This window comes from Taudactylus pleione, unplaced genomic scaffold, assembly GCF_031769625.1.
Source record: "Taudactylus pleione unplaced genomic scaffold, aTauple2 ptg000145l, whole genome shotgun sequence".
Taxonomy (NCBI): domain Eukaryota; kingdom Metazoa; phylum Chordata; class Amphibia; order Anura; family Myobatrachidae; genus Taudactylus; species Taudactylus pleione.
Window position 1 is genome coordinate 7,362,572 of NW_028284547.1, and position 454,929 is coordinate 7,817,500.

Sequence of the window (454,929 nt, forward strand, 5' to 3'; positions counted from 1 at the left end):
ATTCCAATTACATGAAATGTACTCATGGGTGCAAGGCATCATGACAACGGGTGCTCCATGGGGTTTTGAGCAGAATTTTGCAAATATTGGCTTGGAGCGGGTCATGAGGGGTGCGAGGTGTTGTTACTGGTGTTTTTAACACAGTAGTAAAGTAAAATTGTACCCTTCTCAATTTATTAGAGTGACCCAGATTGATGGCCCCTTTATATACACTAACCTGATGCACAGAGTAATATGTAAGATAATATGATGGAGCTGCCACCTAGATATCCCTATATATATATACTTATCTGATGCACAGAGTAATATGTAAGATACTAGGATGGAGCTGCCACCTAGATACCCCTTTATATATAATAACCTGGTGCACAGAGTAATATGTTAGATAATATGATGGAGCTGCCACCTAGATACCCCTTTATATATACTAACCTGATGCACAGAGTAATATATGAGATGCTATGATGGAGCTGTCACCTAGATACCCCTTTATATATACTAACCTTGTGCACAGAGTAATATGTAAGATAAAAAAGTGAAGAATTTGTCTCCTACATACCCCTTTATATATACTAAATAAATAGTAAAAAGTTAACTCACATCTTATGGGAGATGATTAAGTACAATAAATTAAAGCTATTGTTATGATTTTTATTTTAAAAATCAAACAAGAAATATTTTGAATTCTTTAATCCATACTAATAAAGAATAGTTAGTAATTTTACAAAATATAAGAATAAAGAGATATAGTTTACATGCTACTACAATATGATAGAGAGGATGTACGTATATTGATTGACTGATCAATAGATCAATCGATCTATAGATAGATATATCCCTAAGTACTGACAAGAGATATATTAACCACTGGGTTCCACAGTGATCAGATTTCGGCCTTGACAATTTGGGTGGGGGGTGTGACCTAAATGCTGGAGGCATCCCATCTGAAAAAAATATGAAAAAAGATTTTCTGAGCACGGAACAGGGGGGTTTTTATGTACAATTATGGGACAACTGAATTATTTCTGGCTTCTACCATTTATGTGCCAGAATATAAGTGCCCAACAATAATATTGCTTATTTATTACGAAATTATATTATTCATTTTTTACATTAGTTCATGGTTATCTCACATCAGTCACCCAGAGGAAAATGTGAAATCATACAATATACAGTATAATATCTGGATATTTGAAATGTTTCATTTGCAATTCAATATTTGTTACTATATAATGAAAAATATAGTATATAAAGCTTATTGTATTGTACCACTTTAAAAATAAAAATATTTTAACACTAACTAAATAACTATTGTTGAGGTGAAACTTTTTGAGTATTGACAACAAGACAACATCTACAAAATAATATCTATGTATGTATCAATATATTCTGATGTATAATGTAATTACCTTACTCTCAAAATGTTTCTGTTTGTCTCTTTATTAATCCTCCATCCATTCAGCTCTCCAACCAGCAACTAAACCAGCAACTTGTCCATCAGCTGTCAGTAGCCTGATACAACCCTATTATAGTCATTCCCCCATCTCTCTCCAGTAGTTCCCATGATGACTAGTCAGAATTCTTATACCTAGAGGTGACATGTAAATTAGGGTAAAGTAAGATTTTTATATATTTATATAACAAAGTAGCTTCTCCTGCCTAGCTCCTTGTCTTGTAAATGAGGTGTAAATATTCCTAAAGTAATTTAATACAATGGGAAATTCGAATTATACCTTGGCAGGGGTAACACCTTGTATTCTAATTAGATCATAGCAGCCTCTGGCATCCTGTTATGTCACCACAGGGACCTTTTGTTTAGGAGTCACCTATTGTCTGGGCAGAGTTTCAGCAGAAAGATCTGTTCTACGTATCAGCAGGAACCTCACAATTATTCTGTAAATAATAACATCAATAGATATATGTATAGTATAAGTCAAAAGTTTGCACAAACTTGAATATTTAAGACATTGTGATATAAACACTTGATATGACTTTGAAATAGACAAATCTCAGGTGCACAACTCCAATTTATTGATAATATATCAATGGAATAAAATTGTGCAATCAATAGAGGTTTTTAGCATAATCTTTTGGAGTTGTGCACCTGAGATTTGTCTGTTTCTGTGCCTGCAATTAGTCTCACCCGGTAGCACCTCCCATTATATATATATATATATATATATATATATATATATTCAGAGTGTGCAGTCCAGGTATCTTTCCCATATACTCCATTTAATGTGCTTTATTGCACTTCTGAGGGAAAGGAGATGCCCTCATTCTGGACTAGCACCCTTCCTTATTGGTTTAAAAACATGGAGTCTGGTAATGTATATTCAGACTGGTATTAGGCACAATTCTACGTAAGTACTACAAGTTATATACTGTAGTGCAACTTTGGTTCATTTTTGGGGCATGGATCCCCCCTGCATTGCTTTGGTTGATCTGTTTCAGGGCACCACATTATAACACATTTTTCTTTTATAACACATTTTAACCCTTCACTGTTTGTTTATTATACATGTACTTCACTTTTGTATTTTCATTCTTTATATGCAGCTGTGGCTGTTCTTAACTATCTCTTTTACACTGCACTTTTCTTACTATGGCGGTGCCCTGGGGAATATTTAGTAATTTTACAAAATATAAGAGTAAAGAGATATAGTTTACATGCTACTACAATATGATAGAGACAATGTAAGTATATTGATTGACTAATCAATAGATCGATCGATCTAAAGATAGATATTTCCCTAAGTACTGACAAGAGAAATATTAACCACTGGGTTCCAGAGTGATCAGATTCGGGCTTTGATACTTTGGGTGTGGGGGTGTGACCTAAATGCTGTAGGTGTCCCCTCAGAAAAAAATAAGAAAAAAGATTTGCTGAGAATGGAACAGGGGGTTGCTGTGTGCCCCTTATCCAGGAACAAGTCCAGGGAGGGTGCAATCAGTTAGTTTGTTATACCCCACATCCAAACAGACAGGGGCGACTACTGTACCTAGCAGCAACAGCCTTCCTGCAGCAAAGAACAAATCAGCATGTGCTGGGCTGGGGAGGTAAAAGGGAAGAGGGGTGGTGGCAGACCCAGAACTTTCTAGCAATCCCGATTATGTGTATTTACTCAATCCCCCCTCTCGGCACCCCTGTATATAGATACACTATACACAAAGGATACATTAGCACTGATAGAGAATGTTTAGCTATGTTACTCATAGGATCCCACAATTTGGGGGTACATTTAAGTAATTGTTTAGCAAAAGAGTTGTATGTAAAATTGTTGGACAACTGAATTATTTCTGGCTTCTACCATTTACGTGCCAGACTATAAGTGCCCAACATTATTTTTGCTTATTTATCACAAAATTATATTATTTATTTTTTATATTAGTTCATGTTTATCTAACATCAGTCACCCAGAGGAAAATGTGAAATCATAAAATATACACTGTAATATCTGGATATTTGAAATGTTTTATTTGCAATTCAATATTTGTTAATATATAATGAAAAAGATAGTATATGAAGCTTATAGTACTGTAACACTTTAAATATAAAAATATTTTAACACTAACTATATTACTATTGTTTAGGTGAAACTTTTAATATAATACAAAATATCTATGTAATACAAAATAATATCTATGTATGTATCAATATATTCTGATGTATAATGTAATTACTTTACTCTGGAAATTCTTCTGTCTGTCTCTTTCTTAATCCTCCATCCGTCCAGCTCTCCAGGGCATGCTGGTTCCTGTAGTGCCATTAGGAGGACTTAGGGGTGACTCCAAGGTTAGCTGGCTCTCATTTATATATATGTTTAGGTATGTGCCATTATCATGTGGCCTTACATTGGGCAAATATATACCCTTGATTGTATGTCATTTTTGGGGATGAGTTTGTAGTGCGTTGCTCCTTGGGTTAGTGTGGCAGGACTGCTTTGGGGTGGCACACTATAACTCTATTTAGCATTTTCTTAATACTTATTTTTACTAATACTACTTTATTTAGCATTTTAATTACACCCTTCACCAGTGTATCACTCCCTAACACATAGCTTTTGATTTATTAATATTATTATTATTATTATTATTATTATTATTATTATTATTATTATTAACACTTACTAACACTTTTAGTCTTTCACTGGTGTGCTACCCTGGGGTGTCTGGCCTTTACTGGCTTTTTGGGGTTCCATGCCCCAGACTTTGACCTTAGAATTAGATACCTCCAGTAACAGAGACGACGTGACGTGGCCTGGAGGCTTACACATATTTTTGCAAACATAAGCAACTAAGATCTCTGATTTATCTACCACCATGTAGTTTTTCATGTCTTAATGCTGATATCATTCTGAGTGCTGGGGGAAACCTTTTTTGTTTCTTACCTAGAGGTGACATGTAAATTAGGCTAAAATAACATATTTATATATTTATATATCAAAGTAGCATCTCGTGCCTAGCTCCTTGTATTGTAAATGAGGTGTAAATATTCCTAAAGTAATTTAATTCAATGGGAAATTCGAAATGCACCTTGGCAGGAGGTAACACCTTGCATTGTAATTAGATCACAGCAGCCTCTGGCCTCCTGTTATGTCACCACAGGGACCTTTTGTTTAGGAATCACCTATTATCTGGGAAGAGTTTTAGCAGAAAGATCTGTTCTATATATCAGCAGGAACCTCACAATTTATTTCTTTAAAAAAATAATATCAATAGATATATGTATAGTATAAGTCAAAAGTTTGAATAAACTTGAATATTGAAGACATTGTGATATACACAATTGATATAACTTTATTAGTTAAATAGTGAAGGTGTGTCTATGTAAAAATTTATTTCATTTTTTTTTTCAAATGCACCCCAACAAGTTGATTTTATTTAGAACATGAGTAAAATTTATAGGTGGAAAACGTTGAGCCACAATGATTTAATCCATTGGTTCCCAAACTGTGTGCTGCGTCACCCTGGGGTGCTTTAGGACACTTGCAGGGGTGCCTCAGGTTGGTGGTTCAGCACCAAATCAAATTATTGATGGTCAATGTAATTTAAATATGTGGACAAACAAAAGTGCAAACCTATCCACCACCAAATAATTGAAACTAAAGATGACAGATCAGCACAATTTACTTCACTTTACTACTTACTTAATTATTTTCTGAATTTCTATTGAACAAACTTTGGCTTAGGGGTGCCGTGAGAACAATGCTGATACTCTAGGGTGCCATGATTCAAAAAAGTTTGGGAACCACTAATTTAATCATTTATTTTGTTTGTTAAAGCCGAATGTCAATTAATAGTACTATAAAAGGGTTTTTTGGGTATTAAATTTGTATAACACCATATATTCTTGATGTAGACGTCCATAATATTTCAAGTACAGCTCACTTTAGCACAGATACTGTAGACAATCCATCATTATTTTAAAAGATTAAAGTTGGGCAATCTGAGAAATTGCAACAACTTTGAAAGTTTCATCAAGTTTCATCAAGTGAAGCTGCAAACTGCATAAAGCAATGTCATGGAACAAGTAGATATAGAGCAGGTTTCGGTTTACAGAGATCCAAACCCACCCAAATTTAACAGAACCGAGTCGGATCCAAGCAGGATTGGAGTTTCCCGCCTGACTTGGATCTCGAAACCGATTCAAAATGATAGAGTCTGAAATCTCGCGGTTCGCGAGCTATCGTCTCTATTATCAATGTAGTATATAAGGGACCACGCAACGGGTGCCATTTCACTCCTGCTGTGCAGACTGAACAGGGAGGGTGGGTAGTGTAGGGCTGGGAGAGGTGCTGGTGCTGTCTGCTGTTTCCTGGGCTGGTGACTGCTGATCAATTCTGGGCTGATGCTGTCACTGTGCTGTCTGTTGTGTCCACCTGGGCTGTTGCTGATCCATCTGGGCTGTCTGTGTTGTCTGCTGTGTCCTGGGCTGGTGTTTTTCATGTCTGCTGTGTCCATCTGGGCTGGTGCAGAAATGCAGATACATCTGAACTGGTGCTGTGTCCATCTGAGCCCAAGTTCTGGACTCAAAAAATAAAAATATATAGTAAAAAAAACTCAATCAAAGTGTCTTTTATATTTTTCTGTGTGTGTGCGTGCTTGTTAGGCTTAACCGCAGTACCGCACAAGATCCAGTAAGCAATGTAAGTTGCAAGCTAGTGCTGCCCAACTCCAGTCATGATCAATCTGTACTCTGGGCCCAGATTCTGGAGCATAAAAAAATTAAAATCAATTGTCTTTTTTTTATAATAATTGTCTGTGTGTCTGTGCATGTTAGGCTTAGACACACAAGATCTAGCAAGTTGGCAATGCAAGCTAGTGCTGCCTGACTCCAGTTGTGATCAATCTGTGCTCTGGGCCCAAGTTCTGGAGCATAAAAAAATTGAAATCAATTGTCTTTTTTTTATCTTTAACTTTAACTGTCTGTGTGTGTGCATGTATCCAGCCAGCAACTCAACATTCAACCTAGTGCTGCCCAAGTCCAGTCGTGATTAATCTGTGCTCTGGGCCCAAATTCTGGAGCAGAAAATAAATAAAAATATATTGTCTTTTTTTGTCAAATTTTTTTTGTGTGCATGTCAGCCACACCTGGCTTTCACTGTCATCGATGAAGGTGCGCAGGTGTGCTGTGCTCCTGTCTGTCAAGGGGCTGCTGCCCAAAATAAGAAATAAACAATTTTTATTGTGTGCATGTTAGCCACACCTGTCATTGGCGTAGCTACACAGGGGTGCTGTGCTACTGTTTGTCAAGGGGCTGCATGAATTTTGCAATGAAAACTTTTTGGGAAGTTTTTCGGTTACAAAAAGTTGTTTTTTTAATCTTAAACATAGCAGAAATATTATCCTAACAGCTTATAAAGTTTTATGCTCTAAAAAACTAAAGCCTATATTTATTTACAAAACTGTATAGAGTAGACATCCTAAATTCTAAAACTGCTCTATTCAAAAACGTAAACTAAAGTCAGGAGAGGCCTCAGAGAACATGTACTGAACTTCAAGGGATTTCTCCATCATGTTCTGCAGTGTGGAAAGGTTTCATTCACATGTTTTCTATAAAGCAGTTCAAAGTTACAGCCTTCAAAGTGTCTGGCTATAACACCCACCTTTGCCAGGAATTATAAAATATTATTACAAGCAAAGGGTTCATCTGTCCGGAATCTGTCTGGGAATTCATGGATCGTATTTGGCCTGAATGCACTAAGACATCCAGTGATTCTGTCACTGTGTTCTGTAGCTGACTTTATTCCTACCTGAATTGCAAACTGAAATACGGAATAGTAAGCACAGACAACATGGAGGCCTTTGTTATTCTGCTGCCAGCATCCCAAACAATACCTCCCAGACTACACCCACTGGGGAACCAGGTCTCCTGTACAGGCTGGGAAATTCTGTTACAGAACAGAAGGTTTGCAGAGGATTATTTAAGTCAATTGTTTATTTATTTTTGGAAAGCACGCTTTCTGGTCCCTGGGATGAAAAAAATCAACTCCCAGCAAGCAGGCATGGCGCTCAAGAAAGAATTCCCAAGAAAGACACAACGTAATACTTAAATCTTAAGTCTGAAATGTTGCATTTGCTGCTCTGTTCCGCTTGCTCACAATATCTCATATGGTTAAGTGGACAGTGGGAATAATGGCAGTTTGAAGGCCACTAACTTATGTTTTTTATGTCCCTGTATAGGTTGAGAAATGCCTTTAGAGAAGATTTGCAAAGCATTATTTAAGTCAATTGTTTATTTATTTTTGGAAAGCATGCTTCCTGGTCCCTTCTGGGATAAAAAAAATCAACTCCCAGCAGCAGCAGCCATGCTAATGGATTATTCTGTGGCAGGGACAGATGTAAATGTACTGTATCACATTTTTTTGTAAATGCCTCCTCTTCTCCCCTTCTCCCTCATAAATTTTCTTTGGAATCAAAAAACGAAATTAAATTTACTACCAATCAACCCTTCCTGTCCCTGCCCTACCTTCAACTACATACATTCTCCAACTCCCTCAGGCCTCTCTTGCATAATCAAAGTGTTTCCTGATGTGCCATGTTTGAAGATGAACTGCCATGTGTTTGTGCTGCCCACTGCTGAGCTTAGCTTAGTCAGCCAGCTATCTTGGTGCAAATTTTGGGCCTAAATTAGATGAACAAATCAATATTGTGAGCTGAAAGGTGGTCAAAATTGACTGGAAATGAGTGGAAATAAATGTTATTGAGGTTATTAATACTATAGGAACAAAAAAAGACAATTTTATGTGATTTTAGCTGTTTTTTTTATTTTTTAAGAAAAAATCCAGATACAAAACCAAAACACGAAAACAAAACATGGAGGTGAGGTTTTGGCAAAACCAATCCAGATCCAAAACCAGGAAAGATCCAAAACCAAAATCAAAACACAGGGATCGGCGCACATCTCTAGTAACAAGTTCCCATGAGAATCACCACAGCAGAAGCAGAAGATACATTTATTAGTTTCACCACCCTTAGAAATCACATATTCATGGCATCATAGATTATAGACCAAGCAAATGCTAAACTGATATCATTTTTCCACCAAAAGCCTGGGTTTGTTTAAGGATTTAGACCCAGTTTCCACTGCATCCTCATCCTGGGTTTTTCCCGCGTCGCCTTCATTTTAACTGAAAGATTGTAAGCCTAGCAAAATCTGTGGATGTCTTTAAAAATTACCTTTATTCAGATAATTTTTAATGACATTCACATTTAATTACATTTTTAATGAATCCTTTATTATTTATTATTTTTATTTCATTTGTATTATTTATTTAATTAAATTCTTACTATTATTATTTATTTTATTTACTATTTATTTAATTATTATATTTTATTTTATTTTATTACATTTTTAATGACAGCTTGTATTTAGGCATCTCCTTTGATCTCTTGGTGATTACATCGGCAGCCAGCACCCTGAAAGGACCAATCACCAGTTTATGCAATTAGCTGGGTCAGAAAACCAAGGTGAGAGCTGTTTCCACTGCAGTGTTACCAGTTTTACCTGCTAAAACCCTGCTCAATAGCGGAGAACAAATCCTGGGTCAGTAGACATAGCTATTACCCTGGATTTTTAGGCTGTGGAAAAGGGGTATGACATCAAGCTGCAGACAGATCTCATCTTTAACTATTCGAAGGGTTATAAATCAGATTTTAATTTCTGCAAACAAAGTATTACTGTAGGACAGCAATAAGAAGAGAAGAGCTTAGGCCAAGGTACACAGGCTGTGGTCATCAGACCAGCACATGAGTCCAAATTTAAGTTTCCAACTGCCGCACCATCCCACTGCCAATGGTGTAAGGGATATTAGCCATTTTCATTTCTGTAACAAATCACCACATTAACCAGTAACTTTAACTGATGACTTAAATGAAGAGCTAAGATCTGCTTTGACATTATCGACACTGTTTGGATTTGGAGTGCACTTTATGAAATTTTCACAAAAATATATTATTTAAATAAAAGAGGGTGGAACATTGCTACTACTGCCAGTGATAGTACTGGGAGGCTCCTGTTCCATACACTGATCTATGATTGACAACAGGCATAAAGATACTCGATATTACATCAGGTGATTGCAAAATATGAAGGACAGTTCAAGTGCAATTTAAACACTGTCCACTAATATAGTGTAAAATCAAAATAATGCAATTGATTAATCTTTTTTAAAAATATTTTGGTTTTTGGGGTGTTCCTGACCAGTCACCCTGTGTTTATACTGATTCTATTAAATATGTGATACTGGTCACCACACACTAATTAATCACAATAGACATACAGCGATTCAGAGGTGGACGGAATTGCACAGCCGCACGCAAGTGGCTGTACAATTCTGTCCTTTTAAAATGCAAATGCAGAAGGATGTTCCTTCAGCCAGGCTGCAGGAGATATAGCTTTATGCAGCCTGGCCAGGTCCTGGCAGCTTGTGTGGCCAGGAAGTCTGCATGCACCCATTCATTTAAATTACACTTTTTCAGCACCAGCTTATTCTTCTATTTATATCTATCTGCACTTAAGGGTCTTTAAATGGTTTTTTCTCTTTAGGCTCCCTTTATAGGGTAACCTCTGATCCCGCCTATACCTATTTATTTTATATACTGTTATTGGATACAGGGAATCAGTGGCTTAGTTGCACCATGTTACAATATAATGCAGAGTACTTATAATACAGAAGAAGGAAGGTACAGTATGGCAGCAATAGGAAGGTATGAGGAAAAGAATAAGGAGGGACAAGAGAGATCAGAGAGGAGACCTGTAGGGTGATACAGGGCAGCATGTAAGGTTCCTATAGAAATATCCAGAACACAAATCTCATAGGGCCGATTCAATTAGATGTGAGGTTTCTGAACTGTCATTGCAACAACATGTAATCTCTATCAATTACCCCATGACAGCCCCCTCACGGCCCAATCTCACCCTGGACTCTTAGATTTCTCTACCCAGGCCTGAGGGTCTGCAAACAAAAATCCATGAGTCCTGTATTACTGTGAGTGTGTAGTGTTCACTCTAGCTCCGGCAGCAGGCAGGGCACCGGAGCTAGAGAGGGCAACCTTGTGCGTGCACCAAAGGCACGAGCGCGTCTGAAAAGGGGGTGTGGTCATAAAAAGGGGGCATGTCTATAAGACGCATCCCCTTTTCGTTATACTTGGGGCATGCCCGGCACTTATGGACATGCCGGGCAGCCCCCAAGCGCTGCAGGGAGGGAGAATAAATGCCAGGCGAATGTGCCCGGCATCTATTCTCTGGCAGTGACCGGGTCACCGCACATTTCTCCACCCATGGGACACTGCGTCCCACGGGTGAAGACGGCACCGCAGGCTGTGAGGGCAGGGCGCTTTTTGCCCTCCTTCTGGAGGGCAGAGTGCTTTTTGCCCTCCAGAAGGAGGGCAGGGTGCTGCACCCTGGTAAAACAGCCTAACGGGAATGCTAAGTGTGAGCATATAGCTGCTCTTACTCGTGGAAGAGAGAGTAACATGGAATTGAATCAGCCACATAGCAGAACTCCCAGTACTGAGAGGAGCTGCTGGAAATCTTTACTGGATAAAATGTTCTTTCCTCATCTAGTCCCAACCCCTGCATGAGCAAAGCAGCTGTATATTATAGAGATCAGCTGCATCATCATCACTTGTACCAGCCCTAATGATTTTTTTATCACATTTTTATACCTATTTGTCACTTGCCTTACTATATTTTATATTTCACTGATATTTTATAATTTGGATATTCTTCCATTTATCAAAATACAATAAGTTATGTATTAAATCAGTGCACTACACCTAGAAAATTCTCTCTTGTTTATTGTATACTTTTGTGTTAGTTGTTATTAATAGCTCTGCCCAGTGCTCCTATTCCAGCCTGACACCCCTGTATCTATTTCTGTGCAGACCCAAGGCATGTGCGCTTGCAGAAGGGGGCGTGGCCTCATGCATTTGAAGGTACTTGCATGTTATACCCCCATTCACATTACACTGGGGTCTTGCCAAGGCAGCCCTCAGCCTCTCCGGGTACAGTGTGGATGACAAGACTATCACCACTGCTTGGTAACATCATCAGAGCAGCTCTGCTATTTGGTGTCATTATCTCAGATGCTGTCACCTGGTGCCCCCCCAAGTGATGCTACTGGCACCGCTTTATGCCAATATAGTAAAAAATTACATTTTAAAATAAATAATAATTTCAGACAAATTTTGCGTTTCATCATACACATTGTTTATTACATTACTGGTGCAGAGGATAAGATGTAGATATATTTCCTCTCCAGTCTTTTACAAGATTGATTTCTATAAAACACTTGACATATTCAGAAAATAAAAATGTCCTCATATGTAAATATATTGAAGTGATACAATTTAATTTTCTTAAGAAACACATTATACATTTAGGGCATTAAAATGTCTCCTTATGTGATTAATAAGTGATCTATTACTACTAAAACAGCATCAACATTCACAGCATTTATATGGTTTCTCTCCTGTGTGACTCCTCTGATGTATAACAAGATGTGACTTATGGGAAAAACACTTGCTGCATTCAGAGCATGTAAATGGTTTCTCTCCTGTGTGACTCCTCTGATGTCTAACAAGATTTGATGAATTGGAAAAACACTTGCTACATCTAGAACATGAAAATGGTTTCTCTCCTGTGTGACTCCTCTGATGTGAAACAAGATGTGACTTGCAGGAAAAACATTTGCTACATTCAGAACATTTAAAAGGTTTCTCTCCTGTGTGACTCCTCTGATGTTTAACAAGCTCTGAGTTTTGGGAAAAGCATTTGCTGCATTCAGAACATTTAAATGGTTTCTCTCCTGTGTGACTCCTCTGATGTCTAACAAGAGATGAGTTAAGGGAAAAACACTTACCACATTCAGAACATATAAATGGTTTCTCTCCTGTGTGACTCCTCTGATGTATAACTAGCTCTGATTTACAGGAAAAGCATTTGCTGCATTCAGAACATTTAAATGGTTTCTCTCCTGTGTGAATACTCTGATGTCTAACAAGAGATGAGTTAAGGGAAAAACACTTGCTGCATTCAGTACATTTAAATGGTTTCTCTCCTGTGTGACTCCTTTGATGTATAACTAGCTCTGATTTACAGGAAAAACATTTGCAGCATTCAGAACATGTAAATGTTTTCTCTCCAATGTGACTCCTCTGATGTATAACAAGATGTGACTTACGGGAAAAACACTTGCTGCATTCAGAACATGTAAATGGCTTCTCTCCTGTGTGACTCCTCTGATGTAGAACAAGATTTGGCTTTTGGGAAAAACATTGGCTGCATTCAGAACATGTAAATGGTTTCTCTCCTGTGTGAATCCTCTGATGTATAACAAGATCTGACTTTTTGGAAAAACATTTGCTGCACTTAGAACATGTAAATGGCTTCTCTCCTGTATGACTCCTCTGATGTATAACAATCTCTGACTTACGGGAAAAACACTTGCTGCATTCAGAACATGAAAATGGTTTCTCTCCTGTGTGAATCCTCTGATGTGTAACAAGAGATGATAAATGGGAAAAACATTGGCTGCATTCAGAACATGTATATGGTTTCTCTCCTGTGTGAATTCTCTGATGTGTAACAAGAGATGATATATACGGGAAAAACATTGGCTGCATTCAGAACATGTAAATGGTTTCTCTCCTGTGTGAATTCTCTGATGTGAGATAAGATGTGATTTATATGTAAAGCTTTTGTCACACTCAGAGCACAGATGCGTTTTCTCTCCTGTGAGACTCATCATGTATTAAATGAGAAACAAATTAGCTGAAAAAGGTTTCTCCTATCCAGAAAATGGGAATAGATTTTGGGAATCCTTTAGAGGTGTGAGAAGAAATAGCATCTTTAGTTGGCTTGATCAGAGAACAATGTCCCTTTATCAAATAGTCTTCATAGGGATCCTGCTCATTATTTGTCCTGCAAGAAAAAAAATATTTAAAAGCATAAATGTTATCCGAGTAAAGCGACTTTTACAGTAATAGTGTAATTTTATATACAGAACGTGATATATATTTAAATACACTAAAAAACATGACTTAGATATTTACTCTCTGCCTGCACTGACCATAGATGGGTAACACATGCTACTAATTCTGTTAGGTGATGCATCAGAATGAGGCTAATTTATAGTTGGGGAGGATGGGGCCACACATAAGGGGGCCCCCACACAGACACAAATATTGCCCTGACCCGGCCCACTCTGCACCATCCATGGATTGACTGGCTCCCAGCAAAATCGCACATAATTTTATACTACAAAGGCATCCCCCCTACTCACCTGCCAGTGCTGAGTCACCAATCTACTGGTTATACTGTTTTGGTTCAGGGGGTAAAGAAATCAGGACTATGCAGAATACCAATGATTGTTACCTGCATGAACCTATATATATATATATCAGAAAAGAGTGTGAAATACCAAGAATTGGATAAATACTACCTCTACTTGTGTGTCTTCTCATTACAAATGGACTATTTGGATTAAATGAAACAGCCTGTTATATGATTCCGACATGCAGACTCTATGCTCCTGCAAATTTTGAAACAGCTCTACCCAGTGACAGCACCTAGCATCAATTATATCTCATGTAATTTGATGCTGTCTATATTGTCACTTAGAAGGTGTTTATGTTGATCTTTCGTATAAAAGGCTGTATTTTTTCAATCATTAAACCAATTAGGAATAATACAGACACACCTTAACTAGGATAATGTTATTGCATTTTTAAAGATCACGGTAACAGGATGAAATCCTTGTGTCAGAACCAATAGTGTCAGAATTATTAAGCACCTATCATTATCTGACTCAAAAGAAACTATACACATGTGCCAATATGTTCTTAAATTGATAACTCCCTCACTCATTAAGAGTTATCCCTTTTAATAATAAGCATTCTTTTTCTTTGCTTGTTTGTCCTAATTACCTTATCCATTTAAAAATGATTAAATAAAAGGGACATTTTCACTATTAATTTCCTAAGACTATGAGAATATCCTAGACTTTCTCTCGTACACAATATGAATATATTGACTTTAGGGTCTACCACCAATCTAACAAATATTGATTTTAGTGACTATATACTATAGAAATTGTAGGTTCTAATACTTTCACATAATATAAATTGCTAACCCTTGCGGATGTCAATTTGTCTGTTTTTGCACAGAGTAATCTGTAAGATTCTATGGGCTCAATCCAAATACATGAGATACACTCACGGGTGCAAATCATCGTGACAATGTGTGCTCCATAGGGCTCTGAGAAAAATTAGGCAAATTTGGACTTGGAACAGGCTGTGAGGGGTGTGAGGTGTCATTGCTGGTGTTTTTAATACAGTGGCAACAGCAACTTGCACCCTTCACAATTAATTGGATTGACCCCTATAAAGGGCCTGTAGCTTAGATACCTCTTTATATATACTAACATGATGTACAGAGTAATATGTAAGATACTATGATGGAGCTGCTACCTATATACCCCTCTATATATACTAACCTGCTGTACAGAGTAATATGTAACATACAATGATGGAGCAGCCACCTGTTATATATACTAACCTGATGCACAGAGTAATATGTAAGATACTATGATGGAGCTGCCACCTAGATTCCCCTTTATATATACTAACCTGATGCACAGAGTAATATGTAAGATACCATGATGGAGCTGCTACCTATATACCCCTCTATATATACTAACCTGATGCACAGAGTGATATGTAAGATACTTTAAAGAATCTGGATCCTACATACCCCTTTATATATACCAAATAAAAAGGAAAGAGTGAGCTCACCTCCTATGGAAGATGGTTGAGAATAATTAAATCAAATATATATTTTTTTATTTTTAATTATACAAATAAAACAGGAAAAATGTTGAATACTTGTGTGCATACTGACAAAGAGTGATTAGTAATGTTACACCCATGGACACACCATACTGATAGAGAATAAATAGATATAGTTCACATGCTACAATAGTTCGGATAGAGAAGATGTAGATAGATAGATAGATAGATAGGCAGATCTATCTATATCACACACTGGGTCCCACAGTGATGAGAATTAGGACCTGATAATTTGGGTGGGGAGAGGTGATAATTGCTGGAAGCATCCCCTCAGAAAAAAATAGGAAAAAAGGTTTGCTGGGCAAAGAAAAATGGGGCTCTGTGTGCCCCTCAGCCAGGGCCAAATACTGGGAGGGTGCGATCAGTGTGTTTGCTATTCACCACCTTCACACAGACAGAGGTGACTGCTGTACTCAGCACCAGCCTCCCAAACCCCACTGCAGCAAAGCACTAAGCAGCATGTGCTGGGCTTGGGAGAGATGCTGCTAACAGGTAAAAGGGAGGACTGGTGGTGGCAGACCCAGACCCCTCTAACAAGCCTGAGTCCGGGTAAATAGTACTCAATACCCTGCTCCTCTTGGCACCCCTGTATATAGATACATTATACACAAATGATACAATAGCATTGATGGAGAATGTATAGCTATTTTACACATAGGATCCCACAATATGGGGCTACATTTAAGTAATTGATTAGCAAAAGGTTTGTATGTAAGATTATGGGACAACTGAATTATTTCTGCAGCTACATATCTGCCTTCTACCATTTATGTGACAGACTATAAGTGCCACCAATATTTTTGCTCATTTATTATGAAATTACATTATTAATTTTCATAATAGTTCATGTATATCTAATATCAGTCACCCAGAGGATAATGTGACATCATACAATATACAGTGTAATATCTGGATATTTGAAAGGTTTTATTTGCAATTCAATATTTGTTAATAGATATTGAATAAATATAGTATATAAAGCTTATAGTAATATACCACTTTAAATATAAAAATACTGTAACACTAAATATATAACAATTGTTTAGGTGAAACTTTTTAAGTATTGATAACAAGACAACATCTACAAAATAATATCTACAAATATCTGTGTATGTATCAATATATTCCTATATATAATGTAATTACCTTACTCTGGGGATTCTTCTGTCTGTCTCTTTCTTACTCCTCCATCCATCCAGCTCCAACCAGCAACTAAACCAGCAGCTCTTCCATCAGCTCTCAGTAGCCTGATACATCCTATATATAGTCATTCCTCCCCCATCTCTTTCCAGTAGATCCCAGGATGACCAGAAGGAATTCTTATACTGAGAGGTGACATGTAAATTAGGGTCTCATAACGTTAGTACATTTTCATTAAGCAAAGCAGCTTCTCCTACCTAGCTCCTTGTCTTGTAAATGAGGTGTAAATATTCCTAAGGTCACTTACTACAATGGGAAATGCTAATTACATCATAGCAGTGGTAGCACCTTGTATTCTAATTAGATCATAGCGGCCTCTGGCCTCCTGTTATGTCACCACAGGGACCTTTTGTTTAGGAGTCACCTATTATCTAAGCAGAGTTTCAGCAGATAGACCTGTTCTACATATCAACAGGAACCTCACAATGATTCTGTAAATAATAACATAAATAAATATGTATAGTATTTAAAAAGATTGCACAAACATGAATATTGAAGACATTATGATATAAATACTTAATATGAGTTTCTTAGACTTACAAAAATAATGAAGATATGTCTATGTACAATTTTCTTTTAAAAATAAATTAATTACAAAAAATGTGTTTTTTTTCAAATACACCGCAACAAGTAGTTTTTATTTGGAACATGAGTAGCGTAGTTCACATGCTACAATAGTACTGATAGAGACTATACAGATGTGGAAAAATAGATAGATAGATCCCTAAGTACTAACAATATATATATATATATATATATATATATATATATATATATATATATATATTACACACTGGGACCCACAATGATGATATTTGAGCCCTGATATTTTGAGGGGGTCCTGACCAAATTGCTGGATGCATCCCCTCATAAAAAATAGGTTGGGAAAGGAGTAGATGGGGTGCTGTGTGCCCCTCAGCCAGGGGCAATTCCAGGGGGGATGTGATCAGTATGTTTGCTATCCCCCACCCCCACACAGACAGAGATGACTGCTGTACTCAGCAGCAACCTTCCTGGCCTCACTGCAGCAAAGCACAAAGCAGCATGTGCTGGGCTGGGGAGAGAAGCTGTTGATAGGTAAAAGGGAGGAGGGGTGGTGGCAGACCCAGGCCCCTCTAACAAGCCTGAGTCCAGGTAATTAGTACTCAATCCCCCCCTTCCTCGGCACCCCTGTATATAGATACATTATACACAAATAATACATTAGTACTGATAGAGAATGTATAACTATGTTACACATAGGATCCCACAATTTTGGGGTACACATAAGTAACTATTCAGCACAAGGTTTGTATGTAAGATTATAGATTGTATGTAAGATTATAGATTGTATGTAAGATTATAGATTGTATGTAAGATTATAGATTGTATGTAAGATTATAGAACAACTGAATTATTTCTCCAGCTACATATCTGGCTTCTACCATTTATGTGACAGACTATAAGTGCTCACCAATATTTTTGCTCATTTATTATGAAGTTACACTTATTAATTTTCATAATAGTTCATGTATATCTAACATCAGTCACCCAGAGGATAATGTGACATCATACAATATACTGTGTAATATCTGGATATTTTAAAGGTTTTATTTGCAAATCAATATTTTTTAATATATAATGAAAAATATAGTATATAAAGCTTATAGTAATGTACCACTTTAAAAATATAAATATAGTTACACTAACTATATAACCATTGATAAGGTGAAACTTTTTAAGTATTGATAACAAGACAACATCTAAAAATATCTGTGTATGTATCAATATTTTCTGGTATATAATATAATTACCTAACTGTGGAGATTCTTCTGTCTGGCCCTGATTCAGAGCCGGTCGCTCTGACAGAGCGCTCGCTCTGAATCAGGGCCGGTCTTTTTTTTTTATACGGCCACCTGGCCGCTCACATAGCTGTGAGTGACCACCCACAGCTATAGCGAGCGGCCATGATGATGGTCGTGATGGTCAAGACCATCGCGACCATCGGGCCTGCGACGAGACCCTTGTGGTAGAGTCTCGTTGCCGCAAGCCCCAGAGAGATTTCGGCTCTAACAGAGCCGGAATCTCTCCACTAACATCACTTGTGATGTCAGTAGGGCTGGCCAAAAATGGTAGGCATTCTCATGGGAACACCTCCATTTGGGCAGCCACCCCCCTGGCCCATCCACCAAAGGGGGCATGCTGTCACTCAACTTCGACTGCACGCCCCCTTATGTGCGAGACCCAGAGCGATGTATTGCAGAGCGACGTATTGCCCGTCGCTATCCGGCTCTCATGCATGCGCATGACAGAGCTGGCTCCATCGTGCGCATGCGCTCTGGGCCACCATCGACCCAGTTGTGAGTGCTCAGTGCTTGTGACTGGGTCTGAATCAGGCCCTCTGTCTCTTCCTTACTCCTCCATCCATCCAGCTCTCCAACCAGCAACTAAACCAGCAGCTCTTCTAGCAGCTATCAGTAGCCTGATACAGCCGATTTACAGTCATTCCTCGCCCATCTCTCTGCAGCAGTTCCCAGGAAGACCAGAAGAAATTCTTACACTGAAAGTTGACACATAAACTCAGCATCTTCTCATGCCTAGCTCCTTGTCTTGTAAATGAGGTGTAATAAAGGTCACTTACTACAATGGAAAATGCTAATTACACCTTATTCTAATGAAATCATTGCAGCCTCTGGCCTCCTGTTATGTCACTACAGGGACCTTTTGTTTAGAAGCCACCTATTGTCTGAGCAGAGTTTCAGCAGACAGACCTGTTCTACATATCAGCAGGAACCTCAATGAGTTTCTGGAAATAATAACATCAATAGATATATGTATAAAATAAGTCAAAAGTTTGTACAATCTTGAATTTTGAAGACATTGTGATATAAACACCTAATATGAGTTTCTTAGACTTATATAAATAGGGAAGATATGACTATGTACAAATTTATTTAAAAAAAAAAATTAATTTAAAAAAGTTTTTTTTTTCAAATGCACCCCAACATGTAGTTTTTATTTGGAACATGAGTAACATTTAGAGGTGGAAAATGTTTAGCCACAATGATTTAATCATATCTTTTGTTTGTTAATGCCTAATGCCAAACAATTGTGCTATGAAAGGGTTTGGTGGGTCTTAAATTTGTATATGTCACCACACTTAGAAATCACATATTAATAGCAGCTTAGATTATAGGTTAAACAAATGCTAAACTGATACCCCCTTTTCCACTAAAATCCCAGGTCTGTCCTGTGATTTTTTAATCATCATTTTGCTGGGTCGTAACTGGCTTAAACCCTTTTTCCACTGCACCCACATCCTAGTTTTTCCCAGGTCGCCTCCATTTTCACTGAACCCAGGTAAGTCCAGCAAAACCTGTAGCTGTCAATAAAAATGGCCTTTAATCAGGCCATTTTTAATAACATCCACATTTATGATGATTATTATTATTATTATTATTATTATTATTAATTTATATTGTGCCACAAGTATTCTGCAGTGCCTTACAAAGTACAAAGACAAATAAGTAACCAGTGACTTACAATACAATACAATACAATACAAGACATGGATAATAAACATTGCTATATTTAATTACATTTCTAATAACATTCTTTATTGTATATAATTATTATTTATGTTTTTATTTAATTTAATTATTCTTCTTATTATTTATTATATTTACTATTTAATTATTATTATGTATTTCATTTAATGACAATTTTAATGACATCCTATATACAGGCATCTACTCTTGTGTCTGTGTGATTACATCAGCAGTAAGAACTCTGTAGCATTAGCCACCCACTAGAAAGGGGCCGGTGCTGTTTCTGGAATATACAGGGGAATTCTACTCATTTTTTCCCCTGTATTTCAAGAACTAGGACAGACTCAGAGCCCAGTGCTGGTTGTGATGAAAATTGGGGATCCCTATATCATTTATCCCCCGTATTTTGGCAACCAGGACTGGTTCTGATTAGCCTGGTGCTGGTTGTGTTGAATACAGGGGACCCCTATGTCATTTATCCTCTGTATTTTGCAACACCAGCATTGGGGGCACGCCATTTTTTTTTTACACTTTAAATTTTTTTTATACACAGATGCAGGCTTGAAGCCTGATTCTGCTGCTGATGCCAACTACCTCCCCCTGGGTCCTATTGCTTGCTGCCCATCCTGCCTAGGAAGCTAAGGGCCACACTGCTGTCTGATTTCTCCCCTGGTGTCAAGTGCAGCTAACACCTGCTACACATCCCGGGTCCTGGCCACAGCACATGCCAGCTTTCTTCCCCCTGCACCAAGCTTCTGCCCACAGAGGACAGCCATCTTTGTCAACCAAGTGAAGCCATACTGAGTACACCTGCTGAAGGCTTGAAGGCTCCTACTTTGGCTGCACAAGCAATTGAAACTTTTTATCTCTATAATGGTGGATTTGTGAGGTAATATTTAAAAAACTATAAAGTCTTCAATTACCTGAACCCCAGAAGGCCCTACCCTGGAACAATAGTTACCTAATAAAACAAAACCCAAGTCTAAATTCACCCCCTACCCTGAGTTATGCCTCCCCAATAATCCCCCATAGAGAAAGCAGAAAAGTGTTCCTAATTGAGTGTCAGAAAAAAGTGAGAGTTGGAAATTTAGATTACTCCCAAATCCCCACTTTTTTTGTTTTTACCCTGAAATTTGGCATACAGCATCAAGCAACAGTTCTACCCGCCCATGCCACATTTCAGCTCTGTACCTCCTATAGCTTTTGAGGTGTAGCCCTTAAACACTATGACCCTCCATCTGGAATTCTCTATGGAGATTTCAGTTTTCTTTGGATCAGCCTTATATATATATATATATATATATATATAACAAACGTCAATGGAGGTGGCACTCAGAGTCTTTTGATCAAGTGAACAACCCTATGCCAAGTTGAATTATTGCCTTAAAGCCAATGTTTCAGGGACCAAATCCCCTTCCAATAACACTACATCAATTTAATTATTTTTTTTTTGTTTTGTTTTGAAAATAATTTTTATTAGCAATTTTTCCTTAAGAATGCAGTTCTTTTAGTAATCAAAAGTTTGTAAATGTACATTGTCACAAGATACTGGGATAATATAGTGATAGAGTACAAAACGTTCTAAGTAAACAAATCATTATAATTGGTTGTTAAAACTGTTATGGCAGTTGAGTTGGTGATGTGATCTAATTATTAGCAATATTATAGACACAAATATTAATGAGAAGAAAAATGAAAACTAAAAAATATCCAAATGGATAAGAACATAACCAATATAATATCTAAAAAAAAATAAGGGGTTATTATGAAAGACAAGAGGGTAGAAAGGAGGGGGAACATGAAGCTTTCAATATGGTAAAGATTTAGTTAAATGCGGAATTTTAATAGTCAAGTGATAGTGCATAAAGCATATAGAACATATATATTTTTCATCAATTTAAAATTAATGTTTGAATATTAATGTTTGATGATTATTGTTTGATGATGCAGTGAAAAGCAGGCCAATTCTGCAGCAATGAAAGCATTCATGTCAAACTATCGGTAAGTGACTTAAGGCGAGCCCACTCAGTGGATCCAAAAACCTTGGCAATATCAATTTGAGTATTGGTATCTAATTTTTCTATGCTAATTTTCCATTTTCTATAAAAATTTTCTACCCCTTTATTAACATCTGGGAAAGTAGATTGTCTGTCATAATATAGGATCTATAGCACTTTTTGTTTCACTTCCATAAGGGTAGGTGCTGTTTTAACTGTCCAATGTATAAGTATGATCTTCTTCCCAATAGTCAATATAATTGTCAAAAGTGATAAAATTATTGATTTGTGGGAGCCTAGTTCCCAGTTTTGAAATGCTGAAAGTAAACAAGCCTGCGGGTCTAATTTTACTCTAAGGGAAAAACTACATTAATAATGTCGATAAGTTTATTTTGATTTTTCTATTTTACGGCATTCCCACATAAAGTGAATGAAGTTAGCAGAATGGAATCCACATTTTAAACATAGACCTGTCTCAGTTTATGTCATATGTCTTCTTTGAGCTGATGTTATATATGCTCTATGGATCGTACATAAGTGTACCTCTTGTAGATATGCTGAACTTAAGTGTCGGAAGGTTATTCCGGAATGTGAAGTTAATTTTGTGATATCTGTTATCTCTGGTATGTCTAACTGCCATTTTGCTAATAAGACCATCCATTGTGAGGAAGATGGTTTGGGTAAAAGATGATTGTATAAATATTTAGTCTTAAATGCATTTAATTTGAAGGAGGTTCAATAGGGAATCTAGGAAGTCAGGGTTTAGATTACTGGAATCGTAGTGTGTAACGGAAGATAAATAATGTCTCATTTATAGATACATGTAAAATTAATGGTTAGGGATATAAAATTTTTGATGGAGACTAGCAAATGAAACTAGAGAACCTCCTGGATCGAAAACTTTAAATGAGCAGTTTAGACCTTTATTTTTCCAGGTTAGGAAATTTATATTTATTAAAGATGGGGGAAAAGATGGATTGCCCCATAATGGGATGAATTTGGAGAATAAATTATTCCTATTGAGCTTTTTGTTGATGGCCAACCAAGCAACGTAAGTGTCTCTAAACATAATATGTGATAAGATATGTCCTGGAACCTCTGAGGATTTAGAATGTAAGAGGGAACTTGGAGAGTAGGGTTCAAATAGAGCTAATTCTAGGTTATTATCAGTATAGATACTTTTTTCCAATAGCCAGTCACTGATGTATCTGAAGAATACAGAGAGAGAATACGCTGCCAGATCCAGAGCACCTAATCCACCATTATTTTGTGAAGCTTTCAATTTTTGCATAGCCATTCGCGGCCTCTTACTCTGCCACAGAAATCTAGAAAAGGCTTTTTCAAGTTTTGAATTATCATCTTTAATCAAAGCTATGGGTAACATCTGTCTAAGATAGAAAATCTTTGGGAATGTTATACTTTTTATAACTGCCATTCTACCCATTAAAGATAGGGGAAGGGATTTCCAGTTATCAAACATTAACGTGATTTTGGAGATAACTGGTGTGAAATTAGCTTTGTAAAGTGCCGAAAGATCTGCAGTGACATTTACACCTAAATATGTGATTTGAGTGTTGGTTAATTGGAATGCGGAAATGACTGGGTTTTCGGGAGAACAGGAAAAATTCCCACTAATATTTAAAATTTCGGATTTAGCTATATTGATCTTGTAGCCTGAGGTAAGTCCAAATGATTTAATAATATTCATTACTACTGGAAGGGAGTGATAGAGGTCAGAGAGGAATAAAAGCATGTCATCAGCGAAAAGAGCGATCCTTAGATCAATCTTTCCTACTTTAATTCCTTGTATTGAAGATGATGAACGAATAGCTATGACAAGAGGTTCTATTGCTATGGCAAAGAGAAGAGGGGATAGGGGACATCCTTGCCATGTGCCCCTACATATCGGAAATGAGGGTGACAAAAAGCCATTACACAACATCTGAGAGTGGTAAGAGGAATTCAGAGAGCGTATCATATCAATGAAGGAGACAGGGAAGCCAAATCTTCGAAGTGTGTGATAAAGGTGGGGCCAGGATACAAATTCAAAGGCCTTTTCTGCATCCAATGTGGCTACAATGCATGGGGAGGAGTTATCTGTGTAGCTTACATGAGATATAGCTGATAGTACTCTCCTAACATTGACAACTGAATGTCTCACCCAAATAAACCCCGTCTGATCAGGGTGTACTAGAGTTGGGAGAATAATTTTTACTTGTTCCGCTAAAATTTTTGTTAAGAGTTTATAGTCAACATTTAGGAGAGATATTGGCCTATATGAAGATGCTAGGGTAGGGTCCTTGAGCAGTGTTTTAATAACCACTGAGTTAAAATATAACGGAATGGATTTTTGGTTAACAATATGATTAAAAAGGGAAACTATGGATTCTCCAATGTTGGGTGCTAACAATTTATAAAATTCACTAGATAGGCCATCTGGGCCTGGGGCTTTGCCAGGTTTTAGACATTAAATAGCTTTATTAACTTCGTCAAGTGTTATTGGAGCAGAGTAAAGAGCCTGCATCTCTTGAGAATTCTGGCCCTGATTCAGAGCTGGACGCTCGGACCAGAGCGCTCGCTCTGAATCAGGGCCCACCTCCATAATTATGGAGCGTCCTCCTGGACGCTCGTATAGCTGTGGGTCACCACCCACAGCATATACGAGTGTGCAGGATGATGGTCGCGATGGTCGTGACCATCGCGACCATCGCGACTGCGAGCCGAAGCCTGCAGTTGAGTTTCTCAACCGCAAGGCCCGGAGTGATTTTGGCTCTATCAGAGCCAAAATCACTCCCACTGACATCACTAGTGATGTCAGTGGGGCCGGCTTCTGATGGCAGGTGTTCCCTTGGGAACGCCCCCGTCTGGGAGGCACGCCCCCAGCACACCCACCAAATGGGATGTGCTGTCAATCAACATCGACAGCACGCCCCCTTTGATCAGACACAATGAGCGAAGGAAAGTCCTTCGCTCGTCGCATCTCGCGCTTGCGCACGACGGAGCTCCCTCCGTCGTGCGCATACGCAGTGCAGACCATCGACCCACTTGCGAGCGGACAGCCGCTCGCTAGTGGGTCTGAATCAGGCCCTCTGTGTACAAAGTTTTGTAGAAGTATTTCATAACTTCAGTGATCTGGCTATTGGAAGTGGTAAGAGAACCATCTTACTTCCTAAGAGGTTGAACAACCATTGGGGGTCTAGATCCAGCTAATAAGTTAGAAAGTAGTTTCCCCGTTTTGTTTCCAAATTTATGAAACTTATAATTAGTCATGAATAGGTATTTATCTCCTGAATTTGAAAGAAATTCATCAAAATGTGTTTTCGCTTCTACATTTTTTTTAGATAAGGCATTAGGAAGAGTTTTAAACTGTTGAAATGTATTTGTTAATTTTTGTTGTAAGTCTGAATAGGTGGCAGTATATTGTTTCTTTACCGCTGATATAAATGAGATTATGTCTCCTCTTAAGACTGACTTGGCTGTTTGCCAGAAACGGGGAGGATCAGTCTCTGCATTTGACTTATTATTAAGTTTATAGACCTCCCATGCTGCTAGTAATTTATTTTGGAAGTTGATGGATTGTGAAAGGTATGTAGGAAATCTCCAATATCTAATTGAACTCTTTTCAGTGTGCAATTGTAATTTAACCCAAACTAAAGCATGGTCTGATAACGAAATTGGTTCTATGTGCATATCGAGGACTTTAGTGAATAGATGAGTTGAAATAAGGGTATAGTCGATTCTGGAGAGAGTATTATACGCTGCCGAAAGACATGTGAAGTCTTTTTCCGTAGGATTAAGAGCTCTCCATATATCGACAAGTAAAAGGCGTTTGGAGAAAAGGGGAACCCCCAATTTCGGTAAAGTAAGTGTACCTTTCGGAGGTTGGGAACAATCTAAATATAATGAGGATATTAAATTAAAGTCTCTGCAAACAATTAGTGTTGCTGGATCATGAGGGATTAGTTTCGCCAATAAGGATCTGACATTTTTTTTTTAATAAACATTAGGGGCATATACATTGTACAAAGTGAGCTTAAGGCCTTGTATAATTGCTTCAAGAATTAGAAATCACCCATTAGGATCTGAATCCACCGAGAGAACCTCTACCTGCAAGTGTCTCCTCGCCAGTATGACCACTCCTCTAGATTTTGAATTATAAGAGGCATTAGCTACTAATTTCCACTGCATCATCTGAAGTTTTTTCATTTCTGTAGGCATTAAATGCGTCTCCTGAAATAAAGCTATGTCCAGTTTTTGTTTCATTAAATAAAGTAAGGTTTTTCGACACTTCATTGGGGTACCGATACCTCCAATATTCAAAGTACCTATTTTAAGTGTGTTCATTGATTGATTGAAAGAGCTATAGTCTGAAACTGCATACATTGTGTATTGGTCTAAAAAATGAGTATAAAATATGCATTGGGATCAGGAAAAAATATGAGGGGAGAGACAAGACATGACAACATGGGGCAAAGACATATACAGAAAAAACTAAAAAATTAAGAAGGAAATATGAGCAGAAAGCACACGTGGAATGTGCCAATTTGTTGTAAAATTACTTCAGGTTAACATACGGTCACATCATTTAAAGATACTACTATATCACGGCTATGAAAGAGCTCACAATTAATCACTGGCTGATATTAATAAACTTTATAATGCTTTTTTTTTTTTAATCTAACATTTAATTAATAAGCTGACTTTAAAGTTTCAGCTATGATGCTTAAAGAGAGCAAATCTTATTTAGGGGTAATGGATGTAAATATATATTTACATGAAGTAGTGACAACATACGGTATTCTATTACCCATGCCAATTACATATGAACTTAGCATAAACAATATGTACAGGCAAATGACCCGACATAAGAAAATTGTGTGCTTATAAATACATACACATATATTTATATACTGTACATATAGTTGTGTAAGATAGGAATTAGTGAAGACTGTTGAAGATTAAAGAATCATCGCTAGCATGCTAATTAACCTCTGTAATCATGCAAAAAAGGTCTACAAGCCAAAGCATTTCATGTTGGGAGTTTGGTATGATCTGAGAAATCCTGATCATCATTGTCGCGTTCATTGCATTCTTCATGCAGAAAAGCTGCTGCATCTTTCGGGTTGGTGAAATCTTTAAAGTCAGATCCATAAAAGAGGTGCAATCTGGCTGGATAAATGAGGGCAAATTTGCGCTTTTCTTTAATTAAGGTGGCACCTATGGGGTTAAATGCCTTCCTGGCTCTCGAGAGTTCCACTGAAAAATCTTGAAATAGATGCAGTCTATTATTTTCCCACATGATAGGTGTTTGTTTATGAGAGGCAGACCAGAAAACTGACTTATGTAAGTAGTTTAGGCACTTAAAAAGAACAACTCTCGGGCGTTCTTTCGGTGTGCTTGAGGATTGACCCAGACGGTGTACCTTCTCAATAATGAGGTCTTTGCATTCCTCTTCTATCCCTAATAACATGGGGAGTGTATTACGCATGAAGTAAGCCAATGCAGGGCCCTTAATTGCTTCAGGTAAGCCTACCAGTCTGACATTATTGTGACGGGAGCGGTTCTCTAAATCTCATCCTTGTTCCACAGTTGAAAGTTATCTTTTTCTAATTTATGAACAACTTGTTGTAGTTGAGAAATATCTTGAAAATTCGCCACTATATTCTCTTCAGCTGCAGAAACTCTATGAGTAAGGGTCTGCAGCTGCGCAGTGATATCAGACACTGCCTGGTGTAATAATGGGGTCATAGTAGCTTTTATAGTGTTGACTATGTCTCCATAGGTGACTGGAGAGTCGTGTTCCCGCTGTACCTTATTGTCTGCTGTGTCTTCACAGGCTTCAGTGAAAGCCTTCTTTGCTGCAGGAGTGGCCGAGGCTGAATCGGCATCCGGCACCATGTTGGAAAGAGCCCGGCGCTTCTCCTGTCTTGGGGGTTGAGGCGGCATCTTTTTCTGCTGTTGGGTCAGAATATATCAGTCCATGGATACCCTGGAGGGTGAGTGCTGCTAGGGATCCTATCTGGTGTAGCCTTAAAGCTGGTACAGCCGGTGATCATTGCAGAGCTCTCAACGGGACCTTCTCATTCTGCCATGCCGGAACCGGAAGTCATCAACTTAATTATAAATTACATTAACGGGATCACCAGATAGCTTCTCATAGGTCTTTGTATCAGATAATTGCCCAACAATTTCCCGATCATAATCATCCTAGTCCTGGACCACCACTGATCCACCCTTTTCTGCTGAACTAATAACTAGGTGGGGATTCTCACGAAGACTTTTCAATGCTTTCCTTTCAAGGACAGATAAGTTATCATGGGACCTTTTCCTTACGGTAGTGGTCACATCCGCCTGAGTCATCCTCAAGAATGTTTTAATACTTGCATTGGAAGTGGGGGGATCAAATGTAGATGTTTTTTTTAAGTACCTTTACATTTGGTATCATTGATTTGTCCAGGAAATATTCATGCAGTCTCAATTTGCGTCCAAATTTATAGTGGTCCACAGACCACTCCAATGGATCAAACCTAGCAGTGGGTACGAAGGAGAGCCCCTTGGAAAGTAATGATATTTCTGCCTCATCCAACATATGTGATGATAAATTAAAAACTATGTTGTAATTTTCCTCTGTCTTCCTCTTCTGCCCCCCACCCCCTCTCCTTGGGTGCGGCCTGTGCCTCTTGTGATAACTTGTGTTTCTCCTGTTTCCACCAGTGATCATGGTAAAAAAGCTGTGTTGGTTGTTCTGTGCTATCGGTGTCAGAGGATGATGCTGCAGTGCTAGAATCAATCATGTTGAACCTTTTATAAAATCTCAATCTCTGAGGTCTTCTCTTTCTATTGTCTGTCTGTTGGATGAAGCAGAAATATCATTACTTTCCACGGAGCTCTCCTTCGTACCCACTGCTAGGTTTGATCCATTGGAGAGGTCTGTGGACCACTATAAATTTGGGTGCAAATTGAGACTGCATGAATATTTCCTGAAATCAATGATACCAAATGTAAAGGTACTTAAAAAACCATCTACATTTGATCCCCCCACTTCCAATGCAAGTATTAAAACATTCTTGAGGATGACTCAGGCAGATGTGACCACTACCGTAAGGAAAAGGTCCCATGATAACTTATCTGTCCTTGAAAGGAAAGCATTGAAAAGTCTTTGTGAGAATCCCCACCTAGTTATAAGGTCAGCAGATAAGGGTGGAGCAGTGGTGGTCCAGGACTGGGCTGATTATGATTGGGAAATTGTTGGGCAATTATCTGATACAAAGACCTATGAGAAGCTATCTGGTGATCCTGTTAATTTAATTAACAATAAAATTGATGTAGTGTTATTGGCATTTCTGTCCCACCTTTCACTTCTTAACAGTTGATCACCTGATTTGCCCTATCATATATACTTTGCCCAAAATCCATTAGACGCTCACTAGACCACCAGGGAGACCGATTATTTCTGCTAGAGGATCATTGCTACAACTGATAGCAAGATTTGTTGATCAGATACTGCACCCCTTGTAAAACAAATCCCAAGTTATATTAAGGATACTAATGACTTTCTTGTTAAACTCAAAGAAATTGAACATTTTTGTGATGATGTTCTATTAGCCACAATGGACATGTGCTCATTGTATATGGTTATACCCCACAGTGAGGGGATTAACATCCTTCGTGAAGCATTATTGATACATCCGTATACCCATATTCCAGTCGAGTATGTCCTTAATCTAGCAGAGTTGGTATTAGAGAATAATTTTTTTGTATAACAAGGCATATTTTATGCAATGTTCAGGTACAGCAATAGGATCTAATTTAGCACCCTCATATGCGAACCTGTATATGGTGGCATATGAGGTGTGTCACATAATGCCAGTATTTGGATCTAACATTATCTTTCTTAAATGTTTCATAGATGATGTGTTCTTGCTTTGGAAGGGCAGTGTTGAAACCTTTCAGAAGATGGTTGAAGCTTTGAATGGACTCCCCCACCCTGTTAAGTTCACATATTCTGTAGATCCGGTGAGGATACATTTTTTGGATGTGACAGTCTTTAAATCTGGTGTTGAATTGATAACAATCTTGTATAGGAAAAAAACAGATAGAAATACTATTCTGCATGCACAGTTATCATCCTCTGGCTGTAAAGTACAGTCTCCCAATGTCACAATTCCTCAGAGTACTTTATAATAATTTAGACTCTATGCTCGCTGATGAACAATTGGAGGAGATGAGCCAAAGATTTCTAGACCGTGGGTATACTAAGATGGCTATTGAGAGGAGTATTAAAGAGGCAAAATTACTATACCAATCACAGGGAATAATTGGAACACTAGATGTTGGACTAAAACCATGCATGGTGTTCTCAACAAAATATAATGACCACTCAAAAGTGACTATGAAGCCATTAAACAACAGGTGGCCATTGTTAACTACAGATGGAGCATTGAAAATGAAAGCAACACCACCACCTATGGTGGCATTCAAAAGAAATTCCAGCCTTAAACAAATGCTGCTGAGACCAATACTTAACCCGGACAACAAAAACCAGGGTGTATTAGCTGTGGACACTGTATAACTTGTTGGAGTCAATTGCAGGGCACCTCTTTTCCTCAACCTCATACAGGAAAAGAAATCAGATTGCGATATCGTCTTCATTGTTTGATGGACTTTGTTATCTACATCTTGGTATGTCCATGTAGCCTCTATTATGTTGGACTGATAACACGTACATTTAGAGAGAGAATGGCAAACCACAGGGCCTCCATACAGGCAGCTTTACAAACACGGATGTCCGATAAACCTGTAGCTCGACATTTCCTTGAAAAAACCCATCAGATATCATGTCTTAAATGTAGGATTATAGATTGAGTACCACCATTGACACGTGATGGAGATCGTGTGAAGAAATTGCATCAAACTGAGAGTAGATGGATTAGCCATCTAGATACTGTTTCACCTAGGGGTCTTAATGAACTGAACCCTCTCTCGGTTTTCTTACCATGATTACATCTCTTCATGTTTTCTATATATTACTTCATGTTTGTTATATAAGGGCTTAGGAAGTTGAATGGTCTTTCAACTGTTGTTTATGCTCTATTATTATTTTATATTCTTTTCTGTGGTGATACATTTGGTTATGGGATAGTATAAAACTCTCTTTTCTCTTGATAATAAGGTAGATATACTGATTTCTTTTGTGATGTGTTATGGATATGAGGGTATATTATGGTGCCTTTTAGGACCTATATACTTGTAAGAGCAGCATCCACTTTTCATTGGTAAGTGGGGAATGTATTGTGACTATCCTAGTGCTCACTATACTCATTTCAGGTATATAATATGATTCATTATTGTCTTTGATATATGACAAAAATTTTAAAAAGATTGAAAAATGTATTATCTAGTACTTGTAATGTATGTATTTGTTAGTATTATGTGTTGTTTCATTATTAATTAATAATGTATTGTAGGTTATGTAGGGGTATTGTTATCATTATATATATATATATATATATATATATATATGTCACATGAGCTGGGTCCCGATATTTAATTACCATTCACACCCATTTACTTATTGTTTATTGCTTGTAATGTTATTTTTACAGCATATGTTCACATACAGGCCAGTGCCTCCAGTGTTCCCTGTCTATGTTGTCCCATTTAGCCCTCTTGTTTGTTGATACAGCTCTGGTCAGGGAGCGCATGCGCTGTGGCCTGCGTTCCACAAGTGGGGCGCATGGCAATTGCGAATGTGCGGTGAACGTAAATCATGTGGCATATATGCTGGCATAACGTGCCGGAGGCTTGTGTTTCAGGAGTGGGGCACTGGGGTCTGGCGCTGTCTGCGCCATGAGTGACGTACTTCCTATATGGAGGGAGCTGATACACACTGTGGGAACGATGGAGATGGATGGGAGAATGGCACCTGTTACTGGCGTCTGGTGTGAGTACACGTTTGTTTATTAAATGCAGCATGGAATATTTTTCTGGTTTTTCAGTGCACTGGTATTTGGAATTGTGGGATAGGTATAAATATGTGGGACCTGGCAGGCTACATTTGCTGTAGGTTGTGAAGAGAGGAGGCTGTGACTCTGTGTAAGCCAATACTGCATTAGGATGAAATTGGATTGCAAACCTTGATAATGGTCTTTGTTTAGACCGAAACGTTGGTATTTATTTACTTGCAACATGGATTAAACTTTCTTACTGTAGATGAAAAATATATGAGAAAATTCACTATTTCAAGTCTGGTGAGTGCACTTGTAACTGCGCTTTTCTATGTGTAGTTTGGATTTTATATATATATATATATATATATATATATACATAGGTGTTCAGCACTCTCTTACTAACTTTGCTGGGCCGGGGTGCTCACATTCAATAAATACCCCTCTTGGTGTGGCACTCCAGGCAAGGAATAAAGAGTTCTCAAACCTGCAGCATCAGGTGAATCTATGTTTCAATGCCATTATTTAGGTATTTTCATCAGGATTAAGTGAATACAATGAACAGCTTACCTTATATTTGTGTGTTACACCCAGTGAAAACATGCTGATTGTCAGAGAGGGACCTCCCTCTCAGATCAGACACAGCTTGATGATGTCATCACTGCAAGAATTGCAGTGATGACACAGTGCACTCATCACCATAGTGACAGCTATAACATAATGCAACATGTAGTAAAAACTACAATCTACTCTAATATCCACAGTATGAATACTAACAGGAGAATCTGACAATACAAACATAAACATAAACCTGATGTATATAATATAATAATAGCTAATCCTCTCATGTAAAGATCTATAATAAGATAATCAATTACTATCTAATCTATGAACAAAAGTTACTACATTATAACATATTATATGGCACAGTTATAATCTCACAACGTATAATCCAAAGAGTAAGTTCTGTGCAAAATAAACAATGTATATCATACTCTACCTTCGGATCCAACAAAGATATTTATGAATGAGCTCAAAGAGGTTCTTAATCATGCCAAAGAGAAGGGACAAATTACCAAAAAATTGCATGATGCTCTAATACCCTCACATCCTGTTGTGCCAGTATTTTATGCCACACCAAAGATTCATAAGACACTGATCAACCCGCCTGGCAGGCCAATTATAGCGGCATGAGGATCTATGTTACAACCCACAGCTGTTTATTTTGACTCTGTAATGCATCCATGTATCCACAACCATCCATTGTACCTTCTTGATACATCTACATTACTTACTTACTAATGCTGGGCATACACTATACAATTATCTGTCAGATATCTGTCCAATCCGGCTGGTTCAAAAGAAAACCTGGTAATGTATGGGTACAAATATAGTTTTAAACACTGGAAAATGGACAAAAAACAATTGTTCAAATTGGTTAAATTCATGTGTTTTAAAAAATTTGTCTGAATGACCATTTTTGTCTGTTTTCCAGTGTTTGTGAGCAAATGGTCTATTGTCATTTGCTCACATACATTACCAGATTTTAATTTCAACCAGCCAGATTGGACAGATATGTGACAGATAATTGTATAGTGTATGCCCAGCTTTAGAAGGTGATTATGTGGATCTTTCCATGAAAACGTTGTATTTTTTCAATCATTAAACCAATTAGGAATAATACAGACATACCTTAACCAGGATCATTTTATTGAATTTTCAAAGATCATGGTAACGGGATGAAATCCTTGAGTCAGAACTGATAGTGTCAGAAATTATGAAGCACCTATCATTATCTGACTCAAAAAGAACTATATACAAGCGCCAATATTTTTTTACATTAATAACTCCATCACTTATTAAGAATTATCCCTTTTAATGATAAGAGTGCTTCCTTGTTTGTTTATCCTAATTACCTTATCCATTTAAAAAAGAAAAACTAAAAGGGACATTTTCACAATTAATTTTCTATGGCTACGAGAGTGCCCAAAGAAAGAGTTTTCAGTTTTTATCTCATACATAATATAAATATACTGACTTTAGGGACTACCACCAATCTAACAAATAAAAAGTTTAGCGACTATATACGGCAGAAATTTTAGGTTCTAATAATATCACATAATCCTAACCATTAATAATTTGGGATGGTACTGCAGAGCATTTTAATGATTTTATGATATATTTAAGTCAGAATGAATATAACCTTTCTTTTACTTCTAATTTTAATAAGGATTCTATTGATTTTTTAGATTTAACATTATCCTCAAATAATAATGAAATTAATACTATGAATTTTATTAAAATTGTAGAGTCTAACAGTTATGTACATTATAGGAGTGGTCATGCGAAACATTGGAAAGATAATATACCATTTTCTCAATTTTGCAGAGTGAAATGTAACTGTAACAATGAGGATATTTGTATGAGTCAGCTAGATATTTATAAAAATAGATTTGTGGATAGAAGTTATCCTGATGAAATTACTAAGCAAGCTGTGGAAAAAACCCAGAACCTATAAAGAAAGACCCTACTTGAATATAATAGTAGAAACAAGTCTAACAAAGACCAGGTTCTCTTCATTACAGAATTTAATGACCAGGAGAAAAAAATTTAAAAAGTTATTCACAAACATTGGGGCCTCTTGAAGGATGATCCCATTCTTTCATGGGTTCTACCGGACAAACCTCAGGTGGTTTTCAGAAGGTCCTGCAACTTAAAAGATATTTTAGCACCTAGCTCCTTACCACTTATAAAGAAAGAGAATAAGGCATTTTTGGTACAAAAATATGAGGTTTCCACAAATGTGGACACTGTATTATTTGTAAATTTGCACATCCATCATCATGTACTTTTTCTAATATAGACAACACAAAGATTTTTAAAATTCAAGATTTTATGAATTGTAACACCACTTATGTTGTTTATCTTTTAGAGTGCGGATACGGACGAAAGTAAGTGGGCAAAACTAAGTGCCCACTGAAAATTTCCTTGCATGGATATGTTAGGAGTATTAGGAGCAAACTAGATAATAATGCGGTGCCTAGACATTTTTTGAATAGTCAGAATGCAGATCCCAGTAGCCTGAGGTTCTATGCAATTGAACATGTACAAATGGGGAATAGAGGTAGAGATCTGGATAATAAGTTATCCAGAAGGGAGATGTTTTGGATCTTTAACTTAAACACTTTAAACCCAAATGGTTTAAACGAACAATATGAAATTGCTCCATTTTTATAGCATCTGTATAATTGTGTATAGAGGTAGTTAGAAAGTATATATATATCTCTTTTAGGTTGATTATATGTATGGTTTTAGGTATAGTTTAGTTGTATTGTTGTAATTTTATTGTAACTGGATGTCACTTTAGCCCACTATATATATTTATACATGCCAATTATTGGATTTAAAATAATATGAGAATTACAGCCATTAAACGTGTAGTATAATCACACGCAAAGTGGCCGTCTCCATATTGTATATAGGACTCCTAGTAAATGGTGTTTATCCTTGATTTTTTTATCATATGGAATGATAGTTCCACATGATAATTGACCTTCTACACATGATTCTCAACTCAGTGGGGAAGATGCTGGACTCTCCCTAATTAAGGTAATTGGTACAATTTGCTCAGGCATATAAGGGGGATATAGGTGGCATCTAGACATCCTCCTGAAGAAGTCTGGCCATTTGGTGTCTTGATGAAATGCGTTGAGGTATCTCTGGTGTTGGTGGTCCATATCCTCTTGCTGTTGGTCCTAACCAGATAAGCTGATCATTCTGTTCTTAGATGTATGTAACTATTATTTTTTATTAAATGTGGTTTTAAATTTACTACTCATTGGTACCTTATTTCTTTTCTAACCTGCAAATCCATTTGAGTGACATGGCGAATATAAGGACAAAATCGTGAAAGTCCTCTGGTATGCCTATATGCACTTTATTCTTTTTGATTGCTGGATTGGTACCTGTTGCAAAGAATTGCACTGAACACTGTGCACTTTATTTGTGGTGAAGCACTTTATTTAGCATTTTTGTGGATGCTGCTTGCTTATTTGCACTTGTTTGAAATAGGGTGCAATAGATCATCAAGTGGCACATGCACTTTGGCTTGGAGACACTATATATATATATATATATATATATATATGTGTACATCACAGCATTAATTTTTTTTTTCTCTTTGTGTCTAAATATCATGCTATCCTGATTTGAGAGTTGCAGAAGGAGCTTGTTTTTGACTGGACATTATTTAAAGTCACCTTTTGAAGTATTTACACTAAATGGCGCTGACGTCTGACTATTATTGAACATATATATATATATATATATAGACAAATGAAAGATTAATCAGCGCCACCTGGATATAATCTATACACTAATGGAATAGACCTAATAAATAACACTATCCCCTTAGGTACTAGGTGTCAGCTATAAGCAAGAAATATGGGCATAGCAGTGGTATACTGCTATTGCATAGAAAGATTTTAAACAGTGAACTTGATAAACAGCGACAATAGTGCTAATAAAATAAAATAATGCTAGGTCTATAAAGTGTCAATGTCAATAAATAATGTGTATAAAATGTCTGTGCAAAATTAATTATCTTAAAAATACCTCCTAAACTTAGTTTAAAAGTGAATATACCATTCAAGGATCAAATATAGTTGATAGCACACTCAATAATGATCTTTAAAACATAATAGTGAAAAGTGACTGTGCAATAATAAATTGCTTATTAGATCTCCATTTATAAAATCATATATTATAAGAAGCAAATATTCAGTATAAAAAAGGGGGGGTACAAAATTATTGAACTAAAAAACACACATATAAAACACAAGGGATAAGGGACAAGGTTAATGGTAAATTCATGCATATAATCTCCTAAAGATTAATAGAGAAGTTTTAAAAAATCATTTTTAAAAAACAATAAATATGTTCTTTTTGCAAAGGGAAATTTGGAAAAAATAAGAATTAAGTGCCAAGTGCTTATCTTATTTAAAATTTCCCAGCAAGTTCATGTAGGGCAGGAGTGGAGCTTCCCAACGCATTTCGTCCTTCACTTAGACTTCTTCAAGGGTAGTGTAGCTTCATACAGGTTTTTGGAGCTATATATACCTCACTAATGAGGATTAATTGTTAGCAATCAGGCATCTCACTTCCTGTGGTTCGTTTACCCCAGTAATTACTAATTCATGTATATGCACATAAAAACTAAATTCTTGGACATAAATTCACATATAGTGACCATTAAATATTAGGTTTTAAGTTTGGCTAAAAAGCTTTATATTAAATAGCATTAGTTCTAGGACTTCTGCCCTTAGTTCATATAAAGCAATTCTCCATGAGACTACTTCCGCCCTCTCTTCAAATAAAGTCACTTCCGGATCTTGTTTCCTCTAGCATCTGTAATCCACGTGGTCCTCCAAAAGGTACTCCTACCGGTTCATCTACCAAATTCGTCTTCTCCCCGACTCCGTATACAGTGCTTCCGCCCGCTCTCAGTGTAACCAACCGCATCACATCACCAGACATTTCCGGAACTCTTCATTCGTCACTTCCGACAGTACACGCCTCTCTGGCCATAGCGAGATGTTGTCACTCTCCTGGTGGGCGCCATTTTCTAGGTTATCCACATCCTATCTCTCCTTATCATCTCCATAGCCATAACGGAATTGTGTCTCGTTCCTGGTGGGCGCCATTTTAGTGGTTATCTAAAAATAAAACTGAGATATATTTGCAACTGTGCATACTTTTTCTTTTTAAAATATATGTTGTTGGTAATTAAACATAACAGATCCCAATTCTTATATTATCTATCAAATTTAAAAAACAACAAGTATCACATATCTCCTCCAACACACGTAGTCAATATAAGAGGAATTATATAAAGGATCAAAAACTATATATTAATAATAAAGATAATGGGGATGCCTCAATTTAGAAGTGCCTTCACATCTTATATTAAGTTCATATAACTGGGTATCTTCAATATCTGTCTATAGGGTTATCTGTAACAGAGGAATGATTATTTGTAGATGTTCTGATTTTTAGTATTTTTTCTTTTTAATTATACGTAAATCATAAGTCATTATTTCTTAGTCCAAAAAATCTTTTTAGAAATAAATGTGTATATAATGTATATATACACTCTAATCCATAATTGCTATCAATTTTCGCACAAAGAATTTTTTTTTTTTTAAATTGTGAGACTTCTGGGCCTTCTAAACATAAGTAGCCATAAGTTCTTTTTTGGGGAGGTCCTGATGTTTCAATAATTTCTTCTTAATAAAAATGTCCTCACTTCTTTAATTCTCCTTGGTATAGAAGCCAAGCCATATCTCATAACCCAATATAGTTTACTACGGCACTTAGACTTCCTAGGAGGTCCCCCATCCAAGTACTATCCAAGCCCAACCACTCTTAGCTTCCAAGATCAGATGAGTTTGGGCATTGAGAAGTCAGTATGGCTGTAGACAACAGATGGATAAGGATGAAATAGGTGCTTGGACACAACCTTTAGAATTTTTTATTTATTTTTTATGATTTTTCTCCTTTTTCAAAAGGATAGCAATGCATTGATGAATCAATCCATCCATTATAGAAGAGGAGTAGGTCATTTCTTCTGATGTTCAGATGTTCTTGATAGTAAATTATTCTTTTTTTCCTTTTTTGGTGAATATGCCAATGTCTCCGTATACCTCCAAGAAGATTCAACTACAGCACCTGGACTTCCTAGGAGGTCTCCCATCCAAGTACTATCCAGGCCCAACCACACTTAGCTTCCAAGATCAGACGAGATTGGGTGTTAGGAGGAAGGTATGGCTGTAGATATCTAAATGGGTATACTCACCTAGGTCAGTCCATATATAATAATTCACGAATTCCAATGTTCATAGGAAGGGTGCTATTTCGTAACTATCGTTAAATCCATCTGGAACCATGGTTTTTAATTGAAATATCCAATACATCTCGCGTTGTGATAATTTATTAGCGAGGTCACCTCCTCTTTCTCCCATAGTCACTTGCTCTATATCCTTGAAGGTCAATTCCTCTGGGTCTGAATCATGATGTAGCATAAAATGTTTAGAGACCATATGTCCTTCTACCTTATTTTTAATATTTCTGATATGCTCTTGAATCCTTAGCTTCAAAAGTCTTTTAGTTTTACCGATATATTTGATACCGCAAGAACACTCTAACAGATAAATAACAGATGTTGTAGTACAGTTCATATATTGTTTAATTTTGTATTCTTTAGTGCCTGTAGAGTCAAAAAAGATCCTTCTTTGTGGGTGTACATATTTACATATGTTATATCTCCAACACTTATAGCACCCTACACATTTCGGCAAAGATCCTCTTCCCTGTGTCCCTTTAGTCCTAATCATACTAGGTGCTAATATCTCCTTTAGACTCCGAGCTTTTTTAAAACCAACAGGAGGTCTAGATGGAAGAATATCCTTCAGAACCGGATCCATCAATAATATACTCCAGTGTTTAGTAAGGACTCTCTTAATCTTTTTCTCGTGTCCATTGTACGTTGTAATAAAAGACATCACTTCATTCCTGGTACTCTTTTTATCCTTATAGTCCAGAAGTGTCGCCCTCTCCAGCCTTTGAGTTCTTTCAGCAGCTTCGCTTAATAATTTCTCTGGATATTCTTTGGATCTAAATCTCTCTGTGTATGACTTTATCTGTTCTTCACATGCTTCAACAGTGCTACAATTTCGTTTTATTCTAAGGAATTGGGATTAAGGTATATTGTCCCTCCATTTCTTCAGATGTCCACTCTTATAATGTAGGTAACTGTATAGTGTCCACACCTTTAATAAAATTCTTTGTAGTTTTTCCATTCTCTTCTTCTATTAAAATCAAATCCAGAAACTCAATGGAATGGTTGTCCATTTTAAGTGTAAATTTTTAATTCATATCATTAGAGGCAATATGGGTTAAAAATGACTTAAAAACATCTTCTGAACCCTCCCAGATTATTAAAATGTCATCAATGTATCTTTTATAAAATATGACATTATTCTCAAAAGGGTTGTTGTTATAGATAAAAAAAATTCCCTCTGTCCCATAAATAAATTCGCAAAACTAGGAGCGAAGGTTGTCCCCATTGCCGTACAACATATTTGTCGATTAAAATTATCTAAAAATTTTAAATAATTGTGATTTAAAATAAAATGCATAATATCACATAAAAATTCCCTATGTGGTAGGCTAATAGACAAATCTGTTTCAATAACATCCCTGCAGGCTTCAATCCCTTTCGTGTGCTCTATACACTTTGATAAGGATTGTACATCTATGGTTACCCATTTGTACGAATCTTTCCATCTAATTTTTTCTATTGTTTGTAGCACACTAGTAGTATCCTTTAAATAGGATTGAAGTTCAACCACATATTTGTGTAGGAACAGATCCACATATTCTGACATATGTGCTGTTAGAGAGTCAATTCCCGCTATTATGGGTCTGCCTGGTGGTTCAGTCAGGGATTTGTGTATTTTCGGTAAAAAATAGAATATGGGGGTAATGGGACTAGTTTGTAGGAGATATTGAAATTCCTCTTTATTCAGGACCCCATTACGTAGACCTGATACTAATAAAGGTCTCAATTCCTCAATATATTGTTCCAATGGGTCTTTATCTAGTAACATATAGGAAACTGGGTCCCCCAATAGTCTTTCTGCTTCTTTCAGATAGTATGTATGATCCATAATGACTATTCCCCCCCCCCTTTGTCAGCTGGTCTTAATATGATGTCTTGATTTGCTTCTAATTTCTTTAGTGCTTCTTTTTCTCTGTTGGACAAATTTTGTGCTTTAATCTGTAGAGGATCCTCTTTGCATAGATCCTTTTTAACTAAGTCATAAAATATGTTGATATGATTACCTTTGGATTCAAGTGAGTAAAATTTTGATTTAGGTTTAAGACCTGATTTTGATATATTCTCATTGTAGTTGTTAATTATCGCATCTTCTTTTCTTAAAAAATGTCTTTTTAGTGTAAGACTCCTTATAAATTTATTTAAGTCTATGAATGTTTGGAATTTGTTCATTTTGCTTGTTGGGGCAAACTTCAACCCTTTACTTAAAAGTGATATTTCTGGTTGTGTTAAATCATGTTTTGATATGTTAAAGATTCCTTTCTCTCTGGGGTTCATGGGAGGTATCTTCTTTTGAAGCTTCTCCCTCCTGCCGCCCCATTTTCCTCTTCTTCTCTTTCTCTCCTTTTTAATGGTGATGCCAATCTTGTTGTTTCTTTGAAGAACGTTTTCCTCGGATTTGAGGACATCAGGTCTGGGGATAAAATATGATCCGTGTCGCTATTGGAATCCAATCTCTGTAGGTTGGTGAACCTATTCCTGATGTATATAGGGCGAGGGGAGTCTAGTTCCCATTGTTTATTCTGGTAAAAGGATTTTTTCTTTTATGGTACTGTTCGCCACTGATTCATGTCTTTATTTACAGTTCTCGATTGTAGGTTAGTGGATTTCCTGAATCTATTCCAATTTTTAATTTTGTTAGATTCATAATCCTGTTTATCCCTGATAAATTTCCGTACCTTGCCTTCATGACTTCCTCTTCCACTCTATCAATTTTCAAGACCAAAACTTGATCATTGACTTTATAGTCTTCATTTTCTTTAAACTTTTCCATTTTAGACTCTTGTGTTTTAATTTCCTGTTCTAATATGGAGAGTGTAGTTTTTTTCTCTTGTATGATCAGTTTCATAAGCTCTAAAGCGCACTGATGTAATGTCTTATCCCATTTGCTCATAAATTCTGCGTTCTCTAACCCAAATGTAGGGTTTTTAAGGATTCTAAGACCCCCTAGGTATCCTATTTACGGAGATGTAGTGTTCCAACCCCTTTATGTTCCACCAAGCTTTAATTTCTTTTGTTGCCTATTTTTCCAAGTCCCAATACAAATTATCAATATTTTTAGTGGGGAGATTTTGTTCATTAAATATTTTCTGACAATAATCAGTCCTTTTATTCAAACGTTCGATATTCCTAGACATTTCTAGACAGAAATTGTATATATTCTGATTCTTACTGTATGATTTACCAGAGGCAGCTATAATCAAGTAAACCAAAAAACAATATAGACAAATGAAAGATTAATCAGTGCCACCTGGATATAATCTATACACTAATGGAATAGACCTAATAAATAACACTATCCCCTTAGGTACTAGGTGTCAGCTATAAGCAAGAAATATGGGCATAGCAGTGGTATACTGCTATTGCATAGAAAGATTTTAAACAGTGAACTTGATAAACAGCGACAATAGTGCTAATAAAATATGCATGAATTTACAATTAACCTTGTCCCTTATCCCTTGTGTTTTATATGTGTGTTTTTTAGTTCAATAAATTTTGTACCCCCCCACACCCTTTTTTATACTGAATATTTGCTTCTTATATAATAATTTTGATTTTATAAATGGAGATCTAATAAGCACTTTATTATTGCACAGTCACTTTTCACTATTATGATTTAAGGATCATTATTGAGTGTGCTATCAACTATATTTGATCCTTGAATGGCATATTCACTTTTAAACTAAGATTAGGAGGTATTTTTAAGATAATTAATTTTGCACAGACATTTTATACACATTATTTATTGACACTGACACTTTATAGACCTAGCAATTATTTTATTTTATTAGCACTATTGTCGCTGTTTATCAAGTTCACTGTTTAAAATAAATATATATATATATATATATATATACACATATATATATATATATATATATATAAATATAAAAGGTATATAGGTCTCAGCTCCATCATAGTATCTTACATATTACTCTTTATTTTAGGATTCTTATATATAAAGAGGTATATACAGTATGTGGCAGCTCCATCATAGTATAATATATATTACTCTGTGCATCAGGTTAAGATATGTATATATATATATATATATATATATATATAGGTGGCAGCTCCATCATGGTATATTACATGTGCATCAAGTTAGTATCTATAAAGGGGTATCTAAGATACAGGCCCTTTTTTGGGGTCAATCCAATTGATTGTAAAGGGTACGAGTTGCCATTGCCACTGCATTAAAAATGCCAGCAACGACACCTCACACCTCTGATGGCCTGTTCCAAGCCCAAAATTGCATAATTTTGCTCAGAACCCTATGGAGCACTTGTTGTCATGATGACTTACACCTATGACTACATGAAGCATGTAGGGATAAGGGGTTGGGGATTTCCTAAGCACTAGTGGTGAACACTCAAAATATGGTTTGGAGGTAGGTGTGTTCCAAAATATATTTGATTGTGAAATAAATGTATGTATAATAGTCTCTTTATGGAGGTGCACCCTTGAGAGTTATATTGAACTTGTACATGGAAGGAGAAAGAAAAGTACTCTTTTTTTTCGGGGTACTCAATCTACCTATTCAGTATAAAACTTAGCTTTCAATGGTATGCCACTAAAATAATAGTGATATAAATAATTTTACATATTATATCAACAAAACATCTGTACATAGACAACATAGAACAAAAAACAAACATTAACTCTGGCCGCAATTAGGTCCAGTTGATAAAAAGAAATGACTGACTTGATTCAAGGAGATCAATATTGTCTAATCTCTTCCTGATTATGGTAAATCAAACGTGGTAGTCATGACACCATTAGTCAGACAGGTGGCCAAAATTATTAAAACAAGATATTATATACATCAGGAAAAAGATTTTTCCTTTTGCTGATAGCGTTGGTGAGCACCAATTTACATCATAATCCTATTAATTCAGGTTTATACACTGTTATATGTCTGAGAGTTAAATCCAAAAATAGAGATATGTAAGCATTAAACCATTTTGTGCTAAATGTATATATATATATATATATATATATATATCTACATGCATATATCTATAGATAAATCTCAGGGTAACAGGTAAATTAAGAAGCAAAAAACGTGATAGTATCAAGATTTTGTAAAGTAGCTGCTCCTAACTATCTCTTTCACACTGCACTTTTCTTACTATGGCGGTGCCCTGGGGCAGCTTAGCTGGGCTGGTTTGGGGGTGTCCTGCACTCTGGATTTGAATCGTAGTATGGTAGGGACCTACCCTACAGAGGTTACCTGGATATGGTGGGTAGGCCCATAACCTTGGCAAAGATTATGCTAAAAACCTCTATTGATTGCACAATGTTATTGCATTTATATATTATTAATAATTTGGAGTTGTGCACCTGAGATTTGTCTGTTTTTGTGCCTGCAATTAGTATCACCAGGTAGCACCTCCCACTATATATATATATTCAGGGTGTGCAGTCCAGAAATCTTTCCCATATACTCCATTTAATGTGCTTTATTGCACACCTGAAGGAAAGGAGACACCCTCAGTCTGGATTAGCACCCCTACCTTATTGGTTTAAAAGCATGGAGTCTTCTAATGAATATGCGCATTAGTATTAGGCACAATTCTAGGTAAGACCTACAAGTTTTATATACTGTAGTGCAACTTTGGTTCATTTTTGGGGCATGGGTCCCCCTGGATTGCCTTTGTTGATCTGTTTGAGGGGCACCGCATTATAACACATTTTTCTTTTATAACACATTTTAACCCTTCACTGTTTGTTTATTATATATGTACCTCACTTTTTATTTTCATTCTCTATATGCAGCAGTAGCTGCTCCTAACTATCTCTTTCACACTGCACTTTTCTTACTATGGCGGTGCCCTGTGGCAGATTGGCTGGGCTGGTTTGGGGGTGTACTGCGCTCTGGATTTGAATTGTAGTATGGTAGGGACCTACTCTACAGAGGTTACCTGGATATGGTGGATAGGCCCATAACCTTGGCCAAGATTATGCTAAAAACCTCTATTGATTGCAAAATTTTATTGCATTTATATATTATTAATAATTTGGAGTTGGGCACCCAAGACTTGTCTGTTTTTGTGCATGCCAGTGACATGGCCTGCAGGACGAGTTCTGATCCTGACTAAGGAGGAAATTGACGAGGAGGGAGTTGATGTTGTGGTTTCCAGGCGCTTGGATACAACAGGACAATGGGATTTAGGTGTCCCTGGACTGCTTACGGTCTTAGCCAAAGTTTCTGAACTTGACAGTAACTTTTTATGAACGCGCTGCAGGTGCCGTATAAGGGAGGATGTTCCTAGGTGGTTAACATCCCAACCCCTACTTATTTCACCTTTACATATGGTACATATGGCAAGACAGTTGTTCTCCAGATTTGGATAGAAATATTGCCAGACCAAAGAGGTGGAATGTTTGGTCTTCTGCCCAGGCATGATCGTGATGGGCGTTTTCATCCCACAGACAACAACTGTCTCCCCCGGAGCCTGATTTAAACAAACCACATCACCATAAGATTCCTCCTTGCCAACTTCCTCCTCAGCGCTAGCTACACCAGTATCCTCATCCTGTTGTACTTCTACAGTGACATCTTCAATTTGCATATCAGCAAGTGGACTGTGGGTGCTCCTTTCAGCACTTGCAGGGGGCATGCAAATGGTGGAAAGAGCCACCTCTTCCCGTCCAGTCCTGGGAAGGTCAGGCATCGCAACCGCCACCACACTTGGACTCTCCTTGGGGATTTGTGATATCTTCTTAGAACGCACTGTTCTTCGCTGTGCTTTTGCCAGCTTAACTCATTTGATTCTTTTAGTGGGAGGAGGGCTTCCATCGTCATGTGAAGCTGAACCACTAGTCATGAACATAGGGAAAGACCTTAGCCGTTCCTTGCCACTCCGTGTCGTGAATGGCATATTGGCAAGTTTACATTTCTCTTCAGATGATTTAAATGTTTTTTTAAGGTAATTTTCCTGAACTTTGTCAGTTGGGATTACTATGACATTGGGCATCGGCCTTGGCAGACAATGTTGATAGCATGTTATCGTCTATGTCATGACTAGTGGCAGCAGCTTCAGCACTAGGAGGAAGTGGTTCTTGATCTTTCCCTATTATATTTTTATCGGAGAAAGTTTATGTTATACTGATATATACATGCGGCTAAGGTGCACACAAACACAGAAAACAATTTTTTATTTTTGTTGGAGACTAGTGCACTTTGTGGGTTACACCATCCTTTAAGAAATGAGCCAGCCTGCTCTTTACTTATGGGACACAGGTGCACGCTTGGTGCTTTTCCTTTGTTGATGCACGTGCAGCTACAGCCCACACAATTCACAAAGACAGAAAAAAGATGAAGAATTTTTTATTCTTTGTGGAGCGCACTTTGAGGGTTACACCACCCTTTAGCAGATAGACGCATGCTTGGTGCTGCTGCTTTGAGGATGCACGTACAGTGCAGACAATTCAGAAACACAGAAGAAAATATTTTATTTTTGTTGGAGTGCACTTTGGGGGTTACACCACCCTTTAACAGACAGATGCATGCCAGGCGCTGCTGCTTTGAGGATGCACGTACAGTGCAGACAATTCACAAACACAGAAGAAAATATTTTATTTTTGTTGGAGTGCACTTTGGGGGATACACCACCCTTTAACAGACAGATGCACACTTGTCGCTGCTGCTTTGAGGATGCAGGTGCAGCTACAGCCCACACAATTCACAAAGACAGAAAAAAAAGAATTTTTTTTTATTCTTTGTGGAGCGCACTTTGAGGGTTACACCACCCTTTAACAGACAGATACACGCTTGGCGCTGCTGCTTTGAGGATGCACGTACAGTGCAGACAATTCACAAACACAGAAGAAAATATTTTATTTTTGTTGGAGTGTACTTTGGGGGTTACACCACCCTTTAATAGACAGATGCACGCTTGGCGCTGCTGCTTTGAGGATGCACGTACAGTGCAGACAATTCACAAACACAGAAGAAAATATTTTATTTTTGTTGGAGTGCACTTTGTGGGTTACACCACCCTTTAATAGACAGACGCACGCTTGGCGCTGCTGCTTTGAGGATGCACGTACAGTGCAGACAATTCACAAACACAGAAGAAAATAATTTATTTTTGTTGGAGTGCACTTTGGAGGTTACACCACCCTTTAACAGACAGACGCACGCTTGTCGCTGCTGCTTTGAGGATGCAGATGCAGCTACAGCCCACACAATTCACCAAGACAGAAAAAAAAGGAGAATTTTAAATTTTTTGTGGAGCGCAATTTGAGGGTTACACCACCCTTTAACAGACAAGCCAGCCGGCCCTTTACTTATGGGACACAGGTGCATGCTTGGCGCTGCTCCTTTATTGATGCACGTGCAGCCACAGTGCACACAATTCACAAACACAAAAAATATTTTTTTATTTGGTTTGGAGTGCACTTTGGGGGTTACAGCACCCTTTAACAGTCAAGCCAGCCGGCCCTTTACCTATGACACAGGCGCACACTTGGCGTTACTTTGTTTATGCACGTGCAGCTACTGCGCACACAATTCACAAACACAAAAAATATATGTTTTTATTTATTTTGGAGTGCACTTTGGGGTTTACAGCACCCTTTAATGGTCAAGCCAGCTGGCCTTTTACCTATGACACAGGCGCACGCTTGGTGCTACTTTGTTAATGCACGTGCGGCTATTGTGCACACAATTCTCAAACACAAAAAAATATATATTTTTATCTTTTTTGGAGTGCACTTTGGGGGTTACAGCACCCTTTAATTGTCAAGCGAGCTGGCACTTTACCTATGACACAGGCGCACGATTGGCGCTACTTTGTTGATGCACATGCGGCTACTGCGCACACAATTCACAAACACAAAAAAATATATTTTTTTATTTTTTTTGGAGTGCACTTTGGGGGTTACAGCACCGTTTAATGGTCAAGCCAGCCGGCCGTTTACCTATGACACAGGCGCACACTTGGCGCTACTTTGTTGATGCACGTGAGGCTACTGCGCACACAATTCACAAACACAAAAATATATATTTTTTTATTTTTTTTGGAGTGTACTTTGAGGGTTACAGCACCCTTTAACGGACAAGCCAGCCGGCCCTTTACTTATGGCACACAAGCACACGCTTGGCGCTGCTCCTTTGTTGATGCACGTGCAGCCACAGTGCACACAATTCACAAACACAGAAAATGTTTTTTTATTTGGTTTGGAGTGCAGTTTTGGGGTTACAGCACCCTTTAACGGTCAAGCCAGCTGGCCCTTTACTTATGACACAGGCGCACGCTTGGCACTACTTTGTTGATGCACGTGCCACTACTGCGCACACAATTCACAAACACAGAAAAAATATTTATTTTTTTGCACTTGGGGGGAGCACCCCTGATGGACAGAGCACCCCCTGGACAACACTACAGCACCCCTTTAGGACTGGAACACTGCACAGGACTTTGGAGTCGATACAGCCCCTATGGACAACTGACTGCACAACACAGTCCAGCCAGCCCCTATGGACTTTGGAGGAGTGGACACAGGGCTGTTTGTGCTCACTCATTCAGAAAAAGGGGCCGGATATTTAAATAGAGTGCTCACTCTTTGCGGTCTGTTGACGCCTCTATGTCTGAGCGAGCGAACGAAATATGCGCTCGCTATTTTGAAAAGACGTCCCCTGGCCGTTCGCATCATACATCATCTCCGCTATTTATTAGATTAATCGATAACTTTGAAAGGCATCTGAACTGCTCGCAGTGCTTGTGGTTGGATTTTCCTACCGCAATCATGCGCACAGTTCAGGCTAAGAGACAACCAAGTGACGTGGTTGATGACGCTGCTTTGTTAATTATGCACACCCATTAAATGCCCATTTTGACCATTTGGCATGCCTGCATTCGGACCTTCACTCCCCATTTTCAAGCACCTTCCCCTGTTACCACCCACAAATGCCTCATCATGTCACTCAAATTAGCAGGTACTCGCTATTTTGCGAACACACGATTTACGACCGCACTGACTGGTTGGCACATGCACATTACGACCCATACGCATGCGCAGATGTGCAAACATCGCTCGGAAGTGAACGAGCGGCCGCTTATGAGCGGCTCTGAATCAGGCCCACAGCCCCTATGGACAACAGCAGCACAGCACAACACAGCCAGCCCCTATGGACTTTGGAGGAGTGGACACAGCCCCTATGGACAACAGCAGCACAGCCCAGCACAGCTCAACACTACTCTGTACTACACTACACTAGACTACACAGCCCAGCCAACCCTAACTCCCACCCTCCCTCTTCACTGTCCACAGCCGAGTGAGAAAATGGCGCCGATGCGGGTACCTTATATAGAATCCAAAACCCGCGAGACCCGGAAGGTGGGATGATGACGTTTTGCCTCAATTTCAGATCTGAGTCAGGCGGGAAAAGTCGAGCCTGACTCGGATCGGCCTCGGATCGGGGGAGCTCGGGGGGGTTTTGATTTCAGAAATCCGAACCCGCTCACCCCAAATAACAGGCTATTTTATTTAAACCAATATAGACCAATTTATAATTGTAAGACTCACATGTAGAGGTAGTATTTATCCGATTCTTGGTATTTCACACTCTCCTCAGTTATACACAGGTTCATGCAGGTAACAATCATTGGTATTCTGCATAGTCTTGATTTGTTTAACCCATGAACCAAAACAGTATAAACAGTAGATTGGTGACATAGCTGACTCACCACTGGCAGGTGAGTAGGGGGGATGCCTTTGTAGTTGATAATTATGTGCGATATTACTGGGAGCCAGTCATTCCATGGATGGTGCAGAGTGGGCTGGGTCAGGACAATATTTGTGTCTGTGTGGGGTCCCCCAATGTGTGGACCCATCCTCCCCTCCTATAATCCAGCCATGTCCTGGTGCATCAGTTGACAGTAGGTGTGACAGGATTGGTAGCATGTATTACCCATCTATGGTCAGTGCAGGGGGTGAGTAAATAGCTAAGTTATGGTTTTTTAGTATATTTAAAAATATATCATTTTCTGTATATAAAATTACACTTTAACTATAAAAGTCATTTTTCTCATATAACATTTATGATTTTAAATATAATCTATTTTTCTTGCAGGACAAATAAAGAGCAGGATCCCCATGAAGACTATTTGGTAAAGGGACATTGGCCCTCATTCAGACCCGCTCGCAAGTGCTGAGCACTCGCAAGTAGGTTGATGTTTAAGGACTGCGCATGCGCAGCGGCTGCACTGCGCGTGCACAAGCCCCGGAGCGAGAGAGAAATTCTCTCACTCTGGGGCTTGCTACAAACGGGGCGGCTGTCCAAGTTGATCGACAGCTCGCCCCATTTGGTAGGCGGGCCCGGGGGGGTGGCTGATCAAATGAAGGTGTTCTTTAAGGAACGCATGCCATTTGTGGGCGGCTGCACTAACATCAGCAGTGATCTCAGTGGGGAGCTTCCAGCTCAATCAGAGCAGGAAGCTCCCTTGGGCTTGCGGTTGTCGAGACACAAACTTAAGGTCTCGTCGCAAGCCCTGATGGCCGCGATGGTCTTGACCATCACAACCATCAACCTGGTTGGTCGCTAAAGCTGTGGGTGGTAACCCACAGCTTAGCTAGCGAGCAGGAGGCCGCACTGAAAAGTCAAGTGGCCGCCCTCATTCAGAGCGAGCGCTTGCTTCTTGCGACCGCCTCGGAATGAGTGCCATTGTTCTCTGATAAAGTCAACTAAAGACGCTATTTCTTCTTACACCTCTAAAGGATTTCCAAAATATTCTCATTTTCTGGATAAGAAAAACCTTTTACAGCTAATTTGTTTCTCATCTAATACATGATGAGTCTCACAGAAGAGAAACCGCATCTGTGCTCTGAGTGAGACAAAAGCTTTACACATAAATCAGATCTTATCTCACATCAGAGGAGTCACATAGGAGAGAAACCATATGAATGCTGTGAATGTCACAACTGTTTCGGATGTAAAACAACACATTAATCACATGAGGAGACACTCTAAGGTCCTGAATGTATAATCTGTTTCTTAAGTACTTTAAATAGTATCACTTCAATATATTTACAAATGAGGAAATTTGTAATTTCTGATTGTGACACATGCACCAGTGTAATGTAATAAAAATTGTGTATGGTGACACCCCCAAAAGTTTCTGAAATTTTAATTTGTTTTAAAATTATTTTTTCACTATAATGACATAGATCGGTGCCAGTGGCATCACTAGGGGGGTGCATAAGGTGATACCATCTGAGAGGGTGACACCAAAATAGTAGAGCTGCTCTGCTATTTTGGTATCACGCCATTAGATTTTACCAGTAAGCAGCGGTAATAGATGTGCGAATGCTTCTGTCATCCACACTGTACCCAGAGAGGCTGAGGGCTGCCTGGCCAGAACCTTATAGTAATGTGAATGGGGGTATAACATGCAATCATGTCCCCATAATGTCATAAAACTGGGAGTGTTACTCTGTGAGCATTAGGCCACGCCCCTTCTGCAAGCACACATGCCTTGGGCCTGCACAGTAATAGATATAGGGGTGTCAGGCTGGAATAGGTGCACTGGGCAGTGGTATTAATAACCAATTATACAATAGTATAAAACTAATTAGAGAGAGAATTTTATTTGCGTAGTGCACTGATTTAATATATAACTTATTTTATTTTCATAAAAGGAAGATTATCTAAAGAAAAAAATATCAGTGAAATATAAAATATAGTAAGGAAAGTGACAAATAGTTATAATAATGTGATAGAAAAATCATTGGGGCTGGTACAAGTGATGATGATACAGCTGATCTCTATAATATACAGCTGCTCTGCTCATACAGGTGCTGGGACTAGATGAGGAAAGAACATTTTACCCAGTTAAGATTTCCAGCAGTTCCTCTCAGTACAGGGAATTCTGCTATGTGGCTGATTCAATTACATGTTACTCTCTCTTCCACGAGTAACCACAGCTATATGCCACACTCACAGTAACACAGGACTCATGGATTTTTGTTTGCAGACCCTCAGGCCAGGGAAGAGAAATTCAAGAGTCCAGGGTGAGATTGGGCTGTGAGGGGGGTGTCATGGGGCAGCTGATAGAGATTACATGCTGTTGTAATGGCAGGTCACAAACCTCACATCTAATTGAATTGGCCCTATGAGATTTGTGTTCTGGATATTTCTACAGGAACCTTACATGCTGCCCTGTATCACCCTACAGGTCTCCTCTCTGATCTCTCTTATCCCTCCTTATTATTTCCCTCATACCTTTCTATTGCTGTCTTACTGTACCTTCCTTCTACTGTATTATGAATACTCTGCATTATATTGTAACATGCTGCAACTAAGCCTCTGGTTCCCTGTATCCCATAACAGTATGGATCAGCTGGACTGAATGCAAAATGGATCAGCTGGACTGAATGCAGTAGAAGTTGGGATGGTCCAAGAAAATAATATATATATATATCATACTTGCCTACCCTCCCGATTTGGTCGGGAGCCTCCCGAAAATTGGGTGCCACTCCTGACCTCCCGGGAAGGCAGGCAATTCTCCCGGCTGCCGCTCACCCTTCCTATCCCCCCACTATAACTCCTGCAGCCCCCGCAGCGGGGGGGGGCGGTGACGCGATTCGTGTCATTTTGGCCCCACCCCTGCTTCACAATGCCTATTTTATCGGCATTGTGTAGCGGGGGCGGGGCCAAACTGACGCGATCCTGTGACTCCGCCCCCGCCACACCCACAGGTGATGTCACCCGGCCGGCCACTCCCCCTGGTCTCGGCCACGCCCCCCCTGTCCTACCGATCTGGCTGCTCCCTCCCGGAAGGAGCAGCCAGAAAGTCGGCAGGTATGATATATATATATATATATATATATATATATATATATATACATACATACATACAGTATATATATATACATATATATATATATATATATATATATATATATATATGATATTGGTGGGGGGTATTTAAGCATGTTGTTTTATGTGTATGCTTGTCACTGAAATAGGGTAACATCCGATATGTAGGATTAAAGGATGTTTTATACTTACTATTGAAAAGTCTCCAGAGTGCCTTTCACATGTGGCTGTAATTTACAACCTTGGAGTGCACCAGAGTGTTTGCTGTACATTACATGGAGAGCTGGGTTTTCTGGATTTATATATGGGATACTCATTGCAGGAAGTTTCTGAGTGAGTGCTCTAACCAAGGCACAGCACACGGCAGTGGAGTGGAGCTGGTATGTGGATGTTTAACACTGTGTTATGTGACTGGGCATCTGTTGTTTTATTATAGGTGGGTTTTATACCTTACATAGGGGTGGGATGTTTGTATGAGTGGGGTATATTAGAAGCATAGGGGGCTTTGGCATCACATCTTGACAAGGATCCATGGATGCATTGAAACATCGATGGAATAAATTAGGGGTGAGCGGGTTCGGATTTCTGAAATCCGAACCCCCCCGAGCCCCCCCGATCCGAGGCAGATCCGAGTCAGGCTCGACTTTTCCCGCCTGACTCGGATCTGAAATCGAGGCAAAACGTCATCATCCCGCCTTCTGGGTCTTGCGGGTTTTGGATCCTATATAAGGTACCCGCGTCGGCGCCATTTTCTCACTCGGCTGTGGACAGTGAAGAGGGAGGGTGGGAGTTAGGGCTTGCTGGGCTGTGTAGTGTAGTGTAGTGCAGAGTAGTGTTGTGCTGTGATGTGCTGCGCTGTGCTGCTGTTCTCCATAGGGGCTGTGTCCACTCCAAAGTCCTGTGCAGTCTCCCATTCCTAAAGGGGTGCTGTAGTGTTGTCCAGGGGGTGCTCTGTCCATCAGGGGTGCTCCCCCCAAGTGCTAAAAAATTTATATTTTTTCTGTGTTTGTGAATTGTGTGCGCAGTAGCCGCACGTGCATCAACAAAGTAGTGCCAAGCGTGCGCCTGTGTCATAAGCAAAGGGCTGGCTGGCTTGACCGTTAAAGGGTGCTGTAACCCCCAAAGTACACTCCAGTCCAAACAAAAAATAAAATATTTTCTGTGTTTGTGAATTGTGTGCGCAGTAGCCGCACGTACATCAACAAAGTAGTGCCAAGCGTGCACCTGTGTCATAAGTAAAGGGCCAGCTGGCTTGACCGTTAAAGGGTGCTGTAACCCCCAAAGTACACTCCAAACCAAAAAAATATATATTTTCTGTGTTTGTGAATTGTGTGCGCAGTAGCCGCACGTGCATCAACAAAGTAGTGCCAAGCGTGCGCCTGTGTCATAAGTAAAGGGCCGGCTGGCTTGACCGTTAAAGGGTGCTGTAACTCCAAAAGTACACTCCAGTCCAAACCAAAAAAAAATATATTTTCTGTGTTTGTGAATTGTGTGCGCAGTAGCCGCACGTGCATCAACAAAGTAGTGCCAAGCGTGCGCCTGTGTCATAAGTAAAGGGCCGGCTGGCTTGACCATTAAAGTGTGCTGTAACCCCCAAAGTACACTCCAAACCAAATAACAGAATATTTTTTCTTTGTTTGTGAATTGTGTGCGCAGTAGCCGCACGTGCATCAGCAAAGTAGTGCCAAGCGTGCGCCTGTGTCATAAGTAAAGGGCTGGCTGGCTTGACCGTTAAAGGGTGCTGTAACCCCCAAAGTACACTCCAGTCCAAACCAAAAAAAAAATTATTTTCTGTGTTTGTGAATTGTGTGCGCAGTAGCCGCACGTGCATCAACAAAGTAGTGACAAGCGTGCGCCTATGTCATAAGTAAAGGGCTGGCTGGCTTGACCATTAAAGAGTGCTGTAACCCCCAATGTACACTGCAAACCAAATAACAAAATATTTTTTCTGTGTTTGTGAATTGTGTGCGCAGTAGCCGCACATGCATCAACAAAGTAGTGCCAAGCGTGCACCTGTGTCATAAGTAAAGGGCCGGCTGGCTAGACCGTTAATGGGTCCTGTAACCCCCAAAGTACACTCCAAACAAACAAAAAAATATTTTCTTTGTTTGTGAATTGTGTGCGCAGTAGCCGCACGTGCATCAAGAAAGGAGCAGCGCCAAGCATGCGCCTGTGTCCCATAAGTAAAGAGCAGGCTGGCTCATTTCTTAAAGGGTGGTGTAACCCACAAAGTGCACTACTCTCCAGCAAAAATAAAAAAATATTTTCTGTGTTTAGCCGCACGTATATATCAAATCGATATAACATAAATGGAGGACCAAACTTTCTCCGATAAAAATAAAATAGAGAAAGATCAAGAACCACTTCCTCCTAGTGCTGAAGCTGCTGCCACTAGTCATGAAATAGACGATAACATGCCATCAACGTCGTCTGCCAAGGCCGATGCCCAATGTCATAGTAGAGGGCACATATAATCCCAAATGACAAAGTTCAGGAAAATGACCTTGAAAAAAACAATTAAATCATCTGAAGAGAAACGTAAACTTGCCAATATGCCATTTATGACACGGAGTGGCAAGGAACGGCTAAGGTCGATCCCTAGTATGTTCATGACTAGTGGTTCAGCTTCACATGACGATGGAAGCCCTCCTCCCACTAAAAAAATCAAAAGAGTTAAGCTGTCAAAAGCACTAGTGAAGAACTGTGCTTTCTAAGAAGATATCACAAATCCCCAAGGAGAGTCCAAGTGTGGTGGTGGTTGCGATGCCTGACCTTCCCAGCACTGGACGGGAAGAGGTGGCTCTTTCCACCATTTGCACGCCCCCTGCAATAGTGTGCCAAAGACTGGAGCGCCAGCAAACACTCTTGAACCTGCCCCGCCATCACCAGAAGCAAGAGGTTGTGACGCGGTGTAACTCAACCCTCTATATGCTTCAGAGGATGGAGCAGCAGCAAAAGGCCATACAAGCCTATACATCCACCTATGACACAGGCAAAGGAGGGGGTATGCACCTGACTCAAGCGCAGTGGAGAATGATTTCCATGTTGTGCAAGGTTCTCCAGCCCTTCGAACTTGCCACACGTGAAGTCAGTTCAGACACTGCCAGCTTGAGTCAGGTCATTCCCCTCATCAGGCTTTTGCAGAAGCAGCTGGAGAAAGTGAAGGAGGAGCTAAGACAGAGCGATTCTGCTCGGCATGTGGGACTTGTGGATGAAGCCCTTCATTCGCTTTGCCAGGATTCCAGGGTGTTCAATCTGTTGAAATCAGACCACTACATTTTGGCCACCGTGCTCGATCCTAGGTTTAAAGCCTATGTGGTGTCTCTCTTTTCGGCCGACACAAGCCTGCAGAGGTGCAAAGACCTGCTGGTGAACACACTGTCAGCTGAAGCGGAATGTGACATGTCAACAGCTCCTTCTTCATTTTCTCCCGCAACTGGGGCTGCCAGGAAAAAACGTAGGTATCCTAAGCAACCCGCTGGTGGTGATGCAGGGCAGGCAGGACCAAGTTTGGACATCTGGTCCGGACTGAAGGACCTGGCAACAATTTCTGACATGTCTACTGTCTCTACATATGATAGTGTCACCATTGACAGAATGGTGGAGGATTACATCGGTGACAGCATCCAAGTAGGCTTGTCAGACAGTCCATACCTGTACTGGCAGGACAAAAGAGGCAATTTGGAGGCCCCTGTACAAACTGGCTCTATTTTACCTGAGTTGCACCCCCTCCAGTGTGTACTCCGAAAGAGTGTTTAGTGCAGCCGGGAACCTTGTCAGCAAAAGGCGTATGAGGTTGCTTCCACAAAATGTGGAGAAGATGATGTTCATCAAAATGAAATATCAACTCTTCCAGGGAGACCAGCCTCCAGAACGTACAGAGGGACCTGTGGTGGTGGATTCCAGTGGGGACGAGTTAATACTCTGTGAGGATGAGGATGTACACAACACTGAAGAGGGTGAGGAATCGGTGGATGAGGAGGATGAGGACGACATCTTGCCTCCGTAGAGCCAGTTTGTGCAGGGACAGATTAATTGCCAGCTTGTTTTGTGGGGGCCCAAACGAATCAATCATTTCAGCCACAGTTGTGTGGCAGACCCTGGCGCTGAAATGATTGCTTTGTTAAAGTGTGCATGTCCTGTTTATACAACATAAGGGTGGGTGGGAGGGCCCAAGGACAATTCCATCTTGCACCTCTTTTTTTTCTTTGCAGTATGTACAGTTTGGGGCCTAGTTTTTCAAACTACCATCCTGTCTGCCACTGCAGTGTCACTCCTAGATGGGTCACGTGTTTGTGCCGCCCACTCGTGTCGCTTAGCATAGTCATCCAGCTACCTCGGTGCAGCCTTTTGGACATAAAAACACTATTGTGAGGTGTGAGGTGTTCAGAATAGACTGGAAATTAGTGGAAATTAAGGTTATTGAGGTTAATAATAGCATAGGAGCAGAAAAACCAACACATTCTGTGATTTTAGCTGTTTTTATGCTTTTTTTAAAAAAAATACAGATCCAAAACACAAAACCCCGAACCCAAAACACGGAAGGGTGGTTTTGGCAAAACCAATCCAGATCCAAAACACGAAGAAAGATCCAGATCCAAAACCAAAACACAAAACACGAAAAGTGGCCGGTGCACACCCCTAGAATAAATATACCCTTTTGAAGTTGGAATAAACTTTTTTTGATACTTTCAAGTCTGGTGAGCGCATCCCTTACTCTTATGTATTTGTATGGATCCCTTGGCTACAAGGATTTGGACCATCACCCCAGCAGATGTTCATGTAAATGGAGTGAGTGTGGAACTGTAGGATTTTATGTATATATATGTATATATATAAATATATATATGTATAGCCAATAAAAACAACATGATTTAGGATTTATTTCAGTGTAATATCAGGAGGTATCACCAGGCTTGGCCACAGCTCATGCATATAAATCAGGAGATAAGGGTATGTCATTTCTAGGACACACTACTGATGCCCCTGATCCTGTAGCACAGGGTGGACAATCTTAAAGTTGCTATGAAGTTGTCCTGAAGGGTTCTATATGTCAGTACTGAGTGTTGTGCAAGTAGCAGGATGGTGACACTGTGCAATGTTCATCAAAACTGCTCACTCCCGCATATATCACAATCCATGATCTTTAAACTCATAGATGACTGTACCGGCAACTAGATCCCGGAAGTTCTGCAACTAAGTCCCAGGTCAGCACTTTAAGTGGGTCCCATGGTCAGCACCTACCTGCAGCTCTTATAGTTGCTCTCTCTGGCTCTAGGTACTGTGCAGCAGGACAGAGTTGAGTGCTGCTATGGGTGCCCGGCATTTGATCCTTCCATATCGCAGCACCAGCACAAACACTTTTCTGCACCACACATCCTCCATGTCATTCGGGAGGGTGTAAAGGATCTGGAGGTAAGCTGCCCCCCTACCCACACTACTGCAGATGCTGGTGCCTAGAGAAGGGCTCTTGGACACACTGCCCCTTGTCCTGACACCTGCTACTGCTCCTGTGATCAGAGGTGCAGTTGTCACTAGTATTGTGTAGGAGAGAAAACCAAGGTGCTGGTGCTGCCGTTATTGGGGTTGGAATCAGAGGTGCATGCACTGCAAGTATAGAGTGGGTATCGGAGGTGCAGGTGCTGCTGGTATTGGGGTGGGAATTGGAGGTGCAGGTGCCGCTGGTATTGGGGGGAGAATCTATGGTGCATGTACCACTGGTATTGAGGGGAAAACAAAGGTGCAGGTGCTGCCAGTACTGCACGGAATGCTGCTGTCTCTCTCCCTGCAGCCAGCACACAGCTCTTGCCTGGGGGAGTGGGAGCCAACATCACTAGCCCACCATCAATCCTAGCGGTTACTAGGCCAGGATACAGAGAGGCAGCAATAGCATTGGTACTGGCGGCACTACGAGGAGCTATAAGAGGTGAGTGTAACAAAAGTAGGCAGACACTGATGGCCAGTGTCTTCTCACTTATTGTTCAGTCAGGGGGAACTTTCCCCCTACACTAGAACAATTAGTTGGGAAAAATCAAACATATTTGATTTACCTAACTAGTTTGAAAAAAACATTTTGGACATTTTTGGTGTGTTGGAGCAAACAAATAATTATCGTTACTCCCACACACTAGACCATAGGTTCTCAAATGCAATCCTCAAGGCTTCCTAACAGTTCAGGTTTTGAGATATCCATGGTTGAGCATATTTGGCACATTCTGACAATGGATAGAAGCCTCAATACATTTTTGCAAGATAGACCAGACGTAGTTTTTCGGAAAGCCCCTGATATTAATAAAAAATTAGTCTGTAACCATCTTAAGAATGACAAGGGAACCACACAGAGTACTTTTGAAGGAAACAGCCTGAGAGGGTTTTTACCACTGCGGAAGGTGTGGGAATTGCACAAAATTAGGTTATATAAGCAAGAGACCAACCTTTAAGATAGTATCCAATCAGACCAAAAAAGAGTTCAAGATCAGAGGGGCCCTGTCCTGTGACAGTGATAACTTGATTCACCTTTTAGAATGTCCATGCTGACTGCAATACATAGGATGCACAACAAGAACCTTGACAACACGGATCTATGAACATTGTAGAAACATTTCTAAAGGATTTGAAAATCACAGTATCTCAGAAAAACTTTAAAACAACATATAACTCTAATGCGAAAGGTCTTAAATTTGTGGGCATAGACAACATCCACTACAACTGGAGAGAAGGCAATAGATAATAACAGAGAAAATAGATAATGTAGAAGCCGATGGATCTATGACTTACAAACACTACACCCTGAAGGTCTTAATATAGATCCTTAGACTGAGTATATAGCTTATCCTCCATATATTCTTATTATCATGATCACAAGAAGACTATAGGACAAAAGTCACTATAATTTTGTTTTCCCAGATTTTTTTATTTTTATTTTTATTCTTATTTCTATTTGTATCTTATTTTATTTTTTTTTGCATCCGCTGAATTTTTGTGTGTGTTTTCATATCCTGCATTTTATTTTATTTTATTCTATATACACCTTTTATTTTATTCCATTTAATTTTTTTTTCTATTTTCCTCTATCCCATTCTAATTTTCATATATTATCTTATTATAAAGGAACTGTACATCATTAAAAATCTTTAACAATAAGTGAGACTATCCAAAATGGCCACCATTACTGCTGCTAATAAGACAGGCCACAGTGTTCCAAACACATAGATTTCAGTATCTAAACAACCACACAAAACATGGCTGCGCCCACCGCTGCAGATGTGCAGTCAGAGATATGCACAGGACAGCACATGATCCCAGGCCATCTCCTGTGGACTTACATTGGAGGAGATATGTGAGTGCTATTACTGTTGGAGCCCATTCAACCCCTAGCACAAAATGGACACAGGCGCGCAATGCGCATGCACACACCACGGAACCCGGAAGTGTGGCTCATCACCACAATTTGGGGATAATTAGCAGATTACCCAGGTATATATACAAGGTAAGGACACAGCACGGATGATTTGCCCTTGAAAAAGTCCCAAGGAGGGATGAAACGCGTTGGTAAATTACCTAAATTTGCATACGTTTTTATGCTTTTGACAACCACCCTGTTATGTTCTGGGTTGCTTGTGGACCTGGGGTGGTAGCAGGAGCGATCACAGAAGCAGATTTGAAAATAAAACTAGGATTTTTAATAAGTGCTTGAGTAGACATATAATGTGGCAGTAAATAAAAGTTCAGGAAAATATAAATGTGCACAAGAGTTCTGTGGTGGGAGCAAAAGGGTTAATGTCCAGGTAGAAACAATTAGAGCTGTCCAGGTGTGCAGGTAGTGAAACTGAAAATAATCAAGCCAGGTTTGCAGGTAGTGAACTGAAGCGCAGGATGTCAGCAGGCTCAGGCACTCAGGTATGGGCAAGGGTGGTGGAGGTAGCGGGGTAGTCCAGTGGGAACTAGGAGCTGACAGGCAGACTGGCAGACAGCGAATTCACAGGAACAGGAAAGCACAGAGAACTCCCTCTCAGCTAGTCTGAGATACACGTTGCACTGGCATAGAAGGAAGGCACTGACCCTTCCTAAATACCCCATGCCGTGCTGTTACTGGCTGGAGGGAACATGTGACTCACCAGGATTTGCCAGCCACATCATATGGCCAGAAGGCAAGATGGCGGCACCCATGCCAAATGGAATGGAGACCCCGCCAGGCCTCACCAGCGCAGAGTGACAACAGGGCCGCACAACAATGCACGCAGCCAAAGCCCCCCACCAGACACCAGCTCCGCCACCAGACAGCCCGCGCCACTGACGACCTCACAGAATACACCCGCCTAGCGCCATGCTGAAATACCCTGGCCGTGACAGTACCCCCCTTTTGGGGTGGCCTCAGGACACTCACCAGGCTTCTCCAGATGGGCAGAATGGAATCTCCTGATGAGCGTGGGAGCATGGACATCACGAGCATTGGTCCAGCAACGTTCCTCTGGACCGTAACCTTTCCAGTCCAACAAATACTGAAGATGACCTCAGCACAGACGAGAGTCCAAGATATGGGTGACTTCAAACTCAACTCCTCTCTCCATCTGGACTTGAGGAGAAGCAGGTAGAGCATTATGGAACTTATTCAGGACAAGGGGCTTTAATAAGGAAACATGGAAGGAATTGGGAATTTTTAGGTATGGGGGTAACTGTAAATGGTAGGCCACTGGATTAATGACTTCTGTTATGGTGAAGGGACCGATGAAGCGGGGTGTGAATTTCATAGACGGAACTCTTAGACGAAGGTTCCGAGTAGACAACTAGACCTGGTTTCCTACTTGCATGCATGGAACTATTCTACGCTTCTTATCGGCCTGGGTCTTATAACGAGAGGATGCCTTCAACAAATCAGACCATACTTGAGTCCAGATGGCAGCAAAATTCCGCGAAAACATCGAAAACAGGCAGGCTTTGGAATTCGGGAACACGAGGATGAAGGCCATATACAACCTGAAATGGTGTTTGGTTAGTTGATGAGTGGTAGGAAGCATTATGTGCAAACTCAGCCCACGGCAGCAAGGCAGCCCAATTGTCCTGGGAAGATGACATAAAAATTCTTAAGAAAGTTTCTAGATCTTGACTAACTCTCTCGGTGGAACCGTTGCTTTGCGGATGGTAGGCCGTGGAAAAGTTTAACTTCACTTGAAGAACAGAACACAAAGCCCTCCAGAATTTTGCAGTAAACTGCACACCATGGTCAGAGACAATTTCAGCAGGAAGGCCATGTAGACGAATTATGTGTTGGACAAACAACTGTGCCAGGTCAGGGGCAGAAGGTAACTTCTTCAACGGAATATAGTGGACCATCTTAGAAAATTGGTCTATTACAACCCAGATAGTGTTGAAACCTTGAGAGACTGGCAGGTCTGTGACGAAATCCATGGAGAGATGCGTCCATGGACGTGATGGAGTAGGTAATGGAAGCAATTCCCCAGCTGGAGCTTGTCGTGATGATTTATGCTGGGCACAGGAGGAGCAGGAAGAGATAAACTCCATTATATCTGCCTTCATAGAAGGCAACCAATAGTGTCTTTTCAGGAACTCCAAGGTCTTCCGAGTGCCTGAGTGCCCTGCGAAGCGAGAGGAATGTGCCCAAGTGAGAAGCTGCTTCCTTAATTCCGGGGCCACAAATGATTTTCCGGTAGGAGGCTGAAGTTGTAATGCGGCGAAAACTCTTGATTCCAAGACAGGGGTATTGCTTTGATTTTCAGATTGATCATCACAGAGGAGAGATCTCGATAGGGCATCAGCCTTCTGATTAAGTGCTCCAGACCGGAAGGTCAGGGTGAACTGAAACCTGGCAAAGAATATTGCCCAGCGGGCCAAACGAGGACTCACACATTGGAGGTTTTTGAGAAATAGGAGATTTCTATGGTCCGTAAATACAGTAAATGGAAACTTGGCGCCTTCTAGCAAATATCTCTATTCCTTCAATGCCAACTTTACAGCTAGTAGTTCTTGCTCACCTATGGCGTAGTTCCTTTCGGCAGGAGAGAATTTTTTAGAAAAGAACCCATATGGATGGACTCGGTTGTCCTCATAACGTTGAGACAAGACTGTTCCCACAGCTTAAGATGATGCGTCTACTTCCAACAAAAAAGGCCTGTCCAGATCGGGTTGTCGAAGAACTGGTGCTGAGATAAAGGCCTGTTTTAGAAGATGAAAGGCAGACTCTGCCTCAGGTGACCATTGGGCAGGATTAGCACCTTTGCGGGTCAAGGCTGTAATGGGAGCCACCAGTGTAGAAAATCCCTTATGAAGCGTCTATAATAATTTGCGAAGCCCAACAATCTCTGGATGGCCTTCAGTGTCTGAGGTCGGGTCCAATCCAGAATTGCCTGTACCTTCTTGGGGTCCAATTCTAAACTGGAGCCAGATATTACATAGCCAAGAAAAGGTACACTGGGCACTCCAAAGATGCACTTCTCCAGTTTGCAGTAAAGGTGGTTCTCTCTCAAACGGGTCAAAACTTCTTTAACATGTTCTTGATGTTTAGCCACAGAGGGTGAAAAAATCAGTGTGTCATCCAGATAGACAACAACCGAAACATATAACAGATCCCGGAAAATCTCATTAACGAAACTTTGAAAGACAGCAGGGGCGTTACACAATCCAAAAGGCATTACTAAATACTCGAAATGTCCATCTCTGGTATTAAAAGCGGTCTTCCATTCATCGCCAGCTCGGATACGAATGAGGTTGAAAGCCCCTCTTAGATCTAATTTCGAAAAAATGACAGAGCCCTTGACCCTATCAAACAACTCAGTAATCAGGGGAAGAGGGTATCGATTCTTTACAGTAATGTCATTAAGGCCTCGATAATCGATACACGGTCTTAGACCACCATCCTTCTTGCCAACGAAGAAAAACCCAGCTCTGGCTGGTGAAGCAGAAGGGCGAATGAACCCCTTTGCCAGGTTGTCCCGGATGTATTCAGTCATGGCTTGAGTCTCAGGCAAGGACAGCGGATAGGTACGACCACGAGGTGGTATCTTATCAGGTATCAATTCAATTGGACAGTCCCATTCCCAATGAGGGGGTAAGATATTTGCTTGTTGTTCAGAGAAAACGTCGGCAAACATCTGATATTCCTTGGGAATGGCAGAAGAAACTAATGGAACTGTCTTTCTCACAGGTTGAATTTTTGGAAGACAGGATTTCTGACAGTCCATACCCCATGACAGAATCTGCATAGAACTCCAATCAATACTGGGATTATGTTGACGTAACCAGGGTAGACCAAGAACAATTTCTTGAGAGGCCTCTGATATTACCAGGAATTTTAAGGACTCAGAATGAAGTGCCCCAATTCGGACCAATACTGGTTGAGTCTCTTTGGTGACTATCCCGTTAGCTAGAGGGCGTCCGTCTATAGAGGTCAGAGAGATGGCATGGTTGAGAGACAAACAAGGAATCTGAAATTTATCTATGAAACTAGACGTTATGAAATTTCCGGCTGCTCCCGAGTCGAGTAGAGCAGTAGCAAAGACAGGTTTGGGTTTAATATCCAAGGCTAGGGTAATCGTGAAATCTTTAATTTTTGGAGACGGGTTCATAACTCCTAACTTGATGTCTCCAGGGTCAGTTAGGATTTGGCATTTCCCGGTTTACGGGGGCAGGAGATCAGCAGGTGACCGGACTCTCCGCAGTACAGACAGAGGTTCTTTTGCATTCTTCTCTGACGTTCTTCTTTAGAGAGGTGTGTATGATTCACCTGCATAGGCTCCTCTTCAGTAGGGGAAGGAATGGGACGGGTAGAAATGGAGGGGGTATAGGACCTTTGCCGGTCAGTTCTGTTTTTTTCAGCCTGACGTTCCCTGAAGCGTAGGTCAACTTTGATACACAACGAAATCATGTCGTTCAGATTAGTAGGAAGCTCTCGAGTGACTAGATCATCCTTTAGTCGGTCTGACAACCCATGCCAGAAGGTCGAGGTGAGGGCTTCCTCATTCCATTTGAGCTCTGATGCTAAAATTTTAAATTGCATGGCATATTGACTGCCAGGATGGACCCCTTGTCTCAGTGTCATGATGTTTGATGATGCTGATACAGTACGCCCAGGTTCATCGAAAAACCTCCTGAAGGATGACACAGCCTGCGTAATTATCCAGCAGCGGATCTGAGCGCTCCCAGAGTGGGGAAGCCCATTCCAAGGCCTGGCCGGATAACAGAGAGACTATATAAGCCACTTTAGTTCTTGCAGTTAGAAAGTTGTCAGGCTGCAGGGTAAAATGTTTGTCACACGGATTTAGGAATCCTCGGCAGAGTTTAGGATTGCCGTCAAATTTATTTGGTAAAGGAAGACGTAAGCGGGGAGATTATCTGCCTCCTGTATTCCCAGACACTGATGCGGATGTAGATGCTGGTACTTCAGGGGTAAAAAAGCAAGTTTGCAAACTATCCTGTCGCTTGGACATCTCTTGCAGAAATTTAGCCATCTGATGCTGCATGTTTTCCAGATTTTCTAAACGACCAGAAATGCACCTGAACAAACCCACTCCTGACTCCTGATCCATGGCCGGCTCCATGGGGCCAGTGCAAACTGTTATGTTCTGGGTTGCTTTTGGACCCGGGGTGGTAGCAGGAGCGATCACAGAAGCAGATTTGAAAATAAAACTAGGATTTTTAATAAGTGCTTGAGTAGACATATAATGTGGCAGTAAATAAAAGTCCAGGAAAATATAAATGTGCACAAGAGTTCTGTGGTGGGAGCAAAAGGGTTAATGTCCAGGTAGAAACAATTAGAGCTGTCCATGTGTGCAGGTAGTGAAACTGAAAATAATCAAGCCAGGTTTGCAGGTAGTGAACTGAAGCGCAGGATGTCAGTAGGCTCAGGCACTCAGGTATGGCCAAGGGTGGTGGAGGTAGCGGGGTAGTCCAGTGGGAACTAGGAGCTGACAGGCAGACTGGCAGACAGCGAATTCACAGGAACAGGAAAGCACAGAGAACTCCCTCTCAGCTAGGCTGAGATACACGTTGCACTGGCAAAGAAGGAAGGCACTGACCCTTCCTAAATACCCCATGCCGTGCTGTTACTGGCCGGAGGGAACATGTGACTCACCAGGATTGGCCAGCCACATCACATGGCAAGAAGGCAAGATGGCGGAGCCCATGCCAAACGGAACAGAGACGCCGCCAGGCCTCACCAGCGCATGGTGACAACAGGGCCGCACAACAACACGCGCAGCCAAAGCCCCCCGCCAGACACCAGCTCCACCACCAGACAGCCCGCGCCACAACGACCTCACAGGTAACACCCGCCTAGCGCCATGCTGAAATACCCTTGCCGTGACACACCCTGTTTGTGTGGTTTTGTGCATTTGTACTTATACTTAAAATAAACAAGTTGTTTTAAGCCATATCATCAGGCATAAGTGTTTATGCTACACCTATTGAGCCCCTCACTTACACATACTCAGCCTACCTAGATGCAGGGAGGAGATGGACCAGCAGATACCTTGATTGGGTAAGTACGTTTCACCTACCTGATACTGCAACACAGTGTCCTATAAGTACCCTGATACTGCGTTCCTTGTTATTGAGGTGGCATTAGCAGCGACGGAGGTGGCACCGACAGCATCCTGAATCGCATAAGGCTTTTATGTCATCATCTTCCTCATAAAACATCCAGCCTAAAGTTTTTGCCCACCTGATACAGTCAGATAGACTTCTATTACTAACTTCTCTTGGCACAAGACTGCATCCATTAACTGGTTGGCCATCTATACTCACCTCATTTATTCTAGTTACGATAAACAGACTCTTATAATGAGAGCATATTGAACATCCAGCCTCAAGTTTTTGCCCATCTGTAGTCACCCCCCTCACTGGTACAAGAAGGACATATACCAGACTACTTGAAGAATTGGAATATGAGCACACCATTACACTTATAGAGCTCATAATCGCACACAATCATATATAACCTTATCCACATAATAACCACACTTCCATATCTATTTACCATAAAGTGCTTTCCTCTTTTTGATTTGTATCTCTGCTGATATAATCACACAGAGAACTGAGGAGATGCCTGAATAAAGGATGTCATAAAAATGTTATTAAATTAAATAAATAATAATAATTAAAAATAAATAGTCAATATAATAAATAATAATAAGAATAATTAAAATAAATAAATAATAAAAAACATAAATAATAATTATATACAATAAAGAATGTCATTAAAAATGTCACTAAATGTGGATGTTATTAAAAATGGCCTGAAAAAATGACAATTTTAATGACATCCACAGGTTTAGCTGAAGTTACCCAGGTTGCAGAGGAAATGGAGGCGATCCGGGAAAAACCCAGGAAGAGGATTCAGTGACAAATGCTGATTTAAAAATCCAAGGACAGACCTGGACTTTTGGTGGAAAAGTATCAGTTTAGTATTTGTTTGGCCTATAATCTAATATGCTATTAATGTGTGAATTCTAAGTGTGGTGACACTAATAAATGTATCTTCTGTCTCTGCTTTGGTGATTCTCATGGGAACTTGTAACATGATAGCGCTTTATGGAGTTTGCCTCTGCACTTGATGAAACTTTCAAAGTTGTTGCAATTTTCCCAGATTGTCGTCAATATTCAAGTTTGTACAAACTTTTGACTTATACTATACATATATCTATTGAGGTCATTATTTTATAGAAACTCATTGTGAGGTTCCTGCTTATATATAAAAAGGTCTTTCCACTAAAACTCCCAGACAATAGGTGACTCTTAAACAAAAGGCCCTTGTGGTGACATAACAGGATCCCAGAGGCTGCTATGATCTAATTAGAATGCAAGGTGTTACCCCTGCCAAAAGTGTAATCAGTCTTTCCCATTGTAGTAAGTGACTTTAGGAATATTTACACCTCATTTACAAGACAATGAGATAGGCATGAGAAGCTGCTATGTTTATGTGTCACCTCTCAGTGTAAGAATTCCTTCTGGTCATCCTGGGAACTATGGAGAGAGATGAAGGAGAATGACTATAAATAGGCTGTATCAGGCTACTGATAGCTGTTGGAAGAGCTGCTGATTTAGTTGCTGGTTGGAGAGCTGGATGGAGGAGTAAGAAAGAGACAGACAGAAGAATCTCCAGAGTAAGGTACAGTAATTACATTATACATAAGAATATATTGATATATACACATATATTTGGAGATAGTATTATATAGATTTTGAATTGTTATCAATACTTAAAAAGTTTTACCTTAACAATGGTTATATAGAAAGTGTTAGTGTACAACCTGTAGCTATATGATTAGTAGAGACACATTTTGTCACCCATTAACAGGTTCTAAATTGGAAATTTGCCATTATGTGACATGTTCCAGTAATTTCGTGCCCTTGTAGCAAATATTATATTGGAAAGAAAGAATGCATGTTTAAGGAGTGCATGGCATTGCATAGAAGTGCAATCTGTAGTGCTCTAAACAAAGGCAGTAGTGATCAACCTATGGCAAAGCACTTCCTTGAAGCCAACCATACCTTATCCTCCTTAAGATATAGAATAATTGATTTTGTTCCCCCCAAAATACAGGGGTGGCAATAGATCAAGGGAGTTGTTGAGATGTGAAACAAAATGGATATACAGGCTAGGTACCATGGCACCGATCGGGTTAAATGAGCAACTGAATCTGCAATGCTTCCTATAATATGGTTTATTCAACACCAAGATGTCTAATGGTTTCTGTTCCCTTGCCTTCTCTATCCTTGTCTCTACTATACTGTATGCTGTCTATGTCGTCTATTTAAATATTATCCATCCAGATTCTCCTAACATGATCTCTGAATTTGTTTAATATGGAGGTAATCTGACTTCAGTTGTAACTACCATACAGATATAATCGTAACTTGCAGCTGTCATATATGGTAATAATTAGTAAGAGTATTTTCAGACTTGTAATGATGGATTATATCCACTAGATGGCACTGTTACCATTGGTTAACACCTATACTGCTCTAACATCCATTTTTTATATGTATTGTAACCCTTCCAGGCTTCCATACTTGTAGCCTTGTAGTTTTTATCATGGTGGGTGTCTCACTAATGATGTCACAGCTGCTGCAGTCCCAGAAAGGAAGCAGCTATATCCCCTTCAGCAGGCAGCAGATGCAGGACATCCTTTTTAGCCCTAAGGAGTGCCGGACGCAATTGCTCTGTATATATATATATATATATATATATATATATATATATATGAGGGGTATATAGGTGACCACTCCATCATAGTATCTTACATATTATTTTTGGCATCAGGTTAGTATATATCAAGGGGTATCTAGGTGACAGCTCCATCATAGTATCTTGCATATTGCTCTGTGCATCAGGTTAGTATATATAAAGAGGTATCTAGGTGGCAGCTCCATCTTAGTATATTACATATTATTTTGTGCATCAGGTTAGTATATATAAAGAGGTATCTAGGTGACAGCTCCATCTTAGTATCTTACATATTATTTTGTGCATCAGGTTAGTATATATAAAGGGGTATCTAGGTGACAGCTCAAACATATTATCTTACATATTACTCTGTACATCAGGTTAGTATATATAAAGGGGTATCTAGATGACAGCTCCATCATAGTATCTTACATATTACTCTGTGCATCAGGTTAGTATATATAAAGGGGTATCTAGGTGACCATTCCATCAGAGTATCTTACATATTACTCTGTGTGGAATGGGATTGAAAAGCTGGTGGCTGTTTAGCCGCAGGTTCAAATCCCAACAGCAGCTCCCCAACAGGATGAAGATACTGACAGAGGCAGGAAAGTACTGTAGCCTCCCTTAGTGGTGCCTAATCCTAACCTTCCCCTGAGGCTACCTTATCACCCCCCTTACTGCTCCCTAGTCCTAACCCTACCAGGGGGTGCCTAACTCTAACCTCTGCCTGGGGGTGCCTAACCCTAACTTTCCTCCCTAGGGATGCCTAACTCTAACCTCCCCCCAAATGAACCTAATGCTAACCCGCTAACTGCCCTAAACCTAACCCTCCCCCCACCCAGCTAAGAGGATGGGTGCACCGGAATTACATAGTTCTGGCCCATGTTGTCCTGTATTCCGGTGTTGGGATTATGATAGGCGTCAGTATTTCAATGTCTATCATGAAACCCTAGCTGACATTCTACTGTCAATACCACTCTGTGCATGAGGCTAACATACATAAAGAGGTATACACATTGCAGCTCCTTTAAAGTATCTTACATATTACTCTGTGCATCAAGTTACTATCTATAAAGGAGTATCTAGGTGGCAGCTCCATCATAGTATATTACATATTACTCTGTGTATCAGATTATTATATATAAAGGAGTATCTAGGTGGCAGCTCCATCATAGTATATTACATATTACTCTGTGTATCAGGTTAGTATATATAAAGGGGTATCTAGGTGGCTGAACTGTCATAGTATCTATCATATTACTCTGTACATCAGGTTTTTATGGGATGTAGTCGAAGGCGGCAGTCAAAATGTCATCTGCCAGCTTCCTGACAGTGAAAGCCCCACATGGGACTAATCATGAGCCCCACACTGAAATCCCGGCACCCGGCATACCAAGCATAGGTAAGCTGGGCATCGGGAGCTCATAGTCACGGGGGTGAGTTGGGTTAGGTTTAGGGGCTCCTGAGGGTCTTAGGGTTAGGCACCCACTGAGATGGCCAGGTTTAGGCTAGGGAAAGGGAGGGTTAGGGCCAGGCACCACCGGGGGGAGGTTAGGCTTAGTTAGTATATATAAAGAGTTATCTAGGTGGCAGATCCGTCATAGTATCTTACATATTACTCTGTGCATCAGATTTATATATATAAAGGAGTAATTGTGTTAAATACACCAGCAATGACACCTTGCACCCCTCACAGCTCACTCCAAGTCCAAATTTGCATAATTTTGCTCAGAGTACATCTCATGTATTTGGATTGAGTCCATAGAATTTTATAGATTACTCTGTGTGAAAACAGACAAATTGACATCCGCAATCGTTAGGAATTTAGATTATGTGATAGTATTAGAACCTACAATTTCTACAGAATAATAATCACTAAAATCAATATTTGTTAGATTGGTGGTAGACCCTACTGTCAGTATATTCATATTGTGTATGAGATAAAGACTCTTTTTGTAGGAAATTAATTGGGAAAATGTCCCTTTCATTTACATTTTTTTAAATGGATAAAGTAATTAAGACAGACAAACAGAGAAAACCACTCTTAAAATTAAAAAGGATAACTCTTATTGAGTGAGGGAGTTATTAATGTAAAAAAATATTGTAGCTTGAATATAGTTGCTTTTGAGTCAGATAATGATAGGTGCTTAACGATTCTGATACTATTGGTTCTGGCTCAAGGATTTCATCCTGTTACCGTGATCTTTGAAAATTCACTAAAATAATCCTGGTTAAGGTGAGTCTGTATTAATCCTAATTGGTTGAATAATTGAAAAAAATACAACCTTTTAAAGGAAAGATCACATAAACATCTTCTAAGCGAAAACATAGCATCAACCAAAATAGAAAAACATATATATATATATATATATATATATATATAGTGTTCGAAGTGTGCCGGTATGCAACGGTATGGCATACCGGCACTTCAAGCAATAAACCTTTTTTTTTCTAGTTGGAAGGGGCTGAGCATCCCAAGCTATATGCTCGGCCCCGCTACTGCCACAGCTGTCAGTCTCTGATGCAGAGCCACTAAAGCCAGCCAGAGGACCAGACTCCAGCATGATTGTGCCTCCAAACCCCCGCCCACCTGCATGTGCCGGGTGCCTGTTTCAGAAGGTCTCTGCAGCATCCATTACATGCTGCAAAGACAGTGTGCCTCTACAGCCACCCGTCCCCTCCTGGTTTCAGTGACAGAGGCTGCTCAGTGTGCTGCTGACTGCCAATCCCGAGTGTGTACCGGGAGCCGTACTCCGCCCCTGCCAGGTGGTCTCTGTAGCATCAAAGCTGCAGAGTCCAGCATTGTGCTTCCAGACCCCCTCTGGATGCCCACCCACTGCCACCCACCCATTCCATTCAGAGCTGTTATCAGGGGATCCGCAGCACATCACACTGATCCCACTTCCGTACTGCTTGTAGCACTTGAGTAGCATCCCCGGTCCCCCCTCTCATAGCAGGCTGGCTTCATTCAGACAAGTAAGGCAATCCCAGCAGTCAGCTCTACCTATTCCCCGCCCCAAACTCCGCCCAGATGTTCCTCCTCCCACCTGCTTAGTTCTCCTCCATTACTGTCCTGGGCCTGACATACTGCTGCACTGCCAGAGTAATTGTAATGCATGCTGCCCTTTCCTCCATAGGAGTGCCCCTCCCCAGCTACCTTCCCACTGACTCCCACTCCAAAAGTCTGCCTCTGAACCCCCTACAAAGTTGTGCCTCTGACTCTCTCCTCCAATAGTGTGCCTCTGCCCCCCTTCCCAAGTGTGCCTCTGGCCACTCCCTCCCCATGTGTGCCTCTAACCCCCCTTAACTTTCCCATCTCTGAACCTGACACCCCCTTCCCCCCAAATACACACCTGGCAGCTGCCAATTAGAATTAAAATGGACAAACAGAGGAAAAACCATGTAAAACACAGCAATCCTGAACATACTGATGGCAGGTAAGCACACTTTTTTTGTTAATAATTTATTTGGACTTTTTCTCATTTTTTTTAATAGCTTTCATTTTGTTATTTTTTTTCTATTTTATGTGTACTGGTATGTGTATCTGATGGAATGTGGAGAGGTCTGAGGGTCATGACGAAATATGTGTCAGTACTGTGGGGCTGATTCAGAGGTGGTCGCTGTTTTGATAGGTGATTGGAGGACTGTGCATGTGTTGGAGAAATAGTACGGATGTGCCTCCATACGGCAGAGACATCAGTCACAGTGCCCTGTAGGCCACAGTATTATTGACATGCTGCTGGCGTGTCAGCCCCATTTCCTGGTTGTGCCAAAGCCAACAGAGGCGACCTCGGATGCAGCGTCACTGGACCCAGAATTGCCTCCAATGTGTGCATTTTTCTTTTCATGCAAAGCCTGTGTGCAACCATAACCCTCATGACACATAGCCACGCCCCTCGTGATGTGCGGTTATACCCATTGTTTTGCGTGCACCTACGCTGCACACACACGCTTGACTTCCATACCCCCACTTCAAAATTCCCACTTCGACCACTGTAAATATATATATATATATATATATACATATGCTAAATAGCATGATATATAATTGATGCTTGTGTTGTGCTGTGCTCTAGGTATAGAGTCTGCATGTCTGAACCATGTAGCAGGCCATTTCATTTAAATCAACATGGTCCAATTATAACTTTAAGGGGTAAATTTACTAAGAATCGAGATGGTCCTGATTTGCAAAGAGATTAATCTTGCTGTACTGTACCTCGCCTGGGTGATTTATTCACTTTTTATTTCGCAAATTTACCAACAGGCGACTTGTTCCAAAATCATTTTGGCAATGGTGAATTAGGTCGATTTTTGGGGGGTAACTTGTAAGCAAGCTCAAGTGAGTTATCTCTCCCGATTTGCACATTTTGCAGATTACTCACCCTAGATTGCAGAGTTTTCTTTCTGCCTAACTGTCCCGAGCAAGCAGCCTGCACAAATCAGTGAGATATGTGTAAGCTGCTTGTGTCTTGTACCTGTAAAAAACGGGTTAAATTAAATTTAAAAAAATGATGTAGGGTCCCTCCCCAAACGCCTAACCAGCCCCGGACTTGTCAGCCAGGCCTGGTTCCAAAAATTATGGGGAACAAAACAAGTAGAGTTCCACCGTAATTTAGGAACCAGCACCTGGCTGCCTGACCAGTCCTGGTTTTAAATATAGGGGAAAAATGCGTAGGGGTACCCCTATATTTAAAAACAGCACCGGACCCAAACTGTCCGGGGTGTAATGCCACAGCCAGGAGACCCTATTACTGGGTCTCCAGGGCCAAAGCATTCTCACCCCAAGCTGGTCAGGCCAAGCTGGGGATCTCAGAGGAAATGAGGACCCCCACAAGAGGGTTTCCCCCCTCTTCTGAGCACCCCAGGCTTGGTCTGAAGCCCGGGACTCCTCCCCACACTCATGGAGTGGTGGGTATGGGGGTAATAAAGTGTATTTTACAGTGGATTTAGAGGTGCCAGCATGCCTGCCCTTTGGCACTTGTGAAACTACTAGTGAAAGCAGGCAACCGGCACCCATATTTCCACTTTAAAATAAATAGTTCAATAAAGACACAATGCACACTATTGATAGAACAAATTTAATACACACATACCTCAATCACACATACTTACCTGTTCTAGCCATTTTGTCCACTTGTTCAAAGGAGAAATCCATGTGTATGGACCTGCAAAAAGATCCTTTACTCACCTACATCCTGGCACTGCTCTCCGTCGCATCCAGGGTCTTGTGAAAACAACAAGGCAACTTACCCAAACCATGCTGAACAGATGTAAGTATATGTTGTTACATGTACTTACACCTCACAAAATTACATTTGACCAAAATCAGCTGTAATTGCTCCCGGGCCACTAGCCAATCAGTGGCCGCTTTACATGTAGCAGCCACTCATTGGCTGGTTCTACGTGAGTTCCAGTCAATGTGGTTAGGCTTTTGGGGGGGACCCTACGTCTTTTTTTAAAATAATTACCCCTATTTTAACTATTTACAATGATTTGTGTATGTTTCTGACCATCTCGCAGCTCATCTTGATTCTTGGTAAATTTGAGAGAAGTATATTTTAGGTGAAAAGTACATCCGAATTGGCACAATGGTGATTTAAGTCGATTTTGCTATCTCACCCGATTTGAATGAAATTGATCGAGACATCTCACCTGAGATGGGCAAAAGTAAATTTGAGAAATGGAAGCAAATAACTAAATCACCCGAGATTGTCACCTTGAGCAATCTCGATTGTTAGTAAATTTACTCATTAGACTCACATGTAGAGGTAGTATTTATCCTTTTCTTGGTATTTCACATTCTTCTCAGATATATATATAGGTTCATGCAGTTAACAATTATTGATATTCTGTATAGTATTGATTTGTTTAACACATGAACCAAAACAGTATAACCAGTAGATTGGTGACATAGCTGACTCACCACTGGCAGGAGAGTAGGGGGGATGCCTTCATAATTGACAATTCTATGCAATGCTGCAGGGAGACACTCAATCCAGGGATGGTGCAGAGTGGGCCGGGTCAGGGCAATATTTGTGTTTGTGTGGGGGCCCCCAATGTGTGGTCCCATCCTCCCCAACTATAATCCACCCCTGTCCTGGTGCATCAGCTGACACTAGTTGTGACAAAATCGGTAGCATGTGTTACCCATCTATGGTCAGTGCAGGGGGTGAGTAAATAGCTAAGTCATGTTTTTTAGTGTATTTAAATATATATCATGTTCTGTATATAAAATTACACTATTACTGTGAAAGTCGTTTTACTTGAGTAACATTCATGATTTTAAATATAATCTTTTTTTATTGCAGGACAAATAAAGAGCAGGACACCACAAAGACTATTAGAGGACATCGTGGTAAAGGAACATTGTTCTCTGATCAAGTCAACTAAAGATGCTATTTCGTCTTACACCTAAAGGATTCCCGAAATCTATTCTCATTTTCTGGATAGTAGAAACCTTTTACAGATAATTTGTTTCTCATCTAATGCATGATGAGTCTCACAGGAAAGAAACCGCATCTGTGCTCTGAGTGTGACAAAAGCTTTATGTATAAATCACATCTTATCTCACATCAGAGGAGTCACACAGGAGAGAAACCATTTACATGCTCAGAATGCAGCAAGTGTTTTTCCCGTAAGTCATATCTTGATATACATCAGAGGAGTCACACAGGAGAGAAGCCATTTACATGTTCTGAGTGCAGCAAGTGTTTTTCCAATTCATCAGATCTTGTTAAACATCAGAGGAGTCACACAGAAGAGAAACCATTTACATGTTCTGAAAGCAGCCAATGTTTTTCCCATAAGTCAGTGCTTGTTATACATCAGAGGAGTCACACAGGAGAGAAACCATTTACATGTGCTGAATGCAGCAAGTGTTTTTTCCGTAAGGCACATCTTGATATACATCAGAGGAGTCACACAGGAGAGAAGCCATTTACATGTTCTGAGTGTGGCAAGTGTTATTCCAATTCATCAGATCTTGTTAAACATCAGAGGAGTCACACAGGAGAGAAACCATTTACGTGTTCTGAATGTAGCAAGTGTTTTTCCAATTCATCAAGTTTTATTAAACATCAGAGGAGTCACACAGGAGAGAAACCATTTGCATGTTCTGAATGTAGCAAGTGTTTTTCCAATTCATCAAATCTTGTTACTCATCAGAGGAGTCACACAGGAGAGAAACCATTTACATGTTCTGAATGCAGCCAAAGTTTTTCCCATAAGTCAGTGCTTGTTATACATCAGAGGAGTCACACAGGAGAGAAACCATTTACATGTTCTGAATGCAGCAAGTGTTTTTCCCGTAAGTCACATCTTGATATACATCAGAGGAGTCACACAGGAGAGAAGCCATTTACATGTTCTGAGTGCAGCAAGTGTTTTGCCACTTCATCAATTCTTGTTACACATCAGAGGAGTCACATAGGAGAGAAACCATTTACATGTTCTGAGTGCAGCAAGTGTTTTTCCCAGCAATCACATCTTGTTAAACATCAGAGGAGTCACACAGGAGAGAAACCATATAAATGCTGTGAATGTCACAACTGTGTTAGTAGTAAAAGAACACTCATTAATCACATGAGGAAACACTGTAAGGCCCTGAATGTATAATGTGTTTTTTAAGTAAGTTAAATTGCATCAATTCAATATATTTACAAGTGAGGACATTTTTATTTTCTGAATGTGACAAGTGTTTTATATAAATCAATCCTGTTAAAGACTGGAGAGGAGAAATATCTACATCTTATCCTCTGCACCAGTGTAAAGTAATAAACAATGTGTATGGTGACACCCCAAAATTGTGTGAAATTATTATTTATTTGAAAATTAAATTTGTACTATAATGGCATAAAGCATTGCCAGTGGCATTACTAGGGGGGTGCACCACGTGACACCATCTGAGAGGGCGACACCAAAATTGTAGAGCTGCTCTACTATTTTATTATCATGCCCTCAGATGGTGTCACCATGCAGCAGTGATAGATGGGAGAATGCTTGTGTCATCCATACTGTACCCAGAGAGGCTGAGGGCTGCCTGGGCAAGACCCCAGTGTTATGTGAACAGGGTATAACATACAGTCATGCCCCCAAAATGTCATATACCTGGGAGCCTCACTTTATGAGCATGAGGCCAAACTTTCTTCTGCAAGTGCACATGCCTTGGGCCTGCACAGAAATAGATACAGGGGTGTAAGGCTGGAATAGGTGCACTGGACATTGCTATTAATAACAACTAATGCAACAGTATGCAACAAACAGGAGAGAGAATTTTCTTGGTGTAGTGCAGCATTTCTCAAACTGTGGGTCATGACCCCAGACTGGCTCATGCCCATCTCAGCAAGGGGTCACAACTCACCCAAGTTAAATATCCTGGACTGGTCCTAAGTCCTTGGCGCCCGCTGCTATGATGGTCCATAGCTGCATTTGCACAAGCAGTCCCCCGCTGGCTCCTCCTTCTGACCTTTACTGTGATTAACACACATGTGATGTCATGATATCTGAGCATCATGATGTCATGACATCCGAGCGTCATGACATCACCCCGTGTCAGTCACAGTAAAAGGAGCCACAGCGCAGCCTGCGTTACTTTAGTAGTAGGACAAGAGCTGGTTCTCTGCTGCCCCAGCTAGTGGCAGCTTTAAGTATTAAACAGCTAGAACATTTATTTTATAGTAAGTAAAATGGAGAACTACGGTCATATTTTAAAATAAGGTGATGTGTTTAAAATGTATACACATTACCCCATTGTCCACCTTCTCTTTATTTGTTTCATAACCAACATCTTTCTTATATATTTTTATGCCATAAAAATATCTAAGGAAGATAATGGGCAAGGATGGGAAATGTGCATACATTTTATACACATCACCCCCTTACCCCAATGCACATCATTTTATATATTTTGATGCCCATCATCTTTCTTATATATTTTTATGGTAAACAAGCATATAAGGAATATGATGTTCTTAAAAATATATGAGTATAAGGGCAGATTTATTATAGCAGCACAGATCGTACTGCTATAACTCTTCCTGCTTTGCCTCATTACCAAGGCAAAGTAGGAAGCACTAATGATGAGATGCAAGAACATCTCATCTGCCGGAGTGGGGGAGTGAATACTCCCTCCTCCAGTGATTCCTGCCTGAGCACACAGCACAGCAGCCTAGTGCTGATGCACTGTGTCTCACTCCCAGCTGGCTCCAATAGGCATGTGCAGGATCTTGAAAGCATCACGAGATCCCATGTGAAGAACCCGGAGCTGCCAGTCCCTGCTGCAAGGGACAATTCTGTCCCTGCTATGATGAATAGGGCAACCACTTCTTCCCCATATTGCCAGTTAATACATATACCCCATAATGATATAAAATAGGAGGGGGATTATGAAGCATAAACTGTATGTGCAATTACCCCTCCCCTCCTTGTCCATCATCCTTCTTATATATTTGTATGCCATTATATAAGAAAGATAATGGAGATAACTATGAACGTGGCATCTTTGTACACTGTGATACCCCATGAAGCAGGCATTGAGGCAGTGAGAACTATCCTTACGAATGGCACACATGTGGGGCCACCTATTGATTTTGTATGTGAATTAATTGAACTTGTACTCATGTCCAATCATTTTTGTTATGGTGATGAGTACTTTGTTCAGGTGTCTGGCATGGCGATGGGGTCTAACCTGGCCCCATCGTATACCAACCTGTACATGTATCTCTATGAACAGCAACATATCCTAGGTACCTTTGGTGACAAAATTATTTGTTATAAGAGATTTATTGATGACCTATTCCTGATTTGGAAGGGCAGAGAAGTCAAATTTCTTGACATTATTGCAATTCTCAATGCACTTGATAGCCCAATAAGATTCACTGCTTGTATAGAGAAAGAGGGCCTGATTCAGAGCCGGACGCTCTGACAGAGCGCTTGCTCTAAATCAGGGCCGGCCCTCTGTTTTTTTAGAGCAGCCGCCTGGCCGCTCGCATAGCTGTAGGTGACCACCCACAGCTTTAGTGAGAGGCCAGGAAGATGGTCATGATGGTCAAGACCATCACGACCATCAGGCTTGCGATGAGACCCTTGTGGTAGGATCTCGTTGTCACAAGCCTTAGAGTGCTTTCGGCTCTACCAGAGCCGAAAGCACTCCCACTGACATCACTTGTGATTGTGATAAGATTCACTGCTTGTATAGAGAAAGAGGGCCTGATTCAGAGCTGGACGCTCTGACAGAGCACTTGCTCTAAATCAGGGCTGGCCCTCTGTTTTTTTAGAGCGGCCTCCTGGCTGCTCGCATAGCTGTAGGTGACCACCCACAGCTTTAGTGAGAGGCCAGGAAGATGGTCATGATGGTCAAGACCATCACGACCATCGGGTTTGCGATGAGACCCTTGTGGTAGGATCTCGTTGTCACAAGCCTTAGAGTGCTTTCGGCTCTACCAGAGCCGAAAGCACTCCCACTGACATCACTTGTGATGTCAGTGGGGCCGGCCCCAGACGGTAGGCATTCCCATGGGAACACCTCCATCAGGCCAGCCACGCCCCCAGCCCACCCACCAAAGGGGACGTGCTGTCACTCAACATTGACAGCACGCCCCCTTTGGTATGAGACCAGGAGCGACGGCTTACCTGTCGCTATCTTGGTCTCGCGCATGCGCACGATGGAGCCCACTAGAAAGGGTCCCGTGCTAGTTCTGGGAAATACAGGGGGGGCCATATGCAGGACCAGCTCAGAGCCCTCTGCTGGTTGCGCTAAATACGGGGGACACCTACATCATTTGTCCCCCATATTTTGGCAACCAGGGCAGGTTTTGAATAGCCTGGTGCTGGTTGTGTTTAATACGGTGGACCCCTATATCATTTGTCCCCTGTATTTAGCACAACCAGTACTGGGGCTCCATAGCCCGGGGCTGGTTGGTTTTTGGGGAAGGGCCACACCATTTTTTTTTACACTGTTTTTATTCTTAAACACAGAAGCACAGACATGTCTCACTGACCCACCCGTGCTTCTGTGTTCTGTGTGCTTCTTTTTTTTAAACACAGATGCAGGTATCATGGATCTTCAAGATCCGACCCTTCATCTGTGTGCTGCTACCTCCCCTGGGTCCTAACACCTGCACTACCACTGCCCGCACAGCCGCTGTACCACCACTGCTAATGCCCATTACTGTCCCCAGTTCCTGGCCACAGCTAAAGCCCGCCAACCTCTACCCCCTCACCCCTGCATTCCGGCCTCAGCAAATGCCGGCTTCCTGCCCCCTGGTTCCGGACCCCGCTACCGTCCACAAATGGTGGCCATCTTGCTGCACCCAAGTGAAGCCACTATGACTACACCTGCTGGAGGCTCCTACTGCGGCTGCACAACAAGTTGAAAAGTCCTACCTACAATGGCGCATTTTTGAGGTAATAGCTTAAAGACTGTAACTTTCTAATTTGCCTGAACCCCTAAAGCATATACACTGGCACAATAGCTACCTAATAAAACAAACCCCAAATCTAAATTCCACCCCTACCCTGAGTTTTGCCTTGCCAAAAAAACTCCATAGACTACAGCAGAAAAGTGGTCCTAATTGAGACTGTCAGAAAAAAGTGACAGTTGAAGATTTAGATTACTCCCAAATCCTAATTTTTTATGTTTATGCCCTGAATTTGGCATGCAGCACCCAGTGACAATTCTACCTATACATACCAAATTTCAGATCCGTACCTCTAATAGCTTTTGAGGTGTAGCCCCTTAAACACCCTGCCCCCCCTCCAGAAATCTCTATGGAAAAATCCATTATTTTAGATGCAGCCTTAATATAAGGGCACAATTGTGCCCTTATAATATATATATATACATATGTATATATATATATATATATATATATATATATAGAAAATGTAGAGGGGCACTCGATATTCCAATATAATAATGCCGGGGTGCCTTCCTTAAAATGGTATAGAAATGCGATGTCTGTTAGAAAACAGCAACAGGCGGCACTCCACAGACTTTGTAAATAAAGAAAGGTGACTTTATTTGAATAAAGTCACCTTTCTTTATTTACAAAGTCCGTGGAGTGCCGCCTGTTGCTGTTTTCTAACAAACATCGCATTTCTATATATATATATATATATAAATATACATATATACAGAGCATATAGGGGGTCATTCAGACCTGGTCGCAAGCACTGCTGTGCTCGCAACTGGGTCGAAGTGTAACCCTGCACATGCACAGCGGCCGCACTGCGCGTGTGCAAGCCCCGGAGCAAGAGAGAAACTCTCTCGCTCCGGAGCTTGCTACAAAAGGGGTGGCTGTCGATGTTGATCGACAGCTTGCCCCTTTTGTAGACAGGCCGGGGGGGGTTTCCAAAATGGAGGCGTTCCTTAATGCCTACCATTTTGTGGGCAGCTGCACTGACATCATCAGTGATGTCAGTGGGGAGCTTCCTGCTCCATCAGAGCAGAAAGTTCCCTGGGGCTTTGCGAGTGCATAGACCCAACCTTAGGGTCTGATCGCAAGCCCTGATGGTCGCGATGGTGATCACCATCATGACCATTACCCTGGTCGCTAGCTAAGCTGTGGGTAGTAACCCACAGCTTAGCTTGCGACCAGGAGGCCACACCAAAAAAAAAACAGCACCCGCCCTCATTCAGAGAGCGATCACTTCTTGCGTCCGCCCCTGAATGAGGTCCTTAGTCCTACACTCTGGAGGTATAAGATTACTTAGCTGGTTGCCTGCATAAAGTTTATCACAGATATCCCTCTGGATGCGGCACTCCACGCTTGAAGAAACATACTGTACAGCGGGCTGGTATCAATGTTTCAATGCCTATATTGTTGGCATTTTCATCAGGACATAAAGACATTAACAACGCGTCTTACCTTAAGTACTCACACCAAGTGATCACACAGCTGCCTCACCAGAGCGGGACCGCTCACCCACCCGGCGGCGCACACTGCTGACATCATCATGCCCATGCGTGGGGTGTCAGCGTAACCAAGTGTACCATCACCATAGAAACATATAACACTGAACACAATACATATCTACAGATGGTGCTAGCAAGGGACATCTGCAACCAGATAAATAAAAGATATCATCATAATTAGGGCACAACATACAATGCAATCAGTATAGCTTTATGTGTCCTAAAATTTGTACCAATATGAACATGTGATGGCAACGATCGCAGGCTATGGCAATGGGTACATATATGTGGATATATTGTATTGTGTTCAGTGTTATATGTTTCTATGGTGATGGTACACTTGATTATGCTGATGCCCCATGCATGGGCATGATGACATCAGCGGTGTGCGCCCCCGGGTGGGTGAGTGATCCCACTCTGGTGAGACAGCTGTGTGATCACTTGGTGTGAGTACTTAAGGTAAGACACGTTGTTAATGTCTTTATGTCCTGATGAAAATGCCAACAATATAGGAATTTAAACATTTATACCAGCCCGGTGTACAGTGTGTTTCTTCATGCGTGCAGTGCCGCATCCAGGGGGATATCTGATATATATATATATATATATATATATACATATATTTGTATATATATTAGAGATGTGCGCCGACCCCCGTGTCTTGGTGTTGGATCTGGATCTCTCCTGGTTTTGGATCTGGATTTGTTTTGCCAAAACCTCACCTCCGTGTTTTGTTTTCATGTTTTTGATCTGAATTTTTTCTTAAAAAATCAAACAAACAGCTAAAATCACATAAAATGGGCATTTGTTTGTTCCTACACTATTAATAACCTCAATAACATTTATTTCCACTCATTTCCAGTCAATTTTGACCACCTCACAGCTTACAATATTGATTTTATTATCTAGTTAAAGGGCCAAAAGGTTGCATCCAGCTTGCTGGCTCAAAACTGATTGATGTAATAATTAATAGAGATGATGACTGTGCAAAGATGATGGTTTAGATACCCTTGAGGATTGAAGAATTGATAGTTGATACTAGTAGGTGCAGCCCCAGGCTGAATAATTAATAATAAAAAGAAATTCATTAGTGCAGCCCCTGGCTGTAAATTGATAATAAATTAATTAAAAAACAATTAATTGGTGCAGCCCCAGGCTGAATAATTAGTAATAATTTAATTTAAAAAGTAAAAAACAATTCATTGGGTGCAGACCCTGGCTGAATAAATAATAATAAAAAGAAATTAATTAGTGCAGCCCCGGGCTGTAAAATTGATAATAAATTAATTTAAAAACAAATCATTGGTTCCTAAACCAACCATAATATTAATTTAAAATGTCAGGCAGCAATGCCCCAACCAGCACATAATGGAAAGGGAAAAGGTGCAGGATGGAATAGTCCTTGGGCCCTCCCACCCACCCTTATGTTGTATATGAAACAGGACATTCACAGTTTAACAAACCAATCATTTCAGTGACAAGGACTGCCAATTGTGGCTGAAATAATTGGTTTGTTTGGACTCCCATAAAACAAGCTGCCAATGTGCATTGGACATGGAAATGAAATTGATCCCATACTCAAACTAGCTTTACATTACAAGTTCTCATCATCCTCGTCATCCCCATCAGTGTGTACATCCTCTTCTTCACACAATATTAATTCATCCCCACTGGAATCTACCATAGGCACCTCTGTAATTTTTTGATATAATTGTTGGTAGAGGTCTTCCTCGTGGAATTTGTAATTAATTTTAATGAACATCATCTTTTCCACATTTTGAGGAAGTAACCTCCTATGCTGATCACTGACAAGGTTGCCAGCTGCACTGAAAACTCTTTCGGAGTACACACTGGAGAGTGGGCAACTTAAGTAATGCAAAGTCAGTTTGTGTATGGGCCTCCAAATTGCTTCTTTTTCCGGCCAGTACTGAAAGGGACTGTCTGATATTCCTATTAGGATATTATCTCTGAAATAGTCCTCCACCATTCTGTGAATCGAGACCATATCACACATAGACACGGTAGAAGACATGTCACTAGTAGGCAGTTCTCTCAGGCCTGACCAGATGTCATTTTTTTTGGTGAATGATCTGCATTACAAGCAGGTATTCTGTAAGGAAAATGTAGTGTTTTCCTGGCAGCTGCAGAAACTGAAGGAGATGATGGCATTTCACATGTGGCTACAGTTGACAGTTTTTTTCCCAACAGCTCTTTGCATAGTTTTAGATTTTGATCTGTTGGAAAAAAACTCACAAGGTAGGATTTATACCTAGGATCCAGAATGGCAGCCAAAATATATTTTTCAGATTTCAATAGATTGACGACTCTTGGATCCTGGTGAAGTGAATCAAGGGCTTGATCCACCATTCTGACATACCTGCGCAATCGCTCTGTTTCAGTTCCTCCTTTAGTTTTTCCAGTTGTTTTTGCAAAAGTCTGATGAGGGGAATGACCTGAATCAAGCTGGCAGTGTCTGAACTAACTTCACATGTGGCAAGTTCAAAGGGTTTGAGAACCTTGCACAACACTGAAATTATTATCCACTGCACTTGAGTAAGGTGCATTCCCCCTCCACGGCCTATGTCATTGGCCATTGTATAGCCCTGGATCGCCTTTTGCTGTTCCTCCATCCACTGAAGCATATAGAGGGTAGAATTCCACTGAGTTACTACCTCTTGCTTCAACTGATGGCAGGGCAAATTTAACAGTACCTGCTGGTAATGCAATCTTCGACAAGCGTTTGCTGAATGTCTAAAATGTCTGGATATTTTGTGGGCCACGGAGAGCATCTCCTAGACACCCCTGTCATTTTTTTAAAAATGTTGCACCACCAAATATTTGTGTGAGCAAAACATGGGATGTGTTGGAATTCGCCCACATGTAATGCTCTTACAGTATTGGTGGCATTGTCCGAAATAACAAATCCTGAGGAGAGTCCAAGTGGGGTAAGCCATTTAGCAATGATTTCCCTGAGTTTTTCGAAGAGGTTCTCAGTGGTATGCCTCTTAGTAAAACCAGTTATACAAAGAGTAGCCTGCCTCTATATCAGCTGTCTTTTGGTAGATGTTGCTGCTGCTGTTGCTGTTGTAGGCAATACACCTACCCAGTGCGCTGTGACAGTCATGTAATCCTTAGTTTACTCTGTCCCACTTGTCCACATATCAGTGGTCAAGTTTACAGTGGGTACAACAGCATTTCTGAGGACAATTAATAAGGGTTTTTTTAATGTCCTTGTACAGACTTGGAATTGCTGTTCTAACAAAGTGGAATCTAGAAGGGATCTGGTATCAAGGACACAGGACCTCAATTAACTGTTGAAAATCCACTGCAGTAATGGTGGATACTGGATCCACATCTAATACCAGCATAGCTTTTATGGCATCAGTAATCCGCTGTGCAAATTGGTGATTGCTGTCATATTTGTTTGCCCTTGCAAACAATTGTTTGACAGTTAATTGTTTTTTGGAGTATACACTACAAGTAGTCTTCCTCCTGGTTCCCTTCTGGGATGAAGATCCACTCACAGCAACAGCAGCAGCACCTGGCGTAGTCATCATGGATCTTTCTGAGGAATCATGGATAGGAGAGGAGTCAATCATGCTTTGAATAACAACATTGGATGCAGCAGTACTAGTCCCGATGAGAAATGAGGATGTTGATGATAAAGGTGTTGGTGTTGTAGATCGAAGGTGCTTGGATCCCATAGAGAGGGAGCAGGAAGGTGACACTTGACTTGTTACGTTTTCAGATTTGAAACTTGGCGATATACACTTTGATATTTGATGAATGCGCTCCAAGTGATGTAACAAGGAGGAGGTTCCTAGGTGGTTTTGGGCTCTCCATCTACTCACTCTTTTTTGGCAATGGTTACATATGGCTTGACAACTGTTGTCCGGATTGGGGCTGAAATAATTCCACACATGAGAAGTGGATTTTTTTGTCTTTTGCCCTGGCATGATAACAATGGGCTTTGGCTTTTTCAATCAATGGGCAACAGCTGCTGCCTTACTTACACAAAGGACATCCTTGGCATATGGATAATTTGAGAATAGTAGTAAACTTAATTGAAGGGTGATTTCATTCAAATAACGTGACCAATAAACAATTTCTTGTGCATAATATTCTGGCAGAAAGTGTCTGATTAGACATTCTATACACCCTGAATTTAATGGTGTATAAGGATAATTACTCCCAGATGTTGATTTAAATCTAATAGTAAATAACAGAATGGTATGAATGAATATGGGCATGTCAATATGCTGATATACAAACGAACTGCGATATCTGATGAATGGGCATTTATGAGCTCATATAGGAATTCCCTATAGGAGTAATTATATAGTATGGTAACATCTTGTAATGTGTTAATACATAATGAGCCATGCTATTAGGTGGACTGACAATTAACTAATGAGCCTGTATAAGGGTTCTTTATGTGGACACATGATTATATTATATGCTAACATCCCTCAGAAACAACGTTTAACACACTTGATAATTAATTGACTTAATTTTGGAAATATTCACCATTGAATGTATTATATGTGACTTATGTGTGCCACTCTCATGAATTTGAATTGGATATTTAAACACATGTTCCTACTGAAGCAATTAGACACACAGTCACAAATAGTAACAGTCAATCTTTATTATAACACAGTAGGTCAGGACACACATGTCGCATTCTATTTTTTAATCTCATTTTCTTTCTTTATCACACATTAATTTTTAAACTATTTTCGCTGTTCCTCTTTCCTAATAGGGTATTAGCCTGTGACATTAATAAAAGTTACGTTTTAATTAAAGTGCACCACATATGACATTTCACCTCTGCTTCTCTTCTCCTGTCATGTGACAGCCCTCCATATTTTCTGCGGTCTTGAAGCAGTGTCATAAGCACCAATAGTGTAGCCAAGGTGCGGTTACAAAATTCAAACACGTGCAGTCATGCACACACAGAAACTAAATTGACAATAAATATTTTTCTTTTTCTTTGCCGGTCCAGAATTTGAGTCCAGAGCACCGATTGATGATGACTGGCGTCGGGCAGCACTAGGTTGCGTTGCTGTATCTTGTGTGGTAAGCCTAACACGGACACACACAGAAGATAAATTGACAATATATATATATTGTTTTTTTATGGTCCAGAAGAAGGGCACAGAGCACCGATTGATGATGACGGACTCGGGCAGCACTAGGTTGCGTTGCTGTATCTTGTGTGGTAAGCCTAACACGGACACACACAGAAGATAAATTGACAATAAATACATATATATATATATTTTTTGACGGTCCAGAATTTGGGCCCAGAGCACCGATTGATGATGACTGGAGTCGGGCAGCACTAGGTTGCATTGCTGTATCTTGTGCAGCTAAGCCTAACATGCACACATACACAAAAGATAAATTGACAATATATATATTGTTTTTTTATGGTCCAGGAGAAGGGCACAGAGCACCGATTGATGATGACGGACTCGGGCAGCACTAGGTTGTGTTGCTGTATCTTGTGAGGCTAAGCCTAACATGCACACACACAACGAAGATAAATTGACAATATATATATTTTTTTTGACAGTCCAGAATTTGGGCCCAGATGGACGCAGCACACAGCACAGCACCAGCACAGATGGATCAGCACCAGCCCAGATGGACACAGCAGACAGCACAGCAGCAGCCCAGATGGATCAGCAACAGCCCAGATGGACACAGCAGACATCACAGCACCAGCCCAGATGGTTCAGCACCAGCCCAGATGGTTCAGCACCAGCCCAGATGGACGCAGCAGAAAACACAGCACCAGCCCAGATGGGCACAGCAAACAGCACAGCAGCAGCCCAGATGGACACAGCAGACAGCACAGCACTAGCCCAGATGGATCAGCAACAGCCCAGATGGACACAGCAGACAGCACAGCAGTGACAGCACCAGATGGATCAGCAGTGCACCAGCCCAGGACACAGCAGACAGCACCAGCACCTCTCCCAGCCCTATACTACCCACCCTCCCTGTTCAGTCTCCACACCTGGAATGAAATGGCATCCACCGTGTGGTCCCTTATATACAACATAGATTATGAAGACGAAAGCACGGCTTGAGATCCGAGTCAGATGGGAAACCCCGACTCGGATCTGAAAAATTCGGGTGGGTTCGGATCATCTCTAATATATACTGTGTATATATATATATATATAAATTTATATATATATATATATATATTTCTTTTGTTTGTAATAAGGGATCTACCAATCTATATATCTATTTCCTTACATCTATATAGTCTCTATCAGTAATGTTGTAGCATGTGAACTGTATCTATTTACTCTCTATCAGTATGGTGGGTCCATGAGTATAAACTTACTAAATGTTCTTTATCAGTATGGATAAAAGTATTCAAAATGAGTCTTGTTTTTATTTGTATAATTAAAAATCATAACAATATATTTGATTTAAATTTTCTCAACCATCTCCCATAGGAGGTGAGCTCACTCTTTCCTTTTTCTTTAGTTTATATAAAAGGGTTCGAAGGAGGCAGATTCTTCATAGTATCTTACGTATTACTCTGTGCAACTGGTTAGTATATATATATAAAGGGGTACGAAGGATGCAGATTCTTCATAGTACCTTACATATTAGTCTGTGCAACAGGTTATTATATATATAAAGAGGTATCTAGGTGGCAGCTCCATCAAAGTATCTTACATATTACTCTGTGCATCAGGTTAGTATATATAAAGGGGTATCTAGGTGGAAGCTCTATCATAGTATCTTACATATTACTCTGTGCATCAGGTTAGTATATATAAAGGGGTATCTAGGTGACAGCTCCATCATAGTATCTTACATATTACTCTGTGCATCAGGTTAGTTTATATAAAGTGGTATCTAGGTGGCAACTCCATCATAGTACCTTACATATTACTCTGTGCATCAGGTTAGTATATATAAAGGGGTATCTAGGTGGCAGCTCTATCACAGTATCTTACATATATTACTCTGTGCATCAGGTTAGTATATATGAAGGGGTATCTAGGTGGCTGCTCCATCATAGTATCTTACATATTACTCTGTGCATCAGGTTAGTATATATAAAGTGGTACCTAGGTGACCTCTCCATCATAGTATCTTACATATTACTCTGTGCATCAGGTTAGCATATATAAAGGGGTATCTAGGTGGCAGCTCCATCATAGTATCTTACATATTACTCTGTGCATCAGGTTAGTATATATAAAGGGGTATCTAGGTGACAGCTCCATCATAGTATCTTACATATTACTCTGTGCATCAGGTTAGTATATATAAAGGGGTATCTAGGTGGCAGCTCTATCATAGTATCTTACATAAAACTATGTGCATCAGGTTAGTATATATGAAGGGGTATCTAGGTGGCAGCTCCATCATAGTATCTTACATATTACTGTGTGCATCAGGTTAGTATATATAAAGGGGTACCTAGGTGGCAGCTCCATCATAGTATCTTACATATTACTCTGTGCATCAGGTTAGTATATATAAAGGGGTATCTACTTGACAGCTCCATCATAGTATCTTACATATTACTCTGTGCATCAGGTTAGTATATATAAAGGGGTATCTAGGTGGCAGCTCCATCATAGTATCTTACGTATTACTCTGTGCATCAGGTTATTATATAAAAAAGGGGTATCTAGGTGGCAGCTCCATCATAGTATATTACATATTACTCTGTGCATCAGGTTAGTATATATAAAGGGGTATCTAGGTGGCAGCTCCATCATAGTATCTTACATATTACTCTGTGCATCAGGTTAGTATATATAAAGGGGTATCTAGGTGACAGCTCCATCATAGTATCTTACATATTACTCTGTGCATCAGGTTAGTATATATAAAGGGGTATCTAGGTGACAGCTCCATCATAGTATCTTACATATTACTCTGTGCATCAGGTTAGTATATATAAAGGGGTATCTAGGTGGCAGCTCTATCATAGTATCTTACATAAAACTATGTGCATCAGGTTAGTATATATGAAGGGGTATCTAGGTGGCAGCTCCATCATAGTATCTTACATATTACTCTGTGCATCAGGTTAGTATATATAAAGGGGTATCTAGGTGGCAGCTCCATCATAGTATCTTACATATTACTCTGTGCATCAGGTTAGTATATATAAAGGGGTATCTAGTTGACAGCTCCATCATAGTATCTTACATATTACTCTGTGCATCAGGTTAGTATATATAAAGGGGTATCTAGGTGGCAGCTCCATCATAGTATCTTACGTATTACTCTGTGCATCAGGTTATTATATAAAAAAGGGGTATCTAGGTGGCAGCTCCATCATAGTATATTACATATTACTCTGTGCATCAGGTTAGTATATATAAAGGGGTATCTAGGTGGCAGCTCCATCATAGTATCTTACATATTACTCTGTGCATCAGGTTAGTATATATAAAGGGGTATCTAGGTGACAGCTCCATCATCATATGTAACATATTACTCTGTGCATCAGGTTAGTATATATAAAGGGGTATCTAGGTGACAGCTCCATCTTCATATCTAACATATTACTATGTGCATCAGTTTAGTATATATAAAGGGGTATCTAGGTGGTAGCTCTATCATAGTATCTTACATATTACTCTGTGCATCAGGTTAGTATATTTAAAGGGGTATCTAGGTGGCAGCTCCATCATAGTATCTTACATATTACTCTGTGCATCAGGTTAGTAAATAAAAGGTGTACCTAGGTGTCAGCTCCATCATAGTATCTTACATATTACTCTGTGCATCAGGTTAGTATATATAAAGGGGTATCTAGGTGGCAGCTCCATCATAGTATCTTACATATTACTCTGTGCATCATTTTAGTATATATAAAGGGGTATCTAGGTGTCAGCTTCATCATAGTATCTTACATATTACTCTGTGCATCAGGTTAGTATTTATAAAGAGGTATCTATGTGACAGCTCCATCATAGTATCTTACATATTACTCTGTGCATCTGGTTAGTATATATATACATAAAGGGGTATTTTGGTGACAGCTCCATCATAGTATTATCTTACATATTACTCTGTGCATCAGGTTAGTATATATAAAGGGGTATCTAGGTGTCAGCTCCATCATAGTATCTTACATATTACTCTGTGCATCAGGTTAGTATATATAAAGGGGTATCTAGGTGTCAGCTCCATCATAGTATCTTACATATTACTCTGTGCATCAGGTTAGTATATATAAAGGGGTATCTAGGTGTCAGCTCCATCATACTATCTTATATATTACTTTGTACTATGTGTAAAGAATTTAACCGCACCAGTAGAAATGACCTTCTCCTTTAATTGTACCTGAATCTTATAAATAATTAGAGAGGTTGAAGAGGTGCTACCCACTAACAAAAGCAAATTTCAAAAAAGAGCAGAGGATAGTATCAGGGTGCCCTGGTCGTATCATTAAAATGTAACTTTTATTATTTTGATCTTTTTCTCCTGAACTGCCACGTGTAGTAGCGAGGGCGACTGCGTGCCTGTGGCAGAAGGGAGAAGTGGAGGAGGAAATAGTTTTGGGTTACAATCAGATGTGATGACGTCCGAAAACATCACTGGAAAAATTGTAGAATTTAATAACTATCCCTTAAACTGATGAATAGATCAATAAGATTATTGTAAATAAGTTTTATAACAGCAGCCGGCATTGCTATTAACCTTCCAGCCACAATTGTTACAGACGATCAGAACTTGTTACAAATATAACAACTGCAATAACAATTTTAAAACAATTCAATACTGCTATACAAAGGCATCTATATGGATATTATTTGTCTATTTATACACACTACCTTAACAGCACTGGTATAGAAGCTATTCTCAAAGTTCACTGAGGATAAGAGTATTCGGCAATTAGCAGCCAGCCATGACTGCTGTAGATAATAACAGGGGAATAGCTCCTTCTAATGCATGTACACTAAGAAACACTGCTACAGGAATGTACCTGCAAAAAACATAATTTTCTTTGTTTAAGATAACTGGTTAAACAATACCATCAGAGTAACAAGATTTATGTGCATTGAGCAAATAGTCTGTAATACTGGGTTTGGGATGCGCTTTGGGGTGGTGGTGGTGTTGTGGGATATAGGGGGTTGGATGATGGAGGGGGGAAGGTGTGAGGACAGAAAAAGGAGGGAGGGGGGAGAGAGAGAAAGAGAGATGGGGGTCCAGGTATGGATGGTGTTGCACCGTACAGTAGGGGTACATGATCCTACTATTGGATAGATATGGTAAGATTGGAGGGTACGTGCACTCCCTGGTTATGTGTGTGTGTATTGGTGGGGAGAGGGAGGAGGGAAAAAATGGGGGGAGGTTGGGGGGAGCAGATGGCTGTGTGTTGTGGTGGATGTGTTGTGGTAGAACAGAAATACTGGAGGCTGGATGGGTGGTGAAAGAAACAAAAATGTTTATTTGTATCTGTATGTGCACATAGAGGGTGGTAGTTGCTCAGTAGAAGGCACAGTGCTCCTGGAAGATAAATGTCTTTTAGATAGATCATGGCAGCACACATTGTCCAGTTGTTGGTGATTTGGGGTGACAGGGCATATCCACAGTTTGGGGAGTAGGGTTAACCCTTTTAGGGGGCTCCTTGACATGCGGTCCTGACTACTGCATGCTTCCCTGCTGGACCTATGGTCGACAAACTTCTGAACTGGGATGCCCTGTTGGAGGTGATCAGGGGTACTCCCACTTTGCGGCGTCCCACACTGGTGAGGAGAATGGGTGCTGACCTACCGGTAGGTGCCCAGGTCCATTGGTGTGGGATCAGTATGATGCCACGATGGGGGACGTGCACTGTTTCAGTGGCTCACATCCGTGGATGCAGTGCAGGTGAAACCTGTGCTGTGTGCGGTGGTGTGATGAGCGTGTGCAGCGCTGTCATTTGGCAGAGGCTGGGGCTGGTTTGAGTGGGGACCAGCATCCGGTTAAGCGCAGCTGCTGCCGTTCAGGTGCCCAGATTGGGGTGGATGTAGAAGCAGGTGGGTTCAAGATGGGTAGGTACCTGGGGGCGAATGCATTTTGGCACAGGTGCCTTCTTCAAGGAGGTGTGAGATGATCAATGCTTCTGAGGTGCGTATGTAGTGCACTTCTGGGGGTGGAGGTGTGGCCAGGTGACTCAAGGGGCCAATGGTGTGTTTGAGAGGTAATGCAGTTCAGTTGTGTGCAGGGATATGCTGAATGGTGATGCGGTGCAGGTGTGTGCAAGGACTAGCTGGAGTGATAAGTGTAATCAGATTAGGCCAATGGTGTGTTTGAATGGCAATGCAGTGCAGGTGTGTGCAGGGACTTGCTGAATGGTGATGAGGTGCAGGTGTGTGCACGGGCTAGTTGGAGTAATGAGTGTAATCAGATTGAACCAATGGTGTGTTTGAATGGTAATGTGGTGCAGGTGTGTGAAGGGACTTGCTGAATGGTGAATGGTGATGAGGTGCAGGTGTGTGCAGGGATTTGCTGAATGGTGATGAGGTTCAGGTGTGTGCAGGGACTTGCTGAATGGTGAATGGTGATGAGGTGCAGATGTGTGCAGGGACTGGCTGGAGTGATGAGTGCTTTTTTTTTTTTTGCGGTGCAGGTGTGTGCAAGGACTTGCTGAATGGTGATGAGGTGCAGGTGTGTGTCCTTGGGGTTACTTTGGTGTTTCTCCAGGAAATGTAGGGGAATGTTGTGGTTTTCTAATTTGTTTTTGATGCTTCTGAAGTGCTCTGCTAATCTTGTTTTAAGTGGCCTCGTGGTTCTGCCTACGTATTGTAGGTTGCATGTGTATCTTAATAGATAAACTACATGGCTGGTGTTGCAGGAAATGTTTTCCTGTATCTTGTATGTATTACCTGTTTTGGCGGAGGTGAAAGTGGTAGTAGGTTTTGTGTTTCTGTAATCTAGAGTGCGGTATTTGATGCATGTGCCGCAATGATAGAAGCCATTGTGGACGGGCTGCTTGATAAGGGTCATTTGTTTGAGGGTAGGTGGTGGGATGTGGTTTGAGACTAATTTGCTTTTGATGTCTGGAGCTTTTCTGTATATTATCATGGGGCATCGTGGGAGTGTGTCTGTGAGTGATTCGTCCTTTAGGAGCAGATTCCAGTGTTTCTGAATGATGTGTTTAATCAATCCTGCACTTTCTTTGTATTATGTGATGAATGGGATGGTGTCTTGCATGTGTTTTTCTGTGTTCTTGTTGTAAGTGAGTAGTGGTCCTCTTTCTTCATTCCCTATCATCTGTAATGTGTGTTGTAGTGAGTCGGTGTTGTTTTTTTTCTCTGTGAATTGTTGTTTGACTTTTTCTCCTTGTTCATAGTAATCGGTGATATTTGTACAGTTCCATCTTATGCTTTTAAATTGGACCACTGGTATGTTCTGGAGCCAATTGTGGTGGTGTCCACTGTCCGACATGTAGCTGTTTACTTCAACTTGTTTGTGATAGGTTTTGGTGTGGTTTTTGTGTTCTTTGATGAAGATGTGTAAGTCTAGGAAATTGTTGTTGGATTGGCTGTATTGGGATGTGAAGTGAAGATTCCTGTCATTGTTGTTGATGTGTGTAAGAAAATCTTTGAGGGTGTCTAGGGGTCCTTTCCAAATGCAGAATATGTCGTCTATGTACCTTGTCCAGATCACTAGATTTGCTCCCCAGTTATGCCCCGACCAGATGTTGGATTCCTCCCAACTGCTCATAAAAAGGTTGGCATAACTGGGTGCAAATCGAGTCTCCATGTTGGTCCCTGTCTTCTGTCAGTGATAGTCGCTGTCAAACCAGAAGTAGTTGTGTGTTAGTATATAGTTGATGCTATCCAAGATGAACTGTGTCTGTCGGGGTTTTAGTGTTGGGTCTTTGTCTAGGAAATGGTGTATACTGTTTAATTCTTGTGTGTGGTCGATGATGGTGTATAGTGATGTGATGTCGCTTGTTACAAGCCAGTGGTCATCACCCCAAGTGACTCCTTCCAGTATTTGGAGTATGTGTGTCGTGTCCTGTATGTAGGATGGTTGTTGTTTGATGTACGGTTGCAATAGATGGTCTATGTATTGTGACAGGTTTGCAGTCATGGAATTGATTCCAGATATGATGGGTCTACCTGGGGGGGTTTGTGATGTCTTTATGTATTTTGGGGAGGTAGTAGAAGACGGGGATGACGGGGTGTGGGTCGTGTATGAAATCGTGTTCATGTTTTGTGAGGATGCCGTCTTTGAGTCCTGTTCTGCATATGCTGTTTAGTTAATTGTGGAATGCCTGGGTTGGGTCTTTGTTTAATGTCTCATATGTTTGTTTATCTTGTAGAAGTCTTTGTGATTCCCTGATGTAGTCTGTTTTGTTGAGTAGCACTATGCCTCCACCCTTGTCTGCTGGTTTGATTATAAGGTTGTGGTTTTGTTGTGGTCTTTTGAGGGCTTTCTGTTCATTTATGGTTAGGTTTTTGATGTGGTTTTTCTTTGGCATTGGTATTTTATTGATATCGTCCATGACTAGTTTTTCGAATGCGTGTATAAGTGTCCTTTTAAGTGGCTGGAGTAGAACTTGGATGGTGGCTTCAATATGGTGTGTTTGTAGTTGTCCGGTACGGGTGGTGGTTTGGTGGCGGGGTGTGTCATGAAGTATTTTTTCAGTGTTAGGCGTCGTACGAATATGTGAACATCTAGGTAAATTTTGAATTTGTTGAGTGCCTTGTGTGGGGCAAATTTCAGTCCTTTCTTGAATAGTGATGTGTCCTCTTTGGAAAGTTGATGTTCGCTGAGGTTGAAAATCCCTGTAGTGGGTTTCCTCTACATCCTCATCTAATTGGTTTAGTTTTCTTTTTTGGCCCATTGGTGTTTGTGTTGGGTGTCGTGTTGTTGGTGGGCAGGTATGACTAAAAAATTGAGTGACCATGGTTCTTGGTTTGGGTGTTTTTCTTTGGTTATGTTGTCTGTGTATGTTGTGGTTGGTGGCCCTCTTGGTCTGATGGGTTGGGGATTGTGTGGTCGCCCCTGATGGTGGTGATCCACCCTTGTTCCAGTGAGTCTCGCTAGGTTTTCATATTGTGTGTCTTGGTCGTTATCTTCAATCTTGTATATGCTGAATGAGGTGTCGGGTACTGAACTTGTGTTGGATGCTGGTAGGGGGTCTGTGTCTTTGTAGAGTGTTCTGGGGTTTTGTGAACTTTGTGGATTTTGTTCATATACTGTTGGTATGTGAGTTTTAGTTTTCTGTATATTGGTGTGTCATTGGGAGATGTGTTGGATTCTATGTTCTGTGAAAGTGGGTGTGTCTGTGTCTTGTTAGTGTTGTTTATCCTGGGTTTGTGTGTTTGTTTCTTGGTTCGGGTTGCCTCTGTGTGTTCTCTGTGTGTCTTGGGTGCTGAGGCTGTGTTGGTGTTACCGCTTTTGTTGCACAGTATTTTGGATTTCTTCCATTCTATGATGTTTGCCTCTGTTTTGTGTAGTTTGTCTCTAATGATGGAAACGAGTTTCCTGAACTCTATTTCCTCTTTGTATGGTTCTAGAGATTGGTCGAGTTTGTGAATGTTTGTGTCAAGATGCTGTAGTTCTGTTTTATGTGTATCGATAATAATTTAGATACATTTTTTTGAGCACTCATGCAGGATGGAGTTCCATTGTTGCATGAAGGATATGTTGTCGTTGTTGTGGGAGGGTGATTTGTGTATGATGAGTCCTTTGGGAATTATGTTATGATCAAGGTACCATTGTAGGATGTGTGTGTACCACCAAATTTTTGTTTCTCTAGTGAATAACTTTTCCAGGTGTAGGTATGTGTGGCAGAAAGTGTTGCTGCTGTGTTGTAGGGATTCCCTCTGTTCTAGTTCTTGTATGAGGTGTTGTGCCCTATCTAATCTGGTGGCCCTGAAATCAAAAAGGCCCATGTGTTAAGTATCTAGTCATGATTGTGTTGGGTACACAATCGTGTATTGGTATGTTTGTGTAACTGGTGGTGTGTTTCCACTCACTGTTGATGTTGCAATCCTTGGTACTCTGATTAATAATAGTCAGTAATACTGGGTTTGGGATGCGCTTTGGGGTGGTGGTGGTGTTGTTGGATATAGGGGGTTGGATGATGGAGGGGGGAAGGTGTGAGGAGATAAAAAGGAGGGGGGAGAGAGAGAGAGAGAGAGAGAGAGAGAGAGAGAGAGAGGGGGTCCAGGTGTGGATGGTGCTGCACTGTACAGTAGGGGTACCTGATCCTACAATTGGATAAATATGGTAAGATTGGAGGGTACGTGCGCTCCTTGGTTGTGTGTGTGTGTCTTGGCGGGAAGAGGGAGGAGGGAAAAAAATGGGGGGAGGTTGGGGGGAGCAGATGGCTGTGTGTTGTGGTGGATGTGTTGTGGTAGAACAGAAATACTGGAGGCTGGATGGATGGTGGAAGAAACAAATACATTTATTTGTATCTGTATGTGCACATAGAGGGTGGTAGTTGCTCAGTAGAAGGCACAGTGCTCCTGGAAGATAAATGTCTTTTAGATAGTTCATGGCAGCACACATTGTCCAGTTGTTGGTGATTTGGGGTGACAGGGCATATCCACAGTTTGGGGAGTAGGGTCAACCCTTTTAGGGGGCTCCTTGACATGTGGTCCTGACTACTGCATGCTTCCCTGCTGGACCTATATTCGACATACTTCTGAACTGGGATGCCCTGTTTTTAGGTGATCAGGGGTGCTCCCACTTTGTGGCGTCCCGCACTGGTGAGGAGAATGGGTGCTGACCTACCGATAAGTGCCCAGGTCCGCTGGTGTGGGATCAGTTCTTCTCAAAGTCCAGTATGATGCCGTGGTGGGGGACATGCACTGTTTCAGTGGCTCACGTCCATAGATGCAGTGCAGGTGAAACCTGTGCTGCGTGCGGTGGTGTGATGAGCGTGTGCAACAATGTCATTTGGCAGAGGCTGGGGCTGGTGTGAGTGGGGACCAGTGTCCGGTTAAGCGCAGCTGCTACCATTCAGGTGCCCAGATTGGGGTGGATGTAGATGCAGGTGGGTTCAAGATGGGTAGGTATCTGGGGGTTCCCAACGCATTTTGGCACAGGTGCCTTCTTCAAGGTGGTGTGAGATGATCAATGCAGTACTTATGTAGTGCACTTCTGGGGGTGGAGGTGTGGTCAGGTGACTCAAGGGGCCAATGGTGTGTTTGAGTGGTAATGCAGTGCAGGTGTGTGCAGAAATTTGCTGAATGGTGATGTGGTGCAGGTGTATGCAAGGACTAGCTGGAGTGATAAGTGTAATCAGATTAGGCCAATGGTGTGTTTGAATGGCAATGCGGTGCAGGTGTGTGCAGGGATTTGCTGAATGGTGATGAGGTGCAGGTGTGTGCAGGGACTGGTTGGAGTAATGAGTGTAATCAGATTAAACCAATGGTGTGTTTGAATGGTCATGTGGTGCAGGAGTGTGCAGGGACTTGCTGAATGGTGAATGGTGATGAGGTGCAGGTGTGTGCAGGGACTGGCTGGAGTGATGAGTGGTTTTTTTTTGTTTGTTTGTTTATTATTTTGCGGTGCAGGTGTGTGCAGGGACTTGCTGAATGGTGATGAGGTGCAGGTGTGTGCAGGGGCTGATTGTGTGGTGGTTACTAATGTACAGGCTGGGGTTGGGTGTGTCTTGTATGTGTGATTGGGATGGGTTATAGTTGTGTGTTGTGAAGTATGATGGTTTTTGGTGTATGGTGTCATCCTATGGAGTTGCAGTGGAGCAATAACTTTAGTCTTATGTTGGGGTGGTGGTTGGTTCGGGTATGCATTATTTGAAGATGATTGACTGGATTTCATTACCTATGTTGAGACTGTGGGGTGTGAAAGTGTCCAGAGTGAATATCCATTTTAATTCTTCTTTATTGAGTCTTTTGGTTATGTCACCCCCTCTCCAGTTGTGAGTGATGGTCTTGATATCTAGGAATTCAATGTCCTTCGGGTTAGTTTGGTGTTTCTCCAGGAAATGTAGGGGAATGTTGTGGTTTTCTGATTTATTTCTGATGCTTCTGAGGTGCTCTGCTAATCTTGTTTTAAGTAGCCTCACGGTTCTGCCTACGTACTGTAGGTTGCATGTGCATCTTAATAGGTAAATTATGTGGCTGGTGTTGCAGAAAATGTGTTCCTTTATCTTGTATGTATTACCCGTTTTGGCAGAGGTGAAAGTGGTAGTAGGTTTTGTGTTTCTGTAATCTAGAGTGCAGTAATTGCTGCATGTGCCTCAATGATAGAAGCAATTGTGGTCGGGCTGCTTGGTAAGGGTCTTTTGTTTGAGGGTAGGTGGTGGGATGTGGTTTGAGACTAATTTGCTTTTGATGTCTAGAGCTTTTCTGTATATTATCATGGGGTGTCGTGGGAATGTGTCTGTGAGTGATTCGTCTTTTAGGAGCAGATTCCAGTGTTTCTGAATGAAGTGTTTAACCAGTCCTGCACTTTTGTTGTATTGTGTGATGAATGGGATGGTGTCTTGCATGTGTTTTTCTTTGTTCTTATTGTGAGTAGTGGTCCTCTTTCTTCATTCCCTATCTTCTGTAATGTATGTTGTAGTGAGTCGGTGTTGTATTTTTTCTCTGTGAATTGTTGTTTGAGTTTTTCTCCTTGTTTATAGTAATCAGTGATATTTGTATAGTTCCGTCTTATGCATTTAAATTGGCCCCCTGGGATGTTCTGGAACAAATCAGAAAACCACAACATTCCCCTACATTTCCTGGAGAAACACCAAAGTAACCCCAAGGACATTGAATTCCTAGGTATCCTAGGTATCAAGACCATCACTCACAACTGGAGAGGGCGTGACATAACCAAAAGACTCAATAAAGAAGAATTAAAATGGACATTCACTCTGGACACTTTCACACCCTGCGGTCTCAACATAGACAATGAGATCCAGTCAATCATCTCCAAATAATGCACACCCGAACCAACCACCACCCCAACATAAGACTAAAGTTATTGCTTCACTGCAACTCCATAGGAGGACACCATACACTAAAAACCATCATACTTCACAACACACAACTATAACCCATCCCAATCACACACACAAGACACACCCAACCCCAACCTGTACATTAGTAACCACCACGCAATCAGTCCCTGTACACACCTGAACCTCATCAGCATTCAGCAAGTTCCTGCACACACCTCCACTGCAAAATTAAAAAATAAAAAAATAATAAAAAACACTCATCACTCCAGCCAGTCCCTGCACACACCTGCACCTCATCACCATTCACCATTCAGCAAGTCCCTGCACACACCTGCACTGCATTACCATTCAAACACACCATTGGTTTAATCTGATTAAACTTATTACTCCAACAAAAAAAAAAACACTCATCACTACTGCCAGTCCCTGCACACACCTGCACCTCATCACCATTCACCATTCAGCAAGTCCCTGCACACACCTGCACTGCATTACCATTCAAACACCATTGGTTTAATCTGATTACACTCATTACTCCAACCAGCCCCTGCACACACCTGCTCCTCATCATCATTCAGCAAGTCCCTGCACACAGCTGTATCGCATTACCATTCAAACACACCATTGGTCTAATCTGATTACACTTATCACTCCAGCTAGTCCTTGCACACACCTGAACCGCATCACCATTCAGCTAATCCCTGCACATACCTGCACTGCATTACCTCTCAAACACACCATTGGCCCCTTGAGTCACCTGACCACACCCCCACCCCCTGAAGTTCACTACATAAGTACTTCAGAAGCATTGATCACCTCACACCACCTTGAAGAAGGCACCTGTGCCGAAACACGTTGGAGACCCCCAGATACCTACCCATCTTGAACCCACCTTGAACTCACATGCATCTACATCCGCCCCAATCTGGGCACCTGAATGGCAGCAGCTGCGCTTAACCAGACGCTGGTCCCCCTCTCACACCAGCCCCAGCCTCTGCCAAATGACAGCGCTGCATGTGCTCATCACACCACTGCACGCAGCACAGGTTTCACCTGCACTGCATCCACGGACGTGAGCCACTGAAACAGTGCATGTCCCCCACCGCAGCATCTGCTTTCCTCTCAATAATGGTGGTACATTTGCCCAAGGCTGGATTATAGGCAGGGCGACAGGGGCGATCGTCCAGGGGCCCCCACATCTAGGGGTCCCCCACACCCTGTCCTCTGCCACTACTACTTAGTCCGGCACTGCGGTGTTCCTCAGCAGGCAAGTCAGCTGCACAGCGCTGAGCACTTGGGCTCAGAGTGCTCCACTGCTCCGGCCAGTGGCAGGCAGGCAGGCAGGCTATGTGCGGGCGTGACGTCAGAGGTCACGCCGCGCAGCCCCACTCCAGCCCACCTGGCTTCAACCGCATCTGATCGGACCCTACCTGAAGCCCACGGAGGTGAGCAGACAGGAGGGTGACGAGTATGGTAAGTGAAATAAAGTTTTGGTTTTTTTTAAGTGTGGTGCTGCTGGGCTGGCTATGGGTGGCACACTTTTTTATTGTATATATATATTTATATAGAAACCAGCATGCACCCGGCACTCAGTCAATGTCAATAATGCTCTGGTGCCCTTCCAGAGGAGGGAAATGTAGTATGTAGAAAGCGGACGGCACTCGTGGAGACTCAATGCAAAAATGACGATGAAGCAACTGTGCTGAAGGTCAACGTTTCAGTGTATTATCACTTTTATCAAGACATACAGAGAACAAACAATATAACATACCTTAGATACTATTCACCCAGTGTGTCAGCATCTTGCGTCACGATCCCAATGGGAGTCCCCTGATGTCACATGCGGTGCCACGGCACTGACGTCACCGTTATCCCTGGGGGGGCGTGTCCGCATACAAGTGCACCCATCACCAAGACAACCTAAATAAACAACCTAAATAAACAATGAACATAGAATAGTGGCGCATGTACTGGCGGTCTAGAGACACGAACTGTCACAGATAAAATTGAGCTGTGTGCAAACACATAGTGTAAACCTGCTGGAAGCAGTATAAGTAGAAACCAACTGGGTAGTACATAAAAGTCTAGAAAAACACGAGTAGGAATTCATTTAATTAAGGCCTAGAGGTTTAAGAGTCTGCAGGATGTGTATCCATCTGGACTCATGCTGTAGAATGGTACGTCCCCTATCACCCCCTCTGTTATGGGGCGGAATCCAATCTATAATTTTGCAATGTAATGTTGCCAGCCCATGTTTGAAATCCCTAAAATGTTTGGCGACCGGTTGGTCCATTGGTCTGCCTTCCAAGGCTATTCTAATGCTAGAGCGATGGAGAGCCATACGCTCCTTCAACTGATGAGTAGTTTTGCCTACATAAAGGAGCCCGCATGGGCACCTTATGTAGTAGACCACATAACGGCTAGTGCAGGTGACTGCATGACGTATATAAAACTTTTTACCCGAATGAGGATGCAGGAATACATTGCCCGTTTCTAAATGGCTACAGGTAATGCATCCTGTACATCTATAGTTACCCGGTTTCCTAGTGAGGAAATGTGCAGGCATCGCATCAGTATGCTGTGAAACATCGTTGTGTACCACATAATCCTTAATATTACGGCCCCTTTTAAAGGCAGGTACAATTCTGGCATTTTTCAACATGTCCAATGAAGGGTCCTCAGTAACCAGGGGCCACATTTGTTTAGCTTTACACATAATATCACTGACCTGGGTGAAAACTCTTGTACCCAGATCATTTGATTTTTATCCACTGTTTTGGCAGTGGAATGAAGAGCTGCCATTCTGGACACTCTTAGCGCTTTCAATTTAGCATGCTTAAGGGCCCTAGGATTGTATCCTCTAGCGAGGAACTTCATGGACATCTTGTCAATTTGTAAGTTCACATCCTGAGGATCATTACAGATACGTATGATCCGTAGGAACTGAGAATATGGTAGACCCTTCTTAAGAGCTGGTGGATGAAAGCTCTCAGCCCGTAAGAAGGTGTTTCTGTCCGTGGCTTTGAAAAAAATAGAGGTATTAATTTGTAGATCCTCACCAATGTTGATAGCCACATCCAGAAAATTAATGGAGGTATAGTTATACTCAAAGGTGAATTTAACGGCTGCATCACAGGTATTGATGTCTGACATGGTGTCGACAAAATTCTCCACTGAACCCGTCCAAAAAATGAAAATATCATCTATGTACCGAAAGTAAGCCGCATTGGAGTCCTGTGTGGCAGAACCAGAGAAGAATAAATCCCTCTCTACCTCGCACATAAATAAATTCACGAAGCTGGGTGCCACACAGGACCCCATCGCACAGCCAGATCTCTGCACAAAAAACTTATTATCAAAGAAAAAATATTTCCTAGATAATGTAAGTTCTAGAAGAGTAAGAAAAAATGAAATATCTGGGCCTGTGTATGCTGGATTGTTGGTAAGAATACGTTTGATAGCCTCTAATCCACGTTGATGAGGTATACAAGTGTAAAGACTTACAACATCAATAACACACATCAATTGTTTGGACGGCAAAGGGGATAGCCGTTGTAAATGGAGAATAAAAGATGTAGTGTCCCGTAATATGGTGGTTTGAGCCTGCACAACAGGCTGTAATAAAAAGTCAAGATACTGGGATACTATATAGTATAGGGAGTCTCTAGCCGATATGATCGGCCTTCCCGGAGGGGTGGTAGCATTCTTGTGCAACTTGGGTATTGTGTAGAGGATCGGAATTTTGGGCCAGTCCTGTATCAGGGCATCATGCATTTTCTTCAAAATCACATTGTTGGATAATGCTACATGCAGAATGTCATCAAGTTATTTTTTGAATGCTGAAGTAGGATCACCGCTGAGCTGCTGGTACACCATAGAATCTGACAGCTGATTGTAAATTTCCTGTTTGTAATCCAGAGTATTAAGAACCATGAATGCACCACCCTTATCAGCTGGACGGATCACTAAGTCCTTATAGTCACTGAGGTTTTGTAATGCCTGCCTCTCTCTGCCAGAGAGGTTCGATATATTGGAAGTCATAGGATTAATCTTAACATTATCAGTGAGACCTTCAATGTGCTTCTCAATACAGTTGGTGAAATGTTTTATGGCAACATTGTTGGAAATAGGGTCAAATGTAGATTTCTTGACTACTGGACAAGCCGATTAAATAGAAGACTCAGAGGCCCCAAAGTGCTCCCGTAGTTTAATTTTTCTTGTAAATTTGTGTAGATTAATGATGTCTTTGAACTTATTCGGGGGATGCGATGGGACAAAGGATAATCCCTTGTTGAGGACCGAAATTTCATCCTCAGTCAAGGTCAGAGAAGATAGATTAAACACTACATTTTCTTTTTGTAGACTCTTTTTGATCGACCTCATCCACTGGTCTCCCCTTCGGGTTTTGGATCTGCCTGTATGTCGGTTCTGCCCTGAGTGCGTACCCCTAAAGGGGGTCTCTGTGTGGATTTGTTGCCAACCACCGAAGCACATTCTGTATCACTATCTCTAGACCGCCAGTATATGCTCCGCTATTCTATGTTCATTGTTTATTTAGGTTGTTTATTTAGGTTGTCTTGGTGATGGGTGCACTTGTATGCGGACACGCCCCCCCAGGGATAATGGTGACGTCAGTGCCGAGGCGCCGCATGTGACATCAGGGGACTCCCGTTGGGATCAAGCCGCACGATGCTGACACACAGGGTGAATAGTATTTAAGGTATGTTATATTGTTTGTTCTCTGTATGTCTTGATAAAAGTGATAATACACTGAAACATTGACCTTCAGCACAGTTGCTTCATCGTCATTTTTGCATTGAGTCTCCACGAGTGCCGTCCGCTTTCTACATACTACATTTCCCTCCTCTGGAAGGGCACTGGAGCATTATTGACATTGACTGAGTACCGGGTGCATGCTGGTTTCTGTATTTACCTCTGCACTTCATTGTGTTTAGGTGGTCCTACCAAGGCACCTGTCTCCTATTTATCAAGTACCCTATTTTTGTTTTCACATTAAGTCACGGTGGTTTTTATCCTATTACCTCATTATACATTGTTGTCTCCCACCCATCATATTTGGTGGAGGTTATGACGGAGGCACAGGATAACATTGATATAGCGGGACTATCTAACATCGTATTGCCTTTGGGAGAAGTACTTGGCTTCTCTGATGTAGAAGCAGAAAATATATTATTCAAGGATAATCTGGAAACTACGACCGGTGAGGAAACTGTTGAACATCTTACGGCACAACTGCTAAAGAAGCAGGAGGTGGATTATTATTTGCACGGTGTCACCCTTTTGGATTATTATAGGGATAAAAAAATCCCAAGAGGTTTCCGGATTAAAAATATTCCGACCATTGGATCATGGTTCTTAATTTTGAAGTCAACGGTGAGAACTGCTCATTAGCTGAAAGGTGGGAGGCTCGCCTCTCTCAGCCAATGAGCACTCAGTGGTGGGGTTTCCATAGTGAAATCCCACCACTAAGCACTCATTTGTCTAGTACTGTCCTTTTAGAACAGTACTAATGTAAGAGGGTCTGCATTGATCAGTTTTTGTTTTGCCAAGCCAAGGAATGCCTGATTTGGACCAAAGAGGACCAATCAATGCATAGGAGATGGTGACTATGGAAAAAAAATTTACAAGTACCCTATGGATAAACTACTGGAGTAGGGGACTGATAGCTACAGGGAAACATAGGTGAGAATGTGTACATGTGTGTATATGTGTGTGTGCATGTATATTTAATAAACTTTTACTTTGTATGGTATGTGTCCTGTATTTATTTTAATATTTTTTTGCTGTAGAACTACAGGTACCAGTGGGCCTGTAATGCCCTGCATGTTGGTACTTGTGGTTCTCCAAGTATAAGCATGTGGTGGAGGGTAGGCTTAGTGGAAGCTGTAATTACACAGCAAAATACAATATTGAACTTCTATTTTGTACACCACATTTTCACTATCAACCCGGCACCCACTTCCTAGGCTTGGAGTGCCCTGGAGAGGGGGACCTCTTTATTGGGGGGTCCCCAGCTCCCCAGGGATCCCCAGTCTGGGCTGACTAGTGGTCAGGGTTGATGATTTGGCTGGGGGGCCCAGTGAAAGGGCTCCCCTGGCTGTGGCATCAGCCACCCACTAGAAAAAGTCCACTGCTGTTTCTGAAAAATACATGGGATCCTACTAATTTTTTTCCCTGTATTTCCAGAACCAAGACTGGATTAGAGCCAAGTGCTGAATACTGGGGACCCCTATGTTGTTTGTCCCCTGTATTCTGGCAACCAGATCTGGTTTTGATTAGCCTGGTGCTGGTTGTGCTTAATACGGGGGACCCCTATGTCATTTGTCCTCCATATTTTGCACAATCAGCACTGGGTCACTAAAAGCCCAATGCTGGTTGCTCTTTTGGGAGGAGCATGCCATTTTGTTTTTGTTTTTTTACACACAGAGGCAGGTTTCACAAACCTGCATCTACTGTTGATGCTGGCTACTGCCCCAGGCCCGACATCCTGCTGCTCATCCCACCTTAGCTGCTAACAGCCACACCGCTGCCACAGCTGCCTGCTTTCTTCCCCCTGGGTCTTAGCCACTGATAAGGCCCGCTACCTCCCCCAGGGTCCTGGCAACAGCAAACTCTGACTATCTTCCCACTGTTCATGGCCCCCATGATCACGTGCAGAGCAGCTATCTTTGTGCACCTAAATGAAGCCACAGTGAGTACACATGCTGCAAAGTACTACTGAGGATGCACAACAAGTTAAAACTTCCTATCTCTACAAAGGCAGATTCTAGAGGTAAAAGTTTAAAACTGTAATGTTCTAATTTACCTGAACCCCAAAAGTGCTTATTTTGAACAACAGCTACCAAATAAAACAAACCCCAAGTTTAAATTATTTATACCTTCCCAAAATCCCCCATAGAGAACAGCAGAAAAGTTGTCCCAACTGAGAATGCCAGAGAAAACTGACAGATGTAGCTTGAGATTACTCCCTAATCTCTTTAGTTTTTTGCCCTGAAATTTGGGATGCAGCACCGAATGACAGTTCTACCCGCCCTTCCCAAATTTCAGCTCGGTACCTCTTATAGCTTTTGAGATGTAGCCATTTAAACACCTTTATCACCATGCCCCCCTCCAAAATATTCTATGGAGATTTCCATTTTTTTAGATTCAGCCTTAATATTAGGGCACAACTGTGCCATTATAATATATATATATATATATATATATATATATATATATATATATATATATATATATGTATTATTTGTATCGTGAATAATATTATGTGATCACGTCCTTTTCTTTTGATACCATGCCGCTGTTTCGATGCACGCAGACCTTATATTGACATTGCACTTTATAAATATATATACTGTATATATATATATATATATATATATATATATATATATATATATATATATGTAAGTAAAAAACAGAGAGAGGGCACTCAATGGGACTTATGCAGCAGATGTAAATAAATTAGGTCAAACCAGAAATGCTGTCAACGTTTCAGCAACTTAATGCTTTTATCAAGACATACCTATAATGAAAAACAGTGCAATATATAACAGATAACTCACCCATGTGCTGTCACCTCCACGATCCTGCCTTTTTCCCAATTTCTAAGGGTGGTGAGAATTTGCAGTGATCCTGATGATGTTAGATTTCAAATTCACAAAATGATGTTAAAATTCATGTCGAGGGGTTACCACCGCACCTCTCTTATCAAGGCTATAGACCGTGCACTGATGGTTAGCAGTAATGATGCACTGGTACCCATTTCACCAAAGAAATTAGAGAATGTAGAAGCCATTTTGGAATAAGAATCCATTTTGTATGCCATGTATGCATGGAGGGTGGGTGCACAGGACAGGATGGAGTTAATTTATTGTACAGACCCTGTTATATGTGCACAGAAAAGCATATGTACATATATGGAAAGGTATGCGATTCCAATGTTTAAACAGAGCTATAGTCTCACTGCAGATAATGAATACCAGATGTGTTAGATGGAACTTATAAATGTGGGCTGTTCTGTTAAAATAAAGCAGAGAGATGGAGATGCTTGTGGTGCATACAGTTGTGTCACGTGTCTTCTTCTCTACACACATGAACATATGTAGCCTTTAGCAAACAAGACTCAGAGGGTGACCAATAAGGGACTCATTCACTGGCCATAGCTAGTGAGCAGATTTGACAAGAACAACATAGTTTGGACACAAACGTATACGGAAGATAGCAAACCCCTTATGCAAATGGCTAAGGCTATGTGGCCAATAGTAGCCACTGATAAACAGATCCCATCAGTGATGGGATGCTCTATCCTGCCGTCCTTCAAATGGGGGAGAAACATTAGAGATACGGTGGTACATAATGACATTAGGCATTTTTCAATAGACCAGCCGATTCATTTCCTTACTCGCAAGCCAGGCAATTATAGATGCACAGGTTGCATGACGTGCAGCTTTTTAGAAACAGGTGACAAATTCACCCATCCTAGATCAGGCAAAGTTTTTCAAATTAAGCATCCACTGACTTGCTCGAGCAAATTTGTAATTTATTACATTAAGTGCCCTTGCAGTTTGCTATATATAGGGAAGACGACACGCCAGTTAAAAGAACATATGCGTTACATCATTCCAACATTAGGGCAGCACTGGATGGCAAGAGCTGTGACCAGCCGGTCGCACGCCACTTTCTACAGTTTAAACACAATTTGTCGAGCATTAGATATAAAATGATCGATTGGGTGCCCCCTAGTATTAGGGGTGGAGATAGAGGCCGCATTCTGTTACAGAAAGAGGCAAAATGGATCCATGCTTGTGGTGCATACAGTTGTGTCCCGTGTCTTCTTCTCTACACACATGATTATATGTAGCCTTTAGCAAACAAGACTCTGAGGGTGACCAATAAAGGACTAGTTCACTGGCCATAGCTAGTGAGAAGATTTCACAATATGGAGATTCCCACAGAGATCATGCTCTGGGGACAGAGTTGCCAGGACAATATCCCAGGTGAGTAAACAAAAATGTTCTGGTCTCCTGGTAGCTGTGTCCCCATTGCAGTTGATGTTCTGTCCTGCTGGAATCAATCCTTGGGTAATTATTGGTCACCCTAAAGGTGTTGTTATTTAAACATGTTATAATCTGCTGTTAGATATTCAGTGAATGATATGTAAATGTTTAAAGTCTTGTTTGTATGTTTGTTATGTAACAAACCTGTCCTAATTGTGTTTTTAGAGTAACTTTGATTTAGTCACTGATTTAACTTTAGAAGAGGGCCCAACACAGTGATTTGTTATGAAATAAAAGAATGCAATGAAATTCCATTAGATTTAGAAAGGTACATCAGAGAAGGATTGGATACATTTACAGAAATGCGTTTTCATGTATTAGTGTATGAAAGAACAGAAAGGGAGAGAGACCCTGTCAGGCAGTGTGTTCAGAAATAGGAGGAACGTTACATCCAGTCAATAGTGTTAATAACTGAGGCAGGAAAAGTCAGTGCGTGGATGTGCCTATAGATAAACATTTGATGATATTATTCTTGTGCTTGAGAATAATAATCACAGGGCCATTTGGTCTGATACTTGAGTCATAAGGGACGTTGACTCAGCTATACGAGGGACTGTTATAGCATTGGAAGATGGCGATAGTAAGCCGGTGCCTGAGAGTTATGACATTCAGGTGATAAAGAAGCTTTATGGGAATCATAAAGCAGGATATTTGATGAATGTTTAAAATGGCTGACACCCCAGATACTGACTTGTTTAAACATCACAAAATGAGATGTGAGTTTTGTAATAAATATAACCTAGATGACATACTGAAAGTTCTGATTGAGAAATGTAATAAACTTGAATAAGAGTATATAAATGACCCCCAGATGCCCACTTACTTAATTATCACTGCAGAGGAATGTTGTATTTTATATAACTAGTGTTTTGTTTGTTTTGTTTTTCTTTTCTTCTCAAAATGTATATTTCATTTGTATTGTGAAGGCATGCTGTGATAGAGGTGCTTTGCTGATGACAATGGAATGCAGGATGTCACAGAAAATGGGTGCCATGCTGTAACAGAATGTTTGCTTTTGAATGAAATGCGCCCATGTGTATGTGATAAAAGAGAGTCGAGTGAACTTGAGAAAGTAGAGTTGTGGGAACAATTGTATTGATCAGATGTGACGTGTGTAAATGATTGTGCGTAGTGAAGGTGTACTAGGGAATTGTGGAGAAGTTGTGCAGGAATTGAAAGGGTTAATGTGATAGTGTGAGTGAATTGCCATTTTTTCATTCGAAAAAGGATTGATGTTGAATGCATTAGTAACAAAATGCTTTGTTTGATATTTTCTATATTTTTTCTGTAACTTGTGAGATCAAAAGATTGCAGAGCCATATTGTAATTCTAAAAGAAACAGTAATTATTTTTGATTGCTGCAGAAGGGATTAATAGTAAAAGTGATGTAAAATTTCCCTAACAAAATGTTTTATCAGTTCATGATTTCTTTAAACTGTTGAATGATGTATGATTACAGATCTTAGAATATAGGTAGAATAGGGGCTGTTTAGATATGACTGGACTGAATTAATTAGAAGCAGCCCAGGAATGCATATTGCCAATACAGTTGCGCAGGTCAAGTAAGCTTTAAATGTAAAGAGAAGAAAATCAAATAATCCACTCCAGATGTTCCAAGTTCTGGAGTGTAAGGGAATGTGGTAATATACCCGTTATGGAAGAGAAATTATCCTCAGTTGTAGAATATCATGAGAAACTGTTAAAATAGACACAGATAAAGGGATTGATGGATTGATAAGTACTATCACCCTTGGAAATGTCAGGATGTTGAAACTAATTTTGTTTACAGGTATGCAACTAGAATTACACTGACAGTACTTAAAACATGCCAGACGTTTTTTTTGTATGCTTCTAACTGATTTGGTTAAGATACTCAGATCAATATTAAAGTTTAGGATTAAGTAAGATAAACAGAAACAATTTTTTTGGTTCAAAGCTCCAACCCAACCTAACCAAAAGGGTGTGTCTGGACCCCAAGGGGGGGGAAGGGAAAAAGTCATACAAAAAGTGCCTGTACTAAAGATATTTAAACAATTGAGAGGATTTTTAGGTCTTATTGTATATTGTATTGTACTTAAAAGGTGATAGACCGCAGGAATTTAAAAGTACTGTAACTTAGTTCTTGTGTTAGCTCTGCTATATTACAGCAATTAGTTAAGATTGAATCCAGATGTCACTTTGTTTCTCATGTATTTAAGAGGAGGGAGGAAATGTACTGTGGGGGATGATGCTGGCATATGAGAGAAGATCCAGCAACACAGCATATGCAAATTGGAAGGGTCTGAGCCTGCACATCCCTAATGCAAATACTATATGTAGTTCAGCTAGCAACCACAGGGGACTAGTAAGACATAGGAAGATGAAAATTATGATTACTTTTATTTATTTTTCATCTTTCTTTAATGATAATGATTGTTTTGAATTAATGAAATCTTTTTCGATAAGTTATGTTATTGTAAATTATAGATAGATTATACATAGTTTGTATTAGATTTTTTGTTTCCTGCTTTTCAAATGCCGGCAAATTTAGTTTTAAGTAAGGTCAAAAGCACATATCAGAGATCATACCCCAGAAGAGTTACTGCTCCAGCAAACCAAGTTGGCCAAACAAGCTACAGTAATATACCTACCTGATATTTTGATATTGGCGACCAGAAACAGCAGAAACATTGAACCAGATTTTGTTAAAAGTTGCAGTTACAGTTTCCTCAGAAGTATAACTTGGAAATGACTATGTGCATGACTTCGGGTGATGGATGGATGGTTGAGCACCGCCTCTGTCTGCCATGTGCACTATTCTCAGTCTGAGCCCAAATACTTCATGGAAGCACTCATGAGTTTAGAGATGCTATGGTAAAAATAGCCAAGAAGCACTGGATAGCCCCAGGCTTCAGTTAGGCTGCATAAGCCTACCCCTAATCGTTGCACAGCCCAGGAAAAGTGATCACAGTACTAGAAGAAGAAAGAAAGGAGTACCTCACAGATGTTATTCCTTACAGAAATGAAAGATTAATTTTATATAGTTGGTAAAGTGTTGGGTATGTTCTATGCTCAGACCTGTTGTCAAATTGACTATGGTCTTGCAAGGTAGCAAACACAATAGAAACAATAGAAACAATAGGAACAATACGAAAAAAGGAAAAAAAATGACAGAAGTAATTCATACATGTGAAGTACTTGAGGTAATAGAGAATGACAAAGGTAAACATTTTGTTAAAAACATTTTTAGAATGTATCTTGGAGAATCTGAGAATAAATAGGACCCAAAGCAATGATAGAGTGTAAAGACTGAATTATACAGTCAAATTGAACTATGAAAAGTTTGTTATAATGTTTATTTTTTAATATGGTTGTTAGTCAAGAACTTTCCCAGTATGAAACGTAGGATGATAGCTTATGGAATACTATTTAGTAAAACTGTTAGAACAAGATGTGCTTTCCTACAAGTGTTACAATATGAGCATAGTAACTTGATTCAATATGTGATGCATATATAATAGAAACTAACCACAGTCAACCACCAGGTGTTTTCTTATGTTCTAGATCCCAATTCAATTGCAGCACCTACAAACTGCAACCAGGTGATTGGGTCGTGATAAAGAAGCATCTAAGGAAAAGTCCTAGGACCCAGTTACAAGGTCCTTATCAAGTTCTCCTAACTACGCCGATGGCAGTAAAGGCGGCAAAAAAAAAAAAGAAAATTTGGATTCGCCTCACACTGCAAGATCATTACATAAGGGGAGTTGGAGTAATTTGAAGTTATGAATTGATATATGTTACTAGGCCCAAAACCAGACAAAGGCTTGTGAGGATGTGCTGTATACTATGGTTCATTCTTGTTATAGTTTTGTTTCTAGTTTTATCAATATCCAGACCTAGTATAAAGAATGGTCACATTATAGAAGCTTTAGCCAGACTATTTAATACTGTTATAGATGAAATATTTGATGTGTTTGAAATAATTACTAATGAATTGAAATTCCAGGTTTTGGGACAGTTTAGGCTGATCCTTGAGTATCTCACAGCTACACAGGGAAGTATGTGTAAAATAGTGAGACCTGTTTGCTGTAATTATATAGCTGATAATTTATCTGACCCAATATATGTACACTTAGAGAAAGTTAAGAAATTGAATGACCAGTTTAGGAAGATACATAATGATCGAGTATAATATTGATAGTAATGGATAGTTTACATGGTTGAATATGTCAAGTTGGTTCAAGGGAACAGAAGAATAGTTTTCAGGTATTTTCATGTTAATAGCTAAAGGATTGAAATTACTAGTCATCTACATGATTGTCAGGCTAGATATATGACTAATAAGGAAAATACTTACACTTGATTACTGTTCTAGGTTTAAAGCATCTAAAGAAATGTCAAAGACAACTATGATCCTGCTACACGGACATACCCAGAACTTTTGTGCAATTTGAAAGACAAGAGAACCATTGCTTTGCAGAGACTTATGTGAACAATGTATGGAAATATTTGCAGGCTTTTACAAGAATATGGATGAAAAGAAGATACAGGACTGTAGGAACTGAGGGACTCATCGCCTATGTGGACTTGAATGGGCACTGCCCCATGCAGCTACCTTGTTAGGAGGGATAACTTGTTGTGTGAAGTAGGGACCAGCTACATAGGGGGTGGGCCATGGCTAGGTAAGCTAGAAAGACAATAGTATGTAAAATTTGAATCGAAAGGGGGGAATATGTAGAAGCCATTTTGGAATAAGAATCCATTTTGTATGCCATGTATGCATGGAGGGTGGGTGCACAGGACAGGATGGAGTTAATTCATTCTACAGACCCTGTTATATGTGCACAGAAAAGCATATGTACATATATGGTAAGATATGCGATTCCAATGTTTAAACAGAGCTATAGTCTCATGCAGATAATGAATACCAGATGTGTTAGACGGAACTTATAAATGTGGGCTGTTCTGTTAAAATAAAGCAGAGAGATGGAGATGCTTGTGGTGCATACAGTTGTGTCCCATGTCTTCTTCTCTACACACATGAACATATGTAGCCTTTAGCAAACAAGACTCAGATGGTGACCAATAAGGGACTCATTCACTGGCCATAGCTAGTGAGCAGATTTGACAAGAACAACTTAGTTTGAACACAAATGTATACGGATGATAGCAAACCCCTTATGCAAATGGCTAAGGCTATGTGGCCAATAGTAGCCACTGATAAACAGATCCCATCAGTGATGGGATGCTCTATCCTGCCGTCCTTCAAATGGGGGAGAAACATTAGAGATAGGGTGGAACACAATGACAGTCATTTTTCAATAGACCAATCATTTCTTTACTCGCAAGCCAGGCAATTGTAGATGCATGGGTTGCACGACGTGCAGCTTTTTAGAAACAGATGACAAATTCACCCATCCTAGATCAGGCAAAGTTTTTCAAATTAAGCATCCACTGACTTGCTCGAGCAAATTTGTAATTTATTACATTAAGTGCCCTTGCAGTTTGCTATATATAGGGAAGACGACATGCCAGTTAAAATAATGTATGGCGTTACATCATTTCAACATTAGGGCAGCACTGGATGGCAAGAGCTGTGACCAGCCTGTCGCACACCACTTTCTACAGTTTAAACACAATTTGTCGAGCATTAGATATAAAATGATCGATTGGGTGCCCCCTAGTATTAGGGGTGGAGATAGAGGCCACATACTTTTACAGAAAGAGGCAAAATGGATCCATATTTTGCAGACTGTACAGCCTTTGGGTCTGAATAAAAATCTATCTCTGACATGTTTTTTGTAATTATGCTGTTTACTTTAAATGATGCTCTTACTGTATTTTACAAGTTTTGGCTATCTTCCATTATGCTTTAGCATGCGTGTAACATTGTATATATGCAGCTGGGGGATGACTATCTATAGACACTTCACCCCTGTGTACTGTCTGCTCTATATTGTTTATAGCTATGTTACAGCAGCACTATTGCAGTGATTGTTCATCGCATAGTTAATCCTGTGAGTCAGTTTCCCTTCTCTGTTGTCAGGTTGCTATGGTGATGGCACTGGGTGTTTTCTGACCATTCCCCCAGGCCCTCTCTGATGACGTCATCAGCTTGAGCCACAACTAGGGATCGTGGAGGTGACAGCACATGGGTGAGTTATCTGTTATATATTGCACTGTTTTTATTATAGGTATGTCTTGATAAAAGCATTAAGTTGCTGAAACTTTGACAGCATTTCTGGTTTGACCTAATTTATTTACATCTGCTGCATAAGTCCCATTGAGTGCCCTCTCTCTGTTTTTTACTTATTTAACCCATGGTTGACTGTGTCACCAGGGCTGTTGATATTTTATAGGAGAGTGCCGGACTATTATTCTTACATATATTTATATATGTACATATATTATATTTTATTGGACCATCTTCACTTCTTCACTTCTACTGCATTTGGCCACCCTCCCCCTGCACCATCACTGCTCCAGTCTAGCTGAACCATTTCAAATCTCCTCATTTGGCAGTGCACCCAGTGTCAATTATTTGTATGTTTATATATATATATATATATATATATCCCATGTCTTGGCACTCAACTGGACTGAAAAAAACCACAGCTCCACAAGGATTTGCACATAGGGGTTTGGGAAACCCTGTTTTCTCTTTAGGCTGCAGTTATAGGGTAACCTCTGGTCCTGCCTATACCTATTTATTTTATATGCTGTTATGGGATACAGGCAACCAGTGGCTTAGTTGCACCATTTTACAATATAATGCAGAGTACTCATAATACAGTAGAAGGAAGGTACAGTAAGACAGCAATAGGAAGGTATGAGGGAAAGAATAAGGAGGGATAAGAGAGATCAGAGAGGAAACCTGTAGGCTGATGCAAAGCAGCATGTAAAGGTTCCTGTTGAAATATCCAGAACACAAATCTCAAAGGGCCAATTTAATTAGATGTGAGGTTTGTGAACTACCATTATAAAAGCATGTAATCTCTATCAACTGCCCCACAACACCCCCCTCACAGCCCAATTTCACCCTGGACTCTTGGATTTATCTAAGCAGACCTGAGTGCATGCAAACAAAATCCATGAGTCCTGTGTTACTGTGAGTGTGGCATATACAGTCAGGTGCATAAATATTGGGACATTGACAGAATTTTCATATTTTGGCCTCTATTCACGACCACAATGGCTTTGAAATGAAACAAACAAGATGTGCTTTAACTGCAGACTTTCAGATTTAATTTGAGGGTAATTACATCCAAATCAGGTGAACGGTGTAGGAATTACAACGGTGTTACAACGGAATTACAACGGTGCCTTTCAAGGTGTCCATTATAACTGGATGAAACGCGTTGGGCCACGCCACTTTTTTGTATTAGCAACGAACTTGATATTAATACATGCATTTGTGCACATATTGGGACTTATACTACATGTCCATTTTTGCTATATTAGACTCTGGTGAGTCTTATGTTATTATTTTATAATAAAACCCTTTAATTATACTGAAGTACACAGTCTCCTTAAGTACCATCACCCCATTTCCACCATACTTCCTCTGAGCACCGGAACGAGGGATACCAGCAGGAACTGACTTCACCCTTGGTAAGTACATCCATCACTTACCTACCTGCATGATCGCGTATACCCTGTTCCTGATACTGTGCATATGCATTACATTTTGAGGTGGAGAGGAGATAGAAGAGGTTACGTGCAATACCGAACACCCATCCTACAGAATTAAGGAAAGCATCATATAAAGAACATCCATCCCACAGATTTGCATAAGACATTTTTCTTAAGACACTTTTATTTCAAGTCCCACGAGAGTTTATTTGGACATTGTGGATACGTTAGAAGACATTTCCCATTCAGGGATAGGAGTACTTTTAGAGACATTGCAATCAATTATAGAGCGCACTATTTAGAGATTATCACCACAAATTAGTTGCATTTAGAAACCCAGAGCGCACCACTAATATAATTATTAACTAATCTATGAATACATCTACTTTCTAATTGCAAAAGTTTAAGGCCACGATTGCCACCACGTATATCATTAGGTATATTATCTATCAGTCTGTAGCGTAGTGATGCTAAATTATGCTTAGCTATCACAAAGTGCCTAGCTATAGGCTGATCGCTAGCCCCACTGTTAATATCTGCTCTAATGGCCGATCTGTGGGCTGTCATACATTCCTTAAAGGACTGCTCCATCTTTCCTATGTATGAAAGTCCACAGAGACAAATGATCTTATAAACAATAAATTTAGAGGGGCAAGGTTAATCTATACCTAATATAGTATTTTTTGCCAGAATGAGGGTGATAAAATACGTCTCCTGTAATCCTAAAACTGCAGGTAGTGCAGGAGCACTTGTGGCAACTATTTTTACCCGCTAAAAAGTTTACTTTATGTTTATCTTTAGATTTATTGATGTTAGTTTTGACTAAGTAATCTCTGAGGTTACGACCCCTTTTGTAGCTTGCCATCAATTTAACCTGTTATAGTCCAAGATCATTATCAGTTTGTATCATGGGCCATAATTTTTTTGACACTCTGTTGGAGAAAGACAGATTGGTGCAGATGAGAGAACACAGACTACCATAGTTCAGAGACCACACAGCAGTAGGGATTGGGGAAGACAGATTATGTGTGAATGGGGAGTAAGACAGAGTGGTGCAGGTGGTGGGGGGAGACAGAGTTGCACGGTTGGGGGACCAGAGTAGTGCAGATGGAGGAAGAAAGAGTGCCACAGTTGAGAGAGAGACAGCAACGTGGCTGTGGAGAAAGCACGGATGCAGGGCGATGCGGCTTGGGAAAAACATTGGTGCGGATGAGGGAACACAGACTATCACAGTTGGGAGACCACAAAGCAGTAGGGATTGGGGAATATATAGCAGCATGGAAGCATATAGGGGAAGAAAGTGTACATGCATAGACAGAGTATGATATTTTTAAAAATAAGGGAGCTGAATGTGTATTCTAAATGAGATACATGTTTGCAGTGAGAAGGATGTTGGAAGCCAGTGAGATTGTTTTGGTGATCAAATGGGAAGATTGTGGGCACTAACTGGGATGTGGGAGCCACATAACTGCTCAAACCTCAGTTGCATAGACTGCATGTGTGTATTCCAATGAACACACAATTCTGTGAAATAGCAGCACCACCATTTTGTGAGTGACAGCAATCTCATTCTGTGAGAGTGCTGAATCTGCCATTAACCACAGGGTGTGATGGCATATCATATCTGTATTGCGCAAGGAACACACCCATTAAGGCATCAGTCTTAATGATTGTAATTTTGTTGCTTTTTGAAGTTTGAGTGGCAGTAGGCATGTGGGGTAAACATTGTATTTTTTCAATCATTAAACCAATTAAACCAATTAGGAATAATACAGACATACCTTAACCAGGGTCATTTTATTGAATTTTCAAAGATCACGGTAACAGGTTGAAATACTTGAGTCAGAACTAATAGTGTCAGAATTATGAAGCACCTATCATTATCTGACTCAAAAAGAACTATATACAAGCGCCAATATTTTTTACATTAATAACTCCCTCACTTATTAAGAGTTATTCCTTTTAATTATAAGAGTGCTTTCTTGTTTGTTTGTCCTAATTACCTTATCCATTTAAAAAATAAATAAATAAAAGGAACATTTTCACAATTAATTATCTACGAGCTATGATAGTGCCCAAAAAATAGTCTTCAGTTTTTATATCATACATAATATAATCATACTGACTTTAGGGTCTACCACCAATCTAAAAAATATTAATTTTAGCAACTATATATTACAGAATTTTAGGTTCTAATACTATCACATAATCTTAATTCCTAAACATTGTGGATTTCAATTTGTCTGTTTTTGCACAGAGTAATCTATAAGATTCTATGGACTCAATCCAATTGAGATATCTGACAGATAATTGTATAGTGTATGCCCAGCATTAGACGGTGATTATGTGGATCTTTCCATGAAAACTTATTATTTCAATCATTAATCAATTAGGAATAATACAGACATACCTTAACCAGGATAATTTTATTGAATTTTCAAAGATCATGGTAATTGGATGAAATCCTTGAGTCAGAACTGATAGTGTCAGAATTATCATAAAGAACTATATACAAGCGCCAATATTTTTTTTACCTTAATGACTCCCTCACTTATTAAGAGTTATCCCTTTTAATGATAAGAGTGCTTCCTTGTTTGTTTATCCTAATTACCTTATCCATTTAAAAAAACAACTAAAAGGGACATTTTCACAACTAATTTTCTATGGCTACGAGAGTGCCCAAAAAATAGTCTTCAGTTTTTATCTCATACATAATATAAATATACTGACTTTAGGGTCTACCATCAATCTAACAAATAAAAAGTTTAGTGACTATATACTGCAGAAATTTTAGGTTCTAATATTATCACATAATCTAAATTCCTAACCATTAATAATTTGGGATGGTACTGCAGAGCATTTTAATGATTTTATGATATATTTAAATCAGAATGCATATAACCTTTCTTTTACTTCTAATTTTAATAAGGACTCTATTGATTTTTTAGATTTAACATTTCCTCGAATAATAATGAAATTAATACTATGAATTTTGTTAAAACTGTAGATTCTAACAGTTATTATATTATAAAAGTGGTCATGCGAAACATTGGAAAGATAATATACCATTTTCTCAAATTTGCAGAGTTAAACGTAACTGTAACAATGAGGATATTTGTATGAGTCAGCTAGATATTTATAAAAATAGATATGTGGATAGAGGTTATCCTGATGAAATTACTAAGCAAGCTGTGGAAAAAACCCAGAACCTACCTAGAAAGAAAGACCCTACTTGAATATAATAGTAGAAACAAGTCTAACAAAGACCAGGTTCTCTTCATTACAGAATTTAATGACCAGGAGAAAAAATTTAAAAAAGTTATTCACAAACATTGGGGCCTCTTGAAGGATGATCCCATTCTTTCAGGGCTTCTACCGGACAAACCTCAGGTGGTTTTCAGAAGGGCCCGCAACTTAAAATATATATTAGCACCTAGCTCCTTACCACTTATAAAGAAAGAGAATAAGGGCATTTTTGGTACAAAAATACGAGGTTTCCACAAATGTGGACACTGTATTATTTGTAAATTTGCACATCCATCATCATGTACTTTTTCTAATATAGACAACATGAAGATTTTTAAAATTCAAGATTTTATGAATTGTAACACCACTTATGTTGTTTATCTTTTAGAGTGCGGATACGGATGAAAGTATGTGGGCAAAACTAAGTGCCCACTGAAAATTTGCATGCAAGAACATGTTAGGAGTATTAGGAGCAAACTAGATAATCATGCGGTGCCTAGACATTTTTTGAATAATCATAATGCGGATCCCAGTAGCCTGAGGTTCTATGCAATTGAACATGTACAAATGGGGAATAGAGGTGGAGATCTGAATAATAAGTTATCCAGAAGGGAGATGTTTTGGATCTTTAACTTAAACACTTTAAACCCAAATGGTTTAAACTAACAATATGAAATCACTCCATTTTTATAGCATCTGTATAATTGTGTATAGAGGTAGTTAGAAAGTAAATATATACATCTCTTTTAGGTTGATTATATGTATGGTTTTAGGTATAGTTTAGTTGTATTGTTGTAATTTTATTGTAACTGGATGTCACTTTAGCCCACTATATATATTTATACATACCAATTATTGGATTAAAAATAATATGAGAATTACAGCCATTAAACGTGTAGTGGAATCACATGCAAAATGGCCGTCTCCATATTGTAAATAGGACTCCTAATAAATGGTGTATATCCTTGTTTTTTTATCATGTGGAATGATAGTTCCACATGATAATTGACCTTCTACACATGATTCTCAACTCAGTGGGGAAGATGCTGGACTCTCCCTAATTAAGCTATAGGTTGCATCTAGACATCCTCCTGAAGAAGTCTGGCCATTTGGTGTCTTGATGAAATGCGTTGAGGTATCTCTGGTGTTGGTGGTCCATATCCTCTTGCTGTTGGTCCTAACCAGATATGCTGATCATTCTGTTCTTAGATGTATGTAACTATTATTTTTTATTAAATGTGGTTTTAAATTTACTACTCATTGGTACCTTATTTCTTTTCTTACCTGCAAATCCATTTGAGTGACATGGCGAATATAAGGACAAAATCGTGAAAGTCCTCTGGTATGCCTATATGCACTTTATTCTTTTTGATTGCTGGACTGGTACCTGTTGCAAAGAATAGCACTGAACACTGTGCACTTTATTTGTGGTGAAGCACTTTATTTTGCATTTTTGCACTTTTGTGGATGCTGCTTGCTTATTTGCACTTGTTTGAAATAGGGTGCAATAGATCATCAAGTGGCACATGCACTTTGGCTTGGAGACACTATATATATATATTTATATATATATATATATATATATATATGTACATCACAGCATTAATTTATTTTTTTTCTCTTTGTGTCTAAATATCACGCTATCCTGATTTGAGAGTTGCAGAAGGAGTTTGTTTTTGACTGGACATTATTTAAAGTCACCTTTTGAAGAATTTACACTAGATGGCGCTAACGTCTGACTATTATTGAACATATATATATATATATATATATATATATATATAAGGTATATAGGTCTCAGCTCCATCATAGTATCTTACATAATACTCTTTATTTTAGGATTCTTATATATAAAGAGGTACAGTAAATATGTGGCAGCTCCATCACAGTATAATACATATTACTCTGTGCATCAGGTTAGTATATGTAAATATATATATATATATATATATATGTGGCAGCTCCATCATAGTATCTTACATATTACTCTTTATTTTAGGATTCTTATATATAAAGAGGTATATACAGTATGTGGCAGCTCCATCATAGTATAATATATATATTACTCTGTGCATCAGGTTAGTATATGTATATATATATATATATATATATATATATATATATATAGGTGGCAGCTCCATCATGGTATATTATATGTGCATCATGTTAGTATATATAAAGGGGAATCTAAGATACAGGCCCTTTTTAGGGGTCAATCCAATTGATTGTGAAGGGTATGAGTTGCCATTGCCACTGCATTAAAAATGCCAGCAACGACACCTCGCACCCCTGATGGCCTGTTCCAAGCCCAAATTTGCATAATTTTGCTCAGAACCCTATGGAGCACTCGTCACGATGACTTACACCTATGACTACATGAAGCATGTAGGGAAAAGGGGTTGGGGATTTCCTAAGCACTGGTGGTGAACACTCAAAATATGGTTTGGAGGTAGTTGTGTTCCAAAATATAATTGATTGTGAAAGAAATATATGTATAATAGTCTCTTTTTGGAGGTGCACCCTTGAGAGTTATATTGAACTTGTACATGGAAGGAGAAAGAAAAGTACTCTCTTTTTGCGGGGCACTCAACCTACCTATTCAGTATAAAATTTAGCTTTAAATGGTATGCCACTAAAATAATAGTGATATAAATAATTTTACATATTATATCAACAAAACATCTGTACAAAGACAACATAGAACAAAAAACAAACATTAACTCTGGCCGCAATTAGGTCCAGTTGATAAAAAAAACTGACTGACTTGAATCAAGGAGATCAATATTGTCTAATCTCTTAGTTCCTGATTATGGTAAATCAAACGTGGTAGTCAGACAGGGGGCCAAAATGATTAAAACAAGATATTATATACGTCAGGAAAAAGATTTTTCCTTTTGCTGATAGCGTTGGTGAGCACCAATTTACATCATAATCCTATTAATTCAGGTTTATACACTGTTATATGTCTGAGAGTTAAATCCAAAAATAGATATGTAAGCATTAAACCATTTTGTGCTAAATGTATATATATATATATATATATATATATATATTATATATCTATATATCTTCATGCATATATCTATAGATAAAGCTCAGGGTAACAGGTAAATTAAGAAGCAAAAACATGATAATATCAAGATTTTGTAAAGTAGCTGCTCCTAACTATCTCTTTCACACTGCACTTTTCTTACTATGGCGGTGCCCTGGGGCAGCTTAGCTGGGCTGGTTTGGGGGTGTCCTGCGCTCTGGATTTGAATTGTAGTATGGTAGGGATCTACCCTACAGAGGTTACCTGGATATGGTGGGTAGGCCCATAACCTTGGCCAAGATTATGCTAAAAACCTCTATTGATTGCAAAATTTTATTGCATTTATATATTATTAATAATTTGGAGTTGTGCACCTAAGATTTGTCTGTTTTTGTGCCTGCAATTAGTCTCATCAGGTAGCACCTCCCACTATATATATATTCAGGGTGTGCAGTCCAGAAATCTTTCCCATATACTCCATTTAATGTGCTTCATTGCACACCTGAGGGAAAGGAGACACCCTCAGTCTGGATTAGCACCCCTACCTTATTGGATTAAAAGCATGGAGTCTTGTAATGAATATGCACATTAGTATTAGGCACAATTTTAGGTAAGTCCTACAAGTTTTATATACTGTAGTGCAACTTTGGTTCATTTTTGGGGCGTGGGTCCCCCTGGATTGCATTTGTTGATCTGTTTGAGGGCACCGCATTATAACACATTTTTATTTTATAACACATTTTAACCCTTCACTGTTTGTTTATTATATATGTACCTCACTTTTTATTTTCATTCTTTATATGCAGCAGTAGCTGCTCCTAACTATCTCTTTCACACTGCACTTTTCTTACTATGGCGGTGCCCTGGGGAAGCTTAGCTGGGCTGGTTTGGAGGTGTCCTGTGCTCTGGATTTGAATCTTAGTATGGTAGGGACCTAACCTACAGAGGTTACCTGGATATGGTGGGTAGGCCCATAACCTTGGCCAAGATTATGCTAAAAACCTCTATTGATTGCAAAATTTTATTGCATTTATATATTATTAATAATTTGGAGTTGTGCACCTAAGATTTGTCTGTTTTTGTGCATGCCAGTGACATGGCCTGCAGGACTACTTCCGATCCTGACTAAGGAGGAAATTGATGAGGAGGGAGATGATGGTGTGGTTTGCAGGCACTTGGATACAACAGGACAATGGGATTTAGGTGTCCCTGGATTGCTTACGGTCTTAGCCAAAGTTTCTGAACTTGACAGTAACTTTTTATGAATGCGCTGCAGGTGCCGTATAAGGGAGGATGTTCCTAGGTGGTTAACGTCCCTACCCCTACTTATTTCACCTTTACATATGGTACATATGGCAAGACAGTTGTTGTCCGGATTTGGATAGAAATATTGCCAGACCAAAGAGGTGGAATGTTTGGTCTTCTGCCCAGGCATGACCGTGATGGTCTTTTTCATCCCACAGACAACAACTGTCTCCCCTGGAGCCTGATTTAAACAAACCACATCACCATCAGAATCCTCCTCGCCAACTTCCTCCTCAGCGCTAGCTACACCAGTATCCTCATCCTGTTGTACTTCTACAGTGACATCTTCAATTTGCATATCAGCAAGTGGGCTGTGGGTGCTCCTTTCAGCACTTGCAGGGGGTGTGCAAATGGTGGAAAGAGCCACCTCTTCCTGTCCAGTGCTGGGAAGGTCAGGCATCGCAACCGCCACCACACTTGGACTCTCCTTGGGGATTTGTGATATCTTCTTAGAATGCACAGTTCTTCGCTGTGCTTTTGCCAGTTACACTCGTTTGATTTTTTTAGTGGGAGGAGGGCTTCCATCGTCATGTGAAGCTGAACCACTAGTCATGAACATAGGGAAAGACCTTAGCCGTTCCTTGCCACTCCATGTCGTTATTGGCATATTGGCAAGTTTACGTTTCTCTTCAGATGATTTAAATGTTTTTTTAAGGTAATTTTCTTGAACTTTGTCATTTGGGATTGTATGTGCCCTCTACTATCACATTGGGCATCGGCCTTGGCAGATGACATTGATGGCATGTTATCGTCTATGTCATGACTAGTGGCAGCAGCTTCAGCACTAGGAGGAAGTGGTTCTTGATCTTTCCCTATTATATTTTTATGTGAGAAAGTTTGGTTCTCCATTTATGTTATATTGATATATATGTGCGGCTAAGGAGCACACAAACACAGAAAATATTTTTTTATTTTCGTTGGAGACTAGTGCACTTTGTGGGTTACACCACCCTTTAAGAAAGAGCCAGCTGGCTCTTTACTTATGGGACACAGGCACACACTTGGCGCTGCTCCTTTGTTAATGCACGTGCAGCTACAGCCCACACAATTCACAAAGACAGAAAAAAAAGGAAGAATTTTTTATTCTTTGTGGAGCGCACTTTGAGGGTTACACCAACCTTTAACAGACAGACGCATGCTTGGCACTGCTGCTTTGAGGATGCACGTACAGTGCAGACAATTCACAAACAAAGAAAAAAATATTTTATTTTTGTTGGAGTGCACTTTGGGGGTTACACTACCCTTTAACAGACAGATGCACACTTGTCGCTGCTGCTTTAAGGATGCAGGTGCAGCTACAGCCCACACAATTCACAAAGACAGAAAAAAAATAATAATTTTTTATTCTTTGTGGAGCGCACTTTAAGGGTTACACCACCCTTTAACAGACAGATACACGCTTGGCACTGCTGCTTTGAGGATGCATGTACAGTGCAGACAATTCACCAACACAGAAGAAAATATTTTATTTTTGTTGGAGTGCACTTTAAGGGTTACACCACCCTTTATCAGACAGACGCACGCTTGGCGCTGCTGCTTTGAGGATGCACGTACAGTGCAGACAATTCGCAAACACAGAAGAAAATGTTTTATTTTTGTTGGAGTGCACTTTGAGGGTTACTCCACCCTTTAACAGACAGACGCACACTTGTCGCTGCTGCTCTGAGGATGCACGTACAGTGCAGACAATTCACAAACACAGAAGAAAATATTTTATTTTTGTTGGAGTGCACTTTGGGGGTTATACCACCCTTTAACAGAGATGCACGCTTGTCGCTGCTGCTTTAAGGATGCAGGTGCAGCTACAGCCCACACAATTCACAAAGACAGAAAAAAAATAATAATTTTTTATTCTTTATGGAGCGCACTTTAAGGGTTACACCACCCTTTAACAGACAGATACACACTTGGCACTGCTGCTTTGAGGATGCATGTACAGTGCAGACAATTCACCAACACAGAAGAAAATATTTTATTTTTGTTGGAGTGCACTTTGGGGGTTACACCACCCTTTATTAGACAGACGCACGCTTGGCGCTGCTGCTTTGAGGATGCACGTACAGTGCAGACAATTTACAAACACAGAAGAAAATGTTTTATTTTTGTTGGAGTGCACTTTGAGGGTTACTCCACCCTTTAACAGACAGACGCACGCTTGTCGCTGCTGCTCTGAGGATGCACGTACAGTGCAGACAATTCACAAACACAGAAGAAAATATTTTATTTTTGTTGGAGTGCACTTTGGGGGTTACACCACCCTTTAACAGAGATGCACGCTTGTCGCTGCTGCTTTAAGGATGCAGGTGCAGCTACAGCCCACACAATTCACAAAGACAGAAAAAAAATAATAATTTTTTATTCTTTATGGAGCGCACTTTAAGGGTTACACCACCCTTTAACAGACAGATACACACTTGGCACTGCTGCTTTGAGGATGCATGTACAGTGCAGACAATTCACCAACACAGAAGAAAATATTTTATTTTTGTTGGAGTGCACTTTGGGGGTTACACCACCCTTTAACAGACAGACGCATGCTTGTCGCTGCTGCTTTGAGGATGCAGGTGCAGCTACAGCCCACACAATTCACAAAAAAGAAAAAAAAAGAAGAATTTTTTATTCTTTGTGGAGCGCACTTTGAGGGTTACACCACCCTTTAACAGACAGACGCTCGCTTGGCGCTGCTGCTTTGAGGATGCACGTAGAGTGCAGACAATTCAGAAACACAGAAGAAAATATTTTATTTTTGTTGGAGTGCACTTTGGGGGTTACACCACCCTTTAACAGACAGATGCAAGCTTGTCGCTGCTGCTTTGAGGATGCAGGTGCAGCTACAGCCCACACAATTCACAAAGACAGAAAAAAAAGGAGAATTTAAAAAATTTTGTGGGGCGCACTTTGAGGGTTACACCACCCTTTAATGGACAAGCCAGCCGGCCCTTTACATATGGGACACAGGTGCATGCTTGGCGCTGCTCCTTTGTTGATGCACGTGCAGCCACAGTGCACACAATTCACAAACAGAAAATATTTTTTTATTTGATTTGGAGTGAACTTTGGGGGTTACAGCACCCTTTAAGGGTCAAGCCAGCTGGCCCTTTACCTATGACACAGGCACACGCTTGGCGCTACTTTGTTGATGCATGTGCAGTTACTGCGCGCACAATTCACAAACACAAAAAAATATATATATTTTTTTTTTGGAGTGCACTTTGGGGGTTACAGCAGCCTTTAACGTTAAGCCAGCTGGCCCTTTACCTATGACACAGGCGCATGCTTGGCGCTACTTTGTTGATGCACGTGCGGCTACTGCACATGCAATCCACAAACACAAAAAATATATTTTTTTTTATTTTTTTTGGAGTGCACTTTGGGGGTTACTACACCCTATAATGGTCAAGTCAGCCGGCCCTTTACCTATGACACAGGCGCACGCTTGGCGCTACTTTGTTGATGCACGTGCAGCTACTGCGCACACAATTCACAAACACAAAAAATATATTTTTTTATTTTTTTTGGAGTGCACTTTGGGGTTACAGCACCCTTTATTGGACAAGCCAGCCGGCCCTTTGCTTAAGGGATACAGGCGCACGCTTGGTGCTGCTCCTTTGTTGATGCACGTGTAGCCACAGTGCACACAATTCACAAACACAGAAAATATTTTTTTATTTGGTTTGGAGTGCACTTTGGGGGTTACAGCACCCTTTAGCGGTCAAGCCAGCCGGCCCTTTACTTATGACACAGGCGCATGCTTGGCACTACTTTGTTGATGCACGTGTGGCTACTGTGCACACAATTCACAAACACAGAAAAAATATTTCTTTTTTTTGCACTTGGGGGGAGCACCCCTGATGGACAGAGCACCCCCTGGACAACACTACAGCACCCCTTTAGGACTGGGACATTGCACAGGCCTATGGAGTGGACACAGCCCCTATGGACATCTGACTGCACAACACAGTCCTGCCAGCCCCTATGGACTTTGGAGGAGTGGACATGGCCTGATTCAGAGTTGGACACTATTTGCACTCGCTCGTTCAGAAAAAGGTGCCGGATATTTAAATAGAGCGCTCTCTCTTTGCGGTCTGTTGACGCCTCTATGTCTGAGCGACATAGAGTCTCGCTATTTTGTAAAGACGCCCCCTGGCCATTTGCATCATACATCATCTCCACTATTTATTAGATTTATTCGAGTACATTGAAAGGCGTCTGAACTGCTCGCAGTGCTTGTGGTTGGATTTTCCTACCGCAATCATGCGATCAGTTCAGGCTAAGAGACAACCAAGTGACGTGGTCGATGACGCTGCTTTGTTAATTATGCACACCCATTAAACGACCATTTTGACCATTTGGCACGCCTGCGTTCGGATCTCCACTCCCCATTTTCAAGCACCTTCCCCTGTTACCACCCACAAACGCCTCATCCTGTCACTCAAATTAGTAGGCACTTGCTATTTTGCGAACACACAATTTCCGACCGCACTGACTGGTTGGCACATGCGCATTACGACCCATACACATGCGCAGATGTGCGGACATCGCTCAGAGCGAACGAGTGGCCGCTTACGAGCGGCTCTGAATCAGGCCCACAGCCCTATGGACAACAGCAGCACAGCACAACACAGCCAGCCCCTATGGACTTTAGAGGAGTGGACACAGCCCCTATGGACAACAGCAGCACAGCGGAGCACAGCACAACACTACGCTACACTACACTACACAGCCCAGCCAGCCCTAACTCCCACCCTCCCTCTTCACTGTCCACAGCCAAGTGAGAAAATGGCACCAACGCGGGTACCTTAGATAGAATCCAAAACCCGCGAGACCCGGAAGGCGGGATGATGAAGTTTTGCCTCAATTTCAGATCCGAGTCAGGTGGGAAAAGTCGAGCCTGACTCGGATCAGCCTCGGATCGGGGGGGCTCGGGGGGGGTTCGGATTTCAGAAATCTGAACCCACTCACCCATAATAACAGGCTAGTTCATTTAAACCAATATAGTCCATTTATAGTTGTAAGACTCACATGTAGAGGTAGTATTTATCCGATTCTTGGTATTTCACACTCTCCTCAGATATATACAGGTTCATGCAGGTAACAATCATTGGTCTTCTGCATAGTCTTGATTTGTTTAGCCCATGAACCAAAACAGTATAAACAGTAGATTGGTGACATAGCTGACTCACCACTGGCAGGAGAGTAGGGAGATGCCTTTGTAGTTGATAATTACGTGTGATGTTGCTGGGAGCCAGCCATTCCAGGGATGGTGTAGAGTGGGCTGGGTCAGGACAATATTTGTGTCTCTGTGGGGTCCCCCAATGTGTGGACCCATCCTCCCCACCTATAATCCAGCCATGTCCTGGTGCATCAGCTGACAGTAGTTGTGACAGGATTGGTAGCATGTGTTACCCATCTATGGTCAGTGCAGGGGGTGAGTAAATAGCTAAGTTATGGTTTTTTAGTATATTTATAAATATATCATTTTCTGTATATAAAATTACACTATAACTATAAAAGTCATTTTACTCATATAACATTTATGATTTTAAATATAATCTATTTTTCTTGCAGGAGAAATAAAGAGCAGGATCCCCACGAAGACTATTTGGTAAAGGGACATTGGCCCTCATTCAGACCCGCTCGCAAGTGCTGAGCACTCGCAAGTGGGTTGATGTTTAAGGTCTGCGCATGCGCAAGCCCCGGAGCGAGAGAAATTCTCTCACTCCGGGGCTCGCTACAAACGTCCCAGCTGTCCTTGTTGATCGATGGCTCACCCCATTTGGTAGGTGGGCCCGAGGGGGTAGCTGACCAACTGGAGGTGTTCCTTAAGGAACGCATGCCATTTGTGGGCGGCTGCACTGACATCAGCAGTGATGTCAGTGGGGAGCTTCCAGCTCGATCAGAGCAGGAAGCTCCCTTGGGCTTGCGGTTGTCGAGACCCAACCTTAGGGTCTCGTCGCAAGCCCTGATGGCCGCGATGGTCTTGACCAACGCAACCATCAACCTGGTTGGTCACTAAAGCTGTGGGTGGTAACCCACAGCTTACCTAGCGAGCAGGAGGCACTGAAAAGTCAAGTGGCCGCCCTCATTCTGAGTGAGCGCTCACTTCTTGCGACCACCTCTGAATGAGGGCCATTGTTCTTTGATAAAGTCAACTAAAGATGCTATTTCTTCTTACACCTCTAAAGGATTCCCAAAATATTCTCATTTTCTGGATAAGAGAAACCTTTTACAGCTAATTTGTTTCTAATCTAATACTTGATGAGTCTCACAGAAGAGAAACCACATCTGTGCTCTGAGTGAGACAAAAGCTTTACATATAAATCAGATCTTATCTCACATCAGAGGATTCACACAGGAGAGAAACCATTTACATGTTCTGAATGCAGCCAATGTTTTTCCCATATCTCAAATCTTGCTAAACATCAGAGGATTCACACAGGAGAGAAGCCATTTACATGTTCTAAATGCAGCCAATGTTTTTCCCATATCTCAAATCTTGCTAAACATCAGAGGATTCACACAGGAGAGAAGCCATTTACATGTTCTAAATGCAGCCAATGTTTTTCCCAAAAGTCACAACTTGTTACACATCAGAGGAGTCACATAGGAGAGAAACCATATGAATGCTCTGAATGTCACAACTGTTTCGGATGTAAAAGAACATATTAATCACATGAGGAGACACTCTAAGGTCCTGAATGTATAATCTGTTTCTTAAGTAATTTAAATAGTATCACTTCAATATATTTACAAATGAGGAAATTTTTAATTTCTGATTGTGACATATGCACCAGTGTAATGTAATAAAAATTGTGTATGGTGAGACCCCCAAAAGTTTCTGAAATTTTAATTTGTTTTAAAATTATTTTTTCACTATAATGACATAGATCGGTGCCAGTGGCATCACTAGGGGGTGCATAAGGTGATACCATCTGAGAGGGTGACACCAAATTAGTAGAGCTGCTCTGCTATGTTGGTGTCACGCCCTTAGATTGTACCAGTAAGCAGCGATAATAGATGTGCGAATGCTTCTGTCATCCACACTGTACCCAGAGAGGCTGAGGGCTGCCTGGGCAGAACCTTATAGTAATGTGAATGGGGGTATAACATGCAATCATGTCCCCATAATGTCATAAAACTGGGAGTGTTACTCTGTGAGCATTAGGCCACGCCCCCTTCTGCAAGCGCACATGCCTTGTGCCTGCACAGTAATAGATACAGGGGTGTCAGGCTGGAATAGGAGCACTGGGCGGTGGTATTAATAACCAATTATACAATAGTATAAAACTAATTAGAGGGAGAATTTTATTTGCGTAGTGCACTGGTTTAATATATAACTTATTTTATTTTCATAAAAGGAAAATTATCTAAAGTAAAAAAATATCAGTGAAATATAAAATATAGTAAGGAAAGTGACAAATAGGTATAATAATGTGATATACAAATCATTGGGGCTGGTCTAAGTGATGATGATGCAGCTGATCTCTATAATATACAGCTGCTCTTCTCATACAGGGGCTGGGACTAAATGAGGAAAGAACATTTTATCCAGTAAAGATTTCCAGCAGCTCCTCTCAGTACTGGGATTTCTGCTATGTGGTCTATTCAATTACATGTGACTCTCTCTTCCACGAGTAAGCGCAGCTATATCCCGCACTCACAGTAACACAGGACTCATGGATTTATGTTTGCAGACCCTCAGGCCTGGGAAGAGAAAACCAAGATTCCATGGTTAGATTGGGCCACAAGGGGGGTGTCATGGGGCAGCTGATAGAGATTACATGCTATTGTAATGACAGGTTACAAACCTCACATCTAATTGAATTAGCCCTATGAGATTTGTGTAGTGGATATTTCTATAGGAACCTTACATCCTGCCCTGTTTCACCCTACAGGTCTCCTCTCTGATCTCTCTTATCCCTCCTTATTCTTTCCCTCATACCTTCCTATTGCTGTATTACTGTACCTTCCTTCTATTGTATTATCAGTACTCTGCATTATATTGTAACAAGGTGCAACTAAGCCACTGATTCCCTGTATCCCATAACAGTATATAAAATAAATAGGTATAGGCGAGGTCATAGGTTACCCTATAACTGCAGCCTAATGAGAAAACAGGGTTTCCCAGACCTTTATGTGCAGATAGATATAAAAAGAAGGATTCTCTGGTGCTGAACGAGGGTCATTTATATATATAGGTTGAGTCTCCCATAACCAAAATGCTTGGGACCAGGGGTATTTTGGATAACAGAATATTCCGCATTTTGGAATATGTGCATATCATAATGAAATATCTTGGGAATGGCTCCCCAATATACACACATAATGCATGTATATGTTATATACACCTTATACACACAGCCTGCAGGTAATTTTATACAATATTTGTAATAATTTGTGCTTTAGACAAAGTTTGTGTACATTGAACCATCAAAAATCAAAGGTTTCATTATCTCAGTCAAGCCCAAAAAAATCCGTATTTCGGAATATTCCGTATTTCGAATATTTGGATATAGGAGACTCAACCTGTACATACATATAATTGACACTGGGTACACTGCCAAATGAGGGGAGGAGAGTCAAAATGGATCAGCTGAACTGGAGCCATGATGGTGCAGGGGGAGGGTGGCCGAACACAGTAGAAGTTGGAATGGTCCAAGAAAATATAATATATATATACTCATACAGTATATATATATAAATATATATATATATATATATGATATTGGTGGGGGATATTTAAGTATGTTGTTTTATGTATATGCTCATTCTCCTCGACCCTGACAACGGGGTAACACCCGAAATGTAGGATTAAAGGACGTTTTTTACTTACTATTGAAAAGTCTCCAGAGTGCCTCTCACATGTGGCTGTAATTTACAACCTTGGAGTGCACCAGAGCATTTGCTGTACATTACATGGAGTGCTGGGTTTTCTGGATTTCTAGATGGGATACTCATTGCTGGAAGTTTCTGAATGAGTACTCTAACCAAGGCACAGCACGTGGCAGTGGAGTGGAGCTGGTATGTGGATGTTTAACATTGTGTTATGTGACTGGGCATCTGTTGTTTTATTGTAGTTGGGTTTTATACCTTACTTAGGGGTGGGATCTTTGTATGGTTGGGGTATATTAGAAGCATAGGTAGCCTTTGGCTTTACATCTTGACAAAGATCCATGGGTGCATTGAAACATCGATGTACTAAATACACACTTTTGAAGTTGGAATAAACACTTTTTGATACTTTTAAGTCTGGTGAGTGCATCCCTTACTCTTATGAATTTGTATGGATCCCTTAGCAACAAGGATTTAGAACAGCACCCCAGCAGATGTTCAGGGAAATGGAGTGAGTGTGGACCTGTAGGATTGTGTGTGTGTATATATATATATATATATATATATATATATATATATTATAATATATATTTATATTTTTATATATATATATATATATATATATATATATATATATGTATAGCCAATGAAAACAACATGATTTAGGATTTATCTCAGTGTAATATAAAGGGATATTGCCAGGTTTGGCCACAGCTCATTCATATAAATCAGGAGATAAGGATATGTAGTTTGTAGGACCCGCTACTGATGCCCCTGATCCTGTAGCACAGGGTGGACAATCTTAAAGTTTCTATGAAGTTGCCCTGGAGGGTTCTATATGTCAGTACTGAGTGTTGCACATGTACTGTAGCAGGATGGTGACACTGTGCAATGTTCATCAAAACTGCTCACTCCCGCATAGTCACAATCCATGATCTTAAAACTCATAGATGACTGCACTGGCAACTAGATCCCTGAAGTTCTGCAACTAAGTCCCAGGTCAGCACTTTAAGGGGGTCCCATGGTCAGCACCTACCTGCAGCTCTTATAGTTGCTCTCTCTGGCTCTAGGTACTGTGCAGCAGGACTGTAGGCAATGCTGCTATGTGTGCCTGGCATTTGATCCTTCCGTACCGCAGCACCAGCACAAACACTTTTCTGCACCACACATCCTCCATGTCATTCGGGAGGGTGTAGAAGACCAGGAGGTAAGCTGCCCCCCTGCCCACACTACTGCAGATGCTGGTGCGTAGAGAAGGGCTCTTGGACACACTGCCCCTAGTCTTGACACCTGCTGCTGCTCCTGTGATCAGAGGTGCAGATGTCATTAGTATTGTGTAGGAGAGAAAACCAAGGTGCTGGTGCTGCCGGTATTGGGGTTGGAATTAGAGGTGCATGCACCACCATTTTAGACTGGGTATCGGAGGTGCAGGTGCTGCCAGTATTGGGGTGGGAATTGGAGGTGCAGGTGCCGCTGGTATTGGGGGGAGAATCAAAGGTGCAGGTACTGCCAGTACTGCCTGGAATGCTGCTGTCTCTCTCCCTGCAGCTAGCACACAGCTCTTGCCTGGGGGAATGGGAGCCAACATCACTAGCCCTCTATCAATCCTAGTGGTTACTAGGCTAGGATACAGAGAGGCAGCAGTAGCATTGGTACTGGTGGCACTCTGAGGAGCTATAAGAGGTGAGTGTAACAAAAGTAGGCAGACACTGATGGCCAGTGTCTTCTCACTTATTGTTCAGTCGGGGGGGAACTTTCCCCCTACACTAGTTTAATTAGTTGGCAAAAATCAAACATATTTGATTTACCCAACTAGTTTGAAAAAACATTTTGGACATTTTTGGTGTGTGGGAGCAAACATATAATTATCGTTTACTCCCACCCACTAGACCAGAGGTTCTCAAATGCGATCCTCAAGGCTCCCTAACAGTTCAGAATTTGAGATATCCATGGTTGAGCACAGGTGGCACATTCTGACAATGGATAGAAGCCTCAATACATTTTTGCAAGATAGACCAGACGTAGTTTTTCGGAAAGCCCCTGATATTAGGAAAAAATTAGTCTGTACCTATCTTAAGAATGACAAGGGAACCACACAGAGTACTTTTGAAGGAAACAGCATGAGAGAGGGTTTTTACCACTGCGGAAGGTGAGGGAATTGCACAAAATTATATTATATAAGCATGAGACCAGCCTGTAAGATAGTATCCAATCAGACCAAAAAAGAGTTTAAGATCAGAGGGACCCTATCCTGTGACAGTGATAACTTGATTTACCTTTTAGAATGTCCATGCGGACTGCAATACACAGGACACACAACAAGAACCTTGAAAACACGGATCTATGAACATTGTAGAAACATTTTGAAAAGATTTGAAAATCACAGTGTCTCAGAAAACTTTAAAACCACATATAACTCTAATCTGAAAGGTCTTAAATTTGTGGGCATAGACAAAATCCACTACAACTGGAGAGGAGGCAATAGAACAGAGAAAATAGATAATGTAGTAAGCCGATGGATCTATGACCCGAAGGTCTTAATATAGATCCTTAGACTGAGTATTTAGCTTATCCTCCATGTACTCTCATTATCATGATCACAAGAAGACTATAGGACAAAAGTCACTATAATTTTGTTTTGCTAGATTTTTTTATTTTTATTCTTATTTTAATTTTATTTTATTTTATTTCAAATACACCTTTTATTTTATTTTATTCCATTTTATTTTTTTTATCTATTTTCCTCTATCCCATTCTAATTTTCATATATAATCTTATTTTAAAGGAACTGTACATTGTTAAAAATCTTTAACAATAAGTGACACTTCCACACTACAGTTCAACATATAAACCTATCCAAAATGGCCACCGTTACTGTTGCTAATAAGACAGGCCACATAGATTTTAGCATCTAAACAACCACACAAAACATGGCTGTGCCCACCGCTGCAGACGTGCAGTCAGTGATATGCACAGGACAGCGCATGATCCCAGGACATCTCCTGTGGACTTACATTGGAGGAGACATGTGAGTGCTGTTACTGTTGGAGCCCATTCAACCCCTAGCACAAGACAGATGCAGGCGCGCAATGCGCATGCGCACACCATGGAACCCGCAATTCAGGGATAATTAGCAGATTAGCCAGGTATATATACAAGGTAAGGACACAGCATGGATGATTTGCCCTTGAAAAAGTCCCAAGGAGGGATGAAATGCGTTGGTACATTACCTAAATTTGCATACGTTTTTATGCTTTTGACAACCACCCTGTTTGTGTGGTTTTGTGCATTTGTACTTATACTTAAAATAAACAAGATATATTAAGCCATATCATCAGCCATCAGTGTTTATGCTGCACCTAATGGGCCCCTCACTGACACATACTCAGCCTACCTAGACGCAGGGAGGAGATGGAGACCAGCAGATACCTTGATTGGTTAAGTACATTTCACCTACCTGATACTGCAACGTAGTGTCCTATAAGTACCCTGATATTGCGTTTCTTGTTATTGAGGTGGCGTTAGCTGCACCGGAGATGGCACCGACAGCATCCTGAATCGGCTTTATATCATCATCTTCCTCATACAACATCCAGCCTAAAGTTTTTGCCCACCTGATACAGTTAGATAGACTTCAATTGCTAACTTCTCTTGGCACAAGACTGCATCCATTAACTGGTTGGCCATCTATACTCACCTCATTTATTCTAGTTACAATAAACAGACTCTTATAATGAGAGCATATTGAACATCCAGCCTCAAGTTTTTGCCCACCTGTAGTCACCCCCCTCACGTGTACAAGAAGGACATATACTAGACTATTTGAAGAATTGGAATATGAGCACACCATTACACTTATAGAGCTCATAATCGCACACACTCATATATAAACTTATCCACATAATAACCACACTTCCATATCTATTTACCACAGAGTGCTTTCCTCTTTTTGATTTGTATCTCTGCTGATATAATCACACAGAGAACTGAAGAGATGCCTGATTAAAGGATGTCATAAAAATTTCATTAAATTAAATAAATAATAATAATTAAAAATAAATAGTCAATATAATAAATAATAATAAGAATAATTAAAATAAATAATAAAAAACATAAATAAAAATTATATACAATAAAGAATGTCATTAAAAAATTCAATAAATGTGGATGTTATTAAAAATGGCCTGTAAAAAGGACAATTTTAATGACATCCACAGGTTTAGTTGGAGTTACCCAGGTTTCAGAGGAAATGGAGGCGACCCGGGAAAAAACCAGGATGAGGATTCAGTGAAAACAGGGTCTAAGCCGGGTACAACCCAGCAAAATGCTGATTTAAAAATCCAAGGACAGACCTGGGCTTTTGGTGGAAAAGTATTAGTTTAGCATTTGTTTGGCCTATAATCTAATATGCTATTAATATGTGATTTCTAAGGGTGGTGACACTAATAAATGTATCTTCTGCCTCTGCTGTGGTGATTCTCATGGGAACTTGTAACATGATTGCGCTTTATGGAGTTTGTTGCTGCACTTGATGAAACTTTCAAAGTTGTTGCAATTTCCCAGATTGTCCGACCTTAATCTCTTAAAATAATTATGGATTGTCTATCTGTGCTAATGTGAGCTGTGCTGGACATACAGTATTATGGACTTCTACATCAATGTAATATTTACGAACATAAGATACAATTAAATCATTGTGGCCCAACATTTTCCACCTCTAAATTTTACTCATGTTCTAAATAAAAACTACTTGTTGGGGAGCATTTGAAAAAATGTGTACACAGACACACCTTCACTATTTATGTAAATCTAAGAATCTCATATTAAGTGTTTATATCATAATGTCATCAATATTCAAGTTTGTACAAACTTTTGACTTATACTATACATATATCTATTGAGGTCATTATTTATAGAAACTCATTGTGAGGTTCCTGCTTATATGTTGAAAAGATCTTTCTGCTAAAACTCTCAGACAATAGGTGATGCCTATACAAAAGATCCCTTTGGTGACATAACAGGATCCCAGAGGCTGCTATGATCTAATTAGAATGCAAGGTGTTACCCCTGCCAATGTGTAATTAGCATTTCCCATTGTAGTAAGTGACCTTAGGAATATTTACACCTCATTTACAAGACAAGGAGCTAGGCACGGGAAGCTGCTGTGTTTATGTGTCACCTCTCAGTGTAAGAATTCCTTCTGGTCATCCTGGGAACTATGGAGAGAGATGGGGGAGGAATGACTATAAATAGGATGTATCAGGCTACTGATAGCTGATGGAAGAGCTGCTGATTTAGTTGCTGGTTGGAGAGCTGGATGGATGGAGGAGTAAGAAAGAGACAGACAGAAGAATCTCCAGAGTAAGGTACAGTAATTACATTATACATAAGACTATATTGATATATACACAGATATTTGGAGATAGTATTATGTAGATGTTGCATTATCATCAATACTTAAAAAGTTTCACCTTAACACAAGTTATATAGTTAGGGTTAGTGTATAACCTGTTGCTATATGATTAGTAGAGACACATTTTGTCACCCATTAACAGGTTCTAAATTGAAAATTTGCCATTATGTGACATGTTCCAGTATTTTCGTGCCCTTGTAGCAAATATTATATTGGAAAGAAAGAATGCATGTTTAAGGAGCACATGGCATTGCAAAGAAGTGCAATATGTAGTGCTCTAAACAAAGGCAGTAGTGATCAACCTATGGCAAAGCACTTCCTTGAAGCCAACCATACCTTATCCTCCTTGAGATATAGAATAATTGATTTTGTTCCCCCCAAAATACAGGGGTGGCAATAGATCAAGGGAGTAGCTTAGATGTGAAACAAAGTGGATATACAGGCTGGGTACCATGGCACCGATTGGGTTAAATGAGCAACTGAATCTGCAATGCTTCCTATAATATGGTTTATTCAACACCAAGATGTCTAATGGTTTTTGTTCCCTTGCCTACTGTATCCTTGTCCTTCTCTACTATACTGTATATTATCTATGTCGTCTATTTAAATATTATCCATCCAGATTCTCCTAACATGATCTCTGAATTTGTTTAATATGGAGGTAATCTGACTTCAATTGTAGCTACCATACTGCTATAATAGTAACTTGTAGCTGTCATATATGGTAATTATAAGTAAGAGTATTTTCAGACTTGTAATGATGGATTATATCCACTAGATGGCACTGTTACCATTGGTTAGCACTATACTGCTCTAACATCCGTTTTTTATATGTATTGTAACCCTTCCAGGCTTCCATACTTGCAGCCTTGTAGTTTTTATGGTGGTGGGAGTCTCACTAATGATGTCACAGCTGCTGCATTCCCGGAAGGCAAGCAGCTATATCCCCTTCCGTAGATTGACCATGACGTCATCAGCCAGTGTTCAACATCATTCCCTACCATCCAAGTGGGCATAGAGGGGTAATATAACCATGTGGCGAGCGTAGCATGCCACCGTGCCCAAAGTGTGGCAAGCGAAGTGAGCCCGCAAGGGGTTAACTTTCTTATTTTGGTGGACTGCATGGGCAGGAAACTACACTTCCGCCCTCAGTGCATGTCACTTCCAGGTACAGAATCTGAAGTGGTAATAGTCGGGCTCCAGCATGCTGATCACAGGGTGAGAGTATAAGAAAGGTAAGATTGTCTCATTTTACTCTTATTGTATCCTGAGGAAAGAACTAACTTAAAGGTTCTGAAACATTGATAATAACTACACGAGTGCTGTGTCCTTTGTGAAGTCATCGTGAGTGCTGCCCACTGCTGCATATATTATCATTTCCTTCCCTGGGATAGGTAATTAAGGAAAGCACCTGATGCCGGACATCCTTTTTAGCCCTAAGGAGTGCCGGACACAATTGCTCTCTCTCTCTCTATATATATATATATATATATATATATACATAACTTTTGTCAGTACTAAGTGATCTATTTATCTATATATTTATTTATTTCTCTACAACAATATAGTATCTACCAGCAATGTTGAAGCGTGTGAACTATATTTATTTATTGGCTATATATACTGTATATATATATATATATATATATATATGAGGGGTATCTAGGTGACCACTCCATCATAGTATCTTACATATTATTTTTTGCATCAGGTTAGTATATATCAAGGGGTATCTAGGTGGCAGATCCATCATTGTATCTTACATTTTCATCTGCACATCAGTTAAGTATATATAAAGGGGCATCTAGGTGATAGCTCTATCATAGTATCCTACATATTACTATGTGCATCAGGTTAGTATATATAAAGAGGTATCTAGGTGACAGCTCCATCATAGTATCTTACATATTATTTTGTGCATCAGGCTAGTATATATAAAGGGGTATCTAGGTGACAGCTCCATCATAGTATCTTACATATTACTCTGTACATCAGGTTAGTATATATAAAGGGGTATCTAAATGACCATTCCATCAGAGTATCTTACATATTACTCTTTGTGGAATGGGATTGAAAAGCCGGTGGCTGTTTAGCCACAGGTTCAAATCCCAACAGCAGCTCCCCGACAGGATGAAGATACAGACAGAAGCAGGAAAGTACTGTAGCCTCCCTTAGTGGTGCCTAACCCTAACCTACCCCTGAGGCTACCTTATCACCCCCCTTACTGCTCCCTAGTCCTAACCCTCCCAGGGGGTGCCTAACTCTAACCTCTGCCTGGGAGTGCCTAACCCTAACTTTCCACCATAGGGATGCCTAACCCTAACCTCCCCCCAAATAAACCTAATGCTAAGTCGCTAACTGCCCTAAACCTAACCCTCCCCCCTCCCAGCTAAGAGGATGGGTGCACTGGAATTACATAGTACTGGCCCATGTCGTCCTGGATTCCGGTGTAGGGATTATGATAGGCGTCAGTATTTCAAAATCTATCATGAATACCTAGCCAACATTCTACTGTTGATACCACTCTGTGCATGAGGCTAGTATATATAAAGAGGTATACACGTTGCAGCTCCTTTATAGTATCTTACATATTACTCTGTGCATCAGGTTAGTATATATAAAGGAGTATCCAGGTGGCAGCTCCAATCATAGTGTCTAACATATTACTATGTTCATCAGGTAAGTATATATAAAGGAGTATCTAGGTGGCAGCTCCATCATAGTATATTACATATTACCCTGTGTATCAGGTTAGTATATATAAAGGGGTATCTAGGTGGCAGATCTGTCATAGTATCTAACATATTACTCTGTACATCAGGTTATTATGGGATGTAGTCTGGAAGGCGGCAGTCGAAATGTCATCTGCCAGCTTCCTGCCAGTGAAAGCCCCACATGGGACTAATCATTAGCCCCACACTGAAATCCCAGCACCCGGCATACCAAACAAAGGTAAGCTGGGCATCGGGAGCTCATAGTCACGGGGGTGAGTTGGGTTAGGTTTAGGGTCTCCTGAGGGTCTTAGGGTTAGACACCCACCGGGAGGGTTAGGTTTAGGCTAGGGGAAGGGAGGGTTAGGGCCAGGCACCACCGGGGGGAGGTTAGGTTTAGTTAGTATATATAAAGAGTTATCTAGGTGGCAGATCCATCATATTATCTTACATATTACTCTGTGCATCAGATTTGTATATATAAAGGGGTAATTGTGCTAAATACACCATCAATGACACCTCGCACCCCTCACGGCTCGATCCAAGCACAAATTTCCATAATTTTGCTCAGAGCCCTATGGGGCACCAGTTGTCACAATGACTTACACCCGCGAGTACATCTCATGTATATGGATTGAGCCCATAGAATTTTATAGATTACTCTGGGTAAATACAGACAAATTGACATCCGCAATCATTAGGAATTTAGATTATGTGATAGTATTAGAACCTACAATTTCTACAGTATATTGTCACTAAAATCAATATTTGTTAGATTGGTGGTAGACCCTAATGTTAGTATATTCATATTGTGTATGAGATAAAGACTCTTTTTGTAGAAGATTAATTGTGAAATTGTCCCTTTTATTTAAAAAAAATTTAAATGGATAAAGTAATTAGGACAGACAAACAGAGAAAACCACTCAAAATTAAAAAGGATAACTCTTATTGAGTGAGGGAGTTATTAATTTAAAAAAATATTGGCATTTGTATATAGTTCCTTTTGAGTTAGATAATGATAGGTGCTTAACAACTCTTATACTATTGGTTCTGACTCAAGGATTTCATCCTGTTACCGTGATCTTTGAAAATGCACTAAAATAATCCTGGTTAAGGTGTGTCTGTATTATTCCTAATTGGTTTAATAATTGAAAAAATACAACCTTTTAAAGGAAAGATCACATAAACACCTTATAAGCGAAAACATAGCATCAACCAAAAGAGAAGAATATACATATATTTATATATATATATATATATATATATATATACATATGATGTTTGTGTGGTGCTGTGCTGTAGGTATAGAGTATGCATGTCTGAACCATATAGCAGGCCATTTCATTTAAATCAACATGGTCCAATTATAACTTTAAGGGGTAAATTTACTAAGAATCGAGATGGTCCTGATTTGCAAAGAGATTAATCTTGCTGTACTGTACCTCACCTGGGTGATTTATTCACTTTTTATTTTGCAAATTAACCAACAGGCGATTTGTTCCAAGTTCATTTGGGCGATGGTGAATTAGGTTGATTTTTTGGGGGTAACTTGTAAGCAAGCTCGAGTGAGTTATCTCTCCCGATTTGCACATTTTGCAGATTACTCACCCTAGATTGCAGAGTTTTCTTTCTGCCTAACTGTCCTGAGCAAGCAGCCTGTACAAATCAGTGAGATATGTGTAAGCTGCTTGTGTCTTGTACCTGTAAAAAACAGGTTAAATTAAATTTAAAAAAATTATGTAGGGTCCCCCCCAAATGCCTAATCAGCCCGGGACTTGTCAGCCAGGCCTGGTTCCAAAAATTATGGGGAACAAAACAAGTAGAGTTCAACCGTAATTTAGGAACCAGCACCTGGCTGCTGGCCCAGTCCTGGTTTTAAATATATTGGAAAAAATGCGTAGGGGTGCCCCTATATTTAAAAACAGCACAGGACCCAAACTGTCCGGGGTGTAATGCCACAGCCAGAAGACCCTATTACTGGGTCTCCAGGGCCAAAGCATTCTCACCCCAAGCTGGTCAGGCCAAGCTGGGGATCTCAGGGGAGATGGGTACACCAAAAAGAGGGTTTCCTCCCTCTCCTGAGCACCCCAGGCTTGGTCTGATGCCCAGGACTCTTCCACGCACCCGTTTAGTGGTGGGTATGAGGGTAATAAAGTGTATTTTACAGTGGATTTACAGGTGCCAGCATGCCTGCCCTTTGGCACATTTGGAACTACTAGTGAAAGTAGGTGACCGACACCCATATTTCCACTTTAAAATAAATAGTTCAATAAAGACACAACACACACCATCGATAGAACAAGTTTAATACACACATACCTCAATCACACATACTTACCTGTTCTAGCCATTCGGTCCACTTGTTCAAAGGAGAAATCCATGTGTATGGACCTGCAAAAAAGATCCTATACTCACCTACATCCTGGCGCTGCTCTCCATCGCATCCAGGGTCTTGTGAAAACAACAAAGCAACTTACCCAAACCATGCTGAACAGATGTAAGTATATGTTGTTACATGTACTTACACCTCACAAAATGACATTTGACCAAAATCAGCTGTAATTGCTCCCGGGCCACTAGCCAATCAGTGGACGCTTTACATGTAGCAGCCGCTCATTGGCTGGTTCTACGTGGGTTACAGACAATGTGGTTAGGCTTTTGGGGGGACCCTATGTCTTTTTTTTAAATAATTACCCCTATTTTAACTATTTACAATGATTTGTGTATGTTTCTGACCATCTCGCAGCTCATCTTGATTCTTGGTAAATTTGAGAGATGTATATTTTAGGTGAAAAGTACTTCCGAATTGGCCCAATGGTGATTTAAGTCGATTTTGCTATCTCACCCGATTTGAATGAAATTGATCGAGACATCCCACCTGAGATGAGCAAAAGTAAATTTGAGAAATAGAAAAAAGGACTAAATCACCTGAGATTGTCATCTTGAGCAATCTCGATTGTAGTAAATTTACTCATTAGACTCACATGTAGAGGTAGTATTTATCCTTTTCTTGGTATTTCACATTCTCCTCAGGTATATATAGGTTCCTGCAGTTAACACTCATTGATATTCTGCATAGTCCTGATTTGTTTAACCCATGAAACAAAACAGAATAACCAGTAGATTGGTGACATAGCTGACTCACCACTGGCAGGAGAGTAAGGGGGATGCCTTCATAATTGAAAGTTCTGTGCAATGCTGCTGGAAGTCACTCAATCCAGGGATTGTGCAGAGTGGGCTGGGTCAGGGCAATATTTGTGTTTGTGTGGGGGCCCCCAATGTGTGGCCCCATCCTCCCCAACTATAATCTTGCCCAGTCCTGGTGCATCAGCTGACAGTAGGTGTGACAGTATCGGTAGCATGTTTTACCCATCTATGGTCAGTGCAGAGGTGCGTAAATAGCTAAGTCATGTTTTTTAGTGTATTTAAATATATCTCATGTTCTGCATATAAAATTACACTATTACTGTAAAAGTCATTTTACTTGAGTAACATTCATGATTTTAAATATAATTTTTTTTATTGCAGGACAAATAAAGAGCAGGACACCACGAAGACTATTAGAAGACATAGTGGTAAAGGTACATTGTTCTCTGATCAAGTCAACTAAAGATGCTATTTCTTCTTACACCTCTAAAGGATTCCCAAAATCTATTCTCATTTTCTGGATAGGAGAAACCTTTCACAGATAATTTGTTTCTCATCTAATACATGATGAGTCTCATAGGAGAGAAACCGAATCTGTGCTCTGAGTGTGACAAAAGCTTTATGTATAAGTCACATCTTGTTATACATCAGAGGAGTCACACAGGAGAGAAACCATTTACATGTTCTGAATGCAGCAAGTGTTTTTCCCGTAAGTCACATCTTGTTATACATCAGTGGATACACACAGGAGAGAAACCATTTACATGTTCTGAATGCAGCAAGTGTTTTTCCAATTCATCAAATCTTATTACACATCAGAGGAGTCACACAGGAGAGAAACCATTTACATGTTCTGAATGTAGCAAGTGTTTTTCCAATTCACAAGATCTTGTTACACATCAGAGGAGTCACACAGGAGAAAAACCATTTACATGTTCTGAATGTAGCAAGTGTTTTTCCAATTCATCAAATCTTATTAAACATCAGAGGAGTCACACAGGAGAGAAACCATTTACATGTTCTGAATGTCACAAGTGTTTTTCCGATTCATCAAGTCTTGTTTCTCATCAGAGGAGTCACACAGGAGAGAAACCATTTACATGCTCTGAATGCAGCCAATGTTTTTCCCATAAGTCAGTGCTTGTTAGACATCAGAGGAGTCACACAGGAGAGAAACCATTTACATGTTATGAATGCAGCAAGTGTTTTTCCTGTAAGTCACATCTTGTTATACATCAGAGGAGTCACAAAGGAGAGAAGCCACTTACATGTTCTGAATGCAGCAGGTGTTTTTCCAATTCATCAGATCTTGTTACACATCAGAGGATTCACACAGGAGAGAAACCATTTACATGTTATGAATGCAGCAAGTGTTTTTCCCGTAAGTCACATCTTGTTATACATCAGAGGAGTCACACAGGAGAAAAACCATTTACATGTTCTGAATGCAGCAAGTGTTTTTCCCGTAAGTCACATCTTGTTATACATCAGAGGAGTCACACAGGAGAGAAACCATTTACATGTTCTGAATGTAGCAAGTGTTTTTCCAAATCATCAAATCTTGTTTCTCATCAGAGGAGTCACACAGGAGAGAAACCATTTACATGCTCTGAATGCAGCCAATGTTTTTCCCATAAGTCAGATCTTGTTACACATCAGAGGAGTCACACACTAGAGAAACCATATAAATGCTGTGAATGTCACAACTGTTTTAGTAGTAAAAAACACTTATTAATCACATGAATAGACACTCTACAATCCTGAATGTTTAATGTGTTTTTTAAGTAAGTTAAATTGCATCAATTCAATATTTTTACAAGTGAGGACATTTTTAATTTCAGAATGTGACAAGTGTTTTATATAAATCAATCTTGTTAAAGACTGGATAGGAGAAATATCTACATCTTATCCTCTGCACCAGTGTAATGTAATAAACAATGTGTATGGTGACAACCCAAAATTGTGTGAAATTATTATTTATTTGAAAACTAAATTTTTACTATAATGGCATAAAACGGTGCCAGTGGCATCACGAGGGGGTGCACCAGGTGACACCATCTGAGAGGGTCGCACCAAAATTGTAGAGCTGCTCTGCTATTTTATTGTCACGTCCTCAGATGGTGACACCAAGCAGCGGTGATAGATGTGCAAATGCTCATGTCATCTATACTGTACCCAGAGAGGCTGAGGGCTGCCTGGGCAAGACCCCAGTGTTATGTGAACAGGGTATAACATGCAGTCATGCCCCCATAATGTCATATACCTGGGAGCCTCACTTTTTGAGCATGAGGCCAAACTTTCTTAAGCAAGCGCACATACCTTGGGCCTGCACAGAAATAGATACAGGGGTGTAAGGCTGGAATAGGTGCACTGGGCATTGCTATTAATAACAACTAATACAATAGTAAGCAACAAACAGAAGAGAGAATTTTCTTGGTGTAGTGCAGCATTTCTCAAACTGTGGGTCATGACCCCAGACTGGCTCACGCCCATCTCAGCAAGGGGTCGCAACTCACCCAAGTTAAATATCCTGAACTGGTCCTAAGTCCTAGGCGCCCACTGCTATGATGGTCCATAGTGGCATTTGCACAAGCAGTCCCCCGCTGGCTCCTCCATCTGACCTTTTCTGTGATTAACATGCATGTGACGTCACGATATTCGAGCATCATGATGTCACCCCATGTCAGTCACAGTAAAGGGAGCTGGTTCTCTGCTGCCCCAGCTAGTGGCAGCTTTAAGTATTAAAAAGCAAGAACATTTATTTTATAGTAAGTAAAATGGAGAAATATGGTCATATTTTAAACATAGTTCAAGTGAGCATTAACAATGGGTCCATTGGCACCAGAGTATTTGCTAAAGCGACAGACAAGAATACACTTCTGAGGGCCGATAGTCACCATCCACGTGCCTTAATTAAGGGACTCCTCAAGTCACAAATGATCCGAGTGGCACGTATCACAAGCGACCACGAAACCCTTGGGAATGAATTGGACATTGTGATTAACAAATTTCTATGTAGGGGTTACAAACTAAGTACCTTGCTTGAACAAAAGGAATCAGTTATGACGATGCCCAGGTCCCATCTGTTATCTCCCCAGGTGAGATTCAAAGAGGACATTATCCCGTGGGTCAGTAAATACAACACCTCTAGTCCTGTCCTACCAAGGGCGACGAGGGCCTTGTGGCCTATAGTTTCCACTGATAGTGATTTAAAATGTTTTAAAAATAAACGACCCATGGCATGTTTTTCTCGCGGAAGGAACATCAAAGATATGATTGTCCACACGGACATTACTAATTTTGCGAAGGTACCAGGAACCATTAATTTTCTATCTAAAGAGAATGGCTGTTACAAATGCCTGCGATGTACTACATGCCGTAGTATGATTACTGGCTCTACCTTCAAGCACCCTCATTCTGAACAACAGTATTCTATCAAGTATGTGCTAACTTGCACTTCTTCGTTTATTGTATACATTATCATCTGTCCCTGCGGTCAATATTATGTAGGGAAAACCATCAGGTCCCTTCGTGAGAGCAGAAAGTTCCCTGCGGCTTTGCGAGTGCCCAGACCCAACCTTAGGGTCTGATCGCAAGCCCTGATGGTCGCGATGGTGATCACCATCATGACCATTACCCTGGTCACTAGCTAAGCTGTGGGTAGTAACCCACAGCTTAGCTTGCGACCAGGAGGCCACACCCAAAAAAAACAGCACTCGCCCTCATTCAGAGAGCGATCACTTCTTGCATCTGCCCCTGAATGAGGTCCTTAGTCCTACACTCTGGAGGTATAAGATTACTTAGCTGGTTGGTACATATCCTGGTGGAGTGAATCAAGGGCTTGATCCACCATTCTGACATACCTGCGCAATCGCTCTGTTTCAGTTCCTCCTTTAGTTTTTCCAGTTGTTTTTGCAAAAGTCTGATGAGGGGAATGACCTGACTCAAGCTGGCAGTGTCTGAACTAACTTCACATGTGGCAAGTTCAAAGGGTTTGAGAACCTTGCACAACACTGAAATTATTATCCACTGCACTTGAGTAAGGTGCATTCCCCCTCCACGGCCTATGTCATTGGCCATTGTATAGCCCTGGATTGCCTTTTACTGTTTCTCCATCCACTGAAGCATATAGAGGGTAGAATTCCACTGAGTTACTACCTCTTGCTTCAACTGATGGCAGGGCAAATTTAACAGTACCTGCTGGTAATGCAATCTTCGACAAGCATTTGCTGAATGTCTGAAATGTCTGGATATTTTGTGGGCCACAGAGAGCATCTCCTGCACACCCGTTATTTTTTAAAAAATGTTGCACCACCAAATATTTGTATGAGCAAAACATGGGATGTGTTGGAATTCGCCCACATGTAATGCTCTCACAGTATTGGTGGCATTGTCCGAAATAACAAATCATGAGGAGAGTCCAAGTGGGGTAAGCCATTTAGCAATGATTTCCCTGAGTTTTTCGAAGAGGTTCTCAGTGGTATGCCTCTTAGTAAAACCAGTTATACAAACAGTAGCCTGCCTCTATATCAGCTGTCTTTTGGTAGATGTTGCTTCTGCTGTTGCTGTTGTAGGCAATACACCTACCCAGTGGGCTGTGACAGTCATGTAATCCTTAGTTTACTCTGTCCCACTTGTCCACATATCAGTGGTCAAGTTTACAGTGGGTACAACAGCATTTCTGAGGACGTTAATAAGGTTTTTTTTAATGTCCTTGTACAGACTTGGAATTGCTGTTCTAACAAAGTGGAATCTAGAAGGGATCTGGTAGCAAGGACACAGGACCTCAATTAACTGTTGAAAATCCACTGCAGTAATGGCGGATACTGGATGCACATCTAATACCAGCATAGCTTTTATGGCATCAGTAATCCGCTGTGCAAATGGGTGATTGCTGTCATATTTGTTTTCCCTTGCAAACAATTGTTTGACAGTTAATTGTTTTTTGGAGGATACACTACAAGTAGTCTTCCTCCTGTTTCCCTTCTTGGATGAAGATCCACTCACAGCAACAGCAGCAGCACCAGGCGTAGTCATCAAGGATCCTTCTGAGGAATCATGGATAGGCGAGGAGTCAATCATGCTTCGAATAACAACATTGGATGCAGCAGTACTAGTCCCGATGACGAATGAGGATGTTGATGATAAAGGTGTTGGTGTTGTAGATTGAAGGTGCTTGGATCCCATAGAGAGGGAGCAGGAAGGTGACACTGGACTTGTTACGTTTTCAGTTTTGAAACTTGGCGATATACACTTTGATATTTGATGAATGCGCTCCAAGTGATGTAACAAGGAGGAGGTTCCTAGGTGGTTTTGGTCCCTCCATCTACTCACTCTTTTTTGGCTATGGTTACATATGGCTTGACAACTGTTGTCCGGATTGGGGCTGAAATAATTCCACACATGAGAAGTGGATTTTTTTATCTTTTGCCCTGGCACGATAACAATGGGCTTTGGCTTTTTTAATCAATGGGCAACAGCTGTTGCCTTACTTACACAAAGGACATCCTTGGCATATGGATAATTTGAGAATAGTAGTAAACTTAATTGAAGGGTGATTTCATTCAAATAATGTGACTAATAAACTATTTCTTGTGCATAATATTCTGGCAGAAAGTGTCTGATTAGACATTCTATACACCCTGAATTTAATGGTGTATAAGGATAATTACTCCCAGATGTTGATTTAAATCTAATAGTAAATAACAGAATTGTATGAATGAATATGGGCATGTCATTATGCTGATATACAAATGAACTGCGCTATCTGATGAATGTGCATTTATGAGCCCATATAGGAGTTCCCTATAGGAGTAATTATATAGTATGGTAACATCTTGTAATGTGTTAATACATAATGAGCCAAGCTATTAGGTGGACTGACAATTAACTAATGAGCCTGTATAAGGGTTCTTTATGTGGACACATGATTATATTATATGCTAACATCCCTCAGAAACAACGTTTAACACACTTGATAATTAATTGACTTAATTTTGGAAATATTCACCATTGAATGTATTATATGTGACTTATGTGTGCCACTCTCATGAATTTGAATTGGATATTTAAACACATGTTCCTACTGAAGCAATTAGCCACACAGTCACAAATAGTAACAGTCAATCTTTATTATAACACAGTAGGTCAGGACACACATGTCGCATTCTATTTTTTAAACTCATTTTCTTTCTTTATCACACTTATTAATTTTTAAACTATTTTTGCTGTTCCTCTTTCCTAATAGGGTATTAGCCTGTGACATTGTTAAAAGTTACGTTTTAATTAAAGTGCACCACATATGACATTTCACCTCTGCTTCTCTTCTCCTGTCATGTGACAGCCCTCCATATTTTCTGTGGTCTTGAAGCAGTGTCATAAGCACCAATAGTGTAGCCAAGGTGCGGTTACAAAATTCAAACACGTGCAGTCATGCACACACAGAAACTAAATTGACAATAATTATTTTTATTTTTCTTTGCCGGTCCAGAATTTGAGTCCAGAGCACCGATTGATGATGACAGGAGTCTGACAGCACTAGGTTGCGTTGCTGTATCTTGTGTGGTAAGCCTAACACGGACACACACACAGAAGATAAATTGACAATAAATACATATATATATATATATTGTTTTTTTATGGTCCAGAAGTTGGGCATAGAGCACCGATTGATGACGACTGGACTCGGGCAGCACTAGGTTGTGTTGCTGTATCTTGTGAGGCTAAGCCTAACATGCACACACACAACGAAGATAAATTGACAATATATATATTTTTTTTGACAGTCCAGAATTTGGACCCAGATGGACGCAGCAGACAGCACAGCACCAGCCCAGATGGATCAGCACCAGCCCAGATGGAAACAGCAGACAGCACAGCAGCAGCCCAGATGGATCAGCACCAGCCCAGATGGACACAGCAGACATCACAGCACCAGCCCAGATGGTTCAGCACCAGTCCAGATGGACGCAGCAGAAAACACAGCACCTGCCCAGATGGACACAGCAGACAGCACAGCACTAGCCCAGATGGATCAGCAACAGCCCAGATGGACACAGCAGACAGCACAGCAGTGACAGCACCAGATGGATCAGCAGTGCTCTAGCCCAGGACACAGCAGACAGCACCAGCACCTCTCCCAGCCCTAAACTACCCACCCTCCCTGTTCAGTCTCCACACCTGGAATGAAATGGCATCCACCGTGTGGTCCCTTATATACAACATAGATTATGAAGATGAAAGCACTTCTTGAGATCCGAGTCAGATGGGAAACCCCGACTCGGATCTGAAAAATTCGGGTGGGTTCGGATCATCTCTAATATATACTGTGTGTATATATATATATATATATAAATATATATATATAAATATATATATATATATTTCTTTTGTTTGTAATAAGGGATCTACCTAGCTATCTATATATCTATTTCTCTACATCTATATAGTCTCTATCAGTAATGTTGTAGCATGTGAACTGTATCTATTTACTCTCTATCAGTATGGTGGGTCCATGAGTATAAACTTACTAAATGTTCTTTATCAGTATGGATAAAAGTATTCAAAATGAGTCTTGTTTTTATTTGTATAATTAAAAATCATAACAATATATTTGATTTAAATTTTCTCAACCATCTCCCATAGGAGGTGAGCTCACTCTTTCCTTTATCTTTAGTTTATATAAAAGGGTACGTAGGAGGCAGATTCTTCATAGTACCTTACATATTACTCTGTGCAACAGGTTAGTATATATATAAAGGGGTATCTAGGTGGCAGCTCCATCATAGTATCTTACATATTACTCTGTGAATCAGGTTAGTATATATAAAGTGGTATCTAGGTGGCAGCTCTATCATAGTATCTTACATATTACTCTGTGTATCAGGTTAGTATATATAAAGGGGTATCTAAGTGGCAGCTCCATCATAGTGTCTTACATATTACTCTGTGCATCAGGTTAGTATATTTAAAGGGGTATCTAGGTGACAGCTCCATCATAGTATCTTACATATTACTCTGTGCATCAGGTTATTATATATAAAGTGGTATCTAGGTGGCAGCTCCATCATAGTATCTTACATATTACTCTGTGCATCAGGTTAGTATATATAAAGGGGTATCTAGGTGGCTGCTCTATCATAGTATCTTACATATTACTCTGTGCATCAGGTTAGTATATATGAAGGGGTTCATAGGTGGCAGCTCCATCATAGTATCTTACATATTACTCTGTGCATCAGGTTAGTATATATGAAGGGGTATCTAGGTGGCAGCTCCTTCATACTATCTTACATATTACTCTGTGCATCAGGTTAGTATATATAAAGGGGTATCTATGTGACCTTTCCATCATAGTACCTTACATATTACTCTGTGCATCAGGTTAGTATATATAAAGGGGTATCTAGGTGGCAGCTCCATTATAGTATCTTACATATTACTCTGTGCATCAGGTTAGTATATATAAAGGGGTATCAAGGTGACAGCTCCATCATAGTATCTTACATATTACTCTGTGCATCAGGTTATTATATAAAAAAGGGGTATCTAGGTGGCAGCTCCATCATAGTATATTACATATTACTCTGTGCATCAGGTTAGTATATATAAAGGGGTATCTAGATGGTAGCTCCATCATAGTATCTTACATATTACTCTGTGCATCAGGTTAGTATATATAAAGGGGTATCTAGGTGGCAGCTCTATCATAGTATCTTACATATTACTCTGTGCATCAGGTTAGTATATATGAAGGGGTATCTAGGTGGCAGCTCCATCATAGTATCTTACATATTACTCTGTGCATCAGGTTAGTATATATAAAGGGGTATCTAGATGGCAGCTCCATCATAGTATCTTACATATTACTCTGTGCATCAGGTTAGTATATATAAAGGGGTATCTTGGTGGCAGCTCTATCATATTATCTTACATAATACTCTGTGCATCAGGTTAGTATATATAAAGGGGCATCTAGGTGACAGCTCCATCATAGTATCTTACATATTACTCTGTGCATCAGGTTATTATATAATAAAAGGGATATCTAGGTGGCAGCTCCATCATAGTATATCACATATTACTCTGTGCATCAGGTTAGTATATATAAAGGGGTATCTAGATGGCAGCTCCATCATAGTATCTTACATATTACTGTTTGCATCAGGTTAGTATATATAAAGGGGAATCTAGGTGACAGCTCCATCATCATATCTAACATATTACTCTGTGCATCAGGTTAGTATATTTAAAGTGGTATCTAGGTGGTAGCTCTATCATAGTGTCTTACATATTACTCTGTGCATCAGGTTAGTATATATAAAGGGGTATCTAGGTGGCAGCTCAATAGTATCTTACATATTACTCTGGGCATCATGTTAGTATATATAAAGGGGTATCTAGGTGTCAGCTCCATCATAGTATCTTACATATTACTCTGTGCATCAGGTTAGTATATATAAAGGTGTACATAGGTGTCAGCTCCATCATAGTATCTTACATATTACTCTGTGCATCAGGTTAGTATATATAAAGGGGTATCTAGGTGTCAGCTCCATCATAGTATCTTACATATTACTCTGTGCATCTGGTTAGTATATATAAAGGGGTATCTAGGTGGCAGCTCCATAGTATCTTACATATTACTCTGTGAATCAGGTTAGTATATATAAAGGGGTATCTAGGTGTCAGCTCCATCATAGTATCTTACATATTACTCTGTGCATCAGGTTAGTATATATAAAGGTGTACCTAGGTGTCAGCTCCATCATAGTATCTTACATATTACTCTGTGCATCAGGTTAGTATATATGAAGGGGTATCTATGTGTCAGCTCCATCATAGTATCTTACATATTACTCTGTGCATCAGGTTAGTATATATAAAGAGGTATCTAGGTGATATCTCCATCATAGTATCTTACATATTACTCTGTGCATCAGGTTAGTATATATATATAAAGGGGTATCTAAGTGACAGCTCCATCATAGTATCTTACATATTACTCTGTGCATCAGGTTAGTATATATAGAAAGAGGTATCTAGGTGTCAGCTCCATCATAGTATCTTACATATTACTCTGTACTATGTGTAAAGAATATAACCGCACCAGTAGAAATGACCTTCTCCTCTAATTGTACCTGAATCTTATAAATAATTAGAGATGTTGAAGAGGTGCTACGCACTAACAAAAGCAAATTTATAAAAAGAGCAGAGGATAGTATCAGGGTGCACTGGTCGTATCATTAAAATGTAACTTTTATTATTTTGATCTTTTTCTCCTGAACTGCCAGGTGTAGTTGCGAGGCCGACTGTGTGCCTGTGGCAGAATGGAGAAATGGAGGAGGATATAGTGTTGGGTAACAATCAGATGTGATGACGTCCGAAAACATCACTGGAAAAATTGTAGAATTTAATAACTATCCCTTAAACTGATGAATAGATCAATAAGATTATTGTAAATAAGTTTTATAACAGCAGCCACTGCAGCAGCAGTTGATCAATACTTGTTACAAATATAACAACTGCAATAACAATTTAAAAACAATTCAATACTGCTATACAAAGGCATCTATATGGATACTATTTGTCTATTTATATTTTATACACACTACCATAACAGCACTGGTATAGAAGCTATTCTCAAAGTTCACTGAGGATAAGAGTTTTCGGCAATCAGCAGCCAGCTGTGACTGCTGTAGATAAGAACAGGGGAATAGCTCCTTCTAATGCATGTACACTAAGGAACACTGCTACAGGAATGTACCTGCAAAAACATCATTTTCTTTGTTTAAGATAACTGGTTAAACAATACCATCAGAGTAACAAGATTTATGTGCATTGAGAAAATAGTCTGTAATACTGGGTTTGGGATGCGCTTCGGGGTGGTGGTGGTGGTGGTGTTGTGGGATATAAGGGATTGGATGATGGTGGGGGGAAGGTGTGAGGACAGAAAAAGGAGGGAGGGGGGAGAGAGAGAGAGAGAGAGAGATGGGGGTCCAGGTGTGGATGGTGCTGCACCGTACAGTAGGGGTACCTGATCCTACTATTGGATAGATATGGTAAGATTGGAGGGTATGTGTGCTCCCTGGTTGTGTGTGTGTGTGTATTGGTGGGAAGAGGGAGGAGGGAAAAAATGGGGGGAGGTTGGGGGGAGCAGATGGCTGTGTATTGTGGTGGATGTGTTGTGGTAGAACATAAATACTGGAGGCTGGATGGATGGTGGAAGAAACAAATATGTTTATTTGTATCTATGTGTGTGCACATAGAGGGTGGTAGTTGCTCAGTAGGAGGCACAGTGCTCCGGGAGGATAAATGTCTTAGAAGGTTTGTGGCAGCACACACTGCCCAGTTTTTGGTGATTTGGGGTGACAGGGCATATCCACAGTGTGGGGAGTAGGGTCAACCCTTTCAGGGGGCTCCTTGACATGCGGTCCTGACTATTGCATGCTTGGCCGAGAGACTTATGGCCGACAGACCTATGGCCGACAGACTTCTGAACTGGGATGCCCTGTTGGAGGTGATCAGGGGTACTCCCACTTTGCATCATCCCACACTGGTGAGGAGAATGGGTGCTGACCTACTGGTAGGTGTCCAGGTCCATTGGTGTGGGATCAGTTCTTCTAAAGTCCAGTATGATGCCACGTTGGGGGACGTGCACTGTTTCAGTGGCTCACGTCCGTGGGTGCAGTGCAGGTGAAACCTGTGGTGTGTGCGGTGGTGTGATGAGCATGTGCAGCGCTGTCATATGGAAGAGGCTGGGGCTGGTGTGAGTGGGGACCAGTGTCCAGTTAAGCGCAGCTGCTGCCATTCAGGTGCCCAGATTGGGGCGGATGTAGATGCAGGTGGGTTCAAGATGGGTATGTACCTGGGGGTTCCCAATGCATTATGGCACAGGTGCCTTCTTCAAGGATGTGTGAGATGATCAATGCTTCTGAGGTACTTACGTAGTGCACTTCTGGGGGTGGAGGTGTGGTCAGGTGACTCAAGGGGCCAATGGTGTGTTTGAGAGGTAATGCAGTGCAGGTGTGTGCAGGGACTTGCTGAATGGTGATGCAGTGCAGGCGTGTGCAAGGACTAGCTGGAGTGATAAGTGTAATCAGATTAGGCCAATGGTGTGTTTGAATGGTAATGTGGTGCAGGTGTGTGCAGGGACTTGCTGAATGGTGATGCAGTGCAGGCGTGTGCAAGGACTAGCTGGAGTGATAAGTGTAATCAGATTAGGCCAATGGTGTGTTTGAATGGTAATGTGGTGCAGGTGTGTGCAGGGACTTGCTGAATGGTGATGAGGTGCAGGTGTGTGCAGGGACTTGTTGGTGAATGGTGATGAGGTGCAGGTGTGTGTAGGGATTTGCTGAATGGTGATGAGGTGCAGGTGTGTGCAGGGACTCACGGTTCTGCCTACATACTGTAGGTTGAATGTGCATCTTAATAGGTAAACTACATGGCTGGTGTTGCAGGATATGTGTTCCTGTATCTTGTATGTATTACCTGTTTTGGCAAAGGTGAAAGTGGTAGTAGGTTTTGTGCTTCTGTAATCTAGAGTGCGGTAATTGCTGCATGTGCCGCAATGATAGAAGCCATTGCGGACGGGCTGCTTGGTAAGGGTCATTTGTTTGAGGGTAGGTGGTGGGATGTGGTTTGAGACTAATTTGCTTTTAATGTCTGGAGCTTTTCTGTATATTATCATGGGGCATCGTGGGAGTGTGTCTGTGAGTGATTCGTCTTTTAGGAGCAGATTCCAGTGTTTCTGAATGATGTGTTTAATCAGTCCTGCACTTTCGTTGTATTGTGTGATGAATGGGATGGTGTCTTGCATGTGTTTTTCTTTGTTCTTATAGTGAGTAGTGGTCCTCTTTCTTCATTCCCTATCATCTGTAATGTATGTTGTAGTGAGTCTGTGTTGTGTTTTTTTCTCTGTGAATTGTTGTTTGACTTTTTCTCCTTGTTCATAGTAATCGGTGATATTTGTACAGTTCCGTCTTATGCATTTAAATTGGACCACTGGTATGTTCTGGAGCCAATTGGGGTGGTGACCACTGTATGACAGAATGTAGCTGTTTACGTCAACTTGTTTGTGATAGGTTTTGGTGTGGTTCTTGTGTTCTTTGATGAGATGTGTAAGTTGAGGAAATTGTTGTTGGATTGGCTGTATTGGGATGTGGAGTTAAGATTCCTGTCATTGTTGTTGATGTGTGTAAGACAATCTTTGAGGGTGTCTAGGGGTACTTTCCAAATGCAGAATATGTCGTCTATGTACCTTGTCCAGAGGACTAGATTTGCTCCCCAGTTATGCCCCGACCAGATGTTGGATTCCTCCCAACTGCTCATAAAAAGGTTGGCATAACTGGGTGCAAATCGAGTCTCCATGTTGGTTCCCGTCTTCTGTCAGTGATAGTCGCCATCAAACCAGAAATAGTTGTGTGTTAGTATATAGTTGATGCTATCCAAGATGAACTGTGTCTGTCGGGGGTCTAGTGTTGGGTCTTTGTCTAGGAAATGGTGTATACTGTTTAATCCTTGTGTGTGGTCGATGATGGTGTATAGTGATGTGACGTCGCTTGTTACAAGCCAGTGGTCATCACCCCAAGTGACTCCTTCCTGTATTTGGAGTATGTGTGTCATGTCCTGTATGTAGGATGGTTGTTATTTGATGTACGGTTGCAATAGATGGTCTATGCATTGTGACAGGTTTGCAGTCATGGAATTGATTCCAGATATGATGGGTCTACCTGGGGGGTTTGTGATGTCTTTATGTATTTTGGGGAGGTAGTAGAAAACGGGGATGATGGGGTGTGGGTTGTGTATGAAATTGTGTTCATGTTTTGTGAGGATGCAGTCTTTGAGTCCTGTTCTGAGTATGCTGTTTAGTTGATTGTGGAATGCCTGGGTTGGGTCTTTGTTTAATGTTTCATATGTATGTTTATCTTGTAGAAGTCTCTGTGATTCCCTGATGTAGTCTGTTTGTTGAGTAGCACTGTGCCTCCACCCTTGTCTGCTGGTTTGATTATAAGGTTGTGGTTTTGTTGTGGTCTTTTGAGGGCTTTCTGTTCGTTTATGGTTAGGTTTTTGATGTGGTTTTTCTTTGGTGTAGGTATTCTATTGATATCGTCCATGACTAGTTTTTCGAATGTGTGTATAAGTATCCTTTTAAGTGGCTGGAGTAGAACTTGGATGGTGGCTTCAATATGGTGTGTTTGTAGTTGTCTGGTTCGGGTGGTGGTTTGGTGGCTGGGTGTGTCATGAAGTATTTTTTCAGTGTTAGGCGTCGTACGAATTTGTGAACATCTAGATAAATTTCGAATTTGTTGAGTGCCTTGTGTGGGGCAAATTTCAATCCTTTCTTGAATAGTGATGTGTCCTCTTTGGAAAGTTGATGCTCGCTGAGGTTGAAAATCCCTGTAGTGGGTGTCATTGTGGGTATTTGGGGTGTGTGATGTAATTTTCCCCTTTGTCCTCCTCTACATCCTTATCTAATTGGTTTAGTTTTCTTTTTTGGCTCATTGGTGTTTGTGTTGGGTGTCGTGTTGTTGATGGGCAGGTATGACTAAAAAATGAGTGACCATGGTTCTTGGTTTGGGTGTTTTTCTTTGGTTATGTTGTCTGCTGTCTGTGTTTGTTGTGGTTGGTGGCCCTCTTGGTCTGATAGGTTGGGGATTGTGTGGTCGCCCCTGATGGTGGTGATCCACCCTTATTCCAGTGAGTCTCGCTAGGTTTTCGTATTGTGTGTCTTGGTCATTATCTTCAATCTCATATATGCTGAATGAGGTGTCGGGTACTGAACTTGTGTCGGATGCTGATAGGGTGTCTGTGTCTTTGTTTGTAGAGTGTTCCGGGGTTTTGTGAACTTTGTGGATTTTGGACATATACTGTTGGAATGTGAGTTTTAGTTTTCTGTATATTGGTGTGTCATTGGGAGATGTGTTGGATTCTATGTTCTGTGAAAGTGGGTGTGTCTGTGTCTTGTTAGTGTTGTTTATCCTGGGTTTGTGTGTTTGTTTCTTGGTTCGGGTTGCCTCTGTGTGTTCTCTGTGTATCTTGGGTGCTGAGGCTGTGTTGGTGTTACCACTTTTGTTGCACAGTATTTTGGATTTCTTCCATTCTATGATGTTTGCCTCTGTTTTGTGTAGTTTGTCTTTAGTGATGGAAACGAGTTTCCTGAACTCTATTTCCTCTTTATATGGTTCTAGAGATTGGTCGAGTTTGTGAATGTTTGTGTTGAGATGCTATAGTTCTGTTTTATGTGTATCGATAATAAGTTAGATAAAAAATTTTGAGCACTCATGCATGATGGAGTTCCATTGTTGCTTGAAGGATATGTTGTCGTTGCTGTGGGAGGGTGATTTGTGTATGTTGAGTCCTTTGGGAATTATGTTATGATCAAGGTACCATTGTAGGATGTGTGTGTACCACCAAATTTTTGTTTCTCTAGTGAATAACTTTTTAAGGTGTAGGTACGTGTGGCAGAAAGTGTCGCTGCTGTGTTGTAGGGATTCCCTCTGTTCTAGTTCTTGTATGAGGTGTTGTGGACTATCTAATCTGGTGGCCCTGAAATCAAAAAGGCCCATGTGTTAAGTATCTAGTGATGATTGTGTTGGGTACACAATCGTGTATTGGTATGTTTGTGTATCTGGTGGTGTGTTTCCACTCACTGTCGATGTTGCAATTCTCGGTACTCTGATTAATAATAGTCAGTAATACTGGGTTTGGGATGCACTTCAGGGTGGTGGTGGTGTTGTTGGATATAGGGGGTTGGATGATGGAGGGGGGAAGGTGTGAGGAGATAAAAAGGAGGGAGGGGGGAGAGAGAGAGAGGGGGTCCAGGTGTGGATGGTGCTGCACCGTACAGTAGGGGTACCTGATCCTACTATTGGATAAATGTGGTAATATTGGAGGGTACGTGTGCTCCTTGGTTGTGTGTGTGTGTCTTGGTGGGGAGAGGGAGGAGGGAAAAAACCGGGGGGAGGTTGGGGGGAGCAGATGGATGTGTGTTGTGGTGGATGTGTTGTGGTAGAACAGAAATACTGGAGGCTGGATGGATGGTGGAAGAAAAAAATACATTTATTTGTATCTGTATGTGCACATAGAGGGTGGTAGTTGCTCAGTAGAAGGCACAATGCTCCTGGAAGATAAATGTCTCTTAGATAGTTCATGGCAGCACACACTGCCCAGTTGTTGGTGATTTGGGGTGACAGGGCATATCCACAGTTTGGGGAGTAGGGTCAACCCTTTTAGGGGGCTCCTTGACATGCGGTCCTGACTACTGCATGCTTCCCTGCTGGACCTATATTCAACAGACTTCTGAAATGGGATGCCCTGTTGGAGGTGATATGGGGTGCTCCCACTTTGTGGCGTCATGCACTGGTGAGGAGAATGGGTGCTGACCTACCGGTAGGTGCCCAGGTCCACTGGTGTGGGATCAGTTTTTCTCAAAGTCCAGTATGATGCCATGGTGGGGGACGTGCACTGTTTCAGTGGCTCATGTCCATAGATGCAGTGCAGGTGAAACCTGTGCTGCGTGCGGTGGTGTGATGAGCATGTGCAATGATGTTGTTTGGCAGAGGCTGGGGCTGGTGTGAGTGGGGACCAGTGTCCAGTTAAGAGCAGCTGCTGCCGTTCAGGTGCCCAGATTGGGGTGGATGTAGCTGCAGGTGGGTTCAAGATGGGTAGGTATCTGGGGGTTCCCAATGCATTTAGGCACAGGTGCCTTCTTCAAGGATGTGTGAGATGATCAATGCTTCTGAGGTACTTATGTAGTGCACTTCTGGGGGTGGAGGTGTGGTCAGGTGACTCAAGGGGCCAATGGTGTGTTTGAGAGGTAATGCAGTGCAGGTATGTGCAGGGACTTGCTGAATGGTGATGCAGTGCAGGTGTGTGCAAGGACTAGCTGGAGTGATAAGTGTAATCAGATTAGGCCAATGGTGTGTTTGAATGGTAATGTGGTGCAGGTGTGTGCAGGGACTTGCTGAATGGTGATGAGGTGCAGGTGTGTGCAGGGACTGGTTGGAGTAATGAGTGTAATCAGATTAAACCAATGGTGTGTTTGAATGGTCATATGGTGCAGGAGTGTGCAGGGACTTGCTGAATGGTGATGAGGTGCAGGTGTGTGCAGGGACTTGCTGAATGGTGAATGGTGATGAGGTGCAGGTGTGTGCAGGGACTGGTTGGAGTAATGAGTGTAATCAGATTAAACCAATGGTGTGTTTGAATGGTCATATGGTGCAGGAGTGTGCAGGGACTTGCTGAATGGTGATGAGGTGCAGGTGTGTGCAGGGACTTGCTGAATGGTGAATGGTGATGAGGTGCAGGTGTGTGCAGGGACTGGCTGGAGTGATGAGTGTTTTATTTTTTTGTTTGTTTTTTATTTTGCAGTGCAGGTGTGTGCAGGGGCTGATTGCGTGGTGGTTACTAATGTACAGGTTGATGTTGGGTGTGTCTTGTATGTGTGATTGGGATGGGTTATAGTTGTGTGTTGTGAAGTATGATGGTTTTTGGTGTATGGTGTCATCCTATGGAGTTCCAGTGGAGCAATAACTTCAGTCTTATGTTGGGGTGGGGGTTGGTTCGGGTATGCATTATTTGGAGATGATTGACTGGATCTCATTGTCTATGTTGAGACTGTGGGGTGTGAAAGTGTCCAGAGTGAATATCCATTTTAATTCTTCTTTATTGAGTCTTTTGGTTATGTCACCCTGTCTCCAGTTGTGAGTGATGGTCTTGATATCTAGGAATTCAATGTCCTTGGAGTTAGTTTTGTGTTTCTCCAGGAAATGTAGGGGAATGTTGTGGTTTTCTGATTTGGGCTGGCTGTGGGTGGCACACTATTTTATTATATATATTTATGTATGTATATATATATATATATATATATATATATATATTATACACTGTGTGTGCATGTGTATAAATATTTACTGTGGAGAGACCTGTATGTTTGTGTCCTGATGATGGTCCCTAGGTGGATTGAAAAGTCGACTCTAATGTTTTAATCAAGATAAGTAATAAAGATGTGATTTTATTCTACTACCTTACTTGGTGAGTGCCCTCCTTCTCCGTTAAACACTCTCTCTCTCTCTCTCTCTCTCTCTCTCTATATATATATATATATATAGAATGTGTGTGCATGTATGTGTATATATATATATATATATATATATTTATATATATATATAATCTTTGATCACTGATAGGGGCCCCCACAATTTTGTTGCCCAGGGGCCCCCACAGACTTTAATCCCATCCCAATATTGTCAGCACCAGCAACTCCATTTTCTCTCCCACCAAATACCAGTGGCACCTGCATGTCCAATCATGGGAGCAACAGCAGGTGTCAGGACAAGGCACAGTGTGTCCTGGAGCCCTTCTCCAGGCACAAGCATCTGCAATAATGTAGGCAGTGGGGCAGCTCACTTCCAGATCTTCTACAATATCCCAGGTGACATAGAGGATGTATGGAGAAGAAAGGTATGTGTGCTGGTGCTGCTGGTAGGAAAGTTCAATTACCAGGCACCCACAGCAGCATTGCCCCCTATCCTTCTGCACAGTGTTTAAATCCTGAGAGAGCAACTATAAGAGCTGCAGGTCGGTGCTGATTATGGGACCCTCTTAAAGTGCTGACCCGGGAGTTGCAGCACTCCAGGGACCTAGTTGCCGGTGCAGTCACCTATGAGAACATGAATTTTTGCAGGAGTAAGCAGGTTTTATGCACATTGCACAGTGTCACCATCCTGCTACATGTGCAACATTCAGTACTGACACATAGTACCCTGCAGGACAACTTCATAGCAACTTTATGCTTCTCCACCCTGTTCTGCAGGATCATGGGAATCAGTAGTGGGTCTTACAAACCCCATGTCTCTATCTCCTGATTTATATGCATGAGCTGGGGCCAAGCCTGGCTATACAACCCTGATATTACATAATAATATGATAAATCTTAAATCATGTTGTTTTTATTGGCTGTACATATATATATATATATATATATATATATACATATATATAAAATAACAAAACACAAATGCCACAGCAAGGGGAGCTTTTTTACCAGGCCCCCAAGCTGAAGCATCAACCCTGACTGCTAGTCAGCCCAGAATGAGGATCCCTGGGAAGCTTGGGACCCCCCTTAATATAGAAGTCCCCCTCTTCAGGGTACCAAAGGACTAGGCTCCCCTTCCCCACATGCTGGTACATGGAGAACCACAAGTACCAGCATGTGGGGCATTATGGGCCCACTGGTACCTGTAGTTCTACAGCATAATAAATAATAAAATAAGCACACGACACACACCATACAATGTAAAAGTTTATTGAACACACATGCACACACATGTACACATACTCACCTATGTATCCCTAGAAAGTTACAGTTTTTACAATATTACCTCAAGAATCTGCCATTGTAGAGAAAGGAAGTTTTAACTTGTTGTGCTGGGAGAGGTAGCTGGCATTAGAGGTGGCTGAGACCAAAGGGGGAAAAAGCAGGTGGAGATGGCAGCTGTTCCACCATTAGTGGTCAACGCAGGGTGAGTGGCATGGTGTAGGACCCTGGGGAGAAATCCTGCATCAGATGCAATCTTGTGAAGCCTGCATCTGTGTGTAAAATATTGTATCATAAAATAAAATGGCATGGTCCCACCACAAAAGAGCAACCAGCACGGGAATTTTAGTGACCCAGTGCTGGTTGTACAAAATACAGAGCACAAATGATGTAGGGGTCCTCTGTTTTAAGTACAACCAGCTCCAAGCTAAGCCGAACCAGTCCTGGTTGCCAGAATATGGGGAGCAAATGATGTAGGTATCCCCTGTATTCAGTGCAACCAGCACTGGGCTCTTATCCGGTCCTCGAAATACAGGGAAAAAATGAGTAGGGTCTACCTGTATTTTCCAGAACCAGCACTGTACTTTTTCTAGCAGGGAGCTGATGCCACAGCCAGGGGAGTCCTTTCACCGGGGCCCCCAAGCCTAGGCTGGGAATCTCTTGAGAGCTGGGGTCCCGCCCAAAAAAGGAGTCACCCTCTCCAGGGCACCCCAGGCTTAGGCTGATAGCCCAAGACTATCCCTAACACCCCTGGGGCAGTGGGTGCTGGGTTGATAGTGTACTGTGTTGTAAAAAAATTGTTTAGTATTATCTTTTGCAGTAGAACTACAGGTCCCAGCAAGCCTCCCCCACATGCTGGTACCTGGAGAACCACAAGTACCAGCAAGTTGGGCATTAATAGCCCGCTGGTACTTAAAGTACTTCTGTAAAATAAATATTTAAAATAAAACAACAGACACCATTTGTATTATTGTTTAATTATGCTTCACCTTCACCTGGGGGCGGCATCCTTAAAGCTGTTTTTCAAGACTGCCGCCTGCCCCAGGACTTCAAAGGCAACTTCACCTGGAAGGCGCTGCTTTTCATCGCTGCATTACCGTTGATGGACTAGCTTGACATTGCCTCATGCTGGCTTTTTATATGCCAGTTCAGGGGGCAGGGCTATGTTGTCATGAGCTGTGATTGGCTCGTGGTGGCCATCTTTAAATTTTAAAAATGGTACCAATGCGCCATTTTTGAAATGTGCATCATGGTTCTTAATTTTGAAGTCAACGGTGAGAACTGCTCATTAGCTGAAAGGTGGAAGGCTCGCCTCTCTCAGCCAATCAGCACTCAGTGGTGGGGTTTCCATAGTGAAATCCCACCACTAAGCTCTAATTCATCTAGTACTGTCCTTGTAGAACAGTACTAATGTAAGAGGGTCTGCATTGATCAATTTTTGTTTTGCCAAGCCAAGGAATGCCTGATTTGGACCAAAGAGGACCAATCAATGCATAGGAGATGGTGACTATGGATATTTTTTTACAAGTACCCTATGGATAAACTACTGGAAAAGGGGACCGATAGCTACAGGGAAACATAGGTGAGAATGTGTACATGTGTGTACATGTGTGTGTGCATGTATATTTAATAAACTTTTACTTTGTATGGTGTGTGTCCTGTATTTATTTTAAAAAAATTTTTGCTGTAGAACTACAGGTACCAGTGGGGCTGTAATGCCCTGCATGTTGGTACTTATGGTTCTCCAAGTATGAGCATGCGGCGGAGGGTAGGCTTACTGGAAGCTGTAATTACAAAGCAAAATACAATATTGAACTTCTATTTTGTACAACACATTTACACTATCAACCCAGCACCAACTTCGTAGGCTTGGAGTGCCTTGGAGAGGGGGACCTCTTTTTTAGGGGGGTCTCCAGCTCCCCAGGGATCCCCAGTCTGGGCTGACTAGTGGTCAGGGTTGATGATTTGGCTGGGGGGCCCAGTGAAAGGGCTCCCCTGGCTGTGGCATCAGCCACCCACTAGAAAAAGTCCACTGCTGTTTCTGAAAAAACATGGGATCCTACTAATTTTTTTCCCTGTATTTACAGAACCAAGACTGGATTAGAGCCAAATGCTGTTTGCTCTGAATACGGGGGACCCCTATGTTGTTTGGCCCCCGTATTCTGGCAACCAGATCTGGTTTTGATTAGCCTGGTGCTGGTTGTGCTTAATACGGTGGACCCCTATGTCATTTTTCCTCCATATTTTGCACAATCAGCACTGGGTCACTAAAAGCCCGGTGCAGGTTGCTCTTTTGGGAGGAGCATGTCATTTTGTTTTTGTTTTTTTACACACAGAGGCAGGTTTCACAAACCTGCATCTGCTGTTGATGCTAGCTCCCCCCCAGGCCCGACTTCCTGCTGCTCATCCCACCTTAGCTGCTAACAGCCACACCGCTGCCACAGCTGCCTGCTTTCTTCCCCCTGGGTCTTAGCCACTGCTAAGGCCCGCTACCTCCCCCAGGGTCCTGGCAACAGCAAACTCTGGCTATCTTCCCACTGTTCATGGCCCCCATGACCATGTGCAGAGCAGCTATCTTTGTGCACCCAAATGAAGCCACAGTGAGTACACCTGCTGTAAAGTACAACTGAGGCTCCGCAACAAGTTAAAACTTCCTATCTCTACAAAGGCAGATTCTAGAGGTAATAGTTTAAAACTGTAATGTTCTAATTTACCTGAACCCCAAAAGCACTTATTTTGAACAACAGCTACAAAATAAAACAAACCCCAAATTTAAGTTTGCCCCCTAACCTGAGTTATGCCTTCCCAAAATCCCCAATAGAGAACAGCAGAAAAGTTGTCCCAACTGAGAATGCCAGAGAAAACTGACAGATGGAGCTTGAGATTACTCCCTAATCTCTTTAGTTTTTTGCCCTGAAATTTGGGATGCAGCACCGAATGAAATTTCTACCCGCCCTTGCCAAATTTCAGCTCGGTACCTTTTATAGATTTTGATATGTAGCCATTTAAACACCTTTATCACCATGCCCCCCTCCAAAATTCTCTATGGATATTTCCATTTTTTTAGATTCAGCCTTAATATAAGGGCACAACTGTGCCATTATAATATATATATATATATATATTTATATATATATATATATATATATATATATATGTGCATTATTTGTATCATGAATAATATTATGTGATCATGTCCTTTTCTTTTGATACCATGCCGCTGTTTCGATGCGCGCAGTCCTTTTATTGACATTGCACTTTATAAATATATATACTGTATATATATATATATATATATATATATATGTAAGTAAAAAACAGAGAGAGGGCACTCAATGAGACTTATGCAGCAGATGTAAATAAATTAGGTCAAACCAGAAATGCTGTCAATGTTTTAGCAACTTAATGCTTTTATCAAGACATACCTTTAATAAAAAACAGTGCAATATATAACAGATAACTCACCCATGTGCTGTCACCTCCACGATCCTGCCTTTTTCCCAATTTCTAAGGTTGGTGAGAATTTGCAGTGATCCTGATGATGTTAGATTTCAAATTCACAAAATGATGTTATAATTCATGTCGAGGGGTTACCACCGCACCTCTCTTATCAAGGCTAGAGACCGTGCACTTATGGTTAGCCGTTATGATGCACTGGTACCCGTTTCACCAAAAACATTAGAGAATGTAGAAGCCATTTTGGAATAACAATCCATTTTGTATGCCATGTATGCATGGAGGGTGGGTGCACAGGACAGGATGGAGTTAATTCATTCTACAGACCCTGTTATATGTGCACAGTAAAGCATATGTACATATATGGAAAGGTATGCGATTCCAATGTTTAAACAGAGCTATAGTCTCACTGCAAATAATGAATACCAGATGTGTTAGACAGAACTTATAAATGTGGGCTGTTCTGTTAAAATAAAGCAGAGAGATGGAGATGCTTGTGGTGCATACAGTTGTGTCCCGTGTCTTCTTCTCTACACACATGATTATATGTAGCCTTTAGCAAACAAGACTCTGAGGGTGACCATTAAAGGACTAGTTCACTGGCCATAGCTAGTGAGGAGATTTCACTACATGGAGATTCCCACTGAGATCATGCTCTGGGGACAGAGTTGCCAGGACAATATCCCGGGTGAGTAAACACAAATGTTCTGGTCTCCTGGTAGCTGTGTCCCCATTGCAGTTGATGTTCTGTCCTGCTAGAATCAATCATTTGGCAATTATTGGTCACCCTAAAGGTGTTGTTATTTAAACATGTTCTAATCTGCTGTTATATATTCAGTGAATGATAGGTAAATGTTTAAAGTCTTGTTTGTATGTTTGTTATGTAACAAACCTGTCCTAATTGTGTTTTTAGAGTAACTTTGATTTAGTCACTGATTTAACTTTAGAAGAGGGCCCCACACAGTGATTTGTTATGAAATAAAAGAATGCCTTGAAATTCCATTAGATTTAGAAAGGTACATCAGAGAAGGATTGTTTTCATGTATTAGTGTATGAAAGAGCAGAAAGGGAGAGAGACCCTGTCAGGCAGTGTGTTCAGAAATAGGAGGAACGTTACATCCAGTCAATAGTGTTAATAACTGAGGCAGGAAAAGTCAGTGCGTGGATGTGCCTATAGATAAACATTTGATGATATTATTCTTGTGCATGAGAATAATAATCACAGGGCCATTTGGTCTGATACTTGAGTCATAAGGGACTTTGACTCAGCTATACGAGGGACTGTTGTAGCATTGGAAAATGGCGATAGTAAGCCGGTGCCTGAGAGTTATGACATTCAGGTGATAAAGAAGCTTTATGGGAATCATAAAGCAGGATATTTGATGAATGTTTAAAATGGCTGACACCCCAAATACTGACTTGTTTAAACATCACAAAATGAGATGTGATTTATGTAATAAATATAATCTAGATGACATACTGAAAGTTCTGATTGAGAAATGTAATAAACGAGAATAAGAGTATAGAAATGACCCCCAGATGCCCACTTACTTAATTATCACTGCAGAGGAATGTTGCGTTTTATATAACTAGTGTTTTGTTTGTTTTGTTTTTCTTTTCTTCTCAAAATGTATATTTCATTTGTATTGTGAAGGCATGCTGTGATAGAGGTGCTTTGCTGATGACAATGGAATGCAGGATGTCACAGAAAATGGGTGCCGTGCTGTAACTGAATGTTTGCTTGTGAATGAAATGGGCCCATGTGTATGTGATAAAAGAGAGAGTTGAGTGAACTTGAGAAAGTAGAGTTGTGTGGAACAATTGTGTTGATCAGATGTGACGTGTGTAAATGATTGTGTGTGGTGAAGGTGTACTAGGGAATTGTGGAGAAGTTGTGCAGGAATTGAAAGGGTTAATGTGATAGTGTGAGTGAATTGCCATTTTTTCATTGGAAAAAGGATTGATGTTGAATGCATTAGTAACAAAATGCTTTGTTTGATATTTTCTATATTTTTTCTGTAACTTGTGAGATTAAAAGATTGCAGAGCCATATTGTAATTCTAAAAGAAACAGTAATTATTTTTGATTGCTGCAGAATGGATTAATAGTAGAAGTGATGTAAAATTTCCCTAACAAAATGTTTTATCAGTTCATGATTTCTTTAAACTGTTGAATGATGTATGATTACAGATCTAAGAATATAGGTAGAATAGGGGCTGTTTAGATATGACTGGACTGAATTAATTAGAAGCAGCCCAGGAATGCATATTGCCAATACAGTTGCGCAGGTCAAGTAAGCTTTAAATGTAAAGAGAAGAAAATCAAATAATCCACTCCAGATGTTCCAAGTTCTGGAGTGTAAGGGAATGTGGTAATATACCCGTTATAGAAGAGAAATTATCCTCAGTTGTAGAATATCATGAGAAACTGTTAAAATAGACACAGATAAAGGGATTCACGGATTGATAGGTACTATCACCCTTGGAAATGTCAGGATGTTGAAACTAATTTTGCTTACAGGCATGCAACTAGAATTACACTGACACTACTTAAAACATGCCAGACGTTTTTTTTTGTATGCTTCTAACTGATTTGGTTAAGATACTCAGATCAATATTAAAGTTTAGGATTGAGTAAGATAAACAGAAACAATTTTTTTGGTTCAAAGCTCCAACCCAACCTAACCAAAAGGGTGTGTCTGTACCCCAAGGGGGGGAGGGAAAAAGACATACAAAAAGTGCCTGTACTAAAGATATTTAAACAATTGAGAGGATTTTTAGGTCTTATTGTATATTGTATTATTATTATTATTATTATTATCCTTTATTTATATGGCGCCACAAGGGTTCCGCAGCGCCTTACAAAGTACATAAACAAATGAGCACACAAGACAACAGTTATTAACAGTACAGACAATGCAGGACAAGTACACGATTTATAAACAATGCTGCATAACACCTAAATAAGCAGCAGGGTGTCAGTAAGCAATTTTAGGTGCCATTTTAAATGAAAGTAAAAGTAAGGCAAGAAGACGCACGTGAGGAAAGAGGGCCCTGCTCGCGAGAGCTTACATTCTGAGGGGAGGGTCAGACAAACAGGGGTGACACAGATGGGCTAGATAGTGAGGAAGGAGCATGGAGTAGTGGGTTAGGATGAGTGTAGGAAAGCATTGAGGAAGAAATGGGTCTTGAGGGCCCATTTGAAGATTAAGAGCCAGGAAGCCAAGTGATGGAGGAATTTTGCAGGAGCAGTGGTGTCAGAGGGGTAAATCCAGGGTTTGGTGATGGCAAGGAGAATCAAGGCATTGCAGATGAAGTGCTCATGAACGGGGACCAGTTTATTATAGACAAAACTGGCTGTCCAGAGGGAACAGGAGAGAGGGACAGAGTTAAGAGGTGAGAGAAGAATGAAATGATTAGGGTTGATGTAGTGTGGAGGTGATATTGATATAGAGCAGGGGGATAAGGAGTGTGGGGTTATGTGGCTGGCTTCTGAATGAGGAAGGATGACAGCAGGTGGTGGGTAAGGTGGAGGTTCAGTGTGGGGGGGAAAGGATAGGTAACTTTGAGAAAAGAGAGGGTGCAGGGTTTAGTGGTGGTGCAGCAGGACCATGGTGGAAAAAAAGTGAACAATACTGGAGTTGTGGGAGATGCAGTGGAGAGACTGATACGTGATGAAGAGAGACAGAGGAGGGAAAGGAGGGGGAGAATGTAGAGGGGACTATGGATGGAGAAAAGAGGTGAAAACTGGTGGTAGAGGAGAAAATAATGTAGCAGCTGAGTGAGGGAGGAGTAGAAGAAAAGAGACATCGTGTAGATGAGGCAGTTGGGGGGGGGGAAAGTCAGTGGTAGTAATGCGTGTGAGATGAGGGAGCAGTACAGGTCACAGATCAAAATCAGATAAAAGGAAGAACAGTGCTGGGAGATGTAAAGGCACAACTACAATAGTATATTATAACCAAAAAAGGAGTATAGAGCTGTTAAAGTAGCAAGATTTGAGAATTAGTATAAAGTATGAATATATATATATATATATATATTTAAAAAAAAAGGTATAGGTGTGAAACAATGGTAGACACTACAGTGGTATAAAGATAAACTGACAGTGGTATTGGAATGATTTAAACAATGCAGAGAAGAAACGCAAACATACAAGTATTAAATGTTCAGTAAGCAGGTAGTTGCTTGCAATGCTGAAGCAGGGTGTTGGCAAAAGGTGTGTCCAGGTTATAATGGAAGCTGGTTGCTGAGTAACAGGGTTTCCAGAAGCTCAGAAGATCTTTTGTTTTTTTCAAGTTATAGAGAGTTCTTTTAAAATGTCGTCCTCCTGTCTTCCTCCTGCTTAACTCCTGATTAACTCTTTAACTTATGCTGTACATGTAGTCCCACTTAGAAAAAAAAACACTTTGATATAAAACCTAGCAGCCTTGTTCAAGCCTAAAGCCTTGTGACCTACTGATTATATAGTTAAGCATAACATGTGAAGTCACTGATTACACCCACCCTCAATACCCTCACCCACACCAGATACAAGTCATAAAAGTCTAATTCAAACAAGCAGAGCCAAAACAGCATCCCATGAAGCTAGTAGATAAGATCTGACTATATAATTAAATGTAAAGTTATTCTGGAGTTTACAGATATTAATTAAAGACAGTATACCTAGCAAGTTAGAGAATTCCAGACAGCATTGGTTTTTCTATAACAGATGCCTGGTGCAAATATATGATTACCTAGCAAGTTAGAGAATTCCAGACAGCATTGGTTTTTCTATAATAGATGCATGGTGCAAATATATGATTACCTAGCAAGTTAGAGAATTCCAGACAGCATTGGTTTTTCTATAATAGATGCCTGGTGCAAATATATGATTACCTAGCAAGTTAGAGAATTCCAGACAGCATTGGTTTTTCTATAATAGATGCCTGGTGCAAATATATGATTACCTAGCAAGTTAGAGAATTCCAGACAGCATTGGTTTTTCTATAACAGATGCCTGGTGCAAATATATGATTACCTAGCAAGTTAGAGAATTCCAGACAGCATTGGTTTTTCTATAATAGATGCATGGTGCAAATATATGATTACCTAGCAAGTTAGAGAATTCCAGACAGCATTGGTTTTTCTATAATAGATGCCTGGTGCAAATATATGATTACCTAGCAAGTTAGAGAATTCCAGACAGCATTGGTTTTTCTATAATAGATGCCTGGTGCAAATATATGATTACCTAGCAAGTTAGAGCATTCCAGACAGCATTGGTTTTTCTATAATAGATGCCTGGTGCAAATATATGATTACCTAGCAAGTTAGAGCATTCCAGACAGCATTGGTTTTTCTATAATAGATGCCTGGTGCAAATATATGATTACCTAGCAAGTTAGAGCATTCCAGACAGCATTGGTTTTTCTATAATAGATGCCTGGTGCAAATATATGATTACCTAGCAAGTTAGAGAATTCCAGACAGCATTGGTTTTTCTATAATAGATGCCTGGTGCAAATATATGATTACCTAGCAAGTTAGAGAATTCCAGACAGCATTGGTTTTTCTATAATAGATGCCTGGTGCAAATATATGATTACCTAGCAAGTTAGAGAATTCCAGACAGCATTGGTTTTTCTATAATAGATGCCTGGTGCTAATATATGATTACCTAGCAAGTTAGAGAATTCCAGACAGCATTGGTTTTTCTATAATAGATGCCTGGTGCAAATATATGATTACCTAGCAAGTTAGAGCATTCCAGACAGCATTGGTTTTTCTATAATAGATGCCTGGTGCAAATATATGATTACCTAGCAAGTTAGAGCATTCCAGACAGCATTGGTTTTTCTATAATAGATGCCTGGTGCAAATATATGATTACCTAGCAAGTTAGAGAATTCCAGACAGCATTGGTTTTTCTATAATAGATGCCTGGTGCAAATATATGATTACCTAGCAAGTTAGAGAATTCCAGACAGCATTCGTTTTTCTATAATAGATGCCTGGTGCAAATATATGATTACCTGCAATGAAAGAATGGAAAAATCCATCAAATCATCATCCCTCACTGATCGCAGAGGATATAGCTAGTTGGAACTCCTGACTAACTCTTTAAGTTATGCTGTACATGTAGTCCCACTTAGAAAAAAACCCACTTTGATATAAAACCTAGCAGCCTTGTTGTTTTGTACTTAAAAGTTGATAGACAGCAGGAATTTAAAAGTACTGTAACTTAGTTCTTGTGTTAGCTCTGCTATATTACAGCAATTAGTTAAGATTGATTCCAGATGTCACTTTGTTTCTCATGTATTCAAGAGGAGGGAGAAGTACTGTGGGGGGATGATGCTGGCATATGAGAGAAGATCCAGCAGCACAGCATATGCAAATTGGAAGGGTCTGAGCCTGCACATCCCTAATGCAAATACTATATGTAGTTCAGCTAGCAACCACAGGGGACTAGTGAGACACAGGAAGATGACAATTATGATTACTTTTTTTTATTTTTCATCTTTCTTTAATGATAATGATTGTTTTGAATTAATGAAATCTTTTTCGATAAGTTATGTTATTGTAAATTATAGATAGATTATACATAGTTTGTATTAGATTTTTTGTTTGCTGCTTTTCAAATGCCGGCAAATTTAGTTTTAAGTAAGGTCAAAAGCACATATCAGAGAACATACCCCAGAAGAGTTACTGCTCCAGCAAACCAAGTTGGCCAAACAGGCTACAGTAATATACCTACCTGATATTTTGATATTGGTGACCAGAAACAGCAGAAACTTTGAACCTGATTTTGGTAAAAGTTGCAGTTACAGGTTCCTCAGAAGTATAACTTGGAAATGACTATGTGCATGACTTCGGGTGATCGATGGATGGTTGAGCACCATCTCTGTCTGCCACGTGCACTAATCTCAGTCTGAGCCCAAATACTTCATGGAAGCACTCATGAGTTTAGAGATGCTATGGTAAAAATAGCCAAGAAGCACTGGATAGCCCCAGGCTTCAGTTAGGCTGCATAAGAAAGAAAGGAGTACCTCACAGATGTTATTCCTTCCAGAAATGAAAGATTAATTTTATACAGTTGGTTAAGTGTTGGGTATGTTCTGTGCTCAGACCTATTGTCAAATTGACTATGGTCTTGCAAGGTAGCAAACACAATAGAAACAATAGAAACAATAGGAACAATAGGAAAAAAGGAAAATAAATGACAGAAGTAATTCGTACATGTAAAGTACTTGAGGTAATAGAGAGTGACAAAGGTACAAATTTCATTAAAAACATTTTTAGAATGTATCTTGGAGAATCTGAGAATAAATAGAACCCAAAGCAATGAGAGTGTAAAGACTGAATTATACCGTCAAATTGAACTATGAAAAGTTTGTTAGAATGTTTATTTTTTAATATGGTTGATAGTCAAGAACTTTCCCAGTGTTAAACGTAGGATGATAGCTTATGGAATACTATTTAGTAAAACTGTTAGAACAAGATGTGATTTCCTACAAGTGTTACAATATGAGCATAGTAACTTGATTCAATATGTGATGCATATATAATAGAAACTAACCAAAGTCAACCACCAGGTGTTTTCTTATGTTCTAGATCCCAATTCAATTGCAGCACCTACAAACTGCAACCAGGTGATTGGGTCGTGATAAAGAAGCATCTAAGGAAAAGTCCTAGGACCCAGTTACAAGGTCCTTATCAAGTTCTCCTAACTACTCCGATGGCTGTAAAGGTGGCAAAAAAAGAAAATTTGGATTCGCCTCACACTGCAAGATCATTACATAAGGGGAGTTGGAGTAATTTGAAGTTATGAATTTATATATGTTACTAGGCCCTAAGCCAGACAAAGGCTTGTGAGGATGTGCTGTATACTATGGTTCGTTCTTGTTATAGTTTTGTTTCTAGTTTTATCAATATCCAGACCTAGTATAAAGAATGGTCACATTATAGAAGCTTTAGCCAGACTATTTAATACTGTTATAGATGAAATATTTGATGTGTTTGAAATAATTACTAATGAATTGAAATTCCAGGTGAAGGTTTTGGGACAGTTTAGGCTGATCCTTGAGTATCTCACAGCTACACAGGGAAGTATGTGTAAAATAGTGAGACCTGTTTGCTGTAATTATATAGCTGATAATTTATCTGACCCAATATATGAACACTTAGAGAAAGTTAAGAAATTGAATGACCAGTTTAGGAAGATACATAATGATCCAGAGTATAATATTGATAGTAATGGATAGTTTACATGGTTGAATATGTCAAGTTGGTTCAAGGGAACAGAAGAATAGTTTTCAGGTATTTTCATGTTAATAGCTAAAGGATTGAAATTACTAGTCATCTACATGATTGTCAGGCTAGATATATGACTAATAAGGAAAATACTTACACTTGATTACTGTTCTAGGTTTAAAGCATCTAAAGAAATGTCAAAGACAACTATGATCCTGCTACATGGACATACCCAGAACTTTTGTGCAATTTGAAAGACAAGAGAACCATTGCTTTGCAGAGACTTATGTGAACAATGTATGGAAATAATTGCAGGCTTTTACAAGAATACGGATGAAAAGAAGATACAGGACTATAGGAACTGAGGGACTCATCGCCTATGTGGTCTTGAATGGGCACTGCCCCATGCAGCTACCTCGTTAGGAGGGATAACTTGTTGTGTGAAGTAGGGACCAGCTACATAGGGGGTGGGCCATGGCTAGGTAAGCAAGATAGACAATAGTATGTAAAATTTGAATCGAAAGGGGGGAATATGTAGAAGCCATTTTGGAATAAGAATCCATTTTGTATGCCATGTATGCATGGAGGGTGGGTGCACAGGTCAGGATGGAGTTAATTCATTGTACAGACGCTGTTATATGTGCACAGAAAAGCATATGTACATATATGGTAAGGTATGCGATTCCAATGTTTAAACAGAGCTATAGTCTCACTGCAGATAATGAATACCAGATGTGTTAGACGGAACTTATAAATGTGGGCTGTTCTGTTAAAATAAAGCAGGTAGATGGAGATGCTTGTGGTGCATACAGTTGTGTCCCGTGTCTTCTTCTCTACACACATGAACATATGTAGCCTTTAGAAAACAAGACTCAGAGGATGACCAATAAGGGACTCATTCACTGGCCATAGCTAGTGAGCAGATTTGACAAGATCAACTTAGTTTGAACACAAATGTATACGGATGATAGCAAACCCCTTATGCAAATGGCTAAGGCTATGTGGCCAATAGTAGTCACTGATAAACAGATCCCATCAGTGATGGGATGCTCTATCCTGCCGTCCTTCAAATGGGGGAGAAACATTAGAGATAGGGTGGTACATAATGACAGTCATTTTTCAATAGACCAATCACTTCCTTACTCGCAAGCCAGGCAATTGTAGATGCACGGGTTGCACGACGTGCAGCTTTTTAGAAACAGGTGACAAATTCACCCATCCTAGATCAGGCAAAGTTTTTCAAATTAAGCATCCACTGACTTGCTCGAGCAAATTTGTAATTTATTACATTAAGTGCCCTTGCAGTTTGCTATATATAGGGAAGACGACACGCCAGTTAAAATAACGTATGGCGTTACATCGTTCCAACATTAGGGCAGCACTGGATGGCAAGAGCTGTGACCAGCCTGTCGCACGCCACTTTCTACAGTTTAAACACAATTTGTCGAGCATTAGATATAAAATGATCGATTGGGTGCCCCCTAGTTTTAGGGGTGGAGATAGAGGCCACATTCTGTTACAGAAAGAGGCAAAATGGATCCATATTTTGCAGACTGTACAGCCTTTGGGTCTGAATGAAAATCTATCTCTGACATGTTTTTTGTAATTATGCTGTTTACTTTAAATGATGCTATTACTGTATTTTACAAGTTTTGGCTATCTTCCATTATGCTTTAGCATGCGTGTAACATTGTATATATGCAGCTGGGGGATGACTATCTATAGACACTTCACCCCTGTGTACTGTCTGCTCTATATTGTTTATAGCTATGTTACAGCAGCACTATTGCAGTGATTGTTCATCGCATAGTTAATCCTGTGAGTCAGTTTCCCTTCTCTGTTGTCAGGTTGCTATGGTGATGGCACTGGGTGTTTTCTGACCACGCCCCCAGGCCCTCTCAGATGACATCATCAGCTTGAGCCACAGCTAGGGATCGTGGAGGTGACAGCACATGGGTGAGTTATCTGTTATATATTGCACTGTTTTTTATTATAGGTATGTCTTGATAAAAGCATTAAGTTGCTGAAATGTTGACAGCATTTCTGGTTTTACCTAATTTATTTACATCTGCTGCATAAGTCCCATTGAGTGCCCTCTCTCTGTTTTTTACTTATTTAACCCATGGTTGATTGTGGCACCAGGGCTGTTGATATTTTATAGGAGAGTGCCGGACTATTATTCTTACATATATACATATATGTACATATATTATATTTTATTGGACCAGCTTCACTTCTTCACTTCTACTGCATTTGGCCACCCTCCCCCTGCACCATCACTGCTCCAGTCTAGCTGAACCATTTCAAATCTCCTCATTTGGCAGTGCACCCAGTGTCAATTATTTGTATGTTTATTTATATGTATATATATATATATATATATATATATATATATATATATATATTTATATATATTTATATATATATATATATCCCATGTCTTGGCACTCAACTGGACTTAAAAAAAACACAGCTCCACAAGGATTTGCACATAGTGGTTTGGGAAACCCTGTTTTCTCTTTAGGCTGCAGTTATAGGGTAACCTCTGGTCCTGCCTATACCTATTTATTTTATATGCTGTGGCTTAGTTGCACCATTTTACAATATAATGCAGAGTACTCATAATACAGTAGAAGGAAGGTACAGTAAGACAGCAATAGGAAGGTATGAGGAAAAGGAGGGATAAGAGAGATCAGAGAGGAGACCTGTAGGCTGATGCAAAGCAGCATGTAAAGGTTCCTGTTGAAATATCAAGAACACAAATCACATAGGGCCAATTTAATTAGATGTGAGGTTTGTGAACTACCATTACAAAAGCATGTAATCTCTATCAACTGCCCCACAACACCCCCCTCACAGCCCAATTTCACCCTGGACTCTTGGATTTATCTAAGCAGACCTGAGTGCATGCAAACAAAATCCATGAGTCTTGTGTTACTGTGAGTGTGGCACATACAGTCAGGTGCATAAATATTGGGACATTGACAGAATTTTCATATTTTGGCCTCTATTCACCACCACAATGGCTTTGAAATGAAACAAAAAATATGTGCTTTAACTGCAGACTTTCAGATTTAATTTGAGGGTAATTACATCCAAATCAGGTGAACGGTGTAGGAATTACAATGGACAGGTGAAGTCTATTCCCTCATTATTTCATTATCAATTAAGCAGGTAAAAGGTCTGGAGTTGATCCTAGGTGTGACATTTGCATTTGGAATCAGTTGCTGTCGACTCTTAATATGAGATCCAAAGAGCTGTCACTATCAGTGAAGCAAGCCATCATTAGGCTGAAAAATCAAAACAAACCCACCAGAGAGATAGCAAAAACATTAGGTGTGGCCAAATCAACTGTTTGGAACATTCTTAAAAAAGAAAGAACGCACCGGAGAGCTCAGCAACACTAAAAGACCCAAAAGACCACGGAAAACAACTGTGGTGGATGACAGAAGAATTATTTCCCTGGTGAAGAAAAACCCCTTCACAACAGTTGGCCAAATCAAGAACACTCTCCAGGAGGTAGAAGTATATGTGTCAAAGTCAACAATCAAGAGAAGACTTCACAAGAGTGAATATAGAGGTTTCACCACAAGATGTAAAAACAGGAAGACCAGATTAGAGTTTGCCAAACAACATCTAAAAAAGCCATTACAGTTCTGGAACAACATCCTATGGACAGATGAGACAAAGATCAACTTGTACCAGAGTGATGGGAAGAGAAGAGTATGGAGAAGGAAAGGAACTGCTCATGATCCAAAACATGCCACCTCATCAGTGAAGCATGCTGGTGGTAGTGTCATGGCATGGGCATGTATGGCTGCCAATGGAACTGGTTCCCTTGTATTTATTGATAATGTGACTGCTGACAAAAGCAGCAGAATGAATTCTGAAATGTTTCGGGCAATATTATATGCTCATATTCAGTCAAATGCTTCAGAACTCATTGGATGGCGCTTCACAGTGCAGATGGACAATGACCCAAAGCATACTGCAAAAGCAACCAAGGAGTTTTTTAAGGCTAAAAAGTGGAATGTTATGCAATGGCCAAGTCAATCCCCTGACCTGAATCTGATTGAGCATGCATTTCACTTGATGAAGACAAAACTGAAGGGAAAATGCCCCAAGAACAAACAGGAACTGAAGACATTTGCAGTAGAGGCCTGGCAGAGCATCACCAGGGATGAAACCCAGCATCTGGTGATGTCTATGCGTTCCAGACTTCAGGCTATAATTGCCTGCAATGGATTTGCAACAAAGTATTAAAAAGTGAAAGTTAGATTTAGGATTGTTTAGATTGTCCCATTACTTTTGACCCGTTAAAAAGTTTGAGGCACATATAGAAACCGTTGTAATTCCTACACCGTTCACCTGATTTGGATGTAATTACCCTCAAATTAAATCTGAAAGTCTGCAGTTAAAGCAGATCTTGTTTGTTTCATTTCAAAGCCATTGTGGTGGTGAATAGAGGCCAAAATAAGAAAATTCTGTCAATGTCCCAATATTTATGCACCTGACTGTAGCTGCGCTTACTCATGGAAGAGAGAGTCACATGTAATTGTATTGACCACAGAGTAGAAATCCCAGTGCTGAGAGGAGCTGCTTGAAATCTTTACTGGTTAAAATGTTCTTTCCTCAACTAGTCCCAGCCCCTGCATGAGCAGAGCAGCTGTATATTATAGAGATCAGCTGCATCATCATCACTTGTACCAGCCCCAATGATTTTTCTATCACATTTTTAAACCTATTTGTCACTTACCTTACTATATTTTATATTTCACTGATATTTTTTTATTTGGATAATCTTCCGTATATGAAAATTCAATAAGTTATATATTAAACCAGTGCAGTACACCAGGGGTTCTCAACCTATTTTGCTCTGGGACCCCATCTGACAAAACATTTTTTTACAGGACCCCAGAAAGTTATTGCCAAACAATGCACCTATATATTTATAAGTAGCAGACTTTTTTGAAGATATTGTAATTTTTCACACCAGGCATAATGAAATATGGAGAGAACATGACACTTTTCTGTTTTCTAATAATTATTTATTTTGAATGATCAGGCAATTATACATGAAGAAAAAACATCAAGGCTGTAAGATAAAGAGATCAATGCAGACAAAATAATTATAAAATAGCATGGTGTGTCTATGTGTAACAACATGACACTTTTCAAAAACTAGAACATATTTATATAATAATAAAAAAATATATGTTTTAGTTAATGAGATAGGTGAGCTTGTAGTGTTGAACACAAATCCTTGAAATAGGGCTTTTTGTGACTGAGATAAAGGCAGATGTCATCTTTAACAGCAAGACGGGATCTGTAAGTATTTTTCAGTAAAGTCAAAGCTGAAAATCCAGCTTCACAAAGGTAAGTAGACATGAAGGGCATCAGCACCTACAGAGCAGCAGATGAAAGCTCTGGGAATTCCTGTTGAACCGATATCCAGAAGTTTGCAAGTGGTTGTTCAGAGTATCTCAGCTTCAATGTCTCGTAGAAGAGGTCAATTAATTTTTCATCCAGTGAAAGTGGCAAACAAACACTTGCAGTTGCTTTAGCACTGAATGGATTCCTAATCCACCCTTCTGCTTTTCCATCCTTCTAAGGAAAGTACTGATGAAATTGCTGTTTAAGGCTCTCGAAATGGCTGATGTTTTGGAAGATCATTGTCATGCAAAAAGTCATCCAATAAAGGAAATGTTTCACAATTGCCACTTTCCACATGAGTGAACCACAAGGACAGCTCCTAGATCCAACTTTCAACCTGTCAGTGGATGAAAAAACTGTCATTTTTTATCCTTGGAGGGAGGTATTTAGTGCATTTAACCATAGAAAAATGTCTGCTAGGTAAGCTAGCATAGCAAGCCACTTGACATCTAAAACATTTTCAGCCAGCAGAGAATCTCTGTCTGAAAGAAAAATATGTACTTCATCCCTAAGCTCAAACAAATGGATGACCACCTTTCCCATGTGATAACCAGTGTACTTCGGTGTGATAACGTAACTGATGGTGCTCAGCTCCCATCTCCTCACACAAAACTCTAAACAGACTTGTTGAACTGCTCTTAGTGAAAATGACTGTGTGTACAGCTTCATCAAGAACTTGTTTTAGAGCAGGTGGCATTTTTGTTTTTTCAACTAGGGCTTGTTTATGTATAATGCAGTGAGTCCAGGCTGCTTCTGGTGCAACAGCTTGCACTCTGGTCACTAACCCGCTGTTGTTTCCAGTCATTGCCCGAACACGATCACTGCAAATTCCAATACAGTGCAGCCATTCCATACCAGAACTAGTGACAAAAGCATCCAAAAGTGAAAAAAAGTTGTTCCCTGTTGTTGTTGTTGTTGTTGTTGTTGTTGTTGGCTGGCAGAACAGAAATTCCTCATGTAGTTTTTCATCATTCTAAAATTTTATGTAGGTCAGCATCTGAGCAGCCCCCAACACATCTGTCATTTCATCAATCTGAATGGCAAAAAAAGCACTTTGCTTAATTTTGGTGGTAATTTGCTCTGTCACGTCTATTTCCATGCTGTGAATGTGCCCAGCAATAGTGTCATTAGAAAGGGGGATCAAATCAAGCTGAGTAGCAGCACTTTGCCCAAGCATAAGAGAAACCATTTCTTTGGCACAAAGTAGAAATTTTTTTTTTCCAAAGTTCTGTGATTTACCCATTTTGGCTATCCAGTATGAGGCCAAATGAGGCCTCAAATGATTTCTTATTGACTGTAGCTGCTGTTTTAAGTACAGTTTTTTGGCTGTGTAGTTCCCTTAATTTACTTTTAAAATAATCAAGCGGTTTGGTTTGCAGAGAACTGTGTTTAGTCTGTAGGTGTATGATCATTTTGGATGATTTTAAGCTCTATTTAGCAAGAACTTCACCACACACCACACACTGTGGACATTGTGCTTCCTCCAAGCCAGCCCAAGTAAAACCATATTCCAAATATTTTGGATCATATTTCTGGTTTCTTGCCTTTGTATTACTACTTGAATCATCACTGGCATCATATATTTTGCTGCTACTGGCAACTAACTCGCCACCATTGCTCTGCTTTCTCTTTTGAAGAAAATGGTCCATTCCACCCACTGATGTGCAACTGGCAAAGAAAAAACTGGATTTAATGCTCTTTATTTCACTGGCCTTTTTTTGTGTCACCTCATCCCCGCCCATCATCTTATAAGGAAGACGATGGGCATGGGGGGGATGACTTCACATCATATTCCTGATACATTTATATATATATATATATATATATATATATATATTAATATATATATATATTATGTTTCCTTATACAAGGGTGGGTTACTAAATAAGGTAACAACCTGTCATTGTATAAATTCATTCAACTCGTTCATATACGTATAATCAATAATATGGCTTTGGTACAGATTATTTTTCCACATAGTCCCCATACTTGTCTAAGCATTTGTTCCAATTGTACCAATGCTTGTATCCCGGTATAGAAGAAATCAGTGTAAAATGCCTAAAACCAGGACATGACGGCTTAAAGAACTTCACCATTGGTTGCAAAGTGCCTTCCACCCAGGTGCTTATTCAATGGTCCATAGAGATGGAAATCACTCGGTGTAAGGTCAGGGCTTTAGGGAGAATGGTCCAGTACTTCTCAACGGCAGCATTGCTCATCTTTAACATCTGTCCTGCCATTATAAAAGGTAGTGCACCAAACCCATACCTGTTTCTGTGACATGACGTTATCACGGTGCACAAGTTGGAGATGAGTTTCAGCTTCTGATGTGACTTTTAGAGAAATCAGAAATCTAATCACACTATGCACCTTAATGTTTGACCATGTTCCTTCAGCCCTGCCATCTTGCAACTAATGTTGGAACAGTATGATTGATATCAGGTGCAGTCTAATGGATATGAAGGGAAACAGTGGCCTACCTGCTCTGGCCTGGTGGTAAATTAGAATGAAATAGTGAACATTACACATGTAAGAGGTCTTGTTACCTAACTCATTGTACCATCCTTGTGTAGTTTTATGGCATACAAATATATAAGAAGGATAATGGGCAAGGGGGGGTTAGGCATAAAATGTATGTGTACATCACCCCCCATTGCCCATCATCTTCAATATATTTATTTATGTCCATTATATTTCTTACATAATGGCATACAAATATATAAGGAGGATGAACCACAAGGAAGGGGGGTAATATGCACATACAGTTTATGTCTCATAATCCCCCTCCTATTTTATGCCATTATGGGGTACATGCATTAACTGCCAATATGGGAAGAAGTGGTTGTCCTATCATCATAGCAGGGACAGCACTGTCCCTTGCAGCAGGGGCTGGCAGCTCCAGGGGCTGCACATGGGATCTCAGGATGCTTTCAAGATCCTGTGCATGCCCATTGGAGCCAGCCAGGAGTGAGACACAATGTATCAGTTCTAGGCTGATGCGCTGTGTACTCAGGATAGAAACACTGGAGGGGGGAGTTTTCATGCCCCCACTCCAGGAGATGAGATGTTCTTGCATCTCATCATTAGTGCTTCCTGATTAACATCGGTAATGAGGCAAAACAGGAAGAGTTATAGCAGTACGATCTGTGCTGCTATAATATATCTGCAATTATACTCCTTATATATTTTTAAGACCATCATATTTCTTATATGCTTGTATGCCATAAAAATATATAAGAAAGATGATGGGCATCAAAATTTTTAAAATTATAGGCATGGAGGTAAGGGGGTGATGTTTATAAAATGTATGCACATTACCCCTCCTTGCCCATCATCTTCCTTAGATATTTTTATGGAATAAAAATATGTAAGAAAGATGTTGGTCATTAAACAAATAAAGGGAAAATGGACAATGGGGGTAATATGTAGACATTTTATACACATCACCTTACTTAAAATTATGACCATAGTTCTCCATTTTATTTAATATAAAATAAATGTTCTTGTTTTTTAATACTTAAAGCTGCCACTAGCTGGGGCAGCAGAGAACCAGTTCTTGTCCTACTACTACAGTAACACAGACTGTACTAAGGCTCCTTTTACTGGGACTGAGATGGGGTGACATCATGACGCTCGGACATCATGACATTTGGATGTCGTGATGTCACATGCATGAAAATCACAGTGTAGGTTGGTAGGAGGAGCCAGCGGGGGACTTCTGGTGCAAACACTGCTGCGGATCATCATAGGAGTGGGTGCCAAGGACTCAGGACTGTTCCGGGGTATTAAACTTAGGAGAGTTGTGACCCCCTGCTTAGATGGTCCATGACCAACAGTTTGAGAAACGCTGCACTAAACCAAGAAAAATCTCTCTTGTTTGTTGTATACTATTGTATTAGTTGTTATTATTAGCACCACCAAGTCCGCCTATGCCAGCCTGACACACCTGTATCTTTTTCTGTGCTGGCCCAAGGCATGTGCACTTGCAGAAGGGGGTGTGACCTTATGCTCATAAAGTGACGCTCCCAGTTGTATGACATTATGGGGGCATGACAGTGTGTTATACCCCCATTCACATCACACTGGGGTCTTGCACAGCCTCTCTGGGAACAGAACACATAGGGGGAGGGGCCCTAGATTGCACACCCTAAGCAAAATGTGAGGTGGAACCTGCTAAGACTTGTAGTACTGCAAGCAGAAACAGACAAATGCAAGTGCACACTCTAACATGCTGAACCTAATAATAATAATACTGCTAAATTGCATAAGTGGATCTTGGCTTAATAATGGCCAAAATTATGGGGCTGCCCACCACGTCCAGGTGACCTCTATGAGGCAGGTCCCTAATACTCCTACGGAACAAATACAGGGCACGGGACCCCCCAGGCCAACCCAGCAGAACCAACCCATGGCATCACAATAGAATGAGATTTGAAGTGAGGGTTAAAGAATAATTAAGACAGCCTATGTGTTAAGTCCTACATAAGTAGAAGGTTATAAAAAATGGTGTATAAAGTGCTACAAATATAAAAAACAAAATAAATAAGTGAAATAAGTGACGCCATGAAGCAGTCCAGCCAGACCAGCCCAGAGAGCCCCACACCCCAATACCAGTCCCAAAACTAACATACAGCATATATATATATATATATATATATATATATATATATTAGGTCTTACCCTCAGTGTAACTCATTAGATGTGCAGTCTGGAGTGCAAGGACTCCTTGCTAATTAAAAACAAGCTATGGGGTGCTTTTGCTTTGTTGGCCTGGGGGGTCCTGTGCCTTGTATTTGTTCCATAGGAGGAGTGTTAGGGTCATGCCTGATAGAGGTCACCTGGAATTGGGGGGCAAGCACATAATTATGGCCATTATTATACCAAGAACCTCTTATGAAATTTAGCAGTATTATTATTCTTAGGTTCAGCAAGGTAGAGTGTGCATTTGCATTTGTCTGTTTCTGCTTGCAGCTCTCTGGGAACAGTGTGGATGACATGAGCATTCACACATCTATCATTGCTGCTTGGTGACACCATCTGAGGGCATGACAGCAAAACATCAGAGCAGCTCTGCTATTGTTGTGTCACCCCCTCAGATGGTGTCACCTGGCACACCCCCTAGTGATACCACTGGCACCGCTTTATGCCAATATAGTAAAAAATTATTTTTCAAATAAATAATAATTTCAGACAATTTTGGGGGTGTAACCATACACATTGTTTATTACATTACACTGGTGCAGAGGATAAGATGTAGATAATTCTCGTATCCAGTATTTAACAGGACTGATTGACACATTCAGAAAACAAATATGTCCTCACTTGTATATATGTTGTAGTGATGCAATTTAACTTACTTAAGAAATAAATTATACATTCAGGGCTTTGGAGTGTCTCCTCATGTGATTAATAAGTGATTTTTTACTACTAAAACAGAATCAACATTCACAACATTTACATGGTTTCTCTCCTATGTGACTCCTCTGATATATAACAAGTTTTCACTTTAGGGGAAAATATTTGCTGCATTCAGAGCATGTAAATGGTTTCTCTCCAGTGTGACTCCTCTGATGTTTAACAAGATCTGACGAATTGGAAAAACACTTGCTACATTCAGAACATGTAAATGGTTTCTCTCCTGTGTGACTCCACTGATGTATAACAAGATCTGACTTATGGGAAAAACACTTGCTGCATTCAGAACATGTAAATGTTTTATCTCCAGTGTGTCTCCTCTGATGTATAACAAGATGTGACTTACGGGAAAAACATTGGCTGCATTCAGAACATGTCATCAGTTTCTCTCCTGTGTGAATCCTCTGATGTAAAACAAGATGTTTCTTATGGGAAAAACATGCTGCATTCACAGCATGTAAATGGTTTCTCTCCTGTGTGACTCCTCTGATGTGTGATAAGCTGTGATTTATATGTAAAGCATTTGTCACACTCAGAGCACAGATTTGGTTTCTCTCCTGTGAGACTCATCATGTGTTCGATGAACAACAAATTAACTGTAAAAGGTTTCTCCTATTCAGAAAATGAGAATAGATGTTGGGAATCCTTTAGAGGTGTAAGAAGAAATAGTGTCTTTAGTTGGCTTGATCAGAGAACAATGTTCCTTTACCACTATGTTTTTTAATAGTCTTTGTGAGAATTGTGCTCTTTATTTGTCCTGCAAGAAAAAAAGATTATGTTTAAAATCATGAATGTTACTCAAATAAAACGACTTTTTTCAGTAATAGTGTAATAATATATGTAGAACATGATATATATTTAAATAAACTAAAAAACATGACATAGCTATTTACTAACACCCTGCACTGACCATAGATGGGTAACACATGCTACCGATACTGTCACACCTACTGTCAGATGATCTACCAGGACAGGGCTGGATTATTGGTTCGGAGGATGGAGCCACATATTGGGGGGCCCCACACAGACACAAATATTGACCTGACCCAGCCCACTCTGCACCATCCCAGGATTGACTGACTCCAAGAAGCATCGCACAGAATTTTCAATAACCAAGGCATCCCCCCTACTCTCCTGTCAGTGGTGAGTCAGCTATGTCACCAATCTACTGGTTATACTGTTTTGGTTAATGGGTTAAACAAATCAGGATTATGCAGAATACCAATGATTGTTACCTGCATGAACCTATATATAACAAAAAATATTCTGAAATACCAAAAATAAAATAAATACTACCTCTACATGTTAGTCTAAGAAGTAAATTTACTAACAATCGAGATTGCTCAAGGTGACAATCTCGGGTGATTTAGTCCTTTTTTTCCATCTCTCATATTTACTTTTGCCCATCTCAGGTGAGATGTCTCGATCGATTGTATTCAAATCGGGTGACATAGCAAAATCAACTTAAATCACCATTGGGCCAATTTGAAAGTACTTTTCACCTAAAATATATATCTCTCAAATTTACCAGGAATCAAGATGAGCTGTGAGATGGTCAGAAACATACACAAATCTTTGTGATTTGTATATGTTTCTGCCTGTAAATAGTTAAAGTAGGGCTATGTTTGATAAAAAATAGACTACACGTAAAGCGGCAGCTGATTGGCTAACTGCCCATAAGAATTTACAGCTGATTTTGGTCAATTGTCATTTCGTGAGGCATAAGTATATGTAACAACGTATACTTACCTCTGTTTGGCATGGTTTGCGTAAGTCACTTTGTTGCTTTAACAAGACCCTGGATCCTATGGAGAGCAGCGCCAGGATGTAGGTGAGTATAGGATCTTATTTGCAGGTCCATACACATGGATTTCTACTTTGGACAAGTAGACGTAATGGCTGGTATAAGTAAGTATGTGTGATTGAAGTATGTGTGTATTAAAATTGTACTATCAATGTTGTGTGTTGTGTCTTTATTTCACTATTTATTTTAAAGTGGAGATACAGGTGCTGGACACCTGTTTCACTTGTAGTTCCACAAGTGTCAAAAGGCAGGCATGCTGGCACTTGTAGTTCCACTGTAAAATACAATAGTTTCCTTCTATTTTACACTTCATTACCCCCCATACCCACCACTCCAGGGGTGCGGGAATAGCCCTGGGCTTCAGACAAAGCCTGGGGTGCTCAGGAGAGGGAAGACACCTTCTTGTGGGGGTCCCCATCACCCCTGAGATCCCTGGCTTTGCCTGACCAGCTTGGGGTGAGAATGCTTTTGCCCTGGAGAACCAGTACTAGGGTTTCTTGGCTGTGGCATTATACCCCGGATGGTTTGGGTCTGGTGCTTGATTTAAATATAGGGGTACCCCTATGCATTATTCCCCCTATATTTAAAACCAGGACTGGTTCCTAAATTACAGTGGAACCCTACTCATTTATTTCCCCAAAATTTTTGGAACCAGGCCTGGCTGACAAGTCCGGGGCTGGTTAGGCTTTTGGGGGGGACCCTTCGTCATTTTTTTAATTTAATTTAACCCAATCTTTACAGGTACAAGACACGCAGTTTATAAATATCGTTCTGATTTGTGCAAGCTGCTTGCTCAGGAGAGTTAGGCAGAGAGAAAACTCTGCAATCTCAGGTGTCTGCACCTGTAAAAATGACTGAAAATGGCCGCATTGGCCATTTTCCCATCATTTGCTCAAGCACCGTACAGAGAAAATGGCCGCGTGACCATTTTCTCGGTGACCTGTGTATGCACTATAGACTCTGGCCACACTCTAGTGCCCTCAGTCTATAAATGCGGCGCTGGCCGCACACCACTCAGTCCGCAGCTGGCAGCCAGACGGAGAGGATGGGGCCCATGTCGGAGACTGAACATGGGCCACATCCTCTCTAGAAATGCCCCTGATGCTGACTCTTTACTCACAGCACAGAACAAGCATCAATTATATCTCATGCTATTTAACATATATAAATATTTTTTTTTATCCTCTTTTGGTGTATGCTATCTGTGTTTTTGCTTAGAAGGTGTTTATGTGTGTCTTTCCTTTAAAAGGTTGTATTTTTTCAATTATTAATCCAATTAGGAATAATATAGACACGCTTGACCAGGATAATTTTATTGAATTGTCAAAGATCACAATAACAGGATGATATCCGTGAGTCAGAAACAATAGTGTCAGAATTATAAGCACCTATCATTATCTAACTCAACAGGAACTATATACTAGCGCCAATATTTTTTTACATTAATAACTCCCTCACTCAATAAGAGTTATCCTCTTTAATTTTGAGAGTGCTTTCCTCAGTTTGTTTGTCCTAATTACTTTATCCATTTAAAATTATTTAAATAAAAGTCACATTTTCACAATTAATTTTCTACGACTACGAGATTGCCCAAAAAGAGTCTTAGGGGCCTATTCATTAAACCTAAAAATTCTCTAGAGATAATTAGGTTTAGAACTCACATGGAGTTCCATCTAATTATAGGTGGAATTCATCATTACACCTCTCCATAAGTATCTATTCCGAAAAGCTGTCATTTTTGGGATGACAGCTTTTCGGGAAATACATACAATTCCCTGCCTACACAACCTTATCGCATCTGGAAACAGTGCTGCGCATGCGCTGTTACATCTGTAAAACCAGCGCATGCGCAGCACTGCCTACAGATGCGTTAAGTTTGTGTTCCCGCACCATTAATTCGGGTCTCGCGTGCATGAACACACTGTTTTTGCAAGAACTGTTGAATCAGTGTGTTTATATATCTCACCAAGGCCAAATAGGCCAGTTTTCAGTTGATTTTACTAACCTGCTGCACAGAGTAATATGCAAGATACTATGATGGAGCTGCCACCTAGATACCCCTTTATGTATACTAACCTGATGTACAGAGTAATATGTAAGATACTATGATGGAGCTGCCACCTAGATGCCACCTAGATACCCCTTTATATATACTAACCTGAAGTACAGAGTAATATGTAGGATACTATGATGGAGCTGCCACCTAGATACCCCTTTATATATACTAACCTACTGCACAGAGTAATATGTGAGATACTATGATGGAGCTGCCACCTTGATACCCCTTTATATTAGGGGTGAGCGGGTTCGGATTTCTGAAATCCAAACCCCCCTGAGCCCCCCGATCCGAGGCCGATCCGAGTCAGGCTCAACTTTTCCCGCCTGACTCGGATCTAAAATCGAGGCAAAACGTCATCATCCTACCTTCCAGGTCTCGCGGGTTTTGGATTCTATATAAGGTACCTGCGTTGGCGCCTTTTTCTCACTCGGCTGTGGACAGTGAAGAGGGAGGGTGGGAGTTAGGGCTGGCTGGGCTGTATAGTGTAGTGTTGTGCTGTGTTGTGCTGTGCTGCTGTTGTCCATAGGGGCTGTGTCCACTTCTCCAAAGTCCATAGGGGCTGGCTGTGCTGTGCTGCTGTTGTCCATAAGGGCTGTATCCACTCCTCCAAAGTCCATAGGGGCTGGCTGTGTTGTGCTGCTGTTGTCCATAGAGGCTGTGTCCACTCCTCCAAAGTCCATAGGGGCTGGCTGTGTTGTGCTGTGCTACTGTTGTCCATAGAGGCTGTGTCCACTCCTCCAAAGTCCATAGGGGCTGGCTGGACTGTGTTGTGCAGTCAGTTGTCCAGAGGGGCTGTGTCCACTCCAAAGTCCTGTGCAATGTCCCAGTCCTAAAGGGGTGCTGTAGTGTTGTCCAGGGGGTGCTCTGTCCATCAGGGGTGCTCCCCCCAAGTGCTCAAAAATAAATATTTTTTCTGTATTTGTGAATTGTGTGCACAGTAGCTGCACGTGCATCAACAAAGTTTTGCCAAGCGTGCGCCTGTGTCATAAGTAAAGGGCTGGCTGGCTTGACCGTTAAAGGGTGCTGTAACCCCCAAAGTGCACTCCAAACAGAAAAAATATATTTTCTGTGTTTGTGAATTGTGTGCACTGTGGCTGCACGTGCATCAACAAAGGAGCAGCGCCAAGCATGAGCCTGTGTTCCCATAAGTAAAGGGCCGGCTGGCTTGTCCGTTAAAGGGTGCTGTAACCCCCAAAGGGCACTCCAAACAAAATAAAAATATATTTTTTTTTGTGTCTGTGAATTGTGTGCGCAGTAGCAGCACGTGCATCAACAAAGTAGTGCCAAGCGTGCGCCTGTGTCATAAGTAAAGGGCCGGCTGGCTTGACCGTTAAAGGGTGCTGTAACCCCCAAAGTTCACTCCAAACCAAATAAAAAAATATTTTCTGTTTGTGAATTGTGTGCACTGTGGCTGCATGTGCATCAACAAAGGAGCAGCGCCAAGCGTGCGCCTGTGTCCCATAAGTAAAGGGCCGGCTGGCTTGTCCGTTAAAGGGTGCTGTAACCCCCAAAGTGCACTCCAACAAAAATAAAACATTTTCTTCAGTGTTTGTGAATTGTCTGCACTGTACGTGCATCCTCAAAGCAGCAGCGCCAAGCATGCATCTGTCTGTTAAAAGGTGGTGTAACCCCCAAAGTGCGCTCCACAAAGAATTAAAAAATTCTTTTTTTTTCTGTCTTTGTGAATTGTGTGGGCTGTAGCTGCACGTGCATCAACAAAGGAGCAGTGCCAAGCGTGCGCCTGTGTCCCATAAGTATAGAGCTGGCTGGCTCATTTCTTAAAGGGTGGTGTAACCCACAAAGTGCACTAGTCTCCAACAAAAACAAAAAATTATTTTCTGTGTTTGTGTGCGCCTTAGCCGCACGTATATATCAATATAACATAAATGGAGGACCAAACTTTCTCCGATAAAAATAAAATTGGTGAAAGATCAAGAACCTCTTCCTCCTAGTGTTGAAGCTGCTGCCACTAGTCATAACATAGACGATAACATGCCATCAACATCGTCTGCCAAGGCCGATGCCCTATGTCATAGTAGAGGGCACATACAATCCCAAATGACAAAGTTCAGGAAAATTACCTTGAAAAAAACATTTAAATCATCTGAGGAGAAACGTAAACTTGCCAATATGCCATTTACAACTCGGAGTGGCAAGGAACGGCTAAGGTCTTTCCCTATGTTCATGACTAGTGGTTCAGCTTCACATGACGATGGAATCCCTCCTCCCGCTAAAAAAATCTAACGAGTTAAGCTGGCAAAAGCACAGCGAAGAACTGTGCATTCTAAGAAGATATCACAAATCCCCAAGGAGAGTCCAAGTGTGGTGGCGGTTGCGATGCCTTACCTTCCCAGCACTGGACGGGAAGAGGTGGCTCTTTCCACCATTTGCATGCCCCCTGCAAGTGCTGAAAGGAGCACCCACAGTCCACTTGCTGATATGAAAATTGAAGATGTCACTTTTGAAGTACAACAGGATGAGGATACTGGTGTAGCTGGCACTGAGGAGGAAGTTGGCGAGGAGGATTCTGATGGTGATATGGTTTGTTTAAATCAGGCTCCGGGGGAGACAGTTGTTGTCCATGGGATGAAAAATTACATCACGGTCATGCCTGGGCAGAAGACCAAACATTCCACCTCTTTGGTCTGGCAATATTTCTATCTAAATCCGGACAACAACTGTCTTGCCATATGTACCATATTTAAAGGTGAAATAAGTAGGGGTAGGGATGTTAACCACCTAGGAACATCCTCCCTTATACGGTACCTGCAGCGTGTTCATAAAAAGTTACTGTCAAGTTCAGAAACTTTGGCTAAGACCGTAAGCAGTCCAGGGACACCTAAATCCTGTTGTCCTGTTGTATCCAAGCGCCTGCAAACCACACTGTCAACTCCCTCCTCATCAATTTCCTCCTTAGTCAGGATCGGAAGTAGTCCTGCAGGCCATGTCACTGACATGACTGACTCTCCTATCCGGGATTCCTTCGGAGGATCCTGCATTGCTATGCCTCCTGCTGCCACTGCTGCTGTTGCTGCTGCTGGGAGTCATTCATCATCCCAGAGAGGAAATAGGAACACCACTACTTTTACTAAACAATTCACCCTCCAACAGTCCTTAGCGAGGAGGATGAAGTACGACAGCAGTCATCCTGAAGCAAAACATATAACTGTCAGTGGCCAGCCCACTCTTCCACTCTGCCTCCAATTCACCCACGGGCTGCATCTTCAATAAGGTCATGTGGGATTTTTCCACACTCTTTGGCTGCCAACACTTGCGCCCCTCCACTCTTCCTGTGCTGAGTCCCAAGACACAGACATTCCAGCCTGATGGGTGGGCTCTCCATGCAGTCTGTGGATATCAAGTAGGTAAGTAGGCTGGGTGAATATACATGATATGTATATATATATATATATATATATATATACAGTATAAACATATATATATATATATATATATAAATATGTGTGTGTGTGTGTCCAACTTGTATATTAATGTATGAGCTGTCTGCTTAGATGCCAACCATCTGCAGCTCTAATACGCCCTGGTACAGTACAAGACGCACTGCTGAGTGGACATCGGCCACTCCATTAGACAGTAGAGCAATCCTATGGTTGCTCAAAATGTCTGATGGTATATGGCCACAGGTGTCAGTGGAACTGCGTCTTTATATATGGCCACTGATGACAGCCACTTCCCAGGAACACCTATCAGAGATGCATAGATTGCCATGCAATTCCAATCTGTGTAACCATTTGGACATATGCGCAGTGCATGCACAGATGTCCATTCACGTGTGAGACTAAAAGTGGGTATTGGGAGGGGGACGGGGAGCAGTAGGTAGGTGGTTTCCCTAGGGTGCCGAGAAGCCTTGCACCAGCCCTGCTCCTACATGCCCCTTTATATATACTAAAAAAAAGTGTGAGCTCACCTCCTATGGATGATGGTTGAGAAAATTTTAATCAAATATATTGTCATGATATTTAATTATACAAATAAAAACAAGAAAAATTTTGAATACTTTTATCCATACTGATAAAGAATATTTATTTAATATTATTTAATTTTACACATTAATGGACCCACCATACTGATAGAGAATAGATATATATAGGTCACATGCTACAACAGTACTGATAGAGACTATATAGATGTAGAGAAATGGATAGATAGAGATAGATAGATCCCTTAGTACTGACAATATATATATATATATATATATATATATACATATATATTACACACTAGGTCGCACAGTGACGAGATTTGTACCCTGATACTTTCAGTGGAAGGGAGCCTGACCAAATTGCTGGAGGAGTCACCTCATAAAAAAAGGATGGGAATGAAACAGAGCAGTGCTATGAGCCCCTCAGCCAGGGGGAAATCCAGGGCGATGTGATCAGTGTGTTTGCTGTCCCCCACCCCCACACAGACAGAGGTGACTGCTGTACTCAGCTGCACCCTTCCTGGCCTCACTGCAGCAAAGCACAAAGCAGCATGTTCTGGGCTGGGGAGAGATTCTTCTAAAAAGTAAAAAGGAGGAGGGGTGATGGCAGACCCAGGCTCATCTAACAAGCCTGAGTCCAGGCAATTAGTACTCAATCCCCCCATCCTCCTCAGCACCCCTGTATATAGATACATTATACACAAATGATACATTAGTTCTGATAGAGAATGTATAACTATGTTAAATGTACCTCCACATTGTGGGATCATATGTGTAAGTAACTGTTTAGCAAAATGTTTGTAAAATTATGGGACAACTAAATTATTTCTGCAGCTACATATCTGGCTTCTACCATTTATGTGACAGACTATAAGTGCCCACCAATATTTTGCTCATTTATTATGAAATTACATTATTAATATATATAATAGTTCATGTACTGTATATCTAACATCAGTCACCCAGAGGATAATGTCACATCATACAATATACAGTGTAATATCTGGATACTTGAAAGGTTTTATTTGCAAATCAATATTTGTTAATATATAATGACAAATATAGTATATAAAGCTTATAGTACTGTACCACTTTATATATAAAAATATTGTAACACTAAATATATAACCATTGTTAAGGTGAAGCTTTGTAAGTATTGATAAAAAAACAACATCTACAAAATACTATCTTCAAAAATCTGTGTATATAGCAATATATTCTTATCTATAATGTAATTACCTTACTCTGGGGATTCTTTCATCTGTCTCTTTCTTACTCCTCCATCCGTCCAGCTCTCCAACCAGCAACTAAACCAGCAGCTCTTCCATCAGCTCTCAGTAGCCTGATACATCCTATTTATAGTCATTCCCCCATCTCTCCCCATAGTTCCCAGGATGACCAGATGGAATTCTTACACTGAGAGGTGACATATAAACACAGCAGCTTCCCGTACCTAGCTCCTTGTCTTGTAAATGAGGTGTAAATATTCCTAAAGTCACTTACTACAATAGGAAATGCTAATTACACCTTAGAAGGGGTAACACCTTGTATTCTAAATAGATCATAGCAGCATCTGGCATCCTGTTATGTCACCAAAGGGACCTTTTGTTTAAGAGTCACCTATTGTCTGGGCAGACTTTCAGCAGAAAGTCCTTTTCTAAATATAAGCACGAACCTCACAATTAATAATAATGACATCAATAGATATATGTATAGTATAAATCAAAAGTTTGTACAAACTTGAATATTAAAGACAGTTTGATATAAACACTAAATATGAGTTTCTTATACTTACATAAATAGTGAAGGTGTATGTGCAGGCTCGGTTCTACTCGGTTGCGTTTGTTTTTTTTTACCGAATCTTATTGGCTATCCAAAACACGTGACAGCTGATACCCAATAAGATTCGGTAAAAAAAAACAAACGCAACCGAGTAGAACCGAGCCTGCACATCCCACTCTGTTTACACATTTCTGAAAAAAAAAACAATTAAAAACATTTTTTTTTCAAATGATCCCCAACAAGTAGTTTTTATTTAGAACTTGAGTAAAATTTAGAGGTGGAAAATGTTGAGCCACAATGATTTAATTGTATCTTTTGTTCATAAATATTTCATTGATGTAAAATTCCAAAATACTGTATGTCAAGTACAGCTCACATTAGCACAGATAGACAATCCATAATTATTTTAAGAAATTAAGGTCGTACAATCTGGGAAATTGCAAAAACTTTCAAAGTTTCATCAAGTGCAGCGGCAAACTCCATAAAGTGCTATCATGTTATAAGTTCCCATGAGAATCACCAAAGCAGAGGCATAAGATACATTTATTAGTGTCACCACCCTTCGAAATCACATATTAATAGCATATTAGATTATAGGCCAAACAAATGCTAAACTGATACTTTTCCACCAAAAGCCCAGGTCTGTCCTTGGAATGTGGATTTCATTAAAATTGTCCTTTATTTATGCCATTTTTAATGACATCCACATTTAGTGACATTTTTAATGACATTCTTTATTGTACATAATTATTATTTATGTATTTTATTATTTAATTATTTTAATTATTCTTCTTATTTATTATATTAACTAATTTTTTTATTATTATTTATTTCATTTAATAAAATTTTTATGACATCCTTCATTCAGTTGTCTTTTCTGGTCTCTGTGTTATTATATCAGCAGCCAGCACCCTGGAAGGACCAATCAGTGGCTTTTGCAAATCCATGTGTCAAAAAACCTGGGTAAGAGCTATTTCCACTGCAGTGTTACTGGCTTTACCTGCTAAAAAACCTGCTCAAAACCCATGAAAAAATCCTGTGTCAGGAGACTTTTTCATTTCACAAAGGTATAAACAATCTTTCATGTGATTATTATTTTAATAGAGGCACATAATCTATAATAAAAAATGTGTAAATATCCTTATACCCATATAAAGTAAAGAAAAACAAAATGTAACACAGAGTGCTGTAGGAAATTTGGTCTGATGTATGACCTGTTTTAGTCTGCTTCCTATCCCTAGCATTATGCTGGCCATACACCAGGATAATATCATTCCAACTAGCCATGAAAAGGAATGATAATCGTCTAGTACAGGGGTTCCCAAATACGGTCCTCAAGGTTCCCCAACATACTGGCAGCACCAGCACCTAGGTTTTCTCTCCCACACAATACTAGTGGCAACTGCACCTCTGATCATAGGAGCAGCAGCAGGTGTCAGGACAAGGGGTAGTGTGTCCTAGAGCCCTTCTCTAGGCACTGGCATTTTCAGTAGTGTGGACAGGGGGGCAGCTTACCTCCAGATCTTCTACACCCTCCTGAATTACAAGGAGGATGTGTGGTGCAGAAAAGTGTGTGTGCTGGTGCTGCGGGAGAGAAGAATCAAATACTGGGCACTCATAGCAGCATTGCCTGCAGTCCTGCTGCACAGTACCTAGAGCCTGAGAGAGCAATTATAAGAGCTGCAGGTGGGTGCTGACCATGGGACCCCATTAAGGTGCTGACCTGGGACTTAGCTGCAGAACTTCAGGGATCTAGTTGCCGGTGCAGTCATCTATGAGTTTTAAGATCATGGATTGTGACTATGCAGTAGTGTGCAGGATTGATGAGCATTGCACAGTCACCATCATGCTACATGCACAACACTCAGTACTGACATATAGTACCCTCCAGAGCAACTTCATACCAACTTTAAGATTGTCTACTCTGTGCTACAGGATCAGGGGCATCAGTAGTGTGTCCTACAAACTACATATCCTTATCTCCTGATTTATATGCATAAGCTGGGGCCAGGGCCGGATTAAGGTGTGTGGGGGCCCCAGGTCAACAAACTTGTGGGGGCCCCTATCGAGAGAGAGAGATGAATATATGCAGGGTATCTCCGTAGGAGCTGTGCAAGCCCCAAAGAAAAGGAATAGGCGGGCTTGCACAGCTCCTAAGTAGATGCCCTGCATATATATATATATATATATATATATCTAAATATATATATGTCTGAGTGTAGTACAAAACTGGCCGGCACTCCACAAAAACTTCAATAATTGCCCGGGTGCCATCCAATGGAAAAAATACCAAACATGTATACAAAATAACAGCGGCACTCACAGGACTTTGATAAAGAAGACTCACGACACAGCAGGTCAAAGTTCAACGTTTCAGTCTGGCGACTTTTATCAAGAACTGAGAACAAACAATACAGTGCATACCTTTATACCAAGTGACATCCCATAGTGATCCTGTGTAGCGCTGACCACGCCGATGATGACGTCATCAGGGCGGGACAAAGCGCTGACACACTGACGTGTATATATATATATATATATATATCTTAGCCCTGTACAAACATCTATATATATATATATATATATATATATATATTTTCACCAGATATAGTCATATATATAAAATACACATATATTTAAAATGTATGCAAGCTTGAGGCCAAGATGGCAGATCAAGTTCATTTGTCTGAGAATCAGTGTATGGACTGGCTAGATGGGAATGACCGTGAAGCGGTGGCCAGCTTAACAAATTATTGCAATATTTTGGAAAAAAACATTCCCTATGTTCAAAGGAGTTGCAGTTTAAAAAGCATGTGAGTGCCGAGTTTGTATGATATTTTTATGTAGATGGTGTGGTCACATACCAAGGGCACCCCAGATGGTCAAGTGCTGTGGATTGAGCCTGTCATTTATTTAAATTTTGTGGTCACACTTGCTAGGGCACCCTGTTTTTCAAATGTAAGACAAACTTTTTTCTTTTTCCAGGTGCTTATTAACTGATAGCCCTGGGTGCGGTCCTGTCTCTTTAAGGCAGGACCCAGTTTTATGTTTAAAAATGTATGCAAGCTTGAGGCCAAGATGGCAGATCAAGTTCATTTGTCTGAGAATCAGGGACTGGCTAGATGGGAATGACCGTGAAGCGGTGGCCAGCTTAACAAATTATTGCAATATTTTGGAACCAACATTCCCTATGTTCAAAGGAGTTGCAGTTTGAAAAGCATGTGAGTGCCGAGTTTGTATGATATATGTTATATATATATATATGTCAAAGAAATCCGGCACTCAGGTATATCCACAGCACAGTCAGGTGCCTTTCCTATAGTAAATGTATCCAAAGCAAAATGGATGGCACTCTGGCATAGATCAACCAAATAAAAACGCTAGTGACACAGCCCTTGTGGTCGACGTTTCGGAGTTCTACTCCTTTATCAAGACATACAAAATGACAATACAAACACAAACCTTATATTACTTCACCCCATGTTCACGTGTCTCTCTGGATTCAGCCCACATCGGAGACCGGATGACGTCACCAAGAGCGCCTAGCTCCGACGTCCCGACCGTCTCACAGGGGCGTGGTTACAAAAATGTGTGCCTTCACCATGACAACAGGTCAACCTTGTTATGGAATAAGTTAGGCTTCACGGAAGGCACAAAAGAAAGTCCTTTATTAAGCACTTTAATTTCATCTGGAGGATAAATTAAATACTAGATCCTCCGTTTGTTGACCTTTCTTGTACGTCCGCGCCCACTGGCCGCCCCTCCGGGTATAGGATCTGGTGGGGCTTCGTCCTGTCCCCCTGTCGCTACCCCTAAAGGGGGTTTCTGCGTGAGGGTATTCTGTGTTCCCTTTGCACATTCCGACTCACTGGGAAATATGCCTCCACTGGATGTGTCTGTATCTAGACCAAATCTCCTTGGTAATGTAATTTGGACCAAAAGACTATTCATTTATCAGTCCAGTAATTACTAAAAAAGTCAGAGAACTATGGCCCATTGTGTCAGGTGATGAGAAATTGCCAGCTTTGCGGAACACAACTCTATTACCAACTTTTAGACGAGGCAAGAATATAAAAAATATCGTAGTGCATAATGACATTTCTGCACACTGCGAGCCGAAAATAGAACATTTTCTTTCTAGTAAACCTGGCAACTTCAGGTGCATGGGCTGCATCACCTGTAGCAGTCTTGAGAAGGGTGATACATTTGTACATCCCCATACTGGAAAGAAATTCCGGATTAATTATGCTTTTACCTGTACAAGTCATTTTGTGATTTACTATATCAGATGCCCATGCGGCTTATTATACATTGGGAAAACCACAAGGCAATTAAAAGAAAGGATGGCTTTACATCGGTCCAGCATCAGGGCAGCCATCGATGGAAGAACTTCGGAATTACCAGTAGCTCGACACTTCAGGGATTCTAAGCATGGACTTTCTACCATCAGATATAAGATGATCGACTGGGTCCCCCCCAGTCCCAGAGGAGGAGACGGGTCGTAAATTGCTGCAACTTGAAACCAAAAGGATGCATATATTAAACACAATACATCCATATGGACTTAATGAAATGATGTCCTACAGCTGTTTTTTATGATTTTGGGTTATACCCTTGTCTTGTGCATTCCAGTTTAGCTTTAAATTAAGTGTAGTAGAGTTATATAGCTTTCTTGAGTTCTGCTGCTATTATGGGATTGATATTTTCCTCTATGTCCTATTATATCCATTGGGTCTATTGTGATTGGTTCCTTTACAATATTTCTATAGACATATTTAATGCTGCAGTATATGTATTTTCAATTTTTTTCTGATTATGACTTGTTATGCTTTCAATAGGATATCTGATTTGTAAGTTTGGATGTATTACATCCAGCATTTTTTTCAGTATGTTATCAAGCATTGGTCCGTTTACCCTGTTGTCATGGTGAAGGTACACATTTTTGTAACCACACCCCTGTGAGACGGTCGGGACGTCGGCGCTAGGCGCACTTGGTGACGTCAACCGGTCTCCAACGTGGGCTGAATCCAGAGAGATGCGTGAACACGGGGTGAAGTAATATACGGTTTGTGTTTGTATTGTCTTTTTGTATGTCTTGATAAAGGAGTAGAACTCCGAAACGTCGACCACAAGGGCTGTGTCGCTAGCGGTTTTATTTGGTTGATCTATGCCAGAGTGCCATCCATTTTGCTTTGGATATATATATATATATATATATATAGAGAGAGATAGATAGATAGATAGATAGATAGATAGATAAATACATTAATAGATGTGTATATATATATATATATATATATATATATATATATATATATATATATAAATGAAGTTATTTTTCTTTGGGTCCATGTTTACTGACTGGGAGACATGATTACTTAAGTTACTACTTGCCTCTCTAGCTATTTCTCACAGGGCAGGCAGCCAGGGACCAAACACAGTGAGATGATCTCACTGAGTGTGTCACACTCACTTGTGACTTGCAGCACAGCAGGTTGGCAGCGGCTGACTAGGCAGCCTTCGAGGAGCGACAATGAGTGAAAGGGTGCCTTGGGTGTCTCACTCACGTCGCAGCGCAGCAGCATCAGAGTTACACTAAGTCATTGTCTCGCGGGATGATGACATCATCTCGCAAGACTTCGACTGTGAAGAAGTTCCTCGGCAGCTGCTGTAAGAAACAGCTGAGCTGCTGAATAGAGCTGGCCGCCTACCCACCCGCCTGCCTGCCTAAGTAACCACTATAGCCGTCGCAGTGGGGAAAGTTTGCCAATGTGTGGGGGCCCTCTTTGTGTGGGGGCCCCAGGATGACTGCCCCTTTTGCCCCACCTATAATCCAGCCCTGGCTGGGGCCAAGCCTGGCGATACCCCCTGATATTACACTGAGATAAATCCTAATTTATGTTGTTTTTTTTGGCTATACATACATGTGTGTGTATATATATATATATATATATATATATATATACATGCAATCCTACAGGTCCACACTAAAAGGGATTCATGCAAATTCATAAGAGTAAGGGATGCACTTACCAGACTTGAAAGTATCAAAAAGTGTTTGTTCCAACTTCAAAAGGGTATATTTATTACATCAATGTGTCAATCCACCCACTTTGTCAAGATGTAAATCCGAAGGCCCCCTATGCATCTAATATACCCCACCCATACAATCATCCCACCCCTAATTAAGGTATAAGACCCACCTACAATAAAACAGCAGATGACCAGTCACATAACATAGTGTTAAACATCCACATACCAGCTCCAGCCCACTGCCATGTGCTGTGCCTTGGTTAGAGTACTCACTCAGAAACTTCCAGCAATGAGTATCCCATATATAAATCCAGAAAACCTGGCACTCCATGTAATGTACAGCAAATGCTCTGGTGCACTCCAAGGTTGTAAATTACCGCCACATGTAGAAAATTCAATTGCGAGGCACTCTGGAGACTTTTCAATAGTAAGTAAAAAACATCCTTTAATCCTACATTTCTGGTGTTACCCCATTGTCAGGGACAAGCAGAATAAGCATACACATAAAACAACATACTTAAATACCCCAAACCAATATCATATATATATATATTATATTTTCTTGGACCATCCCAACTGCTACTGCGTTTGGCCAGCCTCCCCTTGCACCATCATGGCTCCAGTCCAGCTGATCCATTTTGACTCTCCTCCCCTCATTCGGCAGTGTACAGAGTGTCAAACATCATCATTCCTGGACTTTTGTCCAGAAATGATGATGTTTGTGCATGCAAGATGACGTTTAGCCTCTTTCTGAGTTCCGTTTTTTTGGAGGGAAAAATCCGAACTCGGCATGCAAACTCAAACCTATCCGAGCCTGCATATCCCTAATATATATATATATATATATATATATATATATAAATGACCCTCTTTTTGCACCAGAGAATCCTTCTTTTTATATCTATTTGAAATTAAGGGTCTGGGAATCCCTGTTTTCTCTTTAGGCTGCAGTTATAGGGTAACCTCTGACCCCGCCTATACCTATTTATTTTATATACTGTTATGGGATACAGGGAACCAGTGGCTTAGTTGCACCATGTTACAATATAATGCAGAGTACTGATAATACAGTAGAAGGAAGGTACAGTAAGACAGCAATAGGAAGGTATGAGGGAAATAATAAGGAGGGATAAGAGAGATCAGAGAGGAGACCTGTAGGGTGATACAGGGCATCATGTAAGGTTCCTGTAGAAATATCCAGAACACAAATCTCATAGGGCCAATTCTATTAGATGTGAGGTTTCCGAACTGTCATTGCAACAACATGTAATCTCTATCAGCTGCCCCACGACACCCCCCTCACAGCCCAATCTCACCCTGGACTCTTGTATTTCTCTACACAGACCTGAGTGCATGCAAACAAAAATCCATGAGTCCTGTATTACTGTGAGTGAGGCATATAGCTGCGCTTACTCATGGAAGAGAGAGTAACATGTAATTGAATAGACCACATAGCAGAAATCCCAGTTCTGAAAGGAGCTGCTGGAAATCTTAACTGGATAAAATGTTCTTTCCTCATCTAGTCCCAGCACCTGTATGAGCAGAGCAGCTGTATATTATAGAGATCAGCTGCATCATCATCACTTGTACCAGCCCCAATGATTTTTCTATCACATTATTATACCTATTTGTCACTTTCCTTACTATATTTTATATTTCACTGATATGTCTTACTTTGCATAATCTTCCTTTTATGAAAATACAATAAGTTATAAAATAAACCAGTGCACTACACCAAGAAAATTCTCTCTTGTTTGTTGTAACTATTGTATTAGTTGTTTTTAATAGCTCTGCCCAGTGCTCCTATTCCAGCCTGACCCACCCACCTGCCTGCCTAAGTAACCGCTATAGCCGTCGCAGTGGGGAAAGTTTCTGTTTCTGTGCAGGCCCATGGCATGTGTGATTGCAGAAGGGGGCATGGCCTCATGCTCACAGAGCAAAACTCTCAGTTGTATGACATTTTGGGGGCATGACTGTGTGTTATGTCCCCATTCACATCACACTGGGGTCTTGCCCATGCAGCCCTCAGCCTCTCCGGGTACAGTGTGGATGACACGTTCATTCCCACATCTATTACCACTGCTTGGTGACACCATCTGAGGGCGTGATACCAAAATAACAGAGCAGCTCTGCAATTTTGGTTTCACTCTCTCAGATTGTGTCACCTGGTGTACCCCCATAGTAATCACTTTAAACAATTATACAGAAAAAATAATTTTAAAATAAATTATAATTATAGACAATTTTGGGGTGTTACCATACACAATTTTTATTATATTACAGTGGTGCATATGTCACATTCAGAAAATAAAAATTTCTGCACTTGTAAATAAATTGAAGTGATACAATTTTTCTTACTTAAGAAATACATTATTTATTCAGGGCCTTAGAGTGTCTCCTCAAGTGATTAATAAGTGTTCTTTTACTACTAAAACAGTTGTGACATTCAGAGCATTTATGTGGTTTCTCTCCTGTGTGACTCCTCTGATGTGTAACAAGATATGACTTACGGGAAAAACATTGGCTGCATTCAGAACATGTAAATGGTTTCTCTCCTGTGTGAATCCTCTGATGTATAACAAGCTCTGACTTCTGGGAAAATCATTTGCTGCATTCAGAACATGTAAATGGTTTCTCTCCTGTGTGACTCCTTTGATGTCTAACAAGATTTGACTTATGGGAGAAACAGTTGCTGCATTCAGAACATGTAAATGGTTTCTCTCCTGTGTGAATCCTCTGATGTATAACAAGATGTGACTTATACATAAAGCTTTTGTCACACTCAGAGCACAGATGCGGTTTCTCTCCTATGAGACTCATCATGTATTAGATGAGAAACAAATTGGCTGTAAAAGGTTTCTCCTATCCAGAAAATGAGAATAGATTTTGGGAATCCTTTAGAGGTGTAAGAAGAAATAAGGTCTTTAGTTGGCTTGATCAGAGAACAATGTCCCTTTACCACTATGTCTTTTAATAGTCTTTGTGAGAATTCTGCTCTATATTTGTCCTGCAAGAAAAAAAGATTGTGTTTAAAATCATAAATGTTACACAAGTAAAATGACATTTACGGTAATATTGTAATTTTATATACAGAACATTATATATATTTAAATACACTAGAAAACATGACTTAGCTATTTACTCACCCCCTGCACTGGCCATAGATGGGTAACACATGCTACAGATCCTGTCACACCTACTGTCAGCTGATGCACCAGGACAGGGCTGGATTATAGGTGGGGAGGATGGGGCCACACATTGGGGCCCCCAAACAGACACAAATATTGACTTTACCAGGCCCACTCTGCACAAGCCATGGATTGACTGGCTCCCAGAAGCATCACACAGAATTTCCAAATACAAAGGCATCCCCCATACTCACCTGCCAGTGGTAAGTCAGCTATATCACCAATCTACTGGTTATACTGTTTTGGTTCATGGGTTAATCAAGTCAGGACTATGCAGAATAAAATTGATAGTTAAATGCATGAATATATATATATCTAAGAAGAATGTGAAATACCAAGAATAGTATAAATACTACCTCTACATGTGAGTCTTACCATTGTAATTGGACGATACTGGTTTAAAATGAAACAGCCTGTTATATGAATCAGACATGCAGACTCTATACTCCTGAAAATTGTGAAACAGCGCCACCCAGTGTCAGCACCTAGCATCAATTATATCTCATGTAATTTGATGCTATATATATATTGTCGCTTAGAATGTGTTTATGTTGATCTTTCCTTTAATAGGTTGTATTTTTTCAATCATTAAACCAATTAAGAATAATACAGACACACCTTAACCAGGATAATGTTACTGCATTTTTAAAGATCACTGTAACAGTATGAAATCCTTGTTAGAACCAATAGTGTCAGAATTATTAAGCACCTATCATTATCTAACATAAAAGGAAATATGTACAAGAGTCAATATGTTCTTACATTAATAACAACCTCACTCATTAAGAGTTATCCCTATTAATTATAATAGTGCTTTTATTTGCTTGTTTGTCCTAATTGACTTATCAATTTAAAAAATAAATAATTAAAAGGGACATTTTCACTATTAATTTTCTACGACTACGAGAGTGCCCCAGACTTTCTCTCGTACACAATATGAATATACTGACTTTAGGGTCTGCTACCAATCTAACAAATACTGATTTTAGTGACTATATACTACAGAAATTGTAGCTACTAATACTATCACATAATATAAATTCCTAACCATTGCGGATGTCAGTTTGTCTGTTTTAGCACAGAGTAATCTGTAAAATTCTATGGGCTCAATCCAAATACATGAGATGTAGTCTTAGGTGTAAGTCATTGTGACAACAGGGGACCAATAGGGTTCTGAGCAAAATTATGCAAACTTGGGCTTGGAACAGGCTGTGAGGGGTGCGAGGTGTCATTACTGGCGTTCTTAATGAAGTGGCAATGGCAACTCATACCTTTCACAATCAATTGGATCGACCCTTAAAAAGGGCCTGTAGCTTAGTTACCCCTTCATATATACTAACCTGGTACACAGAGTAATATGTAAGATAATATGGGGGAGCTGTCACCTAGATACCCCTTTATATATACTAACCTGATACACAGAGTAATATGTAAGATATTATGATGGAGCTGTCACCTAGATACCCCTTTATAGATACTAACCTGACACACAGAGTAATATTTAATATACTATGATGGAGCTGGCACCTAGATACCCCTTTATATACACTAAACTGATGCACATAGTAAAATGTAATATACTATGCTGGAGCTGTCACCTAGATACCCCTTTATATATACTAACCTGATGTACAGAGTAATATGTAATATACTATGCTGGAGCTGTCACCTAGATACCCCATTATATATACTAACCTGATGCAGAGTAATATGTAAGATACTATATTGGAGCTGCCACCTAGATACCCCTTTATATATACTAACCTGGAACACTGAGTAATATGTAAGATACTATGTAGGAGCTGTCACCTAGATACCCGTTTATATATAGTAACCTGATGCACAGAGTAATATGTAAGATACTATGATGGAGCTGCCACCTAGATATCCCTTTATATACAATATACTAACCTGATGCACAGGGTAATATGTAATATACTATGATGGAGCTGCCACCTACACACCCCTTTATATATACTAACCTAATGCACAGAGTAATATGTAAGATACTATGATGGAGCTGCCACCTACACACCCCTTTATATATAGTAACCTGATGCACAGAGTAATATGTAAGATACTATGATGGAGCTGTCACCTAGACACCCCTTTATATATACTAACCTGATGCACAGAGTAATATGTAAGATTCTATGATGGAGCTGTCACCTAGATACCCCTTTATATATACTTATCTAAAGCATAGAGTACTAGGTAAGATACTATGATGGAGCTGTCACCTAGATTCCCCTTTATATATACTATCCTGATGCACAGAGTAATATGTAAGGTACTATGATGGAGCTCCCACTTAGATACATATTTATATTTACTATATAAAGATGTATATATAGATATATTATACACTGGGTCCCACAGTGATGAGATAATGGACCTAATAACTTCTGGGGGAGGGGAGATCTAATTGCTGGAGGCGTCCCCTCAGAAAAAAATAGAAAAAAGTTTGCTGGGCACAAAAAAGCGGGGTGCGGTAATCGCGTCAGCCAGGGGCAAATATTGGGAGGGTAGGATCAGTATGTTTGCTATTCACCACTTTCACATAACAGAGGTGACTGCTGTATTCAGTAGCTGCATCCTTCCTGGCCCCACTGTAGCAAAGCACAAAGCAGCATGTGCTGGGCTGGGGAGAGATGCTGCTGACAGGTATAAGGGTGGAGAGTAATAAGCCTGAGGGCCTGATTCAGAGCCAGATGCTCTGACCAGAGCACTCACTCCGAATCAGTGCCCTCCTACCTAAAAATGGAGCGGCCTCCTGGCCGCTCGCATAGCTGTGGGTGACCACCCACAGCATATGCGAGCGGCCAAAAAGATGGTCGCGATGGTCAAGACCATCGCGACCATCGGGCTTGCGATGGAGACCCTGCGGTAGGGTCTCGCTGCCGCAAGCCCTGGAGTGATTTTGTCTCTATCAGAGCCAAAATCACTCCAACTGATATCACTACTGATGTCAGTGTAGCCGGCTTCAGACGGTAGGCGTTCCCATGGGAATGCCTCCATCTGGCAGCCATGCCCCCGGCACGCCCACCAAAGGGGGCGTGCTGTCAATCGACATCGACAGCACGCCCCCTTTGGTGCGAGACCCGGAGCGACAGCTTGGCTGTCGCTTTCCAGGTCTCGCGCATGCACACGAGGGAGCTCCCTCCGTCGTGCGCATGCGCAGTGGTGTAACATCGACCCGCTTGCGAGCATCCTGCGCTCACGAGCGGGTCTAAATGATCCGCAGAGTCCAGGTAATTAGTACTCAATCCCCCCCTCCTCTCGGCACCCCTGTATATTGATACATTATACACAAATGATACATTAGTACTGATAGAGAATGTATAGCTATGTTACACATGTGATCCTACATTTTGGGGGTACAATTAAGTAATTGATTATCAAAAGGTTTGTATGTAAGATTATGGGATAACTGAATTATTTCTGCTGCTACATATCTGGCTTCTACCATTTATGTGACAGACTATAAGTGCTCACCAATATTTTTGCTAATTTATTATGAAATTACATTAATACTTTTCATAATAGTTAATTTACATCTAATATCAGTCACCTAGAGGATAATGTGACATCATACAATATACTGTGTAATATCTGGATATATGAAAGGTTTTATTTGCATTTCAATATTTATTAATAGATAATGAAAAATATAGTATATAAAGATTATAGTAATATACCTCTTTAAATATAAAAATAATGTAACACTAAATATATTTAACCATTGTTTAGGTGAAACTTTTTAAGTATTTATAACAAGACAACATCTACAAAATAATATCTATAAATATATGTATGTATCAATGTATTCTTATATATAATATAATCACCTTACTCTGGAGATTCTTCTGTCTGTCTCTTTCTTACTCCTCCATCCGTCCAGCTCCAACCAGCAACTAAACCTGCAGCTCTTCCATCAGCTCTCAGTAGCCTGATACATCCTATTTATAATCATTCCTCCCCCATCTCTCCCCAGTAGTTCCCAGGATGACCAGAAGGAATTCTTACACTGAGAGGTGATATGTAATTAGGGTCTCAAAACATTAGTACATTTTCATTCAGCAAAGCAGCTTCCCGTACCTAGCTCCTTGTCTTGTAAATGAGGTGTAAATATTCCTATGGTCACTTACTACAATGGGAAATGCTGAATACACTTTGGCCGGGGTAACACCTTGTATTCTAATTAGATCACAGCAGCCTCTGGCCTCCTGTTATGTCACCACAGGGACCTTTTGTTTAGGAGTCACTTATTGTCTGGACAGAGTTTCAGCAGAAATTCCTGTTCTACATATCAACAGGAACCTCACAATGATTCTGTAAATAATAACATCAATAGATATATGTATAGTGTAAGTCAAAAGTTTGCACAAACTTGAATATTGAAGACATTATGATATAAACACTTAATATGAGTTTCTTAGACTTACAGAAATAATGAAGATATGTCTATGTACACATTTCTTTTAATAAAATAAAATAATAAAAAAAAAAAATTTTTCAAATGCACCGCAACATGTAGTTTTTATTTAGAACATGAGTAAAATTGAGGTGGAAAATGTTGCACCACATTGATTTAATCATATATTTTGTTTTGTTAATGCCTAATGCCAAACAATACTGCTATGATAGGGTTTGGTGGGTCTTAAATTTGTATATGTCACCACACTTAGAAATCACATATTAATAGCATCTTAGATTATAGGTTAAACAAATGCTAAACTGATAACCCTTTTTCCACCAAAATCCCAGGTTTGTCCTGGGATTTTTTAATCATCATTTTGCTGGGTCGTAACCGGTTTAAACCCTTTTTCCACTGTACCCTCATTCTGAGTTTTTCCCGGGTTGCCTCCATTTCCACTGAACCCAGGTAAATCCAGCAAAACCTGTAGATGTCAATAAAAATGGCCTTTATTAAGGCCATTTTTAATAACATCCACATTTAATGACATTTTTAATGACATTCTTTATTGTATACAATTACTATTTATTTATTTTAGTTTTTCTTATTATTATTTATTATATTTACTATTTAATTATTATTATTTATTTTGTTTAATGAAATTTTTAATTACATCCTTTATTCAGGCATCTCCTTTTGTCTCTATGTGATTACATCAGCAGAAAGAACCCTGTAGCATCAGCCACCCGCTAGAAAGGGACCGGTGCTGGTTCTGGAATATACAGGGGAATTCTACAAATTTTTTCCCCTGTATTGCAAGAACCAGGACTGGCTCAGAGCCCAGTGCTGGTTGCGCTGAAAATGGGGGACCCCTATATCATTTGTCCCCTGTATTTTGGCAACCAGGACTGGTTCTTATTAGCCTGGTGCTGGTTGTGTTTAATACAGGGGACCCCTATGTCATTTATCCTCTGTGTTTTGCAACACCAGCAATGGGTCATTGGTTGCTCTTTTTTGGGGGGGGGCACGCCATTTATTTTTACACTTTCAAATTTTTTTGCACATAGATGCAGGCTTGAAACCTAATTCTGCCGCTGACACTGACTACCTCCCTCTGAGTCCTACTGCTTACCACCCATCCTGCCTAGGCAGCTAATAGCCACACTGCTGCCTGATTTCTCCCCTGGGTGTCAGGTGCAGCTAACACCCGCTACATCCCCCCGGGTACTGGCGACAGCTAGTGCTGGCTTTCTTCCCCATGCACCTGGCTTCTGCCCACAGAGGACATCCATCTTTGTCAACCAAGTGAAGCCACAGTGAGTACACCTGCTGAAGGCTTCTACTTAGGCTGCACATGGAATTTAAACTTTCAATCTCTATAATGGCGGATTTGTGAGGTAATATTTTAAAAACTTTTTCAATTATCTGAACCACAGAAGGCCCTACCCTGGAATAATAGCTACCTAATAAAACAAACCCCAAGTCTAAATTAACCCCCTACCCATAGTTATGCCTTCCCAATAATCCCCCATAGAGAACAGCAGAAAAGAGTTCCTAATTGAGAATGTCAGAAAAAACTGAGAGTTGGAAATTTAGATTACTCCCAAATCCCCATTTTTTATGTTTTTACCCGGAAATTTGGCATGCAGCACCGAGCAACAGTTCTACCCGCCCATGCCACATTTCAGCTTAGTACCTCATAGCTTTTGAGGTGTAGCCCTTAAACACCATGACCCTCCATCTGGAATTCTCTATGGAGATTTCAGTTTTCTACGAATCAGCCTTATAATATATATATATATATATATATATATATTTATTTTTATATATATATATATATATATATATAGAACAAATGTCAATGGAGGCAGCACTCAGAGACTTTTGATCAAGTGAACAACCCTATGCCAGGGTGATTTATCGCCTTAAAGCCAACGTTTTGGGGATGGAATGCCCTTCCTCAGGGGATTTGGTCCCCCGAAACATTGGCTTTAAGGCAATAAATCACCCTGGCATAGGGTTATTCACTTGATCTAAAGTCTCTGAGTGCCGCCTCCATTGACACTTGTTATATTATGAGGGCGCTGACCCTCTAGGAGGGCACCTGAGCAGGGCATTATTTTTGGACGTTGGAGTGCCGGGACTTGCAAAGATATAATATATATATATATATAAATATATTTATTAGGGATGAGCGGGTTTGGTTACTGAAATCCGAACCCCGCGGGCCCACCCGATCCGAGTCGGGTCCGAGGCAGGCTGGAGTTTTCCCGCATGACTCGGATCTGAAATTGAGGCAAAACATCATCATCCCGCCTTCTAGATCTCGTGGGTTTTGGATTCTATAAAAGGTCACTGCATCGGTGCCATTTTTCACTCTGGCTGTGGACAGTGAAGAGGGAGGGTGGGAGCTAGGGCTAGCTGGGCTGTGTTGTGCTGCTGTTGTCCATAGGGGTTGTGTCCACTCAGTCCATAGGGGCTGGCTGGGCTGTGTTGTGTTGCTGTTGTTCATAGGGGCTGGCTGGGCTGTGTTGTGCTGCTGTTGTTTATAGGGGCTGTCTGGGCTGTGTTGTGCAGTCAGTTGTCCATAGGGGCTGTGTTCACTCCAAAGTCTATAGGGGCTGGCTGGGCTGTTTTGTGCAGTGTCCCAAAAAGGCTGTAGTCCTAAAGGAGTGCTGTAGTTTTGTCCAGGGGGTGATCTGTCCATCAGGGGTGCTCCCCCAAAGTGTAAAAAAAACAATTATTTTTTTCTGTGCTTGTGAATTGTGGTCCTGATTCAGCCCCGCTCGCGAATGCTATGCGCTCGCAAGTGGGTCGATGGTGGCCCAGTGCGCATGCGCATGACGGTGCCGGCTCCGTCGTGCGCATGTGCAAGACCCAGATAGCGACGGGCAATCTGTCGCTCCGGGTCTCGTACCAAAGGGGGCTTGCTGTCGATGTTGAGTCACAGCACACCCCCTTTGGTGGGCGGGCAGGGGCATTGCTGCCCAGTCAGAGGCATTCCCATGAGAATGCCTACCATCTGGGGCCAGCCCCTCTGACATCACAAGTGATGTCAGTGGGAGTGCTTTCGGCTCTGTTAGAGCCAAATTCACTCTGGGGCTTGTGGCAATGAGACCCTACCACAAGGGTCTTGTCGCAAGCCCGATGGTTGCGATGGTTTTGACCATCACGACCATTTTCCTGGCCGCTCACTATAGCTGTGGTGGCCTGGAGGCCACTCTAAAAATCAAGAAGGCTGGCCCTGATTCAGAGTGAGCACTCTGTCAGAGCATCCGACTCTGAATCAGGGCCTGTGTGTGCAGTAACCGCATGTGCATCAACAAAGTAGCGCAAAGCGTGCACCTGTGTCATAAATCAAGGGCCGGCTGGCTTGTCCGTTAAAGGGTGCTGTAACCCCCAAAGTGCACTCCAAAAAACAAACAAATCTTCTTTTTTTCTGTGTTTGTGTGTGAAATGTGTGCACTGTAGCCGCACGTGCATCAACAAAGGAGCAGCGCCAAGCGTGCGCCTGTGTCATAAGTAAAGGGCTGGCTGGCTCATCTGTTAACGGGTGGTGTAACCCCCAAAGTGCGCTCCACAAAAAATAAACAATTCTTTTTTTCTGTGTTTGTGTGTGAATTGTGTGCGCAGTAGCCGCTCGTGCATCAACAAAGTAGCACCAAGCGTGCGCCTGTGTCATAAGTAAAGGGCTGGCTGGCTCATCTGTTAAAGGGTGGTGTAACCCCCAAAGTGCACTCCAAAAAACAAACAAATCTTCTTTTTTTCTGTGTTTGTGTGTGAAATGTGTGCACTGTAGCCGCACATGCATCAACAAAGGAGCAGCACCAAGCGTGCGCCTGTGTCATAAGTAAAGGGCTGGCTGGCTCGTCTGTTAACAGGTGGTGTAACCCCCAAAGTGCGCTCCACAAAAAATAAACAATTCTTCTTTTTTTCTGTGTTTGTGTGTGAAATGTGTGCGCAGTAGCCGCACGTGCATCAACAAAGGAGCAGCGCCAAGCGTGTGCCTGTGTCATAAATCAAGCACTGGCTGGCTTGTCTGTTAAAGGGTGCTGTAAGCCCCAAAGTGCATTCCAAAAAAAAGAAAAAACTATTATTTTTTTCTGTGTTTGTGTGTGAAATGTATGCGCAGTAGCCGCTCATGTATCAACAAAGAAGCAGCGCCAACCATGCACCTGTGTCATAAGTAAAGGGCCGGCTGGCTCATCTGTTAAAGGGTGGTGTAACCCCCAGAGTGCACTCCAATTTTTTTTTAAAAATCTTCTTTTTTGTGTTGTGAATTGTGTGCGCTGTAGCCGCACGTGCATAAACAAAGGATCAGCGCCAAGGGTGCACCTGTGTCATAAGTCAAGGGCTGGTTTGGACATCTGGTCTGAACTGAAGGACCTGCCAAAAATTTCTGACATGTCTACTGTCACTGCATATGATACTGTCACCATTGACAGAATGGTGGAAGATTACATCGGTGACAGCATCCAAGTAGGGATGTCAGACAGTTTGTACCTGTACTGGCAGGAAAAATAGACAATTTGGAGGCCCCTGTACAAACTGGCTATATTTTATCTAAGTTGCCCCCCCTCCAGTGTCTACTCCAAAAGAGTTTTTAGTGCAGCCGAGAACCTTGTCAGTGAAAGGCATAGGAGGTTGCTTCCACAAAATGTGGAGAAGATGATGTTCATCAAAATGAATTATCAATTCTTCCAGGGAGACCAGCCTCCAGAAAGTATAGAGGGACCTGTGGTGGTGGATTCCAGCGGGGACGAATTAATAATCTGTGAGGATGAGGATGTACACAACACTGAAGAGGGTGAGGAATCGGTGGATGAGGAGGATGAGGATGACTTTTTGCCTCCATAGAGCCAGTTTGTGCAGGGACAGATTAATTGCCAGCTTCATTTGTGGGGCCCAAACAAACCAATAATTTCAGCCACAGTTGTGTGGCAGACCCTGGTGCTGAAATGATTGGTTTGTTAAAGTGTGCATGTCCTGTTTATACAACATAAGGGTGGGTGGGAGGGCCCAAGGACAATTCCATCTTGCACTTCTTATTTTTCTTTGCAGTATGTACTGTTTGGGGCCTAGTTTTTCAAACTGCCATCCTGTCTGCCACTGCAGTGTCACTCCTAGATGGGCCACGTGTTTGTGCCGCTCACTCGTGTCGCTTAGCATATTCATCCAGCTACCTCGGTGCAACCTTTTGGCCTAAAAATAATATTGTGAGGAGTGAGGTGTTCAGAATAGACTGGAAATTAGTGGAAATTAATGTTATTGAGGTTAATAATAGCACAGGAAAGAAAAACCCACAAATTATATGATTTTAGCTGTTTTTATGCTTTTTTCCCAAAAAAATACATATCCAAAACACAAAACCCAGAACCCAAAACACAGAAGGGTGGTTTTGACAAAACCAATCCAGATCCAAAACACAAAGAAAGATCCAGATCCAAAACCAAAACACGAAAAGTGGCCGGTGCACACCCCAAATATATATATATATATATATATATATATATATATATATATAGCAGGTAATGAAGGCGGCAATCAAAAATGACTTGTAAATAAAGACAAAGGACCGCAAAAAGGGCCTGATTCAGAGCTGAACTCTCTGACCAGAGCGCTCACACTGAATCAGGGCCCTCCTACCTGTTATTGGAGCGGCCTCCTGGCCACTCGCATAGCTGTGGGTGACCACCCACAGCATATGCAAGCGGCCATGATGATGGTCGCGATGGTCTTGACCATCGCGACCATCGGGCTTGCGACGGAGACCCTGCGGTAGGGTCTCCCTGCCGCAAGCCCTGGAGTGATTTTGGCTCTATCAGAGCCAAAATCACTCCCACTGACATCACTAGTGATGTAATTGAGGCCGGCTTCAGACGGTAGGTGTTCCCATGGGAACGCCTCCGTCTGGCAGGCAAGCCTACAGCACACCCACCAGAGGGGGAGTGCTGTCAATCAACATCGACAGCACGCAACCCTTTGGTGCGAGACCCAGAGCGATGGTGAGCCCGTCGCTCGCCGGGTCTCATGCATGCGCACGACAGAGCTCCCTCCTTCGTGCACATGCGCAGTGGGGTACATTGACCCGTTTGCGAGCGTACTGCCGCTCGCGAGCGGGTCTGAATGACCCCCTAAGTTCAATCGACGTTTCAATGCCTATAGCATTTTCATCAGGATACATAAGATTAATACAGAGCCAGTCCTAGGCATAGGCATTCTAAGCAAATGCCTAGGGCATCTGGAATGCCTTGGGGCATTCCACGGCTCTGCATCTCCCCACATGCGCTGCAGCCGCGATCAGAGCTTTACAGCTCTGCAAAAGTGTTTGTGTGGGTTTTTTTTAAAGGAGGCGTGGCCACGCCACCCGCGATTTGTTTTTCAAACTGCCCGACTGTCTGCCTGCCAGGGCCTATTAGCCAGTGCTATGCTTCAGTGGCTGGCTCCTCCCCTGACACCAGCCACCAACGAGTTCCATTACAGACTGGCACCTCCTCTCCTGCCTGCCTCCCACTCCTCTCCTCCCAGTGGCCGGCATACCCCTTCTTTCTGTGGTCATGACTACCCCCATAATCTCCTGAACCAGGTAAGCTGTGTGTTGGTGTAGGATATCTGTGTAACATATGTATGGGTAGGGAAGGGGTTTGGTAAAGGGCCAACAACTTAACAAGCATATAACATGTGCTTGTTTTTTTTTTGTTACAGTAAATATGTGGGTTTTGGATTATAATGTGTGTGATCACGTGTGTGTATGTGTGTAGACATCTATGATTGTTACATGAGATATATATATATATATTATATATATATATATATATATATGCACTCATACATATATATATATATATATATATACACACATACACACGTGTGTATATGTGTATATATCCATATATATATATATGTTTGTATATTTATATATTTATAAAATTTCCTTATGGCAGGACTTAGAAAATCTAACATATCTATAGATATATAGAAATGTATGTGTGTATATATATATATATATATATATTTATTTAATATTCTCTCTTTCTATTTCATTCCTAAAATGTATAGCCTCAGTGTGCCCCGTGCCCAATCCCTGCACTGGCTGAAGAAAAAAAATAATATAAATCTATTATTATTACTACATTATATATATATATATATATATATATATATATATATATAATCTCCATACTGGCGGCACTCAGGAATGAAAACAGGCTCGCAAGGTGAGTTACCAATGTTTCAATGCTGTATTTGGAGGTGCATTTTCGTCAGGGTGCAAGACGAAAATGTACGACCAAATACAGCATTGAAACGTTGGTAACTCACCTTGTGAGCCTGTTTTCATTCCTGAGTGCCACCATTATGTATATGTTATGAGTCTCTGCACCTTGTGTACAGCATATCAGAAGGCACCGGTTTTAGGTACTTAATGCATTATTTGCACATGTTGAGGACTGCCGCTTCCAAGACATACTGTGATATATTATATTTTTTAAGAACGTCCTTGAAGAAATATATATATATATATATATATACATCTATAGATAGATAAATAGATATATATATATATATATATATATATATATAGATTAAAAATATAATATAAGACCGGCTTTAAGGAAAAAAAATATAAATAAATTGTATATATACATGTGTGTGTGTGTGTGTATATATATATATATATAGATACATACGCTAGGGGGCACCAGCCAAAATATTGCCTAAGGCACCAAATTGGCTAGGGCTGGCTCTGGATTAATACAATACAGTCTTACCTTTATACGAACTAACACCAGAGTGCACAGACGTCCGGATCCTGCCCAATGACATCAGAATAGTGAGACACCCTCCACCAAGAAACTAGAATAAAGGAAGCCTAACAGGGTCAGAAAGCATGTGGAGACATAGAGAATGTGCATACGATTAACTAATCAAAGCTTGTTGCTAGGATACCTAAATAAACAATGATCTATGGCCCTGATTCATAGCTGGACGCTCTGATAGAGCGCTCGCTCTGAACCAGGGCCGGCCTTCTGGTTATTTAGAACGGCCTCCTGGCCACTTGCATAGCTGTGGGTGACCACCCAAAGCTATAGCGAGCATCCAGGAAGATGGTCGCGATGGTCAAGACCATCATGACCATCGGGCTTGTGACAAGACCCTTGTGGTAGGGTCTCGTTGCCGCAAGCCCTAGAGAGATTTCGGCTCTAACAGAGCCGAAATCTCTCCCACTGACATCACTCGTGATGTCAGTGGGGCTGTCCCCAAATGGAGGCGTTCACATGGGAATGCCTCCATCTGGGCAGCCACCCCTCCAGCCCGCCCACCAAAGGGGGTGTGCTGTCACTCAACATCGACAGCATGCCCCCTTTGGTGCGAAACCCGGAGCGACGGCTTGCCCGTCGCTATTCAGGTCTCGCGCATGCACACGATGGAGCCGGCTCCGTCATGCGCATGCGCACTGGCCCACCATTGACCCGGTTGCGAGTGCACAGCTCTTGTGACCGGGTCTGAATTAGGCCCTATGTCTGAAATAGCCAGGTAGTCATCAGCAAACAGAAAATAATAAAGCCTCTATGCCAGAAATCTCTGTAAATACTAAAGCAGCAACAAATACTAATCAAACAGAAATACAGAGAATCATGTACAAAACAAAAATAAATATAAATAAAAACAAACATGAAATGAATGTCACCCGAAATATAAATATTCAAAATAACAAATATAAAGAAAAAAAAATAATAATAATAGTAATGTGAACCGCTAAAGCAGGGGTCTTCAAACTTGGCCCTCCAGCTGCTGTGGAACTACACATCCCAGCATGCACTTCCACCTTTTTTTATATAACAGCATGCTAAAACTATGGCAGTGCATGCTGGGATGTGTAGTTCCACAGCAGCTGGAGGGCCAAGTTTGAAGACCCCTGCGCTAAAGAATAGAAAAATGTTAGAAAATGTTAAATCATCAGATACACAATAATGGATGAAAATATAAAAGAAAATTAGATTAGCAAAGAATTTATATAGATTATAGTATATGCTCAGAAAAAACATCATTCGGCCCTGTCACCCTTGTTTAAACTGAACCCAGGTCCACCATTTGGTGTTATCTGGAGCTGGATCATTTGTGACCTGTAACACATAGGAGTGACACCATATATGCATTGTTTTATGCACCTTCTGGTACGCAGATTTATGTTTGTCCATTGTTGCTACTACCCTGTATGAAAACTACTACACTATATCACTTTCTATGGTCAAAAAATTTCGAGCCCTATTTTAAGGTTACTACAGAGAGCTTACCCCTGGGAAAACCCCTGAAGTGTTGCCATCGGAACATCAGTTGGACAGCAGATAATCTTATTTATATTTATATTTGGTACGCACATTACTTATTTTGAGCACAAAATTAACCAATTGCCGCACGGAATTTTGGAAAATTGCAGCCAAATGTTACTTCCAGGAAGTATTTTTCAGAAAGTATTTTTCACAACGTACTCTTTTACTAGAACATAAGGAACTCATGACATTTGTTCAATAGTAATATCTCATTTATATATATATATAGAGAGAGAGAGAGAGAGAGAGAGAGAGAGAGAGAGAGACAATACATAGGTGTTCGGCCCTCTCTTACTAATTTTGCTGGGCCGGGGTGCTCACAGTCAATAAATACCCCTCTTGGTGTGGCACTCCAGGCAAGGTATAATAAGTTCTCACACTAGCAGCATCAGGTGAATCAATGTTTCAATGCCATTATTTAGGCATTTTCTTCAGGATTAAGTGAATACAATGAACAAATTACCTTATATTTTTGTGTTACACCCAGTGAAAGCATGCTGACTGCCAGAGTGGGACCTGCCTCTCAGATCAGACACAGCTTGATGAGGTCATCACTGTAAGACTCGCAGTTATGACACAGTGTACTCATCACCATAGTGACAGCTATAATAGAATGCAACATGTAGTAAAAACTACAGACTACTCTAATATCCACAGTATGAATAGTAACAGGAGAATCTGACAATACAAACATACACATAAACCTGATGTATATAATATAATAATAGCTAATTCTCTAATTTAAAGATCTATAATAAGCTAATCAATTACTATCTAATCTATGAGCAAAAGTTACTACATTATAACATATTATATGGCACAGTTATAATCTCACAACGTATATTCCAAGGAGTAAGTTCTGTGCAACATAAACAATGTATATCATACTCTACCATCAGATCCAAGAAAGACATTTATGAATGAGCTCAAAGAGGTTCTTAACCATGCCAAAGAGAAGGGACAAATTACCGAAAAGTTGCATGATGCTCTAATACCCTCACATCCTGTGGTGCCGGGATTTTATGCCACACCAAAGATTCATAAGTGTTTGTGAGCAAATCGTCTATTGTCATTTGCTCACATACATTACCAGGTTTTAATTTCAACCAGCCAGATTGAACAGATATCTGACAGATAATTGTATAGTGTATGCCCAGCATTAGAAGGTGATTATGTGGATCTTTCCATGAAAACGTTGTATTTTTTCAATCATTAAACCAATTAGGAATAATACAGACACACCTTAACCAGGATCATTTTATTGAATTTTCAAAGATCATGGTAACGGGATGAAATCCTTGAGTCAGAACTGATAGTGTCAGAATTATGAAGCAGCTATCATTATCTGACTCAAAAAGAACTATATACAAGCGCCAATATTTTTTTACATTAATAACTACCTCACTTATTAAGAGTTATCTCTTTTAATTATAAGAGTGCTTTCTTGTTTGTTTATCTTAATTACCTTATCCATTTAAAAAAATAAATAAATAAAAGGAACATTTTCACAATTAATTTTCTACAGCTACGATAGTGCCCAAAAAAGAGTCTTCAGTTTTTATCTCATACATAATATAAATATACTAACTTTAGAGTCTACCACCAATCTAACAAATATTAATTTTAGTGACTATATACTGCAGAATTTTAGGTTCTAATATTATCCTATAATTCCTAACCATTGCGAATTTCAATTTTTCTGTTTTTGATTATAAGATTCTATGGGCTCAATCCAATTGAGATGTACTTACAGGTGCAAGTCATCATGACAATGGGCGCCCCGTAGGGCTTAAAGCAAAATTATACAAATTTGGGCTTACAGTTGGCTGTGAGTGGTGCAAGGTGTTGTTGCCGTTGTTTTTAATGCATTGCCAATGGCAAAACGTACCCTTCACAATCAATTCTATTGACCCCTATAATGGGCCTGTAGCTTAGTTACTCAATTATATATACGAACCTGATGCACAGAATAATATGTAAGATACAATGATAGAGCTGCCACGTAGATACGCCTTTAAATACATTACCCTATTGTACAAAGTAATATGTTAGATAGTATGATGGATCTGCCATCTATATACCTCTTTATATAAACTAGCCTGCTGCACACAGTAATATGTAATATTCTATGATGGAACTGCCACCTAGACACCTTTTTAGATATACTAACCTGATGCACAGAGTAATATTCAATATACTATGATGGAGCTGCCACCTAGATACCTCTTTATATATACTAACCTGATGTACAGAGTAATATGTAAGATAATATGATGGAGCTGTCATCTAGATATCCCTTTATATATACTAACCTGATGCGCATAGTAATATGTAAGATATTGTGATGAATCTGCCACTTAGATACCCCTTTATATATACTAACCTGATGCACAGAGTAATATGTAAGAAACTATGATGGAGCTGCCACCTAGATACCCCTTTTATATACTAACCTGATGTATAGAGTAATATGTAAGATACAATGATAGAGCCAACACCAAGATACCTCTTTATATATACTAACCTGATGCACAGAGTAATATGTAAGAAACTATGATGGAGCTGCCACCTAGATACCCCTTTATATATACTAACCTGGTGTATAGAGTAATATGTAAGATACAATGATAGAGCCAACACCAAGATACCTCTTTATATATATTACCCTTTTGTACAGAGCAATATGTAAGACAGTATGATGGATCTGCCATCTATACACCTCTTTATATAAACTAACCTGCTGCACACAGTAATATGTAATATACTATGATGGAGCTGCCACCTAGATACCCCTTTATATATACTAACTTGATGCACAGAGTAATATGTAATATACTATGATCGAGCTACCACCTAGATACCCTTTTAGATATACTAACCTGAAACACAGAGTAATATTTAATATACTATGTTGGAGCTGCCACCTTGATACCCCTTTATATATACTAACCTGATGCACAGAGTAATATGTAAGGTACTATGAAGAATCTGCCTCCTACTTACCCCTTTATATATACTAAAGAAATGGAAAGAGTGAGCTCACCTCATATGGGAGGTGGTTGAGAATTAAATCAATTATATTTGTAACCCCTAGTTACTAAATAATTAATATATCAATTAAGTGCCTCCACCTAAACTGTATATTTAATAAGGCCAGCCTTGGAATGCCCTTGTTAAAGTAATGGTGAAAGGTTAAATGTGTCGTTGACCTCTTATCATGAAACATGCAACTAGCAGTATAGTATATATTACACTTTGCAATATCTTCTTTTCCTCATCCACAGAATTCTAAAGTTGACCTCCTCTCGACACCTAAGGTAAGTACTACACCATGAATAATGGAAAACTGGTGCGCAATGTAGTCTGTGTGAGAATTAAGTTGTGCTACTGAGCTGCCAACCTAACTGCTACCTGAAACCCACTAAAATAAGCAATGTACAAAAAAAAGGAAAGTTTAGCGCTGGTAGACAACAAAAAACAATTTATTAAACACAGATTAACATACGTGCACACAAACATGTAATAATGAGCCTGATAATTATATTAAGGTACCAGCTGCTAAAAAGATAGGGGTGGTATGAAAGTTCCTTCAATACAACATATGTTAGTCCGAATGAAATTAGAAGATAAAAATGTAATGATCTCACCCAGTATGCACAAAATCAGCAAATCAGTCTTTGTCAAGATGGAATGTTCCAATAATTCACTATCTGTGCGGCACAGGAGATTATTAAAGATGCAGGTGAATAGAGTGTATAATTGGCCTGGAGTGGCCGTGGTGTCATTTCCAGTCTGGTCCAACCAGCTCACCTCAGCCTAAGACAGTTTCTATAAATATAGTCTCCGTTAGGGTCTCCTGAGACTGCTCCTGTCATGTGAGGTGCCGGCAATATTCCAATCGCCGCGGTGGAAGGGACCAATAGGGTTAACCACTGGTTCCACAGTCCCCCTCTGCAGTCAGCCTGGCTATCTCCGAATAGGGCTCCTGAGCACCAAGGAATATTCGGTGGAGCTTATAAAATGTCTCTACCAGTAAAGATACCTTGATGTGAAAGAAAACGCTCGACTAATTGTGAGTGGGGTACGCTGAATCAGTCAATATTGAGGTCACCATATCCCTAAAAGATACCTTTACACACTTTCCTTTGACCTCCCCTTATGTGAGTGAAGTACGAGATTTGGTTTTCAAAAGGCTGGGTGATGGTGCAGGCACATGACTAACTACAGGAGCTACAAAGAAACCTTTATATATACGCATAATCGGTGTTACACTGTGAGTGGGGTACGCACATGTTTAGTACCAATACACCAAACCACACTTCATATGGGACTTTATTTAATATATGTAGAAATTACAACACATTGGATTTTGTTTGTTTGTATTATTTCTTCTATGTAAACCGTATCGGGAGTGGAGCGATTCATCATCAATAGGAGGAGAAAAATTTCTTGGGGATACTGTTCACTTGAAAAAGGAACATGTTGTGTATTTATATAAATATATATATATATATATATATATATATATAATTGTATTTATTGATATACCAGCATAGCACCATTCTTGCAGGAACAGTCTCTCCTTTTACTTCATGTGCCCCAGTGCCTACTTCTGGGACCTTGTGGCTCAATTTGGGTTCCACCAGGTTCATGGCTACCTTCTGTATTAACCGTGTGTTCTTCGTCAACACACGTATCAATCAACTTAGCTATGTTTAAAGTGCTATTCACTAAGCCCAAATGACTTATCTAAAAAATTACTTCTTGGTGAAAGATGGAGAGCTATACTAAAGACCAAAACCCCATCCCTAGAATCATCAAAAATACAATCATAATAAATGAAAAATGAAAAAACAAATATTAAGCATTCACTATAGTAAAAGACACATATTTGCAAACCCAGAAACCTGAACCACAAATGCAACAGATAATTACCCAATTATCAATTCACCATTTTTCAGAGATCTAATAAGACCACTTCAACAATATAAATACAAATACAAGTCATCATTGAATTCAAAAATACTAGATGCATAAACGATATTCGCACAGTCTAGATAGAAAACCCCATCACAAAAAGCATTGATAATTTATGTTTTCATTCAACCCCTTTGGGGCAATAGTGTTCAGATTAAAAATCCATCATGCCTCTTTTTGCAACATAAACGTCTCTCAGACCCCACCCCTCTTAGGCATTGGACATGATCAATTAACATGCTTTTAAACATTGATGTCTGGTATTCCATCTGCATAAAGTCACGGGCCACTGGTTTATCACTTCTGCCATCTCTGATGGCCTGCCTGATGGACATTAGGTTATTGGCCATACGTTCACGAAAGCTTCTCACTGTCTTACCCACATAGTTGAGGCCACATGGGCACTTCAATATATAAATGTCAAAGGTGGATGTACATGTAAGCAAATGTTTAATACCAATTCTGACCCCTGTATGTGTGTGGGCAAACTCCTTGCCTGGGATCATACAACTACAGTTTGTACAACCTAAACATCGGAAATATCCTAATGTATTCCTTTGTAGCCATGTACCTTCCATCTTCTTATGAAAATTTTTAGTTGGTTTCAATATAAGCTGTTTTAAATTTGGACCCCTTCTGAAAATCACTATTAGATTCTTTGCCACACTATTTAATGCCACATCAGTGCCAACTATTGGCCAGTGTTTCTTCACTGCTTTGGCAAATCTTGTGACCCTGGTGTTATACTGGGTCCTCATTATTATCCTTCCACTATAGGTTTTCTCTTTCAATTTGTCTATTGATGGATATGGTGGGCTCTTCTCAAGCATCTATTAGTCACTTTCTTGTAGTAACCACGTGCCAAAAATCTTTGTACCGTGTCACTTATCTGTACCTCTGCCAATTCCTTCTTAGTGTTATTATTCAGGACTCTGATAAATTGTGACACAGGAAGATCTTCCTTTAAGGCCTTGGGGTGGTGACTCATCATATATAAGATAGTATTTCTATCTGTTGCTTTCTAAAATCATGTAGTCCCTAATTTCTTATGACATTTAATATAGAAACATCTAGAAATTCTATATTCTTTGATTGTATGTTACTAGTGAACCTGATTGGACTCTGAAGCATATTTAACTTCTTAACCATCTAATGAAAGAGGTCCTTAGTGCCATGCTAGTGGACCAATATGTCATCTATAAAGTGGAAGTAGTCCAGACTGCTGGGTCCATACTTTGTGTATATATGTTTGCGCTCATATTGTGTCATGTACAGGTTAGTGTACACAGATGCCAAATTTGAACCCATAATGGTCCCAGCATTATGAGCAAAGAAGGACTCGCCATATTGAAAATGAGTGTTCTCCAACACACAATAAATGATGTCACAAACAATATCAATTGGTGGACGCTCATAATTGGAGTTTAACAAAATTTCCCTTACAGCCTCTACTCCTTGTGTATGCGTATTACCATGTAGAGGGATGTGAAATCCAAGGTGGCGAACCATAAATCATAAATCACCTGTTTTGGACCGAAGTTGACAGACAATATAAGTATCATGATGTGTACATGAACTGTCCATATTTACCTTTGATGGCTGGATAAATTATACAGCGGTGGTGTTTTATACTGGGTGGTGAACATTAAATGAATACAGCAAGATAAATCAAATTTAAGGAGTAGTACCTTCATTCCATTGGGATACATTGATAGAAGTATTACGAATTGGTACTTCCATTGAAGAGCTCCCCTGCGATGACAAGTAAAAATATGTGCATAAGCTCAAGACTGTGTGTGTGTGTATATATATATATATATATATATATATATATATATATAAATATATATATATATATAAACTGGGCTAAAGTAGCCCAGAATAGGTCCATCACTTCCATTTGGAGATGGAACCAATTTCACCTTCTCGGACCCAGCCAACCCCGGTGCCACAGGGGGGCTCCATTTGATTGAACTTCTCCTTAGATTTTTTTTTACCAGTGGGCACCCGGCTCCCTCCCCACAATGCCAGTGACAGCAGAAAGCTGTAGTTCACACATGAGCTCCAGCCTCCAGGTCCCGCTGTGTGCAGTGCACTATGGGAGAGACATCATGATGTCTCTCCCATAGTTCAGATTGAGGAGCAGTGAGATGGACCAGATGGCAGTGGACATGGGAGCTGGGCTTAAGGTAAGTTTTTTTGTGTGTGAGCAGCTTCACAGTAGGGGACATTACTACAGGGGGCATTACTCAGGGGGCACTGCTACTGAGGGCATTACTCATGGGCACTACTACAGGGGGAATTATTTAGGGGGCGCTACTACTGGGTACATTACTCAGGGGGCACTACTATTGGGGGTATTACTCGGGGGACAATACTATTGGGGGCAGGGCCAGACTGGTCATCGGGCACTTCTGGAAAATGCCAGAAGGGCCGATGGGCAGATTGGTCCGATGCAGCTGAGTAGAGGCTTACCGCTGGCACTGCGGTGTCCATCCTGTTTTTTTACATTCACCACAGCTGCATCACTGCGTAATTACGTCATGTGAATCTGTGCAGCTGGAGGCTATTTAGCCAGCTCCTGTGAGCTGGCAACTTGCTACACTGCCCAGTGTTTTGTGTGGGTACATCATTATGCAGCATCATCATGACGTTATGAGATGCTGCCAATTTTGTGGATGTGCGGGGTGGGTCTCAGGGGTTATCAATGCCATTAGCTCCCCTCTGTCACTGTAATTGGTAGGCAGGGTTTCACAAACCTGTGTACCACACCACAAGGGAAAGGAAGCCATGGGCGCACCAGATGAGATCCAGTCTCCCACATCCCAGCAGCAGTGGCTGGAGCAGAAGGGCTGCTCAGGAAGCTTCCATGTGAGTGCTCGGTGCTGCAGAGTGTGGGGAAATGGAACAGCAGCAGGTTAGTGCTCCCATCCCAGTGTATACTCCTTCTCCAACCAAGTGTTCCCCACCATTACTGACCCCCAATCCCAGTGTCTCCAATCCTGCAAGCCCAGTGTCTCCCACCTTTCCTCCCAACCATCCCACTGCACCCATCTCACTTCCCCCACATAGGACTCCCAAGCCAGTCACAGTGACCCCCCTTTTTCAGCCTAGTGTTCCCACCTACTAACCTTATCTCTCTGCCCTTTCCCATCCTGCCCAGTCCCCCTATCCACAGTGACCCCCCCATCCAGCCCAGTGTTCCCCACTATCTCACTGACCCCTCACTGCAGTGACTCCCACCCTGCCAGCCCAGTGTCTCTCCGCTTTGCTCCCCAATCAGCCCACTGTCCCATCTAACTGCCCCTTAGCAAGAATACCCAGACAGTCCAGTCAGTGCCCCCCCTCATTCAGTTCAGTGTACCGCCTTTTCCAGCATAGTGTCCCCCTACCACCACCATCTCACTGCCACCTTTCCATCTAGCTCAGTGCCCTCCTATATACCACCCACAGACTCTCCCCATCACCCACTGCCTTTCACCCTCTACCAGGCATCACCCACTATCTCTCCCTGTCACACACTGCCTTTCACCATCATTCTCTGTTACCTACTGCCGCCCCTCTGTCACCCATTTCATGGTGTCACTCACTGCCTCTCCCTGGTGTCACCCATTGCCTCCCTCCATCACTTATTGCCACTCATCATTACCTTCTCCCTGTCAACCTTTGCCTCTCCCTTTATCAACCACTGCCTCTACCAGTTACCTTCTCCCTGTCACCCACTGCCTCACCACCTTCCACTAGCTTTTTCTGTCACCCACTGACTCACCCTTTGCCTGTAACCCTCTGCCTCTTCTCGGTGTCACACTCTCCCTGTCACCCTCTACCTGTCACCCTCTACCTGACATTGCCCACTGCCTCTCTCTCACTCCCTGTCACCCACTTCCTCTTCACATCATCCTCTGTCACCCACTGCGACTTCCCATCATCATCTGTCATTCTCTGTCTCTCCCCTTCATCCTCTGTCACCCACTGCCTCTCCTCTGTCTCTCCCCATCATCCTCTGTCACCCACTGCCTCTCCCTGTCGTCCTCTATGTCACCCACTGCCTCTCCCTGTCATCCTCTATGTCACCCACTGCCTCTTCCTGTTAGCCTATTCCTGTCCCCTGCATCTCCCAACAGTGGCGTAAATTCACCACAGACGCCCAGAGGCAAGTTATCATTTGGTGCCCCCCATCCTCCATATTTACAGCCCTTGGTGGGGTGAATATATTGTGGGCAATTGAGGAGGAGCCCCTACAGTGCTTGCACCCAGCACCTTCATTGTCTCCCATATTCCTCCTGCCCCTGTCTTATCACTCTGGCTGAGTGATAAAATATATGCTCTTTAAATATAACACCCCCCTAACATGACTAATAATATGAGTAATACAATACTGTATGTGCTCTTTAAATAAAACACACGCACACTGCCCAGCCTCCCCCCCACACTCATAGCCTAGGGCTTGACACTAGAAAATGGACTGTAATAGTTATTATTCCTGACATTGATTAAAAAGAAAATGTCGATCAGCTTTAGGTTATGGATTATTATACCATGAAGGGATAAATAAGACAGCAAAACTTTGGTCTATTACCATCTGCACTGCATCCCCATTGCAATGCAGCACCTGCATTGTTACAAAATGACATAGTTCTAGCATAATATGCACCCAGATCAGATCAAGACTTGCCCCACCTCTCTCCATTTCTCCTAAGTGTAACTGACATATAGAATTGGTTAAGAGCACCACAGCTCCACCAACACAGATCAATGTATTTGGGGGCATATGTATCAAAGATTGATGTGAAATGATAGTTTGGAGCTGATTGGTTGGTGATATATATTTCACAATTGTATCTCACATCAAGATTTGATACATATGCCCCTTAATATGAAAGAAAAATCTCCCACCATGTTCAAAAAAAAAGGACACAAGAAAAAGGCATTAACATACTAAAATATCTTGCTAATTGTTTCCTACATCTAGAAAAAGAGGGAGTACAGGGCAAATGGATCATCAAACCAGTGCCAAGCGACACCCAATGATCATCATAGAGGGAGCTGATCTTCACAAATAGCTGATTTTCACAAATGAGAACAGCCAACATTTAGCACCAGCCATAATGAAATTACATTACATTTCTGTACTATAATGTTTTTTACTACTAGTCTGCCACAGCCAGTGCCACATTTATATGCTGGGCAGGCTCTGGATTCTCTCCTCCCACCCACTCTCACCACAGTGATAGCTGCCGCTGGTTCCCATCCTCCACGGCACAGTGAGCACGTGATTGGCGCTCAGCTCAGCGGCACCTCTGTTTTAGAAGCAGGCCAGGTAGGGCATGGAATGGCTGGGTGACAATGGAGGAGGTGCCCCCATTGTCCTCTGTCACCCACTGCCTCTCCCCATCATCCTCTGTCACCCAGTTGCCTCTCCCAGTCAAACTCTTCCTGTCCCCTGCATCTCCCACTGCCTCCCCCAAGTGTCACCCACTACCACTTTCCTGTGTCAACTACTTCCACTCAACAGCATCACCCACTGCCTATCAAACACTGCCTCTCCCCCATGTCATCCGCTTAGTTTCACCCACTAGTGGCAGTAGGTGACATGAAGCGGGTGACACTGGAGAGAGGTGCGCAGTACCACCCACTACCTCTGCAGATGGTGATTATGTCTGCATTGTAGAACACTTAATAATTGGCCTACACTTCTGGGGAATGTTGATCACCCATGCATACTCAGCCTCCTCTTTTTTTAACTGGTTTTGTGATATTAGAGCAAGTCAGGATGAGTTTGATTTCCCTTCAAAGTCAAACCTCTGTGATCCACAGTGGGGTTTACAAAGATATCAGCCTGCCTTATCGGTGGCAGGTCTGCATTCAGAAGGTAGTTAAATCACTCTCTCCTGACAGGGCAGATGGTCCGGTGGTATTATATACAGGAATGCCCAAGACCCTGGGATTTTAGAACTTTGGATCACTCAGCTGGGTGCTTTATATTTCTCACTGATTTTCTGTGGTTCAAATCACTTAGGGGCCCAATTATGAATGATCACATTTGCAATGCAATCTGGGCATGACATTACTGCCCATGATCGCATTGCAAAATGTGACCATATTGGTGGAATGTATTTTATGGCACCTGCAGGGCCAAGGGTTCCAAAAGGAGCCCATCCCTGCGATGTGCCTGGAGTGCTGTCGGGGCTTCTGCGAACGTGCAGTCCGGCTGACTGCAAATGTGCGGCCACCATTGCCCATAGGCAACAGCGGCTAACACCATCTTCAGATGGCAATAGCTGCGGGGTCAAATCTCTGGAATGCATTGCATTCTGGCAGCATTGCATCCTCCATAGAAACTTACGGGGGGAGTGGCTGCCAGTGGAAATGGAGGGATCACAGCAGGTATCTGAGATATCTGCTGCAGTCCCTTCTTCATACATCTGGGGGAAACGTAATATTTTCAATTAACCCCTCAAACTGGTGTTTTTGCTGCAAATATGCAATGATAATTGGGCCCGTTTATAGTTACTGGCAGCTGTTACATGTTGGGGGTTTTCATATTTAAAAGAAAAAGAGGAAAATCCTGACCAGTTTATCTTGACTTTATTTTCTGTGCTTCATTCCAGCAGAATTCTACTGTTAGTATGAAGCAAGTATCAATCTCTCAACAAGGATATGCTAATGTTGTTATTGTTGTTGCAGATTTTTCTGTAATGCATCCAAGTGACAGCATACTTACACTGCTTCATCTGTAATTGTGGGGTAGGAGTTGTTTGGGCAGCAAGAGTCAAAGAAAAAGCAGCATTTGTTTTGTGCTATAAAATCTAGATGTGTACCAGATAACCTTGTAAACTTTTACTGAATATTGCTACCATGTACACCATATATGGGCCCAAAAGTGATAGCCCACATTTTACTACCACCAACATGTTTTTTGTGCATAAAGTTCACAGCAAGTGGGCCTGTGTGCTTCAAATGCCTGGGCTGATTTTGAGTCCCAGTCTAGCCCTGACTCAAGGGGTATTACTAGGGTCAATACTAATGGGGGCATTACTATTGGGGGCATTAGTCAGGCAGCACTACTATTGGGGTTTTTAATAAAGAAGGGCATTACTATTGGGGGCACTACTACTGGGGGCCTCTACTACAGGGGGCATTACTAGAAGGGGCACTACTATTTGGGGGCACTATTACACAGGGATAACTAATGGGAACATTGCATATGTGCACTTCATAAGGGACACCACTACTTGGGATACTGCATAAGGGGGGTTCTGCATAAGGGGCACCACTACTGTGGGCTCTGCATAAGGGGCACTAGCACTACTAGGGGTACTGCATAAGGGGCACCACTAATAAAGGCACTGCTTAAGGGGCTCTACCACTTCTGTGAGCTCTGCTTAAAGGGCTCTACCACTGTGGGCACTGCATAAAGGGCACTACCACAAATAGGGCACTGCATAAGGGGCACTACCACTACTGTGGGCTCTGCATGAAGGGCACTACCACTGTGGGCACTGCACAGGTGGCACTACCACTGTGGGAACTGCATAAGGGGCACTACCCCTACTGAGGGAGCTGCAAAAGCGGGGCTACTACAGTGGGCATTATGTGTAAGAGGCAACACTACAGTGGGCATTATATGTAAGGAGCTTTACTGCTGTGGGAATTGTATAAGGGGCAATACTACTGTGGGCATTGTATAAGGGGTACTACTATTGTGTCATTGTATAAGGGGCACTAATACTGTGGGCATTTTATATAAGGGGCACAAATTTGGGCATTGTATGAAAGGTGCACTGCTGTGTGTCATACATGAATAAGAGACAGTACTATGTGGTGTAATGTGCTACTGTGTGGCATCATTTGTATTGGGAATACTATTATGTGACCACACCCCTTTCTATTAAGACAAAGCACACTTTTCATTTATTGACATTGCACTGAGGGGGGTGGCGAGTTCCACCACTTCTTTACTAACACTTTAAGTTCTGCATTACTCAGGGGACATTACTATTGGGGGCACTACTCAGGGGACATTACTATTAGGGGCACTACTCAGGGGACATTACAATGGGCACTACTACTGGGGGGCAATACTCAGGTGGCAATACTGCTAGCGGTATTAAAATTGGGGGCACTACTATTGGGGTCACTATTACAAGGGGATTTCTAAAGGAGTATTGCATATGGGGCACTGCATAAGTGGCACCACTCCTGGGGGCTCTGCATAATGGGCACCACTACTGTTGGGTCTGCATAAGAGGCACTACCATTGATGGCACTGTATGTGTATTGTAATAGAAGCACTGGAGAAGTGTGGAATGGTTTCTATGTGTGTCCCAGGTTTTTGTCCTATGTGTTTTAGCCTCCAGGAGAAGTCTGTTTTACAAACAGGTTTGAGTGTTGGCTTTTGATAAAAGCTGTATTGGGACCTGGGGGTGTGGATGTGAGGAGAGGGACGGCTCCATCCACAGGCCACTCCAGGTCTTGGGCCTTTCAGCCTCATAGCAGGCTCAGCAGGGCTTGCACCTGGAAGTGGCTAATATATGCTGGGTTTCTTTGTGGCTTAGTGTCTCACACCTGTGGAAGTAGGCATGCAGGATAACATGTCCAGAGACACTGTATGATAACCCAGTAAGTACTGTGCATGTGCTGTTATTGATGGTGAGGGCAGTAGGCTCTACCATTCTGGTAGTGAGGGTACCTACTGTTTAGTTATTGCCCAGATGGGCTAGGACTTTTGTTTATGTTTTGTTATATTTTTCTGGCACAATAAAGTCTGGCTCTGACCAGCTTACACAAGAACCTCGGACTGGTGTACTGTTTTCCCCTCTGCTGCATGTGTAGAGAGGGAGTCTGTTTACCCCAGGAGAGGGACCCCTATCCCGACCATATCACATTTGGTGGAGAATGCGGGTAATGCGCACCAAAAATTGCAGCAAGAGGAAAAGCTATATGTTTAAAATTTAAAGTGACAGACACCAATTTGTTGTGTGGGGTATCAACTCATGTTCTGTGAAATCCATAAAGGTGGCATCAGCAGATGCTTAGAGAAGCCAGATTCAGCTTCCAACCCGCAACTAAAGACAACATGGAGGACATTGTTAATGTCTTGCTCCAAGCAACGGCCACTCAGCAGGAAACGAACAGACTTCAGCAGGAAGCTACCAGAGCTCAGCAGGAATCCACCAATCTGAAACTGTTGGCCTTGGAGACAGCCCAGAGGTAACAACAAGTCACACTCGAGGAAACCTGCCAGGCCTTAAAAGAGGTAGTACAACACCTAGTAGCCTGGTCTGGAGATGCTTCCACTGACCCTCCAACCTACACTCGCTCCATCTGTGCCAATCACTTTCTAAAGAAGATGACCACGGGTGATGATGTGGAGGCCTATCTCATGGCATTTGAGAGAATCGCAGAAAGGGACAGTTGACCCAGGGAACAGTGGGCAAGTCTTGCGGCACCCTTCCTGTCTGGAGTACCACAAAAGGCCTACTATGATCTGCACCTGGCTGATGCAAAGGACTATGTAAAGTTTAAACAGGAGATCCTAACTTGCTTGAGAGTCACCGTATTTGTTTGTGCCCAAAGAGTCCACTGCTGGGAGTTCCAAATGGAAAGGCCTCCACGCTCACAGATGCATGACCTCGTCTGTCTAACCACCAAATGGCTACAGCCCGAGACACTGACAGGACCACAGATCTTGGAAAGAGTCGTGATGGACTGGTATCTGTGATTGCTACCTGCATCTTTGCGCTAGTGGGTGAGCCATGCAGACCCTAAGTCTGCAGTCCAGTTAGTCGAACTGGTGGAGAGGTATGTGGCAGCTGAGGAGCTGATGAGTGTGCCCCACCAAGCCCTGATGGTGCATTGGCAAACTCCCATTGACACTGGTAAGACTGTTCCAGGGGAGAAGGGTGATGGGCGGTGGAATGTACGCAAGACTGGGGGTGTGGAACCTGGAGATGGGCCAGCCAGGTCAGGATGGTTCCTACCCCATAAAAGACTAGATATTAATGTGGTTCAATGTTTCCTGTGTGGTGGTTTTGGCCATATTGCGGCTAATTGTTCACTTACCTCTGAATCTATGCATTGTGATACTGCTCATGTCAACCGCAGGGTGTCTACCTTTGCACAGCCATCCTGTACTGATGATCGGCAGGCTGAGACAGATAAGCACATGTGTGTACTCACTGTAGAAGGCAACCAAGTAGAGGCTCTGCTAGATTCTGGTAGCCTGGTTACACTTATGAAAGCTGAACTGTTGAACTCCTTGAAGCATAAGGGGAAAACTGTTGGTGTGACCTGCATACATGGGGATACTTGGTATTATGTTACTGCTGAAGTGAACATCAAAACACCATGTGGTTCCGTGATAGTGTCTGTGGGTTTGGTACATGGCTTAATGTATGATGCAATATTGGGGAGAGACTTTGCTCACTTCTGGAAGTTGTGGGAAAGCCGATTTTGCACAGAGGTAAATCACCCTGACCCATTTGAGAAAGTTACTGATGTAGTAGCAAAGGAAGGTTCTTCAGAGTCTGAGATGTTCCCTTTTTCTAGTATGATTGGCGAACTAGAGAAAGGGGTTGTACTGCACAACTGGGTGTTGGTGAAGGGTATATAGGTAAGTGAATGTTTTTGATTATTTGTCCTGATGAAAATTCTAATAAGGAGTTGAAACATTGACCGTAATTCGCAAAGACTCCATGTCTTTATTTCTGTTTAACGCCTGAGTGCTGCCTATACCTTAGAGTACTTCTATTCTTCTATATATTTGGAGGAAGGCAACGGCACATTTTCAATTATTTAGGTACTAGTGTCGAGTATATGGACTCATATATATTTATGTTAGTGTATATATATATATATACACACTATGTATATATATATATATATATATATATACACATTATATACACTGTATGTGTATTTATATTTTATTGTATTAGACCATCCCAGTGATATACATTATATACACTAAACAACAATATGTAAGTCCAATTTGTGCCTGAAACCAGTGTGAAGCAGCTGAACTCCCAACGTTGTAAACCACACAAACACCTAAAAAATCAGGATAGTCAGAACAAAGAATAGCGATAAGTGCTCCTCTTGTCAGGGAATATATATAATAGAATGTCAAAATGTCACTTAGAAGGGTAGATGGTTTATCAAGGTGTGATAAACGGAGTTAAAGCCGGAACACATTGGTGTGATGACGACTGGACACACGTTTGAGTCTTTGAGAGTCTACCCGGGTATACCGTCTACACTTCGAATACCCTCACAGTGTGCCTCACTCAAAAAGGCCCCATACGGTACGCAGGAACCCCTGTATTTGGAAATTTTTATTGTCATTGTTTGTCTCTTTGCTTATCAATAAATTCTTTACTGTGTTGCACTATATGGAGCTTCTATTATTTCTTTGAGGTTTTCACCTTATATAAGAAGTGGCCAAAGTGCATCTGAACACCATGTGTCCAAAAGTGGAATTTGGAGGATTTAACATTCATGGCCTGGAGACTGTGGTAACGAGTAAACCGAAAGTGACATTTTGACATTCTATTATATATATTCCCTGACAAGAGAAGCGCTTATCTCTATTCATTGTTCTGACATTAAGTACATTGTATGTGTATATATATTTTACTTTAGTAGACCATCCCAGTATCAATTATATGTATGTAAATATAAATTACCCTCTTTCAGAACCAGAGAATCCTTCTTTTTATATCTATCTGCTCTGCTGTTTTCTCTTTAGACTGCAGTTATAGGGTAACCAGTGATCCCACCTATACCTATTTATTTTACATACTATAATCGGATACAGAGAACCAGTGGCTTAGTTGCACCATTATACAATATAATGCAGAGTACTGATAATACAGTAGAAGGAAGGTACAGTAAGACAGCAATAGGAAGGTATGAGGGAAAGAATAAGGAGGGATAAGAGAGATCAGAGAGGAGACCTGTAGGGTGAAACTGGGCAGCATGTAAGGTTCCTATAGAAATATCCAGAACACAAATCTCATAGGGCCAATTCTATTAGATGTGAGGTTTGTGAACTGCTATTACAACAACATGTAATCTCTATCAGCTGCCCCATGACACCCCCATCATAGCCCAATCTCACCCTGGACATTTGGATTTCTCTACGCAGGCCTGAGGGTCTGCAAACATAAATCCATGAGTCTTGTGTTACTGTGAGTGCAGCATATAGCTGCTCTTACTCATGGAAGAGAGAGTCACATGTAATTGAATAGGCCACATAGCAGAAATCCCAGTACTGAGAGGAGCTGCTGGAAATCTTTACTGGCTAAAATGTTCTTTCCTTATCTAGTCCCAGCACCTGCATGAGCAAAGCAGCTGTATATTATAGAGATCAGCTGCATCATCATCACTTGCACCAGCCCCAATGATTTTTCTATTACATTTTTATACCTATTTGTCACTTTCCTTACTATATTTTATATTTCACAATTTTTAATTTGGATACTCTTTTACGAAAATACAATAAGTTATATATTAAACCAGTGCAGTACACCATGAAAAGTCTCTCACTTGTTTATTGTATACGATTTTATTAGTTGATATTAATAGCTCTGCCCAGTGTGCTTATTCCAGTCTAACACCCCTGTATCTATTTCTGTGCAGGCCCATGGCATGTTCGCTTGCAGAAGGGGGCGTGGCCTCATGCTCACAGAGCAAAACTCTCAGTTGTATGACATTATGAGGGCATGACTGTGTGTTATGTCCCCATTCACATCACACTGGGGTCTTGCCCAGGCAGCCCTCAGCCTCTATGGGTACAGTGTGGAAGACATGAGCATTCACACATCTATTATCACTGCTTTGTGACACCATCGAAGGCCGTGACACCAAAATAGCAGAGCAGCACTGCTATTTTGGTGTCACCCTCTTAGATGGTATCATCTGGTGCACCCCCCTAGGGATGCCACTGGCACCGCTATATGCCAATATTAACAAGTTCTGACTTACGGGAAAAACATTTGCTGCATTAAGAACATGTAAGCGGTTTCTCTCCTGTGTGACTCCTCTGATGTATAACAAGCTCTGACTTATGGGAAAAACATTTGCTGCATTCAGAACATGTAAGTGGTTTCTCTACTGTGTGACTCCTCTGATGTATAACAAGCTCTGACTTACGGGAAAAACATTTGCTGCATTCAGAACATGTAAATGGTTTCTCTCCAGTGTGAATCCTTTGATGTACAACAAGCACTGACTTACGGGAAAAACATTTGCTGCATTCAGAACATGTAAATGGCTTCTCTCCTGTGTGAATCCTTTGATGTTTAACAAGCTTTGACTGACTGGAAAAACATTTGCTGCACTCAGAACATGTAAATGGCTTCTCTCCTGTGTGACTCCTCTGATGTGTAACAAGATCTGACTTTTGAGAAAAACACTTGCTGCACTCATAACATTTAAATGGTTTCTCTCCTGTGTGACTCCTCTGATGTACAATAAGAGATGACTTACGGGAAAAACACTTGCTGCATTCAGAACATGTAAATGGTTTCTCTCCTGTGTGAATCCTCTGATGTGTAACAAGAGATGATATATGGGAAAAACATTGGCTGCATTCAGAACATGTAAATGGTTTCTCTCCTGTGTGAATCCTCTGATGTGAGATAAGATGTGATTTATATGTAAAGCTTTTGTCACACTCAGAGCACAGATGCGTTTTCTCTCCTGTGAGACTCATCATGTATTAGATGAGAAACAAATTAGCTGGAAAAGATTTCTCCTATCCAGAAAATGAGAATAGATTTTGGGAATCCTTTAGAGGTGTAAGAAGAAATAGCGTCTTTAGTTGGCTTTAGGAGAGAACAATGTCCCTTTATCAAATAGTCTTCATAGGGATCCTGCTCCTTATTTGTTCTGCAAGAAAAAAATATATTTAAAAGCATAAATGTTATCCGAGTAAAATGACTTTTACAGAAATAGTGTAATTTTATATACAGAACATGATATATATTTAAATACACTAAAAAACATAACTTAGATATTTACTCACCGCCTGTACTGACCATAGATGGGTAACACATGCTACTAATTCTGTTAGGTGATGCATCAGAATGAGGCTATATTATAGTTGGGGAGGATGGGTCCACACATAGGGGGCCCCCACACAGACACAAATATTGCCCTGACCCAGCCCACACTGCATCTTCAATGGATTGACTGGCTCCCAGCAACATCGCCCAGAATTTGAAACTTAAAAGGCATCCCGCTACTCTCCTGCCAGTGCTAAGTCACCAATTTACTGGTTATACTGTTTTGGTTCAGGGGGTAAACAAATCAGGACTATGCAGAATACCAGTGATTGTTACCTGCATGAACCTTTATATATCTGAGAAGAATGTGAAATACCAAGAATCGGATAAATACTACCTCTACTTTTGAGTCTTATCATTATAAATGGACTATATTGGTTTAAATGAAATAGCCTGTTATATGATTCTGACATGCAGACTCTATGCTCCTGCAAATTGTGAAACAGCTCCACCCAGTGACAGCACCTAGCATCAATTATATCTCATGTAATTTGATGCTGTCTATATTGTCGCTTAGAAGGTGTTTATGTTGATCTTTCCTTTAATAGGTTGTATTTTTTCAATCATTAAACCAATTATAATAATAATATTACAGACACACCTTAACTAGGATAATGTTATTGCATTTTTAAAGATCACGGTAACAGGATAAAATTCTTGTGTCAGTACCAATAGTGTTAGAATTATTAAGCACCTATCATTATCTGACTCAAAAGAAACTATACACCAGTGCCAATATGTTCTTACATTAATAACTTATAAATAAGTAAGCATGAAGCTAGGACCAACAAGCGCTCACAAACAATCAACTAAATGATACTGTATACAATAAATATGCACGTTGCGGTATCCCACATCAATCAATGTAAACCATTGATGAAATGAATAGGATGTATAAACGAGAATCAATGGTCATAAATGGTATTTTAATGAGTTGCAGACAGATCAGTCCAACTACATGAATTATCTAATTGAATGTAATGGACTAAGCAAAATAAAATGGATTGCGCTGTATCCACATAGATTAGACAATAAAAAAGCTCCTAAAATAGATCACTATAATGTAGTCCACTATCTTAGTGAAACTGTTAATAGTCTGTATAATAGACGAGTGGTTGTAGTGTTGATTATGAACAAATCTTAGAGTAAAGAGATGGTCAATCTTGTGACTTCAAATAAATACTGTAGTGGTGTATTCCAATCGCTTGGCAAGTGGTTGTAGTAGGCAAAATTTATAGCAGAGTCTTGTAAAAATGATAGTGGACCATATACTTGAAAGTTAAAAGGTAAAGTTAATAGTGATGTGCTAATCCTGATGCACCATGGATGTACCGTGTCCTGTATATTGAGATGAATCAAATAGTATATTGCACAGTACAATGTCAGTCTTGAAGGGCATATGTTGTTAAGATGGTTGGATCTGAGGGGTAGGACTGAAGTAAACCCTGGCTCTGCAGTAGCCAAGACCCGCACAGACTATTTCTGGTTTGGGGGCCATTACATTCTACAGCAGCACGGCACAGCGATGGGTACCAAGTTCGCTCCTAGTTATGCCAACCTCTTTATGAGTGTTTGGGAGGAGGAGTCGGTCGGGAACAATGAAGTGACAGGAGCGAACTTGGTACTATGGAAGCGCTACATAGATGACATCATCTTCATCTGGGAAGGATCTGAAGACTCACTAATTAGCTTTTTGAAACATCTTAATACCAACACATACAACCTTGTCTTCATGGCTGATTACAGCAAAGAAAAGGTTAACTTCTTGGATCTGGAAATATTTATTAAAGATCAGAAGCTGGAGACCAAAACATACAGGAAGAAGGTGGATGTCAACAGTTTTATTTTGTGCAGCAGTGAACATTATCCCCCATGGTTCACGAGCACACCGAAATGCCAGTTTACCAGGCTGCGATGTAATTGCAGCAACAAGCAAGACTACATCTCTCAAGGCAATGTTTTAAAAAAACAACTTCTTCAAAACAATTACAACAAGACATCAGTGCAAGAAGCATTCCAGACAGTGCTAGATGGAGATAGAGAGAAACCTCTCAATTACAATACGGAAAAGGCTGATAACAAAGACATGTTTGACTTGTGTTTCATTACCAAATACAATTCCTCATCCAATTTTTTCAAACACACTTTACGCAAACATTGGAATATCCTTACAAAAGATAAAACACTGGCACCGATTCTACCGAATAGACCAATGGTTATATTCAAAAAGGCTCCGGATTTCAGGCAGAAACTGGTTCATAATCACCAACCACCACCAAGTTTCACCCAAAATACAATTTTTATGGAGAAGAATAAAGGCTTTTTCCATTGTGGAAGGTGCCTGAATTGCAGAACATGTCATTATCAGAATATGAAACCTACCCTGACCTTCAAGTCAAACAATACAGGTACCATTAACAAGATTCAAGACATGATCACTTGTGACACCAGGGGTCTAATATATCTTCTTACCTGTCCGTGCTGCAAACAATACATTGGGAAGACCACGAGAAGTCTTAAGCAAAGAATAGGGGAACATAGAAGGAACATCCTGAAAGGATTTGAAGATCACAGTGTGTCATTGCATTTTAAAACACAACATCTAAAGGATGCTTCCAAGTTATAATTCATAGGTATTAAAGTAGTAAAACCCAGCTGGAGAGGAGGAGACTACAATAAGAAATTAAGTAGGGAAGAGATCAAATGGATGATCAAGCTTAAGATGATATCCCCCCTAGGACTTAATATAGATCTAGAGATCCAGACTATTTTATGAATTTATGTAGGATCTTGGTACAAGCCATTCCCCCTCCCCCTCTAATATTCTGCTATGTTACATCATCTTGGTTAAACTAAAACCCAACAATTCACTACAGTTGATACCTTTAACTAAATATTGAATATTAAATTTATTATCAAAGGCACTTTACCCATTAAGTGAATAGATATAATACTTAATATACAACTCACCATATATGTGTATAAATTACCCCTATATTACACCATACAGACAGATTCTATGATGTTTTATGATACCCCTACAAGTCCAGTATATAGATTTCCTGATTCTTCATGTTAGCTGAGCTCATTTCTGTGTACTAGGACCAATAGATTCACTGCCAATAGCAGAACATGTTTGCACAAGAACTCATGTGTAAAAAAGAGAATTTTCCGTTATATACTTATATTTATTTACAATCTAATAACAAAGGACTTCTTGGGACTTCATATGTCCATAAGGATTCATTTGCCTTCCAGTGTCTGACCCAGTGTTCAATCCATCTGTTTGTGTCCCTCCACTGTAATTGACTGCACGCACAGCTTTAAACAAAATGTTTTCTATGCCTCCATGACAACCATCATCAGGAGGCTTGGCTACAAGATCCCTCCAATCAGGCGACTGGAGGAGTGGCTTGTAACTACACAAATACAGAGAGAAGACCACTGAACAACATCCTTGAAAAAGGCCGTCACTATCGGCCGAAACGCGTTGGAGACACGCACATTGACCGCCCACTGCACTTTTACTCCTGTGGAACTCTTGCGGAATTTGGAAGAAGGAAGGAACTTTACAACGCACGCACACTGCCACGAGCTGCCGGAGATAACTATTGAGGATCCCCGCCAGCGGCGCAGTACCCACGCTTCAGCCGGTAAGATCATCCTCCCCTCCATCTCTAGGTGACCAGTGTCCCGCCTGCCCTGCTGTCGTGGAGGCTTGCACCCTCGGCCGCGGCGGTGTCAGGTGCACCTGGTAACATCACCTACACAGGGGACATAGCGAGCCTAGGCACTCACCCTCCGGCAGCGGGCTTACCATCCCGGGGCGGGTGTTGGAGAGTGTTCCTCGCTCGTCTATCACAGGCTGACAAGCTGCGCTCCTGCCGGGTCACCTCCAGCACTGATCTGGACAGCAGTGAAGCAGTCTGTGCGGGCCTTGGCTACTGCAGAGCCAGGGTTTACTTCAGTCCTACCCCTCAGATCCAACCATCTTAACAACATATGCCCTTCAAGACTGACATTGTACTGTGCAATATACTATTTGATTCATCTCAATATACAGGACACGGTACATCCATGGTGCATCAGGATTAGCACATCACTATTAACTTTACCTTTTAACTTTCAAGTATATGGTCCACTATCATTTTTACAAGACTCTGCTATAAATTTTGCCTACTACAACCACTTGCCAAGCGATTGGAATACACCACTACAGTATTTATTTGAAGTCACAAGATTGACCATCTCTTTACTCTAAGATTTGTTCATAATCAACACTACGACCGCTCGTCTATTATACAGACTATTAAACAGTTTCACTAAGATAGTGGACTACATTATAGTGATCTATTTTAGGAGCTTTTTTATTGTCTAATCTATGTGGATACAGCGCAATCCATTTTATTTTGCTTAGTCCATTACATTCAATTAGATAATTCATGTAGTTGGACTGATCTGTCTGCAACTCATTAAAATACCATTTATGTTTTTATATGACCATTGATTCTCGTTTATACATCCTATTCATTTCATCAATGGTTTACATTGATTGATGTGGGGTACCGCAACATGCATATTTATTGTATACAGTATCATTTAGTTGATTATTTGTGAGCGCTTGTTGGTCCTAGCTTCATGCTTACTTATTTATATGTTGTTGATAGGGTTAAGTGGTGACCTGACCATTTAGCTGCTTCTATACATTTTTACCTAGTTCTGATAATTAGAGCGCACATACCCAATTTTTTGTAATTACATTAATAACTCCCTAACTCATTAAGAGTTATAACTTTTAAAATTAAGAGTTCTTTTTCTTTGCTTGTTTGTCCTAATTACCTTATCCATTTAAAAAAGAATTAAAATAAAAGGGACATTTTCACTATTAATTTCCTACAACTATGAGAATATCCCAGACTTTCTCTCATACACAATATGAATATATTGACTTTAGGGTCTACCACCAATCTAACAAATATTGATTTTAGCGACTATATAATACAGAAATTGTAGGTTCTAATACTATCACATAATATAAAGTCCTAACCGTTGGGGATGTCAATTTGTCTGTTTTTGCACAGAGTAATCTGTAAGATTCTATGGGCTCAATCCAAATACATGAGATATACTCATGAGTGCAAATCATCGTGACAACGTGTGCTCCATAGGGCTCTGAGCAAAATTAGGCAAATTTGGGCTTGTAACAGGCTTTGAGGGGTGCGAGGTGTCGTTGCTGGTGTTTTTAATACAGTGGCAACAGCAACTCGCACCTTTCACAATCAATTGGATTGACCCCTATAAAGGGCCTGTAGCTTAGATACCCCTTTATATATACTAACATGATGCACAGAGTAATATGTAACATACTATGATGGAGCTGTCACCTAGATACCTCTTTATATATACTAACCTGATGCACAGAGTAATATGTAAGATACTATGATGGAGCTGTCACCTAGATACCCCTTTATATATACTAACCTGATGCCCAGAGTAATATGTGAGATACTATGGGTGGAATTCAATTCTCTTTAGCCCCTATCGCGCCCGACGGAGCTATTCTATTCTTGCTCCTGTCAGGCGTGAACAGCTGCCAAGCGATACATTTCAGCTCGCAGCCCCTGACAAAATATATATAGATATAGTACACACTGGGTCCCACAGTGATGAGAATCAGGACCTGATAATTTGGGTGGGGAGAGGTGATAATTGCTGGTGGTATCCCTTCAGAAAAAAAATAGGAAACAAGGATTGCTGGGCAGGGAAAAATGGGGTGCTATGCACCCCTCAGCCAGGACCATATACTGGGAGGGTGCGATCAGTGTGTTTGCTATTCACCACCTTCACACAGACAGAGGTGACTGCTGTACTCAGCACCAGCAGTCTTCCCGGCCCCACTGCAAGAAAGCACAAAGCAGCATGTGCCGGGCTGGGGAGATAAGCTGTTGATAGGTAAAAGGGAGGGGGGTGGTGGCAGACCCAGGCCCCTCTAACAAGCCTGAGTCCAGGTAATAAGTACACAATTCCCCCCTTCCTCGGCACCCCTGTATATAGATAAATTATACACAAATAATACATTAGCACTGATAGAGAATGTATAACTATGTTACACAAAGGATCCCACAATTTGGGGCTACATGTAAGTAACTGTTCAGCACAAGTAAGATTATAGATTGTATGTAAGATTATAGATTGTATGTAAGATTATAGATTGTATGTAAGATTATAGATTGTATGTAAGATTATAGATTGTATGTAAGATTATAGAACAACTGAATTATTTCTCCAGCTACATATCTGGCTTCTACCAATTATGTTACAGATGATAAGTGCCCACCAAAATTTTTGCTCATTTATTATGAAGTTACACTTATTAATATTTATAATAGTTCATGTATATCTAATATCAGTCACCCAGAGGATAATGTGACATCATACAATATACAGTGTAATATCTGGATATTTTAAAGGTTTTATTTGCAAATCAATATTTTTTAATATATAATGAAAAATATAGTATATAAAGCTTATAGTACCGTACCATTTTAAAAATACAAATATAGTAACACTAACTATATAACCATTGGTAAGGTGAAACTTTTTAAGTTTTGATAACAAGACAACATCTACAAAATAATATCTACAAATATCTTTGTATGTATCAATATATTCCTATATATAATGTAATTACCTTACTCTGGAGATTCTACTGTCTGTCTCTTTCTTACTCCTCCATCCATCCAGCTCCAACCAGCAACTAAACCAGCAGCTCTTCCATCAGCTATCAGTAGCCTGATACAGCCTATTTATAGTCATTCCTCCCCCATCTCTCTCCATAGTTCCCAGGATGACCAGAAGAAATTCTTACACTGAAAGGTGACACATAAACTCAGCATCTTCTCGTGCCTAGCTCCTTGTCTTGTAAATGAGGTGTAATGAAGGTCACTTACTACAATGGAAAATGCTAATTACACATTAGGAGAGGGTAACACCTTGTATTCTAATGAAATCATTGCCTCCTGTTATGTCACTACAGGGACCTTTTGTTTAGAAGTCACCTATTGTCTGAGCAGAGTTTCAGCAGAAAGACCTGTTTTACATATCAGCAGGAACCTCAATGAGTTTCTGGAAATAATAACATCAATAGATATATGTATAAAATAAGTCAAAATTTTGTATAAACCTGAATTTTGAAGACATTGTGATATAAACACTTAATATGAGTTTCTTAGACTTACATAAATAGGGAAGATATGCCTATGTACAAATTTATTTTAAAAATAAATTTATTAAAAAAAACATTTATTTTCAAATGCACCCCAACAAGTAGTATTTATTTGGAACATGAGTAAAATTTAGAGGTGGAAAATGTTGAGCCACAATGATTTAATCAGATCTTTTGTTTGTTAATGCCTAATGCCAAACAATTGTGCTATGAAAGGGTTTGGTGGGTCTAAATTTGTATATGTTACCACGCTTAGAAATCACATAATAATAGCAGCTTAGATTATAGGTTAAACAAATGCTAAACTGATACCCCCTTTTCCACTAAAATCCCAGGTCTGTCCTGTGATTTTTTAATCATCATTTTGCTGGGTCGTAACTGGCTTAAACCCTTTTTCCACTGCACCCTCATCCTAGGTTTTCCCCGGGTCACCTCCATTTCTCCTGAACCCAGGTAAGTCCAGTAAAACCTGTAGATGTCAATAAAAATGGCCTTTAATCAGGCCATTTTTAATAACACCCACATTTATTATTATTATTATTATTATTATTATTATTATTATTATTATTATTATTATTATCATTTATTTATATGGTGCCACAAGTGTTCCACAATGCCTTACAAAGTACAAAGACAAAAAAGTAACCAGTGACTTGCAATACAATACAATACAGGACATGGATAATAAACATTGCTATATTTAATTACATTCTTTATTGTATATAATTATTATATAGGTTTTTATTTAATTTAATTATTGTTATTATTATTTATTATATTTACTATTTAATTATTATTATTTATTTAATTTAATGACATTTTTAATGACATCCTTTATTCAGGCATCTCCTCTTGTCTCTCTATGATTACATCAGCAGAAAGAACCCTGTAGCATTAGCCGCCTGCTAGAAAGGGGTTGATGCTGTTTCTGGAATATTCAGGGGAATTCTACTCATTTTTTTCCACTGTATTTCAAGAACTAGGACTCACTCAGAACCCAGTGCTGTTGCACTGAAAATTGGGGATCCCTATATCATTTGTCCCTTGTAGTTTGGTAACCAGGACTGGTTCTGATTAGCCTGGTGCTGGTTGTGTTTAATACAGGGGACCCCTATGTCATTTATCCTCTGTATTTTGCAACACCAGCACTGGGTCACTGGTTTGGGGGGCACGCCATTTTTTTTTACACTTTAACATTTATTTACACACAGATGCAGGCTTGAAGCCTGATTCTGCCGCTGATGCCAACTACCTCCCCCTGGGTCCTATTGCTTGCTGCCTATCTTGCCTAGGCAGCTAATGGCCACACTGCTGTCTGATGTCTCCCCTGGGTGTCAGGTGCAGCTAACACCCGCTACATCTCCCCGGGTCCCGGCCACAGCAAATGCCGGCTTTCTGCCCCCCGAACCCAGCTTCTGCCCACAAAGGACAGCTATCTTTGTCAACCAAGTGAAGCCATAGTGAGTACACCTGCTGAAGGCTAGAAGGCTCCTACTTAGGCTGCACAATCAATTGAAACTTTCTATCATTATAATGGTGGATTTGTGAGGTAATATTTAAAAAACTGTAACTTTTTCAATTACCTGAAGCCCAAAATGCCCTACTCTGGAAAAACAGTTATCTAATAAAACAAACCCCAAGTCTAAATTCACCCCCTACCCTGAGTTATGCCTACCCAATAATCCCCCATAGAGAAAAGCAGAAAAGTATTCCTAACTGAGAGTGTCAGAAAAAACTGATAGTCAGAAATTTAGGTTACTCCCAAATCCCCATTTTTTATGTTTTTAACCTGAAATTTGGCATGCAGCACCGAGCAACAGTTCTACGCACCCATGCCACATTTCAGCTCAGTATCTCCTATAGCTTTTGAGGTGTAGCCCTTAAACACCATGACCCTCCGTCTGGAATTCTCCATGGAAATTTCTGTTTCTTCGGTTCAGCCTTATAATATATATATATATATATATATATATATATACACACACATCGACAACAAGGTGCAGCACTCCTGGCTCTTGAATAATGACAATATCCCGGTATGTAATAGGCAACGTTTCAGTGCTCATTTAATTAAGCACTGTCATCAGGCTTAAAAATTACAAATAACTCACACCTTAAATACAATACATACCAACACCATGTGCATGCTGAATCAGGACACAGGGCTTTTCCCCGGAGTAGTCACGCACAATCATTTATTTATTTATTAACAGTTTCTTATATAGCGCAGCATATTCTGTTGCGCTTTACAATTGGAAACATTGATAGAAAAAAACAGGGTAATAACAGACAGACATAGAGGTAAGAGGGCCCTGCTTGCAAGCTTACAATCTATAGGGAAATAGGCATTGATACACAAGGATAGGTGCTATATATTGCAATTTGGTCCGGCCAGAATGCAGAGTTTCTTGGTGGGCTGCATGATCCAGTCACACAGGAATGTCGGCCAAATGTCAGGAGTATGTGAAAGAAAGACAATATGTGAGGTTATGTGTGGACTGTGAGAGGGGATATAATAAGACATGGAAGCTATGAAGGTTATGTGGTCAGTTCTGGAATCTGATAAGCTTGTCTGAAGAGGTGAGTTTTCAGGGAACGCTTGAAGGATTGAAAACTAGAGGTAAGTCTTATTGTGCATGGTAAGGCATTCCATAGAGTGGGTGCAGCCCGAAGAAAGTCCTGTAACCATAAATGGGAACAAGTAATGCCCAGGGATGAGAGATGCAGATCTTGTGCTGAGCGGAGAGGTCGGGTTGGGAGATATTTTGTGATGAGTGAAGAGATGTATGTTGGTGTAATTTGGTTAATGACCTTATGTGTAAGTACCAGAATTTTGTATTGAATACAGTAGAAATCCGGCAACCAATGGAGGGACTGACAGAGCAGGGCAGCAGACAATGAATGTTTGGCAAGGAAGATAAGCCTCGCAGCTGCATTCATAATGGATTGTAATGGCAATAGCCTGTTTTTGGGAAGACCAGTAAGGAGACTATTCCAATAGTCAATGCGGGAAATAATGAGTGCATGGATTAAAGTTTTTGTAGTGTCTTGTGTGAGATATGGTCGAATTTTGTATATGTTTTTTAGATGTATGTAACATGATTTTGAGACAGATTGAATGTGGGGAACAAAGGACAGTTCAGAATCAAGGATGACACCAAGGCAGCGAGCTTGTGGGGTGGGGTGGATTGTTGAGTTATCAACAGTGATAAAGATATCAGATTGGTAACTGTTATTGGCTGGTGGAAATATAATTAATTCTGTTTTAGAAATATTAAGTTTCAGGTAGCGAGATGACATCCAAGATGAAATGGCAGAAATACATTCAGTGACACGGACAAATACAGATGGTGATAAATCTGGAGAGGATAGGTAGATTTGAGTATCATCCACATACAGATGGTACTAAAATCCAAAAAAGCGGATTAGTTTGCCAAGAGAGGTGGTATAGATTGAGAATAGCAAAGGACCTTGCGGTACTCCAACTGATAGAGGTAGCGAAGAGGAGGCAGAATCAGAAAAACGAACAGAAAAAGAGCAATCATAGAGGTAGGAAGAGAACCAAGAAAGAGCTGTGTCCTTAAGACCTAGGGATTGTAATGTTTGTATGAGAAGAGAGTGGTCAACAGTGTCATAAGCAGCAGAGAGATCTAGAAGAATGAGTGAGTAATGACCTTTAGCCTTGGCAGTGACCAAATCATTTACTAACTTAGTCAGTGCTGTCTCTGTGGAGTGCTGGTAACGAAAGCCAGACTGAAGTGGGTCCAATAAGTTGTGGGTGTTAAGAAAGTGTGTGAGGTGGGTGTAGATAAGTCTCTCCAGTAGCTTGGAGGGGCATTGGAGTTGGGAGATAGGATGGTAATTTGGTAATTTGAGAGAGTGTTAGGGTCAGAATTTTGTTTTATCAGAATGGGAGTAATCACTGCACGCTTGAACAGTAATGGAAAGATGCCAGTAGAAAGAGAGAGATTACAGATTTTAGTTAGGGTTGGGATGAGCACAGGAGACAGAGCTTTACTAATTTGTGAGGGTATAGGATCTAGAGGAGAGACAATATGAGTAGGAGGATGAGAAGAGTGTAGATACTTCATCTTCATTTGTGGGGTCAAATGAAGAGAATGTGCCAGAGGGTTCAGGTAGGCAATTGAGTAGGTCACTAGCTGAGGAAGAGAATAACATTTCATTTCAGATATTATCAATATTGTCCTTGAAATAGGAAGCAATATCTTGTGCACAGATAGTAGCAGGTGGCTTGGGTGAGGGAGGGGTAAGAAGCAGTTTAAATGTATTAAAAAGTCGCTTGGGGTTAGAGGCTTGAGCAAAGATAAGAGATTGGAAATATGTGACGTCATCCCTAGAGATGTATCACATGTAATTATCCCATCACCATGACAACACATAAAACAATTATACACAAATCAGCATCACACATATGAACATTACTATAATGCCACTGATAATATGGTTGAAATACACTAATTATATGATTATATTAAATAGATAATCAAACTTATTTTAAACCAAAAGGCACAACCTATACAATTAGCTATTACAAATACTCATAGCAATATTCAAACAGCATGTATGTATAGCAATATAACATCTATTTCTGTAATATCATCTAAATTATAATTATAATACAAAATCACCAGGTATATATACACCACACCCACTTGAAGTATACAAATAAACAAATAAACTGAACATTGTTGTATATTAACCTATAAGGATTAACACAGTATATGCCCAAAACATGAACAAGTACTGTATATCATATAAAATAATGAAGACCTGTTTGTTCATTCAGGCCCTTGGGAACAAGGGTGCCTAATCTATGAATACATCTACTTTCTAATTGCAAAAGTTTAAGGCCACGATTGCCACCACGTATATCAGTAGGTATATGATCTATCAGTCTGTAGCGTAGTGATGCTAAATTATGCTTAGCTGTCACAAAGTGCCTAGCTATAGGCTGATCGCTAGACCCACTGTTAATATCTGCTCTAATGGCCGATCTGTGTGCTGTCATACATTCCTTAAAGGACTGCTCCATCTTCCCTATGTATGACAGTACACAGAGACAAATGATCTTATAAACAATAAATTTAGAGGGGCAAGTTAATCTATACCTAATATAGTATTTTTTGCCAGAATGAAGGTGATAAAATACGTCTCCTGTAATCCTAAAACTGCAGGTAGTGCAGGAGCACTTGTGGCAACTATTTTTACCCGCTCAAAAGTTTACTTTATGTTTATCTTTAGGTTTATTTATGTTAGTTTTGACTAAGTAATTTCTGAGGTTACGACCCCTTTTGTAGCTTGCCATCAATTTAACCTGTTATAGTCCAAGATCATTATCAGTCTGTATCATGGGCCATAATTTTTTTGACACTCTATTGGAGAAAGACAGATTGGTGTGGATGAGAGAACACAGACTACCATAGTTCGGAGACCACACAGCAGTAGGGATTGGGGAAGACAGATTGGTGTGGATGTGGAGGAAGACAGAGTGGTGCAGGTGGTGGGGGTAGACAGAGTTGCATGGTTGGGGCACCAGAGTAGTGCAGATGGAGGAAGAAAGAGTGCCACAGATGAGAGAAAGACAGCAACATGGCTGTGGAGAAGGCACAGATGCAGGGCGGTGCGGCTTGGGAAAAACATTGGTGCGGATGAGGGAACACAGACTATCACAGTTGGGAGACCACAAAGCAGTAGGGATTGGGGAATATATAGCAGCATGGAAGCATATAGGGGAAGAAAGTGTACATGCATAGACAGAGTATGATATTTTTAAAAATAAGGGAGCTGAATGTGTATTCTAAATGAGATAAATGTATGCAGTGATAAGGATGTCGGAAGCCAGTGAGATTGTTTTGGTGATCAAATGGGAAGATTGTGGGCACTGACTGGGATGTGGGAGCCACATAACTGCTCAAACCTCAGATGCATAGACTGCATGTGTGTATTCCAATGAACACACAATTCTGTGAATTAGCAGCACCACCATTTTGTGAGTGACAGCAATCTCATTCTGTGAGAGTGCTGAATCTGCCATTAACCACAGGGTGTGATGGCATATCATATCTGTATTGTGCAAGGAACACACCCATTAAGGCATCAGTCTTAATGATTGTAATTTTGTTGCTTTTTGAAGTTTGAGTGGCAGTAGGCATGTGGGGTAAACATTGTATTTTTTCAATCATTAAACCAATTAAACCAATTAGGAATAATACAGACATACCTTAACCAGAGTCATTTTATTGAATTTTCAAAGATCACGGTAACAGGTTGAAATTCTTGAGTCAGAACTAATAGTGTCAGAATTATGAAGCACCTATCATTATCTGACTCAAAAAGAACTATATACAAGCGCCAATATTTTTTACATTAATAACTCCCTCACTTATTAAGAGTTATCCCTTTTAATTATAAGAGTGCTTTCTTGTTTGTTTGTCTTAATTACCTTATCCATTTAAAAAATAAATAAATAAAAGGAACATTTTCACAATTAATTTTCTACGAGCTACGATAGTGCCCCAAAAATAGTCTTCAGTTTTTATCTCATACATAATATAAATATACTGACTTTAGGGTCTACCACCAATCTAACAAATATTAATTTTAGCAACTATATATTGCAGAATTTTAGGTTCTAATACTATCACATAATCTTAATTCCTAAGCATTGCGGATTTCAATTTGTCTGTTTTTGCACAGAGTAATCTATAAGATTCTATGGACTCAATCCAATTGAGATATCTGACAGATAATTGTATAGTGTATGCCCAGCATTAGACGGTGATTATATGGATCTTTCCATGAAAACTTATTTTTTCAATGATTAATCAATTAGGAATAATACAGACATACCTTAACCAGGATAAGTTTATTGAATTTTCAAAGATCATGGTAATTGGATGAAATCCTTGAGTCAGAACTGATAGTGTCAGAATTATCATAAAGAACTATATACAAGCGCCAATATTTATTACATTTATTACGTACAATATTACATTAATAACTCCCTCACTTATTAAGAGTTATCCCTTTTAATGATAAGAGTGCTTCCTTGTTTGTTTATCCTAATTACCTTATCCATTTAAAAAAACAACTAAAAGGGACATTTTCACAATTAATTTTCTATGGCTACGAGAGTGCCCCAAAAATAGTCTTCAGTTTTTATCTCATACATAATATAAATATACTGACTTTAGGGTCTACCACCAATCTAACAAATAAAAAGTTTAGTGACTAAATACTGCAGAAATTTTAGGTTCTAATATTATCACATAATCTAAATTCCTAACCATTAATAATTTGGGATGGTACTGCAGAGCATTTTAATGATTTTATGATATATTTAAGTCAGAATGCATATATCCTTTCTTTTACTTCTAATTTTAATAAGGACTCTATTGATTTTTTAGATTTAACATTTCCTCGAATAATAATGAAATTATTACTATGAATTTTGTTAAAACTGTAGATTCTAACAGTTATTTTATTATAAAAGTGGTCATGCGAAACATTGGAAAGATTATATACCATTTTCTCAATTTTGCAGAGTGAAACGTAACTGTAACAATGAGGATATTTGTATGAGTCAGCTAGATATTTATAAAAATAGATTTGGGGTTAGAGGTTATCCTGATGAAATTACTAAGCGAGCTGTGGAAAAACCCAGAACCTAGAAAGAAAGACCCTACTTGAATATAATAGTAGGAACGAGTCTAACAAAGACCAGGTTCTCTTCATTACAGAATTTAGTGACCAGGAGAAAAAAATGTAAAAAGTTATTCACAAACATTGGGGCCTCTTGAAGGATGATCCCATTCTTTCAGGGGTTCTACTGGATAAACCTCAGGTGGTTTTCAGAAGGACCCACAACTTAAAATATATATTAGCACCTAGCTCCTTACCACTTATAAAGAAAGAGAATAAAGGCATTTTTGGTACTAAAATATGAGGTTTCCGCAAATGTGGATACTGTATTATTTGTAAATTTGCACATCCATCATCATGTACATTTTGTAATATAGACAACACGAAGATTTTTAAAATTCAAGATTTTATGAATTGTAACACCACTTATGTTGTTTATCTTTTAGAGTGCGGATGCGTACGAAAGTATGTGGGCAAAACTAAGCGCCCACTGAAAATCTGCATGCAAGAACATGTTAGGAGTATCAGGAGCAAACTAGATAATCATGCGGTGCCTAGACATTTTTTGAATAATCATAATGCGGATCCCAGTAGCCTGAGGTTCTATGCAATTGAACATGTTCAAATGGGGAATAGAGGTGGAGATCTGGATAATAAGTTATCCAGAAGGGAGATGTTTTGGATCTATAACTTAAACACTTTAAACTAGGGATGTGCAGGCTCGGTTCTACTCGGTTCCGTTCGGTTCTTTTTACCGGATCTTATTGGGTTTCAGCTGTCACGAGTTTTGGATAGCCAATAAGATTCGGTAAAAAGAACCGAACGGAACCGAGTAGAACCGAGCCTGCACATGTTTAAACCCAAATGGTTTAAACGAACAAGATGAAATTGCTCCATTTTTATAGCATCTTTATAATTGTGTATAAAGGTAGTTAGAAAGTATATATATATATATATATATATATATATATATATATATATATATATATATTAGGTTGATTATATGTATGTTTTTAGGTATAGTTTAGTTGTATTGTTGTAATTTTATTGTAACTGTATGTCACTTTAGCCCACTATATATATTTATACATGCCAATTATTGGATTAAAAATAATATGAGAATTACAGCCATTAAACGTGTAGTATAATCACACGCAAAAATGGCCGTCTCCATATTGTATATAGGACTCCAAGTAAATGGTGTATATCCTTGTTTTTTTTATCATGTGGAATGATAGTTCCACATGATAATTGACCTTCTACACATGATTCTCAACTCAGTGGGAAAGATGCTGGACTCTCCCATAATTAAGGTAATTGGTACAATTTGCTCAGGCATATAAGGGGGCTATAGGTGGCATCTAGACATCCTCCTGAAGAAGTCTGGCCATTTGGTGTCTTGATGAAATGCGTTGAGGTATCTCTGGTGTTGGTGGTCCATATCCTCTTGTTGTTGGTCCTAACCAGATAAGCTGATCATTCTGTTCTTAGATGTATGTAACTATTATTTTTTATTAAATGTGGTTTTAAATTTACTACTCATTGGTACCTTATTTCTTTTCTTACCTGCAAATCCATTTGAGTGACATGGCGAATATAAGGACAAAATCGTGAAAGTCCTCTGGTATGCCTATATGCACTTTATTATTTTTGATTGCTGGATTGGTACCTGTTGCAAATAATTGCACTGAACACTGTGCACTTTATTTGTGGTGAAGCACTTTATTTTGCATTTTTGCACTTTTGTGGATGCTGCTTGCTTATTTGTACTTGTTTGAAATAGGGTGCAATAGATCATCAAGTGGCACATGCACTTTGGCTTGGAGATACTATATATATATATATATATATATATATATATGTGTGTGTACATCACAGCATTAATTTATGTTCTTTTCTCTTTGTGTCTAAATATCACGCTATCCTGATTTGAGAGTTGCAGAAGGAGCTTGTTTTTGACTGGACATTATTTAAAGTCACCGTTTGAAGAATTTACACTAGATGGCGCTGACGTCTCACTATTATTGAACATATATATATTATATATATATATATATATATATATATATATATATGGTATATAGGTCTCAGCTCCATCATAGTATCTTACATATTACTCTTTATTTTAGGATTCTTATATATAAAGAGGTATATACAGTATGTGGCAGCTCCATCATAATATAATATATATTACTCTGTGCATCAGGTTAGTGTATATATATATATATATATATATATATATATATATAGGTGGCAACTCCATCATGGTATATTACATGTGCATCATGATAGTATATATAAAGGGGTATCTAAGATACAGGCCCTTTTTAGGGGTCAATCCAATTGATTGTTAAGGGTATGAGTTGCCATTGCCACTGCATTAAAAATGCCAGCAAAGACACCTCACACCCCTGATGGCCTGTTCCATGCCCAAATTTGCATAATTTTGCTCAGAACCCTATGGAGCACTCGTTGACACGATGACTTACACCTATGACTACATGAAGCATGTAGGGAAAAGGGGTTGGGGATTTCCTAAGCACAAGTAGTGAACACTCAAAATATGGTTTGGAGGTCCAAAATATATTTGATTGTGAAAGAAATATATGTATAATAGTCTCTTTATGGAGGTGCACCCTTGAGAGTTATATTGAACTTGTACATGGAAGGAGAAAGAAAAGTACTCTCTTTTTGCGGGGCACTCAATCTACCTATTCAGTATAAAACTTAGCTTTAAATGGTATGCCACTAAAATAATAGTGATATAAATAATTTTACATATTATATCAACAAAACATCTGAACAAAGACAACATAGAACAAAAAACAAACATTAACTCTGGCCGCAATTAGGTCCAGTTGATAAAAAAAACTGACTGACTTGAATCAAGGAGATCAATATTGTCTAATCTCTTAGTTCCTGATTATGGTAAATCACACGTGGTAGTCATGACACCATTAGTCAGACAGGTGGCCAAAATTATTAAAACAAGATATTATATACGTCAGGAAAAAGATTTTTCCTTTTGCTGATAGCGTTGGTGAGCACCAATTATCATCATAATCCTATTAATTCAGGTTTATACACTGTTATATGTCTGAGAGTTAAATCCAAAAATAGAGATATGTAAGCATTAAACCATTTTGTGCTAAATGTATATATATATATACATATATATATGCATATATCTATAGATAAATGTCAGGGTAACAGGTAAATTAAGAAGCAAAAAACGTGATAGTATCAAGATTTTGTAAAGTAGCTGCTCCTAACTATCTCTTTCACACTGCACTTTTCTTACTATGGTGGTGCCCTGGGGCAGCTTAGCTGGGCTGGTTTGGGGGTGTCCTGTGCTCTGGATTTGAATCGTAGTATGGTAGGAACCTACCCTACAGAGGTTACCTGGATATGGTGGGTAGGTCCATAACCTTGGCCAAGATTATGCTAAAACCTCTATTGATTGCAACATTTTATTGCATTAATATATTATTACTAATTTGGAGTTGTGCACCTGAGATTTGTCTGTTTTTGTGCATGCCAGTCCTGCAGGGACTACTTCCAATCCTGACTAAGGAGGAAATTGATGAGGAGGGAGTTGACGGTGTGGTTTGCAGGCTCTTGGATACAACAGGAAAATTGGATTTAGGTGTCCCTGGACTGCTTACGGTCTAAGCCAAAGTTTCTGAACTTGACAGTAATTTTTTATGAACGCGCTGCAGGTGCCATATAAGGGAGGATGTTCCTAGGTGGTTAACATCCCTACCCCTACTTATTTCACCTTTACATATGGTACATATGGCAAGACAGTTGTTGTCCGGATTTGGATAGAAATATTGCCAGACCAAAGAGGTGGAATGTTTCGTCTTCTGCCCAGGCATGACCGTGATGGGCTTTTTCATCCCACAGACAACAACTGTCTCCCCCAGAGCCTGATTTAAACAAACCACATCACCATCAGAATCCTCCTCGCCAACTTCCTCCTCAGCGCTAGCTACACCAGTATCCTCATCCTGTTGTACTTCAACAGTGACATCTTCAAGTTGCATATCAGCAAGTGGACTGTGGGTGCTCCTTTCAGCACTTGCAGGGGGCATGCAAATGGTGGAAAGAGCCGCCTCTTCCCGTCCAGTGCTGGGAAGGTCAGGCATCGCAGCCGCCACCACACTTGGACTCTCCTTGGGGATTTGTGATATCTTCTTAGAATGCACAGTTCTTCGCTGTGCTTTTGACAGCTTAACTCGTTTGATTTTTTTAGCGGGAGGAGGGCTTCCATCGTCATGTGAAGCTGAATCACTATTCATGAACATAGGGAAAGGCCTTAGCTGTTCCTTGCCACTCCGTGTAATAAATGGCATATTGGCAAGTTTATGTTTCTCTTCAGATGATTTAAATGTTTTTTTAAGGTCATTTTCCTGAACTTTGTCATTTGGGATTGTATGTGCCCTCTACTATGACATTGGGCATCGGCCTTGGCAGACGACGTTGATGGCATGTTATCGCCTATGTCGTGACTAGTGGCAGCAGCTTCAGCACTAGGAGGAAGTGGTTCTTGATCTTTCCCTATTATATTTTTATCGGAGAAAGTTTGGTCCTCCATTTATGTTATATTGATATATACGTGCGGCTAAGGCGCACACAAACACAGAAAATATTTTTTTATTTTTGTTGGAGACTAGTGCACTTTGTGGGTTACACCACCCTTTAAGAAATGAGCCAGCCGGCACTTTACTTATGGGACACAGGTGCACGCTTGGCGCTGCTCCTTTGTTGATGCACGTGCAGCTACAGCCCACCCAATTCACAAAGACAGAAAAATAAAGAAGAATTTTTTATTCTTTGTGGAGCGCACTTTGAGGGTTACACCACCCTTTAATAGACAGACGCATGCTTGGCGCTGCTGCTTTGAGAATGCACGTACAGTGCGGACAATTCACAAACACAGAAGAAAATGTTTTATTTTTGTTGGAGTGCACTTTGAGGGTTACACCACCCTTTAACAGACAGATTCACACTTGGCGCTGCTGCTTTGAGGATGCACATACAGTGCAGACAATTCACAATCACAGAAGAAAATATTTTATTTTTTGTTGGAGTGCACTTTGGGGGTTACACCACCCTTTAACAGAAAGACGCACGCTTGTCTCTGCTGCTTTGAGGATGCAGGTGCAGCGACAGCCCACACAATTCACAAAGACAGAAAAAAAAGGAAAATTTTTAATTTTTTGTGGAGTGCACTTTACTTATGGGACAAAGGTGCATGCTTGGAGCTGCTACTTTGTTGATGCATGTGCAGCCACAGTGCACACAATTCACAAACACAGAAAATATTTTTTTATTTGGTTTGGAGTGCACTTTGGGGGTTACAGCTCCCTTTAATGGTCAAGCCAGCTGGCCCTTTACTTATGACACAGGCGCATTTGGCACTACTTTGTTGATGCACGTGTGGCTACTGCGCACACAATTCACAAACACAGAAAAAAAAATTTTTTTTGCACTTGGGGGGGAACACCCCTGATGGACAGAGCACCCCCTGGACAACACTATAGCACCCCTTTAGGACTGGGACACTGCACAGGACTTTGGAGTGGACACAGCCCCTATGGACAACTGACTGCACAACACAGTCCAGCCAGCCCCTATGGACTTTGGAGGAGTGGACACAGGGCCTGATTCAGAGCCGGATGCTATTTGTGCTCGCTCGTTCAGTAAAAGGGGCTGGACATTTAAATAGAGCACTCACTCTTTGCGGGCTGTTGACGCCTCTATGTCTGAGCGAGCAAACGAAATATGCGCTCACTATTTTTTATAGACGCCCCCTGGCCGTTCGCATCATACATCATCTCTGCTATTTATTAGATTAATCGAGTACATCGAAAGGCGTCTAAACTGCTCTCAGTGCTTGTGGTTGGATTTTCCTACCGCAATCATGTGAACAGTTCAGGCTAAGAGACAACCAAGTGACGTGGCCAATGACGCTGCTTTGTTAATTATGCACGCCCATTAAACGCCTGTTTTGACCATTTGGCATGCCTGCGTTCGGATCTCCACTCCCCGTTTTCAAGCACCTTCCCCTGTTACCACCCACAAACGCCTCATCCTTTCACTGAAATTAGCAGGCACTCGCTATTTTGCAAACACACGATTTCAGACCGCACTGACTGGTTGGCGCATGCGCATTATGACCCATATGCATGCGCAGATGTGTGAACATCACTTGGAGCGAACGAGCGTCCGCTTACGAGCAGCACAGCACATCACAGCCAGCCCTATGGACTTTGGAGGAGTGGACACAGCCCCTATGGACAACAGCAGCACAGTGCAGCACAACACAACACTACACTACACTACCCAGCCAGCCCTAACTCCCACTCTCCCTCTTCACTGTCCACAGCCGAATGAGAAAATGGTGCCGACGTGGGTACCTTATACAGAATCCAAAACCCGCGAGACCCGGAAGGCGGGAAGATGACGTTTTGCCTCAATTTCAGATCCGAGTCAGGCGGGAAAAGTCAAGCCTCGGTCTCGGATGGTGGGGGCACGGGGGGGTTCGGATTTCAGAAATCCGAACCCGCTTATCCCTTATAACTGGCTATTTCATTTAAACCAATATAGTCCATTTATAATTGTAAGACTCACATGTAGAGGTAGTATTTATCCGATTCTTGGTATTTCACACTCTCCTCAGATATATTCAGGTTCATGCAGGTAACAATCATTGGTATTCTGCATAATCCTGATTTGTTTAACCCATGAACCAAAACAGTTCAAACAGTAGATTGGTGACATAGCTGACTCACCACTGGCAGGAGAGTAGGGGAGGATGCCTTTGTAGTTGATAATTATGTGCGATGTTGCTGGGAGCCAGTCAATCCATGGATGGTGCAGAGTGGGCTGGGTCAGGGAAATATTTGTGTCTGTGTGGGGTCCCCCAATGTGTGGACCCATCCTCCCCACCTATAATCCAGCCATGTCCAGGTGCATCAGCTGACAGTAGGTGTGACAGGATTGGTAGCATGTGTTACCCATCTATGGTTAGTGCAGGGGTGAGTAAATAGCTAAGTTATGGTTTTTTAGTATATTTAAAAATTTATCATTTTCTGTATATAAAATTACACTATAACTATAAAAGTAATTTTACTCATATAACATTTATGATTTTAAATAAAATCTATTTTTCTTGCAGGACAAATAAAGAGCAGGATCCCCACGAAGACTATTTGGTAAAGGGACATTGGCCCTCATTCAGACCCACTCGCAAGTGCTGAGCACTCGCAAGTAGGTTGATGTTTAAGGTCTGCGCATGCGCAGCAGCTGCACTGCGCATGCGCAAGCCCCGGAGCGAGAGAGAAATTCTCTCACTCCGGGGCTCACTACAATTGGGGTGGCTGTCCATGTTGATCGACAGCTCCCCCCCTTTTGGTAGGCGGGCCCGGGGGGGTGGCTGACCAAATGGAGGTGTTCCTTAAGGAATGCATGCCATTTGTGGGCGGCTGCACTGACATCAGCAGTGATGTCATTGGGGAGCTTCCAGCTCGATCAGAGCAGGAAGCTCCCTTGGGCTTGCGGTTGCCGAGACCCAACCTTAGGGTCTCATCGCAAGCCCTGATGGCCACGATGGACTTGACCATCGCAACCATCAACATGGTTGGTCGCTAAAGCTGTGGGTGGTAACCCACAGCTTAGCTAGCGAGCAGGAGGCCGCACTGAAAAGTCAAGTGGCCACCCTCATTCAGAGCGAGCGCTCGCTTCTAGCGACCGCCTCGGAATGAGGACCATCGTTCTCTGATAAAGTCAACTAAATACGCTATTTCTTCTTACACCTCTAAAGAATTCCCAAAATATTCTAATTTTCTGGATAAGAGAAACCTTTTACAGATAATTTGTTTCTCATTTAATACATGATGAGTCTCACAGAAGAGAAACCACATATGTGCTCTGAGTGTGACAAAAGCTTTACATATAAATCAGATCTTATCTCACATCAGAGGATTCACACAGGAGAGTAGCCATTTACATGTTCTAAATGCAGCCAATGTTTTTCCCAAAAGTCACAACTTGTTACACATCATTGGAGTCAAACAGGAGAGAAACCATTTACATGTTCTGAATGCAACAAGTGTTTTTCCCAGAAGTCACAGCTTGTTATACATTAGAGTAGTCACATAGGAGAGAAACCATTTACATGTTCTGAATGCAGCAAATAATTTCCTGTAAGTCACATCTTATTATACATCAGAGGAGTCAAATAGGTGAGAAACCATATGAATGCTGTGAATGTCACAACTGTTTCGGATGTAAAAGAACACATTAATCACATGAGTAGACACTCTAAGGCCCTGAATGTATAATGTGTTTCTTAAGTAATTTAAATTGTATCACTTCAATATATTTACAAATGAGGAATTTTTTAATTTCTGATTGTGACATATGCACCAGTGTAATGTAATAAAAATTGTGTATGGTGACACCCCCAAAAGTTTCTGAAATTTAAATTTGTTTGAAAATTATTTTTTCACTATAATGACATAGATCGGTGCCAGTGGCATAACTAGGGGGGTGCATAAGGTGATACCATCTGAGAGGGTGACACCAAAATAGTAGAGCTGCTCTGCTATTTTGGTATCACGCCCTTAGATTGTACCAGTAAGCAGCGGTAATAGATGTGCGAATGCTTGTGTCATCCACACTGTACCAAGAGAGGCTGAGGGCTGCCTGGGCAGAACCTTATTGTAATATGAATGGGGGTATAACTTGCAATCATGTCCCCATAATGTCATAAAACTGGGAGTGTTACTCTGTGAGCATTAGGCCACGCCCCCTTCTGCAAGAGCACATGCCTTGGGCCTGCACAGGAATAGATACAGGGGTGTCAGGCTGGAATAGGAGCACTGGACGGTGATATTAATAACCAATTATACAATAGTATAAAACTAATTAGAGAGAGAATTTTATTTGCGTAGTGCACTGGTTTAATATATAACTTATTTTATTTTCATGAAAGGAAGATTTTCTAAAGTAAAAAATATCAGTGAAATATAAAATATAGTAAGGAAAGTGACAAATAGGTATAATAATGTGATAGAAAAATCATTGGGGCTGGTACAAGTGATGATGATACAGCTGATCTCTATAATATCCAGCTGCTCTGCTCATACAGGTGCTGGGACTAGATGAGGAAAGAACATTTTTTCCAGTAAAGATTTCCAGCAGCTCCTCTCAGTACTGGGATTTCTGCTATGTGGTCTATTCAATTACATGTGACTCTCTCTTCCACGAGTAACCACTGCTATATGCCATACTCACAGTAACACAGGACTCATGGATTTTTATTTGCAGACCCTCAGGCCTGGGAAGAGAAATTCAAGAGTCCAGGGTGATATTGGGCCATGAGGGGGGTATCATGGGGCAGCTGAAAGAGAGTACATGCTGTTGTAATGGCAGTTCACAAACCTCACGTCTAATTGAATTGGCCCTATGAGATTTGTGTTCTGGATATTTCTACGGGAACCTTTACGTGCTGCCCTGTATCACCCTACAGGTCTCCTCTCTGATCTCTCTTATCACTCCTTATCCTTATTCTTTCCCTCAAACCTTCCTGTTGCTGTATTACTGTACCTTCCTTCTACTGTATTATCAGTACTCTGCATTATATTGTAACATGCTGCAACTAAGCCACTGGTTCCCTGTATCCCATAACAGTATGGATCAGCTGGACTGAATGCAAAATGGATCAGCTGGACTGAATGCAGTAGAAGTTGGGATGGTCAGGGCCCACAAGGGCTGTCTCTTTAGCGTCTTTATTGGGTTGATTTATTGTCAGAGTGCCATCCATTTTTGCTTTGGATACATTTATCTTGGGAAAGGCACCTGACAGTGTTGTAGCTATACCTGAGTGCCGGATTTTCTCTGACTATATACCAGTCCTGGACTACAGATCAGTCAAAGGACATCAATCAGGGCACCAGAAGGATTTATTTGGATTATCTCTGTGTATATTGGGACTCTTTCTGCTTATATTTGGCTAGCAGATTTGTTTTAAGTAATGTCAACTGTGGGTGGAACGGAAGTAAGTGGATTTCATAATATTGATTTACCGATTGGAGATATACTAAGTTTTTCGGAGTCAGATGCTGATTCAATACTATTCAAGGATAATTTACAAGAAACTGCAGGTAAAGAAACTGAGGAACAGCTGTCTGTACAGTGGCTATGTTTGAGAAAATGAGAAATTGATTACCATTTGCATGGTGTGACACTATCAGACTATTTTAGGATCAAAAAGATCCCTAGAGGATTTTGAATAAAGAACATACCCACCATAGGACGACATAATCCTAAATTTTGTAGGAAATGGGCAGTCATTTTAAATAAATGCTCTTTTGACTTGATACTATTAATTGTGGAAGAATCCGCAAGAGAACTGTCTGTGGTAAGAGACAAAATTAAAACATTTGAGTCTTTGCACAAAGATACACTTAAAGCAGATATTCCAGGAGACTGGCTGAATAAATTGAGCTCACAGGCTGACAAATATAAAGCTGATTTAATTAAATTCAAAAAATCTAAATTACAAACAGTGGAACGTGATTACATGGAACATAATATTTACAGTTGGGTGAATAATCGGACCCAGGTCCCTGATAGATGACCGAGATACAGACAACCAAGAAGGTTTGGATTAGGTACAGATACATCCAGTGGAGGTATATTTTCCAGTGAGTCAGAATGTGCAAAGGGAATACAGAATACTCTCACTCAGAAACCCCCTTTAGGGGTAGCAACTGGGGGACAGGACGAAGTCCCGCCAGATCCTATACCCGGAGGGGCAGCCAGTGGGCGCGGATGTACAAGAAAGGTTTACAAATGGAGGATTTAGTATTCAATCTATCCTCTAAAAACTTGACCTTGGATGAAATTAAAGTGCTCAATAAAGGGCTTTCTTTTGTGCCTTCTGTAAAGCCTAACTTATTCCATAGTAAGGTTGATTTGTACAAACTTAATCGTCATCTGAGATTGAAGGAACACTTTGGTGAAGCTTCTAGTAATCTAGAAAAGCCTCTACCATTTACACGCAGTTCCACATTTGAACCTACATCCAAAAATGCAGCCATTAAATATTTTACCAGTAGAACTGATTGAATCCTGAATGACAATTTAACAACTGTGAATATGCCCATACCAAACCTATCTGCAAATGAAAATAAAGCTTTAAAAGATTTGAGGAATTATAAAGATGTGGTCATTCGTCCCGCTGACAAAGGCGGGGGGATTGTCGTTCTGGACATTGCTGCTTATAAACATGAAATGTACACTCAATTAAGTGATTCCAAGGTGTATGAACTACTTTCTCAGGATCCGACAGACATCTTTAAAAGGGAATTAGATAACATTCTTAATCAGGCACTAGAGCAGTTGATCATCTCTAGGTCAACTAAAGATGCGCTGACACAGGAATGGCCTAAAGACCCTCTATTATATACCATTCCAAAATTGCACAAAAATTCCCTTACCCCTCCTGGAAGGCCTATAATATCAGCCCATGATTCCCTGTACTATACAATATCGCAAAATTTGGATTATTTTTTGCAGCCAGTGGTACAAAGTCACTCTACCTTTTTAAAGGACACCACAGCATTTATCTTAAAACTACAGAATTTAACACCTGTGAAAGATCAACATCTGTTATGTACCATCGATGTGATAAGTCTGTATACCAGTATCCCCCACGATAGGGGGATTGAAGCAGTAAGGAGGTTATTGTCTAACAATCTGACATATCAGGGACCTGATTTACAGTTTTTTCTGCAGCTTCTGGGATTAACATTATCCCATAATAATTTTCTTTTCGATAACAAGTTTTATATTCAATGCTCTGGCTGCACAATGGGTTCCTGCGTAGCCCCAAGCTTTGATAATTGTTTTATGTTTCAAATTGAGAAAGATTTGTTTTTTTCAGATCCTGACATAGCAAAGAATATAATTACTTATTGTCGTTACGTAGATGACATATTTCTGGTCTGGGCCGGGGGTGAGGAAAGCTTTAAACAGATGATGTTAACTGTCAATCAAGGTGATCCTGCGATAAAATTCACCTATGACTACAGTTTCCGTTCAGTACACTATCTGGATGTGGCTGTAAGTATTGATGATAATAGATTTACAACATTAATATATTTTAAAAGCGCAGACAGGAATACGCTGCTACAAGCTGGAAGTGATCATCTGCCATCGCTGAAGCGAGGTGTCCCCTTTTCCCAGTTCCTAAGAATCTATCGTATTTGCAGCGATAGGCTTGATGCTATCAAACAAATTGATGAAATGTTGAAAAAATTCTTAACACGGGGATATAAGTATAAAACCTTAAAGCTTGCCAAAGAAAAAGTAATGAGATTATCGAGAGACGCTATATTGAAACAGAAACAGACAAAAAAAGTGGATCACCATGTTATTTGGACCCAAGACTATTCTTTTATCAGTCCAATAATTACTAAAAAAGTTAGAGAATTGTTGCCCATTGTGTCCGGTGATGAGAGACTGCCAGCATTACCTAATACGACTTTATTACCATAATTTAGATGAGGCAAGAACATAAAAAATATCATAGTGCACAATGACATTTCTGCACACTGTGAGCCCAAAATGGAGCATTTTCTTTCCCGTAAACCTGGCAATTTTAGATGCATGGGCTGCATTACCTGTAGTAGCCTAGAGAAGGGTGATATGTTTGTACATCCCCATACTGGAAAGAAATTCCAGATAAAGTATGCGTTAACCTGCACTAGCCGCTTTGTGATCTATTATATCAGATGCCCATGCGGTTTATTGTACATTGGGAAAACCACAAGGCAGTTAAAAGAAAGGATGACTTTACATCGGTCCAGTATTAGGGCAGCCATCAATGGAAAAACTTCTGAATTACCAATAGCTCGGCACTTTAGGGATTTCAAGCATGGACTTTCTACCATCAGATACAAGATGATCGATTGGGTCCCCCCCAGTCCCAGAGGAGGAGACAGGGGTCATAAATTGCTACAACTTGAGACAAAATGAATGCATATTTTAAACACCGTACATCCACACGGACTTACTGAAATTATGTCCTATAGCTGTTTCCTATAATTCCTTTGGTTATGCTTTAATTTAAGTCCAGTGATGTTTTATAGTTGTGCTAGAGTTTTGTTGCCATTATTTAACTTATTCTTTTCTAATTTACATTAATATTAGAGTATATAATACTTTCGGCTCCTCCATAATAGTGATATCTATTGCTACAGCATGCAAACTTTTGAAGTATTATTATAATATTTTCTCTGCTGTTCCGATTATGACCCGTTATGTCTCCATGAAGATATTTTGATTTGTAATGCATTATGTTTAATATTGTCCTTTTTTAGGCTGTTATTTACCTCTTGGTTCATCTACCTAGTTGTCATGGTGAAGGTAAACATGTTTTAATCACGCCCCGGAGAGATGGTTGGGACGTCAGTGCTATGCGCACTTGGTGACGTCATCCGGTCTCCGACGTGGGCTTAATTCAGAGAGATGCATGAACACGGGGTGAAGCAATATAAGGTTTGTGTTTGTATTGTCATTTGAGTATGTCTTGATAAAGGAGTAGGACTCCAAAACGTCACCCACAAGGGCTGTCTCTTTAGCGTCTTTATTGGGTTGATTTATTGTCAGAGTGCCATCCATTTTTGCTTTGGATACATTTATCTTGGGAAAGGCACCTGACAGTGTTGTAGCTATACCTGAGTGACGGATTTTCTCTGACTATATACCAGTCCTGGACTACAGATCAGTCAAAGGACATCAATCAGGGCACCAGCAGGATTTATTTGGATTATCTCTGTGTATATTGGGACTCTTTCTGCTTATATTTGGCTAGCAGATTTGTTTTAAGTAATGTCAACTGTGGGTGGAACGGAAGTAAGTGGATTTCATAATATTGATTTACCGATTGGAGATATACTAAGTTTTTCGGAGTCAGATGCTGATACAATACTATTCAAGGATAATTTACAAGAAACTGCAGGTAAAGAAACTGAGGAACAGCTGTCTGTACAGTGGCTACGTTTGAGAAAACGAGAAATTGATTACCATTTGCATGGTGTGACACTATCAGACTATTTTAGGATCAAAAAGATCCCTAGAGGATTTAGAATAAAGAACATACCCACCATAGGATGACATAATCCTAAATTTTGTAGGAAATGGGCAGTCATTTTAAATAAATGCTCTTTTGACTTGATACTATTAATTGTGGAAGAATCCGCAAGAGAACTGTCCGTGGTAAGAGACAAAATTAAAACATTTGAGTCTTTGCACAAAGATACACTTAAAGCAGATATTCCAGGAGACTGGCTGAATAAATTGAGCTCACAGGCTGACAAATATAAAGCTGATTTAATTAAATTCAAAAAATCTAAATTACAAACAGTGGAACGTGATTACATGGAACATAATATTTACAGTTGGGTGAATAATCGGACCCAACTGTAAATGGTGAAGGTAAACGTATAACTGAGTGGCGGATTTTCTCTGACTATATATATACAGTATATATATATATATATTTATATATATATATATATATATATATATATATTTATATATATATATATATATATATATATATATTAGGGGTGTGCACCGGCCACTTTTCGTGTTTTGTGTTTTGGTTTTGGATCTGGATTGGTTTTGCCAAAACCACCCTTCCGTGTTTAGGGTTCTGGGTTTTGTGTTTTGGATCTGTATTTTTTTTTTTAAAAAGCATAAAAACAGCTAAAATCACAGAATTTGTGGGTTTTTCTGCTCCTATGCTATTATTAACCTCAATAACCTTAATTTCCACTCATTTCCAGTCTATTCTGAACATCTCACACGTCACAATAGAGTTTTTATGTCCAAAAGGTTGCACCGAGGTAGCTGGATGACTATGCTAAGCGAAACGAGTGGGCGGCACAAACACGTGGTCCATCTAGGAGTGACACTGCAGTTGCAGACAGGATGGCAGTTTGAAAAACTAGGCCCCAAACAGTACATAATGCAAAGAAAAAAAAGAGGTGCAAGATGGAATTGTCCTTGGGCCCTCCCACTCACCCTTATGTTGTATAAACAGGACATGCACAATTTAACAATCAAATCATTTCAGCGCCAGGGTCTGCCACACGACTGTGGCTGAAATTATTGGTTTGTTTGGGCCCCCACAAAACAAGCTGGCAATTAATCTGTCCCTGCGCAAACTGGCTCTACGGAGGCAAGATGTCGTCCTCATCCTCCTCATCCACCGATTCCTCACCCTCTTCAGTGTTGTGTACATCCTCATCCTCACAGAGTATTAATTCATCCCCGCTGGAATCCACAACCACAGGTCCCTCTGTACCTTCTGGAGGCTGGTCTCCCTGGAAGAGTTGATAATTCATTTTTATGAACATCATCTTCTCCACATTTTGTGGAAGCAACCTCCTATGCCTTTCGCTAACAAGGTTCCCGGCTGCACTAAACACTCTTTCGCAGTACACACTGGAGGGGGGGCAACTCAGGTAAAATAGCGCCAATTTGTACAGGGGCCTCCAAATTGCCTCTTTTTCCTGCAGGACAGGTAGGGACTGTCTTACATGCCTACTTGGATGCTGTCACCAATGTAATCCTTTAACAGACAGACGCATGCTTGTCGCTGCTGCTTTGAGGATGCAGGTGCGGCTACAGCCCACACAATTCACAAAGACAGAAAAAAAAAGATTTTTTTTATTGTTTGTGGAGCGTACTTTGAGGGTTACACCACCCTTTAACAGACAGATGCACGCTTGTCGCTGCTGCTTTGAGGATGCAGGTGCGGCTACAACCCACACATTTCACAAAGACAGAAAAAAAAGAATTTTTTATTTTGTTTGGAGTGCACTTTGGGGGTTACAGCACCCGTTAAAGGATAAGCCAGCCGGCCCTTTACTTATGACACATGCGCATGCAGTCGCTGAATGGCAAAAGTGGCCAGAAATTTTTCGGGCCACCCAAAGCATTTCCTGCATGCCCCTGTCGCTTTACAGAAAATTCTGCACCACCAAGTTTATTGTGTGAGCAAAACATGGGACGTGCTGGAATTTTTTCCCAGATGTAATGCCCGCACAATATTGGTGGCATTGTCAGATATCACAAATCCTCAGGAGAGTCTAAGTGGGGTAAGCCACTGGGCGATGATTTCCCTCAGTTTCTCTAAGAGGTTGTCGGCGGTGTGCCTCTTACTGAAACCGGTGATACACAGCATAGCCTGCCTTGGAACGAGCTGGCGTTTCTGAGATACTGCTACTGGTGACACTGCTGTTGTTGCTACGTAAGGTGTTACATTTACCCAGTGGGCTGTCACAGTCATATAGTCCTTAGTCTGCCCCGTTCCACTTGTCCACATGTCCGTGGTTAAGTGGACATTGGGTACAACCGCATTTTTCAGGACACTGAGGACACTTTTTCTAACGTTTATGTACAGTCTCGTATCGCCTGCCTAGTGAAGTGGAATCTAGACAGGATTTGGCACCAGGGACACACTACCTCCATCAATTGTCTAAATCCCACTGCACTAATGGCGGATACCGGACACACGTCTAACACCAACATAGCAGTCAATGCCTCAGTTATACGTTTTGCTTGAGGATGACTGCTGTCGTACTTCATCCTCCTCGCTAAGGACTGTTGGAGGGTCAATTGTTTAGTAAAAGTAGTGGTGTTCCTACTTCCTCTCTGGGATGAAGAACAACTCCCAGCAGCAGCAACAGCACTAGGAGGAAGTGGTTCTTGATCTTTCCCTATTTTATTTTTATTGGAGAAAGTTTGGTCCTCCATTTATGTTATATTGATATATACGTGCGGCTAAGGCGCACACAAACACAGAAAATATTTTTTTATTTTTGTTGGAGACTAGTGCACTTTGTGGGTTACACCACCCTTTAAGAAATGAGCCAGTCGGCCCTTTACTTATGGGACACAGGCGCACGCTTGGCGCTGCTCCTTTGTTGATGCACATGCAGCCACAGTGCACACAATTCACAAACACAAAAAATATTTTTTTATTTTGTTTGGAGTGCCCTTTGGGGGTTACAGCACCCTTTAATGGACAAGACAGCCGGCCCTTTACCTATGACAGGCGCATGCTTGGCGCTACTTTGTTGATGCACGTGCAGCTAATGCGCACACAATTCACAAACACAAAAAAATATTTTATTTTATTTTGTTTGGAGTGCCCTTTGGGGCTTACAGCACCCTTTAATGGACAAGACAGCCGGCCTTTTACTTATGGGACAGATGCGCACGCTTGGCGCAGCTCCTTTGTTGATGCACATACAGCCACAGTGCACACAATTCACAAACACAGAAAATATATTTTTTTTTTGTTTGGAGTGTAGTTTGGGGGTTACAGCACCCTTTAATAGACAAGCCAGCTGGCCCTTTACTTATGGAACACAGGTGCACGCTTGGCGCTGCTCCTTTGTTGATGCACGTGCAGCCACAGTGCACACAATTCACAAACACAGAAAATATTTTTTTTATTTTGTTTGGAGTGCCCTTTGAGGGTTACAGCACCCTTTTACAGACAAGCCAGCTGACCCTTTACTTATGGGACACAGGCGCACGCTTGGCGCTGCTCTTTTGTTGATGCACATGCAGCCACCGTGCACACAATTCACAAACACAGAAAATATTTTTTTATTTTGTTTGTAGTGCACTTTGGGGGTTACAGCACCCTTTAACGGTCAAACCAGCCGGCCCTTTACCTATGATACAGGTGCACGCTTGGCACTACTTTGTTGATGCACGTGCGGCTACTGCGCACTCAATTCACAAAAACAAAAAAAAATATTTTTTTATTATGTTTGGAGTGCCCTTTGGGGGTTACAGCACCCTTTAAAGGACAAGCCAGCCAGCCCTTTACTTATGGGACACAGGCGCACGCTTGGCACTGCTCCTTTGTTGATGCACGTGCAGCCACAGTGCACACAATTCACAAACACATAAAATATTTTTTTATTTTGTTTGGAGTGCCCTTTGGGGGTTACAGCACCCTTTAACGGACAAGCCAGCCAGCCCTTTACTTATGGGACACAGGCGCACGCTTGGCGCTGCTCCTTTGTTGATGCACGTGCAGCCACAGTGCACACAATTCACAAACACAGAAAAAACATTTATTTTTTTGCACTTGGGGGGAGCACCCCTGATGGACAGAGCACCCCATTTACAACACTACAGCATCCCTTTAGGACTGGGACACAGCACAGTCCTAAAGGGGTGCAGCCCCTATGGACAACTGACTGCACAACACAGTCCAGCCAGCCCCTATGGACTTTGCAGGAGTGGACACAGCCCCTATGGACCACAGCAGCACAGAGCAGCACAGCACAACACTACACTATACTACACAGCCCAGCCAGCCATAACTCCCACCCTCCCTCTTCACTGTCCACAGCCGAGTGAGAAAATGGTGCAGACACAGGTACCTTATATAGGATCCAAAACCCACGAGACCCGGAAGACGGGATGATGACGTTTTGCCTCGATTTCAGATCCGAGTCAGGCGGGAAAAGTCGAGCCTGACTCGGATCGGCCTCGGATCGGGGGGGCTCGGGGGGGTTCAAATTTCTGAAATCCGAACCCGCTTACCCCTAATATATATGATATTGGTGGGGGGTATTTAAGTATGTTGTTTTATGTGTATGCTCATTCTACTTGTCACTGACAACGGGGTAACATCCGATATGTAGGATTAAAGTATGTTTTATACTTACTATTGAAAAGTCTCCAGAGTGCCTCTCACATGTGGCTGTAATTTACAACCTTGGAGTGCACCAGAGCGTTTGCTGTACATTACATGGAGTGCTGGGTTTTCTGGATTTATATATGGGATACTCATTGCTGGAAGTTTCTGAGTGAGTGCTCTAACCAAGGCACAGCATACGGCAGTGGAGTGGAGCTGGAATGTGGTTGTTTAACACTGTGTTATGTGACTGGGCATCTGTTGTTTTATTATAGGTGGGTTTTATACCTTAATTAGGGTGGGATGTTTGTATGGGTGGGGTATATTAGAAGCACAGGGGGGCTTTGGCTTCACATCTTGACAAGGATTCATGGATGCATTGAAACATCGATGGAATAAAAATACCCTTTTGAAGTTGGAATAAACTTTTTTTGATACTTTCAAGTCTGGTCTATCTCTTATGTATTTGTACGGATCCCTTGGCTACAAGGATTTGGACCATCACCCCAGCAGATGTTCATGTAAATGGAGTGAGTGTGGACCTGTAGGATTTTTTGTAAATATATATATATATATATATATGTGTAGCCAATATAAACAACATGATTTAGGATTTATCTCAGTGTAATATCAGGGGGTATTGCCAGGCTTGGCCACAGCTCATGCATATAAATCAGGAGATAAGGGTATGTCGTTTGTAGGACCCACTACTGATGCCCCTGATCCTATAGCACAGGGTGGACAATCTTAAAGTTGCTATGAAGTTGCCCTGGAGGGTTCTATATGTCAGTACTGAGTGTTCCACATGTACTGTAGCAGGACGGTGATACTGTGCAATGTTCATCAAAACTGCTCACTCCCGAATAGTCACAATCCATGATCTTAAAACTCATAGATGACTGCACCGGCAACTAGATCCCTGAAGTTCTGCAGCTAAGTCCCAGGTCAGCACTTTAAGGGGGTCCCATGGTCAGCACCTACCTGCAGCTCTTATAGTTGCTCTCTTTTCTGCACCACGCATCCTCCATGTCATTCGGGAGGGTGTAGAAGATCTGGAGGTAAGCTGCCCCCCTACCCACACTACTGCAGATGCTGGGGCCTAGAGATGGGCACTTGGACACACTGCCCCTTGTCCTGACACCTGCTACTGCTCCTGTGAACAGAGGTGCAGTTGCCACTAGTATTGTGTAGGAGAGAAAACCAAGGTGCCGGTGCTGCTGGTATTGGGGTTGGAATCAGAGGTGCATGCACCCCCAGTATAGAGTGGGTATCGGAGGTGCAGGTGCTGCTGGTATTGGGGTGGGAATTGGAGGTGCAGGTGCCGCTGGTATTGGGGGCAGAATCTATGCTGCATGCACCCCTGGTATTGAGGGGAAATCAAATGATGCAGGTGCTTCCTGTACTGCCTGGAATGCTGCTGTCTCTCTCCCTGCAGCCAGCACACAGATCTTGCCTGGGGGAATGGGAGCCAACATCACTAGCCCTCCATCAATCCTAGCGGTTCCCAGGCCAGGATACAGAGTGGCAGCAGTAGCACTGGTACTGACGGCACTACGAGGAGCTATAAGAGGTGAGTGTAACAAAAGTAGGCGGACACTGATGGCCAATGTCGTCTCACTTATTGTTCAGTTAGGGGGAACTTTCCCCCTACACTAGAACAATTAGTTGGGAAAAATCAAACATAGTTGATTTACCTAACTAGTTTGAAAAAAACATTTTGGACATTTTTGGTGTGTGGGAGCAAACAAATAATTATCGTTACTCCCACACACTAGACCAGCAGTTCTCAAATGCGATCCTCAAGGCTCCCTAACAGTTCAGGTTTTGAGATATCCATTGTTGAGCATATTTGGCACATTCTGACAATGGATAGAAGCCTCAATACATTTTTGCAAGATAGACCAGACATAGTTTTTCGGAAAGCCCCTGATATTAGGAAAAAATTAGTCTGTACCCATCTTAAGAAGGAAACAGCATGAGAGAGGATTTTTACCACTGCGGAAGGTGTGGGAATTGCACAAAATTAGGTTATATAAGCACGAGACAAACCTGTAAGATAGTATACAATCAGACCAAAATAGAGTTTAAGATCAGAGGGACCCTGTCCTGTGACAGTGATAACTTGATTCACCTTTTAGAATGTCCATGTGGACTGCAATACATAGGATGCACAACAACAACCTTGAAAACACGGATCTATGAACATTGTAGAAACATTTAGAAAGGATTTGAAAATCACAGTGTCTCAGAAAAACTTTTAAACCACATATATCTCTAATCCAAAAGGTCTTAAATTTGTGGGCATAGACAAAATCCACTACAACTGGAGAGGAGGCAATGAAACAGAGAAAATAGATAATGTAGAAAGCTGATGGATCTATGACTTACAAACACTACACCCTGAAGGTCTTAATATAGATCCTTTGACTGAGAATTTAGCTTATCCTCCATATACTCTCATTATCATGATCACAAGAAGACTATAGGACAAAAGTCACTACAATTTTGTTTTGCTAGATTTTTTTATTTTTATTTTTATTCTTATTTTATTATTATCTTATTTTATTTTTATTTGCATCCACTGAAGTTTCATTTGTGTTTTCATATCCTGCATTTTATTTTATTTTATTTCATATACACCTTTTATTTTATTTTATTTTAATTTATTTCTTATACCCCTTTTATTTTATTTTATTTTATTCAATTTTTTTTTATTTTTATCTATTTTCCTCTATCCCATTCTAATTTTCATATATAATCTTATTATAAAGGAACTGTACATCGTTAAAAATCTTTAACAATAAGTGAGACTTCCACACTACAGTTCAACATATAAACCTATCCAAAATGGCCACCATTACTGCTGCTAATAAGACCACAGTGTTTCAAACACATAGATTTCAGTATCTAAACAACCACACAAAACATGGCCGCACCCACCGCTGCAGACGTGCAGTCAGTGATGTGCACAGGACAGACCATTATCCCAGGACATCTCCTGTGGACTTACATTGGAGGAGACATGTGAGTGCTATTACTGTTGGAGCCCATTCAACCCCTAGCACAAGATGGACACAGGTGCGCAATGCGCATGCGCACACCAAAAAACTCGGAAGTGCGACTCATTACCACAATTTATGAATAATTAGCAGATTAATCAGGTATATATACAAGGTAAGGACACAGCATGGATGATTTGCCCTAGAAAAAGACCCAAGGAGTGATGAAACGCGTTGGGACATTACCTAAATTTGCATACGTTTTTATGTTTTTGACAACTACCCTGTTTGTGTGGTTTTGTGCATTTGTACTTATACTTAAAATAAACAAGTTGTTTTAAGCCATATCATCAGGCACCTATTGGGCCCCTCACTCACACGTACTCAGCCTACCTAGAAGCAGGGAGGAGATGGACCAGCAGATACCTTGATTGGGTAAGTACATTTCACCAACCTGATACTGCAACATAGTGTCCTATAAGTACCCTGATACTGCATTCCTTGTTATTGAGGTGGCGTTAGCTGCGACGGAGGTGGCACCGACAGCATCCTGAATCGCATAAGGCTTTTATGTCATCATCTTCCTCATAAAACATCCAGCCTAAAGTTTTTGCCCACCTGATACAGTCAGGTAGACTTCTATTACTAACTTCTCTTGGCACAAGACTGCATCCATTAACTGGTTGGCCATCTATACTCACCTCATTTATTTTAGTATGATAAACAGACTCTTATAAAGAGAGCATATTGAACATCCAGCCTCAAGTTTTTTCCCACCTGTAGTCACCCCCTTCACGTGTACAAGAAGGACATATAATTGACTATTTGAAGAATTGGAATATGAGCACACCATTACACTTATAGAGCTCATAAACACACACAATCATATATAATCTTATCCACATAATAACCACACTTCCATATCTATTTACCACAGAGCGCTTTCCTCTTTTTGATTTGTATCCCTGCTGATATAATCACACAGAGAACTGAGGAGATGCCTGAATAAAGGAAGTCATAAAAATGTCATTAAATTCAATAAATAACAATAATTAAAAATAAATAGTCAATATAATAAATAATAATAAGAATAATTAAATAAATAATAAAAAACATAAATAATAATTATATACAATGAAGAATGTCATTAAAAATGTCCTGAAAAAAGGACAATTTTAAAGACATCCACATGTTTAGCTGGAGTTACCCAGGTTTCAGAGGAAATGGAGGTGACCCGGGAAAAACCCAGGATGAGGATTCAGTGAAAACAGGGTCTAAGTCGGTTACGACCCAGCAAAATGCTGATTTAAAAATCCAAAGACAGACCTGGGCTTTTGGTGGAAAAGTATCAGTTTAGCATTTGTTTGTCCTATAATCTAATGCTATTAATATGTGATTTCTAAGGGTGGTGACACTAATAAATGTATCTTCTGCCTCTGTTCTGTTGATTCTCATGGGAACTTGTAACATGATAGCACTTTATGGAGTTTGCCGCTGCACTTGATGAAACTTTCAAAGTTGTTGCAATTTCCCAGATTGTCTGACCTTAATCTCTTAAATAATTATGGATTGTCTATCTGTGCTAATGTGAGCTGTGCTGGACATACAGTATTATGGACTTCTACATCAATGAAATATTTCCGAACAAAAGATACAATTAAATCATTGTGGCCCAACATTTTCCACCTCTAAATTTTACTCATGTTCTAAATAAAATCTACTTGTTGGGGAGCATTTGAAAAAATGTTAACATAGACACACCTTCACTATTTATGTAAGTCTAAGAATCTCATATTAAGTGTTTATATCATAATGTCGTTAATATTCAAGTTTATACAAACTTTTAACTTATAACTTTTGACTTATACTTTACATATATCTATTGAGGTCATTATTTATAGAAACTCATTGTGAGGTTCCTGCTTATATGTAGAAAAGGTCTCTCTGCTAAAACTCCCAGACAATAGGTGACACCTATACAAAAGGTCCCTTTGGTGACATAACAGGATGGGCCAGAGGCTGCAATGATCTAATTAGAATGCAAGGTGTTACCCCTGCCAATGTGTAATTAGCTTTTCACATTGTAGTAAGTGACCTTAGGAATATTTATACCTCATTTACAAGACAATGAGCTAGGTACGAGAAGCTGTTGTGTTTATGTGTCACCTCTCAGTGTAAGAATTCCTTCTGGTCATCCTGGGAACTATGGAGAGAGAGTGGAGAGGAATGACTATAAATAGGATGTATCAGGCTACTGATAGCTGTTGGAAGAGTTGCTGATTTAGTTTCTGGTAATATGGAGGTAATATGGAGGTAATCTGACTTCAATTGTAGCTACCATACTGATATTATAGTAACTAGTAGCTGTCATATATGGTAATTATAAGTAAGAGTATTTTCAGACTTGAAATGATGGATTATATCCACTAGATGGCACTGTTACCATTGGTTAGCACTATACTGCTCTAACATCCGTTTTTTATATGTATTGTAACCCTTCCAGGCTTCCATACTTGTAGCCTTGTAGTTTTTATGGTGGTGGGTCTCTCACTAATGATGTCACAGCTGCTGCATTCCCGGAAGGAAAGCAGCTATATCCCCTTCTGTAGATTCACCATGACGTCATCAGCCAGTATTCAACATCATTCCCTACCATCCAAGTGGGCATAGAGGGGGAATATAACCATGTGGCGAGCGTAGCATGCCACCATGCCCATAGCATGGGAAGCGAAGCAAGTCCGCAAGGGGTTAACTTTCTTTTTTTGGTGGACTGCATGGGCAGGAAACTACACTGCCGCACTCAGTGCACGTCACTTCCAGGTACAGAATCTGAAGTGGTAATAGTCGGGCTCCAGCATGCTGATCACATGGTGAGAGTATAAGAAAGGTAAGATTGTCTCATTTTACTCTTATTGTATCCTGAGGAAAGAACTAACTTAAAGGTTCTGAAACATTGATATTAACTACACGAGTGCTGTGTCCTTCGTGAAGTCAATGTGAGTGCTGCCCACTGCTGCATATATTATCATTTCCTTCCCTGGGATAGGTAATTAAGGAAAGCACCAGATGCAGGACATCCTTTTTAGCCCTAAGGAGTGCTGGACGCAATTGCTCTGTATATATATAACTTTTGTAAGTACTAAGTGATCTATCTATTTATCTATATATTTATCTATTTCTCTACAACAATATAGTATCTACCAGCAATGTTGAAGCATGTGAACTATATTTATTTATTATCTATATATACTGTATATATATACTGTGTATATATATATATATATATATATATATGAGGTGTATCTAGGTGACCACTCCATCATAGTATCTTACATTTTAATCTGTACATCAGTTTAGTATATATAAAGAGGTATCTAGGTGACAGCTCCATCATAGTATCTTACATATTACTCTGTGTGGAATGGGATTGAAAAGCCGGTGGCTGTTTAGCCGTAGGTTCAATTCCCAACAGCAGCTCCCCGACAGGATGAAGATACCGACAGAGGCAGGAAAGTACTGTAGCCTCCCTTAGTGGTGCCTAACCCTAACCTTCCCCTGAGGTAACCTTATCACCCCCCTTACTGCTCCCTAGTGCTAACCATCCCAAGGGGTGCCTAACTCTAACCTCTGCCTGGGGGTGCCTAACCCTAACTTTCCCCCCTAGGGATGCCTAACTCTAACCTCCCCCCAAATAAACCTAATGCTAACCCGCTAACTGCCCTAAACCTAACCCCCTCCTCGCCCAGCTAAGAGGATGGGTGCACCGGAATTACATAGTTCTGGCCCATGTTGTCCTGGATTCCGGTGTTGGGATTATGATAGGCGTCAGTATTTCGACGCCTATCATGAATCCCTAGCCGACATTCTGCTGTCGATACCACTCTGTGCATGAGGCTAGTATATATAAAGAGATATACATGTTGCATCTCCTTTATAGTATCTTACATATTACTTTGTGCATCAGGTTAGTATATATAAAGGAATATATAGGTGGCAGATCTATCATAGTATCTTTCATATTACTCTATACATCAGGTAAATACATAAAGGGGTATCTAGGTGGCAGCTCCTTCATAATATATTACATATTACTTTGTGTATCAGGTCAGTATATATAAAGGGATATCTAGGTGGCAGCTCCTTCATAATATATTACATATTACTCTGTGCATCAGGTTAGTATATATTAAGAGGTGCCTAGGTGACAGATCTGTCACAGTATCTTACATATTAATCTGTGCATCAGCTTTGTATATATAAAGAGGTAATTGCATTAAATACACCAGCAATGACACCTCGCAACCCTCACGGCTTGCTCCAAGCCTAAATTTGCATAATGTTCGTCAGAGCCCTATGTGGCGCCCGTTGTCATGATGACTTGCACCCGCAAGTACATCTCATGTATTTGGATTGAGTCCATAGAATTTTATAGATTACTCTGTGCAAAAACAGACAAATTGATATCCACAATCGTTAGGAATTTAGATTATGTGATAGTATTATAAACTACAATTTCTATAGTATATAGTCACTAAAATCAATATTTGTTAGATTGGTGGTAGACCGTACAGTCTGTGTACAAGATAAAGACTCTTTTTGTAGAAAATTAATTGTGAAAATGTCCCTTTTATTTACATTTTTTTTAAATGGATTAAGTAATTAGGACAGACAAACAGAGAAAAGCACTCTTAAAATTAAAAGGGATATCTCTTATTGAGTGAGGGAGTTATTATTGTAAAAAAATATTGGTGCTTGTATTTAGTTCCTTTTGAGTCAGATATTGATAGGTGCTTAATAATTCTGATACTATTGGTTCTGACTCAAGGATTTAATCTCGTTACTGTGATCTTTGAAAATTCAAAAAAATAATTCTGGTTAAGTGTGTCTGTATTATTCCTAATTGGGTTAATAATTTAAAAAATACAACCTTTTAAAGGAAAGATCACATAAACACCTTCTAAGTGAAAACATAGATAGCATCAACGAAAAGAGAAGAACATATATATATATATATATATATATATATATCCCGCACTCACATCCAAGTCAGAGACAACATCGGGGTGCATTCCAGCCAATCCAATCTTGTTCAGGTACAGTAGGCAGCAATATAGGTATCCAAAAGGACGCACTCACCAAAGAGACATAGTCATTCGATAATTTTTATTCCATGATAAAAGTAGGATAATAGCAGCAGGTTATGGCACCATATAGATAGCGATGTTTTGGTCACACCACTATCAAGCCAGCAGCCAGTCACAGCAACCATTAGATGCACATAAAATACAGCCTCAGTCCAAAGGACTGACTGACCTTACCCCTGGGGCACCATAAGTAGCAGCAACAATTACGATAGCGCGCGCTCCACTGTCACGTGTGCTCCAGCCCGTGGAACGCATTGGCCAGAAGTGAAATCACTTTCTATAAGTCACATAACATCACAGACCACAGCTTGTGCTCCAGTGTGTGGAACACACAGTGTGGACACGTGAGCACATTTTCTACAACAACATAGGCGAGCCACCTCTGAAAACATTTTTTTTTAATAAACACATAGTGCAATACTCAATAATTAGACAGGTGGGTCATGCTGTTAATTATATATATATATATATATATATATATATATATAAAATTGTTGTGCCACAATATGATGTCCCATTGGTTTACAAGCAATAAAGTACATATATATTAACAAATAAAGGAACAATACATTCCAAGTCATAAAAATACACATATTAATCCCTCTAATTTATAATTTTTCTATCCCAAATCCTATATCCTATTTTTTTTTATATTTTATCTATTTGTTGTATTATTTTCTTCATATTTACATACTTTTATTATATACTTTAACATTTTTTATAAAAATTTTTATATACTTATCATTTTTTTTTAAAAATCTTCAAAAGAAGGTCTTAGAGCAAAAACAGAAAACATTTAAAAAAAAAAAAAGAAGAAAAAAAGACTTATAGCAAACAGAGGAGGAGTTAGATGGGGAGTGATTAGTACTCATCCATACCCATATAAAGTGCCAACCGATATCTTCATACTAGTTTAACTTCAGCAATTTGAAACTATAAAAAGACCCATAGAGTATTATATTTGTTCAACCCCCTCGGGGAGATAGTGTCTAGTCTGAATATCCACCGGGCCTCCAGTCTTCATAGTATTAGTTCATGGTCACCACCTCTACTGAGGGGTGGAACCCAATCTATCAACCACCCTATGTCATGATGACTTTCACCCACGAGTACATCTCATGTATTTGGATTGAGCCCATAGAATCTTACAGATTACTCTGTGCAAAAGCAGACAAATTGACATCCGCAATCGTTAGGAATTTAGATTATGTGACATTATTAGAACCTACAATTTCTACAGTATATAGTCACTAAAATCAATATTTGTTAGATTGGTGGTATACCCTACTGTCAGTATATTCATATTGTGTATGAGATAAAGACTCTTTTTGTAGAAAATTAATTGTGAAAATGTCCCTTTTATTTAATTTTATTTTAAATGGATAAAGTAATTAGGACAGACAAGCAGAGAATAGCACTCTTAAAATTAAAAAGGATAACTATTATTGAGTGAGGGAGTTATTAATGTAAAAAAATATTGGCGCTTGTATATAGTTCCTTTTGAGTCAGATAATGATAGGTGCTTAATAATTCTTATACTATTGGTTCTAACTCAAGGATTTAATCCTGTTACCGTGATCTTTGAAAATTCAATAAAATAATCCTGGTTAAGTATGTCTGTATTATTCCTAATTGTTTTAATAATTGAAAAATTCAACCTTTTAAAGGAAAGATCACATAAACACATTCTAAGTGAAAATATAGACAGCCTCAGCCAAAAGAGAAGAATATATATTGTGGGTATAGAGTCTGCATGTCTGAACCATATAGCAGGCCATTTCATTTTAATCAACATGGTCCAATTATAACTTTAAGGGTAAATTTTCTAAGAATCGAGATGGTCCTGATTTGCAAAGAGATTAATCTCACTGTACTGTACCTCGCCTGCGCGATTTATTCACTTTTTATTTTGCAAATTTACAAACAGGTGATTTGTTCCAAATTGATTTGGACAATGGTGAATTAGGTCGATTTTTTCGGGGGTAACTTGTAAGCAAGCTCGAGTGAGTTATCTCTCCTGATTTGCATATTTAGCAGATTACTCACCCTAGATTGCAGAGTTTTCTTTCTGCCTAACTGTCCCGAGCAAGCAGCCTGCACAAATCAGTGAGATATGTGTAAGCTGCTTGTGTCTTGTACCTGTAAAAAATGGATTAAATTAAATAAAAATATGCCTAACCAGCCCCGGACTTGTCAGCCAGGCCTGGTTCCAAAAATTATGGGGAACAAAACAAGTAGAGTTCCACCGTAATTTAGGAACCAGCACCTGGCTGCCGGACCAGTCCTGGTTTTAAATATAGGGGAAAAAATGCTTAGGTGTACCCTTATATTTAAAAACAGCACCAGACCCAAACCATCCAGAGTGTAATGCCACAGCCAGGAGACCCTATTAGCGGGTCTCCAGGGCCAAATCATTCTCACCCCAAGCTGGTCAGGCCAAGCTGGGGATCTCAGGGGAGATGGGGACCCCCACAAGAGGGTTTCCCCCCTCTGCTGAGCACCCCAGGTTTGGTCTGAAGCCCGGGACTCCTCCCCACACTCATGGAGCGGTGGGTATGGGGGTAATAAAGTGTATTTTACAGTGGATTTACAGGTGTCAGCATGCCTGCCCTTTAGCACTTGTGGAACTACTAGTGAAAGCAGGCAACCGGCACCCATATTTCCACTTTAAAATAAATTTTTCAATAAAGACACAATGCACACTATTGATAGAACAAGTTTAATACACACATACCTCAATCACACATACTTACATGTTCTAGCCATTTTGTCCACTTGTTCAAAGGAGAAATCCATGTGTATGGACCTGCAAAAAGATCCTTTACTCACCTACATCCTGGCGCTGCTCTCCATCGCATCCAGGGTCTTGTGAAAACAACAAAGCGACTTACCCAAACCATGCTGAACAGATGTAAGTATATGTTGTTACATGTACTTACACCTCACAAAATGACATTTGACCAAAATCAACTGTAATTTCTCCCAGGCCACTAGCCAATCAGTGGCCGCTTTACATGTAGCTGCCGCTCATTGGCTGGTTCTACGTGAGTTCCAGTCAATGTGGTTAGGCTTTTGGGGGGACCCTATGTCTTTTTTAAAAAAAATTAGCCCTATTTTAATGATTTACAGGCAGAAACATACACAAATCACAATGATTTGTGTATGTTTCTGACCGTCTCACAGCTCATCTTGATTCTTGGTAAATTTGAGAGATATATATTTTAGGTGAAAAGTACACACAATTTGGCCCAATGGTGATTTAAGTCATTTTGCTATCTCACCTGATTTGAATGAAATCGATGGAGACATCTCACCTGAGATGGGCAAAAGCAAATTTGAGAGATGGAAAAAAAAGGACTAACTCACCCGAGATTGTCATATTGAGCAATCTCGATTGTTACTAAATTTACTCCTTAGACTCACATGTAGAGGTAGTACTTATCCTATTTTAGGTATTTCAAATTCTTTTCAATTATATATAGGTTCATGCAGTTAACAATCATTGGTATTCTGCATAGTCCTGATTTGTTTAACCCATTAACCAAAACAGTATAACCAGTAGATTGGTGGCATAGCTGACTCACCACTGGCAGGAGAGTAGGGTGATGCCTTCATAATAGAAAATTCTGTGTGATGCTTCTGGGAGTCAGTCAATCCAGGAAGGTGCAGAGTGGGCTGGGTCAGGGCAATATTTGTGTCTCTGTGGGGGCCCCCAATGTGTGGCCCCATCTTCCCCAACTATAATCTAGCCCTGTCCTGGTGCATCAGTTGACAGTAGGTGTGACAGGATCGGTAGCATGTGTTACCCATCTATGGTCAGTGCAGGGGGTGAGTAAATAGCTGTCATGATTTTTAGTGTATTTAAATATATATCATATTCTGTATATAAAATTACACTATTACTGTAAAAGTCGTTTTACTTGAGTAACATTCATGATTTTAAATATAATCTTTTTTTTTCTTGCAGGACAAATAAAGAGAATTCCCACAAAGACTATTAGAAGACATCGTGGTAAAGGGACATTGTTCTCTGATCAAGCCAACTAAAGACGCTATTTCTTCTTACACCTCTAAAGGATTCCCAACATCTATTCTCATTTTCTGGATAGGAGACAACTTTTACAGCTAATTTGTTTGTCATCTAATACATGATGAGTCTCATAGGAAAGACACCGCATCTGTGCTCTGAGTGTGACAAATGCTTTACATATAAATCACAGCTTATCACACATCAGAGGATTCACACAGGAGAGAAACCATTTAAATGTTCTGAATGCAGCAAGTTTTTTTCCTGTAACTCACATCCTGTTAGACATCAGAGGAGTCACACAGGAAAGAAACCATTTAGATGTTCTGAATGCAGCAAGTGTTTTTCCACTAAGTCACAGTTTGTTATACATCAGAGGATTCATACAGGAGAGAAAATATTTACATGATCTGAGTGCAGCAAGTGTTTTTCCTATATCTCAAATCTTGTTAAACATAAGAGGATTCACAGAGGAGAGAAACCATTTACATGTTCTAAATGCAGCCAATGGTTTTCCCAAAAGTCACAACTTGTTACACATCAGAGGAGTCACACAGGAGAGAAACCAGTAACATGTTCTGAATGCAGCAAATGTTTTTCCCAGAAGTCACAGCTTTTATACATCCTAGGGGTCACACAGGAGAGAAACCATTTACATGTTCTGAATGCAGCAAATGTTTTTCCCATAAGTCATAGCTTTTATATATCAGAGGAGTCACACAGGATATACTGTAAACCATATAAATGCTGTGAATGTCACAACTGTTTTAGTAGTAATAGAACACTTATTATTCACATGAGGAGACACTCTAAGGCCCTGAATATATAATGTGTTTCTTAAGTAATTTAAATTGTATCATTTCAACATATTTACAAATGAGGACATTTTTAATTTCTGAATGTGAGATATGCACCAGTGTAATGTAATAAATAATGTGTTTGGTGACACCCCCAAAATTTTCTGAAATTTTTATTTGTTTGAAAATTATTTTTTCACTATAATGGCATAAAGCGGTGCCAGTGGCATCACTAGGGGGGTGCACCAGATGATACCATCTGAGAGGGTGACACCAAAATAGCAGAGCTGCTCTGCTATTTTGGTGTCATGCCCTTAGATGGTGTCAGTAAGCAGCATTAATAGATTTGCGAATCCTTGTGTCATCCACACTGTACCCAGAGAGGCTGAGGGCTGCCTGGGCAGGGACCCCATTGTAATGTGAATGGGGGTATAACATGCAATCATGTCCCCATAATGTCATAAAACTGGGAGTGTTACTCTGTGAGAATTAGGCCACACCCCCTTTTGCAATAGCACATGCCATGGGCCTGCACAGTAATAGATACAGGGGTGTCTAGCTGGAATAGGTGCACTGGGCAGTGCTATTAATAACTAATACAATAGTATACAACTAATTAGAGAGACAATTTTATTTGTGTAGTGCACTGGTTTAATATATAACTTACTGAATTTTCATAAACGGAATATTATCCAAATTATATAATATCAGTGAAATATAAAATATGATAAGGAAAGTGACAAATAGGTATAATAATGTGATAGAACAATCATTGGGGCTGGTACTAGTGTTGATGATGTAGCTGATCTCTATAATATACAGCTGCTCTGCTCATACAGGGTCTGGGACTAGATGAGGAAAGAACATTTTATCCAGTAATGATTTCCAGCACTGGGATTTCTGCTATGTGGTCTATTCAATTACATGTGACTCTCTCTTCCATGAGTAACCGGGGCTATATGCCTCACTCACAGTAACACAGGACTCATGGATTTATGTTTGCAGACCCTCAGGCCTGTTTAGAGAAATCCAAAAGTCCAGGGTGAGATTGGGTTATGAGGGGGGTGTCGTGGGGCAGCTGATAGAGATTACATGCTGTTGTAATGAGAGTTCACAAACCTCACATCTAATAGAATTGGCCCTATGAGATTTGTGTTCTGGATATTTCTATAGGAACCTTACATGCTGCCCTGTATCACCCTACAGGTCTCCTCTCTGATCTCTCTTATCCCTCCTTATTATTTCTCTCATACCTTCCTATTGCTGTATTACTGTACCTTCCTTCTATTGTATTATCAGGACTCTGCATTATATTGTAACATGGTACAACTAACCACTGGTTCCCTGTATCCCATAACAGTATATAAAATAAATAGGTATAGGCGGGATCACCTTATAACTGCACCCTAAAGAGAAAACAGGGTTTGCCAGACCCTTAAGTGCAGATAGATATAAAAGGAAGGATTCTATTGTTCTGAAAGAGTGTTTTATATTTATATATGTATATAAAATAAAAAACAGCGGTGGTGCTGCACTCCTTGCGGCTTTGTGAAATAACAAACTCTTAGGGCAGCACGTAGTCCGGCAATGTTTCAGTGCCCTTTATTGCAGTACATTTGTCAGGCACTTTTCGGAGCCTGATGAAAGTGCCGCAATAAAGGGCACTGAAAAGTTGCCATACTATATGCCACCCTAAGAGTTTGTTATTTCACAAAGCCGCAAGAAGTGCTACACCACCACTGTTTTTTATTGGAAATTTCCTTCTGTGCTGTCACCTGGCGCCATTGATCTAAACAGGGAGAGCCGGACACGCTGGTCTATTTATATATATATATCTCCAAAGGATGGCACTCCCATCTGGGGTTGTTAAATTGCCACGGTGCTCAGCATCAGCATACAATCAGCTTTATATATCCCATGTCGCAGCGCTCATCTGGACTGAAATAAACAGATAAATAAATCCTTGTTGAGCAGTGTTTTTTTCAGTCCAGATGAGTGCTGAGACATGGGATATATATAAATATATATATATATATATTAGGGATGTGCAGGCTCGGATAGGTTCGAGTTTGCACGTGGAGTTCGGATTTTTCCCTCCAAAAAAACGGAACTCAGAACGAGGCAAAACGTCATCTTACATGGACGAACATCATCATTCCTGGACAAAAGACCAGGAATGATGATGTTCGTCCATGTAAGATGACGTTTTGCCTCGTTCTGAGTTCCGTTTTTTTTGAGGGAAAAATCCGAACTCCACGTGCAAACTCGAACCTATCCGAGCCTGCACATCCCTAATATATATACATATGTGTATATATATATATATATATATATATATTTATATAAACATTAAAATAATTGACACTGGGTACACTGCCAAATGTGGAGAGTTGAAATGGATCAGCGGGACTGGAGCAGTGATGGCGCAGGGGGAGTGTGGCCAAATGCAGTAGAAGTGAAGAAGTGAAGATGGTCCAATAAAATATAAGGGGTAGCAAGCATCAACAACAGATGCAGGCTCATGAAACCTGCATCTGTGTGTAAAATAACAAAAACAAGATGGTATGCTCCCCCTAAAATAGCAACCATCACCGGGCTTTTAGTGACCCAGTGCTGATTGTGCAAAATATGAAGGACAAACAACATAGGGGTCCCCCGTATTAAGCACAACCAGTACCAGGCTAATCAGAACCAGTTCTGGTTGCCAGAATATGGGGACAAACAATGTAGGGGTCCTCCGTATTCAGAGCAAACAGCACTTTGCTCTAAGCCAGCCCTGGTTCTGGAAATACAGGGAAAAAAATTAGTAGGGTTCCATGTATTTTCCAGAAACAGCAGTGGACTTTTTCTAGTGGGTGGCTGATGCCACAGCCAGGGGAGCCCATTCACTGGGGCCCCCAGCCGAAGCATCAACCCTGACTGGGGATCACTGGGGAGCTAGGTACCCCCCTAATAATGAGTTGCCCCTCTCCAGGGCACCCCGAGCCTAGGCTGATAGCCAGGGGCTATCCCCGGTACCCCTTGGAGGTGGGTGCTGGGTTGATAGTGTAAATGTGGTGTAAAAAATAAAAGTTCAATATTGTCTTTTGCTGTGTAATTACAGTTTCCAGTAAGCCTACCCTCCGTCGATACTTGGAGAACCACAATTACCAACATGCAGGGCATTACGGGCCCACTGGTGCCTGTAGTTCTACAGCAAAATAAATATTAAAATAAATACAGAAAACACACCGTACAAAGTAAAAGTTTATTAAATATACATGCACACACATGTACACATTCTTACCTATGTATCCCTGTAGCTATCGGTACCCTTCTGCATTGATCGATCCTCTTTGGTCCAATTGATGTATCCCTTGGCTTGGCAAAACAAAAATTGATCAATGCAGACCTTCTTACATTAGTACTGGCCTTCAAGGACAGTACTACACAAATGAGAACTTAGTGGTGGGATATCACTATGGAAACCCCACCGGTGAGAGCTCATTGGCTGAGAGAGGCAAGCCTTCCACCTCTCAGCTAATGAGCACTCACCGTTGACTTCAAAATTAAGAACCACGATGCATATTTCAAAAATGGTGCATTGGTACCAATTTTGAAATTTAAAAATGCCCACCGCCAGCCAATCACAGCTCGTGACAACATAGCCCTGCCCCCTGAACTGGCTTATATAAAACTAGCATGAGGCGATGTCAGGCTAGTCCGTCAACAGTAATGCAGCGATGAAGAGAAGCGCCTTCCAGGTGAAGTCACCTTTGAAGTCCTGGGACAGACCGCAGCCATGAAAAACAGCTTTAAGGCTGCTGCCCCCCAGGTGAAGGTGCAGCACAATTAAATAATAATACAAACGGTGTCTGTTATTTTTTTTAAATATTTATTTTACAGAAGTACTATAGGTACCAGCGGGCTATTAATGCCCCACATGCTGGTACTTGTAGTTCTCCAAGTACCAGCATGCAGGGGAGGCTTGCTGAGACCTGAAGTTGTACTGCAAAAAAAATATTAAACGTCTAGTTTTTTTACAACACAGTACACTATCAACCCAGCACCCACCACCCCAGGGAATGCTAGGGATAGCCTCGGGCTATCAGCCTAGGCCTGGGGTGCCCTGGAGAGTGTGACTGCTTTATTGGGGGGGGTCCCCAGCTCCCAAGGGATGCCCAGTCTAGGCTGGGGGCCCATTGGAAGGACTCCCCTGGCTGTGGCATCAGTTCCCTGCTAGAAAATGTACAGTGCTGGTTCTGGAAAATACAGGGAGACCCTACTCATTTATTTCCCCTGTGTTTCCAGGACCAGATCAGAGCCCAGTGCTGTTTGCGCTGAATACAGGGGACACCTACATCATTTGCTCCCCATATTCTGGCAACTAGGACTGGTTCTGATTAGCCTGGTGCTGGTTGTACTTAAAACAGTGGACCCCTACATCATTTGTACTCTGTATTTTACACAACCAGCACTGGGTCACTAAAAGTCTGGTGCAGGTTGCTCTTTTGGGGCGGGAGCACACCATTTTCTTTTTACGATACAATTTTTTACGCACAGATACAGGCTTCACAAGATTGCATCTGATGCAGGCTTCCTCCCCCAGGTCCAACAGCATGCCACTCACCCTGCCTCGACTGCTAATGGTGGCACAGCTGCCATCTCCACCTGCTTTCTCCCCCTTTTGGTCTCAGTAACCGCTAATGCTAGCTACCTCCCCCAGGGTCCTGGCCATAGCAAACTCTGGCTTACTTCACCCCAGTCACTGCCCCCGCTACCAGCTGCAGAGGACAGCCATCTTGATACACTCAAGTGAAGCAACAGTGAGTACTGCTCCTCAAGGCTCCTACTGAGGCTGCACAACAAGTTAATATTTCCTATATCTACAATGGTGGATTCTTGAGGTAATAGTTTAAAAACTGTAACTTTCTAGGGATATATAGTTGAATATGTATACATGTGTGTGCATGTATGTTTAATAAACTTTTACTTTGTATGGTATGTGTCCTGTGTCTTTTGGGACCATAATGCCCCACATGCTGGTACTTGTGGTTCTCCATGTACCAGCAAGTGGGGGAGGGGAGCCTAGTCCTTTGGTGCCCTGGAGAGGGGGACTTCTATATTAGGGGGGTCCCCAGCTCCCCAGGGATCCTAAATCTGGGCTGACTAGCAGTTAGGTTTGATGTTTCAGCTGGCGGGCCCGGAAAAAAAGCTCTCCTGGCTGTGGCGTCTGACTCCCACTAGAAAAAGTCTGGTGCTGGTTCTGGAAAATACAGGGGAACCCTACAAAAAATGTTCCCTGTATTTCCAGAACCAGGACCAGCTCAGAGCCCAGTGCTGGTTGCTCTGAAAACATGGGACCCCCTACGTCATTAGTCCCCCATATTCTGGCAACCAGGACTGGTTTTGACTAGCCTGGTGCCGGTTGTGCTTAATCGGGGGGACCCCTATGTCATTTGTCCTCCATATTTTGCATAATCAGCACTGGGTCACTAAAAGCCAGGTGCTGGTTGCTCTTTTGGGTGGGCATGCCATTTTGTTTTTGTTATTTTACACACAGATGCAGGTTTCACAAGCCTGCATCTGCTGCTGATGCTGGCTACCATCCCATGTCCGACTGCCCACCGCTCACCCCTCCTTAGCTGCTAATAGCCACACCACTGCCACCACCACCACCTGCTTTCTCCCCCATGGGTCTCAGCCACAGCTTAGGCCTGCTACCTCCAACAGGGTTCCAGCCACAGCAAACTCTATCTTCCTTCCCCCCGATCAAGGCTTCCATTACCACATGCAGAGAGCAGCCATCTAGGTGCACCCAAGTGAAGCCAAAATAAGTACACCTGCTGGAGGCTCCTACTGAGGCTGCGCAACAAGTTAAAACTTCCTATCTCTACAATGGTGAATTCTAGAGGTAATAGTTTAAAAAATGTAACTTTCTAATTTACCTGAACCCCAAAAGCACCTACCCTTGAACAAAAGCTACCTAATAAAGTAAACCCCAATTCTAAATTTGCCCCATAATCTGAGTAATACCTTCCCAAAATCCCGCATAGAGAACTACAGAAAAGTTGTCCTAACTGATCCAGAAAAAAACTGATAATTGGAAGTTTAGATTACTCTCAAATCTTTTAGTTTGTTGGCCTGAAATTTGGCATGCAGCACTGAACGACAGTTCTACCCGCCCATGCCAAATTTCAGCTCAGTACCTTATATCGTTTTTGAGGTGTAGCCCCTATAAACACCATGCCCCCCCCTCCAGAATTCTCTATGGAGATTAGCATTTGTTTAGATTCAGCCTTAATATAAGGGCACGATTGTGCCATTATAATACATATATATTTATATATATATATATATATATATATTCATGAATAATTTGTATTGGGAATACTATTATGTGACCACGTCCCTTTCTATTGAGACCACGCTGCTTTTCAATGTGCAGAAAAGCAAAAAAGTGGTCCTAACTGAGAATGTCAGAAAAAACTAACAGTTAGAAATTTACATTACTCCCCAAAAAAAATTGGCATGCAGTACCGAACAACAGTTCTACCCGCCCATGCCAAATTTCAGATTGGTACCTCCTATAGCTTTTGAGATGTAGCCATTTAAACACCATGCCTCCCCTCTGTAATTCTCTATAGAGATTCCCATTTTTTTCTAATTAGCCTGATGCAGTTGTGCTTAATACAGGGGACCGCTACATTGTTTGTCCTCCATATTTTAACAAGCAGGACTTGCGGTGAAAAGCCCGAGGCTGGTTGTGTTTGGGGGGGGATGTCCTTTTTTAATTTTTATTTTACACAAATTAAAATTTTAATACAGATGTATAGATGGATCTCACTGATTCATCCATGCATCTGTGTATTATTTTCTTAGATGCATGCCCAGCTCCAGTGAGCACCACTGATGCCCATGTGCACTGCTGCCACTGGTCCACAAATGCCACTACCTTGCACTCCTGCAGCCCCCTTCCACAGCTGTCTCACCCTGTGCATCCACAAAACACCTCCTGTGTGCCAGCCTTCCTTCACCTGCAGTATTGTACCATTTGGTTGCCCTTCTCCCATGCAGGTGGCCCAGTTTGCTCCTCCAAACCCTGATAGCTAATACATTTTAAAAAACCAGTGAAATTCCATAGTCAAAAAAAGTTACGGTTTCACATGTGAAGGTTTCTTCACATAAGGTTTCACATAAGGTTTCTTAGATATGATATGAAATTTCACAAAACCTATTGAATTTCTGACACTCAAACTTCAAAAAGCAATTAAATTATAATCATTAAGGCTGACACCTTAATGGACTTGTATCTTGCATAATAGATATATGGTATGCCATGAAACCATGTGGTTAACGGCAGATTAAGCACTCTCACAGAGTGAGATTTCTGTCACTCACAAAATGGTGGAGCTGCTAATTCATAGAATTGTGTGCTCATTGGAATACACACATGCAGTCTAAGCAACTGGGGTCTGAGCAAAACACAGAGCTGTGCAGATGGGATAACAAGTGGATGGGAAGAGAAGACAGAGCAGTGTGGATAGGGCAGACAGAAAGGTGTGGAGAGGGGAAGATTAAGCAGAACAGATGGAGGTGAGCCAAAGTGATGCAGATGGGTGGAAAACAGTGGAGTACATGGATGCAAGACAGAGTGGCATGCTTTGGGGCACAGAGCGACACGCTTTGGGGAACAGAGAGGTACAAAGTGTCAGGGATGCGGGAAGATAGAGCAGCATAGATGGGTAAAACAGATTGGTGTGGATGAGGAATACTGACTAGCACAATTGGAGTACACACAACAGTAGGGATTGAGGAAGACAGATTGGTGTGGATGGGTGGGAAGACAGAGTGGTGTTGGTGGGATAAGAAAGACAGAGTGGCACAGTTGGAGGTAACAGAGTGGTGCAGATGGAGGAAGAAAGAGTGGTAGAGATGAGTGGAAGACAGAGTGATGTGGCTGGGGGAAGGCAGTGGTGCAGATGGAAGGAATCACAGTTGCACTGAAGCAGGAAGACAGAGCAGTGTACATGGGGAAATACAAGTTGGTGTGGATGAAGGCATGCAGGCTAGCACAGTTGGGAGAACACAGATGTAGGGATTGGGGAAGTTAAAGCAGCATGGAGGTGAAGATAGTGTAAATGCATAGACAGAGTATGATAGTTTTGGCAAGTAGGGAGCTGAATGTGTATAATGAATGAGATGGATGTATTGAGTGAGAAGGATGTTGGAGCACAGTGGGACTATTGTGGTGACAGCATGGGAAGATTGTGGGGACTGTATGAGATGTGTGTGCTATATAACTGCTCAGACCCTAGTTACCTAGACTGCATATGTGTATTCCAATGAGCACACAATTCTGTGCATAAGCAGCTCCACCATTTTGTGAGTGACAGTAAACTCACTCTGTGAGAGTGCTGAATCTGCATTTAACCACATAGTGTCATGGCATACCATATCTATATTACGCAAGGTACATGTCCATTAAGGTGATACCCTTAATGATCGTAATTGAATTGCTTTTTGAAGTTTGAGTGTCAGAAATTCAATATTTGTACATATATATGGATATACATACAGCCAATAAAAACAACATGATTTAAGATTTATCATATTATTATGTAATATCAGGGTTGTATAGCCAGGCTTGGCCCCTGCTCATGCATATAAATCAGGAGATAGAGACATGGGGTTTGTAGGACCCACTACTGATTCCCATGATCCTGCAGCACAGGATGTAGAAACATAAAGTTGTTATGAAGTTGCCCTGGAGGGTACTATATGTCAGTACCGAGTGTTGTGCATGTAGCAGGATGTAGACATTGTGGAATGTGCATAAAACCTGCTTACTCCCGCAACAATCCATGATCTCATAGGTGACCGCACCGGCAACTAGGTCCCTGGAGTGCTGGAACTCCAGGTTAAGCACTTTAAGGGGGTCTCATTTTCATCACCTATCTGCAGCTCTTATAGTTGATCTCTCAAGATTTAAACACTGTGCAGAAGGATAGGGAGCAATGCTGCTGTGGGTGCCTGGTAATTGAACTTTCCCACCTGCAGCACCAGCACACATACCTTTCTTCTCCATACATCCTCTATGTTACCTGGGAGATTGTAGAAGATCTGGAAGTGAGCTGCTCCACTGCCCACACTATTGCAGATGCTTGTGCCTGGAGAAGGGCTCTAGGACACACTGTCCTTTGTCCTGACACCTGCTGCAGTACCCATGATTGGACATGCAGGTGCCACTGGTATTTGGTGGGAGAGAAAATGGAGGTGCTGGTGCTGCCAATATTGGGCTGGGAATCAGAGGTGCAGGTGCTGCTGTTATTGCAGTGAGAATCAGAGGCAAATGTACCACCAGTATTGAGGGGAAAGCCGAGGTGCAGGTGCTGCCAGTAATGCCCAAGATGCTGCTGTCTCTCTCCCTGCTCCTAGCACATAGCTCTTGTCTGGGGGGCTGGGAGCCCACAAGACTAGTCCTTCATTAGTCCTAGAGGTTCCGTGGCCAGAAAACAGAAAGGCATAAGTAGCAGAGATACTGGTAGCACTCCAAGGGGCTATCAGAGGTGAGTGTAACAAAAGTAGGCAGACACTGCAGGCCAGTGTCCCCTCACTTATTATTCAGTTGGGGGAACTTCCCTCTTCACTAGAACAATTTGTTGAGAAAAATCAAACATGTTTGATTAACCCAACTATTATGAACACCTGTTTTGGCCATTTTTTGGTGTGTGGGAGCAAACAAATATTTATTGTTTGATCCCACACACTAGACCATAAGTTCAAAAATGTGGTCATTAAGTCTCCCCAACAGTTCATGTTTTGAGATATCGATGGTTGAGCACAGGTGACTCAATCAGTACCTGCCAATTTGATACAACCACCTGTACTCAACCATGGATATATCTAAAACCTGAACTGTTGGGGAGCCTTACCACATTGATTACCATGTTTGGGAACCTCTCTACTAGATGATTATCATTCCATTTCATGGCTGGTTGGAACAATATTGTCCTGGTGTACGGCCAGCATAACACTGGAGGTATGAAGCAGACTAAAGCAGGCCATACATCAGACCAAATTTCCTCCAACACTGTGTGTTAGATCTGGTTTGCATTACTATATATGTGTATAAATATATATACACATTTTTGTGATACATTATGTGCCTCTATTAAAAAGATAAAGCACACAAGCACTTGTTTATACCTTTGTGATGTAAAAAAATCTCAAAAAAATTAAATGCTTTCCTCACAATAGCTAAGAATATCAATAAAGCTAAAAATCCAGTTGCTTCATCCTCTTTGTACTAATTATATATCTATTGTGATTGGTTAGTGTGTGGTGCCCAGTATCACATATTTAATGGTATTGGCACATATACAGGGTGCTGTGGGTGACAAAAACAAATCTGTTTAAAAAAAAATAATCAATTGTATTATTTTGATTTTACAATATATTGGGGGACAATGTTTGTTTTAACTGTCCTTCATATTTTCAATCACCTGTTGCAATATCGAGTATCTTTAAGCCTATTGTCAATCATAGATCAGTCTATGGAACAGGAGCATCGCAGTGCTATCACTGCCAGTAGTAGCAATGTTCAATCCTCTACTATTATAAAAATATATATTTTTGTGAATCTACTTGTTGGGGAGCATGTGAAAAAAACATTTCTTTTAAATAATATATTTTTAAAAGAAATGTGTGCATAGGTACACCATCACTATTTATGTAAGTCTAAGAAACTCATATTAAGTGTTTATATCACAATGTCTTCAATATTCAAGTTTGTACAAATATTTGACTTACTTTATAAATATATCTATTGATGTTATTATTTACAGAAACTCATTGAGGTTTGTGCTGATATGGAGAACAGGTATTTCTGCTGAAACTCTGACAATAGGTGACTCCTAAACAAAAGGTCTCTGTGGTCATATTACAGGATGCGAGAGGCTGCTATGATCTAATTAGAATACAAGGTGTTCCCCCTGCTAAGGTGTAATTAGCATTTCCCATTGTAGTAAGTGACCTTATGAATATTTTTACCTCATTTACAAGACAAGGAGCTAGGCATGGGAAGCTGCTGTGCTTATACTGTATGTTTCCTCTTAGTGTAAGAATTCTTTCTAGTCATCCTGGGAACTACTGGAAAGAGATAGGGGGAATGACTATAAATAGGATGTATCAGACTACTTACAGCTGATGGAAGAACTGCTGGATTAGTTGCTGGTTGATGCTGGACGGATGGAGGAGTAAGAAAGAGACAGACAGAAGAATCTCCAGAGTAAGGTAATTATATTATAGATTAGAATATATTGATATATGCACAGATATTTTTAGATATTATTTTGTAGATGTTGTCATGTTATCAATAAAACAGTTTCACCTTAACAATGGTTATAAAGTTAGTGTTACTATATTTTTATATTTAAAGTATACAGTACTATAAGCTGTATATAGTATATTTTAATTACCTATTAACAAATAATTGAATTACAAATAAACCTTTCAAATATCCAGATATTAAACTATATATTGTATGTTGTCACATTATCCTCTGGGTGACTGATATTAGAAATATATGAACTTTTATGAAAATTAATAATGTAATTTCATAATAAATGAGCAAAAATATTGGAGGGCATATAAATGGTAGAAGGCAGATATGTGCGTCAGATGACAGTAGGTGTGACAGGATCAGTACCATGTGTTACCCATCTATGGTCAGTGCAGGGGGTGAGTAAATAGCTGTCATGTTGTTTAGTGTATTTAAATATATATCATATTCTTTATATAAAATTACACTATTACTGTAAAAGTCATTTTACTTGTGTAACATTCATAATTTTAAATATAATCTTTTTTTCTTGCAGGACAAAGAAAGAGCAGAATTCCCACAAAGATTATTAGAAGACATAGTGGTAAAGGGACATTGTTCTCTGCTCAAGCCAACTAAAGACGCTATTTCTTCTTACACCTCTAAAGGATTCCAAAATCTATTCTCATTTTCTGGATAGGAGACAACATTTACAGCCAATTTGTTTCTCATCTAATACATGATGAGTCTCATAGGAAAGAAACCGCATCTGTGCTCTGAGTGTGACAAATGCTTTACATATAAATCACATCTTATCACACATCAGAGGATTCACACAAGAGAGAAACCATTTACATGTTCTGAATGCAGCAAGTGTTTTTCCCATAAGTCATATCTTGTTATACATCAGAGTATTCACACAGGAGAGAAACCATTTATGTGTTCTGAGTGCAGCAAATGTTTTTCCTGTAAGTCATATCTTGTTACACATCAGAGGAGTCACACAGGAGAGAAACCATATAAATGCTTTGAATGTTGCAACTGTTTTTGTAGTTAAAGAACACTTATTAATCACATAAAGAGACACTCTAAGGCCCTGAATGTACGAGGGTTGTTCAAAAAGTATGCCTAAATGCTCACAACTCAAATTTTATTATAGATACAGATTTGAACATTTGCAGTAAAATACTTTGAGGTCTTAGTAACAGAATGACTCTATTAAAAAAATTCACCATATTCCCTCAAACATTTTCTCCGCCTCTCAACCCAAGCTGTGAAGCCACTTTGGAAAAATTCCAGTGGTTGGTGTTTGACCCAGGAACGTATGGCATTATTAACTCCCTCTGTCTTCAAAATGTTGACCACGGAGACAGTATTTGAGAGGGTCAAACAGATGAATGTCAGAAGGGGCCAAATCATGACTCAATGGTAGATGTGGAATTGTTGCCCACACCATTTTGGCAATGGCCGCAGATATTGCCATCAAAGTGTGATGTCTGGCATTGTCGAGGTGTAAGATGACATTTGATAATGGAATTGTTGACCTTTTTTTGAGGATGGCTTCTTAAGTGTAATAATGTATCGATCACTGTTGATTGATTGGTTTGATTAAAAGTAATCAATGAGAATAACACAATGGCAATCCCAGAAGGATGTGGCCATGACTTTGTTTATGGATTGCTGTGATTTAATGTTTTTTGGCCTAGGTGGACTTGGGTGTTTCCATTTCTTTGATTGGGCCTTTGTTTCTGGATCATAAAGGAATACCCAGGTCTTATCTCCTGTAATGACATTTTCCAAAAACATCTCAGGGTTGGCTTCAAAGTTGGTCAAAATATTCATTGCACACTTCCACCCTCTGGGCCTTATGATCCCTGGTAAATTGCTTTGAAACCCATTTAGCACACACTTTATGATATCCCAAATCATTTATTAGTGTTTCTACAGTGCCATGGCTACATTCAGGTTCATCACTGATATCTCTGATGGTCACACGATGGTTTTTCTGAATCATGGCATTTACTTTGTGTCGGTTCTCTGCTGTCACTGCAGTTGATGGTCTGCCACCACGAGGTTTGTCGCACACGGATGATTCTCCTGATTGAAAATGCTTCAACCACCTTCTGACATTGCTATAGTCAATTGTACGCTCACCATACACTTTTTTCAGTCTTCTGTGGATTTCTGTAGCACTGCAGCCTTCTTTTTCCAGAAATTCAATGACTGCTCTTTGTTTCATCTTGGATTCCATGGTATTTCTTGGACTACCTAAACAAAAATACATATATAGTTTGCAGACATAATAAACTACAGACTGACAGTTTCAAATAAATGCTGCATATTATTTCAGAGTTATGAGCATTTAGGCATTACTTTTTGGACAACCCTCGTATAATGTGTTTCTTAAGTAAGTTAAATAGCATCACTTCAATATATTTACAAGTGAGGACATTTTATATATAAATCAATCTTGTTAAAAACTGGATAGGAGAATTATCTACATCTTATCCTCTGCACCAATGTAATGTAATAAACAATGTGTATGGGAAAAACCCCCAAAACTGTGTGAAATTATTATTTATTTGAAAATAAAATTTTTACTATAATGGCATAAAGCAGTGCCAGTGGCATCACTAGGGGGGTCACACCAAAATTGTAGAGCTGCACTGCTATTTTATTGTCATGTCCTCAGATGGTGTCACCAAGCAGCGGTGATGTACGAATGCATGTGTCATACACACTGTACCCAGAGAGGCTGTGGGCTGCCTGGGCAAAACCCCAGTGCAGGCTTGCTGACATTCTGGCAACCCCCTCCTGTAATAGGTGCACTAGGTGGTTCTATTAATTACAACTAATACAATAGTATACAACAAACGAGAGATCATTTTTTTTGGTGTATTGCAGCATTTCTCAAACTGTGGGTCATGACCCCAGAGTGTGCCGTGCCCATCTCAGCAAGGGGTCGCAGCTCACCCAAGTTAAATATCCAGGACCGGTCCTGAGTCCTTTTTGCCAGCTGCTATGATGATCCGCAGCAGCATTTGCACCAGCAGTCCCCCGCTGGCTCCTTCTTCCGACCTTTACTGTGATTAACACGCATGTGACATCAATACATCCGAGCGTCATGATGTCAAGACATCCAAGCATCATGATGTCACCCCATCTCAGTCACAGTAAAAGGAGCCTTAGTGCAGCCTGCGTTACTGTAGTAGTAGGACAAGAACTGGTTCTCTGCTGCCCCAGCTAGTGGCAGCTTTAAGTATTGAAAGCAAGAACATTTATTTTATAGTAAGAAAAATGGAGAACTATGGTCATAATTTAAAGTAAGGTAATGTGTATAAAATGTATACACATTACCCCCATTGTCCATTTTCCCCTTGTTTGTTTCATGACCAACATCTTTCTTATATATTTTTAAGCCATAAAAATATCTAAGGAAGATGATGGGCAAGGAGGGGTAATGTGTATACATTTTATACACATCACCCTCTTACCCTCATGCCCATCATTTTATATATTTTGATGCCCATCAGCTTTCATATATATTTTTATGGCATAAAAGCATATAAAGAATATGATGGTCTTAAAAATATATAAGGACATATTTATTATAGCGGCATGGATCATACTGCTATAACTCTTCCTGCTTTGCCTCATTACTGAGCCAAAGCAGGAAGCACTAACAATGAGATGCAAGGACATCTCATTTGCCGGAGTGGGGGAGTGAAAACTCCCCCCTCCAGTGATTCCTGCCTGAGTACACAGCACATCATCCTAGTGCTGATGCATTGTGTCTCCCGGCTGGCTCCAATGGGCATGCGCAGGCTCTTGAAAGCTTCAAGAGCTGGCAGCCCATGCTACAAGGGAAAGTGCAGTCCCTGCTATGGTGATAGGGCAACCACTTCTTCCCCATATTGCCAGGTAATACATGTACCACATAATGACATAAAATTGGAGGGGGATTATGAGGCATAAACTGTATGTGCATATTACCCCCCCTCGTTGTCCATCATCCTTATATATTTGTATGTAATATATTATATGTATTTTTATATAAGAAGGCAAATGGACATAAATGTATTGAAGATGATGGGCAATGGGGAGGTGATGTACACTTAGATTTTATGCCTCAACCCCCTTTGCCCATTATCCTTCTTATATATTTTATGCCATAAAACTACACAAGGGTGGTACAATAAGTTAGGTAACAAGACCTCTCACATGTGTAATATTCACTGTTTCATTCTAATTTAACACCAGTCCAGAGCAGGTAGGCCACTGTTTCCCTTCATATCCATTAGACTGCACCTGATATCAATCATACTGTTCCAACATTAGTCGCAAGATGGCGGGACTGGGGGAAACATGGTCAAACATTGAGGTGCATAGTGTGATCAGAGTTCTGCATTCAAAAGTCACATCAGAAGCTGAAACTTATCTCCAACTTGTGTACTGTGATAACGTCATGTCATAGAAACTCATCTCCAACTTGTGTACCATGATAACGTCATGTCATAGAAACTCATCTCCAACTTGTGTACCATGATAACGTCATGTCACAAAAACAGGTATGGGTTTGGTGCACCACCTTTTATAATGGCAGGACAGATGTTGAATCTGAGCAATGCTGCTATTGGGAAGTACTGGACCATTCTCCCTATAGAACTGACCTTGCGCTGTTAAAATCAATTTGTCGGATATGATCGCTTGCAATTATTATCTGATGATTTAGTCATCTATGGTCGGATGTTGAATTGCTTGGATGCTACCCTGCGACAGCACAATTCATATATGCACAAATATATTTATATCACTACAGAATTTGATCAGAGTGTGGGAGACAGGTCTGGTGTGTATGTTGGTGGGTGGTTGGATATGTATTGAGAAGACTCCGCATATTGAAACTAGTATGCCTGTAACAAATAATTGAAATGTACACAGAAACTAGCATGCTCAAAAGAAGTTATCTAAACGAAAATGAAGGGTTATTGTAAAAGAACCTGCAGGTCATTTGCAATTGTGCGCCTCTTTGTTCAGTACTAGCCTGGTCCATGGGAACTTGAATTTGGACTGTGAATAGGTAGAGGAAAACCATTGAATTAGTTAATTAGAATGTGGCTCCTACAAGCAGCTGTGGGTAATAGACTTCTATTTGCATCTTGGAACTAGTCCAGGCAATACTTGGATGTTAAAATGTGTCAGAAATATATTTATATATTTCTTCACAAATGCATTAAATTACATCATTCACGCATACAGCACAAGTTTGCGCCGTGCACGCGACCACGATCATATACACATATTTACATTAATAAAAGGTTCCTACACAATATGGTTTATGTTAGAAATAAAAGTTATAATATGAAATGCATGTATTTGATATCTAAGGCATAGAGCAATGTAAACATATCATGTTTAGTATCCAACTGATGCTCTGTTCCTTTGCAGGCTTCCGGTTCTGACAACAAGGAAGCCACATCATGTATTCCCGAAATATGGATCATCGAGAGAATTTGGTTATATTGGGAAATGTTGTATGCATTACTTTTATTTAGTTATGCAGAGGGAAGACTACACAAAGAAACAGCTCCAAGACCAAGCCATCCCCATAATGACACTATATGAACTGTCCAATGAGAAGATCAAGCTGGAACAAAATCCAATGAAACAGTGTTTGTCTTTCCCCATTGTGTTGATACATCTTGGAAGAGTATTTATGTTTGCGCAATGGACTAGGCCAGTAGTCATTACCTGCTTGATGACCACAGACATCTGGATTGATCGGCTAGGACCTGGTACCAGTGCGTTCCATACACCGAGTGATTTCCATCTCTTTGGACCATTAATGAAGCACCTGGGTGGAAGGCACTTTGCAACCAACGTTGAAGTTCTTTAAGCCATCATGTCCTGGTTTCAGGCAATTGCCTTGGTACCAGTGGAACAAATGCTTAGACAAGTATGGTGACTATGTGGAAAAATAATCTGTACCAAGGCCATACTATTGATTATATGTATATGAACGAGTTGAATTAAGTTATGCAATGAGAGGTTGTTACCTTATTTATTAAACCACCATCATATAAGGAAGCATAGAATAAATATATATATATATATATATATATATAAAATATCGGTAAGATGATGTGCAGTCAACCCCCCCATGTCCATCGTCTTCCTTATAAGAAAGAGCATTAAATCTAGTTTTTTCTTTGCCAGTTGCACATCAGTGAGTGAAATGGACCATTTTCTTCAAAAGAGTGGCAGAAAGTAAAGCAATGATGGCAAATTAGTTGCCAGTAGCAGCAAAAAATATACTGCCAATGATGATTCAAGTAGTAATAAAAAGGCAAGAAACCAGAAATATGATCCAAAATATTTGGAATATAGTTTTGCTTGGGCTGGCTCGGAGGAAGCACCACGTCCACAGTGTATGGTGTGTGGCGAAGTTCTTGCTAAAGAGAGCTTAAAACCATCCAAAATTATCATACACCTACAGACAAAACACAGTTCTCTGCAAACCAAACCAATGAATAAATATATAAAGAAAAGGACATAAAATATGGCAAACTGGATACTGAATAGAAGTATGCAGCTAGTAGCCCAATTATGTAGCATATGCAAAAGAGATGTAAAATGATGAATGAACATCATGGCCCTCCAAATCACGAAGCTATATCAAAAGGTATATGGAAATATGTATAAATACATATATATATATGAAAATAATCGCATATATGATGCAAGGATGAAAGCGAGAAAAAGGCTCTTGTCTGGGCACAACCTGGGTGAAGAATAAGTTCAAAGCACCTCCAGGGATGAAATGGTCTAACATACAACAAATGATGGAAAAATGTCTGGTTAGGACTATAGCTGTATAGTAGATGTTTTAAAAAGTAATATTGTTAATATATAATGAATGAAGCATATAGGGTTTGTTAACAGATTAACCTCCTGTTGGCTCCTCCTATTTTATATATATACATATATATATATATATATATATATATATATATATTCCACAGACAAAAAACCTTACGGTTTTACATGTCCCATTAAGGCTTCTTAGACATGATCTGAAATTTCACAAAACCTACTGAATTTGTGCCACTCAAACTAAAAAAACACACAATTCTGCAAATTAGCAGTGCCACCATTTTGTGAGTGACAGAAATCTCACTCTGTCAGAGTGCTGAATCTGCAGTTAACCACAGGGCATGATGGCATACCATATCTGTATTGCGCAAGGAACACTTCCTTCAAAGCCAATATTTTAAATTTTCCTCCACTACACTTCACACAATCAACCCAGCACCCACTGCCAAAGTGTGCCGGGGATAGCCCCAGGCTATTATCCTGGGCCTGGGGTGCCCTGGAGAGGGGGACCACTTTATTGGGGGAGTCCCCAGATCCCCAGGGAACCCCGGCCTGGGCTGACTAGTGATAAGGTGTGATACTTCGGCAGGGGGGCCTGGTGAAAGGGCTCCCCTGGCTGTGGCATCACCCCACCACTACATAGAGTCTGATGCTGGTTCTAGTAAATACAGGGGGAGAATACACATTTTTCCCCTGTATTTCGAGAACAAGGGCTGGCTCAGAGTCCAGTGCTGAATATGGGGTACCCCTACATCATTTGTCCCCCATATTTTGGCAACCAGGACTGGTTCTGAAACGCCTGGTGCTGGTTGTGCTTCATACGAGGGATCCCTACATCATTTTCCCCTGTACTTAGCACAACCAGTACTGGCTTTCCAAAGCCCAGAGCTGGTTGTTGTTTTTGGGGAGGGGGCCACGCCATTTTTTTTGTACACAGGTTTTTTTTTTCATTAAACACAGAAGCACAGACTGGTCTCACTGACCCTTCCATGCTTCTGTGTTTGGTTTTTTTAAACACAGATGCGGGTATTATGGATATTCCAGATCCGAGCCTGCATCTGTGTGCTGCTACCTCCCCCAGATCCTAATGCCTGCTACACCGCTGCCCACACTGCTGCCGCTAATGCCTGCTACCAACCCCGGTTCCCAGCTGCAGCTTTCACCCACTAACCCATTCCCCCTCTCCCCTGCATCCCAGCTGCAGCAAACACTGGCTTCCTTCACCCCGGCCCCCGCTACCACCCGCAAAAGGCAACCATCTTGCTGCACCCAAATGAAGCCATAGTGAATACACCTGCTGAAGGCTCCTACTGCTGGCTGCGCATGGAATTGATACTTCCTATCTGTATAATGGTGGATTTGTGAGGTAATAGTCTAAAAACTGTTAGTTTCTCAATTACCAGAACCCCAAAAGGCTCTATTCTGGAACAATAGCTACTTAATAAGACAAACCCCAAGCCTAAATTCGCCCCCTACCCTGAGTTATGCCTTCCCAAAAATCGCCCATAGAGAACAGCAGAAAAGTGGTCCTAATTGAGAATGTCAGAAAAAAGTGACAGTTGGAGATTTTTGATGTATTTGCCCTGAAATTTTGCAGACATCATCGAGCAACAGATTTACCCATCCGTGCCAAATTTCAGCCTGGTACCTCAACTAGCTTTTGAGGTGTAGCCCCTTAAATACCCTGACCCCCTTCGGAATTCTCTATGGAGATTTGGAGATTTCCATTTTTTTCTGTTCAGCCTTAATATAAGGGCACGACCTTGCCCTTATAATATATATATATATATATATATACACATATATATATATACACAGTACATCTGGAAAGTATTCACACCGCTTCACTTTTTCCACATTTTGTTATGTTGCAGCCTTATTCCAAAATGGAATAAATTCATTTTTGTCCTCAAAATTATGCACACAATTCCCCATAATGACAACTTGTACAAATTTTTTTTAGAGATTTTGGCATATTTAATGAAAAAAAAATGAAGAAATCACATGTACATAAGTATTCACAACCTTTGCTCAATACTTTTGTTGATGCACCTTTGGCAGCGATTACATTCTGAAGTCTTTTTGAATATGATGCTACAAGCTTGGGACACCTATCTTTGGGCAAGCTCAAGCTCCCATCATGCTGGATGGGAAGTATCGGTGCACAACCATTTTCAGATCTCTCCAAAGGTGTTCAATTGGATTCAAGTCTGGGCTCTGGCTGGGCCACTCAGGAACATTCACAGCGTTGTCATGAAGCCACTCCTTTGATATCTTGGCTGTGTGTTTAGGGTCGTTGTCCTGCTGAAAGATGAACCATTGCCCCAGTCTGAGTTCAAAAGCGCTCTGGAGCAGTTTTTCATCCAGGAAGTCTCTGTACATTGCTGAATTCATCTTTCCCTCAATCCTGACTACTCTCCCAGTTCCTGCCACTGAAAAACATCCCCACAGCATGATGCTGCCACCACCATGCTTCACTGTAGGGATGGTATTGGCCTGGTGATAAGCGGTGCCTGGTTTCCTCCAAACATAATGCCTGGCATTCATGCCAAAGAGTTCAATCTTTGTCTCATGGTCTGAGAGTCCTTCAGGGGCATTTTGGCAAACTCCAGGCAGGCTGCCATGTACTTTTTACTAAGGAGTGGCTACCGTCTGGCCATTCTACCATAGAGGCCTGATTGGTGGATTGCTGCAGAGATGGTAGTCCTTCTGGAAGGTTCTCCTCTCACCACAGAGGAATGCTGTAGCTCTGACAGAGTGACCATCGGGTTCTTGGTCACCTCCCTGACTAGGGCCCTTCTCCCCTGATTGCTCAGTTTAGACAGCCGGCCAACTGTAGGAAGAGTCCTGGTGGTTCTGAACTTCTTCCATTTATGGATGATGGAGGCCACTGTGCTCCTTGGGACCTTCAAAGCAGCAGATATTTTTCTGTACCCTTCCCAAGATTTGAGCCTCCGGACAATCCTGTCTCGGAGGTCTAAAGACAATTCCTTGGACTTCATGCTTGGTGTGTGCTCTGACATGCACTGTCAAGTGTGGCACTTAATATAGACAGGTGTATGCCTTTCAAAATCATGTCCAATCAACTGAATTTACCACAGCTGGACTCCAATAAAGCTGTAGGAACATCTCAAGGATGATCAGTGGAAACAGGATGCACCTGAGCTCAATTTTGAGCTTCATGGCAAAGGCTGTGAATGCTTATGTATATGTGATTTCTTACTCATTTCTTTTTTCTTTAAATATGCAAAACTGTCAAAAAGAATTTTTACACGTCGTCATTATGGGGTATTGTGTGTAGAATTTTGAGGACATAAATCAATTTATCCCATTTTGGAATAAGGCTTTAACATAACAAAATGTGGAAAAAGTGAACATTGTGAATACTTTCCAGAAGCACTGTATATATATATATATATATATATATATATATATAGGACATCACAGGAGAACGGCACTCTGCTGGTCTTATATAGGTAAAAATAACATTTTGGGCTTTTATTTGCCCTTTTTCAATATTAGCCACATACAAAAACACGCAGATTACCTTAAATCCACCCCATGTAACACTGGAGTCCAGCCGCTCGCGAACCCACCAGCTGCATGTCCATCACTTCCGGCTATGTAAAAACCAGAAGTGTATGACACGCACACTCTCATTGTTGCCACGGCGACTGGACAACAGAAAACAAGTGACATCCCACCACATCAACAATTAACACATACAAAACATCTGAAAAAAAGAACAACAATATAATCAATAATATACAAATTAACTAATAGGGCTAAATGCTCTAAATCAAAAGAAATATCTTTAAGAAAGAGAAACAGGGTCCTGCCAAGGTTAATGATGGTATGAGCAACACAAATGAATAGACAGCACTATCACGATGCTAGAGGCTAAATCACTGAAAAATTACATATAATGTACATTAGTCACCTAAAGATACCCAATAATGCTAGAATAACAGAAATTGAGAATAAAAAAACAAGTCAATACCATAAACACCCTAATGAGCACATTAGAAGGATGGTGAAAATGGAGGATAGTACATGCTAAACAAAAGCTGATACAAAAGACAAAACCACAAATATCAGTCAAACATGCTCCAAAGCAGTTGGTCGTTCAAGCCCTTAGGCTTAACAGTATCTAAAGTGAAGATCCATTTGGATTCTAATTTAAGTAACCTCTTGTGTCGGTTACCACCCCTTATGTCCTCTGGTTCATGATCTATAATAATGTGTCTTAAACAGGATAAACTATGACGAGCCTCATAGAAATGTTTAGCAACCAGCTGGTCAGCGGATTTGCCACTTAACGCTGCAATAATAGATGATCTATGTAAAGCTAAGCGTTCTCCAATATAACATAGGCCGCACGGGCATTTGATCATATAGACTACAAAATTGAGAGAAAATTTGCGACCTGTATGGGGATGGAAAAACATTTTATCTTTCATATGTCGGCAGGTGGGTGCAGCTGACACATATTTTACAGCCACCACTCTTCTTTTTTAGGAAAGGTGAGGCTATCTTATGTCCAGTGATGTCCGTATGGACAGTCCAGTCTCTAATAATTTTGCCTCTACTGTAACAGAACATAATACTCTTTTTTAGGAAACATCTAAGATCTTTATCCCTCTGGATTAGGGGCCACAATGTTTTTACAGAATTCTTGATAAGTTTGTGTGAAGAGTTGAATTTGTGAACCCAGTGTATTTCATCTTGTTCCACATCTTTAGCGGTTTTCTTTAGGGTCGCTGATCTAGGGATAGCATCCACTTTTTGTTTTGCTTTAACATGTATCTCCTCAGAATACCCTCGCTTTCTAAACTTGTTAAGCATTAGCTGCATATTTTTGTATAGTTTTCTCTGGTGTACTCGATATTCTTTTTACTCTAAGTAACTGTGAAAAAGGAAGTCCTGATTTGGCAGCTGGTGGATGAAAACTACTAGCCAGCAGTATCGTATTGCAGTCTGTTGTCTTCGAAAAGAGTGTAGTCAAAATTTTATTGGTATTAACTAGGGGTGAGCGGGTTCGGATTTCTGAAATCCGAACCCCCCCGAGCCCCCCCGATCCGAGTCCGATCCGAGTCAGGCTCGACTTTTCCCGCCTGACTCGGATCTGAAATCGAGGCAAAACGTCATCATCCCGCCTTCCGAGTCTCGCGGGTTTTGGATCCTATATAAGGTACCCGCGTCGGCGCCATTTTCTCACTCGGCTGTGGACAGTGAAGAGGGAGGGTGGGAGTTAGGGCTGTGTAGTGTAGTGTAGTGTAGTGTAGTGCTGCTGTTGTCCACTACTTCAAAGTCCATAGGGGCTGGCTGTGTTGTGCTGTGCTGCTGTTGTTAATAGGGGCTGTGTCCACTACTTCAAAGTCCATAGGGGCTGGCTGGACTGTGTTGTGCAGTCAGTTCTCCATAGGGGCTGTGTCCACTCCAAAGTCCTGTGCAGTGTCCCAGACCTAAAGGGGTGCTGTAGTGTTGTCCAGGGGGTGCTCTGTCCATCAGGGGTGCTCCCCCCAAGTGCTAAAAAAATAATATATTTTCTGTGTTTGTGAATTGTGTGCGCAGTAGCCGCACGTGCATCCACAAAGTAGTGCCAAGCGTGCGCCCGTGTCATAAGTAAAGGGCCAGCTGGCTTGACCATTAAAGGGTGCTGTAACCCCCGAAAGTACACTCCAGTCCAAACCAAAAAAAATTATTTTCTGTGTTTGTGAATTGTGTGCGCAGTAGCCGCACGTGCATCAACAAAGTAGTGCCAAGCGTGCGCCTGTGTCATAAGTAAAGGGCCGGCTGGCTTGACCGTTAAGGGTGCTGTAACCCCCAAAAGTACACTCCAGTCCAAACCAAAAAAAAAATTATTTTCTGTATTTGTGAATTGTGTGCGCAGTAGCCGCACGTGCATCAACAAAGTAGTGCCAAGCGTGCGCCTGTGTCATAAGTAAAGGGCCGGCTGGCTTGACCGTTAAGGGTGCTGTAACCCCCGAAAGTACACTCCAGTCCAAACCAAAAAAAAAATTATTTTCTGTGTTTGTGAATTGTGTGTGCAGTAGCCGCACGTGCATCAACAAAGTAGTGCCAAGCGTGCACCTGTGTCATAAGTAAAGGGCCGGCTGGCTTGACCGTTAAGGGTGCTGTAACCCCCGAAAGTACACTCCAGTCCAAACCAAAAAAAAAATTATTTTCTGTGTTTGTGAATTGTGTGTGCAGTAGCCGCACGTGCATCAACAAAGTAGTGCCAAGCGTGCACCTGTGTCATAAGTAAAGGGCCGGCTGGCTTGACCGTTAAGGGTGCTGTAACCCCCGAAAGTACACTCCAGTCCAAACCAAAAAAAAAATTATTTTCTGTGTTTGTGACTTGTGTGCACTGTGGCTGCACGTGCATTAACAAAGGAGCAGCGCCAAGCGTGCGCCTGTGTCCCATAAGTAAAGAGCCGGCTGGCTCATTTCTTAAAGGGTGGTGTAACCCACAAAGTGCACTACTCTCCAGCAAAAATAAAAAAATATTTTCTGTGTTTGTGTGCGCTTTAGCCGCACGTATATATATCAATATAACATAAATGGAGGACCAAACTTTCTCTGATAAAAATAAAATAGGGAAAGATCAAGAACCACTTCCTACTAGTGCTGTTGCTGCTGCTGGGAGTTGTTCATCATCCCAGAGAGGAAGTAGGAACATCACTACTTTTACTAAACAATTGACCCTCCAACAGTCCCTAGCGATGAGGATGAAGTACGACAGCAGTCATCCTGAAGCAAAACGTATAACTGAGGCCTTGACTGCTATGTTGGTGTTAGACGTGCGTCCGGTATCCGACATTAGTGCAGTGGGATTTAGACAATTGATGGAGGTAGTGTGTCCTCGGTTCCAAATCCCGTCTAGATTCCACCTGCATCCTCAAAGCAGCAGCGACAAGCGTGCATCTGTCTGTTAAAGGGTGGTGACACCCTCAAAGTGTGCTACACAAACAATTAAAATATTGTTCTTTTTTTTTCTGTCTTTGTGAAATGTGTGGGCTGTAGCCGCACCTGCATCCTTAAAGCAGCAGTGACAAGCGTGCGTCTGTCTGTTAAAGGGTGGTGACACCCTCAAAGTGTGCTACACAAACAATTAAAATATTGTTCTTTTTTTTCTGTCTTTGTGAATTGTGTGGGCTGTAGCCGCACTTGCATCCTCAAAGCAGCAGCGACAAGCATGCGTCTGTCTGTTAAAGGGTGTTGTAACTCTCAAAGTGCTCCAAAAAATCAAAAAATTTTTTTTAATGTGTTTGTGACTTGTGTGCGATGTAGCCACACTTGCATCCTCAAAGCAGCAGCGACAAGCGTGCGTCTGTCTGTTAAAGGGTGGTGACACCCTCAAAGTGTGCTACACAAACAATAAAAATATTCTTCTTCTTTTTTCTGTCTTTGTGAATTGTGTGGGCTGTAGCCGCACCTGCATCCTTAAAGCAGCAGCGACAAGCGTGCGTCTGTCTGTTAAAGGGTGGTGTAACTCACGAAGTGCTCCAAAAAATAAAAAACTATTTTTTTAATGTGTTTGTGACTTGTGTGCGATGTAGCCGCACTTGCATCCTCAAAGCAGCAGCGACAAGCGTGCGTCTGTCTGTTAAAGGGTGGTGACACCCTCAAAGTGTGCTACACAAACAATAAAAATATTCTTCTTTTTTCTGTCTTTGTGAATTGTGTGGGCTGTAGCCGCACCTGCATCCTTAAAGCAGCAGCGACAAGCGTGCGTCTGTCTGTTAAAGGGTGGTGACACCCTCAAAGTGTGCTACACAAACAATTAAAATATTGTTCTTTTTTCTGTCTTTGTGAATTGTGTGGGCTGTAGCCGCACCTGCATCCTTAAAGCAGCTGCGACAAGCGTGCGTCTGTCTGTTAAAGGGTGGTGACACCCTCAAAGTGTGCTACACAAACAATTAAAATACTGTTCTTTTTTTTTCGGTCTTTGTGAAATGTGTGGGCTGTAGCCGCACCTGCATCCTTAAAGCAGCAGCAACAAGCGTGCGTCTGTCTGTTAAAGGGTGGTGACACCCTCAAAGTGTTCTACACAAACAATTAAAATATTGTTCTTTTTTTTCGGTCTTTGTGAAATGTGTGGGCTGTAGCCGCACCTGCATCCTTAAAGCAGCAGCGACAAGCGTGCGTCTGTCTGTTAAAGGGTGGTGACACCCTCAAAGTGTGCTACACAAAGAATAAAAATATTCTTCTTCTTTTTTCTGTCTTTGTGAATTGTGTGGGCTGTAGCCGCACTTGCATCCTCAAAGCAGCAGCGACAAGCGTGCGTCTGTCTGTTAGAGGGTGGTGTAACCCTCAAAGTGTGCTCCACAAACAATAAAAATATTCTTTTTTTTTTTCTGTCTTTGTGAATTGTGTGGGCTGTAGCCGCACTTGAATCCTCAAAGCAGCAGCGACAAGCGTGCGTCTGTCTGTTAAAGGATTACATCGGTGACAGCATCCAAGTAGGCATGTCAGACAGTCCGTACCTGTACTGGCAGGAAAAAGAAGCAATTTGGAGGTCCCTGTACAAACTGGCTCTATTTTACCTGAGTTGCCCCCCCTCCAGTGTGTACTCCGAAAGAGTGTTTAGTGCAGCCGGGAACCTTGTTAGCGAAAGGCGTAGGAGGTTGCTTCCACAAAATGTGGAGAAGATGATGTTCATAAAATGAATGATCAACTCTTCCAGGGAGACCAGCCTCCAGAACGTACAGAGGGACCTGTGGTTCCAGCAGGGACGAATTAATACTCTGTGAGGATGAGGATGTACATAACACTGAAGAGGGTGAGGAATCTGTGGATGAGGAGGATGAGGACGACTTCTTGCCTCCATAGAGCCAGTTTGTGCAGGGACAGATTAATTGCCAGCTTGTTTTGTGGGGGCCCAAACGAACCAATCATTTCAGCCACAGTTGTGTGGCAGACCCTGGCGCTGAAATGTTTGCTTTGTTAAAGTGTGCATGTCCTGTTTATACAACATAAGGGTGGGTGGGAGGGCCCAAGGACAATTCCATCTTGCACCTCTTTTTTTTCTTTGCATTATGTACAGTTTGGGGCCTAGTTTTTCAATGCCATCCTGTCTGCCACTGCAGTTTCACGCCTAGATGGGTCACGTGTTTGTGCCGCCCACTCGTGTCGCTTAGCATAGTCATCCAGCTACCTCGGTGCAACCTTTTGGACATAAAAACACTATTGTGAGGTGTGAGGTATTCAGAATAGACTGGAAATGAGTGGAAATTAAGGTTATTGAGGTTAATAATAGCATAGGAGCAGAAAAACCTACAAATTCTGTGATTTTAGCTGTTTTTATGCTTTTTTTCAAAAAAATACAGATCCAAAACACAAAACCCAGAACCCAAAACACGGAAGGGTGGTTATGGCAAAACCAATCCAGATCCAAAACACGAAGAAAGATCCAGATCCAAAACCAAAACACAAAACACGAAAAGTGGCCGGTGCACACCCCTAGTATTAACAGTAATCTGTACATCCAAGATAAAGACCATTTCTAAACTGGCTGCATATGTGAATTTAATAGGACAATCCCATCCTGTAATTTCTGATATCATAGATTCAAAATCCTCAAATCTTCCTCTCTCTCTGCGTGTGATGCGCTTCCAATTTTTCCGTTGCCAGAAATTATGTCTAATTTTACTAATCAAAATATCCAAACAAAAACACACCATAAAACAGTTGACGTCAACAACTATATCCTGGCTAACAGCAATCACCACCCAAGCTGGATTAGAAGCATTCCCAAGGGACAGTTCACAAGACTCAGGCGTAATTGCACGAATATGAAGGACTATGTCACACAGGGAGAAAACCTCAAACAACATTTTGAATGGAAAAAGTATAACATGAGGGAGGTAGAAACAGCCTATAAACTATTGGAAGTCACTCCCAGGGACAAATTACTTCAAGATTCGGTTAAACAACTGAGTAATGATGGAGAAAAGATATATTTTATAACAAATTATAATGCAGCAGGCTGAAACATTAGGATCATTTTGCAAAAACATTGGCATATCCTGCAAATGGATAATAAATTGAGTAATATACTGCCCAATAAACCTGATATTGTGTTTCGAAAAGCACCGGATTTAAAGAAAAAATTGACTCACAATCATCTAAAAGATATGAAAGATCCCAAACAAAGCACAATGGAGGGATATACTGTGTCAGAAGGTTTCTTCTACTGCGGTAGATGTTCAAACTGCAGAAAATTGAGCTACAAAAATACTAAACTGACAACCCACATCAGATCACATGTAACATTATTAGAACATAAGATAAAGGACACCATAACGTGTGATAGCGACAATGTAATATATATGCTGGAGTGCCCATGTGGGCTACAATACATGGGCCGCACAACTAGGACCCTAAAAGTTAGGATCAGCGAGCATGTAAGAAATATAGAAAGAGGTTTTGCAAATCATAGTGTGTCAGAACACTTTAGGGAAGTACATCAATGTAAGCCTAAAGGACTCAAATTTATGGGTATCAAGAAACTAAGATATAATTGGAGAGGGGAAAACAAACTAAAAAAGATTGACTGAGTAGAAAGTCGATGGATATTCGACTTACAGACCCTACAACCAGAAGGTCTAAATATCGATTCGTAAATTACCAGTAGTGTGAAGTAATACACCAAGGCCAGCCCCAATAATTGATCCATCCTCTGATTTCGTCATTACAATTGTAATAAAGATTTGAATAAATAAAGGGGATAAGACTCCCATGTAGGAATAAGGGTACATAAAGACACGTCGGTCCACCCATTTTATGATATACAGCATATGGTACATAACATCCAAGATTAATGATTCAGGATATGTATTAGGTATGCCAATATAAAGCCACACAACAACTCTACCTGATTCCTAACACATGACAATTTCCAGGTCATAAACTTCTTTTACTGGGATATTATAAACAGAACAATATGGATTTCTGCTGCTACCCTATATTTAATAACAATCGACAATAGCTGCTGGCATGCTGGGGGTTATAAATACAAGAACAGACCCATATATAATCATTTAACTGAATCAAGTCTCTATGTTAGACTGACAATAGATTATATTTAAAATAAACACTAAATTACATTCACATAACTGTTCACATTAGGCATGTACTCGTAAGAGAGAGAGCAATGTTATGACATAGGAAAAAACTCTGCAAAGATGGCCGCTGTCAAAATGGAGACCGAAGACCAAACACCAGATAAGCCACAACTATAAGAAAAGTCCACCGAATGCGCAGCACAAGAGAGCTAATATCCGTTAGTTGCCACTATGAACAACAGGTCTCTATACTGATTGGTGCATGCGTACCAAGTGCATCGTGACACACGGACATGTGACGGGTCACGTGAGTGGGAACACAGATGGAACCCGGAAGTGCGGAGGTTGCACACACAGGAGGGATGGTTTGAATTGATTACGAATGGTATAAAGCATGGTAAGTTCTACCACTACCATATTTGCCCTTGAAAAAGTCCCAAACGGGGACAATACGCGTTGGGACCACCAGGACATTATCTATTGGACTTTTTTTTACCATAGTTTGTTGAGCTACAGCAGCTTATGTCAGCTGCATTTTAAACCTTACTAATAAATAGTATACTCTGATTTTGTTAGTAGTAAGGTTACATTATTTATCCTCACACTCAAATATGGGGAGTCACGAGCCAGCAATCGGGGGGACCAGCAGATGTCAATAATTTGGTGAGTACATTCCAATATACCAACTATCTGCATATATAGTGTCCACCTCCTTGATACTGAATCCATTTATTATTTTGAGGTGTCATTGACGAAGGACAAGAGGAGGAAAATACTCAACAACTTTTTAGTAGTCATGACTTGTGGATTACAATTTAAAAGACATATTTAATTTATTGAACATACTGCCAAAAGTTTTTGCCAACCAGATTTAAGAACACAGTGGTCTTTTGGTACCACCAGGACCATTCTATATAATATTTAATCAATTGAACACACTGTCAAGAGTTATTGCCTACCAGACATAAGACTATAATGGGATTTTGCCAGTTTGAGGAAAATACTGCCTAAAGTTATTGCCTACCTGTCAAGAGTACATTAGGAACTATTAAATACTTTATTAGAACATCTATACAGGTGTTTTAGTATACAACACAATAGGAATAGTACACACATTCCCATACCATAGAGCGCTAAGGTTTCTTTTTCTTTCTGCTATTTGTTAAAAGGGGTTTTGGAACACCCCAGTAAACCAGCAGCACATGGTATAAATTAGTGAGTTAATTTGTGTGCGCAATCCGCTAATCCCTACCATTTTTGTACATGACCCAGCAATATGCTGATTTAAAAATCCAAGGACAGACCTGGGCTTTTGGTGTAACAGTATCAGTTTAGCATTTGTTTGGTCTATAATCTAATATCTTATTAATATGTGATTTCTAAGGGTGGTGACACTAATAAATGTATCTTCTTACTCTACTTTGGTGATTCTCATGGGAACTTATAACATGACAGCGCTTTAAGGAGTTTGCCGCTGCACTTGATCAAACTTTCAAAGTTGTTGCAATTTCCCAGATTATCCGACCTTAATTTCTGAAAATAATTATGGATTGTATATCTGTGCTAAAGTGAACTGTGCTTGACATACAGTATTATGGACTTTTACATCTATTAAATATTTATGAACAAAAGATACAATTAAATCATTGTGGCTCAACATTTTCCATCACTGAATTTTACTCATGTTCTAAATAAAAACTACTTTTTAGGGAGCATTTGAAAATAAAATGTTTTTAATTGTTTTTTTTAAGAAATGTGTAAAGAGACACACCTTCACTATTTATGTATGTCTAAGAAACTCATATTAAGTGTTTATATCATAATGTCTTTAGTATTCAAGTTTGTATAAACTTTTGACTTATACTATACATATATCTATTGATGTCATTATTTACAGAAACTCGTTGTGAGGTTCCTGCTGATATGTAGAACAGGTCTTTCTGCTGAAACTCTGCCCAGACATTAGGTGACTCCTAAACAAAAGGTCCCTGTGGTGACATAACAGGAGGCCAGAGGCTGCTATGATCTAATTAGTGTCGAAACTGGATTATTGGCTGAGACAAGATCAGTTTAAAATTGAATTGCAGTGACGCCATTTTGCGAAATGGCCGCCTAAGCGCCATTTTAGATAAACTCACACTTTAGTACATATGGCGATAATACTATTAGCATCATGCGAATGCATCTGTGACCATCGCCATAGGTTATGGCGATTCACTAAAAGCCTATTTCATTACTAAGGATATATGTTTCAGAAATGGCTTTACAGTATGTCAAAAATTGGATTGCATTAGATGAATAGAGCAAATGGCTATGTGACAACTAGCTTATGTAGATAAGCTTCCTGGACAGTGTCTGCCCTCACTACAGGTGGTCTGGCTTGAATACACACCTTACATTAGCAAGTTTCCTGTAATCACATGACTTCAAAGACTAGAGTGTTATTTTAGGTTTGTGTCATGTAGTTGGGCTATTTGCATTTACACAAGAGACTGGGAGAATAAAGGGTTTTTCTATTTAGCTTGGGAAAGGGGGGGACTGCTGACAGAGTGGGCATGTGGAACTATCAGGCACAGAATGTCACACTGCTAGATGTTCACTTAGTAAGTGTTAAGTGCACCGTTTCTCATACACACATTAATACGTCTTTATATCAAACCCCGCATACTCACACATTACATATTCACACATAAGTTTTAATAATCTTTAAAGTATAAGATTTAAGTTGGTTCAGTTAGTATAAATGCTGTGAAATAAAGATATTTGATAACTAAGGTTTTTACATGCTAAGAAAGCCGTGTTTGGGTTCGTACTGATGCATACTGTTTCAACAGAATTCCGGTACTATCGGTGTGGAGATCGCATCATGCATTCTCAACTTATGGATCGCAGAAACTTCAAGCAACAAAATGTATATTATATGAACAACTGTTAGGGGGCGGGAGGAAAGAGACCCCCAGTTGTTGGAGGCTGGGTTGAGTCTATTTGAACCAGCCTATTAAACGCTCTGTAACAGATGCTTCCCCCATGGGAACCAATGGCATAAGCAAGAAACTTCTCTATTGTCCTGTCTATTCTGGTGTATAAACATGTGTGCTCAAACACTGGGTCTTTAGTCTTCTTGCTGAATGCTGATTGATGGAGGTTTTCTTTCTGAAAGCCGAGATCTGGTCCAGAGCGCATGCATATGTATACTGTACTTTGGGTCTGTTTAATTCCTTTGCGTCTAATTGTGTATGGATCAATAGCATGTAACTGACTGTACTTTTACTTGAATAATACTTTGTGCTTCGGAACCACATGTTCTGAGTCTGGAGTCTCTATTTATTGTATGACTGCGTACGCAAATTAGCATCATCCTTAGAGGTTTATAGGAAGGATTTTAGAAGGTACAGGCAGGGGTATATAGAGGTTCAATTTTAATATCGTCATTAGAATACACGGTGTTACCCCTGCTAAGGTGTAATTAGCATTTCCCATTGTAATAAGTGACTTTAGGAACATTTACACCTCATTTACAAGATAAGGAGCTAGGTAGGAGACATTGCTGTGTTTATGTGTCACCTTTCAGTGTAAGAATTCCTTCTGGTCATCCTGGGAACTATGGAGAGAGATGGGGGAGGAATGACTATAAATAGGCTGTGTCAGGCTACTGAGAGCTGATGGAAGAGCTGCTGGTTTAGTTGCTGGTTGGAGAGCTGGACGGATGGAGGAGTAAGAAAGAGACAGATGAAAGAATCCCCAGAGTAAGGTAATTATATTATACATAGGAATATATTGATATATACACAGATATTTGTAGATAGTATTATGTAGATGTTGTCTTGTTATCAATACATAAAAAGTTTCACCTAAACAATAGTTATATAGTTAGTGTTACAATATATTTATATATAAAGTGGTACAGTACTATAAGCTTTATATACTATATTTGTCATTATATATTAACAAATATTGATTTGCAAATAAAACCTTTCATATATCCAGATATTACACTGTATATTGTATGATGTCACATTATCCTCTGGGTAACTGATGTTAGATATACATGAACTATTACAAATATTAATAATGTAAGTTCATAATAAATGAGCAAAAATATTGGTGGGCACTTATAGTCTGTCACATAAATGGTAGAAGCCAGATATGTAGCAGCAGAAATAATTTAGTTGTCCAATAATCTTACAAACATTTTGCTAAACAGTTACTTACACATATGATCCCACAATGTGGAGGTACATTTAACATAGTTATACATTCTCTATCAGAACTAATGTATCATTTGTGTATAATGTATCTATATACAGGGGTGCTGAGGAGGATGGGGGGATTGAGTACTAATTACCTGGAATCAGGATTGTTAGAGGGGCCTGGGTCTGCCACTACCCCTCCTCCTTTTTACTTTTTAGAAGCATCTTCACCAGCCCAGCACTTGCTGCTTTGTGCTTTGCTGCAGTGAGGCCAGGAAGGCTGGTGCTGAGTACAGCAGTCACCTCTGTCTGTGTGGGGGTGGGGGACAGAAAACACACTGATCACATCCCCCCGGATTTCCCCCTGGCTGAGGGGCTCATTGCACTGCTCTGTTTCATTCCCAGCCTTTTTTTTATGAGGTGATGCCTCCAGCAATTTGGACAGGCCCCCTTCCCCTGAAAGTATCAGGGCCCGTATCTCGTCACTGTGTGACCTAGTGTGTAATATATATATATATATATATATATATATTGTCAGTACTAAGGGATCTATCTAGCTATCTATCTGTCCATTTCTCTACATCAATATAGTCTCTATCAGTACTGTTGTAGCATATGAGCTATATTTATTTATTCTCTATCAGTATGGTGGGTCCACTAATGTGTCAAATTACTAAATATTCTTTATCAGTATGGATAAAAGTATTCAAAATTTTTCTTGTTTTTATTTGTGTAATTAAAAATCATGACAATATATTTGATTTAAATTTTCTCAACCATCTCCCATAGGAGGTGAGCTCACACTTTTTTAAGTATATATAAAGGGGCACATAGGAGCAGGGCAAGTGCAAGGCTCCTCGGCACCCTAGGGAAACCACCTACCTACTGCCCACCATCCCCCTCACAATACCCACTTTTAGTTCCACAGGTGAATGGACATCTGTGCATGCACTGCGCATATGTCCCAATGGTTACGCAGATCGGAATTGCATGGCAATCTATGCATCTCTGATAGGTGTTCCTGGGCAGTGGCTGTCATCAGTGGTCATATCTAAAGATGCAGTTCCACTGACACCTGTGGCCATATACCATCAGACATTTTGAGCAACCATAGGGTTGCTCTAATGTCTAATGGTGTGGCCGATGTCCACTCAGAAGTGCGTCTTGTACTGCACCAGGGCGTATTAGAGCTGCAGATGGTTGGTGTCTAAGCAGACAGCCCATACATAAATATACAAGTTGGACACACACACATATATATATATATATATATATATATATATTTATACTGTGTATGTATATATATACTGTGTGTATATATATATATATATATACATACACATCATGCACAGTATATTCATCCAGCCTACTTACCTACTTGATGTCCACAGACTGCATGGAGAGCCCACCCATCACACTGGAATATCTGTAAAGCTACATGCTGCCAGTGGGTATATTGGAGGGCAGTGGAGCAGCAGAGTGGGCTGGCCGGTGACAGTGATGGCATCAGAACCATGAAGCTACATGCTGCCGGAGTTAGAATGGAGAATGGTGGGTGGCAGAGTGGCATAGTGGGCTTCCGGTGACACAGTGACATCACCAGTGCTGGTCCTATGTAGATACAAACTGCCAGCAGGTAGACTGGAGGCAGATCAGCAGAGTGGGCAGGTTGATGACACAGTGATGTCACCAGTGCTAGACCCATGATGAAGCTATAGATGTCTCAGGTATTGTTGTGAGTGGGGATTTTTTTTACATTCTCTGGGAGGTGGTCACTGGTTGCAGATGGGCGCCAGATGCTGGGACAAGCAAGTTACAATGGTAGCTGCTTCTGGGAGAGACAAGACCCTGCCCCCTTTTCGAGTCAGCATCAGCACGCCCCTCAGGTCCCGACGCCCTTAGGCAGCTGCCTAAAGCTGCCTAATGGAAGTACCTGCCCTGCATAGGTGGCAGATTCTTCATACTATCTTATTTTTTAATCTGTGCAATAGGTTAGTGTATATATAAAGAAGTATCTAGGTGACAGCTCCATCATAGTATATTACATATTACTCTGTGCATCAGGTTAGTATATATAAAGAGGTATCTAGGTGACAGCTCCATCATAGTATCTTACATATTACTCTGTGCAATAAGTTAGTATATATATTAAGGGGTATCTAGGTGACATCTCCATCATAGTATCTTACATATTACTCTCTGCATCAGTTTAGTATATATAAAGGGGTATCTAGGTGACAGCTCCATCATAGTATCTTACATATTACTCTGTGCAATAAGTTAGTATATATATAAAGGGGTATCTAGGTGAAATCTCCATCATAGTATCTTACATATTACTATGTGCATCAGGTTAGTATATATAAAGGGGTATCCAGGTGACAGCACCATCATAGTATCTTACATATTACTCTGTGCATCAGGTTAGTATATATAAAGGGGTATCTAGGTGAAATCTCCATCATAGAATATTACATATTACTATGTGCATCAGTTTAGTATATATAAAGGGGTATCTAGGTGGCAGCTCCATCATAGAATATTACATATTACTCTGTGCAATAAGTTAGTATATATAAAGGGGTATCTAGGTGAAATCTCCATCATAGAATATTACATATTACTATGTGCATCAGTTTAGTATATATAAAGGGGTATCCAGGTGACAGCTCCATCATAGTATCTTACATATTACTCTGTGCAATAAGTTAGTATATATAAAGGGGTATCTAGGTGGCAGCTCCATCATAGAATATTACATATTACTCTGTGCAATAAGTTAGTATATATAAAGGGGTATCTAGGTGAAATCTCCATCATAGAATATTACATATTACTCTGTGCATCAGGTTAGTATATATAAAGGGGTATCAAGGTGGCAGATCCGTCATAGTATCTTACATATTAATCTGTGCATCAGGTTAGTATATATAAAGGGGTAATTGTGTTAAATAACCCGGCAATTACACCTCGCACCCCTCATGGCTTGCTCCAAGCCTAGATTTGCATAATTTTGCTCAGAGCCCTATGGAGCACCCCGTTGTCACGATGACTTGCACCCACGAGTACATCTCATGCATTTGGATTAAGCCCATAGAATCTTACAGATTACTCTGTGTAAAAACAGACAAACTGACATCCGCAATGGTTAGGAATTTAGTTTATGTGATAGTATTAGTAGCTACAATTTCTGTAGTATATAGTCACTAAATCAATATTTCTTAGATTGGTAGCAGACCCTAAAGTCAGTATATTCATACTGTGTCCGAGAGAAAGTCTGGGGCAGTCTCATAGTCATAGAAAATGAACAGTGAAAATGTCCCTTTTATTTTATTTTTTTAAAATTGACATCCGCAATAGTTAGGAATTTAGATTATGTGATAGTATTAGAACCTACAATTTCTACAGTATATAGTCACTAAAATCAATATTTGTTAGATAGGTGGTAGACCCTACAGTCAGTATATTTATATTGTTTATGAGATAAAGACTCTTTTTGTAGCAATTTAATTGTGAAAATGTCCCTTTTATTTTAATTTTTTTTAATGGATAAAGGAATTAGGACAAACAAACAAAGAAAAGCACTCTTAAAATTAAAAGGGATAACTCTTATTGAGTGAGGGAGTTATTAATGTAAAAAAAAATGGTGGTTGTATATAGTTCCTTTTGAGTCAGATAATGATAGGTGCTTAATAATTTTGATACTATTGGTTCTGACTCAAGGATTTCATCTTGTTACTGTGATCTTTGAAAATTCAATAAAATAATCCTGGTTAAGCATGTCTGTATTATTCCTAATTGGTTTAATAATTGAAAAAATACACATTTTTAAAGGAAAGATCACATAAACACCTTCTAAGCGAAAACATAGATAGCATCAACCAAAAGAGAAGTATTTGTGTTCAACACTACAAGCTCACCCATCTCATTAACTAAAAAATATATATTTTTTATATTATATAAATATGTTCTAGTTTTTGAAAAGTGTCATGTTTTTACACATAGACACACCATGCTAGTTTACAATTAATTTGTCTACATTGATCTGTTTGTCTTGCAGCCTTGATGTTTTTTCTTCATGTATAATTGCCTGATCATTCAAAATAAATAATTATTCAAAAAAAAAATGTTTATGTTCTCTCCATATTTCATTTTGCTTGGTGAGAAAAGTCACAATATCTTCAAAAAAGTCTGCTATTTATTAATATATAGGGGCATTGTTTGGCAATAACTTGTTTGGGTCACGTAAAAAAATGTTTTGACAGATGGGGTCCCAGTGCAAAATAGATTAAGAACCCCTGGTGTAGTGCACTGGTTTAATATATAACTTATTGTATTTTCAAATAGGTATAACAATGTGACAGAAAAATCATTGGGGCTGGTACAAGTGATGATGATGCAGCTGATCTCTATAATATACAGCTGCTCTGCTCATGCAGGTGCTGGGTCTAGTTGAGGAAAAAACATTTTATCCAGTAGAGATTTCCAGCAGCTCCTTTCAGTACCCGGATTTCTGCTATGTAGTCAATACAATTACATGTGACTCTCTCTTCCACGAGTAAGCGCAGCTATATGCCTCACTCACAGTAACACAGGACTCATGGATTTTTGTTTGCAGACCATCAGTCCTGCATAGAAAAACCCAAGAGTCCAGGGTGAGATACTAGTCTAACAGTTATTCCTTTATTGTTTGCTATATATAAATTGTACCATACTGACCCAGCAAGTCACTGAGTTCAGAATTGAAGCCTTGTGTTGGTGCCAACCAACCACACATCAACATTGTATGGGTGGTACTCTTTATATTTCTTTATGGAAATAAATATTTTATACTTTGGATATCCAAGTTAGCTGATCAGACTACACCATTAATTTACTTTAATAGAGGGGAGGAGATTTGAAATGGATTGGCTGGTAAAGATCTGTGATGGTGTGGTGGTTGGATGGCTGACTGCAGTAGAAGTTGGGATGGCCCAATAAAATAATGATAATAATATTAATATATATACACATACAGTGTATGTATATCAATATATATACTGTATATACTGTATATATATATATATATATATATATCTATAGACCAATGAAAGATTAATCAGGGCCACCTGGATATAGTCTACACACAGATAGAACAGACCTAATACTTAATAACACTATCCCCTTTGGTACTGGGTGTCAGCTATAAGCAAGAGATCTGGGCATAGCAGTGGTATGCTGCTATTGCATAGAAGGATATTAAACAGTGAACTTGATACACAGCGACAAAAGTGCTAATTTAATAAATAAATACATGCTTGGTCTGTAAAATGTCAGTGCAAATTAATACAATCAGATAAATAATGTGTATAAAGTGTCTGTGCACTTTATACACATTAAGGGAAATTAAGGGAAAATAAGTAAGGATAAAGTGCCAAATGCTTATCTTATTTAAAATTTCCCGGTAAGTTCATATAGGGCAGGAGTGGAGCTTCCCAACGCGTTTCGTCCTTCACCTAGACTTCTTCAAGGGTAGTGTGATTAATTTCCCTTTGCAAAAAAACACATATATTGCTTTTTTTTTAAAAAAATTATGTATTTTTAGGAGACTATATGTATGAATTTATTATTGACCATGTCCCTTATCCTTAGTGTTTTTTATGTCTTTTAGTTTAAAAAAACTTTGTACCCCCCTTTTATATTGAATATTCGCTTCTTATATTTTTTTATCTCATAAGCCATTGACACATGGAGGTCTAATAAGCACTTTATTACTGCACAGTCACTTTTCACTATCATGTTTTAAGGGTTATTATTGGGAATGTTATTTATTATGTTTGATCCTTGAATGGAATATTTACCTTTAAATAAGGTTTAGGAGTTATTTTAGCACAACTAGCAAATTTTGCACAGACACTTTATACACATTTATCTGATTGTATTCATTTGCACTGACATTTTACAGACCAAGAATGTATTTATTTATTTATTAAATTAGCACTATTGTCGCTGGTGAAAAGTCTTTGAAATTGAATACGGGGATAATTGAAATAGGCGAAAATGATGGGTTTTCGCCACAAATTGAGTACAGGCCATAGTGGTAAAGGGACATTGTTCTCTGATCAAGCCAACTAAAGATACTATTTTTTCTTACACCTCTAAAGGATTCCCAAAATCTAGTCTCATTTCCTGGATAGGAGAAACCTTTTACAGCTAATCTGTTTCTCATCTAATACATGATGAGTCTCACATTACTATAAAAGTCGTTTTACTTTGGTAACATTTATGCTTTTAAATATAATCTCTTTTTCTTGCAGGACAAATAAAAAGCGGGATCCCCACAAAGGCCCATTTCAATTTCCGGCTAAAAGTCCCGGACTCTTCGCAAGGTGCACTTTCTGCCGTCATTGCTGGTTTTGCCTCCAGAAAAGTATCGTGCTCATCTCCGCTTTTCGCACTATTAAATTCCAAAGGATGCAAAAAATGCATCCCGGCAAAACTCAAACAGGCGAAAAGTGCAGTCAGATTTGGGGAAATCAGCCTGAGACCCCTCAAAAGATGCACTGACATGGGGGATCACTATGGATACCCCGAAATAGCCCTGTTGAAGGTTTTTGGGGTGCTTAAATGCTCTCAATTGCTGCTATTTAGCGTCTTTGCACAAGTGGTGAAGAATAGTATTTACCAGTTATATTTGCTAAAAATAAGTAGTCCCATCAAATTTGGGGTACATGAGAATGGGAACAAGCATGGTTAAAAATCGCTAAAGAGATGTTTTAAAATACATAACAAACACACCTTCAGCAATCACCTACAATAAAAAAAAACACCTGGGGCATACTTGGGGGACCCCCTGGAGTCTATTTCACAACTTTTTAAATTTGTCCTCCAACTTTGTTTTTTTTTCACTCCCAAAACGAAAGCACTTTTTTGGGATGATCTAAAGTATTTTTTAATTTTATTACACAGTTAACCTTTGGGTGATTGTCCCAAGACTGCAGGGGTGTTCCCACAACTTTGCACCCCAAACCCCCAGTTCTGCACTTTTTTCCGCCTCTATTCAGAGGCAAATCATTTCCACTGGTTACAAGGTGCAAACTTTTTGTGCCGGTGAAAAGTCTTTGGAATTGAATACGGGGAGAGGTTCCCACCTGACGAAATGACGCCACTGGCAAAACTTTTTTGGCGGCAATTGAATGCGGCCTTAAGACTATTAGAAGACATAATGGTGAAGGGACGCTGTTCTCTGAAAAAGCCAACTAAAGACACTATTTCTTCTTACACCTCTAAAGGATTCCCAAAATCTATTCTCATTTTCTGGATAGGAGAAAACTTTTACAGCTAATTTGTTCCTCATCTAATACATGATGAGTCTCATAGGAAAGAAACCGCATCTGTGCTCTGAGTGTGACAAAAGCTTTACATATAAATCACATTTTATCTCACATCAGAGGATTCACACAGGAGAGAAATCATTTACATGTTCTGAATGCAGCAAATGTTTTTCCTATAAGTCATCTCTTGTTATACATCAGAGGAGTCTCACACAAGAGAAACCATATAAATGCTGTGAATGTTGCAACTATTTTACTAGTTATAATATTATATTGGAAAGAAAGAATGCATGTTTAAGGAGCACATGGCATTGCAAAGAAGTGCAATCTGTAGTGCTCTAAACAAAGGCAGTAGTGATCAACCTATGGCAAAGCACTTCCTTGAAGCCAACCATACCTTATCCTCCTTGAGATATAGAATAATTGATTTTGTTCCCCCCAAAATACAGGGGTGGCAATAGATCAAGGGAGTTGCTAAGATGTGAAACAAAATGGAAATACAGGCTAGGTACAATGGCACCGATTGGGTTAAATGAGCAACTGAATCTGCAATGCTTCCAATAATATGGTTTATTCAACACCAAGATGTCTAATGGTTTTTGTTCCCCTGCCTTCTCTATCCTTGTCTTTCTCTACTATTTCTGTATATTATCTATGTCGTCTATTTAAATGTTATCCATCCAGATTTTCCTAACATGATCTCTGAATTTGTTTAATATGGAGGTAATCTGACTTCAATTGTAGCTACCATATTGATATAATAGTAACTTGTAGCTGTCATATATGGTAATTATTAGTAAGAGTAATTTCAGACTTGTAATGATGGATTATATCCACTAGATGGCACTGTTACCATTGGTTAGCACTATACTGCTCTACAATCCGTTTTTTATATGATTTGTAACTCTTCCAGGCTACTTGTAGCCTTATAGTTTTTATGGTGGTGGGTGTCTCACTAATGATGTCACAGCTGCTGCATTCCTGGAAGGGAAGCAGCTATATACACTTCTGTAGATTGACCATGACATCATCAGCCAGTGTTCAACATCATTCCCTACCATCCAAGTGGGCATAGAGGGGGAATATAACCATTTGGCGAGTGTAGCGAGCCACTGTGCCCAAAGCGTGGCAAGCAAAGCGAGCTCGCAAGGGGTTAACTTTCTTTTTTTGGTGGACTACGTGGGCAGGAAACTACACTTCCTCCCTCAGTGCACATCACTTGCAGGTACAGAATCTGAAGTGGTAATAGTCAGGCTCTAGCGCGCTGCTGATCACAGGGTGAGAGTATAAGAAAGGTAAGATTGTCTCATTTTACTCTTATTGTATCCTGAGAAAAGAACTAACTTAAAGGTTCTGAAACATTGATAATAACTACACGAGTACTGTGTCTTTTATGAAGTCGTCGTGAGTGCCGCCCACTGCTGCATATATTATTATTTCCTTCCCTTGGATAGGTAATTAAGGAAAGCACCAGATGCAGGACATCCTTTTTAGCCCTAAGGAGTGCCGGATGCAATTTCTCTGTATATATATATATATATATATATATATATATATATATATATATAACTTTTGTCAGTACTAAGTGATCTATCTATTTATCTATATATGTATCTATTTCTCTACAACAACATAGTCTCTATCAGCAATGTTGAAGCATGTGAACTATATTTATTTATTATCTATGTATACTGTATATATAAGGGGTATCTAGGTGACAGCTCCATCTTAGTATCTTACATATTATTTTGTGCATCAGGTTAGTATATATAAAGGGGTATTTAGGAGGCAGCTCCATTAAAGTTTCTTACTTATTACTCTGCGCATCAGGTTAGTATATATAAAGTGGCATCTAGGTGACACCTCCATCATAGTATCTTACATATTACTCTGTGCATCAGGTTAGCATATATAAAGGGGTATCTAGGTGGCAGCTCCATCATAGTATCTTAAATATTACTCTTTACATCAGGTTAGTATATATAAAGGGATATATAGGTGACAGCTCCATCATAGTATATTACATATTACTCTGTGTATCAGGTCAGTATATATAAAGGGATATCTAGGTGGCAGCTCCTTCATAATATATTACATATTACTATGTGCATCAGGTTAGTACATATAAAGAGGTATCTAGGTGACAGCTCCATCATAGTATCTTACATATTACTCTGTACATCAGGTTAGTACATATAAAGAGGTATCTATGTGGCAGCTCCATCATAGTATCTTACATATTACACGGTGCATCGTGTTAGTATATATAAAGGGGTATCTAGGTGGCAGCTCCATCATAGTATCTAACATGTTACTCTGTGCATCAGGTTAGTATATATAAAGGGGTACCTAGGTGGCAGATCTGTCACAGTATCTTACATATTACTCTGTGCATCAGGTTATTATATATAAAGAGGTATCTATGTGGCAGCTCCATCATAGTATCTTACATATTACTCTGTGCATCAGGTTTATATAAAGAGGTATCTAGGTGGCAACTCCATCATAGTATCTAACATATTACTCTGTGCATCTGATTATTATGGGATGTAGTCTGGAAGGCGGCAGTCGAATTGTCATCTGCCCGCTTCCTGACAGTGAAAGCTCGGCATGGGACTAATAATTAGACCCACACTGAAATCCCAGCACCCGGCATACCAAACATAGGTAAGCCAGGCATTGGGAGCTCATAGCTGCGGGGGTGAGTTGGGTTAGGTTTATGGGCTCCTGAGGGTCTTAGGGTTAGACACCCACTGGAAGGGTTAGGTTTAGGGTAGGGGTAGGAGGGGTTTGGGTCAGGCACCACCGGGGGGGAGGTTATGTTTAGATAGTATATATAAAGAGTTATCTAGGTGGCAGATCCGTCATCGTATCTTACATATTAATCTGTGCATCAGCTTTGTATATATAAAGGGATAATTGCATTAAATACACCAGCAATGACACCTCGCACCCCTCACGGCTTGCTCCAAGCCTAAATTTGTATAATGTTGGTCAGAGCCTTATGTGGCGCCCGTTGTCACAATGACTTGCACCCGCAAGTACATCTCATGTATTTGGATTGAGTCCATAGAATTTTATAGATTACTCTGTGCAAAAACAGACAAATTGATATCCACAATCGTTAGGAATTTAGATTATGTGATATTATTAGAAACTGCAATTTCTATAGTATATAGTCGCTAAAATCAATATTTGCTAGTTTGGTGGTAGACCCTACAGTCAGTATATTCATACTGTGTATGAGATAAAGACTCTTTTTGTAGAAAATTAACTGTGAAAATGTTCCTTTTATTTACATTTTTTTTAAATTGATTAAGTAATTAGGACAGACAAACAGAGAAAAGCACTCTTAAAATTAAAAAGGATAACTCTTATTGAGTGAGGGAGTTATTATTGTAAAAAAATATTGGCGCTTGTTTTTAGTTCCTTTTGAGTCAGATATTGATAGGTGCTTAATAATTCTGATACTATTTGTTCTGACTCAAGGATTTCATCTCGTTACCGTGATCTTTGAAAATTGAATAAAATAAATCTGGTTAAGTGTGTCTGTATTATTCCTATTTGGGTTAATAATTTAAGAAATACAACCTTTTAAAGGAAAGATCACATAAACACCTTCAAAGTGAAAACATAGATAGCATCAACCAAAAGAGAAGAACATATATATATATATATATAAATATATATATATATTTATATAAATCCCGCACTCACATCCAAGTCAGAGACAACATCAGGGTGCATTCCAGCCAATCCAGTCTTGTTCAGGTACAGTAGGTAGCAATATAGGTATCCAAAAGGATGCACTCACCAAGGAGACATAGTAATTCAATAATTTTTATTCCACGATAAAAGTAGGATAATAGCAGCAAGTTATGGCACCATATAGATAGCGATGTTTTGGTCACACCACTATCAAGCCAGCAGCCAGTCACAGCAACCATTAGATGCACATAAAATACAGCCTCAGTCCAAAGGACTGACTGACCTTACCCCTGGGGCACCATAAGTAGCAGCAACAATTAGGATAGCGCACACTCCACCGCCACGTGTGCTCCAGCCCGTGGAACGCTTTGCCCAGAAGTGAAATCACTTTCTATAAGTTACATAACATCACAGACCACAGCTTGTGCTCCAGTGTGTGGAACACACAGTGTGGAAACGTGAGCACATTTTCTACATCAACATAGACGAGCAACCTCTGAAAAAAAATTTTTTTAAATAAATACATAGCACAATACTCAATAATTAGACAGGTGGCTCATGCTGTTAATTACATATATATATATATATATATATATATATATATATATATATATATATATATATATATATAATTGTTGTGCCACAATATGATGTCCCATTGGTTTACAAGCAATAAAGTAGATACATATTAACAAATAAAGGAACAATACAATCCAAGTCATAAAAATACACATATTAATCCCTCTAATTTATAATCTTTCTATCCCAAATCCTATATCCTAATTTTTTTATATTTTATCTATTTGTTTTATTAATTTCTTCATATTTACATATTTTTATTATATACTTTAACTTTTTTTATAAAATTTTTTATATAACTATCATTTTTTTTTTTCAAATCTTCAAAAGACTTATAGCAAACAGAGGAGGAGGAGTTAGATGGGGAGTGATTAGTACTCATCCATAGCCATATAGAGTGCCAACCGATATCTTCATACTAGTTCAACTTCAGCAATATGAAACTATAAAAAGACCCATAGCGTATTATATTCGTTCAACCCCCTTGGGGAGATAGTGTCTAGTCTGAATATCCACCGGGCCTCCAGTCTTCGTAGTATTAGTTCATGGTCACCACCTCTGTTTTGTAGAAAATTTATTGTAAAAATGTCCCTTTTATTTATTTTTTTTTTAAATGGATTAAGCAATTAGGACAGACAAACAGAGAAAAGCACTCTTAAAATTAAAAAGGATAACTCTTATTGAGTGAGGGAGTTATTAATGTAAAAAAAATATTGGTGCTTGTATATAGTTCCTTTTGAGTCAGATAATGATAGGTGCTTAATAATTCTGATACTATTGGTTCTAACTCAAGGATTTAATCCTGTAACCGTGATCTTTGAAAATTCAATAAAATAATCCTGGTTAAGTGTGTCTGTATTATTCCTAATCGGTTTAATAATTGAAAAATTCAACCTTTTAAAGGAAAGATCACATAAACACCTTCTAAGTGAAAATATAGACAGCCTCAGCCAAAAGAGAAGAACATATATATATATATATATATACACACACATATATATGTTAAATAGCATGATATATAATTGATGCTTGTGTTGTGCTGTGCTGTGCTGTAGGTATAGAGTCTGCATGTCTGAACCATATAGCTGGCCATTTCATTTAAATCAACATGGTCCAATTATAACTTTAAGGGTAAATTTACTAAGAATCGAGATGCTCCCGATTTGCAAAGAGATTAATCTCACTGTACTGTACCTCGCCTGGGCGATTTATTCACTTTTTATTTTGCAAATTTACAAACAGGCGATTTGTTCCAAATTGATTTGGGCAATGGTGAATTAGGTCGATTTTTTTTGGGTAACTTGTAAGCAAGCTCGAGTGAGTTATCTCTCCCGATTTGCACATTTTGCAGATTACTCACCCTAGATTGCAGAGTTTCTGCCTAACTGTCCCGAGCAAGCAGCCTGCACAAATCAGTGAGATATGTGTAAGCTGCTTGTGTCATGGACCTGTTAAAAATGGATTAAATTAAATAAAAATATGCCTAACCAGCCCCGAACTTGTCAGCGAGGCCTGGTTCCAAAAATTATGGGGAACAAAACAAGTAGAGTTCCACCGTAATTTAGGAACCAGCACCTGGCTGCCGGACCAGTCCTGGTTTTAAATATAGGGGGAAAAATGCTTAGGGGTAAACCAATATTTAAAAACAGCACCAGACCCAAACCATCCAGGGTGTAATGCCACAGCCAGCAGACCCTTTTAGCGAGTCTCCAGGGCCAAAGCATTCTCACCCCAAGCAGGTCAGGCCAAGCTGGGGATCTCAGGGGAGATGGGGACCCCATAAGAGGGTTTCCCCCTCTGCTGAGCACCCCAGGTTTGGTCTGAAGCCCGGGACTCTTCCCCGCACCCCTGGAGCGGTGGGTATGGGGGTAATAAAGTGAATTTTACAGTGGATTTACAGGTGTCAGCATGCCTGCCCTTTAGCACTTGTGGAACTACTAGTGAAACCAGGTGACCGGCAGGCACCCATATTTCTACATTAAAATAAATAGTTCAATAAAGACACAACACACACCATTGATAGAACAAGTTTAATACACACATACCTCAATCACACATACTTACCTGTTCTAGCCCTTCGGCCCACTTGTTCAAAGGAGAAATCCATGGATCTGGATCAACAAAAAAGATCCTATACTCACGTACATCCTGGCACTGCTCTCCATCGCATGCAGGGTCAGCAACTTACCCAAACCATGCTGAACAGATGCAAGTATATGTTGTTACATGTACTTAAACCTCACGAAATGACATTTGACCAAAATCAACTGTAATTTCTCCCAGGCCACTAGCCAATCAGTGGCCGCTTTACATGTAGCAGCCGCTCATTGGCTGGTTCTACGTGAGTTCCAGTCAATGTGGTTAGGCTTTTGGGGGGACCCTATGTCTTTTTTAAAAAAAATTAGCCCTATTTTAATGATTTACAGGCAGAAACATACACAAATCACAATGATTTGTGTATGTTTCTGACCGTCTCACAGCTCATCTTGATTCTTGGTAAATTTGAGAGATATATATTTTAGGTGAAAAGTACACACAATTTGGCCCAATGGTGATTTAAGTCATTTTGCTATCTCACCTGATTTGAATGAAATCGATGGAGACATCTCACCTGAGATGGGCAAAAGCAAATTTGAGAGATGGAAAAAAAAGGACTAACTCACCCGAGATTGTCATATTGAGCAATCTCGATTGTTACTAAATTTACTCCTTAGACTCACATGTAGAGGTAGTACTTATCCTATTTTTGGTATTTCAAATTCTTTTCAATTATATATAGGTTCATGCAGTTAACAATCATTGGTATTCTGCATAGTCCTGATTTGTTTAACCCATTAACCAAAACAGTATAACCAGTAGATTGGTGACATAGCTGACTCACCACTGGCAGGAGAGTAGGGGGGGTGCCTTCATAATTGAAAATTCTGTGCAATGCTTCTGGGAGTCAGTCAATCCAGGAATGGTGCAGAGTGGGCTGGGTCAGGGCAATATTTGTGTCCCTGTGGGGGCCCCCAATGTGTGGCCCCATCCTCCCCAACTATAATCCAGCCCTGTCCTGGTGCATCAGCTGACACTAGTTGTGACAAAATTGGTAGCATGTGTTACCCATCTATGGTCAGTGCAGGGGGTGAGTAAATAGCTATCATGTTTTTTAGTGTATTTAAATATATATCATAATCTGTATATAAAATTACACTATTACTGTAAAAGTCGTTTTACTTGTGTAACATCCATGATTTTAAATATAATCTTTTTATTCTTGCAGGACAAATAAAGAGCAGAATTCCCACAAAGACTATTAGAAGACATAGTGGTAAAAGGACATAGATCTCTGATTAAGCCAACTAAAGAAGCTATTTCTTCTTACACCTCTAAAGGATTCCCAAAACTATTCTCATTTTCTGGATAGCTAATTTGTTTCTCATCTAATACATGATGAGTCTCATAGGAAAGACACCGAATTTGTGCTCTGAGTGTGACAAATGCTTTACATATAAATCATATCTTATCTCACATCAGAGGATTCACACAGGAGAGAAACCATTTAGATGTTTTGAATGCAGCCAATGTTTTTCCACTAAGTCACAGTTTGTTATACATCAGAGGATTCATACAGGAGAGAAACCATTTACATGTTCTGAATGTAGCCAGTGTTTATCCCATAAGACACATCTTGTTATACATCAGAGGTTTCACACAGGAGAGAAACCATTTACATGTTCTGAATGCAGCCAGTGTTTTTCCCAAAAGACACATCTTGATGTACATCAGAGGAGTCACACAGGAGAGAAACCATTTACATGTTCTGAGTGCAGCAGGTGTTTTTCCAATTCGTCAAATCTTTATAGACATCAGAGGAGTCACACAGGAGAGAAACCATTTACATGCTCTGAATGCAGCAAGTGTTTTTCCTGTAAGTCACATCTTGTTAGACATCAGATGATACACACAGGAGAGAAGCTATTTACATGGTCTGAATGAAGGAAATATTTTTCCCAAATGTCAGAGCTTGTTATACATCAGAGGAGTCACACAGGAGAGAAACCATTTACATGTTCTAAATGCAGCAAGTGTTTTTCCTGTAAGTCACAGTTTGTTATACATCAGAGGAGTCACATAGCAGAGAAGCCATTTCCATGTTCTAAATGCAGCAAGTGTTTTTCCCATAAGTCACAGCTTGTTATACATCAGAGGAGTCACACAGGAGAGAAACCATTTACATGTTCTGAATGCAGCAAATGTTTTTCCTGTAAATCAAATCTTGTTACACATCAGAGCAGTCACACAGGAGAGAAACCATTTAGATGTTCTGAATGCAGCCAATGTTTTTCCACTAAGTCACATCTTGTTAGACATCAGATGATTCACATAGGAGATAAGTCATTTACATGTTCTGAATGCAGTAAATATTTTCCCAAAAGTCAGAGCTTGTTATACATCAGAGGAGTCTCACAGGAGAGAAGTCATTTACATGTTCTTAATGCAGCAAGTGTTTTTCCTGTAAGTCAGAAGTTTGTTATACATCAGAGGAGTCACATAGCAGAGAAGCCATTTACAATGCAGCAAGTGTTTTTCCTGTAAGTCATATCTTGTTATTCATCAGAGGAGTCACACAGGAGAGAAACCATTTACATGTTCTAAATGCAGCAAGTGTTTTTCCTGTAAGTCACAGTTTTTTATACATCAGAGGAGTCACATAGGAGAGAAGCCATTTACATGTTCTGAATGCAGCAAGTGTTTTTCCTGTAAGTCAAAACTTGTTACACATCAAATGATTCACACAGGAGAGAAACCATTTAAATGTTCTGAATGAAGGAAATGTTTTTCCTATAAGTCATGTCTTTCTACACATCAGAGGAGTCACACAGGAGAGAAACCATATAAATGCTTTGAATGTTGCAACTGTTTTAGTAGTAAAAGAACACTTATTAATCACATGTAGAGACACTCTAAGGCCCTGAATGTACGAGGGTTGTTCAAAAAGTATGCCTAAATGCTCACAACTCAAATTTTATTATAGATACAGATTTGAACATTTGCAGTAAAATACTTTGAAGTCTTAGTAACAGAATGACTCTACTAAAAAAATTCACCATCTGCCCTCAAACATTTTCTCCGCCTCTCAACCCAAGCTGTGAAGCCACTTTGGAAAAGTTCCAGTAGTTGGTGTTTGACCCAGGAACGTATGGCATTTTTATCTCCCTCTGTCTTCAAAATGTTGACCACGGAGACAGTATTTGAGAGGGTCAAACAGATGAAAGTCAGAAGGAGCCAAATCAGGACTGTATGGTGGATGTGGAATTGTTGCCCACCCCATTTTGGCAATGGCCGCATATGTTGCCATCAAAGTGTGATGTCTGGCATTGTCGAGGTGTAAGATAATATTTGACAATGGAATTGTTGACCTTTTTTTGCGGATGGCTTCTTAAGTGTAATAAAGTATCGATCACTGTTGATTGATTGGTTTGATTCCAAGTAATCAATGAGAATAACACCTCAGCAATCCCAGAAGAATGTGGCCATGACTTTGTTTACAGATTGCTGTAATTTAATTTTTATTTTGGCCTAGGTGAACTTAGGTGTTTCCATTTCTTTGATTGGGCCTTTGTTTCTGGATCATAAAGGAATACCCGGGTCTCATCTCCTGTAATGACATTTTCCAAAAACATCTCAGGGTTGGCTTCAAAGTTGGTCAAAAGATTCATTGCACACTTCCACCCTCTGGGCCTTATGATCCCTGGTAAATTGATTTGAAACCCATTTAGCACACACTTTATGATATCCCAAATCATTTATTAGTGTTTCTACAGTGCCATGGCTACATTCAGGTTCATCACTGATATCTCTGATGGTCACACGACGGTCTTTCTGAATCATGGCATCGACTTTGTGTCGGTTCTCTGCTGTCACTGCAGTTGATGGTCTGCCACCATGAGGTTTGTTGCACATGGATGATTCTCCTGATTGAAAATGCTTCATCCACCTTCTGACATTGCTATAGTCAATTGTACACTCACCATACACTTTTTTCAGTCTTCTGTGGATTTCTGTAGCATTGCAGCCTTATTTTTCCAGAAATTCAATGATGGCTCTTTGTTTCAATCTGGATTCCATGGTATTTCTTGGACTACCTAAACAAAAATACATATATAGTTTGCAGACATAATAAACTACAGACTGAGAGTTTCAAATAAATGTTGCATATTATTTTAGAGTTATGAGCATTTAGGCATTACTTTTTGGACAACCCTCATATAATGTGTTTCTTAAGTAAGTTAAATAGCATCAATTCATTATATTTACAAGTGAGGACATTTTTTATATAAATCAATCTTGTTAAAAACTGGATAGGAGAATTATCTACATCTTATCCTCTGCACCAATATAATGTAATAAACAATGTGTATGGTGAAACCCCCAAAACTGTGTGAAATTATTATTTATTTGAAAATTAAATTTTTATTATAATGGCATAAACAGGGCCAGTGGCATCACTAGGGGGTCACACCAAAATTGTAGAGCTGCTCTGCTATTTTGTTGTCATGCCCTCAGATGGTGTCACCAAGCAGCGGTGATGTACGAATGCATGTGTCATACACACTGTACCCAGAGAGGCTGAGGGCTGCCTGGGCAAGACCCCAGTGCAGGCTTGCTGACATTCTGGCAACCCCCTCCTGGAATAGGTGCACTAGATGGTGCTATTAATTACAACTAATACAATAGTATACAACAAACGAGAGAGAATATTTTTTGGTGTAGTGCAGCATTTCTCAAACTGTGGGTCATGACCCCAGAGTGGGGCGTGCCCATCTCAGCAATGGGTCGCAGCTCACCCAAGTTAAATATCCTGGACCGGTCCTGAGTCCTTTTCGCCCGCTGCTATGATGGTCCGCAGCAGCATTTGCACCAGCAGTCCCCTGCTAGCTCCTCCTTCCAACCTTTACTGTGATTAATACGCATGTGACGTCACAACATCCGAGCATCATGATGTCAAGACATCCGAGCATCATGATGTCACCCCGTCTCAGTCACAGTAAAGGGAGCCTTAGTGCAGCCTGTGTTACTGTAGTTGTAGGACAAGAACTGGTTATCTGCTGCCCCAGCTAGTGGCAGACTTAAGTATTGAAAGCAAGAACATTTATTTTATATTAAGTAAAATGGAGAACTATGGTCATAATTTAAATTAAGGTGATGTGTATAAAATGTATATATATTACCCCCATTGTCCATTTTCCCTTTGTTTGTTTCATGACCAACATCTTTCTTATATATTTTTATGCCATAAAAAATATCTAAGGAAGATGATGGGCAAGGAGGGTAAATGTGCATACATTTTATACACATCACCCTCTTACCCCCATGCCCATCATTTTATATATTTTGATGCCCATCATCTTTCGTATATATTTTTATGGCATACAAGCATATAAGGAATATGATGGTCTTAAAAATATAAAAGGACAGATTTATTATAGTGGCATGGATCGTACTACTATAACTCTTCCTGCTTTGCCTCATTACTGAGCCAAAGCAGGAAGCACTAACAATGAGATGCAAGAACATCTCATCTGCTGGAGTGGGGGAGTGAAAACTCCCCCCTCCAGTGATTCCTGCCTGAGTACACAGCACATCAGCCTAGTGCTGATGCACTGTGTCTCCCGGCTGGCTCCAATGGGCATGCGCAGGCTCTTGAAAGCATCAGGAGATCCCATGTGCAGTCCCCGGCGCTGCCAGCCCATGCTACAAGGGAAAGTGCTGTCCCAGCTATGGTGATAGGGCAACCACTTCTTCCCCATATTTGCAGTTAATACATGTATCCCATAATGGCATAAAATAGAAGTGGAATTATGAGGCATAAACTGTAAGTGCATATTACCCCCCCTCCTTGTCCATCATCCTTATATATTTGTATGTAATATATTATATGTATTTTTATATAAGAAGGCTAATGGACATAAATGTATTGAAGATGATGGGCAATGGGGGGTGATGTACACTTACATTTTATGCCTCACCCCATTTTGCCCATTATCCTTCTTATATATTTTATGCCATAAAACTACACAGGGGTGGTACAATAAGTTAGGTAACAAGACCACTCACATGTGTAATATTCACTGTTTCATTCTAATTTACCACCAGTCCAGAGCAGGTAGGCCACTATTTCCCTTCATATCCATTAGAAGACTGCACCTGATATCAAGTCAAATCAGAAGCTGAAACTTATATCCAACTTGTGTACCATGATAACGTCATGTCACAGAAACAGGTATGGGTTTGGTGCACCACCTTTTATAATGGCAGGACAGATGTTGAAGCTGAGCAATGCTGCTATTGGGAAGTACTGGACCATTATCCCTATAGCCCTGACCTTGCGCTGTCCAAATCAATTTGTCAGATATGATCGCTTGCAATTATTATCTGACGATTTAGTCATCTATGGTCGGATGTTGAATTGCTTGGATGCTACCCTGCGACAGCACAATTCGTATATGCACAAATATATTTATATCTCTACAGAATTTGATCAGAGTGTGGGAGACAGGTCTGGTGTGTATGTTGGTGGGTGGTTGGATATGTATTGAGAAGACTCCGCATACTGAACTAGTATGCCTGTAACAAATAATTGAAATGTACACAGAAACTAGCATGCTAAAAAGAAGTTATCTAAATGAAAATTAAGGGTTATTGTAAAAGAACCTGCAGGTCATTTGCAATTGTGCGCCTCTTTGTTCAGTGCTAGCCTGGTACAGGGGAACTGGAATTTTGGACTGTGAATAGGTAGAGGAAAACCATTGAAATAGTTAATTAGAATGTGGCTCCTACCAGCAGCTGTGGGTAATAGACTTCTATTTGCATCTTGGAACTAGTCCAGGCAATACTTGGATGTTTAAATGTGTCAGAAATATATTTATGCATTAAATTACATAATTCACGCATACAGCACAAGGTTGCTCCGTGCATTCGACGATGATCATATACAGTTATTTACATTAATAAAAGGTTCCTACATAATATGGTTTATGTTAGAAATAAAAGTTATAATAAGAAATGCATGTATTTGATAACTAAGGCATAGAGCAATGTAAACATATCATGTTTAGTATCCAACTGATGCTCTGTTCCTTTGCAGGCTTCCAGTTCTGACAACGAGGAAGCCACATCATGTATTCCCGAAATATGGATCATCAAGAGAATTTGGTTATATTGGGAAATGTTGTATGTATTAAAGGGGTTACTTTTAATTAGTTATGCAGAGGGAAGACTACACAAAGAAACAGCCCCAAGACCAAGCCATCCCCCTAATGACACTATATGAACTGTCCAATGAGAGGATCAAGCTGGATCAAGAACCAATGAAACAGTGTTTGTCTGTCCCAATTGTGTTGATACATCTTGGAAGAGTATTTATGTTTGCACAATGGACTAGGCCAGTAGTCATTACATGTTTGATGACCACAGACATCTGCATTGATCGGCTGGGACCTGGTACCAGTGCGTTCATACACCGAGTGATTTCCATCTCTTTGGACCATTGATGAAGCACCTGGGTGGAAGGCACTTTGCAACCAACGGTGAAGTTCTTTAAGCCATCATGTCCTGGTTTCAGGCAATTGCCTTGGTACCATTGGAACAAATGCTTAGACAAGTATGGGGACTATGCGGAAAAATAATCTGTACCAAGGCCATACTATTGATAATATGTATATGAACGAGTTGAATTAATTTATGCAATGAGAGGTTGTTACCTTATTTATTAAACCACTGTCGTATAAGGAAGCATAGAATAAATATATATATATATATATATATATATAAAAATATCGGTAAGATGATGTGCAGTCACCCCCCCATGTCCATCGTCTTCCTTATAAGAAGAGCATTAAATCTAGTTTTTTCTTTGCCAGTTGCACATCAGTGAGTGAAATGGACCATTCTCTTCAAAAGAGTGGCAGAAAGTAAAGCAATGATGGTGAATTAGTTGCCAGTAGCAACAAAAGATATGCTGCCAGTGATGATTCAAGTAGTAATAAAAAGGCAAGAAACCAGAAATAGATCCAAAATCTTTGGAATATAGTTTTACTTGAACTGGCTCGGAGGAAGCACTGCATCCACAGTTCATGGTGTGTGGTGAAGTTCTTGCTAAAGAGAGCTTAAAACCATCCAAAATGATCATACACCTACAGACAAAACACAGTTCTCTGCAAACCAAACCAATGAGTAAATATATAAAGAAAAGGACATAAAAAATGGCAAATTGGATACTGAATAGAAGTATACAGCTAGTAGCCCAATTATGTGGCATATGCAAAAGACATGTAAAATGATGAATGAACATCATGGCCCTCCAAATCATGAAGCTATATCAAAAGGTATATGGGAATATGTATAAATACATATATATATGAAAATAATCGCATATATGATGCAAGGATGAAAACGAGAAAAAGGCTCTTGTCCGGGCACAACCTGGTTGAAGAATAGTTTCAAAGCACCTCCAGGGATGAAATGGTCTAACATACAACAAAAGATGGAAAAATGTCTGGTTAGGACTATAACTGTACAGTAGATGTTTTAAAAAGTAATATTGTTAATATATAATGAATGAAGCATATAGGGTCTGTTAACAGATTAACCTCCTGTTGGCTCCTCCTGTTATATATATATATATATATATATATATATATATACTCCACAGACAAAAAACCTTACGGTTTTACATGTCCCATTAAGGCTTCTTAGACATGATCTGAATTTCACAAAACCTACTGAATTTGTGCAACTCAAACTAAAAAAACACACAAATCTGCTATTTAGCAGCGCCACCATTTTGTGAGTGACAGCAATCTCACTCTGTGAGAGTGCTGAATCTGCAGTTAACCATAGGGTGTTATGGCATACCATATCTGTATTGCACAAGGAACACTTCCATTAAAGCCAATATTTTAACTTTACTTACACTACACTTCACACAATCAACCCGGCACCTACTGCCCAAGGGTACCGGGGATAGCCCCAGGCTATCATCCTGGGCCTGGGGAGCCCTGGAGAGGGGGACCACTTTATTGGGGGAGTCCCCAGATCCCCAGTTAACCCCGGCCTGGACTGACTAGCGATCAGGTGTGATGCTTCGGCTGGGGGGCCTGGTGAAAGGGCTCCCCTGGCTGTGGCATCACCCCACCACTAGAAAGAGTCTGATGCTGGTTCTGGTAAAAACAGGGGGAGAATACGCATTTTTCCCCTGTATTTCGAGAACAAGGGTCGGCTCAGAGTCTAGTGCTGGTTACGCTGAATACGGGGTACCCCTACATCATTTGTCCCCCATATTTTGGCAACCAGGTCTGGTTCTGAAAACCCTGGTGCTGGTTGTGCTTCATACGGGGGACCCTACATCATTTTCCCCTGTACTTAGCACAACCAGTACTGGCTTTCCAAAGCCCGGTGCTGGTTTTTGCTTTTGGGGAGGGGGCCACGCCATTTTTTTTGTACACAGGTTTTTTTTTCATTAAACACAGAAGCACAGACTGGTCTCACTAAACACAGATGCATGTATTATGGATATTCCAGATCCGTGCCTGCATCTGTGTGCCGCTACCTCCCCAAGATCCTAATGCCTGCTACACTGTTGCCCGCACTGCTGCCGCTAATGCCTGCTACCATCCCCGGTTCCCAGCTGCAGTTTTCACCCACTAACCCATTCCCCCTCTCCCCTGCATCCCAGCTGCAGCAAACACTGGCTTCCTTCCCCCCAGCCCCCACTACCACCTGCAAAAGGCAACCATCTTGCTGCACCCAAATGAAGCCATAGTGAATACACCTGCTGAAAGCTCCTACTGCTGGCTGCGCAAGTAATTGAAACTTCCTATCTGTATAATGGTGGATTTGTGATTTAATAGTCTAAACACTGTAACTTTCTCAATTACCTGAACCCCAAAAGGCTCTATTCTGGAACAAAAGCTACTTAATAAGAAAAACCCCAAGCCTAAATTCGCCCCCTACCTTGAGTTATGCCTTCCCAAAAATCGCCCATAGAGAACAGCAGTAAAGTGGTCCTAATTGAGAATGTCAGAAAAAAGTGACAGTTGGAGATTTTTGATGCTTTTGCCCTGAAATTTTGCAGACATCATCGAGCAACAGATCTACCCATCCGTGCCAAATTTCAGCCTGGTACCTCAAATAGCTTTTGTGGTGTAGCCCCTTAAACACCCTGACCCCCTTTGGAATTCTCTATGGAGATTTGGAGATTTCCATTTTTTTCTGTTCGGCCTTAATATAAGGGCACGACCATGCCCTTATAATATATATATATATATATATATATACATATATATATATATATACATATATATACACAGTACATCTGGAAAGTATTCACAGCGCTTCACTTTTTCCACATTTTGTTATGTTGCAGCCTTATTCCAAAATGGAATAAATTCATTTTTGTCCTCAAAATTCTGCGCACACTACCCCATATTGACAACTTGTAAAAATTTTTTTACAGATTTTGGCATATTTAATGAAAAAAATAATGAAGAAATTTCATGTACATAAGTATTCACAACCTTTGCTCAATACTTTTGTTGATGCACCTTTGGCAGCAATTACAGTCTCAAGTCTTTTTGAATATGATGCCACAAGCTTGGGACACCTTCCTTTGGGCAGTTTTGCCCATTTCTCTTTGCAGCACCTCTCAAGCTCCCATCAGGCTGGATGGGAAGTATCGGTGCACAGCCATTTTCAGATCTCTCCAGAGGTGTTCAATTGGATTCAAGTCTGGGCTCTGACTGGGCCACTCAGGGACATTCACAGCGTTGTCATGAAGCCACTCCTTTGATATCTTGGCTATGTGTTTAGGGTCGTTGTCCTGCTGAAAGATGAACCATTGCCCCAGTCTGAGTTCAAAAGCGCCCTGGAGCAGTTTTTCATCCAGGAAGTCTCTGTACATTGCTGAATTCATCTTTCCCTCAATCCTGACTAGTCTCCCAGTTCCTGCCACTGAAAAACATCCCCACAGCATGATGCTGCCACCACCATGCTTCACTGTAGGGATGGTATTGGCCTGGTGATGAGCCGTGCCTGGTTTCCTCCAAACATAATGCCTGGCATTCACGCCAAAGAGTTCAATCTTTGTCTCATGGTCTGAGAGTCCTTCAGGGGCATTTTGGCAAACTCCAGGCTGGCTGCCATGTGCTTTTTACTAAGGAGTGGCTTCCGTCTGGCCACTCTACCATAGAGGCCTGATTGGTGGTTTGCTGCAGAGATGGTTTTCCTTCTGGAAGGTTCTCCTCTTACCACAGAGGAATGCTGTAGCTCTGACAGAGTAACCATTGGGTTCTTGGTCACCTCCCTGACTAGGGTCCTTCTCCCCTGATTGCTCAGTTTAGACAGCCAGCCAACTGTAGGAAGAGTCCTGGTGGTTCTGAACTTCTTCCATTTATGGATGATGGAGGCCACTGTGCTCCTTGGGACCTTCAAAGCAGCAGATATTTTTCTGTAACCTTCCCAAGATTTGTGCCTCGAGACAATCCTATCTCGGAGGTCTACAGACAATTCCTTGGACTTCATGCTTGGTGTGTGCTCTGACATGCACTGTCAAGTGTGGCACTTAATATAGACAGGTGTATGCCTTTCAAAATCATGTCCGATCAACTGAATTTACCACAGCTGGACTCCAATTAAGCTGTAGGAACATCTCAAGGATGATCAGTGGAAACAGGATGCACCTGAGCTCAATTTAGAGCTTCACGGCAAAGGCTGTGAATGCTTATGTATATGTGATTTCTTATTGATTTTTTTTTTCATTAAATTTGCAAAAATCTCAAAAAGAATTTTTACACGTTGTCATTATGGGGTATTGTGTGTAGAATTTTGAGGACATAAATCAATTTATCCCATTTTGGAATAAGGCTTTAACATAACAATATGTGGAAAAAGTGAACATTGTGAATACTTTCCAGATGCACTGTATATATATATATATATATATATATATATATATATATATTATATAAATATATTATATATATATAATCACAGGAGAACGGCACTCTGCTAGTCTTATACAGGTAAAAATAAATGCACTCAAGCAAGTAATTTTTCAACATTTTGGCCTTTTATTCGCCCTTTTTCAATATTATCCACATACAAAAGCATGCAGATTACCTTAAATCCACCCCATGTAACACTGGAGTCCAGCCACTCGCGGACCCACCAGCTGCATGTCCATCACTTCCGGCTATGTAAAAACCAGAAGTGTATGACACGCACACTCTCATTGTTGCCACAGCGACTGGACAACAGAGAACAAGTGACTTACCACCACCATCAACAATTAACACATACAAAACACCTGAAAAAAAGAACAACAATATAATCAATAGTATACAAATTAACTAATAGGGCTAAATGCTCTAAGTCAAAAGAAATCTCTTTTAAGAAAGAGAAACAGGGTCCTGCCAAGGTTAATGATGGTATGAGCAACACAAATGAATAGACAGCACTATCATGATGCTAGAGGCTAAATCACTGAAAAATTATATATAATGTACATTAGTCACCTAAAGATAACCATTAATGCTAGAATAACAGAAACTGAGAATAAAAAACCATGTCAATACCATAAACACCCTTATGAGCACATTAGAACTATGGTGAAAATGAAGGATAATACATGCTAAACAAAAGCTGATACAAAAGACAAAGCCACAAATATTAGTCAAACATGTTCCAAAGCAGTTGGTCGTTCAAGCCCTTAGGCTTAACAGTATCTAAAGTGAAGATCCATTTGTATTCTAATTTAAGTAACCTCTTGTGTCGGTTACCACCCCTTATGTCCTCTGGTACATGATCTATAATAATGTGTCTTAAACAGGATAAACTATGACGAGCCTCATAGAAATGTTTAGCAACCAGCTGGTCAGCGGATTTGCCATTTAACGCTGCAAGAATAGATGACCTATGTAAAGCTAAGCATTCCCCAATATAACATAGGCCGCACAGGCATTTCATCATATAGACTACAAAATTGATAGAAAATTTGCGACCTGTATGGGTATGGAAAAACATTTTATCTATCATATGTCGGCAGGTGGGTGCAGCCGACACATATTTTACAGCCACCACTCTTCTTTTTTAGGAAAGGTGAGGATGTCTTATGTCCAGTGATGTCCATATGGACAGTCCAGTCTCTAATAATTTTGCCTCTACTGTAACAGAACATAATACTCTTTTGTATGAATCATCTAAGTTCTTTATCCCTCTGGATTAGGGGCCACAATGTTTTTACAGAATTCTTGATAATTTTGTGTGAACAGTTAAATTTGTGAACCCAGTGTATTTCGTTTTGTTCCACATCATTAGCGGTTTTCTTTAGGGTCTCTGATCTAGGGATAGCATCCACTTTTTGTTTTGCATTAACATGTATCTCCTCAGAATACCCTCGCTTTCTAAACTTGTCAAGCATTAGCTGCATATTTTTGTATAGTTTTCTCTGGTATACTCGATATTCTTTTTACTCTAAGTAACTGCGAAAAAGGATGTCCTGATTTGGCAGCTGGTGGATGAAAACTACTAGCCAGCAGTATTGTATTGCGGTCTGTTGTCTTCGAAAAGAGTGTAGTCAAAATTTTATTGGTATTCACAGTAATCTGTACATCCAAGAAAGAGACCGTTTCTAAACTGGCTGCGTATGTGAACTTAATAGGACAATCCCATCCTGTAATTTCTGATATCATAGATTCAAAATCCTCAAATCTTCCTCTCTCTCTGCGTGTGATGCGCTTCCGATTTTTCCATTCCCGGAAATGATGTCTAATTTTACTAATTGAAATATCCAAACAAAAACACACCATAAAACAGATGACTTCAACAGCTATATCCTGGCTAACAGCAATCACCACCCAAGCTGGATTAGAAGTATTCCCAAGGGACAGTTCACAAGACTCAGGCGTAATTCCACGAATATGAAGGACTATGTCACACAGGGAGAAAACCTCAAACAACATTTTGAATGAAAAAAGTATAACATGAGGGAGGTAGAAACAGCCTATAAACTATTGGAAGACACTCCCAGGGACAAATTACTTCAAAATTCTTTTAAACAACAGAGTAATGATAGAGAAAATATATATTTTATAACAAATTATATTTGAGCAGGCTGAAACATTAGGAACATTTTACAAAAACATTGGCATATCCTGCAAATGGATAATAAATTGAGTAATATACTGCCCAATAAACCTGATATTGTGTTTTAGAAAAGCATCGGACTTAAAGAAAAAATTGACTCACAATCATCTAAAAGATATGAAAGATCCCAAACAAAGCACAATGGAGGGACATACTGTGTCAGAAGGTTTCTCCACTGCAGTAGATGTTCAAACTGCAGAAAATTGAGCTACAAAAATACTAAACCGACAACCCACATCAGATCACATGTAACATTATTAGAACATAAGATAAAGGACACCATAATGTGTGATAGCAACAATGTAATATATATGCTAGAGTGCCCATGTGGGCTACAATACATGGGCCGCACAACTAGGACCCTAAAAGTTAGGATCAGCGAGCATGTAAGAAATATAGAAAGAGGTTTTGCAAATCATAGTGTGTCAGAATACTTTAGGGAAGTACATCAATGTAAGCCTCAAGGACTCAAATTTATGTGTATCAAGAAACTAAGATATAATTGGAGAGGGGAAAACAAACTAAAAAAGATTGACCGAGTAGAAAGTCGATGGATATTCGACTTACAGACCCTACAACCAGAAGGTCTAAATATCGATTCATAAATTACCAGTAGTGTGAAGTAATACACCAAGGCCAGTCCCAATAATTAATCCATCCTCCAAATTCGTCATTACAATTGTAATAAAGATTTGAATAAATATAGGGAATAAGACTCCCATGTAGGAATAAGGGTACATAAGGATACATTGGTCCACCCATTTTATGATATACAGCATATGGTACATAACATCCAAGATTAATGATTCAGGATATGTATTAGGTATGCCAATATAAAGCCACACAACAACTCTACCTGATTCCTAACACATGACAATTTCCAGGTCATAAACTTCTTTTACTGGGATATTATAAACAGAACAATATGGATTTCTGCTGCTACCCTATATTTAATAACAATCGACAATAGCTGCCGGCATGCTGTGGGGTTATAAATACAAGAACAGACCCATATATAATCATTTAACTGAATCAAGTCTCTATGTTAGACTGACAAAAGATTATATTTACAATAAACACTTAATTACGTTCACATAACTGTTCACATTAGGCATGTACTAGTAAGAGAGAGAGCAATGTTATGACAAAGGAAAAAACTCTGCAAAGATGGCCGACGCCACAATGGAGACCGAAGACCAAACACTAGATAAGCCACAATTATAAGAAAATTCCACTGAATGCGCAGCACAATAGGGCTAATATCTGTTAGTTGCCACTATTAACAACAGGTCTCTATACTGATTGGTGCATGCGCACCAAGTGCATCATGACACATGGACATGTGACGGGTCACGTGAGCGGGAACATAGACGGAACCCGGTAGCACGGAGGTTGCACACACAGGAGGGATGGTTTGAATTGATAACGAATGGTATAAAGCATGGTAAGTTCTACCACTACCATATTTGCCCTTGAAAAAGTCCCAAACGGGGACGATACGCTTTGGGACCACCAGGACATTATCTATTGGACTTTTTTTACCATAGTTTGTTGAGCTACAGCAGCTTATGTCAGCTGCATTTTAAACCTTACTAAGAAATAGTATGCTCTGATTTTGTCAGTAGTAAGGTTACATTATTTATCCTCACACTCAAATATGGGGAGTCACGAGCCAGCAATCGGGGGGACCAGCAGATGTCAATAATTTGGTGAGTACATTCCAATATACCAACTATCTGCATATATAGTGTCCACCTCCCTGATACTGCATCCATTTATTATTTTGAGGTGTCACTGACGAAGGACAAGAGGAGGAAAATACTCAACAACTTTTTGGTAGTCATTACTTGTGGATTACAACTTAAAAGACATATTTAATTTATTGAACATACTGCCAAAAGTTTTTTCTAACCAGATTTAAGAACATAGTGGTCTTTTGGTAGCATCAGCACCATTCTATATAATATTTAATCAATTGAACACACTGCCAAGAGTTTTTGCCTACCAGACATAAGACTATAGTGGGATTTTGCCAGTTTTAGGAATATCCTGCCTAAAGTTATTGCCTACCTGTCAAGAGTACATTAGGAACTATTAAATACTTTATTAGAACATCTATACAGGTGTTTTAGTATACAACACAATAGGAACAGTACACACATTCCCATACAATAGAGCGCTAAGGTTTCTTTTTCTTTCTGCTATTTGTTAAAAGGTGTTTTGGAGCAACCCAGTAAACCAGCAGCACATGGTATAGATTAGTGGGTTAATTTGTGTGCAGAATCCGCCTATCCCTACCATTTTTGTACATGACCCAGCAATATGCTGATTTAAAAATCCAAGGACAGACCTGGGCTTTTGGTGTAACAGTATCAGTTTAGCATTTGTTTGGTCTATAATCTAATATGCTATGTGATTTCTAAAGGTGGTGACACTAATAAATGTATCTTCTGCCTCTACTTTGGTGATTCTCATTGGAACTTATAACATGACAGCACTTTATGGAGTTTGCTGCTGCACTTGATGAAACTTTCAAAGTTGTTGCAATTTTCCAGACTGTCCGACCTTAATTTCTTAAAATAATTTTGGATTGTATATATGTGCTAAAGTGAGCTGTGCTTGACATACAGTATTATGGACTTTTACATCAATTAAATATTTATGAACAATAGATACAATTAAATCATTGTGGCTCAACATTTTCCACCACTAAATTTTACTCATGTTCTAAATAAAAACTACTTTTTAGGGAGCATTTGAAAAAAAAATGTTTTTAATTGTTTTTTTTAAGAAATGTGTAAACAGACACACCTTTACTATTTATGTAAGTCTAAGAAACTCATATTAAGTGTTTATATCATAATGTCTTTAGTATTCAAGTTTGTACAAACTTTTGACTTATACTATACATATATCTATTGATGTCATTATTTACAGAAACTCGTTGTGAGGTTCCTGCTGATATGTAGAACAGATATTTCTGCTGAAAGTCTGTCCAGACAGTAGGTGACTCCTAAACAAAAGGTCCCTGTGGTGACATAACAGGAGGCCAGAGGCTGCTATGATCTAATTAGAATACAAGGTGTTACCCCTGCTAAGGTGTAATTAGCATTTCCCATTGTAATAAGTGACTTTAGGAATATTTACACCTCATTTACAAGACAAGGAGCTAGGCACGGGAAGCTGCTGTGTTTATGTGTCACCACTCAGTGTAAGAATTCCTTCTGGTCATCCTGGGAACTACTGGAGAGAGATGGGGGAGGAATGATTATAAATAGGATGTATCAGGCTACTGATAGCTGATGGAGGAGCTGCTGGTTTAGTTGCTGGTTGGAGAGCTGGATGGATGGAGGAGTAAAAAAGTGGGAGGCACATATAGAAACCTTTGTAATTCCTACACCGTTCACCTGATTTGGATGTAATTACCCTCAAATGAAATCTGAAAGTCTGCAGTTAAAGCACATCTTGTTTGTTTCATTTTAAAGCCATTGTGGTGGTGAATAGAGGCCAAAATATGAAAATTCTGTCAATGTCCCAATATTTATGCACCTGACGTATATATATATATATATATATATATATATATTTATACACATACACATCATGTATATTCACCCAGCCTACTTACCTACTTGATGTCCACAAACTGCATGGATGCATGGAGAGCCCACCCATAAGGCTGGAATGTCTGTGGCTCAGGACTCAGCACTGGAAGGGTGGAGGGGTGCAAGTGTCAGCAGCCAGAGAGTGTGGAAAAATCCCACACGACCTTATTGAAGATGCAGCCCATGGGTGAATTGGAGGCAGAGTGGAAGAGTGGGCTGGCCAGTGACAGTGACGGCTTCGGACCCATGAAACTACATGTGCCAGCGGGTAGACTGGACGGCAGCAGAGCAGCAGAGTGGGCTGGCTGGTGACAGTGATGGCATCAGAACCATGAAGCTACATGCTACCGGAGTTAGAATGGAGGGTGGCAGAGTGGCATAGTGGGGTATCGGTGACACAATGACATCACCGGTGCTGGTCGGATGTAGCAACACATTGTTGGTGGGTAGACTGGAGGCAGATCAGCAGAGTGGGCTGGCTGATGACACAGTGATGTCACCGGTGCCAGACCCATGATGAAGCTACAGCTTTCTCAGGTCTTGTTGTGAGTGGGTTTTTTTTACATTCTCTGGGAGGTGGTCACTGGTTGCAGATGGGCACCCGATGCTGGGACAAGCAAGTTACAATGGTAGCGACTTCTGGGAGAGACAAGATGCGTCAGCATCAGCATGCCCTACAGGTCCTGACACCCTTAGACAGCTGCCTAAAGGTGCCTAATGGAAGTACCTGCCCTGCATAGGTGATAGCTCCATCATAGTATCTTACTCTGTGCATCAGGTTAGTATATATAAAGGGGAATCTAGGTGACAGCTCCATCATAGTATCTTACATATTACTCTGTACATCAGGTTAGTATATATAAAGAGGTATCTAGGTGGCAGCTCCATCATAGTATCTTACATATTACTCTGTGCATCAGGTTATTATTAGAGATTAGCAGGTTCGGTTCTCAGAGAACCAAGGCCACCCGAATTTAGCATAATTGAGTCAAATCCAAGCAGGCTCGGAGGTTCCCACCTTACTCGGTTCTCGAAACCGATGCAAAACCATAGAGACGGAAATCTCGCAGTTTGCGAGCTTTCATCTCTAGACGCCATTTCCACTCTGGCTGTGTAAAGTGAACAGTGAGGGTGGGTAGTGTAGGGCTGGGAGAGTACTGGTGCTATCTGCTGTGTCCTGGGCTGGTGACTGCTGATCCATTCTGGTCTCTGGTCATGTTGCTGTCACTGTCATTGTGCTGTCTGCTGATCAATTCTGGTCACAGTGCTGTCACTATCACTGTGCTGTCTGTGCTGATCCATTCTGGTCTCTGGTCACGGTGCTGTCTGGTGATCCATATGGGCTGTCTGCTGTGTCCTGGGCTTGAGCTGTGTCCATCTCTGGGCCCAAGTTCTGGACTCCAAAATAAAAAAGTGTATTTTTAAGTTTTTATATTTTTATGTGTGTGGATGCATGTTAGGCTTAACCACAGTAGCGCACAAGAGCCAGCCAGCAATGCACATTGCACTTGCAACCTTGTGCTGCCCGACTCCAGTCGTTCTTAAAAAAAAACAATACAAGTGTCACTGTCTTATATATTTTTCTTCTGTGTGTGCGTGGGTGTTAGTGCACAAGATCCAGCGCCTACTGTACAGTCGTGATCAATCAAAAAAAAAACAATACAAGTGTCACTGTCTTATATATTTTTTTCTTCTGTGTGTGCATGGGTGTTAGGCTTAACCACATTAGCGCACAAAATCCAGCGACTACAGTACAGTCGTGTTCAATCAGAAAAAAAACAATACAAGTGTCACTGTCTTATATATTATTTTCTTCTGTGTGTGTGTGGGTGCTAGGCTTAACCACATTAGCGCACAAGATCCAGCAACTGCTGTTGTGTTCAATTAAAAATAAACAATACAAGTGTCATATTTTTTTCTTGTTTGTGCGGGTGAGTTTTCGGCTTAACCGTAGTAGTAGACAAGATCCAGAAAGTAATGCAAGTTGCAACCTTGTGCTGACAGACTCCAATTGTTCTTAAAAATAATACAATTAAAGTGTAATATTTTTTTCTTGTTTGTGTGGGTGGGTTTTTGGCTTAACCCCATTAGTGGACAAGATCCAGCCAGCAACGCAAGTTGCAACCTTGTGCTGCCAGACTCCAGTCATGATCAATCGTTACTCTGGGGCCAAGTTCTTCTGGAGCAGAAAAAATATATAAATCATCATTTGTCATTTTCTAATATTTTTCTGTGTGCGTACGACTGTACGTGTGTTCATTTTGTAACCGCACCTTGGCTACACTATTGGTGATTGTGACACTGCTTCTAGACTGCAGAAAAAAATATTGAGGGTTGTCACATGACAGGTGAGCAAGGCCAAGAACCACATGTTGTAGCTTCCGGCAGCGGTGCAAGGCTGTCAACTTCCTCGACCTCTAGGAAGGCCCATGCCCCAGGGCTTAAGTCACGCCATCGATAAGGTAGTAATAGTAAACAGGTTTTACTGAAATTAAGTAAAAAAATTGAAAGGATATTTGACTTTAGATAAACAAAAAAATGAAAATATGCAATTCACTACATGAAGTGGCAAGGAAAGAATAAGGCCTTGGCCTTCTTACTTTATGAAGAAGACTGCTGATTCTGATAGGCCTTCAGTTTGTAGTAGTAGTGGTGCTGGTCCAATTAAAAATGTGAAAATTGTTAAGACAGCTCCGGAAAAACCAACTGTGTGCCCTGAGAAATCGAAATCACAAATCCCAGAGGAGAGTGCAAGTGTGTCTGCGGTTGCCATGTGTGAGCCCAACCTAAATACTAATGTACTGGAGGATCCTCCAAGTTCCAACATTTGTGTGCCCTCTGTAAATGTGGGAAGGGCAGTCAACATCTTGCGCACATAGTCATTGAGGATGCTTCTATGGAATTGCACATGGAGGAGGAGGATATTTTGGTGGATAAAGCCGCTAAGGATGATGAGGATGTTGGTGTTGGTGATGAGGATGTTGTTGCTGAGGATGTCCCTTTTGTAAGTAAGGCAACAGCTGTTGCCAATGGTTTGAAAAAGCCAAAGCCCATTGTTGTCATGCCGGGACAAAAGACAAAAAAATCTACCTCTCACGTGTGGAATTATATCCATCACTATCCGGACAACAGTTGTCAAGCCATTTGTGCCCATTGCCATGCAAGAGTGAGTAGAGGGAGGGACCTAAACCACCTAGGAACCTCCTCCTTGTTATGTCACTTGGAGCGCATTAATCAAAAATCAAAGTGTACGTTGCCAAGTTCCAAAACTCAAAATGTAACAAGTCCAGGGTCACCAACCTGCTCCCTCTCTGTGAGATCCAAGCGCCTTCTATCTCCAACACCAACACCTGCATCATCATCTACATTCTCATTCGTGATCAGAAGTAATTTAAAAAAATAATTGACTATTAAACAGTCCTTTGTTAGAGGAAGTAAGTATAACAGCTGTCATCCTGTTTCACAGCGGATCACTGACGCCATGACGGCTGTGCTAGTATTAAATGGTGAAATAATAAAAAATGAGGCTGATAGTGTGGAGGAAGTGCAAAGGAGGATGAGGGGGAAATTTGTGTCCTATCTGACGATAAGGATGTGGTTTGTGTAAATCAGCCACCAGTGGCAGCAGTGCTTGCTAATAATAAAATGAAAGCCAGAAAAGCAACTTCTTAGGTGTGGAATTATTTTAATCTAAATTCTGACAACAGTTGTGAAGGCATCTGTTCCATTTGTGAAGCCAAAGTTAGCAGAGGAAGGAATGTTAACCATCTAGGCACCTCCTCCCTGTTACGCCATTTGCAGCAAGTTCATGCAATTTATTTAACAAAATTATAATTTGTAAATTAATAACAAGCAGTCCAGTATCAGCTACCAGCAGTTAGGACCATAACATTCAATCTCCACCACCAACACCCTCATCATCAACCTCCTCCTTAATAATTTAAGGTAGTCCTTCCAAAAATTGTTTGTGGCGCCCAAACAAACCAAGGAGTTCAGCCACGAAAATGTCAGTCCTAGTGGCAAAAGTGCTTGGTTTGTTAAACTGTGCATGTCCTTTTTAATATCCCACATAAGAGTGGGTGGGAGGGACAATTTCATCTTTCACCTTTTTCCTTTACATTTGGCACAATTTGGGGCATTGCCAACTGACATTATTATAGTTTATTAAACTGCCATCCTGTCTGCCACTGCTGTGTGGCAATGTTTCATAGATGTCTGATATTTTTTTAAACTGCCGTGCATTTGTGCCGCTGCTCTGTTGCTTATTTTAGCCAGCCAGCTCGCTGCAGCCTTTGGCCTATAATGGTGAAAAATAGTGAAATCAATATTGTGAGCTGTGAGGTGGTTAAACATGCCTAGAAGTGCCTGAAAATGATTGTTATTAAGGCTAATAATAATGTAGGAACAAAAACAGGCCCAAATAATGTAGTTTTAGCTGTTTTTATGATATTTTGCAAAAAATCCAGATCCAAAACCAAAACACGAAAACAAAACACGGAGGAAAAAAATCCAAAACCAGATTCAGATCCAAAACCAGGGGAGATCCAGATCCAAAACCAAAACCAAAACACGGGGGTCGGCTCACATCTCTAATATATACATACATATACTGTATATAAGCAGCTACAAAAGACGGTTGCACTCAGAGGCTCCCACAAAAATTGATGTATTCACATAAGAATGTTAGACACCAACATTTCGGGACAACCGAGTGTTACCTTGACCAAGGGCCATTGTGGTCCCTAAACGTAGGTGTCTATTATGCTTATTTGAATACATCAATTTTTGTAGAAGCCTCTGAGAGCCGCCATCTTTTGTAGCCGCTCGTGGACTGTATATATGTGGAGGGCACCGGAGCTGCTGAACGCTGCTTAGAGTGAGTGCTGATCCAAACAGGATTCTAAAATATATATATGCACCATGTTCACCGGCACTCCAGTGCTCCACAGTAATATCCTGCGTCGGTGCCCTCCCCGAGGGTCAGTGCCCCCACAATCCAGTCAAATAAGAAATGAGGGCGGTACTTGGAGTCTTCTTAGATGCAAACAACACACCCAATGGCAGGGGGGGTCTATTGGTGAGTCAACATTTCGGGGATCATATCCCCAAAACATTGACACTCCAATAAAGCCCCTTGCCATGGGGTATGTTGTTTGCATCTAAGCCATCTCGAAGTGCCGCCCTAATTTGTTATTTTGAAAAAAAAATAAAATTGTATATATATATATATATATATATATATATATATATAGCCAAACAAACGGCGGCTCTCCAGGTAAAAAATACTAGGTACTCATAGCTGTGTTCAGCAATGTTTCAGCGCCTTTAATCAGTGCTTTTGTCAAACTTATAATACCATATTATAAGCCTTTTAGTTGGCTATGTGACAGTGTACCCTTGTATATATATATATATATATGCAGTATATATATATATATATATATATATATATAATAAAGTTGTAATTTTTGTTTGTTCTTTCTGGCATCACAAAAAAAGCTCTGGGTACTCTTTTGGACTTAGTGATCTTCTTTTAAAACTAAAAACCTTTTGTTATCTACTGAGCCCGAAAATGGGGGCGTGGTATGCCAAAAAGGGACATGGGGTCTGTCCTGCTGAAATCACACATAGTATCCCATAGTATCCCCAATTCAATTACTCCACCCAGCAGCACAATCTTATTCACATTACATCACATAGTAGTGTCCCTTATTCATGTTACTAAGCACAGTAGTACCCCTTATATACAATGCTCACAGTAGTGCCACTTATACACAATGCCCACAGTAGTGAACTTATACAATTACTACTGTAGTAGTGCCCCTTATTTAATGCCCACTGTAATAGTGCCCCTTATACACAATGCCCACAGTAGTGCCCCTTATACAATGACTGTAGTATTGCCCCTTATGCAATGCCCACTATAGTAGTGCCTCTTATACACAATGCCCGCGGTAGTGCCCCATATACAATGATGACTGTTGTAGTGCCCCTTATTCAAAGCCCCCTGAAGTAGAGCCCCTTATGCAATGCCCCCTGTAGTTGTGCCCAATATGCAATGCCCCCTGAATTAGAGCCCCTTATGCTGTACCCCCAGTAGTACCCCTTACAGTAACCCCACTAGCACTCCTTATACTGTACCACCAGTAGCTCCCCTTATGCAGTGCACCGAGTAAAGTCCTTATGCAGTGCCCCCAGTAATGCCCCTTATGCAGTGCTTCTTATACAGTGGCCCCAAAATGCCCCTTATTCAGTGGCCTCGGTAATGCCCCTTATTCAGTGACTCCATTAATGCCCCTTATTCAGTGGCCCCAGTAAGGCCCTTTATTCATTGGCCCCAATAGGACCCTTTATTCAGTGGCCCCAGTAATGCCCCTTATTCAGTGGCCACAGTAATGCTTCTTTTTCAGTGGCCCCAGTAATGCCCCTTATTCAGTGGCCCAAGTAATGCCCCTTATTCAGTGGCCCCAGTAAGGCCCTTTATTCATTGGCCCCAATAGGACCCTTTATTCAGTGGCCCCAGTAATGCCCCTTATTCAGTGGCCACAGTAATGCTTCTTTTTCAGTGGCCCCAGTAATGCCCCTTATTCAGTGGCCCAAGTAATGCCCCTTATTCAGTGGCCCCAGTAAGGCCCTTTATTCATTGGCCCCAGTAGGGCCCTTTATTCAGTGGCCCCAGTAATGCCCCTTATTCAGTGGCCACAGTAATGCTTCTTTTTCAGTGGCCCCAGTAATGCCCCTTATTCAGTGGCCCAAGTAATTCCCCTTATTCAGTGGCCCAAGTAATGCCCCTTATTCAGTGGCCCCAGTAATGCCCCTTATGCTGTGCCCCCCTCCCTATGCACTGTGCATTACTTACCCTCTGTTCTCGTCCTCGACTGCACTTGGGGTATCTGGGAAGTGGGGTGAACACTTGCTAAATAAATGGTCCTCTCTCTGGCAACACTCACAGTCATAGTCCATCCAGCTCCTTCTTCTTCTCCCTCAGGCTCCCAGAAGCACAAGCGGAGCCAGCGTGCAGCGCGTGATGACGTCCTCGTGGCCAGCGACCAGCACCACACACACAAGCACAGAGATTCTCTGTGCCTCACTGTGTATGTCTCTGGATGCCGGCCATGATGACAGAATTAGCTGAGCTCTGGTGGCGGCGTGAAGGACCAGTGGCATCCAGCTTATGGAGTCGGCAGGGACCGAGTGCAGTGGTGCTGCTAGGTGACAGCTCCATCATAGTATATTACATATTACTCTGTGTATCAGATTATTATATATAAAGGAGTATCTAGGTGGCAGCTCCATCATAGTATATTACATATTACTCTGTGCATCAGGTTAGTATATATAAAGGGGTATCTAGGTGGCAGATCTGTCATAGTATCTATCATATTACTCTGTACATCAGGTTTTTATGGGATGTAGTCGAAGGTGGCAGTCGAAATGTCATCTGCCAGCTTCCTGACAGTGAAAGCCCCACATGGGACTAATCATGAGCCCCACACTGAAATCCCGGCACCCGGCATACCAAGCATAGGTAAGCTGGGCATTGGGAGCTCATAGTCACAGGGGTGAGTTGGGTTAGGTTTAGTGGCTCCTGAGGGTCTTAGGGTTAGACTCCCACTGAGATGGCTAGGTTTAGGCTAGGGGAACGGAGGGTTAGGGCCAGGCACCACCGGGGGGAGGTTAGGCTTAGTTAGTATATATAAAGAGGTATCTAGGTGGCAGATCCGTCATAGTATCTAACATATTACTCTGTGCATCAGATTTATATATATATAAAGGAGTAATTGTGTTAAATACACCAGCAATGACACCTTGCACCCCTCACGGCTCACTCCAAGTCCAAATTTGCATAATTTTGCTCAGAGTTCTATGGGGCGCCCGTTGTCACGATGACTTGCACCCGCGAGTACATCTCATGTATTTGGATTGAGTCCATAGAATTTTCTAGATTACTCTGTGTAAAAACAGACAAATTGACATCCGCAATCGTTAGGAATTTAGATTATGTGATAGTATTAGAACCTACAATTTCTACAGTATATAATCACTGAAATCAATATTTGTTAGATTGGTGGTAGACCCTACTGTCAGTATATTCATATTGTGTATGAGATACAGACTCTTTTTGTAGAAAATTAATTGTGAAAATGTCCCTTTTCATTTACATTTTTTTTAAATGGATAAAGTAATTAGGACAGACAAACAGAGAAAACCACTCTTAAAATTTAAAAGGATAACTTTTATTGAGTGAGGGAGTTACTAATGTAAAAAAATATTGGCTATCAGGTTAGTATATATAAAGGGGTATCTAGGTGACAGCATCAGTATCTTACATATTACTCTGTGCATCAGGTTAGTATATATAAAGGGGTATCTAGGTGGCAGCTCCATCATAGTATATTACATATTACTCTGTGCATCAGGTTAGTATATATAAAGGGGTATCTAGGTGGCAGCTCCATCATAGTATATTACATATTACTCTGTGCATCAAGTCAGTATATATAAAGGGGTATTTAGGTAGCAGCTCCTTCATAATATATTACATATTACTCTGTGCATCATGTCAGTATATATAAAGGGGTATCTAGGTGGCAGCTCCTTCATAGTATCTTACATATTACTCTGTGCATCAGGTTAGTATATATAAAGAGGTATCTAGGTGGCATCTCCTTCATAGTATCTTACATATTACTCTATGCATCAGGTAAATACAAAAAGAGGTATCTAGGTGGCAGCTCCTTCATAGTATCTTACATATTACACCATGCATCAGGTTAGTATATATAAAGAGGTATCTAGGTGGCATCTCCTTCATGGTATCTTACATATTACTCTGTACATCAGGTTAGTATATATAAAGGGGTATCTAGGTGACAGCTCCATCATAGTATATTACATATTACTCTGTGCATCAGGTTAGTATATATAAAGGGGTATCTAGGTGACAGCTCCATCATAGTATCTTACATATTACTCTGTGCATCAGGTTAGTATATATAAAGGGGTATCTAGGTGGCAGCTCCATCATAGTATATTACATATTACTCTGTGCATCAGGTTAGTATATATAAAGGGGTATCTAGGTGACAGCTCCATCATAGTATATTACATATTACTCTGTGCATCAGGTCAGTATATATAAAGGGGTTTTTAATTAGCAGCTCCTTCATAGTATATTACATATTACTCTGTGCATCAGGTTAGTATATATAAAGGGGTATCTAGGTGACAGCTCCATCATAGTATATTACATATTTCTCTGTGCATCAGGTCAGTATATATAAAGGGGTATTTAGGTAGCAGCTCCTTCATAGTATATTACATATTACGCTGTGCATCAGGTTAGTATATATAAAGAGGTATACACATTGCAGCTCCTTTTTAGTATCTTACATATTACTCTGTGCATCAGGTTAGTATATATAAAGGTGTATCTAGGTGGCATCTCCTTCATAGTATCTTACATATTACTCTGTGCATCAGGTTAGTATATATAAAGGGATATCTAGGTGACAGCTCCTTCACAGTATCATACATATTACTCTGTACATCAGGTTAGTATATATAAAGAGGTATCTAGGTGGCAGCTCCATCATAGTATCTTACATATTACTCTGTACATCAGGTTAGTATATATAAAGAGGTATCTAGGTGGCATCTCCTTCATAGTATCTTACATATTACTCTATGCATCAGGTAAATACAAAAAGAGGTATCTAGGTGGCAGGTCCTTAATATAATCTTACATATTACACCGTGCATCAGGTTAGTATCTATAAAGAGGTAACTAGGTGACAACTCCATCATAGTATCTAACATATTACTCTGTTCATCAGGTTATTATGGGATGTAGTCTGGAAGGCAGCAGTCGAAATGTCATCCGCCCACTTCCTGACAGTGAAAGCCCCGCATGGGACTAGTCATTAGCCCCACACCCAAGTCCTGGCACCCGGCATACCAAACATAGGTAAGTCGGGCATTGGGAGCTCATAGCTGTGGGGGTGAGTTGGGTTAGGTTTAGGGGCTCTTAAGGATCTTAGGGTTAGACACCCACCTGGAGGGTTAGGTTTAGGCTAGGGGAAGGGAGGGTTAGGGTCAGGCACCACCGAGTTGTGGTTAGGTTTAGTTAGTATATATAAAGAGGAATTTAGGTGGCAGATCCTTCATAGTATTTTACATATTACTATGTTCATCAGGTTAGTATATATAAAGGGGTATATTCATATTTTGTATGAGATAAAGACTCTTTTTGTAGAAAATTAATTGTGAAAATGCCCCTTTTATTTAATTTTTTTAATGGATAAAGTAATTAGGACAAACAAACAGAGAAAAGCACTCTTAAAATTGAAAGGGATAACTCTTATTGAGTGAGGGCGTTATTAATGTAAAAAAAAATTGGTGCTTGTATATAGTTCCTTTTGAGTCAGATAATGATAGGTGCTTAATAATTCTGATACTATTGGTTCTGACTCAAGGATTGCATCCTGTTACTGTGATCTTTGAAAATTCAATAAAATAATCGTGTTAAGCGTGTCTGTATTATTCCTTATTGGTTTAATAATTGAAAAAATACAAATTTTTAAAGGAAAGATCACATAAACACCTTCTAAGCGAAAACATGGATAGCATCAACCAAAAGAGAAGAACATATATTCATTATATATTATATATATATAAATATATATATATATATACACAGTATATATATATATATATATATATATATATATATATGATAAATAGCATGATATATAATTGATGCTTGTGTTGTGCTGTGCTGTGAGTATAGAGTCTGCATGTCTGAACCATATAGCAGGCCATTTAATTTAAATCAACATGGTCCAATTATAACTTTAAGGGGTAAATTTATTAAGAATCGAGATGGTCTGGATTTGCAAAGAGATTAATCTCGCTGTACTGTACCTCACCTGAACTTGGGTGATTTATTCACTTTTTATTTTGCAAATTTACCAACAGGCGATTTGTTTCAAATTGATTTGGGCGATAGTGAATTAGGGCATTTTTTTTGGGGGGGGGGAAACTTGTAATCAAGCTTGAGTGAGTTATCTCTCCCGATTTGCACATTTTGCAGGTTACTGGCCATAGATTGCACAGTTTTCTTTCTGCCTAACTCTCCCGAAAGAGCAGCATGCACAAATCAGTGAGATATGTGTAAGCTGCTTGTTTCTTGTACCTGTAAAAAACGGGTTCAACTAAATAAAAAAAATTATGTATGGTCCCCGCCAAATGCCTAATCAGCCCCGAACTTGTAAGCCAGGCCTGGTTCCAAAATTTATGGGGAACAAAATGAGTAGGGTTCCACCGTGATTTAGGAACCAGCACCTGGCTGCCGCCAAGTCCAGGTTTTAAATACAGGGGAAAAAAATGCATAGGGGTATCTCTATATTTTTAAACAGCACCGGACCCAAACTGTCCGGGGTGTAATGCCACAGCCAGGAGACCCTATTACCGGGTCTCCAGGGCCAAAGCATTCTCACTCCAAGCTGGTCAGGCCAAGCCAGGGATCTCAAGGGAGATGGGGACCCCCACAAGATGGTGCCACCCCTCTCCTGAGCACCCCAGGCTTGGTCTATAACCTGGGGCTCTTCCCCGCACCCCTGGAGCAGTGGGTATGGGGGTAATAAAGTGTATTTTACAGTGGATTTACAGGTGCCAGCATGCCTGCCCATTGGCACTTGTGGAACTACTAGTTAAAGCAGCTGGCCGGCATCCATATCTCCACTTGAAAATAAATGGTTCAATAAAGACACAACACACACCATTGATAGAACAAGTTTGATACACACAAACCTTAATCACACACTTACTTGTTCCAGCCATTCGGTCCACTTGTCCAAAGGAGAAATCCATGTATATGGACCTGCAAAAAAGATCCTATACTCACATACATCCTGGCGCTACTCTCCATAGCATCCAGGGTCTTGTGAAAACAACAAAGTGACTTACCCAAACCATGCCGAACAGATGTAAGTATATGTTGTTACATGTACTTACACCTCATGAAATGACCATTGGCCAAAATCAGCCGTAATTTCTCACAGGCCACTAGCCAATCAGTGGCAGCTTTACATGTAGCAGCTGCTCATTGGCTGGTTTCACGTGGGTTCCAGCCAATGTGGTTAGGCTTTTAGGGTGACCCTACGTCTTTTTTTAAAAAAATTTAGCCGTATTTTAACTATTTACAGGCAGACACATACAGAAATCACAGTGATTTGTGTATGCTTCTGATCTTCTCGCAGCTCATCTTAATTCTTGGTAATTTTGAGAGATATATATTTTAGATGAAAAGAGCTTCCGAATTGGCCCAATGGTGATTTAAGTTGATTTTGCTATCTCATCCGATTTGAATGAAATCGATCGAGACATCTCACCTGAGATGGGCAAAAGTAAATTTGAGAGATGGAAAAAAAGGACTAAATCACCCGAGATTGTCATCTTGAGCAATCTTGATTGTTAGTAAAATTACTCCTTAGACTCACATGTAGCGGTAGTATTTATCCTATTTTTGGTATTTCATATTCTTTTCAATTATATATAGGTTCATGCAGGTAAGAATCATTGGTATTCTGCATAGTCCTGATTTATTTAAACCATTAACCAAAACAGTATAACCAGTAGATTGGTGGCATAGCTGACTCACAACTGGCAGGTGAGTAGGGTGATGCCTTCATAATTGAAAATTCTGTGCGATGCTTCAGGGAGTCACTCAATCCAGGGATGGTGTAGAGTGGGCCGGGTCAGGGCAATATTTGTGTCTGTGTGGGGGCCCCCCAATATGTGGCCCCATCCTCCCCACCTATAATCCAGCCCTGTTCTGATGCATCACCTGACAGTAGGTGTGACAGGATCTGTATCATGTGTTACCCATCTATGGTCAGGGTAGGGGGTGAGTAAATAGCTAAGTCATTTTTTTTAGTGTATTTAAATAAATATCATGTTCTGTAAATAAAATTACACTATTACTGTATAAGTCATTTTACTTGAGTAACATTCATGATTTTAAATATAATCTTTAATCTTTTTTTTCTTGCAGGACAAATAAAAAGCAGGATTCCCATGAAGACTATTTGGTAAAGGGACATTATTCTCTAATAAAGCCAACTAAAGATGCTATTTCTTCTTACACCGCTAAAGGATTCCCAAAATCTATTCTCATTTTCTGGATCGGAGAAACCTCTTACAGCTAATTTGTTTCTCATCTAATATATGATGAGTATCACAGGAGATAAACCGCATCTGTGACAAAATCATTACATATAACTCACATCTTATCTCACATCAGAGGAGTCACACAGGAGAGAAACCATTTACATGTTCTGAATGCAACAAATGTTTTGCCCTTAAGTCACCTCTTGTTCTACATCAGAGGATTCACACAGGACATAAACTATTGACATGTTCTGAATGCAGCAAATGTTTTTCCACTAAGTCACAGTTTGTTATACATCAGAGGATTCACACAGGAGAGAAACCATTTACATGTTCTGAATGTAGCAAGTGTTTTTCCCATAAGTCAAATCTTGATATACATCAGACGAGTCACACAGGAGAGAAACCATTTACATGCTCTGAATGCAGCAAGTGTTTTTCCAATTCGTCAAATCTTGTTAGACATCAGTGGAGTCATACAGGAGAGAAACTAGTTACATGCTCTGAATGCAGCAAGTGTTGTTCCAATAAGTCACATCTTGTTAGACATCAGATAAGTCACACAGGAGAAAAACCATTTAAATGTTCTGAATGCAGCAAGTGTTTTTCCAATTCGTCAAATCTTGTTATACATCAGAGGAGTGACACAGGAGGGAATTTTGCAACTATTTTTGTAGTAAAATAACACTTATTAATCACATGAGGACACTCTCTAAGGCCCTGAATGTAGAATGTGTTTCTTAAATAAGTTAAATTGCATTTCTTCACATATTTACATGTGAGGACATTTTTATTTTCTGAATGTGACAAGTGTTTTATATAAATCAATCTTGTAAAAGACTGGAGAGGAGAATTATCTACATCTTATCCTCTGCACCAGTGTAATGTAATAAACAATGTGTATGGTGACACCTCCAAAATTTTCAGAAATTATTATTTATTTGAAAATTAAATTTTTCACTATAATGGCATAAAGCGGTGCCAGTCGCATCACTAGGGGGGTGCACCAGGTGGCACCATCTGAGGCAGGCACAACAATATAGCAGAGCTGATCTGCTATGTAGGTGTCACACCCTCAGATGGTGTCACCAAGCAGCTGTGATAGTTGTATGAATGCTTGTGTCATCCATTCTGTACCCAGAGAGGCTGAGGGCTGCTTGGGCAAGACCCCAGTGTGATGTGAATGGGGGTATAACATGCAGTCATGCCCCCAAAATGTCATATACCTGGGAGCGTAGCGTCATGAGCATTAGGCCACGCCCCCTTCTGCAAGTGCACATGCATTGGGCCTGCACAGAAATAGATACAGGTGTGTCAGGCTGGAATAGGTGCACTGGGCAGAGCTATTAATAACAACTAATACAATAGTATACGACAAATAAGAGAGATCATTTTCTTGGTGTAGTGCACTGGTTTATTATATAACTTATTGTATTTTCATAAATGGAAGATTTTCCAAATGATAAAATATCAGTGAAATATAAAATATAGTAAGGAAAGTGACAAATAGGTATAACAATGTGATAGAAAAATCTTTGGGGCTGGTACAAGTGATGATGATGCAGCTGATCTCTATAATATACAGCTGCTCTGCTCATGCAGGGGTTGGGACTAGATAAGGAAAGAACATTTTATCCAGTAAAGATTTCCAGCAGCTCCTCTCAGTACTGGGATTTCTGCTATGTGGTCTATTCAATTACATGTTACTCTCTCTTCCATGAGTAAGTGCAGCTATATGCCTCACTCACAGTAACACAGGACTCATGGATTTATGTTTGCAGACCCTCAGGCCTGGGAAGAGAAAAGCAAGATTCCATGGTTAGATTGGGCTATGAGGGGGGTGTCATGGGGAAGCTGATAGAGATTACATGCTGTTGTAATTGTTGTTCACAAACCTCATATCTAATTGAATTGGCCTTATGAGATTTGTGTTCTGGATATTTCAATAGGAACCTTACATGCTGCCCTGTATCACCCTACAGGTCTCCTCTCTGATCTCTCTTATCCCTCCTTATTCTTTCCCTCATACCTTCCTATTGCTGTCTTACTGTACCTTCTTTTTACTGTATTATCAGTACTCTGCATTATATTGTAACATGGTGCAACTAAGCCACTGATTCCCTGTATCCCATAACAGTATATAAAATAAATAGGTATAGGCGAGGTCAGAGGTTACCCTATAACTGCAGCCTAAAGAGAAAACAGGGTTTCCCAGACCTTTATGTGCAGATAGATATAAAAAGAAGGATTCTCTGGTGCTGAAAGAGGGTCACTTATATATACAGGTTGAGTCTCCCATAACCAAAATGCTTGGGACCAGGGGTATTTTGGATAACAGAATATTCTGTATTTCGAATATGTGCATATCATAATGAAATATCTTGGGAATGACTCCCCAATATACACACAGAATGCATGTATGTGTTATATACACCTTATACACACAGCCTGCATTTAATTTTATACAGTATTTATAATAATTTGTGCTTTAGACAAAGTTTGCATACATTGAGCCATCAAAAATCAAAGGTTTCATTTTCTCAGTCAAGCCCAAAAAATTCTGTATTTCGGAATATTCCGTATTTCGAATATTTGGATATGGGAGACTCAACCTGTACATACATATAATTGACACTGGGTACACTGCCGAATGAGAGTCAAAATGGATCAGCTGGACGGGAGCTGTGATGGTGCAGGGGGAGAGTGGCTGAACGTAGTAGAAGTTGGGATGGTCAAAGATAATATAATATATATATATATATATATATATATATATATACACTCATACATATATATATATATATATATATATGATATTGGTGGGGGATATTTGAGTATGTTGTTTTATGTATATGCTCATTCTCCTTGACCCTGACAATGGGGTAACACCCAAAATGTAGGATTAAAGGACGTTTTTTAATTACTATTGAAAAGTCTCCAGAGTGCCACTCACATGTGGCTGTAATTTACAACCTTGGAGTGCACCAGAGCATTTGCTGTACATTACATGGAGTGCTGGGTTTTCTGGATTTCTATATGGGATACTCATTGCTGGAAGTTTCTAAGTGAGTACTCTAACCAAGGCACAGCATGTGGCAGTGGAGTGGAGCTGGTATGTGGATGTAAACATTGTGTTATGTGACTGGGCATCTGTTGTTTTATTATAGGTGGGTTTTATACCTTAATTAGGGGTGGGATCTTTGTATGGCTGGGGTATATTAGAAGCATAGGGAGCCTTTGGCTTTACATCTTGACAAAGATCCATGGGTGTATTGAAACATTGATGTACTAAATACACACTTTTGAAGTTGGAATAAACACATTTTGATACTTTTAAGTCTGGTGAGTGCATCCCTTACTCTTATGAATTTGTATGGATCCCTTAGCTACAAGGATTTAGAACAGCACCCCAGCAGATGTTCAGGGAAATGGAGTGAGTGTGGACCTGTAGGATTGTGTGTATATATATATATATAATATATATTTATATATATATATATATGTATAGCCAAAAAAAACAACATGATTTAGGATTTATCTCAGTGTAATATAAAGGGGTATTGCGGGGTTTGGCCACAGCACATGCATATAAATCAGGAGATAAGGATATGTAGTTTGTAGGACCCACTACTGATGCCCCTGATCCTGTAGCACAGGGTGGACAATCTTAAAGTTGCTATGAAGTTGCCCTGGTGGGTTCTATATGTCCGTACTGAGTTTTGCACATGTACTGTAGCAGGATGGTGACACTGTGCAATGTTCATCAAAACTGCTCACTCCCGCATAGTCACAATCCATGATCTTAAAACTCATAGATGACTGCAACGGCAACTAGATCCCTGAAGTTCTGCAACTAAGTTCCAGGTCAGCACTTTAAGGGGGTCCCATGGTCAGCATCTACCTGCAGCTCTTATAGTTGCTCTCTCTGTCTCTAGGTACTGTGCAGCAGGACTGTAGGCAATGCTGCTATGGGTGCCCGGCATTTGATCCTTCCCTACCACAGCACCAGCACAAACACTTTTCTGCACCACACATCCTCCATGTCATTCGGGAGGGTGTAAAGGATCTGGAGGTAAGCTGCCCCCCTACCCACACTACTGCATATGCTGGTGCCTAGAGAAGGGCTCTTGGACACACTGCCCTTTGTCCTGACACCTGCTACTGCTCCTGTGATCAGAGGTGCAGTTGTCACTAGTATTGTGTAGGAGAGAAAACCAAGGTGCTGGTGCTGCCGTTGTTGGGGTTGGAATCAGAGGTGCATGCACTGCCAGTATAGAGTGGGTATCGGAGGTGCATGTGCTGCTGGTATTGGGGTGGGAATTGGAGGTGCAGGTGCCGCTGGTATTGGGGGGAGAATCTATGGTGCATGCACCACTGGTATTGAGGGGAAATCAAAGGTGCAGGTGCTGCCAGTACTGCACGGAATGCTGCTGTCTCTCTCCCTGCAGCCAGCACACAGCTCTTGCCTGGGGGAATGGGTGCCAACATCACTAGCCCTCCATCAATCCTAGCGGTTACTAGGCCAGGATACAGAGAGGCAGCAGTAGCATTGGTAATGGCGGCACTACGAGGAGCTATAAGAGGTGAGTGTATCAAAAGTAGGCAGACATTGATGGCCAGTGTCTTCTCACTTATTGTTCAGTCAGGGGGAACTTTCCCCCTACACTAGAACAATTAGTTGGGAAAAATCAAACATATTTGATTTACCCAACTAGTTTGAAAAAAAAATTTTGGACATTTTTGGTGTGTGGGAGCAAATAAATAATTATCGTTACTCCCACACACTAGACCATAGGTTCTCAAATGCAATCCTCAAGGCTCCCTAATGGTTCAGGTTTTGAGATATCCATGGTTGAGCATATTTGGCACATTCTGACAATGGATAGAAGCCTCAATACATTTTTGCAAGATAGACCAGACGTAGTTTTTTGGAAAGCCCCTGATATTAGGAAAAAATTAGTCTGTAACCATCTTAAGAATGACAAGGGAACCACACAGAGTACTCTTGAAGGAAACAGCCTGAGAGGGTTTTTACCACTGCGGAAGGTGAGGGAATTGCACAAAATTAGGTTATATAAGCACGAGACCAACCTGTAAGATAGTATCCAATCAGACCAAAAAAGAGTTCAAGATCAGAGGGGCCCTGTCCTGTGACAGTGATAACTTGATTCACATTTTAGAATGTCCATGCGGACTGCAATACATAGGATGCACAACAAGAACCTTGAAAACACAGATCTATGAACATTGTAGAAACATTTCGAAAGGATTTGAAAATCACAGTGTCTCAGAAAAACTTTAAAACATCATATAACTCTAATGCAAAATATCTTAAATTTGTGGGCATAGACAAAATCCACTACAACTGGAGAGAAGGCAATAGATAATAACAGAGAAAATAGATAATGTAGAAGCCAATGGATCTATGACTTACAAACACTACACCCTGAAGGTCTTAATATAGATCCTTAGACTGAGTATATAGCTTATCCTCCATATATTCTCATTATCATGATCACAAGAAGACTATAGGACAAAAGTCACTATAATTTTGTTTTGCCAGATTTTTTTATTTTTATTTTTATTCTTATTTCTATTTGTATCTTATTTTATTTTTATTTGCATCCGCTGAATTTTTGTGTGTGTTTTCATATCCTGCATTTTATTTTACTTTATTCTATATACACCTTTTATTTTATTCCATTTAATTTTTTTTTCTATTTTCCTCTATCCCATTCTAATTTTCATATAATCTTATTATAAAGGAACTGTACATCGTTAAAAATCTTTAACAATAAGTGAGACTTCCACACTACAGTTCAACATATAAACCTATCCAAAATGGCCACCGTTACTGCTGCTAATAAGACAGGCCACAGTGTTCCAAACACATCGATTTAAGTATCTAAACAACCACACAAAACATGGCCGCGCCCACCGCTGCAGATGTGCAGTCAGTGATATGCACAGGACAGCGCATGATCCCAGGACATCTCCTTTGGACTTACATTGGAGGAGATATGTGAGTGCTGTTACTGTTGGAGCCCATTCAACCCCTAGCACAAAATGGACACAGGCGCGCAATGCACATGCACACACCACGGAACCCGGAAGTGTGGCTCATCACCACAATTCGGGGATAATTAGCAGATTACCCAGGTATATATACAAGGTAAGGACACAGCATAGATGATTTGCCCTTGAAAAAGTCCCAAGGAGGGATGAAATGCGTTTGACATTACCTAAATTTGCATACGTTTTTATGCTTTTGACAACCACCCTGTTTGTGTGGTTTTGTGCATTTGTACTTATACTTAAAATAAACAAGTTGTTTTAAGCCATATCATCAGGCATAAGTGTTTATGCTGCACCTATTGAGCCCCTCACTCACACATACTCAACAATAAATAATAATAATAAGAATAATTAAAATAAATAAATAATAAAAAACATAAATAATAATTATATACAATAAAGAATGTCATTTAAAATGTCACTAAATGTGGATGTTATTAAAAATGGTCTGAAAAAAGAACAATTTTAATGACATCCACAGGTTTAGCTGAAGTTACCCAGGTTGCAGAGGAAATGGAGGCGACCGTGAAAAACCCAGAAAGAGGATTCAGTGACAACAGGGTCTAAGTCGGGTACGACCCAGCAAAATGCTGATTTAAAAATCCAAGGACATACCTGGGCTTTTGGTGGAAAAGTATCAGTTTAGTATTTGTTTGGCCTATAATCTAATATGCTATTAATGTGTGATTTCTAAGGGTGGTGACACTAATAAATGTATCTTCTGCCTCTGCTTTGGTGATTCTCATGGGAACTTGTAACATGATAGCGCTTTATGGAGTTTGCCGCTGCACTTGATGAAACTTTCAAAGTTGTTGCAATTTCCCAGATTGTCCGACCTTAATCTCTTAAAATAATCATGGATTGTCTATCTGTGATAATGTGAGCTCTGCTTGACATACAGTATTATGGACTTCTACATCAATGAAATATTTATGAACAAAAGATACAATTAAATCATTGTGGCCCAACATTTTCCACCTCTAAATTTTACTCATGTTCTAAATAAAAACTACTTCTTGGGGAGCATTTGAAAAAATGTGTACATAGACACACCTTCACTATTTATGTAAGTCTAAGAATTTCATATTAAGTGTTTATATCATAATGTCGTCAATATTCAAGTTTGTACAAACTTTTGACTTATGCTATACATATATCTATTGAGGTCATTATTAATAGAAACTCATTGTGAGGTTCCTGCTTATATGTAGAAAAGGTCTTTCTACTAAAACTCCCAGACAATAGGTGACTCTTAAACAAAAGGCCTTTGTGGTGACATAACAGGATCCCAGAGGCTGCTATGATCTAATTAGAATGCAAGGTGTTACCCCTGCCAAAGTGTAATCAGTCTTTCCCATTGTAGTAAGTGACTTTAGGAATATTTACACCTCATTTACAAGACAATGAGCTAGGCATGAGAAGCTGCTATGTTTATGTGTCACCTCTCAGTGTAAGAATTCCTTCTGGTCATCCTGGGAACTTTGGAGAGAGGTGGGGGAGAATGACTATAAATATTCTGTATCAGGCTACTGATAGCTGTTGGAAGAGCTGCTGATTTAGTTGCTGGTTGGAGAGCTGGATGGAGGAGTAAGAAAGAGACAGACAGAAGAATCTCCAGAGTAAGGTACAGTAATTACATTATACATAAGAATATATTGATATATACACATATATTTGGAGATAGTATTATGTAGATTTTGAATTGTTATCAATACTTAAAAAGTTTTACCTTAACAATGGTTATATAGTTAGTGTTAGTGTACAACCTGTAGCTATATGATTAGTAGAGACACATTTTGTCACCCATTAACAGGTTCTAAATTGGAAATTTGCCATTAAGTGACATGTTCCAGTAATTTCGTGCACTTGTAGCAAATATTATATTGGAAAGAAAGAACGCATGTTTAAGGAGCGCATGGCATTGCATAGAAGTGCAATCTGTAGTGCTCTAAACAAAGGCAGTAGTGATCAACCTATGGCAATGCACTTCCTTGAAGCCAACCATACCTTATCCTCCTTGAGATATAGAATAATTGATTTTGTTCCCCCCAAAATACAGGGCTGGCAATAGATCAAGGGAGTTGCTAAGATGTGAAACAAAATGGATATACAGGCTAGGTACCATGACACCGATTGAGTTAAATGAGCAACTGAATCTGCAATGCTTCCTATAATATGGTTTATTCAACACCAAGATGTCTAATGGTTTCTGTTCCCTTGCCTTCTCTATCCTTATCTTTCTCTACTATACTGTAGATGTCTATGTCGTCTATTTAAATATTATCCATCCAGATTCTCCTAACATGATCTCTGAATTTGTTTAATATGGAGGTAATCTGACTTCAATTGTAGCTTCCATACTGATATAATCGTAACTTGCAGCTGTCATATATGGTAATAATTAGTAAGAGTATTTTCAGACTTGTAATGATGGATTATATCCACTAGATGGCACTGTTACCATTGGTTAGCACCTATACTGCTCTAACATCCATTTTTTATATGTATTGTAACCCTTCCAGGCTTCCATACTTGTAGCCTTGTAGTTTTTATCATGGTGGGTGTCTCACTAATGATGTCACAGCTGCTGCAGTCTCGGAAGGGAAGCAGCTATATCCCCTTCTGTAGACACCAGAGGCAGGACATCCTTTTTAGCCATAAGGAGTGCCAGACGCAATTGCTCTGTATATATATATATATATATGAGGGGTATCTAGGTGACCACTCCATCATAGTATCTTACATATTATTTTTGGCATCAGGTTAGTATATATCAAGGGGTATCTAGGTGATAGCTCCATCATAGTATCTTACATATTACTCTGTGCATCAGGTTAGTATATATAAAGAGGTATCTAGGTGACAGCTCCATCTTAGTATCTTACATATTATTTTGTGCATCAGGTTAGTATATATAAAGGGGTATCTAGGTGACAGCTCCATCATAGTATCTTACATATTACTCTGTGCATCAGGTTAGTATATATTTAGAGGTATCTAGGTGACAGCTCAATCATATTATCTTACATATTACTCTGTACATCAGGTTAGTATACATAAAGGGGTATCTAGGTGGCAGCTCCATCATATTATCTTACATATTACTTTGTACATCAGGTTAGTATATATATATAGTGGTATCTAGATGACCACTACATCAGAGTATCTTACATATTACTCTGTGTGGAATGGGATTGAAAAGTCTGTAGCTGTTTAGCCGCAGGTTCAAATCCCAACAGCAGCTCCCCAACAAGATGAAGATACAGACAGAGGTAGGAAAGTACTGTAGCCTCCCTTAGTGGTGCCTAATCCTAACCTTCCCCTGAGGCTACTTTATCACCCCCTTACTGCTCCCTAGTCCTAATCCTCCCAGGGGGTGCCTAACTCTAACCTCTGCCTGGGGGTGCCTAACCCTAACTTTCCCCCCTAGGGATGCCTAACCCTAACCTCCCCCCAAATAAACCTAATGCTAACCCGCTAACTGCCCTAAACCTAACCCTCCCCCCGCCCAGCTAAGAGGATGGGTGCACCGGAATTACATAGTTCTGGCCCATGTTGTCCTGGATTCCGGTGTTGGGATTATGATAGGCGTCAGTATTTCAATGTCTATCATGAAACCCTAGCTGACATTCAACTGTCGATACCACTCTGTGCATGAGGCTAACATATATAAAGAGGTATACACATTGCAGCTCCTTTATAGTATCTTACATATTACTCTGTGCATCAAGTTAGTATCTATAAAGGAGTATCTAGGTGGCAGCTCCATCATAGTATATTACATATTACTCTGTGTATCAGATTATTATATATAAAGGAGTATCTAGGTGGCAGCTCCATCATAGTATATTACATATTACTCTGTGCATCAGGTTAGTATATATAAAGGGGTATCTAGGTGGCAGATCTATCATAGTATCTATCATATTACTCTGTACATCAGGTTTTTATGGGATGTAGTCGAAGGCGGCAGTCAAAATGTCATCTGCCAGCTTCCTGACAGTGAAAGCCCCACATGGGACTAATCATGAGCCCCACACTGAAATCCCGGCACCCGGCATACCAAGCATAGGTAAGCTGGGCATCGGGAGCTCATAGTCACGGGGGTGAGTTGGGTTAGGTTTAGTGGCTCCTAAGGGTCTTAGGGTTAGACTCCCACTGAGATGGCTAGGTTTAGGCTAGGGGAACGGAGGGTTAGGGCCAGGCACCACCGGGGGGAGGTTAGGCTTAGTTAGTATATATAAAGAGGTATCTAGGTGGCAGATCCGTCATAGTATCTTACATATTACTCTGTGCATCAGATTTATATATATATAAAGGAGTAATTGTGTTAAATACACCAGCAATGATACCTTGCACCCCTCACGGCTCACTCCAAGTCCAAATTTGCATAATTTTGCTCAGAGTTCTATGGGGCGCCCGTTGTCACGATGACTTGCACCCGCGAGTAAATCTCATGTATTTGGATTGAGTCCATAGAATTTTATAGATTACTCTGTGTAAAAACAGACAAATTGACATCCGCAATCGTTAGGAATTTAGATTATGTGATAGTATTAGAACCTACAATTTCTACAGTATATAATCACTAAAATCAATATTTGTTAGATTGGTGGTAGACCCTACTGTCAGTATATTCATATTGTGTATGACATAAAGACTCTTTTTGTTGAAAATTAATTGTGAAAATGTCCCTTTTCATTTACATTTTTTTTAAATGGATAAAGTAATTAGGACAGACAAACAGAGAAAACCACTCTTAAAATTTAAAAGGATAACTCTTATTGAGTGAGGGAGTTACTAATGTAAAAAAATTTTGGCGCTTGAATATAGTTCCTTTTGAGTCAGATAATGATAGGTGCTTAACGATTCTGATACTATTGGTTCTGGCTCAAGGATTTCATCCTGTTACCGTGATCTTTGAAAATTCACTAAAATAATCCTGGTTAAGGTGTGTCTGTATTATTCCTAATTGGTTGAATAATTGAAAAAAATACAACCTTTTAAAGGAAAGATCACATAAACACCTTCTAAGCGAAAACATAGCATCAACCAAAATAGAAGAACATATATATATATATATATATATATATATATAGTGCTCGAAGTGTGCCGGTATGCAACGGTATGGCACACCGGCACTTCAAGCAATAAACCTTTTTTTTTTTCTAGTTGGAAGGGGCTGAGCATCCCAAGCTATATGCTCGGCCCCGCTACTGCCACAGCTGTCAGTCTCTGATGCAGAGCCACTAAAGCCAGCCAGAGGACCAGACTCCAGCATGATTGTGCCTCCAAATCCCCACCCGCCTGTGTGTGCCGGGTGCCTGTTTCAGAAGGTCTCTGCAGCATCCATTACATGCTGCAAAGACAGTGTGCCTCTACAGCCACCCATCCCCTTCCGGTTTCAGTGACAGAGGCTGCTCAGTGTGCCGCTGACTGCCAATCCCGAGTGTGTATCGGGAACCGTACTCCGCCCCTGCCAGGTGGTCTCTGCAGCATCAAAGCTGCATAGTCCAGCATTGTGCTTCCTGACCCCCGCTGGATGCCCACCCACCGCCACCCACCCATTCCGTGCAGAGCTGTTATCAGGGGATCCACAGCACATCACACTGATCCCACTTCCGCACTGCTTGTAGCACTTGAGTAGCATCCCCGGTCCCCCCTCTCATAGCAGGCTGGCTTCATTCAGACAAGTAAGGCAATCCCAGCAGTCAGCTCTACCTTTTTCCCGCCCCAAACTCCGCCCAGATGTTCCTCCTCCCACCTGCTTAGTTCTCCTCCATTACTGTCCTGGGCCTGACATACTTCTGCACTGCCAGAGTAATTGTAATGCATGCTGCCCTTCCCTCCATAGGAGTGCCTCTCGCCAGCTACCTTCCCACTGACTCCCACTCCAAAAGTCTGCCTCTGAACCCCCTCCAAAGTTGTGCCTCTGACTCCCCCTTCCAATAGTGTGCCTCTGCCCCCCTCCCCAAGTGTGCCTCTGACCACTCCCTCCCCATGTGTGCCTCTAACCCCCCTTAACTTTCCCATCTCTGAACCTGACACCCCCTTCCCCCCAAAGACACACCTGGCAGCAGCCAATTAGAATTCAAATGGACGAACAGAGGAAAGACCATGTAAAACACCGCAATCCTGAACATACTGATGGCAGGTAAGCACACTTTTTTTGTTAATAATTTATTTGGACTTTTTCTCATTTTTTTTAATAGCTTTCATTTGTTATTTTTTTTCTATTTTATGTGTACTGGTATGTGTGTCTGATGGAATGTGGAGAGGTCTGAGGGACATGAGGAAATATGTGTCAGTACTGTGGGGCTGATTCAGAGGTGGTCGCTGTTTTGATAGGTGACTGGAGGACTGTGCATGTGTTGGAGAAACAGTACGGATGTGCCTCCATACAGCAGAGACATCAGTCACAGTGCCCTGTAGGCCACAGCATTATTGACATGCTGCTGGCGTGTCAGCCCAATTTCCTGATTGTGCCAAAGCCAACAGAGGCAACCTCGGATGCAGTGTCACTGGCCCAAGAATTGCCTCCAATGTGTGCATTTTTCTTTTCATGCAAAGCCTGTGTGCAACCATAACCCTCATGACACATAGCCACGCCCCTCGTGATGTGCGGTTATACCCCTTCGCCGCACACACACGCTTGACTTCCATACCCCCACTTCAAAATTCCCACTTCGACCACTGTAAATATATATATATATACATATGCTAAATAGCATGATATATAATTGATGCTTGTGTTGTGCTGTGCTCTAGGTATAGAGTCTGCATGTCTGAACCATGTAGCAGGCCATTTCATTTAAATCAACATGGTCCAATTATAACTTTAAGGGGTAAATTTACTAAGAATCGAGATGGTCCTGATTTGCAAAGAGATTAATCTTGCTGTACTGTACCTCGCCTGGGTGAATTATTCACTTTTTATTTTGCAAATTTACCAACAGGCGATTTGTTCCAAAATCATTTGGGCAATGGTGAATTAGGTCGATTTTTTTGGGGTAACTTGTAAGCAAGCTCGAGTGAGTTATTTCTCCCGATTTGCACATTTAGCAGATTACTCACCCTAGATTGCAGAGTTTTCTTTCTGCCTAACTGTCCCGAGAAAGCAGCCTGCACAAATCAGTGAGATATGTGTAAGCTGCTTGTGTCTTGTGCCTGTAAAAAATGGGTTAAATAAAATTTAAAAAAATGATGTAGGGTCCCCCCCAAAATGCCTTACCAGCCCCGGACTTGTCAGCCAGGCCTTTTTCCAAAAATTATGCGGAACAAAACAAGTAGAGTTCCACCATAATTTAGGAACCAGCACCTGGCTGCCTGACCAGTCCTGGTTTTAAATATAGGGGAAAAATGCATAGGGGTACCCCTATATTTAAAAACAGCACCAGACCCAAACTGTACGGGGTGTAATGCCACAGCCAGGAGACCCTATTACTGGGTCTCCAGGGCCAAAGCATTCTCACCCCAAGCTGGTCAGGCCAAGCTGGGGATCTCAGAGGAAATGAGGACCCCCACAAGAGGGTTTCCCCCCTCTTCTGAGCACCCCAGGCTTGGTCTGAAGCCTGGGACTCTTCCCCACACTCATGGAGTGGTGGGTATGGGGGTAATAAAGTGTATTTTACAGTGGATTTAGAGGTGCCAGCATGCCTGCCCTTTGGCACTTGTGAAACTACTAGTGAAAGCAGGCAACCGGCACCCATATTTCCACTTTAAAATAAATAGTTCAATAAAGACACAATGCACACTATTGATAGAACAAATTTATTACACACATACCTCAATCACACATACTTACCTGTTCTAGCCATTCGGTCCACTTGTTCAAAGGAGAAATCCATGTGTATGGACCTGCAAAAAGATCCTTTACTCACCTACATCCTGGCGCTGCTCTCCGTCGCATCCAGGGTCTTGTGAAAACAACAAAGCAACTTACCCAAACCATGCTGAACAGATGTAAGTATATGTTGTTACATGTACTTACACCTCACAAAATTACATTGACCAAAATCGGCTGTAATTTCTCCCGGGCCACTAGCCAATCAGTGGCCGCTTTACATGTAGCAGCCACTCATTGGCTGGTTCTAAGTCAGTTCCAGTCAATGTGGTTAGGCTTTTGGGGGGACCCTATGTCTTTTTAAAAAAAAAATTAGCCCTATTTTAACTATTTACAGGCAGAAACATACACAAATCACAATGATTTGTGTATGTTTCTGACCATCTCGCAGCTCATCTTGATTCTTGGTAAATTTGAGAGAAGTATATTTTAGGTGAAAAGTACATCCGAATTGGCACAATGGTGATTTAAGTCGATTTTGCTATCTCACGCGATTTGAATGAAATTGATCGAGACATCTCACCTGAGATGGGCAAAAGTAAATTTGAGAAATGGAAGCAAATAACTAAATCACCCGAGATTGTCACCTTGAGCAATCTCGATTGTTAGTAAATTTACTCATTAGACTCACATGTAGAGGTAGTATTTATCCTTTTCTTGGTATTTCACATTCTCCTCAGATATATATATAGGTTCATGCAGTTAACAATTATTGATATTCTGTATAGTATTGATTTGTTTAACACATGAACCAAAACAGTATAACCAGTAGATTGGTGACATAGCTGACTCACCACTGGCAGGAGAGTAAGGGGGATGCCTTCATAATTGACAATTCTATGCAATGCTGCAGGGAGACACTCAATCCAGGGATGGTGCAGAGTGGGCCGGGTCAGGGCAATATTTGTGTTTGTGTGGGGGCCCCCAATGTGTGGTCCCATCCTCCCCAACTATAATCCAACCCTGTCCTGGTGCATCAGCTGACACTAGTTGTGTCAAAATCGGTAGCATGTGTTACCCATCTATGGTCAGTGCAGGGGGTGAGTAAATAGCTAAGTCATGTTTTTTAGTGTATTTAAATATATATCATGTTCTGTATATAAAATTACACTATTACTGTGAAAGTCGTTTTACTTGAGTAACATTCATGATTTTAAATATAATCTTTTTTTATTGCAGGACAAATAAAGAGCAGGACACCACAAAGACTATTAGAGGACATCGTGGTAAAGGAACATTGTTCTCTGATCAAGTCAACTAAAGACGCTATTTCGTCTTACACCTAAAGGATTCCCGAAATCTATTCTCATTTTCTGGATAGTAGAAACCTTTTACAGATAATTTGTTTCTCATCTAATACATGATGAGTCTCACAGGAAAGAAACCGCATCTGTGCTCTGAGTGTGACAAAAGCTTTATGTATAAATCACATCTTATCTCACATCAGAGGAGTCACACAGGAGAGAAACCATTTACATGTTCTGAATGCAGCAAGTGTTTTTCCCGTAAGTCATATCTTGATATACATCAGAGGAGTCACACAGGAGAGAAACCATTTACATGTTCTGAATGCAGCAAGTGTTTTTCCCGTAAGTCATATCTTGATATACATCAGAGGAGTCACACAGGAGAGAAGCCATTTACATGTTCTGAGTGCAGCAAGTGTTTTTCCAATTCATCAGATCTTGTTAAACATCAGAGGAGTCACACAGAAGAGAAACCATTTACATGTTCTGAATGCAGCCAATGTTTTTCCCATAAGTCAGTGCTTGTTATACATCAGAGGAGTCACACAGGAGAGAAACCGTTTACATGTTCTGAATGCAGCAAGTGTTTTTCCCGTAAGGCACATCTTGATATACATCAGAGGAGTCACACAGGAGAGAAGCCATTTACATGTTCTGAGTGCTGCAAGTGTTATTCCAATTCATCAGATCTTGTTAAACATCAGAGGAGTCACACAGGAGAGAAACCATTTACATGTTCTGAATGTAGCAAGTGTTTTTCCAATTCATCAAGTTTTATTAAACATCAGAGGAGTCACACAGGAGAGAAACCATTTGCATGTTCTGAATGTAGCAAGTGTTTTTCCAATTCATCAAATCTTGTTACTCATCACAGGAGTCACACAGGAGAGAAACCATTTGCATGTTCTGAGTGCTGCAAGTGTTATTCCAATTCATCAGATCTTGTTAAACATCAGAGGAGTCACACAGGAGAGAAACCATTTACATGTTCTGAATGCAGCAAGTGTTTTTCCCGTAAGTCACATCTTGATATACATCAGAGGAGTCACACAGGAGAGAAGCCATTTACATGTTCTGAGTGCAGCAAGTGTTTTTCTACTTCGTCAAATCTTGTTACACATCAGAGGAGTCACATAGGAGAGAAACCATTTACATGTTCTGAGTGCAGCAAGTGTTTTTCCCAGCAATCACATCTTGTTAAACATCGGAGGAGTCACACAGGAGAGAAACCATATTAATGCTGTGAATGTCACAACTGTGTTAGTAGTAAAAGAACACTCACTAATCACATGAGGAGACACTCTAAGGCCCTGAATGTATAATGTGTTTTTTAAGTAAGTTTGCATCAATTCAATATATTTACAAGTGAGGACATTTTTATTTTCTGAATGTGACAAGTGTTTTATATAAATCAATCCTGTTAAAGACTGGAGAGGAGAAATATCTACATCTTATCCTCTGCACCAGTGTAAAGTAATAAACAATGTGTATGGTGACACCCCAAAATTGTGTGAAATTATTATTTATTTGAAAATTAAATTTGTACTATAATGGCATAAAGCGGTGCCAGTGGCATTACTAGGGGGGTGCACCACGTGACACCATCTGAGAGGGCGACACCAAAATTGTAGAGCTGCTCTGCTATTTTATTATCATGCCCTCAGATGGTGTCACCAAGCAGCGGTGATAGATGGGAGAATGCTTGTGTCATCCATACTGTAACCAGAGAGGCTGAGGGCTGCCTGGGCAAGACCCCAGTATTATGTGAACAGGGTATAACATACAGTCATGCCCCCAAAATGTCATATACCTGGGAGCCTCACTTTATGAGCATGAGGCCAAACTTTCTTCTGCAAGCGCACATGCCTTGGGCCTGCACAGAAATAGATACAGGGGTGTAAGGCTGGAATAGGTGCACTGGGCATTGCTATTAATAACAACTAATACAACAGTATGCAACAAACAGGAGAGAGAATTTTCTTGGTGTAGTGCAGCATTTCTCAAACTGTTGGTAATGACCCCAGACTGGCTCATGCCCATCTCAGCAAGGGGTCACAACTCACCCAAGTTAAATATCCTGGACTGGTCCTAAGTCCTTAGCGCCCGCTGCTATGATGGTCCATAGCGGCATTTGCACAAGCAGTCCCCCACTGGCTCCTACTTCTGACCTTTACTGTGATTAACACACATGTGACGTCATGATATCTGAGCGTCATGATGTCATGACATCCGAGCGTCATGACATCACCCCGTGTCAGTCACAGTAAAAGGAGCCACAGCGCAGCCTGCGTTACTTTAGTAGTAGGACAAGAGCTGGTTCTCTGCTGCCCCAGCTAGTGGCAGCTTTAAGTATTAAACAGCAAGAACATTTATTTTATAGTAAGTAAAATGGAGAAATACGGTCATATTTTAAAATAAGGTGATGTGTTTAAAATGTATACACATTACCCCCATTGCCCACCTTCTCTTTATTTGTTTCATGACCAACATCTTTCTTATATATTTTTATGCCATAAAAATATCTAAGGAAGATAATGGGCAAGGATGGGAAATGTACATATATTTTATACACATCACCCCCTACCCCAATACACATAATTTTATATATTTTGATGCCCATCATCTTTCTTATATATTTTTATGGTAAACAAGCATATAAGGAATATGATGGTCTTAAAAATATATAAGGAGTATAAGGGTAGATTTATTATAGCAGCACAGATCGTACTGCTATAACTCTACCTGCTTTGCCTCATTACCAAGGCAAAGTAGGAAGCACTAATGATAAGATGCTAGAACAACTCATCTGCCAGAGTGGGGGAGTGAATACTCCCTCTTCCAGTGATTCCTGCCTGAGCACACAGCACAGCAGCCTAGTGCTGATGCACTGTGTCTCACTCCCATCTGGCTCCAATGGGCATGTGCAGGATCTTGAAAGCATCACCAGATCCCATGTGCAGACCCCGGAGCCGCCAGTCCCTGCTGCAAGGGACAATTCTGTCCCTGCTATGGTGAATAGGGCAACCACTTCTTCCCCATATTGCCAGTTAATACATATACCCCATAATGATATAAAATAGGAGGGGGATTATGAAGCATAAACTGTATGTGCAATTACCCCTCCCCTCCTTGTCCATCATCCTTCTTATATATTTGTATGCCATTATATAAGAAAGATAATGGACATAACTATGAACGTGGCATCTTTGTACACTGTGATACCCCATGAAGCAGGCATTGAGGCAGTGAGAACTATCCTTACGAATGGCACACATGTGGGGCCACCTATTGATTTTGTATGTGAATTAATTGAACTTGTACTCATGTCCAATCATTTCTGTTACGGTGATGAGTACTTTGTTCAGGTGTCTGGCATGGCGATGGGGTCTAATCTGGCCCCATCGTATACCAACCTGTACATGTATCACTATGAACAGCAACATATCCTAGGTACCTTTGGTGACAAAATTATTTGTTATAAGAGATTTATTGATGACCTATTCCTGATTTGGAAGGGCAGAGAAGTCAAATTTCTTGACATTCTTGCAATTCTCAATGCACTTGATAGCCCAATAAGATTCACTGCTTGTATAGAGAAAGAGGGCCTGATTCAGAGCCGGACGCTCTGACAGAGCGCTTGATCTAAATCAGGGCCGGCCCTCTGTTTTTTTAGAGTGGCCTCCTGGCCACTCGCATAGCTGTAGGTGACCACCCACTGCTTTAGTGAGAGGCCAGGAAGATGGTCGTGATGGTCAAGACCATCACAACTATCGTGCTTGCGACGAGACCCTTGTGGTAGGATCTCGTTGTCACAAGCCTTAGAGTGCTTTCGGCTCTACCAGAGCCGAAAGCACTCCCACTGACATCACTTGTGATGTCAGTGGGGCCAGCCCCAGACGGTAGGCATTCCCATGGAAACACCTCCGTCTGGCCGGCCACGCCCCCCACCCGCCCACCAAAGGGAATGTGCTGTCACTCAACATTGACAGCACGCCCCCTTTGGTACGAGACCCGGAGCGACGGCTCTTTGTACACTGTGATACCCCATGAAGCAGGCATTGAGGCAGTGAGAACTATCCTTACAAATGGCACACATGTGGGGCCACCTATTGATTTTGTATGTGATTTAATTGAACTTGTACTCATGTCCAATCATTTCTGTTATGGTGATGAGTACTTTGTTCAGGTGTCTGGCATGGCGATGGGGTCTAATCTGGCCCCATCGTATACCAACCTGTACATGTATCACTATGAACAGCAACATATCCTAGGTACCTTTGGTGACAAAATTATTTGTTATAAGAGATTTATTGATGACCTATTCCTGATTTGGAAGGGCACAGAAGTCAAATTTCTTGACATAATTGCAATTCTCAATGCACTTGATAGCCCAATAAGATTCACTGCTTGTATAGAGAAAGAGGGCCTGATTCAGAGCTGGATGCTCTGAAAGAGCACTTGCTCTAAATCAGGGCCGGCCCTCTGTTTTTTTAGAGCGGCCTCCTGGCCGCTCGCATAGCTGTAGGTGACCACCCACTGCTTTAGTGAGAGGCCAGGAAGATGGTCATGATGGTCAAGACCATCACGACCATCGGGTTTGCGACGAGACCCTTGTGGTAGGATCTCGTTGTCACAAGCCTTAGAGTGCTTTCGGCTCTACCAGAGCCAAAAGCACTCCCACTGACATCACTTGTGATGTCAGTGGGTCCGGCCCCAGATGGTAGGCATTCCCATGGGAACACCTCCGTCTGGCCAGCCACGCCCCCAGCCCACCCACCAAAGGGGACGTGCTGTCACTCAACATCGACAGCATGCCCCCTTTGGTTTGAGACCCGGAGCGACGGCTTACCTGTCGCTATCCGGGTCTCGCGCATGCGCACAATGGAGCCCACTAGAAAGGGTCCCGTGCTAGTTCTGGGAAATACAGGGGGGGCCATATGCAGGACCAGCTCAGAGCCCTGTGCTGATGGTGCTAAATACGGGGGACACCTACATCATTTGTCCCCCGTATTTTGGCAACCAGGGCAGGTTTTGAATAGCCTGGTGCTGGTTGTGTTTAATACGGTGGACCCCTATATCATTTGTCCCCTGTATTTAGCACAACCAGTACTGGGGCTCCATAGCCCGGGGCTGGTTGGTTTTTGGGGAAGGGCCACACCATTTTTTTTTACACTGTTTTTATTTTTAAACACAGAAGCACAGACATGTCTCACTGACCCACCCATGCTTCTGTGTTTCTTTTTTTAAAACACAGATGCAGGTATCATGGATCTTCAAGATCCGACCCTTCATCTGTGTGCTGCTACCTCCCCCGGGTCCTAACACCTGCACTACCACCGCCCGCACAGCCACTGTACCACCACTGCTAATGCCCACTACTGTCCCCAGTTCCTGGCCACTGCTAAAGCCCGCCAACCCCTACCCCCTCACCCTTACATTCCGGCCACAGCAAATGCCGGCTTCCTGCCACCTGGTTCCGGACCCCGCTACCGTCCACAAATGGTGGCCATCTTGCTGCACCCAAGTGAAGCCACTATGACTACACCTGCTGGAGGCTCCTACTGCGGCTGCGCAACAAGTTGAAAAGTCCTACCTACAATGGAGCATTTTTGAGGTAATAGTTTAAAGACTGTAACTTTCTAATTTACCTGAACCCCTAAAGCATATACACTGGCACAATAGCTACCTAATAAAACAAACCCCAAATCTAAATTCCACCCCTACCCTGAGTTTTGCCTTGCCAAAAAAACTCCATAGACTACAGCAGAAAAGTTTTCCTAATTGAGACTGTCAGAAAAAAGTGACAGTTGAAGATTTAGATTACTCCCAAATCCTAATTTTTTATGTTTATGCCCTGAATTTGGCATGCAGCACCCAGTGACAGTTCTACCTATACATACCAAATTTCAGATCCGTACCTCTAATAGCTTTTGAGGTGTAGCCCCTTGAACACCCTGCCCCCCCTCCAGAATTCTCTATGGAAAAATCCATTATTTTAGATGCAGCCTTAATATAAGGGCACAATTGTGCCCTTATAATATATATATACATATATATATATATATATATATATAGAACATGTAGAGGGGCACTCGATATTCCAATATAATAATGCCGGGGTGCCTTCCTTAAAATGGTATAGAAATGCGATGTCTGTTAGAAAACAGCAACAGGCGGCACTCCACGGACTTTGTAAATAAAGAAAGGTGACTTTATTCGAATAAAGTCACCTTTCTTTATTTACAAAGTCCGTGGAGTGCCGCCTGTTGCTGTTTTTTAACAGACATCGCATTTATATATATATATATATATATATATATACATATATACAGAGCATATAGGGGGTCATTCAGACCTGGTCGCAAGCACTGCTGTGCTCGCAACTGGGTCGATGGGTAACCCTGCACATGAGCAGCGGCCGCACTGCGCGTGTGCAAGCCCCGGAGCAAGAGAGAAACTCTCTCGCTCCAGAGCTTGCTACAAAAGGGGTGGCTGTCAATGTTGATTGACAGCTTGCCCCTTTTTGTAGGCAGGCCGGGGGGGGTTTCCAAAATGGAGGCGTTCCTTAACGCCTACCATTTTGTGGGCAGCTGCACTGACATCATCAGTGATGTCAGTGGGGAGCTTCCTGCTCCATCAGAGCAGAAAGTTCCCTGCGGCTTTGCGAGTGCCCAGACCCAACCTTAGGGTCTGATCGCAAGCCCTGATGGTCGCGATGGTGATCACCATCATGACCATTACCCTGGTCACTAGATAAGCTGTGGGTAGTAACCCACTGCTTAGCTTGCAACCAGGAGGCCACACCCAAAAAAAAACAGCACCCACCCTCATTCAGAGAGCGATCACTTCTTGCATCTGCCCCTGAATGAGGTCCTTAGTCCTACACTCTGGAGGTATAAGATTACTTAGCTGGTTGCCTGCATAAAGTTTATCACAGATATCCCTCTGGATGCGGCACTCCACGCTTGAAGAAACATACTGTACAGCGGGCTGGTATCAATGTTTCAATGCCTATATTGTTGGCATTTTCATCAGGACATAAAGACATTAACAACGCGTCTTACCTTAAGTACTCACACCAAGTGATCACACAGCTGCCTCACCGGAGCGGGACCGCTCACCCACCCGGCGGCGCACACTGCTGACATCATTACGCCCATGCGTGGGGTGTCAGCATAACCAAGTGTACCATCACCATAGAAACATATAACACTGAACACAGTACATATCTACAGATGGTGCTAGCAAGGGACATCTGCAACCAGATAAATAAAAGATATCATCATAATTAGGGCACAACATACAATGCAATCAGTATAGCTTTATGTGTCCTAAAATTTGTACCAATATGAACATGTGATGGCGACGATCGCAGGCTATGGCAATGGGTACATATATGTGGATATATTGTATTGTGTTCAGTGTTATATGTTTCTATGGTGACGGTACACTTGAGTATGCTGATGCCCCACGCATGGGCATGATGACATCAGCGGTGTGCGCCCCTGGGTGGGTGAGTGGTCCCACTCTGGTGAGACAGCTGTGTGATCACTTGGTGTGAGTACTTAAGGTAAGACACGTTGTTAATGTCTTTATGTCCTGATGAAAATGCCAACAATATAGGAATTTAAACATTTATACCAGCCCGGTGTACAGTGTGTTTCTTCATGTGTGCAGTGCCGCATCCAGGGGGATATCTGATATCTGATATATATATATATATATATATATATACATATATTTGTATATATATTAGAGATGTGCGCCGACCCCCGTGTCTTGGTGTTGGATCTGGATCTCTCCTGGTTTTGTATCTGGATTTGTTTTGCCAAAACCTCACCTCCGTGTTTTGTTTTCATGTTTTTGATCTGGATTTTTTCTTAAAAAATCAAACAAACAGCTAAAATCACATAAAATGGGCATTTGCTTGTTCCTACAGTATTAATAACCTCAATAACATTTATTTCCACTCATTTCCAGTCAATTTTGACCACCTCACAGCTTACAATATTGATTTTATTATCTAGTTAAAGGGCCAAAAGGTTGCATACAGCTTGCTGGCTCAAAACTGATTGATGTAATAATTAATAGAGATGATGACTGTGCAAAGATGATGGTTGGGATACCCTTGAGGATTGAAGAACTGATAGTTGATACTAGTAGGTGCAGCCCCAGGCTGAATAATTAATAATAAAAAGAAATTCATTAGTGCAGCCCCTGGCTGTAAATTGATAATAAATTAATTAAAAGACAATTAATTGGTGCAGCCCCAGGCTGAATAATTAGTAATAATTTAATTTAAAAAGTAAAAAACAATTCATTGGGTGCAGACCCTGGCTGAATAAATAATAATAAAAAGAAATTAATAAGTGCAGCCCCGGGCTGTAAAATTGATAATAAATTAATTTAAAAACAAATCATTGGTTCCTTAACCAACCATAACATTAATTTAAAATGTCAGGCAGCAATGCCCCAACCAGCACATAATGGAAAGGAAAAAGGTGCAGGATGGAATAGTCCTTGGGCCCTCCCACCCACCCTTATGTTGTATATGAAACAGGACATTCACAGTTTAACAAACCAATCATTTCAGTGACAAAGACTGCCAATTGTGGCTGAAAAAATTGGTTTGTTTGGACTCCCATAAAACAAGCTGCCAATGTGCATTGGACATGGAAATGAAAATGATCCCATACTCAAACTAGCTTTACATTACAAGTTCTCGTCATCCTCGTCATCCCCATCAGTGTGTACATCCTCTTCTTCACAAAATATTAATTCATCCCCACTGGAATCTACCATAGGCACCTCTGTAATTTTTTGATATAATTGTTGGTAGAGGTCTTCCTCGTGGAATTTGTAATTAATTTTAAGGAACATCATCTTTTCCACATTTTGAGGAAGTAACCTCCTATGCCGATCACTGACAAGGTTGCCAGCTGCACTGAAAACTCTTTCAGAGTACACACTGGAGGGTGGGCAACTTAAGTAATGCAAAGTCAGTTTGTGTATGGGCCTCCAAATTGCTTCTTTTTCCTGCCAGTACTGAAAGGGACTGTCTGATATTCATATTAGGATATTATCTCTGAAATAGTCCTCCACCATTCTGTGAATGGAGACCATATCACACATAGACACGGTAGAAGACATGTCACTAGTAGGCAGTTCTCTCAGGCCTGACCAGATGTCATTTTTTGGTGAATGATCTGCATTACACGCAGGCATTCTGTAAGGAAAATGTAGTATTTTCCTGGCAGCTGCAGAAACTGAAGGAGATGATGGCATTTCACATGTGGCTGCAGTTGACAATTTTTTTCCCAACAGCTCTTTGCATAGTTTTAGATTTTGATCTGTTGGAAAAAAACTCACAAGGTAGGACTTAAACCTAGGATCCAGAATGGCAGCCAAAATATATTTTTCAGATTTCAATAGATTGATGACTCTTGGATCCTGGTGGAGTGAATCAAGGGCTTGATCCACCATTCTGACATACCTGCGCAATCGCTCTGTTTCAGTTCCTCCTTTAGTTTTTCGAGTTGTTTTTGCAAAAGTCGGATGAGGGGAATGACCTGACTCAAACTGGCAGTGTCTGAACTAACTTCACATGTGGCAAGTTCAAAGGGTTTGAGAACCTTGCACAACACTGAAATTATTATCCACTGCACTTGAGTAAGGTGCATTCCCCCTCCACGGCCTATGTCATTGGCCATTGTATAGCCCTGGATCGCCTTTTACTGTTTCTCCATCCACTGAAGCATATAGAGGGTAGAATTCCACTGAGTTACTACCTCTTGCTTCAACTGATGGCAGGGCAAATTTAACAGTACCTGCTGGTAATGCAATCTTCGACAAGCATTTGCTGAATGTCTGAAATGTCTGGATATTTTGTGGGCCACAGAGAGCATCTCCTGCACACCCCTGTCATTTTTTAAAAAATGTTGCACCACCAAATATTTGTGTGAGCAAAACATGGGATGTGTTGGAATTCGCCCACATGTAATGCTCTCACAGTATTGGTGGCATTGTCCGAAATAACAAATCCTGAGGAGAGTCCAAGTGGGGTAAGCCATTTAGCAATGATTTCCCTGAGTTTTTCGAAGAGGTTCTCAGTGGTATGCCTCTTAGTAAAACCAGTTATACAAACAGTAGCCTGCCTCTATATCAGCTGTCTTTTGGTAGATGTTGCTTCTGCTGTTGCTGTTGTAGGCAATACACCTACCCAGTGGGCTGTGACAGTCATGTAATCCTTAGTTTACTCTGTCCCACTTGTCCACATATCAGTGGTCAAGTTTACAGTGGGTACAACTGCATTTCTGAGGACATTAATAAGGTTTTTTTTAATGTCCTTGTACAGACTTGGAATTGCTGTTCTAACAAAGTGGAATCTAGAAGGGATCTGGTAGCAAGGACACAGGACCTCAATTAACTGTTGAAAATCCACTGCAGTAATGGCAGATACTGGATGCACATCTAATACCAGCATAGCTTTTATGGCATCAGTAATCCGCTGTGCAAATGGGTGATTCCTGTCATATTTGTTTTCCCTTGCAAACAAATGTTTGACAGTTAATTGTTTTTTGGAGGATACACTACAAGTAGTCTTCCTCCTGTTTCCCTTCTTGGATGAAGATCCACTCACAGCAACAGCAGCAGCACCAGGCATAGTCATCAAGGATCCTTCTGAGGAATCATGGATAGGCGAGGAGTCAATCATGCTTCGAATAACAACATTGGATGCAGCAGTACTAGTCCCGATGACGAATGAGGATGTTGATGATAAAGGTGTTGGTGTTGTAGATCGAAGGTGCTTGGATCCCATAGAGAGGGAGCAGGAAGGTGACACTGGACTTGTTACGTTTTCAGTTTTGAAACTTGGTGATATACACTTTGATATTTGATGAATGCGCTCCAAGTGATGTAACAAGGAGGAGGTTCCTAGGTGGTTTTGGTCCCTCCATCTACTCACTCTTTTTTGGCTATGGTTACATATGGCTTGACAACTGTTGTCCGGATTGGGGCTGAAATAATTCCACACATGAGAAGTGGATTTTTTTGTCTTTTGCCCTGGCACGATAACAATGGGCTTTGGCTTTTTTAATCAATGGGCAACAGCTGTTGCCTTACTTACACAAAGGACATCCTTGGCATATGGATAATTTGAGAATAGTAGTAAACTTAATTGAAGGGTGATTTCATTCAAATAATGTGACTAATAAACTATTTCTTGTGCATAATATTCAGGCAGAAAGTGTCTGATTAGACATTCTATACACCCTGAATTTAATGGTGTATAAGGATAATTACTCCCAGATGTTGATTTAAATCTAACAGTAAATAACAGAATTGTATGAATGAATATGGGCATGTCAATATGCTGATATACAAACGAACTGCGCTATCTGATGAATGGGCATTTATGAGCCCATATAGGAGTTCCCTATAGGAGTAATTATATAGTAAGGTAACATCTTGTAATGTGTTAATACATAATGAGCCAAGCTATTAGGTGGACTGACAATTAACTAATGAGCCTGTATAAGGGTTCTTTATGTGGACACATGATTATATTATATGCTAACATCCCTCAGAAACAACGTTTAACACACTTGATAATTAATTGACTTAATTTTGGAAATATTCACCATTGAATGTATTATATGTGACTTATGTGTGCCACTCTCATGAATTTGAATTGGATATTTAAACACATGTTCCTACTGAAGCAATTAGACACACAGTCACAAATAGTAACAGTCAATCTTTATTATAACACAGTAGGTCAGGACACACATGTCGCATTCTATTTTTTAAACTCATTTTCTTTCTTTATCACACTTATTAATTTTTAAACTATTTTTGCTGTTCCTCTTTCCTAATAGGGTATTAGCCTGTGACATTGTTAAAAGTTACGTTTTAATTAAAGTGCACCACATATGACATTTCACCTCTGCTTCTCTTCTCCTGTCATGTGACAGCTCTCCATATTTTCTGTGGTCTTGAAGCAGTGTCATAAGCACCAATAGTGTAGCCAAGGTGCGGTTACAAAATTCAAACACGTGCAGTCATGCACACACAGAAACTAAATTGACAATAATTATTTTTCTTTTTCTTTGCCAGTCCAGAATATGAGTCCAGAGCACCGATTGATGATGACAGGAGTCTGGCAGCACTAGGTTGCGTTGCTGTATCTTGTGTGGTAAGCCTAACACGGACACACACACAGAAGATAAATTGACAATAAATACATATATATATATATTTTTTTTTTGACGGTCCAGAATTTGGGCCCAGAGCACCGATTGATGATGACTGGAGTCGGGCAGCACAAGGTTGCATTGCTGTATCTTGTGCAGCTTAGCCTAACATGCACACAGACACAAAAGATAAATTGACAATATATATATATATATAATATATATATATATTGTTTTTTTATGGTCCAGAAGTTGGGCACAGAGCACCGATTGATGACAACTGGACTCGGGCAGCACTAGGTTGTGTTGCTGTATCTTGTGAGGCTAAGCCTAACATGCACACACAACGAAGATAAATTGACAATATATATATTTTTTTTGACAGTCCAGAATTTGGACCCAGATGGACGCAGCAGACAGCACAGCACCAGCCCAGATGGATCAGCACCAGCCCAGATGGAAACAGCAGACAGCACAGCAGCAGCCCAGATGGATCAGCACCAGCCCAGATGGACACAGCAGACATCACAGCACCAGCCCAGTTGGTTCAGCACCAGTCCAGATGGACGCAGCAGAAAACACAGCACCAGCCCAGATGGACACAGCAGACAGCACAGCACCAGCCCAGATGGACACAGCAGACAGCACAGCACTAGCCCAGATGGATCAGCAACAGCCCAGATGGACACAGCAGACAGCACAGCAGTGACAGCACCAGATGGATCAGCAGTGCTCTAGCCCAGGACACAGCAGACAGCACCAGCACCTCTCCCAGCCCTAAACTACCCACCCTCCCTGTTCAGTCTCCACACCTGGAATGAAATGGCATCCACCGTGTGGTCCCTTATATACAACATAGATTATGAAGATGAAAGCACTTCTTGAGATCCGAGTCAGATGGGAAACCCTGACTCGGATCTGAAAAATTTGGGTGGGTTCGGATCATCTCTAATATATACTGTGTATATATATATATATAAATATATATATATATAAATATATATATATATTTCTTTGGTTTGTAATAAGGGATCTACCTAGCTATCTATATATCTATTTCTCTACATCTATATAGTCTCTATCAGTAATGTTGTAGCATGTGAACTGTATCTATTTACTCTCTATCAGTATGGTGGGTCCATGAGTATAAACTTACTAAATGTTCTTTATCAGTATGGATAAAAGTATTCAAAATGAGTCTTGTTTTTATTTGTATAATTAAAAATCATAACAATATATTTGATTTAAATTTTCTCAAGCATCTCCCATAGGAGGTGAGCTCACTCTTTCCTTTTTCTTTAGTTTATATAAAAGGGTTCGAAGGAGGCAGATTCTTCATAGTATCTTACATATTACTCTGCGCAACAGGTTAGTATATATATAAAGGGGTATCTAGGTGGCAGCTCCATCATAGTATCTTACATATTACTCTGTGAATCAGGTTAGTATATTTAAAGGGGTATCTAGGTGACAGCTCCATCATAGTATCTTACATATTACTCTGTGCATCAGGTTAGTATATATAAAGTGGTATCTAGGTGGCAGCTCTATCATAGTATCTTACATATTACTCTGTGCATCAGGTTAGTATATATGAAGGGGTATCTAGGTGGCAGCTCCATCATAGTATCTTACATATTACTCTGTGCATCAGGTTAGTATATATAAAGGGGTATCTAGGTGGCAGCTCCATCATAGTGTCTTACATATTACTCTGTGCATCAGGTTAGTATATTTAAAGGGGTATCTAGGTGACAGCTCCATCATAGTATCTTACATATTACTCTGTGCATCAGGTTAGTATATATAAAGTGGTATCTAGGTGGCAGCTCTATCATAGTATCTTACATATTACTCTGTGCATCAGGTTAGTATATATGAAGGGGTATCTAGGTGGCAGCTCCATCATAGTATCTTACATATTACTCTGTGCATCAGGTTAGTATATATAAAGGGGTATCTAGGTGGCAGCTCCATCATAGTGTCTTACATATTACTCTGTGCATCAGGTTAATATATTTAAAGGGGTATCTAGGTGACAGCTCCATCATAGTATCTTACATATTACTCTGTGCATCAGGTTAGTATATATAAAGTGGTATCTAGGTGGCAGCTCCATCATAGTATCTTACATATTACTCTGTGCATAAGGTTAGTATATATGAAGGGGTTCATAGGTGGCAGCTCCATCATAGTATCTTACATATTACTCTGTGCATCAGGTTAGTATATATGAAGGGGTTCATAGGTGGCAGCTCCATCATAGTATCTTACATATTACTCTGTGCATCAGGTTAGTATATATGAAGGGGTATCTAGGTGGCAGCTCCATCATACTATCTTACATATTACTCTGTGCATCAGGTTAGTATATATAAAGGGGTATCTAGGTGGCAGCTCCATTATAGTATCTTACATATTACTCTGTGCATCAGGTTAGTATATATAAAGGGGTATCTAGGTGACAGCTCCAACATAGTATCTTACATATTACACTGTGCATCAGGTTATTATATAAAAAAGGGGTATCTAGGTGGCAGCTCCATCATAGTATATTACATATTACTCTGTGCATCAGGTTAGTATATATAAAGGGGTATCTAGATGGTAGCTCCATCATAGTATCTTACATATTACTCTGTGCATCAGGTTAGTATATATAAAGGGGTATCTAGGTGGCAGCTCTATCATAGTATCTTACATATTACTCTGTGCATCAGGTTAGTATATATGAAAGGGTATCTAGGTGGCAGCTCCATCATAGTATCTTACATATTACTCTGTGCATCAGGTTAGTATATATAAAGGGGTATCTAGATGGCAGCTCCATCATAGTATCTTACATATTACTCTGTGCATCAGGTTAGTATATATAAAGGGGTATCTTGATGGCAGCTCTATCATAGTATCTTACATAATACTCTGTGCATCAGGTTAGTATATATAAAGAGGTATCTAGGTGACAGCTCCATCATAGTATCTTACATATTACTCTGTGCATCAGGTTATTATATAAAAAAGGGGTATCTAGGTGGCAGCTCCATCATAGTATATTACATATTACTCTGTGCATCAGGTTAGTATATATAAAGGGGTATCTAGATGGCAGCTCCATCATAGTATCTTACATATTACTGTTTGCATAAGGTTAGTATATATAAAGGGGAACTAGGTGACAGCTCCATCATCATATCTAACATATTACTCTGTGCATCAGGTTAGTATATTTAAAGTGGTATCTAGGTGGTAGCTCTATCATAGTATCTTACATATTACTCTGTGCATCAGGTTAGTATATATAATGGGGTATCTAGGTGGCAGCTCCATAGTATCTTACATATTACTCTGGGCATCATGTTAGTATATATAAAGGGGTATCTAGGTGTCAGCTCCATCATAGTATCTTACATATTACTCTGTGAATCAGGTTAGTATATATAAAGGGGTATCTAGGTGTCAGCTCCATCATAGTATCTTACATATTACTCTGTGCATCAGGTTAGTATATATAAAGGTGTACCTAGGTGTCAGCTCCATCATAGTATCTTACATATTACTCTGTGCATCAGGTTAGTATATATGAAGGGGTATCTATGTGTCAGCTCCATCATAGTATCTTACATATTACTCTGTACTATGTGTAAAGAATATAACCGCACCAGTAGAAATGACCTTCTCCTCTAATTGTACCTGAATCTTATAAATAATTAGAGATGTTGAAGAGGTGCTACGCACTAACAAAAGCAAATTTATAAAAAGAGCAGAGGATAGTATCAGGGTGCACTGGTCGTATCATTAAAATGTAACTTTTATTATTTTGATCTTTTTCTCCTGAACTGCCAGGTGTAGTAGCGAGGCCGACTGTGTGCCTGTGGCAGAATGGAGAAGTGGAGGAGGATATAGTGTTGGGTAACAATCAGATGTGATGACGTCCGAAAACATCACTGGAAAAATTGTAGAATTTAATAACTATCCCTTAAACTGATGAATAGATCAATAAGATTATTGTAAATAAGTTTTATAACAGCAGCCACTGCAGCAGCAGTTGATCAATACTTGTTACAAATATAACAACTGCAATAACAATTTAAAAACAATTCAATACTGCTATACAAAGGCATCTATATGGATACTATTTGTCTATTTATATTTTATACACACTACCATAACAGCACTGGTATAGAAGCTATTCTCAAAGTTCACTGAGGATAAGAGTTTTCGGCAATCAGCAGCCAGCTGTGACTGCTGTAGATAAGAACAGGGGAATAGCTCCTTCTAATGCATGTACACTAAGGAACACTGCTACAGGAATTTACCTGCAAAAAACATCATTTTCTTTGTTTAAGATAACTGGTTAAACAATACCATCAGAGTAACAAGATTTATGTGCATTGAGAAAATAGTCTGTAATACTGGGTTTGGGATGCGCTTCGGGGTGGTGGTGGTGGTGGTGGTGTTGTGGGATATAAGGGATTGGATGATGGTGGGGGGAAGGTGTGAGGACAGAAAAAGGAGGGAGGGGGGAGAGAGAGAGAGAGATGGGGGTCCAGGTGTGGATGGTGCTGCACCGTACAGTAGGGGTACCTGATCCTACTATTGGATAGATATGGTAAGATTGGAGGGTATGTGTGCTCCCTGGTTGTGTGTGTGTGTATTGGTGGGAAGAGGGAGGAGGGAAAAAATGGGGGGAGGTTGGGGGGAGCCGATGGCTGTGTATTGTGGTGGATGTGTTGTGGTAGAACATAAATACTGGAGGCTGGATGGATGGTGGAAGAAACAAATATGTTTATTTGTATCTATGTGTGTGCACATAGAGGGTGGTAGTTGCTCAGTAGGAGGCACAGTGCTCCTGGAGGATAAATGTCTTAGAAGGTTCGTGGCAGCACACACTGCCCAGTTTTTGGTGATTTGGGGTGACAGGGCATATCCACAGTGTGGGGAGTAGGGTCAACCCTTTCAGGGGGCTCCTTGACATGCGGTCCTGACTATTGCATGCTTGGCCGAGAGACTTATGGCTGACAGACCTATGGCCGACAGACTTCTGAACTGGGATGCCCTGTTGGAGGTGATCAGGGGTACTCCCACTTTGCATCATCCCACACTGGTGAGGAGAATGGGTGCTCACCTACTGGTAGGTGCCCAGGTCCATTGGTGTAGGATCAGTTCTTCTAAAGTCCAGTATGATGCCACGTTGGGGGACGTGCACTGTTTCAGTGGCTCACGTCCGTGGATGCAGTGCAGGTGAAACCTGTGGTGTGTGCGGTGGTGTGATGAGCATGTGCAGCGCTGTCATATGGAAGAGGCTGGGGCTGGTGTGAGTGGGGACCAGTGTCCAGTTAAGCGCAGCTGCTGCCATTCAGGTGCCCAGATTGGGGCGGATGTAGATGCAGGTGGGTTCAAGATGGGTATGTACCTGGGGGTTCCCAATGCATTACGGCACAGGTGCCTTCTTCAAGGATGTGTGAGATGATCAATGCTTCTGAGGTACTTATGTAGTGCACTTCTGGGGGTGGAGGTGTGGTCAGGTGACTCAAGGGGCCAATGGTGTGTTTGAGAGGTAATGCAGTGCAGGTGTGTGCAGGGACTTGCTGAATGGTGATGCAGTGCAGGCGTGTGCAAGGACTAGCTGGAGTGATAAGTGTAATCAAATTAGGCCAATGGTGTGTTTGAATGGTAATGTGGTGCAGGTGTGTGCAGGGACTTGCTGAATGGTGATGCAGTGCAGGCGTGTGCAAGGACTAGCTGGAGTGATAAGTGTAATCAGATTAGGCCAATGGTGTGTTTGAATGGTAATGTGGTGCAGGTGTGTGCAGGGACTTGCTGAATGGTGATGAGGTGCAGGTGTGTGCAGGGACTTGTTGGTGAATGGTGATGTGGTGCAGGTGTGTGTAGGGATTTGCTGAATGGTGATGAGGTGCAGGTGTGTGCAGGGACTCACGGTTCTGCCTACATACTGTAGGTTGAATGTGCATCTTAATAGGTAAACTACATGGCTGGTGTTACAGGATATGTGTTCCTGTATCTTGTATGTATTACCTGTTTTGGCGAAGGTGAAAGTGGTAGTAGGTTTTGTGCTTCTGTAATCTAGAGTGCGGTAATTGTTGCATGTGCCGCAATGATAGAAGCCATTGCGGACGGGCTGCTTGGTAAGGGTCATTTGTTTGAGGGTAGGTGGTGGGATGTGGTTTGAGACTAATTTGCTTTTAATGTCTGGAGCTTTTCTGTATATTATCATGGGGCATCGTGGGAGTGTGTCTGTGAGTGATTCGTCTTTTAGGAGCAGATTCCAGTGTTTCTGAATGATGTGTTTAATCAGTCCTGCACTTTCGTTGTATTGTGTGATGAATGGGATGGTGTCTTGCATGTGTTTTTCTTTGTTCTTATAGTGAGTAGTGGTCCTCTTTCTTCATTCCCTATCATCTGTAATGTATGTTGTAGTGAGTCTGTGTTGTGTTTTTTTCTCTGTGAATTGTTGTTTGACTTTTTCTCCTTGTTCATAGTAATCGGTGATATTTGTACAGTTCCGTCTTATGCATTTAAATTGGACCACTGGTATGTTCTGGAGCCAATTGGGGTGGTGACCACTGTATGACAGAATGTAGCTGTTTACGTCAACTTGTTTGTGATAGGTTTTGGTGTGGTTCTTGTGTTCTTTGATGAAGATGTGTAAGTTGAGGAAATTGTTGTTGGATTGGCTGTATTGGGATGTGGAGTTAAGATTCCTGTCATTGTTGTTGATGTGTGTAAGACAATCTTTGAGGGTGTCTAGGGGTACTTTCCAAATGCAGAATATGTCGTCTATGTACCTTGTCCAGAGGACTAGATTTGCTCCCCAGTTATGCCCCAACCAGATGTTGGATTCCTCCCAACTGCTCATAAAAAGGTTGGCATAACTGGGTGCAAATCGAGTCTCCATGTTGGTCCCCGTCTTCTGTCAGTGATAGTCGCCATTGTGTTGTTGATGGGCAGGTATGACTAAAAAATTGAGTGACCATGGTTCTTGGTTTGGGTGTTTTTCTTTGGTTATGTTGTCTGCTGTCTGTGTTTGTTGTGGTTGGTGGCCCTCTTGGTCTGATAGGTTGGGGATTGTGTGGTCGCCCCTGATGGTGGTGATCCACCCTTATTCCAGTGAGTCTCGCTAGGTTTTCGTATTGTGTGTCTTGGTCATTATCTTCAATCTCATATATGCTGAATGAGGTGTCGGGTACTGAACTTGTGTCGGATGCTGGTAGGGTGTCTGTGTCTTTGTTTGTAGAGTGTTCCGGGGTTTTGTGAACTTTGTGGATTTTGGACATATACTGTTGGAATGTGAGTTTTAGTTTTCTGTATAATGGTGTGTCATTGGGATATGTGTTGGATTCTATGTTCTGTGAAAGTGGGTGTGTCTGTGTCTTGTTAGTGTTGTTTATCCTGGGTTTGTGTGTTTGTTTCTTGGTTCGGGTTGCCTCTGTGTGTTTTCTGTGTGTCTTGGGTGCTGAGGCTGTGTTGGTGTTACCACTTTTGTTGCACAGTATTTTGGATTTCTTCCATTCTATGATGTTTGCCTCTGTTTTGTGTAGTTTGTCTTTAGTGATGGAAACGAGTTTCCTGAACCCTATTTCCTCTTTGTATGGTTCTAGAGATTGGTCGAGTTTGTGAATGTTTGTGTTGAGATGCTATAGTTCTGTTTTATGTGTATCGATAATAAGTTAGATAAAAAATTTTGAGCACTCATGCATGATGGAGTTCCATTGTTGCTTGAAGGATATGTTGTCGTTGCTGTGGGAGGGTGATTTGTGTATGTTGAGTCCTTTGGGAATTATGTTATGATCAAGGTACCATTGTAGGATGTGTGTGTACCACCAAATTTTTGTTTCTCTAGTGAATAACTTTTCCAGGTGTAGGTATGTGTGGCAGAAAGTGTCGCTGCTGTGTTGTAGGGATTCCCTCTGTTCTAGTTCTTGTATGAGGTGTTGTGCCCTATCTAATCTGGTGGCCCTGAAATCAAAAAGGCCCATGTGTTAAGTATCTAGTGATGATTGTGTTGGGTACACAATCGTGTATTGGTATGTTTGTGTAACTGGTGGTGTGTTTCCACTCACTGTCGATGTTGCAATCCTCGGTACTCTGATTAATAATAGTCAGTAATACTGGGTTTGGGATGCACTTCAGGGTGGTGGTGGTGTTGTTGGATATAGGGGGTTGGATGATGGAGGGGGGAAGGTGTGAGGAGATAAAAAGGAGGGAGGGGGGAGAGAGAGAGAGGGGGTCCAGGTGTGGATGGTGCTGCACCATACAGTAGGGGTACCTGATCCTACTATTGGATAAATATGGTAATATTGGAGGGTACGTGTGCTCCTTGGTTGTGTGTGTGTGTCTTGGTGGGGAGAGGGAGGAGGGAAAAAACCGGGGGGAGGTTGGGGGGAGCAGATGGATGTGTGTTGTGGTGGATGTGTTGTGGTAGAACAGAAATACTGGAGGCTGGATGGATGGTGGAAGAAAAAAATACATTTATTTGTATCTGTATGTGCACATAGAGGGTGGTAGTTGCTCAGTAGAAGGCACAGTGCTCCTGGAAGATAAATGTCTCTTAGATAGTTCATGGCAGCACACACTGCCCTGTTGTTGGTGATTTGGGGTGACAGGGCATATCCACAGTTTGGGGAGTAGGGTCAACCCTTTTAGGGGGCTCCTTGACATGCAGTCCTGACTACTGCATGCTTCCCTGCTGGACCTATATTCAACAGACTTCTGAAATGGGATGCCCTGTTGGAGGTGATATGGGGTGCTCCCACTTTGTGGCGTCATGCACTGGTGAGGAGAATGGGTGCTGACCTACCGGTAGGTGCCCAGGTCCACTGGTGTGGGATCAGTTTTTCTCAAAGTCCAGTATGATGCCGTGGTGGGGGACGTGCACTGTTTCAGTGGCTCATGTCCATAGATGCAGTGCAGGTGAAACCTGTGCTGCGTGCGGTGGTGTGATGAGCATGTGCAATGATGTTGTTTGGCAGAGGCTGGGGCTGGTGTGAGTGGGGACCAGTGTCCAGTTAAGTGCAGCTGCTGCCGTTCAGGTGCCCAGATTGGGGCGGATGTAGATGCAGGTGGGTTCAAGATGGGTAGGTATCTGGGGGTTCCCAATGCATTTCGGTACAGGTGCCTTCTTCAAGGATGTGTGAGATGATCAATGCTTCTGAGGTACTTATGTAGTGCACTTCTGGGGGTGGAGGTGTGGTCAGGTGACTCAAGGGGCCAATGGTGTGTTTGAGAGGTAATGCAGTGCAGGTGTGTGCAGGGACTTGCTGAATGGTGATGCAGTGCAGGTGTGTGCAAGGACTAGCTGGAGTGATAAGTGTAATCAGATTAGGCCAATGGTGTGTTTGAATGGTAATGCGGTGCAGGTGTGTGCAGGGACTTGCTGAATGGTGATGAGGTGCAGGTGTGTGCAGGGACTGGTTGGAGTAATGAGTGTAATCAGATTAAACCAATGGTGTGTTTGAATGGTCATGTGGTGCAGGAGTGTGCAGGGACTTGCTGAATGGTGATGAGGTGCAGGTGTGTGCAGGGACTTGCTGAATGGTGAATGGTGATGAGGTGCAGGTGTGTGCAGGGACTGGTTGGAGTAATGAGTGTAATCAGATTAAACCAATGGTGTGTTTGAATGGTCATGTGGTGCAGGAGTGTGCAGGGACTTGCTGAATGGTGAATGGTGATGAGGTGCAGGTGTGTGCAGGGACTGGCTGGAGTGATGAGTGTTTTATTTTTTTGTTTGTTTTTTATTTTGCAGTGCAGGTGTGTGCAGGGGCTGATTGCGTGGTGGTTACTAATGTACAGGTTGATGTTGGGTGTGTCTTGTATGTGTGATTGGGATGGGTTATAGTTGTGTGTTGTGAAGTATGATGGTTTTTGGTGTATGGTGTCATCCTATGGAGTTCCAGTGGAGCAATAACTTCAGTCTTATGTTGGGGTGGGGGTTGGTTCGGGTATGCATTATTTGGAGATGATTGACTGGATCTCATTGTCTATGTTGAGACTGTGGGGTGTGAAAGTGTCCAGAGTGAATATCCATTTTAATTCTTCTTTATTGAGTCTTTTGGTTATGTCACCCCATCTCCAGTTGTGAGTGATGGTCTTGATATCTAGGAATTCAATGTCCTTGGGGTTAGTTTTGTGTTTCTCCAGGAAATGTAGGGGAATGTTGTGGTTTTCTGATTTATTTCTTATGCTTCTGAGGTGCTCTGCTAATCTTGTTTTAAGTGGCCTCATGGTTTTTCCTACGTACTGTAGGTTGCATGTGCATCTTAATAGGTAAATTATGTGGCTGGTGTTGCAGAAAATGTGTTCCTGTATCTTGTATGTATTACCTGTTTTGGCGGAGGTGAAAGTGGTAGTAGGTTTTGTGCTTCTGTCATCTAGAGTGCGGTAATTGCTGCATGTGCCACAATGATAGAAGCCATTGTGGTCGGGCTGCTTGTTAAGGGTCATTTGTTTGAGGGTAGGTGGTGGGATGTGGTTTGAGACTAATTTGCTTTTGATGTTTAGAGCTTTTCTGTATATTATCATGGGGCGTCGTGGGAGTGTGTCTGTGAGTGATTCGTCTTTTAGGAGCAGATTCCAGTGTTTCTGAATGATGTGTTTAATCAGTCCTGCACTTTCGTTGTATTGTGTGATGAATGGGATGGTGTCTTGCATGTGTTTTTCTTTGTTCTTATAGTGAGTAGTGGTCCTCTTTCTTCATTCCCTATCATCTGTAATGTATGTTGTAGTGAGTCGGTGTTGTATTTTTTCTCTGTGAATTGTTGTTTGAGTTTTTCTCCTTGATTATAGTAATCGGTGATATTTGTATAGTTCCGTCTTATGCATTTAAATTGGCCCACTGGGATGTTCTGGAACAAATCAGAAAACCACAACATTCCCCTAAATTTCCTGGAGAAACACCAAAGTAACCCCAAGGACATTGAATTCCTAGGTATCAAGACCATCACTCACAACTGGAGAGGGCGTGACATAACCAAAAGACTCAATAAAGAAGAATTAAAATGGATATTCACTCTGGACACTTTCACAACCCGCGGTCTCAACATAGACAATAGGATCCAGTCAATCATCTCCAAAAATAATGCATACCCAAACCAACCACCACCCCAACATAAGACTAAAGTTATTGCTCCACTGCAACTCCATAGGATGACACCATACACTAAAAACCATCATACTTCACAACACACAACTATAACCCATCCCAATCACACACACAAGACACACCCAACCCCAACCTGTACATTAGTAACCACCACACAATCAGCCCCTGCACACACCTGAACCTCATCACCATTCAGCAAGTCCCTGCACACACCTGCACTGCAAAATTAAAAAATTTAAAAATAATAAAAAACACTCATCACTCCAGCCAGTTCCTGCACACACCTGCACCTCATCACCATTCACCATTCAGCAAGTCCCTGCACACACCTGCACCACATTACCATTCAAACACCATTGGTTTAATCTGATTGCACTCATTACTCCAACCAGCCCCTGCACACACCTGCACCTCATCACCATTCAGCAAGTCCCTGCACACACCTGTACCGCATTACCATTCAAACACACCATTGGTCTAATCTGATTACACTTATCACTCCAGCTAGTCCTTACACACACCTGCACCTAATCACCATTCAGCAAATCCCTGCACACACCTGCACTGCATTACTTCTCAAACACACCATTGGCCCCTTGAGTCACCTGACCACACCCCCACCCCCAGAAGTGCACTGCATAAGTTCTTCAGAAGCATTGATCATCTCACACCACCTTGAAGAAGGCACCTGTGCCAAAATGCGTTGGAGACCCCCAGATACCTACCCATCTTGAACCCACCTGTATCTACATCCGCCCCAATCTGGGCACCTGAACGGCAGCAGCTACGCTTAACCTGACGCTGGTCCCCCTCTCACACCAGCCCCAGCCCCAGCCTCTACCAAATGACAGCACTGCATGTGCTCATCACACCACCGCATGCAGCACAGGTTTCACCTGCACTGCATCCACGGTCGTGAGCCACTGAAACAGTGCATGTCCCCCACCGCAGCATATGCTTTCCTCTCAATACTGGTGGTCCATTTGCCCAAGGCCGGATTATAGGCAGGGCGACAGGGGCGATCGTCCAGGGGCCCCCACACCCTTTCCCCTGCCACTTAGACTGGCACTGCAGTGTTCCTCAGCAGGCAAGTCAGCCGCACAGTGCTGAGCACTTGGGCTCAGAGTGCTCCTCTACTCCGGCCAGTGGCAGGCAGGCTATGTGCGGGCATAACATCAGAGGTCACACCGCGCAGCCCCACTCCAGCCCACCTGGCCTCAACCGCGTCTGACCACGGAGGTGAGCAGACAGGAGGGTGACGAGTATGATAAGTGAAATAATGTGTTTTTTTTTTTAAGTGTGGTGCTGCTGGGCTGGCTGTGGGTGGCACACTATTTTATTATATATATTTATGTATGTATATATATATATATATATATATAATATACACTGTGTGTGCATGTGTATAAATATTTACTGTGGAGAGACCTGTATGTTTGTGTCCTGATGATGGTCCCTAGGTGGATTGAAAAGTCGACTCTAATGTTTTAATCAAGATAAGTAATAAAGATGTGATTTTATTCTACTACCTTACTTGGTGAGTGCCCTCCTTCTCCGTTAAACACTCTCTCTCTCTCTCTCTCTCTCTCTCTCTCTCTCTCTCTCTCTATATAGAATGTGTGTGCATGTATGTGTATATATATATATATATATATATATATATTTATATATATATATAATCTTTGATCACTGATAGGGGCCCCCACAATTTTGTTGCCCAGGGGCCCCCACAGACTTTAATCCCATCCCAATATTGTCAGCACCAGCAACTCCATTTTCTCTCCCACCAAATACCAGTGGCACCTGCATGTCCAATCATGGGAGCAACAGCAGGTGTCAGGACAAGGCGCAGTGTGTCCTGGAGCCCTTCTCCAGGCATAAGCATCTGCAATAATGTAGGCAGTGGGGCAGCTCACTTCCAGATCTTCTACAATATCCCAGGTGACATAGAGGATGTATGGAGAAGAAAGGTATGTGTGCTGGTGCTGCTGGTAGGAAAGTTCAATTACCAGGCACCCACAGCAGCATTGCACCCTATCCTTCTGCACAGTGTTTAAATCCTGAGAGAGCAACTATAAGAGCTGCAGGTCAGTGCTGAATATGGGACCCTCTTAAAGTGCTGACCCGGGAGTTGCAGCACTCCAGGGACCTAGTTGCCGGTGCAGTCACCTATGAGAACATGAATTTTTGCAGGAGTAAGCAGGTTTTATGCACATTGCACAGTGTCACCATCCTGCTACATGTGCAACATTCAGTACTGACACATAGTACCCTGCAGGACAACTTCATAGCAACTTTATGCTTCTCCACCCTGTTCTGCAGGATCATGGGAATCAGTAGTGGGTCTTACAAACCCCATGTCTCTATCTCCTGATTTATATGCATGAGCTGGGGCCAAGCCTGGCTATACAACCCTGATATTACATAATAATATGATAAATCTTAAATCATGTTGTTTTTATTGGCTGTACATATATATATATATATATATATATACATATATATAAAATAACAAAACACAAAATGGCATGCCCCCCCAAATGAGCAACCAGCCCTAGGATTTTAGTAACCCAGTGCTGATTGTGCAAAATATGGAGGACAAATGACATAGGGGTGCCCCGATTTAAGCACAACCTGCACCAGGCTAATCAGAACCAGTCTTGGTTCAGAATATGGGGGACAAATGACGAAGGTATCCCATATATTCATGGGCTCTGAGCTGGTCCTGGTTCTGGAAATACAGGGAAAAATGTATTGTAGGGTTCTCCAGTATTTTCCAGAACCAGCACCAGACTTTTTCTTGTGGAAGTTTGATGCCACAGCAAGGGGAGCTTTTTTACCAGGCCCCCAAGCTGAAGCATCAACCCTGACTGCTAGTCAGCCCAGAATGAGGATCCCTGGGAAGCTTGGGACCCCCCTTAATATAGAAGTCCCCCTCTTCAGGTTACCAAAGGAATAGGCTCCCCTTCCCCACATGCTGGTACATGGAGAACCACAAGTACCAGCATGTGGGGCATTATGGGCCCACTGGTACCTGTAGTTCTACAGCATAATAAATAATAAAATAAGCACACGACACACACCATACAATGTAAAAGTTTATTAAACACACATGCACACACATGTACACATACTCACCTATGTATCCCTAGAAAGTTACAGTTTTTACAATATTACCTCAAGAATCTACCATTGTAGAGAAAGGAAGTTTTAACTTGTTGTGCTGGGGGAGGTAGCTGGCATTAGAGGTGGCTGAGACCAAAGGGGGAAAAAACAGGTGGAGATGGCAGCTGTTCCACCATTAGTGGTCAACGCAGGGTGAGTGGCATGGTGTAGGACCCTGGGGAGAAATCCTGCATCAGATGCAATCTTGTGAAGCCTGCATCTGTGTGTAAAATATTGTATCATAAAATAAAATGGCATGGTCCCACCACAAAAGAGCAACCAGCATGGGAATTTTAGTGACCCAGTGCTGGTTGTACAAAATACAGAGCACAAATGATGTAGGGGTCCTCTGTTTTAAGTACAACCAGCTCCAAGCTAAGCCGAACCAGTCCTGGTTGCCAGAATATGGGGAGCAAATGATGTAGGTATCCCCTGTATTCAGTGCAACCAGCACTGGGCTCTTATCCGGTCCACAAAATACAGGGAAAAAATGAGTAGGGTCTACCTGTATTTTCCAGAACCAGCACTGTACTTTTTCTAGCAGGGAGCTGATGCCACAGCCAGGGAAGTCCTTTCACTGGGGCCCCCAAGCCTAGGCTGGGAATCTCTTGAGAGCTGGGGTCCCGCCCAAAAAAGGAGTCACCCTCTCCAGGGCACCCCAGGCTTAGGCTGATAGCCCAAGACTATCCCTAACACCCCTGGGGCAGTGGGTGCTGGGTTGATAGTGTACTGTGTTGTAAAAAAATTGTTTAGTATTATCTTTTGCAGTAGAACTACAGGTCCCAGCAAGCCTCCCCCACATGCTGGTACCTGGAGAACAACAAGTACCAGCAAGTTGGGAATTAATAGCCCGCTGGTACTTAAAGTACTTCTGTAAAATAAATATTTAAAATAAAACAACAGACACCATTTGTATTATTGTTTAATTATGCTTCACCTTCACCTGGGGGCGGCATCCTTAAAGCTGTTTTTCAAGACTGCCGCCTGCCCCAGGACTTCAAAGGCGACTTCACCTGGAAGGTGCTGCTTTTCATCGCTGCATTACCGTTGATGGACTAGCTTGACATTGCCTCATGCTGGCTTTTTATATGCCAGTTCAGGGGGCAGGGCTATGTTGTCATGAGCTGTGATTGGCTCGTGGTGGCCATCTTTAAATTTTAAAAATGGTACCAATGCGCCATTTTTGAAATGTGCATCATGGTTCTTAATTTTGAAGTCAATGGTGAGAACTGCTCATTAGCTGAAAGGTGGAAGGCTTGCCTCTCTCAGCCAATCAGCACTCAGTGGTGGGGTTTCCATAGTGAAATCCCACCACTAAGCTCTAATTCATCTAGTACTGTCCTTGTAGAACAGTACTAATGTAAGAGGGTCTGCATTGATCAATTTTTGTTTTGCCAAGCCAAGGAATGCCTGATTTGGACCAAAGAGGACCAATCAATGCATAGGAGATGGTGACTATGGATATTTTTTTACAAGTACCCTATGGATAAACTACTGGAAAAGGGGACCGATAGCTACAGGGAAACATAGGTGAGAATGTGTACATGTGTGTACATGTGTGTGTGCATGTATATTTAATAAACTTTTACTTTGTATGGTGTGTGTCCTGTATTTATTTTAATATTTTTTTTGCTGTAGAACTACAGGTACCAGTGGGCCTGTAATGCCCTGCATGTTGGTACTTATGGTTCTCCAAGTATGAGCATGCGGCGGAGGGTAGGCTTACTGGAAGCTGTAATTACACAGCAAAATACAATATTGAACTTCTATTTTGTACAACACATTTACACTATCAACCCAGCACCAACTTCGTAGGCTTGGAGTGCCTTGGAGAGGGGGACCTCTTTTTTAGGGGGGTCTCCAGCTCCCCAGGGATCCCCAGTCTGGGCTGACTAGTGGTCAGGGTTGATGATTTGGCTGGGGGGCCCAGTGAAAGGGCTCCCCTGGCTGTGGCATCAGCCACCCACTAGAAAAAGTCCACTGCTATTTCTGAAAAAACATGGGATCCTACTAATTTTTTTCCCTGTATTTACAGAACCAAGACTGGATTAGAGCCAAATGCTGTTTGTTCTGATACGGGGGACCCCTATGTTGTTTTGTCCCCGTATTCTGGCAACCAGATCTGGTTTTGATTAGCCTGGTGCTGGTTGTGCTTAATACGGTGGACCACTATGTCATTTTTCCTCCATATTTTGCACAATCAGCACTGGGTAACTAAAAGCCCAGTGCAGGTTGCTCTTTTGGGAGGAGCATGTCATTTTGTTTTTGTTTTTTTACACACAGAGGCAGGTTTCACAAACCTGCATCTGCTGTTGATGCTAGCTCCCCCCCAGGCCCGACTTCCTGCTGCTCATCCCACCTTAGCTGCTAACAGCCACACCGCTGCCACAGCTGCCTGCTTTCTTCCCCCTGGGTCTTAGCCACTGCTAAGGCCCGCTACCTCCCCCAGGGTCCTGGCAACAGCAAACTCTGGCTATCTTCCCACTGTTCATGGCCCCCATGACCATGTGCAGAGCAGCTATCTTTGTGCACCCAAATGAAGCCACAGTGAGTACACCTGCTGTAAAGTACAACTGAGGCTCCGCAACAAGTTAAAACTTCCTATCTCTACAAAGGCAGATTCTAGAGGTAATAGTTTAAAACTGTAATGTTCTAATTTACCTGAACCCCAAAAGCACTTATTTTGAACAACAGCTACAAAATAAAACAAACCCCAAATTTAAGTTTGCCCCCTAACCTGAGTTATGCCTTCCCAAAATCCCCAATAGAGAACAGCAGAAAAGTTGTCCCAACTGAGAATGCCAGAGAAAACTGACAAAATGGAGCTTGAGATTACTCCCTAATCTCTTTAGTTTTTTGCCCTGAAATTTGGGATGCAGCACCGAATTAAGTTTCTACCCGCCCTTGCCAAATTTCAGCTCGGTACCTTTTATAGATTTTGATATGTAGCCATTTAAACACCTTTATCACCATGCCCCCCTCCAAAATTCTCTATGGATATTTCCATTTTTTTAGATTCAGCCTTAATATAAGGGCACAACTGTGCCATTATTATATATATATATATATATATATATATATATATATATATATATATATGCATTATTTGTATCGTGAATAATATTATGTGATCATGTCCTTTTCTTTTGATACCACGCCGCTGTTTCGATGCGCGCAGTCCTTTTATTGACATTGCACTTTATAAATATATATACTGTATATATATATATATATATATATATATATGTAAGTAAAAAACAGAGAGAGGGCACTCAATGAGACTTATGCAGCAGATGTAAATAAATTAGGTCAAACCAGAAATGCTGTCAATGTTTTAGCAACTTAATGCTTTTATCAAGACATACCTATAATAAAAAACAGTGCAATATATAACAGATAACTCACCCATGTGCTGTCACCTCCACGATCCTGCCTTTTTCCCAATTTCTAAGGTTGGTGAGAATTTGCAGTGATCCTGATGATGTTAGATTTCAAATTCACAAAATGATGTTATAATTCATGTCGAGGGGTTACCACCGCACCTCTCTTATCAAGGCTAGAGACCGTGCACAGACGGTTAGCCGTTATGATGCACTGGTACCCGTTTCACCAAAAAAATGAGAGAATGTAGAAGCCATTTTGGAATAACAATCCATTTTGTATGCCATGTATGCATGGAGGGTGGGTGCACAGGACAGGATGGAGTTAATTCATTCTACAGACCCTGTTATATGTGCACAGTAAAGCATATGTACATATATGGAAAGGTATGCGATTCCAATGTTTAAACAGAGCTATAGTCTCACTGCAAATAATGAATACCAGATGTGTTAGACGGAACTTATAAATGTGGGCTGTTCTGTTAAAATAAAGCAGAGAGATGGAGATGCTTGTGGTGCATACAGTTGTGTCCCGTGTCTTCTTCTCTACACACATGATTATATGTAGCCTTTAGCAAACAAGACTCTGAGGGTGACCATTAAAGGACTAGTTCACTGGCCATAGCTAGTGAGGAGATTTCACTACATGGAGATTCCCACTGAGATCATGCTCTGGGGACAGAGTTGCCAGGACAATATCCCGGGTGAGTAAACACAAATGTTCTGGTCTCCTGGTAGCTGTGTCCCCATTGCAGTTGATGTTCTGTCCTGCTAGAATCAATCATTTGGCAATTATTGGTCACCCTAAAGGTGTTGTTATTTAAACATGTTATAATCTGCTGTTATATATTCAGTGAATGATAGGTAAATGTTTAAAGTCTTGTTTGTATGTTTGTTATGTAACAAACCTGTCCTAATTGTGTTTTTAGAGTAACTTTGATTTAGTCACTGATTTAACTTTAGAAGAGGGCCCCACACAGTGATTTGTTATGAAATAAAAGAATGCCTTGAAATTCCATTAGATTTAGAAAGGTACATCAGAGAAGGATTGTTTTCATGTATTAGTGTATGAAAGAGCAGAAAGGGAGAGAGACCCTGTCAGGCAGTGTGTTCAGAAATAGGAGGAACGTTACATCCAGTCAATAGTGTTAATAACTGAGGCAGGAAAAGTCAGTGCGTGGATGTGCCTATAGATAAACATTTGATGATATTATTCTTGTGCATGAGAATAATAATCACAGGGCCATTTGGTCTGATACTTGAGTCATAAGGGACTTTGACTCAGCTATACGAGGGACTGTTGTAGCATTGGAAAATGGCGATAGTAAGCCGGTGCCTGAGAGTTATGACATTCAGGTGATAAAGAAGCTTTATGGGAATCATAAAGCAGGATATTTGATGAATGTTTAAAATGGCTGACACCCCAAATACTGACTTGTTTAAACATCACAAAATGAGATGTGATTTATGTAATAAATATAACCTAGATGACATACTGAAAGTTCTGATTGAGAAATGTAATAAAAATGAATAAGAGTATAGAAATGACCCCCAGATGCCCACTTACTTAATTATCACTGCAGAGGAATGTTGCGTTTTATATAACTAGTGTTTTGTTTGTTTTGTTTTTCTTTTCTTCTCAAAATGTATATTTCATTTGTATTGTGAAGGCATGCTGTGATAGAGGTGCTTTGCTGATGACAATGGAATGCAGGATGTCACAGAAAATGGGTGCCGTGCTGTAACTGAATGTTTGCTTGTGAATGAAATGGGCCCATGTGTATGTGATAAAAGAGAGTTGAGTGAACTTGAGAAAGTAGAGTTGTGTGGAACAATTGTGTTGATCAGATGTGACGTGTGTAAATGATTGTGTGTAGTGAAGGTGTACTAGGGAATTGTGGAGAAGTTGTGCAGGAATTGAAAGGGTTAATGTGATAGTGTGAGTGAATTGCCATTTTTTCATTGGAAAAAGGATTGATGTTGAATGCATTAGTAACAAAATGCTTTGTTTGATATTTTCTATATTTTTTCTGTAACTTGTGAGATTAAAAGATTGCAGAGCCATATTGTAATTCTAAAAGAAACAGTAATTATTTTTGATTGCTGCAGAAGGGATTAATAGTAGAAGTGATGTAAAATTTCCCTAACAAAATGTTTTATCAGTTCATGATTTCTTTAAACTGTTGAATGATGTATGATTACAGATCTACGAATATAGGTAGAATAGGGGCTGTTTAGATATGACTGGACTGAATTAATTAGAAGCAGCCCAGGAATGCATATTGCCAATACAGTTGCGCAGGTCAAGTAAGCTTTAAATGTAAAGAGAAAAAAATCAATTAATCCACTCCAGATGTTCCAAGTTCTGGAGTGTAAGGGAATGTGGTAATATACCCGTTATAGAAGAGAAATTATCCTCAGTTGTAGAATATCATGAGAAACTGTTAAAATAGACACAGATAAAGGGATTCACGGATTGATAGGTACTATCACCCTTGGAAATGTCAGGATGTTGAAACTAATTTTGCTTACAGGCATGCAACTAGAATTACACTGACACTACTTAAAACATGCCAGACGTTTTTTTTGTATGCTTCTAACTGATTTGGTTAAGATACTCAGATCAATATTAAAGTTTAGGATTGAGTAAGATAAGCAGAAACAATTTTTTTGGTTCAAAGCTCCAACCCAACCTAACCAAAAGGGTGTGTCTGTACCCCAAGGGGGGGAGGGAAAAAGACATACAAAAAGTGCCTGTACTAAAGATATTTAAACAATTGAGAGGATTTTTAGGTCTTATTGTATATTGTATTATTATTATTATTATTATTATTATCCTTTATTTATATGGCGCCACAAGGGTTCCGCAGCGCCTTACAAAGTACATAAACAAATGAGCACACAAGACAACAGTTATTAACAGTACAGACAATGCAGGACAAGTACACGATTTATAAACAATGCTGCATAACACATAAATAAGCAGCAGGGTGTCAGTAAGCAATTTTAGGTGCCATTTTAAATGAAAGTAAAAGTAAGGCAAGAAGACGCACGTGAGGAAAGAGGGCCCTGCTCGCGAGAGCTTACATTCTGAGGGGAGGGTCAGACAAACAGGGGTGACACAGATGGGCTAGATAGTGAGGAAGGAGCATGGAGTAGTGGGTTAGGATGAGTGTTGGAAAGCATTGAGGAAGAAATGGGTCTTGAGGGCCCATTTGAAGATTAAGAGCCAGGAAGCCAAGTGGTGGAGGAATTTTGCAGGAGCAGTGGTGTCAGAGGGGTAAATCAAGGGTTTGGTGATGGCAAGGAGAATCAAGGCATTGCAGATGAAGTGCTCATGAATGGGGACCAGTTTATTATAGACAAAACTGGCTGTCCAGAGGGAACAGGAGAGAGGGACAGAGTTAAGAGGTGAGAGAAGAATGAAATGATTAGGGTTGATGTAGTGTGGAGGTGATATTGATATAGAGCAGGGGGATATGGAGTGTGGGGTTATGTGGCTGGCTTCTGAATGAGGAAGGATGACAGCAGGTGGTGGGTAAGGTGGAGGTTCAGTGTGGTGTGGGGGGGAAAGGATAGGTAACTTTGAGAAAAGAGAGGGTGCAGGGTTTAGTGGTGGTGCAGCAGGACCATGGTGGAAAAGAAGTGAACAATACTGGAGTTGTGGGAGATGCAGTGGAGAGACTGATATGTGATGAAGAGAGACCGAGGAGGGGAAGGAGGGGGAGAATGTAGAGGGGACTATGGATGGAGAAAAGAGGTGAAAACTGGTGGTAGAGGAGAAAATAATGTAGCAGCTGAGTGAGGGAGGAGTAGAAGAAAAGAGACATCGTGTAGATGAGGCAGTTGGGGGGGGGAAAAGTCAGTGGTAGTAATGCGTGTGAGATGAGGGAGCAGTACAGGTCACAGGTCAAAATCAGATAAAAGGAAGAACAGTGCTGGGAGATGTAAAGGCACAACTACAATAGTATATTATAACCAAAAAAGGAGTATAGAGCTGTTAAAGTAGCAAGATTTGAGAATTAGTATAAAGTATGAATATATATATATATATATATATTTAAAAAAAAAGGTATAGGTGTGAAACAATGGTAGACACTACAGTGGTATAAAGATAAACTGACAGTGGTATTGGAATGATTTAAACAATGCAGAGAAGAAACGCAAACATACAAGTATTAAATGTTCAGTAAGCAGGTAGTTGCTTGCAATGCTGAAGCAGGGTGTTGGCAAAAGGTGTGTCCAGGTTATAATGGAAGCTGGTTGCTGAGTAACAGGGTTTCCAGAGGCTCAGAAGATCTTTTGTTTTTTTTCAAGTTATAGAGAGTTCTTTTAAAATGTCGTCCTCCTGTCTTCCTCCTGCTTAACTCCTGATTAACTCTTTAACTTATGCTGTACATGTAGTCCTACTTAGAAAAAAAAACACTTTGATATAAAACCTAGCAGCCTTGTTCAAGCCTAAAGCCTTGTGACCTACTGATTATATAGTTAAGCATAACATGTGAAGTTACTGATTACACCCACCGTCAATACCCTCACCCACACCAGATACAAGTCATAAAAGTCTAATTCAAACAAGCAGAGCCAAAACAGCATCCCATGAAGCTAGTAGATAAGATCTGACTATATAATTAAAATTAAAGTTATTCTGGAGTTTACAGATATTAATTAAAGACAGTATACCTAGCAAGTTAGAGAATTCCAGACAGCATTGGTTTTTCTATAATAGATGCCTGGTGCAAATATATGATTACCTAGCAAGTTAGAGAATTCCAGACAGCATTGGTTTTTCTATAATAGATGCCTGGTGCAAATATATGATTACCTAGCAAGTTAGAGAATTCCAGACAGCATTGGTTTTTCTATAATAGATGCCTGGTGCAAATATATGATTACCTAGCAAGTTAGAGCATTCCAGACAGCATTGGTTTTTCTATAATAGATGCCTGGTGCAAATATATGATTACCTAGCAAGTTAGAGCATTCCAGACAGCATTGGTTTTTCTATAGTAGATGCCTGGTACAAATATATGATTACCTAGCAAGTTAGAGAATTCCAGACAGCATTGGTTTTTCTATAATAGATGCCTGGTGCAAATATATGATTACCTAGCAAGTTAGAGAATTCCAGACAGCATTGGTTTTTCTATAATAGATGCCTGGTGCAAATATATGATTACCTAGCAAGTTAGAGAATTCCAGACAGCATTGTTTTTTCTATAATAGATGCCTGGTGCTAATATAGGATTACCTAGCAAGTAAGAGAATTCCAGACAGCATTGGTTATTCTATAATAGATGCCTGGTACAAATATATGCTTACCTAGCAAGTTAGAGCATTCCAGACAGCATTGGTTTTTCTATAATAGATACATGGTGCAAATATATGATTATCTAGCAAGTTAGAGAATTCCAGACAGCATTGGTTTTTCTATAATAGATGCCTGATGCAAATATATGATTACCTAGCAAGTTAGAGCATTCCAGACAGCATTGGTTTTTCTATAATAGATGCCTGGTGCAAATATATGATTACCTAGCAAGTTAGAGAATTCCAGACAGCATTGGTTTTTCTATAATAGATGCCTGGTGCAAATATATGATTACCTAGCAAGTTAGAGAATTCCAGACAGCATTGGTTTTTCTATAATAGATGCCTGGTGCAAATATATGATTACCTAGCAAATTAGAGCATTCCAGACAGCATTGGTTTTTCTATAATAGATGCCTGGTGCAAATATATGATTACCTAGCAAGTTAGAGCATTCCAGACAGCATTGGTTTTTCTATAATAGATGCCTGGTGCAAATATATGATTACCTAGCAAGTTAGAGAATTCCAGACAGCATTGGTTTTTCTATAATAGATGCCTGGTGCAAATATATGATTACCTAGCAAGTTAGAGAATTCCAGACAGCATTGGTTTTTCTATAATAGATGCCTGGTGCAAATATATGATTACCTGCAATGAAAGAATGGAAAAATCCATCAAATCATCATCCCTCACTGATTGCAGAGGATATAGCTAGTTGGAACTCCTGACTAACTCTTTAAGTTATGCTGTACATGTAGTCCCACTTAGAAAAAAACCCACTTTGATATAAAACCTAGCAGCCTTGTTGTTTTGTACTTAAAAGTTGATAGACAGCAGGAATTTAAAAGTACTGTAACTTAGTTCTTGTGTTAGCTCTGCTATATTACAGCAATTAGTTAAGATTGAATCCAGATGTCACTTTGTTTCTCATGTATTCAAGAGGAGGGAGGAAATGTACTGTGGGGGATGATGCTGGCATATGAGAGAAGATCCAGCAGCACAGCATATGCAAATTGGAAGGGTCTGAGCCTGCACATCCCTAATGCAAATACTATATGTAGTTCAGCTAGCAACCACAGGGGAAAAGTGAGACACAGGAAGATGAAAATTATGATTACTTTTTTTTATTTTTCATCTTTCTTTAATGATAATGATTGTTTTGAATTAATGAAATCTTTTTCGATAAGTTATGTTATTGTAAATTTTAGATAGATTATACATAGTTTGTATTAGATTTTTTGTTTGCTGCTTTTCAAATGCCGGCAAATTTAGTTTTAAGTAAGGTCAAAAGCACATATCAGAGAACATACCCCAGAAGAGTTACTGCTCCAGCAAACCAAGTTGGCCAAACAGGCTACAGTAATATACCTACCTGATATTTTGATATTGGCGACCAGAAACAGCAGAAACTTTGAACCTGATTTTGGTAAAAGTTGCAGTTACAGGTTCCTCAGAAGTATAACTTGGAAATGACTATGTGCATGAGTTCGGATGATGGAAGGATGGTTGAGCACCATCTCTGTCTGCCACGTGCACTAATCTCAGTCTGAGCCCAAATACTTCATGGAAGCACTCATGAGTTTAGAGATGCTATGATAAAAATAGCCAAGAAGCACTGGATAGCCCCAGGCTTCAGTTAGGCTGCATAAGAAAGAAAGGAGTACCTCACAGATGTTATTCCTTCCAGAAATGAAAGATTAATTTTATACAGTTGGTTAAGTGATGGGTATGTTCTGTGCTCAGACCTATTGTCAAATTGACTATGGTCTTGCAAGGTAGCAAACACAATAGAAACAATAGGAACAATAGGAACAATAGGAAAAAAGGAAAATAAATGACAGAAGTAATTCGTACATGTAAAGTACTTGAGGTAATAGAGAGTGACAAAGGTACACATTTCATTAAAAACATTTTTAGAATGTATCTTGGAGAATCTGAGAATAAATAGAACCCAAAGCAGTGAGAGTGTAAAGACTGAATTATACCGTCAAATTGAACTATGAAAAGTTTGTTAGAATGTTTATTTTTTAATATGGTTGATAGTCAAGAACTTTCCCAGTGTTAAACGTAGGATGATAGCTTATGGAATACTATTTAGTAAAACTGTTAGAACAAGATGTGATTTCCTACAAGTGTTACAATATGAGCATAGTAACTTGATTCAATATGTGATGCATATATAATAGAAACTAACCAAAGTCAACCACCAGGTGTTTTCTTATGTTCTAGATCCCAATTCAATTGCAGCACCTACAAACTGCAACCAGGTGATTGGGTCGTGATAAAGAAGCATCTAAGGAAAAGTCCTAGGACCCAGTTACAAGGTCCTTATCAAGTTCTCCTAACTACTCCGATGGCTGTAAAGGTGGCAAAAAAGAAAATTTGGATTCACCTCACACTGCAAGATCATTACATAAGGGGAGTTGGAGTAATTTGAAGTTATGAATTTATATATGTTACTAGGCCCTAAGCCAGACAAAGGCTTGTGAGGATGTGCTGTATACTATGGTTCGTTCTTGTTATAGTTTTGTTTCTAGTTTTATCAATGTCCATACCAAGTATAAAGAATGGTCACATTATAGAAGCTTTAGCCAGACTATTTAATACTGTTATAGATTAAATATTTGATGTGTTTGAAATAATTACTAATGAATTGAAATTCCAGGTGAAGGTTTTGGGACAGTTTAGGCTGATCCTTGAGTATCTCACAGCTACACAGGGAAGTATGTGTAAAATAGTGAGACCTGTTTGCTGTAATTATATAGCTGATAATTTATCTGACCCAATATATGAACACTTAGAGAAAGTTAAGAAATTGAATGACAAGTTTAGGAAGATACATAATGATACAGAGTATAATATTGATAGTAATGGATAGTTTACATGGTTGAATATGTCAAGTTGGTTCAAGGGAACAGAAGAATAGTTTTCAGGTATTTTCATGTTAATAGCTAAAGGATTGAAATTACTAGTCATCTACATGATTGTCAGGCTAGATATATGACTAATAAGGAAAATACTTACACTTGATTACTGTTCTAGGTTTAAAGCATCTAAAGAAATGTCAAAGACAACTATGATCCTGCTACATGGACATACCCAGAACTTTTGTGCAATTTGAAAGACAAGAGAACCATTGCTTTGCAGAGACTTATGTGAACAATGTAAGGAAATAATTGCAGGCTTTTACAAGAATACGGATGAAAAGAAGATACAGGACTATAGGAACTGAGGGACTCATCGCCTATGTGGTCTTGAATGGGCACTGCCCCATGCAGCTACCTCGTTAGGAGGGATAACTTGTTGTGTGAAGTAGGGACCAGCTACATAGGGGGTGGGCCATGGCTAGGTAAGCTAGATAGACAATAGTATGTAAAATTTGAATCGAAAGGGGGGAATATGTAGAAGCCATTTTGGAATAAGAATCCAGTTTGTATGCCATGTATGCATGGAGGGTGGGTGCACAGGTCAGGATGGAGTTAATTCATTGTACAGACCCTGTTATATGTGCACAGAAAAGCATATGTACATATATGGTAAGGTATGCGATTCCAATGTTTAAACAGAGCTATAGTCTCACTGCAGATAATGAATACCAGATGTGTTAGACGGAACTTATAAATGTGGGCTGTTCTGTTAAAATAAAGCAGGTAGATGGAGATGCTTGTGGTGCATTCAGTTGTGTCCCGTGTCTTCTTCTCTACACACATGAACATATGTAGCCTTTAGCAAACAAGACTCAGAGGGTGACCAATAAGGGACTCATTCACTGGCCATAGCTAGTGAGCAGATTTGACAAGATCAACTTAGTTTGAACACAAATGTATACGGATGATAGCAAACCCCTTATGCAAATGGCTAAGGCTATGTGGCCAATAGTAGCCACTGATAAACAGATCCCATCAGTGATGGGATGCTCTATCCTGCCGTCCTTCAAATGGGGGAGAAACATTAGAGATAGGGTGGTACATAATGACAGTCATTTTTCAATAGACCAATCACTTCCTTACTCGCAAGCCAGGCAATTGTAGATGCACGGGTTGCACGACGTGCAGCTTTTTAGAAACAGGTGACAAATTCACCCATCCTAGATCAGGCAAAGTTTTTCAAATTAAGCTTCCACTGACTTGCTCGAGCAAATTTGTAATTTATTACATTAAGTGCCCTTGCAGTTTGCTATATATAGGGAAGACGACATGCCAGTTAAAATAACGTATGGCGTTACATCGTTCCAATATTAGGGCAGCACTGGATGGCAAGAGCTGTGACCAGCCTGTCGCACGCCACTTTCTACAGTTTAAACACAATTTGTCGAGCATTAGATATAAAATGATCGATTGGGTGCCCCCTAGTATTAGGGGTGGAGATAGAGGCCACATTCTGTTACAGAAAGAGGCAAAATGGATCCATATTTTGCAGACTGTACAGCCTTTGGGTCGGAATGAAAATCTATCTCTGACATGTTTTTTGTAATTATGCTGTTTACTTTAAATGATGCTATTACTGTATTTTACAAGTTTTGGCTATCTTCCATTATGCTTTAGCATGCGTGTAACATTGTATATATGCAGCTGGGGGATGACTATCTATAGACACTTCACCCCTGTGTACTGTCTGCTCTATATTGTTTATAGCTATGTTACAGCAGCACTATTGCAGTGATTGTTCATCGCATAGTTAATCCTGTGAGTCAGTTTCCCTTCTCTGTTGTCAGGTTGCTATGGTGATGGCACTGGGTGTTTTCTGACCACGCCCCCAGGCCCTCTCAGATGACGTCATCAGCTTGAGCCACAGCTAGGGATCGTGGAGGTGACAGCACATGGGTGAGTTATCTGTTATATATTGCACTGTTTTTTATTATAGGTATGTCTTGATAAAAGCATTAAGTTGCTGAAACGTTGACAGCATTTCTGGTTTGACCTAATTTATTTACATCTGCTGCATAAGTCCCATTGAGTGCCCTCTCTCTGTTTTTTACTTATTTAACCCATGGTTGACTGTGGCACCAGGGCTGTTGATATTTTATAGGAGAGTGCCGGACTATTATCCTTACATATATACATATATGTACATATATTATATTTTATTGGACCATCTTCACTTCTTCACTCCTACTGCATTTGGCCACCCTCCCCCTGCACCATCACTGCTCCAGTCTAGCTGAACCATTTCAAATCTCCTCATTTGGCAGTGCACCCAGTGTCAATTATTTGTATGTTTATTTATATGTATATATATATATATATATATATATATATATTTATATATATATATATATATATCCCATGTCTTGGCACTCAACTGGACTGAAAAAAAACACAGCTCCACAAGGATTTGCACATAGTGGTTTGGGAAACCCTGTTTTCTCTTTAGGCTGCAGTTATAGGGTAACCTCTGGTCCTGCCTATACCTATTTATTTTATATGCTGTTATGGGATACAGGCAACCAGTGGCTTAGTTGCACCATTTTACAATATAATGCAGAGTACTCATAATACAGTAGAAGGAAGGTACAGTAAGACAGCAATAGGAAGGTATGAGGAAAATGAGGGATAAGAGAGATCAGAGAGGAGACCTGTAGGCTGATGCAAAGCAGCATGTAAAGGTTCCTGTTGAAATATCAAGAACACAAATCACATAGGGCCAATTTAATTAGATGTGAGGTTTGTGAACTACCATTACAAAAGCATGTAATCTCTATCAACTGCCCCACAACACCCCCCTCACAGCCCAATTTCACCCTGGACTCTTGGATTTATCTAAGCAGACCTGAGTGCATGCAAACAAAATCCATGAGTCTTGTGTTACTGTGAGTGTGGCACATACAGTCAGGTGCATAAATATTGGGACATTGACAGAATTTTCATATTTTGGCCTCTATTCACCACCACAATGGCTTTGAAATGAAACAAAAAATATGTGCTTTAACTGCAGACTTTCAGATTTAATTTGAGGGTAATTACATCCAAATCAGGTGAACGGTGTAGGAATTACAATGGACAGGTGAGGTCTATTCCCTCATTATTTCATTATCAATTAAGCAGGTAAAAGGTCTGGAGTTGATCCTAGGTGTGACATTTGCATTTGGAATCAGTTGCTGTCGACTCTTAATATGAGATCAAAAGAGCTGTCACTATCAGTGAAGCAAGCCATCATTAGGCTGAAAAATCAAAACAAACCCACCAGAGAGATAGCAAAAACATTAGGTGTGGCCAAATCAACTGTTTGGAACATTCTTGAAAAAGAAAGAACGCACCGGAGAGCTCAGCAACACTAAAAGACCCAAAAGACCACGGAAAACAACTGTGGTGGATGACAGAAGAATTATTTCCCTGGTGAAGAAAAACCCCTTCACAACAGTTGGCCAAATCAAGAACACTCTCCAGGAGGTAGAAGTATATGTGTCAAAGTCAACAATCAAGAGAAGACTTCACAAGAGTGAATATAGAGGTTTCACCACAAGATGTAAAAACAGGAAGACCAGATTAGAGTTTGCCAAACAACATCTAAAAAAGCCATTACAGTTATGGAACAACATCCTATGGACAGATGAGACAAAGATCAACTTGTACCAGAGTGATGGGAAGAGAAGAGTATGGAGAAGGAAAGGAACTGCTCATGATCCAAAACATCCCACCTCATCAGTGAAGCATGGTGGTGGTAGTGTCATGGCATGGGCATGTATGGCTGCCAATGGAACTGGTTCCCTTGTATTTATTGATAATGTGACTGCTGACAAAAGCAGCAGAATGAATTCTGAAATGTTTCGGGCAATATTATATGCTCATATTCAGTCAAATGCTTCAGAACTCATTGGATGGCGCTTCACAGTGCAGATGGACAATGACCCAAAGCATACTGCAAAAGCAACCAAGGAGTTTTTTAAGGCTAAAAAGTGGAATGTTATGCAATGGCCAAGTCAATCCCCTGACCTGAATCTGATTGAGCATGCATTTCACTTGATGAAGACAAAACTGAAGGGAAAATGCCCCAAGAACAAACAGGAACTGAAGACATTTGCAGTAGAGGCCTGGCAGAGCATCACCAGGGATGAAACCCAGCATCTGGTGATGTCTATGCGTTCCAGACTTCAGGCTATAATTGCCTGCAATGGATTTGCAACAAAGTATTAAAAAGTGAAAGTTAGATTTAGGATTGTTTAGATTGTCCCATTACTTTTGACCCGTTAAAAAGTTTGAGGCACATATAGAAACCGTTGTAATTCCTACACCGTTCACCTGATTTGGATGTAATTACCCTCAAATTAAATCTGAAAGTCTGCAGTTAAAGCAGATCTTGTTTGTTTCATTTCAAAGCCATTGTGGTGGTGAATAGAGGCCAAAATAAGAAAATTCTGTCAATGTCCCAATATTTATGCACCTGACTGTAGCTGCGCTTACTCATGGAAGAGAGAGTCACATGTAATTGTATTGACCACAGAGTAGAAATCCCAGTGCTGAGAGGAGCTGCTTGAAATCTTTACTGGTTAAAATGTTCTTTCCTCAACTAGTCCCAGCCCCTGCATGAGCAGAGCAGCTGTATATTATAGAGATCAGCTGCATCATCATCACTTGTACCAGCCCCAATGATTTTTCTATCACATTTTTAAACCTATTTGTCACTTACCTTACTATATTTTATATTTCACTGATATTTTTTTATTTGGATAATCTTCCGTATATGAAAATTCAATAAGTTATATATTAAACCAGTGCAGTACACCAGGGGTTCTCAACCTATTTTGCTCTGGGACCCCATCTGACAAAACATTTTTTTACAGGACCCCAGAAAGTTATTGCCAAACAATGCACCTATATATTTATAAGTAGCAGACTTTTTTGAAGATATTGTAATTTTTCACACCAGGCATAATGAAATATGGAGAGAACATGACACTTTTCTGTTTTCTAATAATTATTTATTTTGAATGATCAGGCAATTATACATGAAGAAAAAACATCAAGGCTGTAAGATAAAGAGATCAATGCAGACAAAATAATTATAAAATAGCATGGTGTGTCTATGTGTAACAACATGACACTTTTCAAAAACTAGAACATATTTATATAATAATAAAAAAATATATGTTTTAGTTAATGAGATAGGTGAACTTGTAGTGTTGAACACAAATCCTTGAAATAGGGCTTTTTGTGACTGAGATAAAGGCAGATGTCATCTTTAACAGCAAGACGGGATCTGTAAGTATTTTTCAGTAAAGTCAAAGCTGAAAATCCAGCTTCACAAAGGTAAGTAGACATGAAGGGCATCAGCACCTACAGAGCAGCAGATGAAAGCTCTGGGAATTCCTGTTGAACCGATATCCAGAAGTTTGCAAGTGGTTGTTCAGAGTATCTCAGCTTCAATGTCTCGTAGAAGAGGTCAATTAATTTTTCATCCAGTGAAAGTGGCAAACAAACACTTGCAGTTGCTTTAGCACTGAATGGATTCCTAATCAACCCTACTGCTTTTCCATCCTTCTAAGGAAAGTACTGATGAAATTGCTGTTTAAGGCTCTCGAAATGGCTGATGTTTTGGAAGATCATTGTCATGCAAAAAGTCATCCAACAAAGGAAATGTTTCACAATTGCCACTTTCCACATGAGTGAACCACAAGGACAGCACCTAGATCCAACTTTCAACCTGTCAGTGGATGAAAAAACTGTCATTTTTTATCCTTGGAGGGAGGTATTTAGTGCATTTAACCATAGAAAAATGTCTGCTAGGTAAGCTAGCATAGCAAGCCACTTGACATCTAAAACATTTTCAGCCAGCAGAGAATCTCTGTCTGAAAGAAAAAAATTTACTTCATCCCTAAGCTCAAACAAATGGATGACCACCTTTCCCATGTGATAACCAGTGTACTTCTGTGTGATAACGTAACTGATGGTGCTCAGCTCCCATCTCCTCACACAAAACTCTAAACTGACTTGTTGAACTGCTCTTAGTGAAAATGACTGTGTGTACAGCTTCATCAAGAACTTGTTTTAGAGCAGGTGGCATTTTTGTTTTTGCAACTAGGGCTTGTTTATGTATAATGCAGTGAGTCCAGGCTGCTTCTGGTGCAACAGCTTGCACTCTGGTCACTAACCCGCTGTTGTTTCCAGTCATTGCCCGAGCACGATCACTGCAAATTCCAATACAGTGCAGCCATTCCATACCAGAACTAGTGACAAAAGCATCCAAAAGTGAAAAAAAGTTGTTCCCTGTTGTTGTTGTTGTTGTTGTTGTTGTTGGCTGGCAGAACAGAAATTCCTCATGTAGTTTTTCATCATTCTAAAATTTTATGTAGGTGATCATCTGAGCAGCCCCCAACACATCTGTCATCAATCTGAATGGCAAAAAAAGCACTTTGCTTAATTTTGGTGGTAATTTGCTCTGTCACGTCTATTTCCATGCTGTGAATGTGCCCAGCAATAGTGTCATTAGAAAGGGGGATCAAATCAAGCTGAGTAGCAGCACTTTGCCCAAGCATAATAGAAACCATTTCCTTGGCACAAGGTAGAAAATAGCTTACTCCAATGTTGTGTGATTTACCCATTTTGGCTATCCAGTATGACACCACAAATGAGGCCTCAAGTGATTTCTTATTGACTGTAGCTGCTGTTTTAAGTACAGTTTATTGGCTGTGTAGTTCCCTTAATTTACTTTTAAAATAATCAAGCGGTTTGGTTTGCAGAGAACTGTGTTTAGTCTGTAGGTGTATGATCATTTTGGATGATTTTAAGCTCTATTTAGCAAGAACTTCACCACACACCACACACTGTGGATGCGGTGCTTCCTCCAAGCCAGCCCAAGTAAAACCATATTCCAAATATTTTGGATCATATTTCTGGTTTCTTGCCTTTGTATTACTACTTGAATCATCACTGGCAGCATATCTTTTGCTACTACTGGCAACTAACTCGCCACCATTGCTCTGCTTTCTCTTTTGAAGAAAATGGTCCATTTCACCCACTGATGTGCAACTGGCAAAGAAAAAACTGGATTTAATGCTCTTTATTTCACTGGCCTTTTTTTGTGTCACCTCATCCCCGCCCATCATCTTATAAGGAAGACGATGGGCATGGGGGGGATGACTTCACATCATATTCCTGATACATTTATATATATATATATATATATATATATATATTATGTTTCCTTATACAAGGGTGGGTTAGTAAATAAGGTAACAACCTGTCATTGTATAAATTCATTCAACTCGTTCATATACGTATAATCAATAATATGGCTTTGGCACAGATTATTTTTCCACATAGTCCCCATACTTGTCTAAGCATTTGTTCCAATTGTACCAATGCTTGTATCCCGGTATAGAAGAAATCAGTGTAAAATGCCTAAAACCAGGACATGACGGCTTAAAGAACTTCACCATTGGTTGCAAAGTGCCTTCCACCCAGGTGCTTCTTCAATGGTCCATAGAGATGGAAATCACTCGGTGTAAGGTCAGGGCTTTAGGGAGAATGGTCCAGTACTTCTCAACGGCAGCATTGCTCATCTTTAACATCTGTCCTGCCATTATAAAAGGTGGTGCACCAAACCCATACCTGTTTCTGTGACATGACGTTATCACGGTGCACAAGTTGGAGATGAGTTTCAGCTTCTGATGTGACTTTTAGAGAAATCAGAAATCTAATCACACTATGCACCTTAATGTTTGACCATGTTCCTTCAGCCCTGCCATCTTGCAACTAATGTTGGAACAGTATGATTGATATCAGGTGCAGTCTAATGGAAATGAAGGGAAACAGTGGCCTACCTGCTCTGGCCTGGTGGTAAATTAGAATGAAATAGTGAACATTACACATGTAAGAGGTCTTGTTACCTAACTCATTGTACCATCCTTGTGTAGTTTTATGGCATACAAATATATAAGAAGGATAATGGGCAAGGGGGGGTTAGGCATAAAATGTATGTGTACATCACCCCCCACTGCCCATCATCTTCAATATATTTATTTATGTCCATTATATTTCTTACATAATGGCATACAAATATATAAGGAGGATGAACCACAAGGAAGGGGGGTAATATGCACATACAGTTTATGTCTCATAATCCCCCTCCTATTTTATGCCATTATGGGGTACATGCATTAACTGCCAATATGGGAAGAAATGGTTGTCCTATCATCATAGCAGGGACAGCACTGTCCCTTGCAGCAGGGGCTGGCAGCTCCAGGGGCTGCACATGGGATCTCAGGATGCTTTCAAGATCCTGTGCATGCCCATTGGAGCCAGCCAGGAGTGAGACACAATGTATCAGTTCTAGGCTGATGCGCTGTGTACTCAGGATAGAAACACTGGAGGGGGGAGTTTTCATGCCCCCACTCCAAGAGATGAGATGTTCTTGCATCTCATCATTAGTGCTTCCTGATTAACATCGGTAATGAGGCAAAACAGGAAGAGTTATAGCAGTACGATCTGTGCTGCTATAATATATCTGCAATTATACTCCTTATATATTTTTAAGACCATCATATTTCTTATATGCTTGTATGCCATAAAAATATATAAGAAAGATGATGGGCATCAAAATTTTTAAAATTATAGGCATGGAGGTAAGGGGGTGATGTTTATAAAATGTATGCACATTACCCCTCCTTGCCCATCATCTTCCTTAGTTATTTTTATGGAATAAAAATATGTAAGAAAGATGTTGGTCATTAAACAAATAAAGGGAAAATGGACAATGGGGGTAATATGTAGACATTTTATACACATCACCTTACTTAAAATTATGACCATAGTTCTCCATTTTATTTAATATAAAATAAATGTTCTTGTTTTTTAATACTTAAAGCTGCCACTAGCTGGGGCAGCAGAGAACCAGTTCTTGTCCTACTACTACAGTAACACAGACTGTACTAAGGCTCCTTTTACTGGGACTGAGACGGGGTGACATCATGACGCTCGGACATCATGACATTTGGATGTCGTGATGTCACATGCATGAAAATCACAGTGTAGGTTGGTAGGAGGAGCCAGCGGGGGACTTCTGATGCAAACACTGCTGCGGATCATCATAGGAGTGGGTGCCAAGGACTCAGGACTGTTCCGGGGTATTAAACTTAGGAGAGTTGTGACCCCATGCTTAGATGGTCCATGACCAACAGTTTGAGAAACGCTGCACTAAACCAAGAAAAATCTCTCTTGTTTGTTGTATACTATTGTATTAGTTGTTATTATTAGCACCACCAAGTCCGCCTATGCCAGCCTGACACACCTGTATCTTTTTCTGTGCTGGCCCAAGGCATGTGCACTTGCAGAAGGGGGTGTGACCTTATGCTCATAAAGTGACGCTCCCAGTTGTATGACATTATGGGGGCATGACAGTGTGTTATACCCCCATTCACATCACACTGGGGTCTTGCACAGCCTCTCTGGGAACAGAACACATAGGGGGAGGGGCCCTAGATTGCACACCCTAAGCAAAATGTGAGGTGGAACCTGCTAAGACTTGTAGTACTGCAAGCAGAAACAGACAAATGCAAGTGCACACTCTAACATGCTGAACCTAATAATAATAATACTGCTAAATTGCATAAGTGGATCTTGGCTTAATAATGGCCAAAATTATGGGGCTGCCCACCGCGTCCAGGTGACCTCTATGAGGCAGGTCCCTAATACTCCTATGGAACAAATACAGGGCACGGGACACCCCAGGCCAACCCAGCAGAACCAACCCATGGCATCACAATAGAATGAGATTTGAAGTGAGGGTTAAAGAATAATTAAGACAGCCTATGTGTTAAGTCCTACATAAGTAGAAGGTTATAAAAAATGGTGTATAAAGTGCTACAAATATAAAAAACAAAATAAATAAGTGAAATAAGTGACGCCATGAAGCAGTCCAGCCAGACCAGCCCAGAGAGCCCCACACCCCAATACCAGTCCCAAAACTAACATACAGCATATATATATATATATATATATATATATATTAGGTCTTACCCTCAGTGTAACTCATTAGATGTGCAGTCTGGAGTGCAAGGACTCCTTGCTAATTAAAAACAAGCTATGGGGTGCTTTTGCTTTGTTGGCCTGGGGGGTCCTGTGCCTTGTATTTGTTCCATAGGAGGAGTGTTAGGGTCATGCCTGATAGAGGTCACCTGGAATTGGGGGGCAAGCACATAATTATGGCCATTATTATACCAAGAACCTCTTATGAAATTTAGCAGTATTATTATTCTTAGGTTCAGCAAGGTAGAGTGTGCATTTGCATTTGTCTGTTTCTGCTTGCAGCTCTCTGGGAACAGTGTGGATGACATGAGCATTCACACATCTATCATTGCTGCTTGGTGACACCATCTGAGGGCATGACAGCAAAACATCAGAGCAGCTCTGCTATTGTTGTGTCACCCCCTCAGATGGTGTCACCTGGCACACCCCCTAGTGATACCACTGGCACCACTTTATGCCAATATAGTAAAAAATTATTTTTCAAATAAATAATAATTTCAGACAATTTTGGGGGTGTAACCATACACATTGTTTATTACATTACACTGGTGCAGAGGATAAGATGTAGATAATTCTCTTATCCAGTATTTAACAGGACTGATTGACACATTCAGAAAACAAATATGTCCTCACTTGTATATATGTTGTAGTGATGCAATTTAACTTACTTAAGAAATAAATTATACATTCAGGGCTTTGGAGTGTCTCCTCATGTGATTAATAAGTGATTTTTTACTACTAAAACAGAATCAACATTCACAACATTTACATGGTTTCTCTCCTATGTGACTCCTCTGATATATAACAAGTTTTCACTTTTGGGGAAAATATTTGCTGCATTCAGAGCATGTAAATGGTTTCTCTCCAGTGTGACTCCTCTGATGTTTAACAAGATCTGACGAATTGGAAAAACACTTGCTACATTCAGAACATGTAAATGGTTTCTCTCCTGTGTGTCTCCTCTGATGTATAACAAGATGTGACTTACGGGAAAAACATTGGCTGCATTCAGAACATGTCATCAGTTTCTCTCCTGTGTGAATCCTCTGATGTAAAACAAGATGTTTCTTATGGGAAAAACATGCTGCATTCACAGCATGTAAATGGTTTCTCTCCTGTGTGACTCCTCTGATGTGTGATAAGCTGTGATTTATATGTAAAGCATTTGTCACACTCAGAGCACAGATTTGGTTTCTCTCCTGTGAGACTCATCATGTGTTCGATGAACAACAAATTAACTGTAAAAGGTTTCTCCTATTCAGAAAATGAGAATAGATGTTGGGAATCCTTTAGAGGTGTAAGAAGAAATAGTGTCTTTAGTTGGCTTGATCAGAGAACAATGTTCCTTTACCACTATGTTTTTTAATAGTCTTTGTGAGAATTGTGCTCTTTATTTGTCCTGCAAGAAAAAAAGATTATATTTAAAATCATGAATGTTACTCAAATAAAATGACTTTTTTCAGTAATAGTGTAATTTTATATGTAGAACATGATATATATTTAAATAAACTAAAAAACATGACATAGCTATTTACTCACCCCCTGCACTGACCATAGATGGGTAACACATGCTACCGATACTGTCACACCTACTGTCAGCTGATGTACCAGGACAGGGCTGGATTATTGGTTGGGAGGATGGAGCCACATATTGGGGGGCCCCACATAGACAAAAATATTGACCTGACCCAGCCCACTCTGCACCATCCCAGGATTGACTGAGTCCCAGAAGCATCGCACAGAATTTTCAATAACCAAGGCATCCCTCCTACTCTCCTGTCAGTGGTGAGTCAGCTATGTCACCAATCTACTGGTTATACTGTTTTACTTAATGGGTTAAACAAATCAGGACTATGCAGAATACCAATGATTGTTACCTGCATGAACCTATATATAACAAAAAAGATTCTGAAATACCAAAAATAAAATAAATACTACCTCTACATGTTAGTCTAAGAAGTACATTTACTAACAATCGAGATTGCTCAAGGTGACAATCTCGGGTGATTTAGTCCTTTTTTTCCATCTCTCATATTTACTTTTGCCCATCTCAGGTGAGATGTCTCGATCGATTGCATTCAAATCGGGTGATATAGCAAAATCAAATTAAATCACCATTGGGCCAATTTGAAAGTACTTTTCACCTAAAATATACATCTCTCAAATTTACCAGGAATCAAGATAAGCTGTGAGATGGTCAGAAACATACACAAATCTTTGTGATTTGTATATGTTTCTGCCTGTAAATAGTTAAAGTAGGGATATTTTTGATAAAAAATAGACATAGGGTCCCCCCCAAAAGCCTAACCACATTGGCTGGAACTCATGTTGAACCAGCCAATGAGTGGCCACTACACATAAAGCGGCCGCTGATTGGCTAACTGCCCATAAGAATTTACAGCTGATTTTGGTCAATTGTCATTTCGTGAGGCGTAAGTATATGTAACAACGTATACTTACCTCTGTTTGGCATGGTTTGCGTAAGTCACTTTGTTGCTTTAACAAGACCCTGGATCCTATGGAGAGCAGCGCCAGGATGTAGGTGAGTATAGGATCTTATTTGCAGGTCCATACACATGGATTTCTACTTTGGACAAGTAGACGTAATGGCTGGTATAGGTAAGTATGTGTGATTGAAGTATGTGTGTATTAAAATTGTACTATCAATGTTGTGTGTTGTGTCTTTATTTAACTATTTATTTTAAAGTGGAGATACAGGTGCTGGACACCTGTTTCACTTGTAGTTCCACAAGTGTCAAAAGGCAGGCATGCTGGAACTTGTAGTTCCACTGTAAAATACAATAGTTTCCTTCTATTTTACACTTCATTACCCCCCATACCCACCACTCCAGGGGTGCGGGAATAGCCCTGGGCTTCAGACAAAGCCTGGGGTGCTCAGGAGAGGGAAGACACCTTCTTGTGGGGGTCCCCATCACCCCTGAGATCCCTGGCTTGGCCTGACCAGCTAGGGGTGAGAATGCTTTTGCCTTGGAGAACCAGTAATAGGGTTTCTTGGCTGTGGCATTATACCCCGGATGGTTTGGGTCTGGTGCTGGATTTAAATATAGGGGTACCCCTATGCATTATTCCCCCTATATTTAAAACCAGGACTGGTTCCTAAATTATAGTGGAACCCTACTCATTTATTTCCCCAAAATTTTTGAAACCAGGCCTGGCTGACAAGTCCGGGGCTGGTTAGGCTTTTGGGGGGGACCCTTCGTCATTTTTTAAATTTAATTTAACCCAATCTTTACAGGTACAAGACACGCAGTTTATAAATATCGTTCTGATTTGTGCAAGCTGCTTGCTCAGGAGAGTTAGGCAGAGAGAAAACTCTGCAATCTCAGGTGTCTGCACCTGTAAAAATGACTGAAAATGGCCGCATTGGCCATTTTCCCATCATTTGCTCAAGCACCGTACAGAGAAAATGGCCGCGTGACCATTTTCTCGGTGACCTGTGTATGCACTATAGACTCTGGCCACACTCTAGTGCCCTCAGTCTATAAATGCGGCGCTGGCCGCACACCACTCAGTCCGCAGCTGGCCGCCAGATGGAGAGGATGGGGCCCATGTCGGAGACTGAACATGGGCCACATCCTCTCTAGAAATGCCCCTGATGCTGACTCTTTACTCACAGCACAGAACAAGCATCAATTATATCTCATGCTATTTAACATATATAAATATATATTTTTTTTCTTCTCTTTTGGTGTATGCTATCTGTGTTTTTGCTTAGAAGGTGTTTATGTGTGTCTTTCCTTTAAAAGGTTGTATTTTTTCAATTATTAATCCAACTAGGAATAATATAGACACGCTTGACCAGGATAATTTTATTGAATTGTCAAAGATCACAATAACAGGATGATATCCGTGAGTCTGAAACAATAGTGTCAGAATTATAAGCACCTATCATTATCTAACTCAACAGGAACTATATACAAGCGCCAATATTTTTTTACATTAATAACTCCCTCACTCAATAAGAGTTATCCTCTTTAATTTTGAGAGTGCTTTCCTCGGTTTGTTTGTCCTAATTACTTTATCCATTTAAAATTATTTAAATAAAAGGCACATTTTCACAATTAATTTTCTACGACTACGAGAGTGCCCAAAAAGAGTCTTAGGGGCCTATTCATTAAACCTAAAAATTCTCTAGAGATAATTAGGTTTAGAACTCACATGGAGTTCCATCTAATTATAGGTGGAATTCATCATTCCACCTCTCCATAAGTATCTATTCCGAAAAGCTGTTATTTTTGGGGTGACAGCTTTTCGGGAAATACATACAATTCCCTGCCTACACAACCTTATCGCATCTGGAAACAGTGCTGCGCATGCGCTGTTACATCTGTAAAACCAGCGCATGCGCAGCACTGCCTACAGATGCGTTAAGTTTGTGTTCCCGCACCATTAATTCGGGTCTCGCGTGCATGAACACACTGTTTTTGCAAGAACTGTAGAATCAGTGTGTTTATACATCTCACCAAGGCCAAATAGGCCAGTTTTCAGTTGATTTTACTAACCTGCTGCACAGAGTAATATGCGAGATACTATGATGGAGCTGCCACCTAGATACCCCTTTATGTATACTAACCTGATGTACAGAGTAATATGTAAGATACTATGATGGAGCTGCCACCTAGATGCCACCTAGATACCCCTTTATATATACTAACCTGATGTACAGAGTAATATGTAGGATACTATGATGGAGCTGCCACCTAGATACCCCTTTATATATACTAACCTGCTGCACAAAGTAATATGCGAGATACTATGATGGAGCTGCCACCTAGATACCCCTTTATATTAGGGGTGAGCGGGTTTGGATTTCTGAAATCCAAACCCCCCTGAGCCCCCCTGATCCGAGGCCGATCCGAGTCAGGCTCAACTTTTCCCGCCTGACTCGGATCTGAAATCGAGGCAAAACGTCATCATCCTACCTTCCAGGTCTCGCGGGTTTTGGATTCTATATAAGGTACCTGCGTTGGCGCCTTTTTCTCACTCGGCTGTGGACAGTGAAGAGGGAGGGTGGGAGTTAGGGCTGGCTGGGCTGTATAGTGTAGTGTTGTGCTGTGTTGTGCTGTGCTGCTGTTGTCCATAGGGGCTGTGTCCACTTCTCCAAAGTCCATAGGGGCTGGCTGTGCTGTGCTGCTGTTGTCCATAAGGGCTGTATCCACTCCTCCAAAGTCCATAGGGGCTGGCTGTGTTGTGCTGTGCTGCTGTTGTCCATAGAGGCTGTGTCCACTCCTCCAAAGTCCATAGGGGCTGGCTGTGTTGTGCTGTGCTACTGTTGTCCATAGAGGCTGTGTCCACTCCTCCAAAGTCCATAGGGGCTGGCTGGACTGTGTTGTGCACTCAGTTGTCCAGAGGGGCTGTGTCCACTCCAAAGTCCTGGGCAATGTCCCAGTCCTAAAGGGGTGCTGTAGTGTTGTCCAGGGGGTGCTCTGTCCATCAGGGGTGCTCCCCCCAAGTGCAAACAAATAAATATTTTTTCTGTATTTGTGAATTGTGTGCACAGTAGCCGCACGTGCATCAACACAGTTTTGCCAAGCGTGCGCCTGTGTCATAAGTAAAGGGCTGGCTGGCTTGACTGTTAAAGGGTGCTGTAACCCCCAAAGTGCACTCCAAACAAAAAAAATATATTTTCTGTGTTTGTGAATTGTGTGCACTGTGGCTGCACGTGCATCAACAAAGGAGCAGCGCCAAGCATGCGCCTGTGTCCCATAAGTAAAGGGCCGGCTGGCTTGTCCGTTAAAGGGTGCTGTAACCCCCAAAGGGCACTCCAAACAAAATAAAAATATATATTTTTTTGTGTCTGTGAATTGTGTGCGCAGTAGCAGCACGTGCATCAACAAAATAGTGCCAAGCGTGCGCCTGTGTCATAAGTAAAGGGCCGGCTGGCTTGACCGTTAAAGGGTGCTGTAACCCCCAAAGTTCACTCCAAACCAAATAAAAAAATATTTTCTGTTTGTGAATTGTGTGCACTGTGGCTGCACGTGCATCAACAAAGGAGCAGCGCCAAGCGTGCGCCTGTGTCCCATAAGTAAAGGGCCGGCTGGCTTGTCCGTTAAAGGGTGCTGTAACCCCCAAAGTGCACTCCAACAAAAATAAAACATTTTCTTCAGTGATTGTGAATTGTCTGCACTGTACGTGCATCCTCAAAGCAGCAGCGCCAAGCATGCGTCTGTTTGTTAAAAAGTGGTGTAACCCCCAAAGTGCGCTCCTCAAAGAATAAAAAATTCTTTTTTTTCTGTCTTTGTGAATTGTGTGGGCTGTAGCTGCACGTGCATCAACAAAGGAGCAGTGCCAAGCGTGCGCCTGTGTCCCATAAGTATAGAGCTGGCTGGCTCATTTCTTAAAGGGTGGTGTAACCCACAAAGTGCACTAGTCTCCAACAAAAACAAAAAATTATTTTCTGTGTTTGTGTGCGCCTTAGCCGCACATATATATCAATATAACATAAATGGAGGACCAAACTTTCTCCAATAAAAATAAAATAGGGAAAGATCAAGAACCACTTCCTCCTAGTGCTGAAGCTGCTGCCACTAGTCATAACATAGACGATAACATGCCATCAACGTCGTCTGCCAAGGCCGATGCCCTATGTCATAGTAGAGGGCACATACAATCCCAAATGATAAAGTTCAGGAAAATGACCTTGAAAAAAACATTTAAATCATCTGAGGAGAAACGTAAACTTGCCAATATGCCATTTACGACACGGAGTGGCAAGGAACAGCTAAGGTCTTTCCCTATGTTCATGACTAGTGGTTCAGCTTCACATGACGATGGAATCCCTCCTCCCGCTAAAAAAATCAAATGAGTTAAGCTGGCAAAAGCACAGCGAAGAACTGTGCATTCTAAGAAGATATCACAAATCCCCAAGGAGAGTCCAAGTGTGGTGGCGGTTGCGATGCCTGACCATCCCAGCACTGGACGGGAAGAGGTGGCTCTTTCCACCATTTGCACACCCCCTGCAAGTGCTGAAAGGAGCACCCACAGTCCACTTGCTGATATGCAAATTGAAGATGTCACTGTTGAAGTACAACAGGATGAGGATACTGGTGTAGCTGGCACTGAGGAGGAAGTTGGCGAGGAGGATTCTGATGGTGATATGGTTTGTTTAAATCAGGCTCCGGGGGAGACAGTTGTTGTCCGTGGGATGAAAAATCCCATCACGGTCATGCCTGGGCAGAAGACCAAACATTCCACCTCTTTGGTCTGGCAATATTTCTATCCAAATCCGGACAACAACTGTCTTGCCATATGTACCATATTTAAAGGTGAAATAAGTAGGGGTAGGGACGTTAACCACCTAGGAACATCCTCCCTTATACGGTACCTGCAGCGCGTTCATAAAAAGATACTGTCAAGTTCAGAAACTTTGGATAAGACCGTAAGCAGTCCAGGGACACCTAAATCCTGTTGTCCTGTTGTATCCAAGCACCTGCAAACCACACCGTCAACTCCCTCCTCATCAATTTCCTCCTTAGTCAGGATCGGAAGTAGTCCTGCAGGCCATGTCACTGACATGACTGACTCTCCTATCTGGGATTCCTTCGGAGGATCCTGCATTGCTACGCCTCCTGCTACCACTGCTGCTGTTGCTGCTGCTGGGAGTCGTTCATCATCCCAGAGAGGAAATAGGAACACCACTACTTTTACTAAACAATTCACCCTCCAACAGTCCTTAGCGAGGAGGATGAAGTACGACAGCAGTCATCCTGAAGCAAAACATATAACTGTCAGTGGCCAGCCCACTCTTCCACTCTGCCTCCAATTCACCCACGGGCTGCATCTTCAATAAGGTCATGTGGGATTTTTCCACACTCTTTGGCTGCCAACACTTGCGCCCCTCCACTCTTCCTGTGCTGAGTCCCAAGACACAGACATTCAAGCCTGATGGGTGGGCTCTCCATGCAGTCTGTGGATATCAAGTAGGTAAGTAGGCTGGGTGAATATACATGATGTGTATGTATATATATATATATATATATATATAAATATGTGTGTGTGTGTGTGTCCAACTTGTATATTAATGTATGAGCTGTCTGCTTAGATGCCAACCATCTGCAGCTCTATTACGCCCTGGTACAGTACAAGACGCACTGCTGAGTGGACATCGGCCACACCATTAGACAGTAGAGCAATCCTATGGTTGCTCAAAATGTCTGATGGTATATGGCCACAGGTGTCAGTGGAACTGCGTCTTTATATATGGCCACTGATGACAGCCACTTCCCAGGAACACCTATCAGAGATGCATAGATTGCCATGCAATTCCAATCTGTGTAACCATTTGGACATATGCGCAGTGCATGCACAGATGTCCATTCACCTGTGGGACTAAAAGTGGGTATTGGGAGGGGGACGGGGGGCAGTAGGTAGGTGGTTTCCCTAGGGTGCCGAGAAGCCTTGCACCAGCCCTGCTCCTACATGCCCCTTTATATATACTAAAAAAAAGTGTGAGCTCACCTCCTATGGATGATGGTTGAGAAAATTTAAATCAAATATATTGTCATGATATTTAATTATACAAATAAAAACAAGAAAAATTTTGAATACTTTTATCCATACTGATAAAGAATATTTATTTAATATTATTTAATTTTACACATTAATGGACCCACCATACTGATAGAGAATAGATATATATAGGTCACATGCTACAACAGTACTGATAGAGACTATATAGATGTAGAGAAATGGATAGATAGAGATAGATAGATCCCTTAGTACTGACAATATATATATATATATATATATATATATATATATATATATATATATTCATATATATTACACACTAGGTCGCACAGTGACGAGATTTGTACCCTGATACTTTCAGTGGAAGGGAGCCTGACCAAATTGCTGGAGGAGTCACCTCATAAAAAAAGGCTGGGAATGAAATAGAGCAGTGCTATGAGCCCCTCAGCCAGGGGGAAATCCAGGGCGATGTGATCAGTGTGTTTGCTGTCCCCCACCCCCACACAGACAGAGGTGACTGCTGTACTCAGCTGCACCCTTCCTGGCCTCACTGCAGCAAAGCACAAAGCAGCATGTTCTGGGCTGGGGAGAGATGCTTCTAAAATGTAAAAAGGAGGAGGGGTGATGGCAGACCCAGGCTCATCTAACAAGCCTGAGTCCAGGCAATTAGTACTCAATCCCCCCATCCTCCTCAGCACCACTGTATATAGATACATTATACACAAATGATACATTAGTTCTGATAGAGAATGTATAACTATGTTAAATGTACCTCCACATTGTGGGATCATATGTGTAAGTAACTGTTTAGCAAAATGTTTGTAAAATTATGGGACAACTAAATTATTTCTGCAGCTACATATCTGGCTTCTACCATTTATGTGACAGACTATAAGTGCTCACCAATATTTTGCTCATTTATTATGAAATTACATTATTAATATTTATAATAGTTCATGTATATCTAACATCAGTCACCCAGAGGATAATGTGACATCATACAATATACTGTGTAATATCTGGATACTTGAAAGGTTTTATTTGCAAATCAATATTTGTTAATATATAATGACAAATATAGTATATAAAGCTTATAGTACTGTACCACTTTATATCTAAAAATATTGTAACACTAAATATATAACCATTGTTAAGGTGAAGCTTTGTAAGTATTGATAAAAAAACAACATCTACAAAATACTATCTTCAAAAATCTGTGTATATAGCAATATATTCTTATCTATAATGTAATTACCTTACTCTGGGGATTCTTTCATCTGTCTCTTTCTTACTCCTCCATCCGTCCAGCTCTCCAACCAGCAACTAAACCAGCAGCTCTTCCATCAGCTCTCAGTAGCCTGATACATCCTATTTATAGTCATTCCCCCATCTCTCCCCATAGTTCCCAGGATGACCAGATGGAATTCTTACACTGAGAGGTGACATATAAACACAGCAGCTTCCCGTACCTAGCTCCTTGTCTTGTAAATGAGGTGTAAATATTCCTAAAGTCACTTACTACAATAGGAAATGCTAATTACACCTTAGAAGGGGTAACACCTTGTATTCTAAATAGATCATAGCAGCATCTGGCATCCTGTTATGTCACCAAAGGGACCTTTTGTTTAAGAGTCACCTATTGTCTGGGCAGACTTTCAGCAGAAAGACCTTTTCTAAATATAAGCACGAACCTCACAATTAATAATAATTACATCAATAGATATATGTATAGTATAAATCAAAAGTTTGTACAAACTTGAATATTAAAGACAGTTTGATATAAACACTAAATATGAGTTTCTTATACTTACATAAATAGTGAAGGTGTATGTGCAGGCTCGGTTCTACTCGGTTGCATTTGTTTTTTTTTACCGAATCTTATTGGCTATCCAAAACACGTGACAGCTGATACCCAATAAGATTCGGTAAAAAAAAACAAACGCAACCGAGTAGAACCGAGCCTGCACATCCCACTCTGTTTACACATTTCTGAAAAAAAAAACAATTAAAAACATTTTTTTTTCAAATGATCCCCAACAAGTAGTTTTTATTTAGAACTTGAGTAAAATTTAGAGGTGGAAAATGTTGAGCCACAATGATTTAATTGTATCTTTTGTTCATAAATATTTCATTGATGTAAAATTCCAAAATACTGTATGTCAAGTACAGCTCACATTAGCACAGATAGACAATCCATAATTATTTTAAGAAATTAAGGTCGTACAATCTGGGAAATTGCAAAAACTTTCAAAGTTTCATCAAGTGCAGCGGCAAACTCCATAAAGTGCTATCATGTTATAAGTTCCCATGAGAATCACCAAAGCAGAGGCATAAGATACATTTATTAGTGTCACCACCCTTCGAAATCACATATTAATAGCATATTAGATTATAGGCCAAACAAATGCTAAACTGATACTTTTCCACCAAAAGCCCAGGTCTGTCCTTGGAATGTGGATTTCATTAAAATTGTCCTTTATTTATGCCATTTTTAATGACATCCACATTTAGTGACATTTTTAATGACATTCTTTATTGTACATAATTATTATTTATGTATTTTATTATTTAATTATTTTAATTATTCTTCTTATTTATTATATTAACTAATTTTTTTATTATTATTTATTTCATTTAATAAAATTTTTATGACATCCTTCATTCAGTTGTCTTTTCTGGTCTCTGTGTTATTATATCAGCAGCCAGCACCCTGGAAGGACCAATCAGTGGCTTTTGCAAATCCATGTGTCAAAAAACCTGGGTAAGAGCTATTTCCACTGCAGTATTACTGGTTTTACCTGCTAAAAAACCTGCTCAAAACCCATGAAAAAATCCTGTGTCAGGAGACTTTTTCATTTCACAAAGGTATAAACAATCTTTCATGTGATTATTATTTTAATAGAGGCACATAATCTATAATAAAAAATGTGTAAATATCCTTATACCCATATAAAGTAAAGAAAAACAAAATGTAACACAGAGTGCTGTAGGAAATTTGGTCTGATGTATGACCTGTTTTAGTCTGCTTCCTATCCCTAGCATTATGCTGGCCATACACCAAGATAATATCATTCCAACTAGCCATGAAAAGGAATGATAATCGTCTAGTGCAGGGGTTCCCAAATACGGTCCTCAAGGTTCCCCAACATACTGGCAGCACCAGCACCTAGGTTTTCTCTCCCACACAATACTAGTGGCAACTGCACCTCTGATCATAGGAGCAGCAGCAGGTGTCAGGACAAGGGGTAGTGTGTCCTAGAGCCCTTCTCTAGGCACTGGCATTTTCAGTAGTGTGGACAGGGGGGCAGCTTACCTCCAGATCTTCTACACCCTCCTGAATTACAAGGAGGATGTGTGGTGCAGAAAAGTGTGTGTGCTGGTGCTGTGGGAGAGAAGAATCAAATACTGGGCACTCATAGCAGCATTGCCTGCAGTCCTGCTGCACAGTACCTAGAGCCTGAGAGAGCAATTATAAGAGCTGCAGGTGGGTGCTGACCATGGGACCCCATTAAGGTGCTGACCTGGGACTTAGCTGCAGAACTTCAGGGATCTAGTTGCCGGTGCAGTCATCTATGAGTTTTAAGATCATGGATTGTGACTATGCAGTAGTGTGCAGGATTGATGAGCATTGCACAGTCACCATCATGCTACATGCACAACACTCAGTACTGACATATAGTACCCTCCAGAGCAACTTCATACCAACTTTAAGATTGTCTACTCTGTGCTACAGGATCAGGGGCATCAGTAGTGTGTCCTACAAACTACATATCCTTATCTCCTGATTTATATGCATAAGCTGGGGCCAGGGCCGGATTAAGGTGTGTGGGGGCCCCAGGTCAACAAACTTGTGTGGGGCCCCTATCGAGAGAGAGAGATGAATATATGCAGGGTATCTCCGTAGGAGCTGTGCAAGCCCCAAAGAAAAGGAATAGGCGGGCTTGCACAGCTCCTAAGTATATGCCCTGCATATATATCTAAATATATATATATATGTCTGAGTGTATATATATATATATATATATATATATCATAGCCCTGTACAAACATCTATATATATATATATATATATATATTTTCACCAGATATAGTCATATATATAAAATACACATATATTTAAAATGTATGCAAGCTTGAGGCCAAGATGGCAGATCAAGTTCATTTGTCTGAGAATCAGTGTATGGACTGGCTAGATGGGAATGACCGTGAAGCGGTGGCCAGCTTAACAAATTATTGCAATATTTTGGAAAAAACATTCCCTATGTTCAAAGGAGTTGCAGTTTAAAAAGCATGTGAGTGCCGAGTTTGTATGATATTTTTATGTAGATGGTGTGGTCACATACCAAGGGCACCCCAGATGGTCAAGTGCTGTGGATTGAGCCTGTCGTTTATTTAAATTTTGTGGTCACACTTGCTAGGGCACCCTGTTTTTCAAATGTAAGACAAACTTTTTTCTTTTTCCAAGTGCTTATTAACTGATAGCCCTGGGTGCGGTCCTGTCTCTTTAAGGCAGGACCCAGTTTTATGTTTAAAAATGTATGCAAGCTTGAGGCCAAGATGGCAGATCAAGTTCATTTGTCTGAGAATCAGGGACTGGCTAGATGGGAATGACCGTGAAGCGGTGGCCAGCTTAACAAATTATTGCAATATTTTGGAACCAACATTCCCTATGTTCAAAGGAGTTGCAGTTTGAAAAGCATGTGAGTGCCGAGTTTGTATGATATATGTTATATATATATATATGTCAAAGAAATCCGGCACTCAGGTATATCCACAGCACAGTCAGGTGCCTTTCCTATAGTAAATGTATCCAAAGCAAAATGGATGGCACTCTGGCATAGATCAACCAAATAAAAACGCTAGTGACACAGCCCTTGTGGTCGACGTTTCGGAGTTCTACTCCTTTATCAAGACATACAAAATGACAATACAAACACAAACCTTATATTACTTCACCCCATGTTCACGTGTCTCTCTGGATTCAGCCCACATCGGAGACCGGATGACGCCACCAAGAGCGCCTAGCTCCGACGTCCCGACCGTCTCACAGGGGCGTGGTTACAAAAATGTGTGCCTTCACCATGACAACAGGTCAACCTTGCTATGGAATAAGTTAGGCTTCACTGAAGGCACAAAAGAAAGTCCTTTATTAAGCACTTTAATTTCATCTGGAGGATAAATTAAATACTAGATCCTCCGTTTGTTGACCTTTCTTGTACATCCGCGCCCATTGGCCGCCCCTCCGGGTATAGGATCTGGTGGGGCTTCGTCCTGTCCCCCTGTCGCTACCCCTAAAGGGGGTTTCTGCGTGAGGGTATTCTGTGTTCCCTTTGCACATTCCGACTCACTGGGAAATATGCCTCCACTGGATGTGTCTGTATCTAGACCAAATCTCCTTGGTAATGTAATTTGGACCAAAAGACTATTCATTTATCAGTCCAGTAATTACTAAAAAAGTCAGAGAACTATGGCCCATTGTGTCAGGTGATGAGAAATTGCCAGCATTGCGGAACACAACTCTATTACCAACTTTTAGACGAGGCAAGAATATAAAAAATATCGTAGTGCATAATGACATTTCTGCACACTGCGAGCCGAAAATAGAACATTTTCTTTCTAGTAAACCTGGCAACTTCAGGTGCATGGGCTGCATCACCTGTAGCAGTCTTGAGAAGGGTGATACATTTGTAGATCCCCATACTGGAAAGAAATTCCGGATTAATTATGCTTTTACCTGTACAAGTCATTTTGTGATTTACTATATCAGATGCCCATGCGGCTTATTATACATTGGGAAAACCACAAAGCAATTAAAAGAAAGGATGGCTTTACATCGGTCCAGCATCAGGGCAGCCATCGATGGAAGAACTTCGGAATTACCAGTAGCTCGACACTTCAGGGATTCTAAGCATGGACTTTCTACCATCAGATATAAGATGATCGACTGGGTCCCCCCCAGTCCCAGAGGAGGAGACGGGTCGTAAATTGCTGCAACTTGAAACCAAATGGATGCATATATTAAACACAATACATCCATATGGACTTAATGAAATGATGTCCTACAGCTGTTTTTTATGATTTTGGGTTATACCCTTGTCTTGTGCATTCCAGTTTAGCTTTAAATTAAGTGTAGTAGAGTTATATAGCTTTCTTGAGTTCTGCTGCTATTATGGGATTGATATTTTCCTCTATGTCCTATTAGATCCATTGGGTCTATTGTGATTGGTTCCTTTACAATATTTCTATAGACATATTTAATGCTGCAGTATATGTATTTTCAATTTTTTTCTGATTATGACTTGTTATGCTTTCAATAGGATATCTGATTTGTAAGTTTGGATGTATTACATCCAGCATTTTTTTCAGTATGTTATCAAGCATTGGTCCGTTTACCCTGCTGTCATGGTGAAGGTACACATTTTTGTAACCATGCCCCTGTGAGACGGTCGGGACGTCGGCGCTAGGCGCACTTGGTGACGTCAACCGGTCTCCAACGTGGGCTGAATCCAGAGAGACGCGTGAACACGGGGTGAAGTAATATAAGGTTTGTGTTTGTATTGTCTTTTTGTATGTCTTGATAAAGGAGTAGAACTCCGAAACGTCGACCACAAGGGCTGTGTCGCTAGCGGTTTTATTTGGTTGATCTATGCCAGAGTGCCATCCATTTTGCTTTGGATATATATATATATATATATAGAGAGAGATAGATAGATAGATAGATAGATAGATAAATACATTAATAGATGTGTATATATATATATATATAAATGAAGTTATTTTTCTTTGGGTCCATGTTTACTGACTGGGAGACATGATTACTTAAGTTACTACTTGCCTCTCTAGCTATTTCTCACAGGGCAGGCAGCCAGGGACCAAACACAGTGAGATGATCTCACTGAGTGTGTCACACTCACTTGTGACTTGCAGCACAGCAGGTTGGCAGCGGCTGACTAGGCAGCCTTCGAGGAGCGACAATGAGTGAAAGGGTGCCTTGGGTGTCTCACTCACGTCGCAGCGCAGCAGCATCAGAGTTACACTAAGTCATTGTCTCGCGGGATGATGACATCATCTCGCAAGACTTCGACTGTGAAGAAGTTCCTCGGCAGCTGCTGTAAGAAACAGCTGAGCTGCTGAATAGAGCTGGCCGCCTACCCACCCGCCTGCCTGCCTAAGTAACCACTATAGCCATCGCAGTTGGGAAAGTTTGCCAATGTGTGGGGGCCCTCTTTGTGTGGGGGCCCCAGGATGACTGCCCCTTTTGCCCCACCTATAATCCAGCCCTGGCTGGGGCCAAGCCTGGCGATACCCCCTGATATTACACTGAGATAAATCCTAATTTATGTTGTTTTTTTTGGCTATACATACATGTGTGTGTATATATATATATATATATATATATATATATACATGCAATCCTACAGGTCCACACTAAAAGGGATTCATGCAAATTCATAAGAGTAAGGGATGCACTTACCAGACTTGAAAGTATCAAAAAGTGTTTGTTCCAACTTCAAAAGGGTATATTTATTACATCAATGTGTCAATCCACCCACTTTGTCAAGATGTAAATCCGAAGGCCCCCTATGCATCTAATATACCCCACCCATACAATCATCCCACCCCTAATTAAGGTATAAGACCCACCTACAATAAAACAGCAGATGACCAGTCACATAACATAGTGTTAAACATCCACATACCAGCTCCAGCCCACTGCCACGTGCTGTGCCTTGGTTAGAGTACTCACTCAGAAACTTCCAGCAATGAGTATCCCATATATAAATCCAGAAAACCTGGCACTCCATGTAATGTACAGCAAATGCTCTGGTGCACTCCAAGGTTGTAAATTACCGCCACATGTAGAAAATTCAATTGCGAGGCACTCTGGAGACTTTTCAATAGTAAGTAAAAAACATCCTTTAATCCTACATTTCTGGTGTTACCCCATTGTCAGGGACAAGCAGAATAAGCATACACATAAAACAACATACTTAAATACCCCAAACCAATATCATATATATATATATTATATTTTCTTGGACCATCCCAACTGCTACTGCGTTTGGCCAGCCTCCCCTTGCACCATCATGGCTCCAGTCCAGCTGATCCATTTTGACTCTCCTCCCCTCATTCGGCAGTGTACAGAGTGTCAAACATCATCATTCCTGGACTTTTGTCCAGAAATGATGATGTTTGTGCATGCAAGATGACGTTTAGCCTCTTTCTGAGTTCCGTTTTTTTGGAGGGAAAAATCCGAACTCGGCATGCAAACTCAAACCTATCCGAGCCTGCATATCAATAATATATATATATATATATATATATATATATATAAATGACCCTCTTTTTGCACCAAAGAATCCTTCTTTTTATATCTATTTGAAATTAAGGGTCTGGGAATCCCTGTTTTCTCTTTAGGCTGCAGTTATAGGGTAACCTCTGACCCCGCCTATACCTATTTATTTTATATACTGTTATGGGATACAGGGAACCAGTGGCTTAGTTGCACCATGTTACAATATAATGCAGAGTACTGATAATACAGTAGAAGGAAGGTACAGTAAGACAGCAATAGGAAGGTATGAGGGAAATAATAAGGAGGGATAAGAGAGATCAGAGAGGAGACCTGTAGGGTGATACAGGGCATCATGTAAGGTTCCTGTAGAAATATCCAGAACACAAATCTCATAGGGCCAATTCTATTAGATGTGAGGTTTCCGAACTGTCATTGCAACAACATGTAATCTCTATCAGCTGCCCCACGACACCCCCCTCACAGCCCAATCTCACCCTGGACTCTTGTATTTCTCTACACAGACCTGAGTGCATGCAAACAAAAATCCATGAGTCCTGTATTACTGTGAGTGAGGCATATAGCTGCGCTTACTCATGGAAGAGAGAGTAACATGTAATTGAATAGACCACATAGCAGAAATCCCAGTTCTGAAAGGAGCTGCTGGAAATCTTAACTGGATAAAATGTTCTTTCCTCATCTAGTCCCAGCACCTGTATGAGCAGAGCAGCTGTATATTATAGAGATCAGCTGCATCATCATCACTTGTACCAGCCCCAATGATTTTTCTATCACATTATTATACCTATTTGTCACTTTCCTTACTATATTTTATATTTCACTGATATGTCTTACTTTGCATAATCTTCCTTTTATGAAAATACAATAAGTTATATAATAAACCAGTGCACTACACCAAGAAAATTCTCTCTTGTTTGTTGTAACTATTGTATTAGTTGTTTTTAATAGCTCTGACCAGTGCTCCTATTCCAGCCTGACCCACCCACCTGCCTGCCTAAGTAACCGCTATAGCCGTCGCAGTGGGGAAAGTTTCTGTTTCTGTGCAGGCCCATGGCATGTGTGATTGCAGAAGGGGGCATGGCCTCATGCTCACAGAGCAAAACTCTCAGTTGTATGACATTTTGGGGGCATGACTGTGTGTTATGTCCCCATTCACATCACACTGAGGTCTTGCCCATGCAGCCCTCAGCCTCTCCGGGTACAGTGTGGATGACACGTTCATTCCCACATCTATTACCACTGCTTGGTGACACCATCTGAGGGCGTGATACCAAAATAACAGAGCAGCTCTGCAATTTTGGTTTCACTCTCTCAGATTGTGTCACCTGGTGTACCCCCATAGTAATCACTTTAAACAATTATACAGAAAAAATAATTTTAAAATAAATTATAATTATAGACAATTTTGGGGTGTTACCATACACAATTTTTATTACATTACAGTGGTGCATATGTCACATTCAGAAAATAAAAATTTCTGCACTTGTAAATAAATTGAAGTGATACAATTTTTCTTACTTAAGAAATACATTATTTATTCAGGGCCTTAGAGTGTCTCCTCAAGTGATTAATAAGAGTTCTTTTACTACTAAAACAGTTGTGACATTCAGAGCATTTATGTGGTTTCTCTCCTGTGTGACTCCTCTGATGTGTAACAAGATATGACTTACGGGAAAAACATTGGCTGCATTCAGAACATGTAAATGGTTTCTCTCCTGTGTGATTTCTCTGATGTATAACAAGCTCTGACTTCTGGGAAAAACATTTGCTGCAATCAGAACATGTAAATGGTTTCTCTCCTGTGTGAATCATCTGATGTGTAACAAGAGATGACTTCTGAGAAAAACATTTGCTGCATTTAGAACATGTAAATGGCTTCTCTCCTGTGTGACTCCTCTGATGTCTAACAAGATGTGACCTATTAGAGAAATACTTGCTGCATTCAGAACATGTAAATGGTTTCTCTCCTGTGTGAATCCTCTGATGTATAACAAGCTGTGACTTATGGGAAAAACATTGGCTGCACTCAGAACATGTAAATGGCTTCTCTCCTGTGTGACTCCTCTGATGTATAACAAGATGTGACTTATACATAAAGCTTTTGTCACACTCAGAGCACAGATGCGGTTTCTCTCCTATGAGACTCATCATGTATTAGATGAGAAACAAATTGGCTGTAAAAGGTTTCTCCTATCCAGAAAATGAGAATAGATTTTGGGAATCCTTTAGAGGTGTAAGAAGAAATAAGGTCTTTAGTTGGCTTGATCAGAGAACAATGTCCCTTTACCACTATGTCTTTTAATAGTCTTTGTGAGAATTCTGCTCTATATTTGTCCTGCAAGAAAAAAAGATTGTGTTTAAAATCATAAATGTTACACAAGTAAAATGACATTTACGGTAATATTGTAATTTTATATACAGAACATTATATATATTTAAATACACTAGAAAACATGACTTAGCTATTTACTCACCCCCTGCACTGGCCATAGATGGGTAACACATGCTACAGATCCTGTCACACCTACTGTCAGCTGATGCACCAGGACAGGGCTGGATTATAGGTGGGGAGGATGGGGCCACACATTGGGGCCCCCAAACAGACACAAATATTGACTTTACCAGGCCCACTCTGCACAAGCCATGGATTGACTGGCTCCCAGAAGCATCACACAGAATTTCCAAATACAAAGGCTTCCCCCATACTCACCTGCCAGTGGTAAGTCAGCTATGTCACCAATCTACTGGTTATACTGTTTTGGTTCATGGGTTAATCAAGTCAGGACTATGCAGAATAAAATTGATAGTTAAATGCATGAATATATATATATCTAAGAAGAATGTGAAATACCAAGAATAGTATAAATACTACCTCTACATGTGAGTCTTACCATTGTAATTGGACGATACTGGTTTAAAATGAAACAGCCTGTTATATGAATCAGACATGCAGACTCTATACTCCTGAAAATTGTGAAACAGCGCCACCCAGTGTCAGCACCTAGCATCAATTATATCTCATGTAATTTGATGCTATATATATATTGTCGCTTAGAATGTGTTTATGTTGATCTTTCCTTTAATAGGTTGTATTTTTTCAATCATTAAACCAATTAAGAATAATACAGACACACCTTAACCAGGATAATGTTACTGCATTTTTAAAGATCACTGTAACAGTATGAAATCCTTGTTAGAACCAATAGTGTCAGAATTATTAAGCACCTATCATTATCTAACATAAAAGGAAATATGTACAAGAGTCAATATGTTCTTACATTAATAACAACCTCACTCATTAAGAGTTATCCCTATTAATTATAATAGTGCTTTTATTTGCTTGTTTGTCCTAATTGACTTATCAATTTAAAAAATAAATAATTAAAAGGGACATTTTCACTATTAATTTTCTACGACTACGAGAGTGCCCCAGACTTTCTCTCGTACACAATATGAATATACTGACTTTAGGGTCTGCTACCAATCTAACAAATACTGATTTTAGTGACTATATACTACAGAAATTGTAGCTACTAATACTATCACATAATATAAATTCCTAACCATTGCGGATGTCAGTTTGTCTGTTTTAGCACAGAGTAATCTGTAAAATTCTATGGGCTCAATCCAAATACATGAGATGTAGTCTTAGGTGTAAGTCATTGTGACAACAGGGGACCAATAGGGTTCTGAGCAAAATTATGCAAACTTGGGCTTGGAACAGGCTGTGAGGGGTGCGAGGTGTCATTACTGGCGTTCTTAATGAAGTGGCAATGGCAACTCATACCTTTCACAATCAATTGGATCGACCCTTAAAAAGGGCCTGTAGCTTAGTTACCCCTTCATATATACTAACCTGGTACACAGAGTAATATGTAAGATAATATGGGGGAGCTGTCACCTAGATACCCCTTTATATATACTAACCTGATACACAGAGTAATATGTAAGATATTATGATGGAGCTGTCACCTAGATACCCCTTTATAGATACTAACCTGACACACAGAGTAATATTTAATATACTATGATGGAGCTGGCACCTAGATACCCCTTTATATACACTAAACTGATGCACATAGTAAAATGTAATATACTATGCTGGAGCTGTCACCTAGATACCCCTTTATATATACTAACCTGATGTACAGAGTAATATGTAATATACTATGCTGGAGCTGTCACCTAGATACCCCATTATATATACTAACCTGATGCAGAGTAATATGTAAGATACTATATTGGAGCTGCCACCTAGATACCCCTTTATATATACTAACCTGGAACACTGAGTAATATGTAAGATACTATGTAGGAGCTGTCACCTAGATACCCGTTTATATATAGTAACCTGATGCACAGAGTAATATGTAAGATACTATGATGGAGCTGCCACCTAGATATCCCTTTATATACAATATACTAACCTGATGCACAGGGTAATATGTAATATACTATGATGGAGCTGCCACCTACACACCCCTTTATATATACTAACCTAATGCACAGAGTAATATGTAAGATACTATGATGGAGCTGCCACCTACACACCCCTTTATATATAGTAACCTGATGCACAGAGTAATATGTAAGATACTATGATGGAGCTGTCACCTAGACACCCCTTTATATATACTAACCTGATGCACAGAGTAATATGTAAGATTCTATGATGGAGCTGTCACCTAGATACCCCTTTATATATACTTATCTAAAGCATAGAGTACTAGGTAAGATACTATGATGGAGCTGTGACCTAGATTCCTCTTTATATATACTAACCTGATGCACAGAGTAATATGTAAGATACAATGATGGAGCTGTCACCTAGATACCCCTTTATATATACTTATCTAAAGCATAGAGTACTAGGTAAGATACTATGATGGAGCTGTCACCTAGATTCCCCTTTATATATACTATCCTGATGCACAGAGTAATATGTAAGGTACTATGATGGAGCTCCCACTTAGATACATATTTATATTTACTATATAAAGATGTATATATAGATATATTATACACTGGGTCCCACAGTGATGAGATAATGGACCTAATAACTTCTGGGGGAGGGGAGATCTAATTGCTGGAGGCGTCCCCTCAGAAAAAAATAGAAAAAAGTTTGCTGGGCACAAAAAAGCGGGGTGCGGTAATCGCGTCAGCCAGGGGCAAATATTGGGAGGGTAGGATCAGTATGTTTGCTATTCACCACTTTCACATAACAGAGGTGACTGCTGTATTCAGTAGCTGCATCCTTCCTGGCCCCACTGTAGCAAAGCACAAAGCAGCATGTGCTGGGCTGGGGAGAGATGCTGCTGACAGGTATAAGGGTGGAGAGTAATAAGCCTGAGGGCCTGATTCAGAGCCAGATGCTCTGACCAGAGCGCTCACTCCGAATCAGTGCCCTCCTACCTAAAAATGGAGCGGCCTCCTGGCCGCTCGCATAGCTGTGGGTGACCACCCACAGCATATGCGAGCGGCCAAAAAGATGGTCGCGATGGTCAAGACCATCGCGACCATCGGGCTTGCGATGGAGACCCTGCGGTAGGGTCTCGCTGCCGCAAGCCCTGGAGTGATTTTGTCTCTATCAGAGCCAAAATCACTCCAACTGATATCACTACTGATGTCAGTGTAGCCGGCTTCAGACGGTAGGCGTTCCCATGGGAATGCCTCCGTCTGGCAGCCATGCCCCCGGCACGCCCACCAAAGGGGGCGTGCTGGCAATCGACATCGACAGCACGCCCCCTTTGGTGTGAGACCCGGAGCAACAGCTTGGCTGTCGCTTTCCAGGTCTCGCGCATGCACACGAGGGAGCTCCCTCCGTCGTGCGCATGCGCAGTGGTGTAACATCGACCCGCTTGCGAGCATCCTGCGCTCACGAGCGGGTCTAAATGATCCGCAGAGTCCAGGTAATTAGTACTCAATCCCCCCCTCCTCTCGGCACCCCTGTATATTGATACATTATACACAAATGATACATTAGTACTGATAGAGAATGTATAGCTATGTTACACATGTGATCCTACATTTTGGGGGTACAATTAAGTAATTGATTATCAAAAGGTTTGTATGTAAGATTATGGGATAACTGAATTATTTCTGCTGCTACATATCTGGCTTCTACCATTTATGTGACAGACTATAAGTGCTCACCAATATTTTTGCTAATTTATTATGAAATTACATTAATACTTTTCATAATAGTTAATTTACATCTAATATCAGTCACCTAGAGGATAATGTGACATCATACAATATACTGTGTAATATCTGGATATATGAAAGGTTTTATTTGCATTTCAATATTTATTAATAGATAATGAAAAATATAGTATATAAAGATTATAGTAATATACCTCTTTAAATATAAAAATAATGTAACACTAAATATATTTAACCATTGTTTAGGTGAAACTTTTTAAGTATTTATAACAAGACAACATCTACAAAATAATATCTATAAATATATGTATGTATCAATGTATTCTTATATATAATATAATCACCTTACTCTGGAGATTCTTCTGTCTGTCTCTTTCTTACTCCTCCATCCGTCCAGCTCCAACCAGCAACTAAACCTGCAGCTCTTCCATCAGCTCTCAGTAGCCTGATACATCCTATTTATAATCATTCCTCCCCCATCTCTCCCCAGTAGTTCCCAGGATGACCAGAAGGAATTCTTACACTGAGAGGTGATATGTAATTAGGGTCTCAAAACATTAGTACATTTTCATTCAGCAAAGCAGCTTCCCGTACCTAGCTCCTTGTCTTGTAAATGAGGTGTAAATATTCCTATGGTCACTTACTACAATGGGAAATGCTGAATACACTTTGGCCGGGGTAACACCTTGTATTCTAATTAGATCACAGCAGCCTCTGGCCTCCTGTTATGTCACCACAGGGACCTTTTGTTTAGGAGTCACTTATTGTCTGGACAGAGTTTCAGCAGAAATTCCTGTTCTACATATCAACAGGAACCTCACAATGATTCTGTAAATAATAACATCAATAGATATATGTATAGTGTAAGTCAAAAGTTTGCACAAACTTGAATATTGAAGACATTATGATATAAACACTTAATATGAGTTTCTTAGACTTACAGAAATAATGAAGATATGTCTATGTACACATTTCTTTTAATAAAATAAAATAATTAAAAAAAAATTTTTTTCAAATGCACCGCAACATGTAGTTTTTATTTAGAACATGAGTAAAATTGAGGTGGAAAATGTTGCACCACATTGATTTAATCATATATTTTGTTTTGTTAATGCCTAATGCTAAACAATACTGCTATGATAGGGTTTGGTGGGTCTTAAATTTGTATATGTCACCACACTTAGAAATCACATATTAATAGCATCTTAGATTATAGGTTAAACAAATGCTAAACTGATAACCCTTTTTCCACCAAAATCCCAGGTTTGTCCTGGGATTTTTTAATCATCATTTTGCTGGGTCGTAACCGGTTTAAACCCTTTTTCCACTGTACCCTCATTCTGAGTTTTTCCCGGGTTGCCTCCATTTCCACTGAACCCAGGTAAATCCAGCAAAACCTGTAGATGTCAATAAAAATGGCCTTTATTAAGGCCATTTTTAATAACATCCACATTTAATGACATTTTTAATGACATTCTTTATTGTATACAATTACTATTTATTTATTTTAGTTTTTCTTCTTATTATTTATTATATTTACTATTTAATTATTATTATTTATTTCGTTTAATGAAATTTTTAATTACATCCTTTATTCAGGCATCTCCTTTTGTCTCTATGTGATTACATCAGCAGAAAGAACCCTGTAGCATCAGCCACCCGCTAGAAAGGGACCGGTGCTGGTTCTGGAATATACAGGGGAATTCTACAAATTTTTTCCCCTGTATTGCAAGAACCAGGACTGGCTCAGAGCCCAGTGCTGGTTGCGCTGAAAATGGGGGACCCCTATATCATTTGTCCCCTGTATTTTGGCAACCAGGACTGGTTCTTATTAGCCTGGTGCTGGTTGTGTTTAATACAGGGGACCCCTATGTCATTTATCCTCTGTGTTTTGCAACACCAGCAATGGGTCATTGGTTGCTCTTTTTTGGGGGGGGGCACGCCATTTATTTTTACACTTTCAAATTTTTTTGCACATAGATGCAGGCTTGAAACCTAATTCTGCCGCTGACACTGACTACCTCCCTCTGAGTCCTACTGCTTACCACCCATCCTGCCTAGGCAGCTAATAGCCACACTGCTGCCTGATTTCTCCCCTGGGTGTCAGGTGCAGCTAACACCCGCTACATCCCCCCGGGTACTGGCGACAGCTAGTGCTGGCTTTCTTCCCCATGCACCTGGCTTCTGCCCACAGAGGACATCCATCTTTGTCAACCAAGTGAAGCCACAGTGAGTACACCTGCTGAAGGCTTCTACTTAGGCTGCACATGGAATTTAAACTTTCAATCTCTATAATGGCGGATTTGTGAGGTAATATTTTAAAAACTTTTTCAATTATCTGAACCACAGAAGGCCCTACCCTGGAATAATAGCTACCTAATAAAACAAACCCCAAGTCTAAATTAACCCCCTACCCATAGTTATGCCTTCCCAATAATCCCCCATAGAGAACAGCAGAAAAGAGTTCCTAATTGAGAATGTCAGAAAAAACTGAGAGTTGGAAATTTAGATTACTCCCAAATCCCCATTTTTTATGTTTTTACCCGGAAATTTGGCATGCAGCACCGAGCAACAGTTCTACCCGCCCATGCCACATTTCAGCTTAGTACCTCATAGCTTTTGAGGTGTAGCCCTTAAACACCATGACCCTCCATCTGGAATTCTCTATGGAGATTTCAGTTTTCTACGAATCAGCCTTATAATATATATATATATATATATATATATATTTATTTTTATATATATATATATATATATATAGAACAAATGTCAATCGAGGCAGCACTCAGAGACTTTTGATCAAGTGAACAACCCTATGCCAGGGTGATTTATCGCCTTAAAGCCAACGTTTTGGGGATGGAATGCCCTTCCTCAGGGGATTTGGTCCCCCGAAACATTGGCTTTAAGGCAATAAATCACCCTGGCATAGGGTTATTCACTTGATCTAAAGTCTCTGAGTGCCGCCTCCATTGACACTTGTTATATTATGAGGGCGCTGACCCTCTAGGAGGGCACCTGAGCAGGGCATTATTTTTGGACGTTGGAGTGCCGGGACTTGCAAAGATATAATATATATATATATATATATAAATATATTTATTAGGGATGAGCGGGTTTGGTTACTGAAATCCGAACCCCGCGGGCCCACCCGATCCGAGTCGGGTCCGAGGCAGGCTGGAGTTTTCCCGCATGACTCGGATCTGAAATTGAGGCAAAACATCATCATCCCGCCTTCTAGATCTCGTGGGTTTTGGATTCTATAAAAGGTCACTGCATCGGTGCCATTTTTCACTCTGGCTGTGGACAGTGAAGAGGGAGGGTGGGAGCTAGGGCTAGCTGGGCTGTGTTGTGCTGCTGTTGTCCATAGGGGTTGTGTCCACTCAGTCCATAGGGGCTGGCTGGGCTGTGTTGTGTTGCTGTTGTTCATAGGGGCTGGCTGGGCTGTGTTGTGCTGCTGTTGTTTATAGGGGCTGTCTGGGCTGTGTTGTGCAGTCAGTTGTCCATAGGGGCTGTGTTCACTCCAAAGTCTATAGGGGCTGGCTGGGCTGTTTTGTGCAGTGTCCCAAAAAGGCTGTAGTCCTAAAGGAGTGCTGTAGTTTTGTCCAGGGGGTGATCTGTCCATCAGGGGTGCTCCCCCAAAGTGTAAAAAAAACAATTATTTTTTTCTGTGCTTGTGAATTGTGGTCCTGATTCAGCCCCGCTCGCGAATGCTATGCGCTCGCAAGTGGGTCGATGGTGGCCCAGTGCGCATGCGCATGACGGTGCCGGCTCCGTCGTGCGCATGTGCAAGACCCAGATAGCGACGGGCAATCTGTCGCTCCGGGTCTCGTACCAAAGGGGGCTTGCTGTCGATGTTGAGTCACAGCACACCCCCTTTGGTGGGCGGGCAGGGGCATTGCTGCCCAGTCAGAGGCATTCCCATGAGAATGCCTACCATCTGGGGCCAGCCCCTCTGACATCACAAGTGATGTCAGTGGGAGTGCTTTCGGCTCTGTTAGAGCCAAATTCACTCTGGGGCTTGTGGCAATGAGACCCTACCACAAGGGTCTTGTCGCAAGCCCGATGGTTGCGATGGTTTTGACCATCACGACCATTTTCCTGGCCGCTCACTATAGCTGTGGTGGCCTGGAGGCCACTCTAAAAATCAAGAAGGCTGGCCCTGATTCAGAGCGAGCACTCTGTCAGAGCATCCGACTCTGAATCAGGGCTTGTGTGTGCAGTAACCGCATGTGCATCAACAAAGTAGCGCAAAGCGTGCACCTGTGTCATAAATCAAGGGCCGGCTGGCTTGTCCGTTAAAGGGTGCTGTAACCCCCAAAGTGCACTCCAAAAAACAAACAAATCTTCTTTTTTTCTGTGTTTGTGTGTGAAATGTGTGCACTGTAGCCGCACGTGCATCAACAAAGGAGCAGCGCCAAGCGTGCGCCTGTGTCATAAGTAAAGGGCTGGCTGGCTCATCTGTTAACGGGTGGTGTAACCCCCAAAGTGCGCTCCACAAAAAATAAACAATTCTTCTTTTTTTCTGTGTTTGTGTGTGAATTGTGTGCGCAGTAGCCGCTCGTGCATCAACAAAGTAGCACCAAGCGTGCGCCTGTGTCATAAGTAAAGGGCTGGCTGGCTCATCTGTTAAAGGGTGGTGTAACCCCCAAAGTGCACTCCAAAAAACAAACAAATCTTCTTTTTTTCTGTGTTTGTGTGTGAAATGTGTGCACTGTAGCCGCACATGCATCAACAAAGGAGCAGCACCAAGCGTGCGCCTGTGTCATAAGTAAAGGGCTGGCTGGCTCGTCTGTTAACAGGTGGTGTAACCCCCAAAGTGCGCTCCACAAAAAATAAACAATTCTTCTTTTTTTCTGTGTTTGTGTGTGAAATGTGTGCGCAGTAGCCGCACGTGCATCAACAAAGGAGCAGCGCCAAGCGTGTGCCTGTGTCATAAATCAAGCACTGGCTGGCTTGTCTGTTAAAGGGTGCTGTAAGCCCCAAAGTGCATTCCAAAAAAAAGAAAAAACTATTATTTTTTTCTGTGTTTGTGTGTGAAATGTATGCGCAGTAGCCGCTCATGTATCAACAAAGAAGCAGCGCCAACCATGCGCCTGTGTCATAAGTAAAGGGCCGGCTGGCTCATCTGTTAAAGGGTGGTGTAACCCCCAGAGTGCACTCCAATTTTTTTTTAAAAATCTTCTTTTTTGTGTTGTGAATTGTGTGCGCTGTAGCCGCACGTGCATAAACAAAGGATCAGCGCCAAGGGTGCACCTGTGTCATAAGTCAAGGGCTGGTTTGGACATCTGGTCTGAACTGAAGGACCTGCCAAAAATTTCTGACATGTCTACTGTCACTGCATATGATACTGTCACCATTGACAGAATGGTGGAAGATTACATCGGTGACAGCATCCAAGTAGGGATGTCAGACAGTTTGTACCTGTACTGGCAGGAAAAATAGACAATTTGGAGGCCCCTGTACAAACTGGCTATATTTTATCTAAGTTGCCCCCCCTCCAGTGTCTACTCCAAAAGAGTTTTTAGTGCAGCCGAGAACCTTGTCAGTGAAAGGCATAGGAGGTTGCTTCCACAAAATGTGGAGAAGATGATGTTCATCAAAATGAATTATCAATTCTTCCAGGGAGACCAGCCTCCAGAAAGTATAGAGGGACCTGTGGTGGTGGATTCCAGCGGGGACGAATTAATAATCTGTGAGGATGAGGATGTACACAACACTGAAGAGGGTGAGGAATCGGTGGATGAGGAGGATGAGGATGACTTTTTGCCTCCATAGAGCCAGTTTGTGCAGGGACAGATTAATTGCCAGCTTCATTTGTGGGGCCCAAACAAACCAATAATTTCAGCCACAGTTGTGTGGCAGACCCTGGTGCTGAAATGATTGGTTTGTTAAAGTGTGCATGTCCTGTTTATACAACATAAGGGTGGGTGGGAGGGCCCAAGGACAATTCCATCTTGCACTTCTTATTTTTCTTTGCAGTATGTACTGTTTGGGGCCTAGTTTTTCAAACTGCCATCCTGTCTGCCACTGCAGTGTCACTCCTAGATGGGCCACGTGTTTGTGCCGCTCACTCGTGTCGCTTAGCATATTCATCCAGCTACCTCGGTGCAACCTTTTGGCCTAAAAATAATATTGTGAGGAGTGAGGTGTTCAGAATAGACTGGAAATTAGTGGAAATTAATGTTATTGAGGTTAATAATAGCACAGGAAAGAAAAACCCACAAATTATATGATTTTAGCTGTTTTTATGCTTTTTTCCCAAAAAAATACATATCCAAAACACAAAACCCAGAACCCAAAACACAGAAGGGTGGTTTTGACAAAACCAATCCAGATCCAAAACACAAAGAAAGATCCAGATCCAAAACCAAAACACGAAAAGTGGCCGGTGCACACCCCAAATATATATATATATATATATATATAGCAGGTAATGAAGGCGGCAATCAAAAATGACTTGTAAATAAAGACAAAGGACCGCAAA

At 40.5% G+C, this 454,929-nt stretch overlaps 1 protein-coding gene and 5 pseudogenes across 2 annotated transcripts; 3 read left to right on the plus strand and 3 right to left on the minus strand.

The window, feature by feature from the left end:
* Positions 1 to 11,865: 11,865 nt before the first annotated feature.
* Positions 11,866 to 13,256, minus strand: LOC148522678 (uncharacterized; annotated as a pseudogene).
* Positions 13,257 to 38,739: 25,483 nt separating this feature from the next.
* LOC148522679 (5S ribosomal RNA) lies at positions 38,740 to 38,858 on the minus strand (annotated as a pseudogene).
* Positions 38,859 to 75,420: 36,562 nt separating this feature from the next.
* Positions 75,421 to 284,280, plus strand: LOC148522680 (uncharacterized; annotated as a pseudogene).
* On the minus strand, positions 203,961 to 444,434 carry LOC148522681 (uncharacterized; annotated as a pseudogene).
* On the plus strand, positions 296,226 to 334,031 carry LOC148522682 (uncharacterized; annotated as a pseudogene).
* Positions 377,460 to 378,584, plus strand: LOC148522683 (uncharacterized). 2 transcript variants are annotated; one of them, XM_088473990.1, is made up of 2 exons: positions 377,460 to 377,970; positions 378,034 to 378,584. In XM_088473990.1, exons 1-2 carry the CDS (start codon positions 377,460 to 377,462, stop codon positions 378,582 to 378,584), a joined length of 1,062 nt encoding a protein of 353 aa, XP_088330116.1. The 2 variants fall into 2 exon arrangements, with proteins under 2 accessions (XP_088330116.1, XP_088330115.1); XM_088473989.1 differs by having other exon boundaries at positions 377,460 to 378,584.
* Positions 444,435 to 454,929: the final 10,495 nt, after the last annotated feature.

What these genes read in the sequence shown, in the direction of transcription:
- LOC148522683 (XM_088473989.1), top strand. Translation starts at nt 377,460, where the DNA reads ATGATGAGTCTCACAGGAAAGAAACCGCATCTGTGCTCTGAGTGTGAC.